General features: G+C 31.3%; 24 protein-coding genes, 8 long non-coding RNA genes and 5 pseudogenes across 43 annotated transcripts; 20 read left to right on the top strand and 17 right to left on the bottom strand.

Annotated features, from left to right (window-relative positions):
- Nucleotides 1–4,076: 4,076 nt before the first annotated feature.
- LOC132946982 (dynamin-1-like protein) lies at nt 4,077–12,704 on the top strand. Its single transcript, XM_061017137.1, has 3 exons — nt 4,077–4,263; nt 8,859–10,274; nt 11,838–12,704. Exons 2-3 carry the CDS (start codon nt 8,886–8,888, stop codon nt 12,447–12,449), a joined length of 2,001 nt encoding a protein of 666 aa, XP_060873120.1. The 5' UTR covers nt 4,077–4,263; nt 8,859–8,885; the 3' UTR covers nt 12,450–12,704.
- Nucleotides 12,705–17,898: 5,194 nt separating this feature from the next.
- Nucleotides 17,899–19,791, bottom strand: LOC132947575 (histone acetyltransferase KAT7-like). Its single transcript, XM_061017871.1, has 8 exons — nt 19,782–19,791; nt 19,341–19,429; nt 19,031–19,270; nt 18,836–18,967; nt 18,515–18,638; nt 18,284–18,451; nt 18,022–18,203; nt 17,899–17,952 (listed from the first exon to the last, which is right to left on the bottom strand). The coding sequence occupies exons 1-8, from the start codon at nt 19,789–19,791 to the stop codon at nt 17,899–17,901; spliced, it is 999 nt and encodes a 332-aa protein (XP_060873854.1).
- Nucleotides 19,792–19,883: 92 nt separating this feature from the next.
- Nucleotides 19,884–20,526, bottom strand: LOC132946079 (uncharacterized; annotated as a pseudogene).
- A 1,838-nt stretch (nt 20,527–22,364) lies between these two features.
- Nucleotides 22,365–23,027, bottom strand: LOC132947576 (uncharacterized). The gene is made up of 2 exons (XM_061017872.1): nt 22,743–23,027; nt 22,365–22,673 (listed from the first exon to the last, which is right to left on the bottom strand). The coding sequence occupies exons 1-2, from the start codon at nt 23,025–23,027 to the stop codon at nt 22,365–22,367; spliced, it is 594 nt and encodes a 197-aa protein (XP_060873855.1).
- A 3,813-nt stretch (nt 23,028–26,840) lies between these two features.
- LOC132946685 (la protein homolog) lies at nt 26,841–36,754 on the top strand. 3 transcript variants are annotated; one of them, XM_061016740.1, is made up of 2 exons: nt 26,841–26,930; nt 36,054–36,754. In XM_061016740.1, the coding sequence occupies exon 2, from the start codon at nt 36,086–36,088 to the stop codon at nt 36,698–36,700; it is 615 nt and encodes a 204-aa protein (XP_060872723.1). In that variant the 5' UTR covers nt 26,841–26,930; nt 36,054–36,085; the 3' UTR covers nt 36,701–36,754. The 3 variants fall into 3 exon arrangements, with proteins under 3 accessions (XP_060872723.1, XP_060872721.1, XP_060872722.1); XM_061016738.1 differs by lacking the exon at nt 26,841–26,930 and adding an exon at nt 31,155–31,635; XM_061016739.1 differs by lacking the exon at nt 26,841–26,930 and adding an exon at nt 31,155–31,631.
- Nucleotides 27,377–354,905, bottom strand: LOC132946686 (uncharacterized). 4 transcript variants are annotated; one of them, XR_009664747.1, is made up of 8 exons: nt 354,447–354,905; nt 353,923–353,990; nt 353,726–353,857; nt 353,535–353,662; nt 352,829–352,925; nt 352,209–352,397; nt 352,026–352,133; nt 27,377–27,958 (listed from the first exon to the last, which is right to left on the bottom strand). It is a non-coding gene; the product is annotated as an uncharacterized LOC132946686 (long non-coding RNA). The 4 variants fall into 4 exon arrangements; XR_009664745.1 differs by lacking the exon at nt 27,377–27,958 and adding an exon at nt 350,051–351,232 and having other exon boundaries at nt 352,209–352,361; XR_009664744.1 differs by lacking the exon at nt 27,377–27,958 and adding an exon at nt 350,051–351,232.
- LOC132947148 (uncharacterized) lies at nt 48,645–53,301 on the top strand. The gene is made up of 8 exons (XR_009664847.1): nt 48,645–49,041; nt 49,488–49,555; nt 49,621–49,752; nt 49,815–49,942; nt 51,388–51,484; nt 51,912–52,097; nt 52,173–52,288; nt 53,059–53,301. It is a non-coding gene; the product is annotated as an uncharacterized LOC132947148 (long non-coding RNA).
- On the top strand, nt 57,809–58,477 carry LOC132946554 (uncharacterized). Its single transcript, XM_061016605.1, has 2 exons — nt 57,809–58,093; nt 58,163–58,477. Exons 1-2 carry the CDS (start codon nt 57,809–57,811, stop codon nt 58,475–58,477), a joined length of 600 nt encoding a protein of 199 aa, XP_060872588.1.
- Nucleotides 60,510–61,015, top strand: LOC132946556 (uncharacterized; annotated as a pseudogene).
- On the top strand, nt 61,234–63,512 carry LOC132946557 (uncharacterized). Its single transcript, XM_061016606.1, has 9 exons — nt 61,234–61,240; nt 61,419–61,513; nt 61,584–61,823; nt 61,889–62,020; nt 62,215–62,338; nt 62,402–62,569; nt 62,652–62,842; nt 62,919–63,059; nt 63,180–63,512. The coding sequence occupies exons 1-9, from the start codon at nt 61,234–61,236 to the stop codon at nt 63,510–63,512; spliced, it is 1,431 nt and encodes a 476-aa protein (XP_060872589.1).
- On the bottom strand, nt 82,991–83,603 carry LOC132946558 (uncharacterized). Its single transcript, XM_061016607.1, has 2 exons — nt 83,538–83,603; nt 82,991–83,359 (listed from the first exon to the last, which is right to left on the bottom strand). Exons 1-2 carry the CDS (start codon nt 83,601–83,603, stop codon nt 82,991–82,993), a joined length of 435 nt encoding a protein of 144 aa, XP_060872590.1.
- Nucleotides 113,535–127,850, bottom strand: LOC132946452 (uncharacterized protein MAL13P1.304-like). Its single transcript, XM_061016459.1, has 12 exons — nt 127,537–127,850; nt 126,956–127,126; nt 126,299–126,836; nt 125,731–126,020; nt 123,680–123,769; nt 123,398–123,613; nt 122,386–122,463; nt 117,366–120,190; nt 116,578–116,939; nt 115,723–115,944; nt 115,320–115,410; nt 113,535–114,020 (listed from the first exon to the last, which is right to left on the bottom strand). Exons 1-12 carry the CDS (start codon nt 127,577–127,579, stop codon nt 113,928–113,930), a joined length of 5,019 nt encoding a protein of 1,672 aa, XP_060872442.1. The 5' UTR covers nt 127,580–127,850; the 3' UTR covers nt 113,535–113,927.
- LOC132946903 (uncharacterized) lies at nt 131,634–134,403 on the bottom strand. The gene is made up of 6 exons (XR_009664793.1): nt 134,187–134,403; nt 133,833–134,102; nt 133,623–133,759; nt 133,366–133,546; nt 132,808–132,951; nt 131,634–132,228 (listed from the first exon to the last, which is right to left on the bottom strand). It is a non-coding gene; the product is annotated as an uncharacterized LOC132946903 (long non-coding RNA).
- On the top strand, nt 136,910–141,992 carry LOC132947176 (ubiquitin-conjugating enzyme E2 T-like). The gene is made up of 5 exons (XM_061017390.1): nt 136,910–137,244; nt 138,825–138,934; nt 139,031–139,100; nt 139,175–139,379; nt 139,436–141,992. Exons 1-5 carry the CDS (start codon nt 137,240–137,242, stop codon nt 139,520–139,522), a joined length of 477 nt encoding a protein of 158 aa, XP_060873373.1. The 5' UTR covers nt 136,910–137,239; the 3' UTR covers nt 139,523–141,992.
- On the bottom strand, nt 141,817–143,603 carry LOC132947177 (uncharacterized). The gene is made up of 2 exons (XR_009664848.1): nt 142,477–143,603; nt 141,817–142,402 (listed from the first exon to the last, which is right to left on the bottom strand). It is a non-coding gene; the product is annotated as an uncharacterized LOC132947177 (long non-coding RNA).
- LOC132946559 (uncharacterized) lies at nt 253,057–253,662 on the top strand. The gene is made up of 2 exons (XM_061016609.1): nt 253,057–253,122; nt 253,294–253,662. The coding sequence occupies exons 1-2, from the start codon at nt 253,057–253,059 to the stop codon at nt 253,660–253,662; spliced, it is 435 nt and encodes a 144-aa protein (XP_060872592.1).
- On the bottom strand, nt 255,762–256,917 carry LOC132946185 (uncharacterized). Its single transcript, XR_009664680.1, has 3 exons — nt 256,889–256,917; nt 256,569–256,782; nt 255,762–255,898 (listed from the first exon to the last, which is right to left on the bottom strand). It is a non-coding gene; the product is annotated as an uncharacterized LOC132946185 (long non-coding RNA).
- Nucleotides 259,378–259,768, top strand: LOC132946238 (52 kDa repressor of the inhibitor of the protein kinase-like). Its single transcript, XM_061016119.1, has 2 exons — nt 259,378–259,575; nt 259,655–259,768. The coding sequence occupies exons 1-2, from the start codon at nt 259,402–259,404 to the stop codon at nt 259,766–259,768; spliced, it is 288 nt and encodes a 95-aa protein (XP_060872102.1). The 5' UTR covers nt 259,378–259,401.
- LOC132946560 (uncharacterized) lies at nt 279,433–280,655 on the top strand (annotated as a pseudogene).
- Nucleotides 325,960–326,551, top strand: LOC132946561 (uncharacterized). The gene is made up of 2 exons (XM_061016610.1): nt 325,960–326,142; nt 326,210–326,551. Exons 1-2 carry the CDS (start codon nt 325,960–325,962, stop codon nt 326,549–326,551), a joined length of 525 nt encoding a protein of 174 aa, XP_060872593.1.
- Nucleotides 341,389–343,097, bottom strand: LOC132946562 (histone acetyltransferase KAT7-like). The gene is made up of 8 exons (XM_061016611.1): nt 343,091–343,097; nt 342,818–342,906; nt 342,508–342,747; nt 342,309–342,440; nt 342,005–342,128; nt 341,774–341,941; nt 341,501–341,691; nt 341,389–341,442 (listed from the first exon to the last, which is right to left on the bottom strand). The coding sequence occupies exons 1-8, from the start codon at nt 343,095–343,097 to the stop codon at nt 341,389–341,391; spliced, it is 1,005 nt and encodes a 334-aa protein (XP_060872594.1).
- On the bottom strand, nt 343,316–343,826 carry LOC132946563 (uncharacterized). The gene is made up of 3 exons (XM_061016612.1): nt 343,767–343,826; nt 343,559–343,708; nt 343,316–343,495 (listed from the first exon to the last, which is right to left on the bottom strand). Exons 1-3 carry the CDS (start codon nt 343,824–343,826, stop codon nt 343,316–343,318), a joined length of 390 nt encoding a protein of 129 aa, XP_060872595.1.
- On the bottom strand, nt 343,915–345,803 carry LOC132946565 (uncharacterized). The gene is made up of 3 exons (XM_061016613.1): nt 345,519–345,803; nt 345,302–345,449; nt 343,915–343,976 (listed from the first exon to the last, which is right to left on the bottom strand). Exons 1-3 carry the CDS (start codon nt 345,801–345,803, stop codon nt 343,915–343,917), a joined length of 495 nt encoding a protein of 164 aa, XP_060872596.1.
- A 13,670-nt stretch (nt 354,906–368,575) lies between the features above and the next one.
- On the bottom strand, nt 368,576–373,818 carry LOC132946979 (la protein homolog). 7 transcript variants are annotated; one of them, XM_061017130.1, is made up of 2 exons: nt 373,482–373,818; nt 368,576–369,540 (listed from the first exon to the last, which is right to left on the bottom strand). In XM_061017130.1, the coding sequence occupies exon 2, from the start codon at nt 369,506–369,508 to the stop codon at nt 368,894–368,896; it is 615 nt and encodes a 204-aa protein (XP_060873113.1). In that variant the 5' UTR covers nt 369,509–369,540; nt 373,482–373,818; the 3' UTR covers nt 368,576–368,893. The 7 variants fall into 7 exon arrangements, with proteins under 7 accessions (XP_060873113.1, XP_060873112.1, XP_060873111.1 ...); XM_061017129.1 differs by having other exon boundaries at nt 373,478–373,818; XM_061017128.1 differs by lacking the exon at nt 373,482–373,818 and adding an exon at nt 370,630–370,806.
- Nucleotides 373,819–374,067: 249 nt separating this feature from the next.
- LOC132947329 (uncharacterized) lies at nt 374,068–377,762 on the top strand. Its single transcript, XR_009664892.1, has 5 exons — nt 374,068–374,678; nt 375,393–375,489; nt 375,921–376,106; nt 376,182–376,293; nt 376,933–377,762. It is a non-coding gene; the product is annotated as an uncharacterized LOC132947329 (long non-coding RNA).
- A 5,521-nt stretch (nt 377,763–383,283) lies between these two features.
- LOC132947577 (uncharacterized) lies at nt 383,284–383,925 on the top strand. Its single transcript, XM_061017873.1, has 2 exons — nt 383,284–383,568; nt 383,638–383,925. Exons 1-2 carry the CDS (start codon nt 383,284–383,286, stop codon nt 383,923–383,925), a joined length of 573 nt encoding a protein of 190 aa, XP_060873856.1.
- Nucleotides 383,926–385,497: 1,572 nt separating this feature from the next.
- On the top strand, nt 385,498–386,008 carry LOC132947578 (uncharacterized). Its single transcript, XM_061017874.1, has 3 exons — nt 385,498–385,557; nt 385,616–385,765; nt 385,829–386,008. Exons 1-3 carry the CDS (start codon nt 385,498–385,500, stop codon nt 386,006–386,008), a joined length of 390 nt encoding a protein of 129 aa, XP_060873857.1.
- A 420-nt stretch (nt 386,009–386,428) lies between these two features.
- Nucleotides 386,429–388,112, top strand: LOC132947579 (histone acetyltransferase KAT7-like). The gene is made up of 7 exons (XM_061017875.1): nt 386,429–386,506; nt 386,577–386,816; nt 386,884–387,015; nt 387,195–387,318; nt 387,393–387,560; nt 387,641–387,822; nt 388,026–388,112. The coding sequence occupies exons 1-7, from the start codon at nt 386,429–386,431 to the stop codon at nt 388,110–388,112; spliced, it is 1,011 nt and encodes a 336-aa protein (XP_060873858.1).
- Nucleotides 388,113–393,842: 5,730 nt separating this feature from the next.
- Nucleotides 393,843–408,522, bottom strand: LOC132947159 (dynamin-1-like protein). Its single transcript, XM_061017370.1, is given in 5 exon segments — nt 393,843–394,776; nt 396,293–396,369; nt 396,372–397,700; nt 400,815–400,934; nt 408,396–408,522. Coding segments are annotated over 3 exon segments (1,998 nt in total). The 5' UTR covers nt 397,681–397,700; nt 400,815–400,934; nt 408,396–408,522; the 3' UTR covers nt 393,843–394,164.
- LOC132947160 (anoctamin-5-like) lies at nt 404,783–412,021 on the top strand (annotated as a pseudogene).
- Nucleotides 412,022–419,050: 7,029 nt separating this feature from the next.
- LOC132947580 (uncharacterized) lies at nt 419,051–420,158 on the top strand (annotated as a pseudogene).
- Nucleotides 420,159–493,643: 73,485 nt separating this feature from the next.
- Nucleotides 493,644–495,449, top strand: LOC132947162 (uncharacterized). The gene is made up of 4 exons (XM_061017372.1): nt 493,644–494,815; nt 494,872–494,964; nt 495,022–495,078; nt 495,141–495,449. The coding sequence occupies exons 1-4, from the start codon at nt 494,129–494,131 to the stop codon at nt 495,231–495,233; spliced, it is 930 nt and encodes a 309-aa protein (XP_060873355.1). The 5' UTR covers nt 493,644–494,128; the 3' UTR covers nt 495,234–495,449.
- Nucleotides 495,450–495,527: 78 nt separating this feature from the next.
- LOC132947163 (uncharacterized) lies at nt 495,528–496,279 on the top strand. The gene is made up of 2 exons (XM_061017373.1): nt 495,528–496,138; nt 496,196–496,279. The coding sequence occupies exons 1-2, from the start codon at nt 495,533–495,535 to the stop codon at nt 496,277–496,279; spliced, it is 690 nt and encodes a 229-aa protein (XP_060873356.1). The 5' UTR covers nt 495,528–495,532.
- A 2,632-nt stretch (nt 496,280–498,911) lies between these two features.
- LOC132946568 (uncharacterized) lies at nt 498,912–499,807 on the bottom strand. The gene is made up of 3 exons (XM_061016614.1): nt 499,627–499,807; nt 499,253–499,573; nt 498,912–499,156 (listed from the first exon to the last, which is right to left on the bottom strand). Exons 1-3 carry the CDS (start codon nt 499,715–499,717, stop codon nt 498,912–498,914), a joined length of 657 nt encoding a protein of 218 aa, XP_060872597.1. The 5' UTR covers nt 499,718–499,807.
- Nucleotides 499,808–522,204: 22,397 nt separating this feature from the next.
- Nucleotides 522,205–523,215, bottom strand: LOC132947581 (uncharacterized). The gene is made up of 2 exons (XM_061017876.1): nt 522,954–523,215; nt 522,205–522,882 (listed from the first exon to the last, which is right to left on the bottom strand). Exon 2 carries the CDS (start codon nt 522,826–522,828, stop codon nt 522,205–522,207), a length of 624 nt encoding a protein of 207 aa, XP_060873859.1. The 5' UTR covers nt 522,829–522,882; nt 522,954–523,215.
- Nucleotides 523,216–528,809: 5,594 nt separating this feature from the next.
- Nucleotides 528,810–535,936, bottom strand: LOC132946364 (uncharacterized). Its single transcript, XR_009664702.1, has 4 exons — nt 535,798–535,936; nt 534,183–534,334; nt 533,226–533,327; nt 528,810–528,935 (listed from the first exon to the last, which is right to left on the bottom strand). It is a non-coding gene; the product is annotated as an uncharacterized LOC132946364 (long non-coding RNA).
- A 10,169-nt stretch (nt 535,937–546,105) lies between these two features.
- Nucleotides 546,106–547,624, top strand: LOC132947875 (uncharacterized). Its single transcript, XR_009664959.1, has 3 exons — nt 546,106–546,710; nt 546,782–547,302; nt 547,399–547,624. It is a non-coding gene; the product is annotated as an uncharacterized LOC132947875 (long non-coding RNA).
- The last annotated feature ends 29,092 nt before the right edge of the window (nt 547,625–576,716 follow it).

Here is a 576,716-nt window from a genome sequence, read left to right on the forward strand (position 1 = left end):
TCTTACGCAAAACCAGTTTTTGATAAAATTGATTTAATTTTTTTTGGTTTAACTCAAAAACTTATAACTGTATTGATATTTAAATTTTCCCCAAATGTGAACATGACAATGTCCATACATTCTGAAATCAAAACTTTGTTTGAACTGTTTGTAGCCATGAGACATTTTCCATTTTAACTATGTTTTTGAGCTGAACAACATTTTTTGTTTCCGACCGATTTTTTGTAAGATTTTTATTGTCATGAATACTTAAAAAAAAAATTTAGATTCATAGATTTTTTGTGTAGGAAAAAATATTGAGTAGCGTGTTAAGATTTTTAAGTTTTTTTCGCTCAGTCAAAAAACTTGTAAATTTAATAGGTTCCTCGTCAGTTGTTAGTGGAACTTAAAAAAAAAGTTTATCCACGGTAACTTTTTATGAGCGTCTAAAGTTGGAATTTTTATCATTTTAAAAATATCATTGTGTACATAAAATATAATATTGTGGGTATTTTAAATGCTTCAAGTAGGTACCCAAGAATAATAATTTTAATTATAACAAAATTTCCCCCTCAAGCAAAGTCACTGACTTCTTAATCACGCACACCATGTTTTCAGTCTTTCACGTGTACTTATTGTGCTAAGTAGTATAGATTGTATATTTATTATAAAAATAAAAATAAAAAAACTATAACAAAATACCTAACTAAAAATGTTATTCTTTGTTTAGGTAAATATCTAATTTCGTCCATGTTTGAATTTAAAACATAGGTAATCTATGAAAAACAAACTAGATGTGTTTAAATTATGTTTTAGATTTTTTTACTTTTTATAGGAAACCTTGTTTTAAATGTTCAATCTTAATTCTTAAACTATACAATTTGAACATTTTATAAATTGACAGGTAACTAAAAATATAATTTGCACATTTTTAGGATTTTGACGAATACTGTCAAAATATGAAATTTAAATGCTTATAAAAAAAAACCGTGCATAGGTACGTATCTTTTATATTTTTGAAATACTATTATAATAACTTATGAGGAACCCCTTGTGTTAAATACTTAAATGTGTAATCGGTCCAAAAACGTCTATAAATAACTTAAAAATTCAATATATTTTTAATATGATACCATTAATTATAGAAAAAGCTAATATAAATAATGAATGAAAATTTAAAGTAGGTATCTATGATTTTTCTTTTTTGTATTATAGGTATTACAAATCTTATGTCGAAGAAAATTGAACTTCAAACACTCATAAATAATTAATTTGACTTTCCAGTAAACTTATTTTCTTATTAAAGGTACAAAAAATCTAGTATTCAATTTTCAAATCCTATAGATATTATTAAAACAACATTTTTTAAGCTGGGATAAAGGTACGGTTTCCTAGCAACGGCTGGCCGCAGCGTCGAGCCGCAACGGGTAACGACTGTTCTGCTATGGAACAGCATTATAGCCGCTGCGGCCAGCAGCCGTGACTAGTTGTTGCGACTAGCCAAGGCTAGGAAGCCGACAACCGTACCTTTACACGGTGCGTGGCGTGTGGAGCGTGTTTATACTAAGCACTACGCAGTACGCACTTCAAAACCGACACTCCATTAGATTGGAATGATTAGATAAGACGCGCCGCGCCAATTTTCCTTTGGCGCGAGATACAGAGACCAACAAAAATGTCGAGAAGAGACGCGCCGCGCAACACCAATAATCAGTCAACAGTGTGTTGACTCAACCAACACTCGTCTATAGTCATTTGTACCGCCACTACCGCGATATACCGCTCCACATTCTACGCGAAGAGCAACGCGCCGTGTGATCACGGATTTATAAATTTCTAGCTGAAAACAGTTTGAACATTTTTGTAATTTTGACGAAACTTGCCAAAATTTTGACTTTAGACGCTATCATGAACTCAGCCTCTACACTTTCCACAGTAGTCAGCAGTTAAATAATTCAAGATAATTAATAATATTAAATGTATGATAATCAGGGCTAGGATTTATATGCAAAAGCATGTTTTTTTTGCGACTTCTGATTATTGATTTTGTCAGTAATGTCCACGAATCACCTCACGATGAGATAAATGGTGGTATTTTTATTTTGCATATTTTTGCATATTTTGGATGAAATGCATATTATTGCATATATTGAATAAAATGAATATTATTGTACATTTTGATTATAAGAATGCGAAAAATAAATGTTTTATAGTAAATTTCATAATACTTGGTTTTTTGTCAAACATAAATTTTATTTTTATAAATACAATCCTATGGTACAATAGGTATGCGATAAAAGATTAAATAATTTGACATTCATTTTCGGAAATTTGAAAAAATATGTGATCATAGCATGTGAAAGTGAATTATAAAATTTATTTCTAAATTATTTTTTTTTCTCAATTATATTATATTAAGGCACCCGATGCCGATGCCATTTTGTCCTCAAAAATATATTCTGCGGGAATAATGATACCACCTTATAGAATCAACCAAATTTCATAATTTTTTATTTAATTGCTAGAGAGAAATATTCTACAGCCCGCATCGATCTCTGTTTTTCAATATTTCATTCTCAAACTTTATAATATGTCTAAAAAAATACAAGATAAAAAGCATTTTTTTTACAAATTTTTTAATACAATTATTTGAAATAAAATACAAAATCAGAGATTGGTGTGGGCTGTAGGAAGTCTTCTTCTTTCAGATAAAAAAAAGTCATCAGAATCCGACAATTCTACCAAGCTTGAGCGTTATTCCCGTAAAGTCGTTTTTTTCGATATAATATCAACCCCCCCCCCCCTAAATAGGTATCAGGTAGTAGATTAGTGTAAAAGTCTTAAAATTGAAGTGACAACTAAAATATAAAATTTAATTTTCAAATTTTATAGAATTGTGAAAAATTTGAAAAACTGGTAACGTGACCCTAAAGACAAACAGCTAATCACTGATGTATTTCAACAAAAAAAATATTTTTTTTGTAACTATATTTTTGTGTTTATCTTATAAAAATTTAAATGCATATTTTTGCATATTTTGGTAAATAAAATGCATATTTTACCGTTTTTTATTGCATACAAATCCTAGCCCTGATGATAATATACTGTTGTATTGTATAGGCGCTGAATACACTATACAGACGGTTTTTGTCAAACTGAATATAATGTAGACTCGAAAACACTATTTTTCAATAAGCACCAAAAAACGTTTCAAATCACTTACGAATTTCGGAATTTATATAATATTATAATTTATTTATAAATAAAGGTCAACACATAACGGTCATAAACGTTAAACAATCACCAGCCCATTGATATTGTGTACACGCGGACAATGATAGACACCAGATAAAAATTTGGTGCCCTGTTTCCTTGTTGTTTATATTCGGCGCGGAGTACACCGTTTTCCATAGTCTGTACATCAAGCGTATGCACATTCGGAATCGGAATATCGGTGCGGCCGGTGCGGAGTACGGCCTACCCGCCCGCCCGCCCACCCATCAATTCTGTAGTCACAAGACACAACTACAGACTATATATAGTCATGAAAATACAGATTATAATATTATAATAATTTTAAACCGTTGAATGTGCGGGGCGGCGCGGCGGGAGTATTGTAGCAACAATAAGTCAATAACAATGAAACGATATTACAACCACAGCATTATTTAAAAATAGTCATTTATCGTATAAAACTCTTTTCTTATAATATAATATTTTTGTGTTTCGTCTACTACAGTCTGTGTCTACAAAATAGATAGGCATGCCAGCAACTTTTTGATACCAATCGGCCATCGTGTTCGCCGACCACTGCACACCCCGTCTATTAGCTGCTGGTACGCCGCTGTAATTATGTTGGCCGGGTAATTTAACGGCCAATGAAATGAGGCGAACTACGACTATGGTCGGGAAGGGTGGGATGCGCTAACCGGACTACGTCTCGTATTGTATCTATTTTGTCTTGCACTGTAATAATATTCATATTCTTGTCTGTGGTCACCACTTAGCGGCTCTGCGACTCTACACTCTACACTTCTACAGTCTACTCTACAGTCTACACTCTCTTGACTCTCTCCACTAGGACAAGTTGTAGTCACTGTTGTCAGTATACTCACTATAAATGAAAAATAGTACAGTACCTACTTACTACTTGTACAGTTGCAGTGTTTCAGACCATTGACCAACACTATTCGTTCGGTCATCTTTATCGCCGGTCGCGTCTTCAAAAACTAACCTATTGTCCGTCCGTCGTAAGACGCAGCAGATCTGAGCATATTTTTCTATGTAAGTATATTACAGTGATTTTTTTTATTAAATGTATTTATATAATTATATAGACCTAACTCTAGTCCTATACCCCTATGTTCTAGTACTTGTATGCTATATATATATGACTATAATATTCAATATTAATGTGTACGGGTACTTTTAGATTTTCAGTTTTCTTCTGCTTTACTATTTTTTAGTCTGATGTACCTAGTACTTATGTAATTATATAAGTTGTAGCCTTGAAGGTGACGATGTTTAGTAGCTTCATGTTATACAATATATTATGATAATTGATAACAATAAATAAGATTATAAATTATACGTAAAAATTAAGAAAATTATAATTAGTAAATTAAATACACTTATGGAAAATCGTATAATATAGGGTATAATATTAAAACCGTATAATATATTTTGTTACATCTTGTTTTTTTTTTTTTTATTAATTCATAATTTAACATAAAATTGTAAATTTTTTGTATTGCTAATATTTTTCCAAAAGCCGCGTGGAGTTTATTTATTATTTTAATAAAATTAATAAATTAAAAAATGTATATGGGTATCATGATAAAATACATTTTTTCTTATATATTATATTTATAAGTGTTTATAAGTTTTATTTATATTTTATTATATTTATAAGTATTATACGTGACAGATTGTGCTGACACCACGTTTTAAATGGTGTTAAAAAGATCAGGAATATATTATAATGTGAACCTATAATGATTTAAGTATTTAAAAAAAATATTTATAAAAATTAAATATAAATTATTCTCATTGACAGTTCAATTAATATATTGCCACATTGCCACCAGATTGTCTACTATTGTTATACTTATTAGTCATTACGCATTAGTAGTTTTAATCAGGATTGGTAAATCCCACCGTATTGATGTAGTACCTACTAACTGGTGTTAGAGCTAATTTTAATAATATAACAAATAATAATATTAGTACCTATACTCTATAGTGACTAGTACTTACCTACGAATAACATAACAAAACAAAACATGATTTACTTTCAATGCTAAGAAGAAGAAAAATAGATAGATATATTAAAATGTATGATATTTAAATTCTAAATAAGAGGATGTTATGCGCGTATAATACCCATATAGGTATGTTTTGTTCCGGGTTGTGTGCAAAGCCGCAAGGGGGTTCTAGCAGCTAGGTGTGGAGTGGCCCGTGCTTTACAAAGCGTCAAAGTCCTGCCCAAATTGAATATTATACAAGAAATTATTTTCGTTGTTTAAGAGAAACAACGCTGTTTTGAAAAAAACTCAACGTCTTGCCCTCAAAAATATTGTCATCTTTTAATTTTGTAATAGGTGTTTTTATTCTAACACAAAAATATAAAATGTCATTTTGTAACATTAGTAGACCCGCGTAAACATGCAGGACTTATTAATATTATTTTTACTTAATATTATTCGTTATATTTAACTAAAATATCTATTTATACTCGGCACTAGTCGGCAGTCGGCTTCGTCAATTATTTTTTTATCGTTTTCCGTTTTCTTCAGTTGCAAATATAAACAACAAACAATCACATTTATTATTGTCTATTTTTTGTTTTAATAATAATTAATAACCGATTAAAAAAAGTTAGATTATTCGATTAATTGGATAATAGATTATTATCATTTATCATTATTCGTATAACCGAATAATTGATGATTCTGTTATTCCATTAATTAAAATAATCGCACAGCCCTAGTCTGTGGGAACGTAACTGACATTCTAATGAGTCTCGTAGCTCGTGCCAAAAGATGATTGCCTATGATCACGCTCGAGCTTCGCGCTATATCCAGTGGCCAGGGCCAACGTGAACAACAATTTTTGGGGAGGAGGGGGAGTGGTAGACATATGGATTTGTCAACTCAAAAAAGTTTTCCTCGAAAACTATTACTAATATATTACATTACATAAGTCAATAAGTATTTAGTTTATAGTTTTATACATACAATTCATATGCACCTACCTATGTAGATTAATTAGCCACCTATTATTTTTATTTTATTAGTTGATTATGTTAGGATATTAACAATTTATCATTCTCTTAAATATAAGTGATCCATTCGACCAAATTAAAAAAATAAATACTTATGTAAATTATGTAATTTAAAATCCCAAATAAGAAAATTTAATAAGTTTATCAGTTTTAAACAAAACATTTTTATTAATAAAAAAAGGTGGGTAAGTGGATGTCGCTCTGCTGTACAGTAGGTTACAAGTGGGTCACTGTAATGTATGGTGTTAAATTTGAATTCAATGATATAATATCATTGTATAAGAAAAACGATTCTGAGCGAAAACGGTTAGTCAGCCTATGATATTACCAAGTATATTTGATGATATTATTGTGAATAAAGTAATTTATATATAATCTATTTACGTGAAGCCTTGTTTTCAATTTTCAATCCTTAGCTATAAAAGTTGAACATTTTATAAATTTTTAACTACAAAATAATTATTAAATTTTAAATTTGATAAATTTTGTCAAAATTTGAACTTTAAACGCTTAAATTTTCAGATATTTGTTTTTTTTTCTATAAATATCAATACAATTTCATTTATTTTGCTTAAAAGTGTGAAAATGTGATACAAGGCTCCTGATATATTCTTACAATAGCAGTTGAAAACTATTAAAAATGCATATAGGTGCACATTTTTTTTTATATGCATTTGAAGTTCGAATTTCGAGTGAATATCAAATGTTGTAAAAAAATGAATTTCATACGCTCATAAAAATTAAATTTGAATTTCAAATCTTAGATTTAAAAAGAAAAATTTTTATGAACTCTCAACTCAAAATAATTTGCTAATTTTCGTGATTTTTCCGTATTTTGTCAAGATTTGAACTTTAAATGCTTATAAATAAAAACTGTGACTAAGGATTTTTAATTTTTTTTCATCTGCCTTTGAAACAATCACCTAGGAGCTTTCAATTAAATTTTCAAGCTTTTGACCCAACAGATAAAATTTTATTGATATTTATAGAAAAAAAAAACTAAAAAAAATGGAAACTGAAAATGTCCGTAAACAGCTCAAAACAAGTCAAAATATTTGGAAAATGTTATGGTGTATAGAAAATGCTAATATATATAAACATTCAGTCAAAATTTCATGTACCTACGGTCATTTTTTTTAGAGTTGCACCAAAAACCAAAATCGATTTTCTCGAAAACAGGTTTTGCGTAAAAATTCCCGTTTTCCCTTAATTTTTCTTTTGTTTTTCACGTCGCGTTTGAAAACTACTGGGAAATTTTTACTTTTGATCCCCCAAAGTACCAACTAGATTCACTTTCCTATCAGAAAAGTTACTGTTGAAGAAAATCCAAGCACTTTTACTGTCCTTAAAGGTGATGACTGACACAAAAAAAAATTTAAAAAAAAAAACACATCATTGTAAAATCAATACATTCATTGCTTTGCTCAGAATCTAAAATTAAGGAAAAACGGACATTTTTACGCAAAATTGGTTTTCCACAAAGTCGATTTTGGTTTTTGGTGTAATTCTAATACAAATGAACATACGTTGATATACATGAAATTAACACTGGTTGTTTATATTTGCATTTTCTATACACGATAAAATTTTCAAAATATTTTGTATGTTTTGAACTCTTTAAGAACATTTTCAGTTTCCAATTTTATTGGTCTTTTTTCGATGAATGTTAATAAAACTTTATTTGTTGGCTAAAAAAGCTTGAAAACTTAATACAAGGCTCCTACTATATTGTTACAATTACATTCAAAAAATATTAAAAATCTTTTGTCACAGTTTTTTTTTTATAAGCATTTTAAGTTCAAATCTCGACAAAATACGGAAAAATCATGAAATTTAGCAAATTATTTTGAGTTGAGAATTCATAAAAATTTTTCTTTTTAAATCTAAGATTTGAAAATATAATACAAGATTATTTATTAATTGGTCTACTTTTATAAAAAAAAAAAATGTCTACAAACAAATCAAATTAAATTTTTATGAGCGTTTGAAGTTCATATTTTTATAAGATTGGATATTCACTCGATTTCTCTTGTAGTGGTTTTGTTATTTTATTGTTATTCAAAAACAAATAACTGTAGATACTTGAACATTTTACAGAATATTTATATTTTCATTTTCTGTACACCATAAAATGTTGAAAATATTTTTACTTTTAGCTGTTTACGGACATTATCAGTTGAGGAATCTTGTAGATATTACATTTTCAAATCTTAGATTTACATAATTAAATTTTTTTGAAGTTCTAACTCATTGAAAACATTATACATTCATCACATTGCCCAGGATCTTAAAAAGAATAGCAGGTCTATAATATTATAGTGATGTAGAAATATGAACATTGTAATACCTCAAATTACTAAAAACTTTACAAAATTATGTCAATATTTATATTTTTAGTTATACAACTGTCACAAGTTTCTTACACAATTTAAGATATCCAAGGTTTCTAATTAAAAATGTATTACTTATTAAGTAGATTCTATTACAAATTTATTTGTTTGTGATAAAAAATATCTGAAATTGAACCATTAGTATCTATAAATATCTATAAATATATTATGTTATATTATAAAGATTTTATATTTAAATATTTTAGTTTCCAGAGTTTCTGATCATTTACGCTATGGAGTCGTTGATTCAAACAATTAATAAACTACAAGATGTGTTTGCTGTGGTCAATGAAAATCCAATTAATTTACCACAGATTGTCGTTGTCGGGTCTCAAAGCTCTGGTAAGAGTTCAGTTCTCGAGAGTTTGGTGGGCAAATCTTTTTTGCCACGAGGAACAGGCATTGTAACTCGCGCTCCTTTAATTCTACAAATGATAAAGTATACTAACCAAGATATGAAATCCATGTTAAAAATAACAGATAATAAAAACATAAAAGAATGGGCTTGTTTTTCGCATAAAGAAAATACTGTGTTTCATGATTTTGATGAAGTAAGAAAAGAAATAGAGGTTCAAACAGACATTTTGGCTGGTGAAAATAAGGGAATTACCGACACGCCAATAGTGTTAAAAGTTTATACCTCCTTGTACACTCTAACGTTTGTTGATTTGCCTGGAATCACTAAATTACCCGTTGGTAATCAACCAGCAGACATTGAAGAACAAATCCTACAACTGATATTAAAATATGTTCGACAGCCAAACGCTATAATCTTAGCCGTGGTCACTGCTAATACAGATCCTGCAACCTCAGAAAGTCTGAAAATAGCTAAACAATGGGATCCTGAAGGTGCAAGGACAATTGCCGTGGTTACCAAGTTGGATATTATTGATGAAGGTACCAAGAGCGATAAAGCTGATCTTCTTTGTGGTAAAGTAATTCCGGTAAAACTTGGTATTATTGGTGTGGTTAATAGGTCTCAGAAAGATCTGAACGAGAATAAGACATTAGAGGAGACCCTAAAAAATGAAATAGAGTTTTTTAGAACTAATTATCCAGAAATTTGTAAAAAGCATGGACACCAAGTATTGGCTGATACATTACAGCATATATTAATCAAACATATTAAAAAAACCATTCCAATCTTGCGCAAAAACTTACAAGATACCAAAACAAGACTTGAAAGTGAATTAAAAACATTGGAAATAGCTGACTGCGAAAAAACATTTGTGCTAGAATTATTAAATAACATTAATAAATCATACTGCGAAACTGTAACCGGAGATAGAGAAGATACATCAGATCAAATGTTAATGGGTGGTGCAAAAATTGTAAATGTTATACAAGAAAACTTTTCTAAAAAATTCATGGAGGTGGATCCGTTGTATAATTTGAGTGATAAACAAATAGAAAATTATTTATTAAATACTTCTGGTATTAAAAAAAGTTCACTTGTGAATCACAAGGCATTGGAAATTATGGTAAGTAAACAATTGGAAAATCTCATTGAACCAGCATTATCATTTGTGGACGTTGTGCGTGAAGAAATGTTCAACATTCTTGATTCAATTGACCAAAAATTGTTGGATGAACTTGAAAGATTTCCAAAACTAAAAAATGATGTAAATATGAATTTATTATAGTTAAATAGGAAATATTTGTTTTAGTGAGAAATTATTTTATTAATTTTGTAGTTCTATCAAGGAGAAAAAACACCAAAAAGATTATTTGCTTTAATATTTCGATGGTGTTTTGTAAAAGGGGCGTATACCTAAAATATCGAAAAATGAGATTTTGGAATCAATTTGGAAACTGGGGCATTATCCGTAAAAGAGGCGATTAAAAATATTGATGGTTATATTCTATACAAGGCATCCAAGACATCCAGACAAAATAAAAAATATTTATACTAAACATGTTAAAAGGGCGTTTACCGCACAATTAATAATTATAAGTGGTAATGATAAAAGGGCGTTTAAGAATATGAAATATTATAAAAGGGCGCTAGTGCATACCATGACTACTATCATTTTGAATGATAATAATATAATTCACATAATATGTTTAAGCCATGAAGACTAGAATATTTTGTGTTTAGGCATTATAATTATGCATTTTAATGAACAGCTTTATCAAATTATCAACATACCTACTATATGTCTATAAATAGCATAGACCTATAACCGCAGAACAATAACTAGCTTATAGGTCAATCGTCTATGATATGAAGGTGTATCCGAGATCAACCGATTTCAACATTATTATTTTAAAAAACACTATTTTGTTCCTCTTGAACAATTTGAATTATGTGGTAAGCTTGCTTTTTACAAAACACCATCGATTTGGTCTCCTAATCAAACTACTTTAGCATTTGATAGATACCGTAATAAAAATAGCTTATACCAAATATGTGATCACATTAATTAATTATTTATATTAATAAAAATATAGAAAATTATACAAACAATATCCAATTGTTGTTCCAATAATCTTTTTTTTAATCATATTTTAAATAAGATACTTCATACAATATGTAAATAAATTTTTTTATCAACAATAAGTGTATGAGCGGATTGTACACTGTACATGTTAGCATGAACTAAGAGATAAAAAGGGCGTCAGCAAGGATTTATCTATTTAGATATTTCATGAGATAATATATTTATCATAAATCTGTTTTTTTTTATTAGACTCACAGATAGGGATTACATATATTTTAATTTTTAATTTAATTACATTTTTTGGTAAAAAAGTTAAAAAATGTTATTTTTATTTTTGTAACAATTAAATATAGCCATTTTATATAAGGTTTAATTTTCTGAAAATTTTGACGTTCAATATTTTATTTTCATTAATCTCATCATTTTTTTAATTTATAAGAAAAAAATATAAAAAATCAGTTTTTATCCGGGCAGTGAGTCCTTGTGGCACATCCTGTATAGGTTGATAAATTGGTAAAACCAAAGAGAAGTGCTTAAATATCAATATAATAATATAGATTAAGGAAAATCTGGTATGACTTATTTTTCTTGGCTAGGTTACCTTTTAATAATATTTTTATTTTTATGATAACTTCTTAATAAATAAAATATTACAACTGCATTCAACATTTCAAATAAAAAAAAATTTTACAAAATATATTTTATTTGGCTTGATTAAGATAGTTATTGTACTTTTGATTTCAGGTAAGAAGCACCCTGGACGACTTATTGGAGATGAAGTTAAATAATATTAAAAAATCTATAAAATCTTACATTAAAACCCATCAGAAATTCTTAAATACAACTAACCCCAATTACCTTTTACAATTGATTAATTCATCAACCGAGTGCCATTCATCTTTTATCCAAGATAAAGAACAATGTTATAAAAAAATTTCATCAGATAGATCAGTGTCCAATGTCTATTCTGAATTCGAAAATATGGAGAAAGAAATTGTAAGTAACATGTACACAAATATATTATCTAGTATGGGAGGTTTAAATGATTATAAAAATGAAATTAATGTACAAGTAAAACTGCACAAACAATTTACATGTTGCTACTTCGAATTCATCAGGAATACTTTAAGAGATTTTGTGCCAAACCGTATTAACCATAAATTAGTTAACTTTGTTCTGAAAAAATTTGATAAAAAATTAAAAGCAGATCTGCTTATGCCATTTATCAACAATCCGTCTTCTGGTAGAATGCTTGTTGAAAAAGCAGGTGTTGCAGAAGAAAGACAATGTAAAGAACAATTGTTAAATGCTGTTAATAAAGCTTATAAAAGTTTAAATGAAATTCATAGGCAATGAGTTTCATTTTTTTCAAATAGAATTTTTTTTTAATATTTTATAAGATAAGTAAAAAATGTATGAAAATTCATATTATATTAAACGAATGGATTCTTAATATAATAGGTATTATTAGGTATACTTTTTTCAAATTGTATAATAAAAGTAAAATCATGCATACTAGTTAGGTTATAATATTTATGAGTTCAAAATGTTTTTATTTTATACTCTTCTAATTGATTTATATTTTCTACTTTTAGTGCATTAAAAAAAAAAAAAATTTACACTAAATTATGCCGTTATAGTAAATCAATATTACTATAAAATATTCTTTTATCATTAATAATGTTAATTTTATTGTATTTATATTGCATTTTGGAAAATGAAAATTAGAAAATAGTCATAAAGATATATTATTTTGTAGAATTTTAAAGTGTTTACATATGAAAAACAACTGAACCCAATTTTAATAAAAATAAATATCATGTATTATTTATATTATTTTATTATTTTACAATCAGAATTAAGTATTAACATACTATGTTAATACTATAATATTAATAATTTTAATTGTGAGTATCCAGACAGGATATACCTCAGGTACTAATGATGCGCAAACGACAAACTCCGCCAGACAGGTATCCTGGTGACTATGTAATATTATAATAGGTATGTGTTTTTTTTTTTAATTGTAAAATATACAAATACTTTCTAAAATTTTTTTTTTAATATTACATTGATAATTATACAACAACTTAACAGACCTGGTATGATTCTTTGAACAGCGTCTTAATAGGCACTGTTGAAACTTGATTAAGTACAAAATCAGAATAAAAGTCTTGATTTGTAATTTGTATACATAATATGTATAGTAATTAATAGTTTATAAGATTTATTATATTTTATCCAATGATGAATGTATTCCCAATAAAACTGTAAATTCAATAATATTTAATATCAAATGGGTTTATTTTAGGTAAAAATATTTGGTTGAAGTAATTTGATAAAAGTTATAATTTTTCTTAAGAATTAAAATAAAAAAAGGTGGGTAAGCGGATGTCGCTCTTCTGTACAGTGGGTTACAAGTGGGTCACTGTAATGGGTAGTGTTCAATTTGAATTTAATGATATAATATCATTGTATAAGAAAAACGATTCTGAGCGAAAACGGTCAGACAGCCTATGATATTACCAAGTATATTTGATGAATAATTATAAAATATAAATAATCACCTTATTTCATAGTTTATAATTATTTATGTATACAAGTTTCAATGTGACATATTATTTTGCTGTTATTTGATTGTAATATTGGCTTTAAATCTGGGAAAATATTGGACAGAACAACTCGCATATCGTCCTTAACACGTTGACGGACGGTAACTACCTTAGCAGTCATACTAATTTAAGTCGTAATATGACCATAAAAAACGTGAGTACATTTTACATCTCTAAGGAAATGACATTGTGTTGTTTACTTGTACAACATAAAATATCGCATTATGTAGGTACCTATACCTAACTTAACGTTAAATGTTTATTACCAAACGATATTTTAATGAATTTGATATAACAGATTCCAAATTTAATATTATATATAGGTAAGTACCAAATTACCAATTAATATAATATTTGTGTCTGTATTGCCTATGCCCCATGCACTTATATATATTATCTAATATGTATAATATATTTAATTGCAAATTGTAATGTCAATGACATCAGGCATGTACAATTATAAACACTTAGTGGAGATATTATACTCATCGTAAATACTACGGTTTACGAGCAGCGTTAAATATTTTAGAATATTTTTACTCAACTAAAAAAATAAGTATAAATATTCTATACAATTGCGACTTGTAGAAGTAGAACCATTTTAATTAGATAGGTATTAAAAACATTAAAACTATTTCGATTAAAATAAATTATAGCTCCAGATATAACAAAAATTCAACAACCAATTTTAAGAAATTTGCGACATAAAAATAATTAAGGGATTTGTCGACATTTGCATTAAAATTTTAAACAAAATTATTAAATAATAATCTACCTATATCATATTATATGATGAATAATGCATAATATTATAGGGATGATCAATTAGATTTGGAATCTCAAAAACCAAATTATTTTCATCTGCAGAAACACGGCCTAATCATTACAAGAACATCTAATAAATTAAAACTTTAAATATATTCTTTTTTATTACGTTAATATTATACTTTACAGTTTTACACTTTAGGGATAAAAATATACAATATAAGCATATCGGATGAAGGACACGTTATATACAGTTATATATTTATTAACAAGAACTGTAAAAATATATTTTGACTAAATTAGCTTATTAAATAACATTACTGTATGCGTAGCTGGTAAGTACATATGACTTACATTTTTTACAATTTTAATTTTTTCCTTTTGCTTTACTCCCAAATCACTAAATATTTCCGCTCCCCACTGGAAGTACTGACTTATATAAAACCAACCCAAATGTTTTACATTTACAAGTATCTATACATAATGTATTACACTATTATGACATTTGGATTTACGTATGGTAAGACATCAAGAAAGAAATTATTGGAATCGATAATTTTATCTACGACCATTGTCGTTTCCCATAGATTATTTAGATATAATGATTATAGGTACATAGATATAGAGAAAGATATAGGTATCTATTATCTATGTTATTATAGGGTATAATACTATGATAAATCATATGTTTGTATCAATGTGTATCAATACACCTTGGTTTTTATAAAGTTATACACAGATAAGACATTTTAACAAATTTACTAAATTTGACAGTGATATAACGCAAAAACTTTAAGCATTAAATTTATTCTACTTGACACGACTAAATAAATATAAGATATGGTGAACTTATTTAAAACAAATAATACATTAAACATTATAAAAGAATAATTTTAATTGCATAAATAAATTCAATTTGCAAATGGAATTAGTAGGTACCTATAATTATTATTACATACTTTTAATTTATAAACTGAAAATTGTTGTAAAATACAGTTAAAAAAACTAAACATCTTTGATATTTTAGTTTCGCTATTGTGACTGTCACTTTGGGTTTTGACACGATTCCACGTTTCAGCACCACTCGCTTCAGTCAGTCTATGCCACAGTTCCGGCGACCGGCACTTAAAAACTAGGGTTAGCCACCCACTGTTGGAGGTGATTGTGATACGAACCGTTAGCATATTTATTAAAAGTTACGATCTGAACTCTGAATATCGTACAATAGCCACTGGAACCTCTCCAGTCAAAACTCATCGAGTGTCGTCCAGGTAATTTCACAATAAAAAAACTAAAACAAATTAAATATACAATTTTATTATTAAAAATCAAAAATTAATGTTAATTAGTTGGTATTACCTGGGGTTGCATTTTCAAAATACTGATAATATTATATTGTTAGGGGCAAAACCCCTAAATTTAAAATTTTGCCGTGTAAATTTACGTTTCAGACCACTATGTAGCCGGTCCTGGTTGTAAAATAATTTAACAATATAAGAAAAATTCGATAAGTTAATAAATCTAATTAATAATATAAAAATTTGAAAGATTCTAACAAAAATAATTGTTATACATGAGTTTTAGATATAATGTGAACACTGAACATATAAGACATTCAAAATATTATTTATTACAAATTACAATGTTCAAACATATTATTCAAAAAAAAATAATAATTTTTATTTTATTGGTCATAAGCCCGGCAACTAAGGCCATTAGCTGTAGAATGGTACCGTAAGGTTTTTGGTACGGACGGGAACGGTCGGAGGAACACGTTTTTGTGTTTGGCAGAATTTTCAAGTGGGTACACGTAGGTATTCGCCATGGTGGAGGACACCGTGACAGTCCGAAGAAAATTAACACCCGTCGCTGTAAAAAGTTTCTAATTAAATGTTTTCAAATTACCAGTTTCACTGCTAACATCATTTATGCATATTATGTTGTCAATGCTTCTGTGTTTATCTAAATATTCTAGAATAACACCTTTCCAATATGCATTGTATGTAATTTTACCCAAGCCGGAATGGGGTTTTTATTAATCACCAATCAACAGACATCAGCGTACTTTTTTTTTGAAATAAATATAATAATCTTACTTTTATCAGAATAGTAATTTTCCATTCGAATAAAACTTCATTACAGTCTTAGATCATATACAATATGATCTGAGATTACAGTATACTCTTAATCGAGGAAAAAATAATACCTAATAACTCTCAGCAAAAAATGTATAGATAACAAATTGTAATTAACAAATAAAAAAACAATGAATTACTTAAAATATTACGATTTTATGAATAAGTAAAGAAAAAATGACATATGTAAAAAGATTTTACTTTAAATTATAATAGAACAAATAGGCTTGGATGTATATCAAATAGCATGTACATTCAATACTTAAAATAAAGAAAAATTGATTGATATACATCATATTATTTACAATTAATACTAAAGTGTCCACATAGCTGGTATATTTACATAATTTTTATCGTTATTTAAAAAAAAATATACAGCATATACTCCTGTAAAATATCAGCAATTATAAACGATGATATAGTATTAAAGAAAAATAATAGTTTACAATCTATGTTGACTTTTTTGAAAACTGGAATACTTTGTCTGTAAATTCTGCACACTCGACGCAAGTCCAAAGTCGTAAAATTATCATGCGGGTGCTCGACTCGTACTCGTACAAACCGACTGGTCATCGCCATGCACCCACATCCGCCTCCACCAGCAGCAGTTGAACTCGATCGCGTGCCTTCGTTCAGACCAAATCGTCCGCCTTCATGAGCTGGTCCTGTATGGCAGCAAACGTCTTGCCCTTGATCTCGGGAAGCCACAGGGAGCAGATGACTATGGACGTGAGGCAGAACAGCGACGATATCAGATAGTTGCGGTACATGCTACCGTCGTCGGCCAGCACAGTGTAAATCTTGAAGTCCAGGAACATCGTGACGGTGAGCGTGATATAGTGTTGACCGCGTAAGCCGGGTGTATCCAGGCACATGCCGACCGCGCACACGTACACTAGGGTTAGCCACCCACTGTCCGTGGAATACACTTCAGAGGTTCTTCAAATTGTTAATATCCTAAAAAAAATATTATAATAATTTAAAATCGTTTTTTTAATTCGTTATCAGGAAAAACTAACTTGGCCATTAGCTGGTGAAATCATAGTCAATTCGGCGGTGCACCTGTCCACGTAAAAGTACGCGAATACGGCCATATCGAACACAAGGCACGAAGCGAACGACACAATCAGTCACGGTCCACTCGGGCAGCCAGCACGGTGGACGGAAGCGCCGAGACCAGCACCGAGCAGGCGAACACCAGTGGCAGCCGGTTCTGCATAACGTACAAGTGCGGGGACTCGGGAATGATAGGGGTTCATGAGCCGCGTGTAATCCAGGTATATGCCACTAGGGTTAGCCACTTGGAATGCACTTGATGAAAAAAGGTTCTTCAAAATTTCGGTTTTTCTAAAAAAAAAATATTATAATAATTTAAAACTGTTTTTTTTTTTTATCAGGAAAACTAACTTAACTAACCGGTAAATTTGATGGTGTCCACCTCAACCTATCGGGAGCAATGTGAACTTGGTTTAATTCAATTTTCTTCTTTATGTGAGAATCTACAATATTCCAGTCTATACAAATTGTCATTTCTTTATAGATTTCCACAACCATGTGCAGAGATTGGAAAGTGTCTATAATATCTTGTCTCATTAAACCTAAAATAAAATTGTTATTAATGTTGATTGTCTCACAAAATTCTTATTAAAAAGTTTCAAATTAAATGTTTTTAAATTACCAGTTTCACTGCTAATATCATTGATGCAGATGTTGTCAATGCCTCTGTGTTGATGTAAATATTGTAGAATGACACCTTTCCAATACGCATCGTATGACATTTTACCCAAACCGGAAAGTGGTTTTTCTGGCGTACCTGGTTGATTTTCAATTCTAGATAGAAGATAACCTGAAAAGATAAACTAGACGTGATATATGCTAAAACGCCTAGATCCATATAGTTTTCACTTACTGAATTCGATGAGAATTCGTCCATACCCTTGTCTTCGGTACTGTGGCATGATTACGATACAAGCTACATTAAAATTTTCTTCATTTTGTTTGAGTTTTGAAAAATAACCAACCAAATGACAGCCCTTAACATGTTTAATTGAACATTATTACAATATAATTATGGTAGACAACTATAAAAAAACTAAAAATTAAATCACCATCTTGCAACGGTATAGACAGAAGTGGAAACTTCTACTAATAAATTTAGATTATTGGCATGTATACAAATTTAAAGCTGGATGGACTTATTAAAACGTATTTATATAATAGGTATACTTACAAAACCGTCGTTTTTCGTCACAATGTAAAATAAGAACGGTTCAACGCCAAAGTCCAGAGTTTTTAGGTCCAAAAATAATTTTCCCAATCGACATAGTGTTTCGCAATACGTTTTATCTACTTTTCCGTCAACCTGTTTTAAAAAAAACAATTGTATAGTTTACCTCTCATGAATTGTTTAATAAAATTAATTTACTTCAAAAACGCTTAAATCTCCACTTAGGTAAATTTCTGTGCCTGGTGGTGTTCTCCAATTACAGTGTCGCATATGTCTTTCCAAAATCGATTGACATTTAGTGTATTTTAAACAAAATTCACAAAATATTAATCTCGGAGAATTCTCTTCCTGTGGAAATGGACATGAATAACAAGTCTCCACTTCAAATTTTCCCAATTGTATTACACTCGGACATCGTACTGGAGTTTGAATTGTACTCTACAATGATAATTATAGAAATATAAGACGTCATGTTATATTAAAATAAAATAAATAATTTAAATTTTACATTCTTTTCCAGTGTTCTTTTCCGCTTACATATATTGATATCATCGTTTACAACTCCAGATGCCACAGGGCGGATCATATTTTCCAGAACTGAAAATTGTATTTAATATTTATTACTAAGACTGGTTAGTAAGCCAAAAAAGTTAAGTACAGCATAGATAGACACCTATATATACCTAAGACACCTTTATGATATACCTATGTCATCGCTAAATATATGGCTTTTAAATTATTTAAATCATAAAAGTGTGTCGTAAATATCATTCTCTAGTCAGAATAGCTTCGAAATTGGTATTTATTTATTATTTTAATTTTCCGTTCGTAATCTGCTCTCTGAGAACTATGGGTACTTGGTATCTATACATAGGTACTACGTTTGATTAATATACTCAAAAGAACATAAATATAAACATACAACATGCAATGGATCAAAATTAAACACACCAGATCATATCCCGTTCACACTTAGTGCATTATAAGTGCAGCACTTTGCTTAAATAATTTTGATTTCACTTTGGAGATAGCAGTGTCCCACCGGCCCACCTTACACTACCTCTAATTGGGCGATGTGTTGGGGAGGGGGGGCGAGAAGTAAGAGAGACATTACCGTCTTTCGCGACATCACGTTGATACGTTGAACCCACAATGGAAAGTTTTTCATGCTTTGCCTATTAAAATTACAATATATTAATAAATACCTACTGAAAGAAATAATTTTGTATCTTTATTACTTTTTTAAATGTCCTGTCGCTAGCATCAGCCTGTACCCTTTTCTTTTTTATCCCTGCAGCTCTAGGTAGTGAACAGGGGACCATACGGTCTTCCTTGAAATCGGGTATTATATACATCGTTCCTTTAATGGGTGGTTTTCCATACTTTCCCTGTAAAAATTACGATATATTAATAAATACTAAAATTATAATAATTGACATTAATTACCTTTTTTACGTAAAGAGTCGAGGTGACATTACTGTCTTCCGTGACATCGCGTGCGTACATCGATCCTTTGATACATGGTTTTCCAAACTTCCCCTGTGAAAATAATAATATATTAATAAATACCGAATGAAATAATAATTGTCCTTTGTTACTTTTTTAAACTTTTTGTCGATATCCTCAGGTGGTAGACTCTTTCTTTTTTCACCGGCTCGAGAGAGTGAGAGGGAGGTTGTTTTAATTTTATTTGAGTCTACTTTAGGCAATCGTGCTTTCCTTCCGGGAGCATGTTTTAAGATCGGTGTTTCAATCGATGATGTGCTATTGGGACGACGGTGACGTATTACACTAGATACTAAATGTGCTTCAGTTTGAACAATAGTTGTCTTGTCATTACTATTTGACACATTATCTTTCGGCATGATGTCTAGATATGATATTGACAATGCAGTTATTACACAGGGAAAGAAGGGCTGTTTTGATTTTAGTATAATTAACAAAATTGTCGGCCTATGCATGATATTTCAATTACTAAGTATATTTTATGATTTTATTGTGCTTTAATGTAATTTATTTAATTATTAGACATTATAGTGGTGATACAGTAAGTAAAATTAATTTTTGGTGAATACTTGCATTTTGAAATGTTATTGTGTGTACTCAATTTAATAATAGGTACTCAATAGGTACTCACGAATAATATTTTTAATTACAACAAAATAAGTTGATTTATTAACATTAAAAACCAACCAAATAAGCGCTAAAAATCTTAAATATGCATAAATATATGCACTAAAATGTTGAAATATGCAAGAAAGATAAAAATTATGCATACAAATTTAAACAACATAAATACTTTACTTCATTTTTATTAAAAATAATTTCAATGTTCAATGATCGTAATCGATATTTTCTTATCTTGGTATGCGTTTTTTATTTCACCGATTATATAACTAAGATCATCTTTGGGAAAATCGATTATATCTACAAGCATTCTATTAATTTATTTTAATATTAATTGAAACAATAAAAGTATAATATTTTTTTCTTATATTACAAAAGTATATATTTGAAAAATGTCTAATAAAGCATCGAAATATGCACTAAAAGATGAAATATGTAATTTAAAATAACCCCTTAAAATAGAAAAAAATGGTTAAATGTCAAAATATGCGAAAATATATGCACTAAAAAAATTTCATTTTTTAAATCGTTATGCCATGAAACAAATTGTGCGCTCCCTTAGCATATCATACAATCAACCAGAACAAAGATGCCAATGAATATAATCTGGGCTCTAGTTAAAACTATAATATCCTTATTCTTCTTTTAAATGTCTAATTTCGTCCAAATTTGAACTTAAAATATATATAACAAAAGAACTGTGTATATATTTTTATTTTTGTTGGTAGCAGTATGAACTATTTATGAGAATACTTGTTTTAAATTTGCAATCTTTAGCTATAAAAATTGAACATTTTATACGTTTCTAACTACAAAATAAATTGTTAATTTTCAAGATTTTGATATTTGTTGTCAACGTAACAACTATACAATTGTATTAAAAAAATCGTACCTATGAATCTTCTTAACTGCTGTTAAATGAACCTTGTGTTATATTTTTGACCAAACGAAAAAAATTTTATTTACATTTGTAAAAAAGACAAACTAAACAAATTAAAAATGCAATACATCTATAAAGAACTTGAAGCAAGCCTACATATTTTGAAAATTATATGATGCATACAAAATGTTAATATAAATGTAAAGTGATATAATGTTTCTATAATGTAATGCTATGAGAATTTTTTAGAGTTACATCAAAACCAAAATCAGTTTTGCGTAAACATTTTCCCGACGCTTTAGAAAATTACTGCAGGGAATTTTAAATTTTGATCTCCCAAATGCACTAACAAGATTCACTTTTGCACCAGAAATGATACCTTTATGTACAGAATATAAGTTGAACATCGAAGCATTATTTTGTTTTCAGCAATTATCATGAATAATATTCATTATTTTTTACTAAAATTGTTCTATCGGAAATCTTAATAAATATATATATATAATTATTTGTATCTTATCTATATTAAATGTTTTTTTTATCTATTCTTAACATTGCATACACCATTGTAAAATCAATACAATCATCGCTTTGGTTAGGCTCTAAAATAGTTTGGCACTGATATCGACCGTATTTGTATATTTTGTTATTATGTCTCGGGTCATTGACGTGTATTAGGTACTTACCAATGACATGATGGATATCGAGTTCGGCTCTTGAGGTTCGAGACATTTTTCTATTTTGGTCATCATCTTCATAAGATGATCGCATTCGCTTGTGGTCAGTTAAGGTCAGATTGGTAGCCACAGCTACGTTCTCACCGGTATCATGGGCCTTAAATAAGTCCAGATTGATTTTTATTAATATAGTGTCCTCGACTTCCAGGCATAATTTTTCTCATACTCTATGATGTTTAAAATATAACATATCCCTTGGTTGCGTACCCGGAGGCACGTCTGTCTCAGCAGTAGCATGTTTGTCAGAATCCGGGGCCATGCTGGACACCCCTTTATCCGATTTGTCGCGGTTGACTGGTAACGAAAGTAGCAAGCCCGCTCCGTTGGACCTGATATTTACACCAGATCCACCTGCTACCAACGACTCCTGGAGGTCCGACCCCCCTGGAGCTGTAACGATATTTTTACATTTGCTATTCATATTGTGGTTTGCGGTTTTCCTTCCGTCCATTTTACCTGCTGGCAGGGATCCGTTTGCAAGTGTATGCAGGTGGACCGGACCTGCCAGCCCCAACCAATCAAGGTCATGACTGGCTCTATGGTGGAACCTCTTGGCACGGACCAGTGATTGGCCCGTGAGCCCCCCCACCACGGCAAGGTGGATCCCGTCGGGGGGGGGGGGGAAGCTCCCCCACAACATCAAAGTAGGTCTGGACGGGGGAGATAATGTTATTTATTTATTTGCATACACAAAAAAAATTTTTTTCTTTATCTGGGACTATGTTTTTAAGAACGAAAGTTAGTAAGAAAGTTTAAAACACTGGTAGCAGTCCAAACTGTTACTATAATCCATTAGTTATTATTCATTATAGCTGTAGGTACTCAATTCAAATCTATCTTGGTTATTGTTAAAATGTAAGTAGCTATAGTCAATAACTATACTAATGAGTATAAAAGTTAAAGTTAAGTTAAAAATGTAATAAGTTTTTTAGGTTCCGTTGATTTAAATATTGAATATTTATATAATTAACCATTGTTTATGGTACCCCCAGGCTCTGCTCCACGGAATACGAATCCTGGTTGTTACAATACCTGGTTGTGATGAATTAAAAAAAATAATATTTTATTCAGCACTAATATTGCCGTATATGTATCAAAAACAATAAAAACAATATATTAATAAATTATAAATATTAAATTATCGTAAATATAAAGATACAAACACACATATAAAGTCATTAAAATCATTCATTTTTTGATTCAATTAAATTTTATAAATATATAACATCCTAATAAAATAAAAATATTAAACTAATTGTTGAATATTCTAACTAAACTAGGTACACAGAATAATCATTAAGTAAAAAAGAATTTATATAAAATTAAAACTGTTCTTTAATCTAGATTAAAATATTTACACAATTTAGCACCATAATATTAATTGGACCCTGTTGACTAAAATACGTAGGGTTACATAAGACAGATCTGATGATTGGTTTAATTGTACGCCTATATTATTATATATTTTTTTTATATTTTTAATCTAGAGTTTATAAAATCTGTATATAATAAAAAGTAAAATAAAAAAAAGTCCAATAAGCATAAATTATGTCTATTATTATATAAATGATAAATTGTTCCTATTATTTTACGTTTGTAATCGGTTTATACTTTGGATTTATAAAATAGTTTTGTAATTAAATTACAAACATAATATATTGTATGATCTTTCCATTTGAGGTTTTGATCAAAAATAATACCTAAATATTTTAATTTAGTAACTTTTTTAAATTAAAAACAGTTACAAACTTATATATTATTCAAGCATCTAAAATTATGTTCGGTATTTTTTAATCGAATTTTTACTAATTTATACTAAAAAACATATATTTAGATTTTTAATATTTAGTTCTTCAAAATGTTTATGTAAACAAGATTTTATATTATTAATATAGGTGCCCACAATGATTCACTAAGTTATATTATATCATTTTATTTTTGTATTAAAGTTTTACATTAGCAATTTCTTTTACGTTCAATTGAAACTATAATGTATCGTCAACAAAACAAATAATATCTCCTGAAATATTAGGATTAATAAGACAATATTTTATGTAAATAAGAAATAACAAGACGATAACTTGAATTTCACAAGTTTACATTTCTTCAATTTTAACTACTTGCAATCTATTTGAAAAATAATATGAAATATCCACTTCTTATAGCAATATTAAGAATATATTAATATTTTAATATTTTTTAATGAAAATCATTTTTTAAATCTGAATACAAACCAAATTACCTACCTTATTATTGTCATTGTCAATACCTACTAGAACGAATAAAATTCGAAGATTATAATAATGCATATTTTGTTGATTTATTTTTCCAAATTGGTTTGTAGAAAAAAAGTTAGGTGTGTATATTCAAAATATCAATCAAACGTTGTTTTAAAGCTTTTTCAAATATTTTAGATATGGAGAGAGACGGAAAAGATATAGGTCTATAATTTGTATAATGATCAATATCACCGGATGTAAGAGTTTCGTTATTATTCTTACCTACGACGTCATGGATATTCGACAGTTTTTTGGTTTATGATCATCATCTCCATCATAACGTGATCGCTTTCGGTTGTAGTTTATTTTGGAGATACTAAATAAAACGACGCGTAATACCAAAACAAAAAATTGTTAAATATAATACACACTGTTTTTTTAGCTAAACAAAATAATTAAATTTGTTTATTATTCAGCGTCGATATGCCGACCGGCTAGGTAGTATCCGTGGTTATCTCGTTTGAATGTTTATTTATTTTCAGCCAGCGACAAAATATGTTGTAATAATACTAAATAATAATAATCGGGTACGTACGTACCTACCAACCTAGTACCTACCTATTATTTATTTATATTATATTATATTTTTATTATTTATATTATTTTTACGCAGATTCACGCTTATAATAAATATCGAAATATTTTACTCGCCTTATTACATTTGACTGAATTGTCATGCGTTTGCGTTGTATTATACTTTAATGTGTTATTACGTTAGTATAGGTATAACATTATAATGTTTTATCATTTGTGTTGTATATTAATTTAGGATAAAATAAGCATAAATTATGTTTTTTTTTTTAATATTTCGGTGATTTGAGTGAATATTCACTAGGTGAATAATTATTTGTTATTAGGTAGGTATGTTCTATACCTCCTACGGTAGGTATTATAACTTTAAAAGTGAAACGATTTATGGATTTGATTCCATATTTCAATATTGGTCAATTTTAGCTCTTTCGACTTCTATTCCCTAATGATTACCTACGAATTGTTTTGTTGTATTTAAAAAATTAAAAGTTTAGCACTAAGGTACTAGGTATAGGTAGATTGGTATATCAATATTTAATTATATTTAATATATCGACGTAAAGTTACAAGAATCGATTTGGAATTTCAAAAAAAATTTAACTAAATTAGTAATTAAATCTATTTTGTGTATTTTTCCGTCGTAACCAAACGGTCGGCGGCATCTCCATGGTTACATGTTTAAACGTTATATTTCGTTTTCAGCCACCGAAAAAGAATTTATAAAAAAACATTTGGTTATGTGAATATTTTATTTCTTATGGACGCCATGTGTATATAATAATATAAAAAATAAGGGTAAGTGGATGTCGCTCTGCTGTACAGTAGATTACAAGTGGGTGGTTGTATAATGGATTGTATTAAATTTGAATATCATTGAATACGAAAATCGATTCTGAGCGGAGACGGGTCTTTCAGTCTGGATATTTTATATATTTTAATTATTTATTATAGCCTGTGAATTGTATTAATATTTTTAAATTCATCACAATTTTTATTCGGTTTTTTGGTGATAAACAAAGCGTTAGAAATTAAAATCCCATTTATAGCGGATTTTCGTATTTGTCGGTGGTTTTTCCCGCGACATTAATTAATAACCATTGAGAAAGTCGAAAAATGACCTCTTTAAAGTACCAACCATCTTGATTAAATTTGCTAAAACATAAGATGTTATAATATGTTGAAATTGAAGCACTCATTCTGGTAAAAATCCTGTATACAGGATAAAAAATAAAAAAATACTATTATAAAACTACCAATTAAAATTTAATGAGTACCATAAAAATATAATTTATGTGAAGATATTCTAATTACCCGCAAGTATGTACAAATTATATATAAACACACACATAATATAATCTCCGCAATCCACTAACAAAAAAATAACCAAGCACATTATGTTTTAATGATTTCGTTTATTGATAATTTACATAATCAGATTTAACTATAAAAATATTTTTATAATTATAGGTATACAATTTTTTTTAAATAATATACTAATAGAGTAATGTTAAATATACAGAATTTTTAGAAATAAAAATTTGTAGGTAAGTAATTGTTATATAATATAATATATTAGATGCATAGCTGTGTTATAGATATAAATCTGTATGTGGAGGGGAATTTTTAATAACAAAAATAATTATATTCAAATTAGACTATCTATTGCTATTATACATGTATAATGTATAATAATACATTTAACAATTAGAAAAAAATATATATAGGTACCTATGTTAAAAATACAATAGGTTGGAACTAAATAAAAATAGTTAATACCTAACTATAAAATATTTGTAACTACATTATAGAACAAAGTAAAATATTATATAAACATAAATAGTTATTAAAAAAAGAAAATATTATACTATTATAGAAAGTAAGTAGGTATAATGAAAACAAATAGTTAAATAAAAACAAATCTGTTATACCTTAGCCCCCAATTTCTGAAGAAATTTGTTTAATGAAGGTAGGTTTATGACTTGTCATACATTGTATGAATATTAAAAAAAAGGTTTGTAAAATAATCCGCACATACTCTCAGATTTGAGCAGATATTCAACATTAATAATATGGACATTTCCAAAAATACATAAAATATTTTTTAAATTGTAAGTAATAAAATATTTGACAGCAATAAAATATAACTAAATTTGTTTCGCATAAAATAATGTACCAACTACCAACAATCAATATACATGGCTCGATAGGACTTTAGATAATATAGGAATGGATAGGCCTTCCTATTTAACAAAATAAGGGGTCGCGGTCTGGAATATGGATGAGAGAGACACTGCTTTTATATAGTGCTCTCACTCCAGCAAGGGGTTATAAGTTCCGGTGGCCTATCCATTCTTAAAATATTATCTATAGATGTGATCCTCTTTCTGTGTCGTTTATTTTTAAAGTGCTTCCATATCCAATCGTGTTTCATTAGATTTTATGATTGAATTTTAGGAATCATTGATTCCATATTTTACATAGTACTTTTTTCAATTCTCTTCTCATGTTAATTTTCTTGATCAAGGAATTAGCAGACTATGTAACGTGTACATAATTATCAGATCTTTTGAATCTGAAAATACAGTAATTAAAAAAATTGTTAGAAATTATCTGAATAGTATGTAATCTTATTTATAACATGTTGATTACAGTGAATAATACTGGTACTACTCAATAGGCAACGCTACAGTTTTAATTCATATTAACTTTGTAAACTTGCATTCAATGTGTAAAATAATCTAATCTAACTCATTAAAAATAATAAGTAACTAGTTTTTTTTGTAGTTTTTTTTCATTTATTGAATTTTTCAATTTCTTATAGAGTTAAACTTTCTATATTCTAATGACTGACATTCCAAGAAATTAAGGTCAAAAACCAAGAAACCTACCAATTTGAAATATTTGATCAAACTATCAGTTGAAAGTTGTTCAATTTTACCAGCATTTAATAAATTTTATAAACTAATTTATATTCTAATTTAGTTATTTTTTATATTAAAGAAACTTAGCTTTAACTAGTGGAAAATAGCTTTTGCCCAGCTTTGCCAATAGGTAGGTATTTATTTTAAAATGTTATCCTTTATTAGATAGTATATATTAGTTACTAAAAGATAAAGTACCTACTATAATGGCTTTTTCTACAAGTTTCAACATATTTATAATATTGTGAATTTGGTTAGGTATTAAAAATTAAACAAATCGTAATAATTGAACAAACACTTCAATACCTACATCATTACATAGTATTATGATTTTTGTTATAAGGAGTGTCTGGATATTTAATTTTGTGTACCAGTAAAATATACAAAATACTATATTTTATACTATAATTTATGGAGTACTTACTATTGGTTAAATCTCGTGTGTTGGCATTATTATTTATCCGTTCATTCAATATTTTAATGCGTTATACAAACACTTCTTCAATTTTTATAGTATATTCTGTTAAAGTCAATATATACCTAGAATTTAAAACAATACTTATTAGTTATTTTGACTGAATACATAACAAATATTATTATTTAATAAATACCTACCTTATTGTATAGATTCAATGTTCACAGAAGTTAGTGTCACAATAAAAAATTCATGATTAATTAATTCTTGCACAATGTATTTAGTAAAACCTTTTCTACCATATTCAATATTCATCATGAGTGGATTTTTTGACAAAGGAATGAATACACTATGTAAAAAATATATTATAACCAATATTTTTGAATCTGAAAATGAACAACTTGTAAAAAAATTTCTATTTTAAAACATGCAAATAAATATTAGCAAAAACATTTAAATTTAAACTGCAAGATCACCCACCCTGGTATTTGTAGGTAGGCACTAAATAATGTAGATTATACTATAAATAAATTTATAGGAATCATATTTCATTGGTTTTATATTGAATTTACCATTTTTTTTTTACTATGGAATATTATTATAATACAAAATATTAGTACAATAATACCTACCTATTGGAAATAATTTATTTGTAATATTATAACATGGATTCTAGATTTATTCATGTACATATAAAAAATTTATGATTTTGACATTTCTTTAGTTAGTGAGAGTTAAACTAAGCTAGTATTAAATTTTAAGTAGGTACAAAATGTACCTTACATTGTACATGAAAATAGATTTCAAATATTACCTGGCGACAAATCGTGAAGCGTAATATTGAATGATTTTTCAAAAATTGTATTTAAATTTGAATTGTCCGTATATTTACTTTGGATATCAATATCAACCTAGAAAATATATCATAAACGGTAAATTAAAAATGCAATAATGATCCTTTAAATACTAAACATTTTAAAATCATAATATTAATGTTTCATGTTTCTATAAAATTGTGCTTAGTGAATAACTCACTTTTAAAAATATTTTGAGAAGACCAGCTGTTATAAGAATATAGTATAAGGAGTTATACGTATCAATGTATATTAATTATTATGTATTTAATATTATTCTATGATTTTAATTTTTAAATCTTAATGTTTAAAACTCTTATGTGTAGTAGTATATAATACTCACTCATAGACACTCATAGAATTGTATAATTGTATAAGTTATTTCAGCACAGCTATTCTATGAATATTATTTCTAAAGCAGTCACTATAATCTAAGCTTCACAGTTTTATAATCTATTAATGAAAATATTGTCATTTGTACGTCATATGTTGTGGTCTCCTAACAATCCTTATAATTATTATTAGCTCCTAGAATCACTATTTAATAATATTAATATTTTTATTTTTATTTAATTTCTGTGTTAAAGAGAGTCTCTGTCTTTAAGGGCCAACAAGTTTCTCGCTATGCCACTGCTTCTCAGTTATATTTTATATACTAACCATTCTACTTCTTTCTTTTCTCAGAGAAATTCCACATCTAATATCTACTAATAAATTACTCATTATTATGTACATTACATTATTAATTATTATATATTACCAAATAAATCCATAGGTAAACTGAAGCAATCATTAACATAATTTAACGGTCGGAACTACAAAAACTAACACATTTTTGATTTGCTAGTTATAAAGACAGACTGAAAATGTTTCTGTGCCATTCTAAGATAACGGATTAATAATCTTTACTTATAAACAGAAGATATATTACACAAACATTTCACTCACCGCATTTTTATAACAAATATTATATGAATAAAACATATATTTGTATACAAATGACATTCCACTATTGATCGGTTATTACCACACGGTGTATTAATATCGTATAACGTATTAAGCATGGCTAAATAGTCTATTTAGCCACGGTATAAAGTAGGTTTAAGTTGAAAGTTTTAGGTGGATGAAAACGAAAATTCAGAAACCGGTGCGCCATCGTCATGGCGTTATGGCGTTGTGCTTTGACGACTGACGGTTGTCTTCACAGTATTGAAAACAAATAGTATTCGGGTTTTGAATGGTGTCTTCAACTTTCTAAGATTATTTATTTTACTACTATACATATTATAATTATTATTTGATAACTTATTGTGACAACTAGAATAGTAAACTGAAATTGATTGAATTCATTTTGTATACATCACGTGACGCCTAAACCGACAGTTGTGTTCTATGATAACACTATGGACCTATAAATACTATATATATAATATTATCTATGGTAATGTTCTACGATTTTTTTTATATGTTCCTTGATGTACACTCTTCAACGATTTGCATTGACTCTTATGGGAGCTCGGTAATTTGAGCCATAGAGTAATATTACCATGATAAATATTACAATATTTGTCACGAACATTATTCTACGATACGAGTGAAGGTCTATTGTCATCAACACAAACTATGACCGCTTGTATTTTATTATTGTAATTTATAGACGATAACGACAAGTCGAACACCAAAATAATTAGCATACAACTGGCCTACTCCGTCTTGGTCCGGACAAGAATACTAATATAACACTATCTATCTGGGTCCGTTCAGTTCAATCTATTTGGCCCAAATGCGCTGACGAGGTGATCGCAGTCGACTTCCGAACACATAATATCATGTTATGTAAATAGTGATCAATTAATTTCTCTGTTTTTATTATTATTCTCACGTCATATAAGTCTCTGTTGCTCGGCGATACAACCATCAACTTGTACTTTGTAGTGTTAAGTTGTCATTATTATATCGGTTACCGGTTACCCGTACTACCTTTATATACCACATTCAATCGCCAATAACGTATTTTTGGTTTGCAAGTACACGAGGATCCCGTCATCGAAACAAGTAGGTAAAAACACATTCAATTTTACATGATTACAATATTAATAATAATAATAATAATATGGACTTCATTTAGTATAGAATTCTGCAGGGGTCTCGGGCCTTTTTTTTACGGTGGCCCAAATCTGCAGTGATAGCTTATAAGTTTCGGCCACAATTTTTTGGATAGGAATGATGGAGAGGTACAATATTAAATTGAATATGTATAAGTATTATTTTTAGTAATTAATGCAACATTATATAAACAGTAAAATATAATTTCTTAACGTCAATGACGAGCTATGGTGGGCCGCGGGGCACAGTCAAATGGTAGTTTGGTAAATTGTTCGTTTTCAACATAATATATTTATTATGTAAAAATAATTATTTCTCATAATTTATTTTTCTTGAAAATTATTAATAATACCTGTGTAAAAATAATTGTAAATATTACTTAGGTATATTCATCAAAATATTATGTTCTACTGACTATTAAATATTTTGCATATTTTATTTATTCTTTCAGAGGTAGTGTCATACTAATTATCAAAAAACGTGTAGGTGCAATGTACTTATAATATATAATTATGATTATTTGTCCATTTGTACCATAGAGTACAGATTATATTATGTATCTTGATTTATTTTTATAAATGAGAAGTAAAATAATATTTATTGATTGTTGGTAAATGTTATTTGTGCTGGTGAATTATATGTCTAGTGTTGTTGATGGCGGTTGGTGGGTGGGGGGTGTGGGGGCAAGCCCCTCACGGGTTAAGTTGAGATTAATCATTGTCAGGAACGCTGATTTTTAGTATTTGAGTCCCCTTTCTTCTATTTTTCCAATACGAGCACTGCATATAGGTACACATTTGACACTAAAATTGTATTTTTTTTTAAACTAATATATTATTTCAACAAGATAAACTGCAGTCACAGACAATCGCAGTTATTTTGGTTTTATTATTTTTCATCCGTGTGTTATTACTTACTAAAGTTAAAAAATATTTGACGATTATAAGTATTATGCTATAGCTAGTCCATACATACTTTATTTATTTGATATATTATATTTTATATCATCCAATAAATCGTTTAGTTGTAACAAAAATAATTGTGTACCTACCTTATGAATTCGTCACATTTGTTATGTTTCGATATTTACTAATAATTAGTAGGTAAGACGAAAGTAGTATAAATGTACTTAAGTCAATCATGATATTATTGGCAAATTTAAGTCTTTTTCTTATTTATATCCGTTTCGTTATAGTATCAAGCTGTGAAAATAGTAAAAATATGGCATAGGAAGCATATCTTCTCAATCATATTTTGTTTTTATTTGACAGTTTTGTTGAAAATAATATGTAACATCCATATTTCAATAAATTACTTCGATTAGTTTTTATAAATATTTGAAGGTCCGAAGACATTGTTATTTTTATAAGTACGTAGTTTCATCCGATCTACATATATATACTACATGTAGGTATCTACCACATATGAAACTCGTGTATACCGCAGTATTTCGACATAAGATGGTATATTATAATGTTATACGCAGGTAGAGGTTATTAAATTAAAAAAAAGTTGACAAGTGGGTACCACTCTGCTGTACAGTAGTTGTAATGGATGGGCGCTGAACGTTTGGTCACATTGACCCAAAAGCCAACACGTTTGGGTACAAATCGACACAACGTTTGGACACATAAAATAAAAGGTATTTCATAATTTTCTCTGGTAAATCAGAGAACGTTTAGGTACACAATACACATATATATACAAGACACGTTTGGGTACACTTTTTAAACACGTGATCTACAATAGTGGTATACTAATATACTTTATCTCCAAACCATAATTAATATCAATTACTTATATTATTTTGATTATTCTATGATTATTATCGTAGTAAACGCGACTACGAATTTATACGTAATACGTGTACGTGTAATTATCGACTAATAATTCAGATAATGTTGAGTATATTTAAAATAATACAATGTGTTTAAAGTTGACAACAGTATAAGGAGTTACAGTGGCGTAATTAGAAATTTGGTTGGGGGGGGGGGCGGTATACGTTTTTAGCAAAATTGAATGGTCATTAACAATACTTTGATCAAAATGTTAACGGTAAAAAAACAGTTTTAGGGTGGGGGATCCATCCCCCTAGTCCCCCCCTAATTACGCCCCTGAGGAGTTATCCATATGACATCGGTCCACTTTTTGTCGGAAAATAATAATATAGATACGTAAATAAATAAAAAAAGATTTTAATGGAATTTTTGTAATGAATGACCAAATTTTTTAATACAATATGACAGAATAAAATAATTAAAATATTGTTATATGCCCACCACTATATATTATGTAGACTATAGTGACGCTTGTTTATCAGAGTATAATAACGCCTGTATGTAGGCGTCTTATCTTAGATATTTTGCTTTTGCACGACAAGACTATTGTATCGGTCCTGTCGGCAATTCTGTCTAGAACCCGACTCATTCTAGTTAAGTAGTGTGCTTCTATTATATAAATTACATGGTTAAAATTAATAAAGTAAAGTATTCTTATTTAAATCAAATCGTGTATTCTTTTTAATAATAAACTATCAACATTTGATTATCACCAGCTACACAGAGAACGGTTTCAACAAATTGTCGTCTTTGGATACAACCAAGGACACAATATAAAATATAACTGAACATCACGGGCATATACGGTGGCGTTCATAACAATATTAATAATAAAAAATGATAGGTAATAAACATTTTTGGGAGACTATTAAGAGCCAACCTACTCGCGGTGTCTCCTGGGTAACGCAAATAGTCTCTAAAAAATAAAATAGAAAAGAATAAAAGTAAATAATGTGCACCTAAACGTTGGTACCCAAACGTAGTATAATCATTTAATAAATATACATAAAATGTTACCCAAACGTTGTATTGATTTTTGGGGCCTGAAAAAAGGTGTTCCTAAACGTGTGTTCCGTATCGTTCTCCCGAACCTCAGGTAAAAATATCGTTTTTTGCCGAAACGTGTTACGGCCGTAAAATCAATACATTCATCGCCCCGCTCAGAATCTAAAAGATGAATCGTGAAAAAAAGTTAGATTTAATTAAATTAAAAACATTATTATAATAATTTAAATTAATTAGAAAATAAAAACACGCACTTCGTTGCCCGTTAAATGCACCAATGCTATAAGACTCAAACTTTGTTCAATTCGTTATTTAATATTCGGTGTATGGTGTATGGTGTTCACAATTTATCCTAACTTTTCTGTTGCCCGGAATAAAAATTCTGATTCGTAGCAGTATTTTATCAGATAGGCAATCTACCTGCGGTAGATCGCGGACCCCGTGCTGTTTGTACGTAAGTGTATGATTTAACTCTAAAGTATAAAAATTGTACCAAGTTTGTCATTTTTACTTAATTCCACCCACGGAGGATTAATATAATCAATTAATACAAAAGCCTAACGCAACCGTACTGAAATCCGACAAATAAAAAAAAACAAATTTAACACTTTTTAAATTAGCCTATCTTCTTCCCAGAGGTCTAATATACACACATCCATTCATTTTTATCTATACAACTCTCAGCATGCCTACCCCCGCAACTACTCCTGTTGGAAAAGCCTGCGTGCGTCGTCGATTATGGCAAGCGTTATAATAGAATCATAAATAACACAATATGCCACCGTGTTATTTTAAAATCGAATTTAATAATATAATGTGATATCGATAAAGTGTTGAGTATCCGAGACATATCTATACATCTGCTCGTCGTTCGGTTTATTTTCTGTTCGGTATTAAGCAGGCAGGTCGGTGGCGTGGCGGTGCGCGGTATCGGTGGCGGTGACACGAAAGGGAAAATTTGGGCGGCCACATCTAGCCACCACGCGTCGACGGCTGCCGTACCGCGAACCTCACCCACCGTTTATTAAAAATTAACTATTTTATGCTCTTTTTACCCTTTAAAATGCGAATTTAGAAAAATCCTTTCTTAGTGCGCCTATACATAGTAATAAGTACATTTACTGAAAATTGCATATCCATAGCTTCAGCAGTTCCGGCTAGGCGATGATGAATCACAAGTCTTTTTATATATACAGATACTACAGATCATTAAGTAGGTACTCGTAATTCATATTATGATATCGGAAAATAATTAAAATGTCAAAACCTATATAGATAACGCAAGACTAGGCTAGACTAGCTAGATATAGACCTATGTGACGTATACGGTAAAATTCAATGATATCTATAGCTTTCTGTACAACTTTTTTTAAATGACTACTTATAAGTATAACTAATACTTATTTAAAATACTATTAAAAAAATAAGATTACAAAAATACACTGTTAATATATCTTTTTAATACATTTTAAGTCATTTTTACAATGCATTTTTTGAGTTTTCTAATCATTTTTTTTCATTTTTTAAGGGCATATTTATAGCTGCATAATCGCTGCAACAATGGCATCTTCGTTCAAACACGTCACCGGAGCCGCGGACAGGGATTCGAGAATCGTCAAGCAGCTCGAGTTCTATTTCAGCGACACCAATTTACCGTACGATAAGTTCCTGCAGGCCAAAATCAAGCTTAACGACGGCTGGGTGCCGATAAGCGTGCTCTTGACGTTCAAAATGCTGAAGTCCATCACCAGGGACTCGGCCGTGATCGCGTCCGCCGTCAAGGACGCCGTCGGCAGCATCGTGGAAGTCGACGAGACGGGCGTAAAGATCAGACGCAAACCGAAAATCACCGCGCCCGTCCCCGATCGCCAGCTGTTCAAGGACATTGTCCAACGGTCGATTTATTGTAGCGGTTTCCCGAGGACGACCACCGTGGACGAACTGTTGGAGTTCGCCGCGACCTTTGGCGAAAACGTCATCACGAAAACCACCCCCATGAGGTTCAGGTCCCAAGCGTTTAAGGGTTGCCTTTACTTCACGTTCAGCACCAAAGACGAGGCAGAGAAATTTTTGGCAAGGGAATCCGTCGAGTACAACGGCGTGGAAATAAAGCGTATGTGGGAGAATGATTTTTTGGGAAATTTCAAACCTCACAGTCCATTTAATTACGAATAAAATGCGTCCGTGCACATGCCGTACACACTAAGCGTATAATACGGGTACACACTCAATACGTCATCATAAAGGTTTAATTTAGTTTATTTTTCATTATCATTTTATTTCTTTTAAACTAATATTTTTTTTTCAATAAGTAAAAACGGTCACAGGTACCTTAGTCAGTTGTTTTAGTTTTATTATTATTCATTTATATGCAATTACTTGTTAGTTTTTATTTTAGTTATAAATATCTGACGATTATAAGTATTGCTGTTTCTCGTTATTATAAATTTGTTAAATATTATTTCTTTTTATTCTCAAATAAATCATTCAGTTCTAAGAACAATAACTGCAGTGTAATAAAATCGTCACATTTGTTATGTTTCAATAATTATTAATAATTAGTAGGTTTTATTATATAAGTAGTATAAGACGTATACTATAGTTGTAGTATAGTGAATCACAATTATAATATTGCCAAAGTTAAATTACTTTTATTTATATTTTCTTCAATTGGTTAAAGACGTATCAAGCTATCAAAATGAATGCAAAATATGGCAGCCTCTCCATTATATTTTGTTTACATTCAATGGTTTTGTTGAAAACATGTAACGTTAATATTGTATCTTCGATAATAGTGAAATCAATTAATTTAATAGCTCAAGCATGATATAGTAGCATTCCATGTTGTACGAGCCTTCAACAATATAGTAAATTTATATTTATAAGGTATAAGTACTTACAATATTGTAATAACCAGTATATCAAGACGGCGAATTCATTAAAAAAAAAGGTAGTTGAATTATAACTAAAGCTCATACACGTAATTGCAGGTAACTGCAGTCCCATAGAGTAATGGAAAGTACATAGTAACTATTTACTTTAATAACAGTACCCATTAATTATCCTTAATAATTTTTTACCCTCTCACCGGTTGGTTATTTTAGGTGGTTCAAAATATGCACGACCTTGCGTACTGAACGCCACAGCAGTCACAATAGCGTTGGTAAACAGTTAGGATTTATTCCTGTAAATTTAATTTTTATAAAAAAAATATGGTTAAAAAGTTTATTTAAGTCAAGTAGTTAACTTCTTAAAATATCAACATTTTTTTGTAGTAAATTAATTCGAAACATAATAAAAATTTCTTTTTTTTATTTTACTTATTTACATTATTTTTATTGTTTTATTTAAAGAATAGTTGGAGGCTTGGAGCTATTAGGAAATATTAAGTATTATATTATATGTAAGTATGTAAAAGAGGATGTTTAAATAATAATTCTCAATTTTTGAAAGTAATTTGTAAGTAATAATTTCAATTAATTGGAAAATCACTTATCAGTTATTAGAACATAAAGGGTGAAACAAAATAAAAAAAAAATATAAAACAGTATGACAACTTAAAATATTAATGTTAAATAATAATACATAATATAATCTATATGATATTGTGATATTATAATATATAGTTATTAAATCTTAAATATAAGTATATAAATAGGTAAATAGTAACATAGATAAACGGGTAAACGTAACCAGAAATCACAGCCTAACATTACCATTATCGATTTTCTTAATAGTAAACAATTTTCCATCAATAATTGGATGGTTGATATTTTTTAGAGAAAATTCATCAGCGTTAATTTTAGAAATTTTTTACTTATTAATAAATAAGGAAAAAGTAAAATAATTATCAATTTTAAAGACGTTATTCAGTGACGGATGACAATGAGATGGTTACTAAGGCCTGTACGTAGACACGAAGTGTACAATTTGTACATCGTACAGTACGATTGTTGATTTATAGATAGAACATGGACAATTATTAAGATAGTATACATGTATAATATTATATCTGTCTACATGTCTACATTATCTGTATTTTTAGTAATGTTCATCATAAAATTATCTTTTAGTATCGGTGCTGAAGGTTCGATAACTTATGCTGTATAATTTATATATATATTTTACATTGTAGAAATTCTAAATTTGTATCATTGAAAAATTGTAATTCTTTATACCAATTACAAATTACATCAATATTTTTATGATTAATTACCAATTACAAATTACCTAAGTAATTGAATTACTGTAATTGAAAAGTGCCCAACCCAGGATATAGGTATACTTTATTTGGTCTCAATTGTTTCCCTCGAAGACCGCTGAGAAGACCATTCATATCTATATCTTTATTATCTATGCATTCTACAGACTACGCAGAAAAGCCTGTGCGTGCATTATTATAAATTTATAATTAATACTAATAATTAATAATCTATATAGGCATATAGCCATGATGTCATGATTGACGAACAGCTTTTGGAATTTTGGAATGAAAAAAAAAATAATAATAACTAGTTAGTTTTTTTTCTAACGAGTTAGATTAGACTATTTTACACATTAAATTCAACTAGTTAATAGTTACAAAATTAATATGAATCAAAATTAACTAGTTAGTGCCCAGCTTTGTAAGTACCCAACCATCTCAAATACATTAATAATACAAAATCTTTACCCGCTTTTGTAACGTATGCAGTGTAGAAATTCATAACAATAACAACAAGAACAAGAACAATAATCAACTACTATATTATTTTGTTTATCGTATCGATTGTTACGATTGTTGCGGTTTTGTTGTGATTCAGTCGTGGGGCGGCCCGGCATACGCGATAATAATATTCGCCACGGCCCGCGGCGGGAACGTAATAAATAATAATATTAATTCATTCGGAAACCGATCGCACGGCGCCATCTGGCAGCACTCCGACGCGTGGTCGCCGCGCTCGGTGGTCGGTCGTGCTGCGGACAGGTACGGCGTGCCGTCGTCCTACCTTGTGACGGTGTCCAGTTTGATGCTAGATATATAAGGTGGCAGTCCGCCACCGACGTCTGCGGAGGTCTAACGCACGGCTACCGCCCGAAATCGCCGAATGGTGAAACCTGGATGGCCAGGATGAAGGGGATGTGCATACTGGAGGAGAAAAACCGTATCGAGGCGCGCTACGAGTGCTCCCACACACTAACCTAACCACTCGGGTAACCCACCGGGTACACACAACTGTTGTGTGATAGTAGTAGTAGTAGTGTAGAGGGTAGTGTAGTAGCAGCGCGCCTCTAACCACCAACCCTCGCGGTGCCGTGCGTGCTCCTCGACCTTCGTGAATTTTTTTTTTAATTTCTTAATTTGAAATTTTGCATTGTAGCGCTCCACCATGTTATTATTATCATTTTTTTTCCTCAGCAATACTCACTCATACTCTATTCAAAAACTCACTTATTTATAATTAATTAACCGCATTTGTTAATATTAATTATCTCAAAATAAATAATATATAATAAATTGTGAATGCAGTTCGATAAAAAACTAATAATTTATAAATTGAACGATAATTTATTGTTTGTTGTAATAATATATTATCTGGTTTAATTGTTTAAATATCAAAATATATCATGATGATAATATTATATATACATCACTACGGTTTATAAATACACTCATAAAACCTTCGCTGCAAAATGTATTTCTCATAAGAATTTTTGGCCAGAATTTTGTTCGCTTGCGTCGGTGTAGCTGGAATGTCGTTCCTATCATCAAGGCGAAAGAATCCAACTACCGATGAATGTGAACCAAAAAATATGGAAGGAGATATGAAAATAAACAAAATATAACACATATTATGTAGGTTTATATATTAATGCAATAGCCCGACGTATCTTACCTACTTAGCGTAGCCAAGTTAGAGGGAAGCTGGTAGAACGGATAGGAGGGTGATCAAATATATTTAAATCTGTATTATAATATATTATGATTCAGTATTAAATAAAAAAATGAATTATTTTTTGTTCAAATAGTACTTTCGTGTTATATAATGCCACGAAAGAGTTTCAAAAATGCAAGATGTTTAGTAAGTCAATCAAAATAATTGTAATTAATCATCGAGAGGGGATCCAAACACATTTTGTGAATGGTCGATCATTATTTCACTTAATGTTTTAACGAATAACGACTTTAGGACAATCGAATGTAATCATAATATCGCGGTACTGATTTGATTTTCAGCATAATTTTGAAGTGTGTAAAATGAACAATTTGGCGACGCCATATATGTCATACAACAAGCGGTCGACGAGCAGCGGTTATCGATCGACAGCTTAAGATTAGAAGTGCCTGACATTAAAACAGATTTGAACCGTTTGATCGGAAGCGTCGACCAGTTGAAAATGCAGTGATGACGTCCGTAGAAAATAATATTATGTCAAACTGACTATAACCTAATACAGCTGTATAACACAATTAGTCGTTTCCGTTCGTTTAGGAAACACCGAAAAATCCGAGGAAAAACCCGACAGCTGCAAACTCGGCAGACTGAAGACACGGATCTCAATAATCCTCGAAAGTAAAATATAGAAAATTATCGGTCAATAGATAATACATTTCTAATGACGTGTGCGCGTGTAGGAGAAGTGACGAAAAACACTTAGGTAGTAGGTACGTTGACGTGACCTTTCCGTCCGGCCTTACCAATGTTCATAGTTGAACCAATGTATAATTTGTATAATTTGTATTCCATTTGTATTCCATATGTATCAATTGTATTCTTGTGCACAAAATAAATCTGTATAATAAAATACACCCGACGTGGCGACGTATTTGTTTTGTAGGTTTTCAAATTACCGTTACAATATTATTATAAGTTTATTAAGGTCTCACTATAAGACTATAATTATTTTTAAAGTCCTGAAAAACTAAATGCATAATAGGTATAGTTAACCATTTTGATGAAAATGGAGTCTTGGATTCATATTATACTATAAAAAAGCTAAGTTTTTAAAAATGTTTAGAGACAAAGTAGCAGTTAAATACCACACAACGATCAACTTTCAACTACTTATCGTAATATATTTACTGCCTAACGACGAGTAATAGACGATATTAAAAAAAAAACTGTCGGGCCCGTATAATTGTCGGATTTTGATGACTATTTTTTCATCTTCTGTTATCGGTATATGCGGTAGTAGTGTAGTACATTGACGTGACCTTTCCGTCCGGCCTTGCTCAGTTATAGTTATGTTCTGTTGAACAATTTGTATTTGCGTGTATAAAATAAACCTGTTTACTAATATGTATATACTTGCTGACGTGTTTGTTTTATAAGGTAGGTTTTCAAATTACCGTTACAATATTATTATGAGTTATTAAAGTCTCACTAAAAGAATATAATCATTTTTTAAGTCCTGAAAAACTAAATACATAATAGGTATAGTAACCATTTTGATGAAAATGGAGTCCAAGATTCATATAACACTATAAAAAAGTTTTAAAAACGGTTTACATATTTAAAGAAAAAGTAGCAATTAAATACCACACAATGATCAACTTTCAACTACTTATCGTAATTTATATACTGCCTCACGACGAGTAGTACACAATATTAAAAAAAAAAAACTGTCGGGCCCGTATAATCGTCGGATTTTGATGACTATTTAGTACTCTTAGGTAGGTGGGTAGCGTTCCATGTGACTACATTTTAGCATTAAAGTAAAAATTTGAAATAAATAAATAATAATATTATGATGATCTAACCCTTTCTAATGGAGGTCAGAATAATCTATAAAAAAAAAGTGACAAAGTAAATAACAAATAGATTATTGAATAGGTTAGCATCAATCTAATTAATTCATAGGTAGTAGTCTGCAGTTTTACATTACTAAAAATAGGCGAACATTTGGACTAGCCTATAATTATATAATATTAAATATTGTACCTAAAATTATTATTTTAATTATTACGATTATCAAAATTATATCCCACCTTTAGTACCAATTCCTAATTAGTAATTAGGCCGACGCACTGTGGGGCGACAACTGAAATATCTCGGACATATTTTTACAAAAATGTGAATTATTAATTTTTGTATTAAGTATGGTTGAAATTCATCCTCAAGTAGTTGATACAATAACTAGATTTAACTTGCTCGAATTTTTCTCAATGTAAATATTATGAATAAATTAACAATTAAAGCCATATTAGTTATGTTTCTGTAACATTTTATTCTTGTTGAAAAATATACTAAATATTTAAATATCTGCAGTCATTAAATTCTTTATGAGTTAAAATATTTTAAAATACAGATAAGTATAATGAGGTATAAATGATATACTTAAACATATTAAATATAATGTATTATTATTGTAATGGTTAGTTATAAAAAAATTAATTTAAAATTAAACAGCGACCGACGACTGCTATAGGTACGATAAAATATAATATAATATTTATCTCTAGGCGATATTGTTACCGATCTACAGACATATAATTGTTGACCCTAATGATTAGCGATTAAGATTAGATTACCTATTTTCATAAATGAGTTGAAATACCCATGATAAGGTATATGAGTGAAACAAATCAATATTTTTTAATTCCCTAATTTTTAAGATCTTAATTAATATGATCCAAAAGTATACTAAATGCTAAAATATGCTAAATAAAATTTCGTATACAGAATCGTTAGGCTATAAAACAAATTTTGGTATAAACCAGGGCTTGATACCCGGAATTTCCTGGAATTTTGGGGAACCTATAATCGGTTACCGTTATTATAAACCTATTTGTACTCCTGGTTACCGGTTACTGTGACAATTGTTCAGCTAACATAAAACGTAATACGTTATAATAACGTAATATGTTTTAACCGGTTAAGAACCGATTACCGGTATTTATAAATACTGACTACCGTTGCGTATGAACTATAACAATATTATGTTTAATTTATTTTAGCTACACAAATGATTATACGCTCGTAGCTACTAATGGTTTAATAGTTAATAACTTCTTAAAACTATTCTTAAATCATACTATTATATCTTCGTTTCTTTTCCCTAGTCAAAATTCTTGTAATAATAATTCAAATAATATTGCTATTCTACATTTCTATTTCCTACCTACCTATATCATAAAATATCGTTGGTCGGTAATGACGGTACTCGATAGTCGATAGTCCCGGTCTCCGGTCATGTAGAGCAGCCGCTAAAATATCCAAATTTTTATACTACACACGTAATCCAAAAATCGGTCAAATCTAAATAAAAAATCAATGTTCTAAAAATTAGCACCAATGATAATGGACTTCTTCAATCAACAACACGTCGTAATATACATTTAATAACAATATGTATAAATATATAATTTCATTACTGTGGACAAAATTAAATAATTATTAATTCGTTTAGATATTAATTTACTAAAAAAAAAATAAATAGATATCATTTACTCTAATATACATATTATTAACATATTATATTATTTATTATATTTTAAACTTTTAGATATAAGCTATAACATAGTGCTGTAATATTTTACAAAATGTAAAGGAACTTTCAAAATTGGTGTAACAACCAATGATATTACTTTAATGTTATTACTATGTTAATAAATCATTAAATGATTTTTAAATTGATTTCAAATAATTTTTATTTAATTTAATAATGTAGAACTCCTATTTAACAAACTTGAAGCTTAGGTTACTTTAGAGGTTAAAATTAAAATTTCATAAGTGTTCAAAGGCATAGGGGAAAAAAAGGAAAACGATATTTTTACGCAAAACCGAGTTTTTAAGCCTAAATGCATTCGTGTGTGAAGGTTCAATTGTTATTTTTGTAACAAGTAATTTATAAATTGTTTTATAATTTTTCTAATATATTATAACATACCCAATGGCCAATACACATATCTTCGATAACAGCTCTCTCTTTAATCGCTGAGCCTCACGCCTGAACCCATTGTTGAGCAACTCAAAATGATTTTCATAATTTTTAAAAGCTTTAATCGTACTATGCATACGGACAAAAGTCCTGTGTGGGCAAACTTGTATTCCTACATAAGAGTTTAAGACCAAACATCAGATAGATAATATTATTGAAAAAACTAGAGGTGGGTCGAACTGTTCGAAGTTCGAAAAATCGAACTTAACTTTAGGTGTTCGATTTTAGTTCGAAAGTCAAACCAAGTTTTAAAAAAACCAAACCAAACTGAACTCGAACAAAAAAGTTCGAAAATTAAAATTGTTCGAACTCAAAAAATGTACGAACAGCAAAAAATGCTGACATGTCAAACGTTTCGAGCTAAAAATGTTCCCAGTATTTATTGTTGTGTTTATTTTATTTTTATTTTGTTTATTGTCTATATAGTTATATGCTATATTGTATATAATACTATATAAATATACTATAATATACTATAATTATACTATACACTAAATAAAAAATATAAATAATGTTATAAATGTTCAACATTTTTTTTTGTCCATTAAAATAAATTATATAGATCAAGATGAAGATAAATATAATCGAGCTGAAAATTATCTGTATAAGATAAAAGATAAATAATTTGTATCTACTTATCTAGATACATCCAAACCCTGAGCATACAACTATAAAGTATAAAGCTTTCATTTGCCATTTAATTCAAGTTTATTTTGGGTTAAGTTTGGTAATGATATATAATATGGTACCGGTGTGGTTCAATATTGAATAAAATACTCGGTTCGAGTTCAACATCACACTAAAAAGTTCGGTTCGAGTTCGGTTCGACATACTAAGGTTCGGTTCGACATACTAAGGTTCGGTTCGAGTTCGGTTCGACATACTAATGTTCGGTTCGAGACCATATTTTTGAGTTCGACCCACCTCTAGAAAAAACCACAGCACGCGAGATGGTGTACCTGATTTGCCTATCTAATGCGCCGCGTTAACAATATAATCCTATTATTGAACTATTGAAATATTGAGCAGTGTAAAAGTAAGTAATAGAAAATATTATATAGGTATATTTTTGAAGTGAAAAATTCTTTAGCGGCGTCGTGCACTTAATCAGTTTTTTTTGTGATGGGCAAAAAATGTTAAACTCGCGTCAGACGAATGCGTACATTTAGACCATTATGCAAAAGAAAAATAAACATATTTCTAGAAGTCCAATTTAAATGTTGAAAACTAATTTGAATTCAATAACTTCTTGTCTATGTTTTGTAGGCAAAACTTTTTCATTTTTTTTAACTCGTTGAACCTTTAAAGTACAAGTTCGTTTTGAGAAATTAAGTAAATTAATTTGCAACTGTACTACAAAAACTTTACAAAATATCGAAAATCTATTTCCTACAAAACATAGAAAAGAAGTTATTGAATTCAAATTAGTTTCAAAATTGAAATCGGACTTCTAGAAGTATGTTAATTTTTCTTTCGCTTTTGGCATTATTCGCTTTCATGTAAGAAGAAATAAATAAATAAATAAACGACGGGTTTTATTTTATTTTCATATGTTTCACTTGTTGATATTTTTTGTCACGGGAATAACCGACTAATTTAAATATTTAATTCCTAAAGGATGTGTGCCATTCATAAAAATAATAAATGTACCTATAGTAAGTGGATTTATTTTGTTATTAGTATTTACTATTTTTTAATCATATATTTAAGATATAATGTAATAATGATATATTATTTTATATTATTTCAAATATTATATATAATAGTCAAGTGCAGTTAGACATGTTTTTATTACATGAGTTGGGTAGGACACTTTTTTTGGATACATGAGGTTCCCTCACAACCAAAATAACTTTAAATTTTTTATTGGGGGGGGGGGGTGATCTAATAGTATATTTGGTGGCTAAATCCACCCCCTATTTCCACCAATGCTACAGTAAAAACTAAAAGGGCCTCTTAAATATTTTTGAACCGGGGCCTCAAAATTGTAATTGCGGCACTGTTTGTGTAGATGACAATAGTAGACCTTCACTCGTATCGTAGAGTAATATTCGTGACAAATTGTAATATTTGTCATGGTAATATTACTCTATGCACGATGTAGAGAAGAGGTGATAACACTCGGCTTGGCCAGGAGAAAAAAAGTGGCTTAGTTTTCGACGGCAAATTTGTAGTTTAAATAATATTCACCGGGAGCACCACAAGCTTCGAAGGGCGGGTGTTTGAATAATTGCATTAGACACTATATATTTTAGACATATGTGTATTGTGTTTTATTGCAATGAATCAAAAATATTAAATACTATAAATATTGTATTTATAATGAAAAATACTTGTGTGTACCAACGTTTATTTATTGGTATTTCAATAAGATAATTTTAACGTATGGTATTCATATTGCAAATAATTTATTGCCTTATGGTATACTTTATTCAACTGCCTAGAAGTTTACAATTGAAAATTATAGCAAAATTGCAGATAACAGAATACAGACCATTACAAATTTAATAATTTCTGTATATTATAAGCAACTCAAATCTATTTATATATACTTACTTCTTTATATTTACTTTTGATTCATTATTTACCTGATATTGGTATTTGGTACCTTCTCTTAAATATATTTAAATATATCTAAAACACTATTACATTAATAATAATAGGTAATGTGCCTAAGTATAATACATAAAATAGTATACCTATAAGTAAGTAGTTATCACATAATATTAAAGTAGTTACAACATGGACTGTTTTGACAAATTTTTTTGTTTTCTCAGGGTTTAAAGTGGGAAAAAATCCAGAGGGGACTAATGTTTCCATATAGTTTTAACTTTTAAGCGTTCAATTTATAATTTTATGTATAATGCCTAATGTATAAAATCCTAATTTGTTAAATGGGACGCATTTTAACCGTCATCAGAGGTAGGGTTGACTGATTCCTCCTGCATCCCCCCCCACCCCACTTTAACCCCTGAGTGTTCTGTGTTGTGACTTATGGATAATATCCCGATTTGGGTAGTATTTTTTACAAATTATGTCAATATAAATAGTCATCTAGATTTACTAAAATAAACAAATGTGTTATTTAATTAAAATTATAATTATATCCCAATCAGATTATAAAAACATAAAACTTAAAATTAAATATGTTATAGCCTATAAGAATATTGTAATAAAGATAAATTAATATGTAATACATTTTTACAAAAGGTTAAAATTCGATTTACTTAATATATACCTAATAGTTATTTATTAATTATAGTTTATCTTACATCAAGATAAAAGTTATAAAAATATTGTTTATTACCTAATATTTATCATATTAAATTATAATATTTAAATTTAAAGTATGAGCATCCGTATCTTGAAAATTACTTAAAATGATTTTATGTACAAATAATAAAATTTATCTAAGTGTATAAATTATGATAAGGTACCAAATAATAATAATACCTACTCTATATAATTATTATATTATTGTGGAGTAATGCTATTTAGTAATTACCTACTTAAAATTTATAAAAAATCATGTAAATATAAACAATGAAATATTTTTTCCTTGACTTCCACTAGCGTATCTTGTCTTGTACATAGAATTTATTTAGCATGTTTAATTATTTAATTTACCTATTAAACTTTTAAAATAGTATTTTAAAAATTAATATGATATATATTGTTCGGTAACTAAAAATTCAATAGTAGACATTTAAATGGACAGTCATAGTTCTTACAATAATTCTAATACATTTTGAACAATATTGGGAAGGATTTATATTTTAAATACTATTTGTTATGACTGGAAGTCTACCACTATATTATGTTTATCTTAATATCTTATTGAATTGGTGAATATATTTATACAATACATTAGTTTGGTCTATATTTAATACACCATAATAGCAAATAATAATAATAATAATAATAATTTTGAACAATATTGGGAGTGTTATCACCTTCTCTTCTCAACATCGTGACTCTATGGCTCAAATTACCGAGATGCCATTAGAGTCAATGCAAATCGCTGAAGAGTGTACATCAAGGAACATATTATAAACAAATCATAGAACACTACCTTAGATAATATATATATAGTATTTATTGGTCCATGGTGTTATCATAGAACACAACTGTCGGTTTGCGCGTCACGTGATGTATACAAAATGAATTCAATCAATTTCAGTTTACTATTCTAGTTGTCACAATAAGTTATCAAACGATATTTATATTATGTATAGTAGTAAAATAAATAATCTTAGAAAGTTGAAACTATCTGTTTTCAATATTATACTTATAATAAGTCAATTTTAACTCGCGCAAATTCGGTGGACAGTCACGACGTGGTCACTGTGAAGACAACCGTCAGTCGTCAAAGCATAACGCCATGACGATGGCGCACCGGTTCCGGAATTTTCGTTTTCATCCACCTAAAACTTTCAACTTGAACCTACCTTATACCGTGGCTAAATAGACTATTTAGCCATGCTTAATACGTTATACGATATTAATACACCGTGTGGTAATAACCGATCAATAGTGGAATGTTATTTGTATACAAATATATGTTTTATTCATTTAATATTTGTTATATAAATGCGGTGAGTGAAATGTTTGTATAATATATCTTCTATTTATAAGTAAAGATTATTAATCCGTTATCTTAGAATGGCACAGAAACTTTTTCCGTCTATCCTTATAACTAACAAATCAAAAACGTGTTAGTTTTTGTAGTTCCGACTGTTAAATTATGTTAATGATTGCTTCAGTTTACCTTCAATAGAGCGGAACTATGTTTGACTAAAATTGTTTAAATACCTAATAGATGTCTACCTATATTACTTTTCATTTTATACATAAAACATTTCATTAGTGATATAATTATTTTGAACATAGCAATTTTACTATGAAATTTAATTAATAACAGCTTACCTACCATTTATTAATTGAATATGATTATCATTATTAAAATTAACAGTCTTCCCTACTACTAGGTAGTATCCTAAATAATTATTTTTAATATTTAAACATTTATAACCTATTTTAGTGCATCAACATGAATAGCTCAGTAAATGAATTTGATGAAAAGAAAGTGAAATATTGCAGATTTAACAAGTAATCATTTTATTTATTATGAATATGAATTACTCTCAAATAACAATTAATATTATATGCGATAGGTAATAATTATTCATCTCAAAACAAAACAACTACATCTCTTCCGAGAAGATTTCCAGAATTTCATTACAATTAACAGTCGACGAATTTGCTTCTAGAATGGAATTTAGAATCTGTATACACATCTTATATAGGTAAAATTGAAAAAAAATTATTACGCTTGTTTAAACTAAATGTTTCTCTTTAATATTTTTAGATATACTGTTATACTAATTTACACTGAACAAGGAACCTGTAATATTGAACAAGTTCCTATTATTCAAAACATTGCTGGTCAAAAAGATGCTATATCAAAATACACAGTATTTCTATAATTCTAATGAGGTTATTTTACAAAGAATAATGTTATAAACAAAAGTTGTCATAATATGTTGGTGGGATATTGTTTGTAATATAATCAAAATTGGCTTTGGAATGACAGTTTTATAGTATTCCATAGCCAGTGTAATTTGTTAGAGCTTTTCATTCTAAAATCAAAGTAATATAATTCATAAGTTAAAGTAGTTACCTAATAATATCCCTGTGGATAACAATTATGGATTTATTTGGTAATATATAATAATTAATAATGTAATGAACATAACAATAAGTAATTTATAAGTAAATATTAGATGTGAAATTTCTCGGAGAAAAAAAAAGAAGTAGAATGGTTAGTAAATAAAATATAACTGAGAAGCAGTGGCATGGCAAGAAACTTGTCCCTTAGAGACAGAGGCTCTCTTTAACATAGAAATTAAATAAAAATAAAAATATTAATTTTATTAAATAGTGATTCTAGGAGCTAATAATAATTATAATGATTGTAAGAAGACCACAAAATACGACCTACAAATCACAATATTTTCATCAATAGATTATAAAACTTTGAAGCTTAGATTAAAGTGACTGCCTTAGAAATAATATTCATAGAATAGCTCTGCTCATAAGCGGAATCACGGCCTGGGCCAACTGGGCCTTGGCCCAGGCTAATCGCGCCCAGTTTTAATATATACAGTAGTCAGTTGTAGCTAGGTACCTGCCGGTACTACTATATGTCTATAGGTATAGTATATTAAATGGATATCATGCACAATGGTTGTGGTTAGGAATTTTAAATATTTAAATAAAACATAAAACTATAAACACTGCAGTGTTATTTCAGTACCACTATTGTCTTCAGAATTGTATAAATTATTATTTATTAAGTAATTATAAAATATGTCATACCTACGCTTGACTGTATTCCGTTAATTAAATAAACATAAACTATTGTCAACATGAACTCAACACTATATGCCTATTATATTATTACAATATACTTACATAATTATTACTTGCATTTTTGAATAAAAATCATATACAAATTGGTTTTCAAAAAAATTACCCTTCCATACCGCTCATAAGTCTACATGTCTAAATATTGATCAGGAAAAGTGGCCCAGTCTAATAAAATTGTCTAGTTCCGCCCATGGCTGTGCTGAAATAACTTATACAATTCTATAAGTCGTGTGTATTATATACTACTACACATTAGAGATTTAAACATTAAGATTCAAAAATTAAAATCATAGAATAATATTAAATACATAATAAATATACATTAATAGGTATAATTCCTAATACTTAAATTCTTATAACAGCTGGTCTTCTCAAAATATTTTTAAAATTGAGTTATTCACTAAGCACAATTTTATAGAAACATGAAACATTAATATTATGATTTTAAAATGTTTAGTATTTAAAGGATCATTATTGCATTTTTAATTTACTGCTTATGATATATTTTCTAGGTTGATATTGATATCCAAAGTAAATATACGGGCAATTCAAATTTAAATACAATTTTTGAAAAATCATTCAATATTACGCTTCACGATTTGTCGCCAGGTAATATTTGAAATCTATTTTCATGTACAATGTAAGGTACATTTTGTACCTACTTAAAATTTAATACTAGCTTAGTTTAAGTCTCACTAACTAAAGAAATGTCAAAATCATAAATTTTTTATATGTACATGAATAAATCTAGAATCCATGTTTCAATATTACAAATAAATTATTTCCAATAGGTAGGTATTATTGTACTAATATTTTGTATTATAATAATATTCCATAGTAAAAAAAAATGGTAAATTCAATATAAAACCAATGAAATATGATTCCTATAAATTTATTTATAGTATAATCTACATTATTTAGTGCCTGCCTACAAATACCAGGGTGGGTGATCTTACAGTTTAAATTTAAATGTTTTTGCTAATATTTATTTGTATGTTTTAAAATAAAAAATTTTTTACAAGTTGTTCATTTTCAGATTCAAAAATATTGGTTATAATATATTTTTTACCTAGTGTATTCATTCCTTTGCCAAAAAATCCACTCATGATGAATATTGAATATGGTAGAAAAGGTTTTACCAAATACATTGTGCAAGAATTAATTAATCATGAATTTTTTATTGTGACACTAACTTCTGTGAACATTGAATCTATACAATAAGGTAGGTATTTATTAAATAATAATATTTGTTATGTATTCAGTCAAAATAACTAATAAGTATTGTTTTAAATTCTAGGTATATATTGACTTTAACAGAATATACTATAAAAATTGAAGAAGTGTTTGTATAATGCATTAAAATATTGAATGAACGGATAAATGATAATGCCAACACACGAGATTTAACCAAAAGTAAGTACTCCATAAATTATAGTATAAAATATAGTATTTTGTATATTTTATTGGTACACAAAATTAAATATCCAGACACTCCTTATAACAAAAATCATAATATGTGTAATGATGTAGGTATTGAAGTGTTTGTTCAATTATTACCATTTGTTTAATTTTTAATACCTAACCAAATTCACAATATTATAAATATGTTTAAACTTGTAGAAAAAGCCATTATAGTAGGTACTTTATCTTTTAGTTACTAATATATACTATCTAATAAAGGATAACATTTTAAAATAAATAGCTACCTATTGGCAAAGCTGGGAAAAAGTTATTTTCAACTAGTTAAAGCTAAGTTACTTAAATATAAAAAAATAACTAAGTTAGAATATAAATTAGTTTATGAAATTTATTAAATGCAGGTAAAATTGAACAACTGTCAACTGATAGTTTGATCAAATATTTCAAATTGGTAGGTAATAACCTTAATTTCTTGGAATGTCAGTCATTATAATATAGAAAGTTTAACTATATAAGAAATTGAAAAATTTAATAAATGAAAAAAAAAACTACAAAAATAACTAGTTACTTATTATTTTTAATGAGTTAGATTAGATTATTTTACACATTGAATGCAAGTTTACAAAGTTAATATGAATTAAAACTGCAGCGTTGCCTATTGAGCAGTACCAGTATTATTCACTGTAATCAACATGTTATAAATAACATGCTATACATACTATTCAGATGATTTCTAACATTTTTTTAAATTACTGTCTTTTCAGATTCAAAATATCTGATAGTTATGTACTCGTTACATAGTCTGCTAATTCCTTGATCAAGAAAATTAACATGAGAAGAGAATTGAAAAAAATACTATGTACAATATGGAATCAATGATTCCTAAAATTCAACCATAAAATCTAATAAAAAAACTATTGGATAGAGAAGCACTTTTAAAATAGACGGCACAGTCTCTCTCTCATCCATATTCCAGACCACGTCCCCTTATTTTGTTAAAAAAGAAATGGCCTATCCATTCTTATATTATCTATAGTCCTATCAAGCCAAATATATTGATTGTTGGTTGTTGGTACATTATTTTATGCGAAACAAGTTTTGATATATTTTATTGAAGTCAATTATTATATGACTTACAATTTAAAAAATACTTTACGTATTTTTGGAAATGTTCCATATTTTTAATGTCGAATATTTGCTCGAATCTGAGAGTATATGCGGATTATGTTACAAACATTGTTTTTAATATTCATACAATGAATGACAAGTCATATACCTACCTTCACTAAACAAATTTCTTCAGAAATTAGGGGCTAAGGTATAATGGATTTGTTTTTATTTAACTATTTGTTTTCATTATACCTACTTACTTTCTATAATAGTATAATATTTACTTTTTTTTAATAACTATTCATGTTTATATAATACTTTACTTTGTTCTATAATGTAGTTACAAATATTTTATAGTTAGGTATTAACTATTTTTATTTAGTTCCAACCTATTGTATTTTTAACAAAGGTACCTATATATATTTTTTTCTAATTGTTAAATGTATTATTATACATTTAACATGTATAATAGCAATAGATAGTCTAATTTGAATATAATTATTTTTGTTATTAAAAATTCCCCTCCACATACAGATTTATATCTATAACACAGCTATGCATCTAATATATTATATTATATAACAATTACTTACCTACAAATTTTTATTTATAAATAGTTAAATCTGATATTGTAAATTTTTAATAAACGAAATCATTAAAACGTGATGTACTTGGTTATTTTTTTGTTAGTGGATTACGGAAATTATATGTGGGTGTATTTATATAATTTGTATATACTTGAGAGTAAATAGAATATTTTTCTAGTTATTAAATTTTAATTGGTGGTGTTAAAATGGTATTTTTTTTTATCCTGTATACATAATTTTTACCAGAAGGAGCGCTTCAATTTCAACATATAACATCTTATGTTTTAGAAAAATGGATCAAGATGGTAGGCACTTTAAAGAGGTCATTTTTCGACTTTCTCAATAGTTATTAATTAATGTCGCGGGAAAAACAACCGACAAATTACGAAAAACCGCTATAAATGGGATTTTAATTTCTGACGCTTTGTTTATCACCAAAAAACCGAATAAAAATTGTGATGAATTTAAAAATATTAATACAATTCACAGGCTATAATAAATAATTAAAATATATAAAATATCCAGACTGAAAGACCCGTCTCCGCTCAGAATCGATTTTCGTATTCAATGATATTCAAATTTAATACAATCCGTTATACAACCACCCACTTGTAATCTACTGTACAGCAGAGCGACATCCACTTACCCTTATTTTTTATATTATTATATACACATGGCGTCCATAAGAAATAGAATATTCACGTAACCAAATGTTTTTTTATAAATTCTTTTTCGGTGGCTGAAAACGAAATATAACGTTTAAACATGTAACCATGGAGATGCCGCCGACCGTTTGGTTATGACGGAAAAATACACAAAATAGATTTAATTACTAATTTAGTTTAATTTTTTTTGAAATTCCAAATCGATTCTTGTAACTTTACGTCGATATATTAAATATAATTAAATATTGATATACCAATCTACCTATACCTAGTACCTTAGTGCTAAACTTTTAATTTTTTAAATACAACAAAACAATTCGTAGGTAATCATTAGGGAATAGAAGTCGAAAGAGCTAAAATTGACCAATATTGAAATATGGAATCAAATCCATAAATCGTTTCACTTTTAAAGTTATAATACCTACCGTAGGAGGTATAGAACATACCTACCTAATAACAAATAATTATTCATACTATCAAAAATTCATAACTTTAACAAATAAAATCACAACATAATACATATACCAAAAAAACAATAATGGTAGGATTTTTAAACCTCAAGTTAATAAATAAAATATGTATTATTAATTAATGTTTATTTATTAAATACTTAATCACAATTACGATATACATATTATATTATGTGTGAAGAGTACACGGGAGTCAATGGGTGACATATTCACTCAAATCACCGAAATATTAAAAAAAAAAACATAATTTATGCTTATTTTATCCTAAATTAATATACAACACAAATGATAAAACATTATAATATTATACCTATACTAACGTAATAACACATTAAAGTATAATACAACGCAAATGCATGACAATTCAGTCAAATGTAATAAGGCGAGTAAAATATTTCGATATTTATTATAAGCGTGAATCTGCGTAAAAATAATATAAATAATAAAAATATAATATAATATAATATAATATAAATAAATAATAGGTAGGTACTAGGTTAGTAGATACGTACGTAACCGATTATTATTATTTATTATTTTTACAATATATTTTGTCGCTGGCTGAAAATAAATAAACATTCAAACGAGATAACCACGGATACTACCTAGCCGGTCGGCATATCGACGCTGAATAATAAACAAATTTAATTATTTTGTTTAGCTAAAAAACAGTGTGTATTATATTTAACAATTTTACGTTTTGGTATTACGCGTCGTTTTATTTAGTATCTCCAAAATAAACTACAACCGAAAGCGATCACGTTATGATGGAGATGATGATCATAAACCAAAAAACTGTCGAATATCCATGAAGTCGTAGGTAAGAATAATAACGAAACTATTAAATCCCGCGATATTGATCATTGTACAAATTATAGACCTAAATCTCTTCGTCTCTTTCTATATCCAAAATATTTGAAAAAGGTATAAAACAACGTTTGATTGATATTTTGAATATACACACCTAACTATTTTTCTACAAACCAATTTGGAAAAATTAATCAACAAAATATGCATTGTTATAATCTTCGAATTTTATTCGTTCTAGTAGGTATTGACAATGACAATAATAAGGTAGGTAATTTGGTTTGTATTCTTATTTAAAAAATGATTTTCATTAAAAAATATTAAAATATTAATATATTCTTAATATTGCTATAAGAAGTGGATATTTCATATTATTTTTCAAATAGACTGCAAGTAGTTAAAATTGAAGAAATGTAAACTTGTGAAATTCAAGTTATCGTCTTGTTATTTCTTATTTACATAAAATATTGTCTTATTAATCCTAATATTTCAGGAGATATTATTTGTTTTGTTGACGATACATTATAGTGTCAATTGAACGTAAAAGAAATTGCTAATGTATAACTATAGTACAAAAATAAATTGATATTGTATAACTTAGTAAAACATTGTATGCGCCTATATTAATAAAATAAAGGTGGTTTACATAAACATTTTAAAGAACTGAATATTAAAAAATCTAAATATATGTTTTTTTAGTACAAATTAGTAGAAAATTCGATTTATAAATACCATACATTATTTTAGATGCTTGAATAATTTATAAGTTTGTAACTGTTTTTAATTTGAAAAAGTTACTAAATTAAAATATTTAGCTATTATTTTTGATCGAAACCTCAAATGGAAAGATCATAAAATATAATATTATGTTTGTAATTTAATTACAAAAATATTTTATAAATCCAAAGTATAAACCGATTACAAATGTAAAATAATAGGTACAGTTTATAATTTATATAATAATAGATATAATTTATACTTATTGTACTTTTTTTTATGTACAGATTGTATAAATTCTAGATTAAAAATATATAAAAAAAAAATATAATAATATAGGCGTACAATAAAATCGATCATCAGATCTGTCTTATGTAAACCTACATTAAAATTATTATGGTGCTAAATTGTGTAAATATTTTCAACTAGATTTTTAATTTTATATAAATTCTTTTATCATTAAGTAAAATGATTATTCTGTGTACTTAGTTTTGTTAGAATATTCAACAATAAGTTTAATATTTTTTATTTTATTAGGATGTTATATATTTATAGAATTTAATTGAATCCAAAAATGAATCATTTTAATAATTTTATATAACCTAACGGCAAGATTAGCGCTGAATAAAATATTATTTTTTTTAATTCATCACAACCAGGTATTGTAACAACCAGGATGCGTATTCCGTGGAGCAGAGCCTGGGGGGTACCATAAACAATAGTTAATTATATAAATAATCAATATTTAAATCAACGGAAACTAAAAAACTTATTACATTTTTAACTTAACTTTAACTTTTATACTCATTAGTATAGTTATTGACTATAGCTACTTACATTTTAACAATAACCAAGATAGATTTGAATTGAGTACCTACAGCTATAATGAATAATAACTAATGGATTATAGTAACAGTTTGGACTGCTACCAGTGTTTTAAACTTTCTTACTAACTTTCGTTCTTAAAAACATAGTCCCAGATAAAGAAAAAAATTTAAAATATAACCTAACCTAACCGTGGTGGGGGGGCTCACGGGCCAATCACTGGTCCGTGCCAAGAGGTTCCACCCTAGAGCCAGTCATGACCTTGATTGGTTGGGGCTGGCAGGTCCGGTCCACCTGCATACACTTGCAAACGGATCCCTGCCAGCAGGTAAAATGGACGGAAGGAAAACCGCAAACCACAATATGAATAGCAAATGTAAAAATATTGTTACAGCTCCAGGGGGGTCGGACCTCCAGGAGTCGTTGGTAGCGGGTGGATCTGGTGTAAATATCAGGTCCAACGGAGCGGGCTTGCTACTTTCGTTACCAGTCAACCGCGACAAATCGGATAAAGGGGTGTCCAGCATGGCCCCGGATTCTGACAAACATGCTACTGCTGAGACAGACGTGCCTCCGGGTACGCAACCAAGGGATATGTTATATTTTAAACATCATAGAGTATGAGAAAAATTATGCCTGGAAGTCGAGGACACTATATTAATAAAAATCAATCTGAACTTATTTAAGGCCCATGATACCGGTGAGAACGTAGCTGTGGCTACCAATCTGACCTTAACTAACCACAAGCGAAAGCGATCATCTTATGAAGATGATGACCATAATAGAAAAATGTCTCGAACCTCAAGAGCCGCACTCGATATCCATCATGTCATTGGTAAGTACCTAATACACGTCAATGACCCGAGACATAATAACAAAATATACAAATATCTATACGGTCGATATCAGTGCCAAACTATTTTAGAGCCTAACCAAAGCGATGATTGTATTGATTTTACAATGGTGTATGCAATGTTAAGAATAGATAAAAAAAACATTTAATATAGATAAGATACAAATAATTATATATATATATTTATTAAGATTTCTGATAGAACAATTTTAGTAAAAAATAATGAATATTATTTATGATAATTGCTGAAAACAAAATAATGCTTCGATGTTCAACTTATATTCTGTACATAAAGGTATCATTTCTGGTGCAAAAGTGAATCTGGTTAGTGCATTTGGGAGATCAAAATTTAAAATTCCCTGCAGTAATTTTCTAAAGCGTCGGGAAAATGTTTACGCAAAATTGATTTTGGTTTTGATGTAACTCTAAAAAATTCTCATAGCATTACATTATAGAAACATTATATCACTTTACATTTATATTAACATTTTGTATGCATCATATAATTTTCAAAATATGTAGGCTTGCTGCAAGTTCTTTATAGATGTATTGCATTTTTAATTTGTTTAGTTTGTCTTTTCTACAAATGTAAATAAAATTGTTTTCGTTTGGTCAAAAATATAACACAAGGTTCATTTAACAGCAGCTAAGAAGATTCATAGGTACGATTTTTTTTATACAATTTTATAGTTGTGACGTTGACAACAAATATCAAAATCTTGAAAATTAACAATTTATTTTGTAGTTAGAAACGTATAAAATGTTCAATTTTTATAGCTAAAGATTGCAAATTTTAAACAAGTAGGTATTCTCATAAATAGTTCATACTGCTACCAACAAAAATAAAAATATATACACAGTTTTTTTGTTATATATATTTTAAGTTCAAATTTGGACGAAATTAGACATTTAAAAGAAGAATAAGGATATTATAGTTTTAACTAGAGCCCAGATTATATTCATTGGCATCTTTGTTCTGGTTGATTGTATGATATGCTAAGGGAGCGCACAATTTGTTTCATGGCATAACGATTTAAAAAATGAAATTTTTTTAGTGCATATATTTTCGCATATTTTGACATTTAACCATTTTTTTTCTATTTTAAGGGGTTATTTTAAATTACATATTTCATCTTTTAGTGCATATTTAGATGCTTTATTAGACATTTTTCAAATATATACTTTTGTAATATAAGAAAAAAATATTATACTTTTATTGTTTCAATAAATATTAAAATAAATTAATAGAATGCTTGTAGATATATAATCGATTTTCCCAAAGATGATCTTAGATCTATAATCGGTGAAATAAAAAACGTATACCAAGATAAGAAAACATCGATTACGATCATTGACCATTGAAATTATTTTTAAAAAAAATGAAGTAAAGTATTTATGTTGTTTAAATTTGTATGCATAATTTTTATCTTTCTTGCATATTTCAACATTTTAGTGCATATATTTATGCATATTTAAGATTTTTAGCGCTTATTTGGTTGGTTTTTAATGTTAATAAATCAACTTATTTTGTTGTAATTAAAAATATTATTCGTGAGTACCTATTGTGTACCTATTATTAAATTGAGTACACACAATAACATTTCAAAATGTAAATATTCACCAAAAATTAATTTTACTTACTGTATCACCACTATAATGTCTAATAATTAAATAAATTACATTAAAGCACAATAAAATCATAAAATATACTTAGTAATTGAAATATCATGCATAGGCCGACAATTTTGTTAATTCTACTAAAATCAAAACAGCCCTTCTTTCCCTGTGTAATAACTGCATTGTCAATATCATATCTAGACATCATGCCGAAAGATAATGTGTCAAATAGTAATGACAAGACAACTATTGTTCAAACTGAAGCACATTTAGTATCTAGTGTAATACGTCACCGTCGTCCCAATAGCACATCATCGATTGAAACACCGATCTTAAAACATGCTCCCGGAAGGAAAGCACGATTGCCTAAAGTAGACTCAAATAAAATTAAAAAAACCTCCCTCTCACTCTCTAGAGCCGGTGAAAAAAGAAAGAGTCTACCACCTGAGGATATCGACAAAAAGTTTAAAAAAGTAACAAAGACAATAGAAAAAACATTCGGTATTTATTAATATATTATTATTTTCACAGGGAAAGTTTGGAAAACCATGTATCAAAGGATCGATGTACGCACGCGATGTCACGGAAGACAGTAATGTCACCTCGACTCTTTACGTAAAAAAGGTAATTAATGTCAATTATTATAATTTTAGTATTTATTAATATATCGTAATTTTTACAGGGAAAGTATGGAAAACCACCCATTAAAGGAACGATGTATATAATACCCGATTTCAAGGAAGACAGTATGGCGCCCTGTTCACTACCTAGAGCTGCAGGGATAAAAAAGAAAAGGGTACAGGCTGATGCTAGCGACAGGACATTTAAAAAAGTAATAAAGATACAAAATTATTTCTTTCAGTAGGTATTTATTAATATATTGTAATTTTAATAGGCAAAGCATGAAAAACTTTCCATTGTGGGTTCAACGTATCAACGTGATGTCGCGAAAGACGGTAATGTCTCTCTTACTTCTCGCCCCCCCTCCCCAACACATCGCCCAATTAGAGGTAGTGTACGGTGGGCCGGTGGGACACTGCTATCTCCAAAGTGAAATCAAAATTATTTAAACAAAGTGCTGCACTTATAATGCACTAAGTGTGAACGGGATATGATCTGGTGTGTTTAATTTTGATCCATTGCATGTTGTATGTTTATATTTATGTTCTTTTGAGTATATTAATCAAACGTAGTACCTATGTATAGATACCAAGTACCCATAGTTCTCAGAGAGCAGATTACGAATGGAAAATTAAAATAATAAATAAATACCAATTTCGAAGCTATTATGACTAGTGAATGATATTTACGTCACACTTTTATGATTTTAATAATTTAAAAGCCATATATTTAGCGATGACATAGGTATATCATAAAGGTGTCATAGGTATATATAGGTGTCTATTTATGCTGTACTTAACTTTTTTGGCTTATTAACCAGTCTTAGTAATAAATATTAAATACAATTTTCAGTTCTGGAAAATATGTTCCAACCTGTGGCCTTTCTATCTGGAGTTGTAAACGATGATATCAATATATGTAAGCGGAAAAGAACACTGGAAAAGAATGTAAAATTTAAATTATTTATTTTATTTTAATATAACATGACGTCTTTTATTTCTATAATTATCATTGTAGAGTACAATTCAAACTCCAGTACGATGTCCGAGTGTAATACAATTGGGAAAATTTGAAGTGGAGACTTGTTATTCATGTCCATTTCCACAGGAGGAGAATTCTCCGAGATTAATATTTTGTGAATTTTGTTTAAAATACACTAAATGTCAATCGATTTTGGAAAGACATATGCGACACTGTAATTGGAGAACACCACCAGGCACAGAAATTTACCTAAGTGGAGATTTAAGCGTTTTTGAAGTAAATTAATTTTATTAAACAATTCATGAGAGGTAAACTATACAATTGTTTTTTTTTTCAAACAGGTTGACGGAAAAGTAGATAAAACGTATTGCGAAACACTATGTCGATTGGGAAAATTATTTTTGGACCTAAAAACTCTGGACTTTGGCGTTGAACCGTTCTTATTTTACATTGTGACGAAAAACGACGGTTTTGTAAGTATACCTATATAAATACGTTTTAATAAGTCCATCCAGCTTTAAATTTGTATACAAGCCAATAATCTAAATTTATTAGTAGAAGTTTCCACTTCTGTCTATACCGTTGCAAGACGGTAATTTAATTTTTAGTTTTTTTATAGTTGTCTACCATAATTATATTGTAATAATGTTCAATTAAACATGTTAAGGGCTGTCATTTGGTTGGTTATTTTTCAAAACTCAAACAAAATGAAGAAAATTTTAATGTAGCTTGTATCGTAATCATGCCACAGTACCGAAGACAAGGGTATGGACGAATTCTCATCGAATTCAGTAAGTGAAAACTATATGGATCTAGGCGTTTTAGCATATATCACGTCTAGTTTATCTTTTCAGGTTATCTTCTATCTAGAATTGAAAATCAACCAGGTACGCCAGAAAAACCACTTTCCGGTTTGGGTAAAATGTCATACGATGCGTATTGGAAAGGTGTCATTCTACAATATTTACATCAACACAGAGGCATTGACAACATCTGCATCAATGATATTAGCAGTGAAACTGGTAATTTAAAAACATTTAATTTGAAACTTTTTAATAAGAATTTTGTGAGACAATCATAACATTAATAACAATTTTATTTTAGGTTTAATGAGACAAGATATTATAAACACTTTCCAATCTCTGCACATGGTTGTGGAAATCTATAAAGAAATGACAATTTGTATAGACTGGAATGTTGTAGATTCTCACATAAAGAAGAAAATTGAATTAAACCAAGTTCACATTGCTCCCGATAGGTTGAAGTGGACACCATCAAATTTATCGGATGGCCAAGTTAGTTTTTCCTGATAAAAAAAAACAGTTTTAAGTAATTAGAATATTTTTTTTTAGAATAACCGACATTTTGAAGAACCTGCAGTTTTCATCAAGTGCATTCCAAGTGGCTAACCCTAGTGTACGTGTGTGCGGCCGGCATGTACCTGGTTTACACGTCGCCACTGATGATCGTGTCGTGCGCTTCGTGCCTTGTGTTCGACATGGCCGTATTCGAGTACTTTTACGTGGACAAGTGCACCGCCGAATTTACTATGTTCACCAGCTGATGGCCAAGTTAGTTTTTCCTGATAATAAAAAAATAACGATTTTAAATAATTATAAAATTTTTTTTTAGTATGTTAACATTTCGAAGAACCCCTTACGTGTATTCCACGGACAGTGGGTTAGGTTAGCCCTAACTCTAGTGTACGTGTGCGCGGCCGGCATGTACCTGGATACACCCGGCTTACGCGGTCAACACTATATCACGCTCACCGTCACGATGTTCCTGGCCTCCAAGATTTACACTATGCTGGCCGACGACGGTGGCATGTACCGCAACTATCCGATATCGTCGCTGTTCTGCCTCACGTCCATAGTCATCTGCTCCCTGTGGCTTACCGAGATCAAGGGCAAGACGTTTGCTGCCATACAGGATCAGCTCAAGAAGGCGGACGATTTGGTCTGAACGAAGGCACGTGATCGAGTTCAACTGCTGCTGGTGGAGGCGGATGTGGGTGCATGGCGATGACCAGTCGGTTTGTACGAGTACGAGTCGAGCACCCGCACGATAATTTTACGACTTTGGACTTGCGTCGAGTGTGCAGAATTTACAGACAAAGTATTCCAGTTTTCAAAAAAGTCAACATAGATTGTAAACAATTATTTTTCTTTAATACTATATCATAATTTATACGTGCTGATATTTTACACGTGTAAATGCTGTATATTTTTTTTAAATAACGATAAAAATTATGTAAATAAACCAGCTATATGGACACTTTAGTATTAATTGTAAATAATATGATGTATATCAATCAATTTTTCTTTATTTTAAATATTATATGTACATGCCATTTGATATACATCCAAGCCTATTTGTTCTATTATAATTTAAAGTAAAATCTTTTTACATATATCATTTTTTCTTTACTAATTCATAAAATCATAATATTTTAAGTAATTCATTGTCTTTTTATTTGTTAATTACAATTTGTTATCTATACATTTTTTGCTGAGAGTTATTAGGTATTATTTTTTCCTCGAGTAAGAGTATACTGTAATCTCAGTTCATTTTGTATGTGATCTAAGACTGTAATTATGTTTTATTCGAATGGAAAATTACTATTCTGATAAAAGAAAGATTATTATATTTTTTTCAAAAAAAAAGTACGCTGATGTCTGTTGATTGGTGATAAATAAAAACCCCATTCCTGCTTGGGTAAAATTACATACAATGCATATTGGAAAAGTGTTATTCTAGAATATTTAGATAAACACAGAAGCATTGACAACATATGCATCAATGATGTTAGCAGTGAAACTGGTAATTTGAAAACATTTAATTAGAAACTTTTTACAGCGACGGGTGTTAATTTTCTTCGGACTGTCACAGTGTCCTCCACCATGGCGAATACCTACGTGTACCCACTTGAAAATTCTGCCAAACACAAAAACGTGTTCCTCCGACCGTTCCCGTCCGTACCAAAAACCTTACGGTACCATCCTACAGCTAATGGCCTCAGTTGCCGGGCTTATGACCAATAAAATAAAAATTATTGTTATTTTTTGAAAAATATGTTTGAACATTGTAATTTGTAATAAATAATATTTTGAATGTCTTATATGTTCAGTGTTCACATTATATCTAAAACTCATGTATAACAATTATTTTTGCTGGAATCTTTCAAATTTTTATATTATTAATTAGAAATTAGATTTATTAACTTATCGAATTTTTCTTATATTGTTAAATTATTATACAACCAGGGCCGGGGCTACATAGTGGTCTAAAACGTAAATTTACAAGGAAAAATTTTAAATTTAGGGGTTTTGCCCCTAACAATATAATATTATCAGTATTTTGAAAATGCTGCCTTCTTACTAAATTGCTGCTTAAGTGAGCTCTAGGCGTGTGCCTATGTCGCCTACCCCTTGAGCCGGGCCTGTATATAACTATAATATATTATATAAACTATACTTTTTCTTGTTTTTATGTCATTATTATATAACAACCGTTTCAATATATTATTGTATTTTACGTTAATTTAGTATTATAATATTAATATATATTCATACCTATATTATATTGTCTGAACATTATTGTGTATTTTGAAATTCAAAATACCCACCTACATATATTTTTTAAACGTCTACATAATGGCCAAATCATAATAACTACATATACCTGCTATTACGAATAATGACGACGACGACTCGGGTGACAGCAGCCCTTCAGAGCGGGTTTGTATATAATAGCTATAATGTACACTATCTAATACCTATTGTATAAGGCATAATAGTGTATAACATTACGAATTTAAACTATTTTATGATAGTATTATTATGTTGGTTACGTATTGATACATTTTTTCGATATTTTATATTCGATTAGATAATCTCGGATGACTCTGCATACCAGATATAGATTGAAAAACTAATTCGACCATCGTACACTGCAGTCAGGTAAGCAGGATTACTACATAATTGAACCACCTGACGACGACCAAGACGTACCTATACTCGAGTAGTCGAGTATATAATATGACTCCAAGGAGATGATTCATATAACGGGTGGTACCTATTCAATTTTCAATGTAATTTTTCATGCCAAGTGTCATAATATGTATGAATAAATAATTGGTATTTAATGACTGGTCCATCACGGATCGACTCACGTTTCAGAATTATTTCTCTAGCTGGACCGATCATTTCTGACTAAACCAAAACACGTATAGCGAGTTCCGTTCTCCAGATAATACCAACTAATTAACATTAAATTTTGATTTTTAATAATAAAATTGTATATTTAATTTGTTTTAGTTTTTTTATTGTGAAATTACCTGGACGGCAGTCGATGAGTTTTGACTGGAACCTCCAGCAGGGGGTATTGTACGATCGGATCTTTTTCTAGTTCATATAATGTGTCCATATATGTTTATCCCCTGCCAAAACTGCGTCGGTGCTATTCAGAGTTCAGATCGTAACTTTTAATAAATATGCTAACGGTTCGTATCACAATCACCTCCAACAATGGGTGGCTCTAATACTAGTTTTTAAGTGCCGGTCGCCGGAACTGTGGCAGAGACTGACTTAAGTGAGTGGTGCTGAAACATGGAATCTTGTCAAAACCCAAAATGACAGTCACAATAGCGAAACTAAAATATCAAAGATGTTTAGTTTTTTTAACTGTATTTTACAACAATTTTCAGTTTATAAATTAAAAGTATGTAATAATAATCATAGATACCTACTAATTCCATTTGCAAATTGAATTTATATTATGCAATTAAAATCCTTTTATGTATTATTTGTTTTAAATGAGTTCACCATATCTTATATTTATTTAGCTGTGTCAGGTAGAATAAATTTAATGCTTAAAGTTTTTGAGTGATATCATTTGCAAATGCGTAAATTTGTTAAAATGTCTTATCTGTGTATAACTTTATAAAAACCAAGGTGTATTGATACACCTTGAGAAAAACATATGATTTATCATAGTATTATTCCCTATAATAACATAGATAATAGATACCTATATCTTTCTCTATATCTATGTGCCTATAATCATTATATCTAAATAATCTATGGGAAACGACAATGGTTGTAGATAAAATTATCGATTCCAATAATTTTTTTCTTGATGTGTTACCATACGTAAATACAAATGTCGTAATAGTGTAATACATTATGTATAGATACTTGTACATTTTATTCCCTTTGGGTTGGTTTTATAAGTCAGTACTTCCAGCGGGGAGCGGAAATATTTAGTGATTTGGGAGTAAAGCAAAAGGAAAAAATTAAAATTGTAAAAAATGTAAGTCATATGTACCTACCAGCTACGCATACAGAAATGTTATTTAATAAGCTAATTCAGTCAAAATACATTTTTACAGTTCATGTTAATAAATATATAACAATATATAACGTATCCTTCATCCGATATGCTTATATTGTGTATTTTTATCCCTAAAGTCTAAAGTATAATATTATCGTAATAAAAAAGAATATATTTAAATTTTAATTTATAAGATGTTCTTGTAATGATTAGACCGTGTTTCTGCAGATGAAAATAGTTTGGTTTTTGCGATTCCAAATCTAGTTGATCATCCCTATAATATTATTCATTATTCATCATAAAATATTATATGGGTAGGTTATTATTTAAAATTTTTATACAAATGTCGAGAATATAAATCTAATATTTAGCTATCCTATATAGCTATAATTTATTTTAATTGAAATAATTTTAATGTTTTTAATACCTACCTGATTAAAATGGTTCTACTTCTACAAGTCGCAATTGTATAGAATATTCATGCTTATTTTTTTAGTTGAGTAAAAATATTCTAAAATATTTAACGCTGCTCGTAAACCGTAGTATTTACGATGAGTTTAATATCTCCACTGAGTGTTTATAATTGTACATGTCTGATGTCATTGACATTGCAATTTGTAATTAAATATATTATACATATTAGATGATATATATATAAGTGCATGGAGCATAGGTACAAATAGGTTTGTACAAATAGGTGATAGGTAAGTTGTAAAATGACGAGCATTAAAAATATAATTTTCAAATATTATATTAATTGGTATTTTGGTACTTACCTATATATTATAATATTAAATTTGGTATCTCTGTTATATCAACTTCATAAAAATATCGTTTGGTAATAAACATTTAACGTTTAATTAGGTATAGGTACCTCTACAGAATGCGATATTTTATGTCCTTAGAGATGTAAAATGTACGCACGTTTTTTTATGGTCATATTACTATGGTAGTTACTAGTTACTGTCCATCAACGTGTTAAGGACGATATGCGAGTTGTTCTGTCCAATATTTTCCCCGATTTAAAGCCAATATTGCAATCAAAACAACAGCAAAATAATATGTCACATTGAAACTTGTATACATAAATAATTATAAACTATGAAACAAGGTGATTATTACTATTTCATAATTATTTAATAATGTATTATTGTATTAACTCTCAATGTTATCATTAAAAAATAATTAGGATCTTTTCGTTATACGTTTACCATTTTCTAGTTTACGGGACACCCCGTAAAGTTTGGGTGGACGTCAGTGATGCCCACGTTGCCACTCACTCGCTGCGCTGCGGCATTTAAAATACCTGCAGTATTAAGCAATATTAGATTCTGAGCGAAGTGATGAATGTATTGATTTTACAATGATGTGTGTTTTTTTTATTTTTTTTTTGTACATGAAATTTTGACTGAATGTTTATATTGGTATTTTCTATACACCATAACATTTTCCAAATATTTTGACTTATTTTGAGCTGTTTACGGACATTTTCAGTTTCCATTTTTTTAAGTTTTTTTTTCTATAAATTTCAATAAAATTTTATTTGTTTGTTAAAAAAGCTTAAAAATTTAATAGAAGAATCCTAGGTTATTGTTTCAAAGCCAGATGAAAATAATAAAAAATCCTTAGTCACAGTTTTTATTTATAAGAATTTAAAGTTCAAACTTTGACAAAATACGGAAAAATCACGAAAATTAGCAAATTATTTTGAGTTGAGAATTCATAAAAATTTTTCTTTTTAAATCTAAGATTTGAAAATGTAATATAAGATTACTCATAAGTTTGTCTACCATTATCAAAAAAAAAAAATGTCTACAAGTAACTTAAATTAAATTTTTATTAGCGTCTGACATCTAACATTTGATATTGTTAGTTTTCAATTTTTTTAGTTTTTTTTCTATAAATATTAATAAAATTTTATTTGATGGGTAAACAAGCGTGAAATTATAATATAAGGCGCACTAATAAATTGTATTATAAAGTATATTATTTTTAAAATCAGATGAAAAATATTAAAAATCCATGCCTAAACACAATTTTTTTTTTAAGCATTTAAAGTTCAAATTTTGACGAAATTTATCAAATTTATTATTTAATAATTATTTTGTAGTTCAAAATTTATAAAATGTTCAACTTTTAGAGCTAAGGATTGAAAATTGAAAACAAGGCTCTTAGGCTCCATGTAAATAAGTTATATATAAATTACTTATAATTCATAATAATATCATCAAATATACTTGGTTATATCATACTAGGCTGACTGACCGTTTTCGCTCAGAATCGTTTTTCTTATACAATGATATTATCATTGAATTCAAATTTTACACCATCCATGACAGTGACTCACTTGTACCCTTCTGTACAGCAGAGCAACATCCACTTACCCACCTTTTTCCTTTTTAAATCTAAGATTTGAAAATGTAATACAAGATTCCTCATAAGTTATATTTGATGATGCAAATGATCAAATGATTCAATACAAATTGATATATTAATGAATATGATTTAAATGTTCCCCTCGAAGACCGCTGATAAGACCAGTATGTCCTATCCATATCTTTATTATCTATGCATTCTACAGACTACGCAGAAAAATCTGTGCGTGCATTATTATAAATACTAATAATTATTAATATATATGAGCTAATAATCTATATAGGCATATAGCCATAATGTCATGATCGAGGAACAGCTTTAGGAATTTTGGAATGAAAAAAAAAAAATAATAACTAGTTGGTTTATTTTTTAACGAGTTAGATTAGACTATTTTACACATTAAATTTAACTAGTTAATAGTTACAAAGTTAAAATGATTCAAAACTAACTAGTTAGTGCCCAGCTTTGTAAGTACCCAACCATTTCGAATACATTAATAATACAAAAACCATTACCCTAGACGGTTAGACCTGCCTAAGCTTATGTAACGTATGCAGTGTAGAAATTCCTAACAATAACAACAAGAACAAGAACAATAATCAACTACTATATTATTTTGTTTATCGTATCTATTGTTACGATTGTTACGGTTTTGTTGTGGTTCAGTCGTGGGGCGGCCCGAAATATAATATCCAAAATATCAAAAATGTACTACGTTAATATTCAAGTTTTCACTTCTGCCAGCACTCCCGGAGTGCAACCCATCGTCTTTTTACAAAATTTTATTTCGATGATGTTAAGGTAAACGTAAGCAATTTATTAAAAATTTAAATCATACTAGGTTTTATAATAATACAAATTAGTAATAATATTCTATTTATTTGTAATGTTTTAATTGCATGATAAAGACGACTAGTAAATTAATTGAAAATCATTAATTAAAGGATTTGTTAGTTAGTGTTTATACTACTATTTACGCCGCACTCGGCGAATTTGCTCAAGTAAAACGTAAATAGAACACAGGAACGTAGAGTACGATAATGTAAGTTATTGGCATAGCCAGCAGTCGAATTTGAATCGCCAAGTAGAGACTGTCAAACAACAGCCATCTCTACATTTTTAAGTAACATTAATAATTTGGTTTATAAACCAACTATACTATAGTTATAATACAATTTTTTTTCAGGTTTGGACCGACGACGCTGCGAGTACTACTTTTGTCGTAATTCTTCCACGACGCCGCCATCGTTTAATGAGGTCAATACAGTCTTATAAAAAACACTTTTCAAAAAGTATTCGAATAAAAAAGTATTTAAAATACTTTTAAACTACTATTATTGTAGTTACATATAGAAATGTATTTTACGAATACTCACAAAGTATTTGAATACAAATACAAATATTTTTTTTAATTTTATGCTTTATAATATATATATTATATATGTATATTGTACATATCACTATATCAGTATAGGTACCTATTATGTTACTACTTACCATAGATTTTAACAATTACTATAACGTGTCTGACTATTTAAAGATAAATACATGTTCACACATTTCATCCTGCATTCAGATATATATTTCAACTAATTGATTATATTTTAATGAAAAAAATTAAATAAAAAGTGGTATTAACTATTAATATGGAACTATTTTAAAGTTATTACATTTTCAGTTTTCTTAAAAAATTCCAGAAACAGAAACCATATAAAATTAATAAAACGGACTTTATGGTATTTTAATACAAGAATATTTAAGCTTTGTTAAAAATACTTTTAAAAAGTATTCAAAATACTTAAAAAATATATTGAAGAGTTACGTAGTTCACTGTTTACCGGAAGTGCAAATACTGTTTTGCTTATGCCGAGTATCTGAATAACAGAAAACGTACATTATAAACAGTATATGTAGAGCATTAACGGAGCCTGACATTATCTGCCAAGTGTAAATTTGCAAATTTACTATGTTATGCACTTGTAGGACGGAGACGATAAATTTCAGTGTGGCGTCCTCGTAGAGTAATAAATGGGTGTCCTCTTAAAACAAGATACGCCAGAGCCCCCTTAATCTATTCTTTGATATCATGTTGTGTGTATTTAGTATTGGCATGAACTATCTTAGTTCATGGTATTGGAAGACAGATCAACACTGGGGTCTGGGAGCGCTGTCGACGCCTATCGTACTGATGGTTAGGCGGGTTCCTTCCTACGTGGAGTCCCGAGTCGGAAGATTGTATGTATTTTCCTTTAAGTGAAGTGTATGTGAATGTATTTGATAATATTAGAAAAAATTATTTAATTTATTTTATAAGATTTTAAGGCTTCGACGACTGAGGTCATTTGCCTGTAAGGTTGGTAGGGTTGGTGCAAAAGGGTTGGGACAATGTGTTTAAAATTATTCACTCTATGTATACCTTTCAAATAAATATCTACCAGCCCACTAAATCCAAAATAAATTGATAGGTGCAGCGAAAGCAGCTAGTATTCGCTGCACCCGTGCGCACGCCTAGGGGTTTAATGGTTCAAACCTGAACCGGAAAGTTTTCAAACAATATTATTTTTCGACATGCAGCTCTATTATATTATATAAAAATTATACTATTATTTTACCTATGTAAAATTCAATTTTGAATTTTTTTAAATATTATTTTGTATTAACTATTCGACTATATTGACGTTTGCACGTTCTACATAATACATATTATATTATTATTATTTACAATTCTTGTATTGGTTTTGGTCGTTTATGTCGTATCCGCCGGTGTAATGCGTTAGGTATTATATGATTTATTCAGCAGTTTTCGTCACCTTTAGTGTAGCGTTTATACTGCAGGTCCACGGTCATTACTTTGCATAATCCACTAACGAGTTTTATTATTTGAAATATTTATTTTAACGATTTTTTTAGTCATTAAATCTGTAAAAATTGATATTATACAATCGAAAAAACGAAAAAAAAAGAAATTTTTTGTGTTTACATCAAAATATGTTTATTAAATATACACCAAAAAAAGTATGAAAATGTATGTACAACAATTTTGAAAAAAATAGCACATTGGCTAAAAAAAAATATAAATATAATATTTGGCACAATATTATGCGTTTATGATAGTAAATAAAAAAAAAAATAATATCTGAACATTTTAATAATTTGAAATAATTTAATAAAATTTAAAGAAAAAAAATACGACGGACAGGATAGACACAATAAACAAGGGGGGAAGAATGCGAGATGGCGATTGGTGCCGAAATGCAGTGTTGCTGGCCACTGGTCACCTCTGCACGTTCTCCGACCTGTCCCGCGGGTTGACGATTTTCGCTGGCGCGTTTGCTCGGCCGCTTGACGACCTTGCCCAGCCGGCGAGGCCAGACCGAGACAGCCATGGGAGCGACTACGGTTGACGGAGACGGACGGTGGCTAAAGCGCGATGTCGTGCGCGTTGACGGTCGACGGCGCGACGACTCAGCCGTCGGACGGCGAAGACCAAGACGTGGAGCGAGCGAAGTGAGATTTTGTGCTGCGGAACCGGTGGGGACGAGCGAAACGGCCGATGTGGGATTACCACTGGGCGAAAATGTGAAAGTCAGCGGACCACAGCGCGATCCTTGACTCTCGGTAATTTTCGCCCTGGCGTTTTCCCTTCGGCCGCGTCTTCGTTCCGCCGCCGCGGTGAAGTCGTGCACCGCCAGACCCTGTGAAACAGTTAAGTTATCGCGAGTCCAGCGCCGCTGACGTCCCCGTGTTCCTAGCACGCAAATCTCCATACCCCTCACCCCGTGCCGAAGTCTCCACCGCTGCCGTAGTACCGAGTCCCCATCGCCGTCGTACCGAGTCGGTGTACCGTCGGGGCGGAATCGTTGCCCGCGCCGGTACCTCTACTATATAGCCGCCGTGTCGTCGCCGTCTTCCGTCACCGCCGCTCCGCGTGACCGTAACTGCAGCCGGGCGCTCGCCGAGCCGCCAGAGGGTCTCGCGCGTCAACGACGACCGAGTGCGCTACGCCATCGAAACCCGTCGCGCCGCGGGTGGTTGGAGAACGTGCGCGGGTGACTTACCGCCGCGCACCGTCCGTGCTCTTTCTCGCATCCTCCTCTCCATTCCGTCGCCGTCATCCTGTCCGTCGTCTTCAGCCCAGGGGCGAGCTGCGGACGGCTTCTCATCGGCGCCAGCACAGACCGCGGAAAAAGCGTCTGACGCCTTTCCACCTCGTACGACGAAGTGGATCGCAGTTTCCGGGTGTGCTGCCACCGGGTATCCAGCCGTCCGAACAACTCACCAAAGCTATTCTTCACAGCTATACCCCTGGCTGGCTCGATGTTCTCATCATCCAACACGTCGTCTGGTCGCAAAACGTCGTCGAGCGGTCCGCCCTCGGGAGTCGGAGTGGGATCGACAGGCCCCGACTCCGAGGACGGCGCGTCCCCACACGACGACGACGCACAAATGTTCGCCTGCAAAATGGAATGGTCCTCTTCTGCTTCCGAAATTTTCAAAACACCTCGACGTTTTCGTCACACTCCTTCCCATCTGCGCCTCCAAGAATCGGCTTTTGTCCATTCGACTCCGGGGTCTGATCGTCGCCACTTGCAATAGTGCGACCGAATCAATGGCAGACAGAAGAAAGGTCACTAGACGCACGAGGTATTCGTCGCTTTCGTCAGCGTAAGTGGCTTCCATTTTGTTGACTGCGATGACTTCTAAGGTTTCGAGTATATGACGTTTGCCGCGTAGCGTGCGATGTTGTAATAGTTAATTGCCATATTTTATTTTTCAGGTGAAGATAATTTGTACGTGCACGTTCGGATTATTGAGAATTGGTATTGAGCTAAATACATTAATATTTCAACGCAGAGACCCGAGAAAATCTCCCAGACGACGTGTATTACCTACTAGCCAGCTATAGTTTGTAGTTTGTTTATGTTTCTCGTCGGCCCGCAGCATTAGAAGATTTCGAGCGCGTTAATTTTTTTAAACACCATTATTGTTAGATATAGGTATTTATCTTTTAGATTTAAAAAAGAAAAAATGTTATGAATTTACAACTCAAAATAATTTTCTCAACCTTCTAACTTTAGACGCTCATAATCTACTATTTTGGATTTACGCTCAACTTTTTTTTTAAATTTTACTAACAGCAACTTGCGAGTACCCTTGTATTAAATTTTCAGGTTTTTGACCGTACATCTCCTTTTATATTACAATTAGTAATTAATGATTATACAATATATTATGTAGGTAATATAATATAATACCTATATTACAATATAGGTATTATATTATAAATTATTTAATTTTAACATTTAATATTGGTCATAGGTATTAAATGTTTTGACTCGATTAAGAGCTGAGACCGTCTGTCGGCCTAGGATATTTTATATTAAGAGGACGTCAGCGTAGCTATATTTCGGTATAAAAACATATTTTCGAAAAATAGATTTTATTCCGAAAGTAATATACTTAGCGTAGTACAATCTATTATCAAAATTAAAGAACACAATATTATCTAGTGAATGACATATATAAATACGATATTTTTATAATGTCAAAAATTTTAATTTTTTAATCTTAAATACCTATCGTTTGAGTTGTTTAATCTACAAATGGATAGGTCATGCCCTAGATAATTTTGTGTTCTTTAATTTTGATAATTTAGTATTTTTCTCTAAAATCACTCTAAACCTTTGTATTTGTTATGCTTCGTAGGCAAGTTTTTTGTTGTCAAATTTAATTTTTCATCCGTAATGTGCTGCCACCTATGGACGGCGACGACGTCTACGGTTCCTTCTCCCACCACTACTACAAACGGCGTATTCGGTCGCGTCTAGCACGCACGATCTTAATTTAAACTAATCAGATTTCTAGGAATAAATCCCCATTACGATATTACCAAGTTATTATGAAATAGTCATAATAATTATTATTGTGATGTTTCCAGTCATTATATTATATAAAACGGATCACTACATTTTTTTCCATAATAATTTGTTCCAATATTAATATCACACTTTTGAGGACTTTTGTTCCACAAAATATTTGTTCTAGGTACTCATAAAGGCCTCATATATTGACCCATAAAGGTTTAAGGTTCTACTAGATCCAGTTGATCAAGATCTATCTAAAGATCTTTCTTTATAGCCATCCTTGTTCATTTTACATTTTTAAAATACAAAATTCTTGGTTCTTAAAGGACTCACAACACATTTTTTTTTTTTTTTATTCTAGTTCATTGGTGAATTAAGTCCAAATAATGAAAACTGTTTGGTAAATAACCGAAGTTAACAAAATTAATATTCAACGAGATAATGAAAGTCGATTAAAAGCCACGTACCATCATAAAGCATCATAAATCATCCAAGCAAACTCGTTTTTCGTGTTGTGATGTCCTTTAAGTAAAGGGAGTTTATTTCAGCACAGTTTACGACTGACATCGGATAAATATCAAACTTTTGAAAATATAGGGAGTGTTATAAACTAGCGATTGGGTTAATTGCTTAGCTTATAAGTTGCAGCTTAGGTAGCAAGACCGTTGGTAGAGGATTTCTTAGGTAGGTTGATAAATAATTAGATTTTGTTGAAACGTTTAAGTTGTATACTTAAAATTATTCTTCATAAAACACTCTTAGTCCAAATTGACAAAATCGTTATACTGTCTCTCGCGAAGGTGCCCGCATGTACGATGGTAAATCACGTCTAATCTACAGGCCGTTTCAAGTCTAGTTTTTTAATGCCTAGTGCTCTCTTACCTTCCCCCGGGTCCATCGATATATCCGCGGACCTCACAGGACGTGATTCAAATTATTATCTATGCATTCCTAGGCCTGTCTATTCCAAGAATCGTATCCCATTATCATATTTACAATATATGGTATACGCCTTCCGTTAATATTTAGATACTATGCATTATATATATATACAAATTATAAATAAAAATTATATATTATATTAACATGACTATGATATTGTTTATATTTCTACTGTAGGCTTTTTTATATAGTTGTTCAGAAATGCGTACTATGGTTTAACTTATGTATTCTAAATATTAATTATGTGTGCTCGGCCATCTAGTCGTAGATCGTTACCCCCTTTCTTATTGTATGTGAATCTGCTCGTGTATGACTAATCCTTGATTACTTTCTTAACCTGTCTAGGTGAGGTTGTTCATCCCTATTAGAATGCGATCTCAAGGTTGCCTTGCTTTCTCGTTGTAAACCTACAGCGTATTTTAATAAGATTAATGACACTGATTTAAATTACATACTATTCTTTATCTAATCTTTTATGTTATCTAATATACCTTAAGGCGAAACGATCACAATAATAATATAGTATGTTTATTAATGGGTTCGTTACAGGAGGTACCTACTTAAAATTTAAAAATCATAGAACGCGGTTGGTTATTAACCCTGTATAAAAATTACAAAAAGAAAATTTTATAATAATATGAATTAAATAATAATACACTCATAGTGGTCATATGACATGGAAAATATAATGATGGTAAAAATAGTAATTTGTTCTCTTAACAAAGTGGTATAATAATTAATTAAGGTATTCATATTTATTGTATTGTGGTTTAATCAGGGATGGAAATCAAAATAAAAATGTTCAATTTTAATTTCAATTCACTTATAAATATATATTTCCTTTTTTTGATTTCAATTAAAAAAATATATATATTTATATTATAATTTAATTATTTATTTACTATTTCACGTTGTCGATTTAATTTATTGTATCAAGATTTTTTATTAGATTTTAAACGTACTTTTTTCGATTTAAAATATAAATTTTACATTTTAATGATTTAAATTTTGATTTCTAACTACGATAAACCACAACGATTATTATTTCGGTATAAATTATCGATTTAAATTGTTTTCGATTTCAATTCGACTTTTGGATACCATTTAAAAAAAAATTTATATCACTTGATTTTTAATGATTTTTATCGATATTCAAATCAGATTTTGAATTAACTATATTTCAATAAACATTTTTATGATTTAAGTCAACTTGACGGGCATAATATATTGTAGACGTTAACCAAAATTGGAATATCTGGGAATCACAATGTCCAATATTTTCCCACTATTATTTAGTGACATATTTTAGAAGCAGATTTAGTTATATTAATTGAGCCGTTCACACAATACTCGATGGATATATTTTCAAAGTTAAATGGTAAAATATGTAAATAAATAGTAATATTTGACGTCGTCCGACGTACAAAATCAGTTACTCGAATCACCTTTCAGAGCTATGGTTACGCCACCACGCCAGTGTGCTCTGCACACTAAGCCACTGATGTATATAAAGACGTTCTGATGCTTCGTTCCGTCATAACGCAATTTTCGTGCAAATATAATATTCTGTGAGTATATAGCTGACGAGAAACAAAATTTCTTTGATCTTTATATTAATTTAAATTGTTCGTGTTTTCTATTTTTAATTTAATATTTTTTTGTCTACTTGCAGTTTTCACTTTACACCTCAAAAATCCAAAATGGGCGCTGAAAAAGTAACCATGAACATCGTCGTCGTCGGACAAGCCCAATCTGCCAAGGCCATCAAATCGGTCGCCAAAGCCACTCCAGCCACCAGCCTAGAGTTAACAATTCTTTGATTTTTTGCAAATTACGAATAATAGTGGGATTGTATTTTCTTCCAAATCGTATTGTTATTGTGTTTTAGTTTTCTTTTATTGTTGTACACATGCATAGATAAATAGATTGGTATGTTTATTTAATTGTTCACAAGGTTTATAAATTAAATCAGTAGTACGATATTATTTTTATATCACGTACTTCGTTAAAATATATACAATTTTTATTATTATTGTATCTAAAATCCAAATAATTAGAGCTTTAATAATTTTGTTAAATATTTTATTGTTACATCCAATTTAATTATTATTGATTTTATATAAATAACCTTTTCTATATAATTTGTAATCGTAACTTACTATAATCATTTTATATTTTATCTTTTGATATAAAAGTCTCGAAAATCTTCTTTCTCTACCTCTTATTAGTACTAAAATTGACTAACAAAATACAAAAAAACTATTTTTGAACACAACATATTTATAATAGACTATCAGTGTTGTAATGTATTCTAGTAAATGTATTTAAATACTTTTGTAATATTACTTAAAACTTTTTTAAATTAACTATTAGTATGTATTTTAATACAGTATTGGAATAACTGTACTTGACAATCAAATATTTTTTTGTAAATACTTTTAAAAATTCAATGAAGTAGGTATAGGTACTAAAGCTTTAATGATACTTTAATATTGACATCACAACTTTATATTAGTATAACTACTAAATACATAAATAATTTTTCCTACTTTGTAAAATTAAATGAATACAATTAAAAGCAAATTCAACAAATAGTTGTTAAAAACATTTTCTTAAAACTTAAAAGTCTTTGAGTTGTATTTTGAATACTTTTTGAATCGATGTATTCTTATATTAATTTAATTATAATTTAAAATATATATATTTTACAACTCTGTAAGCTGTAAATATAACGAATTTTGTAACCTTTTTACATTTTATTTAATTCTACTAAGATTCTATACTTTTATACTTTAGAATATTGTAATAATTGAATATTGTTCGTTTTGTTCCAGAACTGTTAATTTAAGTCCACATCAACCTCAAACTCAAATAAGCCATAGCCCAAACAGTATACATAATTTTATAATTTTTTTAATTGTAAAATTAACATTTTAAAAGTTATTTTATTTTATGAAAGGAGGAAAATATGTAATTATTAATTATTAAAATATAATGTAGAAGTAGTTTAACAAATCAATAATATAACACATTTAAGCATAGCCTTTTAATTCTTTAGTTACAAACACGTAAGCATATCATTACATAATATTGTAAAGCTCATACCTATAGAAAAAAATGTTAATGTTTTATTTATTACTTGTTAATTAATTTACTAAATATTATAAATTCTTTCATAATTCTTTAAAACTATATAAGGAATATTTAAATACAACTATAAATTATAGTAGTGCAAAATGTTATAACTTTACATGCTTATAATTTTATAAATAAGTTATAAGTAAATAACAATATGAGTTATTTATGTCTGGATTACTTTATTGAACAAGATTGTTGATTTTTAATCACCTAAGGATTCTAGATTTTATTTTATGATTTATAAGACAATTAATACCAATACACCACATTATTTAATACTTATACAGTTATACAGTTTGTACGTTGTAACTTAATTTATAACCATCAACATAATAATATTATAGTAATTCGTAAACCTTGGTTGATAGCTGATAAGTTATTTTCATTATTTAATGGGGCCCATAATATCCTGGGGCGGATTGGTGGCGCGGAAAGCAGACAGCTTATATCGCCGCCGCGCCGTTGCGTAGGTATTACTATATACAGGCATAAATACATGCGTCGGAAGGTTCGATTTCGTTCGCGAATCTCGCGTTTTCGACGTCGTCTGCCGTCCGAACTGGTCGCCACGCCCTTTGAAGGACGTCTAAACCGCGTTCGTAATTCGCCGGGACACCGAAACGGTTTAAGAGTCATAGATTTGACTCCATTTTTCAACGCAGTAGGTGGGCAGGTGGGTTAGGGTGTTGGTGCGGATGACCTGCCAGTTATGGTTTCGAAGCCGGCCGCCGGGATTGTCGTTAATTTGCGGCGGTCGTGTAATTTAAAAACCAATGATAGCTAGGTCTGTCGAGTAAGGTGTCGTACTGTATATTATTATAATATACGTTTTAACACTTTATGCATTATGCGTTCGTTATTTAAATCGATTATCGAATTTGATTGTTGGCGTATCAGTTGGTTTTTTTTCACACATGCATATTTTAAGCACATATTAAATAATTTATAAAGTACACACTAAGACTTAGCCAATCATTCTCAGTTACCATTTAAGTAAATATGTAATTTTTTTTTTTTTTTTATTTATCAATAAAATTTTACAATTTACAATACACAAATTGATAGTTATAATACTTGATTATCTATCTCTTTAAGCATAGCTCGAGTTAGAGATAGAGAGTGTAACAATGCTATTCTAAAAAAGATCAAAAAAGAAAAAAGAATAATAATATACAATTATATAAATAAATAAAATGTGAACAGTTTAGTTAGTTATTTAAATAAAACAATTTTAAAATAAAAATATAGAAAAATCAAAAATTACAATAGAAAATAATAGACATGTTTTTAACGTATTAAAAATTTAGAATTAAGATTCATAATAAGGTAATACCAAAAATAACAGAATATTATTTGACATTATCAAGTTAAATTACTTGAATATAACTATCTATCAATATATTCATAAAACAAATAATAATTAAACTAACTCTAAGAATAAATACTTATAAACACATTGTTTAACACTACTTTGATGCTGGTGGATGTTTTTTTTATACTCATATGGCATTAAGTTGAAGTACGTAGGCCCCAAGTAGTCCACAAACGATTGACCGAAAGATTTTTTGGGATATTTAACGGGAATATTATAAACCATATTTTCTCTTTTATTTTCAGAAAATGTGTTATTTTTCCCCTTTATTAATTGTTTGAAAATAAACATGATTGCTTTTTTTTATACGAATTGTTTGTGTAGGTATTAAATTCTTAAGCTTTATAAATTTGTAAGTTATTGTACGTAACTTTCCTAATAAATTATGTATATGTAAATTCTATTTTAAATGTTTATCAAAAACAATACCTAAATATCTGATTCTAGAAACTTCATTTATTATTTTACATGTATGTATGTTGCAAAGTTCTGTATTAAGGCATCTATGTATGGTTATTGAGTTACAATAAGTATAAGTTGAGGTCCTATTAATAGAAAAGGACATAAACATAGTTTTATCTTCATTTAATGTTAGATTTCTATTATATTAAACTTTATTCAAACCAAATGTAGCTTTATCATGAACTCCATTCCACGATTTGTCTGAGAAAAGTAGACATGTATCATCCGCGTAAGTATTGACCAAACCATCAATATTAATATCACAGATGGAGTTAATATATAATATAAACAAAATAGGCCCCAACACACTGCCTTGCGGAACTCCGTAATTAATAGAACTTTCATGACCAACAACATTATTTATTTTTACCATTTGTTTTCTATTTATTAAGTAACTTTTAAACCAATTTAGACTAACATTTTTTATTCCAAAACTAGGCAGTAACTGTAATAGAATTTTATAATTAACTGTATCAAATGCCTTTTCCAAGTCCAAGAAAATCGCTATTACTTTGTTGCCACTATCTAATTATTTATATAAAAACTGAGTAGTACTATAAAGAGCGTCCTCTGTACCAATACCAGGTCTAAATCCATACTGGTTTTTAGATAAAAGTTTGTTATTTTCCAGAAATGTAATTAACCTTACTTTAATTATTTTTTCTAGGATTTCGTAATGATTTATGTAAGTATTTATAATTACTAATATAAATTATTGTGTCTCATAACCCATAAGTTAATGAAGTTCACCATGCCACTAATAATATAGGTACTCTATTTATTGAAATTTGTAATTATTTGTTTATTTGTTGTTGCATATAAATTACAAAATGACTATAGTCCCAATCGAACAACTGGAATAATTATAATATCAACGGCACACGTAAACTCGCTGACGGAAAATTTACTAATTTTATTATTGCTGAACGCTTGGACATAATAACGAAATCGTAGACAAAGCCGTGTCGGTATACAGCACATTTGCACAATAATACATAATATTATATTAATACACAAATACATATTTTGGTTTTGTACAATGGCACCTACAGTCGGTATCTACGACAGTCTCATGTATATGGTACAACCGAAAATACCTATAGTGTATACGCTAGGTAATTAACAAGCGTAATGTAGGTAATATATAAACAAACTAAAATAAAAAATAGCAAGTTATTAGGCAGGTGGTTTAAACCATAGAATCATATTTTTATATTAAAAATGTAAAATTCATTACATATAGGTCAGCGTTTCTCGACCTGTGTTCGATATGTCCCTAGTCCCTACATAATATTAATAACAATACAAGCTGAATGAACGCCACTGAGCAAGATTGACGAGAAATCTAAATGAAAAACCATATTCTGAAACAGAACAAACTAGAGACAAATATATATATTATACAAATATAAATTTAATAATTATTAAGCAATTTGGAGAAATGCAAAACCGTGGAGATCAATATTACACATATCATTCTTTCCATGTTATCGCAGTGTTTTTGGTGTTTTCGACGTATAGGTACCCTGTTGATAACACTTTTTGTTCTTTGGTCAAAAAGCTTGATAATTTAATACAAAGTTGCTCGTGAGATTTTACACTAGTTAAAAAAACCGTAAGTATACCTGAACTAGAATTTCCACAAGCCGCATTAATTAATTTTACACAAGAGTGTTGACATATTTATTAATAATATTATCAAATAAAAACCAAATATTATATAACATAACACCCAATTTTATTCAAGTAAATTTACAGATACAATATACTTATTATACTACATAATATACATTTTACTTAATATACAATTTACATTTTACATACATTTGGTGCCCAAATACTGTCGTAACAAAACCACATCATAAGCCCTATTCGTCTGCGCGGTCGATCGCACCACAGCTAAACATACACCTGACGAACCGCTTCGTCCGGTTCCAAAGTGAACGCGCGGACGTCTAGGCGTGACCGTTGTCCGTTCCCGCGTCACTGCTGGTTACCGTACCCATTACTCCGGCTTCTACCGGTGGCAGCTGCGACGAGACGGATAACGGCGTTTTGATCCAACAGTCATCTTCTGGAGTGGCAGGTGGCATCAATGCCAAGACAGACGATTCGGCACGTGATGGCGAATCCGTCGAAACGGGCAACTCCGCGGACGTACCGAACGACAGTCCAGTTTCGGGAGCATCGCCCGAGGAATTTTCACGCACGGCCACATTAGGCAAAGACGCAGATCTCTTGTTCACCGGGAAGCTAAGGACATCGCTGCTCTCCGACGGTTTCAGCACATTCGACAGGTGATCGTCGACAGCCGGTACCATCAAGTCGTGCATGGATTTCCAATCGACCTCTGTAGGCGCTTCGGCCGAGGAATTTACACGCACGGCTATATTCGGTAACGATACAAATCTATTGTGCAGCGGCAATGTACGGAAATCACAACTCTCGAGCGATTTCGGTCGATTCGACCTAAGCTCGTCAAAAACCAAAAACCATTTGCATCGTTTCAGTCTTGGATGTCAGCTTGATATCTGACGACTTCTTGTCTTGAGCGGCAATATTTGACATACCGATATTTGATGTAGGTACGTGGAATAAATATACTATACGAAAATTCGATTTTAACTTTTATACCGTAGGTATTAGCAATTATTCGTGATTTTCGTAACAAATGAATTATAATGAAACTACAATACGTCATAAAACATAGTGTTATGAGTTACGGTTGTATAATATATATAATAATCAAACTTAATATTTCAATTATTACATGCATTATTTGCTGTGACGCAACTACTTTTTTTTCAGTTATATCGTATAATATACCCGCCGCATTAATAAAACGGTTTTATTTCCGGGATGAAAATATATACTTGGGTAAATAATAATCCACTTCGTAAATTATTTCAAAATAACCATATTTGTTCCAATATTATATTAAACTTACGTTATAAAATAAAAACATAATATTCGTCAAACGCAAACGATATTTTTTTTTTAAAAAAATAACGTAAATTAATGTTTTGTGGGTCTTGGGAGTATTAATTATTACCCCGCACCCGCGTAAGCCACTCTCTGTCTATACCCTATTCAGTTATATCATTGCGACTTTAGGAAGGCGTATGTTATATTATTACTACACCAAACGTACCTACACAGACACACTGTTCAAAGATTGTATATCAACACTTTGAGTGCCGTGTGTATCAATTTTAATACACAACTAAAATGTTTATTTTTGCCGTGTGTATTGATAACGGTACACACATTTAATGCTAATGATACACACAAAATAATGTCCCGGTAATAATGGTCAGTTTTGTCATTTTTGGCCCGTCACTCGCAAAGTATTAATCAAACCATTTATATACGGCAACGGCAACGGTGTACTACAGGTCGTTGAATTGCTCTTGTGAGCTTGCGACAATACCACCACACCAGGTAACCGGCTGTCTTTATACAGACACCGGTGCACCATACCCCCAAAAGGCCCCCGATATAATATTTAGGAAGCCCTTTTCAGACATAAAGGATTTTAGATTTTTAACTAATATGAACTTTTATTCCAATTTACAACACATGATGAAAATTGAAATTGTTTGATACCTGCAACGTGTTTCGTCCAACATCTAATATTATGTTATTATTGTATTGATTATACTTAAGAAGATAATATCTTATACTATACATTTTTTAATATAACTTGGCCCACAAATAAAAATTTGTTGATATTCATAGAAAAAAAAATTAAAAAATTAAAATTGTCCGTAAATAGCTTAAAACGAGTCAAAATATTTTAAAAATATTATCAAGTATTGGAATTGATAAAATAAACATTCAGTGAAATTTTCATCCATCTACAGTTCGTCTTTGAATTCCAAAATATCTTAGATTTAAAAAGAAAATTTTTATGAATTTCTCACTCAAAATAGTTTAAACATTTTCGTGAATTTGACGTATTTTGTCAATATTTAAACTTTAAATGCTTATAAAAAAACATAGTGACTATATAGATTTTTAATATTTTTCATCTTTCTTTGAAACAATATATTGGGAGTCGTCTATTAAATTGTAAAGCCCAAAGTACCAACTGGATTCACTCTCCTATCAGGAAAGATACCGTTGAAGAAAATCTAAGCATTTTTATTGTCCTAAGAAGTGATGACAGATACAAAAAAAATTAAAAATTAAATATAAAAAAGCAGGTAAGTGGATGTCGCTCTGCTGTACAGTAGGTTACAAGTGGGTCACTGTATAATGGATTGTGTTAAATTTGAATTCAATGATATCTTATCATTATATACGAAAAACAATTCTAAGCTGGGACGGTTTGTCAGTCTGGATATTTTATTATAGCCTGTAAGTACTAAGTTGTATTATAAATTAAAACAAAATAACTAAAATCGTTATTTTTATTTTTATTCGTTTCTAAACAAATCCCATTTTTAGCGGTTTTTTGTAATTTGTCGGTGATTTTTCCCGTAGTATTAAATAACTATTGAGAAAATCGACAAATGACCTCTTTAAAGTACCACTTTGATTATAAAAGATAAGATACTACATGTTGAAATCAAAACACTCCTTCTGGTAGAAATTTTGTATACAAAATAAATAAATAAACACGATTGTAAAACCACTAGATCCCTCACTCCGCTCAGAATCTAAAATATCAACTGAGATGAAATTACATATGATTTACATTTCGAATGGAGGCCTGTGCAGCTTAAATTTCTGATCTATTTTTGTAAGTAAAATTAATACAAATAAAGTGATTATACACTATGTACAGACAATATTCGGAGAGTTAATTTAAAAATGTTTAGCCTCCTGAGATGGAAAACATGTGTCTTTATTATTTTCTTGGTTTTTTTTTGTTACGATGGAGTTGTAAGCGCACCCTTAATTGCGCTTTTGGTGCTAGGCAATTTTGTAAGACGAAAGTTTGAAATAGGGCCATAGGGGGCCCCAAAATTTGACTCACACCTGGGCCCTTTTATCTCTAGTTGCGGCACTGGCAGACACATAATACCGATATTATTATTGGATATAATATTATAGGTAATAGCTGCAAGTTTGACGCGATGTCTTAAGTACTTTACACGATGGTTGGCTATACACCCCAACGGTTACGGTTTTGAGACGACAAGACGTCGCGTACTTATTACATACACTCTAACAGTATAGTTGACAGCGCCCACTCGATTCCCCGGCATATAATATACACAGTATTATATACTGCATAGGTGGTGATTATTTTATTGAAAAACACTCGTTATTCAAAAAAAAATTTAACGTTTTTGAAACTATTTTTCTGTTATACATATAATCTTAGGACGTTACAAAACACCATTTTCGGAAAAAAAATTCTATTTTAATCGTTACATTTTTTTTTAAAGTTTTTTCCTTCGCTTTTTCGGATGACAACATACATTTTTGATTCGATATTTCAAAGCAACACGAAACAGGAAGATTTTGATAATTATAATTTATAATATATAATTGTTTTGAAAATCCAGATTGCGGACGAGTTGTCGATAAGTGTTTAAAGTTTTGACACGCGAGCTGGGTGGAGTGACAGAGCTATGAGCCTATGGGTACCCCGCAAGATTTAATAGCCAAACTGATGACTTATAAAACACTCGTGTCCAAAATTTGATTTCTATATATAATGATCCCAAGTACCTACTCGGGCTATATTCTGAATTGGAATTAAAAACGTATGTCGCCATTGGAAAAAGTAAAAACTTAAAAAAATTACAACAATAATACTGCCGTGCTAAGCGTAATAAGCAGTACCTATTTAAATAAATATTTTTATATAATATAGTTTAAAATGGAAAATGGCGACGTTGCAGAGTTTTTTATGCTCAATCGTGTAAGTTTTCTTTTGTATTCTAATTTTCTTTGATATGCCGACAATTTGGCTCAATCGTGTCTCAGCCGTAATAATATTCTCTTATTATATAAAGCAGAAACCCGAGGGTGCTCCTCTGACGATTTTTCGAACTAGCGTAAGAGACTACCAATGAAAAAATTCGATGGGCGGTCCCCCAGGTCACTGCTTTGTAAAATTATAAATATCAGAAAAAAAAGGTATTTTTACAAAGAACTTAGAGATTATAAGTTTGAAGATGTATAGAAAATGTTATCAGAAAAAAAGGTATATTTACGAAGAACCTTGTATTTTTATATTTAAAGATAAAAGCTAATATATTTTATTGATGTTAAATTATGTTAAAATATAAATATGAAAGAAAGAAATTAATTATTATACATAATAACATTAGGCTTAACAATATTTTATATTGATAAACATTTTTATTTTTGTAAATATCGCTTAGCATAAAACTATAAAGTGTTGTACTTCACTCAGACTTATATTATACCCACCAACACACACTATCTTAAAGGAGAGTTGTTATCACTACAATTTATTTTACTATCATAATATATTGTATCGTTGAATGTAATTATTTGTTTGCTAAATAAATAATATATTATTATTATATGCGTAATTATTATGGTATTATTGGTGTATTGGTTTTATTAGTATACACATTGTTGATCGCCGCACAAAAGGACATAATGATATGAAGAAAAATAATATCGGCAAACCTAGGATGCATTTCTTAGATTTATAAATTAAGATATTTAAACATGAAAAATAATAAATACCACACGAAATTATTAATAACTATCCAAGTTTTCTAACTGCAGATAATCGATAGGTTCGAAAAAACCAGCAATGATAACAAAGAATATATTGACACCTTTTAAAAGTACCAAGTAAATGCTATTAGAAATCGGCCAAAAACTCGAAGTCCGAACTACTATAAAACGTGTACGCCCGAACTCGAAAAAACACACGTCGTTGTAAAACAATTGATACATTCATCGTTCCGCCCAGTGAATGTAAAAGACTTCACCTAAAAGTATAAGACGAGCACCAATGCAATTCGAAAGACGAATCCTCGTTAAAATAATATTATATTATAGGTACCTACCCGTAGGCATAAGTACGTATCGATAATAATAATGTTTGGGAAAATAAGCCGTTAAATAAACGACGCGGTCGTACTCACGCTGGCTAGCAATAAACGACGTCGTAACCGTCGTCTGGGCAATGTTTGTATTTTTCGGTGACTGCTTAGACCGAAATTGTTTTTTATAACTCACTTACAATTTTGTCTCCAACAGTATTAGATACTTGTTTCATACTATACCGGAAAAAAACACTGTTAATAAAATAACATGGCCACGATGGAGATCGATATAGACGCAATCCTGAGGGAGATGATTCACAGCCTTATTGACGAATTTTTCGTCGACGAAAATCAAGAGCATATCGATGAAGAGCAAGTTCCAGAGGACATCAACAGCATGAAAGACCGAGCTTTAGATGACGTCGTGAGCACCCTTTTGGGTGAGATAGTCGAAGCTGTCTGCGTCAAATTCGACGAAGGGCAAAATTTGGATTACGATAAAAATCAAGGAGATATTGAAAACGAGAACCATCGAGAGCCTATGGACGAAAAGGAAGTTCCAGAGGATATCTATGACAAAGAAGACCCAGATGACGTCGTGAACACCCTTTTGGGTGAGATTGTTGAAGCTGTCTGCGACGAAGACTCATCGGAGGCTATGGCCAGCGGAGACGCAGAGACAGTTAAAGTTCCGGAACAGATGATAGAGACACCGGCCGAGGGCAAAGAGAGGGACGGAGATGGACTGGCCAGGATACCTGAATCGGAAGCACCGAAACCAGCGGACCCCACACCTCCACGTGGACGCGCAAGGCGAATATTGGCCACCACGTGGAAGGGTGTGAGGCGGGTCACACGCCTGATGCTGTGCGGATGCTTCCGAGGAGAGTGAAGCCGCAGTCCACCCCTCCCTCCTCCTCGGACCGAAGAACACCAGACAAGACGGCGGCGACATGGGGGATTGATACGTGACAGAGCACTTTACGGTGTACGGCGGTAAGTCACCCTGTACGTTTTCCGGCCACCCGCGGAAAGACGAGGTCGTGGTCGATGGCGCCGCGAGCTTGCGGTTTCTGACACGCGAGACCATCTGTGGCTGCTCGGCGATGGCCCAGCAGCGTAGGTCGTGAGAGGAGCGACGGACGGACGACGACGACGACGACATACGACGGCTAACTAGACCAGCGTGGGCAACGATACCGCCCCGACGGTACTTCGACGATAGCTGCAGTTTGCACGAAGGCAACTCGTGACGGCGGCGGCGGAGATCTCAAAGCACGATGGGTGAGCGATAGAGCTAAGGTAAGCTATGGGAACACGGACGACGTCGCTGCATCGCCTGACCCGCAGAAACTGATCATGTTTCAGGGTCCGGCGGTGCGCGACTCCGCAGCGGAGGGGCCATTGGCGCGGCAGACACTGTGCCGACGGGACCCCAGGACGAAAATCAGGGAGTGGATCAGGACCATGGTGCGTTGTGGCGTGGTCCGACGATTCTCTCCCCTTTTTGTCCAGTGGTAATTCCGCTGGCCTGGCCGCGCCTCCGGTCGCCGCTGATTCCACAGCCCCAAATAGCTGTCTTCGCTCGCTCAGTGCTTTGGTGTCTCCGTCGTCGCCGTCACAACAGTCGTCTTCAGCATCTGCGCATCGTCGACGCGCATGACATCGCGCACTAGCCGCTCGCCGTCAATCGTCGTCCAATGTCGCTCCCGCGGCCTTCGCAGTCGGGTCCAACCAGCCGTCACGATGGTCGTCACCCGCGAGCAAACGCGCCAGCGATCACACTCGTCTGCCTTAGGGACCGGCCGCGAAAACGTATGGAGGTGACCAGTGGCCTTTGCATCTGCACGCACCTCGCCATCACGTATCAATCCCCCCGCTTTTGTGTCTTGTCTGGTGTTTTTTTTTTTTTTTTATTATATTAATATTTTTTCTTGTTCAAAATTGTTAAATTTTCTGACCATTTTGCGTCAAACCTTATCTTTCGGCTCAACAAACATAAATTTTTTTTGTTATATATTCCCATTAATTCAGACCATTTTGCGTCAAACTACTTATCCTTTGCTCACCAGCAATAAGTTTTTTTATATATGTCATCAGACAATTTTGTGTAAAACTTCTTTCGGCTCAAAAAAAATAAAAATTATGTGGTTAAAATATTGTTTCTTTTTTTCGTATTAATAGTGTATTTGAATTTTTATTTATTTCAACAGAATAATAGGTAGAATAATATTAATATAAAATCGATATATTACACTACTTTGAAATTCTACAACTATTAGCTAACTTTTGCTCCTTATAAATAAATAGGTACACTTATTAAGCTTATACATGTACGTTGCATTGAAATTTTGTAAATTCATAAAATTATTTATTGCTATCTAAGATAACTCAAACACACACATGTATATTAGTTATTACTTATGAGTTATGACAATAAGTATTGTAAACAATTTTGTAATTTAAAAATATTATTCATGGGTACATTTAACGTATTTTATTATAATTTAATATTTTATACACACGATAACGTTTTCAACTGCAATGTTTTCGGCAAAAATTAATTCAACTTATTGTACTTCTACCTAATACTTTTTGAGATACTTACACTAGCTGACTACTGAGACGTTGAGAGTTTGAGACGCTGGTCACTGACTTATATAATTACTATTCGGCATTCGCCCTATACATGGGTAGGTATGAAAAGATTTTGATAATTTAAATACACTGTTGACATTTAGTAAGTACTCGAAACTATAATGATTCATTTATACAATTTGCTTTACTTCAGAAGACCGTAAAATTCGTAGGCCCATTTTAACAAAGTCCGATAATGACAATAATTGACAATAGTCGTTTACGCAGTACCAAAAACAAAAAAAAAAACAAAGATTTACTCGTATGTAAATTGAAACATCAGTGTGATTAAATCATTTACCGGAAGCCCGAAGGACTTTCAATCACTCTGCGCGTACGGCAACTGGATCTACTAGACGGGCTAGATGGAGCTCCACTGAAATGTATTGAAATAAAATTTAAAAAAAAAAATTACAAGATATAAGCATAATGTGTCAACACAATGTCGTTTACAAATGTTGTACCGGAAGTAATTCGGGCTTCCATTTTCCACGCATCAATAATGAATACATATTATATTCCACTTGCGACTTTACCAAGTGCATAATATATTGTGATTTGTGGTAGTGTGGTTACATGTAGAACCACGTATAGGTACGTCAGACCTACTAAACATATGTACAGGGCGAGTAAAGAGCAAAGCAAACGTTAACCAAATATTTGAAAATTGACAATTTGAAAGAAAAGTTTAAATGAAAGTTATATATTTGTTTAAAGTTTCGCCATCTCTTTATTGAGCGTTCCTGTACAAATATATATTATTATATACACTTAAAAATGTAAGTCTTAGCTAAATCGTGCTCTGGACCACATAGGTACCAAGTGCAGGATACTGAATAAACTATACGACTTGACAAATAGTGGTGCGTTGACTTGAAGAACCACGTACACAATTTAACCTACAAAAGATATATGTCCAGTAAAAAGCAAACACTAACCAAATATTTCAAATTAAAAACTTAAAGTAGTTATTTTTAAATTATAAGTATTTCTGTATATTTGTTTAGCGTTTGATAATTTTTTATTGGGCATCCTGTACATATATATTTACATAAAAAAGAGAGTCATAAACTCCTAGAAAAACTGAGCACAGGACAAGGTACTAAAAAATTATAAGACCTAACCAATAGTGCATATAGTGCGTTGACTTGAAGAACTGTGTACATAGGTAATAGTTGAATGATGAACCTGCAGAAAATATATACAGGGCATCCAGTAAAGAGTAATCATTAACCTAATATTTATATATATTAGTTTATTTATTAATCTATTAATATAAATAATTTAGTTTATGTGCCGCCGTCGTGCGTGTATATCGATAATTTTTTAGAAAAGTTGAGTTTTACTATATACAGGCATAAATACATGTTTTTTTTTTATTTAATAAACTGCGTTATTATTATATTAGACTGCCTTTTATCCTTTTGCCTACTCGGTCTGTACGTAGGTACATGTATATATTATAATAAATTTATAAATATTAATTATATAAAAAAATATCCTAGCTCGAGTCAAGTCGACTATACTCTAGGTATGTATAATCATGAGCATAAAATCAAATTAATAACTAACCTACATGTATACTATATGACTTAATGAGGATCTATTTATTTATTAATATATATTATATAGTAACTGTAGCAGTATTTGTATGCTACATTAAATTATGAATTGCCAAAATAAGAAAGTGGCTATTTGATTACCTCAACCAGCTAACTCACCTGACAACTGTAATATTATATTGATATGTATGTAATTATTAGTTCATATATCATAGGTATACACATTATGTTTTTTTGGGTTGTGTAGTATATCGTTTGTATTGTGTGTAGTTATATACTACGGCGAACGTCGTTCGAGGTGACTGACCTGCTAGACACCCAACAAAATTCGTTGGCTGTATGATTTGAATGGACGCGCGAAATTTTTTAATTTTTTTTCACGTAATTTATTACTTATATTTGCTTTTTTGGTAACAGTAATGAACGTTGTCCGCGATCCGACGCAGTCGGATTGCATACCTGATGACGTGACCCGGCCGTCGCAAATTGTCCGCTATCCGACGAAGTCAGATAGCCTACCTTTATTACTACGGCGAAAGTCATTCGAGGTGACTAACCTGCTAGACACCAAAAAAAATACTGTGGCTATATATGATTTGCATGGACGCCCAAATTTTTTAAATTTTTTTTCACGTAATATCGCGTTTTCGGCGGCAGTAAAGAACGTTGTCAGCGATCCGACGCAGTTGGATTGCATACCTGATGGCGTAACCCGGCCGTCCCACATTATCCACTATCCGACGAAGTGAGATTGCCTAACCGGATAACTGAGATGACTGACCTGCTAGACACCAAAAAAATCGCGGCGGCTATATAATTTTTTTTACGGAATTTCGAATTTCCTACGGCATAACCCGGGCTACCACGTTAAACCTAAGGTTGTGGTCCTAACCTTATCACAGTTCCTTATCACCAGACCTCCTTATCACACACCAACCGGCTCGAGACCGACGACCAGACCAAAAGACCACTGCAGCTTCCGACATCGGTTAAAACTTTTCGCCTTCTACTCGGGGGGTTAGGGGGTCTGCCCCATCGACGCTCGGAGAGCTAGTAATAATATAATACGTAAACTCTGGAACGTTATGGCAGGTAGGTACGCCTCACCTGTATTCAGTGTTCGGACTTATCTTGATAATTATTTGTTCATCTTTTATATTATCTAGATAAATAGTTACAAGATATCTAAACGTTCATCTTAGATAAATTTTTACTAATCTAAATAAATTCATCTATATACATTTTTTATTGATAAAAATCGTGAAATTGTACAAACACGTTTTAAATACCTATTTATACAGATTCTCAAACCGAGTTTATGGCTTATAAATAATGTAGTTATTTGTATTTATATCATTATTATTATTATATTCCTAGTGCCCAACTAAAATATACCTAAATTTAAATCCCATTTAAAAAAAAATTGTATCTTTTTTTTTATCTAGATAAAAAAGTATTTATCTTTATCTTTATCTAGATACATATGAGTTAAGATGTCTTTTATACCTATCTAAATACATTTGAGTTGCATTATCTTTATCTTTATCTAGATAAAAAAATACTTATCTAGTCCGAACACTGCGGCTGTATTACGTTATAATAATAAATTATATAGTTGGTGATTCTATCGATCAACACACGTCAATTCAGAAAATATTTGTTTGACATATAATTACTTTATATAAACGGTTACAAACATAAAGGCCTAAACTCAGAATAACATATTATACCTAAGGCCTAATGGATGCAAAACGAGATTTTTGAATAAGGAAAGTATTGTAAAAAATATAGTAGTGCAAAATGTTATAACTTTACAAGCTTTTAATTTTATAAATAAGTTATAAGTAAATAACAATATGAGTTATTTATGTCTGGATTACTTTATTGAATAAGATTGTTGATTTTTAATTACCTAAGGATTCTAGATTTTATTATATGATTTATAAGACAATCAATACCAATACACCATATTTAATACTTATACAGTTATACAGTTTGTACGTTATTGTAACTTAATTTATAACCATTAACATAATAATATTATAGTAATTCGTAAACCTTGGTTGATAACTGATAAGTTATTTTCATTATTTAATGGGGCCCTTAAAATCCTGGAGCGGCGTCGCGGAAAGCAGACAGCCAATATCGCCGCCGTCGTGTAGGTATTACTATATACAGGCATAAATACATGCGTCGGAGGGTTCGTTTTTTTCGCGAATTTTGCGTATTCGACGGCGGAGCCGGTCGTCATCTGTCCGACGCGGTCGCATCGCCCTTTACAACGCCCTTTGACGTACGTCTAAACCGCGTTCGTAATTCGCCGGGACGTCGAAACGGCTTAAGAGTCATAGATCTGAGTATCTGACTCCAGTTTTCAACTCGGTAGGTAGGTAGGTAGGTAGGTAAGGGGGCGAATGTAAGTTCCCACACGAGATATATCAGGTAAAAATTAACCCTGGATATCCATACGTAAGTTCCCACACGAAAAAAAATTATACCAAACAACATGGCTGGGCAAAGAAAAGTAACTTAACTTAATTTAAACTTTAAAGTTAAAATGTTCTTATTTTCAAAATAAAAAATGTCAGATACATAATAATGTTTATATAAATTGCTTATAATTTCAACTTTTAATTCGTTAATGCTCAGCCTTGCCAAACACAAACTTCCTTCCCACTTTATTCAGACTTAGGACTGACAACTTAAACGTAGTTAGTGTGGTTAAAATTTGTTTTGTTTTTATATTGCATTAAAAAAAGTCCAATTCAATTTTGAATTGAATCTAGTCCGTATATCATATAATAAAAATTACTAATATAATGTGTATAATATTTGTATATGTATAAAATAAAAATAATAATAGAAAAAATCAAATTTCATTATGTTTATTTCGATAGCTCAAACACTTCACATAGTCATACTGTGTAATTTTTTGTAAGTTATAATCTGAAATTTTTTTATTTATATAGTTTTGTTTTTCTTGTGTACAATTCTAGTGTCCAAGAACACTGGAAAAGAATGTAAAATTTAAATTATTTATTTTATTTTAATATAACATGACGTCTTATATTTCTATAATAATTATTGTCATTGTAGAGTACAATTCAAACTCCAGTACGATGTCCGAGTGTAATACAATTGGGAAAATTTGAAGTGGAGACTTGTTATTCATGTCCATTTCCACAGGAGGAGAATTCTCCGAGATTAATATTTTGTGCATTTTGTTTAAAATACACAAAATGTCAATCGATTCTGGAAAGACATATGCGACACTGTAATTGGAGAACAACACCAGGCACAGAAATCTACCAATGTGGAAACGCAGAACCGGCTGTCACTGGTGTTCCCCTACTCGGTGCCGTTCTCGGCGCTGCCGTCCACCGTGCTGGCTGCCCGAGTGGGCCGTCGGCCACTGATGATTGTGTCGTGCGCTTCGTGCCTTGTGTTTGAGTACTTTTACGTGGACAGGCGCACTGCCGAATTTACTATGTTCACCAGCTGATGGCCAAGTTAGATTTTCCTGATAACAAAAAAATAACGATTTTAAATTATTATAATATTTTTTTTTAGGATGTTAACATTTTGAAGAACCTCTGAAGTGTATTCCTCGGACAGAGGGTGGCTAACCCTAGTGTACGTGTGCGTGGCCGGCATGTAACTGGAGACACCCGGCTTACGCGGTCAACACTATATCATAATAACCGTCACGATGTTCCTGGCCTTCAAGATTTACACTGTGCTGGCCGACGACGGTGGCATGTACCGCAACTATCTGATATCGTCGCTATTCTGCCTCACGTCCATAGTCATCTGCTTCCTGTAGCTTCCCGAGACCAAGGGCAAAACGTTTGCCGCCATACAGGACCAGCTCAAGAAGGTGGACGATTTGGTCTGAACGAAGGCACGCGATCGAGTTCAACTGCTGCTGGTGGAGGCGGATGTGGGTGCATGACGATGACCAATCGGTTTGTATGAGTACGAGTCGAACACCCGCACGATAATTTTACGACTTAGGACTTGCGTCGAGTGTGCAGAATTTACAAACAAAGTATTCCAGTTTTCAAAATTCAACATACATTGTAAACAATTATTTATCTTTAATACTATATCATCATTTATAGTTGCTGATATTTTACACGTGTATATGCTGTATATTTTTTAAATAACGATAAAAAATTATGTAAATATACCAGCTATATGGACACTTTAGTATTAATTGTAAATAATATGATGTATATCAATCAATTTTTCTTTATTTTAAATATTGAATGTACATGCCATTTGATATACTTCCAAGCCTATTTTTTCTATTATAATTTAAAGTAAAAACTTTCTATATAGTAAGATTTTTTATTTAGTAAGATTATTATATTTTTTTCAAAAAAAAAAGTACGCTGATGTCTGTTGATTGGTGATTAATAATAACCTTATTCCGGCTTGGGTAAAATTACATACAATGCATATTGGAAAGGTGTTATTCTAGAATATTTAGATAAACAAAGAAGCATTGACAACATATGCATCAATGATGTTAGCAGTGAAACTGGTTATTTAAAAATATTTAATTAGAAACTTTTTACAGTGACGGGTGTTAATTTTCTTCGGACTGTCACGGTGTCCTCCACCATGGCGAATACCTACGTGTACCCACTTGAAAATTCTGCCAAACACAAAAACGTGTTCCTCCGACCGTTCCCGTCCGTACCAAAAACCTTACAATACCATCCTACAGCTAATGGCCTCAGTTGTCGGGCTTATGACCAATAAAAAAAAAATTATAAAAATAATAATAATTATTACTTTTTGAATAATATGTTTGAACATTGTAATAAATAATATTTTGAATATCTTTGTTTTTATTTTTTGCTGATTCAATCATTTTTGTAATTTGTTACCTTTTTTGTAACAATATATTATGTTTAACTGATTTTTTTTTTTTTTGTAATTTTATCACGCATTTGATAATATATTTTTATATGTTCAGTGTTCACATTATACCTAAAACTCATGTATAACAATTATTTTTGTTGGAATCTTATAAATTTTTATATTATTAATTATATTTATTAACTTATCGAATTTTTCTTATATTGTTCAATTATTATACAACCAGGGCCGGCTACATAGTGGTCTGAAACGTAAATTTACACGAAAAAATGTTAAATTTAGGGGTTTTGGCCCTAACAATATAATATTATCAGTATTTTGAAAATGCCGGCTTCTTACTAAATTGCTGCTTAAGTAAGCTCTAGGCGTGTGCCTATGTTGCCTACCCCTTCAGCTGGGCCTGTATACAACTATAATAATATATATAAACTATACTTTTTCTTGTTATTATGTCATTATTATAAAACAACTGTTTCAATATATTATTGTATTTTACGTTCATTTAGTATTATAATATTAATATATATTCATACCTATATTATATTGTCTGAACATTATTGTGTATTTTGACATTCAAAATACCTACCTACATATATTTGTTAAACGTCTACATAATGGTCAAATCATAATAACTACATATACCTGCTGTTACGAATAATGACGACGACGACTCTGGTGACAGCAGCCCTTCAGAGCGTGTTTGTATATAATAGCTATAATGTACACTACATATACCTATTGTATAAGACATAATAGTGTATAATATTACGAATTTTACACTATTTTATGATAATATTATTATGTTGGTTTCGTATTGATACATTTTTCGATATTTTATATTCGATTAGACAATCTCGGATGACTCTGCATGCCAGAAATCGATTGAAAAACTAATTCGACCATCATATACTGCAGTCAGGTAAGCAGGATTACTACATAATTGAACCACCTGACGACGACCAAGACGTACCTATACTCGAGTAGTCGAGTATATAATATGACTCCAAGGAGATGATTCATATAACGGGTGGTACCTATTCAATTTTCAATGTAATTTTTCATGCCAAGTGTCATAATATGTATGAATAAATAATTGGTATTTAATGACTGGTCCATCACGGATCGACTCACGTTTCAGAATTATTTCTCTAGCTGGACCGATCATTTCTGACTAAACCAAAACACGTATAGCGAGTTCCGTTCTCCAGATAATACCAACTAATTAACATTAAATTTTGATTTTTAATAATAAAATTGTATATTTAATTTGTTTTAGTTTTTTTATTGTGAAATTACCTGGACGGCACTCGATGAGTTTTGACTGGAACCTCCAGCAGGGGGTATTGTACGATCGGATCTTTTTCTAGTTCATATAATGTGCCCATATATTATGTTTATCCCCTGCCAAAACTGCGTCGGTGCTATTCAGAGTTCAGATCGTAACTTTTAATAAATATGCTAACGGCTCTAATACTAGTTTTTAAGTGCCGGTCGCCGGAACTGAGGCAGAGACTGACTGAAGTGAGTGGTGCTGAAACATGGAATCTTGTCAAAACCCAAAGTGACAGTCACAATAGCGAAACTAAAATATCAAAGATGTTAAGTTTTTTTAACTGTATTTTACAACAATTTTCAGTTTATAAATTAAAAGTATGTAATAATAATCATAGATACCTACTAATTCCATTTGCAAATTGAATTTATATTATGCAATTAAAATCCTTTTATGTATTATTTGTTTTAAATGAGTTCACCATATCTTATATTTATTTAGCTGTGTCAAGTAGAATAAATTTAATGCTTAAAGTTTTTGAGTGATATCATTTGCGAATGCGTAAATTTGTTAAAATGTCTTATCTGTGTATAACTTTATAAAAACTAAGGTGTATTGATACACCTTGAGAAAAACATATGATTTATCATAGTATTATACCCTATAATAACATAGATAATAGATACCTATATCTTTCTCTATATCTATGTACCTATAATCATTGTATCTAAATAATCTATGGGAAACGACAATAATTGTAGATAAAATTATCGATTCCAATAATTTCTTTCTTGATGTGTTACCATACGTAAATACAAATGTCGTAATAGTGTAATACATTATGTATAGATACTTGTACATTTTATTCCCTTTGGGTTGGTTTTATAAGTCAGTACTTCAAGTGGGGAGCAGAAATATTTAGTGATTTGGGAGTAAAGCAAAAGGAAAAAATTAAAATTGTAAAAAATGTAAGTCATATGTACCTACCTACCAGCTACGCATACAGAAATGTTATTTAATAAGCTAATTCAGTCAAAATACATTTTTACAGTTCATGTTAATAAATATATAACAATATATAACGTATCCTTCATCCGATATGCTTATACTGTATATTTTTATCCCTAAAGTCTAAAGTATAATATTAACGTAATAAAAAAGAATAAATTTAAAGTTTTAATTTATAAGATGTTCTTGTTATGATTAGGCCGTGTTTTTGCAGATGAAAATAATTTGATTTCTGAGATTCCAAATCTAATTGATCATCCCTATAATATTATGCATTATTCATCATATAATACTATATAGGTAGGTTATTATTTAATAATTTTGTTTAAAATTTTAATGCACATGTCGAGAAATCGCTTGATTATTTTTATGTCGCAAATTTCCTAAAATTGGTTGTTGAATTTTTGTTATATGTAGAGCTATAATTTATTTTAATCGAAATAATTTTAATGTTTTTAATACCTACCTAATTAAAATGGTTCTACTTCTACAAGTCGCAATTGTATAGAATATCTATACTTATTTTTTTAGTTGATTAAAAATATTCTAAAATATTTAACGCTGCTCGTAAACCGTAGTATCTACGATGAGTATAATATCTCCACTAAGTGTTTATAATTGTACATGTCTGATGTCATTGACATTGCAATTTGAAATTAAATTTATTCTACATATTAGATGATATATATATAAGTGCATGGGAGCATAGGTTTGTACAAATAGGTGATAGGTAAGTTGTAAAATGACGAGCATTAATAATATAATTTTCAAATATTATATTAATTGGTATTTTGGTACTTACCTATATATAATATTAAATTTGGTATCTCTGTTATATCAACTTCATTAAAATATCGTTTGGTTATAAACTTTTAACGTTTAATTAGGTATAAGTACCTACAGAATGCGATATTTTATATTGTACAAGTAAACAACATAATGTGATTTCCTTAGAGATGTAAAATGTACGCACGTTTTTTTATGGTCATATTACTATGGTAGTTACTAGTTACTGTCCGTCAACGTGTTAAGGACGATATGCGAGTTGTTCTGTCCAATATTTTCCCCGATTTAAAGCCAATATTGCAATCAAAACAACAGAAAAATAATATGTCACATTGAAACTTGTATACATAAATAATTATAAACTATGAAACAAGGTGATTATTACTATTTCATAATTATTTAATAATGTATTATTGTATTAACTCTCGAAGTTATCATTAAAAAATAATTAGGATCTTTTCGTTATACGTTTACCATTTTCTAGTTTACGGGACACCCCGTAAAGTTTGGGTGGACGTCAGTGATGCCCTCGTTGCCACTCGCTCGCTGCGCTGCGTTCGGACAAAAAAAATCGAAAATATCCCTCGACTTGCTATGCAACACCACCTCAAGTTGGTCAAAGGGTAACTGCCGTATATCGGCTCTTAATAACGACCTTAATTTTATATGTCTAACGGAAAAGATCCAATGATAAAAATAAAATGTATACATATTTTTTTTTTTTATTGGTTTGGGGGGGGGGGGGGGTGGCCCATGATCATACTTTATTCTTTATTCTACAAAGGGGTCCATGACTCAGACAACCTATGGCTTACAGCTTTCTTATAAGTGCCCATCAAACAATGACTGAATTCATTTGACCTTGCATCCGGTGTAGGGGAACGTGGGGATGTTGAAACTCATTAACAGTTTTAAAATACCTGCAGTATTAAGCAATATTAGATTCAGAGCGAAGTGATGAATGCATTGATTTTACAATGATGTGTGTATTTTTATTTTTTTTGTACATGAAATTTTGACTGAATGTTTATATTAGCATTTTCTATACACCATAACATTTTGACTTATTTTGAGCTGTTTACGGACATTTTCAGTTTCCATTTTTTTAAGTTTTTTTTTCTATAAATTTCAATAAAATTTTATTTGTTTGTTAAAAAAGCTTGAAAATGTAATAGAAGGCTCCTAGGTTATTGTTTCAAAGCCAGATGAAAATAATTAAAAATCTTTTGTCACAGTTTTTATTTATAAGAATTTAAAGTTCAAATTTTGACAAAATACGGAAAAATCACGAAAATTAGCAAATTATTTTGAGTTGAGAATTCATAAAAATTTTTTTTTTTAAATCTAAGATTTGAAAATGTAATATAAGATTACTCATAAGTTTGTCTGCCTAAAAAAAATGTCTACAAGTAACTTAAATTAAATTTTTATGAGCGTCTGATATTCATATTTTTACAACATTTGATATTCACTCGATATCTCGTGTAACGATTTTCTTATTTTGTTGTAATTAAAAAACGAATGACTGTAGATACTTGAAAATTTCAATGAATGTTTGTATTAGCATTTTCTATACACGATAAAAATTTTTAAAAATAATTTGACTCTTTTTGAGCTATTTACAGACATTGTTAGTTTTCAATTTTTTTATTTTTTTTCTATAAATATTAATAAAATTTTATTTGACGGGTAAAAAAGCGTGAAATTGTAATATAAGGCTCCAAGTATATTATTTGAAAAATTAGATGAAAATTATCAAAAATCCATACCTAAACACAATTTTTTTTTAAGCATTTAAAGTTCAAATTTTGACAAAATTTATCAAATTTATAACTTAATAATTATTTTGTAGTTCAAAATTTATAAAATGTTCAACTTTTATAGCTAAGGATTGAAAATTTAAACCAAGGCCTTGATATTATATGATTGAATTCAAATTTAACAATATCCATGACAGTGACCCACTTGTAACCTACTGTAAAGCAGAGCGACATCCACTTACCCACCTTTTTCCTTTTTAAATCTAAGATTTGAAAATGTAATACAAGATTCCTAATAAGTTATAATTGATGATGCAAATGATTCAATGATTCAATACAAATTGATATATTAATGAATATGATTTAAATGTTCCCCTCGAAGACCGCTGATAAGACCATTATGTCCTATCCATATCTTTATTATCTATGCATTCTACAGACTACGCAGAAAAATCTGTGCGTGCATTATTATAAATACTAATAATTATTAATATATAATATGAGCTAATAATCCATATATATGATTGAGGAACAGCTTTTGGAATTTTGGAATGAAAATAAAATAATAATAACTAGTTGATTTATTTTTTAACGAGTTAGATTAGACTATTTTACACATTAAATTTAACTAGTTAATAGTGACAAAGTTAAAATGATTCAAAACTAACTAGTTAATGCCCAGCTTTGTAAGTACCTAACCATTTAAAATACATTAATAATACAAAAATCTTTACCCTAGACGACTAGACATACCTAAGCTTTTGTAACGTATGCAGTGTAGAAATTCATAACAATAACAACAAGAACAAGAACAATAATCAACTACTATATTATTTTGTTTATCGTATCGATTGTTACAACCCGTCGTCTTTTAACAAAATTTTATTTTGATGAGGTTAAGGTAAACGTAAAAAATTCATTAAAAATTTAAATCTAACTAGCTATTATAATAATACAAATTAGTAATAATATTCTATTTATTTGTAATGTTTTAATCGCATGATAAAGACGACTAGCAAATTAATTGAAAATCATTAATTAAAGGATTTGTTAGTTAGTGTTTATACTACTATAGTATAGCCAGCAGTCGAATTTGAATCGCCAAGTAGAGACTGTCAAACAACAGCCATCTCTACATTTTTAAGTAACATTAATAATTTGGTTTATAAACCAACTATACTATAGGTATATTACAATTTTTTTTCAGGTTTGGACCGACGACGTTGCGAGTACTATTTTTGTCGTATTTATTTCACGACGCCGCCATCGTTTAATGAGGTCAATACAGTCTTATAAAAAATACTTTTGAAAAAGTATTCGAATAAAAAAGTATTTAAAATACTTTTAAACTACTATTATTATAGTTACATATAGAAATGTATTTTACGAATACTCCCAAAGTATTTGATTACAAATACAAATATTTTTTTAAATTTTATGCTTTATAATATATATATATATATATATATGTATATTGTACATATTACTAAATCAGTATAGGTACCTATTATGTTACTACTTACCATAGATTTTAACAATTACTTTAACGTGTTTGACTATTTAAAGATAAATACATGTTCACATATTTCATCTTGCATTCAGATATATATTTCAACTAATTGATTACATTTTAATGAAAAAAATTAAATAAAAAGTGGTTATTAACTATTAATATGGAATTATTTTAAAGTTATTACATTTTCGGTTTTCTTAAAAAATTCCAGAAACAGAAACCATATTAAATTAATAAAACGGACTTTATGGTATTTTAATACAAGAATATTTAAACTTTGTTAAAAGTACTTATAAAAAGTATTCAAAATACTTAAAAAATATATTTAAAAAATTGTAACAAAACGATAATACTATTTTAAGAATTACGTAGTTCACTGTTTACCGGAAGTTCAAATACTGTTTTGCTAATGCCGAGTATCTGAATAACAGAAAACGTACATTATTATACAGTATATGTAGAGCATTAACGGAGCCTGACATTATCTGCCGAGTGTAAATTTGCAAATTTACTATGTTAGGCACTTGTAGGACGGAGACGATAAATTTCAGCGTGGCGTCCTCATAGAGTAATACTCTATGGGTGTCCTCTTAAAACAAGATACGCTGGACCGTCTTAATCTATTATTTGATATAACGCCGTGTGTATTTAGTATTGGCATGAACTATCTTAGTTCATGGTATTGGGAAGACAGATTAACACTGGAGTCTGGGAGCGCTGTCGACGCCTATCGTACTGATGGTTAGGCGGGTTCCCTCCTACGTGGAGTCGCGAGTCGGAAGATTGTATTCCTTTAAGTGAAGTGTATGTGAATGTATTTGATAATATTAGAAGAAATTATTTAATTTATTTTATTAGATTTTAAGGCTTCGACGTCTGAGGTCATTTGCCTGTAAGGTTGGTAGGGTTGGTGCAGTAGGGTTGGGACTGTTGGTATATACGGTCGGTTAGGAACACGTGTATGTGTGACAAGGTTTTTGCGCACAACGAACCCAAATGGTCATCCATCCGAGAACTAGTAGCAGCGGCCGTTCCGTACTCTTAATCACGTCGCGTGATTGATTTCAGCCACTGCGCCGCGCCGAGTCACGATAGTAGAAATTGTACTTACCAACGTATACAGTTAGGTATAAAAGCGTATAAAGTTTCGATACCAAAATTAATTTATTATAAAAAGTAAAATCCTCCATCCTCCACCTATATAGAACAGAACCCGTATGGCGCTCTGATTCCGACTAGGTATAATTTTTGAACTAGCGTAAGGAAACTGCTAATGAAAAAATCGCGTCTCCCGGATGGGCGGTCTCCCGGCGGCGGCTTAGGCGTCGCTGCGTTATCACCGCTCCTTATCACTTTTGACGATTTTTTTCAAAATTTTCAAAATTTCTTCAGATTGTTCGTCTTTACTTCGTCTGAGGACTTTCCACGTCCATGCTCGGACCTTATTCGCGTTCCACGCTAAATTTACAGGCCGTGCGCTGCCGTACTTCCTTTGCGACAAATCCTGGGGCGGAGTGGCGTCGCGGAAAACAGACGGTCAATATCGCCGCCGTCGTGTAGGTATTACTATATACAGGCATAAATACATGCGTCGGTGGGCTCGTGGCCAAATGTTTTACATTTTTTTTCACGTAATTTATTACTTAATTTGCGTTTTCTGCTGCAGTAATGAACGTTGCATACCTTATTACTTATAGCCTACCCTTATTACTTCGGCAAACTTCATTGGAGGTGACTGACCTGCTAGGCAATCAAAAAAATATTGCGGCTGTATGGTTTTCATGGACGCCCGAAATGTTTTGAATTTTTTTCCACGGAATTTATTACTTAAATTTGCGTTTTTGGTGACAGTAATGAACGCTTTCCGCGATTCGACGCAGTCGGATTGCATACCTGTTGCCGTGGCCCGGCCATCCCACATTGTCCGATATCCGACGATTGCCTACCCCGATAACTGAGGTGACTGACCTGATAGACACCAAAAAAATAGCGGCGGCTATATGATTTTTTTCGACAACACTCAGGGCCAACACCGGTGGGGGGGTCTCCCCTTGCGACGCTCGGAGAGCTAGTTGAATTATAAACTCAATGTGTTGAAAATTATTCACTCTATGTATACCTTTCAAATAAATATCTACCAGCCCACTAAATCCAAAATAAATTGGCAGGTGCAGCGAAAGCAGTATTCGCTGCACCCGTGCGCATGCCTAGGGGTTTAATGGTTCAAACCTAAACCGGAAAGTTTTCAAACAATATTATTTTTCGACATGCAGCTCTATTATATTATATAAAAATTATACTATTATTTTACCTATGTAAAATTCAATTTTGAATGTTTTTAAATATTATTTAGTATTAACTATTCGACTATATTGACGTCTGCACGTTCTACATAATACATATTATATTATTATTATTTACAATTCTTGTATTGGTTTTGGTCGTTTATGTCGTATCCTCCAGTGTAATGCGTTAGGTATTATATGATTTATTCAGCAGTTTTCGTCACCTTTAGCGTTTATACTGCAGGTCCACGGTCATTACTTTGCATAATTGACTAACGAGTTTCTTTGTTTAAAATATATATTTTAACGATTTTTTTAGTCGTTAAATCTGTAACAATTGATTTCCTCAATAGTTATTGAATGCCACGAGAAAAACCACCGAAAAATTACGAAAAACCGCTAAAAATGGAATTTTTATTTCCAACGCTTTGTTTGGCACCATAGAAACGAATTAAAAATAATACTTATTATAATGTAAATTCAAGTTACATGATATATTAAATAATAACAATATCCAGACTGACAAACCGTCTCCGCTCAGAAACGTTTTTCTTATACAATGATATCATATTATCATTGAATTCAATTTTAATACAACCCATTATACAATAACCCACTTGTAACCTACTGTACATTAGAGCGAAATCCACTTACCCGCTTTTTTTATTTATATTGTTAATTTCCTAGTACCACTGTAGAGTACCACAGTTCGAGAAACGCTGACCTAGATAACCTTGCTTTTTTTATTAAAGTTTATTTATATTATCTACATCACGCTTGTTCATTGTTTACTGCATAGGTATATTCGGTTGTACCATATACCCACGTCCGACTGTAGGTACCGACTATTAATATTATAATCTGTATATCTGTGTGACTGTGCTGTATACCGACATAGCTTTGATTTTGTTATCATGTTCAAGCGTTCAGCAATAGTAAGTAAACTGACCGTCAGCGAGTTAACGTGTGCCATTGATATTATAATATTATTCCAGTCGTTCGATCGGGACTAAAGTCACATTATAATTTATATGCAGCAACGAATAAATAAAAAAGCAAGGCTGGGCAAGTTAGTGATTTTTTTTAACTCAGTTAAGTTATGTTCATATACACAAATAACAAAATAACTTTAATATGAAATGAATTGAAATGTATACCATAATATAATATATAGAAGATAATAAAATGTTTTTCCCAAATTTTTTTTCGTTTTTCCTATCCAAAATAACTTTTAATGTCACCCTTCAAAAGGCACCTACCTTACCTACCAACTATAGATCCAATTTGCGATCAGAAATCATTCGCAATGTTGAAGAACAAAACATTTTTTTTACCATAAAACGCCGTGTAACTGATACGCATGTACACAAAAACACACATAATTGTAAAATCTCAATACACGTTAATCGATAAATAAATCTTCGTCAAAATAATATAATACAATTATAGTGCACTTCTGCGTTATAACGTAAGTACAGTATTGGTATATCAATAATATAATACAAATAATGGTGTTTGGAAACAAAAAAAACAGGCCCAAAATCAAGCCGACGCCGCTGGTCGATTAATAATAATGAGATATGGTTTACCCGCTGGCTACTAATAAACGATGTTTGTTTTAAATTATCGGCGACGGCCTATGACGAAATTCGGAATCGTCTCATTTGCAATTCTGACTGTATACCTACACGCTGACAATAATTTACCTGAGAAAATGGCTGAATCACAAAAAAACGAAACGACCCACGAAATCATCGTGGACGTCTTAGAAAAAATCATAAACAACATCGATTACGAGCTGATGGAAGAAATTCGCGGGCGGTGACACGTCGGAAACCCTTCTTCAACTGGACGACGATTCCAGTACTGGACCGGTTGACGGGATCAAAGACGACGTGGTCGCTGTACCAGCGATGATGCAGGCGGCGGCAGTGGAAGCGCCAAGTGACGAGGCGGAGTTCGTCACACCGGCCAGGGGAGCTGAGGTCAAGAACAGCTTTGGAGACTTGATCGGCTGGCTGGACCCGGGGGCAACGCTAGCAACACGCGCAGCTCCACGCAGACGGTCGGCAGCGAGGATCGCGTCCGCTGCGTGGAGAGGTGTGAAGAAGGCCGTACGCGTATGCTGCTGTTGTTTCCCGAAGTGAAACCGTCCGAGAGTTCCCCTCTGGCTGAGGGCAGCGGACAGGGCGTGGCGATGACGTGGGGTCGAGGTACATAGGTACGTGACAGTGCACTTTTAGGGTGATCGGCGGTAAGTCACCAATACACGTTCTCCGGCCACCGGCGGCAGCGCGACCGGATCGGGAACGTCGTGCGCTCGAGGACGCCGAGGACACGCGAGACCCTCTGGCGGCGCGGCGTGCGCGCAGCTGCTTCGGTCCGAAAGCGACGACGACACGACGACGGAGGCTAGCGGTACCGGCGCGGACATCGACATCGCTCCGACGGTACCAGTGACGACTGCTGCAGTACTGCTCGAAGACGACTGTGACGGCGGCGACGGAGACCGTAGAGCTCACGGCGGGTGAGTGATGGATGACTATGATTACAGGATGGACAGGAACACGGAAGTCAGCAGCGCCGGGTTTGAGGGAACGTAAGGTTTCAGAGTTTGTCTGCGGTGCGTGACGCCAGGGTGAAAACCACGGACATAATCAGAACAGCGGCGCGTTGCGAAGCTGTCCGCAGATTCTCTCCCTTTTCGCCCAGTGGTCTGATCCCGCCAGCCGATATTATAGTCTTCGTCGCTCGCTCCGAGCATCGGTCACTGTCGTCGCCGTCACAACAGTCGTCTTCAGCGCCTGCTCCTGTACCGTCAAGCGCACTACATCGCGCACTGGCCACTCGCCGTCAACTGTCGTCGTCGCTCTCGCAGCCGTCGTGGCCAAACTTCGCCCGCTGCCATGGTCGTCTTCGCGTCCAGAGCAAAAGCGCCCGCGACTCTCGTCCGCCCCGCAGGACCGGCCGTGAGAACTGTGTAGAGGTGACCAGTGGCCATCATTATTATCTGCATCACCACCTACTCGCCATCACGTACCCTAGGACACATCGCCTCGTCTTGTCCGATGCCTTTTTTTTTTTTTTACTTAAAATAATTATATTTATTGTTTTCTACAACTTGAGTTGTACACTATATCTCATTTTTTCGGCATAAATATTATCAAAATTGTAAATGACTCAACATAAATTGTTCAAACATTTTTCATTAAAATATGATCTAATAAAATTATTCTGTTAACACAGTAAAATGTCGTTTCTTGTTTATCGCATTAAAGAGTACGGTTTTATAATAGTGGCCCCACTGAACATGCTGCAGTGAGCGTGGAATCCACTGGGACGCATAAAGAGCATTGACTAACAATTTACATACTAAATATCAATAAGATAATAATATATATTGAAGGTTTTGGCCACGTGGAAGTATTAAAATATTTACCGGTGTGGTGAAATTGTTCTGCTCCAAATTGTGAGAACAGACAGAAAAAGGAATTAAAAAAACAAACACACATTATTCTAAAATTAATACATTCATCGCTCGGCTCAGAATCAAAAATAATAATATAATTACAACTTACTATTGTTCTATGAACCTCACATTGTGTTTACGTAAAATTAAGTACCTACTGCGCCTATCTGCTCATCGATCCACAAGAGTCTGACTGTCAATTGTGTCGATGGTGACAATAATACGTATTGTGTAGTACACAATAATATATTAAAATAACATTTAAAACTATATATATATTTATACGACAAAACATTAATTAACATTTATTAAAGAAATATAAATTGTAATTAAAAAAAAAAGAATATTTCTATAGGTGCGCTAATAACGTATTTTTGTTGTTGAAGTGAATTTATCAATAATAATAATAAGAAAAATCCGTTTACAGCTATGGAGTGAATACTGCAGCTATAATACAATTCGTAAACATTTGAACTTCAAATTCTCGTAAATAAGTAATTGGACCTTCCAGTAAACATTTTTTTTTTTTGCTTTAAGGTTGAAAATCTTGAATTAAATTTTAAAATCTTAGATATAAAAAGACAATTTTTATGAATTGCAAGACTTAAAATTTCGTGATTTTGACGAATTTTGTCAAAATTCTGACTTCAGATGCTCATAAAAAATTATTGTAAATTTATGTTCAAATTTAAAGACGCGAAAAATTTTTTTTTTTCTTAAACACCTTATTGTAACATTTATTTAAGCTTAATATTCTAATGTAGTTTTTATTACGCTTGCTATTTTTCTAATGGTAATTTTTTTCAGACAATCTATATAATACTAGCGTATACCGTGCACTTCGTTACCCGTTAAATGTACAAACTGTATACGGCTCAAACTTTGTTCAATGCGTTATTTGATATTCGGTGTATGATGTTCAAGATTTATTTCATTATGGTTGAAATATACAAGGTTATTGCATAATATGCAATAACCTTGCATAGGTTATATAAGGTTATTGCATATATAATACCCCTTCTCAATCAAATATTTGATGATAAAAATAATAACGACAGCGTAAAGGGAGCCAATAATAATCAAGTATATATGATTGTGTTAGCTATTGTCGGCGCATTTTTGATGATAAGAAAAATTCATATCTGTGATATCCCTTTGCGCAGCCGTTTTGTTTCTGATGATAACAATCCGAGTCGATATGCAATAACCTGTATACCTATCTCAACCATGATTTATCTTAATTTTTCTGTTGCCCGGAATATAAATTCTGATTCGCAGCAGTATATTGTCAGGTAGGTAGATTGCGGACCCCGTGCTGTTTGTATGTAGGTAAGTGTATGATTTAACTCTAAAGTATCAAAGTTATGCCAAGTTTTTAGTTTTACAGAATTCCACCTACGGTGGATTAATATAATCAATTAATACAAAATCCTAACCTAACCTAACTGTACTAAAATCCAATATTAAAAAAAACCAAATTCAACCCTTTTTAAATTAGCTTTATCTCTTTCCCGCGGACTGAAAAAATCAACGTATATTTTGATCATCCGAGTGGTTCATTAATGTGAACTGAGTATTTGACAGGTATATCTAATAAATTATTAGTTTATACTTGTATATTTTAATTATATGATAAAAATTAATAATATAAGTACCAACAGCGTAAAGAATTTTACTCACAAATCCATAAAAATAAATTCTCAAATCATTGGTTATTACTTATTAGTTATTACTCATCCAGCCCACGGAGGGTAAATAACTGGACCCCCAAGAATATTTTAATGCTGGTTTCCCGCACACAATAGATATATTTGTTTGTTGTATTTGGATGTATTTTTGTTCTACATACATATGTGAAACTTCGTTATCCAAAATGACGTTTTTAAAGAATAAATACTGTTCAAGATTAACTGATCACCGCCTTCAAAACACTCGGATAAACTATAGTTGTTCTCCAAGAGTAAGTACAACATTTTAAAAAACTGGCTAATATTATATTAAATTAAATAATTTGCTTGAAAATGGCTTAAACTGTATTTTTAACACAAACATAAACACATTATAATATCAACTAATTTTTAAGTTTTTTAAGGTCTTCGACATTTTTTTCTTCAAATTATCTGGACCGCCATAAAATGTAATTGCCGACCTCTGACCTATATCATATTATGTATAACACCATTATATTATAGATCGGCAGGCGTATAACGTTATTTGTAGGCGATTCTTTAATTACGAACCGGACAATATATTTTCTTAGAAAATAATATTGGACATTTTAGATTCTGAGAAAAGCGATGATTGTACTAATTTCACAATGATAATATTGTGTGTAATTTTTTTATTTATTTATTTTTTAGTATCTCTCAACAGTCTCAACACATTTCGGATGGAACAGTAAAAATGCTTCAATTTTCAACTTGGAGCGTGGTGTCTGGTAGAAAATTCGATCTTACTTCTGTCATAGTAATATTTTTACATTTTATTTTGTATTGTTTTTAAATTAAATATGCCCGGAAGCAGTAAACTTTCCTACAAAATTTTCTGTATAAATATTAAAAAAATTGGTATTATTTCAGAAATAAAATTATCATAACACGGCGTCCTGTGTAGGCTATTTAGCTACACCATTGTCGTGGGTCATTTTTCCGGTCACTCTTATAAGCAATGAAACATTGCAATAATAATTAAATAATATACCATAGTAATATAATAATAAATATTAAAATATGACGCTACAGCACGGTGTACTGTAAATTTACTTTTTTTTAAATAGAGAATAAGACTGTTAATAAGATGAAAGTGTAAACAGACGGGAGGATGTCAATGGTGTTTGGTGTGGTCGATTACGTACATATTATTATAAATCCTGTGTATTATTATACTATAATACAGAGGGAATTACATATTAAATAACCAAGAATAACGGTTTTAGTTATTTTGTTGTAATTTTATAATATTAATTCAACTTACCGGCTACCGTATTAATAATAAGTAATAACAATTTAAATATAATAATTATAATATAAAATATCTACACTGACAAACCATCACAGCTCAGAATCGTTTTTCACATACAATTATATATTATATATATATATATATTATATAATGAAGTTCAAATTTAATACCATCTATTATACAGTGACCCACTTGAAATCTACCATACAGCAGAGCAACATCCACTTACCCATCTTTTTTATTACGTGTTTCTTATATTATATAAATTTATATCATATTATGATGCATTTGATATAAAGTAGTAAGTACCTAACTACAGTGCCTAAAATACATCTGATTTCAGGGGACACACCACACACTTATTAATGTAACTGTTACTTTTGGGTTTTGACGGTTTTCAATAGCAAAAAAAAACCTGTGGGGGTTGTAACACACAAAATCCCCCCCCCCCCCCCCACTTTATATACCACTTGTTCTGTAAGTGAGTTAGTGAGATAACTTTTTTAATAATTATTTTAAATCACTAAAAGCAGTAAAAGCCGAGTGTAGTAAATTGAAAAATATTTAAATATTTGTGTATGTTATCATCGTCAATTAGAATATAATTTATGTAACGAAATAGCTTATACGAATATTCAAGGTTTTTAAAAAACTAATTTGATTATGTTTAGAAAATAATAGTGGGTTTGTTAAATAAACTGTTATAATATAATATTATATGTATATTATTATGTATGTTGATCCTTTTAGTTACCAGGTATATTCATTATAAGACAAAAGAACTATCTAAATCTTTAAAATCTGATTTATGATTATAATAATCTACTTTCATTTTTTTTAAATTTTAACATATTTTAGACTTAGAATAAACAACAATACATATTTATATATTATAATATGCAACAATACCCATACCTAATTATATAACTGGTTGGATATCTTAGATTTAATTATGACTAATAATTGCATAGATTGCATACGTCTACTAAGTAGTTCACTTACACCGTTAATTGATTCTTATCACCCACCATTGAATTTTATTTTATCCATTTCTACACCTGAATTTCTTTCCGAAACATCATGTCCAGTTGTTTTTAATTTTAATGCATGTAATTATAATGATGTTAATCTGTTTCTCAATAGCATTGATCTAAATAATACTTAATAATACTGTCAGTACAAGAGGGCCGTATATCTAAAAAGGTAAATTGTTCAGGAGACCAAATTCCTGAAATGTTTGTAATATTAGAAATTAGAAGTGTCCTGTAACATTACAAACTTATATTCGCTATCATATTTGTAATTAGCCGTCGTAGTTATTACTAAATTATAGTTAATACTAAATTATCACCTATTGGCCATTACCCAGCACCACCCTTTGAAAAATGCAAGATTGATATGCCACCACATAGCCCATAGGTTGTAATGAACATATATAACTATATGATAAGTTATAACTTTAATGGACATCATTAGGATTACGAAAACATATAATAATAAAATTACTATAATAATATGATAAGTGATGCATGTCGAAAAATTAAAGTAATGTTTGAAATCCTGGTTATCTCTGTTTTTGAACAAATAAGAATAACCAATACAATGTTACTGCTTACAAAAATAATGTACAAAGAAATTTTCAAAGTACAAAATTGTTAAAAAACAAACTTTATTTTTTTTTGACACATAGTTTAAATAATAATATAACATTTACATTAATTTAATGTGTAAACAAAAATAAATTACAGTAACAGTTTATATAATATTTTTATTTTTTACCGTGTACAACAGACAAAAAATCATCAACGTCAACATTTGTCAGCAATCGTTGATGTTCAACTTTGGAAACCTTAACAGGAGTCTACAGAAATAAATAAATACATTTAATATAACATTCTAGATTTTTAGTCAAATATAATAAACTATTACTAAATAGTGGCAAAGAGTTTGATCTTATTGTATAAGATATATATTTTCTGGCCACTTATAAAAAAGTACACATAATATATTATTATACATTTATTTTGTTACTCATTGTTTAGAATCTCAACTTAAGATAATAAAAATGCATAATAATGCTCAAATAACACAAAATTAAGCAAATAAATCAAATATGTCAACAATAATCATTTGTAAAATTAAAATTAATCCATAATCCAAAACAATTTACCACAGAAACGGTTAATATATTATACAGATGCATCATTGAACACTTTCAGTGTACAGTGATTTTCGGTATTTGGTTATTAACTAATGTTCATTTGTCATGGAAATTATTGAAAAAATAACTGACATTTTATAAAACTAAATTATTGTTAAAAAATTGTTTAGGTAGTAGTGTAGTACACATATACCAACTGATCCTCCCTCTAGGCTTACCTGCTTATAACCATTTACACATCTTGTTAACAAATGAATATTTAAATGTATTTATTTACTACATTCTGTGTAAATTATGATGACATCATATAGTTGCTAAATCACTAAGTTTTTTTTAAAAATAACTTTAAATATTACATCTATATTTGCAATACCTATTTTATTTTATAATGAGATTTAAAATGTATCACTCTCGACACTATGATTTACATTTGTATTTTAGAAAGTAGAAACAATTTTACTGCAATTTTTTATGTCAAAATATTAACCAGTTTTTAATTAGTTTAAACTGTAGATTTTTGAATAACTGTTTGTATATAATTATATACAATATGCCTCATTGTTATAAAATGTTTGTTTATACAGGGTGATTTTTTTTGTCAAGAACCACTTGAAACACAAAGTATTAATGTTTTTGAAAATTATATTTTTTAACCTAGTTTTTAATATTTTTACTTTTTTTGTCGTCAACATACAGTTTTTATTTAATCTTTGAAAGCAGAAATTTTTCTAAATTCTTTGATACATAATCAAATTTAGGACGATTGTCGAGTAGTTCATGAGTTTATGAACAGAGTGAAGTGGTACGCGATTACCCTGCAAAATGTTGGTTTTACTATGCACACATTTACACGACCCACATGTCCACACACAGAAAATTGCCTATACATATTGAACTTTTTAAAATGGTCGGTATCCAACCCCTTTAATGTTTTGAATATATTTCTGTGATAATATAAAAACTATGAAAGAATTTTTAGAAATTAATTAATGGATTTACCTTATTATTTATTTCTCGATCTGAGGGCTTTTTAGTAGCTTTCTTAACAATATCTTCTGATCTATGTGACTTTTGTAAATCATTTAGTGACCTGCAACATTATTAGCAACAACATAAATTATGTCACGTTTAATTTTCAATTAACTTTACTTAAATCCAAAATAATGTATTATATAGATTAGTAATAAATATATAGTATACAGATATCAAATAGAAAGGCACTTAAGCAGTTTTGAACAAAAACTTAAGAAGTATTTTTATTATAATTAATTTCTATGAAATATATGAAAACTATACTTCAGTTTTAATATATTATCATGATGTAAAGTAATTTGTACATAAATAGTGCACAATAAAATATTTTGTTTGATCGAAAATAACTAATAATAATATGATATATTACATTCTTTGCGGAATTGAATATCGTTCATTTTCTTCAAGCCAATTGTTTCCTTTACTATAATCACGGTAACTACGTCTTTTTTCATCTTTGTGCTTAAATTTATCTTTATCCCTTACTGAATCTTCCCAAAACTCTCTTTTCACATTTTGATGATGACTTCTTTGAAAATAGTTCCGACTATCAAATTGTAATCGTTCATTGTGGTATCGAAATTTGTTTGGCCTATTCACATAATTTATATTTAATAATAAATATTATATATTATATAAATATACAGAGTGTTACAGAACACCTGACAAATTAAATAACTTTTGTTTTAATCAATATTTTTAAATTTTTTTTTTATATAGTTATATAATTTATTGACTCTTAATCTACATGTATAATATAACATTTATTAATATTTTTTTTGAAAAATGTTAATACTTTTTGAATTTAAAATGTTTTTTAAGGCTGGATCAACTTGACTTAACAAAAATATAGAGATTTCAAAAAATTGTAAAAAATAAACTACATGAATTAAATAAATATTTACAAATTGGCTGTATACAATTTAAACAAAAAATTTATATCAGATTTAAAAATTTATATTTTCAGTAATTAAAATAAAAAATAAAAAAATGTTATACTGTGTATGCATATACTACAAGCATCTGAAAATGATATAAAAAAAATTTTAAAATATTGATCAAAACATAAGTTATTTCACTTGTCAGATATTTCTGTTACAAGCTGTATATTTAAAGCTGATAGAATAGATAATTGCTTAGTTTGCTTAATAATGTATTAACAATTAATTCGCACTATTTGAAATCAAACCATTGAAAATTTTACTTAATGTACACAAAAATTTACCTATATTTTCTATCATAATTATGATGGGTTTTATTTTGCCAACGGTTTGTTTCCTTATGTCTGTTGTCTCTGTGTCTTATTGGGTAATTATGAACTGAGTCTTCCCAAAAGGACGGGCTTCTTCTGGCTCTATTATTTTTGTCATTTTTTATCTCAACACAGTTTATAGAAGTGCTAGTCACTGGTATGATTATTTCTTCATCATTCCTCAATAATTTACCACTTTCCCTTTCCGGAATGACGTCTAACGTTTTGTTTGTTGTTATCAACTGTGAGGTAATTGGATCAGATAGTTGTACATTGTTTGATTCAGAGAGTATATCAAGATAAGTAAATGTTTCTGATAAATTTAAATACACCTCCTGAAAAATGTTAAATAAAATAATAATAATAATAATTGAAGTAAACAAGTATAATAATAACTAAATATAATCCAATATGAAACAGTGTTTTTAATAATCAATTTAAGCACCTAAAAAATTAGGTAGTTGATTTTTAACATAGTCTACAGTATACTAAAATAATATAGAATAATGCAATTTAATTTATTCAACTATAGACAAGTTTTCATTATGGTATACACTATAGGATTTTGAACACTAAAAATATCATGCAAACATATACGATTATTGTTTTTGTTTTATTTTAATAGGATTCAGAATTATTGAAAAATTGTATAATATCCATAGTAACTTAAGTTTTTATATCTAAAAAATTTTAAGACTAATCAAAATAGAAGCAAAGTATAAAAGTATAAAGAAACTATAATAATGTTTTAATTAACATACCTCACGTTCTCCATCTTCAGAAATTATATCAAATACTCTTGACTGTTTTAAATATTCTATATTGTCTAGTGTATCACATATTTTGTTAATCCGAGCATCAAATGTATCATCATGTCTAACAGTAACACATGAAATATTACTAACACTGCTCTTGTAGTTAATGACGGGCAATTCAGATCTGTCAAGACTGATGTTAATTTTTTTATTAGAATTACAATTTGGTATAGATATGTTGTCATTCATAGACCTGATAAGGTCTGTACATGTTTGTACAGACCCCAATGGTACAATGGATTTACTATGAGCTGCATTATTTTCCATCCCACAAGACCCTTTATTTACGTCTATTATACAATTCTCAGATAATTTAATTCTTTTATTGCTCGTATCCAGAGTTTTTCTTTTGTTACTAAAATCACTTATTGATATATTCTTACTGGATTCATCTACATTATACATTTTTGAAGAATTAATTTTGGAATCACCATTATTTATTTTAGTGGTCTTAACATCTGGTTCAATTGTTTTGATTGTTTTTCGTTTAGGGCTATAGTCATAAATTGTTGACGATCTTTTGTTCAAATATCTACTTAACCCAATCAACTGTTCCGAGTTGTCATTATTTATGGTATCTTCTTGTATTTGACCAGCATTTTTGTTGTTGGATTTACATGGTGTTGGACTCTTAGACAAACCAAAGAATTTTTCTACTGGGTCATCAAAATGAACCATGAACTTTTTAGCACTTTTCTTTTTTATTGTTTCTGATGTGTTTTCATTATTTTTCTCGGGTTGTACTATTGTTGGTTTAATGGATGGTGCCTTGATAGGTTGCATGTTAGGTGCATGCAACTCATTTGATATATTATTTTCAATACCATTAACATTTATAATAGACATAGATTTAATTGATTGGCTTTTGGGTATGTGTTTGAAACCAGAATTTTTCTCTTCATCTTGAGGTTTTTTATTAATAACTATTGTATTATGCTGTTCATTAGTGATTAATAATTCATGCGAACTTGAACTTGATGAAATTTCACTTCCAAATAACTCAACTTTAACAGACTCATACACTTGTTTTTTTTTTGCTCCAACGCTTTTTTTTTTTAATGTATTTTTTATTTTAGAATTACTCAAAAGTTTTTCCTTTGATTTTAAGGGTGTACATTCAACTTTATCTTTCTGTGTCTTATTCATAATTTTACAACGGGTATTTTTTGAGGTTTCAACATAATTCTGTTCTGGTGGTACAATAATAGTATCGACAGACCTTGAATTTTCTGGAATAGAAGGAAATGGTAAAATGGGTGGTTTATTTAAATATGTTTCAGTAAATAATTTGATTGAAGATGTTTCTGTCAATGAATCATCATAATGTTCTTGTGAACATGGCTTACTTAGATTGTATTCATATTTTATTTTTGAAGTAGGAGTTTTGGGTATATTAACAGCTGCATCATCACATTTATATGACATTTCATTAACTATATTAGGTTTAATTGGTTCAATACTAATACTTTTTGTAGAACTATTTAATTCACTTGAGTTGTTTATATCAGTTTGATCTAATAAACCTTGTTCTTTTACATTTTTATTTGATTCATTTGAATTATTTACTGTTAATGAATAGTTATTATTATTAAATGATTTTAAAATGTTAGAATCTTTTTCGTGATTTCCTTTTTTTAATAATTTCTCATTATTGTCGTTTTTTAAAGAATCAGATTTAACTGACTGTTCTTCAGTATACAATTCTGTAGTTTTACCTGGGGTTTCCAACAAACTCAAAAAATCTTCTTGTTTTTTTAGCAAATTTTTATTATTCACATTTATTGATGTTCCAAATATAGTTGGTGATTGTTCATTATTCAATTTAGTTATTTTATCTGAAGTTTCTGATGATATAGGAAATTTACTCACATTTTTCAAAGCATTCAAAGAATCAGATTTAATTAGCGGTTGTTTATCATGTAATTCTATAACATTATTAAAAGTTCCCAATGAAATAGGAAACTCTTTCTGCTCCTTTAATGGCTGTTGGCCATTTGGTGCTAGCTTATTAGAATCTTGCTCAATTAAACCGCCACATGTGTTTTCAGAAATATTTGATACATCAGTATATAGTTCATTTGTTGTGATTGAATGGTTACTTGATTTATTTTGTTCTTCAAGCAAAACTATAGAATTATTTTGATTAATGAACGGCTTAATTTTTTTTCTTGGCATTTTTTTTTTTCTTGTTTTTCTTCCATCCGCATCTGATGTTAATATTCCAGCCCCCACCATTTCTCTAATGTCTGTATCCCAGTGTTTAATACTCTCTTTCTTAATAATTGATTCAAATCCATTAACTGAACCCCAATCAGCTTGCAGTATTGGTAAAGGACTAGATGAAGGTTCTTCCAAACATTTTTCAATTCTTTTTGGTGTACCATAGAGAAGTATTGAACGGGCCTGATTTTGAGTCATATTCTTAGGCTGCGGAGTACTAAACTCTAAGCATCTTACATGAGTGCTTCTTCTACAAGGTGTACTCATACTTTTATTTTTTGGAGGTTCTAGTCTATCAACTGGTGTGTTTTGAACAATCGTATCATTAATATTAGATGAAACTTCAGGTAATTTGATAATATTATTAATCTCAATATGATTTTTTTCTTGAGATTCAAATGAACTTTGATTAGGAACTTCAATAACAATTGATTTAGGAATCTGAACAGGTGGTTGTCTAGAAATTATATTTGTTCTCCTAAATTGGCTCTTTATGCCAACAACTTCTAATGGATGTTTTCTTCGTTTTGGAAATATATGTTTTTCAGGAACTAAAAGTAAAAACTATTAATACAATATTTATTAGTAATTATATTATTATTGCCTTTATTGGTATACAGGACGTAACAGGAAGACCTGACTTTTGTTTTAATCAATATTATTATTTTTATTTTGACTCATGTGCTACACGTATAATAAAACATTTTTAATTTTAGATTATGAGCAAAGCAATAAATGTATTGATTTTACAATGATGTGTTTTTTTTCTAATTTTTAATTTTTAAAAAATTTTTAAATTTGTGTTTTTGTATACGATAACAAGTCGAAATAATACTTCAACTACCGTATCTTGTTCGATGGGAAAGTGAATCTAGTTGGTGCATTCAGGAGGTCAAAATTCCCAATAATTGGGAAGCGCCAGAAAAAACTATACAAAAATTAAGTAAAACCGGGAATTTTTAACCCTAAAATATATGAAATTTTCACTGGTTGTTTATATTAGCATTTTCTATAATATCAATAAAGAAAATAGACTGCTACATGTTTTCTATATAAACATAAAGTGTATGACAAATATTAAAGAATTTAAATATTTATTTCTTCTACTAAAAAATTTCCATAAGTGGACATACCCGGTTGTTGCACTGGACCCTTCAATTGGTGCATTGAGGTCAAAATCCCATATTCCCATTAGTGTCCAAAAGCGCCAAGAAAAAAAAAATAAGGAAAACCGGGAATTTTTACACTAAATTGGTTTTTGACAATTTCGATTTTGGTTTTTGGTATAATAGTTACAACAAATGACCGTAGATACTTGACATTTTCACTGATTGTTTTCACATTTTCACTGATTTTTTATATTAGCATTTTTATACACAATAAAATGTTCAAAATATTTGGAATTGTTTTGAACTGTTTACAGACATTTTAGTTTCCAATTTTTTAGTTTTTTTTTTATGCATGACAGTAAAATGTTATTTGTTGTTTGAAAGTTGAATACTTTTAATGGTCTTTTACAATGTCAAATTTTTTTGAAGTAAGAATCATAAATTTACAGTTTTAACTTTTTACAAAAATATTTAGATTTTAAAAATCATATTTAAAAATTCTCATAAAAAAATTAAAAAGTATACTTTTTGAATTTAAAATATTTTTTTACGGCTGGATCAGCTGTATTTAACAAAAGTAATGAGATTTCAAAAAAATCATCAAAAATAAACTACATGACTTAAATAAATGTTTTCACAGTCAACATTTTTTTAAAACCCTGATTTACAAATTAACAAAATTTACATCAGATTTAAAATTTTTATTTTTAGTATTAAAAATAAAAATGTTGAACTATACATGTAACATAGGCACCTGTAAATTATATGAAACAATTTTTAAAATATTAATTAGAACAAGTTATTTTATTTGTCAAATCCTAATGTTACATCTGTATACAAGAAAATTAGTATAAATTACTATAAAGTGCATTTGTCTGTAATTAATACATTTTTGTCTGAATTATCATTTTAAGATTTTGTACATTATTTAAATTACATCCCTTCTTGGTTTAGAAAAAATTATCTTTATTTAGCAGTTTAGGTTATAAACCTAAGGCTAAGGCCTAAATAAATTTCATTAAAATAACATTGGATTATCCATATGCAGTTTGATAAACATGGTGGGGATTACCTTTACCAATATTTACATTTAATATTAATGCAGACCAATTGTATGATGCAAAATACAGATCATATGCTATATCTAATATTTAAATATAATGTTAAGAGGATGTGATACCCGCATAATATGTTGTCTCTGTTAAAAGTTTGTAACATAGCAAATTGTACGCTCAGCAGAACACGTGTAGCTCTGTTAATTTAAAAATAAGAGTGAATGACCTCATATAAAATCTAAATGTAAGATTATTATCTATATAGACAACCTCATGGCTTTTTATTATATTTTAATTTTAAAGCTAGTTATGAGTATTTTAAAATTAAAATATAATTTAAAAGCCCATGAGGTTGCCATAAGGTAATAATCTTACCTTTAAATTTTATAAGAGGTAAATTCACTCTAATTTTTATGGTAACGGTGTTACACGTGTTCTGCTGAGCGTACAATTTACTATGTTACGCACTTGTAAGACGGAGACAACACATGTGGGTATCACGTCCTTTTAATAGATCATCATTAAAACTTAGAAATTAAATTATTAGAATATTTTTACTAAATAATTAGTAATTGTACATACCTTGTTGAATTTTTAACATAGGAGTTATTTTTGGGGCAATTTTCACATAGTTTGCTTTGGATAGGTAATCTTCTTCTCCTAAAAACAAAATAAAGCATTCACTAAAATATTAATCAATTTAATACAAATTAAAGGTGGCATTCTGGAATTTATTGTTTATTCTATTAGTAATCGATTGGGGCATTTTTTTCTTTCAGTTATTAAATGTTGGAATATTTAAAATTAAAAACTGTTTTTCAAGTATTTATAATAGTTTAGATTTTACTACAAAAAAAAACCCTTGATCGATCACTTATAGACAAATCAAGTAAATAAGATCTTTTTTCAGTTTTAAAATCCGACAGTTCAAAGTCATGCAGTTTTGTCTAGGTAATGAGTTATTGCCATGTATGTACACGTGTGGGACCACTCTGCTACTTATTTTATACACAGTTACTCATGCTAATGATCACTTACTACGCACACTTTTACACGACCCGAATGCACACACACAGAAAATTGCCTATATTGAACTCCTTAAAAACGGTCGGTATCGAATCCACTTAATAGCTTTTTAGGCCCTCAAGAAATATAGTGCACAGATGAATTTGATTATTTATATTTAACAAATTGGATAGTTTCTATGGACTTATATTTTAATATTGATAGGCAATACTATATGAATGTACCTTTTTATAGCACAATAAAAATGTATTTGGTTTAACAATCATAAGTACCTTTAGTATTTAAGTATGCACTCTTTTTTTATAAGTGGACAAACTATTTTTATTTTATAAAACATAAGATATTATAGGACGTACGTGTACAGTTTTCTTTACTTTTATCAATATTTTGTATATTTCAACTAGATATATTTTATACCTACACTTTAAACAAAATATATAAAATTAAAAGTATAGTAGCTTTTTAAAATTAATAAAAACTATTTAATATAAATTAGGTACCTAAAAACTATTATTGTAAATTTATAAAGATTCTACACATAAATTGTATTCAATTGTATAAAGCATACCTGCTTCTATTTTAGTTGAATTGAAGTTATATAAGTCACTCGATTGTAGAACTATTTGATTTGATAACAAATCGTAACTATCAAAAGTTGTTGTTCTGATATTACCTTCATGTATCAGTACAATATTATTGTCAACTTTCATACATTCTTCATTGTCAAAAACAATATGTTTTGGCATATTAAAATTATTCTTTTTTAATTTGTTTGATATATCATCTATAAAAACATATAAAACTATATAACTTATTGATTGTATACAATAATTGAGGATCTATTGTATACCTTTTTTCTTGGCACTACGTAAACGGGATTTGATTGAGTCTAGATTAGTACACGCTTTTTTACCAATTTCAGTATTGTCAACATTAAAAACTGAAACATAAACAAAAGCTTATTTGTATAATTTATTATTACAGCAGTTCTTAACCTGTGGTCGGCGGCCCTCTGGGGGTCTGCAATACTCATGTGGGGGGTCCGCGGCAGCCATAACACATAACATACGTCAATAAGTGACATGAATGCATTATTACAATATTGTTGGATTATTATTTTTTTTTCATATATAATATGTAGATTCTACACCAAATAATTGTATTATTAATATTTATTAAGTATAATCAGTTTTTCTTATTCATGCGTACAGCACTGTGGTCTCGGCAGTCTTATATTTACTGCCACTAAATGCAGTTGATCGATCGTACTCAATTATGGTTTTATATTACATTTTTATAAAAAATTAATTGTAATAAAATAGTTATAAATGTGTATGTTTTGTTATGTCTACCTATGTAATTTGTTATATAAAATAATTATTATCATTTTGGTTATGATAACATGAGATGTTTTGTAAAAAAAAAAGATATTCAAAATAAATTTGGTAAGAGGGTTCGCAATTTCTAGAAATCTTTCATTAGGGGTCCGTGATCTACAAAAGGTTAAGAACCGCTATATTATTATATCAATGATACATTCTAAATAGTTTCTAATTTAAAATATATAAATAGTATTAAAAAAAAAGTATATTAATAATTAATTGTTGTTATATTATCTGTATTTCGTGTGTATAGTTGATTAAATATTTAAATATCAAATAATTTATAAAATTATAATGACTAACACTGTGAAAACTACAAAATCATATAAGTAGTTTTTTTTGTGACAATAAATATTTATCAATATACCTTTGCTTTAATAGTATATTTAGAATATTATCATACCGCCCGGATAATACTTAATTAATATTTTCACAAATGCCAATACTCACAACTATTCACAAATTTTAGATTCTGATTCAAAAGTAAAAATTTCCTAGTAGTTTTCAAAAGCGACATGAAAAACAAAAGAAAAATTAAGGAAAAACGGGAATTTTTACGCAAAATCTGTTTTCGAGAAAATCGATTTTGGTTTTTGGTGCAACTCTAAAACAAATTATCGTAGGTACATGAAATTTTGACTGAATGTTTATATGAGCATTTTCCATACACCATAATATTTTCCAATTATTTTGACTTATTTTGAGCTGATATAACGAATGACTGTAGATAATTGAAAATTCACTGAATATTTATACTAGCATTTTCTATACACGATAAAATTTTGATAATAATTTAACTCTTTTTGAGCTGTTTACGAACATTGTCAGTTTTCAATTTTTTTAGTTTTTTTTTTTCTCTAAATATCAATAAAATTTTATTTGTTGGGTAGAAAAGCTTGAAAATTTAATGCAAGGCTCCTGATATATTGTTACAATAGCAGTTGAATATATTAAAAATACATAGGCACAATTTTTTTTTTATGAGCATTTAAAGTTCAAATGTTGACAAAATCTATCAAATTTATAATTTAATAATTATTTTGTAGTTGAAAATTTATTCGCTCAGAATCGTTTTTCTTATACAATGATATTATATCATTGAATTCAAATTTAACACCAACCATTACAGTGACCCACTTGTAACCTACTGTATAGCAGAGCGACATGCACTTACCCACCTTTTTAATTATAAATTATAATATAATAAAAATAAAAATATGTTTTGTTAGGTACATACTCCTCCATTAAATTAATCAGAATTAATATTTTTCTAATTATACATCTATATTAGTAATGATTTTATTAACAATTAACTTATAGAAATATTAATTATGAATATATGCTTTAAATTACATCAGATTTTCAAAATTAAATACTAGTAAGAAAAAAAAATTGTTATTACTTATAACTACTAAAATTTATCTAAAATTATAAGTTCTATAAATATATCCAAATTATTTATCATAAGATATTTAAGTTAATATTCAAGTTTTTTTACATACTTTATAAGAAAACATACCTAAAAACTCATCCAGTATATTCTTGATTTGTGGATCAGACTGAGCAGAGTCTAATGCTTTTTCAAGTGTAGGAGGATCTAATACTCTTTCTAATTCTTTTTGAGCTTCGAAACATTTATTGATAGTATCAGCAATTTTTTCCAACAAACTTTGGTCATTCAAAAATGTATCAACTAATTCACCAGTATCAATAATAACTGAACCATCTTTTATCTTATCCTCTTTAGAGAATCCTGGCATAGAATCAAGTGATGTAGCTTCAGGCATTTGCTGATGTTCAGTCTGATCACTATAAAAAAAAATGTTAAGACACTTACATTTTAAAAATTATGCATACAATTTGAACAGTTTATTAGTTAAATAAATTTAAGTTTTGAAGAATAATGTTAGGAAATATGTCATCACTCTTCTTATCTTTAGTTTTTATTATTATTTTCTAAACATAGTATTGTTATACGGACATACTGTTGTAGAAAATCATTTGTTCAAAATTGGTATCCATTTTAAATGTAAAGCAAAAATGTAACACTAAAACTAATCGTAGATATTTATAAAATTAATACATACACAGAAATTAAATTATGAATATTTTTTGGACTACATTGTAGCATTGGCTCAATATTTATTTTTGTTTCATCATTTTTTTTTCCTGGAGTGCTACACATTTGCTTGTTAATTTGAAATATTGGAGATTCTTTGTCATCAATTTTGGAAAATGTTGTTCTTGCATTATTATTTATTAGTTGTGTCATAGAAGATAGACAGGGTGATAAAAATGTACCCGAATTTTTCTCATCGGTTATAGTGGTCTCCTTATTAAATATGTCAATTTCTTTTGTTTTGGAAACATTATTAGAATTTATCTCAGTGAATAATGGGATTTCTAATAATTCTTCAGATGTACTTTTATTTGCTTCTATATTAATTGAAATATGTGTACCCTGATTTTTTGTATGAACTGTATTACCAACACATTTGTCAACCATGTTTAATTTGGTCTCAATAGATTTATCTTCTTTGGTTGATGTATGGTCTGAATCTAGTAAATACTGTAATTTCTCAATTAATGTTTTTGATTCACATGCCTCAGGTATTTGTTCTTGAACTAAAACCAAAACATATAAAATATTAACAATATTTTTTAAATTTGTAATTTATTTAATTTAAAAAAAAATTCAATTGGTAATAACAATTAATAATAGTTAATAAATATACAAAACTTACTCATGCTACACATAGTTCCAAAAACTTCAAAGATTTCATGTAAATTGAACCCATTCACTTTTATATTAAAGTTTCTATTAGTCTTAAACATCTGATAACATTCAGTTAAACAAGGAGAGGATTTTAAAAAACATTCGGCAGTGTCTTCATTTTTTTCGTTTTTTAGATAACCTGTATTGACATATATAAAAAAATATAGATAAAAATCTTTAGCATATTATAACTATACCTACACACTAATATAAAGTTTTTAAGTTTGTAATGTACCTGCCGCCTTAATAAAAACTAAATAAAGTAATTAAGATATTTAGTAGGCATCTAGGCATAACATTGTGACCAGGAATAATAATATTATATACCTAGGTAACTAAAATATTCATGTACATGTTTTGATGCACTGAGTTGAATTGAAAACAGTAGTTCTATGTTAGCTGCAATGTCATAGTACTGGGATGAATACTGTCAACATATTATTATATCATTCAGTCTCAAGACGGGAAACCACAAAATATATTGGTGGGCGAGCTAATTTTATAAAAATAAAACCTACTAGTCTAGAGATCTAAAACTGAAGTACTCACCATATACTAAACGAGCGACTTCGGATGGCATAAACGGTTCCATTTTTTATAGGTGAATGGCAAATGTGGTGATTTTTGTTTCATACAATATTGCAACAACCAACAATAAACAGAAGAAGACCGTGAATCATAGACAAGAATAATATTTTTGGATATTCAGATTCTGATCGTTCTCAGAAAGTCAGAAATGTACGTCACACGCTCATACCTATAACCATTGAGTAAAATATATAATTTGGTAATATATACTCAATGCCAATACCATGGACATTTGAAGTTCTCTAATGTTCACGGCTATTATCTACGAAAGCAAAAAACGAAAATAATTTACGAAATCACGACTTGCATGATAAGTAATAACTACTGATAAGTGATAAATGATAATACCACAGCTTAATATCATTCTGCGACCTGTGTTAATATACTTGCACAGATTTCTATATAGTACAAGTGTCAAGTAGTACAAGTGTCAAGTGTCAAGTAGGTACATATATAGTTGTACTTATAGTATATAGTGAATTTAGTATACACTATACAGTATATTTTAATCAATGGTTCAGTATTATAGTGTAGTTAGAGATGGGAGTTCAGTAAATTTACGTACATTTTACCGATAATTTTTTTACCCGGTAAATATGTTTTATTGTTTTAAAATTTGAGTGACCACTCATTTCAATTGTTTTCATATGCACAAAACGCTAGAGGGATTTCCATATATCTGCAATGACTGCAATGCATGATATAACTGATATAAGTATAAGTTATAACTAGTTATATACCAACTTATATTTATATCATGTACATGAGATCACCCGGCAAATAATTATTACTAAGACAATTTTTTGACACCATCATATTTGATATTTTACTTTAAACAATATTTTTAGTTCAATATAACTAATATAAATTAGGGGTGCTAAGCACCCAGCTATGGCACTCCCGTTTTCGCCAATGCGGTACTTACAATAAATATAAATATAATACTTGTAGTAAGGAGTGGTACCTACATTGGCTAAATGGTTAGTTTAGTTATAAAAATGTTATTGAGTTCGTATAAAATTTACTAAATAAAAATATTATACAGTATTAAAAATAAATGTAAATTTACCGAAAAAATGTTTACATCTCTAAGTATAGTGTAGAAGTCTGTCGTCTGTGTATACTTGTATTTATATTATGATCTAAGAGCTACAGTGTCTGTAACACAGAGTAGATAAAACTATTTTTATAAATATTTTTAGATTTAATCTATTCTGTGTCTGTACTACGTTTGGAAGATGAAATCGTTGTCTGTATGCGTGATCAACGCTGGAATGGTATATCGTATAACAATATTATGGCAAAATGAATCATGGGCTGCTATCTAGTGAATCTAGACGATAAATACTCATGAGTATATTATAATAAGCCTGTGTGGCTGTGTAAAGTATCATAATTCATAATATTCTATACCTGCTATGCCCATGGGCGCAACTAGGGGGGTGCTTGAGGTAGCTTCAGCAATCAGCACCAACAGTTTAAAAATACCAAAAATTGAAAAATCATATGAAAAAAAGTGTTTTCTTTGTATTACGTAAGGTTTTTTTTTTATTTGACGTTTTTAGCAGAAACACAATACACAAATCGTTTGTGATGATTATAGTTATATCAAGAATTAGGTATGTCGTAATGTCGTATGTAACATTGAGTTCAGTCAGCAGTAATTTTGCTATCATTTAAAAATATGAAGGTTTTAAAAATTAAAAATAGAAATGGTTGTAGGATCTTGTATTATTATGTATATAATGTATATATATATATATATATGAATAATTAAAATGTATAACATGTATACCTACTTTGATTATAATGTTTATAATATATCCATCTAATCGAATTTGACTTGAAATTTATTTTATTCAGTACCTACCATTCTGAATTCTAGTCATGTCGACTACATTGATGATATTCTACATTTTTCAAAAAAAGTATATTTTAGATTCTGAGCGGAGCGATGAATGTACATTGATTTAACAATGATGTGTTTTTTTTTTTTGGGTGATCTGTGTACCTACACGATAAGTAATCGAAATAATGCTTCGATTTTCAACTTCAGTATCTTGTTCGATGAAAAAGGAAATCTAATTGGTGCATTGAGGTCAAAATCCCATATTCGCATTAGTGTCCAATAGCGCCGATAAAAACAAAAAATAATAAGGAAAACCAGGAATTTTTACGCTAAATTGGTTTTTGAGAATTTCGTTTTTGGCTTTTGGTGTAATAGAGTTACAACGAATGATCGTAGATACTTGAAATTTTCACTGGTTGTTTATATTAGCATTTTCTATACACGATATAATTTTAAAAATATTTTGATTTTTTGATATTTGTTTTGAATTTTTTTAGATTTTTTTTTATGAATGTCAATAAAATTTTATTTGTTGGGTTAAAAAGTTTGAAAATTTAATACAAGGCTCTTAATATATTGTAAATATGTATCCAAAATAATATAAAATACGGTTTTTTTTATAGTACTTTTATTTTCAAAATTTTGAGGAAATTATTTATTAATAATATAAATATCAATAAAATTTTTTTTGTTGGTAAAAAAGCGTGAAAATTTAATATAAGGCTCCTGATATATCGTTCTAATAGCAGTTGAAAAATATTAAAAATACATAGGCACAATTTTTTTTAATAAGCATTTAAAGTTCAAATTTTGACAACATTTATCAAATTTATAATTTATTAATTATTTTGTAGCTAAAAATGTATAAAATGTTTAACTTTTATGGCTAAAAATTGAAAATTTAAAACAAGGCTCCACGTAAATAGGTTATATATAAATTACTTTATTCACAATAATATCATCAAATATAGGTACTTGGTAATACCACTAATATCATAGGCTGACTGACCGTTTTCGTTAAGAATCGTTTTTCTTATACAATGATTTAATATCATTGAATTCAAATTTAACACCATCCATTACAGTGACCCACTTGTAACCTACTGTACAGTAGAGCGACATCCACTTATCCACCTTTTTTTTTTTGTGTGTGTGTCTGTTATCACCTTTTAGGACAGTAAAAGTGCTTGGATTTTCTTAAACAGTAACTTTTCTGATAGGAAAGTGAATCTAGTTGGTACTTTGGGGGGTTAAAAGTAAAAATTTCCAAGTAGTTATCAAAAGCGACTTGAAAAACAAAAGAAAAATTAAGGAAAAACAGGAATTTATACGCAAAATCTGTTTTCGAGAAAATCGATTTTGGTTTTTGGTGTAACTCTAAAACAAATGAGCGTAGGGACATGACATTTTGACCGAATATTTATAATTGCATTTCCTATACACCATAACATTTTCCAAATATTTTGAATTATTTTGAGCTGTTTACGGACATTGTCAATTTCCATTTTTTTTAGTTTTTTTTCTATAAATATCAATAAAATTTTACCTGTTGAGTATATTTTTGGATTAAATAAGTAGTCTAAATAGTAAGTTCTGTCAGTTAAACTTTTCTACATTCATTTAAAAGTTTAAAATGTAGATAAGAATTTATATCTTTAATATTAAAAATAAAAACAATTTAGTGCACTATTTAGGATTGTTAGGGCATTTTTTAGTATTTTTAGAACATTAAAATCATCAACCTAGAAAATGCTATAGAACTGCTCCTACTTGCCGCCCCCCCCCCTGAGGACGCCCTTGCTTCAAATTCTATACATAATAAATCTATATTTATAAGCTCATATATATGTTTTCACATCTTCTGAGGGTCGCTAGTGACACACACGTTTTTTTTTATAAATTATTCAAAAATGTCTAAAAAAAAACACAGAAATATGTGATTAAAATCTTAAATAAGTCCTTAAAATGAAAAAAAGTTACTTAACTGTCGTATTATGTAGCTCAAAAGATTCACAGTTTAAATCGTTATCGCCGGGAAATAAATTCTGTGCTCACTATTAGCATATCATACTATTAACCAGAATAAATATGTAAAATCATACGAATCCGCTCTCTAATCATACTAAAATAGATCAAATTAATAAACACACAAAAAATTAAGTTAAAAAGTTGAAATTAATTAGTTTTAAGTCCATAGACATGAAAAAAAAATGTTTTAATTGTTTTATACAGCTATATCTTATATTATATTATGATTAATTTTTTCTAACTTAGTAATAATTCCTTATTTAGTATAATAGTATGTACAAAAAATTGCTACAAGTATAACAATAATTTACAACACATTACTACATTAGTCATATATTTCTAAATTTTAAAATACATATACACTATCAATACAACAAATATGAACATTATGATATTATAATTTATAATGACTTTAAATACCTACTTTTCTTTTTTATTATAAAATTTAAAAATAAAGTTTTCTTAAATTAGTCATTGATAATAAAATTTATTCGCAAACATAACTCCAGAGTGCATAGGTATAGTTTTTTTTGGTAAAATAAAGTAACTAATTACTTTCTGATGGGTGGTGGGGGGAAACATAGGAAAAATAATTACAAATTAAAGGAAATAGATACCTATCAGAATATACCTAATTTAAAAGTCTTCATCAATTATGTCCATTTTTGATAGTTGAAGAATTTTAATAACAGCCACTTAAGCTTTTTGGTAATTGCATACTCTTTTTGCAAAGATGTTTGTCTTTCCTCGTTGTAAATGGGAACGAGTTTAACGACCTGTAACCAATAATTTACATATTTAATTTAATTTGACATTAATATTACTATGATCAACTTTTATCAATTTTTACTATAATCATAAGCTAAATATACAATTGAACATTTAATACATTTTTAACTATATAATAAATTGCAAATTGTTGATGAATTTTGTCGAAATGTGAACTTTAAATGCTTATGAAAAATGGTGGCTATGTATCTCTTATATTTGTGAACAGATATTATACGAGTAGTAACTATAATAGGATCCCCGTATTACATTTTCAAATTCTTTGACATAACAAAGAACTTTTTATTGACAATAATTTTAAAAACAAAACAAATAGAAAATATTAAAATGTATTATCTCCATAACTAGCTCAAAAAGAGTAAAATTGTTTTAAAGATTTTATGGTTTATAGAAAATGCTAATAGGAATATTCGGCGAACAAAACATGTATCTATACCTAGGTATTTTTTTTTAGTTACACCAATTAAAGAAAATCAATTTTTGTCAAAAATATAATCATATTTCCTTAATTATCTTTTTGTTTTTCCCGATGTATTTGAAAACAACTGCGAACATTCAATCTTTACCTGTTCAACGCATCCAACTAGATGCACTTTCCCTTCAGAAAAGATACCAATGTCCAAACTAGTTACGTGTTTCTTTGCAATTTAAATATGTTGAGGCCCTCTGCATTATTAAAATTGTATTTTTGTTCAGCAAAATTGTATTACCTAAAAATTAAAACTTTGTTAAAAATATGTCAGTATGTCTTCTCTCTTTGAACACAAGCAACATATGAGTACAGTAGATCCAGTTTTGTACTGTTAGTCTTAATATATTTGAGTCATATGACATAATATTATTATCAAACTTATAGGCGAAAATATTTTTTAAGGAACCCTATGGGGAAGCACTTATTATATTTGTATTTTATTTTTAAAACAAGTTATGAATATTTTAATATTGTAACATATAATTATTTAATTATTAATTTATTTTGACTAAACAGGCTGAGCCCTTTCGATAAACAAATATATATCCACGCACACAATTAGATATTGTACAATGTGTCCCGTGAATAGGTGGGTATGTTAATAGCACAGTAAAATAGATTTAGAATAAAAACCTATCAACAATATTCTCACTTTTAAATCTTATAATTCGCTTCAATATTGTATGGCTTCATCTGAGTCGTTCAAATTATCTTCAAGAAAGTCAACATCTGAAAAATGTTCAATACATTGGCTCCACTTCCTAGTTCCTTGTATGTGGTACATCATATATTTCAGTTTTGAAAACAATAATAAGTATAATCCATTGTATGAACTAAAAACAATAAGCTATTAAGTCATTTTTGGTTTTGGCAAACATTTGAAATTGGACACTTGAGCAATATACTTACATAAGTGTGTGTGAATTAGATATTATTAAGTATTGAAGGCTTTTCTGGGCGAATTAAAATCTTCAACTGTAACGTCTCCAAATGCTTAATTCGTCTGTTCATTTTCTGCTAACTGATTGTTGGAGAAACAAAGTTTTCTGAAAATGTCAAATTATAAAAACATATAAATATTAAAATATCTAATTCATGAATTATGTTAAATGATTTTACCTCTTAGATGCGATTTCTAGTCGTGCTCAGAGTAGTACCAATGTTGCCGTAAATTACTAAAATTTATTTTAATTCTCTATCCCGGACAAGTGGTTTGGATTATGTTTTTGACACCTCTGACCATGTTTACTAATTTACTGAGCAATGTTTTACAATCACTAATTGTGAAATGATTACCGCAGATTTTATGCCAGATAGAAATTGGGATAATCATTTAATTCAAAGCTTTTTAGTCATTATTTTTTTCTATTTCATTGATTTTTTTAAAATCTATAGTTGTGAACAAATTAGCAAATTAGACTGACTCCAAATTATTAAGAAATATAATCAGTACAACTAGAAAATAATACTTACAAATGAAAATTAACGTAATGTGGCGAGGCGATACATTGGATGTTTTAGTAAAAGGAATACACTTATCCATGGTGATTTTGTACTAAAATGTATGAATAGAACTCTGTACGACTGTTCTGTAATCTGTATTTTTCGTTCAAATTTTCAAATAATCGAGATTCGCGAGTGATTCGAATTTAAAGTCAGCAAACGAAAAAATAATAATATCATCACAGAAATATTATGTTGTAATTTATTTGATAACAATTATTACTATCATAGTTCGTGGTACATAGTGATAAGACAGAATCGCGGGCATTCAATTGTTATATTTTGTGATTTTACCGAAGTCTGAAATTTCGTGAACGATGGAGCTCCATAGTCCATGACCCACGATTTAAGAGGTAACATTTTTGCATAATCCTAATAGATAAGTAAAAAAAGAGCTCGTGACACGACGTCAGTATATTACACGATACGGCCAACTCGTATTTAACCTGTGTAATTTTACGAAATAAAATGGTCCGACCTCTCTGTAGCCTAAACTAATGAACTGATTGACTTGCAATTTACACGGGTTGATCACCGGTAAGGTGATACTTTTATAAATTTCAAGTGGATTGGAGGAATACAGCCTGAGTAATATGCAAAAGTATTATAGTTATTAATCAAAACGCTATTTTTTTTTAACAATTCCATAATGTTTATGTTATATGTCCATATTTTCCCTTGTAACTGGACCATGATTTCGGCATAGGTATTATGCATATTTCTACAGCATGTCTGTTGCAATTTCTAATTAAACTATGCGTAGTAGTTGGAGTAACGTTGGCCGACTCGTTGAGTACACCACAGTATTAAAAAAAATAGGTAGACTATATCCAAAGTTGTAATAAAAAAAATTGGTGATATCTCAACAAAAACACTACGCATAGAAAAATAAAACTCAAGTTGGAAAAGTGATTCCTAAAGAGCAAGTCTAGAAACTTATAAATTCAATCATTTTTTCGAAATTACAATCGAACTTTGGTATGTTTAGTTTACTACCGCTTTTAGTAGTTTTTGTAGTAGTTTTTATATATTTCATTTTTCACGAAGTATATTGACATGTGCGATAGTTCCATCGGGTGGCGGTTGCCCGACGCGGCATTGCACCGATTTTCGGAAATACACGTTAATGCTCATTTATTACTCACACATTCACATAGCCCAAATGTTAATGTCATGTAAATTGCCTTAATATTACTCCTTAAAACTAAATACGCTTAAGCCCCCATCACATGTCAGATCAGGGCCGTCCTTAGGATTTTCGAGGCCCACGGCAAAAACCAATTTTTAAACCAATTTTACCACTTTTTTCAAACGGAAGGACTACAGACGGCCCTGTGTCAGGTGAAAGAGCAATACTTACTGTAGCATTGATTAAGTATACTTAATATAATATAGTACCTATATTTAATCAATGTACGTAATAGTGTAATACTTATATATTCTAGTATTCCACCATTTTTTTTTTTTATTATTACCAAGTGTTATAATTTTGACAACAAAAATCTAAAAAAATAATTAATCGTTATCAACAATAAAAATCATCAAATTACCATAAGAACAATGAACGTACACGATAACATGCGAATTAATTGCGCTTTAAACATAATACACGCATATCACTGAATACCTAGTCATAATATTATACATATGATAATATTTTATACTATGTATTTTTGTAACAAAAAATTAAGTCATTCAATACATGATGTCGATTTAATGTCGACAATATTAATACTGATCGGATAATATAACATATTATAATATGTTGTTATGAAAAAGTATTATACAGTGAAACCTCTCTGACGGACATTTTTTAAAAAGTCAATACAATTTAAATTTTCAGACATAAATACATACATATTATTTTATTAATTGTTCCCAATAGCGGACGATTTTGTCGGTCCCGCGAGTGTCCGCTATTCAGAGGTTTCACTGTATTATTATGTTCTTCACTTATTGTAGTTTAGGAGTGACCGTACTATATTTCTGTTTTCTATCGAAATTATTCAATTGAGTAATGAAATGTTTAACTATAGTTTTGCAAATAGTATAAAGATTTAATTAATACCGTGATTAGTAGTATTGAAGTATTGATACGCGAATTATTTATTATTGACGACAGCTCATGAATATATTATTTTCAATTTTCGCGAAGTATTCACATGGTTCGTATGCGTGTACTATAGAGTTACATCGCCGGCTTTACGGCGATTTTCGGAAACACACTCCAATTAATTACAGTCAGGCCCGGCTCAAGGGGTAGGCGACATAGGCCCATGCCTAGGGCGGCACTTAAGCTGCACATTAGTAAGAGGGCGGGATTTTTAAAATACTGATAATATTCTATTGTTAAGGGCGGCAAAATTTAATTTTGCCTAGTCCACTATTTTCCCTTGAGCCGGTCCTGATTACAGTCTAATGCTCATTTATTACTCACACATACACATAGCTAAAGTGTTCATGTAAACATATGACATGTGTAAATAGCATAGTAATATTGTTTTCTTTAAAAGTATAATATAATTTTATTTGAAAATAATAATAATAAATTGAGTTTGGCATTGAGCTACTAAATGGCCCCTGATAAATGTGGTAAATGCAACTTAATATTACGGTATTAACCGATCTCTTATCAGTATCAAACTACAATCTTTTCTGCGGCCCGCCAAAATATCATGTATTATCTGATAATAAACTATTATCCATGCCTTTGTTCAAAAGACACACGATCATTGTAGCACAGCTTTAAGTATTTTGAACATCTTTTTGTACCGTCGACACTCGTCGCTGGTGAGACAGAACAATTACATTTTAAGAGAAGATATTTTTAAATAAAGAGATTTCGGTATTTCACATTATTTTCATATTTTACTTATTCGATATTCAGTGGCTCTAATCTCCATACACGACAAAAAATATTTATTACTACTATAGGTATTAATATCGATATTTCGTTTTTGTGATTTGAATTTCGTAACTTGTAAGTTTGTAACGGCTAAAGGTCACCATTCCAACTTCCAAGCATGAAGTAAGAATATCGTAGATATTATATTATTATTATCAATAATCATAACTAGTTATTATGTATCTATGTCTATGTATATAAAATGTACGTAATTCTAATAAAATTAACGAATATGAAATTATGTAAATTATGATGTAATACCTATATTTTTATATTATATACACACTCAAATTATTATAAATTATTCCATAGAAATATTAGTTATAAGTAAATCAATATTCTTACTTTTGGGCTCTGCCTATTGTCTACATTTATGGCTGTATTTAAAGTCTGTGGTTATTGATGTATCCAAACAATAACATTGATATTTCCGATAGATTAGTTAAGATTGTCAACATTAAAATAATCATGTATTGAATGACTTAATTTTTTGTTACTAAAATACATAGCATAAAATATTCAGGATAAAAATATGTTTTAAAAGGATAGGAATAATAGAAAACTGTTTTATTAATTAATCTCTAGGCTCGATTAAAATTAAAACCGAGAAATAGTTTCAATAATTGAGAATGCGTTTGAATACAAGATTGATAATCTCTTTGGAATTTTCCATCAGTCCTTCCTGTGTAGTATGGATACTAGAAAGTATTATTTGTAATCTTTAAAATTAACTATGTTTATGAAATATTGTTCAATTCAAATATGTAGGTAGTTCCGAGAATCATATTTATTTTATAAGCTATAACACTTTAACCAAAAATAGAGAAGAGAAAAAAGTGCTGGAAAGGGCTAACCCCACAGAATAACCAGAAGGGACACTCGCTGACTGCTGAGAACTCTAAAATCTTTTTAATCTGTTGGCAAACCAGTGTAGGTACCTATTTTTGTGTATAACAAAAGCGTAAAATTCTTCATGTCTGGTTTGCTAACAGGTCAGTTCTGCAATTAGAATTCTCGGGGCCCCTTGAGATCTATGTATATAATATTCTTTTATAGGTTACCTATACAAAAATAAATAATGATGGTGATTTTTTTTTATAAAGTCTAAAAATATAATGCGAAGGCCCACTACCAAGTGACTAGTGTATTATTATTAAAATATAACTACACTTTAAGTGTTCTTTTTTTTATTATAAATATTAATTAAAGCTTTCCACACATAAAAGTAACTCAATAATAATATATGTTCTTCGACAACAAATTAGATAGCATAATAAATTATAAAAATAAATATTTTTATTAAATATATTTTATTTGATTTAAACATCAGATAACAATGCAATTATTTAAAAATTTAAATTAGATGTGGGACGCCTCAGTCAACATTTAGCGGCACTGCTACAGGTGTTGCAAATCTGCCCCCTCCCTCCGCATAAGAATCCATGTTAAACTCAAAAAGTGTCCCTTCTGGTTATTTTGTGCTAGGACAATAATTTTGTGATGAATGATAGTAATTAATCGTTTCAAATCAAAGCTCAATTAATACATCATGATTCAGGGCTATAATGTCTATATATTTAAAACATTTCATATTGCTAAAATATTATAAAAACAATTATGAATTATTTTTAAAAAATACTAGTTTTTTAGATTGATATTAAGCATCTTATTGTATATTAATTCTATTGATTTTTTGACTTTAGTTTATTAAATACACCACGTTTGAAAAAAGAACTAGGCCAGTTACTTAACAAACCTCCTTTTGGTATTAAGGTGAACGTAAAAGAAGGATCAACCTCTGTTCTAGAAGCTGGTAAGTTATATTATGTATGTTTTTAAACTAATTTTGTTAGAATGTTAAGATTACAGTTAATTTAAATATTATAACATGTATATTCAACTGTTTTAGAACTCCATGGACCAAAAGATTCTCCATATGAAAATGGAATTTTCAAATTGCAGATAGAATTGCCAGTGAAGTAAATTTGAATTATTATTTGATATTGTATCTGAATGCTTATTAGTTAATTTTTACCTAATTGTGTCCCAATAGGTATCCATTTGAACCTCCTAGAGTAACATTCATAACACCTGTTTATCATCCTAACATAGACAGTGGCGGCAGAATCTGTTTGGACATTTTAAAAATGCCTCCATCTGGTGCATGGAAACCATTGATAAACATCGAAGGCGTATTGGTTGCGATATGCAATTTAATGAACTGTCCAAACCCTAATGATCCGCTGGTACTGGACATTGTATGTATTGAATTTATTGTTTCTTTGCAGTTTCTTATCTGTGTTATGATTTTTAGGCAAAAGAATTTAAGAATGATAAAGAAACATTTGAATCCAAAGCTAAACACTATACCAAAGAACATGCCACTTCAGTCACTGTATGATTATATTTTAATTTAATATATATAATATTCTTCTATTATTTTATAAGATAATACTTCAGCCAACTTAAACTACTAGCAAGTAAATTTCCAACTTTGTACACTTTTCTTTATTAATTATTTATTGTGATTTAAAATTGGTTGGTTAAGAACTATTGAACACCGAAAGAAGTTCATTTACATATTTGAAAGTATTATTGTAACCTATGTACAAACTATTACAGTTTTATATTATTATTATTTATATTGTACCCTTTAAATTAATTTGTTTATAACATTCAAATGTGCAATAAAAATACAATCTAAAATGCACTATAACATTTTATAAAGAAACAATAATGAATATAAACTATTGTCTTTGAATAATTTAGATTTGTAAATTTGTAATTGATCTGATAAGTTTATTATGGTTCATTGAGTGACTTAAAATGTATACAACTTACTATAATTTGCAATTCTACAATTTCTTCTATACAATAAATATATTGATTTAAATTCCCATTAAATATACAATATTTTATCAGTTTACTCTATAATGTACAGTTAATTATCCTGAAAAAACTAGTTAGTTAACCAAAAACTTTTAGATGTATAATTTATTATGATTGAAGTATTTGCTATATTAGTTATAGGCACGGTTATCTACTAAGGTTGGAGCACGGCATGTTGCTTCAACATGTTATGTTGAATTGGTGTGACTAGTAAACTAAAAGTGCTGGTAGTAGTCGAACCGATTTTAAAACATACAACAGATTGTAGTTTTGTATTAACACATAAAAGCAGTGAAGTTCATTAAACAATTTTTTTAAGTAAAGATTTTGATAATTAAATTGTTTATTGTTTCAATTTAGTTAGAATTATTTAAATAACAGATAAGTCTGTAAATTAGGTTTTTATAACATAAGCTTAGGGAAACTAAAAAATTACATGAATGAAATGTTCAATACTGAAAATAAATATTTTTCATTTTATAACATTTTTAAGAGATTTAGTGATCATATTTTGCACTCCCAATTTTCCATGAATTGTTTGTTAAATTTCTCAAATCTTAGAAAACATTAATTATTTTTATGCCATCAAATATATTTTTTTTTATAAGAATTAATACTCTAATTATTAAGAAGCAATAAGCTAAAGCCAAGCAAGTTTAAGCAAGTAATTAATTTAATTTAATTTCAATTATTTCTTATTTTCTCTTGATATTTTTTTTAATTTAAGGTTTTCTTGATGAGTGTATTGACATAGCATCATTTAAATTAAATAAACTGAAATATCTGTTGCCAATTCAAGTTGATGTTCTGCACATTGAGTCCAAATTTACTTTTAAAAACTTCATCTATGACTTTCAAATACATTAAAATTTGTACAATGTTTAGCAAAGGAACTTTAAACTTTACTAAGAAATTCAAACAAATAAGTGTTGATATACAAGGTTACCTCTTGATTTCAAAGTATTAGTTTTGCTGCAAGATGCTCAATATTATCGTTTTTTTTAAATATTTAATGCATTTGTGATATTTTTTTCTTTTTAAAAATTCTTTCGTTACATACATAGTAGGTATACAACACAATCTTTAATGTTAGTGTGTTCCTCATAACTGCCCATTGATGGAAGAATTTGACACGGTTTGCAAATATAAACCTTCAATTAAGATGCCCGCATGCGTGGTCTCCGTCTTACAAATGTACAACATAGCAAAAAACTGTTTTGCTCGAGAAAGAACCGGGAAGGCTACACTCATAATTAAGATACGAGATTTTCACCACATAAAAAAGAGAGCTTTGGCTGTGCAACGTTATTTTTATTTTTTTGATATCATTTATATGAAAAAAGTTTTTCAAGTTTGAAAAACACTAAAAATAATGGTTTTTGAAACAGTAAAAACTTTTTTCATATAAGTGATATCAAAAAAATAAAAACAACGTTGCACAGCCAAAGTTCTCCTTTTTAAGTGGTGCAAATCTTGTTTCTTAGTTATGACTGTAGCTTTCTCGGGTCTTTCCTGCGTAAAACAGTTTTTGGTAAGTTGTAAATTTGTAAGACGGAGACAACACATGCGGGTGCAGCGTCCTCTTAAGGTATCTAACCGTGATTTGAGATCATTAATTTTTGTAGATCAGTCACTAGTTTTATCATGGAATATTTCATGCAAGTCGGTAAGTGATATCCATATTAGTGACAGTACAGTTTCCGTGTTTTGGTGGTTTAAGAACAGAATAAATCGATACAATTTTGTAAAAATGTAGGAAAGTTGGCATAGTGGGACCGGCAGACTGACAAATTATACCAAAAAATGTCTAATATATAAAAATTAAGTATTTAATATAGGTACATAATTATTTAAATTAAAATCTAAAATGTATAAATGTAAATATTTCTTATTTTATAGGTAAATACAAAAATATAAAACTAAATATAAATAATTATCTAATGTCTTATGTTTATGTGAAATATTTTTAGCAGATAGAAAGATACTAATTGTAGAATACTGTTTTTATTCCCTTTAATACCTAAATATTATTATATTACATTTAATATAAATTATATATATTTCATTGTAATATAATACATATTATTTTATTTGTATTACAAAATTAATTGATTATTTTTCTCTCTACTAATGGTTTGTCATTGCTTAAAATAGTTATAAAAAAATTAACAATACCCAACCAACGTCAACCAGTGCTCTTGGCACATCTTTTCTGTTAGAACATATTCAAACACACATTCTTCTAATAAATATTTAGAAAGGTCAATTGTCAATTGAATAGTGACACATAGACCTTGTCCAGTTGTTATTGTAAGGAAATCTTTGGATCTATTTTATTGGTCTCCATTTCATCCTCCCACCCATTAAAATATGAAAGGGCATCCTTAAAATTCTGAAAAAATTAAATATTTGATTTTATTTTAGATCTAAATAGAAAATAATAAAATATTGTTTACTTTTGTGTACCTCTTTTTTGGAAGCAAACATCCAAATAGTTTGGCAGAAATTAGAGCTCAATGATTGCAATATAAATACAAGAGCATGATCGGCATATTCTTCATGTCCTTCTACACCTTCATCACCATAATCCTCTAGACCGGTATAATATGTAAGATTTGATGAATTTACAGATAAACTTTTTCTCATATTTACGCCATTAAATAATATAATGCCGTGTTTGTTCATATCTGACATCTGATCTGCTTTATTTTTTAAGAAGTTGAAGAAAATTTGAATCAAAACGACAGGTAGTTTTAATAGTTGCCAAATACTGTCTTACAGTTTTAGGGTGCGAGAAAGGCAGTAAAGCACTTTTCTTTATATATCTAAAAGCACTAGGTGACCGAATATCAAAAAAAAGATATAGCATGAACCAGTTGTCACTGTAACGTCTACTTTTGAGATTTTTTAATTTATTGGCTTGGCTGCTTCAATAACAAATGTTTTTTAAGATTCATTTAGTTGTCTTAATTTTTCTTGAATTGCGTATAGCCATATATCGTTCTGTGCTTTACTCAATTTATTGTTTAATTCACTAATATTTTTTTTATCATTAACTGATAAAGTAAAAGAATTGAAGAGAATAATTTTTTTTCCTGATATTATCTCCTATTTTCTTTTTTCAGGAGAGAGCACTAGCTTTTTTCATATCTTGTTTCTTTTTTGCTAACAAAAGTTTTTTTAAACTTTTGCACTGTTTACAACATTTTGCTTTTGATATAATTATAATATCACAATTGTTATGTCTTAATAAATTGTTAGATGAAACATTACAAATAGTTAGTGGAGCATCTGGAAACAAATTATATTCCGGTCCACCATGACAAACAATTATAGATTTAAACTTTTTAATGTTTTCTGTGAGCTCTGTAATATTTGTAGCTGGTAAAATATTAATTTCATTATTGTTTATTATTTTACCACTAATCCAAAATGAAATTTGATTTAGCTGGTTAACTTTTACACATTTTTCAATCACTGGAAATGAACTTCTTGTATTGATAGTTACCAGTTAAAATTCAAGGTTATCTTTAGTGATTGGTAATGCCAACCATGGACTTTCAAACTTAATCTTTTGTACACTTTGAAATAGATTATCTGAAAAAATAAGGAATAAAATAATAAAATATATGCAATAGAAGCTAGGAAGATTAATTAGTGTATTTGGATAATAATTAATTGATGGAAATACTTGTGTATAAATCATAAAATTAAAATTAAAGCTCAGAAATACATTTTAAAAATAAACACCTTCTAACATAGAATGTTAGTGTTACTAACATATATACAATGTTACAATACAATCATAATCAACTTCAGTTATTTTAAATATTAGGTAAAATCTGGTTTTATGATATAATAGTAGGTACAATTTAAAAATGTATTTAAATCTATGAACTATAGTTTACAATTTAATAATCATAACATCATTAGTTTTTTTAAATTTAATGTGTGGGGCTAATATGTCATTACAAACACCAACCAAGTTTAACAAACTAGGTATTACTAAAATTCAGTGGTTGGGACGCTACTAGTTTTTTATAACACACTAACGCTACAGCTACTCCCCCAAAAAAAGTAGCTCGCTACCGCTATTGCTACTTTTTTTAAATGTAGCGTTGCTTCCAACACTATTGTTTAAATGTAGCACGCTACATTTTTAAAAATGTTCTTATTGAAAACTATTTAATAGTTAGTACTGAATTGACATTTGGTCACTGGACAGGACCCAGGACAAAACTTCACTAATACACTAATCATTATCATAATATAAATAAACAAATATAATCATAATTTATATTTTAATAATCACCAATTAGATTGTAGGTAGCAACAAAATAATGATAATTTTCGCTACGCTAACCAGAAATGTTTAGCGCGCTATAGTATTTCGCTATCTAAGGCATAATGTAGCGACGCTACAAATAAAGTAGCGTGCTACTCCTGACCACTGCTAAAATTCTATAATTAACAAACACAGCTGTAATATTTGTAAGGCACAATATGTAATAGGTGACATAATATTATTATAGTTATCTATACTGGTCTGTAAATTATAGTATGTTCCTACCTACTTTATATTATATGGCATAAACAGAGTATGTATCAAAAATATTGTTACGTATATAACCTATTATAAATAATATGAATAAAATTAGTTCAATGTTAAATTGTCATATTGTTGTGATAGGTACACTATACATAAAATAACTATAAACATGCCTTTCTTAATTTTTAAATATATTTTACCGAACAATATCTGATAAATACCTTCATTATTCGATGTATCAATTTTATTCATCAAATATTTCAGATTTTACATTAAGCACCGGCTGCTCATCAGATTTTCTAATTTTTCTAGGTTCGACATAATATATTTTATTAATATATGAGATACCATAAAACATGGTAGGAATGGCTCCTTCAACAAGTCTCCATCGTTTGTATGGAATCTAATATAAATTTAAAATAAACGCTTTAGATGATAACATTTTAAAAAAAAAAATCACAAATATTATGTAACTTACTTTAAAAGGACCCGAACACCAACAATTTATTATGTCATCTTCATTAAAATGCTTGTCACAAACATAATATGTATGTTTCGTAAAAACAAAATCTTGTCGACACATTGCTTTTGCCCACTTTAGGGCAAGTTGTACCAGTCTAGTTTAAAGTTTAACTAGAGATTATCTAAACTTGGTTTAAAAATGAAACCTAGTTTACAATTTGCCATGTAGTTGTTCAACGGTAGTTTAAACTACAGAGTACAGATAGTTAAACTATAAAAAAGTTAGGTTAGGTTATAGCCAGGTTTATCAGAGCGGTCAGTGGATTCTATGAACGTTGGGACAGCTACACCACAACAACACTATTATTATCAGTGCATTATCACTTTTTGTTTAATAATGATAGCATGATAATTAATATTTAATAACATTAATTTAGAATTTAGAATTTCAGAATAATATTAATCTTTTATTATTTTATACTTTTAAAGTTTTATTTATCTATTTTATTTCATACATACATAAAATTATTTGCTAATACATAAGAATTATTAAGAAATGACTCCAATTAAAAAAAGAGCCACTAACTTTTCCTACAAAGAAGAGAAGACTTTGCTCGCTCTGGTTAAGAAATATGCTTCAACGATCGAATGCAAAAGAACAGACATAAACTCAAACAAATTAAAAGCAGCTTCCTATGAAAAATTAGCTATAGAATTTAACAGTGTTTGTGGTGAATGTTATCGGTCACCCAAAACTCTTCGTAGTAAGTATGAAAATATAAAAAAATGTGGCAAAAAAGTGTTTTCTGATGAAAGAGCATACCAACGTGGTACTGGTGGAGGACCTGCAAAAACCACCTCTTCATCAGAGATATAATCAGAGCTTCAGAAAATTCTAGGGAATTAGATGACTGGTTTCAATTCAGAGTTTGATGATGACAGGAATCTTACCATACCGGGAACAAGTAGTGTTATTAACTCAAGTAGTAATAGTGGTATGATTTTGGCCTCAAATACTGGATTGAAACCAATTGATGTAGTTTTGGATTGGTCTGAATATAGTCCAGACATGTTAAGAACTCGTCCCTCTCATGTACTTCAACCCATATCTCAACAAAATATGTTTGATGTATCTTTTAATGAAGAATCTGAAAATATAGATAGTGAAGGGGAACCAGTGATTGAGGGTAGATAAAAACCTTACTAATTTTTACTGATTATGTTGATTTAGTTGATCTATTATCCATTTTATTTATTTCAGTAGTAGACGATCGTAAAAATTCTGGTAATGTCCCTATTCAAAAAGAAGTTAAAGGTAAAAAAAATATGTTAGTATTATGTATACCTAATTTACTAACATAATATATTGCTCTTTTTAAATTGAATAATAATAATGCATATTGCATACTTACATAAAATAGTATCTATTAATTTTGTAAAATTCAAAAATACTAAAATAAAATTTAAAACTGTATTGTATTATATTATGTTAAAACACTTAGAAAAAAAAATGCTAATTTATTTATGCCTCAACATGAATAATGCATACATTACATGTAAATTGTGGGTATTGATATTAATATTGAGCTTTGTAGAAAATTAAATATTAATTTAAACAAATTTAAAAATAAGAAAATGTTGGTAGATTGTATTAAAAAGTTAAACTTTGATAATAATATGTAGTATAGTATAGTTTAATAATAATAATAATGAAATATCATTTTGTATTAAGTAGTAAGTACCTAACTTTATAATTTCATATTTCATAAAACGTTTTACCCATATCCGTGTTCCAAACACATTTTTTTAATTTCACATTTTGTATTTAATTGACAAGATCATTGAGCTATCAGTCAACTATTATTTTTTCCTATTTAGTAAAAACTTAAAATTTAAAAATTTAGTTCATTTTATTGACCATACTTACTTGATTAAAATAAAGAAAGTAAAAAGTTTTAATGAAATTATCAATGTTAAGTTACCTTGGACAATTTTCAATTTTCAACAAGTTTCTAGACTATATTATATTGAAAATGAATGTTAATGTTATTTTTGTAGAGTAAGTTTCTTTATGGTATACATACATTTCCATAATAATGATTTAGAAACTTGATGAAAATTTAAAATTGTCCAAGGTAACTTAGCTTGACAAATTTATTAAAACTTATTAATTTCTTGATTTTCAATGATGTATAGATGTTTCTAAAGTATAATTGCAAATGTATTTAAAATAATTAAAATATCACATTGTAGGTCATGCTCGTAACCGTCCATTACAAGATAAGCTTACTAAATGGGCCTCTGCCAAAACAAACTTAGTAGGGCTTCAGGAAGAACTAATGAGAAAGGAGCATAACCTTAAGATTGAATTAATGAATTCCAGACATAAGAACTCTGTTGAAATAGAATTCGCGAATCAGATTAAAGAATAGAGCTCATGAATCAAAAGCATGCCAAAGAAATGGAACTTTTAGATTTAAAATTAAAGGCTTTTCGAAATCAATAGTTAGAACATTTAGGTATATACAATTACCATACTATAAAAATAATTTTTGTTAAGTTTGTATTTTATATTACGCTATAGTTTGTTTAAAATTGTTAATCTATATTAAATTAAATTATTATATCATGTTTGTCTTGATAAAGACAAATTAAATTTTACATTGTTTCAAAGTATCTAATTAAAGTGTTTCTTGTAATTTCATTTGCCCCATTAGGTCGACGATTTTGTTCCTCTGTCCCTTGTTCAAAAAATGATAGATTGATTAGGTTTTCCATTTCTGTACTTATATTGGGTACTATTTCGTTTAAGTCTGCAGTTGCCACAATGACTGATTCAACTTTTGACACATTGATATTTATACCAATTGATAAAATTGGGAATCTACGCTTATACACTCCAAAACTTCTTTTAATACAATTTCCCGTTCTTATTATTGATTTGTTATATAACTGTTCAGTTTGTGTTGATGCAATTGACAACTTTCTCAATAGAAATGGTCTGATTGGATATCCACTATCACCTATAAGTAAACTATCACCCATTTCTCCTCTCTCAAATTTTCCTCGTATTGCGGAGTTGTTAAAAATTGTTGAATCGTGAGCACTACCTTGCCATCTTGCTACAATATTCATAAATTTAAGATTTGAATTATATATTGCCTCGACATTAAAAGAGAAGTATTGTTTTCGATTTCGATATATTTCTGCATCCTCCCCTCCAGGTGATCTAATTTTGATATGGGTGCAATCAATAACACCAATGCACCTTGGGAATTTACATTTTGCATAGAACTCTTGCCTAGTTACTGAAATTTCTTCTTCTGTCTCAGGGAACCTAATAAACTTAGAACAAAGTCTAGCTCTTGATACACATGTTATAGTTCTTGAAGCAGTTGATTTATACACCCCCACAAAATCACCTGACACAACCAAAAGCGAACCTGATGCAAAATACCTCAAAGTCATTAGTATCATTTGTCTTGATGTCATGACAAAGTTCCTGTGAAATTATAAAATCCATGTAATACTTACATTCTTAAGGAAAAATAAAATAAAATAAAATAGCGGTTAGTACACAAATTTTTCAGAATCAGTAGTGCTGAAGTAATATGCTTTAAGTGTATCAATGAATGTAATAATAACTTATACCCACCTATTTCCTACAGAGTAGAACATCTAGATTGTGGAGGGCTTAATTGTGTAAATTATTTTTGTTATAAATTATTAAAAGTTTTTGTTTTCATAGCTAGGTAACATTATAAATTGAATAGGAAATTCCCCATAATTTGTTCTACCCTTAACAAACAAAGTAAGTAGTAAGCAAGTTTACCAGAATGCTATTTACATAAGCAAGATATAGTCAATTTTTAAATTTTTAAATTGGATAATTTATATAAAGATTATTTATAGGAGGGCACAACGTCTCCGCTCAGTATCATTTTTTGTAATGTTAACAGATGCTCACAGACTTACACTATATGCAATGATTTATCATTGAACTCAAATATCACACAATGCATAGTTAGCATACAATGCTAACTACTCTAGGTACAACAGAGGCGCAGAGTAACCTAACCCACTTGTCCCCTATATTAAGCACTATTTAGTATTTTATTTTATTTTTATTCAGACGCATATCCTGGAGGAAAGCTAGTAGTACATAACTTTAATTACCTGTCTGTTGGATGTTCAATTTCTGGTCGAATTAGATCATGTACATACAATACTGCTGGTTTTGATAGACGAAACCTTTCTACAAACTCAAAATCACGAAGACATTAAAAATAATCTGAATGCTGCCTGAATATTCTTGGTATTCGATGTTCATTAGCAATAAAGTTTATAAGTTCAACAAAATCCTTATCCTCCGATATTTCGTTATTCATTTTTAATTAAGTATAAATAATTATTTGCACAATAAATTTTTATAACACAAATTATCATAATATCACAGTATAATAATTCATAGTTGTCAACAAATATTGCTAAACCTAGTTTAAACCATCAAGATCGATGGTTTATCTAAACTTGCTTTTAAACTGGGTTTAAATGTTAAACTAGTCTTGTACAACATATGATTTGGTCTTAAACCGAGTTTAAGAAAATTCTAATTTAACCTTAGTTTAAACTAGACTGGTACAACTGGCCCTTCGGAGATCTTCATTTTTGGGCACAGAAAAATATGAACTTTTTCAGTATTAGTCTTATACCCCGAAGTACACCCAATCACGCAACACTTGACCATTTTATAAATATTGACAGAAATCTAATGGCAGGTCATCTCACGATTGACACAAACTCAAGTAGTTACTCGAAAAAATTAATAAACATCGAGGTTTTTGGAGGGAAAAACATGATATTAATTTCACAATTGGGGAAACAGATATACGCGCGGCCTATAAATTTAGCGGGGAAAGCGAATAAGTCTTCGACGGGGAGGTCCGACGTCTTATAAAGGGGTTGGAGGCGACTCGAGTCGAAAATGTCGTTAAAATCGTGACGACGCTGCACTCTCCGCGATCGACTCGTCCGGAAGGAAGTGCGGCCTATACATTTAGCGGGGAACGCGAATAAGTCGTCGACGGGGAGGGCAAGCGTGTGAAAAAAAGCTAAAACTCGAATTTTGAAAAAAATCAAAAATGTTCGTTAAGAGGACGCCACACCACTCGTAATTCGATTGTAAAAACTGTTTCGCGCGGGACAACTTTTCTCGCATCATAACTATAATAGAATAACCAAAATTTTACAACACATAGAGAAGAATTTTATCTATGTCGTAGCGTTTTTATTTTTTGAAAAACATAAATACAATTAAAGTTATTGGTTTGAAAACATTAGGTTTTTTTGTATTTTTCAATTAATTATTAAAAATTATTGGTTAGTGTTATCAAAAAAATAACGACGCTACGACACAGATAAATTTCTTCTTTATAGGGATGTAAAATTTTGGTAATTTTTTTGTTAATATTGAAGGAGTAAAGTTGTCCCGCGCAAAACAATTTTTAGCTTGTGAAATTATTGTAAAATAATTTTTCTAATTATTATTGAATTATTCCCTGGTGGCGTAAAACGAATTAAATTAATATATTGAATTAATATTATAAAATTACAACAAAATAACTAAAACTGTTAGTCTTGGTTATTTAACCCGTCGTTGGTATCACTATGCAGAGTCCCGCCATTGGTATTGAGTGAGCGCTGCGCTCACCTCGTTGTTTTTTCATCATTATTTATTATAAAATGAACATAAAATATTGAAACCAACAACCAATTATTTAAATTTTAATCTTTTACAAAAAATTGTCTTACAATTTTTCTCAATTATAAATTGTTCACCACTAAAAATTAATTTATAATTGTTTATACATAATATAATCATTATCATTCAACTTGGCCCTAGTTGTCTGGAATATTTTGCGGATTATTATACAGTATACGCATATGAATATTGTGTGCTCCTTAAAAATAGGTCTAACGTTCCGAGTTTACGAAATAGTATTAGGTCGATCTATTGAGTGAGTGCAATGCTCAATTTATAGATATTAACAACATTGCATGTCGATATCTAATCGAGAATCATCTATAAAATTATTATATTTGCAAAAGTATATTTAAACATGTTTCGATTGAAGGTATAAATAATATCAGATGAATCGAGTAATAAATAAATAAGTGGCCCTCAAAATAATAACGAGGTGATCAGTCGCGACCACTAACGGGTTAATATTTAATTCCCTCTGTGTTATTGTATAATAATACACAGGATTTATAATATTTACGTAATCGACCACACCAAACACCATTGACATCCTACCGTCTGTATACATTTTCATCTTATTTACAGTTATTACGTCTTATTCTCCATGTAAAAAAAAAGTAAATTTACAGTACACCGTGCTATAGCGTCATATTTTAATATTTATTATTATATTACTATGGTATATTATTTAATTAGTATTACAATATTTCATTGCTTACAAGAGTGACCGGAAAAATGACCCACGAAAATGGAGTAGCTAAATAGCCTACACAGGACGCCGTGTTATGATAATTTTATTTCTGAAATAATACCAATTTTTCAATATTTATACAGAAACATTTTTAGAAAAGTTTAGTTGAAAATCGAAGCATTTTTACTGTTCCATCCAAAATGTGTTTAGACTGTTGAGAGATACTAAAAAAGGAATAAATAAAAAAATTACACAAAATATTATCATTGTAAAATTAGTACAGTCATCGCTTTGCTCAGAATCTAAAATGTCCAATATTATTTTCTAAGTAAAAATATATTGTCCGGTTCATAATTAAACAATCGTCTACAAATAACGTTATACGCCTGCCGATCTATAATTTAATGGTGTTATACATAATAATAATATGATATAGGTCAGAGGTCGGCAATTACATTTTATGGCGGTCCAGATAATTTGAAGAAAACAATGTCGAAGGTCTTAAAAAACTTAAAAATTAGTTGATATTATAATGTGTTTATTTTTGTGATAAAAATACAGTTCAAGCTATTTTTAAGCAAATTATTTAATTTAATATAATATTAGCCAGTTTTTCAAAATATTGTACTTACTCTTGGAGAACAACTATAGTTGATCAGAGTGTTTTGAAGGCGGTGATAAGTTAATCTTGAACAGTAATTATTCTTTAAAAACGTCATTTTGGATAACGAAGTTTCACATATGTATGTGGAACAAAAATATATCCAAATACAACATAAAATTATATATCTATTGTGTGCCGAAAACCAGCATTAAATTAATATTCTTGGGGGTCCAGTTATTTCCCCTCCATGGGCCGGATGAGTAATAACCGATGATTTGAGAATTTATTTTTATGGATTTGTGAGTAAAATTCTGTATGCTGTTGGTACTTATATTATTAATCTTTATCATATAATTAAAATATACAAGTATAAACTAATAATTAATTAGATATACCTGCCAAATACTCTGTTTACATCAACACTCGGGTGACCAAAATATACGTTGATTTTTTCAGTCCGCGAAAAAGGGATGCAGTTTTGTACCTATATTATAATATTATATCTATAAAATTCTCGTGTCTCAATGTTAGTTACCACACTCCTCCGAAAAGGCTTGGCCGATTTTCATGAAATTTTATATGCATATTCAGTAGGTCTGAGAATCAGCTACTATCTATTTTTCATACCCTTAAGCGATAAGGGTTGTCCAGAAAAAATAAAATAATAATAGTGTATTATATTATATTGGTTGCTACTGGTTAATCGGGCATGTTTGTTGATTTGTATTATTATTTTTTGTCAAACTTATATAACTATGTATAAAAATCTCGTGTCACGTGTTTGTCCGGGAGAAACTCCGAAACTACTGGACCGATCTTGATGACATTTTTACAATGTGTGTATTTTGGTCCAACTTAAAAGATAGGCCAATTTAAAAATGGAGTGGACCAACCCCGGGAGGTGCTTAAACGGGAATTTTGAGATTTCTGATGGAAATTTTTGTTTATAAATGGTTGCTATGGGTTTTTAAGCTATTATAATAATAATAATAATAAAAAAATATTTGCTTTACTTTTTAAATATAACTTATAGTATTAAAAATGTGAAATGAAAATCCCTGTATAGGCTAAACTTTGGAACTACTTATCAGATATTCTTGAATTTTTTTTTTAACGAAAGAGTATTTCACGGGGAAGATTTATATGAAAGAACATTTTAGGAAAATCCACCGGTGTATAATATATTGGTTGCTATTAGTTAATCGGGCATGTTTGTTGATTTGTATTATTGTCTTTTGTTAATACTCAATATACATATAATAATATATACAAGAAGATCGGATAAGTAGTTCCAGAGTTTAGTCTGTATAGTTTTAGTCTGTGTATTTATATAGTTAGATACACATATATATAAATTAATGTTTGTGGGTAGATTAGACCTCTGGGAAGAAGAAAATAGGCTAATTTAAAAAGGGTTAAAATTGGTTTTTTTTATTCATCGGATTTTAGTACGGTTAGGTTAGAATAGGATTTTGTATAAATTGGTTATATTAATCAAGGTGGAATTAAGTAAAAACGACAAACTTGGTATAACTTTGATAATTTAGAGTTAAATCATACACTTATGTACCGTACAAACAGCATGGGGTTTGCGATCTACCGCAGGTAGATTGCCTACCTGACAATATACTGCTGCGAATCAGAATTTTTATTCCGGGCAACGGAAAAGTTAAGATAAGTTTTAAACACCATACACCGAATATAATACAACGAATTGAACAAAGTTTGAGTCATATAGAGTAAGTACATTTAAATGACAACGAAGTGCACGGGATCAGCTAGTATATATAAAAATGAATGTTTGTGTGTAGATTAGACCTTCAGGAAGAAGATGGGCATAATTCTAGTTTAGCAACATAACGATTTTTAAAATTTTTTTTTCCAAAATATGTATTTTAGGGTGTTTTATAAGAATGAAAAAAAAAGCCCAGACAAACTTCGTGTTGAAGTTATTGATGAAAAACTTCAGAAACTTCATTTTTTCGTTACGCGCATTTTGTTTAAATAATATACTTAGAATTACGATACATACCACACGCGTCATTTTTTTAGTTTCATTTTCACAGATTTACATTTTTATTGACCTTGTTACCTACTTGAGGTGATTTTGCATAGCAAGTCGAGGGATATTTTCGATTTGCAGAGCGGAGTGCCGCAACACGCGCATAGGCATTGCCCATACCACACGCAAAAACTTCAAAAGCAAGTATGTTAGGTAAGTTTGGCTTTTACCAATCTATTAAACATTAAAACCACACCTTTTGAAAAAAAAAAATTTAAAAATATTCAATTCTAAGTATATTTTTTAAACAAAACGCGCGTAACGAAAAAATGAAGTTTCTGAAGTTTTTTAACAATAACTTCAAAACGAAGTTTGTCCGTGCTTTTTTTTACATTCTTATAAAAAACTCTAAAACAAACATTTTGGAGAAAAAAAAAATTTAAAAATCGATAGGTTGCTTAACTAGAATCGTTTCGAAGGGTTTCGAAGGCTAATTTAAAAAGTGTTAAATTTGATTTTTTCTTCATCGGAATTTAGTACGGTTAGGTTAGGATTTTGTATAAATTGATTATATTAATCCACCGTAGGTGGAATTCTGTAAAAACGAAAAACTTGGTATAACGTTGATACTTTAGAGTTAAATCATACACTTACCTACGTACGAACAGCACGGGGTCCGCGATCTACCTACCTAACAATATACTGCTGCGAATCAGAATTTATATTCCGGGCAACAGAAAAATTAAGATAAATCATGGTTGAGATAGGTATACAGGTTATTGCATATCGACTCGGATTGTTATCATCAGAAACAAAATGGCTGCGCCAAGGGATATCACAGATATGAATTTCTCTTATCATCAAAAATGCGCTGACAATAGCTAACAAAATCAAAATCCCGTGCATATATACTTGATTATTATTGGCTACCTTTACGCCAACAATATATTTAATTTTATATTTTAGTCTTGAAATTTGAACATAATTTTAAGTGCGTCTTTTTATATCTAAGATTTTAAAATTTAATTCAAGATTTTCAACCTTAAAGCAAAAAAAAAAAAAAATTGGAAAAATTGGAAAGTCCAATTACTTATTTATGAGCATTTGAAGTTCAAATTTTTACGAATTGTACTATAGCACAGTATTCACTCCATTTCTCATGGAACGATTTTCTTAATTGTTGTTCAAACATGAATATCCGTGGGTACCTGAAATTTACACCAAATATTTATTTTGTCAGTGTTTCTATACTTGATAAAATTTTCAAAATATTTTGACATGTTTTTAGCTGTAAACGGATTTTTCTTTTTATTATTATTGATAAATTCGCTTCAACAACAAAAATACGTTATTAGCGCACCTATAGAAATATTTTTTTTTTTAAATTACAATTTCTATTTCTTTAATAAATGTTAAATGTTTTGTCGTATTAATGTATATATAGTTTTAAATGTTATTTTAATATATTATTGTGTACTACACAATACGTCTTATTGTCACCATCGACACAATAAATTGACAGCGTGTGCGGATTCGACAGTCAGACTCTTGTGGATCGATGAGCGGATAGGCGCAGTAGGTACTTACTCTTACGTAAACACAATGTGAGGTTCAGAGAACAATAGTTGTAATTATATTATTATTTTAGATTCTGAGCCGAGCGATGAATGTATTTATTTTAGAATAATGTGTGTTTGTTTTATAAATTCCTTTTTCTGTCTGTTCTCACAATTTGGAGCAGAAAAATTTTCACCACACCGGTAAATATTTTAATACTTTAACGTGGCGAAAACCTTCAATATATTATTATCTCATTAAGATTTAGTACGTAACAAAGACATTGTTAGTCAATGCTCTTTATGCGTCCCAGTGGATTCCACGCTCACTGCAGCATGTTCAGTGGGGCCACTATTATAAAACTGTACTCTTTAATGCGATAAACAAGAAACGACATTTTACTGTGTAAACAGAATAATTTTATTAGATCATAATTTAATGAAAAATGTTTAAACAATTTATGTTGAGTCATTTACAATTTTGATAATATTTATGCCGAAAAAATGAGATACAGTGTACAACTCAAGTTGTAGAAAACAATAATTATTATAAGTAAAAAAAAAGGCATCGGGCAAGACGAGGCGATGTGTGGGGGGTACGTGATGGCGAGTGGGTGGTGATGCAGATAATAATGATGGCCACTGGTCACCTCTACACAGTTCTCATAGCCGGTACTACGGGGCGGACGAGAGTCGCGGGCGCGTTTGCTCTGGACGCGAAGACGACCATGGCAGCGGGCGAAGTTTGGCCACGACGGCTGCGAGAGCGACGACGACAGTTGACGACGAGTGGCCAGTGCGCGATGTAGTGCGCTTGACGGTACTGCAGCAGGCGCTGAAGACGACTGTTGTGACGGCGACGACGGTGACCGATGCTCGGAGCGAGCGACGAAAACTATAATATCGGCTGGCGGGATCAGACCACTGGGCGAAAAAGGGAGAAAATCTGCGGACAGCTTCGCAACGCGCCGCTGTCCTGATACTGTCCGTGGTTTTCGCCCTGGCGTCACGCACCGCCAAACTCTGAAACGTTTCGTTCCCTCGAGCCCGGCGCTGCTGACTTCCGTGTTCCTGGCCATCCTGTAATCATAGTCATCCGTCACTCACCCGCCGTGAGCTTTGCGGTCTCCGTCGCCGCCGTCACGAGTCGTCTTCGAGCAGCACTGCAGCAGTCGTCGCTGGTACCGTCGGAGCGATGTCGATGTCCGCGCCGGTACCGCCAGCCTCCGTCATCGTGTCGTCGTCGCTTTCGGACCGAAGCAGCCGCGCGAACGCCGCGCCGCCAGAGGGTCTCGCGTGTCCTCGGTGACCTCGAGCGCGCGACGTCCGCGATCCCGTCGCGCTGCCGCCGGTGGCCGGAGAACGTGTATCGGTGACTTACCGCCGATCACCCTAAAAGTGCACTGTCACGTACCTATAAACCTCGACCCCACGTCATCGCCTCGCCCTGTCCGCTGCCCTCAGCCAGGGGGGAACTCTCGGACGGTTTCACTTCGGGAAACAACAGCAGCATACGCGTACGGCCTTCTTGACACCTCTCCACGCAGCGGACGCGATCCTCGCCGCCGACCGTCTGCGCGGAGCTGCGCGTGTTGCTAGCGTTGCCCCCGGGTCCAGCCAGCCGATCAAGTCTCCAAAGCTGTTCTTGACCTCAGCTCCCCTGGCCGGTGTGACGAACTCCGCCACGTCACTTGGCGCTTCCACTGCCACCGCCTGCATTATCGCTGGTACAGCGACCACGTCGTCTTTGATCCCTTCAACCGGTCCAGTACTGGAATCGTCGTCCAGTTGAAGAAGGGTTTCCGACGTGTCGCCGCCTGCGAACTGAGTCGCATAAAACAGAAGACCCGCCAGATCATCGATGGTTGGTTCCTCATCAATGTCGTCGAATCGTCTTAGATTTTCTTCCATCAGCTCGTAATCGATGTTGTTTATGATTTTTTCTAAGACGTCCATGATGATTCCGTGGGTCGTTTCGTCTTTTTGTGATTCAGCCATTTTATCAGGTAAATTATTGTCAGCGTGTAGGTATTTAGTCAGAATTGCAAATGAGACGATTCCGAATTTCGTCATAGGCCGTCGCCGATAATTTAAAACAAACATCGTTTATTAGTAGCCAGCGAGTAAACCATATCTCATTATTATTTATCGACCTGCGGCGTCGGCTTGATTTTGGGCCTGTTTTTTTTTGTTTCCAAACACCATTATTTGTATTATATTATTGATATACCAATACTGTACTTACGTTATAACGCAGAAGTATACTATAATTGTATTATAATATTATTTTAACGACGATTTATTTATCGATTAACGTTTATTGAGATTTTACAATTATGTGTGTTTTTGTGTACATGCGTATCAGTTACACGGCGTTTTATGGTAGAAAAAACCTTATGTTCTTCAACATTGGGGATGATTTCTGACTGCAAATTGGATCTAGTTGGTAGGCAACATTTATTTGGATACACTGAAAATAGCCAATTTGTGAATCTGATTATAAGAACAAATATTGATAGTAAAAACACTTAACTAAATCAAGGTAGTTTATTTTTTAGAATTTTTTTAAACATCAATATTTTTTTGTTTAAATGAATTTGGAACGTAATATCTTATTCTAACATAAGTATATTTCTTAAATTATTTACTAATCATATATTAAAATAATAATAAAGGGCGGGTATCGCTTTGCTGAACATTACGTCTTAGTTAGTTGCTGGTGGGTCAATATTATGGATGTATTAAATTAAATTTAATGATATATAATCATTTTATACGAAACAATGATTCTGAGCGAAGAGCCAAAGACTGTCAGCCTATATTACAATATAAGTACCTATATTTTATGGTATTGTTGTTAAAGTAATTTATTTTACTTTTAGTAAAACAGTAAATTCAATTAAATTTTACCAAAAACATTTTATTCGATATACTTTAAAATATTCAAGTAGGAACAGTATGAAATACTTATGAAAAAATCTAAAAAAATATTAACCCTTGACTATTGAACATTTTATACATTTTTAACTACAAAATAATTTACAAATATTGTTGATGAATTTTGTAAAAATTTGAACTTCAAATGCTTATAAAAATAGTGGCTATATATCTTTAATATATTTGAACAGATATTATAGTAACTATAAGGATCCATGTATTACATTTTAAAGCTCTTTGACATATCAAAGAACTTTTTTCGACACTAATTTTATTGTAAAAACATAACTAATTAAAATGTCTTACCCCTACAAATTAGCTCAAAAAGAGTAAAATGGTGTATGGAAAATTCTAATTGGAACATTCGGTGAAAAAATCATGTATCTGTTGTTATTTTTTTTAGTTACACCAAAAATCAAAATCAAATTTTGACAAAAATATTTTTTAAGGAACCTTATAGAGTAACACTAAGCATTTATTTGTATTATAGTCTTAAAGCAAGCTAAGGATATTTTAAGATTGTAACATATAAATATTTGTTTATTAATTTATATTGATATTTATATTCGATACAAATATAAGTCAACGCACACAATTAGATATACAATCTGAGTTTTGGCTTTTTTGTTTACCGCCGGAAATTCGAAATTCCGTAAAAAAAATAATATAGCAACCGCGATCTTTTTGGTTTCTAGCCGGTCAGTCATCTCAGTTATCCGGTTAGGCAATCTTACTTCGTCGGATAGTGGATAATGTGGGACGGCCGGGTTACGCCATCAGGTATGCAATCCAACTGCGTCGGATCGCTGACAACGTTCTTTACTGCCGCCGAAAACGCGACATTACGTGAAAAAAAATTTAAAAAAATTTGGGCGTTCATGCAAATCATATATAGCCGCAGTATTTTTTTGGGTGTCTAGCAGGTTAGTCACCTTGAATAACTTTCGCCGTAGTAATAAGGGTAGGCAATCTTACTTCGTCGGATAGCGGACAATTTGCGACGGCCGGGTCACGTCATCAGGTATGCAATCCGACTGCGTCGGATCGCGGACAACGTTCATTACTGTCACAAAAAAAGCAAAAATAAGTAATAAATTACGTGAAAAAAAATTAAAAAATTTCGCGCGTCCATGCAAATCATATAGCCAACGAATTTTGTTGGGTGTCTAGCAGGTCAGTCACCTCGAACGACGTTCGCCGTAGTATATAACTACACACAATACAAACGATATACTACACAACCCAAAAAAACATATTGTGTATACCTATAATATATGAACTAATAATTACATACATATCAATATAATATTACAGTTGTCCGGTGAGTTGACTGGTTGAGGTAATCAAATAGTCACTTTCTTATTTTGGCAATTCATAATTTAATGTAGCATACAAATACTGCTACAGTTACTATATAATATATATTAATAAATAAATAGATCCTCATTAAGTTATATAGTATACATGTAGGTTAGTTATTAATTTGATTTTATGCTCATGATTATACATACCTAGAGTATAGTCGACTTGACTCGAGCTAGGATATTTTTTTATATAATTAATATTTATAAATTTATTATAATATATACATGTACCTACGTACAGACCGAGTAGGCAAAAGGATAAAAGGCAGTCTAATATAATAATAACGCAGTTTATTAAATCAAAAAAAACATGTAAATATATCAATAAAAAAATCGAACTTTTCGACGCATGTATTTATGCCTGTATATAGTAAAACTCGACTTTTCTAAAAAATTATCGATAAACACGCACGACGGCGGCACATAAACTAAATTATTTATATTAATAGATTAATAAATAAACTAATATATATAAATATTAGGTTAATGATTACTCTTTACTGGATGCCCTGTATATATTTTCTGCAGGTTCATCATTCAACTATTACCTATGTACACAGTTCTTCAAGTCAACGCACTATATGCACTATTGGTTAGGTCGTATAATTTTTTAGTACCTTGTCCTGTGCTCAGTTTTTCTAGGAGTTTATGACTCTCTTTTTTATGTAAATATATATGTACAGGACGCCCAATAAAAAATTATCAAACGCTAAACAAATGTACAGAAATACTTATAATTTAAAAATAACTACTTTAAGTTTTTAATTTGAAATATTTGGTTAGTGTTTGCTTTTTACTGGTCATATATCTTTTGTAGGTTAAATTGTGTACGTGGTTCTTCAAGTCAACGCACCACTATTTGTCAAGTCGTATAGCTTATTCAGTATCCTGCACTTGGTACTTATGTGGTCCAGAGCAAGATTTAGCTGAGACTTGCATTTTTAAGTGTATATAATAATATATATTTGTACAGAACGCTCAATAAAGAGATGGCCAAACTTTAAACAAATATATAACTTTTCTTTCAAATTGTCAATTTTCAAATATTTGGTTAACGTTTGCTTTGCTCTTTACTAAACGCCCTGTACATGTGTTTAGTAGGTCTGACGTACCTATACGTGGTTCTACATGTAACCACACTACCACAAATCACAATATATTATGCACTTGGTAAAGTCGCAAGTGGAATATAATATGTATTCATTATTGATGCGTGGAAAATGGAAGCCCGAATTACTTCCGGTACAACATTTGTAAACGACATTGTGTTGACACATTATGCTTATATCTTGTAATTTTTTTTTTTTAATTTTATTTCAATACATTTCAGTGGAGCTCCATCTAGCCCGTCTAGTAGATCCAGTTGCCGCACGCGCAGAGTGATTGAGAGTCCTTCGGGCTTCCGGTAAATGATTTAATCACACTGATGTTTCAATTTACATACGAGTATATCTTTGTTTTTTTTTTGTTTTTGGTACTGCGTAAACGACTATTGTCAATTATTGTCATTATCGGACTTTATTGTTAAAATGGGCCTACGAATTTTACGGTCTTCTGAAGTAAAGCAAATTGTATAAATGAATCATTATAGTTTCGAGTACTTACTAAATGTCAACAGTGTATTTAAATTATCAAAATCTTTTCATACCTACCCATGTATAGGGCGAATGCCGAATAGTAATTATGTAAGTCAGTGACCAGCGTCTCAAACTCTCAACGTCTCAGTAGTCAGCTAGTGTAAGTATCTCAAAAAGTATTAGGTAGAAGTACAGTAAGTTGAATTAATTTTTGCCGAAAACATTGCATTTGAAAACGTTATCGTGTGTATAAAATATTAAAATATAATAAAATACGTTAAATGTACCCACGAATAATATTTTTAAATTACAAAATTGTTTACAATACTTATTGTCATAACTCATAAGTAATAACTAATATACATGTGTGTGTTTGAGTTATCTTAGATAGCAATAAATAATTTTATGATTTTACAAAATTTCAATGCAACGTACAACGTCGTACATGTATAAGCTTAATAAGTGTACCTATTTATTTATAAGGAGCAAAAGTTAGCTAATAGTTGTAGAATTTCAAAGTTAGTGTAATATATCGATTTTATATTAATATTATTCTACCTATAATTCTGTTGAAATAAATAAAAATTCAAATACACTATTAATACGAAAAAAAGAAACAATATTTTAACCACATAATTTTTATTTTTTTTGAGCCGAAAGAAGTTTTACACAAAATTGTCTGATGAAATATATAAAAAAAACTTATTGCTGGTTAGCAAAGGATAAGTAGTTTGACGCAAAATGGTCTGAATTAATGGTAATATATAACAAAAAAAATTTATGTTTGTTGAGCCGAAAGATAAGGTCTGACGCAAAATGGTCAGAAAATTTAACAATTTTGAACATGAAAAAAATATTAATATAATAAAAAAAAAAAAAAACACCAGACAAGACACAAAAGCGGGGGGATTGATACGTGATGGCGAGGTGCGTGCAGATGCAAAGGCCTCTGGTCACCTCCATACGTTTTCGCGGCCGGTCCCTAAGGCAGACGAGTGTGATCGCTGGCGCGTTTGCTCGCGGGTGACGACCATCGTGACGGCTGGTTGGACCCGACTGCGAAGGCCGCGGGAGCGACATTGGACGACGATTGACGGCGAGCGGCTAGTGCGCGATGTCATGCGCGTCGACGATGCGCAGATGCTGAAGACGACTGTTGTGACGGCGACGACGGAGACACTAAAGCACTGAGCGAGCGAAGACAGCTATTTGGGGCTGTGGAATCAGCGGCGACCGGAGGGACCACCACTGGACGAAAATGGGAGAGAATCGTCGGACCATGCCACAACGCACCATGGTCCTGATCCACTCCGTGATTTTCGTCCTGGAGTCCCGAGACTCGGCCAACGGGATGACCGTAGGCCGAAAAGGGGAGAGAATCCGCGGACCGCACCGCAACACAGCGTGGTCCTGATCCTCTCCGTGATTTTCGTCCTTGGGTCCCGTCGGCACAGTGTCTGCCGCGCCGATGGCCTCTCCGCCGTGGAGTCGCGCACCGCTGGACCCTGAAACATGATCAGTTTCTGTGGGTCAGGCGATGCAGCGACGTCCGTGTTCCCATAGCTTACCTTAGCTATATCGCTCACCCATCGTGCTTTGAGATCTCCGCCGCCGCCGTTACGAGTCGCCTTCGTGCAAACTGCAGCTGTCGTCGAAGTACCGTCGGGGCGGTATCGTTGCCCACGCTGGTCTAGCTAGCCGTCGTATGTCGTCGTCGTCCGTCCGTCGCTCCTCTCACGACCTACGCTGCTGGGCCATCGCCGAGCAGCCACAGATGGTCTCGCGTGTCAGAAACCGCGAGCTCGCGACGCCATCGACCACGACCTCGTCTTTCCGCGGGTGGCCGGAAAACGTACAGGGTGACTTACCGCCGTACACCGTAAAGTGCTCTGTCACGTATCAATCCCCCATGTCGCCGCCGTCTTGTCTGGTGTTCTTCGGTCCGAGGAGGAGGGAGGGGTGGACTGCGGCTTCACTCTCCTCGGAAGCATCCGCACAGCATCAGGCGTGTGACCCGCCTCACACCCTTCCACGTGGTGGCCACTATTCGCCTTGCGCGTCCACGTGGAGGTGTGGGGTCCGCTGGTTTCGGTGCTTCCGATTCAGGTATCCTGGCCAGTCCATCTCCGTCCCTCTCTTTGCCCTCGGCCGGTGTCTCTATCATCTGTTCTGGAACTGTAACTGTCTCCGCGTCTCCGCTGGCCATAGCCTCCGATGAGGCGTCATCTGGGTCTTCTTTGTTATAGATATCCTCTGGAACTTCCTTTTCGTCCGTAGGCTCTCGATGGTTCTTGTTTTCAATATCTCCTTGATTTTTGTCGTAATCCAAATGTTGCCCTTCGTCGACTTTGACGCAGACAGGTTCGACTATCTCACCCAAAAGGGTGCCCACGATGTCCTCTGGAACTTGCTCTTCATCGATATGCTCTTGATTTTCGTCGACGAAAAATTCGTCAATAAGGCTGTGAATCATCTCCCTCAGGATTGCGTCTATATCGATCTCCATCGTGGCCATGTTATTTTATTAACAGTGTTTTTTCCGGTATAGTATGAACAAGTATCTAATACTATTGGAGACAAAATTGTAAGTGAGTTATAAAAAACAATCTTGGTCTAAGCAGTCACCGAAAAATACAAACATTGCCCAGACGACGGTTACGACGTCGTTTATTAATAGCCAGCGTGAGTACGACAGCGTCGTTTATTTAACGGCTTACTTTCCCAAACATCATTATTATCGATACGTACTTATGCCTACGGGTAGGTACCTATAATATAATATTATTTTAACGAAGATTCGTCTTTCGAATTGCATTGGTGCTCGTCTTATACTTTTAAGTGAAGTCTTTTACATTCACTGGGCGGAACGATAAATGTATCAATTGTTTTACAACGACGTGTGTTTTTTCGAGTACGGGCGTACACGTTTTATAGTAGTTCGGACTTCGAGTTTTTGGCCGATTTCTAATAGCATTTACTTGGTACTTTTAAAAGGTGTCAATATATTCTTTGTTATCATTGCTGGTTTTTTCGAACCTATCGAAATATATAAACGAATGATTGGGACTGAAAACTATGTTCGATGTACAGAAGGTATCTAGGAGGTGAAATCATTTAACATAATTCATGAATTAGATATATTAATATTTATATGTTTTTTACAACTTGACAATTTCAGAAAATCATATTTATCCAACGATGAGTCAGAAGAAAATGAACAGATACATTAAGCATTTGGAGATGTTACAGTTGATGATTTTAATTCACGCAGAAAGGCCTTAGAAACTTAATAATGTCTAATTCACACACACACTCATGTAAGTATATTACACAAGTCTCCGATTTAAATGTTTGTCAAAACCAAAAGCCACTTAATAGTTATTCTATAACTGAAACATATGATGTACCACATACAAGGATCTAGGAAGTCGAGCCAATATATTGACAATTTTTCAGACGCTGACTTTCGTAGGGATAATACTGCTGGCTCAGATCAAGCCTTACAATATTGGCATGAATTATGAAACTTAAAGGTGAGAATATTATTGGTAGGTTTTCATTTTAAAGCCATTTTACTGTGTCATTAATTAACACACCCACCTGTTTAGGGGACACATTGTTTATGTAATTGTGTGCGTTGACTTATATTTGTATCGAATATAAATATCAATATAAATGAATAAACAAATATTTATATGTTACAATCTTAAAATATCCTTAGCTTGCTTTAAAACTATAATACAAATAAATGCTTAGTGCTTCTCTATAAGGTTCCTTAAAAAATTGATTTTGTTTTTTGATGTAACTAAAAAAAATAACAACAGATATATGATTTTTTCACCGAATGTTCCAATTAGCATTTTCCATACACCGTTTTACTCTTTTTCAGCTAATTGTAGGGATAAGACATTTTAAATAGTTATGTTTTTACAATTAGTGTCAAAAAAAGTTCTTTGCTATGTCAAAGAGCTTGAAAATGTAATACAAAGATCCTTATAGTTACTATAATATCTGTTCAAAAATATTAAAGATACATAGCCACTATTTTTTATAAGCATTTAAAGTTCAAATTTTTACAAAATTCATCAACAATTTGTAAATTATTTTGTAGTTAAAAATGTATAAAATGTTCAATAGTCAAGGGTTAATATTTTTTTAGATTTTTCATAAGTATTTCATACTGTTCCTACTTGAAGCTTTTAAACTTTTAAAGTACATCGAATAAAATGTTTTTGGTAAAATTTAATTGAATTTACTGATTTACTAAAAGTAGAATAAATTACTTTAACAACAATACCATAAAATATAGGTACTTATATTGTAATATAGGCTGACACTCTTTGGCTCTTCGCTCAGAATCATTTTTTCGTATAAAATGATTTTATATCATTAAATTTAATTTAATACATCCATAATATTGACCCACCAGCCACTAACTACACAACACGTAATGTTCAGCAAAGCGATACCCACCTTTTATTATTATTTTAATTTATAGAATATAAGAACCTTAATTAATTTAATTAATAAGAAATTAAAAACACGATTCCTAGTAATGCATGACAGTAGTTACAGCTCTGATATGTTTTATTTGGGTCAAGGGTAGAACAACTGGAAATTAGAATCGTATGTGTTCAATTTTTGAATAAAAATATAAATTCTTATAAATATCTAACTCAAAATAGTTAGCACATTTTCGTGATTTTACTTTCTAACCTCTGACGCCCATAAAAAAACTATTGTGGATTTAAGCTCAACTTTTTTTTAATTTCCACTAACAACAACTTGCTAGAAACGTATTCTAGGTATTTACATTTTTAAGTTATTTGACGGAGTGAAACATTTTGTATCGACATAAATTAAGAAAAACCTAAGTACGGTACATAAGTAATTTATTTTACTCCTTAAGTTACACCACTTACACCAAGAACCAAAGAAACTGTTTTGGTTACAGAATACCTACTTACATGGAATCTTGTTTTAAATTTTCAAACCATAGCTATAAAAGTTTTATACATTTTATACATTTATATTTTATACATTTTTAATACAAAATAATTATTACATTTTAAATAAGATAAAATTTGAAGTTTAAATTCTTATACAAAATAATTGGTTAAATAATATCATTGAATTCAAATTTAGTACTATCTATTATACAGTGACCCACTTGAAATCTGCCTACAGCAGAGCGACAACCACTTACCCACCTTTTTTATTACGTGTTTCTTATATTATATACATTTATATCATATTATGGTGCATTTAATATAAGGTAGTAAGTACCTAACTACAGTGCCTAAAATACATCTGATTTCAGGGGACACACCACACACTTATTAATGTAACTGTTACTTTTGGGCTTTGACGGTTTTCAATAGCAAAAAAAAAACCTGTGAGTGTTGTAACACAGATAATCCCACCCCCCCTTTTATATACCACTCGTTCTGTAAGTAAGTTAGTGAGGTAACTTTTATAATTATTTTAAATCACTAAAAGCAGTAAAAGCCTATGTGTGTAATAAATTGAAAAATATTTAAATATTTTTGTATGTTATCATCATCAATTAGAATATAATTTATGTAACGAAATAGCTTATAAGAATATTCAAGGTTTTTAAAAAACAAATTTGATTATGTTTAGAAAATAACATTTGGTCTGTTAAATAAACTGTAAGAATATAATATTATATGGATATTATTATGTATGTAGAACCTTTTAGCTACCAGAAAATTGAAAAATTACCGCTTTAAAGTACCATCTTGATCCAATTTGCTAAATATAAGATACATTATTTTGAAAACTAAGCTTACCTATCAATCAACAATATAACTATCATGTGTTACAGTGTTAATTATATAAAATATATAATTTTAATAATTATTAAGGAATTTGGAGAAATGCAAATCCACAGAGATCAATATTACACATATTATCATTCTTTCCATTATATCGCAGTGTTTTTTTTATTTTGGTACCCAATTTATCATACCAATAGCACCAATAGCTACCAATAGCAACGATCTCAGTTTTAGGTGTAAATTTAAATTTAATTTTCTATGCTGTCTATATTAATATCATAAAGCTGAAGAGTTTATTTGGTTAAACACATTATTAATTATTATTAATATTATTAAAACCAATAGCAACCGTTAAGAAACAAAAATAATAATTATTATATTATAATCATCTCAAAGTCCCTGTTTGAGAACCTCCCGGAGTTGGACCTATTGAGCGTAGCGTGATGTTATAATATAGTCTATAGCCTTCCTCGATAGATGGACTATCCAACACAAAAGTAAAAGAACCGGCGTAGCTCCTGAAATTAGCACCATCAAAAAAACAAAATCTTCAGCTTTATAAAGTTAGTATAGATAATAAATAATAATATATAATATTTATATTATTATATAAACAATGAAAAGAACTCAGAATGGCACAAATAAATAATACACAATTTCACTGATGGAAGTGACTGATTTATTTAGTTGTGCCAATACACATTATTTTAATTAAAATATTATAAAATTATGTTCTATTTGGGCTAAGGCATTTTTGAGTTTGAGATTGATGTGGACACGAATCAACAGTTCTGGAACAAAACAAAAAATAGTCAATAAATACAATATACTTAAGTATAAAAGTATAGAATCTTGGTAGAATTAAATAATAAATTCTAAAATTACAAAATTCGTTACACTTTACAGTGTTGTAAAAAACATAATTAAATACAGATAAGAATACTTAATGAATATATGATATGAGCAAATTAGTGGGTGATCGAGTTGTGATACATAAATGCCCCACCAGAAAAAAATTTGCCCCTGTATCGCCTCCCCCAATAAAAAATATCTGGCGCCGCTACTGTTCATTGTGATACAAACTATGTAAGCGCACCGTCTTTGTCGTGAGGTGTGCGTGGTGCAGAACTGCAGACTACTGTGCCACGACGATCGCGGATGGACCGAAAGGTGCGATAGTTATATTAGAAGGCTCAATTATGCCGCGGAAGTGTAGAGCACTGAGCAATGCGTTCGAGAATCTGATCGGACGACCGATCCGGAAACGCGCACGCCGTCTGACAGGAGGGACGCGCCGTTCTTTGTTGACCATATTCCCCTACAGTCTAAAGCTACGGTTTCGCTGCAACGTCAAACAGTGGAACAGCGCGGTCGCGACCTACGTCCAGACCGGCAGTGACGCCAGACGCTGCAGGGAGAACGTACCTCCAGACATCTAGACAAAACGACGCGACGCAGAGTTACGCGATAGATTGCGTACGGTGGTAACCGCAGGTAAGTGGTCCACTCGCTTTCTCCTCAGCCCACCTACGGCGCATGCAGGAGCGATAACCATATTACAGATGAGAGTTTATCGATGGCGTGGTAACCATCCGGTCACCATCGATTCCACGCAACATCACTCTTTCGATCCCCATGTCGTTGTTTTTTTTTTTTGCTCGCCCAACATCGCGTCTTTCCCGTGGCCGCTCCATCACTGCAGCTCTTTATCGCTACGTTCGTTTGCCCGGGACGGTCCGCGATAATATTATATTATGCGGTGCGGTGATATGTGGCCGGTGGACCGCAACTGCAGACCATAAAATATTGACATCCGCACCAAGTGCGCCGTCGTGTTCGTTGTGTTATTGACACGTCTTGTCCGATGATTTTTTTTTTTATTTGTATACATAAATTTGTATACAATTTTTATAAATACGATTTACCTACTAGGGCACAGAGTTAAAAACGATTAACATTTGTTCGATACACTTCGAGGCACGCGTTTGTTATTATATGATAATACTATCGAGTTTGTGTAGCATGTACATTGTATATAATATTGGCGGTAATCGGAAAAAAAAATTCTTACCTACAATAGGAAAAAAAGACCCGAAAAAAAGTTTAACAAAAATGTACCGAAAATCTTGTTCTTGTATACAATTCTGCAGCTGTGCTTTGTATTTCATTAGTGTGTCCGTGTACGTATAAAATGCTTATACATCTATCTAACTATATAAATGTGAAATGAAAATCTCTGTTTTCGGTTATCTTTATTTATAATATTGTAGTTGCACAACTGTCGAATAGATCGTGTAAAAGTGTTTGAGAAAATTCCTTAGACGCGTCAAAGCGATATTATATTATTTTTTCTTCTTCGGACTTGGTAGTTAACTGCGGTTTGTTTTAAAAATAGGCACAACAAAATATCAAAATCGATAAATAAAAATTCGTTAATTTACCGGTAAAAATCCAATATCGTAAACATTTTAAATTCAAACGCTCATAAAAATTATCGTTACTTTCTGGTAAATATTGTCTATTAAAATGTCTAATATAAGTTATGGAAATAATACTTTTACGAATTACCAACTGAAAAATAGTTTCAACATTTTTTATGAATTTTGTCAACATTTGAACTTTAAATGCATACAAAAAATAATCGTGTCTATGTATCTTTAATGTTTTAGAACTTCCATTAATGAAGATTATAAGGAACCTTGCATAACATTTCCGAGCCTTTTTAATAAGTGAAAAAGTATTTATTAAGAATAATGTAAAAAACAATTTCTCAAGGCTTTAATTAGCTCAAAGTGCTCAAACAGAATTAAAATGTTATCATACATGGAAAATGCAATTTTTTTCACAAATTGGACAGTAAGTCCCACCAAATGTTTATTCTGTGTAAACGTCCTGGTATATACCATTTCTGCTGTAACCCGACCTAAGACCTAACTGGGTCCTAACCTAACCCGACTGAATCGGGACTACCTTTATGGTAGATGTAGCGGCGTCGACGAACCATCTATCCGGTATACGCCTATACGTCAACCGTTTTGCGTTCACCGTCGGCAGCCAAGTCGGAATATGTACCAGCACAATTTCTAAAATTTCGACAACGACAGTTGTAGGCGTGGTGTTTTGATTCTTCTACCACTGATATTTTGTCTATTCTCGGCAGGTGGCCGGTTGTGGTTAAATTATATAATATAAACGGTATTGCAATGACATAAAGATATTTCTGTAACTGTAACTGATCGAAAATATAATAATTCGTCTATGTCCGTTTTTAATATTCATTCGAATATCTCCGAGGCTACGTTGTTTAATGTTTTGACAGCCTGCAGCCAGTATAATATAATCGAGGACGCATAGAATGATTTACGGCACTTTTTTTTCCCAAAAAGCATCGACACACAGATATTATATAATTATTATTAAATACAATTACCTATTATATGCATTGTTTACAAAAAATAATATACATTGGTTTTATTTAAATTATTATATTATGTTTGTTAAGTACGTATGCCTACAACTTACCCGTACCTACCGTGACACGTACGACTCGAGACTTTTTGCACACATTTATAAAACAATGGTCATATTATATAGGTAAGGTACTAAGGTAGTGTACTCACACATTTTTACATACAGCAGGTTTCGTATGTTACTTACGACTTCGAAAAATATATTTTTAAGTCATTGATTTGAAATGAGAATCTTTTTTAATTTCCGTAGACCTAATACAAAGCGGACTAAATTAGTATAACAGTCACGGGCTTGGCGACTTTGACCACCATCGCGGCGGGAACAACAGTTACTCTGACGTCTAAGCATCAACACGTGTCTGGAGAGTCTATAGACTCATACGACGACGTTTCAGACGGACTATACACCGAATTATCACCATGTGGCGACGGTACCGAGCGACTCACACAGGGGTGGTATATCAAAATATTACAATATGAATAAAGTAATTTTATTCGATTAAACATTTATCAAGTGTATATTGTCGTCAAAAATAAACAATATATAAACAAGGTATTCACCAGCTTCCTAAAATAATAATATTTATAGCCATGCAGTCAGTAGCACAGTATTACATATAATATATAAATATTTTTATTTAGGTACTAGCCAACACAGTATAATATAATATCAATTTTATAAACGACATAGAGTTTATACATAATATTAATATGATAATAATAATATGGTTACAAATTAAAGTTTATACTGATTAACAAATATGAAATAAATAGAATACTTATGCATTTCTATATCAACATAACATTATAAGAAAAGTGAATGTTATTTGAAAACCAACGATGTTTTGATTTAAAGTATATAAATAATTAATTAACAAGGGTTTCGTTTTAAATTTAGTGATATCAATATTTAATTTCCTAAACATGAGTCTATTCCACCATTAACAGTATTTATTACATTTTCAAAAAGGTCTGTTTACTTTTATACAGTTTAAATGACTTAAAGTTTTTAATCGAGTATTGTAAGAAACAATAAATGTAGGTAATCAAAATTTAAATATCGTTACAACAGTTTTAAACAAATGTAGTACAACATTCAGTAAACATAAAGTTTAAATCCAGCACATATTCATTTCTCTATATTTACTGATTCAAATATTTTTGATAGCATACTTTATAAAATGCGTGATTATACAAATTATATGTTAAGTTCAAACTAAATTTAACAAATTGGCTACTACAACAATAGCTGCTCAAAACTTTAATTTGACTGGAACTTAACTTTAACTAAAAACTTAATTGGACTATCACTTTTAAAAAAAAAACTAAATTGGAACTTAACTTTAATAGAACTTACATAGACTTTAATGATTATGGTTCGATGACATAGAATTTCGTTCAAACGAAAAAAGATGTGTAACTTTATTTTTAACAGGAAATTTTTTTATAAAAATTTCAACATTTTTAAACACTTATATGAACCAAAAGTAAAATCAAAGTACGTATGCCTACAGCCTACAGACGTACCTACCGTGACACGTAAGTCTCGAGACTTTTCGCAAACATTTACAAAACATAATACTATATAAGATACATACCAATTTGTACAAACATAATATTATATAAGGTACTCACCCATTTTTTATACAAACAGCTGGCTTCGTTTGTTACTTCGCCAGATATTATGTTGTTCAGTCGAAGGTATGAAATTAGAATCTTAATATATTTTCAGCGGACCTAAGACGAAGCGGACTATAATTAGTATAACAGCCACGGGCCGGCGACTTTGACCACCGCGGCGGAAACTGTAATTCTTGACATACAAGCGCATCAACGCGTGTCAGTAGTCTATTGGCTCGCATATGACGACGTTTCAGACAGACTATACACACCAAATTATCACCAGACGGCGACGGTACCGAGCGAATCGCACCAGGGCGGTATAATCGTGCTACCAAGGTATATACGTACCACAACGGTGCACCGTATAGCGTAGTATAACCCTGGTGAACCTTTGTTTAACGCGGTATACCTATTGGGGCGTTCACAATGTCAACGTGGTAGTGCAACACGCAACGCATAACCTGGTTTGCCTTAGTCATGTACCCCGGTATATACAAATGGTGTACACGGTTGCCTCGCACTTATAGTGGATAGCGATCAGATACCGGTCGGTAACCGAATTATCACCTAGCGGCGACGGTACTGATCGACTCGCACGTTGTGGCGGCAAAACCGTGCTACCGAGATATACACCAAGCCTGTTCACTGCGAAGTGTATCCCGGTTACCTCTGTTTGACACGGTGTACCTATTGGCCCCCGCATGGTTAACCTGGTGGTGCACCACGGAACGTATGACCTGGTTCGCCATATAGTCGTGTACCCGGCTTACAATGGTGTACACGATTGCCTCGCACCCAGTGGACAGCGGTCGGATACCGCTCGGCGGAAAGTCTGTCAGATCCTTTGTCGGACGGTTCATAGACTCTGAACTACGGAGGTTGATGGTCGAAGCGGTCAGAACCCCAGTTTCCGTTTGGCCCGTGATGGTGGCCAAAGTGGCCAAACTAATGTCTGGTTGTAATAATATTCAGCTTCGTCTTACCTGTTACGTAGAGCGATCTCCGCACACTATCGTTCAATGTCCGTTTAGGTTTGACTGAAGGACACATAAGACGACACAGCTTCGGACTTTTGCTCACCTTTGATATCTTTGAATATTTTGTTTGACAGTAGATACGTAACCCACCTAAAATTCTGTAAAATTAAAATTAAAAATACAAGAAAAATGTTTTCAAATTTAAATAAGTGGTTGCGAAATATAAGTAAGAATGTATGTTATGTTTATTATATAATATTTAATGTGGATTTTATTAATGGATTTTCATTTTTTTTACCTCTTGAACCTTTAAAGTACATGTTCATTTTGAGACATTAAGTAAATTAATTTGCAACTGTACTACGAAAACTTTACAAAATATTGAAAATATATTTCCTACAAAATATAGAAAAGAAGTTATTGAATTCAAATTAGTTTTAAAAAATCGAAATCGGACTTCTAGAAGTATGTTAATTTTTCTTTCGCTTTTGACATTATTCGCTCTCATATAAGTAGAAATAATTAATAAATAAATACCTGATTATCTAATTTTTATTTTATTTTCATTTAAGTATAGGAATGTATGTTATTTTTATTATAATACTAAATTTAATTAATGTGGATATTTTCTTGTTTTGAAAATAAACATCTATTATTCTAAACACAAAAATACGAAAAGTAGATACCTATGATCAATTATGGACAGCACTATTCTGGTTTAAAATTGTTTATCTTATCATAAACATTTTTGCTCAATATTTATTTGTTTATGACCATTATAACAATCTACAATGGAGCCAACGTATTATTTTTACACACACGGGTGAGACAAATACTAATTAAACGATTTTTATTTATGTTGATTAGAAATGTCCATTTGAAATGATCAATAACTTTGTTAAAACCTATTTAATGCTTTTTCAAATCAAATTAAAACGTCTTTGGTCACGGTTAAAAGTCGTTAGGTAATTCTTAATATTTGTTAAACCACTTCAAATGTACTTAATTAATAATATAGTTTATCCGTTATTTGTAGAAATAACATTTAACCTAAAATAATAATAATAACGGTACCTACATTAAAAATCATATTTTATTAATATTTATAGTGTACCAACTCCGTAAATATGGATGCTTGAGTAGTATTCGATTTCGCAATTTTTTTTTTTAATTTCATTGTGTTTCCAACCCAATAAAAAGTGTCTAGTACCTATGTAATATGTATAAATTATATATACTTTTTTTTAGACGGTATTATTTATGTACTGTGTATTTATTTGAGTGCACAGTTTTGCTTGGTAAAATAGTTATTTTTTAAACGTTTTGAAGTGTATTCAAAATATTTTTTGTTTAGTAATGCTTATCAGTTCTATTATTTATTACAGTAACCATAGGTGGTCTTAGGATTTGGGTTTTGAAAAAAATTTAATCTCGTACACATTTTAAACATAATATAACGACTCGCCGGGGCTTCCACCGGTGAATTATTTCACTAAAAACCAGTTTTTAATAAATCTGGATTATCGAATCAATCCTAAGTGCACTTATCGTTCTATAACTAATTTTTACTACGTAAAGTAATATTAACTCAAATAAAATAGTATTTCACTACAACCATACCTTTAGCATAACTTCGACCAGCTGCAGCTACATCTTAATATTGGTTGAATTCTTGCGTGAAACTTAGCATGCTAAGTTCTATGCCGGCAGCTATTTTAAGTCGTGGAAAAAATCAAATTTATTAAGAACGTTAATTTACTTTACTTCAATTTAATTTAAATACTATAATATAAAAACCAAAGTTAAAAAACTTAAAAACATATTCGATACAATTCTTAAAACAATTCACTGTCGAAATATATTACGATATAAATAAACTAATTTTATTCGATTAAACTTTTACAAAGTGTTTATCGTCATCCAAAAATAAACAATATATTCACCAGTTTCCTATAATAATAATAATAATAATATTTATAGCCAGCACAGTATTACACATAAAATACAATGTTTATTTAGATAATAGCCAACACAGTATAATATCAATTTTTATTTACAACATAGAGCTTATAGATAATAATAATAATAATAATTGTAAAAACTATAGTTTATACTGATTAACAATTTAAAAAACAAAATAGAATACTAATACATTTTATATGAACATAACATTGTAACAAAAGTGAATGTTATTTAACAACCAACATTGTTTAGATTTAAAGTAAGTATATAAGTATTCAATTAACGCGGATTTTGTTTTAAATTTAGTGATATTAATATTTAGTTTCCTTTACAAAAGTCTATTCCTAAATAAACAGTATTCAATTTACCAACATTTTTGTTTACGTTTATACAGTTTAAATGTTTAAAGTTTTTAATCAAGTATTGTAAGAATTAAAAAATGTAAACATCATTTTATCAGTTTTAAACAAATGTAGTACGCTACTTAATCTTCTTATCTATGTACCTATTGGTCCAATTTGTTTCAATAACCTACGTATTATGAAATCCGTGATTATACAAATTATATGTTATATATTTTAAACTAAATTTAACAAATTGGCGATTACAACAAGCTGCTGATTAGTATAGGTAATAATATATTTAAAACTTTAAACTACATATGTAATTAACGTTAATAATTGTCTAAAAACAGTGACGGTACTACGTATTTTTGGGCCCTGGGCAATATTTTTTTGGGGGCCCTTGTGATGACCTAATGAAGATTTTTTCTATCTTTAAAATCTGGATTTATTCAACTATTATTTTTAGAACATTATCTTAAATGTAAAAATAAATATTCAAGTTGTATTTTTTGCAAAATTCTCATACGAATCGACGTGTCACATCATTTTTGAGCTAGTCGCTCGTTTTTCATGATCGAATTGCAGACTAAGAAAAAATGGTGTGCCACATCGGTTTGCTGGGCTTGTAAATTCATGTATTTGCATATAAATCTTGCTAAGTTGTATTAATGCTGGATGACATTGAAATCTATTTCGAGTTCAATATGTAAAGTCTTATTTTGCATTTTTTTGTTGTTATTTTGCAACAAGGGATAAAATGATTTGAATCCCCTCTTAAAACAAATAATTTCTTAAAATTTACCTAAAGTACATCTATTATTTCGTGGCATAAATTCAGTTTAGCTACCACTAGATTTTTGAAAATTTTTTTTAAAATCTATTTATTTTAATTGAGTTATATAAGTACAATGGTGCAATCAGAATTTTTGGTCGGACTAAGTTTAAAATGTATAGCCTTTTGAAGTCAGCGAGATTCCCATCCTTCGGGATTTTTTTTATATTAAATTACTTTTAAGGTATAAATTAAACAAAAAATAATAGATTACTTACTGTAAAATGTTTTTACTGTACAATTAATATGGTATATTGAAATAAATAATAATTGAGTACCTAGTTGGTTATGACAATACTATATATCTACTAAAAAAGTAAAATAAAAAATGAAAAAACTGTATTATTTATTTATTCTTATCTATTGCATTTTTTCTGATGTTAATTTAATTACCTAATAAAAACAGTCTAGATACATTTATAACTTTCTCCTAGGTTGGAGATTTGAAAATAAAGTGATAATTTCTTCAAAATCTGCTTTACGTTCTTGTTATTTCTGATTAAACTGTCATTATTATTGCTGACGCAAAACACCTTTGTGTTGGTTCATAGTTGAAAATGTTGAACTTAAATATTGTGTGTAATAATTGATATTATTTTCCGACTAATTGATAAAAACTCTATACATTTATGAGCTGTAATAATTGCTTTTAACAGAAGGTTATAATGCTATTTTAATTATATAAATATATATGTAATATACAATTTTTTAATCTTTTAATACAATTGATAGGTGGGTATACAATAATACCTATATGTTAATTTTTATCATTATATTCAAGTCCGGCTTTAGTTAAATTCTGAGTTTAATTCATATTGAATAGACTAGTGTATAACTAATGCAAGTCGATCAGAGAATCAACCGATATAATACCGAAATATTAATATACCAATATTAATATTAATATACTTGGTCCAATAATCGATATAAGTGCTTAACTTTTAATTTTTTATATACAACAAAACAATTCGAGGGAAACATTAGGGAATAGAAGTCGGATGAGCTAAAATTGACAAATATTGAAATATGCAATCAAATCCAAAAATCGTTTCACCTTTTAAGTTCCAATACCTACCGTAGGAGGTATAGAACATTCCTAACTAATAACAAAAAATTATTCATACTATCAAAAATGCATAATTCAACAAATAAAATCACAACCTAATACATATACCAAAAAAATAATAATGGTAGGATTTTTAAACCTCAAATTAATAAATAAAATATGTATTATTAATTATTGTTTATTTATTAAATACTTAATCACAATTTCGATATACATATTATATTATGTATGATGATTACACGAGTGTTGTCAATGTGTGACATATTCACTCAAATCACCGAAATATTAAAAAAATAAAACATAATTTATGCTTATTTTATCCTAAATTATTATACAACGCAAATGATAAAACATTTTAATATTATACCTATACCAACTTAATAACACATTAAAGTATAATACAACGCAAACGCATGACAATTCATTCAAATGTAGACAATGTAGTAAGGCGAGTCACAGATAATTGCGTGGAGGTAAGGTATTTCGATATTTATTATAAACGTGAATCTGCGTAAAAATAATATAAATAATAAAAATATAATAATATATATAAATAATAGGTAGGTACTAGGTAGGTAGGCACGTACGTAACCGATTATTATTATTTATTATTATTATAAAATATTTTGTCGCTGGCTGAAAATAAATAAACATTCAAACGAGATAACCACGGATATTACCTAGCCGGTCGGTATATCGACGCTGAATAATAATAATAATAATAATAATAATTTTGTTTAAGTAAAAAAACAGTGTGTTTAACAATATTTCTTTTTGGTATTACGCGTCGTTTTATATAGTATCTCCCAAATAAACTACAACCGAAAGCGATCACGTTCTGATGGAGATGATGACCATAAACCAAAAAACTGTCGAATATCCATGAAGTCGTAGGTAAGAATAATAACGAAACTATTAAATCTGGCGATATTGATCATTGTTCAAATTATAGACCTATATCTCTCCTTCTCTTTCCATATCCAAAATATTTGAAAAATGTTTAAAAAAACGTTTGATTGATTTGAATATAGGTACATCGTACATACCTAACTTTTTTTCTACAAACCAATTTGGAAAAATAAATCAACAAAATATGCACCGTTATAAGCTTTGAGTTTTATTCATTCTAGTAGGTTTTGACAATGGCAATAATAAGGTAGGTAATTTGGTTTGTATTCAGATTTAAAAATGATTTTCATTAAAAAATATTAAAATATTAATGTGGTATTCTTAATATTGCTATATGAAGTAGATATTTCATGTTATTTTTCAAATAGATTGCAAAAGTACCTAGTTAAAATTGTAGAAATGTAAACTTGTGAAATTCAAGTTATCGTCTTGTTATTTCTTATTTACATAAAATATTGTCTCATTAATCCTAATATTTCAGGAGATATTATTTGTTTTGTTGACGATACATTACAGTTTCAATTGAACGTAAAAGAAATTGCTAATGTATAACTATAATACAAAAATAAATTGATATTGTATTACTTAGTGAATCATTGTAGGCACATATATTAATAATATAAAAACTTGGTTGCATAAACATTTTAAAGAACTGAATATTAAAAAATCTAAATATATGTTTTTTTAGTATAAATTAGTAGAAAATTCGATTAAAAAATACCAAACATAATTTTAGATGCTCGAATAATATAAAGATTTGTAACTGTTTTTAATTTGAAAAAGTTACTAAATTAAAATATTTAGGTATTATTTTTGATCAAAACCTCATATGGAAAGATCATACAATATATTATCTTTGTAATTTAATTAGAAAACTATTTTATAAATCCAAAGTATAAACTGATTACAAATGTAAAATAACAGGTACAGTTTATAATTTATATAATAATAGACATCATTTATGTTTATTGTACTTTTTTTATGTACAGATTGTATAAACTGTAGATTATAAATATAAAAAAAAAAATATAATAATGTAGGCGTACAATTAAATCGATCATCATATCTGTCTTATGTAACCCTACATATTTTAGTCAACAGGGTCCAATTAATATTATAGTGCTAAATTATGTAAATATTTTAAACTAGATTAAAGAACATTTTTAATTTTATATAAATTCTTTTTTACTTAATGATTATTCTGTTTATAGAATATTTATAGAATTTAATTGAATCGAAAAATGAATGATTTTATATGTATATTTGTATTTTTATATTTAGGAAAATTTAATATTTATAATTCATAAATATATTGTTTTTATTGTTGTTGATACCTATACGGCAATATTAGTGCTGAATAAAATATTATTTTTTTTAATTCATCACAACCAGGTATTGAATCAGCCAGGATTCGTATTCCGTTGTGCACAGGGAGGTGGGGGGTACCATAAATAATAGTTAATCATATAACTATTAATATTTAAATCAACGGAAACTTATTACATTTTTAACTTAATTTTAACTTGTATTATGACTATAATATAAATAAATTAATAATATTTTATAGGTACGAATAATTGCGCTACATACATATAAGACGACATTGGAATATTTGATGCCGTTTAAAATCATAAGGAATACACATGGCAACTTTTTTGAAACGTCAATTTTCGTTTAGAACAATTTATTTTAAGACTGTTGAATTTTCAGTACCAACTTTCAACATTTTGTTAATGGAGTTTCTTTTCCCCGTAAATAAATAAATAAGTTACACTTTAGTCGTGTTCATATTTTAGAAACTTCAGTTTTTTAAAATTTTCTGTAATAAGGAGTTTCATAAGGAACAAATACAGTTTTAAAGCACCGAATACAAAAGTCTAATTCGAAAATTCCCGCATTTTTTTACATAAAAAGTTATACAAAAAAAAACTATAAAACCGTAAATTTTTCAAAAATACGTGATATCCTCAATAAAAACATCGAAAAAGCTTTTTGATTTTTTTTTTTAAATTGTATGTTTTTTATGATGGTGGAAATATGCAAATAGATTTTAATTATCGTATTTGCTGTTTAAAAACTCGTACATTAAAACCAAAATGTACACAATATCACAGCTCGATATATATCACAAAATCCCTCGGAAGTAATTGTAATTGTAATATTTTTAAAAACTATTGTTACATGAACAAATCATTTTTCATCTATTTTTATTCATTTGCAATGAGTAAAAAAAACTTTTTTTTACAAAAATGGGATCAATAATAATTAAATATCATTACAGGTAATCATTATAGTGAAATATATCGAAAGAAAAAAAGTGAAATTTAACACCTACTCAAATTGTAAATGATACAATCAAAAGATTAAAAACATTTTAAAATAATTTGTCTGACTGATGAATTTTTATGACAGAAATTTTGACTGTAAATATATTATTTCGAGTAGAACATAGGTAAGTACCTAATAAATAGTGGTACCTACTAAAAGTGATTATAAAAAATCACAGCAATAAAAATAAAACATATACTAACATTTATTTTTTTTATATTATTATGTATATTATGAATTGTTTTCCTTTTTTTAAAATTATACTTGTGTTTTTATATATTACGTATTTAGGAGTATTATTATTGGTATTTTAAATCTCCACAAGAAGAAGAATATCAAAATGCACTGTTTCTCGAGTATAAGTAACGCCTATGAGTTTTAATATTTACTACAGTAACCATGGGTGGTCTTAGGATTTGGGTTTTGAAAGAAATTTAATCTCGTACAAATTTTAAATATAATGTAACTTCCACCGGTAAATTATTTCACTAAATGTCGGTTTTTAAGAAATCTGAATTATCGAATCAATCCTAAGTGCACTTATCGTTCTATAACTAATCTTAACTACGTTAAGTAATATTAACTCAAGTAAAATAGAACACAACCATACCTTTAGCATAACTTCGACCAGATGCAGCCACATCTTAATATTGGTTGACTTCACGCGTGAAACTTAGAGCGCCAAGTTCCGTTTGGCAGCTATTTTAAGTCGTGGAAAAAAATCAAATTAATTGAAATATTACTTTACTTTAATTTAATTTAATTTAAACACTATAATATAGTTAAAAAACTTAAAACTTACTCGATACGATTATTAAAAAAAAAACACTGTCAAAATATATTGAAATTATATTATAAATAAACTAATTTTATTCGACTAAACATTTAAAAAGTATTTATCGTCGTCAAAAATAAACAATATATTCACCAGCTTCCTATTAAAATAATAATAATATTTATAGCCAGCACAGTATTACACATAAAATAATATGTTTATTTAGATAATAGGCAACACAGTATAATATTTGCAATTTTATATACGACATAGAGCTTATACATCATAATAATAAAAATAATAATAGTTACAAACTATGGTTTATATTGATTAACAATTTAAAAATCAAAATAGAATACCAAGTGTAGTTTTAGGGTTATTCTGATTTAATTCATTATATATCGCATTTAGCATAACATTGTATAGAATCTAAATTGTAGATTCAGGTGTTTTCCATAAAAAACGTTTCGACAAAATTTCTCGTAAATCTATTATTTTCTGTGGAAATTATAATAAAATAAAAATGATTACCTTTTTCTGAAAAAAATCGAAAATTTCAATATATTTTCTATATGATTGCTTTTACGATAACATACTTACAAATCTTCAATGATGAAATAAAATAAAATTGTTTAAAACTAATGTACTTAAGCTAGATTTACAACTATTGAACAGAATCATAGGGGGTTTGCGGATGCATCACAACGCGGCTACGCAGCAATAGTTTTTTTGCGGATAACTGACAACTTGGGTCACACCCATGTTTATTTTATTACTTGCAAAACCAAGATAGCGCCATTGAAGACATCACAAACGGATACCACTCTGACAATTCCAAGGCTCGAGCTGTGTGCGGCTCTATTTTTGGCCGAACTTTTGTCTCACCATTATGGATCATTAAAAAACATAATTCCCATTGACAAGATTATAGCGTGGACAGACTCCACAGTTGTTTTAGCATGGCTCACGCGAGAGCAGAAGCAATTCAAAATCTTCGTGACCAACAGCGTGGCCAAGATACACGCGCTGGTGCCCAATTGTGAGTGGGCTCACGTAAGCACGGTTGAAAATCCGACCGACCCGGCCTCCAGATGTATGCTTCCTAGGGAATTGTTGTCGTGTTTAAAACACCTATCAGGACCGGACTTTCTGCGTCAGGATGCCACCCGATGGCCAGTGGTATCAGCTACAGAGGTCACGGCTTCATTGGAAAACTTACCGGAACTCAAAAATTCGGAAAAATGTATAATGTACATTCACCAAGAAGAGGGCCACTGGATGGAGCGCTTTTCTTCCTTATCTCGGATGCAACGTGTGGTAGGATATTGCCTTCGATTCGCCAATAGGACTCGAAGGCGCCTTGCGTTGACGGGACCTATATCACTTGCAGAACAATACCAGGCTCTATATAGAGTCATAAAATACACTCAACAAATCTATTACTTCGATTTATACAAGTAAATCGCAGCCCATAGAAACATTGCACCAGTCACTCTAGCTCAGTTGGCTCCCTATGTAGATCAAGCAGGATTAATTCGAGTCGGAGGACGTTTGGAACATTCGACACTGGACAACGGCGCGAAACACCCTATACTGCTACCACAACGGTGCCATCTCACAGAGTTAATAATTCGGCATTATCATAGGCTATTGTTACACGGTGGAGCGAGAGTAGTACTTTCAATGATAACCCGACGATATTGGATAATGTCTGGTCGGGCTGCTGTACGTCGAACAGTTTACTCATGCGTTCCATGTTCAAAATATCGGGCCAGCACTCCTAAACCTTTTATGGCAGACTTTCCTGCCTCCCGAGTCACCGCAAATTGGACATTTTATAACGTGGGTATGGACTATGGAGGTCTATTCATCGTGAAGAAGAGCCGCCGGCGTGGAGCAAGGACTCAAAAGGCGTACTTGGCATTGTTCATATGCATGGCAGTGAAAGCGGTACACGTAGAGATCGTAACTGACGGTATTTTCAAGCGACCGGTTGTCAAGGTTACCAAGCTGCCTGTATAATACGATGCTTACTTTGTACTGGTGCGTATGGACGTCCCATATCCTTGTCTATTATCCACCACCATGTATGTTATTTTGTATTCTGATTTATTTGATGTTCGTGTATAAAATGTTATAGTTTAAAAATTTACATAATTAGTAATTATCTTAGTATTGTTTATAACTGTAATGCCGTTGACTGCGCCAAATACATGAAAACCAGGACAAGCAAGTTTGAAAGCTCACTGCTTTCAAAGGCGGGAGGATGTTCAGTGCCGACTCCGGCGGCGACCATATTTATTTTTGTCGTGGGTCTACGCCGATAAGGCGTAGAATCTTCTAGAAGACCCCCCCCCCCCTGCCGCCGTATAGTGAAAATCGGCTTCCCGTCCGGCCGCCGCCAACAAAGGCCTACCGCCGCGGTACACGGACTTTGTAGCAATTAAGACAGTCGTCGTTCCGTGCCCACCACCGTTGTCGTAGTCGCGGTCCGTAACATATTTACACGTCGCGTCGCCTTTCGACATATTTTGATTACGGAATCAATACGGTGCAGTGCATTTGCCATCGGTGGCATATAATCGTGTGTAACGTCGTGAGTGCGAACGGGCGACTCGGTTATTATTGTAAATTGTCAATATAACTGTTTGAAGTACGCGGGTACTTAAAGCAGTAACGGGCAAGGTGGTAGTAAGCCATATTGTATCCAGCAGTGATCGCGCGCGGGTGTGACCAGGATATTTCGCCTAGCGCCAACAGCCAGCAACGTGGATCGCGGGGTCAGAACGGGCAAGCAGGCGTCATGGAGGTTTGGTCATAAAGACGGTCGAGCGGTCGGCGGCAACAACCGGTAACGCGGTATCACGACAGTGATACGCGCTTTTATTATCATTGATTGTATATCAACAAATCATTGTTTATGATACCATATCATTGTTTGGTATTTTGTTTGTTTATTTTTTAGATTGCCTTCGCGGCGTTTTGTATTATTATTATATTATATTATTGTCTCGAATATCGAGCAATCGGTTCAATATTATATTATATAGTTGTAGGTGGGCGCCTACATCCCTCACATAATATGTATTATACGGATGCTAATTATTATTTATATTTATTTTATGTTGTGTGGTGTATATCATTTTAATACAGTCCACTTTTTAAGATTGAAAACTCGCCGAAGTTGTTAATTATTTATTATTATTAATAAAATAATAACCTATATCTTTAGGCGAGTAATTATTACCTAACCGTACCTATATACATATAAAAATATTATAATAATATATTATTTATGTTTGAATTCATTAGAATAATGGCGTATCAGACGTCGCTCCCAAACCGGTCGACATCCATCTGCATGACTGTGAGTTGAAAACGTCTATATTTAAAAATTGTTATAGTATAATATTTATCTAATAAATTAATATTCTTTAGCATTCCACAAGAATGAGCGGTATAGTTTGAAAACTTACCAAAGTTATCTGGTGGATGACGATACGTTGGTGAGCAGCCGTCGCACATCGGTCTGATGTACCTAATATGGAAAGTTATTATTGGATCGGTCATAATATTACGTTGAGAAGTTATCTGTCCATAAACTTATTTTCAGATTTGTAGGCCAATTCCGTTGTCATTTTTTAATCATTCTTTTTTTTTTTATTAAGGTTGAGGTGTAACAGCATTTTAGGGGCTATTGTAATTCCCACATCCAGGACTTTATCATACATACAGCCGACAGCTCGATGACCTACATTTTTGTGTATTCTGGTCTACCCTATGATGGCCGCGAAGTAACGATCACGTCACCGTTTATCAGATTGCCCAGTTTGAAAAAATATCCAACAATTTCATCGGATAGGTACGCCATAAATCGTGGCATAGCGCTGGGCCAGCATCATTTTGTCCGGATCAATATCTACAAAAATGACATCCCAATTATTAGAAGCTAATGATATAGGTACTTAATATTTATTATAATATAATATAATATTAAACTCATTATACCCAGTTATTACGATCAAGTAGAAATAATATTTTTCAAATAATATTACAGTGTCTTTGTCGAACAGTCAGCTGTACGAAGTTTCCGCTGTGCCACAAAACAGGTCGACGCCGGTCGCTGAACATGCATCGTATTGATGAATCAACAATACATCTTACATTTTACATCTAACATCTTACATCTTACATCTATCATTGCAATCTTATAAATTATAATTATTCACCTGAATGCATGTAATCCTGAATGTACAGTTAATTTATTACTACCCAGCTACAAAGTCAACACTGTATTAATAAAAGTATTTATTGTTAAAATAAAATTGAGTTCTATATTATTTGTAGGTACTTAAAAATTATTTGGGTATAAAGGAAACATATTTTAACCATACAAAATTAGATAAACTAAAAGACAAAAATAATAAGTAAATACGTCGTGTTAAAAATAGTTTTTAATTAATATAGGTAGGACAGATACCTATTATGTAGGTTAGGTTAAAACTAGTTTATTAGGAATTAAATAAAAAGGGAGGTCAATTAAAAAAAAATCCTTAGCTATAAAAGTTGAACATTTTATAAATTTTTAACTACAAAATAATTATTAAATTATAAATTTGATAAATGTTGCCAAAATTTGAACTTTAAATGCTTATAAATAAAAATTGAGCCTATGTATTTTTAATATTTTTTAACTGATATTAGAACGATATATCAGCAGCCTTATATTAAATTTTCACGCTTTTTTACCCAACAAATACAATTTTATTGATATTTATAGAAAAAAAAACTAAAATAATTGAAAACTGACTATGTCCGTAAACAGATCAAAATAAGTCAAAATATTTGGAAAATATTATGGTGTATAGACAATTCTAATATAAGCATTCATTCAAAATTTAATGTACCTACGGTCATTTGTTTTAGAGTTGCACCAAAAACCAAAATCGATTTTCTCGAAAACGGATTTTGCGTAAAAAATTCCCGTTTTTCCTTTGCTTTTATCGTCACTTTTGAAAACTACTGGGAACATTTTTACTTTTGACCCCCCATAGTACCAACTAGATTCACTTTCCTATCAGAAAAGTTACTGTTAAAGAAAATTCAAGCACTTTTACTGTCCTAAAAGGTGATGACAGACACAAAAAAAAATAAAATAAAAACACACATCATTGTAAAATCAATACATTCATCGCTTCCCTCAGAATCTAAAAAAAAAATTGGAAGTGACTCTGCTGAACAGTAAGTTACAAGTGGGTGATTGTTATGGGTAGTGTTAAATTTGAATTTAATGATATAATATCATAGTATACAAAAAACAATTTTAAGTGGAGACGATTTGTCTGCCTAGGATATTGTATACTATACTTAAATTGATATTATTAAATATTATTATTACCGTAGCCGGTTAAGTTGATTTATTATTATTTGTTTATTATCATATTTGTATATGATAATATATTTTAGACGTTTCAATTACCCACGAATAATATTTTTAAAATAGGTATATATATTACAAGTAACAACGAATTAAGAACGATATTGCAAAAATTAATTGACGGAAATCATAATTTTTTAACTGAAATGACATGGAAGTCTGAACTTAGCGGTCAGTCTTATTTTTAAGTTATATGTAACAAACCAAATGAAATTTTTGGTATTTTCATATGTACCCGGTGTGGTAACTCGCACACTGCGCTTGCTCGAACAATTAAAATCAAAAACATCCCTCGACTTGTTATGTAAAACCACCATGGGTGGGTGTCAGAATTATTTTTGCATCATCAATTTTAAAACGTTGAATTACCTAGATTAAAAAAAAAAATTAATTTGTAATATTTAAGCTCGGTAAACTTTAAGCGTTGTACGGGTGCGTAAAACACCGAAAATCGTGAACTTCGTAAGGCTATACCATAAAAACCAATGATTTCCCGGTAGTCGAGTTTTGGACAAGTACCTACATAGGTAACTTATAATAATTCATATTGTAAATTAATTAGGTACCAAAAAAAATATAACTTCTCAAACACTGTCTATTGGCACTGGCGGGAGAGTGTATTAGAATGTCTATAAACTTGCGGACCAGTTTGTATAGTTAAATTTGGCATGCTAACTATAATTGAAATATAAAACCAGAATAGGTGTATTACAGATCACAAAGATTTCTGTAAAAGAACATACGATTTATAAATATACCGTATAGGTATACTGAGCACTTATATAATAATATATAAGTTCTTTGGATTTATCATAGTAAATAATATATTTTATAATATCTATGGCAATCGTCAATTGTCGAAATTCGTCGGCGACGGTTAACAATTCTAATAATTTCAGCAATACTATTGTATTATAAATATAATATATTGTATATTTTGATTTCAGTGAACAAAAAAATAATAGGCCACAAATATAAACGGACAGTTTGTTAAACCGGATAAGTTGTAACACAAACTCGCAAATTTCGTTTGATCAGGTTATTTTCATAAAATATTTCGATACTTTCAAGTTTCAGCTCATCGGAGTGAGATGATTAGATGAAGATGGATGAAGATAGCTGTTTCTTCGGCGATGGCGGCACTCTAGCTACGTTTCACCGGAAGAGTAGATGTTTACGAGTAAGTTTGTTTTCATATTATTACCTACTATTTTACATTTAATTTTTAGACTTAAATTAAATATTTATTGCCACGGACAATCTGTTAACTAGGTGACGTAGAAGCATTTATAAGTTTAATCCCAGCAATGTATAAAATACGCGAGACCGTCTTCGTTTCACCACGTCAAGTTTAATACGCACCTTTTTGCATGTTATACTATACGCCGGGTATCACCTTAGGTTTGCGCGTAGTATTATGATAATATAATGTTATTAATCTTTATATTTTATATTTTTATATACATAAATACATTATACACCTCATATATTTTATTAGCATACTTACACCTTTTTTAGTGTAGTTTATACCCTAGATGGCTATAGATATAGGTATTAAATGTCTTGCAATTATATATTTTACTATAATTATTAATTCATTATAATATAATATAACAATACACTCTAAATTAAATTAGTTGTTATCAAGACAGATAGTCTTAAAACAAACTCTTTTCTGGACGTTTTAAAAAAAAATTGCACAGTTGTCGTAGCAGTCATTTGCTAGATCAACCCGTGTTACATCAAATAGGAATTATTCTTGTTTTTTTAAATAGTTTTTTCGAAAAATATATGTAACATGTATAGCTCATACAATTATGAATTTATAGTTAATGGAATGCGGATGTTTATACTTCATAGATATTTTTTTAGTTAATAATCGTGTAAATAATTTGATTAAACAATCGGGTACCTACTCATCACTAGTATCAATTTTATTATATTACGTGTAAAATCACAAACACAAGGTGCAGACTGCATTTAAAAAATTAAAAACATAAAATAAAATATAAAATTATGTTGTAGCAGAAGCTGGAAACTGTAGTTTATTTTAATGTATAATCCAATTAATCTAACCGAGAATGTAACTATTAAATTCATCATTGAATGATTATTCAGAGATCACTTTGGGATAAATGTAAATTAAATAAAAAATAATTGAAAAACATTTTGTGAAAGGAACAATATTACTGCTAATATTTAAGTCTTAATTATTATTAACAAATAAATACAAATAATAGATATTTTAATAGCTTTTTACTATTAACATTCAGTGTAAATATAGTTTCTGATAGACTTACCTATATGTAATAAAACTATATGTAATAAAAAAATTATTCATATCAAATAATCCTAACAATTTAATGCAAGGATTATCATAAATTGATCTTACAGCAGCCTTAAAACACCAAAAATACATTTGTACATCATTTACAAAATTTTAGTTCCCTATTATGGTGTAGCTATTAATACAAACAATAAATTACTATTCGAAAACACAATTTCGTATAACTATTATTATTTACTAAATACCTACAATTAAATTAAACTGAAAATAAACATATGATTACATACCGAGTGCCTATAATATAATATTATATATAAAAATTGAATCTTTATTACGAATACTTATCGTTTACACAGACCACAAGAAAAAATAATTAAAAATATTAAAAAAAAAAAACACACATCATTGTAAAAATATAGTTGGTATTATAGTATTTGATGAATTTACTGTATACGTTTATGGCTTTATGTTAACTCTAAAATCCAGTAATCACATTTTTATTTAATAATTCATAAAATACAATATGCTCTTATAAAAATATTCTTGTGCTTCTGATATCTATTCACCACCTTAATCAATAATTAAATTGATAAACGAAAATAATATTTTAAATAATACCTATATCATATTATTATAATTCAAATTCAAAATTATAAACTATTTTGGTTTATTGTCATATCAAATTTTAATGAACAAAATAATTGTTCCTTAACACAAAACTCTTTGATATAAAAAGTTGCATTATATTATATCCGTGGATTCATCATATCTATCATTTATTTATTTAATCTATGGCGAATCTCAAAGTCGTTGCAGAAGACACAGTCGATTAAAAATTCTAAAATTTCAATAAGCAAAGAAGATATGAGCAAAAAACTTACTGCGTTTCGTATAATTTTATTTTTCATAAATCACAATATTCTAAGTTCTGGCTGTATTCTGGAACGTTTCCGCATGGGCGTCGCAGTTCACACACGTCACGGATTCCGCCGAAGGAGTCGATAATAAAAGTAAGTTTGTTTTTATATTCTTTTGGGGCTCAAATTTACTTTTAAGACTTAAAACAAATATTTAATGTCACGAAAAATGTGCTATCCAAGTGTTGTAGGCTCATATTTTAGTCCCGGACTAGAAATTTATAAAATACGCGAGATATAAAAGTCGTCGTCGTTTTTCCAGTCCCTGTTTGTAGAATAATTATAATTAATAGGTGTATATACAGGGTACTTAATATAATTAATATATAAATATTTTGGTTTAATTTATAGAAATATATGTTATGACTTATAACTGATAATAGTCATAAGATACAATTTTAATTAATAACTGGTAATTTTTTTTCCAAATACAACGTTATAAGTTATAGCCTATAGGTAACTATTAATTTAGTGTCACATACTTAACTTCTATTGTTCACCTAATATCTATATTCTATATCATAGGGATTAGGGATGTATAACCATGTACACATAAAAGTATATTCACGGAATGGTCAACTGCCTATCCTGACGTGTGTGCACTTATGAATAATATACCTACTCATATACTCGTATAGGTATATAAATATACCTATATAAATAGTGTAATACTACATACACGAATGTATATCTCCACGTATAAATTATTAAAATACAAAACGAACAAAGAAAAAACGATTCTGAGCAAAGATATCGTTAACTAATAAATAATATTGAGATTAAAGTAATTTATTTTTTCGGTAGAAAATCGGTATAAATATGAATTATAAATATTTTTTTTATTTTCATACCATGACGCGTGTGTGAAAAATTGTTTATATTAAGTGTTTAAGATGTTAGATTTCGGTTCGGCTGATTGTCCACCCCCTCTCTCTTCAGCATCAATGCATCAGAAATTATTATTTATAATATTTAAATATAAACTGCATTTTCTGAATTTTCTAAAACATTGCTTTCCAAGCAAAGAATTCGTTTCATATATTATCAACGAATTGAAAAATGAAATTAGAACATTTATATGGGATAAAGTCAATTTTATAAAAATGTATTAGAGAAAAATTAAATACAATTAAATAAAGGTAATTTTTTTTCTTATATTTCTATTTTTTTACGTACCCATTATGTTCGATACTATAACTTCAGTCTTCAGTTATAGAAAACAACACTTGCCAATATGGAATTACTGTCGAATTTTTTTATTTTAAAATATTAAATAGCATCTGATTGACTGATGTGCTATAATGAAACTCAAAATATAACGAATACACTACCTATACACCTCTTATCTAAATTCTATTTTATATTCGTTTAAATTGGAAAAAATTAAAAACGGATTAATTGTAGACCTTAATTTCGCACCAAAAATGTATATTGGATTTTTCAAGACAAAATAACATTTTCAACATTCAACATAACTCTTGAGCTATTTATAAATATTTAAAATAATTGACTTATTTTAGTTTTTTCTAATTGTATTCAATAACATTTTATTTGTGGAAAAGTTTGAAAATTCAATACCTACAAGGTTCTTATAATTTGTTTATACAACATACAAAAACAATACGTATAATAATTTTTTTAGGTGCTAAAGTATTAAGTATAAGCATCTTAAGTTAAATTTTTTCGAAATTAGGTATTCAAAAAAAAAAACCATTTTTCATAAGTAGGGACTACTAATACGTTGGAACTTGAAGCGTTTTGTCAATATAGGTATAATATTATTATTAATAATAAGTATATTATTATTATTATTTGTTTATTTATTTATAATTGTGTATAAACCCAATGACATATATTTTATATATTTAGATTAGTTTTAAGACAATTATTCAAACCATTCTACGTTACGTCGGAATTGGCTTGAGTTAGTTGAGTAGATATTTCAGCTATTTAAATTGTAAGAAATAATTTCATGATTATGATTATTTGGTATTTGTGATTTTTCTAACATTAGTAAATCTCTTCAAAACCAATTTAAAAAAAGACAAAAACAAATATAAACTGATTGTAGTCCCGTGAGCTAGAGTAAATTGAAAATAACTTGCAACAGTATTAATTACAATAATTACATGCCCAACAATATGTATAGTATAGACACGCGATCAGTTTGTCTACACATATGCGGGTTGTTCCAAAATTTGGGACAGTCACTTGGAAGCTTTCTGTACGTTCGCAAAAATGGCATTCTATTTACACATGTCTGGACCAAAAATGATTCTGCACAATAAAACAATTACAGACATGTTTGTAAATCAATTGAATAACAATCAAGGTCTTTGGTGTAAGATATTTGATATTGCACAATTTATTATTATGTGTATACACTTCTATGTACATACCTATCCATTATATGCCATACATATTAATAATTATATATTGTGGTTAACTGACAATCGGGTTGATTGTGTGGTTTACCGGGTTGCAGGTAGCAAGACCATTGTGTTGAGGATTTCTTCTTTTGGATCATAGATAATAAAGATATGGATAGGACATAAATACATAATGGTCTTATCAGCGTTCTCCGAGGGGAACAAATAAAGTATACCTATATCGAGTATCAACACGGCTATGGATAGCCTCCGGGAACGCGGTCTCAATTAATATATTTAATATAGCCGTGGCCTATCCATATCTTTATTATCTATTTGTTGGATTGAATAAAATATAACTCGTTGAATTGATAAGACATTTATTAAGATTTACTCTGGTGTAATTATTATAAGTCCAAATAATACAATTTAGGTGCTGAGAGACGTGAAGATGCTTGTGATGACAATGGGTGAACACGTCTGAATACAGGCCGTTTAGGTCTGCTTTTCGGCTTATCCGTATTTCATAAAGAGTGTTATCTATATCCTGCACGCATAGTTGGGCAAAAGTCCTATTAATGTGTCCATGGTTGTCAATCATTTCTTTAGATACTATGTTCCTGTTTCTATTTATGTGTTGTGTACATAAATATATTTATATACATGTATATACATATATGATATATGTATATACGTTATATATGTATATAAATATGCTCATTTCTCATTATCTTATATGTGACTGACGATTCGCATATAATATGATGTGGTCCTCTTAAATATTACTCACGAAATAACATGATTGTCGGTTTACAATAACGCTATTGCAGGCAATTGGCCCCCTTCATCATCTTAGGCGTGTATTTAGGTATTCGGGAATTGATATGTCATTATTTGTATACAAATACATATTATCATTATTTCTTATTCCTTACAATTTCTATTATTCATTATATCTTTCTGTTAACTATCTATGCTCATTATTTGATATACGTAGGAGTAAACGGATATCATCTGTTACAATATTATGTATGTTAGTATTAATGTGTTTGTTGTATTAATTTATACAGCTCGACTGTTCTACCGTCACGTATTGTAAATGTGTTGAACATCAACCACATTCGAACACGCATTCGAACATTCAATCCATCAGAAGAAACAATGCACGATTTACCGGATAGGCTAGTGGCTAGTCGGATGTACTGTTGAAGCCTCTGTCCGGTGGCGACCCTCTGTCAATGTTGAGAACGGTGCATACTGCACTCAGAGAACAAGACGAACTCGGAACTACGTATCCGACGCACAGATGACCGAGGACAGCAATGCCACGCGTCACTCTGCGTGTAAACGTAAAAGAAAATTCAGTCCTGGGACGTATCACGATCGATCGAGTTAGATCCGCTCAACAACTATAATATTAGAGTCGATATATTGTAGCTGCCGGTCACATAATATTATGATACTGTCGAACAATCTTCGGCTTCCGTAATATTATTAATGAAATATTATTGAATGAATAATTAATAATATTATATGTTACATTATAATAATCGTGTAAATATCTTGACACCTATAACTACAATAATATTACACATTCATGTTTGAATCTATGTTTATGCTTGTATTTATACTAGTTTAGCCGTACTGGCCCGTACTGGTCCACCGGGAATTTTCCCGGTGCGCCCCATGATGAATTGATAAATCCTCTCCTCTTTTTTTAATATCATTATAGTATTTAATAATATTATAAGTAATATCATATACTCTGACTCTGTTTACTGACTCTGTCTCTGACACAATAGTGACGCGTGAAAGGTCATTTTCGAAACTAAAATTTTTAAAAACACGATTAAGGACCAAAATTTTACAAGACAATCATTATTCTTAATGCACTGTGAACTAGACATTATAGTAAAGCAAGTAGATGGAGATTAAATCATTAATGCTCTGTGTTTGAAACTTTGATCAGCAAATTAATGCAACGTCTACTCACATAGTCAAGTTGTTTGTGTACTTTTTTTAAAGTATTTAAAAAAAAAACTGTTACGGTTTATGTTTTTGTATAAAATAAAAATAAAATGAAATTTTAAAAATAAGTGCATAATTTATTTTCTTAGCTATTTTACTATGAAACATATTATTTTGATTGGTATTTTGTTAAAAATCGCAGAATAAATCATGAACTGTGTTTAACATATTCGGCGGTAGTTTTTAAATAAAGCAATAAAACAATGGTGTTTTTTTTTTTTTTTGCATATCTTGTTTACAAAATTTATACCAGAAGGAGTTGCCTTCGATTTCAACATATAGTACCTTATCTTTTTTGCTCTTGAAAACCGTCAAAGCCCAAAAGTAACAGTTACATTAATAGGTGTGTGGTGTGTCCCCTGAAATCAGATGTATTTTAAGCACTGTATTTAGGTACGTACTACTTTATATTAAATGCATTATAATATGATATAAATTTATATAATATAAGAAACACTTAATAAAAAACGTGGGTAAGTGGATGTCGCTCTGCTGTACGGTAGATTTCAAGTGGGTCACTGTATAATAGATGGTATTAAATTTGAATTCAATGATATAATTTAACCATTGTATGTGAAAAACGATTCTGAGCTGTGACGGTTTGTCAGTGTGGATATTTTATATTATATTTAAATTGTTATTACTTATTATAAATACGGTAGCCGGTAAGTTGAATTAATATTATAAAATTACAACAAAATAACTAAAACCGTTAGTCTTGGTTATTTAATATGTAATTCCCTCTGTATTAATAATAATAATACACAGTATTTATAATATGTACGTAATCGATCACACCCAACACCATTGACATCCTGCCGTCTGTATACACTTTCATCGTATTTACAGTTATTACGTCTTATTCTCCATTTAAAAAAAAGTACATTTACAGTACACTAGCGTCATATTTTAATATTTATTATTATATTACTATGGTATATTATTTAATTATTATTAAAATATTTCATTGCTTACAAGAGTGACCGGAAAAATGAACCAAGACAATGGTGTAGCTAAATAGCCTACACAGGACGCCGTGTTATGATAATTTTATTTCTGAAATAATACCAATTTTTTCAATATTTATACAGAAACATTTTTGGAAAACTTTACTGCTTCCGGGAATATTTAATTTAAAAACAATACAAAATAAAAGTAAAAATATTACTATGACAGAAGTAAGATTGAATTTTCTACTGCAGAAACCACGCTCAATGTTGAAAATCGAAGCATTTTTACTGTTCCATCCGAAATGTGTTGAGACTGTTGAGAGACACTAAAAAATAAATAAATAAAAATATCACACACAATATTATCATTGTAAAATTAGTACAGTCATCGCTTTGCTCAGAATCTAAAATTTCCAACATTATTTTCTAAGAAAATATATTGTCCGGTTCATAATTAAAGAATCGCCTGGAAATAACGTAATACGCCTGCCGATCTATAATATAATGGTGTTATACATAATATGATATAGGTCAGAGGTCGGCAATTACATTTTATGGCGGTCCAGATAATTTGAAGAAAAAAATGTCAAAGGCCTTAAAAAACATAAAAATTAGCTGATATTATAATGTGTTTATTTTTGTGTTAAAAGTACAGTATATTAATAACATAAAATATTAGATAAATAATAGTATGTAATTTAAATCAGTGTCATTAATCTTATTAAAATACGCTGTAGGTATACAACGAGAAAACAAGTCAACCTTGAGATCGCATTCTAATGGGGACGAACAACCTCACCTAGACAGGTTAAGAAAGTAATCGAGGATTAGTCATACACGAGCAGATTCACATACAATAAGAAATGGGGTGACGATCTACGACTAGACACATAATAAATATTTAGAATACATTAGTTAAACCATAGTACGCATTTCTGAACAACTATATAAAAAAGCCTACAGTAGAAATATGAACAATATCATAGTCATGTGAATATAATATATAATTTTTATTTATAATTTATATATATATATATATATATAATGCATAGTATCTATTCATAGTAAATATTAACGGGAGGCGTTTACCATATATTGTAAATATGATATTGGGATACGATTCTTGGAATAGACAGGCCTTTATGAGTACCTAGAACAAATATTTTGTGGAACAAAAGTCCTCAAAACTGTGATATTAATATTGGAACAAATTATTATGGAAAAAAAGGTAGTGATCCGTTTTATATAATATAATGACTGGAAACATCACAATAATAATTATTATGACTATTTCATAATAACTTGGTAATATCGTAATGGGGATTTATTCCTAGAAATCTGATTAGTTTAAATAAAGATCGTGCGTACTAGACGCGACCGAAACCGCCATTTGTAGTAGTGGTGGGAGAAGGAACCGTAGACGTCGTCGCCGTCCTTAGGTGGCAGCACATTACAGATGAAAAATTAAATTTGACAACAAAAAACATGCCTAAGAAACATGACAAATACAAAGGTTTATAGTGATTTTAGAGAAAAATACCAAATTATCAAAATTAAAGAACACAACATTATCTAGGGCACGACCTATCCATTTGTAGATTAAACAACTGAAACGATAGGTATTTAAGATTGAAAAATTAAAATTTCATTCACTAGATAATATTGTGTTCTTTAATTTTGATAATAGATTGTACTACGCTAAGTATATTACTTTCGAAATAAAATCTATTTATCGAAAATATGTTTTTATACCGAAATATAGCTGCGCTGACATCCTCTTAATATAAAATATCCTAGGCCGACAGACCGTCTCAGCTCTTAATCGAGTCAAAACATTTAATACCTATGACCAATATTAAATGTTAAAATTAAATAATTTATAATATAATACCTATATTTACAACCTACATAGTATATTGTATAATTATTAATTACTAATTACATTATACAGGAGATGTACGGTCAAAAACCTGAAAATTTAATACAAAAATATTAAACAGTTAAAAAAAAAGTTGAGGGTAAATTCACAATAGTAGATTATGAGCGTCTAAAGTTATAAGGTTAAGAAAATTATTTTGAGTTGTAAATTCATAACATTTTTTATTTTTTATATCTAAAAGATAAATACTTGTATCTAACAATAATGGTGTTTAAAAAAATTAACGAGCTCGAAATTTTTCTAATGCTGCGGGCCGACGAGAAAGATAAACAAACTATAGCTGGCTAGTAGGTAATATACGTCGTCTGGGAGATTTTCTCGGAGATCGGTATCTGTGTTGAAATATTAATTGTATTTAGCTCAATACCAATTCTCAATAATCCGAACGTGCACGTACAAATTATCTTCACCCGAAAAAAAAATATGGCAACTAACTATTAGAACATCGCACGCTACGCGGCAAACGTCATATTACTCGAAACCTTAGAAGACATCGCAGTCAACAAAATGGAAGCCACTTACGCTGACGAAAGCGACGAATACCTCGTGCGTCTAGTGACTTTTCTTCTGTCTGCCATTGATTCGGTCGCACTACTGCAAGTGGCGACGATCAGACCCCGGCGTCGGATGGACAAAATCCGATTCTTGGAGGCGCAGATGGGAAGGAGTGTGACGAAAACGTCGAGGTGTTTCGAAAATTTCGGAAGCAGAAGAGGACCATTCCGTTTTGCAGGCGATCATTTGTGCGTCGTCGTCGTGTGGGGACGCGCCGTCCTCGGAGTCGGGGCCTGTCGATCCCACTCCGACTCCCGAGGGCGGACCGCTCGACGACGTTTTGCGACCAGACGACGTGTTGGATGATGAGAACATCGAGCCGGCCAGGGGTATAGCTGTGAGGAATAGCTTTGGTGAGTTGTTCGGACGGCTGGATACCCGGCGGCAGCACACCCGGAAACTGCGATCCACTTCGTTGTACGAGGTGAAAAGTCGTCAGACGCTTTTTCCGCGGTCTGTGCTGGCGCCGATGAGAAGTCGTCCGCAGCTCGCCCCTGGGCTGAAGACGACGGATAGGATGACGGCGACGGAATGGAGGGGAGGATGCGAGAAAGAGCACGGACGGTGCGCGGCGGTAAGTCACCCGCGCACGTTCTCCAACCACCCACGGCGCAACGGGTTTCGATGGCGTAGCGCACTCGGTCGTCGTTGACGCGCGAGACCCTCTGGCGGCTCGGTGAGTTCCCGGCTGCAGTTACGGTCACGCGGAGCGGCGGCGACGGAAGACGGCGACGACACGGCGGCTATATAGTAGAGGTACCGGCGCGGGCAACGATTCCGCCCCGACGGTACACCGACCTGGTACGACGGCGTTGGTGACTCGGTACTACGGCAGCGGCGGAGACTTCGGCACGTGGTGAGTGGTATGGAAATTTGCGTGCTAGGAACACGGGGACGTCAGCGGCGCTGGACTCGCGGAAACTTAACTGTTTCACAGGGTCTGGCGGTGCGCGACTTCACCGCGGCGGCGGAACGAGGACGCGGCTGAAGGGAATAACGCCAGGGCGAATATTACCGAGAGTCAAGGATCGCGCTGTGGTCCGCTGACTTTCGCATTTTCGCCCAATGGTAATCCCACATCGGCCGTTTCGTCGTCGCCAACGGTTCCACAGCACAAAATCTCACTTCACTTGCTCCGCGCCTTGGTCTTCGCCGTCCGTCGGCCAAGTCGTCGCGCACGACATCGCGCATTAGCTGCCGTCCGTTGCCGTCAACCGTAGTCGCTCCCATGGCTGTCTCGGTCTGGCCTCTCCGGCTGGGCAAGGCCGTCAAGCGGCCGAGCAAACGCGCCAGCGAAACTCGTCAACCTGCGGGACAGGTCGGAGAACGTGCAGAGGTGACCAGTGGCCATCAACACTGCATTTCAGCACCAATCGCCATCTCGCATTCTCCCCTCCATTGTTTATTGTGTCTATCCTGTCCGTCGTATTTTTTTTTCTTTAAATTTTATTAAATTATTTCAAATTATTAAATTGTTCAGATATTATTTTTTCTTTTTTATTTATTTTCATAAACGCATAATATTGTGTAAAATATTATATTTATATTTTTTTTTAGCCAATGTGCTATTTTTTTCAAAATTGTTGTTCATACATTTTCTTACTTTTTTTGGTTTTTAGTTAATAAACATATTTTGATGTGAACAAAAAAAATTTCTATTTTTTTCGTTTTTTCGATTGTATAATCAATTGTTACAGATTTAACGACTAAAAAAATCGTTAAAATATATATTTTCAATAATAAAACTCGTTAGTCAATTATGCAAAGTAATGACCGTGGACCTGCAGTATAAACGCTAAAGGCGACGAAAACTGCTGAATAAATATAATACCTAACGCATTACACCGGCGGATACGACATAAACGACCAAAACCAATACAAGAATTGTAAATAATAATAATATAATATGTATTATGTAGAACGTGCAAACGTCAATATAGTCGAATAGTTAATACAATATAATATTTAAAAAAATTCAAAATTGCATTTTACATAGGTAAAATAATAGTATAATTTTTATATAATATAATAGAGCTGCATGTCGAAAAATAATATTGTTTGAGAACTTTCCGGTTTAGGTTTGAACCATTAAACCCGTAGGCGTGCGTACGTACTGCATTCGCTGCACCTAAAATTTATTTTGGATTTAGTAGACTGGTAGATATTTATTTGAAAGGTATACATAGAGTGAATAATTTTAAAGACATTGAGTTTATAAATAAACTAACTCTCCGAGCGTCGCTGGGGGAGACCCCCAAAACCCCCCGGTGTTGGCCCTGAGTGTTGTTGATGTCGGAAGTTGCAGCGGTCTTCTGGTCCGGTCGTCGGTCTCGAGCTAGACGGTTGGTGGGAGATAGGGAACTGTGATAAGGTCAGCACCACTGCGGTTCGACGTGGTAGCTCGGGCAGGCCATCCAAACGCAAATTTAAAACATTTCGGGCGTCCATGAAAATCATACAGCCGCAATATTTTTTTGGTTGCATAGCAGGTCAGTCACCTCGAATTAAGTTTACCGAAGTAATAAGGGCAGGATATCCGACTTCGTCGGATAGAGGACAACATGTGACTTCTATGACACGACAACAGGTATACAACGTTCATTACTGCTGCAGAAAACGCAAATTAAGTAATAAATTACGTGAAAAAAAATGTAAAACATTTCGGGCGTCCATGCAAATCATATAGCCACCTTATTTTTTGAGTGTCCAGCAGATCAGTCACCTCAGTTATGAGGCTGCCATCGAAACCACGAGCCGCATGTCATCCGCATCAACGCCTTACCTACCTACCTACCTATACTGAGTTGATAACTGGAGTCAGATCTATGACTCTTAAACAGTTTTGCCGTCCCGGCGAATTATGAACGCGATTTAGACGCACCGCCTATAATTTTAGCGGGGAACGCGAATACGTCTTCGACGGAGAGGGCAACCGTATCGAAAAAGTCTAAAACTCGAATTTTTGAAATAAACCGCGCGATGGCGGCGCTCGGTTTGCACATAATCTTTGCCGCGGCGGGCCCGACAGGAAAAAAGTACGGACGCGCGCGGCCTGTAAATTTAGCGCGGAACGCGAATAAGGTCCGAGCATGGACGCGGAAATTCCTCAAACCGAGTAAAGACGAAAAATCGGAAGAAATTTTGAAAATTTTGAAAAAAATAGTCAAAAGTGATAAGGAGCGGTGATAACGCAGCGACGGCTATGCCGCCGCCGGGAGACCGCCCGTCCAGGAAACGCGATTTTTTCATTAGCCGTTTCCTTACGCTAGTTCAAAAATTATACCTCGTCGGAATCGGAGCGCCAAACGAGTCTCTGTTTTATATAGGTGGAGGATGGAGAATTTTACTTTTTATAATAAATGAATTTTGGTATCGAAACTTTATACGCTTTTATAGCTAACTGTATACGTTGGTAAGTACAATTTCTACTATCGTGACTCGGCGCGGCGCAGTGGCTGAAATGAATCACGCGAAGTGATTAAGTTCGGTGTTCGTTGTGCGCAAAAACTTACAAAAACTTACTACAATTTCTTCAATATATTTTTCAAGTATTTTAAATACTTTTTAAAAGTATTTTTAACAAAGTTTAAATATACTTGTATTGAAATACCATAAAGTCCGTTTTATTAATTTTATATGGTTTCTGTTTCTGGAATTTTTTAAGAAAACTGAAAATCTAATAACTTTAAAATAGTCCCATATTAATAGTTAATACCACTTTTTATTTAATTTTTTTCATTAAAATGCAATCAATTAGTTGAAATATATATCTGAATACAGAATGAAATATGTGAACATGTATTTATCTTTAAATAGTCAGACGTGTTATAGTAATTGTTAAAATCTATGGTAAGTAGTAACATAATAGGTAGGTACCTATACTGATATAGTGATATGTACAATATACATATATATACTATAAACCATTAAATTAAAAAAATTATTTGTATTTGTATTCAAATACTTTGTGAGTATTCGTAAAATATAGTTCAAATGTATTTTAAATACTTTTTTATTCGAATACTTTTTCAAAAGTGTTTTTTTACAAGACTGTATTGACCTCATTAAATGATGGTGGCGTCGCGGAAGTAATGCGACAGAAGTAGTACTCGTGGCTATCGTCGGTCCAAACCTGAAAAAAAAATTATTATACCTATAGTATAGTTGGTTTATAAACCAAATTATTAATTTTACTTAAAAATGTGGAGATGGATGTTGTTTGACAGTCTCTACTTCGCGATTCAAACTCGACTGCTGGCTATGCCAATAATTTACATCATTGTACTCTACGTTCCTGTGTTCTATTTACGTTTTACTTGAGCAAATTTGCCGAGTGCGGCGTAAATAACGAGTCAGGAATCTGTAAATCATTGTACTATGATCGTGGGTGAATCCTGGGGGCCAATTTAAAAGATAATTATGGTATATCACACATTTTAAATGGAGTCGTAAATTAATAAAATACCTGTGAATGAAACGAAAAAAAAAATTAATAATAATAAAATTACATTTGGCACAAATTAATTTTTGGCAGACATTGATGGTTTTTATAATATAGCAAAAAGTGGTGTAACGTTAACATAAAGATTAACAACTGAGCAATATTCACACTCGTCATAATTAGTATCTCATTATCTCAACTGTTCCTTACTTCCGTAGTATAAACACAACTAACAAATCCTTTAATTAATGATTTTCAACTAATTTGCTAGTCGTCTTTACCATTTGATTAAAACATTACTAATTTGTATTATTATAATACCTAGTTAGATTTAAATTTTTAATAAATTTCTTACGTTTACCTTAACCTCATCGAAATACAATTTTGTAAAAAGACGACGGGTTGCACTCCGGGAGAAGTGAAAACTTGAATATTAACGTCGTACATTTTTGATATTTTGGATATGATATTTCGGGCCGCCCCACGACTGAACCACAACAAAACCGTAACAATCGTAACAATAGATACGATAAACAAAATAATATAGTAGTTGATTATTGTTCTTGTTCTTGTTGTTATTGTTATTTTTGTATTATTAATGTATTTGAGATGGTTGGGTACTTACAAAGCTGGGAACTAACCAGTTAGGTTTGAATCATTTTAATTTTGTCACTATTAACTAGTTAAATTTAATGTATAAAATAGTATAATCTAACTCGTTAAAAAATAAACCAGCTAGTTATTATTATTTTTTTTTCATTCCAAAATTCCAAAAGCTGTTCCTCAATCATATATATAGATTATTAGCTCATATATATTACTAATTATTAGTATTTATAATAATGCACGCACAGGTTTTTCTGCGTAGTCTAGAATGCATAGATAATAAAATATGGATAGGACATAATGTTCTTATCAGCGGTCTTCGAGGGGATCATTTAAATCATATTCATTAATATATCAATTTGTATTGAATCATTGAATAATTTGCATCATCAATTATAACTTATTAGGAATCTTGTATTACATTTTCAAATCTTACATTATTGTACTCTACGTTCCTGTGTTCTATTAACGTTTTACGTTTTTTTTTTTTAAATTTTATAAACATAAGTCTATAATTTGAGATTTATTTGTTTTAACTGTAGATTATACAACTGCATCATTTATTCCAATTGCATACTTTTTTAAGTCTATTTCAAACCAGGCTTGATGGAATTTTTTAAAAATACGAACATCAGTACTAATAATATTTATTTTTAATTTAACTTCAAAAACACTTCTTAGCACTAATTCGAATATATATCACCTACAAGGTAAATATAAAATCTTTCGTCCTATCAGTTGTAACGTATCTAATTTTCACATTGTATTACTCCATTGAACCACTACCTAACTACCTATTTATTTTTAATGACATCAATATTCAATATGTTCTTGTGTAGGTAAACGATTTTTTTTTTAAGATTAAGTTAACATTTTGTATACTTAAAGATTAATTTCTTAATATAAAATAATAGTTGTAAATCTAGCTTAAGTACATTAGTTTTAAACAATTTTATTTTATTTCATCATTGAAGACTTGTAAGTATGTTATCGTAAAAGCAATCATATAGAAAATATTTTGAAATTTTCGATTTTTTTCAGAAAAAGGTAATAGTTTTTATTTTATTCTAATTTCCAAAGAAAATAATAGATTTACGAGAAATTTTGTCGAGACGTTTTTTATGGAAAACACCTGAATCTACAATTTAGGTTTTATACAATGTTATGCTAAATGCGATATATAATGAATTAAATCAGAAAAACCCTAAAACTACACTTGGTATTCTATTTTGTTTTTAAATTGTTAATCAGTATAAACCATAGTTTGTAACTATTATTATTATTATTATTATTAGTATGTATAAGCTCTATGTCGTATAAAAAATTGCAAATATTATACTGTGTTGGCTATTATCTAAATAAACATATTATTTTATGTGTAATACTGTGCTGGCTATAAATATTATTATTATTATTATTATAGGAAGCTGGTGAATATATTGTTTATTTTTGACGATGATAAATACTTTTTAAATGTTTAGTCGAATAAAATTAGTTTATTTATAATATAATTTCAATATATTTCGACAGTGTTTTTTTTTTTAATAATCGTATCGAGTAAGTTTTAAATTGTTTAACTATATTATAGTGTTTGAATTAAATTAAAATTAAAGTAAAGTAATGTTTTCAATTAATTTAAATTTTTTCCACGATTTATAATAGCTGCCAAACGGAACTTGGCGCGCTAAGTTTCACGTGTAAAGTCAACCAATATTAAGATGTGGCCGCATCTGGTCGAAGTTATGCTAAAGGTATGGTTGTATTCTATTTTACTTGAGTCAATATTACTTAACGTAGTTAAAATTAGTTATAGAACGATAAGTGCACTTAGGATTGATTCGATAATTCAGATTTCTTAAAAACCGGCCTTTGGTGAAATAATTTACCGCTGGAAGTTACATTATATTTAAAATTTGTACGAGATTAAATTTCTTTCAAAACCCAAATCCTAAGACTACCCATGGTTACTGTAGTAAATATTAAAACTCATAGGCGTTACTTATACTCGAGAAACAGTGCATTTTGATATTCTTCTTCTTGTGGAGATTTAAAATACCAATAATAATACTCCTAAATACGTAATTTATAAAAACACAAATATCATTTTAAAAAAAGGAAAACAATTCATACTATAAATAATAATGTAAAAAAATAAATGTTAGTATATGTTTTATTTTTATTGTTGTGATTTTTTTATAATCACTTTTAGTAGTCACCACTATTTATTAGGTACTTACCTATATTCTACTCGAAATAATATATTTACAGTCAAAGTTTCTGTTTTAAAAATTCATCAGTCAGGCAAATTATTTTAAAATGTTTTTAATCTTTTGATTGTATTATTTACAATTTGAGTAGGTGTTAAATTTCACTTTTTTTCTTTCGATCTATTTCACTGTAATGATTACATGTAATGATATTAAATTGTTGAGCACATTTTTGTAAAAAAAAGTATTTTTTACCCATTGAAAATGAATTAAAAAAAGGTGAAAAAAATTTATTCATGTAACAATAGTTTTTAAAAATATTACAATTACAATTATTGCCTAATATTCGACTCTATTATGCAGAATGAAGTTAGCAGTGGAGCGACTATAGGGTATTTTAGCCCAAACAAAAAATATATTTAATGCCCTAAAATGAATACATATATCTACCTAACTTATAGACTTATAAGATAAGTAGTTTTATTTAATATTTTTTGCCTCCAAACTGAGAGGGACAAATAAAAAAAAAGAGGGCGCTCTTCCGAAACTGTTCCATATTTATTTTATAAAATATCTATTGTCTTAAATTGTTTATTATTAAGTCCTAATTTCCAAAAAAAAAATTTGACTTATGGTATGTAGTATCGAATTAATTTAAATACTCGTTAATTGATTACTTATATACTTACATTAAATCTAAACAATGTTGGTTTTTAAATAACATTCACTTTTGTTACAACGTTATGTTCATATAAAATGTATTAGTATTCTATTTTGTTTTTTAAATTGTTAATCAGTATAAACTATAGTTTTACAATTATTATTATTATTATGATTATTATTATTATTATTATTATTATTATTATTATGTATAAGCTCTATGTTGTAAATAAAAATGTATATTATACTGTGTTGGCTATAATCTAAATAAACAATGTATTTTATGTGTAATACTATGCTGGCTATACATATTATTATTATTATTATTATAGGAAACTGGTGAATATATTGTTTATTTTTTGATGACGATAAACACTTTGTAAAAGTTTAATCGAATAAAATTAGTTTATTTATATTGTAATATATTTCGACAGTGAATTGTTTTAAGAATTGTGTCGATTATGTTTTTAAATTTTTTAACTTTAGTTTTTATATTATAGTATTTAAATTAAATTGAAGTAAAGTAAAATAACGTTCTTAATAAATTTGATTTTTTCCACGACTTGAAATAGCTGCCGACATAGAACTTAGCACGCTAAGTTTCACGCAAGAATTCAACCAATATTAAGATGTAGCTGCAGCTGGTCGAAGTTATGCTAAAGGTATGGTTGTAGTTAAATTCTATTTTATTTGAGTTAATATTACTTTACGTAGTAAAAATTAGTTAAAGAACGATAGATACACTTAGGATTGTTTCGATAATCCAGATTTATTAAAAACCGGTTTTTAGTAAAATAATTCACCGGTAGAAGCCCCGGCGAGTCGTTATAATATTATGTTTAAAATTTGTACGAGATTAAATTTCTTTCAAAATCCAAATCCTAAGTCCACCTATGGTTACTGTAATAAATATTAGAACTCATAAGCGTTACTAAGTAAAAAAAATATTTTGAATACACTTCAAAACGCTAAAAAATATCTATTTTACCAAACAAAACTGTGCATCTCAATAAATACACAGTACATAAATAATGCCGTCTAAAAAAAACTGTATATAATTTATACATAGGTATTAGGTTGGAAACATAATGAAATTAAAAAAAAAAGTGCGAAATCGAATACATATCTACGGTGATTTTTAATGTAGGTACCGTTATTATTATTGTTTTAGATTAAATGTTATTTCTACAAATAACGGATAAACTATATTATTACATTAAGCACATTTGAAGTGGTTTAACAAATATTAAGATTTACCTAACGACGTTTTAATTTTATTTTAAAAAGCATTAAATAGGTTTTAACAAAGTTATTGATAATTTCAAATGTATTTTTCTAATCAACAAAAATAAAAATCGTTTAATTATTATTTGTTTCGCACGTGTGTGTAAAAATATTACGTTGGCTACATTGTAGATTGTTATAATGGTCATAAACAAATAAATATTGAGCAAAAATGTTTATGATAAAATAAAAAATTTCAAACCAGAACAGTGCCGTTCATAATTGATCATAGGTATCTACTTTTCGTATTTTTCGTGTTTAGAATAATAGATGTTTATTTTCAAAAAAAGAAAATATCCACATTAATTAATTTTAATATTATAATAAAAATAACATACATTCCTATACTTATATGAAAATAAAATAAAAATTAGATAATCAGTTATTTAGTTATTAATTATTTCTACTTATATGAGAGCGAATAATGCCAAAAGCGAAAAAAAAATTAACATACTTCTAGAAGTCCGATTTCAATTTTTAAAACTAATTTAAATTCAATAACTTATTTTCTATATTTTGTAGGAAATATATTTTCGACATTTCGTAAAGTTTTCGTAGTACAGTTGCAAATTAATTTACTTAATTTCTCAAAATGAACTTGTACTTTAAAGGTTCAATGAGATAAAAAAAATGAAAATCCATTAATAAAATCCACATTAAATATTATATAATGAACATAACATACATTCTTACTTAAATTTTGCCACCACTTATGTAAATTTGAAAATATTTTTCTTGTATTTTTTTTTTTTAATTTTACAGAATTTTATTTGGGTTACGTATCTACTATCAAACAAATATTCAAAGATATCAAAGACGAGCAAAAGTCCGAAGCTGTGTCGTCTTTTGTGTCCTTCAGTCAAACCTAATCGGACATTGAACGATATAGTGTGTGGAGATCGCTCTACGTAACAGGTAAGATGAAGCTGAATATTATTACAACCAGACATTAGTTTGGCCACTTTGGCCACCATCGCGGGCCAAACGGAAACTGGGGTTCTGACCGCTTCGACCATCAACCTCCGTAGTTCAGAGTCTATGAACCGTCCGACAAAGGATCTGACAGGCTTTCCGCCGAGCGGTATCCGACCGCTGTCCACTGGGTGCGAGGCAATCGTGTACACCATTGTAAGCCGGGTACACGACTATATGGCGAACCAGGTCATACGTTACATGGTGCACCACCAGGTTAACCATGCGGGGGCCAATAGGTACACCGTGTCAAACAGAGGTAACCGGGATACACTTCTTGGTGTATACCTCGGTAGCACGGTTTTGCCGCCACAACGTGCGAGTCGATCAGTACCGTCGCCGCTAGGTGATAATTCGGTTACCGACCGGTATCTGATCGCTATCCACTATAAGTGCGAGGCAACCGTGTACACCATTTGTATATACCGGGGTACATGACTAAGGCAAACCAGGTTATGCGTTGCGTGGTGCACTACCACGTTGACATTGTGAACGCCCCAATAGGTACACCGCGTTAAACAAAGGTTCACCAGGGTTATACTACGCTATACGGTGCACCGTTGTGGTACGTATATACCTTGGTAGCACGATTATACCGCCCTGGTGCGATTCGCTCGGTACCGTCGCCGTCTGGTGATAATTTGGTGTGTATAGTCTGTCTGAAACGTCGTCATATGCGAGCCAATAGACTACTGACACGCGTTGATGCGCTTGTATGTCAAGAATTACAGTTTCCGCCGCGGTGGTCAAAGTCGCCGGCCCGTGGCTGTTATACTAATTATAGTCCGCTTCGTCTTAGGTCTGCCGAAAATATATAAGGATTCTCATTTCAAACCAACGGCTCAACAATATATGTGGTGAAGTAACAAATGACATCAGCTGTTTGTACAAATTGGTAAGTATCTTATATAGTATTATGTTTTGTAAATGTTTGCGAAAAGTGTCGAATCTTACGTGTCACGGTAGGTACGTCTGTAGGCTGTAGGCTGTAGGCATACGTACTTTGATTTTACTTTTGGTTCATATTAGTGTTTAAAAATGTTGAAATTTTTATAAACAAATTTCCTGTTAAAAATAAAGTTACACATCTTTTTTCGTTTGAACGAAATTCTATGTCATCGAACCATAATCATTAAAGTCTATGTAAGTTCTATTAAAGTTAAGTTCCAATTTAGTTTTTTTTTTAAAAGTGAAAGTCCAATTAAGTTTTTTAGTTAAAGTTAAGTTCCAGTCAAATTAAAGTTTTGAGCAGCTATTGCTGTAGTAGCCAATTTGTTAAATTTAGTTTGAACTTAACATATAGTTTGTATAATCACGCATTTTATAAAGTATGCTATCAAAAATATTTGAATCAGTAAATATAGAGAAATGAAGATGTGCTGGATTTAAGCTTTATGTTTACTGAATGTTGTACTACATTTGTTTAAAACTGTTGTAACGATATTTAAATTTTGATTACCTACATTTATTGTTTCTTACAATACTCGATTAAAAACTTTAAGTCATTTAAACTGTATAAAAGTAAACAGACATTTTTGAAAATGTAATAAATACTGTTAATGGTGGAATAGACTCATGTTTAGGAAATTAAATATTGATATCACTAAATTTAAAACGAAACCCTTGTTGATTAATTATATATATACTTTAAATCAAAACATCGTTGGTTTTCAAATAACATTCACTTTTCTTATAATGTTATGTTGATATAGAAATGCATAAGTATTCTATTTATTTCATATTTGTTAATCAGTATAAACTTTAATTTGTAACCATATTATTATTATCATATTAATATTATGTATAAACTCTATGTCGTTTATAAAATTGATATTATATTATACTGTGTTGGCTAGTACCTAAATAAAAATATTTATATATTATATGTAATACTGTGCTACTGACTGCATGGCTATAAATATTATTATTTTAGGAAGCTGGTGAATACCTTGTTTATATATTGTTTATTTTTGACGACAATATACACTTGATAAATGTTTAATCGAATAAAATTACTTTATTCATATTGTAATATTTTGATATACCACCCCTGTGTGAGTCGCTCGGTACCGTCGCCACATGGTGATAATTCGGTGTATAGTCCGTCTGAAACGTCGTCGTATACTCTCCCGACACGGGTTGATGCTTAAACGTCAGAGTAACAGTTCCCGCCGCGATGGTGGTCAAAGTCGCCAAGCCCGTGACTGTTATACTAATATTATAGTCCGCTTTGTATTAGGTCTACGGAAATTAGAAGATTCTCATTTCAAATGAATGACTTAAAAATATATTTGTCGAAGTCGTAAGTAACATACGATACCTGCTGTATGTAAAAATGTGTGAGTACACTACCTTAGTACCTTACCTATATAATATGACCATTGTTTTATAAATGTGTGCGAAAAGTCTCGAGTCGTACGTGTCACGGTAGGTACGGGTAAGTTGTAGGCATACGTACATAACAAACATAATATAATCATTTAAATAAAATCAATGTATATTATTTTTTGTAAACAATGCATATAATAGGTAATTGTATTTAATAATAATTATATAATATCTGTGTATCGATGCTTTTTGGGGAAAAAAAGTGCCGTAAATCATTCTATGCGTCCTTGATTATATTATACTGGCTGCAGGCTGTCAAAACATTAAACAACGTAGCCTCGTAGATAATCGAATGAATATTAAAAACGGACATAGACGAATTATTATATTTTCGATCAGTTACAGTTACAGAAATATCTTTATGTCATTGCAATACCGTTTATATTATATAATTTAACCACAACCGGCCACCTGCCGAGAATAGACAAGATATCAGTGGTAGAAGAATCAAAACACCACGCCTACAACTGTCGTTGTCGAAATTTTAGAAATTGTGCTGGTACATATTCCGACTTGGCTGCCGACGGTGAACGCAAAACGGTTGACGTATAGGCGTATACCCGATAGATGGTTCGTCGACGCCGCTACATCTACCATAAAGGTAGTCCCGATTCAGTCGGGTTAGGTTAGGACCCAGTTAGGTCTTAGGTCGGGTTACAGCAGAAATGGTATATACCAGGACGTTTACACAGAATAAACATTTGGTGGGACTTACGGTCCAATTTGTGAAAAAAATTGCATTTTCCATGTATGATAACCTTTCAATTCTGTTTGAGCACTTTGAGCTAATTAAAGCCTTGAGAAATTGTTTTTTACATTATTCTTAATAAATACTTTTTCACTTATTCAAAAGGCTCGGAAATGTTATGCAAGGTTCCTTATAATCTTCATTAGGTAATGGAAGTTCTAAAACATTAAAGATACATAGACACGATTATTTTTTGTATGCATTTAAAGTTCAAATGTTGACAAAATTCATAAAAAATGTTGAAACTATTTTTCAGTTGGTAATTCGTAAAAGTATTATTTCCATAGCTTATATTAGACATTTTAATAGACAATATTTACCAGAAAGTAACGATAATTTTTATGAGCGTTTGAATTTAAAATGTTTACGATATTGGATTTTTACCGGTAAATTAACGAATTTTTATCTATCGATTTTGATATTTTGTTGTGCCTATTTTTAAAACAAACCGCAGATATACGTACAATGTCACGTAGATGTAATATTGTAAACGTAAAGCAAAATATTTATTTCATCATTTCTAAATCAATAAAATAAACTTTTTCTGAATAGTGTATTTGTGTATATAATAGTTCGATATTATATTATTGTATTATTATTAATTAATAACATTTAAAAAAGTTGAGACTGAGGGCCCCATAATTCGGTATGGAAAAGAGCCCGCTGGAAAAATCCTGATTTCCCGACTGGCCTATCCGCTCTTCAGCCTCAGCCCTTGGTAAATAGAATTCACCCAAACACATTATTTTTATCAGACGTGTAAAAAGGTAATTCGTCCAAACGCACGACGCTCATTTTAGAGTCCTCCCTTCCCACCGGTTTGCGTATCCACGATGTCGCCAAGGGTCGTTCCCAGTTATCTGCAGCTCTCCGGATGTTGTTGCGTGTGCTGCTCCGTTTGCTGTTTTTTGCGAGTGTGTCGTCGCCGTTGTTCTTGCGCTAATAGCGTTGTGTTAAGTGTAAACTCGTATCCTATTTTCATGTATCAATTTTTGGGCGATCTTGGTGACTGGTAAACTGCTGTTACCCATAACGCACGCGCGTTCACGTGGTTCTACCGAGTCGACTTCCATTTTCTACCGTCGTGCAAGTTAGCGCTAATTTCGAGTGCGCCGCCGACATTTTTGTTACGCCATATTATATACTCCGACGTGCTCACCGTGCTCCCCCCCCCCCCTCTTTGAGCTTCTGTTTAGCGATTTTGGTGACTGGTTGACTATGCATAATAAGCATAACAATTATTAGTAGTATTTATTACTAATACTCCCGTCCTTGTGCCTTCTGTACTCCGCCGTCATCGCCGTTGGTCCCCAGGTACCGCGTTACATCACGCCACGCCGCCGCCACAGGTCAGCTGCTGTCTTCGCATGTATCTGGTTTCACGGTGTACCCACAATTACGCAGCAGTGATCTGCAATGTCGCCGAGAGTTATCGCTATCATTCGCCGTTATTCAGCGACCCGTCGTATCATTCTGCGCTGTCTACTATCAATCATCATCAATATAGAGCGCGGATTTTAATGCCCTAAAAACGACTTAGAAAAAATGCAATTATGACCTAAAAATTGTAATTAATGAAGTAAAATAATGCTTTATAAATATGAAAAATTTAATTAATGCTCTAAATAAATGCATTTTACCGCAAAAATTACCTTAGAAATGACCTTAAAAATACCATATTAATTGTTTGATGTTTTTTTTTTTGGAGGGCATTACTTTATACTTAACACAATATATATCCCTATTAAAATTACGAACATGAAATAAAAACATACAAAATACGACCGAGATGTAACACGAACTCACTAATTATTTGTTATTTATCTGAGTACGGATGACATATTAAACAAATATGCATTAAAACCCAATAATGCTAAAATGCTCTAAAAATAAAAAAAACGTCTAAATATGCAAAAAAATTCAAAATAAATTTTTTAGCTTTGAAGCACTCGTGATTGTTACATGAAACGAATATATAGGTATTTAGAAAACAATGTCTAAGATCAACAAAAAAAAAAATGTATTTTGCATTGAAATCCACGCCCTAATCTTAAATATAATATCGTATAGGCACTTGTCAGAAATAATATTGTTACTGCAATAGTATTTTGTTTCTGTTGTTATTATTTATTTTCATATTATTGCAATGCTATCACATATTTGGTGTTATTATACCTGTTTATTTCATTATTGTTATTATTATTATCTACTAGCCGGCAATTTAGCCTCTGATATATAGTATATTATTGTATTAATTGTTGTTCTATAAAATTTTACCTTTTTTATAGTCGATATTATCTACACACCAGGAATTTTCTAACTGAATTATTTGTGTGTATTTAGTGCCACCCATTCATTACCTAGCACTAAGCAGTAGAAAACGCGAGAACATTGTTATTAATTTATTATAAAAAGAATACGACGTGTGCAGCCAATAAAGTTACTCAAACGGTAATTGTATAATTGTAACAAACGCATGGCTCAAAGAAGCGGATTGAAAACATTTTTATCATTTTTAACTTAGTTCAAAGTGGTGGAGTCAGTAAATGTTGTATAAATTGTTAAACTAATATACAAACAAAAAAAAAAAATAAACATACGACTACAAGACAGTAAGACACGTGTCAATAATATACAACGGTTGTTACGTGACGGCATAGTCGGTGCAGATTTATTAATATTATGGTCTGCAGTTGTGGTCCACTGGTCATATCTCACCACTACAAAATATTATCGCTGACCGTTTCACACAAACAAATGTAGCAATAAAGAGCTGTAGCAGTGACGACGTGACTACAGGAAAAAGACGCGATATTCGGCGAGCGGCTAGTGCAAGTTTTATGTATAACGACAGCAGTGCAGCCGTGCAGGTGACGACGATGAGGACGATGAGGACGATGACGACGACAAAAAAAAATAACAACACGGGATCGAAGAAATGCTGTGAAATCGACGGTGACCGTATAGTTACCACGCAAATATAGTATGGTTATCGCTCCTGCATGCCGTCGGTGGGCCGTGGACGAAGCGAGTGGTTGAATAACCGCTTACCTGCAGTTACCACCGAACACCGTACGTAATCTATCGATTATCTGTTGTATACGTCGCGTTATTTGCTTGATTAAAGAAACTATTCAACAATAGTACTTCATGACGTAGGTAGTAGTGATTATAGTCGACTAGTCATTGAATTGATTATTGATTATTCGTTTATTGATTTTAAAATAAAGTATTTTTGTAAGTATTTTGAATACTTTTCAAAGGTATTTGTATTTATATTTAAATACTTTTAAAAGAAAGTATTTGAATACGTATTTTAAATACAAATTACACCAAGTATATAAATACGTATTCTAAATACATTTGAAAAGTATTCTTAACAAGACTGCCCTCTTGTTCGACCGCGTGGCGTTCTGCGCAGTTCGAGTGTTGCTCCCGGATCAACAGTCCGATTAGATTCTCGATCGCATTCCTCATTTCTGCACCTTACTCACTGGTATTAAGACTTCTACTACTCGCACTGTGCACACCTCACGATGAAGGCCAGTTGTACACGCATCCATCATCCACGACTCATATAATATTTAAACCACGATGTGGAGAAGCAATCTTCTGTCACCTGTATTTTCGCCGGACAATCTGTCGCGCGTTCGATATTCCTACCTACGCCCAGTGGCATAGTCAGGGGGGGTTTTGGGTGTTTAACTCCCCCCCCCCATTGACATTTTACCCCTAATTAATATATTGTTTATAGGGTTCGGGACTGCTTGCATGTTTTATTGTAGTGGTCGTAGATTATTTAAGAAAAGTTATCAATTTGGCTTATGAAATGGTGAAGTTAAATACAAAGTTTGAATTTGTATATTTTAGCATATTTTAGGAAAAATGCACATTTGAGCGATTTTTAGCATATTTGTGCATATTTTGCATATTTTTCATTTTTTAAACTTAAATATATATACAATTGTCGGGAAAAATCATATTTGGATAAAATTGAAAAATATTATGTTTGGTTAGGTACAATAGGCGCTAGTTTTGAGATTTGGTGAGGCTGAAACTACCTAAAACCATACTATTATAAAATTTAATAGGATTTTAAAAAATTTAGTTAATGTTTGGGAGGTCTGTTAAAGTTGTTAGTGGAGCTTGGCTACAGTTAGCCCTACTTTCACATGTGGTACGTAAAAATGTATACGTCTCTCTTCGATAAAACTGTATTAAAATTATAATTGACATCTATAGATTCTAAATTGTACGAAGAAATGAAAATCAGTAGATACGTGTTCGTTTATTACGGTATTCGTTATTACTTATTTATTAACCTAGTATATTATGCCAGTATTTTTCGAAATTAAGTTGTTCTATTTCACAATAGTTTAAAAATGTCCAAAACATGCAAAGTGTCCTCTGTCCATAATATTAATCAATATAGGTACCTAACCTATATTCAAATTAGTAAACCCGTGTATAAATTATTTTTATTATGTTTATAACTACTTGTTTTTTAGTTTTTTATAACCAAAATCGTAATATAATGTCTTATGCATTTTTCAAAAATAATATAAAAATGTAGCTACATATATTTAAGTATATTTTGACAATTTTGACTGGATATTTCGATAATTTTTAGTGCAAAAAGTTCGGAACCCTAAATTAATTTATATACGAAAACTGTGGAAACTTGGTTTTAATCTATACTTAACCAAATGTCTACTTATGACAAATACTAAATATTGTAACAATAGTTGTGACTTAATGTTACTTTAAGGTACATTTTTATTACATTATTAAATGTATTATCAACGGTTTCATGATTTTATACGGATATAATATTCTACGTATATACCTATTAAATATTTTTACTTTTGGTATAAACAAAACTACATGGTAACTATGTACAGTATAAAGCCATGACATTAAATGTTTATTGTAAATTTTACATCACAAGTTTAATTTTTAAATTGAAATTGAAATTTCTTTGATGGTCATTTTGACGGATTATTTTAGGCAGCACCGGATTAAGACTTTTAGGCCCACCAACATTTTAAATTTCTATCGGCCCTCAATAAAGAGATAATTAAGATATTATGTTAAATGTATAGTAAGTTGTTGTTAGATTCTGTTTTACTTGCGTTAATATTACTTAACGTAGTTAAAATTAGTTATAGAACGATAGGTGCACTTAGGGTTGATTCGATAAGCCAAATGTATCAAAACCAGCTCTTAGTAAGATAATTTATTGGCGGAAGGCACCCACGGTCTCGTTTATTATGTTTAAAATCGTTTGTCAAAATATTCAAATCCTAAGACCACCTATGGTTATCGCAGTAAATATAAGAGCTCATAGGCGTTAGTGAATTTTGGTATTCTTCTCCCTGTCGAGTACGGTTTTAAAATATCAATAATAAAAGTACTAACATAATATATAAAACCAAAAATATAATAAAAAAAAAGGAAAACAATTCATATTACATAATAAACACAACATGATAATATAAAAAAAACGAACGGGTTGCACCCTGGGAGTGCTGGTACTTGGTAGAAGTGAAAACTTGAATATTAACGTCGTGCATTTTTGATATTTTGCAAGGAGCGTGATCCGGCGGTCCCTCTCGACTTTTGCGGTAGATTGACCACATCAAACACGGTTCGTTGGCACGTTTTTCCAAGTTTGTGTCCCGGGGACCCCTCGAGTGTCCGAGCACCCGTATTTCAGTGTATTTTTCCGTATAAAAAAATACCATATAAAAACCATAGTAGTAATGAAAATGTATGAATATGGCTTAAGAAGGTTTTTTAATATATTGTTGTCAAAGAATATATATAATATTTTTACAAGAAGTATAAAAATTATTGCACGCTATTTTATCGTTGAAATTCCATTAAATATTAACAGGGTCATAATATAATAACTATGATACGAACTCAGAATGGCACAAATAAATAATAAACGATTTCATTGACAGAAGAGACTGATTTATTTTGAAATGTCGATACACATTATTATAATTAAAAACAAATCATAAAATTATGTACTGTTTGGGCTATGGCATATTTGAGTTTGAGATTGATGTGGACTTGAATTAAAAGTTCTGGAACAAAACAAAAAATATAAAATATTCAATTAATATAATATTCTAAAGTATAAAAGTATAGAATCTTAGTAGAATTACAAATTACAAATTATAAAAATAGGTACTTTATATATAAATCAAATATAATTAAACTGGATGTAACAATAAAATATAGAACAAAATTATTAAAGCTCTAATTATATACATTTTAGATATAATAATAAAAAAATTGTATGTATTTTAATGACGAACGAGATATAAAAATGAATATTGTACTACTGATTTTAGTTTATAATATATACCCTGTCAAAAATTAAATGAAAATACCAGTCTACGCATGTGCATAACAATATCGCAAATATTGCAACACCGGAAAAAATACGATCCCACTATTATTCATAAAACCACAGAATTGTTAACTCACCATCAATTGGCTGGTGGCTGGAGATGCTTTGGCGACCAATTTGATGGCCTTGCAGATTGGACTTATCCGACGACGACGATGTTCACGGTTACTTTTTCAGCGCCCATTTTTGGTTTTTGGTTGGTTTTTTGAAGAGTTAAGTGAATACTGCAAGTAGACAAAAAAATAAATTAATTAAAAAATAGAAAACACGAACAATTTAAAATAATATAAATATCAAAGAAATTTCGTTTCTCGTCAGCTGTATACTCACAAATATTATATTTGAACAGAAATTGCGTTATACCGTAATTAAGCATCGATTCGTGCTTTTATACATTAACGGCCTAGTGTGCAGGGCACGCTAGCGTGTACCATATCTCTTAAAGGTGATTCGTGTAACTGATATCGTACGTCGGACGACTTCAAATCATCAATTCTACCTATCCATCGATCATTATTGTGTAAACGGATCGAATATAATTAATCTTCTTATAAAATATAAACATACTAAATAGTGGAAAAATATTAAACATTGTGATTTCCAGGTACATTGTGATATTCCTACAACATACAGGGTGATTCTTTTATCATGTACATTATTTGAAAAATTATTTATGTAATATTTTTGGATATATCCAAAGTAGACGATTTGTGAATCTGATTATAAGAACAATTTTGATATTAAAAACAATTATCTAAGTCAAGTAGTTTATTTTTTAGAATTTTTTAAATATCAATATTTTTTTGATTAAACGAATTTGGAACGTAATAACTTTTTTAAAAATATTTTTTTTGGGAATTTGCTGACATATTTCTTAAATTATTTACTTATCATATAATTTAAACAATTTTTGTCATACGTTTAAGTAGCATCATTTTTTTTTTCGTCAAGTCTTTCTGTTACACCTTGTGTAGGTATCTATCAAGTTTTCACCAGCTTCTTATAACTATATTTATTTTTTATTTATTTATTTATAATTAATTTAACGGACCTAAGTCCTTTATAATAATACATTCAATGAACATTAAAAAAAAAGAAACAAAAATAGATAAATAATTATGACAAATTAATTAATTGAAAAAAATACATAGGATTATAGTGTATGAAGTTTACATAAAATTATACAATCACAATATACTAAAAATAAATTTACCTTATAATTCACTATTTCTGAAAAATAGCATAGCATTGTATTTAAAATTATCACGAGTAGTTGAAAAAAAGTCTAATGAATCAAAGAGAAGGAGATGTTATCAGCTATATTTAACGCGCGCGGGAAAAATGAATCAGTGTCAGATTTTTTTAGATAGTAGGGAATAATTAATAATTCTTTACTTCTAGAGAAATATGATGGTACGCGAATGACTACAATTTATGTATTAATTTTCTATATGTAAAAGCATTATACACGTACTACATGGTGTTGAGGTGTGTAAACGTCAAAGACGAAAATGTACGAGGTCAGATTTAAATTGAAAAAAATAGTTGTTAAATCTGTAGGTATTATGTGTATAAACAAGTAACATTATTGTAACAACTTATTAGGGATAATCATAATATGATATTTTAGTTACATAATAATATTGTATATTATTTATAATCTTATAATAACTTTAATAATTTAGGTATTAAAAGTTTAGAGTTTAGACGTAACTTTAATCATTATTTTTAGTACATAGGATTTTTTTTTTGTTAGGTCTAGTAAAAAATTATAATAAAAAATCAAGTCTTCTTTCTTTGGGTGGCCAGTTCATCCATAACTTTAGCAATATTTATTTCTATTGTTATTTTTTAAACTAATTAAGTGTAAATTACACATCATACAAATCGACAGGGCTCCGTAAGTTCATGCCCTAAAAAATGCCTAAATAAGCATGTATTAATACAATAAAAATTGACAAAATATGCATTGAAATATGCCTTAAAAAGTTAAAAAAATATACATTTATATGCACTAAATATCTAAAACAATGCTCTTATAAAATGCTTAGTTAAAAAAATTCATAGACAATTTTTGAAATAACATGAATTATTTTTTTACTTATATTTTATTTTTTTATGTCACAATAAAAAAAAATAGATTTTAAATAGATTATAAACGATCACGTATTTTTTTCGTCAAATGTGGATTCTTTCATAAATAGTATTTCAGTAAAAAATGCATATTGATTTAGTAATATCAATATCTATATCAAAATCATATTCCAGATAAAATATAAATATAAACAACTATGCCAATTAGACAAAAAAACCTCTAAATATGCAAAAACATGGAAAATAAGACTTCACATATTGAAATAGATTTCTATGTCATCTAGCATTAAATACAACTTAGCAAGATTTATATGCAAATGCATGAATTTACAAGCCCTGCAAATCAATGTGGCACACCTTTTTTTCTTAGTCTGCAATACGATCATAAAAAACGAGTAACTAGCTCAAAAATGATGTGAAACCTCGATTTGTATGAGAATTTTGCAAAAAATACAACTTGAGTATTTATTTTTACATTTAAGATAATGTTCTAAAAATAATAGTTGAATAAATCCAGATTTTAAAGATAGAAAAAATCAGAATAAGGTCATCACAAGGGCCTCCGAAAGGGTTAGGTTGTTTTTAGACAAGTATTAACGTTAATTACAGATGTAGTTTTAAATATATTATTATAATCAGCAGCTTGTTGTAATCGCCAATTTGTTAAATTTAGCTTAAAATATATAACATATAATTTGTATAATCATGGATTTCATAATACGTAGGTTATTGAAAAAAATTGGACCAATTCATAGATAAGAAGATTAAGTGGCGTACTACATTTGTTTAAAACTGATATAATGATGTTTACATTTTGATTACATTTTTTAATTCTTACAATACTTGATTAAAAACTTTAAGTCATTTAAACTGTATAAACGTAAACAAACATTTTGGTAAATTGAACACTGTTAATCTAGGAATAGACTTGTATAAAGGAAACTAAATATTGATATCACTAAATTTAAAACAAAATCCGCGTTAATTGATTACTTATATACTTACTTTAAATCTAAACAATGTTGGTTTTTAAATAACATTCACTTTTGTTACAATGTTAAGTTCATATAAAATGTATTAGTATTCTATTTTGTTTTTTAAATCAGTTAATCAGTATAAACTTTATTTTTTACAATTATTATCATCATTATTATGTATAAGCTATATTATGACTTAAATAAAAATTGATATTACACTGTGTTGGCTATTATCTAAACAAACATTGTATTTTATGTGTATTTTACTGTGCTGGCTATAAATATTATTATTATTATTATTATTATAGGAAACTGGTGAATATATTGTTTATTTTTGGATGACGATAAACACTTTGTAAAAGCTTAATCGAATAAAATTTGTTTATTTATATTGTAATAATATATTTCGACAGTGAATTGTTTTAATAATTGTATTGAATAAGTTTTTAAGTTTTTAACTTTGGTTTTTATATTATGGTGTTTAAATTAAATTAAATTGAAGTAAAGTAACGTTTTCAATAAATTTGATTTTTTCCACGACTTATAATAGCTGCTAACATAGAACTTATCGCGCTAAGTTTCACGCGTGAAGTCAACCAATATTAAGATGTAGCTGCAGTTGGTCGAAGTTATGTTAAAGGTATGGTATTCTATTTTATTTGAGTTAATATTACTTTACGTAGTAAAAATTAGTTATAGAACGATAGGTGCACTTAGGATTGATTCGATAATCAAGATTTATTAAAAACCGGTATTTAGTGAAATAATTCACCGGTGGAAGCCCCGGCGAGTCGTTATATTATTATGTTTAAAATTTGTACGAGACTAAATTTCTTAATCCAAATCCATATCCTAAGACCACCTATGGTTACTGTTATAAATATTAGAACTCATAAGCGTTACTAAGAATAAAAAATATTTTAAATACACTTCAAAACGTTCAAAAAATAACTATTTTACCAAACAAAACTGTGCACCTAAATAAATACACGGGACATAAATAATACCATCTAAAAAAAAGTATATATAATTTATAAATAGGTACTGGACACTTTTTATTGGGTTGGAAACATAATGAAATTAAAAAAAAAAGTGCGAAATCGAATACTACTCAAGCATCCATATCTACGGAATCTATAAATATTAATAAAATATGATTTTTAATGTACCTACCTATCGTTATTGTTTTAGATTAAATGTTATTTCTACAAATAACGGATAAACTATATTATTACATTAAGCACATTTGAAGTGGTTTAACAAATATTAAGATTTACCTAATGACTTTTAATCGTGACCAAAGACGTTTTAATTTTATTTGAAAAAACATTAAATAGGTTTTGACAAAGTTATTGATAATTTCAAATGTATTTTTCTAATCAACATAAATAAAAATCGTTTAATTATTATTTGTCTAGCACGTGTGTGTAAAAAAAATACGTTGGCTCCATTGTAAATTGGTATAATGGTCATAAACAAATAAATATTGAGCAAAAATGTTTATGATAAAATAAAAAATTTCAAACCAGAACAGTGCCGTCAATAATTGATCATAGGTATCTACTTTTCGTATTTTTCGTGTTTAGAATAATAGATGTTTATTTTCAAAAAAAGAAAATATCCACATAAATTAATTTTAATATTATAATAAAAATAACATACATTCCTATACTTATATTTCGACAACCACATCGGTGGCTAATGTAAATTTGAAAACGTTTTTCTTACATTTTGTTTTTAATTTTATGGAATATTAGTTAGTAGGTCACGTGCATATCTACTATCAAACAGATATTCATAGATATCGGTGGCGAGTATATGTCCAAAGCTGAGTCGTCTTCTATGTCCTCCAGTATACCTGGTCGGACATTGAACTATATACTGTGTGAAGATCGCTCTACGTAACAGGTAAGACGAAGCTGAATATCATTACAACCAGACATCAGTAACGCCACTTTGACCACCATCGCGGGCCAAACGGAAACTGGGATTCTGACCGCTTCGACCCCATCAACCTCCGTAGTTCAGAGTCTATGATGCGCCCGACAAAGGATCTGACAGGCTTTCCGCCGAGCGGTATCCGACCGATGTCCACTGGGTGCGAGGCAATCGTGTACACCATTGTAAGCCGGGTACACGACTATATGGCGAACCAGGTCATACGTTACGTGGTGCACCACCAAGTTAACCATGCGGGGGCCAATAGGTACACCGTGTCAAACAGAGGTAACCGGGATACACTTCGCAGTGAACAGGCTTGGTGTATACCTCGGTAGCACGGTTTTGCCGCCACAACGTGCGAGTCGATCAGTACCGTCGCCGCAAGGTGATAATTCGGTTACCGACCGGTATCTGATCGCTATCCACTATAAGTGCGAGGCAACCGTGTACACCATTTGTATATACCGGGGTACATGACTAAGGCAAACCAGGTTATGCGTTGCGTGGTGCACTACCACGTTGACATTGTGAACGCCCCAATAGGTACACCGCGTTAAACAAAGGTTCACCAGGGTTATACTACGCTATACGGTGCACCGTTGTGGTACGTATATACCTTGGTAGCACGATTATACCGCCCTGGTGCGATTCGCTCGGTACCGTCGCCGTCTGGTGATAATTTGGTGTGTATAGTCTGTCTGAAACGTCGTCATATACGAGCCAATAGACAACTGACACGCGTTGATGCGCTTGTATGTCAAGAATTACAGTTTCCGCCGCGGTGGTCAAAGTCGCCGGCCCGTGGCTGTTATACTAATTATAGTCCGCTTCGTCTTAGGTCCGACGAAAATATATAAGGATTCTCATTTCAAACCAATGGCTCAACAATATATGTGGTGAAGTAACAAATGACATCAGCTGTTTGTACAAATTGGTAAGTATCTTATATAGTATTATGTCTTGTAAATGTTTGCGAAAAGCTCGAGTCTTATGTGTGGTACGTCTGTAAGCTGTAGGTATACGTACTTTGATTTTACTTTTAATACACATTCGTGTTTAAAAATGTTAAATTTTTTATAAAAAAATTACCTGTTAAAAATAAAGTTCCTATCTTTTTCGTTTTAACGAAATTCTAGTTAGTAAGTTTGAATTTGCATATTTTTGCATATTTTGCATTTTTTAAACTTAAATGTACATACAATTGTCGGGAAAAATCATATTTGGATAAAATTCCTATACTTATATGAAAATAAAATAAAAATTAGATAGTCAGTTATTTATTTATTAATTATTTCTACTTATATGAGAGCGAATAATGCCAAAATCGAAAGAAAAATTAACATCATACAACTTCATACAAGTTTATTTTTTTAGTTATTTCATATGAGCTTTTTATCTTATTTTACAATTTTTAAATTTTAGTTTCCATATTATTAGTTATTATGTTAATCATTATTATATTTTAAAACGTATCTAAAGGTAAATATTTTTCTACCTACTATTGTTCATGATCTATTTAACTTTTTCTTAATCTTAATATTTATTTTTTCTACTTATTATTATCTTCGTTTTACATTTTCAACTTTTTTGCGATTTTTTAGTTTTAACTGCTAGCATTTAGTATTAGTTATTAGCAGATTATATTTTAAAATGTATAAGTAATTATTTTTCTATCTACTATTATATTCTATTTTATAATCTTAATGTTAATCTTTTTTGTATGCTTATAATTTTATAATTTTTATCTTTTTCGTACTTCTTATAATTATCTTAGTTTTTTATATTTTCAACTTAATTAAAATAATTAATTTTATTTTGAAAAATTCCAAAAACTTGGAAACACGCCATTGTCATACCTATCCAAAAACCTGGAAAAACAAATTAATCATAGGAGTATATAGACCGGTATCTTTACTAATTACAATGTGCGAAATATTCAAAAGAATCATTAATACTCGGTTGAGATGGTTTCTCGAAAGAATAAATTATTTCCTCCTCGACAAAACGGTTTTCGCAATCATCGAACAACATCGAACTATCTACAAGACATTCAAAACGACCTATTAAAAACCTTTGAAACCAAAAAAGTTCTAGGGCTAGTTTTCCTCGATACAGCAAACTTATATAATATTGCCAGGTACTCGCAAAATAGAAAAATTACACAAAATACGGAAACTCGTCATCCCTTAAAATTAATCAATCACCTCTGTTGACTCACACCAAATCCGCATCCATACAGCACAGGACTTTAAACTTCTTATAGGAAATCACATCATAGACCAATAGCAACGCATGTGGTCAACCCTCCACACCAATCTTAATTAAGAAAAAAATACAGTATAATACACTATCCTTCGAAATACCAAAATTATATAACACTACCTGGCAACCTCAAATGATAGAAAAATTACACAAAATACTTTTTAATAATGGAAAAATAAAAAACAATTTCTATCGGACAGAACATTACAAATAAAAATCACAGCTTACTTTCCTGAGTATTCAAACAAGAAAATTGTGTAACTCAAGTTTCCAACGTCTGCTTAAGACTTTGTCTCATCGTCATAAACGACCTATGTGAAGTAGTTAAATTCCCCATAAAATCCTCCCTATGTTCCGATGATTTAAACATATGGTGCCGCGAAAAAAAGCTCATCATCTCTTAAAATGAAACTATCACCTCTCCTGATTCACTCCAAATCCGCATCTATACAGCCCAGGACTTATAGAAAATCACATCGTAAACCAATATCAACGCATCTGGTCAATCCTCAACATTAAACTCAATTAAGAAAAAAATCCAGTCCTTCCATGGCTAACCCTATACCACTATACAGAAGACAGGAAGTAATCCTAAATAGATCACGAATCGGCCACACATTATGGTTGACTCACAGACACCTTATGACCGAGACTGAACAGGCTTATACAAAAATGCGAATAAATTCTAACAGTCAAACATCAAATTAGCCACTGTCAAAACATTAGTAATATTAGAGCCCAGTTTGACACCGCAGAGAATATTGATGAAGCAGCAATGAGTCCAGATCTAGGCAACACACAAAAAAAGTTTAAATATACATCATAATCAACACAATATATTGAATGTATCATAAACCTTTGTAACTATTATTACAATATTACTGTATAGTGTCATAAAATAAAAATCATTTATGTTGCGGCTTTAATAAAAAAAAAAAATTAAAAAGTGAATCTATATTTTGGTTTTTTATTGTATACTTATGACTATAACAGTTATAACTTATAACAACTATTAACTGTATATTTTTTATCTTCTTAGTACTTATTATTATCTTAGTTTTTATATTTTAAACTTATTTCAAATAATTAGTCCATAGGACATACCTAGTTATTAATATATTCAATTTTTTTTGCATTTTTCATGCTTATTACAAATACACATGAATATAATATTAACAATCAAGGTCTTTGGTGTAAGATATTTGATATTGCACAATTTATTATTATGTGTATACAGTTCTATGTACATACCTACCTATTATATGCCATACATAAATGTTTTATGGTTAACTGACAATCGGGTTGATTGTGTGGTTTACCGGGTTGCAGGTAGCAATACCGTTGTGTTGAGGATTTCTTCTTGTTGGATCATAGATAATAAAGATATGGATAGGACATAATAGTCTTATCAGCGGTCTCCGAGGGGAACAAATAAAGTATACCTATATCGAGTATCAATCACGGCTATGGATAGCCTCCGGGAACGCGGTCTCAATTAATATATTTAATATAGCCGTGGCCTATCCATATCTTTATTATCCATGTGTTGTTCCTGTTTCTATTTATGTGTTGTATGTACGTTATATATATATATATGCTCATTTCCCACTATCTTATAAGTGACTGACGATTCACATATAATATGATGTGGTCCTCTTAAATATTACTCATGAAATAACGTGATTGTCGGTTTACAATAACGCTATTGCAGGCAGTTGACCCCCTTCATTATCTTAGTCGTGTATTTGGGTATTCGGCAATTGATATATCATTATTGGTATACAAATATATATCATTATTTCTTATTCCTTACAATTTCTATTATTCATTATATCTGTCTGTATTTGATATACGTAGGAGTAAAGGAGTAAATGGATATCATCTGTTACAATATTATGTATTTTAGAATTAATGTGTTTATTGTATTAATTTATACAGCTCGACTGTTCTACCGTCACGTATTGTAAATGTGTTGAACATCAACCACATTCGAACACGCATTGGAACATTCAATCCATCCGAAGAAACAATGCACGATTTACCGGATAGGCTAGTGGCTAGTCGGACGTACTGTTGAAGCCTCTGTCCGGTGGCGACTCTCTGTCAATGTTGAGAAGGGCGCATACTGCACTCAGAGAACAAGACGAACTCGGAACTACGTATCCGACGCACAGATAACCGAGGACAACTATGCCACGCGTAACTGTGCGTGTAAACGTAAAAGAAAATTCGGTCCAGGGACGTATCACGATCGATCGAGTTAGATCCGTTCAACAACTATAATATTAGAGTCGATATATTGTAGCTGCCGGTCACATAATTTTATGATACTGTCGAACAATCTTCGGCTTCCGTAATATTATTAATGAAATATTATTGAATGAATAATTAATAATATTATATGTTATATTATAATAATCGTGTAAATATCTTGACACCTATAACTAGGGGGAGATTTTGTGTGTTAAAAACCCCGCAGGTTTTATTTTTGTTATGAAAACCGTCAATGCCCAAAAGTAACAGTTACATTAATAAGTGTGTGGTGTGTCCCCTGAAATTAGATGTATTTTAAGCACTGTAGTTAGGTACTTACTACCTTATATTAAATGCATTATAATATGATATAAATTTATATAATATAAGAAACACTTAATAAAAAACGTGGGTAAGTGGATGTCGGTCTGCTGTACGGTAGATTTCAAGTGGGTCACTGTATAATAGATGGTATTAAATTTGAATTCAATGATATAATTTAACCATTGTATGTGAAAATCGATTCTGAGCTCTGACGGTTTGTCAGTGTGGATATTTTATATTATATTTAAATTGTTATTACTTATTATAAATAATATAAAATATATAATATAAAATATCTAAAACCGTTAGTCTTGGTTATTTAATATGTAATTCCCTCTGTATTATGGTATAATAATACACAGGTTTTATAATATGTACGTAATCGACCACACCAAACACCATTGACATCCTGCCGTCTGTATACACCTTCATCTTATTTACAGTTATTACGTCTTATTCTCCACGTAAAAAAAAAGTAAATTTACAGTACACCGTGCTAAAGCGTCATATTTTAATATTTATTATTATATTACTATGGTATATTATTTAATGATTATTACAATATTTCATTGCTTACAAGAGTGACCGGAAAAATGACAATGGTTTAACTAAATATCCTACACAGGACGCCGTGTTATGATAGTTTTTTATTTCTGAAATAATATCAATTTTTTCAATATTTATACAGAAACATTTACAATTTCAAATATTCCCACCTATATTACATATATATTAAGTAATATTATTTTGACGACTGTCTGCAATATACGACAATACTCAATATACATATATATAATATATACAAGAAGATCTGATAAGTAGTTCCAGATTTTAGTCAATACAGTTATAGTCTGTGTATTTATATAGTTAGATATATATATAAATCAATGTTTGTGGGCAGATTAGACCTCTGGGAAGAAGATAGGCTAATTTAAAAAGGGTTAAAATTGGTTTTATTTTATTCAACGGATTTTAGTACGGTTAGGTTAGAATAGGATTTTGTTTAAATTGATTATATTATTAATCAAGGTGGAATTAAGTAAAAACGACAAACTTGGTATAACTTTGATAATTTAGAGTTAAATCATACACTTACGTACGTACAAACAGCATGGGATCCGCGATCTACCGCAGGTAGAGTGCCTACCTGACAATATACTTCTGCGAATCAGAATTTTTATTCCGGGCAACGGAAAAGTTAAGATAAGTTTTGAAAACCATACACCGAATATTATACAACGAATTTAACAAAGTTTGAGTCATATAGAGTAAGTACATTTAAAGGACAACGAAGAAATGCACGGGATCAGCTAGTATATATATAAATGAATGTTTGTGTGTAGATTAGACCAGGGACTGGAACCTTGATGATTTTTACGGTTCCGGTTCCGGTTCGGTTCCTAGAAAACCTAAAATTTCGGTTTCGGTTTCTTTTCGGTTTTAAAAAAAACTAAAATTTCGGTTTCGGTTTTTTTCGGTTTTAAAAAAAAACTATAATTTCGGTTTCGGTTCCTTTTCGGTTTTTAAATTTAGGTTTCGGTTCTTTTCGGTTCTTATAAAATGAAAATTACGTTTCCTGTTTAAGGTTTTTAGTTTTATACTTAAAAAATTTTATTCAATTTCGATTCTTTAGAAAAATATTAGTATTTTCATTACTTAATAATTGATATCAATTATGGCAGGTCAATAACAATTTTCAACCAGATATTTTACCAGTTGCTTAAAACTAATGAGAAGACTAAATGATTAAAAAAAAACTTAACTTAATGGAGTTTGAATTAATTTTTAGTTTCTTCTGAAACCCATTCAAAACTTGATCGAGTATTTTACGAAATCCCGAATCGTTCAACATGCTGAATGGTCGTCTATTAATGGTTACGAGATCAACACAAGCATCAATAATTGTTTTTTCACTTAAATTAACTTTAACATATTTTGATTCATTAAAATGAAATAATTGTTGATGTGCTTTGACCTTAGAAACACCAACTGTTTTTTTTATCTTTTTTAGATCCTTATTCCAGAAACTCTTCATACAATTCATTATGATGGCTTGCAAGATGTTTTTTTAAATTTGTACCATGATTACCATATAAAAATAAGACTTTAATTTGAGGCAGTCAAACATTTTTTTTTACTATTATTATACATATTACCTATAATATATTATATATTATCAAGTTATAAAAATACCTGGGTAAAAAGTAAAAACAAAATAATGATAAATAAATATTTATTAATCATAAAATATAAAAATAAAAATATACTATTTCATAGTAAACAAATCTTCAAACATTGAATATAATATGCAAACAATGAAATAAAGATTAATAGATACCTACTTAATATAATAAATAGATTAGGTATTCATTTTTATTTATAATTATTACATCACAAAAATTTAAAAAAATAATTAAAAAGTATATAGGTACTCTAAGTTTAATGAAGAAAATTAATTGAAATAAATAATTCTTAAAAACATTTTAAATTAAAACAATTATAAATATACAATATTATATTATCGGTATTATGTTATTATATTACTACACAAAAATGAATCTATGATTTATGAAATGAAATTTATCTTTAAATGGTTTGTTCTCATGGTGATTATTGATTTAAAATTTTAAAAGTTAAAACAATAAATATTTTGTATTAAATATATTACTTTGAAGAAGTTTAAAATCAATGTGGGATTATGAGAACATTTGAAAATTAAAAATAGGTTTAAATTCATGATTTTTCTATACACACAATTCACACCATTATTTTGATTATTACCAATTATAATAAATTATGTAGATAAGTTATAATATAATATTATTTAACTATTTAACTAAAAATAAAAATAAATTGAGGGCTTAAATCTAAAATTTCAAATACCTAGATAATAATGTTAATATTTGTTAATAATTTACTTATTACTTACTTTAATTTTGCAAGTACAATGCTTACACGACGATTCACGTTCATTGCAATCATATTTATAATATGAATGTATTATTGACGAAAGTATACGACCCATTATGATATATAATACTAAGTTTAAAATAACGAAGTTAGACACCACCTACAGGGCTACAGGTACCTACAGCCACAAGACACTATAATGAGTATAATGAAATAAACAGTAACAAATCACAACACTAGCAATGAAAGACAGAATCTAAGAATCAAAGAAACGCGTTAGGCGTGCTATACGCATCAGATAATCTGATAACGAATAACGATACTATAATAAAACTATAAGCATAGTAAATGTAAACATCATAACATTCGTAGTTATTTATAAACATATTTTATGAATTTCTTATTAGTTATTATTGTGGTAACTGGAAGTAGCAGACCTACAGGACCTGGTGTATATTGTGCAGTAAATAACGACTTTTATTTTTGCTGGAAATTGCTATTATTACATTATCAGTTGTTACGTAGAAATATTTATAGCTTATAGTGCTTATAATCAAGTGTTTACTGTTTAGTCTTAGTGACACGTCTCGATGTCTCAGACGCTTGAACTCTGTACTCTGTAGGTAATTGAATGATTATTTTTGAATATTATTAATCGTCGTAATAATAATGAAAAATAAAAATAAAAATAATAGAATTATTACAAAACCGAAATTAATTGTAAGAAACCTTTAAAAAAAAGTACCGGTTCCGGTAAAGTTACGGTTTTTAAATTAATTCAAATAAAGGTTCCGGTGGGGTTCCGGTTTTCAAATTAATTTAAATTAGGGTTTCGGTGAGGTTCCGGTTCCCATTATTCAAAGGGTTCCGGTTCCAAAACCGGTTCTTTTCGGTACGGTTCCAGTCCCTGGATTAGACCTTCAGGAAGAAGATAGGGCATAATTCTAGTTTAACAACCTATCGATTTTTAAAATTTTTTTTTCAAAAATGTGTACTTTAGGGTGTTTTATAAGAATAAAAAAAAAAGCCCGGACAAACTTCGTGTTGAAGTTATTGATGAAAAACTTCAGAAACTTCATTTTGTTTAAATAATATACTTAGAATTAGGATTCATACCACACGCGTCATTTTTTTAGTTTCATTTTCACAGTTTTATATTTTTATTGACCTTGTTACCTACTTGAGGTGATTTTCCATAGCAAGTCGAGGGATATTTTCGATTTGCAGAGCGGAGTGCCGCAACACGCGCATAGGCATTGCCCATAACCACACGAAAAAACTTCAAAAGCAAGTATGTTAGGTAAGTTTTGCTTTTACCAATCTATTAAACGTTAAAAACCACACATTTTGAAAAAAAAAAAATTTAAAAATAGTCAATTCTAAGTATATTTTTTAAACAAAACGCGCGTAACGAAAAAACGATGTTTCTGAAGTTATTCATCAATAACTTCAAAACGAAGTTTTTCCGGGCTTTTTTTCAGTTAAATCATGCACTTACCTACGTACAAACAGCACGGGGTCCGCGATCTACCTTGTCAGGCTGTGAATCAGAATTTATATTCCGGGCAACAGAAAAATTAAGATAAATCATGGTTGAAATATACAGGTTATTGCATATCGACTCGGATTGTTATCATCAGAAACAAAATGGCTGCGCAAAGGGATATTATAAATATGAATTTTTCTTATCATCAAAAATGCGCCGACAATAGCTAACAAAATCAAAATCCCGCACATATATACTTGATTGTTATTGGCTCCATTTACGCTGCCGTTTTTATTTTTATCATCAAATATTTGATTGAGAAGGGGTATTATATATGCAATAACCTTGTATATTTCAACCATAATGAGATAAATCTAGAACATCATACACCGAATATCAAATAACGCACTGAACAAAGTTTGAGTCATATACAGTTTGTACATTTAACGGGTAACGAAGTGCACGGGATCAGTTAGTATTATATAGATTGTCTGAAAAAATTTACCATTAGAAAAATGGCAGGCGTAATAAAAACTACATTAGAATATTAAGCTTAAAATGTTAGAATGATGTGTTATTTAAAAAAAAATTTTATTCACGTCTTTAAATTTGAACATAATTTTTATGAGCATCTGAAGTCAGAATTTTGACAAAATTCGTCAAAATCACGAAATTTTTCAAATTATTATAAGTCTTGCAATTCATATAAATTGTCTTTTTACATCTAAGATTTTAAAATTGAATTCAAGATTTTCAACCTTAAAGCAAAAAAAAAAAATGTTTACTGGAAAGTCCAATTACTTATTTATGAGCATTTGAAGTTCAAATTTTTATGAATTGCACTATAGCTGCAGTATACACTCCATTTCTCATGGAATGATTTTCTTAGTTGTTGTCCAAAAATGAATAACCGTGGGTACTTGAAATTTACACCAAATGTTTATTTTGTCAGTGTTTCTATACTTGATAAAATTTTTAAAATACTTTGACATGTTTTTAGCTGTTAACGGTTTTTTCTTTTTATTATTATAGATAAATTCGCTTCAACAACAAAAATACGTTATTAGCGCACCTATAGAAATATTCTTTTTTTTATTATTACAATTTCCATTTCTTTAATAAATGTTAAACGTTTTGTCGTATTAATATATACATAGTTTTAAATGTTATTTTAATATATTATTGTGTACTTACACAATACGTATTATTATCACCATCGGCACAATTGACAGCGTGTGCGGATTCGACAGTCAGACTTGTGGATCGATGAACGGATAGGCGCAGTAGGTACATTCTTTTACGTAAACACAATGTGAGGTTCAGAGAACAATAGTTGTAATTATATTATTATTTTAGATTCTGAGCCGAGCGATGAATGTATTGATTTTAGAATAATGTGTGTTAATTTTTTTAATTCTTTTTTCTGTCTGTTCTCACAATTTGGAGCAGACGAAATTTCACCACACCGATAAATATTTTAATACTTCCACGTGGCCAAAACCTTCAATATATTATTATCTTATTGAGATTTAGCACGTAACAAAGAAATTGTTAGTCAATGCTCTTTATGCGTCGCAGTGGATTCCACGCTCACTGCAGCATGTTCAGTGGGGCCACTATTATAAAACCGTACTCTTTAATGCGAAAAACAACAAATGAAATTTTACTGTGTAAACAGAATAATTTTATTAAATCATAATTTAATGAAAAATGTTTAAACAATTTATGTTGAGTCATTTACAATTTTGATAATATTTATGCCGAAAAAATGAGATACAGTGTACAACTCAAGTTGTAGAAAACAATATATATAATTATTTTAAGTAAAAAAAAAAAAGGCATCGGACAAGACGAGGCGATGTGTGGGGGGTACGTGATGGCGAGTGGGTGGGATGGCTACTGGTCACCTCTACACAGTTCTCACGGCCGGTCCTGCGGGGCGGACGAGACTCGCGGGCGCGTTTGCTCTGGACGCGAAGACGACCATGGCAGCGGGCGAAGTTTGGCCACGACGGCTGCGAGAGCGATGACGACAGTTGACGATGAGTGGCCAGTGCGCGATGTAGTGCGCTTGACGATACTGCAGCAGGCGCTGAAGACGACTGTTGTGACGGCGACGAAGGTGACCGATGCTCGGAGCGAGCGACGAAAACTATAATATGATTTCGTGGGTCGTTTCGTTTTTTTGTGATTCAGCCATTTTATCAGGTAAATTATTGTCAGTGTGTAGGTATATAGTCAGAATTGCAAATGAGACGATTCCGAATTTCGTCATAGGCCGTCGCCGATAATTTAAAACAAACATCGTTTATTAGTAGCCAGCGAGTAAACCATATCTCATTATTATTAATTGACCTGCGGCATCGGCTTGATTTTGGGCCCGTTTTATTGCTTCCAAACACCATTATTTGTATTATATTATTGATATATCAATGCTGTACTTACGTTATAACGCAGAAGTGCACTATAATTGTATTATATAATTTTAACGAAGATTTATTTATCGATTAACGTGTATTGAGATTTTACAATTATGTGTGTTTTTGTGTACATGCGTATCAGTTACACGGCGTTTTATGGTAAAAAAAATGTTTTGTTCTTCAACATTGCGAATGATTTATTATCATCTATATATTATATGATGGTATACATTTCAATTCATTTCATATTAAAGTTATTTTGTTATTGGTGCATATTAACATAACTTAACTGAGTTAAAAAAAATCACTAACTTGCCCAGCCTTGCTTTTTTATTTATTCGTTGCTGCATATAAATTATAATGTGACTTTAGTCCCGATCGAACGACTGGAATAATATTATAATATCAATGGCACACGTTAACTCGCTGACGGTCAGTTTACTTACTATTGCTGAACGCTTGAACATGATAACAAAATCAAAGCTATGTCGGTATACAGCACAGTCACACAGACATACAGATTATAATATTAATAGTCGGTACCTACAGTCGGACGTGGGTATATGGTACAACCGAATATACCTATGCAGTAAACAATGAACAAGCGTGATGTAGATAATATAAACAAACTTTAATAAAAAAAGCAAGGTTATCTAGGTCAGCGTTTCTCGAACTGTGGTACTCTACAGTGGTACTAGGAAATTAACAATATAAATAAAAAAAGCGGGTAAGTGGATTTCGCTCTAATGTACAGTAGGTTACAAGTGGGTTATTGTATAATGGGTTGTATTAAAATTGAATTCAATGATAATATGATATCATTGTATAAGAAAAACGTTTCTGAGCGGAGACGGTTTGTCAGTCTGGATATTGTTATTATTTAATATATCATGTAACTTGAATTTACATTATAATAAGTATTATTTTTAATTCGTTTCTATGGTGCCAAACAAAGCGTTGGAAATAAAAATTCCATTTTTAGCAGTTTTTCGTAATTTTTCGGTGGTTTTTCTCGTGGCATTCAATAACTATTGAGGAAATCGAAAAATTACCTTTTTAAAGTACCATCTTAATCCAATTTGCTAAAATATAAGGTACTATATGTTGAAATCGAAGCGCTCCTCGGTTAATAAATTATAGATGATTATAAATATTATATTGATTATGCACAGAAAACATTGATAATGAATAACTATTATCAGTTATCAACCAAGGTTTACGAATGACTATATTAATATTATGCTAATGGTAATAAATTAAGTTACACATTGTAGAATTAGTATAACTTGTGTCTATATAAGTATTTAATATGGTGTATTGGTATTGATAAATTGTCTTATAATTGTCTTGATCATATAAGAAAATCTAAAAACCTTATAGGCAATTATAAATCTTATTCAATAAAGTAATACAAAAATATATAACTCATATTGTTATTTACTTATTACTTATTTATAAAATTATAAGCTTATAAAGTTATAACATTTTGCACTTTTATAATTTATAAACTATAGTTGTATAAATATACCTCAAATAGTTTTAAAGAATTAAGAAAGAATTTACAATATTTATAGTAAACTTATTAATAAGTAATAAATAAAACATCAAACATTTTTTTTATATGAGCTCTACAATATGTTATGAATTATGATGTGCTTACGTGTTTGTAACTTATGAATTAAAAGGCTTTGCTTAAATTTGTTATATTATGGATTTGTTAAACTACTTCTACATTATATTTTAATAATATAAATGTTACTGTTACGCTGGTTAATAAATTTAACGCATTTCTTTTAGTGGACTGTAAATTTTATTTTTATTTTGACACGATATTATGCTCGACACAGTGCTCACGTCCGACTAACAGCAGTGCAAGAGGGAGACACCGATCTAGCGACAATTATTAACATTAATAATAATAATAAGAAGAAGAAAACTACACTCATAACGACCAGGTACTAACGGAAGACGTATACCATATATAGGTATAATAGGTTGTACTACGCTAAGTATATTACTTTCAGAATAAAATCTATTTTTCGAAAACATGTTTTTATACCGAAATATAGATGCGCTGACATCCTCTTAATATAAAATATCCTAGGCCGACGACCGTCTTATCTCTTAATCGAGTCAAAACATTTAAAACCTATGACCAATATTAAATGTTAAAATTAAATAATTTATAGTATAATACCTATATTTACAGCCTACATAATATATTTTATAATTATTAATTACTAATTATATTATACAGGAGATGTACGGTCAAAAACCAGAAAATTTAATACAAGTGTACTCGTAAGTTGCTGTTAGTAGATGTTAAAAAAAAAGTTGAGTGTAAATCCACAATAGTAGATTATGAGCGTCTAAAGTTAGAAGGTTGAGAAAATTATTTTGAGTTGTAAATTCATAACATTTTTTCTTTTTAATATCTAAAAGATAAATACCTATATCTAACAATAATGGTGTTTAAAAAAATTAACGCTCTCGAAATTCTTTTAATGCTGCGGGCCGACGAGAAAGATAAACAAACTATAGCTGGCTAGTAGGTAATACACGTCGTCGGGGAGATTTTCTCAGAGATCGGTCTCTGCGTTTAAATATTAATTGTAATTAGCTCAATACCAATTCTCAATAATCCGAACGTGCACGTACAAATTATCTTCACCCGAAAAATAAAATATGGCAATTAACTATTACAACATCGCACGCTACGCGGCAAACGTCATATTACTCGAAACCTTAGAAGTCATCGCAGTCAACAAAATGGAAGCCACTTACGCTGACGAAAGCGACGAATACCTCGTGCGTCTAGTGACCTTTCTTCTGTCTGCCATTGATTCGGTCGCACTACTGCAAGTGGCGACGATCAGACCCCGGAGTCGGATGGACAAAAGCCGATTCTTGGAGGCGCAGATGGGAAGGAGTGTGACAAAAACGTCGAGGTGTTTCGAAAATTTCGGAAGCAGAAGAGGACCATTCCATTTTGCAGGCGAACATTTGTGCGTCGTCGTCGTGTGGGGACGCGCCGTCCTCGGAGTCGGGGCCTGTCGATCCCACTCCGACTCCCGAGGGTGGACCGCTCGACGAAGTTTTGCGACCAGACGACGTGTTGGATGATGAGAACATCGAGCTGGCCAGGGGTTATAGCTGTAAGGAATAGCTATGGTGAGTTGATCGGACGGCTGGATACCCGGCGGCAGCACACCCGGAAACAGCGATCCACTTCGTCGTACGAGGTGGAGAGGCGTCAGACGCTTTTTCCGCGGTCTGTGCTGGCGCCGATGAGAAGCCGTCCGCAGCTCGCCCCTGGGCTGAAGACGACGGACAGGATGACGGCGACAGAATGGAGGGGAGGATGCGAGAAAGAGCACGGACGGTGCGGGGCGGTAAGTCACCCGCGCACGTTCTCCAACCACCCGCAGGGCGACGGGTTTCGATGGCGTAGCGCACTCGGTCGTCGTTGACGCGCGAGACCCTCTGGCGGCTCGGCGAGCACCCGGCTGCAGTTACGGTCACGCGGAGCGGCGGTGACGGGAGACGGCGACGACACGGCGGCTATATAGTAGAGGTACCGGCGCGGGCAATGATTCCGCCCCGACGGTATACCGACTCGGTACGACGGCGATGGTGACTCGGTACTACGGCAGCGGTGGAGACTTCGGCACGGGGTGAGTGGTATGGAGATTTGCGTGCTAGGAACACGGGGATGTCAGCGGCACTGGACTCGCGGAACGAAGAGGCGGCCGAAGGGAAAACGCCAGGGCGAAAATTACCGAGAGTCAAGGATCACGCTGTGGTCTGCTGACTTTCGCATTTTCGCCCAGTGGAAATCCCACATCGGCCGTTTCGCTCGTCCCCACCGGTTCCGCAGCACAAAATCTCACTTCGCTCGTTCCGCGTCTTGGTCTTTGCCGTCCGTCGAACGAGTCGTCGCGCCGTCGACCGTCGACGCGCACGACATCGCGCTTTAGCCGCCAGCCGTCTCCGTCAACCGTAGTCGCTCCCATGGCTGTCTCGGTCTGGCCTCGCCGGCTGGGCAAGGTCGTCAAGCGGCCGAGCAAACGCGCCAGCGAAAATCGTCAACCCGCGGGACAGGTCGGAGAACGTGCAGAGGTGACCAGTGGCTAGCAACACAGCATTTCGTCACCAATCGCCATCTCGCATTCTCCCCCCCCCCCCTTGTTTATTGTGTCTATCCTGTCCGTCGTATTTTTTTTTTCTTTAAATTTTATTAAATTATTTCAAATTATTAAATTGTTCAGATATTATTTTTTCTTTTATTTATTATCATAAACGCATAATATTGTGTCAAATATTATATTTATATTTTTTTTTGGCAAATTTGCTATTTTTTTTCAAAATTTTTTTTATATGTTTTCTTACTTTTTTTGGTGTATTTGTAATAAACATATTTTGATGTGAACAAAAAAAATTTCTATTTTTTTCGTTTTTTCGAGTGTATAATCAATTGTTACAGATTTAACGACTAAAAAAATCGTTAAAATATATATTTTCAATAATAAAACTCGTTAGTCAATTATGCAAAGTAATGACCGTGGACCTGCAGTATAAACGCTAAAGGCGACGAAAACTGCTGAATAAATCATATAATACCTAACGCATTACACCGGCGGATACGACATAAACGACCAAAACCAATACAAGAATTGTAAATAATAATAATATAATATGTATTATGTAGAACGTGCGTACATTTTACATCTCTAAGGAAATCACATTGTGTTGTTTACTTGTACAATATAAAATATCGCATTCTGTAGGTACCTATACCTAATTAAACGTTAAATGTTTATAACCAAACGATATTTTAATGAAGTTGATATAACAGAGATACCAAATTTAATATTATATATAGGTAAGTACCAAAATACCAATTAATATAATATTTGAAAATTATATTATAAATGCTCGTCATTTTACAACTTACCTATCACCGATTTGTACAAACCTATGCCCCATCATGCACTTATATATATATCATCTAATATGTAGAATAAATTTAATTGCAAAATGCAATGTCAATGACATCAGACATGTACAATTATAAACACTTACTGGAGATATTATACTCATCGTAAATTCTACGGTTTACGAGCAGCGTTAAATATTTTAGAATATTTTTACTCAACTAAAAAAATAAGTATAGATATTCTATACAATTGCGACTTGTAGAAATAGAACCATTTTAATTAGGTAGGTATTAAAAACATTAAAATTATTTCGATTAAAATAAATTATAGCTCTAGATATAACAAAAATTCAACAACCAATTTTAGGAAATTTGCGACATAAAAATAATTAAGCGAATTCTCGACATTTGCATTAAAATTTTAAACAAAATTATTAAATAATAACCTACCCATATAATATTATATGATGAATAATGAATAATATTATAGGGATGACCAATTAGATTTGGAATCTTAAAAACCAAACTATTTTCATCTGCAGAAACACGGTCTAATCATTACAAGAACATCTTATAAATTACAATTTAAATATATTCTTTTTTATTACGTTAATATTATACTTTAGACTTTAGGGATAAAAATATACAATATAAGCATATCGGATGAAGGATACGTTATATATTGTTATATATTTATTAACATGAACTGTAAAAATGTATTTTGACTGAATTAGCTTATTAAATAACATTTCTGTATGCGTAGCTGGTAGGTACATATGACTTACATTTTTTACAATTTTAATTTTTTCCTTTTGCTTTACTCCCAAATCACTAAATATTTCTGCTCCCCACTGGAAGTACTGACTTATAAAACCAACCTAAAGGGAATAAAATGTACAAGTATCTATATACAATGTATTACACTATTACGACATTTGTATTTACGTATGGTAACACATCAAGAAAAAAATTATTGGAATCGATAATTTTATCTACAACCATTGTCGTTTCCCATAGATTATTTAGATATAATGATTATAGGTACATAGATATAGAGAAAGATATAGGTATCTATTATCTATGTTATTATAGGGTATAATACTATGATAAATCATATGTTTTTCTCAAGGTGTATCAATACACCTTGGTTTTTATAAAGTTATACACAGATAAGACATTTTAACAAATTTACGCAATTTGCAAATGATATCACTCAAAAACTTTAAGCATTAAGTTTATTCTACTTGACACAGCTAAATATATATAAGATATGGTGAACTCATTTAAAACAAATAATACATAAAAGGATTTTAATTGCATAATATAAATTCAATTTGCAAATGGAATTAGTAGGTATCTATAATTATTATTACATACTTTAATTTAGAAACTGAAAATTGTTGTAAAATACAGTTAAAAAAACTAAACATCTCTGATATTTTAGTTTCGCTATTGTGACTGTCACTTTGGGTTTTGACACGATTCCACGTTTCAGCACTACTCGCTTCAGTCAGTCTATGCCTCAGTTCCGGCGACCGGCACTTTAAAACTAGTGTTAGCCACCCACTGTTGGAGGTGATTGTGATACGAACCGTTAGCATATTTATTAAAAGTTACGATCTGAACTCTGAATAGCACCGACGCAGTTTTGCCAGGGGATAAACATATATGGACACATTATATGAACTAGAAAAAGATCCGATCGTACAATACCCACTGCTGGAGGTTCCAGTCAAAACTCATCGAGTGCCGTCCAGGTAATTTCACAATAAAAAAACTAAAACAAATTAAATATACAATTTTATTATTAAAAATCAAAATTTAATGTTAATTAGTTGGTATTATCTGGAGAACGGAACGCGCTCTACGTGATCTAAATGATCGGTCCAGCTAGTGAAACAATTCTGAAACGCGAGTCGTTCCGTGATGGACTAGTCATTAAATACCAATTCAAACATATTATGACACTTGACATGAAAAATTACATTGAAAATTGTATAGGTACCACCCGTTATGAGTAATTTCCTTGGAGTCATATTATATACTCGACTACTCGAGTATAGGTACGTCTTGGTCGTCGTCAGGTGGTTCAATTATGTAGTAATCCTGCTTACCTGACTGCAGTATATGATGGTCGAATTAGTTTTTCAATCTGGCATGCAGAGTCATCCGAGATTATCTAATCGAATATAAAATATCAAAAAATGTATCAATACGAAACCAACATAATAATATTATCATAAAATAGTGTAAAAATCGTAATATTATACACTATTATGTCTTATACAATAGGTATATGTAGTGTACATTGTAGCTATTATATACAAACACGCTCTGAAGAGCTGCTGTCACCAGAGTCGTCGTCGTCATTATTCGTAACATTATAATAACGAATAATATTAGTTAAATGTTATTATAATAATATTATAATATTATCATTACAAAATGCTGTCTGGGATGTTCAGACATTATAATATAGGTATGAATATATATTAATATTATAATACTAAATGAACGTAAAATACAATAATATATTGAAACAGTTGTTTTATAATAATGACATAATAACAAGAAAAAGTATAGTTTATATATATTATTATAGTTATATACAGGCCCAGCTGAAGGGGTAGGCAACATAGGCACACGCCTAGAGCTTACTTAAGCAGCAATTTAGTAAGAAGGCGGCATTTTCAAAATACTGATAATATTATATTGTTAGGGCCAAAACCCCTAAATTTAACATTTTGCCGTGTAAATTTACGTTTCAGACCACTATGTGGCCGGCCCTGGTTGTATAATAATTGAACAATATAAGAAAAATTCGATAAGTTAATAAATCTAATTAATAATATAAAAATTTGAAAGATTCCAACAAAAATAATTGTTATACACGAGTTTTAGGTATAATGTGAACACTAAACATATAAAAATATATTACCAAATGCGTGATAAAGATATTCAAAATATTATTTATTACAATGTTCAAACATATTATTCAAAAAGTAATAATTATTAATATTTTTATAATTTTTCTTTTATTGGTCATAAGCTCGACAACTGAGGCCATTAGCTGTAGGATGGTATTGTAAGGTTTTTGGTACGGACGGGAACGGTCGGAGGAACACGTTTTTGTGTTTGGCAGAATTTTCAAGTGGGTACACGTAGGTAATCGCCATGGTGGAGGACACCGTGACAGTCCGAAGAAAATTAACACCCGTCGCTGTAAAAAGTTTCTAATTAAATATTTTTAAATAACCAGTTTCACTGCTAACATCATTGATGCATATGTTGTCAATGCTTCTTTGTTTATCTAAATATTCTAGAATAACACCTTTCCAATATGCATTGTATGTAATTTTACCCAAGCCGGAATAGGGTTATTATTAATCACCAATCAACAGACATCAGCGTACTTTTTTTTTTGAAAAAAATATAATAATCTTACTAAATAAAAAATCTTACTATATAGAAAGTTTTTACTTTAAATTATAATAGAAAAAATAGGCTTGGAAGTATATCAAATGGCATGTACATTCAATATTTAAAATAAAGAAAAATTGATTGATATACATCATATTATTTACAATTAATACTAAAGTGTCCATATAGCTGGTATATTTACATAATTTTTTATCGTTATTTAAAAAATATACAGCATATACACGTGTAAAATATCAGCAACTATAAATGATGATATAGTATTAAAGATAAATAATTGTTTACAATGTATGTTGAATTTTGAAAACTGGAATACTTTGTTTGTAAATTCTGCACACTCGACGCAAGTCCTAAGTCGTAAAATTATCGTGCGGGTGTTCGACTCGTACTCATACAAACCGATTGGTCATCGTCATGCACCCACATCCGCCTCCACCAGCAGCAGTTGAACTCGATCGCGTGCCTTCGTTCAGACCAAATCGTCCGCCTTCAGCTGGTCCTGTATGGCAGCAAACGTCTTGCCTTTGATCTCGGTAAGCCACAGGGAGCAGATGACAATGGACGTGAGGCAGAATAGCGACGATATCAGATAGTTGCGGTACATGCCACCGTCGTCGGCCAGCACAGTGTAAATCTTGAAGGCCAGGAACATCGTGACGGTGATTATGATATAGTGTTGACCGCGTAAGCCGGGTGTCTCCAGGTACATGCCGGCCACGCACACGTACACTAGGGTTAGCCACCCTCTGTCCGAGGAATACACTTCAGAGGTTCTTCAAAATGTTAACATCCTAAAAAAAAATATTATAATAATTTAAAATCGTTATTTTTTTGTTATCAGGAAAATCTAACTTGGCCATCAGCTGGTGAACATAGTAAATTCGGCAGTGCACCTGTCCACGTAAAAGTACTTAAACACAAGGCACGAAGCGCACGACACAATCATCAGTGGCCGACGGCCCACTCGGGCAGCCAGCACGGTGGACGGCAGCGCCGAGAACGGCACCGAGTAGGGGAACACCAGTGACAGCCGGTTCTGCGTTTCCACATTGGTAGATTTCTGTGCCTGGTGTTGTTCTCCAATTACAGTGTCGCATATGTCTTTCCAGAATCAAGATTGACATTTTGTGTATTTTAAACAAAATGCACAAAATATTAATCTCGGAGAATTCTCCTCCTGTGGAAATGGACATGAATAACAAGTCTCCACTTCAAATTTTCCCAATTGTATTACACTCGGACATCGTACTGGAGTTTGAATTGTACTCTACAATGACAATAATTATTATAGAAATATAAGACGTCATGTTATATTAAAATAAAATAAATAATTTAAATTTTACATTCTTTTCCAGTGTTCTTGGACACTAGAATTGTACACAAGAAAAACAAAACTATATAAATAATAAAATTTCAGATTATAACTTACAAAAAATTACACAGTATGACTATGTGAAGTGTTTGAGCTATCGAAATAAACATAATGAAATTTGATTTTTTCTATTATTATTTTTATTTTATACATATACAAATATTATACACATTATATTAGTAATTTTTATTATATGATATACGGACTAGATTCAATTCAAAATTGAATTGGACTTTTTTTAATGCAATATAAAAACAAAACAAATTTTAACCACACTAACTACGTTTAAGTTGTCAGTCCTAAGTCTGAATAAAGTGGGAAGGAAGTTTGTGTTTGGCAAGGCTGAGCATTAACGAATTAAAAGTTGAAATTATAAGCAATTTATATAAACATTATTATGTATCTGACATTTTTTATTTTGAAAATAAGAACATTTTAACTTTAAAGTTTAAATTAAGTTAAGTTACTTTTCTTTGCCCAGCCTTGTTGTTTGGTATAATTTTTTTTCGTGTGGGAACTTACGTATGGATATCCAGGGTTAATTTTTACCTGATATATCTCGTGTGGGAACTTACATTCGCCCCCTTACCTACCTACCTACCTACCTACCGAGTTGAAAACTGGAGTCAGATACTCAGATCTATGACTCTTAAGCCGTTTCGACGTCCCGGCGAATTACGAACGCGGTTTAGACGTACGTCAAAGGGCGTTGTAAAGGGCGATGCGACCGCGTCGGACAGATGACGACCGGCTCCGCCGTCGAATACGCAAAATTCGCGAAAAAAACGAACCCTCCGACGCATGTATTTATGCCTGTATATAGTAATACCTACACGACGGCGGCGATATTGGCTGTCTGCTTTCCGTGACGCCGCTCCAGGATTTTAAGGGCCCCATTAAATAATGAAAATAACTTATCAGTTATCAACCAAGGTTTACGAATTACTATAATATTATTATGTTAATGGTTATAAATTAAGTTACAATAACGTACAAACTGTATAACTGTATAAGTATTAAATATGGTGTATTGGTATTGATTGTCTTATAAATCATATAATACAATCTAGAATCCTTAGGTAATTAAAAATCAACAATCTTATTCAATAAAGTAATCCAGACATAAATAACTCATATTGTTATTTACTTATAACTTATTTATAAAATTAAAAGCTTGTAAAGTTATAACATTTTGCACTACTATATTTTTTACTATACTTTCCTTATTCAAAAATCTCGTTTTGCATCTTTTAGACCTTAGGTATAATGTGTTATTCTGAGTTTAGGCCTTTATGTTTGTAACCGTCTATATAAAGTAATTATATGTCAAACAAATATTTTCTGAATTGACGTGTGTTGATCGATAGAATCACCAACTATATAATTTATTATTATAACGTAATACAGCCGCAGTGTTCGGACTAGATAAGTATTTTTTTATCTAGATAAAGATAAAGATAATGCAACTCAAATGTATTTAGATAGGTATAAAATATATCTTAACTCATATGTATCTAGATAAAGATAAAGATAAATACTTTTTTATCTAGATAAAAAAAAAGATACAATTTTTTTTTAAATGGGTTTTTAATTTAGGTATATTTTAGTTGGGCACTAGGAACATAATAATAATAATGATATAAATACAAATAACTACATTATTTATAAGCCATAAACTCGGTTTGAGAATCTGTATAAATATTTAAAACGTGTTTGTACAATTTCACGATTTTTATCAATAAAAAATGTATATAGATGAATTTATTTAGATTAGTAGAAATTTATCTAAGATGAACGTTTAGATATCTTGTAACTATTTATCTAGATAAGATAAAAGATGAACAAATAATTATCAAGATAAGTCCGAACACTGAATACAGGTAAGGCGTACCTACCTACCACAACGTTCCAGAGTTTACGTATTATATTATTACTAGCTCTCCGAGCGTCGATGGGGTACGTGAGTCATACGTGGTACTACATGTAACCACACTACCACAAATCACAATATATTATGCACTTGGTAAATTCGCAAGTGGAATATAATATGTATTCATTATTGATGCGTGGATAATGGAAGCCCAAATTACTTCCGGTACAACATTTGTAAACGACATCGTGTTGACACATTATGCTTATATCTTGTAATTTTTTTTTAAAATTGTATTTCAATACATTTCAGTGGAGCTCCATCTAGCCCGTCTAGTAGATCCAGTTGCCGTACGCGCAGAGTGATTGAAAGTCCTTCGGGCTTCAGCTAAATGATTTAATCACACTGATGTTTCAATTTACATACGAGTAAATCTTTGTTTTTTTTTTTGTTTTTTGTACTGCGTAAACGACTATTGTCAATTATTGTCATTATCGGACTTTGTTAAAATGGGCTTACGAATTTTACGGTCTTCTGAAGTAAACAAATTGTATAAATGAATCATTATAGTTTTGAGTACTTACTAAATATCAACAGTGTATTTAAATTATCAAAATCTTTTCATACCAAATAATTTTATGATTTTACAAAATTTCAATGCAACGTACATGTATAAGCTTAATAAGTGTACCTATTTATTTATAAGGAGCAAAAGTTAGCTAATAGTTGTAGAATTTCAAAGTTAGTGTAATATATCGATTTTATATTAATATTATTCTACCTATTATTCTGTTGAAATAAATAAAATTCAAATACACTATTAATACGAAAAAAAGAAACAATATTTTAACCACATAATTTTTATTTTTTTTGAGCCGAAAGAAGTTTTACACAAAATTGTCTGATGACATATATAAAAAAAACTTATTGCTGGTTAGCAAAGGATAAGTTAAGGTAGTTTGACGCAAAATGGTCTGAATTAATGGTAATATATAACAAAAAAAATTTATGTTTGTTGAGCCGAAAGATAAGAATTGACGCAAAATGGTCAGAAAATTTAACAATTTTGAACATGAAAAAAATATTAATATAATAAAAAAAAAAAAACACCAGACAAGACACAAAAGCGGGGGGATTGATACGTGATGGCGAGGTGCGTGCAGATGCAAAGGCCACTGGTCACCTCTATACGTTTCCGCGGCCGGTCCCTAAGGCAGACGAGTGTGATCGCTGGCGCGTTTGCTCGCGGGTGACGACCATCGTGACGGCTGGTTGGACCCGACTGCGAAGGCCGCGGGAGCGACATTGGACGACGATTGACGGCGAGCGGCTAGTGCGCGATGTCATGCGCGTCGACGATGCGCAGATGCTGAAGACGACTGTTGTGACGGCGACGACGGAGACACCAAAGCACTGGGCGAGCGAAGACAGCTATTTGGGGCTGTGGAATCAGCGGCGACCGGAGGCGCGGCCAGGCCAGCGGAATTACCACTGGACAAAAAGGGGAGAGAATCATCGGACCATGCCACAACGCACCATGGTCCTGATCCACTCCGTGATTTTCGTCCTGGGGTCCCGTCGGCACAGTGTCTGCCACGCCGATGGCCCCTCCGCCGTGGAGTCGCGCACCGCCGGACCCTGAAACATGATCAGTTTCTGCGGGTCAGGCGATGCAGCGACGTCCGTGTTCCCATAGCTTACCTTAGCTCTATCGCTCACCCATCGTGCTCCGAGATCTCCGCCGTCGCCGTCACGAGTCGCCTACGTGCAAACTGCAGCTGTCGTCGAAGTACCGTCGGGGCGGTATCGTTGCCCACGCTGGTCTAGCTAGCCGTCGTATGTCGTCGTCGTCGTCGTCGTCGTCCGTCCGTCGCTCCTCTCACGACCTATGCTGCTGGGCCATCGCCGAGCAGCCACAGATGGTCTCGCGTGTCAGAAACCGCGAGCTCGCGACGCCATCGACCACGACCTCGTCTTTCCGCGGGTGGCCGGAAAACGTACAGGGTGACTTACCGCCGTACACCGTAAAGTGCTCTGTCACGTATCAATCCCCCATGTCGCCGCCGTCTTGTCTGGTGTTCTTCGGTCCGAGGAGGAGGGAGGGATGGACTGCGGCTTCACTCTCCTCGGAAGCATCCGCACAGCATCAGGCGTGTGACCCGCCTCACACCCTTCCACGTGGTGGCCACTATTCGCCTTGCGCGTCCACGTGGAGGTGTGGGGTCCGCTGGTTTCGGTGCTTCCGATTCAGGTATCCTGGCCAGTCCATCTCCGTCCCTCTCTTTGCCCTCGGCCGGTGTCTCTATCATCTGTTCCGGAACTGTAACTGTCTCCGCGTCTCCGCTGGCCATAGCCTCCGATGAGTTTTCGTCGCAGACAGCTTCAACAATCTCACCCAAAAGGGTGTTTACGACGTCATCTGGGTCTTCTTTGTCATAGATATCCTCTGGAACTTCCTTTTCGTCCATAGGCTCTCGATGGTTCTCGTTTTCAATATCTCCTTGATTTTTGTCGTAATCCAAATGTTGCCCTTCGTCGACTTTGACGCAGACAGGTTCGACTATCTCACCCAAAAGGGTGCTCACGATGTCCTCTGGAACTTGCTCTTCATCGATATGCTCTTGATTTTCGTCGACGAAAAATTCGTCAATAAGGCTGTGAATCATCTCCCTCAGGATTGCGTCTATATCGATCTCCATCGTGGCCATGTTATTTTATTAACAGTTTTTTTTTCCGGTATAGTATGAAACAAGTATCTAATACTGTTGGAGACAAAATTGTAAGTGAGTTATAAAAAACAATTTCGGTCTAAGCAGTCACCGAAAAATACAATCATTGCCCAGACGACGGTTACGACGTCGTTTATTGCTAGCCAGCGTGAGTACGACAGCATCGTTTATTTAACGGCTTATTTTCCCAAACATCATTATTATCGATACATACTTATGCCTACGGGTAGGTACCTATAATATAATATTATTTTAACGAGGATTCGTCTTTCGAATTGCATTGGTGCTCGTCTTATACTTTTAGGTGAAGTCTTTTACATTCACTGGGCGGAACGATGAATGTATCAATTGTTTTACAACGACGTGTGTTTTTTCGAGTACGGGCGTACACGTTTTATAGTAGTTCGGACTTCGAGTTTTTGGCCGATTTCTAATAGCATTTACTTGGTACTTTTAAAAGGTGTCAATATATTCTTTGTTATCATTGCTGGTTTTTTCGAACCTATCGATTATCTGCAGTTAGAAAACTTGGATAGTGTGTGTTGGTGGGTATAATATAAGTCTGAGTGAAGTACAACACTTTATAGTTTTATGCTAAGCGATATTTACAAAAATAAAAATGTTTATCAATCGAAAATATTGTTAAGCCTAATGTTATTATGTATAATAATTAATTTCTTTCTTTCATATTTATATTTTAACATAATTTAACATCAATAAAATATATTAGTTTTTATCTTTAAATATAAAAATACAAGGTTCTTCGTAAATATACCTTTTTTTCTGATAACATTTTCTATACATCTTCAAACTTATAATCTCTAAGTTCTTTGTAAAAATACCTTTTTTTTCTGATATTTATAATTTTACAAAACAGTGACCTGGGGGACCGCCCATCGAATTTTTTCATTGGTAGTGTCTTACGCTAGTTCGAAAAATCGTCAGAAGAGCACCCTCGGGTTTCTGCTTTATAAGAGAATATTCTTACGGCTGAGACACGATTGAGCCAAATTGTCCGCATATCAAAGGAAATCAGAATACAAAAGAAAACTTACACGATTGAGCATAAAAATCTCTGCAACGTCGCCATTTTCCATTTTAAACTATATTATATAAAAATATTTATTTAAATAGGTACTGCTTATTACGCTTAGCACGGCAGTACTATTGTTGTAATATTTTTAAGTTTTTACTTTTTCCAATGGCGACATACGTTTTTAATTCCAATTCAGAATATAGCACGAGTACTTGGGGTTATTATATATAGAAATCAAATTTTGGACACGAGTATTTTATAAGTCATCAGTTTGGCTATTAAATCTTGCGGGGTACCCATAGCTCTGTCACTCCACCCCGCTTGCGTGTCAAAACTTTAAACACTTATCGACAACTCGTCAGCAATCTGGATTTTCAAAACAATTATGTATTATAATTATCAAAATCTTCCTGTTTCGTGTTGCTTTGAAATATCGAATCAAAAATGTATGTTGTCATCCGAAAAAGCGAAGGAAAAAACTTAAAAAAAAAATATAACGATTAAAATAGAATTTTTTTTCCGAAAATGGTGTTTTGTAACGTCCTAAGATTATATGTATAACAGAAAAATAGTTTCAAAAACGTAAAATTTTTTTTTGAATAACGAGTGTTTTTCAATAAAATAATCACCACCTATGCAGTATATAATATTATGCCGGGGAATCGAGTGGGCGCTATCAACTATACTGTTAGAGTGTATGTAATAAGTACGCGACGTTTTGTCGTCTCAAAACCGTAACCGTTGGGGTGTATAGCCAACCATCGTGTAAATTACTTAAGACATCGCGTCAAACTTGCAGCTATTACCTATAATATTATATCCAATAATAATATCGGTATTACGTGTCTGCCAGTGCCGCAACTAGAGATAAAAGGGCCCAGGTGTGAGTCAAATTATGGGGCCCCCTATGGCCCTATTTCAAATTTTCGTCTTACAAAATTGCCTAGCACCAAAAGCGCAATTAAGGGTGGGCTTACAACTCCATCGTAACAAAAAAAAACCAAGAAAATAATAAAGACACATGTTTTCCATCTCAGGAGGCTAAACATTTATATATTAACTCTCCAAATATTGTCTGTACATAGTGTATAATCACTTTATTTGTATTAATTTTACTTACAAAAATAGATCAGAAATTTAAGCTGCACAGGCCTCCATTCGAAATGTAAATCATATGTGTTTTCATCTCAGTTGATATTTTAGATTCTGAGCGGAGTGAGGGATCTAGTGGTTTTACAATCGTGTTTATTTATTTATTTTTTTTATTTTGTATACAAAATTTCTACCAGAAGGAGTGCTTTGATTTCAACATGTAGTATCTTATATTTTATAGTCAAAGTGGTACTTTAAAGAGGTCATTTGTCGATTTTCTCAATAGTTATTTAATGCCACGGGAAAAATCACCGACAAATTACAAAAAACCGCTAAAAATGGGATTTGTTTAGAAACGAATAAAAATAAAAATAAAAATAACGATTTTAGTTATTTTGTTTTAATTTATAATACAACTTAGTACTTACAGGCTATAATAAAATATCCAGACTGACAAACCGTCCCCGCTCAGAATTGTTTTTCGTATACAATGATAAGATATCATTGAATTGCTTAGATTTTCTTCAACGGTATCTTTCCTGATAGGACAGTGAATCCAGTTGATACTTTGGGCTTTACAATTTAATAGACGACTCCCAATATATTGTTTCAAAGAAAGATGAAAAATATTAAAAATCTATATAGTCACAATGTTTTTTTTTATAAGCATTTAAAGTTTAAATATTGACAAAATACGTCAAATTCACAAAAATGTTAAAATTAATTTGAGTGAGAAATTCATAAAAATTTTCTTTTTAAATCTAAGATATTTTGGAATTCAAAAACGAACTGTAGATAGATGAAAATTTCACTGAATGTTTATTTTATCAATTCCAATACATGATAATATTTTAAAAATATTTTGACTCGTTTTAAGCTATTTACGGACAATTTAAATTTTTTAATTTTTTTTTCTATGAATATCAACAAATTTTTATTTGTGGGCCAAGTTATATTAAAAAATGTATAGTATCAAATATTATCTTCTTAAGTATAATCAATACAATAATAACATAATATTAGATGTTGGACGAAACACGTTGCAGGTATCAAACAATTTCAATTTTCATCATGTGTTGTAAATTGGAATAAAAGTTAATATTAGTTAAAAATCTAAAATCCTTTATGTCTGAAAAGAGCTTCCTAAATATTATATCGGGGGCCTTTTGGGGGTACGGTGCACCCCCAGCACCCCCGCTAATTGCGGCACTGGTGTCTGCATAAAGACAGCCGGTTACCTGGTGTGGTGGTATTGTCGCAAGCTCGCGAGAGCAATTCAACGACCTGTAGTACACCGTTGCCGTATATAAACGGTTTGATTAACACTTTGCGAGTGACGGGCCAAAAATGACAAAACTGACCATTCTGACCGGGACATTATTTTGTGTGTATCATTAGCATTAAATGTGTGTACCGTTATCAATACACACGGCAAAAATAAACATATTAGTAGTGTATTAAAATTGATACACACGGCACTCAAAGTGTTGATATACAATCTTTGAACAGTGTGTCTGTGTAGGTACATTTGGTGTAGTAATAATATAACATACGCCTTCCGAAAGTCGCAATGATATAACTGAATAGGGTATAGACAGAGGGTGGCTTACGCGGGTGCGGGGTAATAATTAATACTCCCAAGACCCACAAAACATTTATTTACGTTTTTTTTTTTTAAAAAAATATCGTTTGCGTTTGACGAATATTATGTTTTTATTTTATAACGTAAGTATAATATAATATTGGAACAAATATGGTTATTTTGAAATAATTTACGAAGTGGATTATTATTTACCCAAGTATATATTTTCATCCCGGAAATAAAACCGCTTTATTAATGCGGCGGGTATATTATACGATATAATTGAAAAAAAAGTAGTTGCGTCACAGCAAATAATACAATATGTAATAATTGAAATATTAAGTTTGATTATTATATATATTATACAACCGTAACTCATAACACTATGTTGTATGACGTATTGTAGTTTCATTATAATTCATTTGTTACGAAAATCACGAATAATTGCTGATACCTACGGTATAAAAGTTAAAACCGAATTTTCTTAAAGTATATTTATTCTACGTACTTACATCAAATATCGGTATGTCAAATATTGCCGCTCAAGACAAGAAGTCGTCAGATATCAAGCTGTCATCCAAGACTGAAACGATGCAAATGGTTTTTGACGAGCTTAGGTCGAATCGACCGAAATCGCTCAAGAGTTGTGATTTCCGTACATCGCCGCTGCACAATAGATTTGTATCGTTACCGAATATGGCTGTGCGTGTAAATTCCTCGGCCGAAGCGCCTACAGAGGTCGATTGGAAATCCATGCACGACTTGATGGTACCGGCTGTCGACGATCACCTGTCGAATGTGCTGAAACCGTCGGAGAGCAGCGATGTCCTTAGCTTCCCGGTGAACAAGAGATCTGCGTCTTTGCCTAATGTGGCCGTACGTGAAAATTCCTCGGGCGATGCTCCCAAAACTGGACAGTCGTTCGGTACGTCCGCGGAGTTGCCCGTTTCGACGGATTCACCTTCACGTGCCGAATCGTCTGTCTTGGCATTGATGCCACCTGCCACTCCAGAAGATGACTGTTGGATCAAAACGCCGTTATCCGTCTCGTCGCGGCTGCCACCGGTAGAAGCCGGAGTAATGGGTACGGTAACCAGCAGTGACGCGGGAACGGACAACGGTCACGCCTAGACGTCCGCGCGTTCACTTTGGAACCGGACGAAGCGGTTCGTCAGGTGTATGTTTAGCTGTGGTGCGATCGATCGCGCAGACGAATAGGGCTTATGATATGGTTTTGTTACGACAGTATTTGGGCACCAAATGTATGTAAAATGTAAATTGTATATTAAGTAAAATGTATATTATGTAAAATGTATATTGTATCTGTAAATTTACTTGAATAAAATTAGGTGTTATGTTATATAATATTTGGTTTTTATTTGATAATATTATTAATAAATATGTCAACACTCTTGTGTAAAATTAATTAATGCGGCTTGTGGAAATTCTAGTTCAGGTATACTTACGGTTTTTTTTTAACCAGTGTAAAATCTCACGAGCAACTTTGTATTAAATTATCAAGCTTTTTGACCAAAGAACAAAAAGTTTTATCAACAGGGTGCCTATACGTCGAAAACACCAAAAACACTGCGATAACATGGAAAGAATGATATGTGTAATATTGATCTCCACGATTTTGCATTTCTCCAAATTGCTTAATAATTATTAAATTTATATTTGTATAATATATATATTTTTCTCTAGTTTGTTCTGTTTCAGAATATGGTTTGTCATTTAGATTTCTCGTCAATCTTGCTCAGTGGCGTTCATTCAGCTTGTATTGTTATTAATATTATGTAGGGACTAGGGACATATCGAACACAGGTCGAGAAACGCTGACCTATATGGCTATATGTAATGAATTTTACATTTTTTAATATAAAAATATGATTCTATGGTTTAAACCACCTGCCTAATAACTTGCTATTTTTTATTTTAGTTTGTTTATATATTACCTACATTACGCTTGTTAATTACCTAGCGTATACACTATAGGTATTTTCGGTTGTACCATATACATGAGACTGTCGTAGATACCGACTGTAGGTGCCATTGTACAAAACCAAAATATGTATTTGTGTATTAATATAATATTATGATTATTGTGCAAATGTGCTGTATACCAACACGGCTTTGTCTACGATTTCGTTATTATGTCCAAGCGTTCAGCAATAATAAAATTAGTAAATTTTCCGTCAGCGAGTTTACGTGTGCTGTTGATATTATAATTATTCCAGTTGTTCGATTGGGACTATAATCATTTTGTAATTTATATGCAACAACGAATAAACAAATAAGTACAAATTTCAATAAATAGAGTACCTATATTATTAGTGGCGTGGTGAACTTCATTTACTTATGAGTCATGAGACACAATAATTTATATTAGTAATTATAAATACTTATATAAATCATTACGAAATCCTAGAAAAAATAATTAAAGTAAGGTTAATTACATTTCTGGAAAATAACAAACTTTTATCTAAAAACCAGTATGGATTTAGACCTGGTATTGGTACAGAGGACGCTCATTATAGTACTACTCAGTTTTTATATAAATAATTAGATAGTGGCAACAAAGTAATAGCGATTTTCTTGGACTTGGCAAAGGCATTTGATACAGTTAATTATAAAATTCTATTACAGTTACTGCCTAGTTTTGGAATGAAAAATGTTAGTCTAAATTGGTTTAAAAGTTACTTAATAAATATAAAACAAATGGTAAAAATAAATAATGTTGTTGGTCATGAAAGTTCTATTAATTACGGAGTTCCGCAAGGCAGTGTGTTGGGGCCTATTTTGTTTATATTATATATTAACTCCATCTGTGATATTAATATTGATGGTTTGGTCGTTACTTACGCGCTGATGCGCTTGTATGTCAAGAATAACAGTTTCCGCCGCGGTGGTCAAAGTCGCCGGCCCGTGGCTGTTATACTAATTATAGTCCGTTTCGTCTTAGGTCCGCCGAAAATATATTAAGATTCTCATTTCAAACCAATGATTCAACAACATATCTGGTGAAGTAACAAACGAAACCAGCTGTTTTAAGAATGTTTTTGTTAATATATTGTTGTCAAAGAATATATATAATATTTTTACAAGAAGTATAAAAATTATTTCACACTATTTTATCGTTGAAATTCCATTAAATATTAACAGGGACATAATAAAATAACTATGATAAGAACTCAGAATGGCACAAATAAATAATAAACGATTTCATTGACGGAAGAGACTGATTTATTTTGAAATGTCGATACACATTTTTATAATTAAAAACAAATTATAAAATAATTTTAAAAATGAACTGTTTGGGCTATGGCATATTTGAGTTTGAGATTGTTGTGGACTTGAATTAACAGGTCTGGAACAAATCAAAAAATAGTCAATCAATATAATATACTAATAAAGAATAATTTATAAATATAATTATTAAACTATAATCCAATAGTTAAATAATTTGATTTTAATTTATTGCAATTAAAATAATATAATAATTATTAAATAACAACCTGAACTGTGAAGAATAATTTTTTTGAATTTTTAAAAGAAAAATTATTTGATTAGTTATACCAAGACTGTATTAAAAAACTTCCTAATATTTAATTAAAAAAATTTTTAAGTAATACTATTTAAGTATTTAAATATTACTAAAATACATTACAACACTGATAGCCTCTTATGACTGTATATTGTGTGCGGAAATATAGGAGATTTTGTTCGTCAATTTTAATACTATAATAAGAGGTAGAGAAAATAAATTTTCAAGATTTTTATCTAAAGATTAAATGTTTAGTATTTTATGATTACAAATTATAAAAATAGGTTATTTATATATAAATCAAATATAATTAAACTGGATGTAACAATAAAATATAGAACAAAATTATTAAAGCTCTAATTTTATACATTTTAGATATAATAATAAAAAATTGTATATAATATTTTAATGACGAACGAGATATAAAAATGAATATTGTACTACTGATTTTAATTTATATATACCTACCCTGTCAAAAATTAAATAAACATACCAGTCTACGGATGTGCATAACAATATTGCAAATATTGCAAACCGGAAAAAATACGATCCCACTATTATTCATAAATAATAAAACCACAGAATTTTGTTGTTTTGGCGACCAATTTGATGGCCTTGGCAGATTGGACTTGTCCGACGACGACGATGTTCATGGTTACTTTTTCAGCGCCCATTTTTGGTTGGTTTTTTGAGGAGTTAAGTGAATACTGCAAGTAGACAAAAAAAAAAATTAAATAAAAAATAGAAAACACGAACAATTTAAATTAATATAAAGATCAAAGAAATTTTGTTTCTCGTCAGCTATATACTCACTATAAATATTATATTTGAACAGAAATTGCGTTATACCAAAATTAAGCATCGATTCGTCCTTTTATACATAAGTGGCCTAGTGTGAAGGGCACGCTGGCGTGACCATATCTCTTAAAGGTGATTCGTGTAACTGATATCGTACGTCGGACGACGTCAAATCATAAATTTTACTATTTTTCTTTGAAAACATGCCTATCCATCGATCATTGTCTTCTTCTAAAATATAAACATCACTAAATAGTGGAAAAATATTAAATATTGCGATTTTCATATATTCCTACAACATACAGGGTGATTCTTTTATCATGTACATTATTTGAAAAATTATTTATGTAATATTAATGTATTAATTTAATAAAAATATTTTTGGATATATCCAAAGTATACAATTTATAAGGACAATTTTGATATTAAAATCAATTATCTAAGTCAAGTAGTTTTTTTTTTTAGAATTTTTTAAATATCAATATTTTTTTGATTAAACGAATTTGAAACGTAATAACTTTTTTAAAAATAATTTTTTTGGGAATTTACTGACATATTTCTTAAATTATTTACTTATCATATAATTTTAACAATTTTTGTCATACGTTTAAGTAGCATAATTTTTTTTTTTTCGTCAAGTCTTTCTGTTACACCTTGTGTAGGTTAGGTTTATCTATCAAGTTTTCACCAGCTTCTTATAACTATATTTATTTTTTATTTATTTATTTATAATTAATTTAATGAACCTAAGTCCTTCATAATAATACATTCAATGAACATTAAAAAAAAAAGAAACAAAAATAGATAAATAATTATGACAAATGAATTAATTGAAAAAAATACATAGGATTATTATGGTGTATGTTTATATGATTATAGTGTAAGTTTACATAAAATGATACAATCACAATATACTAAAAATAAATTTAGCTTAAAATTCACTATTTCTGTAAAATAGCATAGCATTGTATTTAAAATTATCACGAGTTGTTGAAAAAAAGTCTAATGAATCTAATGAGGAGGAGATGTTATTAAGTATATTTTACGCGCGAGGGAAAAATGAATCAGCACCAGATTTTTTTAGATAGTAGGGAATAATAAATAATTCTTTACTTCTAGAGAAATATGATGGTACGCGAATGACTACAATTTATGTATTAATTTTCTATATGTAAAAGCATTATACACCTACCAGGGCCGTAACTACGGGGGGGGGGGGGGGGGGGGGGGGGGGGTTAAGGGGTTCAACCCCCCCCCCTTTAGAAAAATAGAAAATTTAAAAATTTCTAGTTTATTCTAAAATTTAAAAAAAAAAATTTTAAACCATTTTTTTTTGAACTGAATAAATAATAAATACTTTATATATCTATATTATGATCGATTTATGTATGTATATATTTATAGTATAGTGCTCAAGGTGGCAAGGTGTATGATAGCGTAACCGTATCTTCTCGTCGAATTACGGAGCCTTTCGTACACGTAGAACGGTCATAACTCTTAGATAGAGGGCACTTTTCGTGTGTGACTTGTGACTGCACAATATTAATATTATATATTATAATTATAATATATATTATACTGACATATTGTGAATTACTGCAGACTGCAGTATGTTTGACCGGTTACTACAACAACTACTCTATAGGCAAGGCCAGTCTATTAATAAAACGATCTATGGTTTTCCCGGTTAAACTGATATCACTGATATAACAGTCACAATTTTGTATTATGTGTTACACACTTATACACTATACGTCTATACAGTGTAATATTTAATATTGTGTTGCCACTGCCCACTTGTGAGACGTTTTTACTTTTACAGTGAATTGTGATGTGAATTTTCAATTTTAATACTTACATATTTTATTGTTTAATTTATTTTGTTTTAAAATATAGATCGCTATTTAAATAAAAAAAAGACCAACGAAATGGTGAGTATTTTTTTTTTATATAGGGTACTTAGTTCATGTAAATGCATGGAAATATTAATTAAACCTTGTATTTAATGTTTGTAAAGTATAAGCAATACTCAAAATATTCATATAGTTTATAATATTCTAGAGTTCTGAACCAGTAAATACAGACATAAGTCAACCTAGTACTAGTAGTACTAGTTCGAAAAATACTGCTATATCCGAACAAAATGTAAGATTTCTATTTTATTTTACTTCATTTTATAATAATTAAAACTATTATTATAACTATTTTAGTAATTATATTACTATTATTTTAATAAGCCTACTAGTTTATTAGTTTACTTTCTTAGCTTGCCAATGCATGTTGCCTAGTATTTAACAATTTATAAACTATTTCAAATATTAAATACTTACCTATAGATTTTAATTCTTAACAATTAAAATTACATTTCAGGGTTTCAATGTTTGTTTGATGACACTAATTCAACAGATATAAAAGACTTTGAATCTCTAGTTTCTTTCTATATTCCTGAAGTCGATACTGTCACAGCTAACTGTGAGCTTCAAATTTGGAAACAAAAACTTAAAGGGCTAGTAACAAATAGAAATGAAATGCTACCTTTTAATGCATTGGATGCCATCAGGTGTTGTGACCCAATCATATTCCCTAATATATTTATGTTATTAAAAATTTTGTGCTGTCTACCTGTTTCTACTTCAACACCAGAAAGGTCTTTTTATGGCTTAAAAAGAATAAAAACCTACCTCAGAAACAGTATGAAAGAGGTATGTATTATGTATAAACAATAAATTCTAATTAACCTGATTATTTTGATTTCATTTTATTGAATTGTTTGTCAAACAGGATCGTCTCAATGGTTTAGTGCTTCTAAGTTATTACAGGAATGTTGTTATCACGCCAGATGAAATATTAAACGAAATGGCAAAGAAGCCGAGAAAAATTGATATAGTGTTATAATGAAAATATAATGTTTTATTCTCACTATTTTGATGTTTTACTCAATGTGATTTCCTATAGTAATATCCTCTATAAAATTTCTATCTATGGAACTGAACCCTCCCCATAGAAAATTCTTAGCTACAGCCCTGACACCTACTACATGGTGTTGAGGTGTGTAAACGTCAAAGACGAAAATGTACGAGGTCAGATTTAAATTGAAAAAAATAGTTGTTAAATCTGTAGGCATTATGTTTTCAAACAAGTAACATTATTGTAACAACTTATCAGGGATAATCATAATATGATATTTTAGTTACATAATAATATTGTATATTATTTATAATCTTATAATAAGTTTATTAATTTAGGTATTAAAAATTTAGAGTTTAGACGTAACTTTAATCATTATTTTTAGTTTTTTTTTTTTTTTTTTTTTTTTTTCAATCCTTAGATTGGTTAAATGACTTTGATGGCTCTCCACTTATCCCTATCCATTACAGCTACTTTTAGTTCTTTATAGTTGGTTTTCTCTATATCGTCTATGATCTGTTTCATAAATGGTGTTCTTGGTCTACCTCTTCCAGCTTTTCCTTCTATTTTTCCTTCTATTATTGTCGTTATCCATTCATTATTTCTTATTTTTAGTACATGGGTTTTTTTTTTTTTGTTAGGTCTAGTAAAAAGTTATAATAAAAAATCAAGTCTCCTTTCTTTGGGTGGTCAGTTTATCAATAACCTTAACAATATTTATTTCTATTGTTATTTTTTAAACTAATTAAGTTAAATTACACATCATACAAACCGACAGGGCTCGTAAGTTCATGCCCTAAAAAATGCCTAAATAAGCATGTATTAATACACTAAAAATTGACAAAATATGCATTGAAATATGCCTTGAAAAGTTAATAAAATATGCATTTATATGCACTAAATATCTAAAACAATGCACTTATAAAATGCTTAGCTAAAAAAATCATGGACAATTTTTGAAATAACATGAATTATTTTTTTACTTATGTTTTATTTTTTTATGTCACAATTAAAAAAAATAGATATTAAATAGATTATAAACGATCACGTATTTTTTCGTCTAATGTTGATTCTTTCATAATTAGTATTTCCGTAAAAAAATGCATATTGATCTAGTAATATCAATATCAATATCAAAATCATGTATAATATTCCCAAAAAAATATAAATAAAAATAGCTATGCCAAATAGGCAAAAAAACCTCTAAATACCTATGCAAAAACTTGCAAAATAAGACTTCACATATTGAACCGCGAACCTTTGAAATAGATTTCTATGTCATCCAGCATTAAATACAACTTAGCAAGATTTATATGCAAATACATGAATTTACAAGCCCAGCAAACCAATGTGGCACACCATTTTTTCTTAGTCTGCAATTCGATCATGAAAAACGAGCGACTAGCTCAAAAATGATGTGACACCTCGATACGCATGAGAATTTTGCAAAAAATACAACTTATTTAGATAATGTTCTAAAAATAATAGTTGAATAAATCCAGATTTTATAGATAGAAAAAATCTTCATTAGGTCATCACAAGGGCCCAAGGCCCAAAAAAACGTAGTGCCGTCAATTTTTTTAGACAAGTAGGTATTAACGTTAATTACAGATGTAGTTTTAAATATATTATTACCTATACTAATTAGCGGCTTGTTGTAATCGACAATTTGTTAAATTTAGTTTAAAATATATAACATATAATTTGTATAATCACGGTTTCATAATACGTAGGTTATTGAAAAAAATTGGACCAGTACATAGATAAGAAGATTAAGTGGCGTACCTACTACATTTGTTTAAAACTGATGTAATGATGTTTACATTTTGATTCCCTTTTTTAATTCTTACAATACTTGATTAAAAACTTTAAGCCATTTAAACTGTATACACGTAAACAAACATTTTGGTAAATTGAATACTGTTTATTTAGGAATAGACTTTTGTATAGGAAACTAAATATTGATATTATCACTAAATTTAAAACAAAATCCACGTTAATTGATTACTCATATACTTACTTTAAATCTAAACAATGTTGTTTTTAAATAACATTCACTTTTGTTACAATATTATGTTCATATAAAATGTATTAGTATTCTATTTTGTTTTTTAAATTGTTAATCAGTATAAACTATAGTTTTTACAATTATTATTATCATTATTATGTATATGCTCTATGTTGTAAATAAAAATTGATATTACACTGTGTTGGCTATTATGTAAATAAACATTGTATTTTATGTGTATTTTACTGTGCTGGCTATAAATATTATTATTATTATTATTATTATAGGAAACTGGTGAATATATTGTTTATTTTTGGATGACGATAAACACTTTGTAAAAGTTTAATCGAATAAAATTAGTTTATTTATATTGTAATAATATATTTTGACAGTGAATTGTTTTAATAATTCTATTCAATAAGTTTTTAAGTTTTTAACTTTGTTTTTTATATTATGATGTTTAAATTAAATCGAAGTAAAGTAAAGTAACGTTTTCAATAAATTTGATTTTTTTCACGACTTAAAATAGCTGCTGACATAGAACTTATCGTGCTAAGTTTCACGCGTGAAGTCAACCAATATTAAGATGTAGCTGCAGCTGGTCGAAGTTATGCTAAAGGTATGGTTGTAGTGAAATTCTATTTTATTTGAGTTAATATTACTTTACGTAGTAAAAATTAGTTATAGAACGATAGGTGCACTTAGGATTGATTCGATAATCCAGATTTATTAAAAACCGGTTTTTGGTGAAATAATTCACCGGTGTAAGCCCCGGCGAGTTGTTATATTATGTTTAAAATTTGTACGAGATTAAATTTTTTTCAAAACCCAAATCCTAAGACCACCTATGGTTACTGTAATAAATAATAGAACTCATAAGCATTACTAAACAAAAAATATTTTGAATACACTTCAAAACGTTCAAAAATTAACTATTTTACCAAGCAAAACTGTGCACTGAAATAAATACACAGTACATAAATAATACCGTCTAAAAAAAAGTATATATAATTTATACATATTACATAGGTACTAGACACTTTTTATTGGGTTGGAAACACAATGAAATTAAAAAAAAAAATTGCGAAATCGAATACTACTCAAGCATCCATATTTACGGAGTTGGTACACTATAAATATTAATAAAATATGATTTTTAATGTAGGTACCGTTATTATTATTACTTTAGGTTAAATGTTATTTCTACAAATAACGGATAAACTATATTATTAATTAAGTACATTTGAAGTGGTTTAACAAATATTAAGAATTACCTAACGACTTTTAACCGTGACCAAAGACGTTGTAATTTTATTTGAAAAAGCATTAAATAGGTTTTCACAAAGTTATTGATCATTTCAAATGGACATTTCTAATCAACATAAATAAAAATCGTTTAATTATTATTTGTCTCACACGTGTGTGTAAAAATAATACGTTGGCTCCATTGTAGATTGTTATAATGGTCATAAACAAATAAATATTGAGCAAAAATGTTTATGATAAGATAAAAAATTTTACCAGAATAGTGCTGTCCATAATTGATCATAGGTATCTACTTTTCGTATTTTTGTGTTTAGAATAATAGATGTTTATTTTCAAAACAAGAAAATATCCATATTAATTAAATTTAGTATTATAATAAAAATAACATAGTACATTCCTATACTTAAATGAAAATAAAATAAAAATTAGATAATCAGGTATTTATTTATTAATTATTTTTACTTATATGAGAGCGAATAATGTCGAAAGCGAAAGAAAAATTAACATACTTCTAGAAGTCCGATTTCGATTTTTTAAAACTAATTTGAATTCAATAACTTCTTTTCTATATTTTGTAGGAAATATATTTTCAATATTTTGTAAAGTTTTCGTACCTAGTACAGTTGCAAATTAATTTACTTAATGTCTCAAAATGAACATATACTTTAAAGGTTCAAGAGGTAAAAAAAATGAAAATCCATTAATAAAATCCACTTTAAATATTATATAATAAACATAACATACATTCTTACTTATATTTCGCCACCACTTATTTAAATTTGAAAACATTTTTCTTGTATTTTTTTTTTTTAATTTTACAGAATTTTAGGTGGGTTACGTATCTACTGTCAAACAAATATTCAAAGATATCAAAGGTTTGCTAAGTCCAAAGCTGTGTCGTCTTATGTGTCCTTCAGTCAAACCTAATCGGACATTGAACGATAGTGTGCGGAGATCGCTCTACGTAACAGGTAAGACGAAGCTGAATATTATTACAACCAGACATTAGTTTGGCCACTTTGGCCACCATCGCGGGCCAAACGGAAACTGGGGTTCTGACCGCTTCGACCATCAACCTCCGTAGTTCAGAGTCTATGACCCGTCCGACAAAGGATCTGACAGGCTTTCCGCCGAGCGGTATCCGACCGCTGTCCACTGGGTGCGAGGCAATCGTGTACACCATTGTAAGCCGGGTACACGACTATATGGCGAACCAGGTCATACGTTACATGGTGCACCACCAGGTTAACCATGCGGGGGCCAATAGGTACACCGTGTCAAACAGAGGTAACCGGGATACACTTCTTGGTGTATACCTCGGTAGCACGGTTTTGCCGCCACAACGTGCGAGTCGATCAGTACCGTCGCCGCTAGGTGATAATTCGGTTACCGACCGGTATCTCATCGCTATCCACTATAAGTGCGAGGCAACCGTGTACACCATTTGTATATACCGGGGTACATGACTAAGGCAAACCAGGTTATGCGTTGCGTGGTGCACTACCACGTTGATATTGTGAACGCCCCAATAGGTACACCGCGTTAAACAAAGGTTCACCAGGGTTATACTACGCTATACGGTGCACGGTTGTGGTACGTATATACCTTGGTAGCACGATTATACCGCCCTGGTGCGATTCGCTCGGTACCGTCGCCGTCTGGTGATAATTTGGTGTGTATAGTCTGTCTGAAACGTCGTCATATGCGAGCCAATAGACTACTGACACGCGTTGATGCGCTTGTATGTCAAGAATTACAGTTTCCGCCGCGGTGGTCAAAGTCGCCGGCCCGTGGCTGTTATACTAATTATAGTCCGCTTCGTCTAAGGTCTGCCGAAAATATATAAGGATTCTCATGTCAAACCAACGGCTCAACAATATATGTGGTGAAGTAACAAATGACATCAGCTGTTTGTACAAATTGGTAAGTATCTTATATAGTATTATGTTTTGTAAATGTTTGCGAAAAGTGTCGAGTCTTACGTGTCACGGTAGGTACGTCTGTAGGCTGTAGGCATACGTACTTTGATTTTACTTTTGGTTCATATTAGTGTTTAAAAATGTTGAAATTTTTATAAAAAAATTTCCTGTTAAAAATAATGTTACACATCTTTTTTCGTTTGAACGAAATTCTATGTCATCGAACCATAATCATTTAAGTCTATGTAAGTTCTATTAAAGTTAAGTTCCAATTTAGTTTTTTTTTTAAAGTGAAAGTCCAATTAAGTTTTTTAGTTAAAGTTAAGTTCCAGTCAAATTAAAGTTTTGAGCAGCTATTGTTGTAGTAGCCAATTTGTTAAATTTAGTTTGAACTTAACATATAATTTGTATAATCACGTATTTTATAAAGTATGCTATCAAAAATATTTGAATCAGTAAATATAGAGAAATGAAGATGTGCTGGATTTAAACTTTATGTTTACTGAATGTTGTACTACATTTGTTTAAAACTGTTTTACCTTATTTAAATTTTGATTACCTACATTTATTGTTTCTTACAATACTCGATTAAAAACTTTAAGTCATTTAAACTGTATAAAAGTAAACAGACATTTTTGAAAATGTAATAAATACTGTTAATGGTGGAATAGACTCATGTTTAGGAAATTAAATATTGATATCACTAAATTTAAAACGAAACCCTTGTTGGTTAATTATATATATACTTTAAATCAAGACATCGTTGGTTTTCAAATAACATTCACTTTTCTTATAATGTTATGTTGATATACTGACTGCCTGGCTATAAATATTATTATTATAGGAAGCTGGTGAATACCTTGTTTATATATTGTTTATTTTTGACGACAATATACACTTGATAAATGTTTAATCGAATAAAATTACTTTATTCATATTGTAATATTTTGATATACCACCCCTGTGTGAGTCGCTCGGTACCGTCGCCACATGGTGATAATTCGGTGCATAGTCCGTCTGAAACGTCGTCGTATGAGTCTATAGACTCTCCCGACACGTGTTGATGCTTAGACGTCAGAGTAACAGTTCCCGCCGCGATGGTGGTCAAAGTCGCCAAGCCCGTGAATGTTATACTAATATTATAGTCCGCTTTGTATTAGGTCTACGGAATTTAGAAGATTCTCATTTCAAATCAATGACTTAAAAATATATTTGTCGAAGTCGCAAGTAACATACGAAACCTGCTGTATGTAAAAATGTGTGAGTACACTACCTTAGTACCTTACTTATATAATATAACCATTGTTTTATAAATGTGTGCGAAAAGTCTCGAGTCGTACGTGTCACGGTAGGTACGGGTAAGTTGTAGGCATACGTACTTAACAAACATAATATAATCATTTAAATAAAATCAATGTATATTATTTTTTGTAAACAATGCATATAATAGGTAATTGTATTTAATAATAATTATATAATATCTGTGTATCGATGCTTTTTGGGAAAAAAAAAAGTGCCGTAAATCATTCTATGCGTCCTCGATTATATTATACTGGCTGCAGGCTGTCAAAACATTAATCAACGTAGCCTCGGAGATAATCGAATGAATATTAAAAACGGACATAGACGAATTATTATATTTTCGATCAGTTACAGTTACAGAAATATCTTTATGTCATTGCAATACCGTTTATATTATATAATTTAACCACAACCGGCCACCTGCCGAGAATAGACAAAATATCAGTGGTAGAAGAATCAAAACACCAAGCCTACAACTGTCGTTGTCGAAATTTTAGAAATTGTGCTGGTACATATTTTGACTTGGCTGCCGAGGGTGAACGCAAAACGGTTGACGTATAGGCGTATACCCGATAGATGGTTCGTCGACGCCGCTACATTTACCATAAAGGTAGTCCCGATTCAGTCGGGTTAGGTTAGGACCCAGTTAGGTCTTAGGTCGGGTTACATCAGAAATGGTATATACCAGGACTTTTACACAGAATAAATATTTGGTGGGACTTACGGTCCAATTTGTGAAAAAATTTGCATTTTCCATTTATGATTACATTTTAATTCTGTTTGAGCACTTTGAGCAAATTAATGCCTTGAGAAATTGTTTTTTACATTATTCTTAATAAATACTTTTTCACTTACTATAAAGGCTCGAAAATGTTATGCAAGGTTCCTTATAATCTTTATTAATGTAAGTTCTAAAACATTAAAGATACATATAGACACGATTATTTTTATATGCATTTAAAGTTCAAATGTTGACAAAATTCATAAAAAATGTTGAAACTATTTTTCAGTTGGTAATTCATAAAAGTATTATTTCCATAGCTTATATTAGACATTTTAATAGACAATATTTACCAGAAAGTAACGATAATTTTTATGAGCGTTTGAATTTAAAATGTTTACGATATTGGATTTTTACCGGTAAATTAACGAATTTTTATTTATCGATTTTGATATTTTGTTGTGCCTATTTTTAAAACAAACCGCAGTTAACTACCAAGTCCGAAGAAGAAAAAAATAATATAATATCGCTTTGATGCGTCTAAGGAATTTTCTCAAACACTTTTACACGATCTATTCGACAGTTGCGCAACTACAATATTATAAATAAAGATAACCGAAAACAGAGATTTTCATTTCACATTTATATAATTAGATAGGTGTACAAGCATTTTATACGTACACGGACACACTAATGAAATACAAAGCACAGCTGCAGAATTGTGTACAAGAACAAGATTTTCGGTACATTTTTGTTAAACTTTTTTTCGGGACTTTTTTTCCTATTGTAGGTAAGAATTTTTTTTGTCCGATTACCGCCAATATTATATACAATGTACATGCTACACAAACTCGGTAGTATTATCATATAATAACAAACGCGTGCCTCGAAGTGTATCGAACAAATGTTAATCGTTTTTAACTCTGTGCCCTAGTCGGTAAATCGTATTTATAAAAATTGTATACAAATTTATGTATACAAATAAAAAAAAAATCATCGGACAAGACGTGTCAATAACACAACGAACACGACGGCGCACTTGGTGCGGATGTCAATATTTTATGGTCTGCAGTTGCGGTCCACCGGCCACATATCACCGCACCGCATAATATAATATTATCGCGGACCGTCCCGGACAAACGAACGTAGCGATAAAGAGCTGCCGTGATGGAGCGGCCACGGGAAAGACGCGATGTTGGGTGAGCAAAAAAAAAAAAAAAAATAACGACATGGGGATCGAAAGAGTGATGTTGCGTGGAATCGATGGTGACCGGATGGTTACCACGCCATCGATAAACTATCATCTGTAATATGGTTATCGCTCCTGCATTCGCCGTCGGTGGGCTGAGGAGAAAGCGAGTGGACCACTTACCTGCGGTTACCACCGTACGAAATCTATCGCGTAACTCTACGTCGCGTCGTTTTGTCTAGATGTCTGGAGGTACGTTCTCCCTGCAGCGTCTGGCGTCACTGCCGGTCTGGACGTAGGTCGCGACCGCGCTGTTCCACTGTTTGACGTTGCAGCGAAACCGTAGCTTTAGACTGTAGGGGAATATGGTCAACAAAGAACGGCGCGTCCCTCCTGTCAGACGGCGTGCGCGTTTCCGGATGGGTCGTCCGATCAGATTCTCGAACGCATTGCTCAGTGCTCTACACTTCCGCGGCATAATTGAGCCTTCTAATATAACTATCGCACCTTTCAGTCCATCCGCGATCGTCGTGGCACAGTAGTCTGCAGTTCTGCACCACGCACACCTCACGACAAAGACGGTGCGCTTACATAGTTTGTATCACAATGAACAGTAGCGGCGCCAGATATTTTTTATTGGGGGAGGCGATACAGGGGCAATTTTTTTTCTGGTGGGGCATTTATGTATCGAGTGATAACTACTCGATCACCCACTAATTTGCTCATATAATATATTCATTAAGTATTCTTATCTGTATTTAATTATGTTTTTTACAACACTGTAAAGTGTAACGAATTTTGTAATTTTGTAATTTTAGAATGTATTATTTAATTCTACCGAGATTCTATACTTTTATACTTAAGTATATTGTATTTATTGACTATTTTTTGTTTTGTTCCAGAACTGTTGATTCGTGTACACATCAATCTCAAACTCAAAAATGCCTTAGCCCAAATAGAACAAAATTTTATAATATATTAATTAAAATAATGTGTATTGGCACAACAAAATAAATCAGTCTCTACTGTCAGTGAAATTGTTTATTATTTATTTGTGCATTCTGAGTTAGTTATATCAGCCGAGTTGGAGATGAAATATACCAGCCCAAAAGTATTATAATAATAACAATATCTTTATTGTCAAAGGCATATATATGATGATGCTGTCGCGCTCCTCCCCCTCCCCCCCAATCCAAAAAAACATGTACCTAAGTTTCCCAATTTTCACTGACTTGAATATTGTAACCCCACCTAAATAATAGTAAAACTGTATAAGTAATATTTTTAGCTCTCTTGAATATTAGCCATGTTTATGCCTACGCTATTGTTTGTAATATAAAATAAATGATAATTCCTTGTATGGGCAAATAGTAAAATAATTTAATTATTACTTAATTTATATGAGGAAGATAAATCGATGTAGGTAGGTGAAAAAAAGTTTTACAATTTATTATTAATGATCAATTAGATAAAACTTAACATCATATAATACCTATCAGTTTAAGATGAAATTTTATACTTGAGCTGTTTTTAAGATACTCTACGACTTCAGATAAGTCAATGCCTTCTAATAGCAGTCTCTCTACCATAGACTTAGTATAAGGTCAATGCTCTCTACTGACAAAAATTATCTTGCTTAAGTTTTCTTGACATAAACTAGAATGAATATGAGATTTATGGAAATGTTTGGTTATGTCCATTTGCAACAATAAAATAAACATACAAAATATGTAAGTTACATTGTAAATTTGTAATAAATAAAATAATAGACTACTTGGCAGTCGACAGACAGCCAATTTACCATAATATTACAAATTTATAGTTTAAATTTAGAGCCCCTAAATTGACCGGCCCAGGTGGACTTCTCCGCCTTTCCGCCCTGGCCAGTCCACCCCTAGTTAATGGATATAATCAAACTATAAGCGCGTGCAATAAATGCTGTATTTCAGTACACAAACTGAACGACCAGATTGTGAAAAAATGTACACGATGTTAAATTGGAGTAAAAAAGTGACCATTTAATAAAATATTTTCGAAATCCGTTTCAATTTCATGAAAAGATCGAATTCACGAAGTGGCTACGACATATATGTATAATATATATATATTATATACGTTATTATATTGTAACTTTGTGTACACAACAGAATATTATATTTTATTTGTGGGTTTAAAAGAAATGCAAAATTGCCCTATAATGATTTACTTAGGTACACCACTAATATACGTACCTAATCCAAATTGGTCGAAATTGAGTAGAAATCTGGTGTTGAATTTACAATAAAACGTGTCATTATTGAACACATATTTTGAGTGTAGATTTCCAGCTGGAGTAAGCTTGGTGTTGAAATACTATTCTGATCTGTATCCGTTATTGTTAATAACAATATTATATTATAGTTATAACATATTTTGTCGCCGAAAGCCTTTTGCCATCGCGCATCGTACGACGCGCATTGAGTACCTACTAATTGTTTCACTGTTTAAACCAATAAATTACAGTAAATAATTTATAACAATTATACAATAGAATAGATACATGATCGAGTACATATACTCATATGTTTTGTAAAAAATGTATATACCTATCTAAAAGATTATAAATTATACCTAACTATGCTGCCGTAATATTGTATACGTGAATTGTATAATACGTAAATTGTATATGTAAATTAACTTGAATAAAATTGTGTGTTTTGTTATGTAATATTTGGTTTTTATGCGTTAATATTATTAATAAATATAACGTCAACAGTCTTGTGTTAAGTTAAAATGCGACTTGTGGAAATTCTATGTATTTTGTTCAGGTATACTTACGGTTTTTTTTTTAACCAGTGTAAAATCTTCCGAGAGAATTTGTATTAAATTATCAAACTTTTTGACCAGGGAAAAAAAATAATCATCAGGGTACCAAAATAAAAAAAACACTGCGATATAATGGAAAGAATGATAATATGTGTAATATTGATCTCTGTGGATTTGCATTTCTCCAAATTCCTTAATAATTATTAAAATTATATATTTTATATAATTAACACTGTAACACATAATATTTATATTGTTGATTGATAGGTAAGCTTAGTTTTTAATATAATGTATCTTATATTTAGCAAATTGGATCAAGATGGTACTTTAAAGCGGTAATTTTTCAATTTTCTGGTAAGTAAAAGGTTCTACATACATAATAATATACATATAATATTATATTATTACAGTTTATTTAACAGACCAAATGTTATTTTCTAAACATAATCAAATTTGTTTTTTAAAAACCTTGAATATTCTTATAAGCTATTTCGTTACATAAATTATATTCTAATCGATGATGATAACATACAAAAATATTTAAATATTTTTCAATTTACTACACACATAGGCTTTTACTGCTTTTAGTGATTTAAAATAATTATAAAAGTTACCTCACTAACTTACTTACAGAACGAGTGGTATATAAAAGTGGAGGGGGGGATCTTTCTGTATTACAAACCCCACAGGTTTTTTTTTGTTATTGAAAACCGTCAAAGTGCAAAAGTAACAGTTACATTAATAAGTGTGTGGTGTGTCCTCTGAAATCAGATGTATTTTAGGCACTGTAGTTAGGTACTTACTACCTTATATTAAATGCACCATAATATGATATAAATGTATATAATATAAGAAACACGTAATAAAAAAGGTGGGTAAGTGGATGTCTCTCTGCTGTAGGTAGATTTCAAGTGGGTCACTGTATAATAGATAGTATTAAATTTGAATTCAATGATATTATTTAACCAATTATTTTGTATAAGAATTTAAACTTCAAATTTTATCTTATTTAAAATTTAATAATTATTTTGTATTAAAAATGTATAAAATAATCCACTTTTATAGCTATGGTTTGAAAATTTAAAACAAGATTCCATGTAAGTAAGTATTCTATAACCAAAACAGTTTTTTTGTATAGTGGTTTTGGTTCTTGGTGTAAGTGGTGTAACTTAAGGAGTAAAATAAATTACTTATGTACCGTACTTAGGTTTTTCTTAATTTATGTCGATAAAAAATGTTTCACTCCGTCAAATAACTTAAAAATGTAAATACCTAGAATACGTTTCTAGCAAGTTGTTGTTAGTGGAAATTAAAAAAAAGTTGAGCTTAAATCCACAATAGTTTTTTTATGGGCGTCAGAAGTTAGAAAGTAAAATCACGAAAATGTGCTAACTATTTTGAGTTAGATATTTATAAGAATTTATATTTTTATTCAAAAATTGAATACATACGATTCTAATTTCCAGTTGTTCTACCCTTGACCCAAATAAAACATATCAGAGCTGTAACTACTGTCGTGCATTACTAGGAATCGTGTTTTTAATTTCTTATTAATTAAATTAATTAAGGTTCTTATATTCTATAAATTAAAATAATAATAAAAGGTGGGTATCGCTTTGCTGAACATTACGTGTTGTGTAGTTAGTGGCTGGTGGGTCAATATTATGGATGTATTAAATTTAATTTAATGATATAAAATCATTTTATACGAAAAAATGATTCTGAGCGAAGAGCCAAAGAGTGTCAGCCTATATTACAATATAAGTACCTATATTTTATGGTATTGTTGTTAAAGTAATTTATTCTACTTTTAGTTAAACAGTAAATTCAATTAAATTTTACCAAAAACCTTTTATTCGATATACTTTAAAAGTTTAAAAGCTTCAAGTAGGAACAGTATGAAATACTTATGAAAAATCTAAAAAAATATTAACCCTTGACTATTGAACATTTTATACATTTTTAACTACAAAATAATTTACAAATTGTTGATGAATTTTGTAAAAATTTGAACTTTAAATGCTTATAAAAAATAGTGGCTATGTATCTTTAATATTTTTGAACAGATATTATAGTAACTATAAGGATCTTTGTATTACATTTTCAAGCTCTTTGACATAGCAAAGAACTTTTTTTGACACTAATTGTAAAAACATAACTATTTAAAATGTCTTATCCCTACAATTAGCTGAAAAAGAGTAAAACGGTGTATGGAAAATGCTAATTGGAACATTCGGTGAAAAAATCATATATCTGTTGTTATTTTTTTCAGTTACACCAAAAAACAAAATCAATTTTTTAAGGAACCTTATAGAGAAGCACTAAGCATTTATTTGTATTATAGTTTTAAAGCAAGCTAAGGATATTTTAAGATTGTAACATATAAATATTTGTTTATTCATTTATATTGATATTTATATTCGATACAAATATAAGTCAACGCACACAATTACATAAACAATGTGTCCCCTAAACAGGTGGGTGTGTTAATTAATGACACAGTAAAATGGCTTTAAAATGAAAACCTACCAATAATATTCTCACCTTTAAGTTTCATAATTCATGCCAATATTGTAAGGCTTGATCTGAGCCAGCAGTATTATCCCTACGAAAGTCAGCGTCTGAAAAATTGTCAATATATTGGCTCGACTTCCTAGATCCTTGTATGTGGTACATCATATGTTTCAGTTTTGAAAACCTTAATAGTATAGAATAACTATTAAGTGGCTTTTGGTTTTGACAAACATTTAAATCGGAGACTTGTGTAATATACTTACATGAGTGTGTGTGTGTGAATTAGACATTATTAAGTTTCTAAGGCCTTTCTGCGTGAATTAAAATCATCAACTGTAACATCTCCAAATGCTTAATGTATCTGTTCATTTTCTTCTGACTCATCGTTGGATAAATATGATTTTCTGAAATTGTCAAGTTGTAAAAAACATATAAATATTAAAATATCTAATTCATGAATTATGTTAAATGATTTCACCTCCTAGATGCGATTTACCAGTCATGTTCAGAGTAGTACCAATGTTGCCGTAAATTACTAACATTTATTTTAATTCTCTATCCTAGACAAGTGGTTTGGATTATGTTTTGAGACACCTCTGACCGTGTTTACTTATTTACTGAGCATTGTTTACAATCACTAATTGTTTAAAATTTACAAATTACACATTTTCAAAATACTGACGATATTATATTGTTAGGGGTGGCAAAATTCGCGATTTCGCCTATAGTTCACTATTTTTGCTTGAGTCGGTCCTGCCATTAATGAGTATACTCCGCAGTAAACACGTCGATCGATTTTACTGTAATAGGTTAAAATTCCTATTCAATAAAACCGTATTTATACATAATAACTACCTCGATAATCCGACACACTCGGTAATATGAAATTTTTTTAGTCACCACCGACCTGTTTGATTAGTTTTTTTTTACCAACCGTTATCCGTAGCGTGTGTTATCAGTTATTGGTTGTAGGTTATTAACCGCCACTGTACTACCTTGAAAGGTACTTATACAATATGCATTGCAATTTAAACTTTCGGTAACTGTATATTTAGACTAGGATTTCAACCGATTTTTGTATTTCTAAACAAACAATGAAAACAAATATTAATTTTTTTAAATATCATTATAAGTACGGATTTTTTATTTTTATCTGATTTCTGTTTGAATATATGATTTTTTCGATAATCCGTCAGTTCTGTGATTTAAATTTTATACATTACCTATATTATCGTTTACAAATATTTAAATGAAAACGCTTAAATCATTTTTCTAATTTTCCTATATTATATCTACTTACCATGAATACACGATAGTTCAACACAATATTCATGTACTTGCTTTTGACTGTATATTATGAACAAATAATATTAAAATTATTATTAGCCAGCACATATTATAATATTCGATTTGACGAGTTTCTTCTATATTAACCTACAATTAATTTTATTATATTTTTTGAAAGTTTTTTTTGTAATAAATAAATTTGTAATTTATATTATATTTAATAATATTTAGAAACCAACCAGCAATAATCTGATTATATGCGTGCAATGTGTCGCTTTACGTTTACGATATACAAGTATAATATACCAATAAAAAGTAAATGGTACCTACGTGGCTGCGTTTTACGGTGAATGTAAATTATCTTGTTATACTATCATCACATTAACCGTGCAAAAGTTTGAACTATATTAGGAACAATTAATATTAGGAACATTTAATGTGTGTAATTGTTAAACTTCGTCTATTATTTTTAGCTCGACCATTTATTTAACGAAAATATTGATAAACTAGAAAAAAAAGTTACGTACTTTGACGAAAAGTGTGCCAATATCTCTGCCATTACATTAACTCTTTGAAGATAATATAAAGTTCGCCGACTGTTTGAAAATATGTTACTAAAAAAATAAACCAAACAGTTATAACAATATATTATGCATATTATTTATAAGCGAGGCTAAATTCACAACCAGATTTCTAAGAAAGGTTTTTTTTTTATTATTATTGAATTAAGGCTTCGAAATCTTAGGTCATTAGACTGAATGGTATTTTTAGTCAGTTTTTTAGTGTGAGGAAGGCCGAAGGGTACGGTTTGGAGCACGTGTATATGTATTGAGGATTTGTCGTTAAAAATCTGGGTGGTCTCACCCATCCGGGAACTAGCGACACCGGCTGATGCTTAACTTCAGAACACGTTAATGACAGAGGCCAACCACCGCGCCACAGGAACAGTGCAACCTCGGTATCCCGAACTCCAGTATCTCGAAGTTTCTGTACATCGAACATAGTTTTCAGTCCCGATCATTCGTTTATATATTTCGATAGGTTCGAAAAAACCAGCAATGATAACAAAGAATATATTGACACCTTTTAAAAGTACCAATTAAATGCAAATAATATTATAAATCGGCCAAAATGTCCGAACTATAATTAAACGTGTACGCACGTACTCAAAAAAAATCACGGCGTTGTAAAACAATTGATACATTCATCGTTCCACCCAGTGAATGTAAAAGACTTCACCTAAAAGTATAAGACGAGCACCAATACAATTCGAAAGACGAATCCTCGTTAAAATCATATTATATTATAGGTACCTACCCGTAGGCATAAGTACGTATCGATAATAATGATGTTTGGGAAAATAAGCCGTTAAATAAACGATGCGGTCGTACTCACGCTGGCTAGCAATAAACGACGTCATAACCGTCGTCTGGGCAATGTTTGTATTTTTCGGTGACTGCTTAGACCAAAATTGTTTTTATAACTCACTTACAATTTTGTCTCCAACAGTATTAGATACTTGTTCCATACTATACCGGAAAAAAACACTGTAAATAAAATAACATGGCCACGACGGAGATCGATATAGACGCAATCCTGAGGGAGATGATTCACAGTCTTATTGACGAATTTTTCGTCGACGAAAATCAAGAGCATATCGATGAAGAGCTAGTTCCAGAGGACATCAACAGCATGAAAGACCGAGCTTTAGATGACGTCGTGAGCACCCTTTTGGGTGAGATAGTCGAAGCTGTCTGCGTAAAAGTCGACGAAGGGCAACATTTGGATTACGACAAAAATCAAGGAGATATTGAAAACGAGAACCATCGAGAGCCTATGGACGAAAAGGAAGTTCCAGAGGATATCTATGACAAAGAAGACCCAGATGACGTCGTGAACACCCTTTTGGGTGAGATTGTTGAAGCTGTCTGCGACGAAGACTCATCGGAGGCTATGGCCAGCGGAGACGCAGAGACAGTTAAAGTTCCGGAACAGATGATAGAGACACCGGCCGAGAGCAAAGAGAGGGACGGAAATGGACTGGCCAGGATACCTGAATCGGAAGCACCGAAACCAGCGGACCCCACACCTCCACGTGGACGCGCAAAGCGAATAGTGGCCACCACGTGGAAGGGTGTGAGGCGGGTCACACGCCTGATGCTGTGCGGATGCTTCCGAGGAGAGTGAAGCCGCAGTTCACCCCTCCCTCCTCCTCGGACCGAAGAACACCAGACAAGACGGCGGCGACATGGGGATTGATACGTGACAGAGCACTTTACGGTGTACGGCGGTAAGTCACCCTGTACGTTTTCCGGCCACCCGCGGAAAGACGAGGTCGTGGTCGATGGCGTCGCGAGCTCGCGGTTTCTGACACGCGAGACCATCTGTGGCTGCTCGGCGATGGCCCAGCAGCGTAGGTCGTGAGAGGAGCGACGGACGGACGACGACGACGACGACATACGACGGCTAGCTAGACCAGCGTGGGCAACGATACCGCCCCGACGGTACTTCGACGACAGCTGCAGTTTGCACGAAGGCGACTCGTGACAGCGGCGGCGGAGATCTCAAAGCACGATGAGTGAGCGATAGAGCTAAGGTAAGCTATGGGAACACGGACGACGTCGCTGCATCGCCTGACACGCAGAAACTGATCATGTTTCAGGGTCCGGCGGTGCGCGACTCCGCAGCGGAGGGGCCATTGGCGCGGCAGACACTGTGCCGACTGGACCCCAGGACGAAAATCACGGAGAGGATCAGGACCGCGCTGCGTGTTGCGGTGCGGTCCGACGATTCTCTCCCCTTTTCGTCCAGTGGTGGTCCCGCCGGCCGAGTCGGAAAGCCAGGACGAAAATCACGGAGTGGATCAGGACCATGGTGCGTTGTGGCGTGGTCCGACGATTCTCTCCCCTTTTCGTCCAGTGGTAATTCCGCCGTCCTGGCCATGCCTCCGGTCGCTGCTGATTCCACAGCCCCAAATAGCTGTCTTCGCTCGCTCAGTGCTTTGGTGTCTCCGTCGTCGCCGTCACAACAGTCGTCTTCAGCATCTGCGCATCGTTGACGCGCATGACATCGCGCACTAGCCGCTCGCCGTCAATCGTCGTCCAATGTCGCTCCCGCGGCCTTCGCAGTCGGGTCCAACCAGCCGTCACGATGGTCGTCACCTGCGAGCAAACGCGCCAGCGATCACACTCGTCCGCCTTAGGGACCGGCCGCGAAAACGTATGGAGGTGACCAGTGGCCTTTGCATCTGCACGCACCTCGCCATCACGTATCAATCCCCCCGCTTTTGTGTCTTGTCTGGTGTTTTTTTTTTTTTTTTTTTATTATATTAATATTTTTTTCATGTTCAAAATTCTTAAATTTTCTGACCATTTTGCGTCAAACCTTATCTTTCGGCTCAAAAAACATAAATTTTTTTTGTTTATATATTAACATTAATTCAGACCATTTTGCGTCAAACTACTTATCCTTTGCTCACCAGCAATAAGTTTTTTTTTATATATGTCATCATTAATTCAGACAATTTTGTGTAAAACTTCTTTCGGCTCAAAAAAAATAAAAATTATATGGTTGAAATATTGTTTCTTTTTTTCGTATTAATAGTGTATGTGATTTTTTATTTATTTAAACAGAATAATAGGTAGAATAATATTAATATAAAATCGATATATTACACTACTTTGAAATTCTACAACTATTAGCTAACTTTTGCTCCTTATAAATAAATAGGTACACTTATTAAGCTTATACATGTACGTTGCATTGAAATTTTGTAAAATCATAAAATTATTTATTGCCGTCTAAGATAATTGAAATTCACACATGTATATTAGTTATTACTTATGAGTTATGACAATAAGTATTGTAAACAATTTTGTAATTCAAAAATATTATTCGTGGGTACATTTATCGTATTTTATTATATTTTAATATTTTATACAAATGATAACGTTTTTAATTGCAATGTTTTCGGCAAAAATTAATTCAACTTACTGTACCACTACCTAATACTTTTTGAGATACTTACACTAGCTGACTACTGAGACGTTGAGACGCTGGTCGCAGACTTACATAATTACTATTCGGCATTCGCCCTATACATGGGTAGGTATGAAATTATTGAACTGGCATTTATTTAGTCATTTTGTCCGTAAACAGCTCAAAAACAGTCAAAATATTTTCAAAATTTTATGGTGTATAGAAAATGCTAATATAAACATTCAGTAAAATTTTCAAGTATCTACAGTCATACGTTTTTTAATTACAACAAAATAAGAAAATCGTTACATGAGAAATCGAGTGAATATCAAATGTTGTAAAAATATGAATTTCAAACGTTCATAAAAATTTAATTTGACTTTCTTGTAGACATTTTTTTTTTGATATAGGTAGGTAAACTTATGGATAATCTTGTATTACATTTTCGAATCTTAGATTGAAAAAGAAAAATTTTTTATGAATTCTCAACTCAAAATAATTTGATAATTTTCGTGATTTTTCCGTATTTTGTCAATATTTGAACTTTAAATGCTTATAAATAAAAACCGTGACTAAGGATTTTTAATTTTTTTCATATGCCTTTGAAACAATAACCAATAAAAAAATTAGACATATTAGGACGTGTGGTGTACTGGTGTTCCGATGTTGACTGAAGTTGGTTGGGCAGCCTCGCCCGTCACTCGGGCCCTCGTGAGTGGACTTAGCCCATCATCACGGCGTGATGTGGGTGTCAAACAAAACAAAAACGGCTACACACCGAAAATGTATGGTGGTTGATTTCTTGTCGACGGTGAAAACGTGGTTGGTGTCAATTATTCGCGGAGACGTCCAAGTGACGAGCGAAGAGCCGTGGAAAAAAACGTTGACCAGTCGAGTAAAACGCCGTTGAGAGAAGAAAATGATTTGTATGATGGTGACGGACATCGGCTATGGCCCGGCGTTGTTGTTGATTTGTAGTGGGGCAGGTCAGTGTCGTGCTTGAGCGGGAATTGTTTTACAATTGTCTTGGGGGTCAGAAAGCGCACCGGTTTCGACAACGACGACGGTGACAGCAACAACAGCCGTCATGCGGCTGCGGGTTGAGTGTGCAAACACTGCACTGTTTTGTAAGGTTAGGTTTTGTCTATACCGTCGCAAGACGGTAATTTAATTTTCAGTGTTTTTATAGTTGTCTACCGTAATTAATAATTATATTGTAATAATGTAGTTGTCTACCATAATTATATTGTAATAATGTTCAATTAAACATGTTAAGGGCTGTCATTTGGTTGGTTATTTTTCAAAACTCAAACAAAATGAAGAAAATTTTAATGTAGCTTGTATCGTAATCATGCCACAGTACCGAAGACAAGGGTATGGACGAATTCTCATCGAATTCAGTAAGTGAAAACTATATTAACCTAGGCGTTTTAGCATATATCATGTCTAGTTTATCCTTTCAGGTTATCGTCTATCTAGAATTGAAAATCAACCAGGTACGCCAGAAAAACCTCTTTCCGGTTTGGGTAAAATTTCATACGATGCGTATTGGAAAGGTGTCATTCTACAATATTTACATCAACACAGAGGCATTGACAACATATGTATCAATGATGTAAGCAGTTAAACTAATAATTTAAAAACATTTAATTTGAAACTTTTTAATAAGAATTTTGTGAGACAATCATAACATTAATAATAATTTTATTTTAGGTTTAATGAGACAAGATATTATAGACATATTCCAATCTCTGCACATGGTTGTGGAAATCTATAAAGAAATGACAATATGTATAGACTGGAATGTTTTAGATTCTCTCATAAAGAAGAAAATTGAATTAAAACAAGTTCACATTGCACCAGATAGGTTGAGGTGGACACCATAGAATTTACCGGAGGGCCAAGTTAGTTTTTCCTGATAAAAAAAAAAAACAGTTTTAAATTATAATAATATTTTTTTTTTAGAATAACCGACATTTTGAATAACCTGCAGTTTTCATCAAGTGCATTCCAAGTGGCTAACCCTAGTGTACGTGTGCGCAGCCGGCAATTACCTGGAATACACGTGGCTCACGAACCCCTACCATTCCCGAGTCCCCGCACTTGTACGTTATGCAGAACCGGCTGTCACTGATGTTCGCCTGCTCGGCGCTGTTCTCGGCGCAGCCGTCCACCGGGCTGGTCGCCTGGGTGGGCCGTCGGTCACTGATGATTGTGTCGTGCGCTTCGTGCCTTGTGTTCGACATGACCGTATTCGCGTACTTTTACGTGGACAGGTGCACCGCCGAATTTACTATGTTTTCACCAGCTAATGACCAAGTTAGTTTTTCCTGATAACAAAAAAAAAAAAACGATTTTAAATTAATATAATATTTTTTTTTAGGATATTAACATTTTGAAGAACCTCTGAAGTGTATTCCACGGACAGTGGGTGGCTAACCCTAGTGTACGTGTGCGCGGCCGGCATGTACCTGGATACACCCGGCTTACGCTGTCAACACTATATCACGCTCACCGTCACGATGTTCCTGGCCTTCAAGATTTACACTGTGCTGGACGACGACGGTGGCATGTACCGCAACTATCTGATATCGTCGCTGTTCTGCCTCGATAGTCATCTGCTTCCTGTGGCTTCCCGAGATCAAGGGCAAGACGTTTGCCGCCATACAGGACCAGCTCAAGAAGGTGGACGATTTGATCTGAACGAAGGCACGCGATCGAGTTCAACTGATGATGGAGTCGGATGTGGGTGCATGACGATGACCAGTCGGTTTTTACGAGTATGAGTCGAGCACCCGCACGATAATTTTATGACTTTGGACTTGCGTCGGGTGTGCAGAATTTACAGTTTTTATATTCCAGTTTTCAAAAAAGTCAACACAGATTGTGATATCATCGTTTATAGTTGATAATATTTTACACGTGTATATGCTGTATATTTTTTAAATAACGATACAAAATTATGTAAACATACCAGCTATATGGACACTTATTAATTGTAAGTAATATGATGTATATCAATCAATTTTTCTTTATTTTAAATATTGAATGTACGTGCCATTTGATATACATCCAAGCCTATTTGTTCTATTATAATTTAAAGGAAAAACTTTTTACATATGTCACTTTTTCTTTACTAATTCATAAAATCGTAATATTTTAAGTAATTCATTGTATTTTTATTTATTAATTACAGTTTGCTATCTATACATTTTTTCTGATAGTTATTAGGTATTATTTTTTCCTCGAGTAAGAGTATACTCTGATCTCAGATATTGTATATGATCTAAGACTGTAATTAAGTTTTATTCGAATGGAAAATTACTATTCTGATAAAAGTCAGATTATTATATTTTTTTCAAAAAAAAGTACGCTGATGTCTGTTGATTGGTGATTAATAAAAACCCTATTCCGGCTTGGGTAAAATTACATACAATGCATATTGGAAAGGTGTTATTCTAGAATATTTAGATAAACACAGAAGCATTGACAACATAAGCATCAATGATGTTAGCAGTGAAACTGGTTATTTAAAAACATTTAATTAGAAACTTTTTACAGCGACAGGTGTCAATTTTCTTCAGACAGTCACAGTGTCCTCCACCAGGGCATGGCGGATACCTACGGGTACCCACTAGAAAGTTCTGCCAAACACAAAAACGTGTTCCTCCGACCATTCCAGTTCGTACCAGAAACCTTACAGTACCATCTTACAGCTAATGGCCTCAATTGTAAGGCTTATGACCAATAAAATAAAAATTATTATTAATTTTTGAATAATATATTTGAACATTTTAATTAATAATACTTTGAATGTCTTTGTTTTTATTTTTTGCTGATTCGATCATTTTTGTATTTTGTTACATGATTTGTATACTATATTATTAAATTTCTTTTTTCGTTATGCTTATGTACTTCTAATAATGCGTCAAATATAAGTTTTTTGAATTTATTATTAGTTATGTGTATATTAAACGAAATTTTTCTCTATTTCGTTTTATGATTTATTTACTGCTTTGCTGTAAATTTCATAATAGTATAATACTTTTTTATATTTTCATCTTTTAATTACCTTTTTTGTAACAATATATTATGATTAACTGATTTTTTTTTTTTTTAATTTTATCACGCATTTGATAATATATTTTTATATGTTCAGTGTTCACATTATACTTAAAACTCATGTATAACAATTATTTTTGTTGGAATCTTTCAAATTTTTATATTATTAATTAGATTTATTAACTTATCGAATTTTTCTTATATTGTTACATAATAATACAACCAGGGCCGACTTACACAGCAAAATTTTAAATTTAGGGGTTTTGCCCCTAACAATATAATATCATCAGTATTTTGAAAATGCCACCCTCTTACTAAATTGCTGCTTAAGTTAGCTCTAGGCGTGCGCCTATGTCGCCTACCCCTTAAGCCGGGCCTGTATATAACTATAAAACATTTAAACTATACTTTTTCTTGTTGTTATGTCATTATTATATAACAACAGTTGCAGTGTTGCAATATATTATTGTATTTTACGTTCGTCTAGTATTATCATATTAATATTTATTCATACCTATATTATATTGTCTGAACATTATTGTGTATTTTGACTTTCACATTTTACACTATTTTATGATAATATTATTATGTTGGTTACGTATTGATACATTTTTTCGATATTTTATATTCGATTAGATAATCTTGGATGACTTTGCATACCAGATATTGATTGAAAAACTAATTCGACCATTGTACACTGCAGTCAGGTAAGCAGGATTACTACATAATTGAACCACCTGATGACGACGAAGACGTACCTATACTCGAGTATATAATATGACTCAAAGGAAATGATTCATATAACGGGTGGTACCTATTCAATTTTCAATGTAATTTTTCATGCCAAGTGTCATAATATGTATGAATAAATAATTGGTATTTAATGACTAGTCGATAACGGATCGACTCGCGTTTCAGAATTGTTTCATTAGCTGGACCGATCATTTTTGACTAAGCCAAAACACGTAGAGCGAGTTCCGTTCTCCATGTAATACCTACTAATTAACATTAATTTATGATTTTTTTTAAAATTGTATATTTAATTTGTTTTAGTTTTTTTATTGTGAAATTACCTGGACCGGCACTCGATGAGTTTTGACTGGAACCTCCAGCAGGGGAAATTGTACGATCGGATCTTTTTCTAGTTCATATAATGTGTCCATATATGTTTATCCCCTGCCAAAACTGCGTCGTTGCTATTCAGAGTTCAGATCGTAACTTTTAATAAATATGCTAACGGTTCGTATCACAATCACCTCCAACAGTGGGTGGCTAATACTAGTTTTTAAGTGCCGGTCGCCGGAACTGAGGCATAGACTGACTGAAGCGAGTGGTGCTGAAACGTGGAATCGTGTCAAAACCCAAAGTGACAGTCACAATAGCGAAACTAAAATATCAAAGATGTTTAGTTTTTTTAACTGTATTTTCCAACAATTTTCAGTTTATAAATTAAAAGTATGTAATAATAATCATAGATACCTACTAATTCCATTTGCAAATTGAATTTATATTATGCAATTAAAATCCTTTTATGTATTATTTGTTTTAAATGAGTTCACTATATCTTATATTTATTTAGCTGTGTCAAGTAGAATAAATTTAATGCTTAAAGTTTTTGAGTGATATCATTTGCAAATGCGTAAATTTGTTAAAATGTCTTATCTGTGTATAACTTTATAAAAACCAAGGTGTATTGATACACCTTGAGAAAAACATATGATTTATCATAGTATTATACCCTATAATAACATAGATAATAGATACCTATATCTTTCTCTATATCTATGTACCTATAATCATTATATCTAAATAATCTATGGGAAACGACAATGGTTGTAGATAAAATTATCGATTCCAATAATTTCATTCTTGATGTGTTACCATACGTAAATACAAATGTCGTAATAGTGTAATACATTGTATATAGATACTTGTACATTTTATTCCCTTTAGGTTGGTTTTATAAGTCAGTACTTCCAGTGGGGAGCGGAAATATTTAGTGATTTGGGAGTAAAGCAAAAGGAAAAAATTAAAATTGTAAAAAATGTAAGTCATATGTACCTACCAGCTACGCATACAGAAATGTTATTTAATAAGCTAATTCAGTCAAAATACATTTTTACAGTTCATGTTAATAAATGTATAACAATATATAACGTATCCTTCATCCGATATTATATTGTATATTTTTATCCCTAAAGTCTAAACTATAATATTAACGTAATAAAAAAGAATATATTTAAATTTTAATTTATAAGATGTTCTTGTAATGATTAGACCAGTGATTCCCAACGTGGGCGCTACCGCCCCCTTGTGGGCATTTTTTATTTTGAAGGGGGCGTTTTTATGAGGGGGGCGCTAAAGGGGGCGCTCATCTATCATTTAAATTTTTTTTGTTTATAATAACTGATTGTAATGAAATGTATAACTACGTAGAATAAAATACCTAATGTAATCAACAGAATTATATAGGTATAATATTTATAGACACTTAAATAATATCAAAAAATTATTTATCATTTTAAAAAATTGATTGGGGGGGGGGGCGGTGTGAGATTTTTAAAATCTAAAAGGGGCGTTGAGTAAAAAAAGGTTGGGAAACACTGGATTAGACCGTGTTTCTGCAGATGAAAATAGTTTGGTTTTTGAGATTCCAAATCTAGTTTATCATCCCTATAATATTATTCATTATTCATCATAAAATATTATATGGGTAGGTTATTATTTAAAATTTTTATGCAAATGTCGAGAATATATATCTAATATTTAGCTATCCTATATAGCTATAATTTATTTTAATTGAAATAATTTTAATGTTTTTAATACCTACTTAATTAAAATGGGTCTACTTCTGCAAGTCGCAATTGTATAGAATATTTATACTTATTTTTTTAGTTGAGTAAAAATATTCTAAAATATTTAACGCTGCTCGTAAACCGTAGTATTTACGATGAGTTTAATATCTCCACTAAGGGTTTATAATTGTACATGTCTGATGTCATTGACATTGCAATTTACAATTAAATATATTATACATATTAGATAATATATATAAGTGCGTGGGGCATAGGTTTGTACAAATAGGTGATAGGTAAGTTGTAAAATGACGAGCATTAATAATATAATTTTCAAATATTATATTAATATTATAATATTAAATTTGGTATCTCTGTTATATCAAATTCATTAAAATATCGTTTGGTAATAAACATTTAACGTTTAATTAGGTATAGGTACCTACAGAATGCAATATTTTATGTTGTACAAGTAAACAACACAATGTGATTTCCTTAGAGATGTAAAATGTACGCACGTTTTTTATGGTCATATTACTACTTCAATTAGTATGACTGCTATGGTAGTTACTATTTACTGTCCGTCAACGTGTTAAGGACGATATGCGAGTTGTTCTGTCCAATATTTTCCCCGATTTAAAGCCAATATTGCAATCAAAACAACAGCAAAATAATATGTCACATTGAAACTTGTATACATAAATAATTATAAACTATGAAACAAGGTGATTATTACTATTTCATAATTATTTAATAATGTATTATTGTATTAACTCTCAATGTTATCATTAAAAAATAATTAGGATCTTTTCGTTATACGTTTACCATTTTCTACTTTACGGGACACCCCGTAAAGTTTTGGTGGACGTCAGTGATGCCCACGTTGCCACTCGCTCACTGCGCTGCGTTCGGACAAAAAAAATCGAAAATATCCCTCGACTTGCTATGCAACACCACCTCAAGTTGTGTGGTATCACCAGTATTAGACAATACGCGGTAAACCAACTATCGCCTTACCCTCGTATTCTCTAGTTAATGACACTCTCTAAAGTTAATTAGAATGGCACTGTTAACTCGTTGAGGTACGATGGTAGGCGCTTGTCAATTCTTAGTTCGTTCCTATCTAGTTGAAATGACTCAAAGATTACATATACCTTGGCACTATTCAGTTTAATAAAACTTCATTGACACATAGTACGTATATCCCGGCGCTGTTCCTATAAAAGGTAAGAACGTAAAAATGACTAAAATAATGTTTAACTCGGGTTTTCAGGTCGGAAACACTTTTATTGTATTTAAAACAAACCTAAATAAAACACTTAGCAAATTCAGATCGCCTAGCCCGTACTACGATCGGCGTTTCACACGCACGTCGTAGCTACGTCCTCGCCGAATCACTCAGCGACAACGGGGGGGTCGTGCCTGCGTGTACGGCGGTGTTATATAGAAAATATTATTGTCGCCTCAGCACATTATTGCTTCGCTGGCCTGACCTATGTCAATAATTTACAATTTAAAATATTCCCACCTATATTACATATATATAAAATAATATTATTTTGACGACTGTCTGCAATATACGACAGTTGTTCAAAGGGTAACTGCCGTACATCGGCTCTTAATAACGACTTTAATTTTATATGTCTAACGGAAAAGATCCAATAATAAAAATAAAATGCATACATATATTTTTTTTTTTTATTGGTTACAAACCTATGACTTACAGCTTTCTTATAAGTGCCCATCAAACAATGACTGAATTCATTTGACCTTGCATCCGGTGTAAGGGAACGTGGGGATGTTGAAACTCATTAACAGTTTTAAAATACCTGCAGTATTAAGCAATATAGATTCTGAGCGAAGTGATGAATGTATTGATTTATTTTTTCTTGTACATGACATTTTGACTGAATATTTATATTAGCATTTTCTTTACACCATAACATTTTCCAAATATTTTGACTTATTTTGAGCTGTTTACGGACATTTTCAGTTTCCATTTTTTTAAGTTTTTTTTTCTATAAATTTCAATAAAATTTTCTTTGTTTGATAAACAACTTGAAAATAATATAATAGAAGGCTCCTAGGTTATTGTTTCAAAGCCAGAAGAAAATAATTAAAAATCCTTAGTCACAGTTTTTATTTATAAGCATTTAAAGTTCAAATTTTGACAAAATACGGAAAAATCACGAAAAATAACAAATTATTTTGAGTTAAGAATTCATAAAAAATTTCTTTTTAAATCTAAGATTTGAAAATTTAATATAAGATTACTCATAAGTTTGTCTACCTTTATCAAAAAAAAAAATGTCTTCAAGAAACTTAAATTAAATTTTTATGAGCGTCTGAAATTCATATTTTTACAACATTTGATATTCACTCGATTTCTCGTGTAACGATTTTCTTATTTTGTTGTAATTAAAAAACGAATGACTGTAGATACTTGAAAATTTCACTGAATGTTTGTATTAGCATTTTCTATACACGATAAAAATTTAAAAATAATTTGATTCTTTTTGAGCTGTTTACGGATATTGTTAGTTTTAAATTTTTTTAGTTTTTTTTCTATAAATATTAATAAAATTTTATTTGTTGGGTAAAAAAGCTTGAAAATGTAATATAAGGTTCCAAGTATATTATTTGAAAAATCAAATGAAAAGTATGAAAAATCCATACCTAAACACAATTTTTTTTTATAAGCATTTAAGTTCAAATGTTGACAAAATTTATCAAATTTATAATTTAATAATTATTTTGTAGTTCAAAATTTATAAAATGTTCAACTTTTATAGCTAAGGATAGAATATTGAAAACAGATTTTTCGTCTTTATCCGTCCGAGGACTTTCCGCGTCCATGCTTGGACCTTATTGGCGTTCCGCGCTAAATTTACAAGCCGCGCGCGGCCGTACTTTTTTCCTGTAGGGCCCGCCGCAGCGGAGATTACTTGCAAACCGAGCGCCACCATCGCGCGGTTTTTTTCGAAAATTCGAGTTTTAGCCCTTTTTGATACGTCTGCCCTCCCCGTCGAAGACGTATTCGCGTTCTCCGCTAAATTTATAGGCCATGCGCGGCCGTACTTCCTTTGCGACGAATCCTGGGGCGGAGCGGCGTCGCGGAAAACAGACGGCCGATATCGCCGCCGTCGTGTAGGTATTACTATATACAGGCATAAATACATGCGTCGGTGGGTTCGTTTTTTTCACGAATTTCGCGTATTCGACGGCGGAGCCGGTCGTCATCTGTCCGACGCGGTCGCATCGCCCTTTGACATACGTCTAAACCGCGTTCGTAATTCGCCGGGACGACGAAACGGTTTAAGAGTCATAGATCTGACTCCAGTTATCAACTCAGTATAGGTAGGTAGGTAGGTAGGTAAGGCGTTGATGCGGATGACACGCGGCTCGTGGTTTCGATGACGGCCTCCGGGATTGTGATTAATTTGTGGAGGCCGTATTAAACCATTTTTTTTTCGTGGTTTACCTTTTGCTATCACTTCCGCCTTATCATATTATTCGTACTTAATGAACATTTTTGATTTTTTTTCAAAATTCGAGTTTTAGCCCTTTTTGACACGCCTGCCTTCCCCGTTAACGACTTATTCACATTCCCCGCTAAATGTATAGGCCGCACTTCATTCAGGACATGTTCCGTGGTGGGGCGGCGGCGCGGAAAGCAGACCGGCGTATATCGCCGCCGTTGCGTAGGTATTCCTATATTATATACAGACATGCGTCGGAAGGTTCGATTTCGTTTTCCCCTTCGACAGTAATGAACGCTGTCCGCGATTCGACGCAGTTGGATTCCTTACCTGACGACGTGACTTGGCCGTCGCAAATTGTCTGCTATCTGACGAAGTCGGATTGCCTACCCAAATAACTGAGGTAACTGACCTGCTGGACACCCAAAAAATACGGTGGCTATATGATTTGCATGGACGCCCGAAATGTTTTACATTTTTTTTCACGTAATTTATTACTTAATTTGCGTTTTTTGCAGCAGTAATTAACGTTGCATACCTGTTGTCGTGACATCGAAGTCACACGTTGTCCTCTATCCGACGAAGTCGGATAGCCTGCCCTTATTACTTCGGCAAACTTCATTCGAGGTGACTGACCTGCCAGCGACGCTCGGAGAGTTAATATGTTTATAAACTTAATGTGTTTAAAATTATTCACTCTATGTATACCTTTCAAATAAATATCTACCAGCCCACTAAATCTAAAATAAATTGTCAGGTGCAGCGAAAGCAGTATTCGCTGCACCCGTGCGCACGCGCCTATGGGTTTAATGGTTCAAAACTATTTTGACATGCAGCTCTATTATATTATATAAAAATTATACTATTATTTTACCTATGTAAAATCCAATCTTGAATTTTTTTAAATATTATTTTGTATTAACTATTCGACTATATTGACGTTTGCACGTTCTACATAATAAATATTATATTATTATTATTTACAATTCTTGTATTGGTTTTGGTCGTTTATTTCGTATCCGCTGGTGTAATGCGTTTGGTATTATATGATTTATTCAGCAGTTTTGGTCGCCTTTAGTGTTTGATGGCTTAAATTGGGACATATTATAATATCCGTGTAGCGTTTATACTGCAGGTCCACGGTCATTACTTTGCATAATCGACTAACGAGTTTTTTTATTTAAAATATATATTTTAACAATTTTTTTAGTCGTTAAATCTGTAACAATTGATTATACACTCGAAAAAACGGGAAAAAAAGAAATTTTTTTTGTTCACATCAAAATATGTTTATTACATATACACCAAAAATAGTAAGAAAATGTATGAACAACAATTTCGAAAAAAATAGCACACTGGCTAAAAAAAAATTTAAAATATATAATATTTTAATAATAATAATATCTGAACAAATTTAATAATTTGAAATAATTTAAAAAAATTTCAAGAAAAAAAAATACAACGGACAGGATAGACACAATAAACAAAGGGGGGTGGGGAGAATGCGAGATGGCGATTGGTGCCGATATGCAGTGTTGCTGGCCACTGGTCACCTCTGCACGTTCTCCGACCTGTCCCGCGGGTTGACGAGTTCCGCTGGCGCGTTTGCTCGGCCGCTTGACGACCTTGCCCAGCCGGCGAGGCCAGACCGAAACGGCAATGGGAGTGACTACGGTTGACGGAGACGGACGCGCGTCGACGGTCGAGAAAAAATGTTATGAATTTACAACTGAAAATAATTTTCTCAACCTTATAACTTTAGACGCTCATAATCTACTATTGTGGATTTACGCTCAACTATTTTTTTAACTGTTTAACTTTTTTGTATTAAATTTTCAGGTTTTTGACCGTACATCTCCTGTATAATATAATTAGTAATTAATAATTATAAAAATATATTATGTAGGTTGTAAATATAGGTATTATATTATAAACTATTAATTTTAACATTTAATATTGGTCATAGGTATTAAATGTTTTGACTCGATTAAGAGCTGAGACAGTCTGTCGGCCTAGGATATTTTATATTAAGAGGATGTGTCAGCGCAGCTATATTTCGGTATAAAAACATGTTTTCAAAATATAGATTTTATTCCGAAAGTAATATAATTAGCGTAGTACAATCTATTATCAAAATTAAAGAACACAACATTATCTAGCGAATGACATATCCGTTTGGCTTTTTATAAGTTTTTAACAGAAATACAATATTTTTATAATGTCAAAAATTTTAATTTTTAATCTTAAATACCTATCGTTTCAGTTGTTTAATCTACAAATGGATAGGTCATGCCCTAGATAATGTTGTGTTCTTTAATTTTGATGATTTGGTATTTTTCTCTAAAATCACTCTAAACCTTTGTATTTGTTCTGCTTCGTAGGCATGTTTTTTGTTGTCAAATTTAATTTTTCATCCGTAATGTGCTGCCACCTAAGGACGGCGACGACGTCTACGGTTCCTTCTCCCACCACTACTACAAACGGCGGATTCGGTCACGTCTAGCACGCACGATCTTTATTTAAACTTATCAGATTTATAGGAATAAATCCCCATTACGATATTACAAATTTATTATGAAATAGTCATAATAATTATGTTGTATGTTATGTTTCTAGTTATTATATTATATAAAACGGATCACTACCTTTTTTCCCATAATAATTTGTTCCAATATTTATATCACACTTTTGAGGACTTTTGTTCCACAAAATATTTGTTCTAGGTACTCATAAAGCCTCATATATAGACCCATAAAGGTTTAAGGTTCTACTAGATTCAGTTGATCAAGATCTATTTAAAGAACTTTCTTTATAGCCGTCCTTGCAAGAACAATTCCTGTTTATCTTATTAATTAATTTTTTTATAAATCATTGTTCATTTTACATTTTGAAAATACAAATTCTTGGTTCTTAAAGGACTCATAACACAATTTTTTTTTTTTTTTATTTTAGTTTATTGGTGAAACCAATAACCAAATAATGAAAAATGTTTGGTAAAAAAAGTTAAAAAAATTATTATTCAACGAGATAATGAAAGTCGATTAAAAGCCATTTGCCAATAAAGCATCTTAAATCATCCAAGCAAACTCGTTTTTCGTGTTGTGATGTCCTTTAAGTAAAGGGAGTTTATTTCAGCATAGTTTACGACTGACATCAAATAAATATCAAACTTTTGAAAATATAGGGAGTGTTATAAACTAGCAATTGCGATAACAACAATAATCGTGTATGATCGTGTTGAACATCAACTACATTCGAACACGCATTCGAACATTCAATCCATCAGAAGAAACAATGCACGATTTACCGGATAGGCTAGTCGGATGTACTGTTGAAGCCTCTGTCCGGTGGTGACGCTCTGTCAATGTTGAGAACGGTGCACACTGCACTCAGAGAACAAGACAAACTCGGAACTACGTATCCGCCGCACAGATCACCGAGGACAGCAATGCCACGCGTAACTGTGCGTGTAAACGTAAAAGAAAATTTGGTTCCGGGACGTATCACGATCGATCGAGCCAGATCCGTTCAACAACTATAATATTAGAGTCGATATATTGTAGCTGCCGGTCACATAATATTATGATACTGTCGAACAATCTTCGGCTTCCGCAATATTATTAATGAAATATTATTGAATGAATAATTAATAATATTATAATAATCGTGTAAAAATCTTGACACCTATAACTATAATAATATTACACATTCGTGTTTGGATCCATGTTTATGCTTGTACTGGTCCACCGGGAATTTTCCCGGTGCGCCCCATGATCAATTGATAAATAAGCGCCCCTTTCCCGTTTTTAGGTCTGCTTTTATAAGGGTTTCCTACTCTCCTACCTTCCCTCTTGCCTATTGGCTATCGGCCCAATATTATTTTCTAAACATAATCAAATTTGATTTTAAAAAACCTTGAATATTCGTATAAGCTATTTCGTTACATGAATTATATTCTAATTGATGATGATAACATACAAAAATATTTAAATATTTTTCAATTTACTACACTCGGCTTTTACTGCTTTTAATGATTTAAAATAATTATTTAATAAGTTATCTCACTAACTCACTTACAGAACAAATGGTATAAACAAGTGGGGGGGGGATGATTTTGTGTGTTACAACCCCCACAAGTTTTTTTTGCTATTGAAAACTGTCAAAGCCCAAAAGTAACAGTTACATTAATAAGTGTGTGGTGTGTCCCCTGAAATTAGATGTATTTTAGGCACTGTAGTTAGGTACTTACTACCTTATATTAAATGCATTATAATATAATATAAATTTATATAATATAAGAAACACGTAATAAAAAATGTGGGTACGTGGATGTTGCTCTGCTGTACGGTAGATTTCAAGTGGGTCACTATATAATAGATGGTATTACATTTGAATTCAATGATATTATAATATAACCATTGTATGTGAAAAACGATTCTGAGCTGTGACGGTTTGACAGTGTGGTTTTTTTATATTATATTTAAATTGTTATTACTTATTATTAATACGGTAGCCGGTAAGTTGAATTAATATTATAAAATTACAACAAAATAACTAAAACCATTATACTTGGCTATTTAATATGTAATTCCCTCGTATTATAGTATAATAATACACAGGATTTATAATATTATGTACGTAATCGACCACACCAAACACCATTGATATCCTGCCGTCTGTATACACTTTCTTCTTATTTACAGTTATAACGTTTTATTCTCCATTTAAAACAAAGTAAATTTACAGTACACCGTGCTATAGCGTCATATTTTAATATTTATTATTATGTTACTATGATATATTAATTAATTGCAAGAGTGACCGGAAAAAAGACCCACGACAATGGTGTAGCTAAATAGCCTACACAGAACGCCGTGTTATGATAATTTTATTTCTGAAATAATACCAATTTTTTCAATATTTATACAGAAACATTTTTAGAAAAGTTTACTGCTTCCGGGCATATTTAATTTAAGAACAATACAAAATAAAATGTAAAAATATTACTATGACAGAAGTAAGATCGAATTTTCTACCGCCGAAACCACGATCAAAGTTGAAAATCGAAGCATTTTTACTGTTCCATCCGAAATGTGTTGAGACTGTTGAGAGACACTAAAAAATAAATTATGTTATTATGTCGATTATTCTGTGGACTTTATGGAGTGACGAATGTTTATTTTTGAAACCGAATTGAGTGTGGGGGATTATATTATGGCTTGCTAATATAGGGTTTAGTCGCTTTAGTATAATCTTTTCTAGAATTTTTGAGAATGAAGGTAAGAGGCTGATAGGACGATATGAAGAGGGCAGGTCAGGAGGTTTATCAGGTTTTGGAATTAGAATAATTATGGAGTGTTTCCAAGAATGAGGAATGTGGGAGAGTCGAAGAATTGAGTTGAAGATGAAGGTTAAGAGAAGAATGGCTTTCTTAGGCAAATGTTTTATAATTCAATTTGTTATGAGGTCGTGACCTGGAGATTTTTTGTTTGATAATTTCCTGATAATAAATTGAATTTCGCTAGGGGAGTTATGTTTTGTGGGTAAGGACATAGGGAGGCAATTGGTTAGAGATTTTTCAATAAAGGATGTATGATTGATGTTGTTAACGTCGGGGTGAGGAGAAAAATTATTTTCTAAAAGAGAGGCAAACAAGTTTGATTTTTCTAGATTGGTCTTAGCGAAGGATCTGTCAGGATATCTAATTGGTGGTATTACATTTTTTTTATTTAGGATTTTTTTTTTTTTTTTTAGGTTATTTATTTATTTAAAATCTAAAACCGTTTGATATTTTTAAGGGTGAATTTTTATATTTTGAATGTAAAATTTAAAATTTATATGCTCTTAAAAATTTTTTGATTGACTGTTAATTCAACTGCCTCTAAATAGCTCAAAAAAGTAAAAATTTTACTATGTTTAGATGATGTTAATATAAACATTTGGTAAAAATTTAAAGTATCTACAGTTCATAGTTTTTGAGTAACAGTCAAATTAAAAATTGAATTTTGTCGAAAACAGGTTTTGCATAAAAATTACCATTTTTCTCTAATTTTTTTTTTAGTCCGGGTTAGGTTAGGTCCGAAGGTTAGGTTAGGATTTATTTAGGTCCGAACAGACAGAAATACAAGACATAAATATTATACTATGGTGGTAAGATAATCAATGATGTTTTAATTAAATCACATTATTACAGTATATTATAATATTAATATAGGTAAAAATGCCTAAATAATAATATATGTCTTAGATAACTATTGTATTATAATATAAATATAATATAATATAATATAATATAACAAAATAAAAATAATCAAACAACAGCTATGGACATGTTGCAGTGAACAATGTTAAATGTCTATCATTTATTCAATGATAGAAATACATGGGGTAGTTGTTTGTCGACGACAAATACAATGATTAGAAATAATTATTTTGTTTTAAGCAGTTTTTATTTAAATTATTTTTCCGAATGCACATGGGGGCATGATATGTGATTGCATCCCGGCATCCCTTGCCAGTCCTCCACTGCATGGACGTAATTTATACATATTCAGATTTTTATAACAATAATTTGTGAATGCAGTTCGATAAAAAACTAAGACTTTATAAATTAAACGATAATTGTTTGTTATAATAATATATTATCTGGTTTAATTGCTCATAAAAATATAACGTGATAATAATAATATATACACATCACTACGGATTACAAACAAACTCATAGTACTCATAATATTTTGTTGTTTAAAACCTTAGCTCCAAAATGTTTTGTTCTAAAGAATTGTTAGCCGGAATTTCATTCGCCTGCATCGGCGCTGCTGGTATATCGTTTCTTTTATCACGATGAAATAATCCAGCCACCCAAACAAATATGGAAGAAGACTTAGAGGTAAGCAAAATATAATACATATTATGTAGGTATATATTATAATACGATTATTGTATTATAATATATATAGCTCGGCGTATCTTACCTACTTAGCGTAGCCAAGGTAGATGCTGGTAGAACGGATATGAGGGTGATTAAATGATTTAATGATAATTTAAATCTGTAATATAATATGATTCAGTATAAAATAAAAAAATTAATTATTTTTTGTTCAAATAGTACTTTTCGTGTTATATAATTTCACGAAAGAGTTTCAAGAATGCAAGATGGTTATTAAGTCAACCAAAATAATTGTCATTAAAAACCGGGTGGGCATTAAAAACCAAACACATTTTGTGAATGGTCCATCATTATTTCACTTTATGTTTTCGGAAACGTACTAGGGCGATAGGTATATTTGATTTCAGGAAAGTCATTCACTGGTAGCTACAAAGAGATACACAAATAACCGGGTATGTCCACTTTTGTAAATTGTTCAGGAGAAGAAATAAACGTTTAAATTCTTTAATATTTGTCATACATTTTATGTTTATATAGAAAACATGTAGTATTATTTTTTTTTTATTGACGTTATGTATTCAAGTTACAATATTATATTAACACAAACAATTTTATGACCTATAAATAGGATAAATAAAATGCTAGTAAATTCGATTTTTATTATTTTTATAGTATGACCAACATAATAAGTTTCAGACCAAAGACCTCGTGTGTCCGGACATACCAGGTTCTTGCTTTGAAACGCAATAACCTGGCAAGTCCATTTTGCTTATATCTCCGTAACTAATAATCGGTCATAACGGTTTGTTACACCGAAATATGTAGCTTTATTTCTCCATCAGGAAACCACAATAAAAATTTTTTTTGAAGAAGTGGACGTATCAGGTTTTGTACTGGACGCTTCAATTCCAGACTTTTTAGGTTACATAGGTAGGTAAATAACGCTTATGGATTTGTAAATTAAAGTATTAGTTACAGTTGAAATTCACTAACTTTTAACTATTGTACATTTAACTATTAATCTGTAGCTAATATTAAATAATTACAAGTCACATTATGTATTGGTAAATTTCAACCCACATTAATAGTTAAATTTACAAATAATAAAGATAAGTAAATTTCAAATGTGACCTACTGATAATTGTACACATCAAATGTGGTTAATATATTTCAACTACGCTATGATTGTATATTTACAAGCAATTTGCAAACATTTTTAACATGCGTGTTATTAATATAAATATTTATAAATATTTTTTATAGTGTATATTATTTAAAGGTAGGTACGTAATAATTTAATGTATAAAATATGGTACATCAAATATATTACATTGTAAATACTAAATTGTAATACAAACTGAGTAGTACATATATAATAGTAGGTACCTATTTATATTTATAGAGCACGGACGAGTTTTTCAATGCAGAAACGGGAAGTAGCAATGAAAAATTGATTAAAACGCGTCGATCGGAATCAATAGAAGGTTAGTTTTCCATGTATAATTAAATTATATTGAGTTTTATTTTTTAATTAAAAATATTTCATTATAATTTCATACTTTCTAGAACTGTATATTATGGACGCAGACGATAAAATGGCGATCAGAGATCTGCAAGTATGAAACGAATAACGACTTTAGAACAATCGAATGAAATCATAATATCGCGGTACTGATAAACGGTTTTGAATTGATTTTCAGCACAGTTTAAAAGTTTGTCAAATGCAATGCTTGGCATTAAAGCATCATATGGCCGACGCCATAAATACAATACAAACAACGGTGGACGAGCAGCGGTTGGCAATTAACAGTTTGAGACTTCAAGTATCGAACATCAAAATGGATTTAACCCGTTCTATAGAAAGCGTCGACAAGTTGAAAAATCCAGAGACGACGTCCGTTGAAAGTAATATTGCATAATATATCGACTTGACTATACCCATAGCAGTATCACACATTAGTCGTTTCCGTTCGTTTAGAAAACATCGACAAATTCGAGAAAAAGTCCGACAACTGCATGCTAGGCAGCCCGAAAACACAGATTTCATTTCTCGAAAGTAAAATATACAGGAAAATATCGGTTAATAGATAATAAATTACTAATGACGTGTGCTCATGTAGGAGGAGACCGTGAAGAAAAACTCGTCGGAAATCAACAAAATGGACCACACGTTTCGGGCAATGATGTCGACGAGACTGCACGCGAGCGCTGCTGCTGTGACGTCGACCGCAGAAAACGCACATTGCCACCAAACCTCCGCTCCGCCGAAGACCTCGTCGCTTCAACCAGCTGCAGGGCCGCTACCGGTACAACCGGTCCCGAGATCACCGCCACCTCCTCCTTCCGCGGTAACCTATGCAGATTTTGGGCCACCTCTGCCACCACCACCTACTCCTTCCGCGGTAACCTATGCAGATTTTGGGCCACCTCTGCCACCGCCACCTACTCCTTCCGCGGTAACCTCAGCAGATTTTGGGCCACCTCCAACGCGGCCGCCTCCTCCGCCGATGGCGGCGTTCCGCAGTGCCCCAGTGAAGAAGCCGTGCGCAACCGGACTTGAGGATCTCTTCTCCTTACCAGTTTTTGTGGCAGGTATAGTCGTGACCTTTCCGTCCGGCTTTACCATTGTAATTGCTATATGTATTATGTTCATTTGAACAATGTATAATTTGTAAAATTTGTATGCAGTCGAACCATTTCTATATTTTGTATAATTATTTTGTTTGTATATTTTTGTAATTATTGTCTTTGCATATTTTCTATAACTATTGTATTTGTATATATTGTATAATTTGAAAATGTTCATGTAACACTTGACCAAAAAACGTTTTTTTTTTTTCACTATCAAAAATAAATACGTCATTCAAAATATATGATCATTATTTTGTAAGGAACTACAAAATTATGATAATATAAGCATAAAAAATAATATAATATGCAATTAAGAATATATGCATAAAAAGAAAATTAAATATATACAATAATTGTTATTTATATCATTATTGAAATCAAATAATCCAAATAATATTTATTGTGAATAATTATTCGTTCCATTTTTTTATAAGGTAGATTTTCTTAGTGTACCACTATTAATGGTACACGTACCACAGGTTGAGAAACGCTGGTCTAGGAAGTTTCTTACAATACCCATACTAATTATTTAAATATTACTATAAATGTTGTTAAAACTTACATTTTTCAATCCAAGACTAAGTCTTAGTAAAAACATCTACAAAGTTTATAGCCTTAATAATTTATATGCATTATACTTTAAACCAGTATGACTATTTATGTTTAATTAGTAATTACAAAGATATTATTGAAAATTTTGCACATAACTATATAGTGTTTTGTTAACAATTATATTATACTAGCTGATCCCGTGCACTCGTTACCCGTTAAAAGTACAAACTGTTCAATGCGTTATTTAATATTCGATGTATGATGTTCTAGATTTATCTTAACTTTTCTGTTGCCCGGAATAAAAATTCTGATTATCAGGTAGGCAATCTACCTGCGGTCAAACATTAACTAAATTTTTTAAAATCCTATTTAATTTTATAATAGTATGGTTTTAGGTGGTTTTAGCCTCACCAAATCTCAAAACTAGCGCCTATTGTACCTAACCAAATTAAATATGCTAAAAATCGCTCAAATGTGCACTTTTCCTAAAATATGCTAAAATATGCAAATTCAAACTTTGTATTTAACTTCACCATTTCATAAGCCAAATTGATAACTTTTCTTAAATAACTTACGACCACTACAATAAAACATGCAAGCAGTCCCGAACCCTATAAACAATATATTAATTAGGGGTAAAATGTCAATGGGGGGGGGAGTTAAACACCCAACCCCCCCCCCCCCCCCCCCCCCTGACTATGCCACTGGGCGTAGGTAGGAATATCGAACGCGCGACAGATTGTCCGGCGAAAATACAGGCGACAGAAGATTGCTTCTCCACATCGTGGTTTAAATATCATATGAGTAGTGGATGATGGATGCGTGTACAACTGACCTTCATCGTGAGGTGTGCACAGTGCGAGTAGTAGAAGACTTAATACCCGTGAGTAAGGTGCAGATGTGAGGAATGCGATCGAGAATCTAATCGGACTGTTGATCCGGGAGCAACACTCGAACTGCGCAGAACGCCACGCGGTCGAACAAGAGGGCAGTCTTGTTAAGAATACTTTTAAAATGTATTTAGAATACGTATTTAAATACTTGGTGTAATTTGTATTTAAAATACGTATTCAAATACTTTCTTTTAAAAGTATTTAAATATAAATACAAATACCTTTGAAAAGTATTCAAAATACTTACAAAGTAGTCTTACTTGTAGTCGTATGTTTATTTTTTGTTTGTATATTAGTTTAACAATTTATATAACATTTACTGACTCCACCACTTTGAACTAAGTTAAAAATGATAAAAATATTTTCAATCCGCTTCTTTGAGCCATGCGTTTGTTACAATTATACAATTACCGTTTGAGTAACTATATTGGCTGCACACGTCGTTATTCTTTTTATAATAAATTAATAACAATGTTCTCGCGTTTTCTACTGCTTAGTGCTAGGTAATGAATGGGTGGCACTAAATACACACAAATAATTCAGCTAGAAAATTCCTGGTGTGTAGGTAATATCGACTCTAAAAAAAGGTAAAATTTTATAGAACAACAATTAATACAATAATATACTATATATCAGAGGCTAAATTGCCGGCCAGTAGATAATAATAATAACAATAATGAAATAAACAGGTATAATAACACCAAATATGTGATAGCATTGCAATAATATGAAAATAAATAATAACAACAGAAACAAAATACTATTGCAGTAACAATATTATTATTTCTGACAAGTGCCTATACGATATTATATTTAAAATTAGGGCGTGGATTTCAATGCAAAATACATTTTTTTTTTTGTTGATCTTAGACATTGTTTTCTAAATACCTACATATTCGTTTCATGTAACAATCACGAGTGCTTCAAAGCTAAAAAATTTATTTTGCATTTTTTTGCATTTTTTTGCATATTTAGACGTTTTTTTATTTTTAGAGCATTTTAGCATTATTGGGTTTTAATGCATATTTGTTTAATATGTCATCCGTACTCAGATAAATAACAAATAATTAGTGAGTTCGTGTTACATCTCGGTCGTATTTTGTATGTTTTTATTTCATGTTCGTAATTTTAATAGGGATATATATTGTGTGAAGTATAAAGTAATGCCCTCCAAAAAAAAAAACATCAAACAATTAATATGGTATTTTTAAGGTCATTTCTAAGGTAATTTTTGCGGTAAAATGCATTTATTTAGAGCATTAATTAAATTTTTCACATTTATAAAGCATTATTTTACTTCATTAATTACAATTTTTAGGTCATAATTGCATTTTTTCTAAGTCGTTTTTAGGGCATTAAAATCCGCGCTCTATATTGATGATGATTGATAGTAGACAGCGCAGAATGATACGACGGGTCGCTGAATAACGGCGAACGATAGCGATAACTCTCGGCGACATTGCAGATCACTGCTGCGTAATTGTGGGTACAAACCTAACCTAACCAAACCAGATACATGCGAAGACAGCAGCTGACCTGTGGCGGCGGCGTGGCGTGATGTAACGCGGTACCTGGGGACCAACGGCGATGACGGCGGAGTACAGAAGGCACAAGGACGGGAGTATTGGTAATAAATACTACTAATAATTGTTATGCTTATTATGCATAGTCAACCAGTCACCAAAATCGCTAAACAGAAGCTCAAAGAGGGGGGGGGGAGCACGGTGAGCACGTCGGAGTATATATGGCGTAACAAAAATGTCGGCGGCGCACTCGAAATTAGCGCTAACTTGCACGACGGTAGAAAATGGAAGTCGACTCGGGCCACGTGAACGCGCGTGCGTTATGGGTAACAGCAGTTTACCAGTCACCAAGATCGCCCAAAAATTGATACATGAAAATAGGATACGAGTTTACACTTAACACAACGCTATTAGCGCAAGAACAACGGCGACGACACACTCGCAAAAAACAGCAAACGGAGCAGCACACGCAACAACATCCGGAGAGCTGCGTATTAGGGCAGATAACTGGGAACGACCCTTGGCGACATCGTGGATACGCAAACCGGTGGGAAGGGAGGACGCTAAAATTAGCGTCGTGCGTTTGGACGAATTACCTTTTTACACGTCTAATAAAAATAATGTGTTTGGGTGAGTTCTATTTACCAAGGGCTGAAGAGCGGATCGGGAAATCAGGATTTTTCCAGCGGGCTCTTTTCAGTACCGAATTATGGGGCCCTCAGTCTCAACTTTTTTAAATGTTATTAATTAATAATAATACAATAATATAATATCGAACTATAATATACACAATTACACTATTCGGAAAAATTTTATTTTATTGATTTAGAAATGATGAAATAAATATTTTGCTTTACGTTTACAATATTACATCTACATGACATTGTACGTATATCTGCGGTTTGTTTTAAAAATAGGCACAACAAAATATCAAAATCTATAAATAAAAATTCGTTAATTTACCGGTAAAAATCCAATATCGTAAACATTTTAAATTCAAACGCTCATAAAAATTATCGTTACTTTCTGGTAAATATTGTCTATTAAAATGTCTAATATAAGCTATGGAAATAATACTTTTATGAATTACCAACTGAAAAATAGTTTCAACATTTTTTATGAATTTTGTCAACATTTGAACTTTAAATGCATACAAAAAATAATCGTGTCTATGTATCTTTAATGTTTTAGAACTTCCATTAATGAAGATTATAAGGAACCTTGCATAACATTTCCGAGCATTTTTAATAAGTGACAAAGTATTTATTAAGAATAATGTAAAAAACAATTTCTCAAGGCTTTAATTAGCTCAAAGTGCTCAAATAGAATTAAAATGTTATCATACATGGAAAATGCAATTTTTTTCACAAATTGGACCGTAAGTCCCACCATATGTTTATTCTGTGTAAACGTCCTGGTATATACCATTTCTGCTGTAACCCGACCTAAGACCTAACTGGGTCCTAACCTAACCCGACTGAATCGGGACTACCTTTATGGTAGATGTAGCGGCGTCGACGAACCATCTATCCGGTATACGCCTATACGTCAACCGTTTTGCGTTCACCGTCGGCAGCCAAGTAGGAATATGTACCAGCACAATTTCTAAAATTTCGACAACGACAGTTGTAGGCGTGGTGTTTTGATTCTTCTACCACTGATATTTTGTCTATTCTCGGCAGGTGGCCGGTTGTGGTTAAATTATATAATATAAACGGTATTGCAATGACATAAAGATATTTCTGTAACTGTAACTGATCGAAAATATAATAATTCGTCTATGTCCGTTTTTAATATTCATTCGATTATCTCCGAGGCTACGTTGTTTAATGTTTTGACAGCCTGCAGCCAGTATAATATAATCGAGGACGCATAGAATGATTTACGACACTTTTTTTTCCCAAAAAGCATCAATACACAGATATTATATAATTATTATTAAATACAATTACCTATTAAATGCATTGTTTACAAAAAATAATATACATTGATTTTATTTAAATGATTATATTATGTTTGTTAAGTACGTATGCCTACAACTTACCCGTACCTACCGTGACACGTACGACTCGAGACTTTTCGCACACATTTATAAAACAATGGTCATATTATATAGGTAAGGTACTAAGGTAGTGTACTCACACATTTTTACATACAGCAGGTTTCGTATGTTACTTACGACTTCGACAAATATATTTTTAAGTCATTGATTTGAAATGAGAATCTTCTAATTTCCGTAGACCTAATACAAAGCGGACTATAATTAGTACCTTTTATACTTTGACCACCATCGCGGCGGGAACTGTTACTCTGACGTCTAAGCATCAACACGTGTCGGGAGAGTCTATAGACTCATACGACGACGTTTCAGACGGACTATACACCGAATTATCACCATGTGGCGACGGAACCGAGCGACTCACACAGGGGTGGTATATCAAAATATTACAATATGAATAAAGTAATTTTATTTGATTAAACATTTATAAAGTGTATATTGTCGTCAAAAATAAACAATATATAAACAAGGTATTCACCAGCTTCCTATAATAATATTATTTATAGCCAGGCAGTCAGTAGCACAGAATTACATAATATACTATATAAATATTTTTATTTAGGTACTAGCCAACACAGTATAATATAATATCAATTTTATAAACGACATAGAGTTTATACATAATATTAATATGATAATAATAATATGGTTACAAATTAAATTTTATACTGATTTACAAATATGAAATAAATAGAATACTAATGCATTTTTATATCAACATAACATTATAAGAAAAGTGAATGTTATTTGAAAACCAACGATGTTTTGATTTAAAGTATATATATAATTAATCAACAAGGGTTTCGTTTTAAATTTAGTGATATCAATATTTAATTTCCTAAACATGAGTCTATTCCACCATTAACAGTATTTATTACATTTTCAAAAATGTCTGTTTACTTTTATACAGTTTAAATGACTTAAAGTTTTTAATCGAGTATTGTAAGAAAAAAAAAATGTAGGTAATCAAAATTTAAATATCGATACAACAGTTTTGAACAAATGTAGTACAACATTCAGTAAACATAAAGTTTAAATCCAGCACATCTTCATTTCTCTATATTTACTGATTCAAATATTTTTGATAGCATACTTTATAAAATGCGTGATTATACAAATTATATGTTAAGTTCAAACTAAATTTAACAAATTGGCTACTACAACAATAGCTGCTCAAAACTTTAATTTGACTGGAACTTAACTTTAACTAAAAAACTTAATTGGACTATCACTTTAAAAAAAAAAACTAAATTGGAACTTAACTTTAATAGAACTTACATAGACTTTAATGATTATGACATAGAATTTCGTTCAAACAAAAAAAGATGTGTAACTTTATTTTTAACAGGAAATTTTTTTATAAAAATTTCAACATTTTTAAACACTAATATGAACCAAAAGTAAAATCAAAGTACGTATGCCTACAGCCTACAGACGTACCTACCGTGACACGTAAGACTCGAGACTTATCGCAAACATTTACAAAACATAATATTATATAAGGTACTCACCCATTTTTTGTACAAACAGCTGGCTTCGTTTGTTACTTCGCCAGATATGTTGTTCAGTCGAAGGTATGAAATTAGAATCTTAATATATTTTCGGCAGACCTAAGACGAAGCGGACTATAATTAGTATAACAGCCACGGGCCGGCGACTTTGACCACCGCGGCGGAAACTGTAATTCTTGACATACAAGCGCATCAACGCGTGTCAGTAGTCTATTGGCTCGCATATGACGACGTTTCAGACGGACTATACACACCGAATTATCACCAGACGGCGACGGTACCGAGCGAATCACACCAGGGCGGTATAATCGTGCTACCAAGGTATATACGTACCACAACGGTGCACCGTATAGCGTAGTATTACCCTGGTGAACCTCTGTTTAACGCGGTGTACCTATTGGGGCGTTCACAATGTCAACGTGGTACGGCACCACGCAATGCATAACCTGGTTTGCCCTAGTCATGTACCTCGGTATATACAAATGGTGTACACGGTTGCCTCGCACTTATAGTGGATAGCGATCAGATACCGGTCGGTAACCGAATTATCACCTAGCGGCGACGGTACTGATCGACTCGCACGTTGTGGCGGCAAAACCGTGCTACCGAGGTATACACCAAGAAGTGTATCCCGGTTACCTCTGTTTGACACGGTGTACCTATTGGCCCCCGCATGGTTAACCTGGTGGTGCACCATGTAACGTATGACCTGGTTCGCCATATAGTCGTGTACCCGGCTTACAATGGTGTACACGATCGCCTCGCACCCAGTGGACAGCGGTCGGATACCGCTCGGCGGAAAGACTGTCAGATCCTTTGTCGGACGGGTCATAGACTCTGAACTACGGAGGTTGATGGTCGAAGCGGTCAGAACCCCAGTTTCCGTTTGGCCCACGATGGTGGCCAAAGTGGCCAAACTAATGTCTGGTTGTAATAATATTCAGCTTCGTCTTACCTATTACGTAGAGCGATCTCCGCACACTATCGTTCAATGTCCGATTAGGTTTGACTGAAGGACACATAAGACGACACAGCTTCGGACTTTTGCTCACCTTTGATAGCTTTGAATATTTGTTTGACAGTAGATACGTAACCCACCTAAAATTCTGAAAAATTAAAATTAAAAATACAAAAAAAATGTTTTCAAATTTAAATAAGTGGTTGCGAAATATAAGTAAGAATGTATGTTATGTTTATTATATAATATTTAATGTGGATTTTATTAATGGATTTTCATTTTTTTTACCTCTTGAACCTTTAAAGTACATGTTCATTTTGAGAAATTAAGTAAATTAATTTGCAACTGTACTACGAAAACTTTACAAAATTTTGAAAATATATTTCCTACAAAACATAGAAAATAAGTTATTGAATTTAAATTAGTTTTAAAAATTGAAATCGGACTTCTGGAAGTATGTTAATTTTTCTCTCTATTCGCTCTCATATAAGTAGAAATAATTAATAAATAAATAACTGATTATGTAATTTTTATTTTATTTTCATAAAGTATAAAAATGTATGTTATATTTATTATAATTTTAAAATTAATTAATGTGGATATTTTCTTTTTTTGAAAATAAACATCTATTATTCTAAACACGAAAAATACGAAAAGTAGATACCTATGATCAATTATGAACGGCACTATTCTGGTTTAAAATTTTTTATTTTATCATAAACATTTTTGCTCAATATTTATTTGTTTATGACCATTATAACAATCTACAATGTAGCCAACGTATTATTTTTACACACACGTGCGAAACAAATAATAATTAAACGATTTTTATTTATGTTGATTAGAAATGTCCATTTGAAATGATCAATAACTTTGTTAAAACCTATTTAATGCTTTTTCAAATCAAATTAAAACGTCTTTGGTCACGATTAAAATTCGTTAGGTAATTTTTAATATTTGTTAAACCACTTCAAATGTACTTAATTAATAATATAGTTTATCCGTTATTTGTAGAAATAACATTTAACCTAAAATAATAATAATAACGGTACCTACATTAAAAATCATATTTTATTAATATTTATAGTGTACCCACTCCGTAGATATGTATTCGATTTCGCAATTTTTTTTTTAATTTCATTATGTTTCCAACCTAATACCTATGTATAAATTATATACAGTTTTTTTTTTGACGGCATTATTTATGTACTGTGTATTTATTGAGATGCACAGTTTTGTTTGATAAAATAGATATTTTTTAACGTTTTGAAGTGTATTCAAAATATTTTTTTTTACTTAGTGACGCTTATGAGTTCTAATATTTATTACAGTAACCATAGGTGGACTTAGGATTTGGATTTTGAAAGAAATTTAATCTCGTACAAATTTTAAACATAATATTATAACGACTCGCCGGGGCTTCCACCGGTGAATTATTTTACTAGAAACCGGTTTTTAATAAATCTGGATTATCGAAACAATCCTAAGTGCATCTATCGTTCTTTAACTAATTTTTACTACGTAAAGTAATATTAACTCAAATAAAATAGAATTTAACTACAACCATACCTTTAGCATAATTTCGACCAGCTGCAGCTACATCTTAATATTGGTTGACTGCAAGCGTGAAACTTAGTGCGCTAAGTTCTATGTCAGCAGCTATTTTAAGTCGTGGAAAAAATCAAATTTATTGAGAACGTTACTTTAATTTACTTCAATTTAATTTAAACACTATAATATAAAAACCAAAGTTAAAAAAATTAAAAACATATTCGATACAATTCTTAAAACAATTCACTGTCGAAATATATTACAATATAAATAAACTAATTTTATTCGATTAAACTTTTACAAAGTGTTTATCGTCATCAAAAAATAAACAATATATTCACCAGTTTCCTATAATAATAATAATAATAATATTTATAGCCAGCACAGTATTACACATAAAATACAATGTTTATTTAGATAATAGCCAACACAGTATAATATACATTTTTATTTACAACATAGAGCTTATACATAATAATAATAATTGTAAAACTATAGTTTATACTGATTAACAATTTAAAAAACAAAATAGAATACTATTACATTTTATATGAACATAACGTTGTAACAAAAGTGAATGTTATTTAAAAACCAACATTGTTTAGATTTAAAGTAAGTATATAAGTAATCAATTAACGTGGATTTAAATTAATTCGATACTACATACCTTAAGTCAATTTTTTTTTTGGAAATTAGGACTTAATAATAAACAATTTAAGACAATAGATATTTTATAATATAAATATGGAACAGTTTCGGAAGAGCGCCCTCTTTTTTTTTTATTTGTCCCTCTCAGTTTGGAGGCAAAAAATATTAAAAAAAACTACTTGTCTTATAAGTCTATAAGTTAGGTAGATATATGTATTCATTTTAGGGCATTAAATATATTTTTTGTTTGGGCTAAAATACCCTATTGTCGCTCCACTGCTAACTACATTCTGCATAATAAAGTCGAGTCTAGGCTTGACCGATAACTCAAATTTTTTTCTTGCATCTTTAAGTGTTTATTTGAGATATATGACTCGAAAAATACATTTACATACCTGAGTTATATTTGTTTTTATTACCCTTGAGATTCTAGATATCAAAACATATCTCATAGCATCATGATCTGCTATAGGAAACTCGTGTGTTATATTTTTCAATTCAGTAGGTATGAGTGGAATTAATGTAATTCCAAGCGTTTACAATTCAGAATCTTGTCTTATAAAAGTGAATATGAGTAAATAGGACGACTTATTATGACTTGCGCGAATCGTGATGAGAATAATATTAGGCATTAGCGTGAGAATAAATACCTACTCGTTATATTTTACGGTATAATATGTTATTATTATTTAACGTATGTACCCATACATACATGAATCGTCTTCCTTGTGTTATATTTATCTTATGGTACCTAGCTAATTTAAACGCACGGTTAGGTGCAGTTATAATATGGTATATACCTAGCAACCTAAAGGTATGGTAATGTATGAACTGTATACTGTTTATTGTGTTTGAGCGTGAACAGAACGGATTTGGTCACGTACCTATCATAATATTTATTAAACCAATTCAAATGTGCTTAATGTAATAATGTAGTTTATCCGTTATTACTGTAGAGATAATATTTAACCTAAAACAATAACGATAGGTACATTAAAAATTGTAATGATATGCTCACACACCATTAAACTAAAATTTTACAGAATAATAAACAACGGTCAGACTGTCGCTTGTAGAAATCGGTCGCATCAAATAAAACCATTAAAAATGACAACTAAGATATCGACACGCACTCATAACAATATTACGTAGGATGTGTGTGACCTTATTTTATGCTGACGCCAAAGAATAATCTAGTTCCCAGGCCCACAATAATTTAGTGACAAAGCCACCCACCACTCTCTGGTCAGCATCCTCGCGTCCGTCCCTTAAATCAGTGCATGAGCACCAACCACCAGAGTAACAACCTCTCAAGTACCAAAAGAAACCGATTTCAACGAGCGACAACTCGACTTCTTATGCAAGCAATAATCAGTGCGTTCGTTAATTCAATTTGTGTGTTTGAAGTATTACTTTGTTTTATCTAAAACCTAAAACTCCTACAATATTATCTACAAACAACTGCGAATCAGGTAAGGCATATAATATAATATTTTATGTTGATTGCAGTTAATACATTCTATGTGCTTTTTTCCATAAAATTATATTGTACGGTGTATTTGATCTAATTCTCGAATACACGATCTCGAGAGCCCTCCGAACACCTGGAGGAAGGTAATAGCGTAATTTTACTACTCTAACTTGTACTGTTTTAATATAACTATCGACAGGAGTCCTATTTATATTTATTTTTATATTTTATCTTAATTTTACGTTATTAAAAAATCATCTTTAATTAAATTTTATAATATACCCACTCTGTAGATATGGATACTTGAATAGTATTTGATTTTAATTGATACACTTATGTAAAATATTGTACCTATAATTATCCATATCGTGTGGACTGTCTCTTACACTCCTCTGCAGGAGTGTCAGCTACTCAACTGTGTAAGTCAGAGTAGGTGGTATAAAAAATAATATGCACTTTTGTTTTTAATTTGATTATGTTTCTAGTTTCAATCACAATAAAAAATGTCTAGTACCTATACCTATGTATAAACTCTTTTAGACGGTATTATGTATGTACTACGCATGTCTATATTGTGTATTTATTTATTTTGGCGTACATTTGTATTTTGTAAAGTAATTTTTTTTATTGTTATTATTCTATTTGAAAAGCATTTAAAACATTTTTTCTACTCATTATCACATAGTCATCTCACAGTTTTGTACAACATATACTAAGGCACTAACAAATTTTTGAACGACTATAATAAAAATAAATTAATAATATTTTATAGGTACGAATAATTGCGCTACATACCTATAAGACGACATTGGAATATTTGATGCTGTTTAAAATCATAAGAAATACACATGGCAAGTTTTTTGAAATGTCAATTTTCGTTTAGAACAATTTTTTTTAAGACATTTTGTTTATGGAGTTTCTTTTCTCCGTAAATAAATAAATAAGTTACACTTTAGTCGTGTTCATATTTTAGAAACTTCAGCTTTTTTAAATTTTCTGTAATACGGGTTTCATAAGGAACAAATTCAGTTTAGTTCCCACTCGATTTTTTCGATTATTTTCCCCCAAAATGTGTGTTTTAAAGCACTAAATACAAAAGTCTAATTCGAAAATTTCCGCATTTTTTTACTTAAAAAGTTATACCAAAAAAAACTATAAAACAGTAAATTTTTCAAAAATACGTGATATCCTCAATAAAACATCGAAAAAGCTTTTTGATTTTTTTTTTAAATTGTATGATTTTTATGATGGTGGAAATATGCAAATAGATACCAAAATTTACACAATATCACAGCTCGATATATATCACTGTATCTCTCAGCAGTAATTGTAATTGTAATATTTTTAAAAACTATTGTTACATGAACAAATTATTTTTCATCTATTTTTATTAATTTTCATTGGTAAAAAATACTTTTTTATAGAAAAATGTGCTCAATAATTTAATATAGGTAATCATTACAGTGAAATAGATCGAAAGAAAAAAAGTGAAATTTAACACCTACTCAAATTTTAAATGATACAATCAAAAGATTAAAAACATTTAAAAATAATTTGTCTGACTGATGAATTTGTATGACAGAAATTTTGACTGTAAATATATTATTTCGAGTAGAACATAGGTAAGTACCTAATAAATAGTGGTACCTACTAAAAGTGATTATAGAAAAATCACAACAATAAAAATAAAACATATACTGACATTTATTTTTTTACATTATTATGTATATATTAAGATTTTTTTTTCCTTTTTTTCAAATTATATTTGTGTTTTTATATATTACGTATTTAGGAGTATTATTAATGGCATTTTAAAACTCCACAAGAAGAAGAATATCAAAATGCACGGTTTCTCGAGTATAAGTAACGCCTATGAGTTTTAATATTTACTACAGAAACCATGGGTGGTCCTAGGATTTGGGTTTTGAAAGAAATTTAATCTCGTACAAATTTTAAATATAATGTAACTTCCACCGGTAAATTATTTCACTAAATGCCGGTTTTTAAGAAATCTGAATTATTGAATCAATCCTAAGTGCACCTATCGTTCTATAACTAATTTTAACTATGTTAAGTAATATTAACTCAAGTAAAATAGAATACAACCATACATTTAGCATAACTTCGACCAGATGCGGCCACATCTTAATATCGGTTGACTTTTCCTGTGAAACCAAATTCCGTTTGGCAGCTATTTTAAGTCGTGGAAAAAAATCAAATTAATTGAAACATTACTTTACTTTAATTTAATATAGTTAAAAAACTTAAAACTTACTCGATACGATTATTAAAAAAAAAAAAACACTGTCGAAATATATTGAAATTATATTATAAATAAACTAATTTTATATATCGTGTAAAAGTGTCTTAGAAGATTCATTGGACGCATCAAAGCGATATTATATTATTTTTTCTTCTTAGGACTTGGTAGTTAACTCTACGGTTAGGTTAGGTGAGGTTAATTTAGGTTAGTCACTAAGCAATTTACCTACGCTATAATAACATACATTTTTAATTAATAAGATTTGGTTAGGTTAGTAATTAGGCAACTAACCTGACTCCTAAATTCGACTTTTATGTATCGAAATACTCTATCTAAATATTCTGAATTCAAAGATGAAATTAAAACTGAGTATTGTAGTTTAAAAAAATAAAAACATACAAATTAAAAGGATAGAAATTATTTTAAAATATAATTTTTTAATAGTAACGTCTTAGAACCTTGTAAAAAAATATTTTCAATTTTTATTATAATGAGTGTCCAACAGATCATAGTGGGTACCTACTGCATGGGTATATTGAATGAGCTGATGTTTATGGACAATTTCAGTTTCCAATTTCTTCAGTTTTATATTTTATTTGTTGGGTAAAAAACCTTGAACATTTAATAGAGGGCTCCTAATATAATGTTTCAACAGGTGAAAAATATTAAATATTTTCTTATAAGCATTTAAAGTTCAAATATTGACATAATAACGACATTTTCACGAAAATGTGCAAATTATTTTGACTTCAAAATTCATAAATATTTTTCTTTTTACATCTAAGATTTGAAAAAGTAATACAAGTTAGTCTACCTTTGACAAAAAAAATGTCTACAAGCAAATCCATTTAAATTTTTATGAGAGTTTGAATTTCATATTATTACAATATTGGATATTACTCGATTTGTTATGTAGCGATTTAGTTATTTTGTTGTAATTCAAGAACGAATAACTTTGGATACATGAAAATATCATTGATATTTACTATACATTATATAATATAATGGTATGATACATTCATTTTCTATACATCATAAAATATTTGTAAATGTTTTGACTCTTTTTTTAGCTGTTTACGGAAATTGTGAGTTTTACTATTGTATAAACATATTCATAAGGCCTTGTATTAAAATATGTTCATGCTTTTTGACCCTGAGAATAAAATTTAAATAGTACTTAAAGTGAAGTTAAAAATGTTTAACAGACGAAAATATCATTTAGACTAATATTATAAGCATAATAATTAGTTTTTTTCTTTCATACTTATATTTTTACATAATAGAGCTAGTGATTTTTTAAAAATCTAGTTTTTTCAGAAATTATTTAAATACATATACCCAAGGCTGGGTATTAACGAGTTGAAAAGTTAATGTTAGGTTAAAAAGTTAATTTAATTTAATTTTTTAACTTAACTAGTTACTCTTGGCTTTTCATTAACTGCTAACTTACTAAATTTCTTTCCTTACTAACGTGAAATTAACGAGTTCATTTTTCATTTTAAGAAGTAAGTTAAGTTAATTTATTTTGTTTTGAATTTTATTATATTTTACTATTTTAGTCTATCTCATTTTCATGTCAGAAAAAATGTATCGTAAATTGTTTAAAGTTAAAAATTTAAATCATTCGAATCTAACTTATACGGAAATACTGTAAGAAGTATAAACACTATATCCTATAATTTAGTTTTGGGTTGGAAAAAATTAAGTATGCTAGCGTTTTATAAGCAAATTAACTTTTCTTTAACTTATTAAAAAGTTAACAAAAAGTGTGTATTAATTTTAACTTAACAGAGTTAACCTATAGTTAAATTAAGCTTCCAGAATTTGACGGTGATATCCAGGACTGGGAATCGTACTTTGATTGTTTTCGTGCTATGGTACACGACGATAGCGGATACTCACTAGCGCAAAAATTTTACCACCTCCGGTCGAGCATTAGTGGCCCAGCATTAGACATCATAAAGTCGGTGCCAATGACTGATGCGAACCACGAGGTGGCAATAGAACGCCTGAAGCAACGTTATGACAATCGGAGTCTAGTCATTCAATCCCACATTCGTTCTCTAATAGAATCTTCGTATGTGGAACAGCCGACAGCTAAGGATTTACAAGCATTACACTCCCATGTCACGCAATGTCCCAAAATACAGATCCAATTGCCATAGCAATCAAATCAATAATGATGAGTTCTAAAGTAACTTTTTGTTCCTAAAATCAAATGTAGTTGATAACCGTATATTATCATAATTTCATCAATTAGGTATGGGATTTGTTAAAATGACAATAAATAAAGAAAACTAATAGTTTCAATGTAATTCCACAAGGTTCTTATATTCTATAAATTAAAATAATAATAAAAGGTGGGTATCGCTTTGCTGAACATTACGTGTTGTGTAGTTAGTGAATGGTGTGTCAATATTATGGATGTATTAAATTAAATTTAATGATATAAAATCATTTTATACGAAAAAATGATTCTGGGCGAAGAGCCAAAGACTGTCAGCCTATATTACAATATAACTACCTATATTTTATGGTATTGTTGTTAAAGTAATGTATTCTACTTTTAGTAAAACAGTAAATTCAATTAAATTTTACCAAAAACATTTTATTCGATATACTTTAAAAGCTTCAAGTAGGAACAGTATGAAATACTTATGAAAAATCTAAAAAAATATTAACCCTTGACTATTGAACATTTTATACATTTTTAACTACAAAATAATTTACAAATTGTTGATGAATTTTGTAAAAATTTGAACTTTAAATGCTTATAAAAAATAGTGGCTATGTATCTTTAATATTTTTGAACAAATATTAAAGTAACTATAAGGATCTTTGTATTACATTTTCAAGCTCATTGACATAGCAAAGAACTTTTTTTGACACCAATTGTAAAAACATAACTATTTAAAATGTCTTATCCCTACAATTAGCTGAAAAAGAGTAAAACGGTGTATGGAAAATGCTAATTGGAACATTCGGTGAAAAAATCATATATCTGTTGTTATTTTTTTTAGTTACACCAAAAAACCAAATCAAATTTTTACTAAAATATTTTTTAAGGAACCTTATAGAGAAGCACTAAGCATTTATTTGTATTATAGTTTTAAAGCAAGCTAAGGATATTTTAAGATTGTAACATATAAATATTTGTTTATTCGTTTATATTGATATTTATATTCGATACAAATATAAGTCAACGCACACAATTAGATATACAATGTGTCCCCTAAACGGGTGAGTGTGTTAATTAATGACACAGTAAAATGGCTTTAAAATAAAAACCTACCAATAATATTCTCACCTTTAAGTTTCATAACTCATGCCAATATTGTAAGGCTACCTTTTAATTTGTACCATAATTTGATTTTATTATTTTCATAACTATTATTATTATTATTATTATTATTATTATTATTATTATTATTATTATCAAACAGATTTATGAAATGTGACTATATTATGAAATCATGTTATTTATTTTATATGTTATATTTTGAGTTATTATAATTACCTATCTCTTATTTTGGTCAAATAATAAACGAAAATATTTAAAAACTTATCAAATCAATGCTATGGTATAAAATAAGTGTATGGATGTTTATATTAGGATTGAATGTTAATTATACTTGGTGCAGAGATCAGCTTTGTGTCTAAACCTGTTCAGTGGATTTCCCAACATTTTGGTTGGATGGAGATACTGTTAATCTACGAAGCACAGCAGAACACACAGTAAAAGATTCAATTTCCTTATTCAAAAATCTCGTTTTGCATCCATTGGACCTTAGGTATAATATGTTATTCTGAGTTTCGGCCTTAATGTTTGTAACCGTTTATATAAAGTAATTATATGTCAAACAAATATTTTCTGAATTGACGTGTGTTGATCGATAGAATATAATATAATCACCAACGGTGTACCAACTATATATTTTATTATTATAACGTAATACAGCCGCAGTGTTCGGACTAGATAAGTATTTTTTTATTTAGATAAAGATAAAGATAATGCAACTCATATGTATCTAGATAAAGATAAAGATAAATACTTTTTTATCTAGATAAAAAAAAAGATACAATTTTTTTTTTAAATGGGTTTTAAATTTAGATATATTTTAGTTGGGCACTATAGGGACATAATAATAATAATGATATAAATACAAATAACTACATTATTAATAAGCCATAAACTTGGTTTGAGAATCTGTATAAATATTTAAAATGTGTTTGTACAATTTCATGATTTTTATCAATACAAAATGTATATAGATGAATTTATTTAGATTAGTAGAAAATTATCTAAGATGAACGTTTAGATATCTTGTAAATATTTATCTAGATAAGATAAAATATGAACAAATAATTATTAAGATAAGTCCGAACACTGAATACAGGTGAGGCGTACCAACCTGCCATAACGTTCCAGATTTTACGTATTATATTAATACTAGCTCTCCGATTGTCGCTGGGGGAGACCCCCAAACCCCCCGAGTTGGCGAAGAGTTTTATCCCATGTCGGAAGCTACTGTGGTCTTTTGGTCTGGTCGCCGGTCTCAAGCCGGTTGGTGTGTGATAAGGAGGTCTGGTGATAAGGAACTGTGATAAGGTTAGGACCACCACCTTAGGTTCGACGTGGTAGCCCGGGTTATGCCGCCGGAAATTCGAATTCCGTAAAAATAATCATATAGCCACCTCGATTTTTTTTGGTGTCTAGCAGGTCAGTCATCTCAGTTATCCGGTTAGGCAATCTTACTTCGTCGGATAGTGGATAATGTGGGACGGCCGGGTTACGGCATCAGGTATGCAATTCAATTGCATCGGATCGCTGACAACGTTCTTTACTGCCGCCGAAAACGCGACATTACGAGAAAAATAATTTGGGCGTCCATGCAAATCATGTATAGCCGCAGTATTTTTTTGGGTGTCTAGCAGGTTAGTCACCTCGAATGAATTTCGCCGTAGTAATAAAGGTAGGCTATCTGACTTCGTCGGATAGCGGACAATTTGCGACGGCCGGGTCACGTCATCAGGTATGCAATCCGACTGCGTCGGATCGCGGACAACGTTCATTACTGTCACCAAAAAAGCAAAAACAGTAATAAATTACGTGAAAAAAAATTAAAAAATTTCGCGCGTCCATGCAAATCATATAGCCAACGAATTTTGTTGGGTGTCTAGCAGGTCAGTCACCTCGAACGACGTTCGCCGTAGTATATAACTACACACAATACACACGATATACTACACAACCCAAAAAAACATATTGTGTATACCTATGATATATGAACTAATAAATACATACATATCAATATAATTTTACAGTTATCAGGTGAGTTAACTGGTTGAGGTAATCAAATAGCCACTTTCTTATTTTAGTAATTAATGATTTAATGTAGCATACAAATACTACTACAGTTAGTATATAATATTATATATTAATAAATAAATAGATCCTCATTAAGTCATATAGTATACATGTAGGTTATAGTTATTAATTTGATTTTATGCTCATGATTAAACATACCTAGAGTATAGTCGACTCGACTCGAGCTAGGATATTTTTTTATATAATTAATATTTATACATTTATTATTTATTATAATATATACATGTACCTACGTACAGACCGAGTAGGCAAAAGGCAGTCAAATATAATAATATAAGAATAACGCGGTTTATAAAATAAAAAAAAAAACATGTAAATATATCAATAAAAAAATCGAACTTTTCCACGCATGTATTTATGCCTGTATATAGTAAAACTCGACTTTTCTAAAAATTTATCGATAAACACGCGCGACGGAGGCACTCAGTTTGCACGTTATCTCCGCGTGGCTTGTAAATTTAGCGGGGAACGCGAATAACGTCCGAGCGAGGACGCAGGAAGTCCTCAAAGTGGGTAAAGACGAAAAATCTGAAGAAATTTATATCTTCATACATAAACTAAATTATTTATATTAATAGATTAATAAATAAACTTATCTATATAAATATTAGGTTAATGTTTACTCTTTACTGGATGCCCTGTATAATATATTTACTGCAGGTTCATCATTCAACTATTACCTATGTACACAGTTCTTCAAGTCAACGCACTATATGCACTATTAGTTAGGTAGTATAGTTTTTTAGTACCTTGTCCTGTGATAAGTTTTTCTAGGAGTTTACGACTCTCTCTTTTATGTAAATATATATGTACAGGACGCCCAATAAAAAAATTATCAAACGCTAAACAAATATACAGAAATACTTATAATTTAAAAATAACTACTTTAAGATTTTAATTTGAAATATTTGGTTATTGTTTACTTTTTACTGGACATGTATCTTTTGAAGGTTAAATTGTGTACGTGGTTCTTCAAGTCAACGCACCACTATTTGTCAAAACGTACAGTTTATTCAATATCCTGCACTTGGTACCTATGTGGTCCAGAGCACGATTTAGCTAAGACTTACATGTTTAAGTGTATATAATAATATATATTTGTACAGAACGCTCAATAATGAGATGGCCAAACTTTAAACAAATATATAACTTTCATTTAAACTTTTCTTTCAAATTGTCTTTTCAGATATTTGGTTAACGTTTGCTTTGCTCTTTACTGGACGCCCTGTACATATGTTTAGTAGGTCTGACGTACCTATACGTGGTTCTACATGTAACCACACTACCACAAATCACAATATATTATGCACTTGGTAAAGTCGCAAGTGGAATATAATATGTATTCATTATTGATGCGTGGAAAATGGAAGCCCGAATTACTTCCGGTACAACATTTGTAAACGACATTGTGTTGACACATTATGCTTATATCTTGTAATTTTTTTTTTTTAATTTTATTTCAATACATTTCAGTGGAGCTCCATCTAGCCCGTCTAGTAGATCCAGTTGCCGCACGCGCAGAGTGATTGAGAGTCCTTCGGCTTCCGGTAAATGATTTAATCACACTGATGTTTCAATTTACATACGAGTAAATCTTTGTTTTTTTTTTGTTTTTGGTACTGCGTAAACGACTATTGTCAATTATTGTCATTATCGGACTTTGTTAAAATGGGCCTACGAAATTTACGGTCTTCTGAAGTAAAGCAAATTGTATAAATGAATCATTATAGTTTCGAGTACTTACTAAATGTCAACAGTGTATTTAAATTATCAAAATCTTTTCATACCTACCCATGTATAGGGCGAATGCCGAATAGTTATTATGTAAGTCAGTGACCAGCGTCTCAAACTCTCAACGTCTCAGTAGTCAGCTAGTGTAAGTATCTCAAAAAGTATTAGGTAGAAGTACAGTAAGTTGAATTAATTTTTGCCGAAAACATTGCATTTGAAAACGTTATCGTGTGTATAAAATATTAAAATATAATAAGATACGTTAAATGTACCCACGAATAATATTTTTAAATTACAAAATTGTTTACAATACTTATTGTCATAACTCATAAGTAATAACTAATATACATGTGTGTGTTTGAATTATCTTAGACGGCAATAAATAATTTTATGATTTTACAAAATTTCAATGCAACGTACATGGATAAGCTTAATAAGTGTACCTATTTATTTTTAAGGAGCAAAAGTTAGCTAATAGTTGTAGAATTTCAAAGTTAGTGCAATATATCGATTTTATATTAATATTATTCTACCTATTATTCTGTTGAAATAAATAAAAATTCAAATACACTATTAATACGAAAAAAAGAAACAATATTTTAACCACGTAGTTTTTATTTTTTTTGAGCCGAAAGAAGTTTTACACAAAATTGTCTGAATTAATGATGACATATATAAAAAAAAACTTATTGCTGGTGAGCAAAGGATAAGTAGTTTGACGCAAAATGGTCTGAATTAATGTTAATATATAAACAAAAAAAATTTATGTTTTTTGAGCCGAAAGATAAGGTTTGACGCAAAATGGTCAGAAAATTTAAGAATTTTGAACATGAAAAAAATATTAATATAATAAAAAAAAAAAAAAAAAACACCAGACAAGACACAAAAGCGGGGGGATTGATACGTGATGGCGAGGTGCGTGCAGATGCAAAGGCCACTGGTCACCTCCATACGTTTTCGCGGCCGGTCCCTAAGGCGGACGAGTGTGATCGCTGGCGCGTTTGCTCGCGGGTGACGACCATCGTGACGGCTGGTTGGACCCGACTGCGAAGGCCGCGGGAGCGACATTGGACGACGATTGACGGCGAGCGGCTAGTGCGCGATGTCATGCGCGTCAACGATGCGCAGATGCTGAAGACGACTGTTGTGACAGCGACGACGGAGACACCAAAGCACTGAGCGAGCGAAGACAGCTATTTGGGGCTGTGGAATCAGCGGTGACCGGAGGCATGGCCAGGACGGCGGAATTACCACTGGACGAAAAGGGGAGAGAATCGTCGGACCACGCCACAACGCACCATGGTCCTGATCCACTCCGTGATTTTCGTCCTGGGGTCCCGTCGGCACAGTGTCTGCCGCGCCAATGGCCCCTCCACTGCGGAGTCGCGCACTGCCAGACCCTGAAACATGATCAGTTTCTGCGGGTCAGGCGATGCAGCGACGTCGTCCGTGTTCCCATAGCTTACCTTAGCTCTATCGCTCACCCATCGTGCTTTGAGATCTCCGCCGCCGCCGTCACGAGTCGCCTTCGTGCAAACTGCAGCTATCGTCGAAGTACCGTCGGGGCGGTATCGTTGCCCACGCTGGTCTAGCTAGCCGTCGTATGTCGTCGTCGTCGTCGTCGTCGTCCGTCCGTCGCTCCTCTCACGACCTACGCTGCTGGGCCATCGCCGAGCAGCCACAGATGGTCTCGCGTGTCAGAAACCGCGAGCTCGCGACGCCATCGACCACGACCTCGTCTTTCCGCGGGTGGCCGGAAAACGTACAGGGTGACTTACCGCCGTACACCGTAAAGTGCTCTGTCACGTATCAATCCCCCATGTCGCCGCCGTCTTGTCTGGTGTTCTTCGGTCCGAGGAGGAGGGAGGGGTGGACTGCGGCTTCACTCTCCTCGGAAGCATCCGCACAGCATCAGGCGTGTGACCCGCCTCACACCCTTCCACGTGGTGGCCACTATTCGCCTTGCGCGTCCACGTGGAGGTGTGGGGTCCGCTGGTTTTGGTGCTTCCGATTCAGGTATCCTGGCCAGTCCATCTCCGTCCCTCTCTTTGCCCTCGGCCGGTGTCTCTATCATCTGTTCCGGATCTGTAACTGTCTCCGCGTCTCCGCTGGCCATAGCCTCCGATGAGTCTTCGTCGCAGACATCTTCAACAATCTCACCCAAAAGGGCGTTCACGGCGTCATCTGGGTCTTCTTTATCATAGTTATCCTCTGGAACTTCCTTTTCATCCATAGGCTCTCGATGGTTCTCGTTTTCAATATCTCCTTGATTTTTGTCGTTATCCAAATGTTGCCCTTCGTCGACTTTGACGCAGACAGTTTCGACTATCTCACCCAAAAGGGTGCTCACGACGTCGTCTAAAGCTGGGTCTTTCATGCTGTTGATGTCCTCTGGAACTTGCTCTTCATCGATATGCTCTTGATTTTCGTCGACGAAAAATTCGTCAATAAGGCTGTGAATCATCTCCCTCAGGATTGCGTCTATATCGATCTCCATCGTGGCCATGTTATTTTATTAACAGTGTTTTTTTCCGGTATATTATGAAACAAGTATCTAATACTGTTGGAGACAAAATTGTAAGTGAGTTATAAAAACAATTTTGGTCTAAGCAGTCACCGAAAAATACAAACATTGCCCAGACGACGGTTACGACGTCGTTTATTGCTAGCCAGCGTGAGTACGACCGCGTCGTTTATTTAACGGCTTATTTTCCCAAACATCATTATTATCGATACGTACTTATGCCTACGGGTAGGTACCTATAATATAATATTATTTTAACGAGGATTCGTCTTTCGAATTGCATTGGTGCTCGTCTTATACTTTTAGGTGAAGTCTTTTACATTCACTGGGCGGAACGATGAATGTATCAATTGTTTTACAACGACGTGTGTTTTTTCGATTACGGGCGTACACGTTTTATAGTAGTTCGGACTTCGAGTTTTTGGCCGATTTCTAATAGCATTTACTTGGTACTTTTAAAAGGTGTCAATATATTCTTTGTTATCATTGCTGGTTTTTTCGAACCTATCGATTATCTGCAGTTAGAAAACATGGATAGTTATTAATAATTTCGTGTGGTATTTATTATTTTTCATGTTTAAATATCTTAATTTACAAATCTAAGAAATGGATCCTAGGTTTGCCGATATTATTTTTCTTCATATCTTTATGTCCTTTTGTGCGGCGATCAACAATGTGTATACTAATAAAACCAATACACCAATAATACCATAATAATTACGCATATAATAATAATATATTATTTATTTAGCAAACAAATAATTACATTCAACGATACAATATATTATTATAGTAAAATAAATTGTAGTGATAACAACTCTCCTTTAAGATAGTGTGTGTTGGTGGGTATAATATAAGTCTTAGTGGAGTACAACACTTTATAGTTTTATGCTAAGCGATATTTACAAAAACAAAAATGTTTATCAATCGAAAATATTGTTAAGCCTAATGTTATTATGTATAATAATTAATTTCTTTCTTTCATATTTATATTTTAACATAATTTAACATCAATAAAATATATTAGTTTTTATCTTTAAATATAAAAATACAAAGTTCTTTGTACAAATACCTTTTTTTTCTGATATTTATAATTTTCCAAAGCAGTGACCTGGGGGACCGCCCATCGAATTTTTTCATTGGTAGTGTCTTACGCTAGTTCGAAAAATCGTCAGAGGAGCACCCTCGGGTTTCTGCTTTATATAATAAGAGAATATTATTACGGCTGAGACACGATTGAGCCAAATTGTCGGCATATCAAAGGAAATCAGAATACAAAAGAAAACTTACACGATTGAGCATAAAAAACTCTGCAACGTTGCCATTTTCCATTTTAAACTATATTATATAAAAATATTTATTTAAATAGGTACTGCTTATTACGCTTAGCACGGCAGTATTATTGTTGTAATTTTTTTAAGTTTTTACTTTTTCCAATGGCGACATACGTTTTTAATTCCAATTCAGAATATAGCACGAGTACTTGGGGTTATTATATATAGAAATCAAGTTTTGGACACGAGTATTTTATAAGTCATCAGTTTGGCTATTAAATATTGCGGGGTACCCATAGCTCTGTCACTCCACCCCGCTTGCGTGTCAAAACTTTAAACAATTAAAATCTTCCTGTTTCGTGTTGCTTTGAAAAATACTTTTAGAGTGTATGTAATAAGTATGCGACGTCTTGTCGTCTCAAAACCGTAACCGTTGGGGTGTATAGCCAACCATCGTGTAAAGTACTTAAGACATCGCGTCAAACTTGCAGCTATTACCTATAATATTATATCCAATAATAATATCGGTATTACGTGTCTGCCAGTGCCGAAACTAGAGATAAAAGGGCCCAGGTGTGAGTCAAATTTTGGGGCCCCCTATGGCCCTATTTCAAACTTTCGTCTTACAAAATTGCCTAGCACCAAAAGCGCAATTAAGGGTGCGCTTACAACTCCATCGTAACAAAAAAAAACCAAGAAAATAATAAAGACACATGTTTTCCATCTCAGGAGGCTAAACATTTTTATATTAACTCTCCGAATATTGTCTGTACATAGTGTATAATCACTTTATTTGTATTAATTTTACTTACAAAAATAGATCAGAAATTTAAGCTGCACAGGCCTCCATTCGAAATGTAAATCATATGTAATTTCATCTCAGTTGATATTTTAGATTCTGAGCGGAGTGAGGGATCTAGTGGTTTTACAATCGTGTTTATTTATTTATTTTGTATACAAAATTTCTACCAGAAGGAGTGCTTTGATTTCAACATGTAGTATCTTATCTTTTATAATCAAAGTGGTACTTTAAAGAGGTCATTTGTCGATTTTCTCAATAGTTATTTAATGCCACGGGAAAAATCACCGACAGATAATTTTTACCGACTAACCGCTAAAAATGGGATTTGTTTAGAAACGAAAAAAAATAAAAATAACGATTTTAGTTATTTTGTTTTAATTTATAATACAACTTAGTACTTACAGGCTATAATAAAATATCCAGACTGACAAACCATCCCCGCTCAGAATTGTTTTTCGTATACAATGATAAGATATCATTGAATTCAAATTGAACACAATCCATTATACAGTGACCCACTTGTAACCTACTGTACAGCAGAGTGACATCCACTTACCTGCTTTTTTATATTTAATTTTTATTTTTTTTTGTATCTGTCATCACTTCTTAGGACAATAAAAATGCTTAGATTTTCTTCAACGGTATCTTTCCTGATAGGAGAGTGAATCCAGTTGGTACTTTGGGCTTTACAATTTAATAGACGACTCCCAATATATTGTTTCTAAGAAAGATGAAAAATATTAAAATTCTAAATAGTCACAAAGTTTTTTTTATAAGCATTTAAAGTTTAAATATTGACAAAATACGTCAAATTCACGAAAATGTTTAAATTAATTTGAGTGAGAAATTCATAAAAATTTTCTTTTTAAATCTAAGATATTTTGGAATTCAAAGACGAACTGTAGATAGATGAAAATTTTACTGAATGTTTATTTTATCAATTTCAATGCTTAATAACATTTTTAAAATATTTTGACTCGTTTTAAGCTATTTACGGACAATTTTAATTTTTTAATTTTTTTTTCTATGAAAATCAACAAAGTTTTATTTGTGGGCCAATTTGTATTAAAAATGTATAGTATAAAATATTATCTTCTTAAGTATAATCAATACAATAATAACATAATATTAGATGTTGGACGAAACATGTTGCAGGTATCAAACAATTTCAATTTTCATCATGTGTTGTAAATTGGAATTAAAGTTCATATTAGTTAAAAATCTAAAATCCTTTATGTCTGAAAAGGGCCTCCTAAATATTATATCGTGGGCCTTTTGGGGGTACGGTGTCTGCATAAAGACAGCCGGTTACCTGGTGTGGTGGTATTGTCGCAAGCTCGCGAGAGCAATTCAACGACCTGTAGTACACCGTTGCCGTATATAAACGGTTTGATTAACACTTTGCGAGTGACGGGCTAAAAATGACAAAACTGACCATTCTGACCGGGACATTATTTTGTGTGTAGGTATCATTAGCATTAAATGTGTGTACCGTTATCAATACACACGGCAAAAATAAACATATTAGTTGTGTATTAAAATTGATACACACGGCACTCAAAGTGTTGATATACAATCTTTGAACAGTGTGTCTGTGTAGGTACATTTGGTGTAGTAATAATATAACATACGCCTTCCTAAAGTCGCAATGATATAACTGAATACGGTATAGACAGAGGGTGGCTTACGCGGGTGCGGGGTAATAATTAATACTCCCAAGACCCACAAAACATTTATTTACGTTTTTTTTTTTTAAAAAAATATCGTTTGCGTTTGACGAATATTATGTTTTTATTTTATAACGTAAGTTTAATATAATATTGGAACAAATATCGTTATTTTGAAATAATTTACGAAGTGGATTATTATTTACCCAAGTATATATTTTCATCCCGGAAATAAAACCGCTTTATTAATGCGGCGGGTATATTATACGATATAATTGAAAAAAAAGTAGTTGCGTCACAGCAAATAATACAATATGTAATAATTGAAATATTAAGTTTGATTATTATATATATTATACAACCGTAACTCATAACATTATGTTTTATGACGTATTGTAGTTTCATTATAATTCATTTGTTACGAAAATCACGAATAATTGCTAATACCTACGATATAAAAGTTAAAATCGAATTTTCGTATAGTATATTTATTCCACGTACCTAAATCAAATATCGGTATGTCAAATATTGCCGCTCAAGACAAGAAGTCGTCAGATATCAAGCTGTCATCCAAGACTGAAAAGATGCAAATGGTTTTTGACGAGCTTAGGTCAAATCGACCGAAATCGCTCGAGAGTTGTGATTTCCGTACATTGCCGCTGCACAATAGATTTGTATCGTTACCGAATATGGCCGTGCGTGTAAATTCCTCGGCCGAAGCGCCCACAGAGGTCGATTGGAAATCCATGCACGACTTGATGGTACCAGCTGTCGAATGTGCTGAAACCATCGGAGAGCAGCGATGTCTTTAGCTTCCCGGTGAACAAGAGATCTGCGTCTTTGCCTAATGTGGCCGTGCGTGAAAATTCCTCGGGCGATGCTCCCGAAACTGGACTGTCGTTCGGTACGTCCGCGGAGTTGCCCATTTCGACGGATTCACCATCACGTGCCGAATCGTCTGTCTTGGCATTGATGCCACCTGCCACTCCAGAAGATGACTGTTGGATCAAAACGCCGTTATCCGTCTCGTCGCGGCTGCCACCGGTAGAAGCCGGAGTAATGGGTACGGTAACCAGCAGTGACGCGGGAACGGACAACGGTCACGCCTAGACGTCCGCGCGTTCACTTTGGAACCGGACGAAGCGGTTCGTCAGGTGTATGTTTAGCTGTGGTGCGATCGACCGCGCAGACGAATAGGGCTTATGATATGGTTTTGTTACGACAGTATTTGGGCACCAAATGTATGTAAAATATAAATTGTATATTAAGTAAAATGTATATTATGTAAAATGTAAATTGTATATTATGTAAAATGTATATTGTATCTGTAAATTTACTTGAATACAATTGGGTGTTACGTTATATAATATTTGGTTTTTATTTGATAATATTATTAATAAATATGTCAACACTCTTGTGTAAAATTAATTAATGCGGCTTGTGGAAATTCTAGTTCAAGTATACTTACGGTTTTTTTAACCAGTGTAAAATCTCACGAGCAACTTTTTATTAAATTATCAAGCTTTTTGACCAAAGAACAAAAAGTTTTATCAACAGGGTACCTATACGTCGAAAACACCAAAAACACTGCGATAACATGGAAAGAATGATATGTGTAATATTGATCTCCACGGTTTTGCATTTCTACAAATTGCTTAATAATTATTAAATTTATATTTGTATAATATATATTTTTGTCTCTAGTTTGTTCTGTTTCAGAATATGGTTTGTCATTTAGATTTCTCGTCAATCTTGCTCAGTGGCGTTCATTCAGCTTGTATTGTTATTAATATTATGTAGGGACTAGGGACATATCGAACACAGGTCGAGAAACGCTGACCTATATGTAATGAATTTTATATTTTTTAATATAAAAATATGATTCTATGGTTTAAACCACCTGCCTAATAACTTGCTATTTTTTATTTTAGTTTGTTTATATATTACCTACATTACGCTTGTTAATTACCTAGCGTATACACTATAGGTATTTTTGGTTGTACCATATTGTAGCGAGCTGTGACTGTTTAACCATTTATCTAAAAATAACACCATATAGGCAGTAGATCAAAGAGTAGATCAAAGTAATCGTATATAGTACGCGCCGCGTAATATTTACATTAATAGTAATAATAATAGCAGCTTCGCTGCATGTGTAGTAGAACAAACGAATATCGAGCGCGCGACCATGAAAGGCGTGCGTCAATCAATATATGACTACTTATATAAATAACTCGCATAAAATGTCCATATAAATCGTGAGTGATATGGAATAAAGCACCGCACGTGTACAATAATAACATATATATGTGTTCAACTTCCTGCCGGGTGCAAGCGCGTGACGAGGCCGCGAGATGACCATATACGGTTATCCAGAATAAGTAGGGACAGGGACAGACGCATCGAGGTTTTTTAATTTAAATTAATATAAAGATCAAAGAAATTTTGTTTCTCGTCAGCTATATACTCACAGAATATTATATTTGCACGAAAATTGCGTTATGACGGAACGAAGCGTCTTTTTATACATCAGTGGCCTAGTGTGCAGAGCACACTGGCGTGGTGGCGTGACCATAGCTCTGAAAGGTGATTCGAGTAACTGATTTTGTACATCGGACGACGTCAAATACTACTATTTATTTACATATTTTACCATTTAGCTTTGAAAATATATCCATCGAGTATTGTGTGAACGGCTCAATTAATATAACTAAATCTGCTTCTAAAATATGTCACTAAATAATAGTGGGAAAATATTGGACATTGTGATTCCCATATATTCCAATTTTGGTTAACGTCTACAATATATTATTATGCCCGTCAAGTTGACTTAAATCATAAAAATGTTTATTGTAATATAGTTAATTCAAAATCCGATTTGAGTATCGATAAAAATCATTAAAAATCAAGTGATATAAATTTTTTTTTAAATGGTATCCAAAAGTCGAATTGAAATCGAAAACAATTTAAATCGATAAAAGGATGGAGGATTTTACTTTTTATAATAAATTAATTTTGGTATCGAAACTTTATACGCTTTTATAGCTAACTGTATACGTTGTTAAGTACAATTTCTACTATCGTGACTCGGCGCGGCGCAGTGGCTAAAATCAATCACGCGACGTGATTAAGAGTAAGCAACGGCCGCTGCTACTAGTTCTCGGATGGATGACCATCTGGGTTCGTTGTGCGCAAAAACCTTGTCACACATACACGTGTTCCTAACCGACCGTATATACCAACAGTCCCAACCCTACCAACCTAAAATGACCTAAAATGACCTCAGTCGTCGAAGCCTTAAAATCTAATAAAATAAATTAAATAATTATATTATCAAATACATTCACATACACTTCACTTAAAGGAAAATACATACAATCTTCCGACTCGGGACTCCACGTAGGAGGGAACCCGCCTAACCATCAGTACGACAGCCGTCGACAGCGCTCCCAGACCCCAGTGTTAATCTGTCTTCCCAATACCATGAACTAAGATAGTTCATGGCAATACTAAATACACACGGCGTGATATCAAAGAATAGATTAAGGCGCTCCGGCGTATCTTGTTTTAAGAGGACGCCCATAGAGTATTACTCTATGAGGACGCCACACTGAAATTTATCGTCTCCATCCTACAAGTGCATAACATAGTAAATTTGCAAATTTTCACTCGGCAGATAATGTCAGGCTCCGTTAATTCTCTACATATACTGTATATTATAATGTACGTTTTCTGTTATTCAGATACTCGGCATAAGCAAAACAGTATTTGAACTTCCGGTAAACAGTGAACTACGTAACTCTTCAATATATTTTTTAAGTATTTTGAATACTTTTTAAAAGTATTTTTAACAGTATTTTTAAGTTTAAATATTCTTGTATTAAAATACCATAAATTCCGTTTTATTAATTTTATATGGTTTCTGTATCTGGAATTTTTTAAGAAAACTGAAAATGTAATAACTTTAAAATAGTTCCATATTAATAGTAATACCACTTTTTATTTAATTTTTTTCATTAATATGTAATCAATTAGTTGAAATATATATCTGAATGCAAGATGAAATATGTGAACATGTATTTATCTTTAAATAGTCAGACACGTTATAGTAATTGTTAAAATCTATGGTAAGTAGTAACATAATAGGTACCTATACTGATATAGTGATATGTACAATATACATATATATATTATAAAGCATAAAATTAAAAAAAATATTTGTATTTGTATTCAAATACTTTGTGAGTATTCGTAAAATACATTTCTATATGTAACTATAATAATTGTAGTTTAAAAGTATTTTAAATACTTTTTTATTCGAATACTTTTTCAAAAGTGTTTTTTATAAGACTGTATTGACCTCATTAAACGATGGTGGCGTCGTGGAAGAAATACGACAAAAGTAGTACTCGCGGCGTCGTTGGTCCAAACCTGAAAAAAAATTGTATTATACCTATAGTATAGTTGGTTTATAAACCAAATTATTAATGTTACCTAAAAATGTAGAACTGGCTGTTGTTTGACAGTCTCTACTTGGCGATTCAAATTCGACTACTGGCTATGCCAATAATTTACATTATCGTACTCTACGTTCCTGTGTTCTATTTACGTTTTACTTGAGCAAATTCACCGAGTGCAGCGTAAATAACGAGTCAGTAATCTATAAATCATTGTACTATGATCGTGGGTGAATCTAAAAGATCTAGGGGCCAATCTAAAAGATAATTATGGTAGCTCACACATTTTTAAATGGAGTCGTAAATTAATAAAATACCTGTGAATGAAACGAAATCTGTGTATGAAAAATGTAAAGGAAAATATACTATATTTAAATATGTTAGCTTATTATTCCAAGCCAAGAAAATCACAAACCGTCAAACACACGTGAACCTTAACTATACTTCGATCTTAATCAGGATATATCCTAAATTGTAATTAATTTTTTGAAGGCCAGCTGTATAAATAACATAACGTTGTAAAAATTAACAACTGAGCAATATTCACACTCGTCATAATTAGTATCTCATTATCTCGACTGTTCCTTACTTCCGTAGTATAAACACTAACTAACAAATTTAATTAATGATTTTCAATTAATTTGCTAGTCGTCTTTAACATGCGATTAAAACATTACAAATAAATAGAATATTATGACTAATTTGTCTTATTATAATACCTAGTTAGATTTAAATTTTTAATAAATTGCTTACGTTTACCTTAACCTAATCAAAATAAAATTTTGTAAAAAGACGACGGGTTGCTGGCAAAAGTGAAAACTTGAATATTAACGTAGTACATTTTTGATATTTTGGATTGGTTAGGTAATAATTTTTGCACGAATTGCTTTAATTATTATTATAAAAGTACTATAATTTATGTGGTAAAATACAATATTCATTTATTGCGCTATAAAATTTAAATTAAAATTTCAAAAAAGGGGGACCCTCGTGTTAATACCCCTCACTTTGTTTTTTTGGATAGCGCTGGGAGTTTTTGTGCACAAACGTCGGGATCTGGTGCACATTTCTGCACAAACGATGCAGAAACGTTTGGCACATTCAAAAATCCAAATATTCAATGTGGGGGAGGGGCTACCGTTTCAATGGCCCCCCATTTTGTTTTAGGGATAGAGCTTTCAGTTTTTATGCACAAACGATTGGACTTGGTGCACATTTCTGCACAAACGATGCACAAACGTTTGGAGTGGTCAGAAGTTCAAATTTCGAAAGTGGGGGGGCATTGAGATGGACCTTGAAAATAATAAATTACAAAATTTTGGCAACATCGTATATTATTGAAAATTGGATAAGAGCTCATCGGATAATCGATAACCGGATACTGACCGCAATTAAGACGTTAATTTTACCTTCAATATTATTAAGACCGCAATTCGTCTATTGCGACCGCAACTCGGACAATACCGATATTTCGGGCCACCCCACGACTGAACCACAACAAAACCGTAACAATCGTAACAATAGATACGATAAACAAAATAATATAGTAGTTGATTATTGTTCTTGTTCTTGTTGTTATTGTTATGAATTTCTACACTGCATACGTTATAAAAGCTTGGGCGGGTCTAGCCGTCTAGGGTAAAGATTGTTGTACTATTAATGTATTCGAAATGGTTGGGTACTTACAAAGCTGGGCACTAACTAGTTAGTTTTGAATCATTTTAACTTTGTAACTATTAACTAGTAAAATTTAATGTGTAAAATAGTCTAATCTAACTCGTTAAAAAATAAACCAACTAGTTATTATTTTTTTTTTTCATTCCAAAATTCCAAAAGCTGTTCCTCAATCATGACCTTATGGCTATATGCCTATATAGATTATTAGCTCATATATATTACTAATTATTAGTATTTATAATAATGCACGCACAGGTTTTTCTGCGTAGTCTTTAGAATGCATAGATAATAAAGATATGGATATCACATAATGGTCTTATCGGCGGTCTTCGAGGGGAGCATTTAAATCATATTCATTAATATATCAATTTGTATTGAATCATTGAATCATTTGCATCATCAAATATAACTTATTAGGAATCTTGTATTACATTTTCAAATCTTAGATTTAAAAAGGAAAAAGGTGGGTAAGTGGATGTCGCTCTGCTTTACAGTAGGTTACAAGTGGGTCACTGTCATGGATATTGTTAAATTTGAATTCAATCATATAATATCAAAGCCTTGGTTTAAATTTTCAATCCTTAGCTATAAAAGTTGAACATTTTATAAATTTTGAACTACAAAATAATTATTAAATTATTAATTTGATAAATTTTGTCAAAATTTGAACTTTAAATGCTTAAAAAAAAAATGTGTTGAAGTATGGATTTTTAATATTTTTCATCTGATTTTGCAAATAATATACTTGGAGCCTTATATTACAATTTCACGCTTTTTTACCCGTCAAATAAAATTTTATTAATATTTATAGAAAAAAAAACTAAAAAAATTGAAAACTAACAATGTCCGTAAACAGCTCAAAAAGAGTCAAATTATTTTTTAATTTTTATCGTGTATAGAAAATGCTAATACAAACATTCAGTGAAATTTTCAAGTATCTACAGTCATTCGTTTTTTAATTACAACAAAATAAGAAAATCGTTACACGAGATATCAAGTGAATATCAAATGTTGTAAAAATATGAATTTCAGACGCTCATAAAAATTTAATTTAACCCTTTATAGGGCACAGAAAAAAATATCGTACGATTTCTACCAAATTTTCAAATTTACTTCTTAACAGATGTAAGTTACTGTAAAAAATGTAAAAAAAATTGTAACTTTATTTGCATTGGTAAAAAAAGGGTGGGGAATAATTTCCCATTGAGCACTTAGTGTCCTAGTTATGGACCATGGGCAGAGGGAAATAATTTCCCACTTAACACCATACTACAATTTTTTTTAATTTTAACTATTTTTATGCAAACAAATGTATATATGACATGATAAATAGGTATTTAATTGTATTTTAGGATTTATGACACCTGAAGATACAAATCTTCTCAACTGATAAAATAAATTAAAATAAATTCTCATGAGATTATAGTAAACCTTATACTTCATTATAACAATAGAAAAAACAAAACATAAATAAAAACCTTTGTAGAATTATCTTGATTCACACATTTCAGACCACATTATATAAAATTATAATAAAAAATAAATAAAATCAACTTTTCAAAATAAAATTAACTTTCTAAAAAAGAAACAATATCAACTGTAGTACCTAATCGGGCAATAAAATCAATAGAATGTGCTAAGTTTTATGGTATTCAGCAAAACAATCTTTGCATAAAACTTTGTTGCAAGTTGCACACATTACATTGGATCTTTTGTCATGTTTTTTGGTATTACATCTAAAACAGCGTCTATATTATGTAACAATTTTAGTTGCAATATGTGGTTCAAAGGTTCACAATTTGATATTGAAAATTCTATATATTACTACCTAAGGATGTTTTTTGTCGACTAATTGGTGTAAAATCATCAGCATCAGAATCTCCACCAATGTCTGAATCTATTGCCATTTCATCTGTTATATTAAATAACTCATATAATATATCATCATCCTTAAGTTTATAAGCCATCTGCAATTAATGTAAAAATTAAATTAATTATTCATTAAAAATTCACAATAAAGTGAAAATATTAAGTTTGTGGTGTATGCAATACACTTACTGTGTATATATATTGATTCCTTAAGACTTATTTGTTAAATTGATACATACTTTGAGTTCCTAACAGCAATCAATCTTCTGTTCTAGTCGTTTTAGTTTGAGTAAAAAAAAATTGATATGAAAAATGTGTCACGAACAATTAATAATAATAGTACTTGAAGTATGATATGATATTTCATTATCACACTAAAATAAAGAACAAAAACTAAGCTATTTAATCATACTGATAACAGATAAATTAAACGATTTCATCAACAATAAATTTCAATTGAAACAAAATTATAAATAACTCTCGGAATAATCAGATACCGTGAGTGTGCAGTGGGAAATTATTTCCCACCTGGAACGTTTTATTTCAATAACTCATTACTAGAGTGCGCTAGGGTAAAAATACCTATATAATAATAAAAACAGAAAATGATGAACATTCGTTTGATATAAGTGGGAAATTATTTCCCTACGATCACAAGCTACAGGATTTTTTTTTCTAAGGTGGGAAATAATTTCCCTCTACCCTATAAAGGGTTTGCTTGTAGACATTTTTTTTTTTTGATAAAGGTAGACAAACTTATGATTAATCTTATATTACATTTTCAAATCTTAGATTTAAAAAAAAAATTTTTATGAATTCTCAACTCAAAATAATTTGCTAATTTTCGTGATTTTTCCGTATTTTGTCAAAATTTGAACTTTAAATGCTTATAAATAAAAACTGTAACAAAGGATTTTTAATAATTTTCATCTGGCTTTGAAACAATAACCTAGGAGCCTTCTATTACATTTTCAAGCTTTTTTAACAAACAAATAAAATTTTATTGAAATTTATAGAAAAAAAAACTTAAAAAAATTGAAACTGAAAATGTCCGTAAACAGCTCAAAATATTTGGAAAATGTTATGGTGTATAGAAAATTCTAATATAAACATTCAGTCAAAATTTGATGTACAAAAAAAATAAAAAAAACACACATCATTGTAAAATCAATACATTCATCACTTCGCTCAGAATCTAATATTGCTTAATACTGCAGGTATTTTAAAACTGTTAATGAGTTTCAACATCCTCACGTTCCCCTACACCGGATGCAAGGTCAAATGAATTCAGTCATTGTTTGATGGGCACTTATAAGAAAGCTGTAAGTCATAGGTTTTCTGAGTCATGGACCCCTTTGTAGAATAAAGAATAAAGTATGATCATGGACCACCCCCCCCCCCCCCTCAACAACCAATAAAAAAAAAAATATATGTATACATTTTATTTTTATCATTGGATCTTTTCCGTTAGACATATAAAATTAAGGTCGTTATTAAGAGCCTATATACGGCAGTTACCTTTTGACCAACTTGAGGTGGTGTTGCATAGCAAGTCGAGGGATATTTTCGATTTTTATTGTCCGAACGCAGCGCAGCGAGCGAGTGGCAACGAGGGCATCACTGACGTCCGCCCAAACTTTACGGGGTGTCCCGTAAACTAGAAAATGGTAAACGTAAAACGAAAAGATCCTAATTATTTTTAATGATATTATTGAGAGTTAATGCAATAATACATTATTAAATAATTATGAAATAGTAATAATCACCTTGTTTCATAGTTTATAATTATTTATGTATACAAGTTTCAATGTGACATATTATTTTGCTGTTGTTTTGATTGCAATATTGGCTTTAAATCTGGGAAAATATTGGACAGAACAACTCGCATATCGTCCTTAACACATTGACGGGCAGTAACTAGTAACTACCATAGTAATATGACCATAAAAAAACGTGCGTACATTTTACATCTCTAAGGACATAAAATATCGCATTCTGAAGAGGTACCTATACCTAATTAAACGTTAAATGTTTATTACCAAACGATATTTTTATGAAGTTGATATAACAGAGATACCAAATTTAATATTATATTATATTGGTAAGTACCAAAATACCAATTAATATAATATTTGTAAATTATATTATTAATGCTCGTCATTTTACAACTTACCTATCACCTATTTGTACAAACCTATGCCCCATGCACTTATATATATATTGTAAACCACTGTGTGACGGGGAGTATAAGACCAATCCCTCGGGGGTTGTTACACCTTTAGCCATATTTCTCGAGGGCGGCTACTTCACGCCTTTGTGACGCGGTCACATCCCTCCGACAGGTTCGGTTCAGGGCGCCCTGGCGCCAGGCTGACGGTCCCCCGCCGGCTACTCTCGTACGAGGTAGAACGTTGGGTCTCGCTGATCCGCGTCGGCGAGCGCTGGATTCGACCCAGGCAAATTCCTCCCCTTCTACTAAGGCGCTACTCCCGACAGCCCCCGCGAGGCCATCCACATATGTCGCGAACGCTCGGCCGGCGAGCGCGAGCACGCGAGGTACACGCGCGCGTCGGCCGGACGCACGCCACACAACTCGACTTATATATATATATCATCTAATATGTATAATATATTTAATTGCAAGTTGCAATGTCAATGACATCATGTAATTATAAACACTTAGTGGAGATATTATACTCATCGTAAATACTACGGTTTACGAGCAGCGTTAAATATTTTAGAATATTTTTACTCAACTAAAAAAATAAGTAGGTATAAATATTCTATACAATTGCGACTTGTAGAAGTAGAACCATTTTAATTAGGTAGGTATTAAAAACATTAAAATTATTTCAATTAAAATAAATTTTAGCTCCAGATATATTATATTCTCGACATTTGCATAACAATTTTAAATAATATCCTACCTATATAATATTATATGATTAATAATGAATAATATTATAGGGATGATCAATTAGATTTGGAATCTCAAAAACCAAACTATTTTCATCTGCAGAAATACGGTCTAATCATTACAAGAACATGTTATAAATTAAAATTTAAATATATTCTTTTTTATTACGTTGTTATGGACGTCTCCAAAACCGAGTTTGTTCGTTAATAAAGAAATACGTGGTGTATGAGTTATCATTAATACTTTATTAATATAATCAATTTTAAAAGAAATTTAGTTGTACAGAATATTTAGATTTAAATTATTAGACTTAAAGGATTAACAGAGGTTCGGCTCGATGGTCTGACAGTACTACACTAACTCCTATACAGACAGCGAGACACGGTAGGGACTCGCTCGGGCTCAAAACTGTCCACACAGCGAATTCCCTTAGACCGTGTGACTCTGCCTGTTCACATATTAATATGCTTACACACGATTCTATATTATACTATTACATACTACGTATAGCATACAGACAGGGTTTCACAACAACGTTAATATTATACTTTAGACTTTAGGGATAAAAATATACAATATAAGCATATCGGATGAAGGATACGTTATATACTGTTATAGATTTATTTACATGAACTATAAAAATGTATTTTGACTAAATTAGCTTATTAAATAACATTTCTGTATGCGTAGCTGGTAGGTACATATGACTTACATTTTTTACAATTTTAATTTTTTCCTTTTGCTTTACTCCCAAATCACTAAATATTTCCGCTCCCCACTGGAAGTACTGACTTATAAAACCAACCCAAAGGAATAAAATGTACAAGTATCTATACATAATGTATTACACTATTACGACATTTGTATTTACGTATGGTAACACATCAAGAAAGAAATTATTGGAATCGATAATTTTATCTACAACCATTGTCGTTTCCCATAGATTATTTAGATATAATGATCATAGGTACATGGATATAGAGAATGATATAAGTATCTATTATCTATGTTATTATAGGGTATAATACTATGATAAATCATATGTTTTTATCAAGGTGTATCAATTCATCTTGGTTTTTATAAAGTTATACACAGATAAGACATTTTAACAAATTTACGCATTTGCAAATGATATCACTCAAAAACTTTAAGCATTAAATGTATTCTACTTGACACAGCTAAATAAATATAAGATATGGTGAACTTATTCAAAATAAATAATACATAAAAGGATTTTAATTGCATAATATAAATTCAATTTGCAAATGGAATTAGTAGGTATCTATGATTATTATTACATACTTTTAATTTATAAACAGAAAATTGTTGTAAAATACAGTTAAAAAAACTAAACATCTTTGATATTTTAGTTTCGCTATTGTGACTGTCACTTTGGGTTTTGACACGATTCCACGTTTCAGCACCACTCACTTCAGTCAGTCTATGTCTCAGTTCCGGCGACCGGCACTTAAAAACTAGTATTAGCCACCCACTGTTGGAGGTGATTGTGATACGAACCGTTAGCATATTTATTAAAAGTTATGATCTGAACTCTGAATAGCAAAGAAGCAGTTTTTGCAGGGGATAAACATATATGGACACATTATATGAACTAGAAAAAGATCCGATCGTACAATACCCACTGCTGGAGGTTCCAGTCAAAACTCATCGAGTGCCGTCCAGGTAATTTCACAAAAAAAAAACTAAAACAAATTAAATATACAATTTTATTATTAAAAATCAAAAATTAATGTTAATTAGTTGGTATTACCTGGAGAACGGAACTCGCTATACGTGTTTTTGTTTAGTCAGACATGATCGGTCCAGCTAGTGAAATAATTCTGAAACGTGAGTCGATCCATGATGGACTAGTCATTAAATACCAATTATTTATTCATACATAATGTGACACTTGGCATGAAAAATTACATTGAAAATTGAATAGGTACCACCCGTTATGAATCATCTCCTTGGAGTCATATTATATACTCGAGTGTAGGTACGTCTTCGTCGTCGTCAGGTGGTTCAATTATGTAGTAATCCTGCTTACCTGACTGCAGTATATGATGGTCGAATTAGTTTTTCAATCGATATCTGGCATGCAGAGTCATCCGAGATTATCTAATCGAATATAAAATATCGAAAAATGTATCAATACGAAACCAACATAATAATATTATCATAAAATAGTGTAAAATTCGTAATGTTATACACTATTATGTCTTATACTATAGGTATAATATGTAGTGTACATTATAGCTATTATATACAAACACGCTCTGAAGAGCTGCTGTCACCAGAGTCGTCGTCGTCATTATTCGTAATAGCAGGTACCTATATGTAGTTATTATGATTTGACCACTATGTAGACGTTTAAAAAATATATATAGGTAGGTATTTTGAATGTCAAATACACAATAATGTTCAGACAACATAATATAGGTATGAATAAATATTAATATTATAATACTAAATGAACGTAAAATACAATAATATATTGCAACAGTTGTTACATAATAATGACATAACAACAAGAAAAAGTATAGTTTAAATGTATTATAGTTATATACAGGCCCGGTTCAAGGGGTAGGCGACATAAGCACACGCCTAGAGCTAACTTAAGCAGCAATTTAGTAAGAGGGCGGCATTTTCAAAATACTGATAATATTATATTGCTTGGGGCAAAACCCTTAAATTTAACATTTTGTTGTGTAAATTTACGTTTCAGACCACTATGTATAGTCGGCCCTGGTTGTATAATTATTTAACAATATAAGAAAAATTCGATAAGTTAATAAATCTAATTAATAATAAAAAAATTTGAAAGATTCCAACAAAAATAATTGTTATACATGAGTTTTAGGTATAATATGAACACTGAACATATAAAAATATATTATCAAATGCGTGATAAAATTACAAAAAAAAAATCAGTTAAACATAATATATTTTTACAAAAAAAGGTAAATAAAAGTTGAAAATATAAAAAAATATTATACTATTATGAAATTTACATCAAAGCAGTATAAAAATTATAAAACGAAATAGAGAAAAATTTCGTATAATATACATATAACTTAATCAAACCAATAATAAATTTAAAAAAATTACATTTGACGCATTATTAGAAGTACATAAGCATAACGAAAAAAGAAATTTAATAATATAATATACAAATAATGTAACAAAATACAAAAATGATCGAATCAGAAAAAAATAAAAACAAAGTCATTCAAAATATTATTCATTACAATGTTCAAACATATTATTCAAAAAGTAATAATTATTATTATTTTTATAATTTTAACTGAGGCCATTAGCTGTAGGATGGTACTGTAAGGTTTTTGGTACGGACGGGAACGGTCAGAGGAACACGTTTTTGTGTTCGGCAGAATTTTCAAGTGGGTACCCGTAGGTATCTGCCGTAGGTATCTGCCTTGGTGGAAGACACCGTGACGGTCTGAAGAAAATTGACACCCGTCGCTGTAAAAAGTTTCCAATTAAATATTTTTAAATAACCAGTTTCACTGCTAACATCATTGATGCATATGTTGTCAATGCTTCTGTGTTTATCTAAATATTCTATAATAACACCTTTCCAATATGCATTGTATGTAATTTTACCCAAGCCGGAATGGGGTTTTTATTAATCACCAATCAACAGACATCAGCGTACTTTTTTTTTGAAAAAAATATAATAATCTTACTTTTATCAGAATAGTAATTTTCCATTCGAATAAAACTTAATTACAGTCTTAGATCATATACAATATCTGAGATCACAGTATACTCTTACTCGAGGAAAAAATAATACCTCTCAGCAAAATATGTATAGATAGCAAATTGTAATTAATAAATAAAAAGACAATGAATTACTTAAAATATTACGATTTTATGAATTAGTAAAAAATAAATGACATACATAAAAAGTTTTTACTTTAAATTATAATAGAACAAATAGGCTTGGATGTATATCAAATGGCATGTACATTCAATATTTAAAATAAAGAAAAAATTGATTGATATACATCATATTATTTACAATTAATAAGTGTCCATATAGCTGGTATATTTACATAATTTTTTATCGTTATTTAAAAAATATACAGCATATACTCGTGTAAAATATGAGCAACTATAAACGATGATATAGTATTAAAGAAAAATAATAGTTTACAATCTATGTTAACTTTTTTGAAAACTGGAATACTTTGTCTGTAAATTCTACACATCCGACGCAAGTCCAAAGTCGTAAAATTATCGTGCGGGTGCTCGAATCGTACTCGTACAAACCGACTGGTCATCGTCATGCACCCACATCCACCTCCACCAGCAGCAGTTGAACTCGATCACGTGCCTTCGTTCAGACCAAATCGTCCACCTTCTTGAGCTGGTCCTGTATGGCGGCAAACGTCTTGTCCTTGATCTCGGAAAGCCACAGGAAGCAGATGACTATGGACGTGAGGCAGAACAGCGACGATACCAGATAGTTGCGGTACATGCCACCGTCGTCGGCCAGCAAAGTGTAAATCTTGAAGGCCAGGAACATCGTGACGGTGAGCGAGATAATGTTGGCCGCGTAAGCCGGGTGTACCCAGGTACATGCCGGCCGCGCACACGTACACTAGGGTTAGCCACCCACTGTCCGTGGAATACACTTCAGAGGTTCTTCAAAATGTTAATATCCTAAAAAAAAATATTATAATAATTTAAAATCGTTTTTTTAATTCGTTATCAGGAAAAACTAACTTGGCCATTAGCTGGTGAAATCATAGTAAATTCGGCGGTGCACCTGTCCACGTAGAAGTACTCGAATACGGCCATATCGAACACAAGGCACGAAGCGAACGACACAATCAGTCACGGTCCACTCGGGCAGCCAGCACGGTGGACGGCAGCGCCGAGACCAGCACCGAGCAGGCGAACACCAGTAGAAGCCGGTTCTGCATAACGTACAAGTGCGGGGACTCGGGAATGATAGGGGTTCGTGAGCCGCGTGTAATCCAGGTAGGTACATGCCACTAGGGTTAGCCACTTGGAATGCACTTGATGAAAAAAGGTTCTTCAAAATTTCGGTTTTTCTAAAAAAAAAATATTATAATAATTTAAAACTGTTTTTTTTTTATCAGGAAAACTAACTTGGTCATCCGGTAAATTTGATGGTGTCCACCTCAACCTATCTGGTGCAATGTGAACTTGTTTTAATTCAATTTTCTTCTTTATGTGAGAATCTACAATATTCCAGTCTACACATATTGTAATTTCTTTATAGATTTCCACAACCATGTGCAGAGATTGGAAAGTGTCTATAATATCTTGTTTCATTAAACCTAAAATAAAATTATTATTAATGTTATGATTGTCTCACAAAATTCTTATTAAAAAGTTTCAAATTAAATGTTTTTAAATTACCAGTTTCACTGCTAATATCATTGATGCAGATGTTGTCAATGCCTCTGTGGTGATGTAAATATTGTAGAATGACACCTTTCCAATACGCATCGTATGAAATTTTACCCAAACCGGAAAGCGGTTTTTCTGGCGTACCTGGTTGATTTTCAATTCTAGATAGAAGATAACCTGAAAGGATAGACTAGACATGATATATGCTAAAACGCCTAGGTTAATATAGTTTTCACTTACTGAATTCGATGAGAATTCGTCCATACCCTTGTCTTCGGTACTGTGGCATGATTACGATACAAGCTACATTAAAATTGTCTTCATTTTGTTTGAGTTTTGAAAAATAACCAACCAAATGACAGCCCTTAACATGTTTAATTGAACATTATTACAATATAATTATGGTAGACAACTATAAAAACACTAAAAATGCGACGGTATAGACAAAAGTGGAAACTACTACTAATAAATTTAGATTATTGGCTTATATAAAAATTTAAAGCTGGATGGACTTATTTAAACGTATTTATATAGGTATACTTACAAAACCGTCGTTTTTCGTCACAATGTAAAATAAGAATGGTTCAACGCCAAAGTCCAGAGTTTTTAGGTCCAAAAATAATTTTCCCAATCGACATAGTGTTTCGCAATACGTTTTATCTACTTTTCCGTCAACCTGTTTGAAAAAAAATAAACAACTATATAGTTTACATCTCATGAATTGTTTAATAAAATTAATTTACTTCAAAAACGCTTAAATCTCCACTTAGGTAGATTTCTGTGCCTGGTGGTGTTCTCCAATTACAGTGCCGCATATGTCTTTCCAAGATCGATTGACATTTAGTGTATTTTAAACAAAATTCACAAAATATTAATCTCGGAGAATTCTCTTCCTGTGGAAATGGACATGAATAACAAGTCTCCACTTCAAATTTTCCCAATTGTATTACACTCGGACATCGTACTGGAGTTTGAATTGTACTCTACAATGACAATTATTGAAATATAAGACGTCATGTTATATTAAAATAAAATAAATAATTTAAATTTTACATTCTTTTCCAGTGTTCTTTTCCGCTTACATATATTGATATCATCGTTTACAACTCCAGATGCCACGGGTCGGATCATATTTTCCAGAACTGAAAATTGTATTTAATATTTATTACTAAGACTGGTTAGTAAGCCAAAAAATTTAAGTACAGCATAAATAGACACCTATATATACCTATGACACCTTTATGATATACCTAAATATATGTCATCGCTAAATATATGGCTTTTAAATTATTTAAATCATAAAAATGTGACGTAAATATCATTCACTAGTCATAATAGCTTCGAAATTGGTATTTATTTATTTTTTTAATTTTCCATTCGTTATCTGCTCTCTGAGAACTATGGGTACTTGGTATCTATACATAGGTACTACGTTTGATTAATATACTCAAAAGAACATAAATATAAACATACAACATGCAATGGATCAAAATTAAACACACCAGATCATATCCCGTTCACACTTAGTGCATTATAAGTGCAGCACTTTGCTTAAATCATTTTGATTTCACCTTGGAGATAGCAGTGTCCCACCGGCCCACCGTACACTACCTCTAATTGGGCGATGTGTTGGGGAGGGGGGATGGGGCGAGAAGTAAGAGAGACATTACCGTCTTTCGCGACATCACGTTGATACGTTGAACCCACAATGGAAAGTTTTTCATGCTTTGCCTATTAAAATAAAAATATATTAATAAATACCTACTGAAAGAAATAATAATTTATCTTTATTACTTTTTTAAATGTTCTGTCGCTAGCATCAGTCTGTACCCTTTTCTTTTTTATCCCTGCAGCTCTAGGTAGTGAACAGGGGACCATACGGTCTTCCTTGAAATCGGGTATTACATACATCGTTCCTTTAATGGGTGGTTTTCCATATTTTCCCTGTAAAAATTACGATATATTAATAAATACTGAAATTATAATAATTGATATTTATTACCTTTTTTACGTAAAGAGTCGAGGTGACATTACTGTCTTCCGTGACATCGCGTGCGTACATCGATCCTTTGATACATGGTTTCCCAAACTTTCCCTGTGAAAATAATAATATATTAATAAATACCGAATGAAATAATAATTGTCCTTTGTTACTTTTTTAAACTTTTTGTCGATATCCTCAGGTGGTAGACTCTTTCTTTTTTCACCGGCTCTATAGAGTGAGAGGGAGGTTGTTTTAATTTTATTTGAGTCTACTTTAGGCAATCGTGCTTTCCTTCCGGGAGCATGTTTTAAGATCGGTGTTTCAATCGATGATGTGCTATTGGGACGACGGTGACGTATTACACTAGATACTAAATGTGCTTCAGTTTGAACAATATTTGTCTTGTCATTACTATTTGACACATTATCGCTCGGCATAATGTCTAGATATGATATTGACAATGCAGTTATTACACAGGGAAAGAAGGGCTGTTTTGATTTTAGTAGAATTAACAAAATTTATTGCCTATGTATGATATATCAATTACTAAGTATATTTAATGATTTTATTGTGCTGAATGTAATTTATTTAATTATTAGACATTTTAGTGGTAATACAGTAAGTAAAATTAATTTTTAGTGAATATTTGCATTTTAAAATGTTATCGTGTGTGTACAATTTAATAATAGGTATACTCAAAAAGTTTCAAGTACTCGCGAATAATATTTTTAATTAAAACAAAATAAGTTTAAACTAGAGTGCGGATTTATAAACATTAAAAACCAACCAAATAAACACTAAAAAATCTTAAATATGTATAATTATATGCACTGAAATGTTGAAATGTGCAATAAAGATAAAAATTATGCATAAAAAAATTAGCAAAATAATTTTTTTCGAAGGTTTAATTAACTAAAACAACATAAATACTTTTCTTCGTTTTTATTTAAATAATGTCAATGGTCAATGGTCGTAATCGATATTTTCTTATCTTGGTATACGTTTTTTTATTTCGCCGATTATAGATCTAAGATCATCTTTGGGAAAACTGATTATATCTACAAGTACTTCTTTACTGCTATTATATGAACCTTGTGTTATATTTTTGACCAAACGAAAAAAATTTTATTTTCATTTATAGAAAAAAAAAACTAAACAAATTGAAAATTCAATATATCTATACAGAACTTGAAGCGAGCCTACATATTTTGAAAATTATATGGTGTATACAAAATGTTAATATAAATGTAAAGTGATATAATGTATCTATAATGTAATGCTATGAGAATTTTTTTTAGAGTTATTTTGCGTAAACATTCTCTTTTTTTTAAATTTTTTTTTCCCTGATGCTTTAGAAAATTACTGCAGGGAATATTATAATATTCATTATTTTTTACTAAAATTGTTCTATCTGAAATCTTTATTAATATATATAGTTATTTGTATCTTATCTATATTAAATATTGTTTTTTTTATCTATTCTCAACATTGCATACACCATTGTAAAATTAATACAATCATCGCTTTGGTTAGCCTCTAAAATAGGTTCTTACCAATGACATGGTGGATATCAAGTGCTGCTCTTGAGGTTCGAGACAATTTTCTATTATGGTCATCATCTTCATAAGATGATCGCTTTCGCTTGTGGTCAGTTAAGGTCAGATTGGTAGCCACAGCTACGTTCTCACCGGTATCATGGGCCTTAAATAAGTCCAGATTGATTTTTATTAATATAGTGTCCTCGACTTTCAGGCATAATTTTTCTCATACTCTATGCTGTATAAAATATAACATATCCCTTGGTTGCGTACCCGGAGGCACGTCTGTCTCAGCAGTAGCATGTTTGTCAGAATCCGGGGCCATGCTGGACACCCCTTTATCCGATTTGTCGCGGTTGACTGGTAACGAAAGTAGCAAGCCCGCTCTGTTGAACCTGATATTTACACCAGATCCACCTGCTACCAACGACTCCTGGTGGTCCGACCCCCCTGGAGCTGTAACAATATTTTTACATTTGCTATTCATATTGTGGTTTGCGGTTTTCCTTCCGTCCATTTTACCTGCTGGCAGGGATCCGTTTGCAAGTGTATGCAGGTGGACCGGACCTGCCAGCCCCAACCAATCAAGGTCATGACTGGCTCTAGGGTGGAACCTCTTGGCACGGACCAGTGATTGGCCCGTGAGCCCCCCCACCACGGCGAGGTGGGTCCCGTCAGGGGGGAAAAAACTCCCCCACAACATCAAATTGGGTCCGGACGAGGGACTTCTATGTTTTTAAGAACGAAAGTTAGTAAGAAAGTTAGCCAAGTTTAAAACACCGGTGGCAGTCCAAATTGTTACTATAATCCATTAGTTATTATTCATTATGATAGCTGTAGGTACTCAATTCAAATCTATCTTTGTTATTGTTAAAATATAAGTAGCTATAGTCAATAACTATACTAATGCTGAGCATTAATGAGTGTACAAGTTAAAGTTAAGTTAACTATTGTTTATGGTACCCCCCCAGGCTCTGTTCCACGGAATACGAATCCCGGTTGTTACAATACCTGGTTGTGATGAATTAAAAATAATAATATTTTATTCAGCACCAATATTGCCGTATAATGTATCAAAAACAATAATAACAATATATTAATGAATTATAAATATTAAATTATCATAAATATAAAGATACAAACATACATATAAAGTCATTAAAAACATTCATTTTTCGATTCAATTAAATTTTATAAATATATAACATCCTAATAAAATAAAAAATATTAAACTAATTGTTGAATATTCTAACTAAACTAGGTACACAGAATAATCATTAAGTAAAAAAGAATTTATATAAAATTAAAAAATGTTCTTTAATCTAGTTTAAAATATTTACACAATTTAGCACCATAATAATATTAATGTAGGTTTACATAAGACAGATCTGATGATCGATTTAATTGTACGAATATATTATTATATTTTTTTTTTTTATATATTTTTAATCTAGAATTTATACAATCTGTACATAAAAAAAATTACAATAAGCATAAATGATGCCTATTATTATATAATTATAAACTGTACCTATTATTTTACGTTTGTAATCGGTTTATAGTTTGGATTTATAAAATAGTTTTGTAATTAAATTACAAACATAATATATTGTATGATCTTTCCATTTGAGATTTTGATCAAAAATAATACCTAAATATTTTAAATTAGTAACTTTTTCAAATTAAAAACAGTTACAAACCTTTATATTATTCAAGCATCTAAAATTATGTTCGTTATATTTTAATCGAATTTTCTACTAATTTATACTAAAAAACATATATTTAGATTTTTAATATTCAGTTCTTTAAAATGTTTATGTAAACAAGCTTTTATATTATTAATATAGGTGCCCACAATGATTCACTAAGTTATACAATATCAATTTATTATTATATTATAGTTATATACATTAGCAATTTCTTTTACGTTCAATTGAAACTGTAATGTATCGTCAACAAAACAAATAATATTAGGATTAATAAGACAATATTTTATGTAAATAAGAAATAACAAGACGATAACTTGAATTTCACAAGTTTACATTTCTTCAATTTTAACTACTTGCAATCTATTTGAAAAATAATATGAAATAACCACTTCTTATGGCAATATTAAAAATACCACATTAATATTTTAATATTTTTTAATGAAAATCATTTTTTAAATCTGAATACAAACCAAATTACCTACCTTATTATTGTCATTGTCAATACCTACTAGAATGAATAAAATTCGAATCTTATAACGGTGCATATTTTGTTGATTCATTTTTCCAAATTGGTTTGTAGAAAAAGAGTTAGGTATGTATATTCAAAAGATCAATCAAACGTTGTTTTAAACCTTTTTCAAATATTTTGGATATGGAAAGAGACGGAGAGATATAGGTCTATAATTTGTACAATGATCAATATCGCCGGATTTAATAGTTTCGTTATTATTCTTACCTACGACTTCATGGATATTCGACAGTTTTTTGGTTTATGATCATCATCTCCATCATAACGTGATCGCTTTCGGTTGTAGTTTATTTTGGAGATACTAAATAAAACGACGCGTAATACCAAAACGAAAAATTGTTAAATATAATACACACTGTTTTTTTAGCTAAACAAAATAATTAAATTTGTTTATTATTCAGCGTCGATATGCCGACCGGCTAGGTAGTATCCGTGGTTATCTCGTTTGAATGTTTATTTATTTTCAGCCAGCGACAAAATATGTTATAATAATAATAAATAATAATAATCGGTTACGTACGTACCTACCAACTTAGTAACTACCTATTATTTATTTATATTATTATATTTTTATTATTTATATTATTTTTACGCAGATTCACGCTTATAATAAATATCGAAATATTTTACCTCCACGCAATTATCTGTGACTCGCCTTATTACATTTGAATGAATTGTCATGCGTTTGCATTGTATTATATTTTAATGTGTTATTACGTTAGTATAGGTATAATAATATTATAATGTTTTATCATTTGCGTTGTATATTATATTTAGGATAAAATAAGCATAAATCATGTTTTTTTTAAAAATATTTCGGTGATTTGAGTGAATATGTCACCCATTGACTCCCGTGTACTCTTCACACATAATATAATATGTAATTGTGATTAAGTATTTAATAAATAAACATTAATTAATAATACATATTTATTTATTTATTTAAGGTTTAAAAATCCTACCGTTATTGTTCTTTGGTATAATATGTATTATGTTGTGATTTTATTTGTTGAAGTTATGAATTTTTGATAGTATGAATAATTTTTTGTTATTAGGTAGGTATGTTCTATACCTCCTACGGTAGGTATTATAACTCTTTAAAAGTGAAACGATTTATGGATTTGATTGCATATTTCAATATTTGTCAATTTTAGATCATTCGACTTCTATTCCCTAATGATTACCTACGAATTGTTTTGTTGTATTTATAATATATAGATTTCCCAAAAAAATTTTCAAAAATCTAGTGGCAGCTAAACTGAATTTATGCCACGAAAAAATTTTAAGAAATTATTTTTTTAAGAGGGGATTTAAATCATGTTATCCCCGGTTGCAAAATGTTGAAATTGGCACTGCTGAGTTGTAAAAGTTAATAACAGAACAACGAAAATGTTGATATCTACAATACTCACACCATAGGCGCAAATAGCGTTTGGGATTTTGGGGGTTCAAAGCCTTACTTTGATAATATCGAATAAGATTAAAACAAAATGTAGGAAATGCTATGGACATTTTTTGGGGGTGGAGGGGTTAGACCCTAAAGACCTTCCTCCCCTATTTGCGCCTATGACACTCACTTACCTTTGAAATTGCCAACTTTCACGAATTCCTGATCATTGTTATCATAATCGATTTTGCGTTCACACTTGCAATCCAATTCGTAGAGCGGCGTAGGCGTGATATTGCAAAATTTAAACAAAAATATTTAATATATCGACGTAAAGTTACAAGAATCGATTTGGAATTTCAAAAAAAATTAAACTAAATTAGTAATTATATATATTTTGTGTATTTTTCCGTCGTAACCAAACGGTCGGCAGCATCTCCATGGTTACATGTTTAAACGTTATATTTCGTTTTCAGCCACCGAAAAAGAATTTATAAAAAAACATTTCGTTATGTGAATATTTTATTTCTTATGGACGCCATGTGTATATAATAATATAAAAAATAAGGGTAAGTGAATGTCACTCTGCTGTACAGTATTTTACAAGTGGGTGGTTGTATAATAGATTGTATTAAATTTGAATATCATTGAATACAAAAATCGATTCAGAGCGGAGACGGGTCTTTCAGTCAGGATATTTTATATATTTTAATTATTTATTATATCCTGTGTATTTTATTAATATTTTTAAATTCATCACAAATTTTAATTCGGTTTTTTGGTGATAAACAAAGCGTTAGAAATTAAAATCACATTTATAGTGGTTTTTCGTAATTTGTCGGTGGTTTTTCCCATGACATTAATTTATAACTATTGAGAAAGTCGAAAAATAACCTCTTTAAAGTACCTACCATCTTGATCCATTTTTCTTAAACATAAGATGTTATATGTTGAAATTGAAGCACTCCTTCTGGTAAAAATTATGTATACAGGATAAAAAAAAATACCATTTTAAAACCACCAATTAAAATTTAATGAATAGAAAAATATTCTATTTACTCGCAAGTATGTACAAAATATATATATATACACCCACATATAATCTCCGTAATCCACTAACAAAAAAATAACCAAGTACATCACGTTTTAATGATTTCGTTTATTGATAATTTACATAATCAGATTTAACTATAAAAATATTTTTATCATAATAGGTATACAATTTTTTTTAAATAATATATTAATAGAGTAAAGTTAAAAATACAGAATTTTTAGAAATAAAAATTTGTAGGTAAGTAATTGTTATATTCTAATATAATATATTAGATGCATAGCTGTGTTACAGATATACATTTGTGGGTGGAGGGGAATTTTTAATAGCAAAAATAATTATATTCAAATTAGACTATCTATTGCTATTATACATGTTAAATTTATAATAATACATTTAACAATTAGAAAAAAATAAGTATAGGTACCTATGTTAAAAATACAATTAGGTTGGAACTAAATAAAAATAGTTAATACCTAACTATAAAATATTTGTAACTACATTATAGAACAAAGTAAAATACTATATAAACATGAATAGTTATTAAAAAAAGTAAATTTTATACTATTATAGAAAGTAAGTAGGTATAATGAAAACATATAGTGAAATAAAAACAAATCTATTATACCTTAGCCCCTAATTTCTAAAGAAATTTGTTTAGTGAAGGTAGGTATATGACTTGTCATACGTTGTATGAATATTAAAAAGAATGTTTGTAACATAATCCACACATACTCTCAGATTCCAGCAAATATTTGACATTAAAAATATGGAACATTTCCAAAAATACGTAAAGTATTTTTTAAATTGTAAGTTATATAATATTTGACTGCATTAAAATATATCAAAATTTGTTATGCATAAAATAATGTACCAACAATCAATATATATGGCTGGATAGGACTATAGATAATATAAGAATGGATAGGCCATTCCTTTTTTAACAAAATAAGGGGTCGCGGTCCGGAATATGGATGAGAGAGAGAGACTGCTTTTATATAGTGCTCTCACTCCAGCAAGGGGTTTTAAGTTCCGGTGGCCTATCCATTCTTAAAATATTATCTATGGATGGAATCCTCTTTCTGTGCCGTTTATTTTTAAAGTGCTTCCATATCCAATCGTGTTTCATTAGATTTTATGATTGAATTTTAGGAATCATTGATTCCATATTTTACATAGTATTTTTTTCAATTCTCTTCTCATTTTAATTTTCTTGGTCAAGGAATTAGCAGACTATGTATCGTGTACATAACTATCAGATATTTTGAATCTGAAAATACAGTAATTTAAAAAAATGTTAGAAATCATCTGAATAGTATGTATAGCATGTTATTTATAACATGTTGATTACAGTGAATAATACTGGTACTGCTCAATAGGTAACGCTGCAGTTTTAATTCGTATTAACTTTGTAAACTTGCATTCAATGTCTAAAATAATCTAATCTAACTCATTAAAAATAATAAGTAACTAGTTATTTTTATAGTTTTTTTTTTCATTTAATGAATTTTTCAATTTCTTATATAGTTAAACTTTCTAATTCTAATGACTGACATTCCAAGAAATTAAGGTTATTACCTACCAATTTGAAATATTTGATCAAACTATCAGTTGACAGTTGTTCAATTTACCTGAATTTAATAAATTTCATAAGCTTATTTATATTCTAACTTAGTTATTTTTTTATATTAAAGTAACTTAGCTTTAACTAGTTGAAAAAAGTCAAAATAACTTTTGCCCAGCTTTGCCAATAGGTAGGTATTTATTTTAAAATGTTATCCTTCATTAGATAGTATCTATTAGTTACCAAAAGATAAAGTACATTATATCTATTAAAATGGCTTTATTTCAACATGTTTAAACATATTTATAAATTATAATATTGTGAATTTGGTTAGGTACCAAAATTAAACAAATCGTAATAATTGAACAAACACTTCAATACCTACATCATTACATAATATTAGGATTTTTGTTATAAGGAGTGTCTGAATATTTAATTTTGTGTACCAGTAAAATATACAAAACAATATATTTTATACTATAATTTATGGAGTACTTACTATTGGTTAAATCTCGTGTGTTGAATTATTTATCCGTTCATTCAATATTTTAATGCGTTTTAGAAACACTTCTTCAATTTTTACAGTATATTCTGTTAAAGTCAATATCTACCTAGAATTTAAAACAATACTTATTAGTTATTTTGACTGAATACATAAAAAATATTGTTATTTAATAAATACCTACCTTATTGTATAGATTCAATGTTCACAGAAGTTAGTGTCACAATAAAAAATTCATGATTAATTAATTCTTGCACAATGTATTTGGTAAAACCTTTTCTACCATATTCAATATTCATCATGAGTTGATTTTTTGACAAAGGAGTGAATACACTATGTAAAAAATATATTATAACCAAATTTTTTAATCTGAAAATAAATAACTTGTAAAAAAATTTCTATTTTAAAGCATGAAAATAAATATTAGCAAAAACATTTAAATTTAAGCTGTAAGATCACCCACCCTGGTATTTGTAGGTAGGCACTAAATAATGTAGATTATACTATAAATAAATTTATAGGAATCATATTTCATTGGTTTTATATTGAATTTACCATTTTTTTTTAGTATGGAATATTATTATAATACAAAATATTAGTACAATAATAACTACCTATTGGAAATAATTTATTTGTAATATTATAACATGGATTCTAGATTTATTCATGTAGATATAAAAAATTTATGATTTTGACATTTCTTTAGTTAGTGAGAATTAAACTAAGCTAGTATTAAATCAATCTTAAGTAGGTACAAAATGTACCTTACATTGTACATGAATATAGATTTCAAATATTACCTGGCGACAAATCGTGAAGCGTAATATTGAATGATTTTTCAAAAATTGAATTTAAATTAGAATTGCCTGTATATATACTTTGGATATCAATATCAACCTAGAAAATATATCATAAGCAGTAAAATAAAAATGCAATAATGATTCACTATTTAATAAAATTAATATTTTCATTTAATTTCTGTGTTAAAGAGAGTTTCTGTCTCTAAGGGCCAACAAGTTTCTCGCTATGCCACTGCTTCTCAGTTATTTTATTTACTAACCATTCTACTTCTTTTTTTTCCGAGAAATTCCACATCTAATATTTACTTATAAATGACTTATTATTATGTTCATTACATTATTAATTATTATATATTACCAAATAAATTCATAATTTTTATCCACATAGTGTCATTTTTCAAATGGCACTAAAATATTTTGAATACAATTTACCTTTTGGGGAACTCAAGGCATCATTACCAAAATGTATATTCTATAATATGTCACAATAGAAATTTATTTATTTAATATGTATATTATTAGGTAACTACTTTAATTTATGAATTATATTACTTTGACTTTAGAATGAAAAGTTCTAACAAATTACACTGGATATGGAATACTATAAAACTGTCATTCCAAAGCCAATTTTTATTATATTACAAACAATATCCCACCAACATATTATGACAACTTTTGTTTATAACATTAAACTTTGTAAAATAACCTCATTAAGATTATTGAAATATTGTGTTTTTTGATATAGCATCTTTTCGACCAGCAATGTTTTGAATAATAGGAACTTGTTCAATATTACAGGTTCCTTGTTCAGTGTAAATTAGTATAACAGTATATCTAAAAATATTAAAGAGAAACATTTAGTTTAAACAAGCGTAATAAATTTTTTTTCAATTTTACCTATATAAGATGTGTATACGGATTCTAAATTCCATTCTAGAAGCAAATTCATCGACTGTTAATTGTAATGAAATTCTGGAAATCTTCTCGGAAGAGATGTAGTTGTTTTGTTTTGAGATGAATAATTATTACCTATCGCATATCATATTAATTGTTATTTGAGAGTAATTCATATTCATAATAAATAAAATGATTACTTGTTAAATCTGCAATATTTCACTTTCTTTTCATCAAATTCATTTACTGAGCTATTCATGTTGATGCACTAAAATAGGTTATAAATGTTTGAATATTATAAATAATTATTTAGGATACTACCTAGTAGTAGGGAAGACTGTTAATTTTAATAATGATAATCATATTCAATTAATAAATGGTAGGTAAGCTGTTATTAATTAAATTTCATAGTAAAATTGCTATGTTCAAAATAATTATATCACTAATGAAATGTTTTATGTATAAAATGAAAAGTAATATACCTAGGTAGACATCTATTAGGTATTTAAACAATTTTAGTCAAACATAGTTCCGCTCTATTGAAGGTAAACTGAAGCAATCATTAACATAATTTAACGGTCGTAACTACAAAAACTAAAACATTTTTGATTTGCTAGTTATAAAGATAGACGGAAAAAGTTTCTGTGCCATTCTAAGATAACGGATTAATAATCTTTACTTATAAACAGAAGATATTATAATATTATACAAACATTTCACTCACCGCATTTATACAACAAATATTATATGAATAAAACATATTATATTTGTATACAAATAACATTCCACTATTGATCGGTTATTACCACACGGTGTATTAATATCGTATAACGTATTAAGCATGCCTAAATAGTCTATTTAGCCACGGTATAAGGTAGGTTCAAGTTGAAAGTTTTAGGTGGATGAAAACGAAAATTCCGGAACCGGTGCGCCATCGTCATGGCGTTATCGCGTTGTGTTTCGACGACTGACGGTTGTCTTCACAGTGACCACGTCGTGCCTGTCAACCGAATTTGCGCGAGTTAAAATTGACTTATTATAAGTATAATATTGAAAACAGATAGTTTCAACTTTCTAAGATTATTTATTTTACTACTATACATAATATAAATATTGTTTGATAACTTATTGTAACAACTAGAATAGTAAACTGAAATTGATTGAATTCATTTTGTATACATCACGTGACGCGCAAACCGACAGTTGTGTTCTATGATAACACCATGGACCAATAAATACTATATATATATATTATCTAAGGTAGTGTTCTACGATTTGTTTATAATAATATGTTCCTTGATTAGTTGATTCTTCAACGATTTGCATTGACTCTTATGGGAGCTCGGTAATTTGAGCCATAGAGTCATGATGTTGAGAAGAGATGGTGATTACACTCCCAATATTGTTCAATATTTATTAGAATTATTGTAATAACTATGACTGTCCATTTAAATGTCTACTATTGAATGTTTAGTTACCGAACAATAAATATTATGTTAAAAGTTTAATAGGTAAATTAAATAATTAAACATGCTAAATAAATTCTATGTACAAGACAAGATACGCTTGTGGAAGTCAAGGAAAAAAATATTTCATTGTTTATATTTACATGATTTTTTATAAATTTTAAGTAGGTAACTACTAATTAGCATTACTCCACAATAATATAATAATTATATAGAGTAGGTATTATTATTATTTGGTACCTAATAATAATTTATCATTTTAAGTAATTTTCAAGATACGGATGCTCATACTTTAAATTTAAATATTATAATTTAATATGATAATTATTAGGTAATAAACAATATTTTTATAACTTTTATCTTGATGTAAGATAAACTATAATTAATAAATAAATATTAGGTACATATTAAGTAAATCGAATTTTAACCTTTTGTAAAAATGTATTATATATTAATTTATCTTTATTACAATATTCCTATAGGCTATAACATATTTAATTTTAAGTTTTATGTTTTTATAATCTGATTGGGATATAATTATAATTTTAATTAAACAACACATTTGTATATTTTAGTAAATCTAGATGACTATTTATATTGACATAATTTGTAAAAAATAGTACCCAAATTGGGATATTATCTATAAGTCACAACACTGAACACTCAGGGATTAAAGTGGTGGGGGGGGGATGCAGGAGGAATCAGTCAACCCTACCTCTGATGACGGTTAAAATGCGTCCCATTTAACAAATTAGGATTTTATACATTAGGCATTATACATAAAATTACAAATTGAACGCTTAAAAGTTAAAACTATATGGAAACATTAGTCCCCTCTGGAATTTTTCCCACTTTAAACCCTGAGAAAACAAAAAAAATTGTCAAAACAGTCCATGTTGTAACTACTTTAATATTATGTGATAACTACTTACTTATAGGTATACTATTTTATGTATTATACTTAGGCACATTACCTATTATTATTAATGTAATAGTGTTTTAGATATATTTAAATATTTTTAAGAGAAGGTACCAAATACCAATATCTGGTAAATATTGAATCAAACGTAAATATAAAGAAGTAAGTATATATAAATAGATTTAAGTTGCTTATAATATACAGAAATTATTAAATTTGTAATGGTCTGTATTCTGTTATCTGCAATTTTGCTATAATTTTCAATTGTAAACTTCTAGGCAGTTGAATAAAGTATATCATAAGGCAATAAATGATTTGCAATATGAATACCATACGTTAAAATTATCTTATTGAAATACCAATAAATAAACGTTGGTACACACAGGTATTTTTCATTATAAATACAATATTTATAGTATTTAATATTTTTGATTCATTGCAATAAAACACAATACACATATGTCTAAAATATATAGTGTCTAATGCAATTATTCAAACACCCGGCCTTCGAAGCTTGTGGTGCTCCCGGTGAATATTATTTAAACTACAAATTTGCCGTCGAAAACTAAGCCACTTTTTTTCTCCTGGCCAAGCCGAGTGTTATCACCTCTTCTCTACATCGTGCATAGAGTAATATTACCATGACAAATATTACAATTTGTCACGAATATTACTCTACGATACGAGTGAAGGTCTATTGTCATCAACACAAACAGTGCCGCAATTACAATTTTGAGGCCCCGGTTCAAAAATATTTAAGAGGCCCTTTTAGTTTTTACTGTAGCATTGGTGGAAATAGGGGGTGGACTTAGCCACCAAATATACTATTAGATCAAAACTCCCCCACCAATAAAAAATTTTAAGTTATTTTGGTTGTGAGGGAACCTCATGTATCCAAAAAAAGTGTGCTACCCAACTCATGAATAAAAACATGTCTAACTGCACTTGACTATTATATATAATATTTGAGATAATATAAAAATAATATATCATTATTACATTATATCTTAAATATATGATTAAAAAATAGTAAATACTAATAACAAAATAAATCCACTTACTATAGGTACATTTATTATTTTTATGAATGGCATACATCCTTTAGGAATTAAATATTTAAATTAGTCGGTTATTCCCGTGACAAAAAAAGTTGCTAAAGATAGATACAAATAAATGAATCCTTAAAGTACATTCAAATAGGTCACTGTTATGGATGGTGTTAAATTTGAATTCAATGATATAATATCACTGTATAAGAAAAACTATTCTAAACGAAGACGGTCGACAGCTTATGATATTACTAAGTATATTTGATGAGATTATTGTGGATAAAGTAATTTATATTATATAACCTATTTACGTGGAACCTTGTTTTAAATTTTCAATCCTTGCATATAAAAGTTGAACATTTTATACATTTTAACTACAAAGTAATTATAAAATTTAAAATTTGATAAATGTTGTCAAAATTTGAACTTTAAATGATTATAAAAAAAAATTGTGCATATGTATTTTGAATATTATTCAACTATTCGATTGTAACAATATATCGGAAGCCTTATTGTATTAAATTTTTTTGCCTTTTGGCCTAACAAATAAAATTTTATTGATAATTATAGAAAAAAAAACTAAAAAAATTGGAATCTAAAATTGTCCGTCAACAGCTCAAAACAAGTCAAAATATTTTGTCATTTTTATCAAGTATATGAATTGATAAAAAAAAACATATATAAATCTCAAGTGTCTACGGTTATTCGTTTTTGAATTAAAACAAAATAAGAAAATCACTAGATGAGAAATCGAGTGAATATCCAATGTTGTACAAATTTGAACTTAAAACGCTCATAAAAATTAAATTTGACTTTTTTATGGACATTTTTTTTTTTATAAAGGTAGATAACCTTATAAGGAATTTTGTATTACATTTTAAAATCTTGAACATGTATTTATCTTAAAATAGTCGGACATGTTATAGTTATTGTTATGGTAAGTAGTAACATATTATAATAGAGGTAGGTGCCTAAACAGATGTACAATATACATAAATATTATGCAGCATAAAATTAAAAAAATACTTGGTGAGTATTCGTAAAATATATTTTTATAATAGTATTTTAAAAGTAATGTTAATACTTGTTTATTCGAATACTTTTTCAAAAGTATTTTTTACAAGACTGTATTGACCTCATAGTACTCGCGGCGTCGTCGGACCTGCAAAAATTTTATTATACCTATAATAATTGACATTGATGGTTTTTATAATATATCAAGTAAGTGATGTAACGTTATAATGTAAAACAGAATTTGCAGTTTTTTTGCTCAACGTGTCACATACACATTACACAACAATACACATTGCGCACGTACTTAATAGTGCGAGTTTTAAAACATCATCAAAAAATAACTAACCCTAACCTAATCGAAGAAATATGTTTGTGCAAAATCTAAAATAAAATATATTATATTTAAATGTGTTAGCTTATTATTCCAAGCCACGAAAATCACAAACCGTCAAACACACGTGAACCTTAACTATACTTCGATCTTAATCAGGACATATCTTAAATTGTAATTAATTTTTTGAAGGCGGCTGTATAAATAACATAACATTGTAAAGATTAACGACTGAGCAATATTCACACTCGTCATAATTAGTATCTCATTATCTCGACTGTTCCTTACTTCCGTAGTGTAAACACTAACTAACAAATCCTTTAATTAATGATTTTCAACTAATTTGCTCGTCGTCTTTATCATGCGATTAAAACATTACAAATAAATAGAATATTATTACTAATTTGTATTATTATAATACCTAGTTAGATTTAAATTTTTAATGAATTTCTTACGTTTACCTTAACCTCATCAAAATAAAATTTTGTAAAAAGACGACGTGTTGCACTCCGGGAGTGCTGGCAGAAGTGAAAACTTGAATATTAACGTCGTACATTTTTGATATTTTGGATTGGTTAGGTAATAATTTTTGTACGAATTGCTTTAATTATTATTATAAAAGTACTATAATTTATGTGGTAAAATACAATATTCATTTATTGCGCTATAATTAATTATTTTACATCTCCAAAACCGATGGTAGCTGAAGTAAGAAACGAACAATTTTGATTCAAACCTATTTAAAAGTCTAGTAATGACCGCATCAATAGTACTTATGTATTTTGTTGTGCTAAAATTGCGATCATTTGACATCGTTAAACCAAATTCATTATTTAAAAATTCAATTAAAAGTTGATTTTTATCGTCTGCAAAGTTTATGTTGAAATCTCCACTCCAACGCCAATAATTCATTTTAGCTAGTACATTTGAAAGTAATTAAACAAAACGAACACTAACAATAACAAGTCACTACTAGATAAAACATCTACTATGTTAATAAATATCAACAAGTGAAACATATGAAAATAAAATGAAACCCGTCGTTTATTTATGTATTTATTTCTTCTTACATGAAAGCGAATAATGCCAAAAGCGAAAGAAAAATTAACATACTTCTAGAAGTCCGATTTCAATTTTGAAACTAATTTGAATTCAATAACTTCTTTTCTATGTTTTGTAGGAAATAGATTTTCGATATTTTGTAAAGTTTTTGTAGTACAGTTGCAAATTAATTTACTTAATTTCTCAAAACGAACTTGTACTTTAAAGGTTCAACGAGTTAAAAAAAATGAAAAAGTTTTGCCTACAAAACATAGACAAGAAGTTATTGAATTCAAATTAGTTTTCAACATTTAAATTGGACTTCTAGAAATATGTTTATTTTTCTTTTGCATAATGGTCTAAATGTACGCATTCGTCTGACGCAAGTTTAACATTTTTTGCCCATCACAAAAAAAACTGATTAAGTGCACGACGCCACTAAAGAATTTTTCACTTCAAAAATATACCTATATAATATTTTCTATTACTTACTTTTACACTGCTCAATATTTCAATAGTTCAATAATAGGATTATATTGTTAACGCGGCGCATTAGATAGGCAATTCAGGTACACCATCTCGCGTGCTGTGGTTTTTTCTAGAGGTGGGTCGAACTCAAAAATATGGTCTCGAACCGAACCTTGGTATGTCGAACCGAACTCGAACCGAACCTTAGTATGTCGAACCGAACTCGAACCGAACTTTTTAGTGTGATGTTGAACTCGAACCGAGTATTTTATTCAATATCGAACCACACCGGTACCATATTATATATCATTACCAAACTTAACCCAAAATAAACTTGAATTAAATGGCAAATGAAAGCTTTATACTTTATAGTTGTATGCTCAGGGTTTGGATGTATCTAGATAAGTAGATACAAATTATTTATCTTTTATCTTATACAGATAATTTTCGCTCGATTATATTTATCTTCATCTTGATCTATATAATTTATTTTAATGGACAAAAAAAAATGTTGAACATTTATAACATTATTTATATTTTTTATTTAGTATAATATAGTATAATTATATTATAGTATAGTATATTTATATAGTATTATATACAATATAGCATATAACTATATAGACAATAAACAAAATAAAAATAAAATAAACACAACAATAAATACTGGGAACATTTTTAGCTCGAAACGTTTGACATGTCAGCATTTTTTGCTGTTCGTACATTTTTTGAGTTCGAACAATTTTAATTTTCGAACTTTTTTGTTCGAGTTCAGTTTGGTTTGGTTTTTTTAAAACTTGGTTTGACTTTCGAACTAAAACCGAACACCTAAAGTTAAGTTCGATTTTTCGAACTTCGAACAGTTCGACCCACCTCTAGTTTTTTCAATAATATTATCTATCTGATGTTTGGTCTTAAACTCTTATGTAGGAATACAAGTTTGCCCACACAGGACTTTTGTCCGTATGCATAGTACGATTAAAGCTTTTAAAAATGATGAAATTCGTTTTGAGTTGCTCAACAATGGGTTCAGGCGTGAGGCTCAGCGATTAAAAAGAGCTGTTATCGAAGATATGTGTATTGGCCATTGGGTATGTTATAATATATTAGAAAAATTATAAAACAATTTATAAATTACTTGTTACAAAAATAACAATTGAACCTTCACACACGAATGCATTTAGGCTTAAAAACTCGGTTTTGCGTAAAAATATCGTTTTCCTTTTTTTCCCCTATGCCTTTGAACACTTATGAAATTTTAATTTTAACCTCTAAAGTAACCTAAGCTTCAAGTTTGTTAAATAGGAGTTCTACATTATTAAATTAAATAAAAATTATTTGAAATCAATTTAAATATCATTTAATGATTTATTAACATAGTAATAACATTAAAGTAATATCATTGGTTGTTACACCAATTTTGAAAGTTCCTTTACATTTTGTAAAATATTACAGCACTATGTTATAGCTTATATCTAAAAGTTTAAAATATAATAAATAATATAATATGTTAATAATATGTATATTAGAGTAAATGATATCTATTTATTTTTTTTTAGTAAATTAATATCTAAACGAATTAATAATTATTTAATTTTGTCCACAGTAATGAAATTATATAATATTTATACATATTGTTATTAAATGTATATAATGACGTGTTGTTGATTGAAGAAGTCCATTATCATTGGTGCTAATTTTTAGAACATTGATTTTTTATTTAGATTTGACCGATTTTTGGATTACGTGTGTAGTATAAAAATTTGGATATTTTAGCGGCTGCTCTACATGACCGGAGACCGGGACTATCGACTATCGAGTACCGTCATTACCAACCAACGATATTTTATGATATAGGTAGGTAGGAAATAGAAATGTAGAATACCAATTATTTGAATTATTATTACAAGAATTTTGACTAGGGAAAAGAAACGAAGATATAATATAGTATGATTTAAGAATAGTTTTAAGAAGTTATTAATTATTAAACCATTAGTAGCTACGAGCGTATAATCATTTATGTAGCTAAAATAAATTAAACATAATATTATTATAATTCATACGTAACGGTAGTCAGTATTTATAAATACCGGTAATCGGTTCTTAACCGGTTAAAACATATTGCGTTATTATAACGTATTACGTTTTATGTTAGCTGAAAAATTGTCACAGTAACCGGTAACTGATAACCGGGAGTACAAATAGGTTTATAATACCGGTAACCGATTATAGATTCCCCAAAATTTCGGGAAATTCCGGGTTTCAAGCCCTGGCTTATACCAAAATTTGTTTTATAGCCTAACGATGCTGTATACGAAATTTTATTTAGCATATTTTAGCATTTAGTATATTTTTGGATCATATTAATTAAGATCTTAAAAATTAGGGAATTAAAAAATATTGATTTGTTTCACTCATATACCTTATCATTGGTATTTCAACTCATTTATGAAAAGAGGTAATCTAATCTTAATCGCTAATCATTAGGCCATTAGGGTCAACAATTATATGTCCGTAGATCGGTAACAATATCGCCTAGAGATAAATACTATATTATATTTTATCGTACCTATAGCAGTCGTCAGTCGCTGTTTAATTTTAAATTTAATTTTTTATAACTAACCATTACAATAATAATAAATTATATTTAATATGTTTAAGTATATCATTTATACCTCATTATACTCATCTGTATTTTAAAATATTTTAACTCATTAAGAATTTAATGACTGCAGATATTTAAAAATATTTAGTACATTTTTCAACAAGAATAAAAGGTTTCAGAAACATAACAAATAATTAATTATTAATTTATTCATAATATTTACATCGAGAAAAATTCGAGCAAGTCAAATCTATTTATTGTATCAACTACTTGAGGATGAATTTCAACCATACCTAATACAAAAATTAATAATTCACATTTTTGTAAAATGTCCGAGACATTTCAGTTGATCGTTGTGTGGTATTTAACTGCTAATTTTGTCTCTAAACATTTTTAAAAACTTAGCTTTTTTATAGTGTTATATGAATCCAAGACTCCATTTTCATCAAAATGGTTAACTATACCTATTATGCATTTATAAGTTTTTCAGGACTTTAAAAATAATTATAGTCTTATAGTAAGACCTTAATAAACTTATAATAATATTGTAACGGTAATTTGAAAACCTACAAAACAAATACATCGGGTGTATTTTATTATACAGGTTTATTTTTTGCACAAAAATACAATTGATACATATGGAATACAAATGGAATACAAATTATACAAATTATACATTGGTTCAACTATGAACATTGGTAAGGCCGGACGGAAAGGTCACGTCAACGTACCTACTACCTAAGTGTTTTTCGTCACTTCTCTTACACGCGCACACGTCATTAGAAATGTATTATCTATTGACCGATAATTTTCTATTTACTTTCGAGAATTATTGAGATCCGTGTCTTCAGTCTGCCGAGCTTGCAGCTGTCGGGTTTTTCCTCGGATTTTTCGGTGTTTCCTAAACGAACGGAAACGACTAATTGTGTTATACAGCTGTATTAGGTTATAGTCAGGTCGACATAATATTACTTTCCACGGACGTCATCACTGCATTTTCAACTAGTCGACGCTTCCGATCAAACGGTTCAAATCTGTTTTAATGTCAGGCACTTCTAATCGTAAGCTGTCGATCGATAACCGCTGCTCGTCGACCGCTTGTTGTATGACATATATGGCGTCGCCAAATTGTTCATTTTACACACTTCAAAATTATGCTGAAAATCAAATCAATACCGCGATATTATGATTACATTCGATTGTCCTAAAGTCGTTATTCGTTAAAACATTAAGTGAAATAATGATCGACCATTCACAAAATGTGTTTGGATCCCCTCGATGATTAATTACAATTATTTTGATTGACTTACTAACCATCTTGCATTTTTGAAACTCTTTCGTGGCATTATATAACACGGAAAGTACTATTTGAACAAAAAATAATTCATTTTTTTATTTAATACTGAATCATAATATATTATAATACAGATTTAAATATATTTAATCACCCTCCTATCCGTTCTTCCAGCTTCCCTCTAACTTGGCTACGCTAAGTAGGTAAGATACGTCGAGCTATTGCATTAATATATAAACCTACATAATATGTGTTATATTTTGTTTATTTTCATATCTCCTTCCATATTTTTCGGTTCACATTCATCGGTAGTTGGATTCTTTCGCCTTGATGATAGGAACGACATTCCAGCTACACCGACGCAAGCGAACAAAATTCTGGCCAAAAATTCTTATGAGAAATACATTTTGCAGTGAAGGTTTTATGAGTACTTTGTTTATTTGCAAACCGTAGTGATGTATATATAATATTATTATCATGATATATTTTGATATTTAAACAATTAAACCAGATAATATATTATTACAACAAACAATAAAGTATCGTTCAATTTATAAATTATTAGTTTTTTATCGAAGCGCATTCACAAATTATTATATATTATATATTTTGAGATAAATATTAACAAATGCGGTTAATTAATTATAAATAAGTGAGTTTTTGAATAGAGTATGAGTGAGTATTGCTGAGGAAAAAAAATGATAATAATAACATGGTGGAGCGCTACAATGCAAAATTTTAAATTAAGAAATTAAAAAAAAAATTTACGAAGGTCGAAGAGCACGCACGGCACCGCAAAGGTTGGTGGTTAGAGGCGCGCTGCTACTACACTACCCTCCCTCTACACTACTACTACTACTATCACACAACAGTTGTGTGTACCCGGTGGGTTACCCGAGTGGTTAGGTTAGTGTGTGGGTGCACTCGTAGCGCGCCTCGATACGGTTTTTCTCCTCCATTATGCATCCCCTTCATCCTGGCCATCCAGGTTTCACCATTCGGCGATTTCGGGCGGTAGCCGTGCGTTAGACCTCCGCAGACGTCGGCGGCGGACTGCCACCTTATATATCTAGCATCCAACTGGACACCGTCACAAGGTAGGACGACGGCACGCCGTACCTGTCCGCAGCCCGACCGACCACCGAGCGCGGCGGCCACGCGTCGGAGTGCCGCCAGATGGCGCCGTGCGATCGGTTTCCGAATGAATTAATATTATTATTATTTATTACGTTCCCGCCGCAGGCCGCGGGCCGTGGCGAATATTATTATCGCGTATGCCGGGCCGCCCCACGACTGAACCACAACAATCGTAATAATAGATACGATAAACAAAATAATATAGTAGTTGATTATTGTTCTTGTTCTTGTTGTTATTGTTATGAATTTCTACACTGCATACGTTACAAAAGCTTAGGCAGGTCTAGCCGTCTAGGGTAAAGATTTTGTATTATTACCTAATGTATTTGAGATGGTTGGGTACTTACAAAGCTGGGCACTAACTAGTTAGTTTTGATTCTTATTAATTTTGTAACTATTAACTAGTTGAATTTAATGTTTAAAATAGTCTAATCTAACTCGTTAGAAAAAAAACTAACTAGTTATTATTATTTTTTTCATTACAAAATTCGAAAAGCTGTTCGTCAATCATGACATCATGTCATCATGGCTATAATATGTCTATATAGATTATTAATTATAAATTTATAATAATGCACGCACAGGCTTTTCTGCGTAGTCTGTAGAATGCATAGATTATAATTATAAAGATATGGATATGAATGGTCTTATCAGCGGTCTTCGAGGGGAACAATTGAGACCAAAAAATGTATACCTATATCCTGGGTTGGGCACTTTTCAATTACAGTAATTCAATTACTTAGGTAATTTGTAATTGGTAATTAATCATAAAAATATTGATGTAATTTGTAATTGGTATAAAGAATTACAATTTTTCAATGATACAAATTTAGAATTTCTACAAAATATATATAAAAATTATACAGCATAAGTTATCGAACCTTCGGCACCGATACTAAAAGATAATTTTATGATGAACATTACTAAAAATGTTATAATGTAGACATGTAGACAGATATAATATTATACATATATAATATCTTAATAATTGACCATGTTCTATCTAAAAATCGACAATCGTACTGTACGATGTACACTTTGTGTCTACGTACAGGCTTTAGTAACCATCTCATTGTCATCCGTCACTGAATAACGTCCTTAAAATTGATAATTATTTTACTCTTTCCTTATTTATTAATAAGTAAAAAATTACTAAAATTAACGCTGATGAATTTTCTCTAAAAAATATCAACCATCCAATTTTTGATGGAAAATTGTTTATTATTAAGAAAATCGATAATGATAATGTTCGAGCTCTTTGTATTTTGTGCAATAATGAAAAGGCTGTGATTTCTGGTTCCGTTCAAGCCAACTCAAATTTTCGGGCTCATATTAAGGTATCTATTATCAAATAATAATATTTAAAACAATTATTGAATGTATGTTTTATACTTTATACAAAAGTTTGTGGTAAATCAAAATAATGGCAGATAATACATTTTTTTATTTAGAGAATACATAAAGATAAATTCGAAGATTTCCAAACTCATTTTTTAATGTGCATGTCACCATACCGTAGTAACGCTTTAACTGATTCTTCAACAAGTATTGAATTACAGATATTGCAATTTTTTGATGACAAAAATAAAAGTTTAAAATGTTTAAACAATTATCCTGTTGTTAAACAATTATTTATTAATTATAATACTAATATTTGTTCGTCAGCAGTGGTAGAGAGATTGTTTTCATTTGCTGGCTTTATAATGGCACCTACTCGTTCCCGGTTGTCTGACGAACAATTCGAAAAACTAGTATTTTTAAAAGGTAATCAAAATTACGGGATTATCTAATTTTTCTATGTATCTATATTTCTCTAATGTTTTTTTGTTTTTTTGATTTAATTTATACACTTTTAAATATAATAATATTAATAACTAATAAAATTTTAATAAATTATTTAAATGTAATTGGTAATTGTAAGTAATTCAATTATGTAATTTGTAATTTGTAATTAAATGTTCTACAATCATGTAATTAGTAATTTGTAATTAATTACTGGTATTTTGAGTAATTTGTAATTTGTAATTAATTCCTTTTTTTTGATAATTCGCCCATCCCTGCCTATATCGAGTATCGACCATCAATCACGGCAATGGATAAAGGATTTTGCCTCAATTGCCTTCCCCTCCAGGAACGCGGCCTCAAATATATTTAACATAGCCGTGGCCTATCCATATCTTTATTATCTATGGTAGAATGTTGATATCTGCTAGATATAAATAATAGGTATCTATACGGGTGGCTTAACCAATTAGTGTAGACACGATGCCGAATTGTCATGGTTGTGTTATCGGTGGTTTACGTTTACCCGTTTATCTATGTTACTATTTAACTATTTATATACTTATATTTAAGATTTAATAGCTATATATTATAATATCACAATATCATATAGACAATATTATGTATTATTATTTAACATTAATATTTTAAGTTGTCATACTGTTTTATATTTTTTTTTTTTTTGTTTCACCCTTTATGTTCTAATAACTGATAAGTGATTTTCCAATCAATTGAAATTATTACTTACAAATTACTTTCAAAAATTGAGAATTATTATTTAAACATCCTCTTTTACATAGTTACATATAATATAATACTTAATATTTCCTAATAGCTTCAAGCCTCCAACTATTCTTTAAATAAAACAATGAAAACAATGTAAATAATTCAAGATTTACTTATGTCTATAAAAATACACAAAAAGGAAATTTTTATTACGTTTCGAATTGATTTACTACAAAATAATGTTGATATTTTAAGAAGTTAACTACTTGACTTAAATAAACTTTTTAGCCATATTTTTTTTATAAAAATTAAATTTACAGGAATAAATCCTAACTGTTTACCAACGCTATTGTGACTGCTGTGGCGTTGAGTACGCAAGGTCGTGCATATTTTGAACCACCTAAAATAACCAACCGGTGAGAGGGTAAAAAATTATTAAGGATAATTAATGGGTACTGTTATTAAAGTAAATAGTTACTATGTACTTTCCATTACTCTATGGGACTGCAGTTACCTGCAATTACGTGTGTGAGCTTTAGTTATAATTCAACTACCTTTTTTTTTAATGAACTCGCCGTCTTGATATCCTGGTTATTACAATATTGTAAGTACCTATACCTTATAAATATAAATTTACTATATTGTTGAAGGCTCGTACAACATGGAATGCTACTATATGATGCTTGAGCTATTAAGTTAATTGATTTCACTATTATCGAAGATACAATATTAACGTTACATGTTTTCAACAAAATCATTGAATGTAAACAAAATATAATGGAGAGGCTGCCATATTTTGCATTCATTTTAATAGCTTGATACGTCTTTAACCAATTGAAGAAAATATAAATAAAAGTAATTTAACTTTGGCAATATTATAATTGTGATTCACTATACTACAACTATAGTATACGTCTTATACTACTTATATAATAAAACCTACTAATTATTAATAATTATTGAAACATAACAAATGTGACGATTTTATTACACTGCAGTTATTGTTCTTAGAACTGAATGATTTATTTGAGAATAAAAAGAAATAATATTTTAACAAATTTATAATAACGATATATATAGAATAAACAGCAATACTCATAATCGTCAGATATTTATAACTAAAATAATAACTAACAAGTAATTGCATATAAATGAATAATAATAAAACTAAAACAACTGACTAGGTACCTGTGACCGTTTTACTTGTTGAAAAAAAAATATTAGTTTAAAAGAAATAAAATGATAATGAAAAATAAACTAAATTAAACCTTTATGATGACGTATTGAGTGTGTACCCGTATTATACACTTAGTGTGTACGTCGTGTGCACGGACGCATTTTATTCGTAATTAAATGGACTGTGAGGTTTGAAATTTCCCAAAAAATCAATCTCCCGCATACGCTTTATTTCCACGCCGTTGTACTCGACGGATTCCCTTGCCAAAAACTTCTCTGCCTCGTCTTTGGTGCTGAACGTGAAGTAAAGGCAACCCTTAAACGCTTGGGACCTGAACCTCATGGGGGTGGTTTTCGTGATGACGTTTTCGCCAAAGGTCGCGGCGAACTCCAACAGTTCGTCCACGGTGGTCGTCCTCGGGAAACCGCTACAATAAATCGACCGTTGGACAATGTCCTTGAACAGCCGGCGATCGGGGACGGGCGCGGTGATTTTCGGTTTGCGTCTGATCTTTACGCCCGTCTCGTCGACTTCCACGATGCTGCCGACGGCGTCCTTGACGGCGGACGCGATCACGGCCGAGTCCCTGGTGATGGACTTCAGCATTTTGAACGTCAAGAGCACGCTTATCGGCACCCAGCCGTCGTTAAGCTTGATTTTGGCCTGCAGGAACTTATCGTACGGTAAATTGGTGTCGCTGAAATAGAACTCGAGCTGCTTGACGATTCTCGAATCCCTGTCCGCGGCTCCGGTGACGTGTTTGAACGAGGATGCCATTGTTGCAGCGATTATGCAGCTATAAATATGCCCTTAAAAAATGAAAAAAAATGATTAGAAAACTCAAAAAATGCATTGTAAAAATGACTTAAAATGTATTAAAAAAATATATTAACAGTGTATTTTTGTAATCTTATTTTTTTAATAGTATTTTAAATAAGTATTAGTTATACCATTGATTATAAATAGTATTTATAATCAATGGTTATACTTATAAGTAGTCATTTAAAAAAAGTTGTACAGAAAGCTATAGATATCATTGAATTTTACCGTATACGTCACATAGGTCTATATCTAGCTAGTCTAGCCTAGTCTTGCGTTATATATATAGGTTTTGACATTTTAATTATTTTCCGATAATATAATATGAATTACGAGTACCTACTTAATGATCTGTAGTCTGTATATATAAAAAGACTTGTCCTGGGTGATTCATCATCGCCTAGCCGGAACTGCTGAAGCTATGGATATGAAATTTTCAGTAAATGTACTTATTACTATGTATAGGCGCACTAAGAAAGGATTTTTCGAAATTCGCATTTTAAAGGGTAAAAAGAGCATAAAATAGTTAATTTTTAACGGTGGGTGAGGGGTTCGCGGTGCGGCAGCCGTCGACGCGCGGTGGCTAGACGTGGCCGCCCAAATTTCCCCTTCCATATCACCGCCGCCGCCACCGCCAACCGCCGCGCCGCCGACGAGCAGATGATAGAGCAATAGACCGACGAGCAGATATATAGATATGTCTCGGATATTCAAAACTTTATCGATAACACATTATAATATTATTAATTTCGATTTTAAATTAACATGGTGGCATGACGTGTCATTTATGATTCTATTATAACGCTTGCCGCAATAATCGACGACGCACACAGGCTTTCCCAACAGGAGTAGAAGTGGGGGTAGGCATGCTGTCCTACGCTCGCACCACTGACCAACATACGCGTAGCGTTTATATTTAATTTGTATAACGACACTCACGGCTTGCGAACTGTTTTACTTATTATTTAAGTATTCGGCACATGCTGTGAAGTTGTGATACGTCTTTAGCGTTTTTTTATTTTCAGGTGTTTTACTTATTATTTTTGAATAATAACACGTCTTCGTATACGCACACTTACCTACATACTTCATTAACTGTGTATAGGCGCACTAAGAAAGGATTTTTCAAAATTCGCATTTTAAAGAGTAAAAAGAGCATAAAATAGTTAATTTTTAACGGTGAGTGAGATTCGCGGTACGGCAGCCGTCGACGCGCGGTGGCTAGACGTGGCCGCCCAAATTTCCCCTTCCGTGTCACCGCCACCGACACCGACCGGCTTAATACCGAACCGAAAATAAACCGAACGACGAGCAGATATATAGATATGTCTCGGATACTCAACACTTTATCGATAACACATTATATTATTAATTTCGATTTTAAAATAATACGGTGGCATGTGCCGTTTAAGATTCTATTATAACGCTTGCCATAATCGACGACGCGCGAAGCACACAGGCTTTTCCAACAGGAGTAGTAGTGGGGGTAGGCATACTGAGAGTTGTTAGTATAGATAAAAATGAATGGTCGTGTGTAGATTAGACCTCTGTGAAGAAGATAGGCTAATTTAAAAAGTGTTAAAGTGTTTTTTACCGTTAACATTTTGATCAAAGTATTGTTAATGACCATTCAATTTTGCTAAAAACGTATATCCCCCCCAAACCAAATTTCTAATTACGCCACTGTAACTCCTTATACTGTTGTCAACTTTAAACACATTGTATTTTTTTAAATATACTCAACATTATCTGAATTATTAGTCGATAATTACACGTACATGTATTACGTATAAATTCGTAGTCGCGTTTACTACGATAATAATCATAGAATAATCAAAATAATATAAGTAATTGCTATTAATTATGGTTTGGAGATAAAGTATATTAGTATACCACTATTGTAGATCACGTGTTTAAAAAGTGTACCCAAACGTGTCTTGTATATATTATATGTGTATTGTGTACCTAAACGTTCTCTGATTTACCAGAGAAAATTATGAAATACCTTTTATTTTATGTGATGTTATTACATTGAACAATTAATGATTTGTATAAGTTTTCAAACAGCATTGAGCGTCGATTGTCCGTTAACAAATTTTTGTAGCGTGAAAAGGAACGTTCTACATCAACGGATGTAATAGGTGCGTATTTATAATGTAACAAATCGTTGCTGGTCAAATTTTCTGGAATACCTTCTAATGTGGATACATCACCGGATAATACTTTAGAAATTTTCGTAAGAATATGAAAACCATTATTTTTTTTAAAAACATCTTCACATTTTTTATTAATATCAGTGACTGACGACTGTAATAGATGCGATAAAATATAATATGATATTTATCTCTATGCGATACTGTTACCGATATACGGACATATAATTGTTGACCCTAATAATTAGCGATTAAGATTAGATAACCACTTTTCATAAATGAGCTGAAATACCAATAATAAGGTATATGAGTGAAACAAATTAATATTTTGTAATTCCCGAGTTTTTAAGATCTTAAATATGCTCCAAAAATATACTAAATGCTAAAATATGCCCTAAAAATGCAAAAATACCATAATATGCAAAAATATGCGAAATAAAATTTTGTATACAGCATCGTTATGTTATAAAACAAATTTTGGTATCAACTAGCTATTTTTTTGACCAACCAATAAAAATATGCAAATGCATAGAAGTGTTGGCCCTAGATATAAATAAGAAAAAAACTTAAATTTGGCAATAATATCATGATTGACTTAAGTACACTTATATTACTTTCATCTTACCTACTAATTATTAGTAACTATCGAAACATAACAAATGTGACGAATTCATAAGGTAGGTACACAATTATTTTTGTTACAACTAAACGATTTATTGGATGATATAAAATATAATATATCAAATAAATAAAGTATGTATAGACTATAGCTATAGCATAATACTTATAATCGTCAAATATTTTTTAACTTTAGTAAGTAATAACACACGGATGAAAAATAATAAAACCAAAATAACTGCGATTGTCTGTGACTGCAGTTTATCTTGTTGAAATAATATATTAGTTTAAAAAAAAATACAATTTTAGTGTCAAATGTGTACCTATATGCAGTGCTCATAATGGAAAAATAGAAGAAAGGGGACTCAAATACTAAAAATCAGCGTTCCTGACAATGATTAATCTCAACTTAACCCGTGAGGGGCTTTCCCTCACACCCCCACCCACCAACCGCCATCAACAACATTAGACATATAATTCACCAGTACAAATAACATTTACCAACAATCAATAAATATTATTTTACTTCTCATTTATAAAAATAAATCAAGATACATAATATAATCTGTACTCTATGGTAAAAATGGACAAATAATCATAATTATATGTTATAAGTACATTGCACCTACACGTTTTTTGATAATTAGTATGACACTACCTCTGAAAGAATAAATAAAATATGCAAATATTTAATAGTCAATAGAACATAATATTTTGATGAATATACCTTAGTAATATTTACAATATTATTTTTACACAGGTATTATTAATAATTTTTAAGAAAAATAAATTATGAGAAATAATTATTTTTACATAATAAATATATTATGTTGAAAACGACCAATTTACCAAACTACCATTTGACTGTGCCCCACGGCCCACCATAGCTCGTCATTGACGTTAAGAAATTATATTTTACTGTTTATATAATGTTGCATTAATTACTAAAAATAATACTTATACATATTCAATTTAATATTGTACCTCTCCATCATTCCTATCCAAAAAATTGTGGCCGAAACTTATAAGCTATCACTGCAGATTTGGGCCACCGTAAAAAAATGGCCCGAGACCCCTGCAGAATTCTATACTAAATAAAGTCCATATTATTATTATTATTAATATTGTAATCATGTAAAATTGAATGTGTTTTTACCTACTTGTTTCGATGACGGGATCCTCGTGTACGTGCAAACCAAAAATACGTTATTGGCGATTGAATGTGGTAAATAAAGGTAGTACGGGTAACCGGTAACCGATATAATAATGACAACTTTGTCAACTTTACACTACAAAGTACAAGTTTATGGTTGTATCGCCGAGCAACAGAGACTTATATGACGTGAGAATAATAATAATAATCGCCAACAGAGAAATTAATTGATCACTATTTACATAACATGATATTATGTGTTCGGAAGTCGACTGCGATCACCTCGTCAGCGCATTTGGATTTTGGGCCAAATAGATTGAATTGACAAATTGTAATATTTATCATGGTAATATTACTCTATGGCTCAAATTACCGAGCTCCCATAATTAGAGTCAATGCAAATCGTTGAAGAGTGTACATCAAGGAACATATAAAAAAAATCGTAGAACACTACCACTACCATAGATAATATATATTATATAGTATTTATAGGTCCATAGTGTTATCATAGAACACAACTGTCGGTTTACACGTCACGTGATGTATACAAAATGAATTCAATCAATTTCAGTTTACTATTCTAGTTGTCACAATAAGTTATCAAATAATAATTATATTATGTATAGAAGTAAAATAAATAATCTTAGAAAGTTGAAGACACCATTCAAAACCCAAAGACTATTTGTTTTCAATATTATACTTATAATAAGTCAATTTTAACTCGCGCAAATTCGGTGGACAGGCATGACGTGGTCACTGTGAAGACAACCGTCAGTCGTCAAAGCACAACGCCATAACGCCATGACGATGGCGCACCGCTTCCTGAATTTTCGTTTTCATCCACCTAAAACTTTCAACTTAAACCTACCTTATACCGTGGCTAAATTGACTATTTAGTCATGCTTAATATGTTATACGGTATTAATACACCGAGTGGTAATAACCGATCAATAGTGGAATGTCATTTGTATACAAATATATGTTTTATTCATATAATATTTGTTATAAAAATGCGGTGAATGAAATGTTTGTGTAATATATCTTCTGTTTATAAGTAAAGATTATTAATCCGTTATCTTAGAATGGCACAGAAACTTTTTCCGTCTGTCTTTATAACTAGCAAATTCAAAAATGTGTTAGTTTTTGTAGTTCCGACCGTTAAATTATGTTAATGATTGCTTCAGTTTACCTATGGATTTATTTGGTAATATATAATAATTAATAATGTAATGTACTATGTACATAATAATGAGTAATTTATTAGTAGATATTAGATGTGGAATTTATCGGAGAAAAGAAAGAAGTAGAATGGTTAGTATATAAAATATAACTGAGAAGCAGTGGCATAGCGAAAAACCTGTTGGCCCTTAGAGACAGAGACTCTCTTTAACACAGAAATTAAATAAAAAAAAAAATATTAATATTATTAAATAGTGATTCTAGGAGCTAATAATAATTATAAGGATTGTTAGGAGACCACAACATATGACGTACAAATGACAATATTTTCATTAATAGATTATAAAACTGTGAAGTTTAGATTATAGTGACTGCTTTAGAAATAATATTCATAGAATAGCTTTGCTGAAATAACTTATACAATTATACAATTCTATGAGTATCTATGAATGAGTATTATATACTACTACACATAAGAGTTTTAAACATTAAGATTCAAAAATTAAAATCATAGAATAATATTAAATAGGTACATAATAATTAATATACATTAATACGTATAATTCCTAATACTTATATTCTTATAACAGCTGGTCTTCTCAAAATATTTTTAAAAGTGAGTTATTCACTAAGCACAATTTTATAGAAACATAAAACATTAATATTATAATTTAAAAAATTTAGTATTTAAAGGATCATTATTGCATTTTTAATTTACTGCTTATGATATATTTTCTAGGTTGATATTGATATCCGAAGTATATATACAGGCAATTCTAATTTAAATTCAATTTTTGAAAAATCATTCAATATTACGCTTCACGATTTGTCGCCAGGTAATATTTGAATTCTATTTTCATGTAAAATGTAAGGTACATTTTGTACCTACTTAAGATTGATTTAATACTAGCTTAGTTTAATTCTCACTAACTAAAGAAATGTCAAAATCATAAATTTTTTATATCTACATGAATAAATCTAGAATCCATGTTATAATATTACAAATAAATTATTTCCAATAGGTAGGTATTATTGTACTAATATTTTGTATTATAATAATATTCCATAGTAAAAAAAAATGGTAAATTCAATATAAAACCAATGAAATATGATTCCTATAAATTTATTTATAGTATAATCTACATTATTTAGTGCCTACCTACAAATACCAGGGTGGGTGATCTTACAGTTTAAATTTAAATGTTTTTGCTAATATTTATTTGTATGTTTTAAAATAGAAATTTTTTTACAAGTTGTTCATTTTCAGATTCAAAAATATTGGTTATAATATATTTTTTACATAGTGTATTCACTCCTTTGTCAAAAAATCAACTCATGATGAATATTGAATATGGTAGAAAAGGTTTTACCAAATACATTGTGCAAGAATTAATTAATCATGAATTTTTTATTGTGACACTAACTTCTGTGAACATTGAATCTATACAATAAGGTAGGTATTTATTAAATTATAATATTTTTTATGTATTCAGTCAAAATAACTAATAAGTATTGTTTTAAATTCTAGGTAGATATTGACTTTAACAGAATATACTGTAAAAATTGAAGAAGTGTTTCTAAAACGCATTAAAATATTGAATGAACGGATAAATAATTCAACACACGAGATTTAACCAATGGTAAGTACTCCATAAATTATAGTATAAAATATATTATTTTGTATATTTTACTGGTACACAAAATTAAATATTCAGACACTCCTAATAACAAAAATCTAATATTAATGTAATGATGTAAGTATTGAAGTGTTTGTTCAATTATTACGATTTGTTTAATTTTTGGTACCTAACCAAATTCACAATATTATAAATATGTTTAAACTTGTAGAAATAAAGCCATTTTAATAGATATTATGTACTTTATCTTTTGGTAACTAATAAATACTATCTAATAAATGCAGGTAAAATTGAACAATTGTCAACTGATAGTTTGATCAAATATTTTAAATTGGTAGGTAATAACCTTAATTTCTTGGAATGTAAGTCATTAGAATATAGAAAGTTTAACTATATAAGAAATTGAAAAATTCAATAAATGAAAAAAAAACTACAAAAATAACTAGTTACTTATTATTTTTAATGAGTTAGATTAGATTATTTTACACATTGAATGCAAGTTTACAATGTTAATATGAATTAAAACTGAAGCTTTGCCTATTGAGCAGTATCAGTATTATTCACTGTAATCAACATGTTATAAATAAGATTACATACTATTGAGATGATTTCTAACATTTTTTTAAACTACTGTATTTTCAGATTCAAAATATCTGATAGTTATGTACATGTTACATAGTCTGCTAATTCCTTGATCAAGAAAATTAACATGAGAAGAGAATTGAAAAAAATACTATGTAAAATATGGAATCAATGATTCCTAAAATTCAACCATAAAATCTAATAAAAAACTATTGGATATAGAAGCACTTTTAAAATAGACGGCACAGAATCCATACATAATATTTTAAAAATGGATAGACCACCGGAACTTAAAACCCATTGCTGGACGGAGCACTATATAAAAGCAATCCCTCTCTCATCCATATTCCAGACCACGACCCCTTATTTTGTTAAAAAAGGAATGGCCTATCCATTCTTATATTATCTATAGTCCTATCCAGCCAAATATATTGATTGTTGGTTGTTGGTACATTATTTTATGCGAAACAAATTTTGATATATTTTATTGAAGTCAATTATTATATGACTTACAATTTAAAAAATACTTTACGTATTTTTGGAAATGTTCCATATTTTTAATGTTGAATATTTGCTCGAATCTGAGAGTATGTGTGGATTTTGTTACAAACATTTTTTTGAATATTCATACAATGTATGACAAGTCATATACCTACCTTCACTAAACAAATTTCTTCAGAAATTAGGGGCTAAGGTATAACAGATTTGTTTTTATTTAACTATTTGTTTTCATTATACCTACTTACTTTCTATAATAGTAATAATATTAATATAATATTTACCTTTTTTAATAACTATTCATGTTTATATAATATTTTACTTTGTTTTATAATGTAGTTACAAATATTTTATAGTTAGGTATTAACTATTTTTATTTAGTTCCAACCTAATTGTACTTTTAACATAGGTACCTATACTTATTTTTTTTCTAATCGTTAAATGTATTATTATACATTTAACATGTATAATAGCAATATATAGTCTAATTTGAATATAATTATTTTTGTTATTAAAAATTCCCCTCCACATACAGATTTATATCTATAACACAGCTATGCATCTAATATATTATATTGTATAATAATTACTTACCTACAAATTTTTATTTCTAAAAATTCTGTATATTTAACTTTACTTTATTAATATATTATTTAAAAAAAATTGTATACCTATATTATAAAAATATTTTTATACTTAAATCTGATTATGTATATTATCAATAAACGAAATCATTAAAACATAATGTGCTTGGTTATTTTTTTGTTAGTGGATTGCGGAGATTATATTATGTGTGTGTATATATATTATTTATACATACTTGCGGGTAAATAGAATATCTACATATAAATTATATTTTTATACTCATTAAATTTTAATTGGTAGTTTTAAAATAGTATTTTTTTATTTTTTATCCTGTATACAGGATTTTTACCAGAAGGAGTGCTTCAATTTCAACATATTATAACATCTTATGTTTTAGCAAATTTAATCAAGATGGTAGGTACTTTAAAGAGGTCATTTTTCGACTTTCTCAATGGTTATTAATTATTGTCGCGGGAAAAACCACCGACAAATACGAAAAACCGCTATAAATGTGATTTTAATTTCTAACGCTTTGTTTATCACCAAAAAACCGAATTAAAAATTGTGATGAATTTATTAATATTAATACAATACACAGGCTGTAATAAATAATTAAAATATATAAAATATCCAGACTGAAAGACCCGTCTCCGCTCTGAATCGATTTTCGTATTCAATGATATTCAAATTTAATACAATCTATTATACAACCACCCACTTGTAAAATACTGTACAGCAGAGCGACATCCACTTACCCTTATTTTATATATTATTATATACACATGGCGTCCATAAGAAATAAAATATTCACATAACCAAATGTTTTTTTATAAATTCTTTTTCGGTGGCTGAAAACGAAATATAACGTTTCAACATGTAACCATGGAGATGCTGCCGACCGTTTGGTTACGACGGAAAAATACACAAAATATATATAATTACTAATTTAGTTTAATTTTTTTTGAAATTCCAAATCGATTCTTGTAACTTTACGTCGATATATTAAATATATTTGTTTAAATTTTGCAATATCACGCCTACGCCGCTCTACGAATTGGACTGCAAGGGTGAACGCAAAATCGATGATGATCAGGAATTCGTGAAAGTTGGAAATTTCAAAGGTAAGTGAGTGTCATAGGCGCAAATAGGGGAGGAAGGTCTTTAGGGTCTAACCCCTCCACCCCCTAAAAAAAATGTCCATAGCATTTCCTACATTTTGTTTTAATCTTATTCGATATTATCAAAGTAAGGCTTTAGACCCCCAAAATCCCAAACGCTATTTGCGCCTATGCCGTAAGTATTGTAGATATCAACTTTTTCGTTGTTCTGTTATTAACTTTTACAACTCAGCAGTGCCAATTTGAACATTTTGCATCCGGGGATAACATGATTTGAATCCCCTCTTAAAAAAAATAATTTCTTAAAATTAACCTAAAGTACATCTACTTTTTCGTGGCATAAATTCAGTTTATGCCACTAGATTTTTGAAAATTTTTTTTGGAAATCTATATATTTTAATTGAGTTACATAAGTACAATGGTGCAATCCGAATTTTGGTCGGACTAATTTTAAAATTATAACCTTTTGAAGTCAGCTAGTTTGCGTATTCCCATCCTTCGGGATTTTTTTAAAATTAAATTACTCTTTAGGTATAAATTAAACAAAAAATAATACAAAGATTACTGCTTAATATGTTTTTACTGTACAATTAATATGGTATATTGAAATAAATAATAATTGAGTACCTAGTTAATTATGATAATACTATATAACTACTAAAAAAGTAAAATAAAAAATGTAAAAATGTATTATTTATTTATTATTATCCATTGCATTTTTTCTGATGTTAATTTAATTACCTAATAAAAACAGTCTAGATACATTTATAACTTTCTCTTAGGTTGGATATTTGAAAATAAAGTGATAATTTCTTCAAAATCTGCTTTACGTTCTTATTATTTCTGATTAAATTGTCATTATTACTAACGCAAAACACCTTTCTGTTGGTGCATAGTTGAAGATGTTGAACTTAAATATTGTGTGTAATAATTATAATTATTTTCCGACTAATTGATAAAAACGATATACATTTTTGAGCTGTAATAATTGCTTTTAACAGAAGGTTATAATAATATTTTAAATATATAAATATATATAATATGCAATTTTTTAATCTTTTAATAATTAATAGGTGGGGGTACACAATAATACCTAATATGTAAATTATTATCAATATATTCAAGTCCGGCTTTAGTTAAATTCCGAGTTTAATTCATATTGAATAGACTATTGTATAACTAATCTGCAAGTCGTCCAGAGAATCAACCGATATAATACCGAAGTATTGATATACCAATCTACCTATACCTAGTACCTTAGTGCTAAACTTTTAATTTTTTAAATACAACAAAACAATCGTAGGTAATCATTAGGGAATATAAGTCGAATGATCTAAAATTGACAAATATTGAAATATGCAATCAAATCCATAAATCGTTTCACTTTTAAAGAGTTATAATACCTACCGTAGGAGGTATAGAACATACCTACCTAATAACAAATAATTATTCATACTATCAAAAATGCATAACTTCAACAAATAATATCACAACATAATAGATACATATACCTAAAAAAACAATAACGGTAGGATTTTTAAGCCTCAAATTAATAAATAAAATATGTATTATTAATTAATGTTTATTTATTAAATACTTAATCACAATTTCGATATACATATTATATTATGTGTGAAGTGTACACGGGAGTGTTGTCAACGGGTGACATATTCACTCAAATCACCGAAATATTAAAAAAATAAACATAATTTATGCTTATTTTATCCTAAATATAATATACAACGCAAATGATAAAACATTATAATATTATTATACCTATACTAAAGTAATAACACATTAAAATATAATACAACGCAAACGCATGACAATTCATTCAAATGTAATAAGGCGAGTCACAGATAATTGCGTGGAGGTAAAATATTTCGATATTTATTATAAGCGTGAATCTGCGTAAAAATAATATAAATAATAAAAATATAATAATATAAATAAATAATAGGTAGGTACTAGGTTGGTAGGTACGTACGTAACCGTTTATTATTATTATAACATATTTTGTCGCTGGCTGAAAATAAATAAACATTCAAACGAGATAACCACGGATACTACCCAGCCGGTCGGCATATCGACGCTGAATAATAAACAAATTTAATTATTTTGTTTAGCTAAAAAAACAGTGTGTATTAAATTTAACAATTTTTCGTTTTGGTATTACGCGTCGTTTTATTTAGTATCTCCAAAATAAACTAAAACCGAAAGCGATCACGTTATGATGGAGATGATGATCATAAACCAAAAAACTGTCGAATATCCATGAAGTCGTAGGTAAGAATAATAACGAAACTATTAAATCCGGCGATATTGATCATTGTACAAATTATAGACCTATATCTCTACGTCTCTTTCCATATACAAAATATTTGAAAAAGGTTTAAAACAACGTTTGATTGATCTTTTGAATATACATACCTAACTCTTTTTCTACAAACCAATTTGTAAAAATGAATCAACAAAATATGCACCGTTATAAGATTCGAATTTTATTCATTCTAGTAGGTATTGACAATGACAATAATAAGGTAGGTAATTTGGTTTGTATTCAGATTTAAAAAATGATTTTCATTAAAAAATATTAAAATATTAATGTGGTATTTTTAATATTGCCATAAGAAGTGGATATTTCATATTATTTTTCAAATAGATTGCAAGTAGTTAAAATTGAAGAAATGTAAACTTGTGAAATTCAAGTTATCGTCTTGTTATTTCTTATTTACATAAAATATTGTCTTATTAATTCTAATATTATTTGTTTTGTTGACGATACATTATAGTTTCAATTGAACGTAAAAGAAATTGCTAATGTATATAACTATAATATAATAATAAATTGATATTGTATAAATTAGTGAATCATTGTGGGCACCTATATTAATAATATAAAAGCTTGTTTACATAAACATTTTAAAGAACTGAATATTAAAAATCTAAATATATGTTTTTTAGTATAAATTAGTAGAAAATTCGATTAAAAAATAACGAACATAGTTTTAGATGCTTGAATAATATAAAGGTTTGTAACTGTTTTTAATTTGAAAAAGTTACTAATTTAAAATATTTAGGTATTATTTTTGATCAAAATCTCAAATGGAAAGATCATACAATATATTATGTTTGTAATTTAATTACAAAACTATTTTATAAATCCAAACTATAAACCGATTACAAACGTAAAATAATAGGTACAGTTTATAATTATATAATAATAGACATCATTTATGCTTATTGTAATTTTTTTTATGTACAGATTGTATAAATTCTAGATTAAAAATATATAAAAAAAAAAAATATAATAAATAGGCGTACAATTAAATCGATCATCAGATCTGTCTTATGTAAACCTACATTAATATTATTATGGTGCTAAATTGTGTAAATATTTTAAACTAGATTAAAGAACATTTTTAATTTTATATAAATTCTTTTTTACTTAATGATTATTCTGTGTACCTAGCTTAGTTAGAATATTCAACAATTAGTTTAATATTTTTTATTTTATTAGGATGTTATATATTTATAAAATTTAATTGAATCGAAAAATGAATGATTTTAATGACTTTATATGTATGTTTGTATCTTTATATTTACGATAATTTAATATTTATAATTCATTAATATATTGTTATTATTGTTTTTGATACATATACGGCAATATTGGTGCTGAATAAAATATTATTATTTTTAATTCATCACAACCAGGTATTGTAACAACCGGGATTCGTATTCCGTGGAACAGAGCCTGGGGGGTACCATAAACAATAGTTAACTTAATTTTAACTTGTATACTCATTAATGCTCAGCATTAGTATATTTATTGACTATAGCTACTTACATTTTAACAATAACAAAGATAGATTTGAATTGAGTACCTACAGCTATCATAATGAATAATAACTAATGGATTATAGTAACAATTTGGACTGCCACCGGTGTTTTAAACTTGGCTAACTTTCTTACTAACTTTCGTTCTTAAAAACATAGAAGTCCCTCGTCCGGACCCACTTTGATGTTGTGGGGGAGTTTTTTCCCCCCCGACGGGACCCACCTTGCCGTGGTGGGGGGGCTCACGGGCCAATCACTGGTCCGTGCCAAGAGGTTCCACCCTAGAGCCAGTCATGACCTTGATTGGTTGGGGCTGGCAGGTCCGGTCCACCTGCATACACTTGCAAACGGATCCCTGCCAGCAGGTAAAATGGACGGAAGGAAAACCGCAAACCACAATATGAATAGCAAATGTAAAAATATTGTTACAGCTCCAGGGGGGTCGGACCACCAGGAGTCGTTGGTAGCAGGTGGATCTGGTGTAAATATCAGGTTCAACGGAGCGGGCTTGCTACTTTCGTTACCAGTCAACCGCGACAAATCGGATAAAGGGGTGTCCAGCATGGCCCCGGATTCTGACAAACATGCTACTGCTGAGACAGACGTGCCTCCGGGTACGCAACCAAGGGATATGTTATATTTTATACAGCATAGAGTATGAGAAAAATTATGCCTGAAAGTCGAGGACACTATATTAATAAAAATCAATCTGGACTTATTTAAGGCCCAATATGATACCGGTGAGAACGTAGCTGTGGCTACCAATCTGACCTTAACTGACCACAAGCGAAAGCGATCATCTTATGAAGATGATGACCATAATAGAAAATTGTCTCGAACCTCAAGAGCCGCACTCGATATCCACCATGTCATTGGTAAGTACTTAATACACGTCAATGACCCGAGAAATAATAACAAAATAAACAAATATCTATACGGTCGATATCAGTGCCAAACTATTCTAACCAAAGCGATGATTGTATTGATTTTACAATGGTGTATGCAATGTTAAGAATAGATAAAAAAAACATTTAATATAGATAAGACACAAATAATTATATATATATATATTTATTAAGATTTCCGATAGAACAATTTTAGTAAAAAATAATGAATATTATTCATGATAGTTGAATATGATTTAAATAAAATGTACCTCGATAAGTAAATATATCATCTAATATAACCAATAGATAAATGTAGTGAAAATAATGCTTCGATGTTCAACTTATATTCTGTACATAAAGGTATCATTTCTGGTGCAAAAGTGAATCTGGTTGGTGCATTTGGGAGATCAAAATTTAAAATTCCCTGCAGTAATTTTCTAAAGCGTCGGGAAAAAAAAATTTAAAAAAACGAGAATGTTTACGCAAAATTGATTTTGGTTTTGATGTAACTCTAAAAAATTCTCATAGCATTACCTTATAGATACATTATATCACTTTACATTTATATTAACATTTTGTATACACCATATATATTTCAAAATATGTAGGCTTGCTTCAAGTTCTTTATAGATGTATTGCATTTTTAATTTATTTAGTTTGTCTTTTCTACAAATGTAAATAAAATTTTTTTCGTTTGGTCAAAAATATAACACAAGGTTCATATAACAGCAGTAAAGAAGATTCATAGGTACGATTTTTTTTATACAATTTTATAGTTGTGACGTTGAAAACAAATATCAAAATCTTGAAAATTATCAATTTATTTTGTAGTTAGAAATGTATAAAATGTTCAATTTTTATAGCTAAAGATTGCAAATTTAAAACAAGTATTCTCATAAATAGTTCATACTGCCACCAACAAAAATAAAAATATATACACAGTTTTTTTGTTATATATATTTTAAGTTCAAATTTGGTCGAAATTAGACATTTAAAAGAAAGAATAAGGATATTATAGTTTTAACTAGAGCCCAGATTATATTCATTGGCATCTTTGTTCTGGTTTATTGTATGATATGCTAAGGGAGCGCACAATTTGTTTCATAGCATAACGATTTAAAAAATGAAATTTTTTTAGTGCATATATTTTCGCATATTTTGACATTTAACCATTTTTTTCTATTTTAAGGGGTTATTTTAAATTACATATTTCATCTTTTAATGCATATTTCGATGCTTTATTAGACATTTTTCAAATAATATATACTTTTGTAATATAAGAAAAAAATATTATACTTTTATTGTTTCGATTAATATTAAAATAAATTAATAGACATCATGCCGAACGATAATGTGTCAAATAGTAATGACAAGACAAATATTGTTCAAACTGAAGCACATTTAGTATCTAGTGTAATACGTCACCGTCGTCCCAATAGCACATCATCGAATGAAACACCGATCTTAAAACATGCTCCCGGAAGGAAAGCACGATTGCCTAAAGTAGACTCAAATAAAATTAAAACAACCTCCCTCTCACTCTCTAGAGCCGGTGAAAAAAGAAAGAGTCTACCACCTGAGGATATCGACAAAAAGTTTAAAAAAGTAACAATGGACAATTATTATTTCATTCGGTATTTATTAATATATTATTATTTTCACAGGGAAAGTTTGGGAAACCATGTATCAAAGGATCGATGTACGCACGCGATGTCACGGAAGACAGTAATGTCACCTCGACTCTTTACGTAAAAAAGGTAATAAATATCAATTATTATAATTTCAGTATTTATTAATATATCGTAATTTTTACAGGGAAAGTATGGAAAACCACCCATTAAAGGAACGATGTATATAATACCCGATTTCAAGGAAGACCGTATGGTCCCCTGTTCACTACCTAGAGCTGCAGGGATAAAAAAGAAAAGGGTACAGACTGATGCTAGCGACAGAACATTTAAAAAAGTAATAAAGATAAATTATTATTTCTTTCAGTAGGTATTTATTAATATATTTTAATTTTAATAGGCAAAGCATGAAAAACTTTCCATTGTGGGTTCAACGTATCAACGTGATGTCGCGAAAGACGGTAATGTCTCTCTTACTTCTCGCCCCATCCCCCCTCCCCAACACATCGCCCAATTAGAGGTAGTGTACGGTGGGCCGGTGGGACACTGCTATCTCCAAGGTGAAATCAAAATTATTTAAGCCAAGTGCTGCACTTATAATGCACTAAGTGTGAACGGGAAATGATCTGGTGTGTTTAATTTTGTTCCATTGCATGTTGTATGTTTATATTTATGTTCTTTTGAGTATATTAATCAAACGTAGTACCTATGTATAGATACCAAGTACCCATAGTTCTCAGAGAGCAGATAACGAATGGAAAATTAAAAAAATAAATAAATACCAATTTCGAAGCTATTATGACTAGTGAATGATATTTACGTCACATTTTTATGATTTAAATAATTTAAAAGCCATATATTTAGCGATGACATATATTTAGGTATATCATAAAGGTGTCATAGGTATATATAGTTGTCTATTTATGCTGTACTTAAATTTTTTGGCTTACTAACCAGTCTTAGTAATAAATATTAAATACAATTTTCAGTTCTGGAAAATATGATCCGACCCGTGGCATCTGGAGTTGTAAACGATGATATCAATATATGTAAGCGGAAAAGAACACTGGAAAAGAATGTAAAATTTAAATTATTTATTTTATTTTAATATAACATGACGTCTTATATTTCAATAATTGTCATTGTAGAGTACAATTCAAACTCCAGTACGATGTCCGAGTGTAATACAATTGGGAAAATTTGAAGTGGAGACTTGTTATTCATGTCCATTTCCACAGGAAGAGAATTCTCCGAGATTAATATTTTGTGAATTTTGTTTAAAATACACTAAATGTCAATCGATCTTGGAAAGACATATGCGGCACTGTAATTGGAGAACACCACCAGGCACAGAAATCTACCTAAGTGGAGATTTAAGCGTTTTTGAAGTAAATTAATTTTATTAAACAATGCATGAGATGTAAACTATATAATTGTTTATTTTTTTTCAAACAGGTTGACGGAAAAGTAGATAAAACGTATTGCGAAACACTATGTCGATTGGGAAAATTATTTTTGGACCTAAAAACTCTGGACTTTGGCGTTGAACCGTTCTTATTTTACATTGTGACGAAAAACGACGGTTTTGTAAGTATACCTATATAAATACGTTTTAATAAGTTCATCCAGCTTTAAATTTTTATACAAGCCAATAATCTAAATTTATTAGTAGTAGTTTCCACTTTTGTCTATACCGTCGCATTTTTAGTGTTTTATAGTTGTCTACCATAATTATATTGTAATAATGTTCAATTGAACATGTTAAGGGCTGTCATTTGGTTGGTTATTTTTCAAAACTTAAACAAAATGAAGAAAATTTTAATGTAGCTTGTATCGTAATCATGCCACAGTACCGAAGACAAGGGTATGGACGAATTCTCATCGAATTTAGTAAGTGAAAACTAGGATCTACCCTTACGGATCTAGGCGTCTTACCATATATCACGTCTAGTATATCCTTTCAGGTTATCTTCTATCTAGAATTGAAAATCAACCAGGTACGCCAGAAAAACCACTTTCCGGTTTGGGTAAAATGTCATACGATGCGTATTGGAAAGGTGTCATTCTACAATATTTACATCAACACAGAGGCATTGACAACATCTGCATCAATGATATTAGCAGTGAAACTGGTAATTTAAAAACATTTAATTTGAAACTTTTTAATAAGAATTTTGTGAGACAATCAACATTAATAACAATTTTATTTTAGGTTTAATGAGACAAGATATTATAGACACTTTCCAATCTCTGCACATGGTTGTGGAAATCTATAAAGAAATGACAATTTGTATAGACTGGAATATTGTAGATTCTCACATAAAGAAGAAAATTGAATTAAACCAAGTTCACATTGCTCCCGATAGGTTGAGGTGGACACCATCAAATTTACCGGTTAGTTAAGTTAGTTTTCCTGATAAAAAAAAAAAACCGTTTTAAATTATTATAATATTTTTTTTTTAGAAAAACCGAAATTTTGAAGAACCTTTTTTCATCAAGTGCATTCCAAGTGGCTAACCCTAGTGGCATGTACCTGGATTACACGCGGCTCATGAACCCCTATCATTCCCGAGTCCCCGCACTTGTACGTTATGCAGAACCGGCTGCCACTGGTGTTCGCCTGCTCGGTGCTGGTCTCGGCGCTTCCGTCCACCGTGCTGGCTGCCCGAGTGGACCGTGACTGATTGTGTCGTTCGCTTCGTGCCTTGTGTTCGATATGGCCGTATTCGCGTACTTTTACGTGGACAGGTGCACCACCGAATTGACTATGATTTCACCAGCTAATGGCCAAGTTAGTTTTTCCTGATAATGAATTAAAAAAACGATTTTAAATTATTATAATATTTTTTTTTAGGATATTAACAATTTGAAGAACCTCTGAAGTGTATTCCACGGACAGTGGGGGTGGCTAACCCTAGTGTACGTGTGCGCGGCCGGCATGTGCCTGGATACACCCGGCTTACGCGGTCAACACTATATCACGCTCACCGTCACGATGTTCCTGGACTTCAAGATTTACACTGTGCTGGCCGACGACGGTGGCATGTACCGCAACTATACGCGATCGAGTTCAACTGCTGCTGGTGGAGGCGGATGTGGGTGCATGGCGATGACCAGTCGGTTTGTACGAGTACGAGTCGAGCACCCGCATGATAATTTTACGACTTTGGACTTGCGTCGAGTGTGCAGAATTTACAGACAAAGTATTCCAGTTTTCAAAAAAGTCAACATAGATTGTAAACTATTATTTTTCTTTAATACTATATCATCGTTTATAATTGCTGATATTTTACAGGAGTATATGCTGTATATTTTTTTTTAAATAACGATAAAAATTATGTAAATATACCAGCTATGTGGACACTTTAGTATTAATTGTATATAATATGATGTATATCAATCAATTTTTCTTTATTTTAAATATTGAATGTACATGCTATTTGATATACATCCAAGCCTATTTGTTCTATTATAATTTAAAGTAAAAACTTTTTATATATGTCATTTTTTCTTTACTAATTCATAAAATCGTAATATTTTAAGTAATTCATTGTCTTTTCATTTATTAATTACAATTTGCTATAGATACATTTTTTGCTGAGAGTTATTAGGTATTATTTTTTCCTCGAGTAAGAGTATACTGTAATCTCAGATCATATTGTATATGATCAAAGACCGTAATTATGTTTTATTCGAATGGAAAATTACTATTCTGATAAAAGAAAGATTATTATATTTTTTTCAAAAAAAAAAGTACGCTGATGTCTGTTGATTGGTGATTAATAAAAACCCCATTCCGGCTTGGGTAAAATTACATACAATGCATATTGGAAAAGTGTTATTCTAGAATATTTAGATAAACACAGAAGCATTGACAACATATGCATCAATGATGTTAGCAGTGAAACTGGTAATTTGAAAACATTTAATTAGAAACTCTTTGCCACCATGGCGAATACCTACGTGTACCCACTTGAAAATTCTGCCAAACACAAAAACGTGTTCCTCCGACCGTTCCCGTCCGTACCAAAAACCTTACAGTACCATCCTACAGCTAATGGCCTCAGTTGCCGGGCTTATGACCAATAAAATAAAAATTTTTTTTTTTTTGAATAATGTGTTTGAACATTGTAATTTGTAATAAATAATATTTTGAATGTCTTATATGTTCAGTGTTCACATTATATCTAAAACTCATGTATAACAATTATTTTTGTTGGAATCTTTCAAATTTTTATATTATTAATTAGATTTATTAACTTATCGAATTTTTCTTATATTGTTAAATTATTTTACAACCAGGACCGGCTACATAGTGGTCTGAAACGTAAATTTACACGGCAAAATTTTAAATTTAGGGGTTTTGCCCCTAACAATATAATATTATCAGTATTTTGAAAATGCCACCTTCTTACTAAATTGCTGCTTAAGTGAGCTCTAGTCGTGGGCCTATGTCGCCTACCCCTTGAGCCGGGCCTGTATATTACTATAATATATATAAACTATACTTTTTCTTGTTTTTATGTCATTATTATATAACAACTGTTTCAATATATTAAAGTATTTTACGTTCATCTAGTATTATAATATTAATATTTATTCATACCTATATTATATTGTCTGAATATTATTGTGTATGACATTCAAAACACCTACCTACATATATATTTTTTAAACGTCTACATAATGGTCAAATCATAATAACTACATATACCTGATATTACGAAAAATGACGACGACGACTCGGGTGACAGCAGCCCTTCAGAGCGGGTTTGTATATAATAGCTATAATGTACACTATCTAATACCTATTGTATAAGACATAATAGTGTATAACATTACGAATTTAAACTATTTTATGATAGTCTTATTATGTTGGTTACGTATTGATACATTTTTTCGATATTTTATATTCGATTAGATAATCTTGGATGACTCTGCATGCCAGATATCGATTGAAAAACTAATTCGACCATCGTACACTGCAGTCAGGTAAGCAGGATTACTACAATATAATTGAACCACCTGACGACGACGAAGACGTACCTACACTCGAGTATATAATATGACTCCAAGGAGATGATTCATAACGGGTGGTACCTATTCAATTTTAAATGTAATTTTTCATGCCAAGTGTCACATTATGTATGAATAAATAATTGGTATTTAATGACTAGTCCATCATGGATCGACTCACGTTTCAGAATTATTTCACTAGCTGGACCGATCATGTCTGACTAAACAAAAACACGTATAGCGAGTTCCGTTCTCCAGGTAATACCAACTAATTAACATTAATTTTTGATTTTTAATAATAAAATTGTATATTAAATTTGTTTTAGTTTTTTTATTGTGAAATTACCTGGACGACACTCGATGAGTTTTGACTGGAGAGGTTCCAGTGGCTATTGTACGATATTCAGAGTTCAGATCGTAACTTTTAATAAATATGCTAACGGTTCGTATCACAATCACCTCCAACAGTGGGTGGCTAACCCTAGTTTTTAAGTGCCGGTCGCCGGAACTGTGGCATAGACTGACTGAAGCGAGTGGTGCTGAAACGTGGAATCGTGTCAAAAGCCAAAGTGACAGTCACAATAGCGAAACTAAAATATCAAAGATGTTTAGTTTTTTTAACTGTATTTTACAACAATTTTCATTTTATAAATTAAAAGTATGTAATAATAATTATAGATACCTACTAATTCCATTTGCAAATTGAATTTATATTATGCAATTAAAATTATTCTTTTATAATGTTTAATGTATTATTTGTTTTAAATAAGTTCACCATATCTTATATTTATTTAGCCGTGTCAAGTAGAATAAATTTAATGCTTAAAGTTTTTGCGTTATATCACTGTCAAATTTAGTAAATTTGTTGAAAATTTAAAATGTCTTATCTGTGTGACTGTGTATAACTTTATAAAAACCAAGGTGTATTGATACACATTGATACAAACATATGATTTATCATAGTATTATACCCTATAATAACATAGATAATAGATACCTATATCTTTCTCTATATCCATGTACCTACCTATAATCATTATATCTAAATAATCTATGGGAAACGACAATGGTCGTAGATAAAATTATCGATTCCAATAATTTCTTTCTTGATATGTTACCATACGTAAATACAAATGTCGTAATAGTGTAATACATTATGTATAGATATTTGTACATTTTATTCCTTTGGGTTGGTTTTATAAGTCAGTACTTCCAGTGGGGAGCGGAAATATTTAGTGATTTGGGAGTAAAGCAAAAGGAAAAAATTAAAATTGTAAAAAATGTAAGTCATATGTACTTACCAGCTACGCATACAGTTATGTTATTTAATAAGCTAATTTAGTCAAAATATATTTTTACAGTTCATGTTAATAAATATATAACCGTATATAACGTATCCTTCATCCGATATGCTTATATTGTATATTTTTATCCCTAAAGTGTAAAACTGTAAAGTATAATATTAACGTAATAAAAAAGAATATATTTAAAGTTTTAATTTATTAGATGTTCTTGTAATGATTAGGCCGTGTTTCTGCAGATGAAAATAATTTGGTTTTTGAGATTCCAAATCTAATTGATCATCCCTATAATATTATGCATTATTCATCATATAATATGATATAGGTAGATTATTATTTAATAATTTTGTTTAAAATTTTAATGCAAATGTCGACAAATCCCTTAATTATTTTTATGTCGCAAATTTCTTAAAATTGGTTGTTGAATTTTTGTTATATCTGGAGCTATAATTTATTTTAATCGAAATAGTTTTAATGTTTTTAATACCTATCTAATTAAAATGGTTCTACTTCTACAAGTCGCAATTGTATAGAATATTTATACTTATTTTTTTAGTTGAGTAAAAATATTCAAAAATATTTAACGCTGCTCGTAAACCGTAGTATTTACGATGAGTATAATATCTCCACTAAGTGTTTATAATTGTACATGCCTGATGTCATTGACATTACAATTTGCAATTAAATATATTATACATATTAGATAATATATATAAGTGCATGGGGCATAGGCAATACAGACACAAATATTATATTAATTGGTATTTTGGTACTTACCTATATATAATATTAAATTTGGAATCTGTTATATCAAATTCATTAAAATATTGTTTGGTAATTAACATTTAACGTTAAGTTAGGTATAGGTACCTACATAATGCGATATTTTATGTTGTACAAGTAAACAACACAATGTCATTTCCTTAGAGATGTAAAATGTACTCACGTTTTTTATGGTCATATTACGACTTAAATTAGTATGACTGACTGCTAAGGTAGTTACCGTCCGTCAACGTGTTAAGGACGATATGCGAGTGGTTCTGTCCAATATTTTCCCAGATTTAAAGCCAATATTACAATCAAATAACAGCAAAATAATATGTCACATTGAAACTTGTATACATAAATAATTATAAACTATGAAATAAGGTGATTATTTATATTTTATAATTATTCATCAAATATACTTGGTAATATCATAGGCTGACTGACCGTTTTCGCTCAGAATCGTTTTTCTTATACAATGATATTATATCATTAAATTCAAATTGAACACTACCCATTACAGTGACCCACTTGTAACCCACTGTACAGAAGAGCAACATCCGCTTACCCACCTTTTTTTATTTTAATTCTTAAGAAAAATTATAACTTTTATCAAATTACTTCAACCAAATATTTTTACCTAAAATAAACCCATTTGATATTAAATATTATTGAATTTACAGTTTTATTGGGAATACATTCATCATTGGATAAAATATAATAAATCTTATAAATTATTAATTACTATACATATTATGTATACAAATTACAAATCAAGACTTTTATTCTGATTTTGTACTTAATCAAGTTTCAACAGTGCCTATTAAGACACTGTTCAAAGAATCATACCAGGTCTGTTAAGTTGTTGTATAATTATCAATGTAATATTAAAAAAAAAATTTTAGAAAGTATTTGTATATTTTACAATTAAAATAAAAAAAACACATACCTATTATAATATTACATAGTCACCAGGATACCTGTCTGGCGGAGTTTGTCGTTTGCGCATCATTAGTACCTGAGGTATATCCTGTCTGGATACTCACAATTAAAATTATTAATATTATAGTATTAACATACTATGTTAATACTTAATTCTGATTGTAAAATAATAAAATAATATAAATAATACATGATATTTATTTTTATTAAAATTGTGTTCAGTTGTTTTTCATATGTTAACACTTTAAAATTCTACAAAATAATATATCTTTATGACTTTTTTCTTATTTTAATTTTCCAAAATGCAATATAAATACAATAAAATTAACATTATTAATGATAAAAGAATATTTTATAGTAGTATTGATTTACTATAACGGCATAATTTAGTGTAAATTTTTTTTTTTTTAATGCACTAAAAGTAGAAAATATAAATCAATTAGAAGAATATAAAATAAAAACATTTTGAACTCATAAATATTATAACCTAACTAGTATGCATGATTTTACTTTTATTATACAATTTGAAAAAAAGTATACCTAATAATACCTATTATATTAAGAAGGTTGTAGTGCTTGGTAAGTACCTAACCTAACGATTAATACATAATATTTATATTAATCCATTCGTTTAATATAATATGAATTTTCATATATTTTTTACTTATCTTACAAAATATTAAAAAAAAATTCTATTTGAAAAAAATGAAACTCATTGCCTATGAATTTCATTTAAACTTTTATAAGCTTTATTAACAGCATTTAACAGTTGTTCTTTACATTGTCTTTCTTCTGCAACACCTGCTTTTTCAACAAGCATTCTACCAGAAGACGAATTGTTGATAAATGGCATAAGCAGATCTGCTTTTAATTTTTTATCAAATTTTTTCAGAACAAAGTTAACCAATTTATGGTTAATACGGTTTGGCACAAAATCTCTTAAAGTATTCCTGATGAATTCGAAGTAGCAACATGTAAATCGTTTGTGCAGTTTTACTTGTACATTAATTTCATTTTTATAATCATTTAAACCTCCCATACTAGATAATATATTAGTGTACATGTTACTTACAATTTCTTTCTCCATATTTTCGAATTCAGAATAGACATCGGAAATTGATCTATTTGATGAAATTTTTCTATAACATTGTTCTTTATCTTGGATAAAAGATGAATGGCATTCGGTTGATGAATTAATCAATTGTAAAAGGTAATTGGGGTTAGTTGTATTTAAGAATTTTTGATGGGTTTTAATGTAAGACTTTATAGATTTTTTAATATTATTTAACTTCATCTCCAATAAGTCGTCCAGGGTGCTTCTTACCTGAAATCAAAAGTACAAAAACTATCTTAATCAAGCCAAATAAAATATATTTTGTATAATTGTTGTTTATTTGAAATGTTGAATGCAGTTATAATATTTTATTTATTAAGAAGTTATCATAAAAATAAAAATATTATTAAAAGGTAACCTAGCCTAGAAAAATAAGTCATACCAGATTTTCCTTAGTCTATATTATTATATTGATATTTAAGCACTTCTCTTTGGTTTTACCAATTTATCAACCTATACAGGATGTGCCACAAGGACTCACTGCCCGGATAAAAACTGATTTTTTATATTTTTACTTATAAATTAAAAAAAATGATGAGATTAATGAAAATAAAATATTGAACGTCAAAATTTTCAGAAAATTAAACCTTATATAAAATGACTATATTTAATTGTTACAAAATAAAAAAAACATTTTTTAACTTTTTTACCAAAAAATGTAATTAAATTAAAAATTATAATATATGTAATCCCTGTCTGTGAGTCTAATAAAAAAAAAAACAGATTTATGATAAATATATTATCTCATGAAATATCTTAATAGATAAATCCTTGCGGATACCCTTTTTATCTCTTAGTTCATGCTAACATGTACAGTGTACAATCCGCTTATACACTTATTGTTGATAAAAAAATTTATTTACATATTGTATGAAGTATCTTAATTAAAATATGATTAAAAAAAAGATTATTGGAACAACAATTGGATATTGTTTGTATAATTTTCTATATTTTAATTAATATAAATAATTCATTAATGTGATCACATATTTGGTATAAGCTATTTTTATTACGGTATCTATCAAATGCTAAAGTAGTTTGATTAGGAGACCAAATCGATGGTGTTTTGTAAAAAGCAAGCTTACCACATAATTCAAATTGTTCAAGAGGAACAAAATAGTGTTTTTTAAAAATAATAATGTTGAAATCGGTTGATCTCGGATACACCTTCATATCATAGACGATTGACCTATAAACTAGTTATTGTTCTGTGGTTATAGGTCTATTCTATTTATAGACATATAGTAGGCATGTTGATAATTTGATAAAGCTGTTCATAAAATGCATAAATATAATGCCTAAACACAAAATATTCTAGTCTTCATGGCTTAAACATATTATGTGAATTATATTATTATCATTCAAAATGATAGTAGTCGTGGTATGCGCTAGCGCCCTTTTATAATATTTCATATTCTTAAACGCCCTTTTAACATGTTTAGTATAAATATTTTTTATTTTGTCTGTATGTCTTGGATGCCTTGTATAGAATATAACCATCAATATTTTTAATCGCCTCTTTTACGGATAATGCCCCAGTTTCCAAATTGATTCCGAAATCTCATTTTTCGATATTTTAGGTATACGCCCCTTTTACAAAAACACCATCAAAATATTAAAGCAAATAATCTTTTTGGTGTTTTTTCTCCTTGATAGAACTACAAAATTAATAAAATAATTTCTCACTAAAACAAATATTTCCTAACTATAATAAAGTCATATTTACATCATTTTTTAGTTTTGGAAATCTTTCAAGTTCATCCAACCATTTTTGGTCAATTGAATCAAGAATGTTGAACATTGTGCACGCACAACGTCCACAAATGATAATGCTGGTTCAATGAGATTTTCCAATTGTTTGCTAACCATAATTTCCAATGCCTTGTGATTCACAAGTGAACTTTTTTTAATACCAGAAGTATTTAATAAATAATTTTCTATTTGTTTATCACTCAAATTATACAACGGATCCACCTCCATGAATTTTTTAGAAAAGTTATCTTGTATAACATTTACAATTTTTGCACCACCCATTAACATTTGATCTGATGTATCTTCTCTATCTCCGGTTACAGTTTCGCAGTATGATTTGTTAATGTTATTTAATAATTCTAGTACAAATGTTTTTTCGCAGTCAGCTATTTCCAATGTTTTTAATTCACTTTCAAGTCTTGTTTTGGTATCTTGTAAGTTTTTGCGCAAGATTGGAATGGTTTTTTTAATATGTTTGATTAATATATGCTGTAATGTATCAGCCAATACTTGGTGTCCATGCTTTTTACAAATTTCTGGATAATTAGTTCTAAAAAACTCTATTTCATTTTTTAGGGTCTCCTCTAATGTCTTATTCTCGTTCAGATCTTTCTGAGACCTATTAACCACACCAATAATACCAAGTTTTACCGGAATTACTTTACCACAAAGAAGATCAGCTTTATCGCTCTTAGTACCTTCATCAATAATATCCAACTTGGTAACCACGGCAATTGTCCTTGCACCTTCAGGATCCCATTGTTTAGCTATTTTCAGACTGTCTGAGGTTGCAGGATCTGTATTAGCAGTGACCACGGCTAAGATTATAGCGTTTGGCTGTCGAACATATTTTAATATCAGTTGTAGGATTTGTTCTTCAATGTCCGCTGGTTGATTACCAACAGGTAATTTAGTGATTCCAGGCAAATCAACAAACGTTAGAGTGTACAAGGAGGTATAAACTTTTAACACTATTGGCGTGTCGGTAATTCCCTTATTTTCACCAGCCAAAATGTCTGTTTGAACCTCTATTTCTTTTCTTACTTCATCAAAATCATGAAACACAGTATTTTCTTTATGCGAAAAACAAGCCCATTCTTTTATGTTTTTATTATTTGTTATTTTTAACATGGATTTCATATCTTGGTTAGTATACTTTATCATTTGTAGAATTAAAGGAGCGCGAGTTACAATGCCTGTTCCTCGTGGCAAAAAAGATTTGCCCACCAAACTCTCGAGAACTGAACTCTTACCAGAGCTTTGAGACCCGACAACGACAATCTGTGGTAAATTAATTGGATTTTCATTGACCACAGCAAACACATCTTGTAGCTTATTAATTGTTTGAATCAACGACTCCATAGCGTAAATGATCAGAAACTCTGGAAACTAAAATATTTAAATATAAAATCTTTATAATATAACATATTAATATATTTATAGATATTTATAGATACTATTGGTTCAATTTCAGATATTTTTTATCAAATAAAATTGTTATAGAATCTACTTAACAAGTAATACATTTTTAATTAGAAACCTTGGATATCTTAAATTGTGTAAGAAACTTGTGACAGTTGTATAACTAAAAATATAAATATTGACATAATCTTGTAAAGTTTTTAGTAATTTGAGGTATTACAATGTACATCACTATAATATTATAGACCTACTATTCTTTTTAAGATCCTGGGCAATGCGATGAATGTATTGATTTAATTTTACAATGATGTGTTTTAGATTCTGAGCAGAGCGATGAATGTATTATGTTTTCAATGAGTTAGAACTTCAAAAAAATTTAATTATGTAAATCTAAGATTTGAAAATGTAATACCTATCTAAAAGATTCCTCAACTGATTATGTCCGTAAACAGCTCAAAAAGAGTAAAAATATTTTCAAAATTTTATGGTGTACAGAAAATGAAAATATAAACATTCTGTAAAATTTTCAAGTATCTACAGTTATTTGTTTTTGAATAACAATAAAATAACAAAACCACTATCTACATGAGTAATTGAGTGAATATCCAATCATGTAAAAATATGAACTTCAAACGCTCATAAAAATTTAATTTGATTTGTTTGTAGACATTTTTTTTTTTATAAAGGTAGACAAACTTATAAACAATCTTGTATTACATTTTCAAATCTTAGATTTAAAAAGAAAATTTTTATGAACTCTCAACTCAAAATAATTTGCTAAATTTCATGATTTTTCCGTATTTTGTCGAGATTTAAACTTTAAAGCCTTATAAAAAAAAAAATGTGACAAAAGATTTTTAATATTTTTTGAATGTCATTGTAACAATATAGTAGCAGCCTTGTATTAAGTTTTCAAGCTTTTTAAGCCAACAAATAAAGTTTTATTGACATTAATTGAAAAAAGACCAATAAAATTGGAAACTGAAAATGTTCCTAAACAGTTCAAAACATACAAAATATTTTGAAAATTTTATCGTGTATAGAAAATGCAAATATAAACAACCAGTGAAAATTTCATGTATATCAACGTATGTTCATTTGTTTTAGAATTACACCAAAAACCAAAATCGACTTTGTGGAAAACCAATTTTGCGTAAAAATGTCCATTTTTCCTTAATTTTAGATTCTGAGCGAAGGAATGTATTGATTTTACAATGATGTGTGTTTTTTTTTAAAATTTTTTTTTGTGTCTGTCATCACCTTTTAGGACAGTAAAAGTGCTTGGATTTTCTTAAACAGTAACTTTTCTAATAGGAAAGTGAATCTAGTTGGTACTTTGGGGGATCAAAAGTAAAAATTTCCCAGTAGTTTTCAAACGTGACGTGAAAAACAAAAGAAAAATTAAGGGAAAACGGGAATTTTTACGCAAAATCTGTTTTCGAGAAAATCGATTTTGGTTTTTGGTGTAACTCTAAAATTAATGACCGTAGGTACATGAAATTTTGACTGAATGTTTATATTACCATTTTCTATACACCATAACATTTTCCAAATATTTTGACTTGTTTTGAGCTGTTTACGGACATTTTCAGTTTCCATTTTTTTTAGTTTTTTTTTCTATAAATATCAATAAAATTTTATCTGTTGGGTAAAAAAGCTTGAAAATTTAATAGAAGGCTCCTGGGTTATTGTTGAAGATGAAAAAAATTAAAAATCCTTAGTCACAATTTTTATTTATAAGCATTTAAAGTTCAAATTTTGACAAAATACGGAAAAATCACGAAAATTAGCAAATTATTTTGAGTTGAGAGTCCATAAAAATTTTTCTTTTTAAATCTAAGATTTGAAAATGTAATACAAGATTCCTAATAAGTTCGTCTACCTTTATTAAAAAGGTCCAAAGAAATTCAAATTTAATTTTTATGAGTGCACACAACCCGGAACAAAACATACCTATATATGGGTATTATACGCGCATAGCATCCTCTTATTTAGAATCATACATTATCATACATTTTAATATATCTATCTATTTTTCTTCTTCTTAACATTGAAAGTAAATCATGTTTTGTTTTGTTATGTTATTCATAGGTAAGTACTAGTCACTATAGGTCTATAGAGTATAGGTACTAATATTATTATTTGTTATATTATTAAAATTAGCTCTAACATCAGTTAGTAGGTACTACATCAATACGGTGAGATTTACCAATCCTGATTAAAACTACTAATGAGTAATGACTAATAAGTATAACAATAGTAGACAATCTGGTGGCAATATATTAATTGAACTGTCAATGAGAATAATTTATTTTTAATTTTTATAAATATTTTTAAAATACTTAAATCATTATAGGTTCACATTATAATATATTCCTGATCTTTTTAACACCATTTAAAACGTGGTGTCAGCACAATCTGTCACATATAATACTTATAAATATAATAAAATATAAATAAAACTTATAAACACTTATAAATATAATATATAAGAAAAAATGTATTTTATCATGATACCCATATACATTTTTTAATTTATTAATTTTATTAAAATAATAAATAAACTCCACGCGGCTTTTGGAAAAATATTAGCAATACAAAAAATTTACAATTTTATGTTAAATTATGAATTAATAAAAAAAAAAAAACAAAATGTAACAAAATATATTATACGGTTTTAATATTATACCCCATGGCCCATATTATACGATTTTCCATAAGTGTATTTAATTTACTAATTATAATTTTCTTAATTTTTACGTATAATTTATAATCTTATTTATTGTTATCAATTATCATAATAATATTATATTGTATAACATGAAGCTACTAAACATCGTCACCTTCAAGGCTACAACTTATATCATGACATAAGTACTAGGTACATCAGACTAAAAAATAATAAAGAAGAAGAAAACTGAAAATCTAAAAGTACCCGTACACATTAATATTTAATATTATAGTCATATATATATAGCATACAAGTACTAGAACATAGGGGTATAGGACTAGAGTTAGGTCTATATAATTATATAAATACATTTAATAAAAAAAAATCACTGTAATATACTTACATAGAAAAATATGCTCAGATCTGCTGCGTCTTACGACGGACGGACAATAGGTTAGTTTTTGAAGACGCGACCGGCGATAAAGATGACCGAACGAATAGTGTTGGTCAATGGTCTGAAACACTGCAACTGTACAAGTAGTAAGTAGGTACTGGACTATTTTTCATTTATAGTGAGTATACTGACAAAAGTGACTACAACTTGTCCTAGTGGAGAGAGTGGAGAGAGTGTAGAGTAGACTGTAGACTGTAGAGTGTAGAGTCGCAGGGCCGCTAAGTGGTGACCACAAACAAGAATAGTATTAGTGCATGACAAAATAGATACAATACGAGACGTAGTCCGGTTAGCGCATCCCACCCTTCCCGACCTTAGTCGTAGTTCGCCTCATTTCATTGGCCATTAAATTACCCGGCAAACATAATTACAGCGGCGTACCAGCAGCTAATAGACGGGGTGTGCAGTGGTCGGCGAACACGATGGCCGATGGATATTATCAAAAAGTTGCTGGCATGCCTATCTATTTTGTCATAGCTTGTACAGTTGTAGACACAGACTGTAGTAGACGAAACACAAAAATATTATATTATAAGAAAAGAGTTGTATACGATTAATGACTATTTTTAAATAATGCGGTGGTTGTAATATCGTTTTATTGTTATTGTTGCAACAACACTCCCGCCGCGCCGCCCCGCACATTCAACGGTTTAAAATTATTATAATATTATAATCTGTATTTTCATGACTATATATAGTCTGTAGTTGTGACTTGTGACTACAGAATGGATGGGCGAGCGGACGGGCGGGTAGGCCGTACTCCGCACCGGCCGCACCGATATTCCGATATCCGATTCCGAATGTGCATTGTGCATACGCTTGATGTACAGACTATGGAAAACGGTGTACTCCGCGCCGAATATAAACAACAAGGAAACAGGGCACCAAATTTCTCTTAGGTAAAACTCACCCCCCTCCAACCACTAAAAATAGGATCAAACCCTACCCACTATCATGGGTAGGCCAACAATTTTAAATAACCACCCTCACCAACTTTCATCCACTAGTAGAGGCAAAAGCCTGGTATAGTTAACGGCATAGCCGCCCTTTCAAAGCAAAGCAAAGCAGCACCAAATTTTTATCTGGTGTCTATCATTGTCCGCGTGTACAAAATATCAATGGGCTGGTGATTGTTTAACGTTTATGACCGTTATGTGTTGACCTTTATTTATAAATAATTTATAATATTATATAAATTCCGAAATTCGTAAGTGATTTGAAATGTTTTTTGATGCTTATTGAAAAATAGTGTTTTCGAGTCTACATTATATTCAGTTTGACAAATACCGTCTGTATAGTGTATTCAGCGCCTATACAATACGACAGTATATTATCATACATTTAATATTATTAATTATCTTGAATTATTTAACGGCTGACTACTGTGGAAAGTATAGAGGCTGAGTGCATGATAGCGTCTAAAGTCAGAATTTTGGCAAGTTTCGTCAAAATTACAAAAATGTTCAAACTGTTTAGAGCTAGAAATTTATAAATCCGTGATCACACGGCGCGTTGCTCTTCGCGTAGAATGTGGGACCGGTATGACGCGGTAGTGGCGGTATAAATGACTATAGACGAGTGTTGGTTGAGTCAACACACTGTTGACTGATTATTTGTGTTGCGCAGCGCGTCTCTTCTCGACATTTTTGTTGGTCTCTGTATCTCGCGCCAAAGGAAAATTGGCGCGGCGCGTCTTATCTAATCATTCCAATCTAATGGCGTGTCGGTTTTAAAGTGCGTACCGCGTAGTATAAACACGCTCCACACGCCACGCACCGTGTAAAGGTACGGTTGTCGGCTTCCTAGCCGCGGCTAGTCGCAACAACTAGTCACGGCTGTTGGCCGCATCGGCTATAATTATGCTGTTCCATAGCAGAACAGTCGTTTCTCGTTGCGGCTCGACGCTGCCGCCAGCCGTTGCTAGGAAACCGTACCTTTATCCCAGCTTAAAAAATGTTGGTTTAATAATATCTATAGGATTTGAAAATTGAATACTAGATTTTTTGTACCTTTAATAAGAAAATAAGTTTGCTGGAAAGTCAAATTAATTATTTATGAGTGTTTGAAGTTCAATTTTCTTCTACATAAGATTTGTAATACCTATAATACAAAAAAGAAAAATCATAGATAGATACCTACTTTAAATTTTCATTCATTATTTATATTAGCTTTTTCTATAAATGGTATCATTTTAAAAATATATTGAATTTTTAAGTTATTTATAGACGTTTTTGTACCGATTACACATTTAAGTATTTAACACAAGGGGTTCCTCATAAGTTATTATAATAGTATTTCAAAAATATAAAAGATACGTACCTATGCACGGTTTTTTTTATAAGCATTTAAATTTCATATTTTGACAGTATTCGTCAAAATCCTAAAAATGTGCAAATTATATTTTTAGTTACCTGTCAATTTATAAAATGTTCAAATTGTATAGTTTAAGAATTAAGATTGAACATTTAAAACAAGGTTTCCTATAAAAAGTCAAAAAATCTAAAACATAATTTAAACACATCTAGTTTGTTTTTTATAGATTACCTATGTTTTAAATTCAAACATGGACGAAATTATATATTTACTTAAACAAAGAATAACATTTTTAGTTAGGTATTTTGTTATAATTTTTTTATTTTTTATTTTTATAATAAATATACAATCTATACTACTTAGCACAATAAGTACACGTGAAAGACTGAAAACATGATGTGCGTGAAGAAGTCAGTGATTTTGCTTGAGGGGGAAATTTTGTTATAATTAAAATTATTATTCTTGGGTACCTACTTGAAGCATTTAAAATACCCACAATATTATATTTTATGTACACAATGATATTTTTAAAATTATCAAAATTCCAACTTTAGACGCTCATAAAAAGTTACCGTGAATAAACTTTTTTTTTTAAGTTCCACTAACAACTGACGAGGAACCTATTAAATTTACAAGTTTTTTGACTGAGCGAAAAAAACTTAAAAATCTTAACACGCTACTCAATATTTTTTCCTACAAGAAAAATCTATGAATCTAAATTTTTTTTTATTTATTCATGACAATAAAAATCTTACAAAAAATTCTGTCGGAAACAAAAAATGTTGTCCAGCTCAAAAACATAGTTAAAATCGAAAATGTCTCATGGCTACAAACAGTTCAAACAGAGTTTTGATTTCAGAATGTATGGACATTGTCATGTTCACATTTGGGGAAAATTTAAATATCAATACAGTTATTAGTTTTTGAGTTAAACCAAAAAAAAATTAAATCAATTTTATCGAAAACTGATTTTGCATAAGAATCCCCGTTATTCTTTAATTTTACTTTTTACTATTTACCTACCTACTATATTACTAGTACACTCAGTGCTCGAATTGGAAAAAATTAAGTAGGTAGAGGAGCTCAATCCAACGATTTAAAAACTGCGTTCCAAAGACGCAATTACTCTACACAGACCTGTGGGGGGGCCTTTCCCACCCCCGCACTCCTGGGCATAAAAAAATTCAAAAATTCAAAAACACCGATAAATAATAACTGAAACTGATAACATTTCATTCGGAACACGATTTGAGATAGTATACTAGCACACATCAGCATCTGTGCCTTAGATAATATACTTGTATATTATGTTTTATGATCTATGAACTGTGAACTACTGACTATATGTATAGGCAAAACACAGGGTGATATTATAATTAATTAATAAACTTATATCAAAAATAATTTTGATATGAAAAATAGTAAAACTTGTTATATAATTGAAATCCACATTTTAATAAAAATTATTTCCCACATTAGTTTGTACCGTCCCCCCGTCCAAGCAAAAAAAAAAAAAAAAATAGTATGGGAGCTCCCCCCCCCCCACCCAATCGAGCACTGCTAGTAGTCATTAGATTACTTTACGTCTATACTGTGGACTGAGGCGTACTCGCGTCTCACGCATAGATAATATAAGTCATAAGATATTATATTCTTATATTATCTACAATGGTCTCACGTACCCGCGTATCTCGACTTTACTAAATGGTCATCACTCATCGCAGCACTCATACCGCGACCGTGGTCGAGAACACAATCAATTTTTATCTATGCGCAAAAAGCACAACGCTCGCGCCACAGATACTTTTATCTACTATAATATAGATTATAGATATCAGTGGCCCGCGCCATAACGATCGGCGCTCGCGACTCTTCAGATCGTAGGTAGGAAATCATAATATTTTTTCCGAGACTTTTATTTAAAATGTTTATTTAGTTTTTCAGTTACCTACCTTATAAGTTATAAAATCTAACACTTAAAACTAATACGTTATACGATTTAAATACAACGTTCAAGTTTAGGTATTTCGTTTTCAGTTAGATAATGTGCCTGGCACTTGAAAGTAATCATTATCCGATTTAATTATTTAAATACAACAAATGGCCATGGGTAAGTATGATACCCAATTAATAGTGGAAAGTTATTTGTATACAATTATATTATGTTTATTCGTATAATATTTGTTATAACTTATTAAGTTAGAGCTTAGGTTTAACAATTAAGAGGATGTCAGCGCAATATTGATTTCTCTCTTTGACCCACACGCAACATAGATAAAACGCATTTGAGCAGAATCGTTTTTTCTATGTTTTCAAGTAATCTTAGAGTACAATCACCCATTACAAAAAAGATAGAGAATAATATTTTTGAGGGAATGTCGTATCGATTTTATATTTTATTGTAATATGGCTTTGTATTTGAGTTTCAAAATAAACAAAAAAATGTTGTAAATTTAAATTATGTTTAAATTGTTTTGAAACAATATTTAGAGAAATCGATATGACATTCCCTCAAAAATATTATTCTCTATCTTTTTTGTAATGGGTGATTTTACTCTAAGATTACTTAAAAACATAGAAAAGACAATTCTGCGCAAATGTGTTTTGTCTATGTTGCGCGTGGGCCAGAGAGAGAAAGCCAATAGTGCGCTGACATCCTCTTAATACAATTTAAATATTCAATAAAGAAAGTGAACAGTTAACAGTCTTTCTTACTACCTACTTATATCCTTAATAATTATATATATATATATATACATATTTGTAATACTAATACATTTATAACCTATTTTAGTACACCAACATGAACGGCTCATTCTATTATGAATTTATAAATATAAATTCCCTTAAACAACAAATTTGATGTGCATTAATAATTCACTCCAATTACACAGTGATTTAGCAAGTAATCCTAATGGGTCATTTCCAAGGTCATTTTGGATTACTTAAGAAGAATAATGTTTAAATGAAAGTTATCGAAATATGTTATTAATACTTTTTATTCTGAAATCAAGGTAATATAAGTCTTAAGTAATTAATAATATACCTCTATTACCTAAATAAATAAATTTATATTATGATTATTATATAGGTATGGTACATATTTTGTCAAAGATGCCATAATGTTTTCCTCAAAAGGTGAACTGTATACACAAAATTTTAACACCATTTGACCAATGAAACAAAGTGGATTGTTATCAAAAATGTCCAAAAAAGTGTCTTCAAAACTTTTATGTCGCACTATGGATAAAATCATTCATATACTTGGTAATATAACATAATAATTTGTAATTCGTTAATAAATATTACTTATTAGATGAGGAATTACTTAAAGATAAACAGTGAATTAGTACTTACTTAATACTTTACTAATAACTAATATTACTTTATCATAAATGTGAGTTGTGATATGTTGTTCATTCATTGGCAACATAAGCCAATAAGGCATACTATTTACTAGTTTGCCAAGGTTTCATATTTTCACATTCGATCCTCTCTAGCCGCCAAGGGGTTTAGATAGCATCAATTGTTGCTATTATAGTAATTTGTTATCATTTTTATGAGTATTTAATATTTTGGCGGTTAACGCTATTTTTAGTGTTGAGCATGATCTCCGAGTGTTTTTGAAGTAAATAAATTTACCTATTGTCAAACATTATGTCTTTTTGGAATTTTCTTTTAGTTACTTTAATGTTACTTTTAAAATGAAAAACATTGCCTCAGTATCAATGACAAGGGTTTGTCCTATCAATGTTCTTTTATTAAAAATTGAAGGGCAAACAGGAACACCAGAAAATATAGATTATGTTTATAAACTTAATAGGAAAAACTCTTCTAAATAACATAAACTGAAAATCGATTTTGCTCGACTAAATAACTTAATAACCCTAATACTCTGTTTAGTATTTACTCTCTAATCTAAGTCGGGGTGAAACGTTAAATACTGACCAAGTTGATGAAAGCAATTGAAATATTTAATACTAAAATTAAATGTGCGATAGATAAATATTATAATATATTTTATTATTATATTATGCATGCACTGGAGTGAGAACCAACAAAAGTCTCAGTTAAACGTACATTGTCAACATGTTAAAACAAAACCATATAATTGTATGACAATTCACTTTTTTCCTCACTTTCAGATTTCAAATAAATAAAGTATATATATAAAAGTATGAAATTAATAACTTAAGTAACTTCAGTTTTCATAATTATACAATTTATACATTTGTAAAAGTGTACACTTTTATCTGTTGATATTTTATCCATAAATTCCCTAGTTGTCTTAGATAATATGTATTACTTGAAATAGGTATATCCTTTAATAATACTAATATAAAAGTCAATTGGTTATTTTTACTGAGTATTTTTAAAAGTATTGGGAATTTTTACTTTTGAACCAAACTAACTAGATATAATGACTAATATGATCCATAACCACCCTTATTATTTTGAAGATTGAAGCATATTTTCTTTTCCAAACAGAGTTATTGTTGTTGAACCAATAGATTATTAGAATTTAAAATAATATTTGATTCAATACTTATTTCAAATAATATATACATTTTTAATTGATTTACATTATATAATTATAATTATGGTTATAGATGAGTGACTCTGAGGCTGAGACTACCTCAAAAGAGACTTCCTGGATGTACAATGATGACCTAGATTTATCTCATGTGTCTTTATATCTGAATTATCAAGATCTGATATATAATTCTCCGGAAGCTGCTCGTCACATAAGGGTATTAATATTATTTTATTTAATTCTTAAGAGTATGTTTTTTGCACTTTTTATTATCTCTATCTGACTGATCTACATGCAATAGCAATTTGACATTCAGCGTAACAAATTAATATTAAAGTGAATTGACCAAACAACCAAACTTTTCATCAAACTTGTTAAAATCATTATCTGTGCATGTACATTGTCTTTTTTGTATGCAAGTTATGATTATGTAAATTATTACAATTTAAAAATTCTTATGTATGGCAGACACATTTAACTATTGTAAATAAATAAGCCAACCTACAAACACAAATAATGTTCTTTAATTTAAGTTTGATAATAGATAAATTCATTCTAAAATTAAAGCCAACCACATAAGATTGGTTCTGCTGTACTCAAATGTACTAGGTTGTGGGTGAATCAGAGAGAGAAAATAAACAATGCACTGAATCCTCTTAATTTAATATAATTGAATATGTTACCTTAATAGATTTTTATGTTTAGCCGAAAAGTATAACATTTGATTCAACAACAGGTGATAACTCTGTAAACTTTGTGCTTGTTTCTTCATCCAAAGCCAAAACACCAATGAGCAGAGATGGTTGGAACCGTAGATCTGCTTTTGAGGAAAGAATTAAAGAACAAGGATTAATTGTTGAAAGAGGTAAATTTTGTTTTTAGTATTATAAAAAAATAACTGAAGTTTGCAAATAATATATATTTTATAAAAAAAAATTAATATATTAAGCTTGAAACAATAAAGAATTATGTAGAACTAATCTTTGGTAAATGTGTAATTGTTCAATCAGAGAGACCTTAGTTAAAAAACCTCAATATTTATTAATATTTATAGTCTTAAAAGTATACTCGGTAGTATATAAATTAGGTATCTCAACTTTGAATAATTAAAATTAAATGAAAACATCATTTTTTGTAGATCAATTGTTATATTTATGTAATTTTGTGACACAGTGTTCACGAAATAATATTTATTGACAAAATTATTTTCCGTAATGCATGTGACCGTGCATCTCGGCGTCGGCGATCGTTATTGACAAGCTTATAATTTTAGACGTATAATTTATATATATATAATTAATATAGATCCATATAAAGTTAAAAATAGATGTGTAAAATGTAAAAATAATAACCGTTCCTAATGATTGTGATAACAAGGAAATATGTGTGGTATTATTGGTTATTCGTTAATACTGTTTATATTATAGATTTATAGCTATATAGTATACCCGTATGGCCGTATACCTGCATATCACAAATTATATTATAAGTATACGCATCAACCAAAAACTGGAGAAGTCGTTATATGCCGTATACCAGTGTATACGCCCCACTACACCACTGATTATGACTATTAACCAAGGATCAAAACGAAATGGTCTTAGAATACCTAGTTAAAATCATTTAATTATTTCTACACTTACATACGCACAAAATTATAAAACATATTAAATTGTGTTCTGTGAGTTAAGATTAAAAATCAAGTAAGTAATGAAATAGGAAAGAAAGAAAAGATAACTTTCATGTTAAAATAAATATGTATTATTAATGAAATGAAACATCTGATTTAGTGTATAGCTGTGGTGTATAAGAAATTGTGTGAGTAGGTATGGAAACGTATAGGAACTTTGGGTAGTATTATAGGAGAGCGAGATCTATAAATGGAGTTAACTTGGAATTTATCAAGATTAAGAATTAATAAGCCTAGATGATAACAATACCAAAAGTATTGAGTTGATCCTGTAAAATGTGAAAGTCATTTCTCTCGATTTTATGGAATATTTGTATTTAGTAAGATGATAAATATAAACCTGTGATACATTTAATTGTTATTTTGTAATATTTATTATGTACTTATAAAGTGAAAGATAAGTAAATATAGTTTCTTTTTTAGGGAGAGCTACTGAAATTTCATCACGCGATCAGCTGTATGTCAAATGGGGCTATGATGAGTTAATGGATTTGTAAACAGCCAATCAATCAGATTAAAGAGTATCTGGTTGTGAAATACGCATTTTACTTCACATGGTGAAGATTCTACACACATCTGCTGTATTTTTTTAATGATAGATTTAGGTAATTTCATTTAATTTATCATAGTAGTTTATTGAACTTGATTTATTATATATTAAGTACAATTTTTGATTTAGTTCAGATATTTTTAATTCAACAGACACAATAATGTGCCCATTGTGTGACCGTACATGTGATATTGGCCTTCTATTTGGGGTTAGTTAATATATATTTTTCAATAATGTTAATATTACTTACTAAAATTAATTCCATTTTCAAACTAATCTATTTCTTGAACTGTGGAAACGATATTCAGCTTCCATTACAAATCGCAGGGGATTGACAGGTTTCAATTTTGAAGCTCAACATCCAAGGCCAAAAATACTTGGCACGTTTATCTGGATCTAATTATACCAAAGTGAACATAGTCACAGGGAATGTCAAACCAACCATGCCTCTGGAAGAAAATGCCTGCAACATTATTTACCATTATCCTCTTTTTGCTATAAGTAAGGTTCATTAAGTATTAATTTAATCAACTTTTAAATCCTCTTTTTTCAAGATTTTGGTTGCCATTGCTACCTTGTTTGGAGTTGTACTGTATCTAATGTCTGTTTTAACATCGCTTAGTCATACAAATCAATCAGATCGGATGAGTACACATAGCAATATATTTATTCGACTACTGCAGCTATCATCAATTTGGTTTGCACTCAATTATTAAATTTTGTTAGTATTTATATTTTTTAATTTATATAACTAGCTAGAGCCCATGGTAGTAGTATATTCATAAAATAAAAATGGAAAGATAAATATTTCAATACTCATTTCATTTTAGATTCTGAGCTAAATTTAAAGCTAATAAGAGATTAATCAACTGATTAAAACCATCTATTTTTTAATATTATATAATATAGTTTAGGTTTAAGATATAGCTGATATTTGTCTGACTGAAATGGAACTATTGCGCACACAAACCAAATTGGACGAATCTTTGACAATAAATATGTACCTCTTCCAATTTGTAAATTATTATACATCAATAATTTATACAGCTATTTTGTTGGTTATCCTGCTAAATATTTGCTTATTTTCAATCTTGGTCTAGAAGAAGTAAGATATTCACATAATCATAATAATTAATCATTTAATTATACTCGATTAATAGTATTCAATGAGCATTATGATTTTAGTGTAGTCCAGATGGATGTCTCATGGAATTAAGCATTGAATTGTTCATTATAATAATTGTTGGGCAACAATCATTAAAGACTGTATTGTATTAGTTTTTTAGTTAAAGCCAAAAACTAAAACTATTTATATTTAAGTTTGGGTTTAAATTGGCTGAGAACACAGGTCTCTTAGATAATTTAAAATCATCTGGAGAAGATTTGGCTACACTTTAGCTTACTTTGATACCAAAGACTGAAAGTGGTATTGCTCCGTTGTCATCGCCATATACTAATGTTACTTATTGCCAGTAAATATATCGATTCATTTTTTTTTCAGTATGCAACAACATTTATATCGTTTTTGTAGTTATACAGATTAGAAATCCACCATGGTTGCCACAGAAATACAAATGACCCACATTTTATTATGAATTGCTCGTTGCACGCCTCACATTCATTGTTATATTTCATTTCAAGTAATAACAACTTATTAATGTTAATTTTTTGTGTACTAATCCATTAGTTTTTCAGAATATTGTACCATTAGTGAAAGTAGCCGTTCAATAGTTGATACCAGATGATCCAAATACTCTCAGCAAAAGCATTAAATGAGAGTCTTACCTTACTACTCAAATGATCATTAAGAATGAGGCTTAAAAAGTAGCAGGCTAAAAGAAAACGTGTTGTAACAACAAAGGAATACACAGCACACATTCAATACACAAATACATTTATATTATCTAATATTTAATAATATAGTTCTAATTTTTTGTTATTTCATACTAGACTGTATGTTACATTATATTTTCTCTCTCTCTCTTCTTTTCCTCTTAATACTCAAGTAACTATTTTATATTTAAAATGTAATTGGAATTTTTTCTGTAATAAACAATATTATTATAATATTTATGATTATTTTTATTTTCAAACAATATAACATTTGACCACTGTTATTTTGGTTTTGATTTCTTATTCCACTGTGTTTGTGTGTACTCTTCAAACTACAACAAAAACCATTAATCTAACTGAAAATTTAATTATCTGTCTTCTATTTACCCTTCAGAAGTTGAACACGTGGATGGTATTATGGTGCATGGTGTCAATCCACCACAAAGCTTATAAGACCAGTACTTATAAAGGTCTTGAGAACTTATTATTCATTGTTAATAATGTTGTTTTGTTCACTTTCTGTATAATAATACATTTAATATATTTATATCGATCTAAGTCAGTGAGGCCCAACCTTTTTTTATTTTTCGGACCACCTGCTATAATCTAAAATATATATATATATATATATTATATTTAATAATAAAAGAAGGAAATTTAAATACCTTGAAAATAATGGTATTTTTAAATATTTTGTTTCAACTTCATAATTCAATTTGGGTAGGGTATCACTGATCTAAGTCATTATATTGTGTTCGTGGTTTTTAATACTAATTATGAAGCAATTTGTTATTTTGCTTAGAATCATTAACACAACACGTCTACTTTAATTATTCACGGACAAAGCCCAATTATAAAACATGTTTTAAATAATTATTTAACTTTTATAATTTACATTAATATATAATATGTAGAAATATTGCTAATTATAATGACCATAGATTTTCATTAACAATAGATAAGTATATTTGTTATTTATATTATTTTTAATGTTTTTATATTAAGTTAAGTTGGGTAAATGGAAAAAATATTTTTAAATTTCCATAGTTTATACAATCATTAGTTGTCATAACAGTTTATTTTTGGCGTTTTCTGCATTATTATCTAATTATAAAACTTCTGGTCATGACAATGTCGCAATTGAAAGTTTAATGTACTTACCTAATATTTTTCGGAAAAATGAAAACAAACAAATTTGTTAGTATGCAATCTGTAAGAATGACCTCTGGGTAATTTAAAAATATTTGTCATTAGCATTGATTTTATAATACTTGAATGTATGAAGTACATATATTTCCATTTGCCCCATATATTACCTACATATTGGCTAAGGGGAAAATTAGAATTTTTTTTTTAGTTTGGATATATTATGTTATCACCACCCATTGATGAGAAATTACAACTGCCCATTTTCATTTACCCTATTTGACCCTATATAAGGAATTTCAGGGATATTTTTTTTATGTATTTATGCAAACAACAAATGTGATGAGTTTTAAAATTAAATATAGTTTATTTAAAAACTATATTATTATTATTTACAACCATTGTGGTTTTTGGCTCTGAAAAAAAAATAGCCGTATATACTTGATCACATTTCACCAAAATCTGGTCTACAAATTGTCTACAAAATATAAATAGAAATTATATTATATTTATATTATGTAAGAGCTGCATAAATGAGTATAAATCCATTCTTTATGAGCGTCTGTGGATTCAGAATAACATAATTCGTCAAAATACGGAAAATTTCAAATTATTTTGAGTTTGAAATCCATAAAAAAAAATTCTATTTAGTTTCCTATAGACTAGGTGTATATTCTAAGCTGAAAATCGTTATGAATACTGAAAAATTGAGGTGTAGGTATACAAAATATAAATATAAATAATATTATAATATTATTTACTTACAATTATTAGTGTAAGCATAAAGTGTTACCTGGCGTATTGTATAGGCAAAATAAGTACATCACTGCAGTGTTCAATATTATCCATAATCAATACATTTTAGCTCGTCCCAACTTCGTTCGCCGATAGAATGTGGTTGCTCGCAAACCAAACTATACATCGTAACCCGCCGTAAAAAACCCAAATACTTTATTTTACTTAGCAAAAATAATGATATTTTAAAAAGTAAACTACATTGCATAAATACATGATCTTACAATTAAAATTTTTCAACAAAAATGTTTATCAGAGTTAAATTTTTAATGCCAGTATTAATAAATGAAAAATGTTGTAGGTACTTACGTAGTGTAGCGCAAGCGTCCGTAAATTATATAAAAAAAAATAAATCTTGATTACAACAAGTTAGGTATTTAATTTGTCAGGTCTTCCAGTTACACTCTTTAGAACTAGAATCGTATAATGTTTTTGAAATTTGAAAGACATTTTAAGCTTCTAATGCATTGTCTATGTTGTTCCAAAAAAGAGATTCAAAAATCATCAATATCTGGGCCCTATTTATAATAAGTTATAACTAGAATAAGAGACCACTCCACCATACCTATATATGCACATGTCTACACGTTTATAAATCACATTACACATTACTGTAATTAATATTACGTATAACACACACACTCATTGCATACCTAATATATTTATGAGAAAAAATATTTCAATCACAGCGTTATCATTGAAAAATTATTAGGTATAATAAAATTATAATATCTACTCAATTTGATAAATAAATTACCTTAATTTACGTAATAATAATAATTGTTTTATAATATTATGTAGTTTTATTTTACTTTTAAACGAATATAAATTATAATCTATAATTTAAATAATACGAACAAAAAAGGTGTACACCCAATGGCCTATGTGGCCGCGGGTTAAAAAAAAAACAAGATGTTACTGTTAGCTAATATTATGCTGACAAACTAATCAAGTACAGGTATTGGTACTAATACTAGATGTCAACAAAATACCGAGTATAAGCTGCCATTAAAAGGCAAATTCAGTTGAATTTGAATTTGATTACCTACCATATTCATATTATCCATCTCAAAAACCTCAAACCTTGTAAAATACTAAAATACCGGTTATGTGTAAAGTAGAATTTAAATAGTAAAACCGTATAAATCTATAACTAGATCCCTATTGTGCGTCAAGAAAGGCAAAAAGGAAGTACCTATTCTATATTATAGATAATATAGATTTTAAAATAAAAACATAAAAATTAATATTTAATATTTAATTAAGACATCATAATGTTTGCATAAAGTATAATACCTAAGTAGGTATGCACTAAAAACTTATGTTGTAATATATATATTTGTTTAATGTACGTATTACATTATTATATTTTCAAAAATACCATTGGAGAATTTTTATGATGATGACAATGATAATAAGTTCTTCTTAAACCAATAATGATTTAGGTCAATATTATTTAAGTGACTGAAGTTTATTTTGTTAATATAATATAAATACTACTTAGTATTGTTTTTCTTTGAAAGTGCATCAAGATGTTTTTTATTTGATTTAGTAAATTTTTTTGCTTTGAAAGATGAAATTCATTGCATGCATAATTATTATTATTAATAAACAATATTTTTATTTTTGAAAGTTGTGTTTTAAAAAAATATTTAATAAATTAACAGGGTGATTTTTTTTGAACGAGGCTCTATTATGGTATTTTTTTATTTGTTTTTGTACAATTTATTTTGTTTTTAAAGATTGAAACTCATTGCATTATATTATGCAAGATTATTATTATTATTAACAGTTATTATTTTTAAATTTATGTTCTAAAGAAACATTTTATAAGCAAACAAATACTGGATGTCAATCCAATTCTGAGTAACGACTGCCTTTGAAAAGGCAAATTCAGTTGAATTTGAATTTGATTGCCATTATATTTAAACTAATAATCAGGGCCTTGCACCCGAATCATTTATTCGGGTTTCGGGTTTCGGGTGCTGGATGTATTTGGGTGTTCAAACACCCGAATAAAAATTTTAAACAAACATTTGGGTTTTCAAAACCGTTATTATTCGGGTTAATATTGGTTAATATGGGTGCTGAGAAATCTGGATAAAACAGAACTTTTGATGACCCCCCCCCCAAAAAAAAAAAAAAACAGAAAGTGTTCATGTTTATGTTATTTATAATAAAATATAAATGTTTTACCCAAATTCGCAACGTTTGTTTTTAACTAAACTAGGTTAATTAATGTACAGTAGTTACCTTTTTCTATGAACTATAAGAAATAAGACAATGGGAAAGTAATTATTTAACTACCTATTCGTTTTATTATAGGCATTAGAGTCCACGTAACTCATTTTTTTTTACTATATAACATGTCTAAAATTTAAATAGGTACTGGAATTAAATAACATACTAGCATATTTAAAAAAAAAAATTGTAGGTACTTATTAAAAATATTCAGAAAATTTTTATTTGATAAGCAAACAAAAAACAGTCATCAAAAATCAAAATGTTTACAAGGCTTTCTGTGGTCAAAAAATAGTTAACTTACTAGAGCCTAATCCCATTTAAAAGTAAATACAAAAACATAATGAATAGGTATATTTTGCAAAATCAACAGTTACAACAGATTGATATTTTAATTTTGCATAATGTTACGTACCTATTATATAACAGAATAGGTATTGATTATTTTGTGATGACCTAAAAATTAAAAAAAATAATCTTTATAAATATTATGAATACTATTATTATACTATAACTAAAAGGTAATATAAAAAATATATAGGTATTCACAAATTGTACGATGAAATAATAATAAAATTGAAAATTGAGTAGGTACGTATAGTGAGAGGCGCGTCGTAGACTCGTAAACCGAATGTGATACAAATTACAAATGTACAATTTCCCACATGCCAAGTCGATGGATATAATAAATAATAAAATATTAAAATGTTTAAAATAGATGGCCATAGGGGCGCTGACTGTTGAGCCATAGACAAATAAAATAAAATATAAATTATGATTTCGTGATTACCGAAAAACTGGTAAATAATAAATATAGCCGCGTATTACGATATTCGAGTTACTAAATTAGGACATAGGTAATTCCGCTTTGGAAGTTCGTCGCAAATAATGAAATAACATAAGTTATTATTATAGTTATTAGTGTTTGGTATTTTGGTCACGGCTGTCAATACTTTCAGTTTTGTTGAGACCACGTCTATTTTATATTGCTATTGGCTATATTTGGATTTATTTAAATAATAAAGTAATACATTTTATCATATAATAGGTATGAGAAATAATTAAATACTTAATATTTTAATCAGAATCAATTAAATTATTAAACATTTTAATGGATTTTATTTTCAAGAAATTACCTATGATTGTTTGTTAGATTGTTCCTGTTATTATTATTGTTGATTATTTAACTCCACAAAATCGAACTCACCACAAGAAATACATACGAAATGATATTATGTCGCATGAAGAATGAGAAAAAAAATTATTCGGGATTTCGGGTTAACCCGAATATTTATTCGGGTTTTGGTTACCCGTGTTAAAACTGAATCATTCGGGTTATACGGGTTTCGGGTGTTTGATTTTTTAAAGGTGTTTAGGGGTGTTAGGGGTTCGGGTTAAATCGGGTGCAATGCCCTGCTAATAATTAAGACCCAACGGGGAAATTGAATTTTACGGGTTTCCCGATGTTGAACAAATTCCAAAACCGGTCAAACAAATTCAAACAAATAACGTATTAAATATTGGCAAAAGAAAAATTTCAAAAAGTCGATTAGTTACTTATGAGGGGGCTGGGGAAACGTTTCCTCAGCCCCCCACGGGGAAATTGAATTTTCCGAGATACCTGATGTCAAACAAATTCTGATTGGGGTCAAACAAATTCAAACGAATAACGTACTAAATATTGGCAAAAGAAAAATTTCAAAAAGTCGATTATTTACTCATGAGGGGGGCTGGGGAAACGTTTCCTCAGCCCCCACGGAGAAATTGAATTTTCAGGGGTACGTGATGTCAAACAAATTCTGATTCGGGTCAAACAAATTCAAACAAATAACGTACTAAATATTGGCAAAAGAAAATTCACGAAAATTTATATGTGGGGGGCTGGGGAAACGTACGTTATTTTATTGATTAGTTTATTTATTAATCTATTAATATAAATAATTTAGTTTATGTATGAAGATATCAACCTTTACCCCTTTGAGGACTTCCTGCGTCCTCACTCGGACCTTATTCGCGTTCCCCGCTAAATGTATAGGCCACGCGCGGTCGTAATTTGTTCACGGCGGGCCCGCCGCGGCCGCGGCGGAGATAACGTGCAAACCGTGTGCCGCTGTCGCGCGTGTTTATCGATAATTTTTTAGAAAAGTCGAGTTTTACCAGTTTTCGTCACGTAGGTATTACTATATACAGGCATAAATACATGTGTCGAAAAGTTCGATTTTTTTTATTGATTTTTTTTGATTCAATAAACTTCATTATTATTATATTATATTTGACTGCCTTTTGTCCTTTTGCCTACTCGGTCACGCCGTGGCTTCCTTATATTGGTATTTATATATTTGATTTGGTATAAATATACACGATAAAGATACTTATATAGATAAATTACATTTATGTTATCTTTATTTTTATCTAGATTATATTTTGTTAAAATTATCTCATCTTATCTAGATAATTTTTTAGTTATCTATTCCCAACACTGTTCCTTACTAATACTTATTAGTTATTACTAATATTTATGCTTTTCGTTTGAATGAATATCTTTCAATAGAATTATAATATTCTTAATATTTTCATAAAATTCTTTACTAGTTAAATCAAAATTAATTCTACACACTATTATACCTCGTTCAGTATGTTCATTCATCCTTTCCCTAACTCAATAAGATCAATCATATCATGATCCAGTATACGACAGACATTATGTTATGTGTTATTATTAATTAATATAGTATTAAAGTTATTTTCCCTCGGCTTCTATTAATCGGGACAAACTTAATGACCTGCCGGGACACCAGGACATGCCGTTAAAACCGGGACGAATAGCAACCCTATCAATTAGCTATTAAGTTATTAACCTAATATTACATAAAAATTAAGTAACAATGATATTATTCCCTAATAAATTAGGTACATTTAACGTACTTGTAAATATTATTCGCATTGTAATATTTTTATACTAATTTAATCAACGAACATTTACACTTGTCTACGATGTCTGCTTAAATATTTTTTGTAAAAATTGAAATACCTTAAATCTAAAGTATTTAGTTATAACCTTTTATTAAGATTTTTTCTAAATCATGTCACAATGTGATATGATTCTGATTACGCTAAAACCGGTATCATTTTAAGAACATTCGTTGGTTTTTATTCATCAAAAATTATTATTGTTAAGATATGATATAGGCAATTGTAACTGCTGTTTGTATTTAATTGCTACTTACCATAGCTGACCACAATATAAACTAGGGAAACTACAAGACTATTTTTTATATATTTTAGGATTGTTATAGAAATAATTTGTAATCCGTCATTACATGTTTATCAACTTATATAAACACGACTGAGGTGGAAGCCAACGTGGAATCTTCAAGATGCACACTGTCTCTTAATTGCGCCGATGAGGATCACTGCTTGATTGACGCTTTGGACTTAGCCGGTTACCGCAAGAACACTACTGACAAGTTTCCGTTACGACGTGGTATTGTAGAGGGTTTCCTGTCGACGCCACAACTGACAACTGATGACTCACCCGTGACCAACCCGGTAGTAAAGATCACCTCACTACCAGTGCCACCTGTTCTTACGACTGCGGAGACAGAGGAACAAACGGAAACGCTAAAATGCCCGCAGCAACGTTATGGCCTTTTCTTGATCCCCGCTTTAGACTTGGCTGTGGATCGCAAGAACACTACTGACAAGTTTCCGTTACGGTGCGGTATTGCAGAGGGTTGCCGGTCGACACCACAACTGACAACTGATGACTCACCCGTGACCAACCCGGTAGTAAAGATCGACTCACCTCCAGAGCCACCTGTTCTTATGACTGCGGAGACACACGTCCAAACGGAAATGCTAAAATGCCCGCAGCAACGTTATGGCCTTTCCTTGATCCACGCTTTAGACTTGGCTGTGGATCGCAGGATCGTTACAACGGTCGGGCCTCAGTTATGACCGGTGCGAGAACATGCAGTCTTTTTCCGATCTTCTCCAGAGCTAAGCATTCACTCGCCCGTATACGGACAAGTGAAGTCTGTTTTACTGGTGGCAGCTGAAATTTAGCAAAATCCCGCAGGGCCTGACCGTCGCAGGTCATTATGGAAGAGGTCGAAAAGATTTATGTGGAAATCCTTGACCAACACTACACGCAGAATATGCTTCTGTCGGAGTTTTGTTGACTTGGATTGATTCCAGGAAAGTTCGACCTCATCCCCTGCCACCATAATCCCGCCTATGTTACCTGCAGTTACCACCGTTCACCACCAGTCAACTGGTTTTTGGCTTAGGTACGTTTGTACCAGGCCCCCGTCCAAATTTCTTGAACCCGCGACGTCCGTTGTGGTTGTCGGGCACTTGGTCCGTTTTTGTTCAAGTTTCTTTAATGTACGAGTTCGTCAATGTACGAGTTCGTCGGTCTGACGTTTTTCGTCCTCATTTGTTTGCGGCCGTTAGTGCACGTACGCCGTCATTTGTCCGGCGTCGTACAGTCTTATGCCAACGTCCACCACTCGCCTTAAGCCATACATTTTATATCATTATTGTTTTGTGTGTGTTAATTTTTTGATTCCACCTGTACCATTTATTTCTCAATACCATATTATTATATTGATTGTAACTTATTTAAATTGTACTGGTTATATCTATATATATACTGTGGTAACCTACTCCCGTCGGCTGTCCTCAACAGTTCACAACTCACATGTCGTTGACGCTAACCACACATTATTTAAAAGTAGGAGTGGTTTGTCGTCAACAAATACGATTTGAAATCAAAGTGTACCTAAACTTCTGTGGAGCTGGTAGCGAAATGTCTGCAGAATACACGCACACACACGATGTGGCTATGTACATGACTATGGCAAACCAGGTTATGCGTTGCGTGGTGCACTACCACGTTGACATTGTGAACGCCCCAATAGGTACACCACGTTAAACAGAGGTTCACCAGGGTAATACTACGCTATACGGTGCACCGTTGTGGTACGTATATTCCTTGGTAGCACGATTATACCGCCCTGGTACGATTCGCTCGGTACCGTCGCCGTCTGGTGATAATTCGGTGTGTATAGTCCGTCTGAAACGTCGTCATATGCGAGCCAATAATGACACGCGTTGATGCGCTTGTATGTCAAGAATAACAGTTTCCGCCGCGGTGGTCAAAGTCGCCGGTCCGTGGCTGTTATACTAATTATAGTCCGCTTCGTCTTAGGTCCGCCGAAAAGATATTAAGATTCTCATTTCAAACCAATGATTCAACAACATATCTGGTGAAGTAACAAACGAAACCAGCTGTTTTAAGAAGGTTTTTTTTATATATTGTTGTCAAAGAATATATATATAATATTTTTACAAGAAGTATAACAATTATTGCACACTATTTTATCGTTGAAATTCCATTAAATATTAACAGGGACATAATATAATAACTATGATAAGAACTCAGAATGGCACAAATAATTAATAAACGATTTCATTGACGGAAGAGATTGATTTATTTTGAAATGTCGATACACATTATTATAATTAAAAACAAATTATAAAATTATGTACTGTTTGGGCTATGGCATATTTGAGTTTGAGATTGATGTGGACTTGAATTAACAGTTCTGGAACAAATCAAAAAATAGTCAATTAATATAATATACTAATAAATAATAATTTATAAATATAATTATTAAACTATAATCCAATAGTTTAATAATTTTATTTTAATTTATTGCAATTAAAATAATATAACAATTATTAAATAACAACCTGAACTGCGACGAATAATTTTTTTGAATTTTTAAAAGAAAAATTATTTTTTTTCAAATATAGTTATACCAAGACTGTATTAAAAAACTTCCTAATATTTAATTAAAAAAAGTTTTAGTCAGCCCTATACTCACTAAATATTATATTTGAACAGAAATTGCGTTATACCGTAATTAAGCATCGATTCGTCCTTTTATACATTAGCGGCCTAGTGTGCAGGGCACGCTGGCGTAGTGGTGTAACGATATCTCTTAAAGGTGATTCAAGTAACTGATATCGTACGTCGGACGACGTCAAATCAAATGTATTAATTTAATAAATATATTTTTGGATATATCCAAAGTAGACAATTTGTGAATCTGATAATAAGAACAATTTTGATATTAAAAACAATTATCTAAGTCAAGTAGTTTACTTTTTAGAATTTTTTAAATATCAATATTTTTTTGTATAACAAATTTGGAACGTAATAACTTTTTTAAAAATATTTTATTTGGGAATTTGCTGACATATTTCTTAAATTATTTACTTATTATATAATTTTAACAATTTTTGTCATACGTTTATGTAGCATATTTTTTTTTCGTCAAGTCTTTCTGTTACACCTTGTGTAGGTATCTATCAAGTTTTCACCAGCTTCTTATAACTATATTTGTTTTTATTTATTTATATATAATTAATTTAACGGACCTAAGTCCTTTATAATAATACATTGAATGAACATTAAAAAAAAAGAAACAAAAATAGATAAATTATTATGACAAATGAATTAATTGAAAAAAATACATAGGATTAAAGTTTATGAAGTTTACATAAAATTATACAATGACAATATGCTAAAAATAAATTTAGCTTATAATTCACTATTTCTGAAAAATAGCATAGCATTGTATTTAAAATTATCACGAGTAGTTGAAAAAAAGTCTAATGAATCTAACGAGGAGGAGATGTTATCAGCTATATTTAACGCGCGCGGGAAAAATGGTTCAGCACCAGATTTTTTTAGATAGTAGGGAATAATAAATAATTCTTTACTTATAGAGAAATATGATCGTACGCAAATGCCTACAATTTATGTAATAATTTTCTGTTTTTAAAAACATTAATGCATGTTTTTAAACAAGTAACATTATTGTAACAACTTATTAGGCATAATCATAATATGATATTTGAGTTACATAATAATATTGTATATTATTTATAATCTTATAATAAGTTTATTAATTTAGGTATTAAAAGTTTAGAGTTTAGATGTAACTAAAATCATTATTTTTAGTACATAGGATTTTTTTTTGTTAGGTCTAGTAAAAAATTATAATAAAAAATCAAGTCTCCTTTCTTTGGGTGGCCAGTTCATCAATAACTTTAGCAATATTTATTTCTATTGTTATTTTTGAAACTAATTAAGTGTAAATTACACATCATACAAATCGACAGGGCTCGTAAGTTCATGCCCTAAAAAATGCCTAACTAAGCATGTATTAATACACTAAAAATTGACAAAATATGCATTGAAATATGCCTTAAATTGAAGTAAAGTAAAGTAACGTTCTCAATAAGTTTAATTTTTTCCACGACTTAAAATAGCTGACGACATAGAACTTAGCGCGCTAAATTTCACGCGTGAAGTCAACCAATATTAAGATGTAGCTGCAGCTGGTCGAAGTTATGCTAAAGGTATGGTTGTAGTTAAATTCTATTTTATTTGAGTTAATATTACTTTACGTAGTAAAAATTAGTTATAGAACGATAGATGCACTTAGGATTGATTCGATAATCCAGATTTATTAAAAACCGGTTTTTAGTGAAATAATTCACCGGTGGAAGCCCCAGCGAGTCGTTATATTATGTTTAAAATTTGTACGAGATTAAATTTTTTTCAAAACCCAAATCCTAAGACCACCTATGGTTACTGTAATAAATATTAGAACTCATAAGCATTACTAAACAAAAAATATTTTAAATACACTTCAAAACGTTCAAAAAATAACTATTTTACCAAGCAAAACCGTGCACCTAAATATATACACAGTAGTACAGTACATAAATAATACCGTTTTAAAAAAAATATATATAATTTATACATAGGTAGTAGACACTTTTTATTGGGTTGGAAACATAATGAAATTAAAAAAAAAAGTGCGAAATCGAATACTACTCAAGCATCCATATCTACGGAGTGGGTACACTATAAATATTAATAAAATATGATTTTTAATGTACCGTTATTATTATTATTTTAGGTTAAATGTTATTTCTACAAATAACGGATAAACTATATTATTAATTAAGCACATTTGAAGTGGTTTAACAAATATTAAGAATTACCTAACGACTTTTAATCGTGACCAAAGACGTTTTAATTTTATTTGAAAAAGCATTAAATAGGTCTTAACAAAGTTATTGATAATTTCAAATGTACTTTTCTAATTAACATAGATAAAAATCGTTTAATTATTATTTGTCTCACACGTGTGTGTAAAAATAATACGTTGGTTCCATTGTAGATTGTTATAATGATCATAAACAAATAAATATTGAGCAAAAATGTTTATGATAAAATAAAAAATTTCAAACCAGAACAGTGCCGTCCATGATTGATCATAGGTATCTATTATTCGTATTTTTTGTGTTTAGAATAATAGATGTTTATTTTCAAAAAAAGAAAATATCCACATTAATTAATTTTAATATTATAATAAAAATAATATACATTCCTATACTTATATTTCGACAACCTCATCACCCCGGCTAATGTAAATTTGAAAACATTTTTCTTACATTTTGTTTTTAATTTTATGGAATATTAGTTAGGTCACGTTCATATCTACTATCAAACAGATATTCATAGATATCGGTGGCGAGCAAAGCTGAGTCGTCTTCTATGTCCTCCAGTCAATCCTAGTCGGACATTGAACTATATACTGTGTGGAGATCGCTCTACGTAACAGGTAAGACGAAGCTGAATATCATTACAACCAGACATCAGTATGGCCACTTTTGCCACCATCGCGGGCCAAACGGAAACTGGGATTCTGACCGCTTCGACCAACAACCTCCGTAGTCAGAGTCCATGACCCGTCCGACAAAGCATCTGACAGGCTTTCCGCTGAGCGGTATCCGACCGTTGCCCACTTGGTGCGAGGCAATCGTGCACACCATTGTAAGCCGGGTACACGACTATATGGCGAACCAGGTCATACGTTACGTGGTGCACCACCAGGTTAACCTTGCGGGCGCCAATAGGTACACCGTGTCAAACAGAGGTAACCGGGATACACTTCGCGGTGCACAGGCTTGGTGCATACCGCGGTAGCACGGTTTTGCCGCCATAACGTGCGAGTCGATCAGTACCGTCGCCACTAGGTGATAATTCGGTTACCGACCGGTATCTGATCGCTATCCACTATATAAGTGCGAGGCAACCGTGTACACCATTTGTATATACCGGGGTACATGACTAGGGCAAACCAGGTTATGCGTTGCGTGGGGCAACATTACGTTGACATTGTGAACGCCCCATAGGTACACCGAGTTAAACGAAGGTTCACCAGAGTAATACTACGCTATACGGTGCACCGTTGTGGTACGTATATACCTTGGTCAGTGTTTGGAAGGAACGAGTTCCAAAAGGAACGGATTCCTGGAACGAATTCCTTTTTAAGGAACGGCACGTTGAACGAATTCCTTTTTATAAAAAAAGAACGAGAAAATGAACGAGTTCTTTTTTTCAAGGAAAAAGAACGAAATTTTTCGTTCCTTTCAAGTTCCAATTTACACAGATATATAAATAATTGAAATTGAAATATTTTTTTTCTTAGTGTGTATATTTCCAATATTATGATCGTTATCGAGTATCCGAGTATCAAACTTCACCGTGTTAGTCCTTAATCATTAGGTAGGTATTCTGGTACAGGGTACTCATTACTTAATGGTCATTAGTAACTTTATTAATATTTCTCATAAGTCATAACTCATAAGTTATAATTTAATATATAGAAATGGGTATAATATACTATTATATTACATTATTACGATATAAAATGTAAATCCTTGTCGTTGCGTCGACGGAAAATAAAATAGCATGAACACCGAAGACTGAACAATAAAATCATTTATGAATTACGATGCGGGTCGGGACTATTGTAATACCTAGTCCTAGTACTTACCTACAGCTAAAATGTATAATAATATATTACCATATTAATATGACGTTACAATATTATTTTAATTATAATTATTTATAACAACAATAAATGATATGATAGTTGACATACGTTGGCCAGCAATTTAATTTTGAAGAAAATCTCAAAATAGATTACTAAAATACGTCATTTGATTATACCGAAAACCCCAAATGTCTGAAAAGTCAAATAATCGTATAGTCGAGAGTCGACAGCCGGTATCAGTGTTTCATTTTCATATTGTGAATAATGTGAAGACTTGAAGTGAATTGTGATTTGCATTTGTTATACAGTACTACAGTAGTTATAACCGTATAAAAAAAAAAACTGCAGTCAGTATTATTTTCTTAAACTTAATAGTAAATTATAAATTTACTTGAAGGTATGTAGGTATAAGTATAATTAAAAATTAAAGTACCTAAATATATCTGTTTAAAAAAAAAATTGATGGTTAAATAAGAATTTTAATTTTATCTGGAACTAAAAAAGGAACTAGTTCTTTTTCCAAAGGAACGACAAAGGAACGAATTCTTTTTTTTAAAAAAGGAACAAGGAACGGAACGAATTCCTTTTTTTTTTAAAGGAACAAGGAACGGAACGAATTCCTTTTTATAAGGAACTTGACAAACACTGACCTTGGTATAAAATCATTGTATAACCCGACGATATTGGATAATGTCTGGTCGGGCTGCTGTACGTCGAACAGTTTACTCATGCGTTCCATGTTCAAAATATCGGGCCAGCACTCCTAAACCTTTTATGGCAGACTTTCCTGCCTCCCGAGTCACCGCAAATCGGACATTTTATAACGTGGGTATGGACTATGGAGGTCTATTCATCGTGAAGGAGAGCCGCCGGCGTGGAGCGCGGACTCAAAAGGCGTACTTGGCATTGTTCATATGCATGGCAGTGAAAGCGGTACACTTAGAGATCGTAACTGACGGTATTTTCAAGCGACCGGTTATCAAGGTTACCAAGCTGCCTGTATAATACGATGCTCACTTTGTACTGGTGCGTATGGACGTCCCATATCCTTGTCTATTATCCACCACTATGTATGTTATTTTGTATTCTGATTTATTTGATGTTCGTGTATAAAATGTTATAGTTTAAAAATTTACATAATTAGTAATTATCTTAGTATTGTTTATAACTGTAATGCCGTTGACTGCGCCAAATACATGAAAACCAGGACAAGCAAGTTTGAAAGCTCACTGCTTTCAAAGGCGGGAGGATGTTCGGCGGCGACCATATTTATTTTTGTCGCGGGTCTACCCCGATAAGGCGTAGAATCTTCTAGAAGACTCCACCCCCCCGCCGCCGTATAGTGAAAATCGGCTTCCCGTCCGGCCGCCGCCAACAGAGGCGTACCGCCGCGGTACACGGACTTTGTAGCAATTAAGACAGTCGTCGTTCCGTGCCCACCGCCGTTGTCGTAGTCGCGGTCCGTAACATATTTACACGTCGCGTCGCCTTTCGACATATTTTGATTACGGAATCAATACGGTGCAGTGCATTTGCCATCGGTGGCATATAATTGTGTGTAACGTCGTGAGTGTGAACGGGCGACTCGGTTATTATTATAAATTGTCAATATAACTATTAATATGGAACTATTTTAAAGTTATTAGATTTTCAGTTTTCTTAAAAAATTCCAGAAACAGAAACCATATAAAATTAATAAAACGGACTTTATGGTATTTCAATACAAGTATATTTAAACTTTGTTAAAAATACTTTTATAAAGTATTTAAAATACTTAAAAAATATATTGAAGAAATTGTAGTAAGTTTTTGTAAGTTTTTGCACACAATGAACACCGATCTTAATCACTTCGCGTGATTGATTTCAGCCACTCAACCACGCCGAGTCACAATAGTAGAAATTGTAAAAGCGTATAAAGTTTCGATACCAAAATTCATTTATTATAAAAAGTAAAATTCTCCATCCTCCACTTATATAAAACAGAAACCCGTATGGCGCTCCGATTCCGACTAGGTATAATTTTTGAACTAGCGTAAGGAAACGGCTAATGAAAAAATCGCGTTTCCCGGATGGACGGTCTCCCGGCGGCGGCATAGCCGTCGCTGCGTTATCACCGCTCCTTATCACTTTTGACGATTTTTTTCAAAATTTTCAAAATTTCTTCCGATTTTTCGTCTTTACTCGGTTTGAGGAATTTCCGCGTCCATGCTCGGACCTTATTCGCGTTCCGCGCTAAATTTACAGGCCGCGCGCGTCCGTACTTTTTTCCTGTCGGGCCCGCCGCGGCAAAGATTACGTGCAAACCGAGCGCCGCCATCGCGCGGTTTATTTCAAAAATTCGAGATTTAGCCTTTTTCGATACGGTTGCCCTCCCCGTCGAAGACGTATTCGCGTTCTCCGCTAAAATTATAGGTGGTGCGTCTAAATCGCGTTCATAATTCGCCGGGACGGCGAAACTGTTTAAGAGTCATAGATCTGACTCCAGTTATCAACTCAGTATAGGTAGGTAGGTAGGTAAGGCGTTGATGCGGATGACATGCGGCTCGTGGTTTCGATGCCAGCCTCATAACTGAGGTGATTGATCTGCTGGACACTCAAAAAATTAGGTGGCTATATGATTTGCATGGACGCCCGAAATGTTTTACATTTTTTTTCACGTAATTTATTACTTAATTTGCGTTTTCTGCAGCAGTAATGAACGTTGTATACCTGTTGTCGTGTCATAGAAGTCACATGTTGTCCTCTATCCGACGAAGTCGGATATCCTGCCCTTATTACTTCGGCAAACTTAATTCGAGGTGACTGACCTGCTATGCAACCAAAAAAATATTGCGGCTGTATGATTTTCATGGACGCGCGAAATGTTTTAAATTTGCGTTTGGATGGCCTGCCCGAGCTACCACGTCGAACCGCAGTGGTGCTGACCTTATCACAGTTCCCTATCTCCCACCAACCGCCTAGCTCGAGACCGACGACCGGACCAGAAGACCGCTTCAGCTTCTGACATCAACAACACTCAGGGCCAACACCGGGGGGGTTTGGGGGGTCTCCCCCAGCGACGCTCGGAGAGTTAGTTAATTTATAAACTCAATGTCTTTAAAATTATTCACTCTATGTATACCTTTCAAATAAATATCTACCAGTCTACTAAATCCAAAATAAATTGACAGGTGCAGCGAAAGCATTATTCGCTGCACCCGTGCGCACGCCTAGGTTAGGTTTTTGCGCGCAACGAACCCAGATGGTCATCCATCTGAGAACTAGTACCCAGCGGCGTTGCTTACTCTTAATCACGTCGAGTGATTGATTTCAGCCACTGCGCCGCGCCGAGTCACGATAGTAGAAATTGTACTTACCAACGTATACAGTTCGCTATAAAAGCGTATAAAGTTTCGATGCCAAAATGCATTTATTATAAAAAGTAAAATCCTCCATCCTCCACCTATATAAAACAGAGACTTACTTACGTACTTCCTTTGCGACAAATCCTGGGGCGGAACGGCGTCGCGGAAAACAGACGGCCAATATCGCCGCCGTCGTGTAGGTATTACTATATACAGGCATAAATACATGCGTCGGTGGGCTAGTGGCCAAATGTTTTACATTTTTTTCACGTAATTTATTACTTAATTTGCGTTTTCTGCAGCAGTAATGAACGTTGCATACCTTATTACTTATAGCCTACCCTTATTACATCGGCAAACTTCATTCGAGGTGACTGACCTGTTAGGCAACCAAAAAAATATTGCGGCTATATCGTTTTCATGGACGCCCGAAATGTTTTGAATTTTTTTCCACGGAATTTATTACTTAAATTTGCGTTTTTGGTGACAGTAATGAACGCTTTCCGTGATTCGACGCAGTCGGATCGCATACCTGTTGCCGTGGCCCGGCCATCCCACATTGTCCGCTATCCGACGATTGCCTACCCCGATAACTGAGGTGACTGACTTGGTAGACACCAAAAAAATAGCGGCGGCTATATGATTTTTTTCGACAACAATCAGGGCCAACACCCGGGGGGGGGGGGGGTTGGGGGGTTGGAGGGTCTCCCCTTGCGACGCTCGGAGAACTAGTTTAATTATAAACTCAATGTGTTTAAAATTATTCACTCTATACCTTTCAAATAAATATCTACCAGCCCACTAAATCCAAAATAAATTGACAGGTGCAGCGAAAGCATTATTCACTGCACACGTGCGCACGCCTAGGTTCAAACCTAAACCGGAAAGTTTTCAAACAATATTATTTTTCGACATGCAGCTCTATTATATTATATAAAAATTATACTATTATTTTACCTATGTAAAATTCAATTTTGAATTTTTTTAAATATTATTTTGTATTAACTATTCGACTATATTGACGTCTGCACGTTCTACATAATACATATTATATTATTATTATTTACAATTCTTGTATTGGTTTTGGTCGTTTATGTCGTATCCGCCGGTGTAATGCGTTAGGTATTATATGATTTATTCAGCAGTTTTCGTCGCCTTTAGCGTTTATACTGCAGGTCCACGGTCATTACTTTGCATAATTGACTAACGAGTTTCTTTATTTAAAATATATATTTTAACGATTTTTTTAGTCGTTAAATCTGTACGATTGATTATACACTCGAAAAAACGAAAAAAATAGAAATTTTTTTTGTTCACATCAAATTATGTTTATTAACTAAAAACCAAAAAAAGTAAAAAAATGTATGAACAACAATTTTGAAAAAAATAGCACATTGGCTAAAAAAAAATATAAATATAATATTTTACACAATATTATGCGTTTATGAAAATAAATAAAAAAGAAAAAATAATATCTGAACAATTTAATAATTTGAAATAATTTAATAAAATTTAAAGAAAAAAAAATACGACGGACAGGATAGACACAATAAACAATGGAGGGGAGAATGCGAGATGGCGATTGGTGCCGAAATGCAGTGTTGCTGGCCACTGGTCACCTCTGCACGTTCTCCGACCTGTCCCGCGGGTTGACGAGTTTCGCTGGCGCGTTTGCTCGGCCGCTTGACGACCTTGCCCAGCCGGCGAGGCCAGACCGAGATGACCATGGGAGTGACTACGGTTGACGGCAACGGACGGCAGCTAATGCGCGATGTCGTGCGCGTCGACGGTCGACGGCGCGACGACTTGGCCGACGGACGGCGAAGACCAAGGCGCGGAGCAAGTGAAGTGAGATTTTGTGCTGTGGAACCGTTGGCGACGAGAGAAACGGCCGATGTGGGATTACCATTGGGCGAAAATGCGAAAGTCAGCGGACCACAGCACGATCCTTGACTCTCGGTAATATCCGCCCTGGCGTTATCCCTTCGGCCGCGTCCTCGTTCCGCCGCCGCGGTGAAGTCGCGCACCGCCAGACCCTGTGAAACAGTTAAGTTTCCGCGAGTCCAGCGCCGCTGACGTCCCCGTGTTCCTAGCACGCAAATCTCCATACCACTCACCCCGTGCCGAAGTCTCCACCGCTGCCGTAGTACCGAGTCACCATCGCCGTCGTACCGAGTCGGTATACCGTCGGGGCGGAATCGTTGCCCGCGCCGGTACCTCTACTATATAGCCGCCGTGTCGTCGCCGTCTCCCGTCGCCGCCACTCCGCGTGACCGTAAGTGCAGCCGGGAACTCACCGAGCCGCCAGAGGGTCTCGCGCGTCAACGACGACCGAGTGCGCTACGCCAGCGAAACCTGTCGCGCCGCGGGTGGTTGGAGAACGTGCGCGGGTGACTTACCGCCGCGCACCGTCCGTGCTCTTTCTCGCATCCTCCCCTCCATTCCGTCGCCGTCATCCTGTCCGTCGTCTTCAGCCCAGGGGCGAGCTGCGGACGGCTTCTCATCGGCGCCATCACAGACCGCGGAAAAAGCGTCTGACTCTGATCGCAGTTTCCGGGTGTGCTGCCGCCGGGTATCCAGCCGTCCGAACAACTCACCAAAGCTATTCCTCACAGATATACCCCTGGCCGGCTCGATGTTCTCATCATCCAACACGTCGTCTGGTCGCTAAACGTCGTCGAGCGGTCCGCCCTCGGGAGTCGGAGTGGGATCGACAGGCCCCGACTCCGAGGACGGCGCGTCCCCACACGACGACGACGCACAAATGTTCGCCTGCAAAATGGAATGGTCCTCTTCTGCTTCCGAAATTTTCGGAACACCTCGACGTTTTCGTCACACTCCTTCCCATCTGCGCCTCCAAGAATCGGATTTTCTCCATCCGACGCCGGGGTCTGATCGTCGCCACTTGCAGTAGTGCGACCGAATCAATGGCAGACAGAAGAAAAGTCACTAGACGCACGAGGTATTCGTCGCTTTCGTCAGCGTAAGTGGCTTCCATTTTGTTGACTGCGATGTCTTCTAAGGTTTCGAGTAATATGACGTTTGCCGCGTAGCGTGCGATGTTCTAATAGTTAGTTGCCATATTTTTTTTTCTGGTGAAGATAATTTGTACGTGCACGTTCGGATTATTGAGAATTGGTATTGAGCTAAATACAATTAATATTTCAACACAGATACCGATCTCCGAGAAAATCTCCCAGACGACGTATATTACCTACTAGCCAGCTATAGTTTGTTTATCTTTCTCGTCGGCCCGCAGCATTAGAAAAATTTCGAGCCCGTTAATTTTTTTAAACACCATTATTGGTAGATACAAGTATTTATCTTTTAGATACAAAAAATAAAAAATGTTATGAATTTACAACTCAAAATAATTTTCTTAACCTTATAACTTTAGACGCTCATAATCTACTATTGTGAATTTACCCTCAAATTTTTTTTTAACTGTTTAATATTTTTGTATTAAATTTTCAGGTTTTTGACCGTACATCTCCTGTATAATATAATTAGTAATTAATAATTATACAATATACTATGTAGGTTATAAATATAGGTATTATATTATAAATTATTTAATTTTAACATTTAATATTGGTCATAGGTATTAAATGTTTTGACTCGATTAAGAGCTGAGACGGTCTGTCGGCCTAGGATATTTTATATTAAGAGGATGTCAGCGCAGCTATATTTCGGTATAAAAACATATTTTCGATAAATAGATTTTATTTCGAAAGTAATATACTTAGCGTAGTACAATCTATTATCAAAATTAAAGAACACAATATTATCTAGCAAATGACATATATAAATACGATATTTTTATGTTGTCAAAAATTTTAATTTTTCAATCTTAAATACCTATCGTTTCAGTTGTTTAATCTACAAATGGGTATGTCATACCTTAGATAATGTTGTGTTCTTTAATTTTGATAATTTGGTATTTTTCTCTAAAATCACTATAAACCTTTGTATTTGTCATGTTTCTTAGGCATGTTTTTTGTTGTCAAATTTAATTTTTCATCTGTAATGTGCTGCCACCTAAGGACAGCGACGACGTCTACGGTTCCTTCTCCCACCACTACTACAAATGGCGGTTTCGGTCGCGTCTAGTACGCACGATCTTTATTTAAACTAATCAGATTTCTAGGAATAAATCCCCATTACGATATTACCAAGTTATTATGAAATAGTCATAATAATTATTATTGTGATGTTTCCAGTCATTATATTATATAAAACGGATCACTACCTTTTTTTCCATAATAATTTGTTCCAATATTAATATCACAGTTTTGAGGACTTTTGTTCCACAAAATATTTGTTCTAGGTACTCATAAAGGCCTGTCTATTCCAAGAATCGTATCCCAATATCATATTTACAATATATGGTAAACGCCTTCCGTTAATATTTACTATGAATAGATACTATGCATTATATATATATACTAGCTGATACCGTGCACTTCGTTACCCGTTAAATGTACAAACTTTTATATGACTCAAACTTTGTTCAATGCGTTATTAAATATTCGGTGTTTGATATTCTATATCTATCTTAAATTTTCTGCTGCCCGAGATAAAAATTCTAATTCGCAGCAGTTATTATCAGGTAGGCAATCTACCTGCGGTAGATCGCGGACCCCGTGCTGTTTGTACGTAAGTGTATGAATTAACTCTAAAGTATCAAAGTCTAAGTATCAAAGTTTGTCGTTTTGACTTGGTATAACTTTGATAAAAAAGTAAAAGTAAAAAAGGAAATTTAGCCCTTTTTAAAAAAGTAAAAAGTAAATTGTTGACATTTTCCCCTAAAATTTAACCCTTTCTAAAAATTAATCCTTTCTTAAAATTCAACCATTTCTAAAAATAATCATTTCTTTAAAAAAAAATCAACCCTTTTTAAAAAATGAATAACATTTATTCATTTTTTTAAAATATTTAATATTTTATCTATTAATTATTTCTTCTATAACCAATAACGACCATATATATAAACAAACATTTCCACCGTAAGTCTCAAAATCCCTGTTTGATCACTTCCCCAGGCTTCTATTAATTTATCGTAGTGTGGTGTTCTAGCCTTCCTCGATAAATGGACTATCCAACAAAAAATTAATTTTTCAATTCGAACCAGTAGTTCCTGAGATTAGCGCGTTCAAACAAACAAACAAACTCTACAGCTTTATAAAATAATAATAATAATATATAATATAAATAAATAATACAAATATCGATAATAGCTGTGCTTGAAATCGATTAATATCGATAAAAATCGAAAAAAAATAATATATTTTTATATTCTGGTTGATATACATTTTTAATTTTAGACACTCATAACTCTAGAGTAAAAAAATATAATAGTTGGCACATTATTCATTTTATTTTGAAACATTATCGTTTTATGTTATCTAAGAACTTTTTCAATCAAAAACGACTATTGTTTTTTGGAGAGAATTTTTATGCTTAGAGTTATGAGTGTCTAAAATAAAAAATGTATATCAACCAGAATATAAAAATATATTATTTTTTTTCGATTTTTATAGATATTAATCGATTTCAAGCCCAGCTATTATCGATGTTTGTATTATTTATTTATTATAATTATTATTTTTATATTATTTATATTTTTTTCTGCTAGATGGCGCCACCGGTTTTTGTCTCTAAATCTCTAACTCACATCAGTTAGGTCCATCATTTATGCTATAAACCCGCTCCCCGACATTCTCTATCATTTAAAAAAAATTTTAGCAAAATCGGCCCAGCCGTTCTCAACTGATGCAATTTCGAATTTTTTGTCTCCATTTTTATATATATATAGATATATATATAAATTATAAATAAAAATTATATATTATATTCACATGACTATGATATCGTTCATATTTCTACTGTAGGCTTTTTTATATAGTTGTTCAGAAGTGCGTACTATGGTTTAACTAATGTATTCTAAATATTTATTATGCGTCTAGTCGTAGATCGTCACCCCCTTTCTTATTGTATGTGAATCTGCTCGTGTATGACTAATCCTCGATTACTTTCTTAACCTGTCTAGGTGAGGTTGTTCGTCCCCATTAGAATGCGATCTCAAGGTTGACTTGCTTTCTCGTTGTATACCTACAGCGTATTTTAATAAGATTAATGACACTAATTTAAATTACATACTATTATTTATCTAATATTTTATGTTATTAATATACTGTACTTTTAACACAAAAATAAACACATTATAATATCGGCTAATTTTTAAGTTTTTTAAGGCCTTTGACATTTTTTTCTTCAAATTATCTGGACCGCCATAAAATGTAATTATAACCTATATCATATTATGTATAACACCATTATATTATAGATCGGCAGGCGTATTATGTTATTTCCAGGCGATTCTTTAATTATGAACCGGACAATATATTTTCTTAGAAAATAATGTTGGAAATTTTAGATTCTGAGCAAAGCGATGACTGTACTAATTTTACAATGATAATATTGTGTGTGATATTTTTATTTATTTATTTTTTAGTGTCTCTCAACAGTCTCAACACATTTCGGATGGAACAGTAAAAATGCTTCGATTTTCAACATTGAGCGTGGTTTCTGCAGTAGAAAATTCAATCTTTCTTCTGTCATAGTAATATTTTTACATTTTATTTTGTATTGTTTTTAAATTAAATATTCCCGGAAGCAGTAAAGTTTTCCAAAAATGTTTCTGTATAAATATTGAAAAAATTGGTATTATTTCAGAAATACAATTATCATAACACGGCGTCCTGTGTAGGCTATTTAGCTACACCATTGTCTTGGTTCATTTTTCCGGTCACTCTTGTAAGCAATGAAATATTGGAATAATAATTAAATAATATACCATAGTAATATAATAATAAATATTAAAATATGACGCTAGTGTACTGTAAATTTACTTTTTTTTAAATGGAGAATAAGACGTAATAACTGTAAATAAGATGAAAGTGTATACAGACGGCAGGATGTCAATGGTGTTGGGTGTGATCGATTACGTACATATTATAAATACTGTGTATTATTATGCTATAATACAGAGGGAATTACATATTAAATAACCAAGAATAACGTTTTTAGTTATTTTGTTGTAATTTTATAATATTAATTCAACTTACCGGCAACCGTATTACTAATAAGTAATAACAATTTAAGTATAATATAAAATATCTACACTGACAAACCGTCACAGCTCAGAATCGTTTTTCACATACAATGGTTATATTATATCATTGAATTCAAATTTAATACCATCTATTATACAGTGACCCACTTGAAATCTACCGTACAGCAGAGCAACATCCACTTACCCATATTTTTTATTACGTGTTTCTTATATTATATAAATTTATTTCATATTATAATGCATTTAATATAAAGTAGTACGTACCTAAATACAGTGCTTAAAATACATCTGATTTCAGGGGACACACCACACACCTATTAATGTAACTGTTACTTTTGGGCTTTGACGGTTTTCAAGAGCAAAAAAGATAAGGTACTATATGTTGAAATCGAAGGCAACTCCTTCTGGTATAAATTTTGTAAACAAGATATGCAAAAAAAAAAAACACCATTGTTTTATTGCTTTATTTAAAAACTACCGCCGAATATGTTAAACACAGTTCATGATTTATTCTGCGATTTTTAACAAAATACCAATCAAAATAATATGTTTCATAGTAAAATAGCTAAGAAAATAAATTATGCACTTATTTTTAAAATTTTATTTTATTTTTATTTTATACAAAAACATAAACCGTAACAGTTTTTTTTTTTAAATACTTTAAAAAAAGTACACAAACAACTTGACTATGTGAGTAGACCTTGCGTTAATTTGCTGATCAAAGTTTCAATCACAGAGCATTAATGATTTAATCTCCATCTACTTGCTGTACTATAATGTCTAGTTCACAGTGCATTAAGAATAATGATTGTCTTGTAAAATTTTAGTCCTTAATCGTGTTTTTAAACATTTTAGTTTCGAAAATGACCTTTCACGCGTCACTATTGTGTCAGAGGCAGAGTCAGTAAACAGAGTCAGAGTATATGATATTACTTATAATATTATTAAATACTATAATGATATTAAAAAAAGAGGAGAGGATTTATCAATTCATCATGGGGCGCACCGGGAATTTTCCCGGTGGACCAGTACGGGCCAGTACGGCTAAACTAGTATAAATACAAGCATAAACATAGATTCAAACATGAATGTGTAATATTATTGTAGTTATAGGTGTCAAGATATTTACACGATTATTATAATATAACATATAATATTATTAATTATTCATTCAATAATATTTCATTAATAATATTACGGAAGCCGAAGATTGTTCGACAGTATCATAATATTATGTGACCGGCAGCTACAATATATCGACTCTAATATTATAGTTGTTGAGCGGATCTAACTCGATCGATCGTGATACGTCCCGGGACTGAATTTTCTTTTACGTTTACACGCAGAGTGACGCGTGGCATTGCTATCCTCGGTCATCTGTGCGTCGGATACGTAGTTCCGAGTTCGTCTTGTTCTCTGAGTGCAGTATGCACCGTTCTCAACATTGACAGAGGGTCGCCACCGGACAGAGGCTTCAACAGTACATCCGACTAGCCACTAGCCTATCCGGTAAATCGTGCATTGTTTCTTCGGATGGATTGAATGTTCGATTGCGTGTTCGAATGTGGTTGATGTTCAACACATTTACAATACGTGGCGGTAGAACAGTCGAGCTGTATAAATTAACACAATAAACACATTAATACTAACATACATAATATTGTAACAGATGATATCCGTTTACTCCTACGTATATCAAATAATGAGCATAGATAGTTAACAGAGAGATATAATGAATAATAGAAATTGTAAGGAATAAGAAATAATGATATGTATTTGTATACAAATAATGACATATCAATTCCCGAATACCTAAATACACGCCTAAGATGATGAAGGGGGCCAATTGCCTGCAATAGCGTTATTGTAAACCGACAATCATGTTATTTCGTGAGTAATATTTAAGAGGACCACATCATATTATATGTGAATCGTCAGTCACATATAAGATAATGAGAAATGAGCATATATATATATAACGTACATACATATATCATATATGTATATACATGTATAATGTATATAAATATATATATGTACACAACACATAAATAGAAACAGGAACATAGTATCTAAATAAATGATTGACAGCCATGGACACAGTAATAGGACTTTTGCCCAACTAAGCGTGCACGATATAGATAACACTCTTTATGCAATACGGATAAGCCGATAAGCCAGGAGGAAGGTAGGAGAATAGGAGACCCTTATAAAAGCAGACATAAAACAGCCTGTATTCAGACGTGTTCACCCATTGTTATCACAAGTATCTTCACGTCTCTCAGCACCTAAATTGTATTATTTGAACTTATAATAATTACACCAGAGTAAATTTTAATAAATGTCTTATCAATTCAACGAGTTATATTTTATTCAATCCAACAAATAGATAATAAAGATATGGATAGGCCACGGCTATATTAAATATATTTGAGACCGCGTTCCCGGAGGCTATCCATAGCCGTGATTGATACTCGATATAGGTATACTTTATTTGTTCCCCTCGGAGACCGCTGATAAGACCATTATGTCCTATTCAAATCTTTATTATCTATGATCCAACAAGAAGAAATCCTCAATACAAAGGTTTTGCTACCTGCAACCCGGTAAACCACACAATCAACCCGATTGTCAGTTTACCACAATATATAAATATGTATGTACATAGAACTGTATACACATAATAATAAATTGTTTAATATCAAATATCTTACACCAAAAAGACGTTGATTGTTATTTAATTGATTTACAAACATGTCTGTAATTGTTTTATTCTGCAGAATCATTTTTGGTCCAGACATGTGTAATAGAATGCCATTTTCGCGAACGTACAGAAAGCTTCCAAGTGACTGTCCCATATTTTGAAACAACCCGCATATGTGTAGACAAACTGAACGCGTGTCTATACTATACATATTGCTGGGCCTGTAATTATTGTAATTAATACTGTTGCAAATTATTTTCAATTTGTTAAGTCATTATTATACATTTGAAATGATATTTTAGGATAATTAAATATAATATTATCATGTGAAAATTCTTCGAATATCAGTGTTTACCGCTTCTCAAATCTAGTTATTCAAAATTATGAATCAGTAATTATTACGGATACCAGTGGCGGATCCCGGGCTTAATTTTTTTTAGGGTGGAATGGGGAGAGGCCAAAAGTATACAAAAAGTTTCAAAATTGGGTACACACAGTGTACAACAAAGGGAAACTACGGCGATTGTGGGGGGAGGGCAAATGCCCCCTATCCCCCCTGAATTCACCACTGTAGGATACAATTAAACAGTAGTAGGTATAGTCTATTCTAAGAACGCTGAAATATAAAATTAATTTAATTTTGTTATTACCTAGGTATTAAATATGTTTTTAATAATCGTTAATAATATAACAATATGCTACTACTATAATAAACATGCCATTAAATCTAGCTAGTCTCAGTCATGTTTGAAGGGTTTAACCTAATGGGCCAGTGTTGGACACTTAAAAATTGTATGAATATGTGCTATAATGTTACCTTAAATAACGCTAAATATATGTTACATTGAAATTTTAAAACAAAGTTAGGTGGAAGTTAGGACCCAAAAAACAATAACCATTACACTTTCAACAAAAAAGGCAACCGGTTACATGACTACACGAGTAGACTGTACAACGCTATCAACACTCCTCCGACGATAATGGCAGCCATCAAAATCATTAGGTAACAAAAGTTATTAATACGTTATTAGGACGTTTGTGGTCTTTGTCTTATAAGTGCGTAACATAGCAAATTTTTATATAATCATTGTTTATAGTTACTGATATTTTACACGTTCAGTATACTGTATATTTTTTAAATAACTTTAGTAACCAAAGAATCTCAAAATCTCCAAATATAAAGACACATTTTTTATAGTTTTTTTATGTTCAAATTTAGAGGAAATTGCATATTAAATAACCAAAAATAACGATTTTAGTTTATTTCGTTGTAGTTTTATAATATTAATTCAACTTAACGGCTACTGTAGTACCGTTATACAGTGACCCACTTGTAACCTACTGTGCAGCAGAGCAACATGCATTTACCATTTATTTTATAGCTAAGGATTGAACATTAGCATAGGATATTTGAAAAAGACAAAATAATTTATTGATTATTTGTTATTAATTATTGGAAATATGCATGAAATATGCAAAATGAATGATATGGATATTTTATAACTTGAAAAATGATATTAATTCCAAAAAAGGTAAAAAGAATAATTGCAAAAACAAAACAGTTTATATGTTTTGAACGAAAAATACAAAAAAAAAAAAATGTATTTATTTATAATTTTGGAAAAGATAATAGCTAGGTCCAAAAGGGGTAAATACAATACTATATGATAAAGGTAAAATATAATATAATATTATATGCATGTATATTTGCAATATGCATGAAAAATGCAAAAAAAAATTGAATATATTAATAACTAGGTATGTCCTATGGACTAATTATTTAAAATAAGTTTAAAATATAAAAACTAAGATAATAATAAGTACTAAGAAGATAAAAAATATACAGTTAATAGTTGTTATAAGTTATATTTGTTATAGTCATAAGTATACAATAAAAAACCAAAATATAGATTCACTTTTTAATTTTTTTTTTTTTTATTAAAGCCGCAACATAAATGATTTTTATCTTATGACACTATACAGTAATATTGTAATAATGGTTACAAAGGTTTAGGATACATTCAATATATTCTGTTGATTATGATGTATATTTTAACTTTTTTTTTGTGTTGCCTAGATCTGGACTCATTGCTGCTTAATCAAGATTCTCTGCGGTGTCAAACTGGGCTCTAATATTACTAATGTTTCGACAGTGGCTTATTTGATGTTTGACTGTTAGAATTTATTCACATGTTTTGTATGAGCCTGTTCAGTCTCGGTCATAAGGTGTCTGTGAGTCAACCATAATGTGTGGCCGATTCGTGATCTATTTAGGATTACTTCCTGTCTTCTGTATAGTGGTATAGGGTTAGCCATGGAAGGACTGGATTTTTTTCTTAATTGAGTTTGGTGTTGATGATTGACCAGATGCGTTGCTATTGGTTTACGATGTGATTTTCTATAAGTCCTGGGCTGTATAGATGCGGATTTGGAGTGAATCAGGAGAGGTGATAGTTTCATTTTAACAAATGATGAGCTTTTATCCGCGACACTATATGTTTAAATCATCGGAACATAGGGAAGATTTTATGGGGAATTTAACTACTTCACATAGGTCGTTGATGGCGATGAGACAAAGTGTTAAGTAGATGTTGGAAACTTGAGTTACACCATTTTCTTGTTTGAATACTCAGGAAAGGAAGCCGTTGATTTTTATTTGTAATGTTCTGTCCGATAGAAATTGTTTTTTTATTTTGCCATTATTAAAAAGTATTTTGTTTGAGGGTTGACCACATGCGTTGCTATTGGTCTATGATGTGATTTTCTATAAGAAGTTTAAAGTCCTCTGCTGTATGGATGCGGATTTGGTGTGAGTCAACAGAGGTGATAGATACATTTTAAGGGATGACAAGTTTGCGTATTTTGTGTAATATTTCTATTTTGCGAATACCTGGCAATATTATATAAGTTTGCTGTATCGAGGAAAACTAGCCCTAGAACTTTTTTGGTTTCGAAGGTTTTTAATAGGTCGTTTTGAATGTCTTGTAGATGGTGCGATGTTGTTCGATGATTGCGAAAACCGTTTTGTCGAGGAGCAAAATAATTTATTCTTTCGAGAAACCATCTCAACCGAGTATCAATGATTCTTTTGAATATTTCGCACATTGTAATTAGTAAAGATACCGGTCTATATACTTCTATGATTAATTTGTTTTTCCAGGTTTTTGGATAGGTATGACAATGGCGTGTTTCCAAGTTTTTGGAATTTTTCAAAATTAGATAAACTATATTAAATAAGTTGAAAATATAAAAAACTAAGATAATTATAAGTAGGTACGAAAAAGATAAAAAATATATAGTTATAAGCATACAAAAAAGATTAACATTAAGATTATAAAATAGAATATAATAGTAGATAGAAAAATAATTACTTATACATTTTAAAATATAATCTGCTAATAACTAATACTATATGCTAGCAGCTAAAACTAAAAAATTGCAAAAAAGTTGAAAATGTAAAAACTAAGATAATATTAAGTTGAAAATATAAATATTAAGATTAAGAAAAAGTTAAATAGAACATGAATAATAGTAGGTAGAATAATATTTACCTATAGATACGTTTTAAAATATAGTAATGATTAACGTAATAACTAATAAGTAAATAATAACTAATAATATGGAAACTAAAATTTAAAAATTGCAAACAAAGATGAAAAGCTCATATTATGAAATAACTAAAAATATAAACTTGTATGAAGTTGTATCAAATAAAATATTATGATATCAACTACAGGCGGTGGGCCCTTACAATAAGCCTCGGGGCCCGTGTGCGCTGCACGTCTTCAAGGAAAATCATTGTATAATATCATTAGATATTCCCTCTCAAGCATTAAGTAAAATGTTTATACTTGCATACTTTATTACTTATCTTTACCTCTGATGTATATTTTTGAGTGCCCAGTACTGCCCACTATGGGCGTGTCGTCTTCTGTCGCGAAACTAGACAATTTCTTGACCAAGAGCAGAGGCCTGGCATGACCACCTTTGCTCCTGGGACCTAGCCGATCGATAACGACTCTTGGGGAGAGCCCTCTTCTCCTGCACTCCTTAAGAGGTAACTCTGTACTTCATTGTTGTCTTCAGGTAGACTTGGTCTCTACCGACGATGCCAGCCTCGAGTCGAATGTCTGTCTTCCGGTGTGATCTACCGGGACACCGGGGGTCGATCATTTCCCCGGTGGTGAGCTTGTCCGCGACCGCTTATTCGTCCGTCCCGAAGGTATGGCTTATTTCGTGGCTACCCTGTAAATCTACAGGACGTTCCCCAATCCGCAACCGGGGGACGCGCCCGATGGCATGCTCTAGCTCACGGGACTACAATCAGTTTATATTTGTTTTAGTCGTTGCTTTTTTTAAAAATTGGGTTTGAAGAGATTTACAAATGTTAGAAAAATCACAAATACCAAATAATCATAATCATGAAATTATTTCTTACTATTTAAATAGCTGAAATATCTACTCAACTAACTCAAGTCAATTCCAACGTACCGTAGAATGGTTTGAATAATTGTCTTAAAACTAATCTAAATATATAAAATATGTTATTGGGCTTATACACAATTATAAATAAATAAACAAATACTAATTATAATAATAATATTATAGTTAATATTAACAATAATACTATTCTTATATTGACAAAAAGCTTCAAGTTCCAACGTATTAGTAGTCCCTACTTATAAAAAATAGTTTTTTTTTTTTTAATGCCTAATTTCGAAAAAAATTAACTTAAGATTCTAATATTTTATACTTAAGCACCTAAAAAAGTTATTATACGTATTTTATACATAACGTATAAACAAATTATAAAAACCTTGTAGGTTTTGAATTTTCAAACTTTTCCACAAATAAAATGTTATTGTATATAAATAGAAAAAACTAAAATAAGTCATTTTTTTTAATTTTGTCTTGAAAAATCCAGTATACATTTTTAGTGCGAAATTTAAGCCTACAATTAATCCGTTTTTAATTTTTTTTATTATAAAAACTAAAAATATATTTAAATAAATAATTATTATTGCATAACCAATACACCCATCGCTCCGATGGAAATCTAAAATATTGATTTTTAGTTTTTCAATTAATATGAAAGATTACCTACCTTGAAGGTCTTCTTAAAAAATCATTTAAAAGCACATTCATGATATCCGTTGTAATCGTCGTTCCACATTTAATACTGCTAATCATTATACTAGTTATGACTTATTTCCAAACTAAATTCTTTTAACTAAGACTGTTTTAAAACCACGTATTAGGAAAAAATATATACACAAATTATTGAATTAATAAAGTGGCACGAAAATAAATACAATTTGGTACGAAAAAAATTATTGCTAAGAAATCAAAAATATACTGACGAAAATTTTCACAATCAGCGAACATAATATTCTAAACAAAGTATAAACATTACAGTAAGTATTTCCTAGACAACGAAGAGAACATATTGTATGAGTGTTATAGCCGGTCTATTTTTTTTATTTTTTTATTTTTATTTGACATAAACAATCTATACACAATTGCACAATAAGTTTATAAGATGAGGGTAATAATATAATAATATAATATAATATAATATAATATATAAACGCCAAACGGCAATTTTAAATTAACAGATTAAGTTTAAATTTAATAGATATAACAATAATATAATAATACAAATACACATAAAATTAGAACATATGGAAAAACACAAAATAATTTAAACTAAATGGTAATACCTTAATTTAGCTATATACATCTATGATATAACATATTTATAACAATGATATTATTTAATTACTTATTAAAATCAAAATTAAGATTGTTAAGATTACAAAGCATTCTGTGCAAGGGGTGATTATGTCCGTATAATGTATTGTGAGTTGGAACTTGGAAGAGTGCGTGATTTCTGGAAAAGAAGGAAGGGATACGAAAACATATTTTAGAGAGGAGATCGGGTGCATCTATGGTGCCACCTAGGAGCGAGGTTATAAAGCGCTCATCGGCATCTTGTCGACGAGTTGACAGCATTGGTATTCCCAATGAACTACGAATTAAGGAATAGTCATGCGTAGGGTGAGGTATCTTCATTATGTAGGCAATGTAGGAAAGAAATCTATTTTGTACACGCTCGAGTCTTAGTTCGTCTTTAGCTAGGTAGGGATGCCACACCACCACACCGTATTCTAATATAGAACGTACTAATGAGAAGTATAATGTGCAGAGACAACGAGCAGAAGAAAACTGATTAGTATTGCGTTTAATAAAACCCAATACTTTTAAAGCTTTACCTACAGTGACATTTATATGGTGCTCAAAATTTAATGATGGTGAGTAATGAATACCAAGATCTTTATAACATGACATTTGCTTATATTAAGGCTAAGACCAATGGAGTACGCCCAACTTGCAAAAATATCTAGTTCTGACTGTAGGATATGACATTGATTAAGATTGTCTATTTTAAGGAATATTTTTATGTCATCAGCAAAAAGAAGGAATTTAGCCTTAGTGATCCATTTTGTTATCGAGTTTACAAACAGAATAAATAAAAGAGGACTAAGGTGGCCTCCTTGAGGGACTCCAGATGGTATCACAGCTAACTCTGAAATTGCATTTTTGAATTTTATGAATTGTTTTCTACCTGTGATGTAAGAGTGCAACCAAGATAGTAGGGGATTCCCAATGCCTAAACACTTAAGCACCATTATGAGGCAATTGTGGTCCACAGTGTCAAATGCTTTATTAAAGTCTGTAAAGATTACATCTACCTGACCTCTGTGTTCGATAACTTCTGAAAAATAAGAAGAGAAGGCAACACCACTTGTTACGGTTGATTTATGTGATCTAAAACCATGCTGCTCACTTATAATAAGATGATTAAGACTACGCTTTATTTTGGAGTATACAATCGATTCAAATAATTTACCAATATGTGGTATTATAGAAATTGGTCTGTAGTTTTGGATATCAGAAGCGTCACCAGATTTCAGAACAGGTGCTATAGAGGATATTTTCCAAACCTTAGGAAAAATACCTAAATCTAATGAACGCCTGAATAGTAAATAAATTGGATAAGCAATAGAAAAACGACAATTGTACAAGCATTGAGCGGATATGCCATCTGGACCATTAGAGTAAGTATTTTTTAACGATTTAAGAGCGGAAAAAACATCTTCGACAGTAAACATTATATCGGAAGGCAGTTCATAGGATAAGTAATCAGATGAGCCAGTAAATGGTGGAAGTTGGAAAGCCGAGGAGTTGAACGTCGAGGAGAAATGAGTTGAAAACAGATTAGCTGCTTCAGTTGGAGTATTTGAGGCAATATTACCGAGATGGAGTGATGACGGAATTGGAGGTTTCTGTTTTAGATTACTTACAAATTTCCAGAATTTGGAGGAGGAAGATGATAGAGCCTCCTCGGTATGCCTAATATGAGCCGAGTAATCAACTTTTGACTGGCGTTTACATTTTGCTCTATATTCAGAGAAAACAAGATAATCAGATATCGACTTGGATCGCTTATAAACTGCATGGGCTTTCTTCTTGGTTATTATAAGATTTTTGAGAATGGTGGATGTCCATTTAGAAAATTTAGAAGGTGAAAAAACTTTGATGGGAACAAACTTATTTATAGAGCTCAGAAGTGCATCGTTAAAGACAACAGCAGAATCATCAACTGAATAAAGCGAAAAAGTATTTTCCCAATCAAACGATCCTAGATAAAGGAGCGTCGATTTATAATCAGCCAATTTATAATCACGGTATTTATGACTGTCTTGAGCAGTTATCAGAGTTGGAAGTGGAAAAGATATAAACAAAGGTGGGTGGTAAGAATCCGGAGAAACGATTGGAGTGTTGGCAAGTTGGACAGTAGGTGTGTCAAAACTAGAAAAGACAAGGTCAAGAAGGCATCCACGGGCATTAGGCACTTGATTGAGCTGGTAAAAATTATAGTACGAGAAAGAATCGACAAGATGAGTAGAAATGTTAGACATGGTACCAGATGCAAAAAGACCTTGGTTGCTTTTTGACCATTTAATAAGAGGTAGATTATAGTTACCACAGAGAAGAATAGATGTAGGGTTGGTAGATGATATTAAGTGTTCGATAGAGCTGGTATGGGCCTCAAAATCTGGGAGCGTGGACATAGGTGGTAAGTAAACTGCACCTATAAGAATTTTAAATGAATTAATGGACAGAAGGGTATATACTTGCTCGAGCGTATTGAGATTTATACAGGTAAGAGATGTTTTAATATAAGACTTGGTTGCAATGAGAACACCACCTCCTCGTGAGTAGTTACTGTTAAGATAATTTCTGTCAACCCTGAAGATTTGATAGCCATTGAGGCCAAGTTCAGAGTCATGGACGTCAGGAGAGAGCCATGTTTCTGTGAGGATAATAACATCATAACAAATAAAAAGGGGAATAGAACTTCTAAAATGACTTAATTTAGTTTTTAACCCACGGAAATTTTGGAAGAAAATGTTTAAACTATTTAGATTACAATTTAAATGATTATTATTTTTAAAGCGGTTTACAAAATCAAAAAATTCAGTAGATGTATTAACAGATAATTTACAAAGATAACATGAAGCCAGGGGTACCAAATGAAAACATTGAGGATCGATGAGATATGATGATGATTGACTGACGTCACCACAGGTCCCTGGGTGGTTCAAGCTGGTTAGTTTTTTGCAAGGGTGACATGACGATGAGTAGTATAGTTTAACTGAAAATCCTTATTTGCCTGGACAATGGAAGGAACGCCGTTGAAATGTCTGACCACTATATTATTTTCTCCGTTCTTCCTACGCTGTTCCAAATCGGCATAAACCTGACGTACTTGTTGCCGCTCCATTAATGTACGATCACGAACAACAGACACCAATAATGGTTGGTCGGTAGCCGCACGAGAGCGCATACCGGTTACAAAGTCCTTAATGAATTTTTGGGAAGTGATCTTTGATGAAAATATGACTTTTAATGGACGGGGGTTCACATCTGGAGGCAAATACATAGCAAGTGGTAGAATGGACTCAGACAGATGCTGTAGGTCATCAGATAAATGTTCAGTTGGTATAGTTGCAGAAGATTCAATAAGTTCGTGGACGATGGCATTAAAAGAACATTTTTCTCTTTCTGATAGTTCTTGAAGAAGCTGAGGGATATTGTCTCCAGATGAAGAGGGCAATTTACCCACGTCAGATTCAATGACACCGATCCTATTGTTGAGAGTAGATAGTTCGTTACGAAGAGAGGTATTGTCTGCTCTTACATCAACAATTTGTGAAGCTAGTGAGTCAACACTAGCTTGAAGTTCACAAAACTTTTTATTGAATGAAAGGGATAGAGCCTTACATTGAGCAAGAGTAGCATCCTGAGTTTTACGCATGGCTGAAATTACTCGATTAAATTCTTCAGACGATAGTGGGGTGGGTGAAGGTGGAACTGAAGACTTGGCAGATCTGAGCAACATTTGCTGGTCAGAGACTGCAGGTGAATTAAGATTATCCGAAGACATAGTTGAATTTGTGGCAGATAAAACTCCTTAAATGAAAAGAGATGCAAGACAAATAGCAGTAGTAGTTAAACGCCTTGAATAATCAGTTAAAGCAAAATAATCTGATTCCAATATAAACGATAACGTAATTAAGATGACCTTGTCACGTGCCACGGACGAAATGAAGATAACGAGAGTATTAATACAATCGTGTATACGTGTGCACTGTGCAGCAGCAAACGTCGATAAGATGTATTAAATATAAATTTACCTTCACTTCTTGAACAAAAGGAAAACGGCCTTTAATGGAAATATATTAAACAGACTGACTCAACACCGACACCAGTCTGTACGCGAACTTTTTATAATTTTTTGGACTTAAGAATGAAAAAAAACTAACTATTATGTCCGGTAAAAACAAAAAGAGAGCGCGGAGCTAATTAATATTACTGTTATTATCTTCTTATATAATATAACATAAATGGTGTGATTTAGCAGCTACCCATTAGTGACTCTTGGCTATTGGTTAATTAGTTTTTTTTTTGTTTTTTTTTATATATAACTTTTCTTACAGTGGGACGTTAGACATTGAAGTTTTGTTAAAGGTCACGACATAATTTTCTTTTCAATCATCGGTTAGGATTCCCTGGAAAAGTAAGAATGGACAAATCTTTTATAAGAGGGTTAGGATGGTTTTGGAGACGTTTATGAAAACGTGTGTAGAAAAATCGTGCTTCCTCATTAATTGTTTTCATATGAAGATCGTTATGTAGAGTATGGTTAGAAATATAGGGCGGAGCGTTGGATAATCGTCGGAGTGATATATTTTGGAACGTTTGAATTCTGTTAGTGTTTGATTTTTTTTGCTGCACCCCACAGTTTGAGTCCATACGTCTAGATTGGTTTGAGTAGCGCTTTGTAGATTATTAGTTTGGTGTTTAGAGTGGAGTATTTATTTCTAATTAGCAGAGGTCTGAACATACGTAAGCGATTGTTTAGGTTTAGTCGTTTGGTTTGAAGGTGTTTCTTCCATGTTAGTCTTTTGTCAAGAAATATTCCTAGATATTTTACTGTGTCGGATGTGGGAATTGGTACATTGTTGAGTGTTATGTTTGGACATATTCCTTATTTAAGTGTGAATGTTGTGTGTATAGATTTGTTTTGATTAATTTTTAATCGCCATTTTTTATACCAATTGGATAAGTGGTTAAGATGTTCTTGTAAGTTGGATGAGGCAATTAGAGGATCTTCATTGATGGATAAGATGACTTTGTCATCGGGATAGTCCGCTACAATAGTTTGTTGCATGGTGGGTTGGTCTGCTACATAGATGTTAAACAGAAAGGGGGAATGTATACCACCTTGTGGTACACCCGCTTTAATTGGTGCGATTTCCGATGTCGACGAATTAAATTGGACTTGGAAATGTCTGTTAGTTAAATAAGATTTAATTAATAGGTATAATGAGTTTAAATTGAAGGCCTTCATGCCAAACCCGATCAAACGCTTGTGCAACATCTAGAAAAACACAAGAGCAATAAAGATTTTTTTTCAAGGGATGTAGAAATAACATCAACAACTCGGTGTAATTGATGTATTGTGCTATGTGAGTTGCGGAACCCCAACTGGGTATTTGGAAGTATGTTGTTAGTGATAATATGTGGTATTAGGCGTCTTAAAATAAGTCTTTCTAAAACTTTAGAAAGGATTGGTATGAGACTTATTGGTCTGAATGAGGTTGGGGTATCGAGTGGTTTATCAGGTTTAGAAAAAAGAATTATTTTAGAGATTTTCCATAATATCGGAAAATATGAAAGTGTGAGAGTAGCGTTAAAAATATATGTAATCAGTATAATGGCTTTTTCGGGAAGGCACCAAGCTACTTCGGCCGTAATCAAATCAAAGCCGGGTGACTTTTTTAGTGAATATTTTTGGATGGTCTGTTTAACTTCATTTGGGTTGAAATATTTTTCAGGACTACTGATTGACGATGGTAGGTTTTGATAGGTCATCCATGTGTTCAGGTGAAAGGTTATCATGATGCGGTTGGAATGTTTCGTGAAGATGAGCTTTAAAAACTTCGGCCTTATCAATGTCAGAGAGGCAAATTAATTATCTGGTTTCTTAAGTGGGACTGAGGTGCATTTATATTGAAGTAGTTTTTTTGTTTCACGCCATAAGCTTCCGTCAACAGAGGAGAGCGAGGTTAGTTTTTGTTCGTATAAGTCAGATTTATTTTTAGCCAAATATTTTTTTAGTGAATTTGTTAATTTTTTATTGTTATATTTGTATTTATTTAGACAGAAACTTGGAGTGCAGTTGACGACAAGACAACTTACAGCGAGTACGATCTAATTAAGACTGTTTATTATAATATATAACGGCTATCGCAGTATTGCGCTGTTGTCAATACCGATTACATAATAGTATAAATATTAATAAGGTAGGTAACATACATAACAATTATTAAATGCACTTTTATGTGAAGGTAACCAAGTGATTTGATAACGCGCTCTTGCTCTACGCTTTTCGACTATTAATGAACGCACTTGGTCGGAAACAAATGTGTGTTTGTGTGCTGAGTTCATTGAGGTGTTTAGGGAGTTTGACATAGAAGCCGCTGATTGGTTAAGCGTTGTTAAATTATTAACTGCATCGTCAATTTCTTCAGCAGATTTTAATCTTATTTTTAGGTTAATTTCTTCGTCTATGATGTTATGAAATTTAAGGCGATCAGTCGATGCCGTAAACCGTTCGGGACTAGTCGTTCGTGTTTGTGGAGTGGCATCAATATTTAGAATAACAGACGAGTGATCGGAGTTTAGATCCAGTTAATTGAATAGTATAAGTTGCTAGAAATTTTTGTGACGAAGATGTCTAAAATGTCAGGTTTTTTCCTAACTGAGGTTTGCCAATGTTGGCCCAGGAGGTGCGAGCATTTTGTATTTTTTCATATTGGTGAAATTATAGAGCAAGTTTCCACGAGGGTTGGTGACTCGGCACCCCCAGCTTTGGTGTTTCGCGTTATAATCACCACCGATAGTAAAGTTATTGGCCGTTGAGTCAAAATAGTCAGCAAGGTTATCACTAGTTAAATTGTGCCTAGGTGGGCTATAGATTGCAGCGTTTACAACATGGATATAATTTATTGTAATTGAGATAGCACATGATTGGAAAAGGGTTTTGAGAGTAGTTGGGAAGTGAATAGTATTTAAGATTGTGTTTTATGAGTATGGCTGCTCCACCATGAGCTGTGCCATCGGGATGGTTGGATTTGATTAGGCTGTAACCAGGAATAGATATGTAGGAATGCTTTGTGAAATGGGATTAGGAAATTAGAGCGATGTCAATGTATTTATCGAATAGCACACTCTGCAGTTGATTGACGTGGTTTTTTAGACCATTCGCATTGAATAATATAATTGATAATGAATTTTCAGTGAATGAATTATTCATTTTGTTTATTTAGAAGGGAAGTAATTACTTAGTTCATTCATAAAGGAAGAAATGGTTGCATTTAGATCAGTTGGATCAGCTGGGGGAGTTGGCGGGGAGGATTGTGATGGTTGGGTTAGACGTGGCCTGAGCATAAGTTTTAGGGGGGGGGGGGGGAGCTGAATTATTTCCATATGAAGTTGGTAATAGGTGGTTGCTTTAACATTATAATTGTTTACATTATGCTTAATATTATCGTGTAAGAAGTTACTTTTTGTAGTTGATGTTTTACGACGATGTAGATCCCTGTAGACACTGCAACCTTTGTAATTGGCAGGGTGGTCGCCAAAACATAAGGCACATTTGGCTTTTTAAGTCACATGGTTTGGTGCATTCGGTGGATGGATGGGATGCGCTGCAGCGGACACGGCGTGAAGGATATCCGCAGTAAGCTCTTGTGTGGCCGTATTCTTGGCAGTTCAGGCATTGGCTAATAACATTTGATTTATATGGTTCTTCTATTTTGATTTTGGTGTGCAATAGCGATGAAAGTTTGAAGATTTCGTTTGCTATATTAGTAGGCTCAAGATCAACGAAGAAGAGGGGGAGGCCGTTTTTAGTTACCTTATGGAGAACATTAGTTACTTGTCTTACCTCGAATAGGCGAACAGTTAACTCATATTTGATTAGTTTTATTGGTATGGTTGGATGGAGGTTACGGATAACGACTCGTAAAGGCTTGTCCTCCTTGAGCTGATACGTATGGAACTGAGCCTTATCATCTCTAAGAAAATGCACTAATGCTCTATATGCAACAGGGTTCGACGTTTGAATTTTTAAACAATCAGAGGTAGACTTACACATAAAGTTATCGACACCGATGAGCTCGATTAAGGCCAGGCATAGTTCGGGGAAGTCTTCAACTCCTTTAACGAATATAGGAGAAGGTGGTTTGATTGTATCCGGAATAATCTGCGGTTCTAAATCGATAAGATTGTCGTCCAAGTTTTTCGTCTGTGTTAACATTTTGAGAGAGAACTTCAAATCGATTTGTTGTAGAAAATAATTTTTTAAGTATTTGTTGGGATTTGGGTGATGTAGGATTATCAGAAACTGAGGAGTTCGAGTGGTTTCTTTTTGATTTTTGCTGAGTTTTCCACTCAACGTCTGAAGAACTAATAGTTTTGTTTCTATTTTTGTTCGAATGAGATCCAATATTTTTATTTACGTTTGAGGACGAGAAAGCAGGTTTATTATTATGATTTGCCATTTTCAGATAGAACTGTGATTAGTTTAATTACTTAATAACTTATCTAATTTTTATTTTATTTTCATATAAGTATAGAAATGTATGTTATTTTTATTATAATATTAAAATTAATTAATTTGGATATTTTCTTTTTTTGAAAATAAACATCTATTATTCTTAACACGAAAAATACGAAAAGTAGATACCTATGATCATTTATGGACGGCACTGTTCTGGTTTGAAATTTTTTATTTTATCATAAACATTTTTGCTCAATATTATTTGTTTATGACCATTATAACAATCTACAATGGAGCCAACGTATTATTTATACACACACGTGCGAGACAAATAATAATTAACGATTTTTATTTATGTTGATTAGAAAAATACATTTGAAATGATCAATAACTTTGTGAAAACTTATTTAATGCTTTTTCAAATAAAATTAAAACGTCTTTGGTCACGATTAAAAGTCGTTAGGTAATTCTTAATATTTGTTAAACCACTTCAAATGTACTTAATTAATAATATAGTTTATCCGTTATTTGTAGAAATAACATTTAACCTAAAATAATAATAATAACGGTACCTACATTAAAAATCATATTTTATTAATATTTATAGTGTACCAACTCCGTAAATATGGATGCTTGAGTAGTAGTCGTATGTAGGTATATCGTAGTAGGTACTTATTGTGTAACGTCGGTTTAGTGCACGTGCGTACCAATAGTGTTTATCATCTGTTCAGTGTCCAATATACCTACGTTAGTATTTTATACATATTTTTGCATCGGTTCATTTTTTTTTTATATTTTTATATGAATGTTGATATTGTACCTAGCCTCCATGGAGGAATTGTATTAAATATAAATAATTTTATATATAAAAAAAAACAAAGATTTATTACGAAAAACTGACGGCAAACACGTATTTTATTGGATTTGTGTTGATAAATGTGGTGCAAAAGTTCGAACTGTGGAGACAAATGAAAAAAAAAACATGAACTAGATAAAAATTAAACTATTACTATACCAATTATTTTAATATTTTATTACAACTTGTTTTTACCTTATAATACCTAATGTAGTTAATTTTATATTATAGTTTATGTTTTTTTTAAATAATTAACACAAATATATATTTTTCGACCATAACATATTTCGATTACATAACATTTCGATCATTTGCATTTTCGATATCATATTTTTCGATCGAAAATGTGTTCGACCAGATTCCTTTTCGATCACTAGATATTCGGCCACTTGATTTTCGGTCAAAAAACCCCCAGCCGTATAAATTAAATATAATTTTTTTTAGATTATTATTAGATTATATTATTTATGTACTGTGTATTTATTTAGATGCACAGTTTTGTTTGTAAAATAGTTATTTTTTGAACGTTTTGAAGTGTATTTAAAATATTTTTTGTTTAGTAATGCTTATGAGTTCTAATATTTATTACACTAACCATAGGTGGTCTTAGGATTTGGGTTTTGAAAAAAATTTAATCTCGTACAAATTTTAAACATAATGTAACTTCAACCGGTAAATTATTTCACTAAAGGCCGGTTATAATAAATCTGGATTATCGTGTTGTACCCTGTATATACTAGACACCCTGTATGCGATATGTGCGTTCGCTGGATAACGCAATGGCCTACGTGACTGTGGGAAGTGCGTTGGTTAGCGAATTCGCCGTGCAAGGACCCATACGGTTCCCACGGACGGGGCCGTGTCGGCAGTCGGAGTACGGACTCGAGTTAGACAGAACCTCTATAGTGTAGACAGAAAATCTTAGTTATAAGTTAAATCGTGTTTGAGTAGAAATAATAAAATTAGTGTACGTGAAGTAATTTAACTAGTGTTTTTATTTATAAATCATTAATTCCTGATTTCAACGATAATACGGCGTTAGCACACATCAATCGAATCAATCCTAAGTGCACCTATCGTTCTATAACTCATTTTTACTACGTAAAGTAATATTAACTCAAATAAAATAGAATTTAACTACAACCATACTTTTAGCATAACTTCGACCAGCTGCAGCTACATCTTAGTATTGGTTGAATTCTTGCGTGAAACTTAGCATGCTAAGTTCTATGCCGGCAGCTATTTTAAGTCGTGGAAAAAATCAAATTTATTAAGAACGTTAATTTACTTTACTTCAATTTAATTTAAATACTATAATATAAAAACCAAAGTTAAAAAACTTAAAAATATATTCGATACAATTCTTAAAACAATTCACTGTCGAAATATATTACGATATAAATAAACTAATTTTATTCGATTAAACTTTTACAAAGTGTTTATCATCATCCAAAAATAAACAATATATTCACCAGTTTCCTATAATAATAATAATAATAATATTTATAGCCAGCACAGTATTACACATAAAATACGATGTTTATTTAGATAATAACCAACACAGTATAATATCAATTTTTATTAAGACATAGACCTTATACATAATAATAATAATTGCAAAAACTATAGTTTATACTGATTAACAATTTAAAAAACAAAATAAAATACTAATACATTTTATATGAACATAACATTGTTACAAAAGTGAATGTTATTTAAAAACCAACATTGTTTAGATTTAAAGTAAGTATATTAGTAATCAATTAACGCGGATTTTGTTTTAAATTTAGTGATATCAATATTTAGTTTCCTTTACAAAAGTCTATTCCTATATAAACAGTATTCAATTTACCAAAATTTTTGTTTACGTTTATACAGTTTAAATGACTTAAAGTTTTTAATCAAGTATTGTAAGAATTAAAAAATGTAATCAAAATGTAAACATCATTATATCAGTTTTAAACAAATGTAGTACGCCACTTAATCTTCATATCTATGTATTGGTCCAATTTTTTTCAATAACCTACGTATTAAGAAATCCGTGATTATACAAATTATATGTTATATATTTTAAACTAAATTTAACAAATTGGCGATTACAACAAGCTGCTGATTATAATAATATATTTAAAACTACATCTGTAATTAACGTTAATACTTGTCTAAAAACAACCTAACCCTTTGTGATGACCTAATGAAAATTTTTTCTATCTTTAAAATCTAGATTTATTCAATTATTATTTTTAGAACATTATCTTAAATGTAAAAATAAATACTCAAGTTGTATTTTTTTGCAAAATTCTCATACGAATCGAGGTGTCACATCATTTTTGAGCTAGTCACTCGTTTTTCATGAGCGAATTGCAGACTAAGAAAAAATGGTGTGCCACATCGGTTTGCTGTGCTTGTAAATTCATGCATTTGCATATAAATCTTGCTAAGTTGTATTTAATGCTAGATGACATAAAAATCTATTTTGAGGTACCACGGTTCAATATGTGAAGTCTTATTTTGCATGTTTTTGCATATTTAGAGGTTTTTTGCCTAATTGGCATAGTTATACATATTTCTATTTTATCGGGAATATTATCCATGATTTCGATATTGATATTATTATATCAATAAGAATTTTTTACGGAAATACTACTTATGAAAGAATCAACATTTGACGAAAAAATATGTCATCGTTTATAATCTATTTAAAATCTTTTATTTTTAATTGTGACATAAAAAAATAATCCATGTTATTTCAAAAATTGTTTATGATTTTTTTAGCTAAGCATTTTATAAGTGCATAAATTTTAGATACTTAGTTCATATAGATGCATATTTTGACGTCGACACACCCCAAATTGTAGTCATTCGCGTACCATCATATTTCTCTAGAAGTAAAGAATTATTTATTATTCCCTACTATCTAAAAACATCTGGCGCTGATTCATTTTCCCGCATGCGTTAAATATAGCTAATAACATCTCCTCCTCAATAGATTCATTAGACTTTCTTTCAACTACTCGTGATAATTTTAAATACAAAGCTATGCTATTTTTCAGAAATAGTGAATTTTAAGGTAAATTTATTTTTAGTATAATATTGTGATTGTATAATTTTATGTAAACTTCATACACTATAATCCTATGTATTTTTTTCAATTAATTCATTTGTCATAATTATTTATCTATTTTTGTTTCTTTTTTTTTAATGTTCAATGAATTTAATTGTATTTAATTTAATCATAATTGTTTTTAATATCAAAATTGTTCTTATAATCAGATTCACAAATTGTCTACTTTGGATATATCCAAAAATATTTTTATTAGATTAAGACATTAATATTACATAAATATTTTTTTAAATAATGTACGTGATAAAATAATCACCCTGTATGTTGTAGGAATATATGGAAACCACAATGTTTAATATTTTTCCACTATTTAGTGATGTTTATATTTTAGAAGAAGCTTAATTATATTCGATCCGTTTACACAATGATCGATTAATAGGTATGTTTTCAAAGTAAAATTGTAAAATGTATGATTTGACGTCGTCCGACGTACGATATCAGTTACACGAATCACCTTTAAGAGATATGGTCACGCCACCACGCTAGCGTGCCCTGCACACTAGGCCGCTAATGTATAAAAGGACGAATCGATGCTTAATTACGGTATAACGCAATTTGTGTTCAAATATAATATTTGTGAGTATACAGCTGACGAGAAACGAAATTTCTTTGATATTTATATTATTTTAAATTGTTCGTGTTTTCTATTTTTTAATTAATTTATTTTTTTGTCTACTTGCAGTATTCACTTAACTCTTCAAAAAACCAACCAAAAACCAAAAATGGGCGCTGAAAAAGTAACCGTGAACATCGTCGTCTTCGGACAAGTCCAATCTGCAAGGCCATCAAATTGGTCGCCAAAGCATCTCCAGCCACCAGCCAATTGATGGTGAGTTAACAATTCTGTGGTTTTATGAATAATAGTGGGATCGTATTTTTTCCGGTGTTGCAATATTTGCGATATTGTTATGCACATGCGTAGACTGGTATTTTCATTTAATTTTTGACAGGGTATATATTATAAACTAAAATCAGTAGTACAATATTCATTTTTTTCGTCATTAAAATACATACAATTTTTTTATTATTATATCTAAAATGTATATAATTAGAGCTTTAATAATTTTGTTCTATATTTTATTGTTACATCCAGTTTAATTATATTTGATTTATATATAAATTACCTATTTTTATAATTTGTAATTTGTAATTCTACTAAGATTCTATACTTTTATACTTTAGAATATAATATAGTATAGTCCACATCAATCTCAAACTCAAATATGCTATAGCCCAAACAGTACATAATTTTATAATTTGTTTTTAATTATAATAATGTGTGTCGACATTTCAAAATAAATCAGTCTCTTCTGTCAATGAAATCGTTTATTATTTATTTGTGCCATTCTGAGTTCTTATCATAGTTATTATATTATGTCCCTGTTAATATTTAATGGAATTTCAACGATAAAATAGTGTGCAATAATTTTTATACTTTTTGTAAAAATATTATATATATTCTTTGACAACAATATATTAAAAAAACCATCTTAAGTCATATTCATACATTTTCATTACTACTATGATTTTTATATGGTATTTTTTTATACGGAAAAATACACTGAAATACGGGCGCTCGGACACTCGAGGGGTCCCCGGGACACAAACTCGGAAAAACGTGCCAACGAACCGTGTTCGATGTGGTCAATCTACCGCAAAAGTCGAGAGGGACCGCCGGATCACGCTCCTTGCAAAAATCTTTTCCACTGCCCCAACCCAGACAGCAGTGGAATAAAACTAGCAAATTACTCGAAAAATTCCTGCACGCAGGGTCAGGAAGATAAGACCCCGGACACCGTCCGAGGTTAAGGGCGAATCGCGGCCAGGGTCCTCGGACCCGCTGGCCCCGGATAAAATTTAAAAAGTCTGGAAAGTTCCCTGGAAGGACACTTTCCTGGGAGATAACGATTTTCGGTAGCACAATGCAGTGGATGGCATATGATATTCGGAACAAGAGCGGCCGGGGGTCTGGACGCGATCTCGCCCTCCGGTCTGGATCTTAGCGGTCTCAGACTTTCGCACACCGCGGTTCTTATGTCTTCGTAATATAGAGTTGACAATTTCAACGTGGTAGTGCACCAAGCAATGCATAACCTGGTTCACATTGGCATGTACCCAGGTATATACAAATGGTGTACACAGTTGCCTCGAACTTATAGTGGATAGCGATGAGATACCGGTCGGTAACCGAATTATCACCTGGCGGCGACGGTACCATTAATAACCATTTATAACCATTATAACAATCTACAATGGAGTCAATAACGTATTATTTTTACACACACGTGCTAGACAAATAATAACTAAACGATTTTTATTTATGTTGATTAAAAAAATACATTTGAAATTATCAATAACTTTGTTAAAACTTATTTAATGCTTTTTCGAATAAAATAATAACGTGTTACTTATTATTTGTGCACTGCAAATTTTATTTAATTATATTTTATAGTGTTATTACAGTTACAGATGAAAACGTCTTTAATACAATTGCGGAGGAGGGGGGGTATTAAATTAATTCGATACTATATACCGTAAGTCAAATTTTTTTTTGGAAATTAGGACTTAATAATTTAAATACCATAGATATTTTATAATATAAATACGGAACGGTTTCGGAAGAGGGCGATTGGTCCCTCTCAGTTTGGAGGCAAAAAATATTAAAAAAAACTACTTGGCTTATAAGTTTATAAGTTAGGTAGGTATACCTATGTATTCATTTTAGGGCATTAGATATATTTTTTCGTTTGGGCTAAAATACCCTATAGTCGCTCCACTGCTATCTACATTCTACATAATAAAGTCGAGTCTAGACTTGACCGATAACTCACGTTTTTTTCTTGCATCTTTAAGTGTTTATTTGAGATATATGACTCGAAACATACATAAACATACCTAAGTTATATTTATACTCCGGTCTGGGTCCATGCGGTATCAGGCTTTCGCATACCGTGGTTCTCATGTCCTCGTAATATTGAGTTTATTCGTTAAAGCCCGCGGGAGCTGCCAAGGAGGAATCAGATGATGGCGATTGCGGTCGATTAACCGGTTAGGTTAGGTTAGGTAGCTCTGCATCGGACGGCCTAATACAATGCATTTGAACACCGAATCGCCGTGCAGCGGCAGTCGGGGAATGGTAGGTCCAACCGTCAGCGATCGAGGTACGCCCTTGAACGCAGAAAGCAGGCCCTCGCAAGCGAGAGCGAAGTTGTGACTCGCTCTCGAAAGAGGACTGCCTGGACTTGCGTCCTGAGGAACAGCAGCTTGAAGAAACCGCTAACCGCTCGAACGACTTTAGAACGGTACGGAACGACTTGCAATCCGAAGTGAAAAACCACGCTATCGTCACAGGATCCGAGCCCTATAGAACGCAATAGCCTTAATCGGCCGCCGCAGTAACGTACGGTGTCAGAACAATTTGTGAGAGCGGTAAGTCTCAAATTCCAACTGGTATACGAGGCCGGTGAAACACATCACCGACCACGTGCATGCATTACATCTAGTAGCGAAATGGATCTCCATGGAGAACGGCGCTTCAGAACAGCGATTGACCGTGGAAGCCAATCAATTAATAACTAAATAAGCGGTCAAACCCGTAAGTGGGGAACCATGGGATTCCACGGAACCCACGAGCCACGAACAAAGATCCTACCACGGGGTGAAATCGTCAGCCCGGGTGCTCGGACTTGGGGCCCCGTCTACTCCTGGCTCAAAACTGGTGGTGTTAGACCATCTCAGAGCCTTCCATCGTTAATCTGCAGGGCTGACGGTACTTTCACCGACTCTCTGGAAGAGACTGGGGAAAGACATATGAACGCGCTGGTCCCGGTAAGTGAAAGTCTCGAGATGAGCGAGATGAGGGAGAAGGTGGGCGTAAGAGTTGGGTCCTTCGACCCAGAGGCAGGCGAAAATGGACCCATAATTCTCTGCGATGTCGAGGAGGTAAATCGGGTCATTTGGCAGATGGAACCGAAGAAGGCTGACCGCGGGCTGACGGTATAACGGCAAAAATCCTTCACCAATAATGGCCAGTACTGGGCGAACATATCACGCGTGTGTTCAACAACTGTCTCAGGGCCAAAAAGTTTCCGAATACCTGGAAACTCGCGAGACTGGTCGTGATTCTAAAGTTGATAGGCAAAGACCCCAAAGAGGCCAAGTCCTATCGACCAATATGTCTGCTCCCGGTGGTGTCAAAAGCTCTGGAACATATAATTGTAGACAAGCCGACACGGACCCGCACATGTCGCAGAGGCAGTACGGGTTCACCAAAGACCTCTTGATAGTCGACGTCATGCATTACACACTCGACTGGTCAGAAAATAGGCCGGAAAGACACGTGATAACCGTATTCCTGGACATTTCGGACGCATTCGACTGTCTTTGGTGGGCGCAGTTAGTTATGGACATGAGCAACGCAGGCTGCCGCAGTGGGTTGGTCGAAATGACAAAAAGTTACCTGGATGGCCGCCAAGCTGTTATGCAGATTGGCGACCGGACAGTAACGAAAACCTTGACCAAAGGATGTCCACAAGGGCCGGAATACGGCCCAGATCTCTGGAAACAAGCCATGAATCTCCTTCTGAAGGAAGACCCACCCACAGGTACGAGCTTATTGCGTATTCAGACGATCTTGCGTTACTAATCTCTGGTGAAAACCAGGCAGAGCTGGAAAGTCGTCGAAACGAATTACTCAGTAGAGCATCACCATGGGCAGAACAGTGAAAACTCACCTTCTCCGCGACCAAGACGCAGACCCACTGGCTGAAGGAAGACTGATTAAGCCACTGGCCAATCTCCAACTTGGTGGAGCTAAAATTGTACCTAAAATCTAGGATAAATACCTTGGCCTAACGTTCGATGACAAAGGAAAATGTAGGGTCCATCTAACGGAAAAAGCTAAGAACACAGCAGCGCTGTTCAGCTGGCTTAACGGTATCGCCAAAACTAAGTGAGGTATTAACAAGGAAATAACTAAGATCCTGTATAAAGTTCATACCGCAAATGAGCTACGCGGCCTCTGTGTGGGCCCAGAAGTGTATGACTGACGGGCACCACCGAGGAAGGGCAAACAGCGCCCAAAGAATCTGCTTGAGGAAATTACGGGTGCGTATAATACCACCTCAACTATGGCGCTGCAGGTTCTAGCTGGATTACCGCCTCTCCACCTGGAACTATTACAAATAGCAGCCAGGAGAGGGGCAATGACGATGGAAACAGCCGAGGCTAGAAAAGTCCAGTACAAAAACAACCTCCTTGAACTCTGGCAGAGCAAGTGGGTCGCGAGTGAAAAAGGAAGGTGGACAGCTAAGTGGTTTCCCAACGTCAGGTGGCGACACGTCCCAGTTAATGTCAGGCCACGGGAAATTCAACGCCCAACTCCGCCGTTTTAAACTTAGAGGAGATGCAGCTTGTGGAACCAGTGGAACCACGGAGCATCTGCTGATGGAATGCCCACTTGCAAACCAGGAAAGAACCAAACTCAAACTGGCAGTGCGAGTGGCCGGTGCGGTCTGGCCGTGTGAGTTAGAGTTCATAACTGTTGAAGTACACAGATATACAGAAGTTAAAAGGTAAATAATAATATAATAATAAGTATAATGATACGATGTACAATAGTGTTACGAGGCGTAATATAAATCAACGACTAACTATGTATACCCGGCTACACTACGCAGGACATATATGCTGTAGTATATAAAAATGTATAGGCAGCGTCTGATGAACTACAGTGTGAATATATTACTTATACACTACATATAGGGTGTTTTGTTTATGATTCCAACCATAATAAGTACCGAGATCGTGTTCCAGGCCCTAACCTTATCTAACACTAGAGGGCGCTGATGAAGGGTTACCTAGGTAGACGCAATTGATGAGATACGTAAAATTCTTAATGCGCGGCACTGAACGAACAGCGGCCAAGGAAAAGAGTGATACCCTTCTATACCGCACAAGAATAAATATCCGAGTGGGGTTGAAAGGAAAGTTGCCAGAATCCAAAGTAATCCCCTGAAAACCCTGCAACACACCGATGGGAACGTTGAAATGGAAAATGGAACGGAAGGGTTGGGACAAGCAACCACGCAAAGGTACCTCGAGTAGTAGGCCTGACCAGTTATCTATTATCAGCCACTAATAAAAACCCGTTAAAATCACCCGGTGTGGGGACGGCAATCCGCTCAGAAAACCGTACCACTCAATAAAAGACAGTGTCTCGATAAAGTAAAATCTTATCCCGTCACCTGTGCTAGTGGGAACCCGGTCGTTGTGAGTACCAGGATATTGGAATCCGAAATCCCATTTCGCGGGAATCAGAGAGGACCCTGATGCTAAGGTAGGTTCACCAATTTGTACAAACAGCTGGTTTCGTTTGTTACTTCACCAGATAAGTTGTTGAATCATTGGTTTGAAATGAGAATCTTAATATCTTTTCGGCGGACCTAAGCCGAAGCGGACTATAATTAGTATAACAGCCACGGGCCGGCAACTTTGACCACCGCGGCGGAAACTGTAATTCTTGACATACAAGCGCATCAACGCATGTCAGTAGTCTATTGGCTCGCAGATGACGACGTTTCAGACGGACTATACACACCGAATTATCACCAGACGACGACGGTACCGAGCGAATCGCACCAGGGTGGTATAATCGTACTACCCAGGTATATACGTACCACAACGGTGCACCGTATAGCGTAGTATTACCCTGATGAACCTCTGTTTAACGCACACCGCACACCCCTATTGGGGCATTCACAATGGCAACGTGGTAGTACACCACGCAACGAATAACCTGGTTCACCATAGTCATGTACCCAGGTATATACAAATGGTGTACACGGTTGCCTCGCATTTATAGTGGATAGCGATCAGATATATAACAATCTACAATGGAGTCAACGTATTATTTTTACACACACGTGCTAGACAAATAATAACTAAACGAAATTAATTTTATTCGAATACTATTAATTCGATACTATATACCGTAAGTCAAATTTTTTTGTTGGAAATTAGGACTTAATAATAAATTATTTAAGACAATAGATATTTTATAATATAAATATGAAACATCTTACTGCGCACGTTTCGGAAGAGGCCGATTGGCCCCTCTCAGTTTGGAGGCAAAAAATATTTAAAAAAACTACTTGTCTTATAAGTTTATAAGTTAGGTAGGTATATGTATTAATTTTAGGGCATTAGATATATTTTTTCGTTTGGGCTACAATACTCTATAGTCGCTCCACTGTTACCTACATTCTACATAATAAAGTCGACTCTAGACTTGGCCGATAACGCAAATTTTTTTCTTGCATCTTTAAGTGTTTATTTGAGGTATATGACTCGAAAAATACATATACATTTTTTTTTTATTATTATTAATTTATGAAATTTTACATTACATATTATGATAATATTATATGAAAAAATTACAGCTTGATTAATTTAACCCAATAAGCAGAGCTTGTGGTGGGTTAAATGAGCTACAGTATACAATGACTAGTAAATAATAAATTAATTGTACATGTTGACATATATCACTAAAAATAAGTTTTACACATAACATATTATAATAAAGTTTTCATTTATACAAAATCACTTAATAACCAATTTATAACAATTATTGTTTTAATTAATTTAATATTATTACATTTTGAATCACAATGATCAAAAATATTTTTTTTTAATATTAAAGGTAAAGAGTTATACATAACTGGACCTAAGTAATCAATAAATCATTGGATGAATTGTTTATTTGTGTACTTAATACTAACATCATATAACCTGAATTCTCTTTTGTTTTCAGATTTATGTATACACTGTATAGAAATATTAACAATTGCAAAAAACTTATACAGCACTTTAACTGGCAACACTCTTAAAGATTTGTAATTAAGTGAAGATGAGCCTTGACTCTCTTTTTTGTCTAAACATATTCTTACCGCTGAGTTCTGTTATACTATTAGAAATCTTATTGCATTATCCGTACATCCTCCACAGATTATTAAACCATATTGCATAATAGACTTATACAGGGCCTCATATATAGTACGCATGACTTCCATAGGTAGAATTTTGTTCAATTTATAGAATTTGAAAATTAGTGATCTCAAGCGCATTACTTTATTTTCAATATGTATATTCCATCTCAAATTAGAATCTATAATAATACCCAAATACTTTATACGTGTTACCATTATTATTTCTTGACATTTGCAAGTATTAGAGTTAATATTACCACATGTATGTATAAGAATATTGTTTATGGGAATTAAGGTGTTATTGATAGAGAAAGCAATAAAATTGTTTTTTTTTAATGTTTAAGGTTAGTTTTTTACTGTTTAGCTCTTGGAATATTCTAATTAAACCTATTGTAGTTTTTTCTTTTACAGTTTCCCAAGAACTTCCGGAAAAAATAAGGCAAGTGTCATTAGCATAGGTAACCACTAATCCACCTGTATTTAAGTCGCAAATAGTATTAATATATAAGATAAATAAAATTGGTCCTAACACACTGCCCTGTGGGACACCACAATCGATTTTTTTTTTACTACTTAATTCGTTATTTACTGAAACTAACTGTGTTCTATTTTCCAGATAGCTAGAGAACCAGCTTAGACTTTCCTCATTTATTCCAAAACCTGGCAAAATATTAATTAATTCACCATGGTCTATAGTATCGAAAGCTTTAGCCAAGTCCAAAAATATTGCTATAACTTTTTCACTATTGTCTAATTTTTCATAAATAAATTGTGTTGTTGAATATAAAGCATTGGTGGTACTTCTGCCCGGTTGAAAGCCAAACTAAAATTGGGATAAAAGTTTATGTTTTTCTAAGTAAGAGATTAGTCTAGACTTTACTATTTTTTCAAGAATCTTAGAGAAATTTGAAAGCATAGATATTGGTCTGTAATTAGACATGTTATCTTTACTTCCTGCTTTATACAATGGTTTAACGATAGCTGTTTTAAATTTGTTTGGGAAGTAGCCATGTTTTCTACGTAAATTGAGTATGAACAGAAGTGGCTCTTCAACATGATTTAAAATTTTTTTTAATATTTTAACTGATATTTTATCAAAGCCCGTTGCTGAGACACATACCTGAGTTATATTTGTTATTATTACCCTTGAGATTCTAGATATCAAAACTCGACAGTATTATATTGTTTTCTATTATTCTGTATTTTTAATGAATCTAAAATCCGAATATTAAATAGGGAATAGTAAATATACTATATAGAACAGTGCGAGAGTGTGCGCATATAATAATATACTCAAGTCGAAACATATCTCATCGCATCATGGCCTGATATAGGAAACTCGTATGTTATATTTTTCAATTCAGTAGGTATGAGTGGAATTAATGTAATTCCAAGCGTTTACAATTCAGAATCTTGTCTTATAAAAGTCTTATAAAACAGTTACATTAATAAGTGTGTGGTTTGTTCCCTGAAATCAGATGTATTTTAAGCACTGTATTTAGGTACGTACTACTTTATATTAAATGCATTATAATATGAAATAAATTTATATAATATAAGAAACACGTAATAAAAAATATGGGTAAGTGGATGTTGCTCTGCTGTACGGTAGATTTCAAGTGGGTCACTGTATAATAGATGGTATTAAATTTGAATTCAATGATATAATATAACCATTGTATGTGAAAAACGATTCTGAGCTGTGACGGTTTGTCAGTGTAGATATTTTATATTATACTTAAATTGTTATTACTTATTAGTAATACGGTTGCCGGTAAGTTGAATTAATATTATAAAATTACAACAAAATAACTAAAAACGTTACTCTTGGTTATTTAATATGTAATTCCCTCTGTATTATAGCATAATAATACACAGTATTTATAATATGTACGTAATCGATCACACCCAACACCATTGACATCCTGCCGTCTGTATACACTTTCATCTTATTTACAGTTATTACGTCTTATTCTCCATTTAAAAAAAAGTAAATTTACAGTACACTAGCGTCATATTTTAATATTTATTATTATATTACTATGGTATATTATTTAATTATTATTCCAATATTTCATTGCTTACAAGAGTGACCGGAAAAATGAACCAAGACAATGGTGTAGCTAAATAGCCTACACAGGACGCCGTGTTATGATAATTGTATTTCTGAAATAATACCAATTTTTTCAATATTTATACAGAAACATTTTTGGAAAACTTTACTGCTTCCGGGAATATTTAATTTAAAAACAATACAAAATAAAATGTAAAAATATTACTATGACAGAAGAAAGATTGAATTTTCTACTGCAGAAACCACGCTCAATGTTGAAAATCGAAGCATTTTTACTGTTCCATCCGAAATGTGTTGAGACTGTTGAGAGACACTAAAAAATAAATAAATAAAAATATCACACACAATATTATCATTGTAAAATTAGTACAGTCATCGCTTTGCTCAGAATCTAAAATTTCCAACATTATTTTCTAAGAAAATATATTGTCCGGTTCATAATTAAAGAATCGCCTGGAAATAACATAATACGCCTGCCGATCTATAATATAATGGTGTTATACATAATATGATATAGGTTATAATTACATTTTATGGCGGTCCAGATAATTTGAAGAAAAAAATGTCAAAGGCCTTAAAAAACTTAAAAATTAGCCGATATTATAATGTGTTTATTTTTGTGTTAAAAGTACAGTATATTAATAACATAAAATATTAGATAAATAATAGTATGTAATTTAAATTAGTGTCATTAATCTTATTAAAATACGCTGTAGGTATACAACGAGAAAGCAAGTCAACCTTGAGATCGCATTCTAATGGGGACGAACAACCTCACCTAGACAGGTTAAGAAAGTAATCGAGGATTAGTCATACACGAGCAGATTCACATACAATAAGAAAGGGGGTGACGATCTACGACTAGACGCATAATAAATATTTAGAATACATTAGTTAAACCATAGTACGCACTTCTGAACAACTATATAAAAAAGCCTACAGTAGAAATATGAACAATATCATAGTCATGTGAATATAATATATAATTTTTATTTATAATTTATATATATATATATATATAATGCATAGTATCTATTCATAGTAAATATTAACGGAAGGCGTTTACCATATATTGTAAATATGATATTGGGATACGATTCTTGGAATAGACAGGCCTTTATGAGTACCTAGAACAAATATTTTGTGGAACAAAAGTCCTCAAAACTGTGATATTAATATTGGAACAAATTATTATGGAAAAAAAGGTAGTGATCCGTTTTATATAATATAATGACTGGAAACATCACAATAATAATTATTATGACTATTTCATAATAACTTGGTAATATCGTAATGGGGATTTATTCCTAGAAATCTGATTAGTTTAAATAAAGATCGTGCGTACTAGACGCGACCGAAACCGCCATTTGTAGTAGTGGTGGGAGAAGGAACCGTAGACGTCGTCGCTGTCCTTAGGTGGCAGCACATTACAGATGAAAAATTAAATTTGACAACAAAAAACATGCCTAAGAAACATGACAAATACAAAGGTTTATAGTGATTTTAGAGAAAAATACCAAATTATCAAAATTAAAGAACACAACATTATCTAAGGTATGACATACCCATTTGTAGATTAAACAACTGAAACGATAGGTATTTAAGATTGAAAAATTAAAATTTTTGACAACATAAAAATATCGTATTTATATATGTCATTTGCTAGATAATATTGTGTTCTTTAATTTTGATAATAGATTGTACTACGCTAAGTATATTACTTTCGAAATAAAATCTATTTATCGAAAATATGTTTTTATACCGAAATATAGCTGCGCTGACATCCTCTTAATATAAAATATCCTAGGCCGACAGACCGTCTCAGCTCTTAATCGAGTCAAAACATTTAATACCTATGACCAATATTAAATGTTAAAATTAAATAATTTATAATATAATACCTATATTTATAACCTACATAGTATATTGTATAATTATTAATTACTAATTATATTATACAGGAGATGTACGGTCAAAAACCTGAAAATTTAATACAAAAATATTAAACAGTTAAAAAAAAATTTGAGGGTAAATTCACAATAGTAGATTATGAGCGTCTAAAGTTATAAGGTTAAGAAAATTATTTTGAGTTGTAAATTCATAACATTTTTTATTTTTTGTATCTAAAAGATAAATACTTGTATCTACCAATAATGGTGTTTAAAAAAATTAACGGGCTCGAAATTTTTCTAATGCTGCGGGCCGACGAGAAAGATAAACAAACTATAGCTGGCTAGTAGGTAATATACGTCGTCTGGGAGATTTTCTCGGAGATCGGTATCTGTGTTGAAATATTAATTGTATTTAGCTCAATACCAATTCTCAATAATCCGAACGTGCACGTACAAATTATCTTCACCAGAAAAAAAAATATGGCAACTAACTATTAGAACATCGCACGCTACGCGGCAAACGTCATATTACTCGAAACCTTAGAAGACATCGCAGTCAACAAAATGGAAGCCACTTACGCTGACGAAAGCGACGAATACCTCGTGCGTCTAGTGACTTTTCTTCTGTCTGCCATTGATTCGGTCGCACTACTGCAAGTGGCGACGATCAGACCCCGGCGTCGGATGGAGAAAATCCGATTCTTGGAGGCGCAGATGGGAAGGAGTGTGACGAAAACGTCGAGGTGTTCCGAAAATTTCGGAAGCAGAAGAGGACCATTCCATTTTGCAGGCGAACATTTGTGCGTCGTCGTCGTGTGGGGACGCGCCGTCCTCGGAGTCGGGGCCTGTCGATCCCACTCCGACTCCCGAGGGCGGACCGCTCGACGACGTTTAGCGACCAGACGACGTGTTGGATGATGAGAACATCGAGCCGGCCAGGGGTATATCTGTGAGGAATAGCTTTGGTGAGTTGTTCGGACGGCTGGATACCCGGCGGCAGCACACCCGGAAACTGCGATCAGAGTCAGACGCTTTTTCCGCGGTCTGTGCTGGCGCCGATGAGAAGCCGTCCGCAGCTCGCCCCTGGGCTGAAGACGACGGACAGGATGACGGCGACGGAATGGAGGGGAGGATGCGAGAAAGAGCACGGACGGTGCGCGGCGGTAAGTCACCCGCGCACGTTCTCCAACCACCCGCGGCGCGACAGGTTTCGCTGGCGTAGCGCACTCGGTCGTCGTTGACGCGCGAGACCCTCTGGTGGCTCGGTGAGTTCCCGGCTGCACTTACGGTCACGCGGAGTGGCGGCGACGGGAGACGGCGACGACACGGCGGCTATATAGTAGAGGTACCGGCGCGGGCAACGATTCCGCCCCGACGGTATACCGACTCGGTACGACGGCGATGGTGACTCGGTACTACGGCAGCGGTGGAGACTTCGGCACGGGGTGAGTGGTATGGAGATTTGCGTGCTAGGAACACGGGGACGTCAGCGGCGCTGGACTCGCGGAAACTTAACTGTTTCACAGGGTCTGGCGGTGCGCGACTTCACCGCGGCGGCGGAACGAGGACGCGGCCGAAGGGATAACGCCAGGGCGAATATTACCGAGAGTCAAGGATCGTGCTGTGGTCCGCTGACTTTCGCATTTTCGCCCAATGGTAATCCCACATCGGCCGTTTCGCTCGTCGCCAACGGTTCCACAGCACAAAATCTCACTTCACTTGCTCCGCGCCTTGGTCTTCGCCGTCCGTCAGCCAAGTCGTCGCGCCGTCGACCGTCGACGCGCACGACATCGCGCATTAGCTGCCGTCCGTTGCCGTCAACCGTAGTCACTCCCATGGTCATCTCGGTCTGGCCTCGCCGGCTGGGCAAGGTCGTCAAGCGGCCGAGCAAACGCGCCAGCGAAACTCGTCAACCCGCGGGACAGGTCGGAGAACGTGCAGAGGTGACCAGTGGCCAGCAACACTGCATTTCGGCACCAATCGCCATCTCGCATTCTCCCCTCCATTGTTTATTGTGTCTATCCTGTCCGTCGTATTTTTTTTTCTTTAAATTTTATTAAATTATTTCAAATTATTAAATTGTTCAGATATTATTTTTTCTTTTTTATTTATTTTCATAAACGCATAATATTGTGTAAAATATTATATTTATATTTTTTTTTAGCCAGTGTGCTATTTTTTTCAAAATTGTTGTTCATACATTTTTTTACTTTTTTTGGTTTTTAGTTAATAAACATAATTTGATGTGAACAAAAAAAATTTCTATTTTTTTCGTTTTTTCGAGTGTATAATCAATCGTTACAGATTTAACGACTAAAAAAATCGTTAAAATATATATTTTAAATAAAGAAACTCGTTAGTCAATTATGCAAAGTAATGACCGTGGACCTGCAGTATAAACGCTAAAGGCGACGAAAACTGCTGAATAAATCATATAATACCTAACGCATTACACCGGCGGATACGACATAAACGACCAAAACCAATACAAGAATTGTAAATAATAATAATATAATATGTATTATGTAGAACGTGCAGACGTCAATATAGTCGAATAGTTAATACAAAATAATATTTAAAAAAATTCAAAATTGAATTTTACATAGGTAAAATAATAGTATAATTTTTATATAATATAATAGAGCTGCATGTCGAAAAATAATATTGTTTGAAAACTTTCCGGTTTAGGTTTGAACCTAGGCGTGCGCACGTGTGCAGTGAATATGCTTTCGCTGCACCTGTCAATTTATTTTGGATTTAGTGGGCTGGTAGATATTTATTTGAAAGGTATAGAGTGAATAATTTTAAACACATTGAGTTTATAATTAAACTAGTTCTCCGAGCGTCGCAAGGGGAGACCCTCCAACCCCCCAACCCCCCCCCCCCCCGGCGTTGGCCCTGATTGTTGTCGAAAAAAATCATATAGCCGCCGCTATTTTTTTGGTGTCTACCAAGTCAGTCACCTTAGTTATCGGGGTAGGCAATCGTCGGATAGCGGACAATGTGGGATGGCCGGGCCACGGCAACAGGTATGCGATCCGACTGCGTCGAATCACGGAAAGCGTTCATTACTGTCACCAAAAACGCAAATTTAAGTAATAAATTCCGTGGAAAAAAATTCAAAACATTTCGGGCGTCCATGAAAACGATATAGCCGCAATATTTTTTTGGTTGCCTAACAGGTCAGTCACCTCGAATGAAGTTTGCCGATGTAATAAGGGTAGGCTATAAGTAATAAGGTATGCAACGTTCATTACTGCTGCAGAAAACGCAAATTAAGTAATAAATTACGTGAAAAAAATGTAAAACATTTGGCCACTAGCCCACCGACGCATGTATTTATGCCTGTATATAGTAATACCTACACGACGGCGGCGATATTGGCCGACTGTTTTCCGCGACGCCGTTCCGCCCCAGGATTTGTCGCAAAGGAAGTACGTAAGTAAGTCTCTGTTTTATATAGGTGGAGGATGGAGGATTTTACTTTTTATAATAAATGCATTTTGGCATCGAAACTTTATACGCTTTTATAGCGAACTGTATACGTTGGTAAGTACAATTTCTACTATCGTGACTCGGCGCGGCGCAGTGGCTGAAATCAATCACGCGACGTGATTAAGAGTAAGCAACGCCGCTGGGTACTAGTTCTCAGATGGATGACCATCTGGGTTCGTTGCGCGCAAAAACCTAACCTAGGCGTGCGCACAGGTGCAGCGAATAATGCTTTCGCTGCACCTGTCAATTTATTTTGGATTTAGTAGACTGGTAGATATTTATTTGAAAGGTATACATAGAGTGAATAATTTTAAAGACATTGAGTTTATAAATTAACTAACTCTCCGAGCGTCGCTGGGGGAGACCCCCCAAACCCCCCGGTGTTGGCCCTGAGTGTTGTTGATGTCAGAAGCTGAAGCGGTCTTCTGGTCCGGTCGTCGGTCTCGAGCTAGGCGGTTGGTGGGAGATAGGGAACTGTGATAAGGTCAGCACCACTGCGGTTCGACGTGGTAGCTCGGGCAGGCCATCCAAACGCAAATTTAAAACATTTCGCGCGTCCATGAAAATCATACAGCCGCAATATTTTTTTGGTTGCATAGCAGGTCAGTCACCTCGAATTAAGTTTGCCGAAGTAATAAGGGCAGGATATCCGACTTCGTCGGATAGAGGACAACATGTGACTTCTATGACACGACAACAGGTATACAACGTTCATTACTGCTGCAGAAAACGCAAATTAAGTAATAAATTACGTGAAAAAAAATGTAAAACATTTCGGGCGTCCATGCAAATCATATAGCCACCTTTTTTTTTGAGTGTCCAGCAGATCAGTCACCTCAGTTATGAGGCTGGCATCGAAACCACGAGCCGCATGTCATCCGCATCAACGCCTTACCTACCTACCTACCTATACCGAGTTGATACGAGGGAACGCGAATACGTCTTCGACGGGGAGGGCAACCGTATCGAAAAAGGCTAAATCTCGAATTTTTGAAATAAACCGCGCGATGGCGGCGCTCGGTTTGCACGTAATCTTTGCCGCGGCGGGCCCGACAGGAAAAAAGTACGGACGCGCGTGGCCTGTAAATTTAGCGCGGAACGCGAATAAGGTCCGAGCATGGACGCGGAAATTCCTCAAACCGAGTAAAGACGAAAAATCGGAAGAAATTTTGAAAATTTTGAAAAAAATAGTCAAAAGTGATAAGGAGCGGTGATAACGCAGTGACGGCTATGCCGCCGCCGGGAGACCGCCCGTCCGGGAAACGCGATTTTTTCATTAGCCGTTTCCTTACGCTAGTTCAAAAATTATACCTAGTCGGAATCGGAGCGCCAAACGAGTCTCTGTTTTATATAGGTGGAGGATGGAGAATTTTACTTTTTATAATAAATGAATTTTGGTATCGAAACTTTATACGCTTTTATAGCTAACTGTATACGTTGGTAAGTACAATTTCTACTATCGTGACTCGGCGCGGCGCAGTGGCTGAAATCAATCACGCGAAGTGATTAAGATCGGTGTTCGTTGTGCCAAATTATTAATTTTACTTAAAAATGTGGAGATGGATGTTGTTTGACAGTCTCTACTTCGCGATTCAAACTCGACTGCTGGCTATGCCAATAATTTACATCATTGTACTCTACGTTCCTGTGTTCTATTTACGTTTTACTTGAGCAAATTTGCCGAGTGCGGCGTAAATAACGAGTCAGGAATCTGTAAATCATTGTACTATGATCGTGGGTGAATCCTGGGGGCCAATTTAAAAGATAATTATGGTATATCACACATTTTAAATGGAGTCGTAAATTAATAAAATACCTGTGAATGAAACGAAAAAAAAAATTAATAATAATAAAATTACATTTGGCACAAATTCATTTTTGGCGGACATTGATGGTTTTTATAATATAGCAAAAAGTGGTGTAACGTTAACATAAAGATTAACAACTGAGCAATATTCACACTCGTCATAATTAGTATCTCATTATCTCAACTGTTCCTTACTTCCGTAGTATAAACACTAACTAACAAATCCTTTAATTAATGATTTTCAACTAATTTGCTAGTCGTCTTTACCATTTGATTAAAACATTACTAATTTGTATTATTATAATACCTAGTTAGATTTAAATTTTTAATAAATTTTTTACGTTTACCTTAACCTCATCGAAATACAATTTTGTAAAAAGACGACGGGTTGCACTCCGGGAGAAGTGAAAACTTGAATATTAACGTCGTACATTTTTGATATTTTGGATATGATATTTCGGGCCGCCCCACGACTGAACCACAACAAAACCGTAACAATCGTAACAATAGATACGATAAACAAAATAATATAGTAGTTGATTATTGTTCTTGTTCTTGTTGTTATTGTTATTTTTGTATTATTAATGTATTTGAGATGGTTGGGTACTTACAAAGCTGGGAACTAACCAGTTAGGTTTGAATCATTTTAATTTTGTCACTATTAACTAGTTAAATTTAATGTATAAAATAGTATAATCTAACTCGTTAAAAAATAAACCAGCTAGTTATTATTATTTTTTTTTCATTCCAAAATTCCAAAAGCTGTTCCTCAATCATATATATAGATTATTAGCTCATATATATTACTAATTATTAGTATTTATAATAATGCACGCACAGGTTTTTCTGCGTAGTCTAGAATGCATAGATAATAAAAATATGGATAGGACATAATGTTCTTATCAGCGGTCTTCGAGGGGATCATTTAAATCATATTCATTAATATATCAATTTGTATTGAATCATTGAATAATTTGCATCATCAATTATAACTTATTAGGAATCTTGTATTACATTTTCAAATCTTACATTATTGTACTCTACGTTCCTGTGTTCTATTAACGTTTTACGTTTTTTTTTTTTAAATTTTATAAACATAAGTCTATAATTTGAGATTTATTTGTTTTAACTGTAGATTATACAACTGCATCATTTATTCCAATTGCATACTTTTTTAAGTCAATTTCAAACCCAGGCTTGATGGAATTTTTTAAAAATACGAACATCAGGACTAATAATATTTATTTTTAATTTAACTTCAAAAACACTTCTTAGCACTAATTCGAATATATATCGCCTACAAGGTAAATATAAAATCTTTCGTCCTATCAGTTGTAACGTATCTAATTTTCACATTGTATTACTCCATTGAACCACTACCTAACTACCTATTTATTTTTAATGACATCAATATTCAATATGTTCTTGTGTAGGTAAACGATTTTTTTTTTAAGATTAAGTTAACATTTTGTATACTTAAAGATTAATTTCTTAATATAAAATAATAGTTGTAAATCTAGCTTAAGTACATTAGTTTTAAACAATTTTATTTTATTTCATCATTGAAGACTTGTAAGTATGTTATCGTAAAAGCAATCATATAGAAAATATTTTGAAATTTTCGATTTTTTTCAGAAAAAGGTAATAGTTTTTATTTTATTCTAATTTCCAAAGAAAATAATAGATTTACGAGAAATTTTGTCGAGACGTTTTTTATGGAAAACACCTGAATCTACAATTTAGGTTTTATACAATGTTATGCTAAATGCGATATATAATGAATTAAATCAGAAAAACCCTAAAACTACACTTGGTATTCTATTTTGTTTTTAAATTGTTAATCAGTATAAACCATAGTTTGTAACTATTATTATTATTATTATTATTATTATTATGTATAAGCTCTATGTCGTATAAAAAATTGCAAATATTATACTGTGTTGGCTATTATCTAAATAAACATATTATTTTATGTGTAATACTGTGCTGGCTATAAATATTATTATTATTATTATTATAGGAAGCTGGAGAATATATTGTTTATTTTTGACGATGATAAATACTTTTTAAATGTTTAGTCGAATAAAATTAGTTTATTTATAATATAATTTCAATATATTTCAAATCTATGGTTACTGTAGTAAATATTAAAACTCATAGGCGTTACTTATACTCGAGAAACAGTGCATTTTGATATTCTTCTTCTTGTGGAGATTTAAAATACCAATAATAATACTCCTAAATACGTAATTTATAAAAACACAAATATCATTTTAAAAAAAGGAAAACAATTCATACTATAAATAATAATGTAAAAAAATAAATGTTAGTATATGTTTTATTTTTATTGTTGTGATTTTTTTATAATCACTTTTAGTAGTCACCACTATTTATTAGGTACTTACCTATATTCTACTCGAAATAATATATTTACAGTCAAAGTTTCTGTTTTAAAAATTCATCAGTCAGGCAAATTATTTTAAAATGTTTTTAATCTTTTGATTGTATTATTTACAATTTGAGTAGGTGTTAAATTTCACTTTTTTTCTTTCGATCTATTTCACTGTAATGATTACATGTAATGATATTAAATTGTTGAGCACATTTTTGTAAAAAAAAAGTATTTTTTACCCATTGAAAATGAATTAAAAAAAGGTGAAAAAAATTTATTCATGTAACAATAGTTTTTAAAAATATTACAATTACAATTATTGCCGAGGGATATTGTGATATATATATCGAGCTGTGATATTCTGTACATTTTGGTTTTAATGTACGAGTTTTTAAATAGCAAATACGATAATGAAAATCTATTTGCATATTTCCACCATCATAAAAAACATACAATTTAAAAAAAATAATCAATAAGCGTTTTCGATGTTTTTATTGTGGATATCACGTATTTTTGAAAAATTTACTGTTTTATAATTTTTTTTGGTATATCTTTTTATGTAAAAAAAATGCGGGAATTTTCAAATTAGAATTTTGTATTCAGTTCTTTAAAACACACATTTTGGGGGAAAATAATCGAAAAAATCGTGTGGGAACTAAACTGCAATTGTTTCTTATGAAACCAGTATTACAACAGAAATAATTTAACGCTGGAAGTTACATTATATTTAAAATTTGTACGAGATTAAATTTCTTTCAAAACCCAAATCCTAAGACCACTCATGGTTACTGTAGTAAATATTAAGACTCTTAGGCGTTACTTATACTCGAGAAATAGTGCATTTTGATATTCTTCTTCTTGTGGAGTTTTAAAAAGCCAATAACAATACTCCTAAATACGTAATATATAAAAACACAAATTTTTATTTTTAAAAAAGGAAAAAAATTCATAATAATATACATAATAATATATAATAATGTAAAAAAATAAATGTTAGTATATGTTTTATTTTTATTGTTGTGATTTTTCTATAATCACTTTTAGTAGGTACCACTATTTATTAGGTACTTTGTACTTACCTATGTTCCACTCGAAATAATATATTTACAGTCAAAATTTCTGTCATACAAATTCATCAGTCAGACAAATTATTTTTAAATGTTTTTAATATTTTGATTGTATCACTTACAATTTGAGTAGATGTTAAATTTCACTTTTTTTCTTTCGATCTATTTCACTGTAATGATTACCTATATTAAATTATTGAGCACATTTTTGTCAAAAAAAAGTATTTTTTACCCATTGAAAATGAATAAAAATAGATGAACAATAATTTATTTCATGTAACAATAGTTTTTAAAAATATTACAATTACAATTACTGCCGAGGGATATTGTGATATATATCGAGCTGTGATATAATTTTCGAATTAGACTTTTGTATTCAGTGCTTTAAAACACACATTTGTTAGTGCCTCAGTATATGTTGTACAAAACTGTGAGATGACTATGTGATAATGAGTAGAAAAAATGTTTTAAATGCTTTTCAATAAACAAAATTACTTTACAAAATACAAATGTACGCCAAAATAAATAAATACACAAAATAGACATGCGCAGTACACAAATAATACCGTCTAAAAGAGTTTATACATAGGTATAGGTACTAGACATTTTTTATCGGGATCGAAACTAATTAAAACACTAACATAATTAAATTTAAAAAAAAAGTGCATATTATTTTTTTATACCACCTACTCTGACTTACACAGTTGAGTAGTTGACACTTCTTGACTCCTGCACAGTAGTGTTTCTTGACAGTCCACACGATATGGATAATTATAGGTACAATATTTTTCATAAGTGTAACAATTAAAATCGAATACTATTCAAGTATCCATATCTACAGAGTGGGTATATTATAAAATGTAATTAAAGATGATTTTTAATGTACCTATCGTTATTGTTTTAGGTTAAATATTATCTCTACAATAACAACGGATAAACTATATTATTATATTAAGCACATTTGAATTGGTTTAACAAATATTATGATAGGTACGCGACCAAATCCGTTCTGTTCACGCTCAAACACAATAAACAGTATACAGTTCATACATTACCATACCTATAGGTAGCTAGGTATATACCATATTATAACCGCACCTAACCGTGCCTTTAAATTAGCTAGGTACCGTAAGATAAATATAACACAAGGAAGACGATTCGTGTACGTATGGGTACATACGTTAAATAATAATAACATATTATACCATATAATAAAACGAGTAGGTATTTATTCTCACGCTAATGCCTAATATTATTCTCATCACGATTCGCGCAAGTCATAATAAGTCGTCCTATTTACTCATATTAACTTTTATAAGACAAGATTCTGAATTGTAAACGCTTGGAATTACATTAATTCCACTCATACCTACTGAATTGAAAAATATAACACACGAGTTTCCTATAGCAGATCATGATGCGATGAGATATATTTTGATATCTAGAATCTCAAGGGTAATAAAAACAAATATAACTCAGGTATGTATATGTATTTTTCGAGTCATATATCTCAAATAAAAATTTGCGTTATCGGTCAAGCCTAGACTCGACTCTATTATGCAGAATGTAGTTAGCAGTGGAGCGACTATAGGGTATTTTAGCCCAAACAAAAAATATATTTAATGCCCTAAAATGAATACATATATCTACCTAACTTATAGACTTATAAGACAAGTAGTTTTTTTTAATATTTTTTGCCTCCAAACTGAGAGGGACAAATAAAAAAAAAGAGGGCGCTCTTCCGAAACTGTTCCATATTTATTTTATAAAATATCTATTGTCTTAAATTGTTTATTATTAAGTCCTAATTTCCAAAAAAAAAATTTGACTTATGGTATGTAGTATCGAATTAATTTAAATACTCGTTAATTGATTACTTATATACTTACTTTAAATCTAAACAATGTTGGTTTTTAAATAACATTCACTTTTGTTACAACGTTATGTTCATATAAAATGTATTAGTATTCTATTTTGTTTTTTAAATTGTTAATCAGTATAAACTATAGTTTTACAATTATTATTATTATTATTATTATTATGATTATTATTATTATTATTATTATTATTATTATTATTATGTATAAGCTCTATGTTGTAAATAAAAATGTATATTATACTGTGTTGGCTATAATCTAAATAAACAATGTATTTTATATTTTTATGTGTAATACTATGCTGGCTATAAATATTATTATTATTATTATTTTAGGAAACTGGTGAATATATTGTTTATTTTTTGATGAAGATAAACACTTTGTAAAAGTTTAATCGAATAAAATTAGTTTATTTATATTGTAATATATTTCGACAGTGAATTGTTTTAAGAATTGTGTCGATTATGTTTTTAAATTTTTTAACTTTAGTTTTTATATTATAGTATTTAAATTAAATTGAAGTAAAGTAAAATAACGTTCTTAATAAATTTGATTTTTTCCACGACGTAAAATAGCTGCCGACATAGAACTTAGCGTGCTAAGTTTCACGCGTGAAGTCGACCAATATTAAGATGTAGCTGCAGCTGGTCGAAGTTATGCTAAAGGTATGGTTGTAGTTAAATTCAATTTTATTTGAATTAATATTACTTTACGTAGTAAAAATTAGTTAAAGAACGATAGATGCACTTAGGATTGTTTCGATAATCCAGATTTATTAAAAACCGGTTTTTAGTAAAATAATTCACAGGTAGAAGCCCTGGCGATTCGTTATAATATTATGTTTAAAATTTGTACGAGATTAAATTTCTTTCAAAATCCAAATCCTAAGTCCACCTATGGTTACTGTAATAAATATTAGAACTCATAAGCGTTACTAAGTAAAAAAAATATTTTGAATACACTTCAAAACGTTAAAAAATATCTATTTTACCTAACAAAACTGTGCATCTCAATAAATACACAGTACATAAATAATGCCGTCTAAAAAAAACTGTATATAATTTATACATAGGTATTAGGTTGGAAACATAATGAAATTAAAAAAAAAAGTGCGAAATCGAATACATATCTACGGAGTGGGTACACTATAAATATTAATAAAAAATGATTTTTAATGTACCTACCTATCGTTATTGTTTTAGATTAAATGTTATTTCTACAAATAACGGATAAACTATATTATTACATTAAGCACATTTGAAGTGGTTTAACAAATATTAAGATTTACCTAACGACGTTTTAATTTTATTTTAAAAAGCATTAAATAGGTTTTAACAAAGTTATTGATAATTTCAAATGTATTTTTCTAATCAACAAAAATAAAAATCGTTTAATTATTATTTGTTTCGCACGTGTGTGTAAAAATAATACGTTGGCTACATTGTAGATTGTTATAATGGTCATAAACAAATAAATATTGAGCAAAAATGTTTATGATAAAATAAAAAATTTCAAACCAGAACAGTGCCGTTCATAATTGATCATAGATATCTACTTTTCGTATTTTTTGTGTTTAGAATAATAGATGTTTATTTTCAAAAAAAGAAAATATCCACATTAATTAATTTTAATATTATATTAAAAATAACATACATTCCTATACTTATATGAAAATAAAATAAAAATTAGATAATCAGTTATTTAGTTATTAATTATTTCTACTTATATGAGAGCGAATAATGCCAAAAGCGAAAAAAAAATTAACATACTTCTAGAAGTCCGATTTCTATTTTTAAAACTAATTTAAATTCAATAACTTATTTTCTATGTTTTGTAGGAAATATATTTTCGACATTTCGTAAAGTTTTCGCAGTACAGTTGCAAATTAATTTACGTAATTTCTCAAAATGAACTTGTACTTTAAAGGTTCAATGAGATAAAAAAAATGAAAATCCATTAATAAAATTCACATTAAATATTATATAATAAACATAACATACATTCTTACTTATATTTTGCCACCACTTATGTAAATTTGAAAATATCAAACAAATATTCAAAGATATCAAAGACGAGCAAAAGTCCGAAGCTGTGTCGTCTTTTGTGTCCTTCAGTCAAACCTAATCGGACATTGAACGATATAGTGTGTGGAGATCGCTCTACGTAACAGGTAAGACGAAGCTGAATATTATTACAACCAGACATTAGTTTGGCCACTTTGGCCACCATCGCGGGCCAAACGGAAACTGGGATTCTGACCTCTTCGACCATCAACCTCCGTAGTTCAGAGTCTATGACCCGTCCGACAAAGGATCTGACAGGCTATCCGCCGAGCGGTATCCGACCGATGTCCACTGGGTGCGAGGCAATCGTGTACACCATTGTAAGCCGGGTAAACGACAATATGGCGAACCAGGTCATACGTTACATGGTGCACCACCAGGTTAACCATGCGGGGGCCAATAGGTACCCGTGTCAAACAGAGGTAACCGGGATACACTTCGCAGTGAACAGGCTTGGTGTATACCTCGGTAGCATGGTTTTGCCGCCACAATGTGCGAGTCGATCAGTACCGTCGCCGCTAGGTGATAATTCGGTTACCGACCGGTATCTGATCGCTATCCACTATAAGTGCGAGGCAACCGTGTACACCATTTGTATATACCGGGGTACATGACTAGGGCAAACCAGGTTATGCATTGCGTGGTGCACTACCACGTTGACATTGTGAACGCCCCAATAGGTACACCGCGTTAAACAGAGGGTCACCAGGGTAATACTACGCTATACGGTGCACCGTTGTGGTACGTATATACCTTGGTAGCACGATTATACCGCCCTGGTGTGATTCGCTCGGTACCGTCGCCGTCTGGTGATAATTCGGTGTGTATAGTCCGTCTGAAACGTCGTCATATGCGAGCCAATAGACTACTGACACGCGTTGATGCGCTTGTATGTCAAGAATTACAGTTTCCGCCGCGGTGGTCAAATTCGCCAGCCCGTGGCTGTTATACTGATTATAGTCCGCTTCGTCTTAGGTCCGCTGAAAATATATAAGGATTCTCATTTCAAACCAATGGCTCAACAATATATGTGGTGAAGTAACAAATGACATCAGCTGTTTGTACAAATTGGTAAGTATCTTATATAGTATTATGTTTTGTAAATGTTTGCGAAAAGCTCGAGTCTTATGTGTGGTACGTCTGTAAGCTGTAGGTATACGTACTTTGATTTTACTTTGAATACACATTCGTGTTTAAAAATGTTAAATTTTTTATAAAAAAATTACCTGTTAAAAATAAAGTTCCTATCTTTTTCGTTTTAACGAAATTCTAGTTAGTAAGTTTGAATTTGCATATTTTTGCATATTTTGCATTTTTTAAACTTAAATGTACATACAATTGTCGGGAAAAATCATATTTGGATAAAATTCCTATACTTATATGAAAATAAAATAAAAATTAGATAGTCAGTTATTTATTTATTAATTATTTCTACTTATATGAGAGCGAATAATGCCAAAATCGAAAGAAAAATTAACATCATACAACTTCATACAAGTTTATTTTTTTAGTTATTTCATATGAGCTTTTTATCTTATTTTACAATTTTTAAATTTTAGTTTCCATATTATTAGTTATTACGTTAATCATTATTATATTTTAAAACGTATCTAAAGGTAAATATTTTTCTACCTACTATTGTTCATGATCTATTTAACTTTTTCTTAATCTTAATATTTATATTTTCTACTTATTATTATCTTCGTTTTACATATTCAACTTTTTTGCGATTTTTTAGTTTTAACTGCTAGCATTTAGTATTAGTTATTAGCAGATTATATTTTAAAATGTATAAGTCATTATTTTTCTATCTACTATTATATTCTATTTTATAATCTTAATGTTAATCTTTTTTGTATGCTTATAATTTTATAATTTTTATCTTTTTCGTACTTCTTATAATTATCTTAGTTTTTTATATTTTCAACTTAATTAAAATAATTAATCTTATTTTGAAAAATTCCAAAAACTTGGAAACACGCCATTGTCATACCTATCCAAAAACCTGGAAAAACAAATTAATCATAGAAGTATATAGACTGGTATCTTTACTAATTACAATGTGCGAAATATTCAAAACATTCATTGATACTCGGTTGAGATGGTTTCTCGAAAGAATAAATTATTTTCCTCCTCGACAAAACGGTTTTCGCAATCATCGAACAACATCGAACCATCTACAAGACATTCAAAACGACCTATTAAAAACCTTCAAAACCAAAAAAGTTCTAGGGCTAGTTTCCCTCGATACAGCAAACTTATATAATATTGCCAGGTACTCGCAAAATAGAAAAATTACACAAAATACGGAAACTCGTCATCCCTTAAAATTAATCAATCACCTCTGTTGACTCACACCAAATCCGCATCCATACAGCACAGGACTTTAAACTTCTTATAGGAAATCACATCATAGACCAATAGCAACGCATGTGGTCAACCCTCCACACCAATCTTAATTAAGAAAAAAATACAGTATAATACACTATCCTTCGAAATACCAAAATTATATAACACTACCTGGCAACCTCAAATGATAGAAAAATTACACAAAATACTTTTTAATAATGGAAAAATAAAAAACAATTTCTATCGGACAGAACATTACAAATAAAAATCACAGCTTACTTTCCTGAGTATTCAAACAAGAAAATGGTGTAACTCAAGTTTCCAACGTCTACTTAAGACTTTGTCTCATCGTCATAAACGACCTATGTGAAGTAGTTAAATTCCCCATAAAATCCTCCCTATGTTCCGATGATTTAAACATATGGTGCCGCGAAAAAAAGCTCATCATCTCTTAAAATGAAACTATCACCTCTCCTGATTCACTCCAAATCCGCATCTATACAGCCCATGACTTATAGAAAATCACATCGTAAACCAATATCAACGCATCTGGTCAATCCTCAACACCAAACTCAATTAAGAAAAAAATCCAGTCCTTCCATGGCTAACCCTATACCACTATACAGAAGACAGGAAGTAATCCTAAATAGATCACGAATCGGCCACACATTATGGTTGACTCACAGACACCTTATTATGACCGAGACTGAACAGGCTTATACAAAAATGCGAATAAAATCTAACAGTCAAACATCAAATTAGCCACTGTCGAAACATTAGTAATATTAGAGCCCAGTTTGACACCGCAGAGAATATTGATGAAGCAGCAATGAGTCCAGATCTAGGCAACACACAAAAAAAGTTTAAATATACATCATAATCAACACAATATATTGAATGTATCATAAACCTTTGTAACTATTATTACAATATTACTGTATAGTGTCATAAAATAAAAATCATTTATGTTGCGGCTTTAATAAAAAAAAAAAATTAAAAAGTGAATCTATATTTTGGTTTTTTATTGTATACTTATGACTATAACAGTTATAACTTATAACAACTATTAACTGTATATTTTTTATCTTCTTAGTACTTATTATTATCTTAGTTTTTATATTTTAAACTTATTTCAAATAATTAGTCCATAGGACATACCTAGTTATTAATATATTCAATTTTTTTTGCATTTTTCATGCTTATTACAAATACACATGAATATAATATTAACAATCAAGGTCTTTGGTGTAAGATATTTGATATTGCACAATTTATTATTATGTGTATACAGTTCTATGTACATACCTACCTATTATATGCCATACATAAATGTTTTATGGTTAACTGACAATCGGGTTGATTGTGTGGTTTACCGGGTTGCAGGTAGCAAGACCTTTGTGTTGAGGATTTCTTCTTGTTGGATCATAGATAATAAAGATTTGAATAGGACATAATGGTCTTATCAGCGGTCTCCGAGGGGAACAAATAAAGTATACCTATATCGAGTATCAATCACGGCTATGGATAGCCTCCGGGAACGCGGTCTCAAATATATTTAACATAGCCGTGGCCTATCCATATCTTTATTATCCATGTGTTGTTTCTGTTTCTATTTATGTGTTGTATGTACGTTATATATATATATATATATGCTCATTTCCCATTATCTTATAAGTGACTGACGATTCACATATAATATGATGTGGTCCTCTTAAATATTACTCATGAAATAACGTGATTGTCGGTTTACAATAACGCTATTGCAGGCAGTTGACCCCCTTCATTATCTTAGTCGTGTATTTGGGTATTCGGCAATTGATATATCATTATTGGTATACAAATATATATCATTATTTCTTATTCCTTACAATTTCTATTATTCATTATATCTGTCTGTATTTGATATACGTAGGAGTAAATGGATATCATCTGTTACAATATTATGTATGTTAGTATTAATGTGTTTATTGTATTAATTTATACAGCTCGACTGTTCTACCGCCACGTATTGTAAATGTGTTGAACATCAACCACATTCGAACACGCATTGGAACATTCAATCCATCCGAAGAAACAATGCACGATTTACCGGATATAGGCTAGTGGCTAGTCGGACGTACTGTTGAAGCCTCTGTCCGGTGGCGACTCTCTGTCAATGTTGAGAACGGCGCATACTGCACTCAGAGAACAAGACGAACTCGGAACTACGTATCCGACGCACAGATAACCGAGGACAACTATGCCACGCGTAACTGTGCGTGTAAACGTAAAAGAAAATTCGGTCCCGGGACGTATCACGATCGATCGAGTTAGATCCGTTCAACAACTATAATATTAGAGTCGATATATTGTAGCTGCCGGTCACATAATTTTATGATACTGTCGAACAATCTTCGGCTTCCGTAATATTATTAATGAAATATTATTGAATGAATAATTAATAATATTATATGTTATATTATAATATTCGTGTAAATATCTTGACACCTATAACTAGGGGGAGATTTTGTGTGTTACAACCCCCGCAGGTTTTATTTTTGTTATGAAAACCGTCAATGCCCAAAAGTAACAGTTACATTAATAAGTGTGTGGAGTGTCCCCTGAAATCAGATGTATTTTAAGCACTTTAGTTAGGTACTTACTACCTTATATTAAATGCATTATAATATGATATAAATTTATATAATATAAGAAACACTTAATAAAAAACGTGGGTAAGTGGATGTCGCTCTGCTGTACGGTAGATTTCAAGTGGGTCACTGTATAATAGATGGTATTAAATTTGAATTCAATGATATAATTTAACCATTGTATGTGAAAATCGATTCTGAGCTGTGACGGTTTGTCAGTGTGGATATTTTATATTATATTTAAATTGTTATTACTTATTATAAATACGGTAGCCGGTAAGTTGAATTAATATTATAAAATTACAACAAAATAACTAAAACCGTTAGTCTTGGTTATTTAATATGTAATTCCCTCTGTATTATGGTATAATAATACACATGTTTTATAATATGTACGTAATCGACCACACCAAACACCATTGACATCCTGCCGTCTGTATACACCTTCATCTTATTTACAGTTATTACGTCTTATTCTCCACGTAAAAAAAAAGTAAATTTACAGTACACCGTAATAAAGCGTCATATTTTAATATTTATTATTATATTACTATGGTATATTATTTAATGATTATTACAATATTTCATTGCTTACAAGAGTGACCGGAAAAATGACAATGGTGTAACTAAATATCCTACACAGGACGCCGTGTTATGATAGTTTTTTATTTCTGAAATAATACCAATTTTTTCAATATTTATACAGAAACATTTACAATTTAAAATATTCCCACCTATATTATATATATATTAATAAGTAATATTATTTTGACGACTGTCTGCAATATACGACAATACTCAATATACATATATATATAATATATACAAGAAGATCTGATAAGTAGTTCCAGATTTTAGTCTATACAGTTATAGTCTGTGTATTTATATAGTTAGATATATATATAAATTAATGTTTGTGGGTAGATTAGACCTCTGGGAAGAAGATAGGCTAATTTAAAAAGGGTTAAAATTTGTTTTATTTTATTCATCGGATTTTAGTACGGTTAGGTTAGAATAGGATTTTGTTTAAATTGATTATATTATTAATCAAGGTGGAATTAAGTAAAAACGACAAACTTGGTATAACTTTGATAATTTAGATGTAAATCATACACTTACGTACGTACAAACAGCATGGGGTCCGCGATCTACCGCAGGTAGAGTGCCTACCTGACAATATACTTCTGCGAATCAGAATTTTTATTCCGGGCAACGGAAAAGTTAAGATAAGTTTTGAAAACCATACACCGAATATTATACAACGAATTTAACAAAGTTTGAGTCATATAGAGTAAGTACATTTAAAGGACAACGAAATGCACGGGATCAGCTAGTATATATATAAATGAATGTTTGTGTGTAGATTAGACCTTCAGGAAGAAGATAGGGCATAATTCTAGTTTAGCAACCTATCGATTTTTAAAATTTTTTTTTCAAAAATGTGTATTTTAGGGTGTTTTATAAGAATAAAAAAAAAAAGCCCGGACAAACTTCGTGTTGAAGTTATTGATGAAAAACTTCAGAAACTTCATTTTGTTTAAATAATATACTTAGAATTACGATACATACCACACGCGTCATTTTTTTAGTTTCATTTTCACAGTTTTATTTTTCTATTGACCTTGTTACCTACTTGAGGTGATTTTCCATAACAAGTCGAGGGATATTTTCTATTTGCAGAGCGGAGTGCCGCAACACGCGCATAGGCATTGCCCATAACCACACGAAAAAACTTCAAAAGCAAGTATGTTAGGTAAGTTTTGCTTTTACCAATCTATTAAACGTTAAAAACCACACATTTTGAAAAAAAAAAAAATTTAAAAATAGTCAATTCTAAGTATATTTTTTAAACAAAACGCGCGTAACGAAAAAACGATGTTTCTGAAGTTATTCATCAATAACTTCAAAACGAAGTTTTTCCGGGCTTTTTTTTCAGTTAAATCATGCACTTACCTACGTACAAACAGCACGGGGTCCGCGATCTACCTTGTCAGGCTGTGAATCAGAATTTATATTCCGGGCAACAGAAAAATTAAGATAAATCATGGTTGAAATATACAGGTTATTGCATATCGACTCGGATTGTTATCATCAGAAACAAAATGGCTGCGCAAAGGGATATTATAAATATGAATTTTTCTTATCATCAAAAATGCGCCGTCAATAGCTAACAAAATGAAAATCCCGCACATATATACTTGATTATTATTGGCTCCATTTACGCTGCCGTTTTTATTTTTATCATCAAATATTTGATTGAGAAGGGGTATTATATATGCAATAACCTTGTATATTTCAACCATAATGAGATAAATCTAGAACATCATACACCGAATATCAAATAACGCACTGAACAAAGTTTGAGTCATATACAGTTTGTACATTTAACGGGTAACGAAGTGCACGGGATCAGTTAGTATTATATAGATTGTCTGAAAAAATTTACCATTAGAAAAATGGCAGGCGTAATAAAAACTACATTAGAATATTAAGCTTAAAATGTTAGAATGATGTGTTATTTAAAAAAAAATTTTATTCACGTCTTTAAATTTGAACATAATTTTTATGAGCATCTGAAGTCAGAATTTTGACAAAATTCGTCAAAATCACGAAATTTTGCAAATTATTATAAGTCTTGCAATTCATATAAATTGTCTTTTTACACCTAAGATTTTAAAATTGAATTCAAGATTTTCAACCTTAAAGCAAAAAAAAAAAATGTTTACTGGAAAGTCCAATTACTTATTTATGAGCATTTGAAGTTCAAATTTTTATGAATTGCACTATAGTTGCAGTATACACTCCATTTCTCATGGAATGATTTTCTTAGTTGTTGTCCAAAAATGAATAACCGTGGGTACCTAACTTAACGTAACCTAACCTAACCAACTTGAAATTTACACCAAATGTTTATTTTGTCAGTGTTTCTATACTTGATAAAATTTTTAAAATAGTTTGACATGTTTTTAGCTGTTAACGGTTTTTTCTTTTTATTATTATAGATAAATTTGCTTCAACAACAAAAATACGTTATTAGCGCACCTATAGAAATATTCTTTTTTTTATTATTACAATTTCCATTTCTTTAATAAATGTTAAACGTTTTGTCGTATTAATATATACATAGTTTTAAATGTTATTTTAATATATTATTGTGTACTTACACAATACGTATTATTATCACCATCGACACAATTGACAGCGTGTTCGGATTCGACAGTCAGACTCTTGTGGATCGATGAACGGATAGGCGCAGTAGGTACTTTCTTTTACGTAAACACAATGTGAGGTTCAGAGAACAATAGTTGTAATTATATTATTATTTTAGATTCTGAGCCGAGCGATGAATGTATTGATTTTAGAATAATGTGTGTTAATTTTTTTAATTCTTTTTTCTGTCTGTTCTCACAATTTGGAGCAGACGAAATTTCACCACACCGATAAATATTTTAATACTTCCACGTGGTCAAAACCTTCAATATATTATTATCTTATTGAGATTTAGCACGTAACAAAGAAATTGTTAGTCAATGCTCTTTATGCGTCGCAGTGGATTCCACGCTCACTGCAGCATGTTCAGTGGGGCCACTATTATAAAACCGTACTCTTTAATGCGAAAAACAACAAATGAAATTTTACTGTGTAAACAGAATAATTTTATTAAATCATAATTTAATGAAAAATGTTTAAACAATTTATTTTGAGTCATTTACAATTTTGATAATATTTATGCCGAAAAAGTGAGATACAATGTACAACTGAAGTTGTAGAAAACAATATATATAATTATTTTAAGTAAAAAAAAAAAGGCATCGGACAAGACGAGGCGATGTGTGGGGGGTACGTGATGGCGAGTGGGTGGGATGGCTACTGGTCACCTCTACACAGTTCTCACGGCCGGTCCTGCGGGGCGGACGAGACTCGCGGGCGCGTTTGCTCTGGACGCGAAGACGACCATGGCAGCGGGCGAAGTTTGGCCACGACGGCTGCGGGAGCGATGACGACAGTTGACGATGAGTGGCCAGTGCGCGATGTAGTGCACTTGACGGTACTGCAGCAGGCGCTGAAGACGACTGTTGTGACGGCGACGAAGGTGACCAATGCTCGGAGCGAGCGACGAAAACTATAATATGATTTCGTGGGTCGTTTCGTTTTTTTGTGATTCAGCCATTTTATCAGGTAAATTATTGTCAGCGTGTAGGTATATAGTCAGAATTGCAAATGAGACGATTCCGAATTTCGTCATAGGCCGTCGCCGATAATTTAAAACAAACATCGTTTATTAGTAGCCAGCGAGTAAACCATATCTCATTATTATTAATTGACCTGCGGCATCGGCTTGATTTTGGGCCCGTTTTATTGTTTCCAAACACCATTATTTGTATTATATTATTGATATATCAATGCTGTACTTACGTTATAACGCAGAAGTGCACTATAATTGTATTATATAATTTTAACGAAGATTTATTTATCGATTAACGTGTATTGAGATTTTACAATTATGTGTGTTTTTGTGTACATGCGTATCAGTTACACGGCGTTTTATGGTAAAAAAAATGTTTTGTTCTTCAACATTGCGAATGATTTCTGATCGCAAATTGGATCTATAGTTGGTTGATACAGTAGGTACCTTTTGAAGGGTGACATTAAAAGTTATTTTGGATAGGAAAATCGACAAAAAATTTGGGAAAAACATTTTATTATCATCTATATATTATATTATGGTATACATTTCAATTCATTTCATATTAAAGTTATTTTGTTATTGGTGCATATTAACATAACTTAACTGAGTTAAAAAAAATCACTAACTTGCCCAGCCTTGCTTTTTTATTTATTCGTTGCTGTATATAAATTATAATGTGACTTTAGTCCCGATCGAACGACTGGAATAATATTATAATATCAATGGCACACGTTAACTCGCTGACGGTCAGTTTACTTACTATTGCTGAACGCTTGAACATAATAACAAAATCAAAGCTATGTCGGTATACAGCACAGTCACACAGACATACAGATTATAATATTAATAGTCGGTACCTACAGTCTGACGTGGGTATATGGTACAACCGAATATACCTATGCAGTACACAATGAACAAGCTTAGTGATGTAGGTAATATAAACAAACTTTAATAAAAAAAGCAAGGTTACCTAGGTCAGCGTTTCTCGAACTGTGGTACTCTACAGTGGTACTAGGAAATTAACAATCTAAATAAAAAAAAAGCGGGTAAGTGGATGTCGCTCTAATGTACAGTAGGTTACAAGTGGGTTATTGTATAATGGGTTGTATTAAAATTGAATTCAATGATAATATGATATCATTGTATAAGAAAAACGTTTCTGAGCGGAGACGGTTTGTCAGTCTGGATATTGTTATTATTTATTATATCATATAACTTACATTATAATAAGTATTATTTTTAATTCGTTTCTATGGTGCCAAACAAAGCGTTGGAAATAAAAATTCCATTTTTAGCGGTTTTTCGTAATTTTTCAGTGGTTTTTCTCGTGGCATTCAATAACTATTGAGGAAATCGAAAAATTACCTTTAAAAGTACCATCTTAATCCAATTTGCTAAAATATAAGGTACTATATGTTGAAATCGAAGCGCTCCTCGGTTAATAAATTATAGATGATTATAAATATTATATTGATTATGCACAGAAAACATTGATAATGAATAACTATTATCAGTTATCAACCAAGGTTTACGAATGACTATATTAATATTATGCTAATGGTCATAAATTAAGTTACACATTGTAGAATTAGTATAACTTGTGTCTATATAAGTATTTAATATGGTGTATTGGTATTGATAAATTGTCTTATAATTGTCTTGATCATATAAGAAAATCTAAAAACCTTATAGGCAATTATAAATCTTATTCAATAAAGTAATACAAAAATATATAACTCATATTGTTATTTACTTATTACTTATTTATAAAATTATAAGCTTATAAAGTTATAACATTTTGCACTTTTATAATTTATAAACTATAGTTGTATAAATATACCTCAAATAGTTTTAAAGAATTAAGAAAGAATTTACAATATTTATAGTAAACTAATTAATAAGTAATAAATAAAACATCAAACATTTTTTTTATATGAGCTCTACAATATGTTATGATGTGCTTACGTGTTTGTAACTTATGAATTAAAAGGCTTTGCTTAAATTTGTTATATTATGGATTTGTTAAACTACTTCTACATTATATTTTAATAATATAAATGTTACTGTTACGCTGGTTAATAAATTTAACGCATTTCTTTTAGTGGACTGTAAATTTTATTTTTATTTTGACACGATATTATGCTCGACACAGTGCTCACGTCCGACTAACAGCAGTGCAAGAGGGAGACACCGATCTAGCGACAATTAACATTAATAATAATAAGAAGAAGAAAAAAACTACACTCATAACGACCAGGTACTAACGGAAGACGTATACCATATATAGGTATAATAGGTTGTACTACGCTAAGTATATTACTTTCAGAATAAAATCTATTTTTCGAAAACATGTTTTTATACCGAAATATAGATGCGCTGACATCCTCTTAATATAAAATATCCTAGGCCGACGACCGTCTTATCTCTTAATCGAGTCAAAACATTTAAAACCTATGACAGTAGTAAGTGGGTCCATAGAGGCGACACTCCACTCCACACAAACTCCACCGCCACACATACTCCACCCGTACCGACCGTCACTCCACCCGTGGCGACCATCACCACCACTCCACCGTCACACACACTCCACCCGGACCGACCAACACCACCCCACCTGGCAGTTCACCACTCCACCCCGGCAGACCGCCACTCCACCCGGCAGACCACCACCACCACTCCACCCGGACCGACCGCCACTCCACCCGGGGGCGACCACCACCACCACTCCACCGTCACACACACTCCACCCGGACCGACCACCACCACCCCACCTGGCAGTTCACCACTCCACCCAGGCAGACCACCACTCCACCCGCCATACCACACAGCACAACCCTATCACGCGTTATCACAATACAATTAATATGTGTACGTCAGAAAGTAATTATTTAAAAAATATTCGTGTATAATGTTCGGCTGTCCACCCCCCACTACCTCGGCAGACCACCACCGCCATCAACCTCCCTACCCCGTATAGCTGTAACCCCGACTGAACCACGCGCAATCTTCAGTCGCAGTTTTCCTTTCATAGTGACAAGTTGTAACACAGTGTATAAAAATGGCTTCAAGCAGTGAACGGGTATACAAATATATTGCGCCTGCACCACCGGCCGAACTCATCGACTGTACCAACTACACAATCGATTTTGTAAATCGCAAGTTTTTACAAGTCGGCATCGATCCTACACATGAGTTCAATGTCTCTGTACGCATAATTACTCCGTCGCGTTTTGTAAACATTTCCGTGGACTTTTTGAAACGTATATATTCATTGATGGGGCATATTCTATCACATATACTGGATACTACAGTAAAATACAAAAGATTTATTTTTCTGGAGAACGAATTTGTTTTGCTTACGTCTATGATATATAGAGGGGAGTGTATGTTGGTGATAGAATCAAAAGTTGAACATGGATGTAGAATTTTATTAAGTCCGAAAGAACTAATGGCAATTCAAAACATGGAGTGGACTATTTTCGAAACCGTAAGCAGAAAAACGATGGTCGTACGGCCAATGATTCTATTACAACTTGATCAGATAACGGAATATTTTAAAAATGATTATAATATTGAAAAAGACGCGACATTCGAAGAATTTGTAGCAATAATCAAAGGAATTCAAATTGAATTAATATCTAAACATGTACCGAAGAACAAATATAGTTTTATAAATCAGATAAAACTGCTTGCAACTGACCAACTAGCAATCGGTTGGATGGAGAAACTTAATAAATCATTAAAAGTATGAATGCGTGATTTTTATTTATTTTAATTATATTAAAGTATCTATTTAATTAGGGTGTCGAAGAAAATTACGGTCCGGAAGATTTCTTCTCGCCTCCGTTTACTCAGAGTTGTATGTCTCGGCCAAGCAAACAGTCAAAGAAGACGGTAATCTTATAAATAATAATAATAATAATAATAATAATAAATATACTTTATAATCAGGTGAACGATGAATACGATGGACCCGCCCCCGCCAGAGACGAAACAAAAAATTTAAAAGTAAAGAAAGTATATTATAATCATTTGAAACCTTGAATATAATTGTATTAATTTTTTTTTAGGATTTTTTCGAGACATATGATTCAGCGATGACACCAATAGAAGCCGACAATATAGCAGACGAAAACAGTTGTTTTTCTCAATATTTGTTTTGATATTATATCATATAATTATGTCATATTATGTCATTATATGTTTTGATATACAGTTTGTATAATATTTAAAAAATAAAAAAATCTTTTTTCTCTAAATCATATATGTTTTTACTCCCGCCCATAAAAGGGGCGGGACCACCTTGAGATTCACCTATCTAAATACACCCACCCCATTAATACTAGCGGTATTAGCGCCCCCGGTATCACACCACAAGACAGTCGTGAGTCTTCCGTCAAACGAGTCGCGTGTGCCTTATTACTAACTTCTTTCGAGACAGTCGTGAACGTACATAACAAAAATGGCTAATAATCTGATCGATTGTACTACATTTTTTGTTGATAGCAATATTTTTATAAATATAGGATTAGATCCTGATTTTTTGTTAAATTGCGTTATATGCGTCTCAAATAATTTGCAGTGTGTTAAAATGAGTGTTGAATTATATAAATCTCTAAATATAGCTCTTAACAACATAAATTTTTTACTACCATCTCATTTACTGTTGGAGGAGTTTAAATTGATATCAATAGAAGAATACAACGGTGACAACGTTCTCTCAATAAAGTGTTTGCAACAGGATCAAGATGTGCAATTAACTAAAGAGAATGTTTTAAGGATCTTGCAATTAAGTGATGCCATTGAAGAAGTTATTCAGATGAAAAATGTATACACACGGTCTACTGCATTAAATCAGGCCAGTAAAATTGCAATGTATCTTGGAAAGGAAATGCCGTTACCCAAAGATACAAAAATAAACGATGTTGAAGATTATTTGACCCGTATCAATGTCCAAGAATTGAAAGAACAACTTCCGTTCGCTGGTCTTTGTTTAATAGCAGATTTGAAGATTAAAGCAGTCAAACAATTGGCAAGGGGTTGGTTATCTTCTTCGATCGAAACTAAGGTAATACAATTTTATTTTTACATATTATTTTATACTAAAGAAAACAAATTTTTTTAGCCTGAAGTCAACAGGCTGACGACGAGGGCATTCCTAGCACGTAAAAGGGCAAAAGCAACCCGCAGATTAAGTTTTCATCTATAATATTTTATTATGTAATTTTCATATTGTTGTCAATAATTTATAAAACTTTATATTTACAATATTGTTTTTTTTTTTTATTTTTTTTATGTCATTATTTTTGTATTAAAACATAATGTAATATTTTATTGTAATATGACATTTTATTATATAATAAAAAGAAAAAACATGAAATTTAAAAAAAAGTATTTTTATTTTACAAACTATTTACAATTTTCTTACATCACCATTAAATGGATTATAAGTTATAATTTGGTCGTGTAAGATGAGACAATAGGCTGCAGTCTTTTCAGGTATGGTAATATCAGTCTCAAATTCAATACGTAGGTCCACGGTTGACGACTTCACATTGTCGTTTTGATGCGATAGATCGACAACGACGATTGGTACATGGTTTTGATAAATATGTTTTGACAGTAACGGCTCGCAGTAGTCTCTTTCGTAGTAAGATTTTTGAAAATCTGTGTAAGCTTTATACAGTATCGAAGTTTGTTTGTTTTGGAAGTCTGCTCGGAAATCTTCGTACGGATACGCTTCAGAATTTAAGTAAACCTTAAGATTTTTCAACCTACAGTGGTCAAATCGACCGGCATCGAGTGTTATATTATTTTTTCGATCCGTTTGAAATCCTATCAATACAAATCTAGGTTTTTCGAGTAAATTGCTAGACTTTACAGTCCACGAATGTGAAGTATTTTTAGGTAGCACTGGATATTCGCAGAGATCCCAGGTTCTGAACGCACACGATAACGTTTTACGAGAATCCAATATTTTTAACAGTCTTAACTTTTCTTTATCACTAACTTTGATAATAGGCATCTTCCATAATATCTTAGTCAGTTCGACGGTAATTTTTTTATTTTTCTCAGAGTTATCAGTAACGTGTAATGTGTCGAAATCGGTTGACGAGCGATTCAAAATCAATTGTTGATTACAATTAAGTAATATTTTTTTGTAATCTTCAAAAAATCCAAATAGATGTTTCAGTGGAACGCAGCCGGTAAACACATTGTTGGCCATGAAATTTTTATTATTATCGTTACTACCCAACGACGACCCCCAAGCCGCATTCTCCAGCGCGTTCAAGTCGTTTGGAGTATATGAACAGTAACCTTTCAAACAAGACGAAATTCCGGGTGATTTTATTTTCTGTACTTCTACTCCGTTTATCTCGTATCGCATTTCGGAGAATAAAAACGCCAATCCATTATTCGAAAAACTAACGTCTCCAACAGCATCGGTAGGTTTATTTACTTTTCCCTCGATGTACAGATAACTCTCACACGGAAAAGTGTAAGAATCCATGTTTAAAACACTTATCCTAATTTCATCGTTATTAGAAAAAGACATGTTTGAATATGGGGTGAACGAATGATAATTCTTTTGTGTTATTTTACACTCGTCGACATAGCCGGCTGCTACGTCTAAATACGAGTCATCCATGATTAAATTTTCAAGGAACGAAGAAAATTTAAATTATTTTTCGTGAGTTTGGTTTCGGGTTTTTTCGGTTTGGATGTTGACTTCTTGACTGTAGATACAATACTGATGGGTGTTTTGATTGTAGCTCTTTTTATATTGATGTTAAATTTGAGTGCCATACCCACGCGTTATTTGCAAGCGAATCGTAATTGGTTCGCCGCGTAGATTTATTAGACAATCGTTCTGATCTTTTAATACGATATTTACTCTAGATATTGAAGTCGTGTTGAGACCATAAAAAACTGGATGTCTAGGTACCTCGACGATTTTATAGCCTGGTGGAACAGATGGATAGAGTTCGTGTATGATCTGGCTCGGTGCTCCGTCACAAAATGAACCAGTAATCAAGTTGCACTCTACTTTTATACTATTGATTTTCATTATTTTGACCGTACTTTCAGATTCATGATTAAGACCCGTGGTGTATACAACATTTCCGAAACCCAACAATTTCGCTATGCTATTCTCGACGCCCAAGTCCACATCATGACTACACGAGAGCGTACACTTTAATGTGGTATTGTTTGCTTTTAATTCAAACCAATCGACATATTCGGGCACATTTTTTTGTATAAAAGACTCTAACTGATCCAACTCATACGTCCCCGTAGGTATGATAACGTAATCATTTTGACCGATGATATTTCGGAAACCGATAGTATTGCAACCGGGTTCGATGTTTGGTATCGAATTATTTGTCTGTAAACTCAAAAGACATATTTGTGCTGTGTTTTCTACTTCTAGTGGTGGAAAAATATCGCATGACAATTCGCTCGAGTTCCCGTTTAACGTCAACGTGTACATGATAAGAATTTTAAACACAAGTGTCCGCAGTTTGTAGTATTATATTTCTGATCTCTGTTATAATTGAAATTAATGTCACAGCCGTGAAAATATTTTTGTACTTCTAATGGAGGTTGTAAATTTCCAAAACTGTCGTAATAATAGACTTGATTTCCGATTTTTTTATACGCTACCCAGTGAGTGCCTGTACCGCTTTCCGAATCCAAGTTAACAATCGCTGATTCTATTCGTTTGGGACGTTCAGATAACCTGTCTCTAGTAAACACGCCGATGAAATGAGGTATTTTCATTAAGCGGGCTATTTTTATAAGTTCGTAATCGTACAGTGCTCTTCTGGGTAACGTAGATATTAGTTTTTTTTCGCTTTTTTGCCTCCACCTCTTTTATATGGGGCGAGATATAGACCCGAACCGATTTTGTACGAGTTGCCCTTATACGGAGCGAGATATAACCCACCGCCCAAATGCGTCGGTGTGTTTCTTTTAAATTCATTGGCCAGCTTAACTACGTTGGAAACGCCGCCAGTTAGAGCTCCCAAGGCCGATAAACCAGCAAAAATCGGAATAAGTGGCAACACGCCGCCTTTTTTCGGAACTGTTATTATTCTAGGAACTTTTGTCTTTTTATTTTTGAATGTTTTTCGTGCGACGGCTACACATTTTTTACTTAATTTCATCAGGTTTTTTTCACCTATATTTTTCTTTATAGCGTTTTTAACTGCTTTGACGCCCGCTTTAAACCCACATCCAGCTCCGATTTTACGTTTTGCTTTCATGGCTGTTGTCACGCCCCAAGCCACTGCTTTTTCTTTTAGACTAGAATCTTTTGCCTTGAACCTATCCCAGGCTCGCTGCTCTAATATATAGTCGGCCTCGTTACGATCTGTGATAGAGTTACTACGATCGTACGCAATATCGTGATCTCTACACGCCGAGTCCAAGGGGTTGATTCCTTTATCTCCGTGAGCTAAACGTTTTTTCAAATTTGTTCCCGGTCCACAATATTGATAACCTACACAGATACATCATAGTTTAAATGAATTTAAAATAATCACCAACACTTACCGGGCACGTGAATCTCGAGTGGTAATTTGTTTATAAGCGTGTTGATGAGGCCTCCTCCCTTATTCTTGTTGTTTCTTCGTACGAGTGACATTGTGTACTGATTACATTCTCATTGCAACAAAGATATTTATATATAAAAATGAAATTAATTGAACAAAAACTAAAACTTGCAGTTGAAAACGTGGACCCACCTACATCGATTCAGAACTATAGACATGGAACGCTTCTCCCCAATACGATACGAGCGCTTATTGTCGGTCCTTCTGGCTGCGGAAAAACCAATTTAATTTTCGCTTTACTAACCAATATAAACGGAATAAGATTTCATAACGTTTACATATATTCTAAAACATTGGATCAACCGAAATATAAAATGTTGAGTGATATTTTATCAGGAATTGATGGAGTACAATTATTTACGTTCTACGAAAACGAACAAGTTATTGAACCCGAGAAAGCCTTACCAAACTCTGTGTTTATTTTCGACGATATTATTTCAGAAAACCAAAAAATCGCTAGAACATACTTTTCCAGAGGTCGACATAATTTAGTGGATATTTGCTACCTGGCTCAGAGCTATTCAAAAGTACCTAAACAACTTTTGCGTGACAACGCTAATTTTATTGTATTATTTAAACAAGATGAAACTAATTTAAAACATGTTTACATGGAGCATTGCTCTGGCGATATGACGTATACTGAGTTTAAAGACTTTTGCACGACATGTTGGCGTAAGGGGAGATTTGAGTTTATCGTAATTAATAAAGACTGCGAACGCGACGACGGTCGATATCGTCACGGGTTCGACACATTTGTCGTTATATAAACCAACGTTTTTATAAAACTTTGTCATTTGCAAACATGGCTGGTAATGGTGAAGTACTCGGAGAATTGATTAAAGCCAAAGAAAACATTAAACGCAAGTATACAGCATTAAAACACGGTAAAGCCGATATTCATTCATTGGTATCAGAAACATTATACCCGATTATCGAACCATTGAAAGAAATTAAGCGAAATAAACCACCAACATTTCAACCTCAAATCGCAGAACTCGATTCAAAAACTATAAACGAAACAGGAGACACTTTAGATTCTGAAATTTTATTAGACTTTTTAGATTCTTCCAATAGAGACAAAAATTATGGGCCTAAAACACAATCAAACGGCGCTATACATTTAGGTAAAAAAGAAATTAAACTTACTGACAAGACGTTGACTATCGAAGATACTTCATACCCGCTAACGCGAGGTCTTAGCAGTTTGATATTTTCGAAAATCCCGAAATCATACACCGCAGACGATTTGAACACATATAAAACTATATTAATTCAAACATCAGCACATTTAACATTAGACGAGAAAAAAATTAAAAAAGGTGGAAATAAATTCACTGATATAATCAAACCATTGTTCGCATCCGGTAGTGGTATATCTGTAAAACTGCAAAAGCATAATTTAGTTTATTGGAACGACCCTAACGAGTTGGTTAGTCGCTTACGGTTACTTTTGGCCTCTCAATCTGCTGGTAATACAGGCGTTTCCAACGAAATACTTTCAATTTACGAAGAATTGCTTGAAGCAGGCTTAATAAAACGTATTCCAAATGTCTAAACGCGATATAGCAATCGAACTACATAAACCTGCCAGAAAAAATTATACGAGGCGAAGAGTTAATGTGTATGGTAAAAACGATCTATGGCAGGCCGATTTGGTTGAAATGATACCATATTCGAAAATAAATAAAGGTTATAAATATTTTCTAACGGTCATAGATTGTTACACGAAGCTAGCATTTTCTAAACCTTTAAAGTGTAAATCGGCTAAAGAAGTTTCAAATGCAATGTCAAAAATACTACTCAAGCGCTCACCAAAACTATTACAGGTAGATAACGGCAAAGAATTTTACAATGCAACATTCGATGCGTTGATGAAGAAACATAATATACACAAATATTCTACGTATAGTACAACGAAAGGGTGTATCGTAGAACGCTTCAACAAAACTCTTAAGGGCAAAATGTATAGGGAATTCACTGCACGAGGCTCACACGAATGGGTTTCTATTTTACCAAAGTTGGTTGATGAATACAATAATTCAAAACACAGAACAATATCTATGACACCAATACAGGCCGATGCAAATCCTTCATCAGTGGAATTAAAACAGCGCAAAATTATTAACGTAAAAATTAAATTCAACGTTGGCGATTATGTTCGCGTTAGTACATATAAAGGCGTATTTACAAAAGGATATTTACCGAACTGGTCCACGGAAATATTTAAAATTATAAAAATTAATAAAACGTTACCCGTTACATATCAATTACAAGATTATAATGGAAAACCGATCGCTGGTTGTTTTTACTCTGAAGAAATATTAAAAACAAATTATCCAAACGATTTTTTAATAGAGAAAATAATTCGTAGGAAGGGGAAACAGATATTGGTAAAATGGGTGGGGTTTGACAATACGCACAATAGCTGGATTTATACCCGTGATGTTAAAAAATAATTTCAGTCGCTCTACAGACATGAACGTGTTTGGTAGTTCTCGGGATAGTGAAACAAAAAAATTTATTTCAAATCTCGAACATTCGCTCAAAACGTATTCGTCCAAATTGGTTAAATTTGAGCGTTTACTCGAAGAAAATCAAAAATCCATTCAAATACAAGAAGAACAAACGGAAACGTTACAAATAACGTGTTCAGATATAGCTGAGCGTGTAAGTAAACTTGAAAAACCATTACAAGATATCACAGAACAGTTGAAAAAAATAATCAAGGCTGTCGATATTATAAACAAACTATAATGTCTTCGGCCATTTTGGATATTCATTGTCTTCGCGGAGTCCACATCAAATACGTGATTAAAGAGATGTCTATTTTAGACACGGAAACTTTCGCAACTCAACACTGGATCTTTAAACACACTTCTTTGACACAAGACGCAAAAAGTAGGAGTGTAAACAGTTGGTTACAACGTTTGTATCACGGTTTATCATTGGAATACGGAGATGTGGAGTATACAGAGATACAAAAAATATTTGATTCGTTCAAATTCAGTAGAATTTACGTCAAAGGTTTGCACAAACAACGGATTATCAACGAGTTTATGCCGCACGCCACCGTCTTTGACATGGAAAACTGGGAAAATTGTCCTCGGCTTCGTGAATTGAACGAAGAAACACTACCATGTTGTATTTTTCATATGGAGTTTAGTCCAAAACAATGTACATCGTATAAAGTATTTGCATTAAAAAAATGGTATCTTGATAATGTTTAAGATTATAACAATATTTTTTTTATTTAATAAACAATAATAATATTTGAACATTGGTTTATTTATAAGGTAAAATTTAAAAAAAATCACAGATATATACAATAATATTTGAACATTGGTTTATTTATTTTTTCCTATGTTTAAGAAGGTTTAATTTAAAAAAAATCACAGATATATACAATAATATTTAAACATTGGTTAATTTATAAGGTATAATTTAAAAAATCACAGATATATTACACAATAATATTTAGTTTTACAAGTACCCCCAAGGTAACGTTTCTATTACGTCACCGGTCGAATACATAACCATACGTTTATCGTATTCCATTTTAAACGTCTTTGATGTTATTATTGTCGCTAATTCCTTAGTTTTTGAATTTCGTATTATTTGTTGAAATCGCAGTTCTATGTCCCTTATTTCATCGTTCATTATTTTTTTCATACTGTCCATATTTAATTTTTGAATATTTTCGAAACTAAGTGTGAATCCTTTTATTTTTGTCGTTGTTCGATTTTCAATATCTGTGTGCGCTATACTTTTAGGGCCTGTAGATACCCAGTCGGTTATATGTATACCTGGTCCTAATTCATCCGTCCACTCGCCTAGCATACACCCCGTCTTCACTTCGACATCATCGTAAATATAAAACACACTATCTGTATCGTAATATACGACTTTCTCGCCGAGATTATCTAACATGGTATATAATCTTAATCTAGCATTCGATGTTGTGAAAGCAGCTACGTATATACTAGTATTATATTCGTGCCCGACGTATTCGTTAATTTTTTTATACGACACTTCCACTAAATCGTCAGTCAAAAAAACTATGTTTTCAGTTTCCAATTTACTGTCCAACAATACTTGGTACCACCTGTCCGGTTTTGATATTATTTCGGTTTTCGTCTGATTAGGCCTTTGTCCAAACTTACCCCAAAACGAATTTAGACATATTTTAGCAAGTGCTCTTAATCCAGGATTTTCTTTTATATTTTCAATGTCCATATCGATTCCTACTGCATTTTTTACTGCTGAAATATAATCATTAACCGTCCGATAGTCATTTTTCCACGAGCTTGTTTCTAACTTAATTTTTAAAAATCGCTTAATATACTCCTTAAATAATGTGTTGGATTTTTTTTCAAAATGTTGCACTTCATAAATTTTCATGATTTTATATCCTTTTTCTAAAGCTTTTTGTACTTCGTCCGTTGTCCAAGTTCCTATAAGTGCTTTCTGCTCATCGTTGTGTGTACATTGTCTAATTTTATCTAGCTGGCACTGTTTACAAAGTGTAAATATTAATTTATTAGTTTTCACCGGAAGTACGGGATGATATAAATCGGTCGGCGGTAGTATTTTGCATTTGATGAAACCATACCAATTTGATTCCGAGTATTTTTTTATTGATGGATTAAAAAATTGTTTAGGATGACCTACGGGGTAATTGTCATAGTACATTACTGTTGGGTATAAACTACACACATCAATGTATTTAATTTTTTTATTTTTAACCATTAACTTTGTGGCATTGGTCCTTCCTCCGAAAAATGCGTCTCTGGGGTTTAGTGGTTCAATTACATCATTTTGATACTGCAACATTTGTTTGTAATTTTTGTGCTTTTTCCATTTACAACTCCACATCTCTTCAACTTGGTACCCTTTTTGTTTCAAATTAATTGTCCGTCTTATCGTATCATTGTATAAATCAGTCATAGTGTTATTATTAACGGGGTTAATATCGTTAGGATTAAAACACTCCGGACAACCGTGCCAGAAACAGCCATGATATTGGTATACTTTTTTCTCTGTCTCGTCGTAACCGTCTACTCTAGCACCGCATATAGTAACTTCTCCACCGTTTAACGCGTGTTTTATATTTTTATTTTCGTTCAATATTTTGCTTTTCAGCCACTTTATCGAATCGTCTGAAAAATTGTCTTTTTTAACATTTTGAACGACTGCTATAGTACCACCGGACAAGTCGCTCTGTCGATAAATGGCCATACAAACACTAGCGATCGTTATATATTTAAAAGGATCAATATTACACACGTCCAAAAATTGTTTTCTCAGCTCCAAACACCCTCTTCGTAATATGTCGACATCCGAATTGCAATATTCTTCCAACTCCAATTGGAAATCGAATACATAATTCTTATTTATCAATTCGTCGTGCCAATTTATAAATGCTGCACGGTGTTTTGTCGTCATAGAATTATAACCGTAATGCGTTTTGTCCGGCAAAGGTCCTACATATCTTTGATTTTCCGGCGTATTAAAAAAATGTGGAAAGTACCCTTTTTTTGCTTCTTTAAGTCCAAACGTTTTCGGAAATTCAGATAATTTTGACTGTATAAAATTATGACTATCTATGAATTTAATGTTTAAGCCCCCATATTTTATTTCGAGCATCATAATTTTGGTCCCGTTACGAATTACTTCGTACTTGACGGTCGGCATATTTTTTAAAATGTACTGTATAATGAAATAGGTGTCGTACGCTTTCGAATTATGTGCTATGTAAGTTGTTCCTTTCATTACTTTGCTCAGCGCCCATTTACAAAATTTATCATTGGCCGAACCAGCGTCGTCTGTAGAAAATACATATTTTCGGCCTTCAAAATCGTGAGCAATAACCATATTTGGTATGTGCGTACCGGTATTTTGCTGAGCTTCATAGTCAAAAAATACATAATTTGTCGAAAACGTACAGTTTTTCTGTTTTTCTGTTGATTTTTCGTTACAGATACATGATTCTACACAATATCCTCCTTTACCGGTTCTCCGTTGCATATAACATTTATGGTCACTAATTCGAATGTTTTCTTGCTTGCAATTATGACATTGTCCATAACCGCAAACACTGATGTGCGTGCGGTCATTCCTCTGTACGACAAAATTACAACCGTTACATTTATATTCTTTATCACAAACGTTTTTATGTTTTCTTAAACACTCATTATTAACACAATAACGGTTACACTCGTGACAAAAAATTTTTTTACATGTAAAGTTTTGTATGTGATATTTTTCGTTACACAGCCTACACTTTTGCCCAGGTCCATTTTTACAGGCGTGCTTCTTTTTATTGTTATACCCCGTATCGCATAACTCGCAGTAGTATACACGTTCTCTGAACGCTGACATAGAAAAAATACAATGAAAATGATCATTTTTTTTCAAAAGGTAAACTTTATATCTATTTTCAGTTCCTGTGTAGTCGATTTCACAACAATTATCTGCGTTTACGACTTTAACTTGAATTTTGAGTAGTTTTTCAACCTTTGATATGTCACGATACGTAAACGGCCTGCTGTCATTTATTTCTAATTGCTGGCATAGTTCTTTTGTCAAACGTGTTTGAATATCGTATTTACCAAGTCGCAGGTTTTTGATTTGGTATTTGTTTAATTTGTGTCCTAATATAACCGAGGTCTTGTAAGATAGTCCCACTATAATAGCACGGGGGCAACATAGTTCATCCTGATTTTTAATTTGTGCTATACATCTTTTGTTTTTGCTAAATAGGTCCAAGTACTCCCAGGTTGGTTTAGGTTTTCCACCTTTAGGCATTATGATAACTTGAAAACCGAACACCGTATCGTTGATGTTCACTGATTGATCCGACGTTAATATATCACTGATTTTATTTAAAATTTTTTCTCCTGACACATTACACGTCATATTGCCAGTGGATATTGGTGTAAAAAACTTCGGATTGTTGGCGTGCATATTAACGATGTCACCATCAGCGAAATTTGTAATTTTTTTAATATTTTCAATCATATTTTGTAATCCTTCCTCCAATAACGTATTTAAACTAACTATATCTAAATCCCCCGACATAGGTTTTAATGTGATATTATAATCAATCATATAAGCATTATACTTTTTTATAAATTTAGTTTTCTTATTGTTAATTTTCAACAAGTCAGACTCTAAGATGAGCGTTTCAACGTTGTATGCTAGTTTTGCTTTTTTTGCTCCGAGCGGTGTGTCTATGTGTATACGTTTACCTAAAAAAAAATTTGCACTCATATAAAAATATACACTAATATAAAAATACTAAATAAATACTTTGATTAGAAGGTCCAGCTGGTATATTCTCAACGAAAATATCGGGGGCTACTTCAATCATATTCTTATGCTTACCTATAGAAAAAAAAATATGTTGATATATAAATATAAATATAAATAGTTTATCATACTTTTTTCGAAATTATCCAACACTTTAGTGCAATATTCGTCGTCTTCAAACATTATATCATCTAGGAAAATAATAATATTAATATTTTACACTAAATATAGGTACATTTCATACTTATTTCATTATTTTCATACTTATTTCATTATTTTCGAACTTATCCATCACTTTAGCGCAATATTCGTCGTCTTGAAACGTTGTATCTGGGAAAATAATAATTATAATAATATTTGACACTAAGTATAGATAATTTTTCGTACTTGTTTCATTATTTTCGACATTAGTGCACAATTCGTCGTCTTCAAACATTATATCATCTAGGAAAATAATAATATTAATATTTTACACTAAATATAGGTACATTTCATACTTGTTTCATTATTTTCGAACTTATCCAACACTTTAGCGCAATATTCGTCGTCTTGAAACGTTGTATCTGGGAAAATAATAATTATAATAATATTTGACACTAAGTATAGATAATTTTTCGTACTTGTTTCATTATTTTCGACATTAGTGCACAATTCGTCGTCTTCAAACGTTATATTATCATCTAGCAAAATAATAATAATATTAATAAAAAGAAAATATACACACCCCTAACACTACTACTAGGTAAATGTTTACAAATATTTTTCTAAGCTCCTTAAAAATGATACAGGTTGAATAACTACGTATTGCCTAAACAAAACTCCTTAAAAATGATCGATGGGGTACAAAATATTTTTAAGTTATAACCATGTACTTACCGTGATTTTTTTTCATATGTTTTCGTAGATTACCATGCCTATTTTTCGTGTGTCTTTTAAGACTGTCATTTCGAACAAATAAAACACCACAAACCGCACATTTGAATTTTTTTTTTTTTATGACTCTTTAAATGCCTAGTTAAATTATCTTTCCGAGAGAAAACGGATAAGCACTCGTTGCATTTAAACATTTTTAAAAATATAACGTCTGAATGGTAGTGTACAAGTTGACAGACTGACTTGTCCTGGGTCTTTAGTGATTATTATTATAAAAAAGACTCTTTTACCCTGGAAGGGGTAAACATCCCTGGTAGGGGTTGACACATGTAATCAAATGACCGTATCGTCCTTGGTCTGCACTGAGTATTACAAAAGACTCAGGGTAGAGGGTGTTTACCGATTCTACTCACTTGTCTGATGCGATCATTTTTTAAGACGAACAATATTATGTAGGTCAGTACGACTGTAACACGTTATACGCTTGTGTGTTAAAATGTTTGATTTAACAATAGTCATTCAGCGGTGATCTTGTAGGTTAGGGTACAGTCGTCGGACAAAAGTATGTGTGTGTTTACGTTATATTAAACATTATACAAAAACAGGGTGAAGACTGAAAGGAGTGGTCATTTAGCGGCGACCTTGCAGGTAAACAGTCGGTGGACAAATTTTTGCGTTATATTATCATATACGTACAACATTATACACGAATATTTTTTAAATAATTACTTTCTGACGTACACATATTAATTGTATTGTGATAACGCGTGATAGGGTTGTGCTGTGTGGTGTGGTGGTCTGCCGGGGTGGAGTGGCGGTCTGCCGGGGTGGAGTGGTGAACTGCCGGGTGGGGTGGTGGTGGTCGGTCCGGGTGGAGTTTGTGTGACGGTGGAGTGGTGGTGATTGTCGCCACGGGTGGTGTGGCGGTCGTTACGGGTGGAGTGGTGGTGGTGGTCGCCCCGGGTGGAGTGGCGGTGGCGGTGGTATGGGTGGAGTGGCGGTGGAGTTTGTGTGGCGGTGGAGTTTGTGTGGAGTGGAGTGTCGCCTCTATGGACCCACTTACTACTTATGACCAATATTAAATGTTAAAATTAAATAATTTATAGTATAATACCTATATTTACAGCCTACATAATATATTTTATAATTATTAATTACTAATTATATTATACAGGAGATGTACGGTCAAAAACCAGAAAATTTAATACAAGGGTACTCGTAAGTTGCTGTTAGTAGATGTTAAAAAAAAAGTTGAGTGTAAATCCACAATAGTAGATTATGAGCGTCTAAAGTTAGAAAATTGAGAAAATTATTTTGAGTTGTAAATTCATAACATTTTTTCTTTTTAATATCTAAAAGATAAATACCTATATCTAACAATAATGGTGTTTAAAAAAATTAACGCTCTCGAAATTCTTTTAATGCTGCGGGCCGACGAGAAAGATAAACAAACTATAGCTGGCTAGTAGGTAATACACGTCGTCGGGGAGATTTTCTCAGAGATCGGTCTCTGCTTTTTAATATTAATTGTATTTAGCTCAATACCAATTCTCAATAATCCGAACGTGCACGTACAAATTATCTTCACCCGAAAAATAAAATATGGCAATTAACTATTACAACATCGCACGCTACGCGGCAAACGTCATATTACTCGAAACCTTAGAAGACATCGCAGTCAACAAAATGGAAGCCACTTACGCTGACGAAAGCGACGAATACCTCGTGCGTCTAGTGACCTTTCTTCTGTCTGCCATTGATTCGGTCGCACTACTGCAAGTGGCGACGATCAGACCCCGGAGTCGGATGGACAAAAGCCGATTCTTGGAGGCGCAGATGGGAAGGAGTGTGACGAAAACGTCGAGGTGTTTCGAAAATTTCGGAAGCAGAAGAGGACCATTCCATTTTGCAGGCGAACATTTGTGCGTCGTCGTCGTGTGGGGACGCGCCGTCCTCGGAGTCGGGGCCTGTCGATCCCACTCCGACTCCCGAGGGCGGACCGCTCGACGACGTTTTGCGACCAGACGACGTGTTGGATGATGAGAACATCGAGCCGGCCAGGGGTATAGCTGTAAGGAATAGCTATGGTGAGTTGATCGGACGGCTGGATACCCGGCGGCAGCACACCCGGAAACAGCGATCCACTTCGTCGTACGAGGTGGAGAGGCGTCAGACGCTTTTTCCGCGGTCTGTGCTGGCGCCGATGAGAAGCCGTCCGCAGCTCGCCCCTGGGCTGAAGACGACGGACAGGATGACGGCGACGGAATGGAGGGGAGGATGCGAGAAAGAGCACGGACGGTGCGCGGCGGTAAGTCACCCGCGCACGTTCTCCAACCACCCGCGGCGCGACAGGTTTCGCTGGCGTAGCGCACTCGGTCGTCGTTGACGCGCGAGACCCTCTGGCGGCTCGGTGAGTTCCCGGCTGCACTTACGGTCACGCGGAGTGGCGGCGACGGAAGACGGCGACGACACGGCGGCTATATAGTAGAGGTACCGGCGCGCGCAACGATTCCGCCCCCGACGGTATACCGACTCGGTACGACGGCGATGGTGACTCGGTACTACGGCAGCGGTGGAGACTTCGGCACGGGGTGAGTGGTATGGAGATTTGCGTGCTAGGAACACGGGGATGTCAGCGGCGCTGGACTCGCGGAAACTTAACTGTTTCACAGGGTCTGGCGGTGCGCGACTTCACCGCGGCGGCGGAACGAAGACGCGGCCGAAGGGAAAACGCCAGGGCGAAAATTACCGAGAGTCAAGGATCACGCTGTGGTCTGCTGACTTTCGCATTTTCGCCCAGTGGAAATCCCACATCGGCCGTTTCGCTCGTCCCCACCGGTTCCGCAGCACAAAATCTCACTTCGCTCGCTCCGCGTCTTGGTCTTTGCCGTCCGTCGAACGAGTCGTCGCGCTTTAGCCGCCAGCCGTCTCCGTCAACCGTAGTCGCTCCCATGGCTGTCTCGGTCTGGCCTCGCCGGCTGGGCAAGGTCGTCAAGCGGCCGAGCAAACGCGCCAGCGAAAATCGTCAACCCGCGGGACAGGTCGGAGAACGTGCAGAGGTGACCAGTGGCCAGCAACACTGCATTTCATCACCAATCGCCATCTCGCATTCTCCCCCCCTTGTTTATTGTGTCTATCCTGTCCGTCGTATTTTTTTTTTCTTTAAATCTTATTAAATTATTTCAAATTATTAAATTGTTCAGATATTATTTTTTCTTTTATTTATTATCATAAACGCATAATATTGTGTCAAATATTATATTTATATTTTTTTTTAGCCAATGTGCTATTTTTTTCAAAATTGTTGTTCATACATTTTCTTACTTTTTTTGGTTTTTAGTTAATAAACATATTTTGATGTGAACAAAAAAAATTTCTATTTTTTTCGTTTTTTCGAGTGTATAATCAATCGTTACAGATTTAACGACTAAAAAAATCGTTAAAATATATATTTTAAATAAAGAAACTCGTTAGTCAATTATGCAAAGTAATGACCGTGGACCTGCAGTATAAACGCTAAAGGCGACGAAAACTGCTGAATAAATCATATAATACCTAACGCATTACACCGGCGGATACGACATAAACGACCAAAACCAATACAAGAATTGTAAATAATAATAATATAATATGTATTATGTAGAACGTGCGTACATTTTACATCTCTAAGGAAATCACATTGTGTTGTTTACTTGTACAATATAAAATATCGCATTCTGTAGGTACCTATACCTAATTAAACGTTAAATGTTTAGTCATAGGTTTTCTGAGTCATGAACCCCTTTGTAGAATAAAGAATAAAGTATGATCATGTACCACCCACCCCCCCCCCCCCCACCCGCCCTAAACAACCAATAAAAAAAAAATATATGTATACATTTTATTTTTATCATTGGATCTTTTCCGGTAGACATATAAAATTAAGGTCGTTATTTAGAGCCGATATACGGCAGTTACCCTTTGACCAACTTGAGGTGGTGTTGCATAGCAAGTCGAGGGATATTTTCGATTTTTTTTGTCCGAACGCAGCGCAGCGAGCTAGTGGTAACGAAGGCATCACTGACGTCCACCCAAACTTTACGGGGTGTCCCGTAAACTAGAAAATGGCAAACGTATAACGAAAAGATCCTAATTATTTTTTAATGATAATATTGAGAGTTAATACAATAATACATTATTAAATAATTATGAAATAGTAATAATCACCTTGTTTCATAGTTTATAATTATTTATGTATACAAGTTTCAATGTGACATATCATTTTGCTGTTATTTTGATTGCAATATTGGCTTTCAATCGGGGAAAATATTGGACAGAACAACTCGCATATCGTCCTTAACACGTTGACGGACAGTAACTAGTAAGTAGTAACTACCATAGTAATATGACCATAAAAAAACGTGCGTACATTTTACAACTCTTAGGAAATCACATTGTGTTGTTTACTTGTACAATATAAAATATCGCATTCTGCAGGTACCTATAACTAATTAAACGTTAAATGTTTATAACCAAACGATATTTAATGAAGTTGATATAACAGAGATACCAATTTTAATATTATATATAGGTAAGTACCAAAATACCAATTAATATAATATTTGAAAATTATATTATTAATGCTCGTCATTTTACAACTTACCTATCACCTATTTGTACAAACCTATGCCCCATCATGCACTTATATATATATCATCTAATATGTAGAATAAATTTAATTGCAAATTGCAATGTCAATGACATCAGACATGTACAATTATAAACACTTAGTGGAGATATTATACTCATCGTAAATACTACGGTTTACGAGCAGCGTTAAATATTTTAGAATATTTTTACTCAACTAAAAAAATAAGTATAGATATTCTATACAATTGCGACTTGTAGAAGTAGAACCATTTTAATTAGGTAGGTATTAAAAACATTAAAATTATTTCGATTAAAATAAATTATAGCTCTAGATATAACAAAAATTCAACAACCAATTTTAGGAAATTTGCGACATAAAAATAATCAAGCGAATTCTCGACATTTGCATTAAAATTTTAAACAAAATTATTAAATAATAACCTACCCATATAATATTATATGATGAATAATGAATAATATTATAGGAATGACCAATTAGATTTGGAATCTTAAAAACCAAACTATTTTCATCTGCAGAAACACGGTCTAATCATTACAAGAACATCTTATAAATTACAATTTAAATATATTCTTTTTTATTACGTTAATATTATACTTTAGACTTTAGGGATAAAAATATACAATATAAGCATATTGGATGAAGGATACGTTATATATTGTTATATATTTATTAACATGAACTGTAAAAATGTATTTTGACTGAATTAGCTTATTAAATAACATTTCTGTATGCGTAGCTGGTAGGTACATATGACTTACATTTTTTACAATTTTAATTTTTTCCTTCTGCTTTACTCCCAAATCACTAAATATTTCCGCCCCCCACTGGAAGTACTGACTTATAAAACCAACCCAAAGGGAATAAAATGTACAAGTATCTATACATAATGTATTACACTATTACGACATTTGTATTTACGTATGGTAACACATCAAGAAAAAAATTATTGGAATCGATAATTTTATCTACAACCATTGTCGTTTCCCATAGATTATTTAGATATAATGATTATAGGTACATAGATATAGAGAAAGATATAGGTATCTATTATCTATGTTATTATAGGGTATAATACTATGATAAATCATATGTTTTTCTCAAGGTAGATCAATACACCTTGGTTTTTATAAAGTTATACACAGATAAGACATTTTAACAAATTTACGCATTTGCAAATGATATCACTCAAAAACTTTAAGCATTAAGTTTATTCTACTTGACACAGCTAAATAAATATAAGATATGGTGAACTCATTTAAAACAAATAATACATAAAAGGATTTTAATTGCATAATATAAATTCAATTTGCAAATGGAATTAGTAGGTATCTATAATTATTATTACATATTTTTAATTTAGAAACTGAAAATTGTTGTAAAATACAGTTAAAAAAACTAAACATCTCTGATATTTTAGTTTTGCTATTGTGACTGTCACTTCGGGTTTTGACACGATTCCACGTTTCAGCACTACTCGCTTCAGTCAGTCTATGCCTCAGTTCCGGCGACCGGCACTTTAAAACTAGTGTTAGCCACCCACTGTTGGAGGTGATTGTGATACGAACCGTTAGCATATTTATTAAAAGTTACGATCTGAACTCTGAATAGCACCGACGCAGTTTTGCCAGAGGATAAACATATATGGACACATTATATGAACTAGAAAAAGATCCGATCGTACAATACCCACTGCTGGAGGTTCCAGTCAAAACTCATCGAGTGCCGTCCAGGTAATTTCACAGTAAAAAAACTAAAACAAATTAAATATACAATTTTATTATTAAAAATCAAAATTTAATGTTAATTAGTTGGTATTATCTGGAGAACGGAACTCGCTCTACGTGATCTAAATGATCGGTCCAGCTAGTGAAACAATTCTGAAACGCGAGTTGTTCCGTGATGGACTAGTCATTAAATACCAATTCAAACATATTATGACACTTGACATGAAAAATTACATTGAAAATTGTATAGGTACCACCCGTTATGAGTAATTTCCTTGGAGTCATATTATATACTCGACTACTCGAGTATAGATACGTCTTGGTCGTCGTCAGGTGGTTCAATTATGTAGTAATCCTGCTTACCTGACTGCAGTATATGATGGTCGAATTAGTTTTTCAATCGATATCTGGCATGCAGAGTCATCCGAGATTATCTAATCGAATATAAAATATCGAAAAATGTATCAATACGAAACCAACATAATAATATTATCATAAAATAGTGTAAAAATCGTAATATTATACACTATTATGTCTTATAACAATAGGTATATGTAGTGTACATTATAACTATTATATACAAACACGCTCTGAAGAGCTGCTGTCACCAGAGTCGTCGTCGTCATTATTCGTAACAGCAGGTATATGTAGTTATTATGATTTGACTACTATGTAGACGTTTAAAAAATATATGTAGGTAGGTATTTTGAATGTCAAAATACACAATAATGTTCAGACAATATAATATAGGTATGAATATATATTAATATTATAATACTAAATGAACGTAAAATACAATAATATATTGAAACAGTTGTTTTATAATAATGACATAATAACAAGAAAAAGTATAGTTTATATATATTATTATAGTTATATACAGGCTCAGCTGAAGGGGTAGGCAACATAGGCACACGCCTAGAGCTTACTTAAGCAGCAATTTAGTAAGAAGGCGGCATTTTCAAAATACTGATAATATTATATTGTTAGGGTCAAAACCCCTAAATTTAACATTTTGCCGTGTAAATGTACGTTTCAGACCACTATGTAGCCGGCCCTGGTTGTATAATAATTGAACAATATAAGAAAAATTCGATAAGTTAATAAATATAATTAATAATATAAAAATTTGAAAGATTCCAACAAAAATAATTGTTATACATGAGTTTTAGGTATAATGTGAACACTGAACATATAAAAATATATTACCAAATGGGTGATAAAATTACGAAAAAAAAATCAGTTAAACATAATTTATTGTTACAAAAAAAGGTAATTAGAAGTTGAAAATATAAAAAAGTATTATAATATTATGAAAATTACAGCAAAGCAGTATAAAAATTATAAAACAAAATGGAGAAAAATTTCACATAATATATAACTTAATCAACCAATAATAAATTTAAAAAATTACATTTGACGCATTATTAGAAGTACATACGCATAACGAAAAAAGAAATTGAATAATATAATATACAAAAAATGTAACAGAATACAAAAATGATCGAATCAGCAAAAAATAAAAACAAAAATATTCAAAATATTATTTATTACAATGTTCAAACATATTATTCAAAAAGTAATAATTATTATTATTTTTATAATTTTATTTTTATTGATCATAAGCCCAACAACTGAGGCCATTAGCTGTAGGATGGTATTGTAAGGTTTTTTGGTATGGACGGGAACGGTCGGAGGAACACGTTTTTGTGTTTGGCAGAATTTTCAAGTGGGTACACGTAGGTATTCACCATGGTGGAGGACTCCGTGACAGTCCGAAGAAAATTATCACCCGTCGCTGTAAAAAGTTTCTAATTAAATATTTTTAAATAACCAGTTTCACTGCTAACATCATTGATGCATATTATGTTGTCAATGCTTCTTTGTTTATCTAAATATTCTAGAATAACACCTTTCCAATATGCATTGTATGTAATTTTACCCAAGCCAGAATAGGGTTTTTATTAATCACCAATCAACAGACATCAGCGTACTTTTTTTTTTGAAAAAAATATAATAATCTTTCTTTTATCAGAATAGTAATTTTCCATTCGAATAAAACATAATTACAGTCTTTGATCATATACAATATGATCTGAGATTACAGTATACTCTTACTCGAGGAAAAAATAATACCTAATAACTCTCAGCAAAAAATGTATAGATAGCAAATTGCAATTAATAAATGAAAAGACAATGAATTACTTAAAATATTACGATTTTATGAATTAGTAAAGAAAAAATGACATATATAAAAAGTTTTTACTTTAAATTATAATAGAAAAAATAGGCTTGGATGTATATCAAATGGCATGTACATTCAATATTTAAAATAAAGAAAAATTGATTGATATACATCATATTATTTACAATTAATACTAAAGTGTCCATATAGCTGGTATATTTACATAATTTTTTATCGTTATTTAAAAAATATACAGCATATACACGTGTAAAATATCAGCAACTATAAATGATGATATAGTATTAAAGATAAATAATTGTTTACAATGTATGTTGAATTTTTTGAAAACTGGAATACTTTGTCTGTAAATTCTGCACACTCGACGCAAGTCCAAAGTCGTAAAATTATCGTGCAGGTGCTCGACTCGTACTCATACAAACCGATTGGTCATCGTCATGCACCCACATCGTCCACCTTCTGGAGCTGGTCCTGTATGGCGGCAAACGTCTTGCCCTTGATCTCGGGAAGCCACAGGAAGCAGATGACTATGGACGTGAGGCAGAATAGGGACGATATCAGATAGTTGCGGTACATGCCACCGTCGTCGGCCAGCAAAGTGTAAATCTTGAAGGCCAGGAACATCGTGACGGTGATTGTGATATAGTGTTGACCGCGTAAGCCGGGTGTAATCCAGGTACATGCCGGCCGCGCACACGTACACTAAGGTTAGGGCTAACTTAACCTACTGTCCGTGGAATACACTTCAGAGGTTCTTCAAAATGTTAACATCCTAAAAAAAAATATTATAATAATTTAAAATCGTTATTTTTTTGTTATCAGGAAAAACTAACTTGGCCATCAGCTGGTGAACATAGTAAATTCGGCGATGCACCTGTCCACGTAAAAGTACTCGAATACGGCCATGTCGAACACAAGGCACGAAGCGCACGGCACAATCATCAGTGGCCGACGGCCCACTCGGGCAGCCAGCACGGTGGAGGGCAGCGCCGAGAACAGCACCGAGCAGGGGAACACCAGTGACAGCCGGTTCTGCGTTTCCACATTGGTAGATTTCTGTGCCTGGTGGTGTTCTCCAATTACAGTGTCGCATATGTCTTTCCAGAATCGATTGACATTTTGTGTATTTTAAACAAAATGCACAAAATATTAATCTCGGAGAATTCTCCTCCTGTGGAAATGGACATGAATAACAAGTCTCCACTTCAAATTTTCCCAATTGTATTACACTCGGACATCGTACTGGAGTTTGAATTGTACTCTACAATGACAATTATAGAAATATAAGACGTCATGTTATATTAAAATAGAATAAATAATTTAAATTTTACATTCTTTTCCAGTGTTCTTTTCCGCTTACATATATTGATATCATCGTTTACAACTCCAGATTGAAAGGCCACAGGTTGGATCATAATATTTTCCAGAACTGAAAATCGTATTTAATATTTATTGCTAAGACTGATTAGTAAGCCAAAAAAGTTAAGTACAGCATAAATAGACACCTATATAGTCGGATATAATCTGCTCTCTGAGAAATATAGGTACTTGGTACCTATATATAGGTACTATGTTTGATTAATATACTCAAAAGAACATAAATATAAGCATACAACATGCAATGGATCAAAATTAAACACACCAGATCATATCCCGTTCACGCTTAGTGCATTATAAATGCAGCACTTTGCTTAAATAATTTTGATTCAAATTCAATTCAAATTTTTATCATCATCATCCTGATATATTCAAAATAATAGAAGTTTTAAAAACGTTTCACACAAATACATATATAACGATAAGAACATCAGAATTGAATAAATCTCAAAAAAAAGTAAAAAACAGAAGAAAAACAAAACTATATAAATAATAAAATTTCAGATTATAACTTACAAAAAATTACACAGTATGACTATGTGAAGTGTTTGAGCTATCGAAATGACTTCCGCCGTAGTAATAAAGGTAGGCTATCTGACTTCGTCGGATAGCGGATAATTTGCGACGGCCGGGTCACGTCATCAGGTATGCAATACGACTGCGTCGGATCGCGGACAACGTTCATTACTGTTACCAAAAAAGCAAATATAAGTAATAAATTACGTGAAAAAAAATTAAAAAATTTCGCGCGTCCATTCAAATCATACAGCCAACGAATTTTGTTGGGTGTCTAGCAGGTCAGTCACCTCGAACGACGTTCGCCGTAGTATATAACTACACACAATACAAACGATATACTACACAACCCAAAAAAACATAATGTGTATACCTATGATATATGAACTAATAATTACATACATATCAATATAATATTACAGTTGTCAGGTGAGTTAGCTGGTTGAGGTAATCAAATAGCCACTTTCTTATTTTGGCAATTCATAATTTAATGTAGCATACAAATACTGCTACAGTTACTATATAATATATATTAATAAATAAATAGATCCTCATTAAGTCATATAGTATACATGTAGGTTAGTTATTAATTTGATTTTATGCTCATGATTATACATACCTAGAGTATAGTCGACTCGACTCGAGCTAGGATATTTTTTTATATAATTAATATTTATAAATTTATTATTTATTATAATATATACATGTACCTACGTACAGACCGAGTAGGCAAAAGGATAAAAGGCAGTCTAATATAATAATAACGCAGTTTATTAAATCAAAAAAAAACATGTATTTCTGCCTGTATATAGTAAAACTCGACTTTTCTAAAAAATTATCGATATACACGCGGGACGGCGGCACATAAACTAAATTATTTATATTAATAGATTAATAAATAAACTAATATATATAAATATTAGGTTAATGATTACTCTTTACTGGATGCCCTGTATATATTTTCTGCAGGTTCATCATTCAACTATTACCTATGTACACAGTTCTTCAAGTCAACGTACTTTTGGATAGGTCGTATAATTTTTTAGTACCTTGTGCTGTGCTCAGTTTTTCTAGGAGTTTATGACTCTCTTTTTTATGTAAATATATATGTACAGGACGCCCAATAAAAAATTATCAAATGCTAAACAAATGTACAGAAATACTTATAATTTAAAAATAACTACTTTAAGTTTTTAATTTGAAATATTTGGTTAGTGTTTGCTTTTTACTGGACATATATCTTTTGTAGGTTAAATTGTGTACGTGGTTCTTCAAGTCAACGCACCACTATTTGTCAAGTCGTATAGTTTATTCAGTATCCTTCACTTGGTACCTATATGGTCCAGAGCACGATTTAGCTGAGACTTACATTTTTAAATGTATATAATAATATATATTTGTACAGAACGCTCAATAAAGAGATGGCCAAACTTTAAACAAATATATAACTTTCATTTAAACTTTTCTTTCAAATTGTCTTTTCAAATATTTGGTTAACGTTTGCTTTGCTCTTTACTGGACGCCCTGTACATATGTTTGGTGGGTCTCATCGTACTACATGTAACCACACTACCACAAATCACAATATATTATGCACTTGGTAAATTCGCAAGTGGAATATAATATGTATTCATTATTGATGCGTGGATAATGGAAGCCCGAATTACTTCCGGTACAACATTTGTAAACGACATTGTGTTGACACATTATGCTTATATCTTGTAATTTTTTTTTAAAATTGTATTTCAATACATTTCAGTGGAGCTCCATCTAGCCCGTCTAGTAGATCCAGTTGCCGTACGCGCAGAGTGATTGAAAGTCCTTCGGGCTTCCGGTAAATGATTTAATCACACTGATGTTTCAATTTACATACGAGTAAATCTTTGTTTTTTTTTTTTTTTGGTACTGCGTAAACGACTATTGTCAATTATTGTCATTATCGGACTTTGTTAAAATGGGCCTACGAATTTTACGGTCTTCTGAAGTAAAGCAAATTGTATAAATGAATCATTATAGTTTTGAGTACTTACTAAATGTCAACAGTGTATTTAAATTATCAAAATCTTTTCATACCTACCCATGTATAGGGCGAATGCCGAATAGTAATTATGTAAGTCAGTGACCAGCGTCTCAAACTCTCAACGTCTCAGTAGTCAGCTAGTGTAAGTATCTCAAAAAGTATTAGGTAGAAGTACAGTAAGTTGAATTAACTTTTGCCGAAAACATTGCGTTTGAAAACGTTATCGTGTGTATAAAATATTAAAATATAATAAAATACGTTAAATGTACCCACGAATAATATTTTTAAATTACAAAATTGTTTAAAATACTTATTGTCATAACAAATAAGTAATAACTAATATACATGTGTGTGTTTGAGTTATCTTAGATAGCAATAAATAATTTTATGATTTTACAAAATTTCAATGCAACGTACATGTATAAGCTTAATAAGTGTACCTATTTATTTATAAGGAGCAAAAGTTAGCTAATAGTTGTAGAATTTCAAAGTTAGTGTAATATATCGATTATATATTAATATTATTCTACCTATTATTCTGTTGAAATAAATAAAAATTCAAATACACTATTAATACGAAAAAAAGAAACAATATTTTAACCACATAATTTTTATTTTTTTTGAGCCGAAAGAAGTTTTACACAAAATTGTCTGATGACATAATATTATATAAAAAAAATTTATTGGTGGTGAGCAAAGGATAAGTAGTTTGACGCAAAATGGTTTGAATTAATGGTAATATATAATTAAAAAAATTTATGTTTGTTGAGCCGAAAGATAAGGTTTGACGCAAAATGGTCAGAAAATTTAACAATTTTGAATATGAAAAAAATATTAATATAATAAAAAAAAAAAAACACCAGACAAGACACAAAAGCGGGGGGATTGATACGTGATGGCGAGGTGCGTGCAGATGCAAAGGCCACTGGTCACCTCCATACGTTTTCGCGGCCGGTCCCTAAGGCAGACGAGTGTGATCGCTGGCGCGTTTGCTCGCGGGTGACGACCATCGTGACGGCTGGTTGGACCCGACTGCGAAGGCCGCGGGAGCGACATTGGACGACGATTGACGGTGAGCGGCTAGTGCGCGATGTCATGCGCGTTGACGATGCGCAGATGCTGAAGACGACTGTTGTGACGGCGACGACGGAGACACTAAAGCACTGAGCGAGCGAAGACAGCTATTTGGGGCTGTGGAATCAGCGGCGACCGGAGGGACCACCACTGGACGAAAAGGAGAGAGAATCGTCGGACCATGCCACAACGCACCATGGTCCTGATCCACTCCGTGATTTTCGTCCTGGGGTCCCGTCGGCACAGTGTCTGCCGCGCCGATGGCCCCTCCGCCGTGGAGTCGCACACCGCCGGACCCTGAAACATGATCAGTTTCTGCGGGTCAGGCGATGCAGCGACGTCCGTGTTCCCATAGCTTACCTTAGCTCTATCGCTCACCCATCGTGCTCCGAGATCTCCGCCGCCGCCGTCACGAGTCGCCTACGTGCAAACTGCAGCTGTCGTCGAAGTACCGTCGGGGCGGTATCGTTGCCCACGCTGGTCTAGCTAGCCGTCGTATGTCGTCGTCGTCGTCGTCGTCCGTCCGTCGCTCCTCTCACGACCTACGCTGCTGGGCCATCCCCGAGCAGCCACAGATGGTCTCGCGTGTCAGAAACCGCGAGCTCGCGACACCATCGACCACGACCTCATCTTTCCGCGGGTGGCCGGAAAACGTACAGGGTGACTTACCGCCGTACACCGTAAAGTGCTCTGTCACGTATCAATCCCCCATGTCGCCGCCGTCTTGTCTGGTGTTCTTCGGTCCGAGGAGGAGGGAGGGGTGGACTGCGGCTTCACTCTCCTCGGAAGCATCCGCACAGCACCAGGCGTGTGACCCGCCTCACACCCTTCCACGTGGTGGCCACTATTCGCCTTGCGCGTCCACGTGGAGGTGTGGGGTCTGCTGGTTTCAGTGCTTCCGATTCAGGTATCCTGGCCAGTCCATTTCCGTCCCTCTCTTTGCCCTCGGCCGGTGTCTCTATCATCTGTTCCGGAACTTTAACTGTCTCTGCGTCTCCGCTGGCCATAGCCTCCGATGAGTGTTCGTCGCAGACAGCTTCAACAATCTCACCCAAAAGGGTGTTCACGACGTCATCTGGGTCTTCTTTGTCATAGATATCCTCTGGAACTTCCTTTTCGTCCATAGGCTCTCGATGGTTCTCGTTTTCAATATCTCCTTGATTTTTATCGTAATCCAAATTTTGCCCTTCGTCGACTTTGACGCAGACAGCTTCGGCTATCTCACCCAAAAGGGTGTTCACGACGTCATCTAAAGCTGGGTCTTTCATGCTGTTGATGCCCTCTGGAACTTGCTCTTCATCGATATGCTCTTGATTTTCGTCGACGAAAAATTCGTCAATAAGACTGTGAATCATCTCCCTCAGGATTGCGTCTATATCGATCTCCGTCGTGGCCATGTTATTTTATTAACAGTGATTTTTTCCGGTATAGTATGGAACAAGTATCTAATACTGTTGGAGACAAAATTGTAAGTGAGTTATAAAAACAATTTCGGTCTAAGCAGTCACCGAAAAATACAAACATTGCCCAGACGACGGTTACGACGTCGTTTATTGCTAGCCAGCGTGAGTACGACCGCGTCGTTTATTTAACGGCTTATTTTCCCAAACATCATTATTATCGATACGTACTTATGCCTACGGGTAGGTACCTATAATATAATATGATTTTATCGAGGATTCGTCTTTCGAATTGTATTGGTGCTCGTCTTATACTTTTAAGTGAAGTCTTTTACATTCACTGGGTGGAACGATGAATGTATCAATTGTTTTACAACGCCGTGATTTTTTTTGAGTACGTGCGTACACGTTTAATTGTAGTTCGGACTTTTTGGCCGATTTATAATAGCATTTGCATTTAATTGTTACTTTTAAAAGGTGTCAATATATTCTTTGTTATCATTGCTGGTTTTTTCGAACCTATCGAAATATATAAACGAATGATCGGGACTGAAAACTATGTTCGATGTGCAGAAACTTCGAGATACTGGAGTTCGGGATACCGAGGTTCCACTGTTCCTGTGGCGCGGTGGTTGGCCTCTGTCATTAACGTGTTCTGAAGTTAAGCATCAGCCGGTGTCGCTAGTTTCCGGATGGGTGAGACCACCCAGATTTTTAACGACAAATCCTCAATACATATACACGTGCTCCAAAACGTACCCTTCGGCCTTCCTCACACTAAAAAACTGACTAAAAATACCATTCAGTCTAATGACCTAAGATGTCGAAGCCTTAATTCAATAATAATAAAAAAAAAACCTAACTTAGAAATCTGGTTGTGAATTTAGCCTCGCTTATAAATAATATGCATAATATATTGTTATAACTGTTTGGTTTATTTTTTTAGTAACATATTTTCAAACAGTCGGCGAACTTTATATTATCTTCGAAGAGTTAATGTAATGGCAGAGATATTGGCACACTGTTCGTCAAAGTACGTAACTTTTTTTCCTAGTTTATCAATATTTTCGTTAAATAAATGGTCGAGCTAAAAATAATAGACAAAGTTTAACAATTACACACATTAAATGTTCCTAATATTAATTGTTCCTAATATAGTTCAAACTTTTGCACGGTTAATGTGATGATAGTATAACAAGATAATTTACATTCACCGTAAAACGTAGGCAGTGGCGTGATGAAGGGATTTATTTGAGGCACGTGCCTCCGCTTTAAGGGTGGTGGGAATCCTGGAGACTAGGAGCATTTCAAATATAGTAAATAATTTATTAAGTACACACTAAGACTGTAAGACTGAGCCAATCATTCTCAGTTACCATTTACGTAAATAAGTAATTATTTATATATAAGTATTTATAATTGCGAATATAAATTTTTGTGCCTCATAAGTCATAAGTTAATGAAGTTCGCCACGCCACTGAACGTATGTACCATTTACTTTTTATTGGTATATTATACTTGTATATCGTAAACGTAAAGCGACACATTGCACGCATACAATCAGATTATTGCTGGTTGGTTTCTAATTATTATTAAATATAATATTAATTACAAATTTATTTATTACAAAAAAACTTACAAAAAATATAATAAAATTAATTGTAGGTTAATATAGAAGAAACTCGTCAAATCGAATATTATAATATGTGCTGGCTAATAATAATTTTAATATTATTTGTTCATAATATACAGTCAAAAGCAAGTACATGAATATTGTGTTGAACTATCGTGTATTCATGGTAGGTAGATATAATATAGGAAAATTAGAAATATGATTTAAGCGTTTTCATTTAAATATTTGTAAACGATAATATAGGTAATGTATACAATTTGAATCACAGAACTGACGGATTATCGAAAAAATCATAATATATTCAAACAGAAATCAGATAAAAATAAAAAATCCGTACTTATAATGATATTTAAAAAAATTAATATTTGTTTTCATTGTTTGTTTAGAAATACAAAAATCGGTTGAAATCCTAGTATAAGTATACAGTTACCGAAAGTTTAAATTGCAATGCATATTACATAAGTACCTTTCAAGGTAGTACAGTGGCGGTTAATAACCTACAACCAATAACTGATTACACACGCTACGGATATCGGTTGGTAAAAAAAAACTAATCAAACAGGTCGGTGGTGACTAAAAAAATTTCATATTACCGAGTGTGTCGGATTATGGAGGTAGTTATTATGTATAAATACGGTTTTATTGAATAGGAATTTTAACCTATTACAGTAAAATCGATCGACGTGTTTACTGCGGAGTATACTCATTAATGGCAGGACCGGCTCAAGCAAAAATAGTGAACTATAGGCGAAATCGCGAATTTTGCCACCCCTAACAATATAATATCGTCAGTATTTTGAAAATGTGTAATTTGTAAATTTTAAACAATTAGTGATTGTAAACAATGCTAAGTAAATAAGTAAACACGGTCAGAGGTGTCTCAAAACATAATCCAAACCACTTGTCTGGGATACAGAATTAAAATAAATGTTAGTAATTTACGGCAACATTAGTACTACTCTGAACATGACTGGTAAATCGCATCTAGGAGGTGAAATCATTTAACATAATTCATGAATTAGATATTTTAATATTTATATGTTTTTTACAACTTGACAATTTCAGAAAATCATATTTATCCAACGATGAGTCAGAAGAAAATGAACAGATACATTAAGCATTTGGAGATGTTACAGTTGATGATTTTAATTCACGCAGAAAGGCCTTAGAAACTTAATAATGTCTAATTCACACACACACTCATGTAAGTATATTACACAAGTCTCCGATTTAAATGTTTGTCAAAACCAAAAGCCACTTAATTGTTATTCTATACTATTAAGGTTTTCAAAACTGAAACATATGATGTACCACATACAAGGATCTAGGAAGTCGAGCCAATATATTGACAATTTTTCAGACGCTGACTTTCGTAGGGATAATACTGCTGGCTCAGATCAAGCCTTACAATATTGGCATGAATTATGAAACTTAAAGGTGAGAATATTATTGGTAGGTTTTCATTTTAAAGCCATTTTACTGTGTCATTAATTAACACACCCACCTGTTTAGGGGACACATTGCTTATGTAATTGTGTGCGTTGACTTATATTTGTATTGAATATAAATATCAATATAAATGAATAAACAAATATTTATATGTTACAATCTTAAAATATCCTTAGCTTGCTTTAAAACTATAATACAAATAAATGCTTAGTGCTTCTCTATAAGGTTCCTTAAAAATTGATTTTGTTTTTTGATGTAACTAAAAAAAATAACAACAGATATATGATTTTTTCACCGAATGTTCCATTTAGCACTTTCCATACACCGTTTTACTCTTTTTCAGCTAATTGTAGGGATAAGACATTTTAAATAGTTATGTTTTTACAATTAGTGTCAAAAAAAGTTCTTTGCTATGTCAATGAGCTTGAAAATGTAATACAAAGATCCTTATAGTTACTATAATATCTGTTCAAAAATATTAAAGATACATAGCCACTATTTTTTATAAGCATTTAAAGTTCAAATTTTTACAAAATTCATCAACAATTTGTAAATTATTTTGTAGTTAAAAATGTATAAAATGTTCAATAGTCAAGGGTTAATATTTTTTTAGATTTTTCATAAGTATTTCATACTGTTCCTACTTGAAGCGTTTAAACTTTTAAAGTATATCGAATAAAATGTTTTTGGTAAAATTTAATTGAATTTACTGTTTTACTAAAAGTAGAATAAATTACTTTAACAACAATACCATAAAATATAGGTACTTATATTGTAATATAGGCTGACACTCTTTGGCTCTTCGCTCAGAATCATTTTTTCGTATAAAATGATTTTATATCATTAAATTTAATTTAATACATCCATAATATTGACCCACCAGCCACTAACTACACAACACGTAATGTTCAGCAAAGCGATACCCACCTTTTATTATTATTTTAATTTATAGAATATAAGAACCTTAATTAATTTAATTAATAAGAAATTAAAAACACGATTCCTAGTAATACACGACAGTAGTTACAGCTCTGATATTTTTTATTTGGGTCAAGGGTAGAACAACTGGAAATTAGAATCGTATGTATTCAATTTTTGAATAAAAATATAAATTCTTATAAATATCTAACTCAAAATAGTTAGCACATTTTCGTGATTTTACTTTCTAACTTCTGACGCCCATAAAAAAACTATTGTGGATTTAAGCTCAACTTTTTTTTTAATTTCCACTAACAACAACTTGCTAGAAACGTATTCTAGGTATTTACATTTTTAAGTTAATTGACGGAGTGAAACATTTTTTATCGACATAAATTAAGAAAAACCTAAGTACGGCACATAAGTAATTTATTTTACTCCTTAAGTTACACCACTTACACCAAGAACCAAAGAAACTGTTTTGGTTACAGAATACCTACTTACATGGAATCTTGTTTTAAATTTTCAAACCATAGCTATAAAAGTGGATTATTTTATACATTTTTAATACAAAATAATTATTACATTTTAAATAAGATAAAATTTGAAGTTTAAATTCTTATACAAAATAATTGGTTAAATAATATCATTGAATTCAAATTTAATACTATCTATTATACAGTGACCCACTTGAAATCTACCTACAGCAGAGCGACAACCACTTACCCACCTTTTTTATTACGTGTTTCTTATATTATATACATTTATATCATATTATGGTGCATTTAATATAAGGTAGTAAGTACCTAACTACAGTGCCTAAAATACATCTGATTTCAGGGGACACACCACACACTTATTAATGTAACTGTTACTTTTGGGCTTTGACGGTTTTCAATAGCAAAAAGAAAAACCTGTGGGGGTTGTAACACAGATAATTCTCCCCCCCCCCACTTTTATATACCACTCGTTCTGTAAGTAAGTTAGTGAGGTAACTTTTATAATTATTTTAAATCACTAAAAGCTGTAAAAGCCTATGTGTGTAATAAATTGAAAAATATTTAAATATTTTTGTATGTTATCATCATCAATTAGAATATAATTTATGTAACGAAATAGCTTATAAGAATATTCAAGGTTTTTAAAAAACAAATTTGATTATGTTTAGAAAATAACATTTGGTCTGTTAAATAAACTGTAATAATATAATATTATATGTATATTATTATGTATGTAGAACCTTTTAGTTACCAGAAAATTGAAAAATTACCGCTTTAAAGTACCATCTTGATCCAATTTGCTAAATATAAGATACATTATTTTGAAAACTAAGCTTACCTATCAATCAACAATATAACTATCATGTGTTACAGTGTTAATTATATAAAATATATAATTTTAATAATTATTAAGAAATGCAAATCCACAGAGATCAATATTACACATATTATCATTCTTTCCATTATATCGCAGTGTTTTTTTTATTTTGGTACCCAATTTATCATACCAATAGCACCAATAGCTACCAATAGCAACGATCTCAGTTTTAGGTGTAAATTTAAATTTAATTTTCTATGCTGTCTATATTAATATCATAAAGCTGAAGAGTTTGTTTGGTTAAACACATTATTAATTATTATTAATATTATTAAAACCAATAGCAACCGTTAAGAAACAAAAATAATAATTATTATATTATAATCATCTCAAAGTCCCTGTTTGAGAACCTCCCGGAGTTGGACCTATTGGGCGTAGCGTGATGTTATATAGTCTATAGCCTTCCTCGATAGATGGACTATCCAACACAAAAGTAAAAGAACCGGCGTAGCTCCTGAAATTAGCGCCATCAAAAAAACAAAATCTTCAGCTTTATAAAGTTAGTATAGATAATAAATAATAATATATAATATTTATATTATTATATAAACAATGAAAAGAACTCAGAATGGCACAAATAAATAATACACAATTTCACTGACGGAAGTGACTGATTTATTTAGTTGTGCCAATACACATTATTTTAATTAAAATATTATAAAATTATGTTCTATTTGGGCTAAGGCATTTTTGAGTTTGAGATTGATGTGGACATGAATCAACAGTTCTGGAACAAAACAAAAAATAGTCAATAAATACAATATACTTAAGTATAAAAGTATAGAATCTTGGTAGAATTAAATAATAAATTCTAAAATTCTAAAATTACAAAATTCGTTACACTTTACAGTGTTGTAAAAAACATAATTAAATACAGATAAGAATACTTAATGAATATATGATATGAGCAAATTAGTGGGTGATCGAGTTGTGATACATAAATGCCCCACCAGAAAAAAGTTTGCCCCTGTATCGCCTCCCCCAATAAAAAATATCTGGCGCCGCTACTGTTCATTGTGATACAAACTATGTAAGCGCACCGTCTTTGTCGTGAGGTGTGCGTGGTGCAGAACTGCAGACTACTGTGCCACGACGATCGCGGATGGACCGAAAGGTGCGATAGTTATATTAGAAGGCTCAATTATGCCGCGGAAGTGTAGAGCACTGAGCAATGCGTTCGAGAATCTGATCGGACGACCGATCCGGAAACGCGCACGCCGTCTGACAGGAGGGACGCGCCGTTCTTTGTTGACCATATTCCCCTACAGTCTAAAGCTACGGTTTCGCTGCAACGTCAAACAGTGGAACAGCGCGGTCGCGACCTACGTCCAGACCGGCAGTGACGCCAGACGCTGCAGGGAGAACGTACCTCCAGACATCTAGACAAAACGACGCGACGCAGAGTTAAGCGATAGATTGCGTACGGTGGTAACCGCAGGTAAGTGGTCCACTCGCTTTCTCCTCAGCCCACCTACGGCGCATGCAGGAGCGATAACCATATTACAGATGAGAGTTTATCGATGGCGTGGTAACCATCCGGTCACCATCGATTCCACGCAACATCACTCTTTCGATCCCCATGTCGTTGTTTTTTTTTTTTGCTCGCCCAACATCGCGTCTTTCCCGTGGCCGCTCCATCACTGCAGCTCTTTATCGCTACGTTCGTTTGCCCGGGACGGTCCGCGATAATATTATATTATGCGGTGCGGTGATATGTGGCCGGTGGACCGCAACTGCAGACCATAAAATATTGACATCCGCACCAAGTGCGCCGTCGTGTTCGTTGTGTTATTGACACGTCTTGTCCGATGATTTTTTTTTTATTTGTATACATCAATTTGTATACAATTTTTATAAATACGATTTACCGACTAGGGCACAGAGTTAAAAACGATTAACATTTGTTCGATACACTTCGAGGCACGCGTTTGTTATTATATGATAATACTACCGAGTTTGTGTAGCATGTACATTGTATATAATATTGGCGGTAATCGGAAAAAAAAATTCTTACCTACAATAGGAAAAAAAGACCCGAAAAAAAGTTTAACAAAAATGTACCGAAAATCTTGTTCTTGTATACAATTCTGCAGCTGTGCTTTGTATTTCATTAGTGTGTCCGTGTACGTATAAAATGCTTATACATCTATCTAACTATATAAATGTGAAATGAAAATCTCTGTTTTCGGTTATCTTTATTTATAATATTGTAGTTGCGCAACTGTCGAATAGATCGTGTAAAAGTGTTTGAGAAAATTCCTTAGACGCGTCAAAGCGATATTATATTATTTTTTCTTCTTCGGACTTGGTAGTTAACTGCGGTTTGTTTTAAAAATAGGCACAACAAAATATCAAAATCGATAAATAAAAATTCGTTAATTTACCGGTAAAAATCCAATATCGTAAACATTTTAAATTCAAACGCTCATAAAAATTATCGTTACTTTCTGGTAAATATTGTCTATTAAAATGTCTAATATAAGCTATGGAAATAATACTTTTACGAATTACCAACTGAAAAATAGTTTCAACATTTTTTATGAATTTTGTCAACATTTGAACTTTAAATGCATACAAAAAATAATCGTGTCTATGTATCTTTAATGTTTTAGAACTTCCATTAATGAAGATTATAAGGAACCTTGCATAACATTTCCGAGCCTTTTTAATAAGTGAAAAAGTATTTATTAAGAATAATGTAAAAAACAATTTCTCAAGGCTTTAATTAGCTCAAAGTGCTCAAACAGAATTAAAATGTTATCATACATGGAAAATGCAATTTTTTTCACAAATTGGACCGTAAGTCCCACCAAATGTTTATTCTGTGTAAACGTCCTGGTATATACCATTTCTGCTGTAACCCGACCTAAGACCTAACTGGGTCCTAACCTAACCCGACTGAATCGGGACTACCTTTATGGTAGATGTAGCGGCGTCGACGAACCATCTATCTGGTATACGCCTATACGTCAACCGTTTTGCGTTTACCGTCGGCAGCCAAGTCGGAATATGTACCAGCACAATTTCTAAAATTTCGACAACGACAGTTGTAGGCGTGGTGTTTTGATTCTTCTACCACTGATATTTTGTCTATTCTCGGCAGGTGGCCGGTTGTGGTTAAATTATATAATATAAACGGTATTGCAATGACATAAAGATATTTCTGTAACTGTAACTGATCGAAAATATAATAATTCGTCTATGTCCGTTTTTAATATTCATTCGAATATCTCCGAGGCTACGTTGTTTAATGTTTTGACAGCCTGCAGCCAGTATAATATAATCGAGAACGCATAGAATGATTTACGGCACTTTTTTTTCCCAAAAAGCATCGACACACAGATATTATATAATTATTATTAAATACAATTACCTATTATATGCATTATTTACAAAAAATAATATACATTGGTTTTATTTAAATTATTATATTATGTTTGTTAAGTATGTATGCCTACAACTTACCCGTACCTACCGTGACACGTCCGACTCGAGACTTTTTGCACACATTTATAAAACAATGGTCATATTATATAGGTAAGGTACTAAGGTAGTGTACTCACACATTTTTACATACAGCAGGTTTCGTATGTTACTAACGACTTCGACAAATATATTTTTAAGTCATTGATTTGAAATGAGAATCTTTTTTAATTTCCGTAGACCTAATACAAAGCGGACTAAATTAGTATAACAGTCACGGGCTTGGCGACTTTGACCACCATCGCGGCGGGAACAACAGTTACTCTGACGTTTAAGCATCAACACGTGTTTGGAGAGTCTATAGACTCATACGACAACGTTTCAGACGGACTATACACCGAATTATCACCATGTGGCGACGGTACCGAGCGACTCACACAGGGGTGGTATATCAAAATATTACAATATGAATAAAGTAATTTTATTCGATTAAACATTTATCAAGTGTATATTGTCGTCAAAAATAAACAATATATAAACAAGGTATTCACCAGCTTCCTAAAATAATAATATTTATAGCCATGCAGTCAGTAGCACAGTATTACATATAATATATAAATATTTTTATTTAGGTACTAGCCAACACAGTATAATATAATATCAATTTTATAAACGACATAGAGTTTATACATAATATTAATATGATAATAATAATATGGTAACAAATTAAAGTTTATACTGATTAACAAATATGAAATAAATAGAATACTTATGCATTTCTATATCAACATAACATTATAAGAAAAGTGAATGTTATTTGAAAACCAACGATGTTTTGATTTAAAGTATATAAATAATTAATTAACAAGGGTTTCGTTTTAAATTTAGTGATATCAATATTTAATTTCCTAAACATGAGTCTATTCCACCATTAACAGTATTTATTACATTTTCAAAAAGGTCTGTTTACTTTTATACAGTTTAAATGACTTAAAGTTTTTAATCGAGTATTGTAAGAAACAATAAATGTAGGTAATCAAAATTTAAATATCGTTACAACAGTTTTAAACAAATGTAGTACAACATTCAGTAAACATAAAGTTTAAATCCAGCACATATTCATTTCTCTATATTTACTGATTCAAATATTTTTGATAGCATACTTTATAAAATGCGTGATTATACAAATTATATGTTAAGTTCAAACTAAATTTAACAAATTGGCTACTACAACAATAGCTGCTCAAAACTTTAATTTGACTGGAACTTAACTTTAACTAAAAAACTTAATTGTACTATCACTTTTAAAAATAAAAACTAAATTGGAACTTAACTTTAATAGAACTTACAAAGACTTTAATGATTATGGTTCGATGACATAGAATTTCGTTCAAACGAAAAAAGATGTGTAACTTTATTTTTAACAGGAAATTTGTTTATAAAAATTTCAACATTTTTAAACACTTATATGAACCAAAAGTAAAATCAAAATACGTATGCCTACAGCCTACAGACGTACCTACCGTGACACGTAAGACTCGAGACTTATCGCAAACATTTACAAAACATAATATTATATAAGGTAGGTACTCACCCATTTTTTGTACAAACAGCTGGCTTCGTTTGTTACTTCGCCAGATATTATGTTGTTCAGTCGAAGGTATGAAATTAGAATCTTAATATATTTTCAGCGGACCTAAGACGAAGCGGACTATAATTAGTATAACAGCCACGGGCCGGCGACTTTGACCACCGCGGCGGAAACTGTAATTCTTGACATACAAGCGCATCAACGCGTGTCAGTAGTCTATTGGCTCGCATATGACGACGTTTCAGACAGACTATACACACCAAATTATCACCAGACGGCGACGGTACCGAGCGAATCGCACCAGGGCGGTATAATCGTGCTACCAAGGTATATACGTACCACAACGGTGCACCGTATAGCGTAGTATAACCCTGGTGAACCTTTGTTTAACGCGGTGTACCTATTGGGGCGTTCACAATGTCAACGTGGAAGTGCACCACGCAACGCATAACCTGGTTTGCCATAGTCATGTACCCCGGTATATACAAATGGTGTACACGGTTGCCTCGCACTTATAGTGGATAGCGATCAGATACCGGTCGGTAACCGAATTATCACCTAGCGGCGACGGTACTGATCGACTCGCACGTTGTGGCGGCAAAACCGTGCTACCGAGGTATACACCAAGAAGTGTATCCCGGTTACCTCTGTTTGACACGGGTACCTATTGGCCCCCGCATGGTTAACCTGGTGGTGCACCATGTAACGTATGACCTGGTTCGCCATATAGTCGTGTACCCGGCTTACAATGGTGTACACGATTGCCTCGCACCCAGTGGACAGCGGTCGGATACCGCTCGGCGGAAAGTCTGTCAGATCCTTTGTCGGACGGTTCATAGACTCTGAACTACGGAGGTTGATGGTCGAAGCGGTCAGAACCCCAGTTTCCGTTTGGCCCGCGATGGTGGCCAAAGTGGCCAAACTAATGTCTGGTTGTAATAATATTCAGCTTCGTCTTACCTGTTACGTAGAGCGATCTCCGCACACTATCGTTCAATGTCCGATTAGGTTTGACTGAAGGACACATAAGACGACACAGCTTCGGACTTTTGCTCACCTTTGATATCTTTGAATATTTTGTTTGACAGTAGATACGTAACCCACCTAAAATTCTGTAAAATTAAAATTAAAAATACAAGAAAAATGTTTTCAAATTTAAATAAGTGGTTGCGAAATATAAGTAAGAATGTATGTTATGTTTATTATATAATATTTAATGTGGATTTTATTAATGGATTTTCATTTTTTTTACCTCTTGAACCTTTAAAGTACATGTTCATTTTGAGACATTAAGTAAATTAATTTGCAACTGTACTACGAAAACTTTACAAAATATTGAAAATATATTTCCTACAAAATATAGAAAAGAAGTTATTGAATTCAAATTAGTTTTAAAAAATCGAAATCGGACTTCTAGAAGTATGTTAATTTTTCTTTCGCTTTTGACATTATTCGCTCTCATATAAGTAGAAATAATTAATAAATAAATACCTGATTATCTAATTTTTATTTTATTTTCATTTAAGTATAGGAATGTATGTTATTTTTATTATAATACTAAATTTAATGAATGTGGATATTTTCTTGTTTTGAAAATAAACATCTATTATTCTAAACACAAAAATACGAAAAGTAGATACCTATGATCAATTATGGACAGCACTATTCTGGTTTAAAATTGTTTATCTTATCATAAACATTTTTGCTCAATATTTATTTGCTTATGACCATTATAACAATCTACAATGGAGCCAACGTATTATTTTTACACACACGGGTGAGACAAATACTAATTAAACGATTTTTATTTATGTTGATTAGAAATGTCCATTTGAAATGATCAATAACTGTGTTAAAACCTATTTAATGCTTTTTCAAATCAAATTAAAACGTCTTTGGTCACGATTAAAATTCGTTAGGTAATTTTTAATATTTGTTAAACCACTTCAAATGTACTTAATTAATAATATAGTTTATCCGTTATTTGTAGAAATAACATTTAACCTAAAATAATAATAATAACGGTACCTACATTAAAAATCATATTTTATTAATATTTATAGTGTACCAACTCCGTAAATATGGATGCTTGAGTAGTATTCGATTTCGCAATTTTTTTTTTTAATTTCATTGTGTTTCCAACATAATAAAAAGTGTCTAGTACCTATGTAATATGTATAAATTATATATACTTTTTTTTTAGACGGTATTATTTATGTACTGTGTATTTATTTAAGTGCACAGTTTTGCTTGGTAAAATAGTTATTTTTTGAACGTTTTGAAGTGTATTCAAAATATTTTTTGTTTAGTAATGCTTATGAGTTCTATTATTTATTACAGTAACCATAGGTGATCTTAGGATTTGGGTTTTGAAAAAAATTTAATCTCGTACACATTTTAAACATAATATAACGACTCGCCGGGGCTTCCACCGGTGAATTATTTCACTAAAAACCAGTTTTTAATAAATCTGGATTATCGAATCAATCCTAAGTGCACTTATCGTTCTATAACTAATTTTTACTACGTAAAGTAATATTAACTCAAATAAAATAGTATTTCACTACAACCATACCTTTAGCATAACTTCGACCAGCTGCAGCTACATCTTAATATTGGTTGAATTCTTGCGTGAAACTTAGCATGCTAAGTTCTATGCCGGCAGCTATTTTAAGTCGTGGAAAAAATCAAATTTATTAAGAACGTTAATTTACTTTACTTCAATTTAATTTAAATACTATAATATAAAAACCAAAGTTAAAAAACTTAAAAATATATTCGATACAATTCTTAAAACAATTCACTGTCGAAATATATTACGATATAAATAAACTAATTTTATTCGATTAAACTTTTACAAAGTGTTTATCGTCATCCAAAAATAAACAATATATTCACCAGTTTCCTATAATAATAATAATAATAATAATATTTATAGCCAGCACAGTATTACACATAAAATACAATGTTTATTTAGATAATAGCCAACACAGTATAATATCAATTTTTATTTACGAAATAGAGCTTATAGATAATAATAATAATAATAATTGTAAAAACTAAAGTTTATACTGATTAACAATTTAAAAAACAAAATAGAATACTAATACATTTTATATGAACATAACATTGTAACAAAAGTGAATGTTATTTAACAACCAACATCGTTTAGATTTAAAGTAAGTATATAAGTATTCAATTAACGCGGATTTTGTTTTAAATTTAGTGATATTAATATTTAGTTTCCTTTACAAAAGTCTATTCCTAAATAAACAGTATTCAATTTACCAACATTTTTGTTTACGTTTAAATGTTTAAAGTTTTTAATCAAGTATTGTAAGAATTAAAAAATGTAAACATCATTTTATCAGTTTTAAACAAATGTAGTACGCTACTTAATCTTCTTATCTATGTACCCCTATTGGTTCAATTTGTTTCAATAACCTACGTATTATGAAATCCGTGATTATACAAATTATATGTTATATATTTTAAACTAAATTTAACAAATTGGGGATTACAACAAGCTGCTGATTAGTATAGGTAATAATATATTTAAAACTACATATGTAATTAACGTTAATAATTGTCTAAAAACAGTGACGGTACTACGTATTTTTGGGCCCTGGGCAATATTTTTTTGGGGGCCCTTGTGATGACCTAATGAAGATTTTTTCTATCTTTAAAATCTGGATTTATTCAACTATTATTTTTAGAACATTATCTTAAATGTAAAAATAAATATTCAAGTTGTATTTTTTGCAAAATTCTCATACGAATCGACGTGTCACATCATTTTTGAGCTAGTCGCTCGTTTTTCATGATCGAATTGCAGACTAAGAAAAAATGGTGTGCCACATCGGTTTGCCGGGCTTGTAAATTCATGTATTTGCATATAAATCTTGCTAAGTTGTATTTAATGCTGGATGACATTGAAATCTATTTCGAGTTCAATATGTAAAGTCTTATTTTGCATTTTTTTGTTGTTATTTTGCAACAAGGGATAAAATGATTTGAATCCCCTCTTAAAACAAATAATTTCTTAAAATTTACCTAAAGTACATCTATTATTTCGTGGCATAAATTCAGTTTAGCTACCACTAGATTTTTGAAAATTTTTTTTAAAATCTATTTATTTTAATTGAGTTATATAAGTACAATGGTGCAATCAGAATTTTTGGTCGGACTAAGTTTAAAATGTATAGCCTTTTGAAGTCAGCGAGATTCCCATCCTTCGGGTTTTTTTTTATATTAAATTACTTTTAAGGTATAAATTAAACAAAAAATAATACAGATTACTTAGTGTAAAATGTTTTTACTGTACAATTAATATGGTATATTGAAATAAATAATAATTGAGTACCTAGTTGGTTATGACAATACTATATATCTACTAAAAAAGTAAAATAAAAAATGAAAAAACTGTATTATTTATTTATTCTTATCTATTGCATTTTTTCTGATGTTAATTTAATTACCTAATAAAAACAGTCTAGATACATTTATAACTTTCTCCTAGGTTGGAGATTTGAAAATAAAGTGATAATTTCTTCAAAATCTGCTTTACGTTCTTGTTATTTCTGATTAAACTGTCATTATTATTGCTGACGCAAAACACCTTTGTGTTGGTTCATAGTTGAAAATGTTGAACTTAAATATTGTGTGTAATAATTGATATTATTTTCCGACTAATTGATAAAAACTCTATACATTTATGAGCTGTAATAATTGCTTTTAACAGAAGGTTATAATGCTATTTTAACTATATAAATATATATATAATATACAATTTTTTAATCTTTTAATACAATTGATAGGTGGGTATACAATAATACCTATATGTTAATTTTTATCATTATATTCAAGTCCGGCTTTAGTTAAATTCTGAGTTTAATTCATATTGAATAGACTAGTGTATAACTAATGCAAGTCGATCAGAGAATCAACCGATATAATACCGAAATATTAATATACCAATATTAATATTAATATACTTGGTCCAATAATCGATATAATTGCTTAACTTTTAATTTTTTATATACAACAAAACAATTCGAGGGAAACATTAGGGAATAGAAGTCGGATGAGCTAAAATTGACAAATATTGAATTATGCAATCAAATCCAAAAATCGTTTCACCTTTTAAGTTCCAATACCTACCGTAGGAGGTATAGAACATTCCTAACTAATAACAAAAAATTATTCATACTATCAAAAATTCATAACTCAACAAATAAAATCACAACCTAATACATATACCAAAAAAATAATAATGGTAGGATTTTTAAACCTCAAATTAATAAATAAAATATGTATTATTAATTAATGTTAATATTGAATATTGATGTCATTAAAAATAAAAAGGTAGTTAGGTAGTGGTTCAATGGAGTAATACAATGTGAAAATTAGATCCGTTACAACTGATAGGACGAAAGATTTTATATTTACCTTGTAGGCGATATTTATTCGAATTAGTGCTAAGAAGTGTTTTTGAAGTTAAATTAAAAATAAATATTATTAGTCCTGATGTTCGTATTTTTAAAAAATTCCAACAATCCTGGTCTGAAATTGACTTTAAAAAGTATGCAATTGGAATAAATGAAGCAGTTGTATAATCTACAGTTAAACCAAATAAATCTCAAATTATAGACTTATGTTTATAAAATTAAAAAAAAAAAAAACGTAAACCGTAAATAGAACACAGGAACGTAGAGTACAATATTGTAAGATTTGAAAATGTAATACAAAATTCTTAATAAGTTATATTTGATGATGCAAATGATTCAATGATTCAATACAAATTGATATATTAATGAATATGATTTAAATGTTCCCCTAGAAGACCGCTGATAAGACCATTATGTCCTATCCATATCTTTATTATCTATGCATTCTACAGACTACGCAGAAAAATCTGTGCGTGCATTATTATAAATACTAATAATTAGATATATATATGAGCTAATAATCTATATAGGCATATAGCCATAATGTCATGATTGAGGAACAGCTTTTGGAATTTTGGAAAGAAAAAAAAAATAATAACTAGTTGGTTTATTTTTTAACGAGTTAGATTAGACTGTTTTACACATTAAATTTAACTAGTTAATAGTGACAAAGTTAAAACGATTCAAAACTAACTAGTTAGTGCCCAGCTTTGTAAGTACCCAACCATTGCAAATACATTAATAATACAAAAATAACAATAACAATAAGAACAAGAACAATAATCAACTACTATATTATTTTGTTTATCGTATCTATTGTTACGGTTTTGTTGTGGTTCAGTCGTGAAGGGCCCGAAATATCATATCCAAAATATCAAAAATGTACGACGTTAATATTCAAGTTTTCACTTCTGTCAGCACTCCCGGAGTGCAACCCGTTGTCTTTTTACAAAATTGTATTTTGATGAGGTTAAGGTAAACGTAAGAAATTTATTAAAAATTTAAATCTAACTAGGTATTATAATAATATACAAATTAGTAATAATATTCTATTCATTTGTAATATTTTAATCGCATGATAAAGACGACTAGCAAATTAGTGTTTCTGATTAAATTGTCATTATTATTGCTAACGCAAAACACCTTTCTGTTGGTACATAGTTAAAAATGTTGAACTTAAATATTGTGTGTAATAATTGATATTATTTTCTGACTAATTGATAAAAACTCTATACATTTATGAGCTGTAATAATTGCTTTTAACAGAAGGTTATAATGCTATTTTAATTATATTAATATAATAGAAGTCGGATGAGCTAAAATTGACAAATATTGAAATATGCAATCAAATCCATAAATCGTTTCACTTTTAAAGAGTTATAATACCTACCGTAGGAGGTATAGAACATTCCTAACTAATAACAAAAAATTATTCATACTATCAAAAATGCATAATTCAACAAATAAAATCACAACCTAATACATATACCAAAAAAATAATAATGGTAGGATTTTTAAACCTCAAATTAATAAATAAAATATGTATTATTAATTATTGTTTATTTATTAAATACTTAATCACAATTTCGATATACATATTATATTATGTATGATGATTACACGAGTGTTGTCAATGTGTGACATATTCACTCAAATCACCGAAATATTAAAAAAATAAAACATAATTTATGCTTATTTTATCCTAAATTATTATACAACGCAAATGATAAAACATTTTAATATTATACCTATACCAACTTAATAACACATTAAAGTATAATACAACGCAAACGCATGACAATTCATTCAAATGTAGTAAGGCGAGTCACAGATAATTGCGTGGAGGTAAGGTATTTCGATATTTATTATAAACGTGAATCTGCGTAAAAATAATATAAATAATAAAAATATAATAATATAAATAAATAATAGGTAGGTACTAGAGGTAGGTAGGCACGTACGCAACCGATTATTATTATTTATTATTATTATAAAATATTTTGTCGCTGGCTGAAAATAAATAAACATTCAAACGAGATAACCACGGATACTACCTAGCCGGTCGGTATATCGACGCTGAATAATAATAATAATAATAATAATTATTTTGTTTAAGTAAAAAAACAGTGTGTTTAACAATATTTCTTTTTGGTATTACGCGTCGTTTTATATAGTATCTCCCAAATAAACTACAACCGAAGCGATCACGTTCTGATGGAGATGATGACCATAAACCAAAAAACTGTCGAATATCCATGAAGTCGTAGGTAAGAATAATAACGAAACTATTAAATCTGGCGATATTGATCATTGTTCAAATTATAGATCTATATCTCTCCTTCTCTTTCCATATCCAAAATATTTGAAAAATGTTTAAAAAAACGTTTGATTGATTTGAATATAGGTACATCGTACATACCTAACTTTTTTTCTACAAACCAATTTGGAAAAATAAATCAACAAAATATGCACCGTTATAAGCTTTGAGTTTTATTCATTCTAGTAGGTTTTGACAATGGCAATAATAAGGTAGGTAATTTGGTTTGTATTCAGATTTAAAAATGATTTTCATTAAAAAATATTAAAATATTAATGTGGTATTCTTAATATTGCTATATGAAGTGGATATTTCATGTTATTTTTCAAATAGATTGCAAAAGTACCTAGTTAAAATTGTAGAAATGTAAACTTGTGAAATTCAAGTTATCGTCTTGTTATTTCTTATTTACATAAAATATTGTCTCATTAATCGTAATATTTCAGGAGATATTATTTGTTTTGTTGACGATACATTACAGTTGCAATTGAACGTAAAAGAAATTGCTAATGTATAACTATAATACAAAAATAAATTGATATTGTATTACTTAGTGAATCATTGTAGGCACATATATTAATAATATAAAAACTTGGTTACATAAACATTTTAAAGAACTGAATATTAAAAAATCTAAATATATGTTTTTTTAGTATAAATTAGTAGAAAATTCGATTAAAAAATACCAAACATAATTTTAGATGCTTGAATAATATAAAGATTTTTAACTGTTTTTAATTTGAAAAAGTTACTAAATTAAAATATTTAGGTATTATTTTTGATCAAAACCTCATATGGAAAGATCATACAATATATTATCTTTGTAATTTAATTAGAAAACTATTTTATAAATCCAAAGTATAAACTGATTACAAATGTAAAATAACAGGTACAGTTTATAATTTATATAATAATAGACATCATTTATGTTTATTGTACTTTTTTTTATGTACAGATTGTATAAACTGTAGATTATAAATATAAAAAAAAAATATAATAATGTAGGCGTACAATTAAATCGATCATCATATCTGTCTTATGTAACCCTAGTACCCTACATATTTTAGTCAACAGGGTCCAATTAATATTATAGTGCTAAATTGTGTAAATATTTTAAACTAGATTAAAAAACATTTTTAATTTTATATAAATTCTTTTTTACTTAATGATTATTCTGTGTACCTAGCTTAAATAGAATATTCAACAATTAGCTTAATATTTTTTATTTTATTAGGATGTTATATATTTATAGAATTTAGTTGAATCGAAAAATGAATGATTTTAATGATTTTATATGTATATTTGTATCTTTATATTTACGAAAATTTAATATTTATAATTCATAAATATATTGTTTTTATTGTTTTTGATACCTATACGGCAATATTAGTGCTGAATAAAATATTATTTTTTTTAATTCTTCACAACCAGGTATTAAATCAGCCAGGATTCGTATTCCGTTGTGCACAGGGAAGTGGGTAGGTACCATAAATAATAGTTAATCATATAACTATTAATATTTAAATCAACGGAAACTTATTACATTTTTAACTTAATTTTAACTTGTATTATGAATATAATATAAATAAATTAATAATATTTTATAGGTACGAATAATTGCGCTACATACATATAAGGCGACATTGGAATATTTGATGCCGTTTAAAATCACAAGGAATACACATGGCAAGATTTTTGAAACGTCAATTTTCGTTTAGAGCAATTTATTTTAAAACTGTTGAATTTTCAGTACCAACTTTCAACATTTTGTTAATGGAGTTTCTTTTCCCCGTAAATAAATAAATAAGTTACACTTTAGTCGTGTTCATATTTTAGAAACTTCAGTTTTTTTAAATTTTCTGTAATAAGGAGTTTCATAAGGAACAAATACAGTTTTAAAGCACCGAATACAAAATTCTAATTTGAAAATTCCCGCATTTTTTTACATAAAAAGTTATACAAAAAAAAACTATAAAACCGTAAATTTTTCAAAAATACGTGATATCCTCAATAAAAACATCGAAAAAGCTTTTTGATTTTTTTTTTTAAATTGTATGTTTTTTATGATGGTGGAAATATGCAAATAGATTTTAATTATCGTATTTGCTGTTTAAAAACTCGTACATTAAAACCAAAATTTACACAATATCACAGCTCGATATATATCACAAAATCCCTCGGAAGTAATTGTAATTGTAATATTTTTAAAAACTATTGTTACATGAACAAATCATTTTTCATCTATTTTTATTCATTTGCAATGAGTAAAAAAACTTTTTTTTACAAAAATGGGATCAATAATAATTAAATATCATTACAGGTAATCATTATAGTGAAATAGATCGAAAGAAAAAAAGTGAAATTTAACACCTACTCAAATTGTAAATGATACAATCAAAAGATTAAAAACATTTTAAAATAATTTGTCTGACTGATGAATTTTTAAAACAGAAACTTTGACTGTAAATATATTATTTCGAGTAGAATATAGGTAAGTACCTAATAAATAGTGGTGACTACTAAAAGTGATTATAAAAAATCACAGCAATAAAAATAAAACATATACTAACATTTATTATTTTTATATTATTATGTATATTATGAATTGTTTTCCTTTTTTTAAAATTATACTTGTGTTTTTATATATTACGTATTTAGGAGTATTATTATTGGTATTTTAAATCTCCACGAGAAGAAGAATATCAAAATGCACTGTTTCTCGAGTATAAGTAACGCCTATGAGTTTTAATATTTACTACAGTAACCATGGGTGGTCTTAGGATTTGGGTTTTGAAAGAAATTTAATCTCGTACAAATTTTAAATATAATGTAACTTCCAGCGGTAAATTATTTCACCAAAGGCCGGTTTTTAAGAAATCTGAATTATCGAATCAATCCTAAGTGCACTTATCGTTCTATAACTAATCTTAACTACGTTAAGTAATATTAACTCAAGTAAAATAGAACACAACCATACCTTTAGCATAACTTCGACCAGATGCAGCCACATCTTAATATTGGTTGACTTCACGCGTGAAACTTAGAGCGCCAAGTTCCGTTTGGCAGCTATTTTAAGTCGTGGAAAAAAATCAAATTAATTGAAACATTACTTTACTTTAATTTAATTTAATTTAAACACTATAATATAGTTAAAAAACTTAAAACTTACTCGATACGATTATTAAAAAAAAAACACTGTCAAAATATATTGAAATTATATTATAAATAAACTAATTTTATTCGACTAAACATTTAAAAAGTATTTATCGTCGTCAAAAATAAACAATATATTCACCAGCTTCCTATTAAAATAATAATAATATTTATAGCCAGCACAGTATTACACATAAAATAATATGTTTATTTAGATAATAGGCAACACAGTATAATATTTGCAATTTTATATACGACATAGAGCTTATACATCATAATAATAAAAATAATAATAGTTACAAACTATGGTTTATATTGATTAACAATTTAAAAATCAAAATAGAATACCAAGTGTAGTTTTAGGGTTATTCTGATTTAATTCATTATATATCGCATTTAGCATAACATTGTATAGAATCTAAATTGTAGATTCAGGTGTTTTCCATAAAAAACGTTTCGACAAAATTTCTCGTAAATCTATTATTTTCTGTGGAAATTATAATAAAATAAAAATGATTACCTTTTTCTGAAAAAAATCGAAAATTTCAATATATTTTCTATATGATTGCTTTTACGATAACATACTTACAAATCTTCAATGATGAAATAAAATAAAATTGTTTAAAACTAATGTACTTAAGCTAGATTTACAACTATTGAACAGAATCATAGGGGGTTTGCGGATGCATCACAACGCGGCTACGCAGCAATAGTTTTTTTGCGGATAACTGACAACTTGGGTCACACCCATGTTTATTTTATTACTTGCAAAACCAAGATAGCGCCATTGAAGACATCACAAACGGATACCACTCTGACAATTCCAAGGCTCGAGCTGTGTGCGGCTCTATTTTTGGCCGAACTTTTGTCTCACCATTATGGATCATTAAAAAACATAATTCCCATTGACAAGATTATAGCGTGGACAGACTCCACAGTTGTTTTAGCATGGCTCACGCGAGAGCAGAAGCAATTCAAAATCTTCGTGACCAACAGCGTGGCCAAGATACACGCGCTGGTGCCCAATTGTGAGTGGGCTCACGTAAGCACGGTTGAAAATCCGACCGACCCGGCCTCCAGATGTATGCTTCCTAGGGAATTGTTGTCGTGTTTAAAACACTTATCAGGACCGGACTTTCTGCGTCAGGATGCCACCCGATGGCCAGTGGTATCAGCTACAGAGGTCACGGCTTCATTGGAAAACTTACCGGAACTAAAAAATTCGGAAAAATGTATAATGTACATTCACTAAGAAGAGGGCCACTGGATGGAGCGCTTTTCTTCCTTATCTCGGATGCAACGTGTGGTAGGATATTGCCTTCGATTCGCCAATAGGACTCGAAGGCGCCTTGCGTTGACGGGACCTATATCACTTGCAGAACAATACCAGGCTCTATATAGGGTCATAAAATACACTCAACAAATCTATTACTTCGATTTATACAAGCAAATCGCAGCCCATAGAAACATTGTACCAGTCACTCTAGCTCAGTTGCCTCCCTATGTAGATCAAGCAGGATTAATTCGAGTCGGAGGACGTTTGGAACATTCGACACTGGACAACGGCGCGAAACACCCTATACTGCTACCACAACGGTGCCATCTCACAGAGTTAATAATTCGGAATTATCATAGGCTATTGTTACACGGTGGAGCGAGAGTAGTACTTTCAATGATAACCCGACGATATTGGATAATGTCTGGTCGGGCTGCTGTACGTCGAACAGTTTACTCATGCGTTCCATGTTCAAAATATCGGGCCAGCACTCCTAAACCTTTTATGGCAGACTTTCCTGCCTCCCGAGTCACCGCAAATCGGACATTTTATAACGTGGGTATGGACTATGGAGGTCTATTCATCGTGAAGGAGAGCCGCCGGCGTGGAGCGCGGACTCAAAAGGCGTACTTGGCATTGTTCATATGCATGGCAGTGAAAGCGGTACACTTAGAGATCGTAACTGACGGTATTTTCAAGCGACCGGTTATCAAGGTTACCAAGCTGCCTGTATAATACGATGCTCACTTTGTACTGGTGCGTATGGACGTCCCATATCCTTGTCTATTATCCACCACTATGTATGTTATTTTGTATTCTGATTTATTTGATGTTCGTGTATAAAATGTTATAGTTTAAAAATTTACATAATTAGTAATTATCTTAGTATTGTTTATAACTGTAATGCCGTTGATTGCGCCAAATACATGAAAACCAGGACAAGCAAGTTTGAAAGCTCACTGCTTTCAAAGGCGGGAGGATGTTCAGTGCCGACTCCGGCGGCGACCATATTTATTTTTGTCGTGGGTCTACGCCGATAAGGCGTAGAATCTTCTAGAATGTTGTGTGGTGTATATCATTTTAATACAGTCCACTTTTTAAGATTGAAAACTCGCCGAAGTTGTTAATTATTTATTATTATTAATAACCTATATCTTTAGGCGAGTAATTATTACCTAACCGTACCTATATACATATAAAAATATTATAATAATATATTATTTATGTTTGAATTCATTAGAATAATGGCGTATCAGACGTCGCTCCCAAACCGGTCGACATCCATCTGCATGACTGTGAGTTGAAAACGTCTATATTTAAAAATTGTTATAGTATAATATTTATCTAATAAATTAATATTCTTTAGCATTCCACAAGAATGAGCGGTATAGTTTGAAAACTTACCAAAGTTATCTGGTGGATGACGATACGTTGGTGAGCAGCCGTCGCACATCGGTCTGATGTACCTATGGAAAGTTATTATTGGATCGGTCATAATATTACGTTGAGAAATTATCTGTCCATAAACTTATTTTCAGATTTGTAGGCCAATTCCGTTGTCATTTTTTAATCATTCTTTTTTTTTTTTATTAAGGTTGAGGTGTAACAGCATTTTAGGGGCTATTGTAATTCCCACATCCAGGACTTTATCATACATACAGCCGACAGCTCGATGACCTACATTTTTGTGTATTCTGGTCTACCCTATGATGGCCGCGAAGTAACGATCACGTCACCGTTTATCAGATTGCCCAGTTTGAAAAAATATCCAACAATTTCATCGGATAGGTACGCCATAAATCGTGGCATAGCGCTGGGCCAGCATCATTTTGTCCGGATCAATATCTACAAAAATGACATCCCAATTATTAGAAGCTAATGATATAGGTACTTAATATTTATTATAATATAATATAATATTAAACTCATTATACCCAGTTATTACGATCAAGTAGAAATAATATTTTTCAAATAATATTACAGTGTCTTTGTCGAACAGTCAGCTGTACGAAGTTTCCGCTGTGCCACAAAACAGGTCGACGCCGGTCGCTGAACATGCATCGTATTGATGAATCAACAATACATCTTACATTTTACATCTAACATCTTACATCTTACATCTATCATTGCAATCTTATAAATTATAATTATTCACCTGAATGCATGTAATCCTGAATGTACAGTTAATTTATTACTACCCATCTACAAAGTCAACACTGTATTAATAAAAGTATTTATTGTTAAAATAAAATTGAGTTCTATATTATTTGTAGGTACTTAAAAATTATTTGGGTATAAAGGAAACATATTTTAACCATACAAAATTAGATAAACTAAAAGACAAAAATAATAAGTAAATACGTCGTGTTAAAAATAGTTTTTAATTAATATAGGTAGGACAGATACCTATTATGTAGGTTAGGTTAAAACTAGTTTATCAGGAATTAAATAAAAAGGGAGGTCAATTAAAAAAAAATCCTTAGCTATAAAAGTTGAACATTTTATAAATTTTTAACTACAAAATAATTATTAAATTATAAATTTGATAAATGTTGCCAAAATTTGAACTTTAAATGCTTATAAATAAAAATTGAGCCTATGTATTTTTAATATTTTTTAACTGATATTAGAACGATATATCAGCAGCCTTATATTAAATTTTCACGCTTTTTTACCCAACAAATACAATTTTATTGATATTTATAGAAAAAAAAAACTAAAATAATTGAAAACTGACTATGTCCGTAAACAGATCAAAATAAGTCAAAATATTTGGAAAATGTTATGGTGTATAGACAATTCTAATATAAGCATTCATTCAAAATTTAATGTACCTACGGTCATTTGTTTTAGAGTTGCACCAAAAACCAAAATCGATTTTCTCGAAAACGGATTTTGCGTAAAAAATTCCCGTTTTTCCTTTGCTTTTATCGTCACTTTTGAAAACTACTGGGAACATTTTTACTTTTGACCCCCCATAGTACCAACTAGATTCACTTTCCTATCAGAAAAGTTACTGTTAAAGAAAATTCAAGCACTTTTACTGTCCTAAAAGGTGATGACAGACACAAAAAAAAATAAAATAAAAACACACATCATTGTAAAATCAATACATTCATCGCTTCCCTCAGAATCTAAAAAAAAAATTGGAAGTGACTCTGCTGAACAGTAAGTTACAAGTGGGTGATTGTTATGGGTAGTGTTAAATTTGAATTTAATGATATAATATCATAGTATACAAAAAACAATTTTAAGTGGAGACGATTTGTCTGCCTAGGATATTGTATACTATACTTAAATTGATATTATTAAATATTATTATTACCGTAGCCGGTTAAGTTGATTTATTATTATTTGTTTATTATCATATTTGTATATGATAATATATTTTAGACGTTTCAATTACCCACGAATAATATTTTTAAAATAGGTATATATATTACAAGTAACAACGAATTAAGAACGATATTGCAAAAATTAATTGACGGAAATCATTATTTTTTAACTGAAATGACATGGAAGTCTGAACTTAGCGGTCAGTCTTATTTTTAAGTTATATGTATCATAGCCAATTGAAATTTTTGGTATTTTCATATGTACCCGGTGTGGTAACTCGCACACTGCGCTTGCTCGAACAATTAAAATCAAAAACATCCCTCGACTTGTTATGTAAAACCACCATGGGTGGGTGTCAGAATTATTTTTGCATCATCAATTTTAAAACGTTGAATTACCTAGATTAAAAAAAAAAATTAATTTGTAATATTTAAGCTCGGTAAACTTTAAGCGTTGTACGGGTGCGTAAAACACCGAAAATCGTGAACTTCGTAAGGCTATACCATAAAAACCAATGATTTCCCAGTAGTCGAGTTTTGGACAAGTACATACATAAGTAACTTATAATAATTCATATTGTAAATTAATTAGGTACCAAAAAAAATATAACTTCTCAAACACTGTCTATTGGCACTGGCGGGAGAGTGTATTAGAATGTCTATAAACTTGCGGACGAGTTTGTATAGTTAAATTTGGCATGCTAACTATAAATGAAATATAAAACCAGAATAGGTGTATTACAGATCACAAAGATTTCTGTAAAAGAACATACGATTTATAAATATACCGTATAGGTATACTGAGCACTTATATAATAATATATAAGTTCTTTGGATTTATCATAGTTAATAATATATTTTATAATATCTATGGCAATCGTCAATTGTCGAAATTCGTCGGCGACGGTTAACAATTCTAATAATTTCAGCAATACTATTGTATTATAAATATAATATATTGTATATTTTGATTTCAGTGAACAAAATAAACACATTTATTTTTGTGTTAAAAGTACAGTATATTAATAACATAAAATATTAGATAAATAATAGTATGTAATTTAAATCAGTGTCATTAATCTTATTAAAATACGCTGTAGGTATACAACGAGAAAGCAAGTCAACCTTGAGATCGCATTCTAATGGGGACGAACAACCTCACCTAGACAGGTTAAGAAAGTAATCGAGGATTAGTCATACACGAGCAGATTCACATACAATAAGAAAGGGGGTGACGATCTACGACTAGACACATAATAAATATTTAGAATACATTAGTTAAACCATAGTACGCATTTCTGAACAACTATATAAAAAAGCCTACAGTAGAAATATGAACAATATCATAGTCATGTGAATATAATATATAATTTTTATTTATAATTTATATATATATATATATAATGCATAGTATCTATTCATAGTAAATATTAACGGGAGGCGTTTACCATATATTGTAAATATGATATTGGGATACGATTCTTGGAATAGACAGGCCTTTATGAGTACCTAGAACAAATATTTTGTGGAACAAAAGTCCTCAAAACTGTGATATTAATATTGGAACAAATTATTATGGAAAAAAAGGTAGTGATCCGTTTTATATAATATAATGACTGGAAACATCACAATAATAATTATTATGACTATTTCATAATAACTTGGTAATATCGTAATGGGGATTTATTCCTAGAAATCTGATTAGTTTAAATAAAGATCGTGCGTACTAGACGCGACCGAATCCGCGGTTTGTAGTAGTGGTGGTATAAGGAATCGTAGACGTCGTCGCCGTCCTTAGGTGGCAGCACATTACAGGTGAAAAATTAAATTTGACAACAAAAAACATGCCTACGAAACATGACAAATACAAAGGTTTAGAGTGATTTTAGAGAAAAATACCAAATTATCAAAATTAAAGAACACAACATTATCTAGGGCATGACATATCCATTTGTAAATGAAACAACTGAAACGATAGGTATTTAAAATTAATAATTGAAATTTTTGACAACATTAAAATATTGTATTTATATATGTCATTCGCTAGATAATATTGTGTTCTTTAATTTTGATAATAGATTGTACTACGCTAAGTATATTACTTTCGAAATAAAATCTATTTATCGAAAATATGTTTTTATACCGAAATATAGCTGCGCTGACATCCTCTTAATATAAAATATCCTAGGCCGACAGACCGTCTCAGCTCTTGATCGAGTCAAAACATTTAATACCTATGACCAATATTAAATGTTAAAATTAAATAATTTATAATATAATACCTATATTTACAACCTACATAGTATATTGTATAATTATTAATTACTAATTATATTATACTGGAGATGTACGGTCAAAAATCTGAAAATTTAATACAAAAATATTAAACAGTTAAAAAAAAAGTTGAGGGTAAATTCACAATAGTAGATTATGAGCGTCTAAAGTTATAAGGTTAAGAAAATTATTTTGAGTTGTAAATTCATAACATTTTTTATTTTTTATATCTAAAAGATAAATACTTGTATCTAACAATAATGGTGTTTAAAAAAATTAACGGGCTCAAAATTTTTCTAATGCTGCGGGCCGACGAGAAAGATAAACAAACTATAGCTGGCTAGTAGGTAATATACGTCGTCTGGGAGATTTTCTCAGAGATCGGTCGCTGCGTAAATATTAATTGTATTTAGCTCAATACCAATTCTCAATAATCCGAACGTGCACGTACAAATTATCTTCACCCGAAAAATAAAATATGGCAACTAATTATTACAACATCGCACGCTACGCGGCAAACGTCATATTACTCGAAACCTTAGAAGACATCGCAGTCAACAAAATGGAAGCCACTTACGCTGACGAAAGCGACGAATACCTCGTGCGTCTAGTGACTTTTCTTCTGTCTGCCATTGATTCAGTCGCACTACTGCAAGTGGCGACGATCAGACCCCGGCGTCGGATGGAGAAAATCCGATTCTTGGAGGCGCAGATGGGAAGGAGTGTGACGAAAACGTCGAGATGTTTCAAAAATTTCGGAAGCAGAAGAGGACCATTCCATTTTTCAGGCGAACATTTGTGCGTCGTCGTCGTGTGGGGACGCGCCGTCCTCGGAGTCGGGGCCTGTCGATCCCACTCCGACTCCCGAGGGCGGACCGCTCGACGACGTTTTGCGACCAGGCGACGTGTTGGATGATGAGAACATCGAGCCGGCCAGGTGTATAGCTGTGAGGAATAGCTTTGGTGAGTTGTTCGGACGGCTGGATACCCGGCGGCAGCACACCCGGAAACTGCGATCCACTTCGTTGTACGAGGTGAAAAGTCGTAAGACGCTTTTTCCGCGGTCTGTGCTGGCGCCGATGAGATGTCGTCCGCAGCTCGCCCCTGGGCTGAAGACGACGGATAGGATAACGGCGACGGAATGGAGGGGAGGATGCGAGAAAGAGCACGGACGGTGCGCGGCGGTAAGTCACCCGCGCACGTTCTCCAACCACCCGCGGCGCAACGGGTTTCGATGGCGTAGCGCACTCGGTCGTCGTTGACGCGCGAGACCCTCTGGCGGCTCGGTGAGTTCCCGGCTGCAGTTACGGTCACGCGGAGCGGCGGCGACGGAAGACGGCGACGACACGGCGGCTATATAGTAGAGGAACCGGCGCGGGCAACGATTCCGCCCCGACGGTACACCGACCTGGTACGACGGCGTTGGTGACTCGGTACTACGGCAGCGGCGGAGACTTCGGCACGGGGTGAGTGGTATGGAAATTTGCGTGCTAGGAACACGGGGACGTCAGCGGCGCTGGACTCGCGGAAACTTAACTGTTTCACAGGGTCTGGCGGTGCGCGACTTCACCGCGGCGGCGGAACGAGGACGCGGCCGAAGGGATAACGCCAGGGCGAATATTACCGAGAGTCAAGGATCGCGCTGTGGTCTGCTGACTTTCGCATTTTCGCCCAATGGTAATCCCACATCGGCCGTTTCGTCGTCGCCAACGGTTCCACAGCACAAAATCTCACTTCACTTGCTCCGCGCCTTGGTCTTCGCCGTCCGTCGGCCAAGTCGTCGCGCCGTCGACCGTCGACGCGCACGACATCGCGCATTAGCTGCCGTCCGTTGCCGTCAACCGTAGTCACTCCCATGGTCGTCTCGGTCTGGCCTCGCCGGCTGGGCAAGGTCGTCAATCGGCCGAGCAAACGCGCTAGCGAAACTCGTCAACCCGCGGGACAGGTCGGAGAACGTGCATAGGTGACCAGTGGCCAGCAACACTGCATTTCGGCACCAATCGCCATCTCGCATTCTCCTCTCCATTGTTTATTGTGTCTATCCTGTCCGTCGTATTTTTTTTTCTTTAAATTTTATTAAATTATTTCAAATTATTAAATTGTTCAGATATTATTTTTTCTTTTTTATTTATTTTCATAAACGCATAATATTGTGTAAAATATTATATTTATATTTTTTTTTAGCCAATGTGCTATTTTTTTCAAAATTGTTGTTCATACATTTTCTTACTTTTTTTGGTTTTTAGTTAATAAACATATTTTGATGTGAACAAAAAAAATTTCTCTTTTTTTCGTTTTTTCGAGTGTATAATCAATTGTTACAGATTTAACGACTAAAAAAATCGTTAAAATATATATTTTCAATAATAAAACTCGTTAGTCAATTATGCAAAGTAATAACCGTGGACCTGCAGTATAAACGCTAAAGGCGAAGAAAACTGCTGAATAAATCATATAATACCTAACGCATTACACCGGCGGATACGACATAAACGACCAAAACCAATACAAGAATTGTAAATAATAATAATATAATATGTATTATGTAGAACGTGCAAACGTCAATATAGTCGAATAGTTAATACAAAATAATATACAAAAAAATTCAAAATTGCATTTTACATAGGTAAAATAATAGTATAATTTTTATATAATATAATAGAGCTGCATGTCGAAAAATAATATTGTTTGAGAACTTTCCGGTTTAGGTTTGAACCATTAAATCCGTAGGGGTGCGTACGTACTGCATTCGCTGCACCTAAAATTTATTTTGGATTTAGTAGACTGGTAGATATTTATTTGAAAGGTATACATAGAGTGAATAATTTTAAAGACATTGAGTTTATAAATTAACTAACTCTCCGAGCGTCGCTGGGGGAGACCCCCCAAACCCCCCGGTGTTGGCCCTGAGTGTTGTTGATGTCGGAAGCTGCAGCGGTTTTCTGGTCCGGTCGTCGGTCTCGAGCTAGACGGTTGGTGGGAGATAGGCAACTGTGATAAGGTCAGCACCACTGCGGTTCGACGTGGTAGCTCGGGCAGGCCATCCAAACGCAAATTTAAAACATTTAATGTCCATGAAAATCATACAGCCGCAATATTTTTTTGGTTGCATAGCAGGTCAGTCACCTCGAATTAAGTTTGCCGAAGTAATAAGGGCAGGATATCCGACTTCGTCGGATAGAGGACAACATGTGACTTCTATGACACGACAACAGGTATACAACGTTCATTACTGCTGCAGAAAATGCAAATTAAGTAATAAATTACGTGAAAAAAAATGTAAAACATTTCGGGCGTCCATGCAAATCATATAGCCACCTTATTTTTTGAGTGTCCAGCAGATCAGTCACCTCAGTTATGAGGCTGCCATCGGAACCACGAGCCGCATGTCATCCGCATCAACGCCTTACCTACCTACCTACCTATACTGAGTTGATAACTGGAGTCAGATACTCAGATCTATGACTCTTAAACAGTTTCGCCGTCCCGGCGAATTATGAACGCGGTTTAGACGCACCGCCTATAATTTTAGCGGGGAACGCGAATACGTCTTCGACGGAGAGGGCAACCGTATCGAAAAAGTCTAAAACTCGAATTTTTGAAATAAACCGCGCGATGGCGGCGCTCGGTTTGCACGTAATCTTTGATCACGCGAAGTGCTTAAGATCGGTGTTCGTTGTGCGCAAAAACTTACAAAAACTTACTACAATTTCTTCAATATATTTTTCAAGTATTTTAAATACTTTTTAAAAGTATTTTTAACAAAGTTTAAATATACTTGTATTGAAATACCATAAAGTCCATTTTATTAATTTTATATGGTTTCTGTTTCTGGAATTTTTTAAGAAAACTGAAAATCTAATAACTTTAAAATAGTTCCATATTAATAGTTAATACCACTTATTATTTAATTTTTTTCATTAAAATGCAATCAATTAGTTGAAATATATATCTGAATACAGAATGAAATATGTGAACATGTATTTATCTTTAAATAGTCAGACGTGTTATAGTAATTGTTAAAATCTATGGTAAGTAGTTACATAATAGGTAGGTACCTATACTGATATAGTGATATGTACAATATACATATATATACTATAAACCATTAAATTAAAAAAATTATTTGTATTTGTATTCAAATACTTTGTGAGTATTCGTAAAATATAGTTCAAATGTATTTTAAATACTTTTTTATTCGAATACTTTTTCAAAAGTGTTTTTTTACAAGACTGTATTGACCTCATTAAATGATGGTGGCGTCGCGGAAGTAATGCGACAGAAGTAGTACTCGTGGCTATCGTCGGTCCAAACCTGAAAAAAAAATTATTATACCTATAGTATAGTTGGTTTATAAACCAAATTATTAATTTTACTTAAAAATGTGGAGATGGATGTTGTTTGACAGTCTCTACTTCGCGATTCAAACTCGACTGCTGGCTATGCCAATAATTTACATTATCGTACTCTACGTTCCTGTGTTCTATTTACGTTTTACTTGAGCAAATTTGCCGAGTGCGGCGTAAATAACGAGTCAGGAATCTGTAAATCATTGTACTATGATCGTGGGTGAATCCTGGGGGCCAATTTAAAAGATAATTATGGTATATCACACATTTTAAATGGAGTCGTAAATTAATAAAATACCTGTGAATGAAACGAAAAAAAAAATTAATAATAATAAAATTACATTTGGCACAAATTAATTTTTAGCGGACATTGATGGTTTTTATAATATAGCAAAAAGTGGTGTAACGTTAACATAAAGATTAACGACTGAGCAATATTCACACTCGTCATAATTAGTATCTCATTATCTCAACTGTTCCTTACTTCCGTAGTATAAACACTAACTAACAAATCCTTTAATTTATGATTTTCAACTAATTTGCTAGTTGTCTTTACCATTTGATTAAAACATTACTTATTTGTATTATTATAATACCTAGTTAGATTTAAATTTTTAATAAATTTCTTACGTTTACCTTAACCTCATCGAAATACAATTTTGTAAAAAGACGACGGGTTGCACTCCGGGAGAAGTGAAAACTTGAATATTAACGTCGTACATTTTTGATATTTTGGATATGATATTTCGGGCCGCCCCACGACTGAACCACAACAAAACCGTAACAATCGTAACAATAGATACGATAAACAAAATAATATAGTAGTTGATTATTGTTCTTGTTCTTGTTGTTATTGTTATTTTTGTATTATTAATGTATTTGAGATGGTTGGGTACTTACAAAGCTGGGAACTAACCAGTTAGGTTTGAATCATTTTAATTTTGTCACTATTAACTAGTTAAATTTAATGTATAAAATAGTATAATCTAACTCGTTAAAAAATAAACCAGCTAGTTATTATTATTTTTTTTTCATTCCAAAATTCCAAAAGCTGTTCCTCAATCATATATATAGATTATTAGCTCATATATATTACTAATTATTAGTATTTATAATAATGCACGCACAGGTTTTTCTGCGTAGTCTAGAATGCATAGATAATAAAAATATGGATAGGACATAATGTTCTTATCAGCGGTCTTCGAGGGGATCATTTAAATCATATTCATTAATATATCAATTTGTATTGAATCATTGAATAATTTGCATCATCAATTATAACTTATTAGGAATCTTGTATTACATTTTCAAATCTTACATTATTGTACTCTACGTTCCTGTGTTCTATTAACGTTTTACGTTTTTTTTTTTTAAATTTTATAAACATAAGTCTATAATTTGAGATTTATTTGTTTTAACTGTAGATTATACAACTGCATCATTTATTCCAATTGCATACTTTTTTAAGTCAATTTCAAACCCAGGCTTGATGGAATTTTTTAAAAATACGAACATCAGGACTAATAATATTTATTTTTAATTTAACTTCAAAAACACTTCTTAGCACTAATTCGAATATATATCGCCTACAAGGTAAATATAAAATCTTTCGTCCTATCAGTTGTAACGTATCTAATTTTCACATTGTATTACTCCATTGAACCACTACCTAACTACCTATTTATTTTTAATGACATCAATATTCAATATGTTCTTGTGTAGGTAAACGATTTTTTTTTTAAGATTAAGTTAACATTTTGTATACTTAAAGATTAATTTCTTAATATAAAATAATAGTTGTAAATCTAGCTTAAGTACATTAGTTTTAAACAATTTTATTTTATTTCATCATTGAAGACTTGTAAGTATGTTATCGTAAAAGCAATCATATAGAAAATATTTTGAAATTTTCGATTTTTTTCAGAAAAAGGTAATAGTTTTTATTTTATTCTAATTTCCAAAGAAAATAATAGATTTACGAGAAATTTTGTCGAGACGTTTTTTATGGAAAACACCTGAATCTACAATTTAGGTTTTATACAATGTTATGCTAAATGCGATATATAATGAATTAAATCAGAAAAACCCTAAAACTACACTTGGTATTCTATTTTGTTTTTAAATTGTTAATCAGTATAAACCATAGTTTGTAACTATTATTATTATTATTATTATTATTATTATGTATAAGCTCTATGTCGTATAAAAAATTGCAAATATTATACTGTGTTGGCTATTATCTAAATAAACATATTATTTTATGTGTAATACTGTGCTGGCTATAAATATTATTATTATTATTATTATAGGAAGCTGGAGAATATATTGTTTATTTTTGACGATGATAAATACTTTTTAAATGTTTAGTCGAATAAAATTAGTTTATTTATAATATAATTTCAATATATTTCAAATCTATGGTTACTGTAGTAAATATTAAAACTCATAGGCGTTACTTATACTCGAGAAACAGTGCATTTTGATATTCTTCTTCTTGTGGAGATTTAAAATACCAATAATAATACTCCTAAATACGTAATTTATAAAAACACAAATATCATTTTAAAAAAAGGAAAACAATTCATACTATAAATAATAATGTAAAAAAATAAATGTTAGTATATGTTTTATTTTTATTGTTGTGATTTTTTTATAATCACTTTTAGTAGTCACCACTATTTATTAGGTACTTACCTATATTCTACTCGAAATAATATATTTACAGTCAAAGTTTCTGTTTTAAAAATTCATCAGTCAGGCAAATTATTTTAAAATGTTTTTAATCTTTTGATTGTATTATTTACAATTTGAGTAGGTGTTAAATTTCACTTTTTTTCTTTCGATCTATTTCACTGTAATGATTACATGTAATGATATTAAATTGTTGAGCACATTTTTGTAAAAAAAAAGTATTTTTTACCCATTGAAAATGAATTAAAAAAAGGTGAAAAAAATTTATTCATGTAACAATAGTTTTTAAAAATATTACAATTACAATTATTGCCGAGGGATATTGTGATATATATATCGAGCTGTGATATTCTGTACATTTTGGTTTTAATGTACGAGTTTTTAAATAGCAAATACGATAATGAAAATCTATTTGCATATTTCCACCATCATAAAAAACATACAATTTAAAAAAAATAATCAATAAGCGTTTTCGATGTTTTTATTGTGGATATCACGTATTTTTGAAAAATTTACTGTTTTATAATTTTTTTTGGTATATCTTTTTATGTAAAAAAAATGCGGGAATTTTCAAATTAGAATTTTGTATTCAGTTCTTTAAAACACACATTTTGGGGGAAAATAATCGAAAAAATCGTGTGGGAACTAAACTGCAATTGTTTCTTATGAAACCAGTATTACAACAGAAATAATTTAACGCTGGAAGTTACATTATATTTAAAATTTGTACGAGATTAAATTTCTTTCAAAACCCAAATCCTAAGACCACTCATGGTTACTGTAGTAAATATTAAGACTCTTAGGCGTTACTTATACTCGAGAAATAGTGCATTTTGATATTCTTCTTCTTGTGGAGTTTTAAAAAGCCAATAACAATACTCCTAAATACGTAATATATAAAAACACAAATTTTTATTTTTAAAAAAGGAAAAAAATTCATAATAATATACATAATAATATATAATAATGTAAAAAAATAAATGTTAGTATATGTTTTATTTTTATTGTTGTGATTTTTCTATAATCACTTTTAGTAGGTACCACTATTTATTAGGTACTTTGTACTTACCTATGTTCCACTCGAAATAATATATTTACAGTCAAAATTTCTGTCATACAAATTCATCAGTCAGACAAATTATTTTTAAATGTTTTTAATATTTTGATTGTATCACTTACAATTTGAGTAGATGTTAAATTTCACTTTTTTTCTTTCGATCTATTTCACTGTAATGATTACCTATATTAAATTATTGAGCACATTTTTGTCAAAAAAAAGTATTTTTTACCCATTGAAAATGAATAAAAATAGATGAACAATAATTTATTTCATGTAACAATAGTTTTTAAAAATATTACAATTACAATTACTGCCGAGGGATATTGTGATATATATCGAGCTGTGATATAATTTTCGAATTAGACTTTTGTATTCAGTGCTTTAAAACACACATTTGTTAGTGCCTCAGTATATGTTGTACAAAACTGTGAGATGACTATGTGATAATGAGTAGAAAAAATGTTTTAAATGCTTTTCAATAAACAAAATTACTTTACAAAATACAAATGTACGCCAAAATAAATAAATACACAAAATAGACATGCGCAGTACACAAATAATACCGTCTAAAAGAGTTTATACATAGGTATAGGTACTAGACATTTTTTATCGGGATCGAAACTAATTAAAACACTAACATAATTAAATTTAAAAAAAAAGTGCATATTATTTTTTTATACCACCTACTCTGACTTACACAGTTGAGTAGTTGACACTTCTTGACTCCTGCACAGTAGTGTTTCTTGACAGTCCACACGATATGGATAATTATAGGTACAATATTTTTCATAAGTGTAACAATTAAAATCGAATACTATTCAAGTATCCATATCTACAGAGTGGGTATATTATAAAATGTAATTAAAGATGATTTTTAATGTACCTATCGTTATTGTTTTAGGTTAAATATTATCTCTACAATAACAACGGATAAACTATATTATTATATTAAGCACATTTGAATTGGTTTAACAAATATTATGATAGGTACGCGACCAAATCCGTTCTGTTCACGCTCAAACACAATAAACAGTATACAGTTCATACATTACCATACCTATAGGTAGCTAGGTATATACCATATTATAACCGCACCTAACCGTGCCTTTAAATTAGCTAGGTACCGTAAGATAAATATAACACAAGGAAGACGATTCGTGTACGTATGGGTACATACGTTAAATAATAATAACATATTATACCATATAATAAAACGAGTAGGTATTTATTCTCACGCTAATGCCTAATATTATTCTCATCACGATTCGCGCAAGTCATAATAAGTCGTCCTATTTACTCATATTAACTTTTATAAGACAAGATTCTGAATTGTAAACGCTTGGAATTACATTAATTCCACTCATACCTACTGAATTGAAAAATATAACACACGAGTTTCCTATAGCAGATCATGATGCGATGAGATATATTTTGATATCTAGAATCTCAAGGGTAATAAAAACAAATATAACTCAGGTATGTATATGTATTTTTCGAGTCATATATCTCAAATAAAAATTTGCGTTATCGGTCAAGCCTAGACTCGACTCTATTATGCAGAATGTAGTTAGCAGTGGAGCGACTATAGGGTATTTTAGCCCAAACAAAAAATATATTTAATGCCCTAAAATGAATACATATATCTACCTAACTTATAGACTTATAAGATAAGTAGTTTTATTTAATATTTTTTGCCTCCAAACTGAGAGGGACAAATAAAAAAAAAGAGGGCGCTCTTCCGAAACTGTTCCATATTTATTTTATAAAATATCTATTGTCTTAAATTGTTTATTATTAAGTCCTAATTTCCAAAAAAAAAATTTGACTTATGGTATGTAGTATCGAATTAATTTAAATACTCGTTAATTGATTACTTATATACTTACTTTAAATCTAAACAATGTTGGTTTTTAAATAACATTCACTTTTGTTACAACGTTATGTTCATATAAAATGTATTAGTATTCTATTTTGTTTTTTAAATTGTTAATCAGTATAAACTATAGTTTTACAATTATTATTATTATTATGATTATTATTATTATTATTATTATTATTATTATGTATAAGCTCTATGTTGTAAATAAAAATGTATATTATACTGTGTTGGCTATAATCTAAATAAACAATGTATTTTATGTGTAATACTATGCTGGCTATAATCTAAATAAACAATGTATTTTATGTGTGATACTATGCTGGCTATAAATATTATTATTATTATTATTATAGGAAACTGGTGAATATATTGTTTATTTTTTGATGACGATAAACACTTTGTAAAAGTTTAATCGAATAAAATTAGTTTATTTATATTGTAATATATTTCGACAGTGAATTGTTTTAAGAATTGTGTCGATTATGTTTTTAAATTTTTTAACTTTAGTTTTTATATTATAGTATTTAAATTAAATTGAAGTAAAGTAAAATAACGTTCTTAATAAATTTGATTTTTTTCACGACTTGAAATAGCTGCCGACATAGAACTTAGCACGCTAAGTTTCACGCAAGAATTCAACCAATATTAAGATGTAGCTGCAGCTGGTCGAAGTTATGCAAAAGGTATGGTTGTAGTTAAATTCTATTTTATTTGAGTTAATATTACTTTACGTAGTAAAAAGTAGTTAAAGAACGATAGATACACTTAGGATTGTTTCGATAATCCAGATTTATTAAAAACCGGTTTTTAGTAAAATAATTCACCGGTAGAAGCCCCGGCGAGTCGTTATAATATTATGTTTAAAATTTGTACGAGATTAAATTTCTTTCAAAATCCAAATCCTAAGTCCACCTATGGTTACTGTAATAAATATTAGAACTCATAAGCGTTACTAAGTAAAAAAAATATTTTGAATACACTTCAAAACGCTAAAAAATATCTATTTTACCAAACAAAACTGTGCATCTCAATAAATACACAGTACATAAATAATGCCGTCTAAAAAAAACTGTATATAATTTATACATAGGTATTAGGTTGGAAACATAATGAAATTAAAAAAAAAAGTGCGAAATCGAATACATATCTACGGTGTGGGTACACTATAAATATTAATAAAATATGATTTTTAATACCTATCGTTATTGTTTTAGATTAAATGTTATTTCTACAAATAACGGATAAACTATATTATTACATTAAGCACATTTGAAGTGGTTTAACAAATATTAAGATTTACCTAACGACGTTTTAATTTTATTTTAAAAAGCATTAAATAGGTTTTAACAAAGTTATTGATAATTTCAAATGTATTTGTCTAATCAACAAAAATAAAAATCGTTTAATTATTATTTGTTTCGCACGTGTGTGTAAAAATATTACGTTGGCTACATTGTAGATTGTTATAATGGTCATAAACAAATAAATATTGAGCAAAAATGTTTATGATAAAATAAAAAATTTCAAACCAGAACAGTGCCGTTCATAATTGATCATAGGTATCTACTTTTCGTATTTTTCGTGTTTAGAATAATAGATGTTTATTTTCAAAAAAAGAAAATATCCACATTAATTAATTTTAATATTATAATAAAAATAACATACATTCCTATACTTATATGAAAATAAAATAAAAATTAGATAATCAGTTATTTAGTTATTAATTATTTCTACTTATATGAGAGCGAATAATGCCAAAAGCGAAAAAAAAATTAACATACTTCTAGAAGTCCGATTTCAATTTTTAAAACTAATTTAAATTCAATAACTTATTTTCTATGTTTTGTAGGAAATATATTTTCGACATTTCGTAAAGTTTTCGTAGTACAGTTGCAAATTAATTTACTTAATTTCTCAAAATGAACTTGTACTTTAAACTTAAAGGTTCAATGAGATAAAAAAAATGAAAATCCATTAATAAAATCCACATTAAATATTATATAATGAACATAACATACATTCTTACTTAAATTTTGCCACCACTTATGTAAATTTGAAAATATTTTTCTTGTATTTTTTTTTTTTAATTTTACAGAATTTTATTTGGGTTACGTATCTACTATCAAACAAATATTCAAAGATATCAAAGACGAGCAAAAGTCCGAAGCTGTGTCGTCTTTTGTGTCCTTCAGTCAAACCTAATCGGACATTGAACGATATAGTGTGTGGAGATCGCTCTACGTAACAGGTAAGACGAAGCTGAATATTATTACAACCAGACATTAGTTTGGCCACTTTGGCCACCATCGCGGGCCAAACGGAAACTGGGGTTCTGACCGCTTCGACCATCAACCTCCGTAGTTCAGAGTCTATGAACCGTCCGACAAAGGATCTGACAGGCTTTCCGCCGAGCGGTATCCGACCGCTGTCCACTGGGTGCGAGGCAATCGTGTACACCATTGTAAGCCGGGTACACGACTATATGGCGAACCAGGTCATACGTTACATGGTGCACCACCAGGTTAACCATGCGGGGGCCAATAGGTACCCGTGTCAAACAGAGGTAACCGGGATACACTTCTTGGTGTATACCTCGGTAGCACGGTTTTGCCGCCACAACGTGCGAGTCGATCAGTACCGTCGCCGCTAGGTGATAATTCGGTTACCGACCGGTATCTGATCGCTATCCACTATAAGTGCGAGGCAACCGTGTACACCATTTGTATATACCGGGGTACATGACTAAGGCAAACCAGGTTATGCGTTGCGTGGTGCACTACCACGTTGACATTGTGAACGCCCCAATAGGTACACCGCGTTAAACAAAGGTTCACCAGGGTTATACTACGCTATACGGTGCACCGTTGTGGTACGTATATACCTTGGTAGCACGATTATACCGCCCTGGTGCGATTCGCTCGGTACCGTCGCCGTCTGGTGATAATTTGGTGTGTATAGTCTGTCTGAAACGTCGTCATATGCGAGCCAATAGACTACTGACACGCGTTGATGCGCTTGTATGTCAAGAATTACAGTTTCCGCCGCGGTGGTCAAAGTCGCCGGCCCGTGGCTGTTATACTAATTATAGTCCGCTTCGTCTTAGGTCCGCTGAAAATATATTAAGATTCTAATTTCATACCTTCGACTGAACAACATAATATCTGGCGAAGTAACAAACGAAGCCAGCTGTTTGTACAAAAAATGGGTGAGTACCTACCTTATATAATATTATGTTTTGTAAATGTTTGCGATAAGTCTCGAGTCTTACGTGTCACGGTAGGTACGTCTGTAGGCTGTAGGCATACGTATTTTGATTTTACTTTTGGTTCATATAAGTGTTTAAAAATGTTGAAATTTTTATAAACAAATTTCCTGTTAAAAATAAAGTTACACATCTTTTTTCGTTTGAACGAAATTCTATGTCATCGAACCATAATCATTAAAGTCTTTGTAAGTTCTATTAAAGTTAAGTTCCAATTTAGTTTTTATTTTTAAAAGTGATAGTACAATTAAGTTTTTTAGTTAAAGTTAAGTTCCAGTCAAATTAAAGTTTTGAGCAGCTATTGTTGTAGTAGCCAATTTGTTAAATTTAGTTTGAACTTAACATATAATTTGTATAATCACGCATTTTATAAAGTATGCTATCAAAAATATTTGAATCAGTAAATATAGAGAAATGAATATGTGCTGGATTTAAACTTTATGTTTACTGAATGTTGTACTACATTTGTTTAAAACTGTTGTAACGATATTTAAATTTTGATTACCTACATTTATTGTTTCTTACAATACTCGATTAAAAACTTTAAGTCATTTAAACTGTATAAAAGTAAACAGACCTTTTTGAAAATGTAATAAATACTGTTAATGGTGGAATAGACTCATGTTTAGGAAATTAAATATTGATATCACTAAATTTAAAACGAAACCCTTGTTAATTAATTATTTATATACTTTAAATCAAAACATCGTTGGTTTTCAAATAACATTCACTTTTCTTATAATGTTATGTTGATATAGAAATGCATAAGTATTCTATTTATTTCATATTTGTTAATCAGTATAAACTTTAATTTGTTACCATATTATTATTATCATATTAATATTATGTATAAACTCTATGTCGTTTATAAAATTGATATTATATTATACTGTGTTGGCTAGTACCTAAATAAAAATATTTATATATTATATGTAATACTGTGCTACTGACTGCATGGCTATAAATATTATTATTTTAGGAAGCTGGTGAATACCTTGTTTATATATTGTTTATTTTTGACGACAATATACACTTGATAAATGTTTAATCGAATAAAATTACTTTATTCATATTGTAATATTTTGATATACCACCCCTGTGTGAGTCGCTCGGTACCGTCGCCACATGGTGATAATTCGGTGTATAGTCCGTCTGAAACGTCGTCGTATACTCTCCCGACACGGGTTGATGCTTAAACGTCAGAGTAACAGTTCCCGCCGCGATGGTGGTCAAAGTCGCCAAGCCCGTGACTGTTAAACTAATTATAGTCCGCTTTGTATTAGGTCTACGGAATTTAGAAGATTCTCATTTCAAATGAATGACTTAAAAATATATTTGTCGAAGTCGTAAGTAACATACGATACCTGCTGTATGTAAAAATGTGTGAGTACACTACCTTAGTACCTTACCTATATAATATGACCATTGTTTTATAAATGTGTGCGAAAAGTCTCGAGTCGTACGTGTCACGGTAGGTACGGGTAAGTTGTAGGCATACGTACATAACAAACATAATATAATCATTTAAATAAAATCAATGTATATTATTTTTTGTAAACAATGCATATAATAGGTAATTGTATTTAATAATAATTATATAATATCTGTGTATCGATGCTTTTTGGGAAAAAAAAGTGCCGTAAATCATTCTATGCGTCCTTGATTATATTATACTGGCTGCAGGCTGTCAAAACATTAAACAACGTAGCCTCGTAGATAATCGAATGAATATTAAAAACGGACATAGACGAATTATTATATTTTCGATCAGTTACAGTTACAGAAATATCTTTATGTCATTGCAATACCGTTTATATTATATAATTTAACCACAACCGGCCACCTGCCGAGAATAGACAAGATATCAGTGGTAGAAGAATCAAAACACCACGCCTACAACTGTCGTTGTCGAAATTTTAGAAATTGTGCTGGTACATATTCCGACTTGGCTGCCGACGGTGAACGCAAAACGGTTGACGTATAGGCGTATACCCGATAGATGGTTCGTCGACGCCGCTACATCTACCATAAAGGTAGTCCCGATTCAGTCGGGTTAGGTTAGGACCCAGTTAGGTCTTAGGTCGGGTTACAGCAGAAATGGTATATACCAGGACGTTTACACAGAATAAACATTTGGTGGGACTTACGGTCCAATTTGTGAAAAAAATTGCATTTTCCATGTATGATAACCTTTCAATTCTGTTTGAGCACTTTGAGCTAATTAAAGCCTTGAGAAATTGTTTTTTACATTATTCTTAATAAATACTTTTTCACTTATTCAAAAGGCTCGGAAATGTTATGCAAGGTTCCTTATAATCTTCATTAGGTAATGGAAGTTCTAAAACATTAAAGATACATAGACACGATTATTTTTTGTATGCATTTAAAGTTCAAATGTTGACAAAATTCATAAAAAATGTTGAAACTATTTTTCAGTTGGTAATTCGTAAAAGTATTATTTCCATAGCTTACATTAGACATTTTAATAGACAATATTTACCAGAAAGTAACGAAAATTTTTATGAGCGTTTGAATTTAAAATGTTTACGATATTGGATTTTTACCGGTAAATTAACGAATTTTTATCTATCGATTTTGATATTTTGTTGTGCCTATTTTTAAAACAAACCGCAGATATACGTACAATGTCACGTAGATGTAATATTGTAAACGTAAAGCAAAATATTTATTTCATCATTTCTAAATCAATAAAATAAACTTTTTCTGAATAGTGTATTTGTGTATATAATAGTTCGATATTATATTATTGTATTATTATTAATTAATAACATTTAAAAAAGTTGAGACTGAGGGCCCCATAATTCGGTACGGAAAAGAGCCCGCTGGAAAAATCCTGATTTCCCGACTGGCCTATCCGCTCTTCAGCCTCAGCCCTCGGTAAATAGAATTCACCCAAACACATTATTTTTATCAGACGTGTAAAAAGGTAATTCGTCCAAACGCACGACGCTCATTTTAGAGTCCTCCCTTCCCACCGGTTTGCGTATCCACGATGTCGCCAAGGGTCGTTCCCAGTTATCTGCAGCTCTCCGGATGTTGTTGCGTGTGCTGCTCCGTTTGCTGTTTTTTGCGAGTGTGTCGTCGCCGTTGTTCTTACGCTAATAGCGTTGTGTTAAGTGTAAACTCGTATCCTATTTTCATGTATCAATTTTTGGGCGATCTTGGTGACTGGTAAACTGCTGTTACCCATAACGCACGCGCGTTCACGTGGTTCTACCGAGTCAACTTCCATTTTCTACCGTCGTGCAAGTTAGCGCTAATTTCGAGTGCGCCGCCGACATTTTTGTTACGCCATATTATATACTCCGACGTGCTCACCGTGCTCCCCCCCCTCTTTGAGCTTCTGTTTAGCGATTTTGGTGACTGGTTGACTATGCATAATAAGCATAACAATTATTAGTAGTATTTATTACCAATACTCCCGTCCTTGTGCCTTCTGTACTCCGCCGTCATCGCCGTTGGTCCCCAGGTACCGCGTTACACCACGCCACGCCGCCGCCACAGGTCAGCTGCTGTCTTCGCATGTATCTGGTTTCACGGTGTACCCACAATTACGCAGCAGTGATCTGCAATGTCGCCGAGAGTTATCGCTATCATTCGCCAATATTCAGCGACCCGTCGTATCATTCTGCGCTGTCTACTATCAATCATCATCAATATAGAGCGCGGATTTTAATACCCTAAAAACGACTTAGAAAAAATGCAATTATGACCTAAAAATTGTAATTAATGAAGTAAAATAATGCTTTAAAAATGTGAAAAATTTAATTAATGCTCTAAATAAATGCATTTTACCGCAAAAATTACCTTAGAAATGACCTTAAAAATACCATATTAATTGTTTGATGTTTTTTTTTTTGGAGGGCATTACTTTATACTTAACACAATATATATCCCTATTAAAATTACGAACATGAAATAAAAACATACAAAATACGACCGAGATGTAACACGAACTCACTAATTATTTGTTATTTATCTGAGTACGGATGACATATTAAACAAATATGCATTAAAACCCAATAATGCTAAAATGCTCTAAAAATAAAAAAAACGTCTAAATATGCAAAAAAATGCAAAATAAATTTTTTAGCTTTGAAGCACTCGTGATTGTTACATGAAACGAATATATAGGTATTTAGAAAACAATGTCTAAGATCAACAAAAAAAAAAATGTATTTTGCATTGAAATCCACGCCCCTAATCTTAAATATAATATCGTATAGGCACTTGTCAGAAATAATATTGTTACTGCAATAGTATTTTGTTTCTGTTGTTATTATTTATTTTCATATTATTGCAATGCTATCACATATTTGGTGTTATTATACCTGTTTATTTCATTATTGTTATTATTATTATCTACTGGCCGGCAATTTAGCCTCTGATATATAGTATATTATTGTATTAATTGTTGTTCTATAAAATTTTACCTTTTTTATAGTCGATATTATCTACATACCAGGAATTTTCTAGCTGAATTATTTGTGTGTATTTAGTGCCACCCATTCATTACCTAGCACTAAGCAGTAGAAAACGCGAGAACATTGTTATTAATTTATTATAAAAAGAATACGACGTGTGCAGCCAATATAGTTACTCAAACGGTAATTGTATAATTGTAACAAACGCATGGCTCAAAGAAGCGGATTGAAAACATTTTTATCATTTTTAACTTAGTTCAAAGTGGTGGAGCCAGTAAATGTTATATAAATTGTTAAACTAATATACAAACAAAAAAAAAAAATAAACATACGACTACAAGACAGTAAGACACGTGTCAATAATATACAACGGTTGTTACGTGACGGCATAGTCGGTGCAGATTTATTAATATTATGGTCTGCAGTTGTGGTCCACTGGTCATATCTCATCACTACAAAATATTATCGCTGACCGTTTCACACAAACAAATGTAGCAATAAAGAGCTGTAGCAGTGACGACGTGACTACAGGTAAAAAAGGCGATATTCGGCGAGCGGCTAGTGCAAGTTTTATGTATAACGACAGCAGTGCAGCCGTGCAGGTGACGACGATGAGGACGATGAGGACGATGACGACGACAAAAAAAAATAATAACACGGGATCGAAGAAATGCTGTGAAATCGACGGTGACCGTATAGTTACCACGCAAATATAGTATGGTTATCGCTCCTACATGCCGTCGGTGGGCCGTGGACGAAGCGAGTGGTTGAATAACCGCTTACCTGCAGTTACCACCGAACACCGTACGTAATCTATCGATTATCTGTTGTATACGTCGCGTTATTTGCTTGATTAAAGAAACTAGTCATTGAATTGATTATTGATTATTCGTTTATTGATTTTAAAATAAAGTATTTTTGTAAGTATTTTGAATACTTTTCAAAGGTATTTGTATTTATATTTAAATACTTTTAAAAGAAAGTATTTGAATACGTATTTTAAATACAAATTACACCAAGTATTGAAATACGTATTCTAAATACATTTGAAAAGTATTCTTAACAAGACTGCCCTCTTGTTCGACCGCGTTGCGTTCTGCGCAGTTCGAGTGTTGCTCCCGGATCAACAGTCCGATTAGATTCTCGATCGCATTCCTCACTTCTGCACCTTACTCACGGGTATTAAGACTTCTACTACTCGCACTGTGCACACCTCACGATGAAGGCCAGTTGTACACGCATCCATCATCCACGACTCATATAATATTTAAACCACGATGTGGAGAAGCAATCTTCTGTCACCTGTATTTTCGCCGGACAATCTGTCGCGCGTTCGATATTCCTACATACGCCCAGTGGCGTAGTCAGGGGGGGTTTTGGGTGTTTAACTTCCCCCCCCCCCCATTGGAATTTTACCCCTAATTAATATATTGTTTATAGGGTTCGGGACTGCTTGCATGTTTTATTGTAGTGGTCGTAGATTATTTAAGAAAAGTTATCAATTTGGCTTATGAAATGGTGAAGTTAAATACAAAGTTTGAATTTGCATATTTTAGCATATTTTAGGAAAAGTGCACATTTGAGCGATTTTTAGCATATTTGTGCATATTTTGCATATTTTTCATTTTTTAAACATAAATGTATCTACAATTGTCGGGAAAAATCATATTTGGATAAAATTGAAAAATATTATGTTTGGTTAGGTACAATAGGCGCTAGTTTTGAGATTTGGTGAGGCTGAAACCACCTAAAACCATACTATTATAAAATTAAATAGGATTTTAAAAAATTTAGTTAATGTTTGGGAGATCTGTTAAAGTTGTTGGTGGAGCTTGGCTACAGTTGGCCCTATTTTCACATTTGGTACGTAAAAATGTATACGTCTCTTTTCGACAAAACTGTATTAAAATTATAATTGACATCTATAGATTCTAAATTGTACGAAGAAATGAAAATCAGTAGATACGTGTTCGTTTATTACGGTATTCGTTATTACTTATTTATTAACCTAGTATATTATGCCAGTATTTTTCGAAATTAAGTTGTTCTATTTCACAATAGTTTAAAAATGTCCAAAACATGCAAAGTGTCCTCTGTCCATAATATTAATCAATATAGGTACCTAACCTATATTCAAATTAGTAAACCCGTGTATAAATTATTTTTATTATGTTTATACCTACTTGTTTTTTAGTTTTTTATTACCAAAATCGTAATATAATGTCGTATGCATTTTTCAAAAATAATATAAAAATGTAGCTACATATATTTAAGTATATTTTGACAATTTTGACTGGATATTTCGATAATTTTTAGTGCAAAAAGTTCGGAACCCTAAATTAATTTATATACGAAAACTGTGGAAACTTGGTTTTAATCTATACTTAACCACCCCCCCTCCCCCATTACATAATCCTGGCTACGCCATATAGTGCGTGTTGTCGACTTATGTTGACGTTTGCCGTCCTATTCACTGTGACGCATGAATCGTACGCGCGTTGTCTGCCGTGCCACCGTCGACGTCCCGTTGGGTTTGTTTACGTTTTATCTCACGGTTTCGACACCGCTCGAATATTTATGCGAAGTGACTACGTCCGTTGCTTGTCCACACGATCGTGGCCCCGTCGGCTCTTCACGTTTTCAACAGTTCGTTTGGTTGTGACACGATTAAAGATAGTATGGTTACCCAACGAATCTAGAAAAGTGTCCACCGAAATGAATCTCCATTATCAGTATTAATCAGCTGGAGACTTACGCACTGGTGCTTATTTGTGCTTATAAATGCAAATACTTTTCAAATGTAAATTGTAGTTCCATGATATGACATATTATAAGCGCTGGTGTTCGATTAAGTCTCTAGCTGTTTAATTTAACTTTAATACTGATTAAAGAGATTCATTTCGGTAGACACTTTTCAAGTATGGGAATCATGGGACCATACTATCTAAAGCCGTGGGTCGTGACGTATACTATGTTGGCTAGTACCTAAATAAACATATTATTAATATTGTTCTAGTGTGCTGGCTATAAATATTATTATTTAAATATCAATATTTTTTTGATTAAACGAATTTGGAACGTAATAACTTTTTTAAAAATATTTTTTTTGGGAATTTGCTGACATATTTCTTAAATTATTTACTTATCATATAATTTAAACAATTTTTGTCATACGTTTATGTAGCATATTTTTTTTTCGTCAAGTCTTTCTGTTACACCTTGTGTAGGTATCTATCAAGTTTTCACCAGCTTCTTATAACTATATTTATTTTTTATTTATTTATTTATAATTAATTTAACGGACCTAAGTCCTTTATAATAATACATTCAATGAACATTAGAAAAAAAGAAACAAAAATAGATAAATAATTATGACAAATTGATTAATTGAAAAAAATACATAGGATTATAGTGTATGAAGTTTACATAAAATTATACAATCACAATATACTAAAAATAAATTTACCTTATAATTCACTATTTCTGAAAAATAGCATAGCATTGTATTTAAAATTATCACGAGTAGTTGAAAAAAAGTCTAATGAATCAAAGAGAAGGAGATGTTATCAGCTATATTTAACGCGCGCGGGAAAAATGAATCAGTGTCAGATTTTTTTAGATAGTAGGGAATAATTAATAATTCTTTACTTCTAGAGAAATATGATGGTACGCGAATGACTACAATTTATGTATTAATTTTCTATATGTAAAAGCATTATACACGTACTACATGGTGTTGAGGTGTGTAAACGTCAAAGACGAAAATGTACGAGGTCAGATTTAAATTGAAAAAAATAGTTGTTAAATCTGTAGGTATTATGTGTATAAACAAGTAACATTATTGTAACAACTTATTAGGGATAATCATAATATGATATTTTAGTTACATAATAATATTGTATATTATTTATAATCTTATAATAACTTTAATAATTTAGGTATTAATAATAAGTAATAGTTTAGACGTAACTTTAATCATTATTTTTAGTACATAGGATTTTTAGATTCTGAGTGAAACGATGAATGTATTGATTTTACAATGATGTGTGTTTTTTTTTTTATTTTTTTTTTTATTTTTTTTTTTATTTTTGTGTCTGTGTACACGATAAGTAGTCGAAATAATGCTTCGATTTACGACTTCAGTATCTTGTTCGATGAGAAAGTGAATATCGTTGGTGCATTGGGGAGGTCAAAATTTTAATTTCCCAGTAGTTTTCAAAAGCGATGTGAAAAACAAAAGAAAAATTAAGGAAAAACGGGAATTTTTACGCAAAATCGATTTTTAACAAAATCGATTTTGGTTATTGGTGTAACTCTAAAACAAATGACCGTAGATGCATGAAATTTTCACTGGTTGTTTATATTTGCATTTTCTATACACAATACAATTTTGAAAATAATTTGACTTTTTTTGAACTGTTTACGGACATTGTCAGTTTTCAGTTTTTTTAAATTTTTTTTCTATAAATATCAATAAAATTTTATTTGTTGGGTAAAAAAGCTTGAAAATTTAATAGAAGGCTCCTAGGTTATTGTTTCAAAGGCAGATGAAAAAAATTAAAAATCCTTAGTCACAGTTTTTTTTTATACACGTTTAAAGTTCAAATCTTGAAAAAATACGGAAAAATCACGAAAATTTGCAAATTATTTTGAGTTAGAAATTCATAAAAAATTTTCTTTTTAAATCTAAGATTTTAAAATCTAATACAAGATTCCTCATAAGTTTGTCTAACTTTATCAAAAAAAAAATTTCTACAAGAAAGTCAAATTAAATTTTTATGAGCGTTTTAAATTCATATTTTTACAACATTAGATATTCACTCGATTTCTCATGTACCGATTTCCTTATTTTCTTGTAATTCAAAAACGAATAACTGTAGATACATGAAAATTTCACTGAATTTTTATATTAGCATTTCCTATACACCATACAATTTTGAAAATATTTTGACACTTTTTGAGCTGTTTACGGGCATTTTCAGTTTTCAATTTTTTTAGTTTTTTTTTCTATAAATATCAATAAAGTTTTATCTGTTGGGCCAAAAAGTGTAAAAATTTAATACAAGACTCCTGATATATTTTTACAATAGCAGTTGAAAAATATTGAAAATACATAGGCACAGTTTTTTTTTATAAGCATATAAAGATCAAATTTGGACAGAATTTATCAAAATCTCGAAAATTATCAACCATTGTAATTAATAAATTATAAAATGTTCAGTTTTTATAGCTAAGGATTGAAAATTTAAAACAAGATTCCATGTAAATAGATAATTCGGTTACCAAAAAATCTAAAAAATACACAAGCACAGTTTATTTGTATAGTCATTTTAAGTTCAAATTTGGACGAAATTACATAAAAACCTAGAATAACTATTTTAGTTATTTTGTTGTGATTGTATAATATTATTCGTGGGCACTTGAAACTTCTAATTTGTAATATTTTCATCGATATATTATGATGATAGTATCACGGTTTGTTGTTGATGTATAACGCGTTATATGTACCTAATGGATATTGTGATATGATTAATTTGGAATTTATTATAGGTCAATTTTTTTTTTAATACCATAGATAAGTGTATAATATGTCTTATACCTAGACTGACATATCGTCTCCACTCAGAATCGTTTTTCTTATACAATGATATATCATTGAATTCAAATTTAATACCATCCATTATACAGTGACCCACTTGTAACCTACAGTACAGCAGAGCGACATCCACTTGCCCACCTTTTTTTTTACTTTTATTTTATTTTTTTATGTCACAATAAAAAAAAATAGATTTTAAATAGATTATAAACAATCACGTATTTTTTTCGTCAAATGTGGATTCTTTCATAAATAGTATTTCTGTAAAAAATGCATATTGATTTAGTAATATCAATATCTATATCAAAATCATGTATAATATTCCAGATAAAATATAAATATAAATAACTATGCCAATTAGACAAAAAAACCTCTAAATATGCAAAAACATGGAAAATAAGACTTCACATATTGAAATAGATTTCTATGTTATCTAGCATTAAATACAACTTAGCAAGATTTATATGCAAATGCATGAATTTACAAGCCCTGCAAATCGATGTGGCACACCTTTTTTTCTTAGTCTGCAATACAATCATAAAAAACGAGTAACTAGCTCAAAAATGATGTGAAACCTCGATTTGTATGAGAATTTTGCAAAAAATACAACTTGAGTATTTATTTTTACATTTAAGATAATGTTCTATAAATAATAGTTGAATAAATCCAGATTTTAAAGATAGAAAAAATCAGAATAAGGTCATCACAAGGGCCTCCGAAAGGGTTAGGTTGTTTTTAGACAAGTATTAACGTTAATTACAGATGTAGTTTTAAATATATTATTATAATCAACAGCTTGTTGTAATCGCCAATTTGTTAAATTTAGTTTAAAATATATAACATATAATTTGTATAATCATGGATTTCATAATACGTAGGTTATTGAAAAAAATTGGACCAATTCATAGATAAGAAGATTAAGTGGCGTACTACATTTGTTTAAAACTGATAAAATGATGTTTACATTTTGATTACATTTTTTAATTCTTACAATACTTGATTAAAAACTTTAAGTCATTTAAACTGTATAGACGTAAACAAACATTTTGGTAAATTGAATACTGTTAATTTAGGAATAGACTTGTATAAAGGAAACTAAATATTGATATCACTAAATTTAAAACAAAATCCGCGTTAATTGATTACTTATATACTTACTTTAAATCTAAACAATGTTGGTTTTTAAATAACATTCACTTTTGTTACAATGTTAAGTTCATATAAAATGTATTAGTATTCTATTTTGTTTTTTAAATCAGTTAATCAGTATAAACTATAGTTTTTACAATTATTATCATCATTATTATGTATATTAAGCTCTATGACTTAAATAAAAATTGATATTACACTGTGTTGGCTATTATCTAAACAAACATTGTATTTTATGTGTATTTTACTGTGCTGGCTATAATTATTATTATTATTATTATTATAGGAAACTGGTGAATATATTGTTTATTTTTGGATGACGATAAACACTTTGTAAAAGTTTAATCGAATAAAATTAGTTTATTTATATTGTAATAATATATTTTGACAGTGAATTGTTTTAATAATTATTGTATTGAATAAGTTTTTAAGTTTTTAACTTTGGTTTTTATATTATGGTGTTTAAATTAAATTGAAGTAAAGTAAAGTAACGTTTTCAATAAATTTGATTTTTTTCACGACTTAAAATAGCTGCTGACATAGAACTTATCGTGCTAAGTTTCACGCGTGAAGTCAACCAATATTAAGATGTAGCTGCAGCTGGTCGAAGTTATGCTAAAGGTATGGTTGTAGTGAAATTCTATTTTATTTGAGTGATAATTTTTTTTTACGTAGTAAAAAATAGTTATAGAACGATAGGTGCACTTAGGATTGATTCGATAATCAAGATTTATTAAAAACCGGTATTTAGTGAAATAATTCACCGGTGGAAGCCCCGGCGAGTCGTTATATTATGTTTAAAATTTGTACGAGACTAAATTTCTTAATCCAAATCCATATCCTAAGACCACCTATGGTTACTGTTATAAATATTAGAACTCATAAGCGTTACTAAGAATAAAAAATATTTTAAATACACTTCAAAACGTTCAAAAAATAACTATTTTACCAAACAAAACTGTGCACCTAAATAAATACACGGGACATAAATAATACCATCTAAAAAAAAGTATATATAATTTATAAATAGGTACTGGACACTTTTTATTGGGTTGGAAACATAATGAAATTAAAAAAAAAAGTGCGAAATCGAATACTACTTAAGCATCCATATCTACGGAATCTATAAATATTAATAAAATATGATTTTTAATGTACCTACCTATCGTTATTGTTTTAGATTAAATGTTATTTCTACAAATAACGGATAAACTATATTATTACATTAAGCACATTTGAAGTGGTTTAACAAATATTAAGA

This window comes from Metopolophium dirhodum, chromosome 6 (genome assembly GCF_019925205.1).
Source record: "Metopolophium dirhodum isolate CAU chromosome 6, ASM1992520v1, whole genome shotgun sequence".
NCBI classification, from domain to species: Eukaryota; Metazoa; Arthropoda; class Insecta; order Hemiptera; family Aphididae; genus Metopolophium; species Metopolophium dirhodum.

Bases quoted from the DNA above. Each gene is read 5' to 3' on its own strand.
- LOC132947162 (XM_061017372.1), top strand. From the start codon at position 494,129: ATGGCTTCAAGCAGTGAACGGGTATACAAATATATTGCGCCTGCACCA. The intron at 494,816-494,871 runs GTATGAATGCGT...CTATTTAATTAG, and splicing joins AACTTAATAAATCATTAAAA to GGTGTCGAAGAAAATTACGG. The intron at 494,965-495,021 runs GTAATCTTATAA...CTTTATAATCAG, and splicing joins GCAAACAGTCAAAGAAGACG to GTGAACGATGAATACGATGG.
- LOC132946559 (XM_061016609.1), top strand. From the start codon at position 253,057: ATGTCAAATATTGCCGCTCAAGACAAGAAGTCGTCAGATATCAAGCTG. The intron at 253,123-253,293 runs ATGCAAATGGTT...TCCATGCACGAC, and splicing joins TGTCATCCAAGACTGAAACG to TTGATGGTACCGGCTGTCGA.
- LOC132947579 (XM_061017875.1), top strand. From the start codon at position 386,429: ATGATCCGACCCGTGGCATCTGGAGTTGTAAACGATGATATCAATATA. The intron at 386,507-386,576 runs GTAAAATTTAAA...TTGTCATTGTAG, and splicing joins AAAGAACACTGGAAAAGAAT to AGTACAATTCAAACTCCAGT. The intron at 387,016-387,194 runs GTAAGTATACCT...GAACATGTTAAG, and splicing joins TGACGAAAAACGACGGTTTT to GGCTGTCATTTGGTTGGTTA.
- LOC132946561 (XM_061016610.1), top strand. From the start codon at position 325,960: ATGTCAAATATTGCCGCTCAAGACAAGAAGTCGTCAGATATCAAGCTG. The intron at 326,143-326,209 runs GTAAATTCCTCG...TGATGGTACCAG, and splicing joins TACCGAATATGGCCGTGCGT to CTGTCGAATGTGCTGAAACC.
- LOC132946238 (XM_061016119.1), top strand. From the start codon at position 259,402: ATGCTACCTTTTAATGCATTGGATGCCATCAGGTGTTGTGACCCAATC. The intron at 259,576-259,654 runs GTATGTATTATG...TTTGTCAAACAG, and splicing joins TCAGAAACAGTATGAAAGAG to GATCGTCTCAATGGTTTAGT.
- LOC132947577 (XM_061017873.1), top strand. From the start codon at position 383,284: ATGGACGGAAGGAAAACCGCAAACCACAATATGAATAGCAAATGTAAA. The intron at 383,569-383,637 runs GTATGAGAAAAA...GACTTATTTAAG, and splicing joins TATATTTTATACAGCATAGA to GCCCAATATGATACCGGTGA.
- LOC132947176 (XM_061017390.1), top strand. The intron at 138,935-139,030 runs GTAAGTTATATT...CAACTGTTTTAG, and splicing joins AACCTCTGTTCTAGAAGCTG to AACTCCATGGACCAAAAGAT. The intron at 139,380-139,435 runs GTATGTATTGAA...TATGATTTTTAG, and splicing joins ATCCGCTGGTACTGGACATT to GCAAAAGAATTTAAGAATGA.
- LOC132946685 (XM_061016740.1), top strand. From the start codon at position 36,086: ATGGCATCTTCGTTCAAACACGTCACCGGAGCCGCGGACAGGGATTCG.
- LOC132946554 (XM_061016605.1), top strand. From the start codon at position 57,809: ATGGACGGAAGGAAAACCGCAAACCACAATATGAATAGCAAATGTAAA. The intron at 58,094-58,162 runs GTATGAGAAAAA...AACTTATTTAAG, and splicing joins TATATTTTAAACATCATAGA to GCCCATGATACCGGTGAGAA.
- LOC132947163 (XM_061017373.1), top strand. From the start codon at position 495,533: ATGGCTAATAATCTGATCGATTGTACTACATTTTTTGTTGATAGCAAT. The intron at 496,139-496,195 runs GTAATACAATTT...AAATTTTTTTAG, and splicing joins CTTCTTCGATCGAAACTAAG to CCTGAAGTCAACAGGCTGAC.
- LOC132946558 (XM_061016607.1), bottom strand. From the start codon at position 83,603: ATGTCAAATATTGCCGCTCAAGACAAGAAGTCGTCAGATATCAAGCTG. The intron at 83,360-83,537 runs ATGCAAATGGTT...TCCATGCACGAC, and splicing joins TGACATCCAAGACTGAAACG to TTGATGGTACCGGCTGTCGA.
- LOC132946557 (XM_061016606.1), top strand. The intron at 61,514-61,583 runs GTAAAATTTAAA...TTATCATTGTAG, and splicing joins AAAGAACACTGGAAAAGAAT to AGTACAATTCAAACTCCAGT. The intron at 62,339-62,401 runs GTAAGTGAAAAC...TTATCTTTTCAG, and splicing joins ACGAATTCTCATCGAATTCA to GTTATCTTCTATCTAGAATT.
- LOC132946565 (XM_061016613.1), bottom strand. From the start codon at position 345,803: ATGGACGGAAGGAAAACCGCAAACCACAATATGAATAGCAAATGTAAA. The intron at 345,450-345,518 runs GTATGAGAAAAA...GACTTATTTAAG, and splicing joins TATATTTTATACAGCATAGA to GCCCATGATACCGGTGAGAA. The intron at 343,977-345,301 runs GTAAGAACCTAT...CTCACTCTATAG, and splicing joins TGATATCCACCATGTCATTG to AGCCGGTGAAAAAAGAAAGA.
- LOC132947581 (XM_061017876.1), bottom strand. From the start codon at position 522,828: ATGGCCACGACGGAGATCGATATAGACGCAATCCTGAGGGAGATGATT.
- LOC132947576 (XM_061017872.1), bottom strand. From the start codon at position 23,027: ATGGACGGAAGGAAAACCGCAAACCACAATATGAATAGCAAATGTAAA. The intron at 22,674-22,742 runs GTATGAGAAAAA...GACTTATTTAAG, and splicing joins TATATTTTAAACATCATAGA to GCCCATGATACCGGTGAGAA.
- LOC132946563 (XM_061016612.1), bottom strand. From the start codon at position 343,826: ATGTACGCACGCGATGTCACGGAAGACAGTAATGTCACCTCGACTCTT. The intron at 343,709-343,766 runs GTAATAAATATC...TAATTTTTACAG, and splicing joins CGACTCTTTACGTAAAAAAG to GGAAAATATGGAAAACCACC. The intron at 343,496-343,558 runs GTAATAAAGATA...TTATTTTAATAG, and splicing joins GCGACAGAACATTTAAAAAA to GCAAAGCATGAAAAACTTTC.
- LOC132946452 (XM_061016459.1), bottom strand. From the start codon at position 127,579: ATGGAACCGTTTATGCCATCCGAAGTCGCTCGTTTAGTATATG. The intron at 123,614-123,679 runs GTATACAATAGA...ATGTTTTTATAG, and splicing joins ACGTAGTGCCAAGAAAAAAG to ATGATATATCAAACAAATTA. The intron at 122,464-123,397 runs GTATGCTTTATA...TTTTGTTTTTAG, and splicing joins TTCAACTAAAATAGAAGCAG to GAGAAGAAGATTACCTATCC.
- LOC132947575 (XM_061017871.1), bottom strand. The intron at 19,271-19,340 runs GTAAAATTTAAA...TTATCATTGTAG, and splicing joins AAAGAACACTGGAAAAGAAT to AGTACAATTCAAACTCCAGT. The intron at 18,968-19,030 runs GTAAATTAATTT...TTTTTAAAACAG, and splicing joins GAGATTTAAGCGTTTTTGAA to GTTGACGGAAAAGTAGATAA.
- LOC132946562 (XM_061016611.1), bottom strand. The intron at 342,748-342,817 runs GTAAAATTTAAA...TTGTCATTGTAG, and splicing joins AAAGAACACTGGAAAAGAAT to AGTACAATTCAAACTCCAGT. The intron at 341,692-341,773 runs GTAATTTAAAAA...ATTTTATTTTAG, and splicing joins TGATATTAGCAGTGAAACTG to GTTTAATGAAACAAGATATT.
- LOC132946982 (XM_061017137.1), top strand. From the start codon at position 8,886: ATGGAGTCGTTGATTCAAACAATTAATAAACTACAAGATGTGTTTGCT. The intron at 10,275-11,837 runs GTAAATATGAAT...TTTTGATTTCAG, and splicing joins TTCCAAAACTAAAAAATGAT to GTAAGAAGCACCCTGGACGA.
- LOC132947578 (XM_061017874.1), top strand. From the start codon at position 385,498: ATGTACGCACGCGATGTCACGGAAGACAGTAATGTCACCTCGACTCTT. The intron at 385,558-385,615 runs GTAATAAATATC...TAATTTTTACAG, and splicing joins CGACTCTTTACGTAAAAAAG to GGAAAGTATGGAAAACCACC. The intron at 385,766-385,828 runs GTAATAAAGATA...TAATTTTAATAG, and splicing joins GCGACAGAACATTTAAAAAA to GCAAAGCATGAAAAACTTTC.
- LOC132946568 (XM_061016614.1), bottom strand. From the start codon at position 499,717: ATGTCACTCGTACGAAGAAACAACAAGAATAAGGGAGGAGGCCTCATC. The intron at 499,574-499,626 runs GTAAGTGTTGGT...GTATCTGTGTAG, and splicing joins ACTCGAGATTCACGTGCCCG to GTTATCAATATTGTGGACCG. The intron at 499,157-499,252 runs GTGAAAAAAACC...GAATAATAACAG, and splicing joins CGCTATAAAGAAAAATATAG to TTCCGAAAAAAGGCGGCGTG.